The sequence below is a fragment of the Ovis aries genome, chromosome 4, assembly GCF_016772045.2.
Source record: "Ovis aries strain OAR_USU_Benz2616 breed Rambouillet chromosome 4, ARS-UI_Ramb_v3.0, whole genome shotgun sequence".
Taxonomy (NCBI): Eukaryota; Metazoa; Chordata; class Mammalia; order Artiodactyla; family Bovidae; genus Ovis; species Ovis aries.
Window position 1 is genome coordinate 115,615,301 of NC_056057.1, and position 528,776 is coordinate 116,144,076.

At 49.1% G+C, this 528,776-nt stretch overlaps 4 protein-coding genes and 1 long non-coding RNA gene across 18 annotated transcripts; 3 read left to right on the forward strand and 2 right to left on the reverse strand.

Annotated features, from left to right (window-relative positions):
* Window positions 1-11,394: 11,394 nt before the first annotated feature.
* On the reverse strand, window positions 11,395-62,850 carry RHEB (Ras homolog, mTORC1 binding). The gene is given in 8 exon segments (NM_001161866.1): window positions 11,395-11,487; window positions 16,722-16,803; window positions 17,471-17,518; window positions 17,627-17,683; window positions 18,318-18,400; window positions 24,595-24,662; window positions 30,923-30,994; window positions 62,799-62,850. Coding segments are annotated over 8 exon segments (555 nt in total).
* Window positions 62,851-63,602: 752 nt separating this feature from the next.
* On the forward strand, window positions 63,603-72,608 carry LOC132659713 (uncharacterized). Its single transcript, XM_060414909.1, has 2 exons — window positions 63,603-70,788; window positions 71,344-72,608. The coding sequence occupies exons 1-2, from the start codon at window positions 70,440-70,442 to the stop codon at window positions 71,895-71,897; spliced, it is 903 nt and encodes a 300-aa protein (XP_060270892.1). The 5' UTR covers window positions 63,603-70,439; the 3' UTR covers window positions 71,898-72,608.
* Window positions 72,609-96,056: 23,448 nt separating this feature from the next.
* PRKAG2 (protein kinase AMP-activated non-catalytic subunit gamma 2) lies at window positions 96,057-404,229 on the reverse strand. Of its 14 annotated transcripts, none has more exons than XM_042249294.2 (16): window positions 403,613-404,229; window positions 310,233-310,304; window positions 303,271-303,550; window positions 207,319-207,530; window positions 157,318-157,387; window positions 137,041-137,144; window positions 122,499-122,580; window positions 121,406-121,464; window positions 113,750-113,795; window positions 111,997-112,051; window positions 110,399-110,525; window positions 107,466-107,631; window positions 106,925-106,962; window positions 105,350-105,496; window positions 102,205-102,298; window positions 96,057-97,235 (listed from the first exon to the last, which is right to left on the reverse strand). In XM_042249294.2, the coding sequence occupies exons 1-16, from the start codon at window positions 403,724-403,726 to the stop codon at window positions 97,204-97,206; spliced, it is 1,698 nt and encodes a 565-aa protein (XP_042105228.1). In that variant the 5' UTR covers window positions 403,727-404,229; the 3' UTR covers window positions 96,057-97,203. The 14 variants fall into 14 exon arrangements, with proteins under 14 accessions (XP_042105228.1, XP_027824833.2, XP_060270895.1 ...); XM_027969032.3 differs by having other exon boundaries at window positions 137,041-137,147; XM_060414912.1 differs by lacking the exon at window positions 403,613-404,229 and adding an exon at window positions 343,542-343,851 and having other exon boundaries at window positions 137,041-137,147.
* LOC121819505 (uncharacterized) lies at window positions 158,092-158,844 on the forward strand. Its single transcript, XR_006059789.2, has 2 exons — window positions 158,092-158,547; window positions 158,729-158,844. It is a non-coding gene; the product is annotated as an uncharacterized LOC121819505 (long non-coding RNA).
* A 62,727-nt stretch (window positions 404,230-466,956) lies between the features above and the next one.
* Window positions 466,957-520,280, forward strand: GALNTL5 (polypeptide N-acetylgalactosaminyltransferase like 5). The gene is made up of 9 exons (XM_060414915.1): window positions 466,957-467,043; window positions 469,471-469,771; window positions 476,976-477,096; window positions 485,935-486,101; window positions 491,139-491,261; window positions 502,899-503,148; window positions 505,517-505,634; window positions 517,199-517,348; window positions 518,391-520,280. Exons 2-9 carry the CDS (start codon window positions 469,510-469,512, stop codon window positions 518,523-518,525), a joined length of 1,326 nt encoding a protein of 441 aa, XP_060270898.1. The 5' UTR covers window positions 466,957-467,043; window positions 469,471-469,509; the 3' UTR covers window positions 518,526-520,280.
* The last annotated feature ends 8,496 nt before the right edge of the window (window positions 520,281-528,776 follow it).

The window sequence follows — 528,776 nt, forward strand, 5'->3', positions numbered from 1 at the left end:
GCCCCTCGAGGGCCAGGCAAACTGGGCCGGTTGGTCAGCCTGCACACTCTGAAGTCCTGAGCCATACGACTCCCACCTGTGTCCCCCCGTAGTCTGAGGTATCATTGCCTAGGTGAGTGGTTCTCAAAATGTGGTCCCTGGATCCCTACCAACAGCAGCAGCAGCCCTGGAACTTGCCAGAAATCCAGATGTCTTCAGAGAATCAGAAACTCTGGGTGTGGGGGAAGGGGGGTGCGGGGCTTCCCTGGTGGTCCAGTGGCTGAGAATCTGCCTTGCAAGGCAGGGACAGGGGTTTGATCCCTGGTCAGAGAACTAAGATTCCCACATGCTGCGGAGCGATTAAGCCCGTGCACCTCAACTATTGGAGCCTGCAGGCCCTGGAGCCCAGGCGCCACACCCGGAGTCCGTGTTCCACGATGGAAGATTCCCCATTATGCAGCGAAGATCCTGACACAGCCAAATAAATAAACAAATAAACTCGGAGGCTTCCCAGGTGGCGCTGGTGGTAAAGAATCCTGTTGCCAATGGAGGAGACATAAGAGACACAGGTTCGATCCCTGGGATGGGAAGATCCCCTGGAGGAGAAATGGCAACCCCCTCCAGGATTCTTGCCTGGAGAATCCCACAAACAGAGGAGCCTGGCGAGCTATAGACCACGGGGTCACAAAACAGTCAGACACAGCTGAGCACACTGGGGGTGAGCCCCCCGCCCCCAGCCCTGTGTGTTCTCCTGAGCCCTCCCGGCGGCTCTGGAACGAGTCAAGTTTTGAGAACCAGCGGTCAGCAGAGGGGCTGCACCCGCAGGCATCGCAGGGGCGTCGGTGACGACCCAGAGCTCTTCCGCTGGTCATTTGACAACTTCATGCGACGGTGCTCCAGTTACAGGCGCAGAAAAGGCTGTGCCTCTGAATGACTTCTGCTCTGGGATAATGACAATGCACACGTCAGAGCCGAGGAATGTAGCCTTTCCAGCTGCGCCAGCTGTCAACACCAGGCTGGCCCTCCGCTTAAGCCTTTTAGGGTAAAGTTCAGGGCATGTCACTCTCACAGCCTCAACACACGGAAAAAGCCGGATGACCGTGTGGGTTTACTTGGATCCTTCATTGGTCTGTTAATGATGGGAGCAGAGGGAGAAACCAAAATGATAAGAACACCAGGAAGCCGGTGGGAGTGGCTGCCGGGCAGGGCCGCTTTGCTTTTGGAAGTAATAAATCAAAGCTCTGCCCAGGCTGTTCTTGGGCAGCAGCAAGAACTGGGTGAAAGGTCTTGACTCCTGAGGCCATGATGTTTCCAGAATCCTATTCATGCCTTTAAAAGATGAGCTGGGAAATTCCTCAGCGGTCCAGTAGTTAAGAGTCTGTACTTCCAATGGGCTTCCCTGGTGGCTCAGCTGGTAAAGAATCCACCTGCCATGAGGGAGACCTGGGTTTGATCCCTGGGTTGGGAAGATCCCCTGCAGGAGGGAAAGGCTACCCACTCCAGTCTTCTGGCCTGGAGAATTCCGTGAACAGTATAGTCCATGGGGTTGAAAAGAGCTGGACATGACTGAGCAACTTTCGCTTTCAATCCCAGTGCAGCGGGTGAGGCTTTGATCCCTGGTGGGAGGACTAAGGTCTCATATGACCCATGGAGCAGTCAGAAAAAAATAAAATAAAAGGCATAAAAACAAAAGAGATGTTTAAAGGAAAAGGTGAGCTAGGTCCAGCATGCTTGCCTGGAAAATTCCATGGGCAGAGACGCCTGGTGGACTATAATCCATGGTGCTGCAAGAGTCAAATAGGACTCAGCAACTAAACAATAACACGAGGAACTTAATGTTGATGGTTCCAAACTCATATCTGTATCCATTAAACCAAAAAAAAAAAAGATGACCCAGGAATTCCCTGGTGGTCCTGCAGTTAGGACGGTACTGCTGAGGGCCTGGGTTCAATCCTTGGTTAGGGAACTAAGATCCCAGGAAGCCGAGCTGTGCAGCCAAAAAACGGCAGAAAATAAAAGATGAGCCAAGTGCATTTCCCAGGTTGTAGCAGAATGTGGGAGCTGGAGGGACCTGGAGGTGTGACATGACCTCAGGGGAAGGACTGATGTCCCCATTTAGAGTCTGAGGGGACGCAGTCTCTGTCCCCCCGCCAGGGCTCGTCTACCGAGCAACCGCAGGGGTCCACGGGGTGTGTGCGGGCTGAGTGCTGTGGGTCCAGAAGGACCTCCCATACATGTGACCTGTGAACTCCGGCAGACTCAAGTGTCTTATCGTCTTGTGTTCTTGATACCTGGGGCCGGACTGGTGGGAAACTTCCTGGTAAACTCGCTTGTGGAGGAGTTCGTGACTTTCCATCTTGCCCTTTTGGGATGTGCAGCCCAGGGGCGGCGATATGGCAGGAGTTTGGAGTCACTGACCGTTGCGGGAGTCGCCGGGTTGGGAACCTTGGAGCTCCAGCAGCAGTGGAGGCCCAGCCGAGGCGGGAGAGCTCAAGCCCGGGGGTCTGATCAGCTCGTTATCTGAAGGACAGTGGTCAGCACTGGTGCTGGGCTTTGGAAACAGCCAAGGTTTTCGGGCCTGTAGCCATGACAACAATCCGCAGCAGAGAGGTCTTCTTGGTACAGGAACCAAGACCAGAGGCCATAACAGAGGCGCCCAGAGACACAGACACATGAGCTGCAGAGCTGGGACCACGACTGCTGAGTCTTCGTCTGACGCTCCATTCATCTGGGGGGTTCCCTGTGTGACGACCCAGGATGAGATGGCAGAATGGCATCACTGACTCGATGGACATGAGTCTGAGTGAACTCCGGGAGATGGTGATGGACAGGGAGGCCTGGCCCTGTCTCTCTTTCATGGGGTCGCAAAGAGTCGGACAAAACAATGAACTGAGCTACGCGCGGGGGGTGGGGGTCACTCAGGAATCCGGCCCCTCCTCTGATAACAGAAGTTAAGTTAGCTCTCAGTGTCTCTGCAGCCCTAACTCCAAAGCAGACTTCCCAGGGTCAGGCTAGGAAGCTGCCAGGGGTGAAAAGGGTAATCAGGATGGGACACAAAAACTTGACTCACGTCAAGGTTTTGGCCTGATGTGTAACTCTCCCCTCCTGGGGAGATGAAGGAGTAGGGTGAAGTTAAAAATTCTAGAATTTTCTAAGAACGTTTCTGAAGATGCCCCAGTTTCCTGCTGACATGGCCTTCACGTCAGCCTCTGTTCATCCACACAAAAGTCTCAGTGAACGGAGTAATAAAGGCAGCCATAATCCTTCCGCCAGCAAGCTGCTCATGTGCGGCCGGAGCCCACAGGAGCTGGAAGGGTTTTCTCAGGAGTGAAGACTTCTCCAAGAATCATTAACCCTTTTTTCCTATTAGATGACCACCTAAAGGCAGTGCTTACTGTGGTCCTTTGACATCCTGTTAAGAGAGCATAGCTCTTTCCTTCTTGTTTGGATGTTCAGTCGTGTCTCTTTTGTGACCCCATGGACTATAGCCCGCCAGGCTCCTCTCCATGGGATTTCCCAGGCAAGGATACCAGAGTGGGTTACCATTCCCTTTCTCCAGGGCATCTTCCCGAGCCAGGGATCGAACCCTCCTGCGTCTCCTGCATTGGCAGGTAGAGTTTTGGCCACTGCTCCACTGGGGAAGACCATCGTTCTTTCCATGTTAGGAGTGATAAGGGATGGGCCTGACCTGAGATTGATTGATCCCAGTGTCCTGTGTGAGTGGTGAGGGGTTCCTCCATGTTGCAGCAGTCACAGGCCGAACTCCAGGGAACTGGTCTAGAAGGCAGCACGCGGGAGGGTCAGCTACTCATCCATTCAACAAACAGCTACCTGCGGGCTCCAGGTCACCACTGGGGAGCATGCAGGAAGAACCTTCGAGAAATCAGTGAAAACCCTGGCAACACATTGTCCAAAAGTACCAGCTTTTTCTTCTAAGGGATTCCTGCCCACAGTGGTAGATATAATGGTCATCTGAGTTAAATTCACCCATTCCAGTCCATTTTAGTTCATTAATTCCAGAATGTCGACATTCACCCTTGCCATCTCCTGTTTGACCACTTCCAATTTGCCTTGATTCATGGACCTAACATTCCAGGTTCCTATGTAATATTGCTCTTTACAGCATCGGACCTTGCTTCTATCACCAGTCACATCCACACCTGGGTATTGTTTTTGATTTGGCTCCATCCCTTCATTCTTTCTGAGTTATTTCTCCACTGACTGATCTCCAGTAGCATATTGGGCACCTATCGTATCCTATCATTTGTATCCTATCATTTTGCCTTTTCATACTGTTCATGGGGTTCTCAAGGCAAGAATACTGAAGTGGTTTGCCACTCCCTTCTCCAGCAGACCACATTCTGTCAGACCTCTCCACCATGACCCACTCGTCTTGGGTGGTACCACACGGCATGGCTAAGTTTCATTGAGTTAGACAAGGCTGTGGTCCGTGTGACTGGATTGACTGGTTTTCTGTGATTATGGTTTCAGTGTATCTGCCCTCTGATGCCCTCTCACAATAACCTACCGTCTTACTTGGGTTTCTCTTACCTTGGACGTGGGGTATCTCTTCATGGTTGCTCCATCAAAGCACAGCCACTGCTCCTTACCTTGGAGCAGAAACAAAAGAGTCCAAAATGCAGTACTTGGATGCAATCTCAAAGATGACAGAATGATCTCTGTTTCCAAGGCAAACCATTCAATATCATGATAATCCAAGTCTATGCCCCAACCAGTAATGCTGAAGAAGCTGAAGTTGAACAGCTCTATGAAGACCTCCAAGACCTTTTAGAACTAACACCCAAAAAGATGTCCTTTTCATTATAGGGGACTGGAATGAAAAGTAGAAAGTCAAGAAACACCTGGGGTAACAGGCAAATTTGGCCTTGGAATGAGGAATGAAGCAGGGCAAAGGCTAATAGAGTTTTGCCAAGAGAACACACTGGTCATAGCAAACACCCTCTTCCAACAACACAAGAGAAGACTCTACACATGGACATCACCAGATGGTCAAAACCGAAATCAGATTGATTATTTTCTTTGCAGCCAAAGATGGAGAAGCTCTATATAGTCAGCAAAAACAAGACCGGGAGTGGACCGTGGCTCAGATCATGAACTCCTTATTGCCAAATTCAGACTTAAATTGAAGAAAGTAGGGAAAACCACTAGACCATTCAGGTATGACCTAAATCAAATCCCTTATGATTATACAGTGGAAGTGAGAAATAGATTTAAGGGACTAGATCTGATAGATAGAGTGCCTGATGAACTATGGATGGAGGTTCGTGACATTGTACAGGAGACAGAGATCAAGACCATCCCCATGGAACAGAAATGCAAAAAGTAAAATGGCTGTTTGGGGAGGCCTTACAAATAGCTGTGAAGAGAAGAGAAGTGAAAAGCAAAGGAGAAAAGCAAAGATATAAGCATCTGAATGCAGAGTTCCAAAGAATAGCAAGGAGAGATAAGAAAGCCTTCCTCAGCGATCAATGCAAAGAAATAGAGGAAAACAACAGAATGGGAAAGACTAGAGATCTCTTCAAGAAAATGAGAGATACCAAGGGAACATTTCATGCAAAGATGGGCTCGATAAAGGACAGAAATGGTATGGACCTAACAGAAGCAGAAGATATTAGGAAGAGGTGGCAAGAATACACAGAAGAACTGTACAAAAAAGATCTTCACGACCCAGATAATCACGATGATGTGATCACTAATCTAGAGCCAGACATCCTGGAATGTGGAGTCAAGTGGGCCTTAGAAAGCATCACTATGAACAAAGCTAGTGGAGGTGATGGAATTCCAGTTGAGCTATTTCAAATCCTGAAAGATGATGCTGTGAAAGTGCCGCACTCAATATGCCAGCAAATTCGGAAAACTCAGCAGTGGCCACAGGACTGGAAAAGGTCAGTTTTCATCCCAGTACCAAAGATAGGCAATCCAAAGAATTCTCAAACTACGGCAGAATTGCACTCATCTCACATGCTAGTAAAGTAATGCTTAAAATTTTCCAAGGCAGGCTTCAGCAATACATGAACCGTGAACTTGCAGATGTTCAAGCTGCTTTTAGAAAAGGCAGAGGAACCAAAGATCAAATTGCCAACATCCGCTGGATCATCAAAAAAGCAAGAGAGTTCCAGAAAAACATCTATTTCTGCTTTATTGACTATGCCAAAGCCTTTGACTTTGTGGATCACAATAAACTGTGGGTAATTCTGAAAGAGATGGGAATACCAGACCACTTGACCTGCCTCTTGAGAAACCTATATGCAGGTCAGGAAGCAACAGTTAGAACTGGACATGGAACAACAGACTGGTTCCAAATAGGAAAAGGAGTACATCAAGGCTGTATATTGTCACCCTGCTTATTTAAGTTCTATGCAGAGTACATCATGAGAAACGCTGGGCTGGAAGAAGCACAAGCTGGAATCAAGATTGCCGGAAGAAATATCAATCACCTCAGATATGCAGATGACACCACCCTTATGGCAGAAAGTGAAGAGGAACTAAAAAGCCTCTTGATGAAAGTGAAAGAGGAGAGAGAAAAAGTTGGCTTAAAGCTCAACATTCAGAAAATAGATCATGGCACCTGGTCCCATCACTTCATGGGAAATAGATGGGGAAACAGTGGAAACAGTGGCTGACTTTATTTTTTGGGGCTCCAAAATCACTGCAGATGGTGATTGCAGCCACGAAATTAAAAGATGCTTACTCCTTGGAAGGAAAGTTATGACTAACCTAGATAGCATATTCAAAAGCAGAGACATTACTTTGCCAACAAAGGTCCGTCTAGTCAAGGCTATGATTTTTCCAGTGGTCATGTATGGATGTGAGAGTTGGACTGTGAAGAAAGCTGAGCGCCGAGGAATTGATGCTTTTGAACTGTGGTGTTGGAGAAGACTCTTGAGAGTCCCTCGGACTGCAAGAAAATCCAACCAGTCTATTCTAAAGATCAGTCCTAGGTGTTCTTTGGAAGGACTGATGCTAAAGCTGAAACTCCAATACTTTGGCCACCTCATGCAAAGAGTTGACTCATTGGAAAAGACCCTGATGCTGGGAGGGACTGGGGGCAGGAGGAGAAGGGGACGACAGAGGATGAGATGGCTGGATGGCATCACCGATGTGATGGACATGAGTTTGCGTGAACTCCAGGAGTTGGTGATGGACAGGGAGGCCTGGTGTGCTGCAATTCATGGGGTCGCAAAGAGTCAGACACGACTGAGCGACTGAACTGAACTGGTCAGCTTTTTCATAGGTCTGGAGATGAAAGGCTCACACCCGGCTGGGGCTGTTTAGGGAAACCAGCCCATTCCCAGCACAGTGAGCTCCCTGAGGCATGGCCACTTGCTCCACTGCCAGGCGCCTCCTTTGCAGCTGAAGGGTCAGGATGGGGTTGATGATTTCTCAGCCCAGAATATCATCTGCAGTTCACTGGAAAACCCTCCGCTGGGCTTGTCTTTGACCTGACTCCCTTTTCCCTGGGAGTGTTTCTCAAAAACAATCAGTGGTAATTTATCTGATGCTGTGAAAGTGAAAGTTGCTCACCGTGCCCAGCTCTTTGAGACACCATGGATTATACAACCCACGGGATTCTCCAGGCCAGAATACTGGAGTGGGTAGCCTTTCCCTTCTCCAGGGGATCTTCCCCACCCAGGGATCGAACCCAGATCTCCCACATTGCAGGCAGATTCTTTACCGAGTCACTACAAATGAAAACAAGGAAGCTCTTAATTTTTTTCACAAGTTGGAAAATGAGATGCCCGAGGCCCTGAATAGGCACATTTATTATGAAAAGATTTTAAGAAAGGGAGTAACACAATGTGTAAACAAGTTGACTTGGGCTGCAGTATAAATGCTTTGGAGGGTGTGCCATTAGAGGAGGGTAGTATGCAGTGAAGACGGGAAAAGTAGGGAAAATGTAAGATTTCTGAAGGCAGTGCCTTCAGGGTTTGTTGACGATTGGCCGAGGATGGCTCCCAAAGCTTTGCTTCAGCACCTAGTGGTGTCTCCCTGGAACAGGGTCCAGTGGAAGACCATGTTTATAGGGAAAATCAAAGAATTCAATTTGGGGCATGATAAATTTGAGATCATGCCTATGAGACATCTAAAAGGCGGCAAGCCTGGATCCCACAGAGGTGAGGGGGGCAGAAATGAATTCTGGTCTTCAGGAAACAGTGAGACTTAATTTTGGGGGGCTCCAAAATCACTGCAGATGGTGACTGCAGCCATGAAATTAAAAGACACTTGTTCCTGGCAAGAAAAGTTATGACCAACCTAGACAGCATACTAAATGCAGAGACGTTACTTTGCCAACAAAGGTCTGTCTAGTCAAAGGTATGGTTTTTCCAGTATAGATATGAGAGTTGGACTATAAAGAAAGCGGAGCACTGAAGAATTGATGCTTTTGAACTGTGGTGTTGGAGAAGACTCAAGAGTCCCTTGGACTGCAAGGCGATCCAAATAGTCCATCCTTGAGGAAATCAGTCCTGAATATTCATTTGAAGGACTGATGTTAAAGCTGAAATTCCAATACTCTGGCCACCTGATGTGAAGACGTGATTCATTTGAAAAGACCCTGATGCTGGGAAAGGTTGAGGGCAGGAGGAGAAGGGGATGACAGAGGATGAGATGGATGGATGGCATCACCGCCTTGATGGACCTGAGTTTGAGTAAACTTTGGGAGTTGGTGATGGACAGGGAGGCCTGGCGTGCTGCAGTCCATGGGGTCCCAAAGAGTCGGACATGACTGAGTGACTGAACTGAAGGAAACAGCATCAAGAGCTGTGTGTGACGATGAAATCAAGAAGGAAAAAGGGCCCACAGAGAGGTTAACGGAGGAGACAGCCAAGGAGACTCAGGTGGCGATGGTGAGCTGGAAGACCAGTGGGCAGAAATGAGACTTGCAAAAAGAAGTCACCGTGTGCAGCGCTGCTGGAGGGGCAGGAGAGAAACTCGGAAATAAGCCACTGGATTTGGCGACAAGGAGGTGATGAGCAATTTTGGCAAGAGCAGCATCATTAATGACCTGGTGGGCAGTGAATGGACAACTTAACTTTGGTCAAATTCCATCACATTAACTTGAATTCGTCATGTGATTTCATAGTTTGTATTTACTATGAACGGCAAAATAGTTTTGGACATACACCTCATTTTGTTATTTGCACTTACAATCCTGCAGTGAACCCAGGACAGCAGTATGTCCCACTAAGAAAAATGTTAAAAACGTAAGGCCAGGTCTTAGGGGTGATGATGTACAATACTAAATAACACCATTTAAGTTGAGCCTGGCAGCTGTAAGGGCCCAGACTGAATGTGGTTACTGCCTGCTGCTCACCCTCTAAGGCAGTTTCCTTGTCTGTACAGAGCCTGGCACCTGCTTAACAGTCGTATCCGAGTCTTTGTGACCCCGTGGACTGCAGCCTGCCAGGCTCCTCTGTCCTTGGAATTCTCCAGGCAAGAATCCTGGAGTGGGTAGCCGTCCCCTCCTCCAGGGGATGTTCCTCCACCCACGGATTGAACCCAGGTCTCCGGCACTGCAGACTCTACCTTCAGAGGCACCAGGGAAGCCCTCCGAGGGTGAACGTGAAGCAAACCAGAGCAGGTACCGCCGGCCGCCTCCCGGCCACATGCTCGTCCCCAAGTCCTGCCACCACACTCACGCTCGCTGCACTGGGAACGGTGCTCAGAACGCATTTGAATGCACACTTGAGGGAGGGCCACGTCACCTCCAACCCGGAGAGCCAGGCCTGGAGGATGACCCGTGAGTCGCACTTCAGCTGCTAGGATGAATACACTGGGTTTCCCTGGAGGCACAGTGGCAAAGAACCCACCTTGCCAATGCAGGAAACATGGGTTCCATCCTTGGGTCGGGAAGATCCCCTGGAGAAGGAAATGGCCACCCACTCCAGTATTCTTGTCTGGAGAATCCCAAGGACAGAGGAGCCTGCCGGGTTAGGCTAGTGTCCATGGGGTTGCCAAGAGTTGGGCATGACTGAGTGACTGACATTTTCACTTTTCTTTTTTCTCCACGCTCAGTCAGAGTACTGACACATATTACACCTAAGAATAAACCCTGTTAATAAGTAATGATACTACATTGCTAAAACTTATCTTTATTTAAATAAAAAATATTTGGTGAAGTTCTTCTAAGGCTCAAATTTCATCCTGGAATGATGAAGCAAAAACACTTCAAAGGTCTAAAATAGCAGCATATTCTAAAAACATAACTTTATCATTAAAAAGTCAGTTACAAAGCGAAATCGTATTTGATCAACAGAATCAGTAACATTTCCTTAAATTTTAGAAATGGCCCTGTGAAATTTTACCTGGGAGAAGGCAGCATTTAACCTATCAGTCGACTAAGCTGGAGTCGAGGTGACGGACCCCAGGCCAAGTTCAGTCTCTGGGTGTCCTTCCAAGCTGCTCCGTTCAGAGCAGGAGGTACGAGGTTTGGGTCTGCGGGAGGTTTGTGAACACAGAAGACTGACCAGGCAATCTTTCCTGTCCTTCAAACTCCTGGAGGTTTGGGATGGGGACAGGTCAGTCTATCTCCTAAGTAAGATCCTGTCTGCCGTGGACATCAAGCTAAGTACGAGGGACAGTGAGTGTTTCCCTACATCTCCTTCAAGTACCTAAGAGACAAGCCAGAGGGAGCCCAGAAGGCCCTCAGGAAGCCTGTAGTCCCACCCGCGAGAAACACTCTACCCAAGAAGGGGGCCTTTGGGGGGTATGGGGGACACAGTCATTACTGGAGAACAACTCCCCTCACAGATCTCCCCCAAGGCCATTCGACTCCAGTCAATTAGAGACCCCACCCCACCCAAATTCGGGCACTCTACCCCACTGCCCACGGCCGCCAGGTGGACCGCTTGCCTCTGTCTGTGGCCATAGCCCCCAGCGGCTCCTTGCAATCCAACCCAGAGCCTCCTGGGAGGCTGAGAGGTGCCCTTAGGAGGACGGCTTTCTTCTTTACTAGCCACACTGAGGAGCACAAAGATTAAGGTTTGCAGCTATTTTATTTACAAGTATACATTTAACACAATGAAATAAACACTGATATATTGAAGCCTAGTTAATAGTAGTGTAACAATATGTATCATTTGAATGATTACATTATTTTAAACAACAAACTACACTGAAAAATTAATGCGATAAAATTCTTGGTCATAATATTATTAAGAAATACAATATATAAATTGAAAATATGATTGCTCAAAATTTGAAAATGGAAGTGAACTCATTTGGACAGAGTCAGAGTTGAACATAATCTGAGAGGAAGGGGTGGGGGAGAATCTGACCCAAATGAAATCTTTCAGGTTAACAGAAGAGAAACGAAGCAGTTTATCGTAAAGGATGACGGGCAGTTGGCTTCCTCAGGCTGGACTGGGCCCCAGCGTCCCCGGTTCTGCAGGAGAATCACATCACCGAGCAGGAAGACTTTCCTTGTGAAGCGGCCCCATCGATTTTTTCTGCCTCCAAAATTATCCTTCTAAAAACATCAACAGCAGTCTGAAAACAGAGAGAAAACCAACTGGCGTTAGTTTTAGACTGGAGCCATGACCAACATGCGGTTGCACAGAGACAGGACCCAGTGACTGAAGCACGACGACGAACGCGGTTTCTGCTGGCCGGACGGGAGGAGGCCCACTGCCCAGTCCTGCGCTTGGAGGTCAGGCGTGGGGGCCACCGGCTGGAGGTGGCCCAGCGCTACAGGAACCAGGGCTTCCACCTCCCCTGGAGACCCCCGTTTTCATCCGTCACCACAGGAAGCCGGAGGAGCCGTCATCCCTGGGCTCTGGCCCACTCCCCTCTGCCCTTGGGGCCCAGTCTCTGCACCCCCTCACCCCCGGGGTTCTGGACTGGAGCAGGGCAGGGGTTCCCCCTGCCTTGCACCGCACCCCGCCCTTCACACCCTTTCCCCTCCCACCTCCTTAAACCCCTCAGCTCTGACTCTGAGGCTGTCCCTCGAGCCTCCTGCCTCCTGACGGTGCCTCCAGGGCCCGGCCCTTCAGGAGGAGGAGCCCCTGTCCCTCGGGGCAGACACCAGCCCGTCCTTTCGGGGCAGTGACTGTGATAATCCTGAAACACCCATTTTCAAAAGCCTCACGGGGTAGCACCTACATCCTGTCATTACCAGGCACCAGCCCCCATCCTGACTTTCAGTTCCGCTCAGTATCCTGCCGGCTAGCACCCCTCGGCCCACTTCCTCGATCCAGCCACACTTGCCTGCCCTCTCTCCCGGGCCAGCGCAGGCCCCAGGCAGTCTCTGTCCTTCCGCTCCCCACCCTGCCATCCTGCACCCACATGGTGGACGCAGCCGGGGGACACGCCCCCAGGGCCCCGAGTCCCAGCGCCCACCCACACTTCCCCGGTTCAGTCACCCACCGAGATGAAGGGGTCACGCCTCCTCCTTCCACTGGGGTCTCTGAACCTCTGCCCTGCTCTCACCCTCGGCTGATGACTGCGTTCTACACAGAAGCAGCACCCATAAGCGACCTCTGCCTACTTTGTCCACTAGTGACCATGCCCTTGAGTCTGGGCTCATCCACTCTGGCTCGCGCTTTCCTAGGATGGAATGACGGAGGCAGCCCTAGGCGAGCCCAGCCAGCCCCCGGCCCAATGCTCTTGTCTAACCGAGGCCAAGGCTTCAGCAAGCACCCCTCTTTCTGCATTATCCATTCCCCTCCTTTGCCATGACTAGGCACGTTGGTATTTATTTCATTCTAAGAAAAATGTACAGAAAAATGTGTGGAAAGATGCATGCCAAACTCTTACAAAGAGAGTACAGTGTGCCTGGAATCTGGCTTTCTAGATAAATCTTAGCACTCTTGATTACCTGTGCGGTCTGACTCTGCCAAAGTGCATTCTCTTTCATCAGACTGCTGGAATACAGTTGTGAAGGCCTCCACAGAAAATAAGCCAAAACTGCAAATACATCTTATAGTTCAATAATAGTCAAAGTGCAGTATTCGCACTGACTTGATAGTTTCTTTATAAACCACTGTGCATTTTGTTATCAACAAATCTGACTCAATTCCACTGAGGACAGTTTATTTTAAAATACTGGATTTTTGGTTAGTACCAAGGTACACTTGAAAATTTATCAATAAAAAATTCAAGCAATTTACACAGACTGGTTTCTAATCATGTGACTACTGATGAGGCATCTCTTACTAGTCTCTCTTCCTACACACAGACCAAGAGTAGTAAGCATGCCAGTATGGAGCACCTGTGTGGACCAGAATCACCTATACCTCTCATGTACGGAGGTCAGAGGGACTTGGTTCCTTCCACCTGACGGGGAGCAGATTTGATGACAAGATGAGAAAAGGTCCCTGGAGCCATGACCGAGGGCTGAGAAGTGTCCATACAGCTGTAAGGACCTTGGTTTTCCAAGGGTACACATACCATCACGGTATGTACCTAACTGGGCTGCAAGAATCTTTCTGCCTTAACGGATTGTTTCATGTCTGATAAGGCGTTTGTTGATCTGATGAAGATGCTCAAGCAACCAAGGCAATGGTTGAGTCATCTGACCCTCGAACTTGTCTGGGATGTCTGAGGCCACCATACTGCACCCTTATCTTCTTTTAAGAGTTTTGGTTGATATCAGATACATTTGCTAAATTTATCAGAACTTTTAAAGAATCACAGCAGTTGGAATTTTTTCATTTTAAGCCTTGAGCACAATTCCATCTTTCCTTCGGATACCGAAAAAGCAGTCTACTGTCTTCTAAATGAAACTGAAAGGTCAAAGAGTAAATCTATCCAGAACTGTACTGAAGAACCTTTAAGCTATACTAAAGTATAACATAAACCAGACAGGTCAGGCCTGCATCCTCAGACCAAAACGTAGCTCAGTAACAAACCCTAAGCTAACTAGGCCACTCTCAGTGACCACAACCTTAGGTCACTCTCAGAAGATACACTGGTCTGAGGTTCACCAGGCAATTCCTCTTGATTACATGAAGGCAGGGTCCATGCAGTGTCTACACCTTTGAGGCTGCTGGAAAGAGTAATAAAGGAACCGCCAGACACGTCCAGAGCAACACTCACACACGCACACACAGCCCAGGGGCCACGGGCACCCACAGGAAGAGGGAGCAGCTGCTGACGCCTGTGTAACCGTCAGTCTAAAAGGGTAACTGCTCTTGGATCCTCAGATTTCCCCCAAAGAGAACCCAAACAGAGGGAAGTCAGTAAACAGACCAAAGAAAGTGTAGGGCCATCCAACTGCACTCCTCACTGCGAAACATGTTTAAACTGAGATACAGCTGTCACAAAACATGTATTCCAGGTGTACAATGTAACGACTCAATGTAAGTACGTATTGTGAAAGGATCACTGCACTAAGTCTGGTTCACGGTCACAATTTGTTTCTTCTTGTGATGAGAACTTTTAGGATCCACTCTTTTCTTGGCAGTTTTCAAATATACTGCATAGTCACCATGCTGTATATCCTATCCCCAAGACTTCTTTATTTTATAACCTGTAGTTTATACTTTCTGACCACCTTCAAGTCTTTATAACGTAAATTTTCAAGCACATAGGAAAATGGGGTCAGCCGTATAGTAACCGCTGGGCTCTGCTCCGAGCTCACCGAGTGTCAGCGTCTGCGCTGTGTTTGCTTGCTCCCCTCTACCCGTCTCCCCATCTATTCCATCTGAAACTAGGCCACAGGCATTAGGAAACCTGGCCCCTAAATACTCTGGTTTGCGTTTTCTAGGAATAAGGATGTAGTTTCTTCCTAATCCCAACACCATCACCACTCCTAAGACAATCATTTCCAAAACACTCCAATCTCTCCAACTGACTGGAAACGGCTTTCACACTAGCCATGTTAGACCAGGTTCACAGAGACATTTAAATACAGAACAGTCTCCATCTCTCCCTCGAGAACACTATCATCTCTACTACACTTTGGGTCAGGCACAGGCCTTCTCTTCTCATCTATCAGAAAGCACGGTAGAGGACCAGATTTGGGTTAAACTTAAAATTCAGTCCAAGTTTTTACACCATCTGAAGTACAGAGTGATCATAAAAGGTTATTCACCTCTTGGATCTTAAATGCCTCACTTCTAAAATGAGACAGATCAACCAGATGATCTGAAGGGTACATAAGACACCCAATGTTTGGTTTAATACAGATAGAGACAACACAGGTATCTCTCAGCTCTTACTATCTGCATTCTCACTGTGTGTTTGTGTGTTAGTTGCTCAGTTGTGTCCGACTCTGCGGACTGTAGTCCGCCAGGCTCCTCTGTCCACTGAATTCTCTAGGCAAGAGTACTGGAGTAGGTTGCCATTCCCTTCTCCAGGGGATCTTTCCAACCCACGGACTGAACGGGGGCTCCTGGATTGCAGGCAGATTCTCTACCATCTGAGCCACCAGGGTCTGCACTCAGAAACTAAACGACTGCAGATAAATGTCTTGCTATCTACAACGCAGGAGGCAGCCGCGCAGATTTAAGCTGCCTCGCCTGCTGACACAGGGACAGACAGATCTGCCTGTCGGGCGACCCCTGGGTTGACCAGGCACCACTAGAAACAGAACCACTGTATGTACAAACCATGGAGAACACGGAGCTCAGTGATCCTGTCCTTGAATCTCAGGATGAAACAAAGGGGATAAGAGAGAAGAAACTAATTTTGGCCGGAGGACTCCTGAGGGCCAAGGAGGAGGTGGGATTTGAGTACTGTCTCCAAGGGCAGGGGTCTTGGTGGGGAAAGGGGGCAGAGCTGGGGAAGGACAGCCCACTGTCCTCGACCACAAGCCCTACCCCTCACCCCCAAACTATAGTTTTCTCACAAAAATGCAAGCCAATTCATTTTACCTGAGGGTCAGACAAGATAATGTGTTGAAAAGACTTTACGTATGCAGCTAATCACGTTAGAGAACCGTGAGCGCACAGGGGAGGCATCTGCATGTACCATGGTGTTGAGGGGAGGGGGAGCGGCTTGGTGGGCCTGCCAAGCGCAGGATGCGGTGGAAGAAGAAACTGGGAAAGTGTGATTCACACCCTGTGCTCATCACACGCTGGGCGCTTTGGGGCTTGTTTGACAGATGACGGGCAACCCACTGACAGCTTTTAGGTGAGTGACATCATCTGATCGGCAGCGAATAGAAACACTGGTGAGAATATGGAGGCGGGAGGCAAGCTGGGCCGCTCTGGGTCTCAAGGAAGGAAGAGGAAAAAGGGGACACGGGAAGCCTGCTGACAGAGGACTGACACCCCTCCTCACAGGCCTGAAAAGGAGCATCTACCCTCAGGGCTGACGCTGGTGAAGCACTTGCACAATGGTTCTCACTGGTTTCTATGTTTCAAAACAACAGGTACATCTCACTCAGTTTTACCCAACAGAAAAAGGGGGCAGGTACAAGAACAAAATTGCCAAAGTGACTTCAAATCATTCTTGTTTCTCTTCTATGCCTGGACTTAGTTCTGTACCAGCCTTTAGCATGAAACAAAATAAGACTACGTGTTCGCAGAGGAAGTATTGCCTTTACATTGCTTAACTTCTATTTATCATACAAACATTCTAGGTCCCATCATAACACTGACTGAATTAAAATACCAACAGCCTTTCATCTTCCTAAAGCAACCCAGAGCTGGGCACTCGAGATGGTGGGAGGAGGAGGACTGAGCAGGAGTGATGACGATGGCAGCGGCACACCGACTCAGCAACACACACGCCCACGACTGAGGGGACACAGGGCAACGTGAGTTTTAAAAACCACGTACCTGATTTTCTTTTGCAGATGATTCCAAAAACGCTGCGTTCCAAGACTCTGCTAACGCTTTCCCTTCTTCATAACTGATCACCCTGACAGAAACAGAAAATTCTAATTGAAGTACTTTGCTCTTTACCACGTAAGGTGTGTGTAACTGACTGACGAGGCAGTCAGCTCAGTCTCATCCAGAGTGCACGCAGAGTCTCTCCGCCACCCTGAGCTGGGGCAGAGCGGACACTGCCTGACGGGGCCGCCCGCACCTGCAAATCCCCTATGGTTCAGAGAACAGGACTCCAGCCTCCGCAACAACCGACTCCTTTCTCAGCAGCTCGGCTGTAAGCCCCCCTGAGATGGGCCATTCTGAAAGGGCCCACAGTGTCCCCCTGCTGCCCGCGGGCCGCGTCTTCCCATCTGGGTCCTTCCTCCGATGCTCAGCTCCCCAGGAACAGGGTCCTCAGTCTGGTGCTCAGAAAACTGTCTGGACTAAACCAGCACTACCACTGTCTTTTTAGTCTGCTTTGTGCAAAATGGCAAAAGCATCGAAGATAATTTTCTACAGTGTGTGCCCTCTTTTCAAGAGGAAACATTTTCCACGATGGGTGAGATTTTTTACTGCAGTTTTGTCTCTGTTATGCAGTCATCGCCACACTTCTGAAAACAGAAATGCTATGGCTAAAAATATTCTGGCTTTAAGAACAATTAAAAACAGAACCTCAGTGACTACATCACTTTATATAGCAGTATTTAGAAGCTACATACCTTTCCATATGTAGGTCTTTCTTATTCCCAACCAACATAATAGGTATTCTGTTAACACAAGGGAAAAAAAAGCCAAAGTACACTAGTCAGTGCCCGATCTGATTGTTCCGATGATCCTAGTATATCTAAAATAAGAGATAAACTATTGCTACTTACTGTACTTTCCCCACCATATCCAATAATTTGCCATGGATAACTTTGATCACTTCAAAACTATAAAACAAAAAGCATGGAATCAGACACCCATTTAGTGGTGACATTCTAAAATGGTTGTTATTGATATTTATATTGGTGACAATAGAAAATGTCATAGACTCACCATTTTAATATAAAGTAAACTGAACACAAGGAATTCCTTTATTTTTTCCTAGCACTCTTTTTCACATGTGTATGTATTCAACACGCAGTAGCCCTTACTGAGAATATTCAAGGTGGAATAGGCGAGATACTTAAATTGGAACGTTTACAACTGGGCTGATTTAATCTGTGAATAAAACATTTGTAGAACGTTCCTTAGCAATCAGCCTATGCTCCACACTAATAAGGTAAAAACAGAGAAAAATAAATCAATTAAGTATTTCCCATTTTAATTAGTAGGAAAGCTCAGTTCATGTTCATTCACTATTCTGGGCAGTCTGAGGTAAGACATAGTTTTTTATTCCACTGGTGCAAGAGAGTATCTAATGGGATAATTTTTTCCCTTAACAACCTGTTTGCTCCACCAGACAACCACTAAAAACCATTAAAGTCTGATTGTTACTACTGCCAATTCCAGCATAATCCCTCAGAAGGATTAATGTCACCTAAGCACGGCAAATAAACTCAAGCAAGGAGAAGCAGGCCTTACCTTTTGATTGATGTAACAGAATACACAAGAATATAACCATTAATATCTATGGAGTATGTCTGAGGAAAGATGGAATATTCATCCTGTGGAAGAAAAAACAATTACATTTGAGTGAAGGCTTCACATGGGGCTTCCCTGGAGGCTCTGTGGTAAAGCGTCTGCCTGCAATGCAGGAGCCCTGGGTTCGAACGCTGGGTCAGGAAGATCCCCCAGAGGAGGAAATGGCTACCCACTCCAGTGTTCTTGCCTGGGAGGGGCCTGGCAGGCTACTGTCCATGGAGTCACAAGAGAGCCAGACACGACTAGGCAACTAAACAACAACAACGTCTTTATCTAGGGTAACAAGCGATCAAAGAAATCAAAGCAAACAGAAAGCAGATTATTATTTGAGAGACATAGCTTTTACACACCCAAGATTTAAGGCTGGTTTGGGGGCAGGAGTATGCTTTAAGCCAATACTGATAAATGGCTCAGGCTAGTCTAAGGCTTTCTAGGGACGGCTAACGTCTTGCGGTTTGTGAGAGACAGAAGAATGAGAAGACTGGTTCCGTGACCCCGTGTCAAGGAAAAGCGCCACCACGTTTCTTACGGACAGAAAGCCCGAGTGCCTTAGGCCTCGCAGAAAATTCCCGTGTGCTCTAGTTTACTCCATCAATGTGTATTTTCGGCTATCTCCCTCACATGAGTCACAATGGCCTGAGCCCAGTCCAGGGGTCATTAGTGGGTTGCTACCAGCACTCGAAAAAAAGAGGATGACTGAGGAAACAAAACGCCAGACTCAAGTCAGCACACTCAGACTTTCTAGGATCGAATGTGCTATTTACTGAGCAACTTTAGGAATTAAAGGCACACCGTATGCCACTGCCTATTAGGACCAGTTTTATAAGCTTTATGAAGAAGCCTGGTGCTTTGCGTACAGAATTGTTTAAAGCACACGAAAGTGTCTAACATCAATGCAGGATTCAAGAGTGCCACTGTCTGGTACAAACATTTCCTGCTTCAGCTGAAATACAGCTGTTACTATACCACCCCATCCTAAGCTCTACTGTAGGAAAATCACACCAAGCCTTCCTCATATCAAGTAACTGTCTCTGTTAACTGTGCAATTCCAGTGTGGTTATGACAATGACCCTGATCAGATAGTAGCATTTCAACATTACAAAGCTTACTACATATGCGAAGTAAAACCATTAATTATTAGTACAATTATGACCAAATTTAATTCACTTTAGTGTTGATGCTGAAAATCAAATTATTAATGGAATGACAGATCTTTCTACCCAGATTAAAACAAAATTTCAAATACTTTTAGCCGAGAGTTCAGTGGCAGTAGACTCAAAGTTAAAAATTTCATCATACTCAAGAGGCACAGTGTGAAAAAACTAGTAAGAAAGTGAAACGGAGGAAAAAGACCCTCAGCTTTAACAGTGACCAAAGACGACAAAATTCCTAGGAATAAAACCTAAGAAAATAGAAGCGTAACACATGGTCCAGCCGAAGAAAATCTTAAAATAGTCCTGAAAGATAAAAAGACTTAATCAACCGAAGAGTGTGCCACAGACTTCAGCATGAATATGCAGACTCGTAAGGATATCTATTAAGTAATCCCAAATTATACATGAATGTAACATACTCCTGATGAAAAGCATACTTCCTGAGAGAAAATACCAACTGAACAGCAGGTGGGTGGAAACCGTAAAGCCAGAGATTAGAACAGAGCAGGACTACCTCATGAATGGAGCAGACTGGGAAGTCTGCAAAGACCCAAACAGACCCAGGAAGCAGGCATATAAAATCAGAAGCTGGCATTTCAGATCAGTACAGATGAAAGGTAACCCTCAGCTAAATGTACAGTGAACAAATGCAGAGCCACCTGGAGGTAAACAACTAACTTGGATCTCTTAACTCACACCTTAGCAAAGTGTACTCCAGAGGAAAGACTTGCAGACGAAAACTGACAGTGTGTTCACAGTGGACGGGAGGGTTACAAACAAACAAACAGTAGTCTTGGTTAAAAAGGGATTAATCAGCTCAACTACATGAAAATGAAGAAGTTCTTCATGGCTAAAAGTCTTTCAAACAAAAGGAAGACTGAAAACAAAATCTCAAAGCTCAGCTCATACACTAAATGCTAATTTTCTTCACATATTAAAAATCAGCAAGCAAAGACCATCCTGCCAAAAAACAAGGGTGAGATATGTGAACAGACAAGATAATTCACAGAACGGAAATAAAAATGTCCTCAAATACAGGAAAATAAGATCAAATTCCTTAGTAAGAAAGATAATTAAAATGACACCCAGCAGACTGGCAAATATAAAAAAAAATTGGCCACACATCATGTTGGTGAGGCTCCAGGGAAACAGGCAGTCCTGTTGACTGCTGCCAACCAGGTGACCCTATGGGGTCCAGTAGCCCCCCACCCAGGAAATCTATATATGTGCCAGATATAACCATCTTTCTAAAACAACACAAGATATTGACTGCGGCACTGCTGGTGGTGGCCGGACCGCAGACAACCTAACTGCTGATCAATAGTTAAACTATGGCGCATCCTGGGCATCTGGCAGCTCGGTGTCGAACCCCTGCCTGCCAGTGCAGGAGGCGTGGATTCAGTGCCTGGGTCAGAAGCTCCCCGGAGAAGGAAACGACAGCCCACTCCAGTGTTCTTCGCCTGGGAAATCCCACAGACAGAGGAGCCTGGTGGGCTCCAGTCCACGGGGTCGCAGAGAGTCGGACAGGACTTACTGACTAAACAAATGATATATCCAAACAACGGGCTGTTACGCAGTCCCGGCGGGGCAGGACAGGGCAGGGCACGGCAGGCCGTCTGCACCGATACAAAATAATCTCCAAGATGGAGATACCGAAACACATTACTTTTTGTGTAGAAAATAAAGGAAAAAACTTGAAATATATTTGCATGTTCATGTATAAAAAAGCTTGGAAACATTTACTAAAAACTTACAATGGGTTACTGCTGGCAAAGGGAGCTAAGACAGTTACAGTAGAAAGATTTGACTATTTACCCTTTTGTGTTATTTTATTTCTATTAACATGTACATGTACTATTATTTCTAGATGACCTTAAGTAAGTAAAGTCACTCAGTCGTGTCCGACTCTTTGTTACCCTGTGGACTGCAGCCCACCAGGCTCCTCAGTCCATGGGATTCTCCAAGCAAGAATACTGGAGTGGGTTGCCATTTCCTTCTTCAGGGGATCTTCCCAACCCAGGGATTGAACCCGGGTCTCCCGCATTGGAGGCAGATGCTTTAACCTCTGAGCCACTAAAAGACAACAAAAAAGGTGGGGGGAATTTGACATTAAAATTGACTGTCTCTGACTCACCTGTCATGAGTTTACTTAAATTACACCAAAACAAAATATTTCATGCAAACTAAAAATAACCAACTTGTATTTACTATGTTCATCAGCATCCCTAGCTGGGCAATTAAATCAGCTGCATAAAATAAACTACTAAATAAACAGTACTTGCTATCAAATTTAGTTCAGTTCAGTTCAGTTGCTCAGTCATGTCCGACTCTTTGTGACCCCATGAACTGCAGCATGCCACACCTCCCTGTTCATCACCAACTCCTGGAGTTTACTCAAACTCATGTCCATCGAGTCGCTGATGCCATCCAGCCATCTTATCCTCTGTCGTCCCCTTCTCCTCCTGCCCCCAATCCCTCCCAGCATCAGGGTCTTTTCCAATGAGTCAACTCTTTGCATGAGGTGGCCTAAGTATTGGAGTTTCAGCTTCAGCATCAGTCCTTCCAAAGAACACCCAGGACTGCTCTCCTTTAGGATGGACTGGTTGGATCTCCTTGCAGTCTGAGGGACTCTCAAGAGTCTTCTCCAACACTACAGTTCAAAAGCATCAACTCTTCGGCGCTCAGCTTTCTTCACAGTCCAACTCTCACATCCATACATGACCACTGGAAAAACCATAGCCTTGACTAGACGGACCTTTGTTGGCAAAGTAATGTCTCTGCTTTTCAATATGCTATCTAGGTTGGTCATTAACTTTCCTTCTAAGGAGTAAACGTCTTTTAATTTCATGGCTGCAATCACCATCTGCAGTGATTTTGGAGCCCAAAAAATAAAGTCTGACACTGTTTCCACTGTTTTCCCCTCTATTTCCCATGAAGTGATGGGACCAGATGCCATGATCTTATTCTGAATACTGCTATACAGTAATTGATTACATGTAATTTTACTCCTCAAATGCGTGAGTAAACAAATTTATTACAGACTGCTTTTAATTGAAGGAAACTGCCCTTTAATCATTCTTCCTTGCTACCACAGTCTTAACCCCAGACCAAGCCCACAGGAATCCAATTTAAAAACAGCTCTTAAGTGCCATGTCATCCAGTTTCTACAGAACAAGGGTGGGACCGTGGCACGAGAAATACTGCCCCGGCTGTACCATCCTCAATGTTATATAAACACAGCACAGCCTTTAATGGTCTCCCAAGTGTGAATACAGGCTTTAGGAATTATTAGCTGCAATGAGACCAAATTATTCAAAGCACCTAATCTGGGAATATCCTGTGCAGAAATTCTCTAAATATTCTGAGCCGGTGGTAACAAAACCCAAAGGAGCGAGACAGCAGGGCTCAGGACTTAGCCCACGCTCCTATCACACTCACACCGGACACAGTTCCTGAGCACTCTGGTCCTTTCGGGGTCATTCTTTGTATAACTCCATCATTAAAACAGTTAATGGCAAAGTGTACGTTTATGCTTTAGAGCAGAACAAAACCTCATAGAACACACTCAGCATAAGGTCCTACACCAGGGGCTCTTTTCACTGGTTTCTAAGCCATGTGATCAGTCATCTATGAGGTCAGTTGTCTATGAGGCAGGTTGCTGGTCAAGATTTCTGTTGTTTCTCTTGTTCCAGTAGACTCCCACTCTGCAATGGGCGGGGACCCCATTGACTGAAAGCCTAGGATGGCTCTGCTCTAAGAAAATCCCATGAGGTCACGAACGTTGAGTGAACGAGTTGCATGTTACAGCTCTGGAACACACACATTTGCTGTATCTGAAGCTTCCAGAAAGGAAACTCCAGGATTCCCTGCACTGCCAAAATGACTCAATACAGCTATTCTCTTGCTTCACTGTGGGGTGGCGGTGGGGCGGTGGTGGGGGGGGCCGGGTTTACACTTTCCTTCTTCGTTCACTTCAAAATATAAAGCACAGGGAATTCACTCCAAACCCAGAAGGCAGGCTGCATCCTTCTAGGTCTATCCGTTTTCCCCAGGTTCCAGAAAAAAAGCCTCCATTTAACATGGCAAAACAGTCTACCTGACTCTCACCTGCCTGCCAGTCTGATCGTCTGTTGATTCTAAGACACAAGGTGGCATCCCAGCATCTTTACAGGTCCCAGCCTTCAGGCAACAGTCATAAATTCAGCTGAACAAAGCGGTTTTTAGTCAAAGTGGGACTGGGTGACATGTAATGGGGAAGATGAGCTGTCAAAGGGTTCTCTCTGTTCCTCTGAAGTTCTCTTCATTTCTTTTATCCTTTGCATACATGCTAAGTCGCTTCAGTTATGCCCAACTCTTCGTGACCCCACGGACTGTAGCCCACCTGAATCCTCTGCCTGTGGGATTCTCCAGGCAGGAATACTGGAGTGGGCTGCCACACCCTCCTCCAGGGGATCCTCCTGACCCAGGGACCCAACTCCCATCCCTTGCGTCTCCTGCACTGGCAGGTGGAGTCTTCACCACTGGTGCTGGCGACCCACTCTCCACCTTCACTGTCACATTAACCTGTGAATATCTTTTGTGGGGAGGGGTTACTTACCTTTGGCAATTACTGTCTAGCAAAGAAAACTGACACTCTAATCTTGTAATCATATAATAAATCCATATGACCAGCTTGTTTCTGCCCTACACCTTTCCCATGCCTTTTCCCCTGGAAAAGATCCACTTTTGTTCTTAATGTAGAAGGAGACGTATTTCAAAGGGAGGAAAAGCACTGATGTGATCCTCTGATATGGAATCAATGTTTAGAAAATAGAAAACTACCCTGTAATAAATATAAACCTTTACAATGTCATCATGAATATATTAAAAACAAATTGTGAAGTAGAAAAACAAGCTAATTATTTGAAAAAACTTCTGTTAAGTCTCTTTGAAAAGATAAAGCAGACAGCCTACTGATGTCCAGACACACAAAGTCACAGGGGCTCTCTTGGCATCGTCCTTGTGCTTGCGAATCAGTAGCAGGCCAGGACGCCGGACACGCTGTACGGGATTCTGACACTTACCTGCCCAGCTGTGTCCACAAGTTGAAGATGATACTCCTGTCCATTTACTGTGATCAATTTTGTGAAAGCTACAGTGAAAAAGGAATTAAAATATTTGTTAGCTAGGAAAAAAACAAACTTTCGATCACTGAAAGCTTGAACAATGACATCCAACTAAGCAGAGTCCTTAATAATCTCATAAAATGATCCCAGGAAACAAACAAGAATGTCTGAGTTTAACAGACCCTCCCCTCCTTCCATTATTGAACTAAGCAGTGACGACTTACTAAAACCAACGTCAGGCAGACCTTGAACTATCTTCAAAGAAACCGAGAGCAGACAATGCTTCTATCTTATACAAAGCAGAGTGAGCGCTCTATGACGGCCCTCTTGTGAAAAGCGCAGCATACAGAGCCTGAGGTCTAGAATGAACCCAAAGCACACGACTTTTCATTAATTTACAGCAAGTCTGGTGTCAGAACACAAAGAGTTAGCTCAGTTATTAACTGAAGTGCAAAGAACTTCCAGTGCATAAAAAATTAAACAACTTTATCGAGAAATAGAACGGCACAGAATAGATGTTCTTTGTGAAGTCACCACTCGACTTGGCTTAAGGCTGGGAGCAATTTGTCACAACTGCTTTTCCCTATCAGGGGAGTGGGTGGGAATCAGACTCAAATCACTTAGGGAAAGTTCATAATTCTAAGGAGAAAGACAGCAGACAAATAGGGATGAAAGAGGAAAGAACCATTAACAGTAATAGGATATGAACCCCTGGTAAATAACCATCTGAGCCCCTGGTAAATAAATGGGACATTTCTTCTGCACACCCCAGGCCCAGCATCCTGACTCAGCCTGAGTCCTCAATCTCCTGGCTCTAGCCCCCCACCTGACTGGAGCAGCCAACAGAATCCACCCCTTGTGCCGCTGAGAGAGGACTCACTCCTGCCACTTTGTTCCAGACAAAAGAGACAGCAAAAAGCGACTGATGAAAATCCTGAGAGACAGCCGTGACAAGGAGAGATCTTACGTCAATGATGAATTCGCCCAGGAGAGAAAGGCTGGCCCCCACGACAAGCGATAATCGAAGAGACGCGTCCTAGCACCAAGCTTTTCTGACGCGACCAGGGCGAGGCTAGAACCGGGAAGCGAGAATCGCAGAGCAGACTGCCTGAGCCAGCTGCCACACTTCATCATCCCTGTGCTCTTCCTGAAAACCATCACTTCAGTGAAATCGTCACACTGGATGAAAACTGAATCAGAATACATCAAGATAGGGAGTACCCAAGATAAACTGCTTTCATCACTTCTAAGAGAAAAACGCTACTGTACTCTTCCCCCACGCTGTAACCTTGAATTTGGGGCGCACTTCGGACTGACTGTGCTCCTGATCCCTGTCGGCCGGGGGCAGTCGTGGCGTGCAGTGTGAAGACCTGCCCCCCTCCCCATCACACTCAGTCAGGTGAGACCAGAAGCGCATCTGAGACTCGATGGAAGCTCTGTCAGGGACGCTGGTGAGCAGGAAACCTGGAAAAGATCACTGAGACAGAACACTCATCATTCACGAACTCTTTCCTGGGGACCGGTGATCACTGCCAGCACTGTTCCAAGTGTTCAAGATACTGCAGTCTCTGACCTCAGTGAGCTGACACCCCAGGAAAGGGAGGATAAGCAGATGGAGAGACAGACACACACAGTCAATTAGCTTCCCTATGAGAAGCATCCAGGCAGAGCTGAAACTGCAAGTGAAAAAGTAACAAAGTCAAGGAAAAGTGAGAAAGACTAAGCCACGGAGACTGCGAGAACAGTGAGGGTGGGGGGGTGGACAGAGGGGCAAGTTAACGATCACGCTAGGACGTGGTGAGTAACCTGGTGCGATCTGTATTTAAAGAAAAGATCACTCTGGCTATGCCATGAGTAGTGAGATGGACGAAAATGGATGAGGGACACAGGGAGACGCCATCTAGTCTATCACGATCTAAGAAGGATGGGGGCCTGGACTGGAGGGCTGAGAACAGCGGATTCTGGACGCAGTGCACAAGGGCAGAAAGAGGGTTTTCTCACAGGCTGGAAGCAGGTGTGCGAGGCTGCAGATCAGGATGACTCCTGAGCTTCTGGGCTGAGCGACCTGAGGCCCGAGTCACCAGCTATCCGCAGAGGCAAGGCCTGGAGGAGCCGCGGTGGGGGCCGGGCGGTGTGGCTGGGTTTAGTTATGTTCAGCGCGAAAGCCCAGGAAATATCCAAGGAGCAACAGGGGCAGCTAAAGAAAACAGCTGAGCTGAGAGGAGAGACAGGGTCACCAGAGAGCAAAGGTCTGAGCGTCGGGGGCACTGCGAGGCCGGGTCAGAAAGACATGAGATTCAACCAACGAACAGGGGACGTACTGGCCAGTGAGGGGAGAGACAGAAAAGAAACAAGATATTCATAAGCGTTTTAGCATTTCCTTGCCTAGGAAGAGGATGTAAACCCTCCTACACACAGCAGTGAAATCAAACTGAAGACCTTCCATCTGCCGCAGGAACACTGCCTCTTCTTGTTACTACAGAAAAAAGGGAAGTGCAACGAGAGGCACGCCTGTGGGTTCCACAGCCCGGAAAGACGCTCGACACAACCTCCTGGTGTAGAAGGGAAAGGCGGCCGGCTCCTGCGAGCCTGACCTTGGGCTCTCCTCTCTCCCTCCCTTTCCAATCACTAGAGAAATTCCTCCAATTTTCAACCTCAAACCCTGAAACTGCCGCAAGCAAGATGAACAGAGGCTTATGAGCTAAGTTAAACCTAATAAGCAAATAAGCAGCATATTAATAAAGGTTTCTAAAATGAGGTACTCCCAAAATAAGATCTGTGTTACTAATGTGCGCTGAGAATTCCTAATTCATAGTCTGCTGGACAAGTTACCCACCATGCAACGCGTGGTGATGCAGTACAACGCCTAAGGAGAATTTCCCAACTTCTGGTGAGGAGCTGTACTAATTCACTAACAGTGCTACTTCCAGATGGCAGAAACTGCGAACCGCTGCCATTTTTCCTTTAAATTATAAACTACCACTGTGAGATTTCATCATATCAATTTAGTTTCAATTGAGGTGTGACAGCAGCCATGAAATTAAAAGATGCTTGCTCCTTGGAAGGAAAGCTATGACCAACCTACACAGCAGAGACATTACTTTGCCGACAAAGGTCCATCTAGTCAAAGCTATGGTTTTTCCAGTAGTCACGTGTGGATGTGAGAGAGAGTTGGACTATAAAGAAAGCTCAGTGCCGAAGAATTGATGCTTTTGAAGTGTGGTGTTGCAGAAGACTCTTGAGAGTCCCCTGGACTGCAAGGAGATCCAACCAGTCCATCCTAAAGGAAATCAGTCCTGAATATTCATTGGAAGGACTGATGCTGAAGCTGAAACTCCAATACTTTGGCCACCTGATGCAAAGAACTGACTCATTGAAAAGACCCTGATGCTGGTAAAGACTGAAGGCAGGAGAAGGCGGCGACAGAGGACAAGATGGCTGGATGGCATCACCGACTCAACGGACATGAGTTTGAGCAAACTCCGGGAGATAGTGAAAGACATGGATGTCTGGCGTGCTGCAGTCCATGGGGTCCCAAAGAGTCAGACACAACTGAGCAACTGAACCAACACCACCGTTGCATTTCATCATATCAATCTAGTTTGAACTGAGTTGTGGGAGTAACACTACAGTATACAAGAAAGCACACTGGCAGAGCAGTATTTGGTCTAGAAATTTCCTCAAACTAGAAAATATTACCATGGTTTTGTTGATGCTATTCTCTTAAACCCCTGTTAAAAGATGACCAAGTCCCAGAATTTTTGCTTTTGCAGTGATACTTCAGAGATGTGTTACTACTGAATGTCTGCTAGCAACAACTCGGACTAGATTATAAAGTTAGGTGTAGTGATTCCCAGATTTAGAGTAGTGTTTTTTAAAACCATGAAACCACACATTCGTTCATGATGCTACCAACACGTTTATGACAACCATTTTCTTGCTCGTTCCTTGGTTTCTCTGAGCAATTTTCTTCCGCTACATTGCGGGGGAAAGGGTGGAGGGCTTCTCACTGTGTTACTTGGTCAGAAGCCTCATATACGGAATGTGATGTCTGTATATGCCTCATAAACTTAAAAAATTTTTTTTATTATTTGTTTTTGGCTGCGCTGGGTCTTCACTGCTGCATGGGCTTTCTCTAGCTGTGGTGAGCAGGAGCTCCTCTCTGGCTGCAGCGCTTGGCTTCCTTTGTTGCGGAGCGTGGGCTCTGGAGCAAGGGCTCAGCAGTTGCTCTGTGGCATGTGAAATCTTCCTGGACGAGGGATCGAATCTGTGTCCCCTGTGCTGGCAGGAGAACTCTTAGCCACTGGACCACCAGGGAGGTCCCACCTCATGAACTTTAAAGGGACTCATACTTGGACAATCATTTCTGCTCTTGCCAAAAAATTTAATAAATACTGAGAATTCATCTTTATTACTGAATACTAAGTGTTAGAAAAATATTAAAAATGTGATTAAAGATGATGCTGACAGCCTTCAAGGTAGGATTATATTCTGGTTTTGAGATAGCATCAAGGTAAGAAAGTCCCACTTTCATCAGGTCCATTACTTATATACAAAGAAAATGTATTTATATACAACATGACTTTCCTTCCAATTCAATTTTAAATGGCACAAAGCTACACAATTAGAAGAACCACTTTTACGGCAGAGCTTGCCATGAAAATTGTCTTCTATGGATAAAATTCCCCAATGAGCCTTAGCTCTTTAAGGACACAAACTTCGAAATTGCTACGTATAGCAAATATTAAGGGCAAGGTCATGGGTTATTCTGTCCTTATTCTGACGCTGAGGCAACCAAGCTTGTGCGTGTAACATTCAGATGAATCTGCTCCTCACACTGGCACACTAGTCGATGCCAGCTAAACACATCAACACAGGATGGAGTCAGGATACCTCCTTCCTGAGACTGGCAGGGGTTACCTTAAACTCGGATCTGCCCAGAGTTAGCTCAGCAACCTACAGGCTTCCTTCCCTGCCACCAGCATGCTGGGACGCAAAGGACAGTTGAGTATTTTAAGCCAGGGGCTGGCAAACTCTGTCTGAAAGGGGCCAGACAGTAACTATTTCAGGCTCTTCAGGCCAGATGGTCTCTGAGGCAGCCACTCAACAGCTCTGCAACCGTAGAGCTGAGACGGCCAGAGACAGTGGAGCACAGCGTCTTGGCAGGGCCACGTTCTGATAAAACTTGATGGATCCTGAAATCTGAATTTCACGCAACACTCACATGTCACTGGCATTCTTTTTCTTTTGACTTTTTCAAATATTAAAAAATGTAAAAATCATTCTTTGCTCATAAGCCATACAAAAAGACAATGAGGCCTTTCTGACATGCAGGCCATTGTCTGTCAAATCCATCATGAGCCTCTTTTTTGGCAGGAGAAGTCAAATCCAGCTGTTAAGAGTCATGAACCTGGCTGTTAAGTCGGCTTCAGTCTAACATGCCAATCAGACTTTGACAATCTCAGCTTTAAATCTGTAAGCTCCTCGGGAGATTCTAGGTAAGTCATGGTGTCAAGAACCTCAAGTCTTGGTTCTAGTGTCTGCCTAGGGTTCTAAGACAGCCTGAAATAAGACCAGCGTCCAAAACACCGGCTTCCCAGGATGGAAGCATTCCGGGTTCTCTTCCCTGTTCCCGCGATCTAGGCTTGGGCCATGGGCCTAGAATCCTTCAGGAAGATTCTGAAATCATAGACTGATACCGGACAAAGTAAAGGCTGAGGCTGGTTCTGGTCTTGGGGGCTTTTTTCTGCACATGGCCTGAAACGCCAACGAGCTCTGGATACAACTTTTCAGGAAACGCTGCAAGGGCTCGCTCCAATCCTGAAACAGCTCACTCTCCACGGCCTCCTCTCAAGTCTTTAGAGCTGGAAGGGGCTGTGGGGACTAGAGCGTCTACAAAAGTAAGGTACAAAGGAACTGGAGTGTTTTCATCCTTTCAAGCCTAGAATCGCTAGAAAGGGCTACTGCTGAGAAGGGGAAAGAAGACCGCATACTCTCTTTCCATACAGCAGCGTCTCTAACAGGAGGTTCCAGTGTGGAACTGCATCCTATGGGAATGAGTAACAACGTCGAGACAATGGCATCTGGACATCATTCATTCAGTGTGAAGTAAGATTCATTCCGTGTGAAACGGGTAAAGCTGTGGAAGTTTTTCTGGGCCCCCGGCTGGAGATCTATAGGTTTAACTGAATACTCTTTGCAATCAAAGCCTCCAGGAATACACAGTGGCTGCTGATAAGCAAAAAGCAGGCTTCTCAGCTTATAAATCCCTGAAAACAATACTTACTATTTTCTATGGTTGGATCGTAGGAGTCAACAAATTGGCCTTCAACAAACTGAATCGTCAACGAGGATTTCCCTATAAAAGAGAGCAACAGCTCAGTATGTATTGGTATATTACGGTAAAAAAAAATAATTTTACTATTTTACCAAAAATAGTCAAGAGAAAATATATTTCATATATACAATAGGAATTTAAGCAATGAAGCTACTATGAATTAAACATGTCTGTGATACTAACAAACAGTACTAACCAATAAGCATATCACACAGTTTTTAAAAGTAAACAAACCTTTAAATAAGGTCTAAGCTAATTGCCTCTGGTGTCCCTGAAATCTGGTTATTAATTACGAACATAAAATTAATACAGCATGATTAGTTTCTTTGAGTTCTTTAATTTATGGATGTTATAAGTGTTATCAAGCATAGCTTTTAAAGAGGATAATCTGAACAGGGGCTTCCCCGGTAAATAATCTGCCTGCAATGCAGGAGACCTGGGTTCGATCCCTGGGTCAGGAAGATCTCCTGGAGAAGGGAATGGCAACCCATTCCAGTATTCCTGCCTAGAGAATCCCATGGACAGAGTGGCCTGGTGGGCTACAGTCCATGGGAACTGGACATGACTAAGCGACAAACACACATACACAATATCTGAAAATATGTGATAAAAGTCTACTTTAATGAAGCAAGAGCCAGCCTTCAGCTCTCTCCCCCTCTGCTGTCAGTCAATTTCTCCTGGGAGGCTTGAGAACAGGGACCCTGTGAAGAAAGAGGGCAAGGCCACATTGCAGCCATCCTGCTGAGTCCCAGGGGACTGGCTCCAGGACTCTGTTCAGACACCAAAACTCTAAGTCCCTCATGTAAAGCCGGTAGAGCATCAGTGAACTTGCAAAGCAGAAACAGACTCACCGACACAGAAACAAATTTATGGTTACCAAAGGCGGACGGTGGGGCGGGGATCTATGAGGAGTCTGGGACTAGCAGAGATAAACTCTGAACAATAAGGTCCCACTGTACAGCACAGGGAATTATACCTGATATCCTGTAACAGACTAGAATGGAAGAGAATACGATAGAAGACAACGGACACCTCCAGGTTACTTATAATACCCAATAATATAAAGCGAATACCATGTAAACAATTGTCAGTGTGTAACAGAGTCAAGTTCTGCTTTGTGGAACTTTCTGGAATTCGTCCCCCAACCCAATATTTTCCATCCGAGGTTGGCTGAACCCCTGGATGTAGAAACTGCGAATATGGAGGGCAGACTGATTTTATCAGCAGGAAACAGGAAGTGGTCCCTCCCTAATTTCACCCCAAACCCTTCCTTCTCTTACATTCTTAGAGCATTATTAAACACCCATCTTACGGGCCTGCCGTATCTCATGGAACTTCCACCTCAAAGGACGTGCAGGGAGGGCCAAGGAGAGCAGTCTGATAAGACTAGTTTCACACTTGTGGGGCCCACCTCCCTCCGGACCACAGAGAAGAGAGGAGTGGCTCAGACTTTCATACCAAAGGCAGTCCCCACACGCTCCAACTAATAAACACACACGCTTCAAAGTCGGGGCTGTGGGAGATGACGAGAAAAGCCCCAAGCTGGCAGGCCTCTCTGGACGCATGTGCAGTAAGCACAGTTCAGAGCATCTTTAGGATGCCTAAAAACAGAAATTGTTCTCTACAAAGCAGTCTACAAGAGCTTCTGAAAATTCAGTGTTACTGTCTTGCTTAAAACCCTCACTGCCATCAGAATAAGCCCCACCTCCGAACCACAGCCCACGGTCCCAGGCTCTGCCCACCAGGGATCCCTATCTCATCTGCTGCACCCACCCTCACCCCCAAGTGAGTGAAGTTGCTTAGTCGTGTCTGACTCTTTGCGACCCTGTGGACTGTAGCCTACCAGGTTCCTCCATCCATGGGATTTTCCAGGCAAGAGTCCTGGAGTGGGTTGCCATTTCCTTCTCCAGGGCTCCAGGGGATCTTCCCGACTCAGGGATGGAACCTGGGTCTCCTGTGGTTCAGGCAGACGTACTCTATCTGAGCCACCAGGGAAGCTCGGTCGTATCCTTCCATCTTCATATCCACCCCCATCCCCAAGCTCCAGTCAGATCCTTCCATGTTCACCAAGTTCTGCTGCCTTCATGCCTTTGTCCCAGCCACCCACCCCCATCTCTGAATGTACACACTTTTATTGTTATTGTGGCCTGAGTTCAAACATCCCTCTCTAAGACCACCCAACCGGAGGTGCACTACCAGTCACTCTCACAGCGGTCTTGTTTTCTTTCTTTTTCCTGCTTAAAAGTTGTCTGAAAGGATCTGCTTTCACTAATCAGTCTACCAAGACAAGCGCAGTGCCTGACACACTGTAAACACACGTGCTCAGACCTCTGATGGGCACACTCACACTCAGACCACAAAAGATGTCAATTCATATACATGACTAGGAAACAGGTCAACATGGTAGTCCAAAAGTAACTGCGGTTTTGCACTGCTGGGATTTTCCATTTGATATTGGAATAAATATGGTTATGTTATACATCATTTTAATGTGTGTTTCTTGCTTTATGCTTTTTTACTAATGACTTACTATGTGCTGTTTATTTCATATTTATTTTAGACTAGGGAAATGATGTTAGACAAAAAGCAAATTCAAGCAGTTTCTTATTCTAGTTCAAAATGGGTCATAAAGCAATGGCGACAACTTGCACCATCAACAATGCATCTGGCCTAGGAACTGCTAACGAACGTATAGGGCAGCGGTGGGTCAAGAAGTTTCGCAAATGAGAGACGAGAGCCTGGAAGACAAGGAGCACAGTCGCCAGCACCCGGAAGGTGACAAGGACCAGTGCCGAGCAATCCTTGAAACTGATCCTCTTACAAGTACATGAGAAATTCCTGAAGCACTCAATGCTGACCATTCTATGGTCATCTGGCATTCGAAACAAATTGGAAAGGTGAAAAAGCTCAGTAAGCAGGTGCCACACAAGCACACCAAAATTCAAAAAACTGTCATTTTAAAGTGTTGTCTTAAGTCTACGCAACAACAAACGAGCCATTTCTCTATTGGTTTGTGATGTGTGATGAAAAGTGGATTTTATACGACAACTGGCAGTGACCAGCTCAGTGGTTGGACTGAGAAGTTCTGAAGCACGTCCCAAAGCCAAAGTTGCACCAAAAAAGGTCACGGTCACTGCCTGGGGGGGTCTGCTGCCCGTCTGGTCCACTACAGCTTTCTGAATCCCGGCGAATCATTGTATCTGAGAAGCACGCTCAGCATATCGATGAGAGGCACTGAAAGCTGCAAGGCCCGCAGCCGGCACTGGTCAACAGAAAGGGCCCAATTCTTCTCCACAACGACGCCCGACTGCACAACCAAACACCTCAAAAAGCTGAACAAGTTGGGCTACGAAGTTTCGCCTCATCTGCCATATTCACTGACCTCTCGCCAACCAACAACCACTTCTTCAAGTATCTTGAGAACTTTCTGCAGGGAAAACGCTTCCACAACCAGCAGGAGGCAGAAAATGCTTTCCATGAGTTCTTCGAATCCCGGAGAACAGGTTTTCACACCACAGGAATAAACAAACTTAGCTCTCATTGGTGAAAATGTGTTGACTGTAATGGTTCCCATTTTGATTAATAAAGACGTGTTTGAGCCTAGTTATAATGATTTAAAATTCACGATCTGAAATTGCAATTATGTTTGCAGCAACCTAGTAAGAAACAGGTGTCTAGTCTGTGTTGGTGCCCGAGCGCTGGCCTGCCGGTGACACACAGCTGCCGCGGTCGCCTGGCAATACCACACTCTCCAGGCGCACTGCGGGCAGAAGGGACCATGCTGCACTGGCACCGCAGTGTGCCCACTGCCCTGCGTGTCTGTATGCTTACTTTTCCTAAAGGGACACACACACAACCCAGCCTCAGCTCATTTGCAACTGTGTACTTTAAGAGGGAAGAGTACGTCCATGGAGGAAATGTTCTGACTTTGAGAAAATTTTGATGAGGGAGATGGTAATACCTGGCCTACGTCAGGTGAGATACTAACCCCTTAAGGAACATTTAGCTCAAAATATAACAAAACTCTTTTATGCAATGAAAGCATCAAGAAGGAAAACAAACACACACACACCTCTTTCATAAGTTAGCAAGGCTGAAAAGTTCTGAAGAATTTTTTAAAAAGGAATTAAAAATGATTTTTATAACTTTTTCAAAGTAGAATTAGATTAAAACCAGTGAAAGAAAGAAGGTATGCTATGCTATACGTGTTAAGCTTCCCCGAAGAGGGAAATCAGTAGGAAACACTGGATTAGATAGGAACAAACCATAGTGTGTTGGCACCAGATAAGTCTCAATAGCGTTACTTGCAGGGGTGAGGGGTGGGGGGTGAGGGGAAACAGCCTCGTAAATTATTGAGTCAATTTGCGAAGTGACGACCAAACTGGAAGGTCACACACCATGAGGGCTTCCCTGGTGGCTCATGCAGTAGACCATCTGCCTGCGATGTAGGAGACCCGGGTTCAGCCCCTGGGTTGGGAAGATCCCCTGGAGAAGGAAATGGCAACCCACTCCAGAATTCTTGCCTGGAGAATCCTAGGGACAGAGGAGCCTGATGGCCTCGGTCCATGGGTTCGCAAAGAGCTGGACACGAATGAGCAACTAAGATGTCTTTACTTCTTTTACACACAGTAAACAAGACAGCATGAGATTAAGTGCAAAATCACAGGTACAGACAACCAGTAGACCACACTGAAAAATGATGATTACTGGCACGTATCTGGTGAGAGTTCCCTATTCATATCTTTATAAAGGGCGTAAGTTACTTGACAGGCTTAACGGACATTTAACTGGAAAACACAAGTAACTACTCTGACAAAAGCAGACAATGTAGTTCAGTTCAGGCCACGGGCAGGCTGATGGCAAGCTCTCCTCTTCGGGAGCAATTGGGGCACGAGAGCTGAAACCCCAGCTCCCCAGGGAGCAAGCTGGACTCCACTCAGAATGAGCAGAAGTGGGGCTGAGGAAAAGCTAAGTCTCCTTAGGGTCTTTCATCCTTGGACTCTCCCCCTAAGGGGAGATCATTAAATACTTAAGAAGGAACAGGAAGGTTCTATTTGCAGACCTGACACAGTGGTCTACTGTTTCCATTCAAAAGTAGAACTATAAGCTAACCAGGGCTAAAATCTTTACAAGTCAGCACTAAACGATACCTATTCTCAGTAAGCAAACGCCAGTACTCCCAGTGCTCTCAGTCCTGGTTCTAGTCACTCCTGGCTTTGAGAGGTGCCCTCACCAACCTCCTCCTCCAAACTGGCCATTCAGCTCCCTGGTCAAGTTCACATGCAGTCTGCCTGCAGCAGCTACAAGAGACTTTACTAATCTATTGCAAATTGTGTTCTTTACTTGAGCACCTTTCAAAGTCTGGCCTCATAATAAGTTCACACACTGACTTTGGCTTTTGCCCTAATCCAATCTGGATTCTAAAACACTAGTTATTTCCTGAAGATGGTTCAACAATGGTCATGCTCTCAGAAGGTGCATTAAGTTTTAAATCTGAAGAGAATCTCAACTCCAGATGAACTCTTTGGAGAGACGTTGTATGAAAACAATACAGGCGTGATCTGAGAGAAAAGGAAAAGCAGCGTGTGAAGAGATGAGGGTTTACCGATAGAGACATAAATCATTCATTTTATAACAGTACTATCTTTAAAATAGGTTTGAAAATAACATATTTCAATACCCCACAACTATCTTCCAAATAGTCTCGCTCCAAACTAAGAACCACCTCAGTTTTAAAGATCATAAAAATTATTTTCAAAAAGTTTCTTCTGAACTTTTTTACCAGATCAAAAATAGCATTGCCATATTTATATATATTTTGCAATGGTGATTCAGCATACTGAGTTTTTTCACCCAGTATTTTCACAACAGAAGATAAACCTTCAAGGCTGTTAACTGAGTCTCGCACTTCAAGACTGTTACAAAATGGGCACTATTTATACAAATGTTTTAGTAGCTTTCAGATTAGTTTTGAATGACTTTTCATCTTTATTCTCCAAAAAGAAAAACACTTATGTATCACTCCCTATCCCTTCCCTGACCCTAAAGAGCAGGGATAAAATGAGGAGGAGTAGGTTTCAATCTGCTAGGCTGTCAAGTCCTTGGAAAGAAGGGTCCATCAGGACGAAAGTCATGGATCTGGGACACAACCCATGCCAAGAACTGCTTTCATTTTCCCCAAGTCCTTAAACTTAGCACACAGGACTTTGATGACCATGCATATGAGCTGTCCAAACTCACTGGTCCTGCTACCAATAACCATCTCCAAACCACAAAACACCCAGATAACTCCACCTCCAACATCTGCACTTCCCAGCGCCCTCACCTTCTGACTCCCATCACCTAATCCAGCCCATCTCTGGAAGCAATGTTGTCCAATTAGGGGTCATTACTTCACTAGATCATGAAATCAATATACTCAACAGAGCTATGACCAGCACTGTTTTTAAAGAAACAGGCATACCAGAGTGGACTGCAAATAATAAAGTCGCCAAGAAACTAACAGTTACATAAACGCTTATGACTGGGGTAAAATGTGTTTCTTACTACAGGTTGAAAAAAAGTTATGGAGGCACATGACTCTCTGATTCTCTTGAATCTCCAATCTCTACCACGGCTCACCTCCTTCCCTGTGGTTTAAGCCCCAGGATAAATCACTATGCGCTAAGATGCAACGCTCTTTTATCAGAACCTGCCGATTTCCTTTCTCCGGGCTCGCTGATAAACCCTCTGATCTCAATCTAATCTTTGGCCTTTTCCTGAGCCTGTTGAGCTCAGCTGTAGCTGTGTAGGCTGGCAAGTCTCCAGCTGCAACCCCTCCCCCAGTCCCCTCTTTAGGAATCCTTTCTGGGGGTGTCCCTTCCCTAGCAAAGCAGTCAAGTGTGGTTCTGGCAGCATCACAGAGTAATTCATTACAAATGCAAATTCTTGAGCCCATCCAAACCTCCTGGATAAGAGTTTATTTTTTAAAATATATTTATTTTTAGCTGCATCAGGTTGTTCCAAGTGGAATCCTGGTTGTGGCCTCGGGGGCTTAGCTGCCCCGCACCATGTGCGGTCTTACTTAGCTCCCCGAGTAGAGATCAGACCTGAATCCCCGGCATTGAAAGGTGGATTCTTCACTAGTGGACCACCAGGCAGTTAAGTCCCAGATGGGAATATTAACAACCACCCCCCCCAACTCATTTGCTGCAGCCTGAAGTTTAATACCCAACCCCCCCCGCAGCCACAAGTTCAAATCCGACCATTCCAAATCAACTACCTCCTGCAGCCTGAAGGGTCTTCCCCAATCCTCCAGTTCCTCCCAGCAGCTCAGATCAGAAGCACAATGGCACTCCACTCCAGTACTCTTGCCTGGAAAGTCCTATGGATGGAGGAGCCTGGAAGGCTGCAGTCCATGGGGTCGCTAAGAGTCGGATACGACTCAGCAATTTCACTTTCACTTTTCACTTTCATGCATTGGAGAAGGAAATGGCAACCCACGCCAGTGTTCTTGCCTGGAGAATCCCAGGGACGGGGGAGCCTGGTGGTTGCCGTCAATGGGGTTGCACAGAGTCGGACACGACTGAAATGACTTAGCAGCAGCATACTGGGCCGGGAACTAGGATACAACCCTGATTACCAGCTGAAGCTGAGCCTTCAAAGTCACAGCTGCGAGCCCGGGTCTTCCATTCACCCCAGAGTGAGCAGCTCACCTGCCCAGCCCTCTCCACGCCGTTGCCTGGAGGCTAACGTGTGCGCTCAGCACACCCTCCTTCCCACAGTGCCAGCCCCTGGCTCCAGACCCCACCCTCTCCTGGTCACCTCCTCGCCGTCCCCCTGAGACACTTCTGAACTCCCTCTTCGTATCTCCCTCTCCAATCCATCTGGTTTTCACACACCTCTGAAATACTTACTAAGTCTGTTTAAAAACCTCAGGCAGTATATTCTATCTCACGTTCCCCTTCTGTTCTCAGGGCTGGAGAGAGCCCTGGCTGGGCGCTGCAGCTGTTGGGTGCTGCCTACTGGACCGGAGAGGAGTCGCGAGACACGAACAGACCTGTGACTTAAAGCTCCACCCGCTAGCCCAAGGGAAACGCAGCCGTGGGGACGCGTGTGGCCGCTGCGTCCTCCATGACCACAATACCTGACAAAAAGTGTGCAGCCTCTGGTGTCAGGAGCTTTTAGTTAGAAGTCAGGAAAACAGAGGCTAAAGCTATGGAAGCAATGAAGAAGAGAAGCAGTGCTTTCATTTTACAAAAGAAATCAAGGAACAGTGAAGCCTACAACTCAGAACAATCCCAAGAAACCCCTGGCCTGAGCCACCACGCTGGGACTTCTGGATGTCTATCTCTGCAGGGACCAGAGGCTGCATGGCCACCCAGCTGCAGGTGCTCTGTTCTCCCCGCCCACTCCCCAGAGCTAAATGGTGACATTACCCCAGCTTCCATACTGTGGTGCTGGAGAAGACTCCTGAGGATCCCTTGGACTGAAAGGAGAGCAAACCAGTCAATCCTAAAGGAAACCAACCCTGAATATTCATTGGAAAGATTGATGCTGAAGGTGAAGCTCCAACACTTAGGCCACCTGATGTGAAGAGCCGAATCAATGGAAAAAGACTCTGATGTTGGGAAAGACTGAAGGTGGGAGGAGAAGGGGGCAACAGAGAATGAGATGGTTGGATGGCATCACCGACTCAATGGACATGCGTTTGAGTAAACTCCAGGAGATCATGGAGGACAGAGGAGCCTGGCGTGCTGCAGTTCAAGGGGGTCGCAAAGAGTCGAACACAACTGAGCGACTAGCAATAACAACTGGCATTGAAACCTTGACTTCCAGTTTCAGGAGTTGGAGACAGAAGCGCTGGGCTAGCCACTCTGTAAAATGAGGTGCGCCCCTCAACCTGTCCAAGCACCTTTCCCCCTCCCAGTTCTGCATCCAAACAGTTGTATTTTCTACGATGTCAAGCTTGATAACATTTTGTTCTACTCTGAAGCCCAAGTTTTCAAAGCCCTGACCATGGGTTAATTTATTAATCTACTCAAATATCTATTAAGCAGCTCTTGGCGGGCTTTAAGAGTCAGACAGGGCTGAGCATAGAGCACACACGTTCCAGGCGTGTTTGCAGGCACTGGGATCTATCACCAAACAGACAGAAACCTTTCTCTGGCATGTAAGTTCTAACAGTGAGGAGTATATTTAAAAAAAAAAAAAAGATAAGCACAATAAATGCAGTAAATTTAGAGAAAATATGCATCTGTTCCTTGTAAACAAAAGGATAAAATCAACAATTACCATGATTTTTTAAACTAATGAATGAATGGATCTAAGCAACAATAAGGAGCAGCTATTAGGCACAAAAAGAGAAATAACCAGATATTATGGGTCTCCTGATGCAAACAGAGACCTTTAACCTGGAAGCAATTTTAAGAAGGTTGGGAAAGGAAAAAGAAAAAGAAACCACTTAAATCTAACCCAACTGTTAGATGTAACTGCCAACTTACAGGAAATAACAGGGGACAAGTGAATGCCTGAATCCTGTGGGATGCAACAACTAAACCCAGGATATAAGGAACACATCAGGACCCCCATGAATCAGAGTCTCCTGGGGTGGGCCCACGTGTCAGTATTTTTCTAACTCCTCCAGGGATTCCAGCGTGTTTGAAGTTTGAAAATCAGGAGGGTTTCCCTAATGCTGAAGAACAAGGAGTTCTCCGAGGGACCATGTTAAAGTGTAGATTGTTAATCTAGTGGGGTGTGGGATTTTCCTTTTCTACCAAGCTCCCTGGTGATACTGATCTCCAAAAGTGAAAAAGTGAAAGTGAAGTCGCCCAGTTGTGTCTGACTCTTTGCAACCCCATGGACTGCAGCCTACCAGGCTCCTCCCTCCATGAGATTCTCCAGGCAAGAATACTGGAGTGGGTTGCCATTTCCTTCTCCAGGGAATCTTCCCGACCCAGGGATCGAACCCAGGTCTCCCACATTGGAGGCAGACGCTTTAACCTCTGAGCCACCAGGAAAGCCATCCCTGATCTCCAAACCAAGCTCTGAAGTTTAGAACTCTGGTTCTCAAACTTAGCTGCACTCCAGACTTACGTAGGGAATTCCAAAAACTATTGGCAGGACCTCACTCCCAAGCAATTCTCATTAAATTAGTAAAGGTGCAGTTGGGGTGGGGATTTTTAAAAGCTCTCCGAGTGATTTTAATGGGCCACAAGTTTGAGAACCACTGGATCAAGGTCAAGGATGGCAGAAAGAGATGGATCAGACTTCGTTCTTGAGTTGACGGCCCACTCACTCAACCTCCAGTCTTCCATTTATATGAACAAATACCCTTTCCCTGGACTTCCCAGGTGGCGCTAGTGGTGAAGAACCCACCTGTCAAGGCAGGGGACATAAGTGATGTAGGTTCGATCCCTGGGTCAGGAAGAAACCCTGGAGGAGGGCAGAGCAACCCACTCCAGTATTCTTACCTGGAGAATCCCATGGACAGAGGAGCCTAAACCAGGCTACAGTCTATGGGGTTGCAAAGAGGCAGATACAACTGAAGCAACCTAGTATGAACATGCACCCTTTTCTTATTCTTTCAGCCAGCACAAGATAAATTACTTTGCAGTCAAAATCATCCTAACTGATTACAATATTACTGCAGTTAGAAGTGAAAATTTAAGTATCTTCTTTTGAAGATCACTCAGATCACTCCTCTTCTATTTGATAAATTTAAATTTTAGAGTGATAGGAGTCTTCTCTGCTTTAAGAAACATTATTCATCACTTGACTCTACACCCACTTGTAACTGACATAACCTGGAAGTAGAATTTCTCAAGGAACTTAGGTCTTTGTAAAAGAAACAAACATCAGGATGCCTTCTAGTAACTGTCTTGAATGATCCTCAGAAGACCCCAGAGCCAGAAACTTAAAAGAAAGCTGCCCACCAAGCAGGGAGTGGTGGGTCCATATTTCCGTCTGTTTGGGATGCGGGTGGCAAAAGGGACAGGACAGGACAGGACACAGTCACAGATTCCCTACCAGGAACCAGTGGCAGGCTCCATTTGCTTGGGCTCCAAAATCACTGCAGATGGTGACTGCAGCCATGAAATTAAAAGACGCTTGCTCCTTGGAAGAAAAGCTATGACCAACCTAGACAGCATATGAAAAGCAGAGACATTACTTTGCCGATAAAGGTCTGCCTAGTCAAAGCTATGGTTTTTCCAATAGTCATGTATGGATATGAGCGCCGGACTATAAAGAAAGCTGAGTGTCAAAGAATTGATGCTTTTGAACTGTGGTGTTGGAGAAGACTCTTGAGAGTCCCGTGGACTGCAAGGAGATCAAACCAGTCCATCCTAAAGGAAACTAGTCCTGAATATTCATTGGAAGGACTGACACCAAAGCTGAAATTCCAATGCTTTGGCCACCTGATGTGAAGAACTAACTCACTGGAAAAGACCCTGATGCTGGGAAAGATTGAAGGTGGGAGGAGAAGGGGATGACTGAGGATAAGGCGGTTGGGTGGCATCACTGATGCAATGGACATGAGTTTGAGCAAGCTCTGGGAGTTGGTGAAGGACAGGAAAGCCTGGCATGCTGCAGTCCATGGAGTGGCAAAGAGTTGGACACGACTGAGTGACTGAACTGAACTGAACCAGGAACCAAACAAGCGCCTCACAAGAGGGTCTTGGACAGGGGCCAGATGAAGGCTCATGAAAGAACCCCGAAGAAAGGAGTGGTAAAGATGGATGGCAGGGGAAGCAAGAGGAGACCAACTCTAATACCAACCTGCAATCCCAAATTCCTAACCACACAAAACCCTCACTGCTAAGAAAAAACAGCGATCAGAGCAATTGGAATAGACGAGATTAATCTTATAAAGACTCCAAAGACTGTAACAAAAATACGCCAAGAGTTTCCAGAGATCATCCAAGGCATCACTTCTACTTTTAAAAACTTATCAAAAAGGGGCTCCCCTGGTGGCTCAGGGGTGAAGAATCCTCCTGCCAATGTAGAAGACACAGGTTTGACCTCTGATCCAGGAAGACCCCACAGGCTGTGGAGGAACTAAGCCCACGCGCCACAACTACTGAACCTGCTCGCCTAGAGCCTGCGCTCTGCAACAAAAGAAGCCAGCGCATGGGAAGCCCCTGCTGCAGCTAGAGAAAGCCCATGCTGCAATGCAGACCCAGCACGGCCGAAATAAGTAAATAAAATTAAAAGACAAAAAACTTATGAAAATAACAGGTTAAACACAATAAAGTGATTATGAAAAAAACTTTTTCACAAACCCCTTGTTAAAAAATACCCTAGGTAACATCTTTTGAAATACATTTCTATTTCACATAAAATATATTTCAAGGAAGTAGTGGAATAACTGTGGTTATATCTTCAGGGCAAAAAGCCCTCACCACTGCGTAATCATCTCTTCCCACCCCCAGGACTCCTCTTACTCTAAGAAACATCGTCTCTTAACTCTTAAGCAGTCTCGGGGCAGGGGTTGATGAGTGCACTGGAAACTGAAAAGCACAGTACATCCTGGCGCCAAGCCAACAGTAGGAAGAGCACTGCGGGTTAAGGCTCAGGATTCAAATTCGGATGATGGTGTGAACCCCAGGACGCTGCTGTGCCCTAAGTTCTCACGTGTGTGATGACTACTTGAAATCACAAAGACAAAGCATAGGTGATTATCACCTATAAATGATTACGAAATCCCAGTACAGCATTCCAAAGTCAATAGAGCTTTTTCCAAATTACGACCACCACAGTAAGACTCTGACAATCTAAAAAAGATGTCAGTGTGATAACCCTGACTGCCACCTACAAGGATCCTGGAGAGAAAAGCACCCACGTGAAAAGTACACACACTCCCTCCATAGGACTGCTGAGTGTTGTTGCTGTTTGTTTTTTTTTTTTCTTAAAAAAAAAAGGAACCACGAAAGGTTTTCCACTTAATCCTATTTAAAAAAAAAAAAACAAACAAAAAAAACCAGAGAATTTCCAGTCATAAGAGGGATATGAGAAGATGAAAGACCAGGAAGGTCAGGATGAAATTCTGAAAAATGGACTAGAAACGAAAAATGCAGATTTTAATCTGCTTCAAAGTAAGTATTTATTACAAACCAAGAAAAAAAAGGGAGGGAAAGGGAAAACTAATCTGTAAGGTAAACAAAAACTTCAGTGTGGTACTGGCTGGCATAAAGACAATACACAGATGAATGGAACAAAATGAAGGCCCTGGAAATGAACCCAGATGCATAAATGCTGAGCTGATTTTGGCTAAAGGTACAAGAAAACTTAAGGGAGAAGAACCTTTTCCAAAGAAGTGTGCTGCCATAACCGGTATCAATATTGAAACAGAAAGAACCTGCTGCACCTCATATCAAATCTAGGATGAGAAAACAGATCACAGACCAACCTGTAACACCTGAACTATGAAACTTTCAGAAGAAAGCATAGGAGAAAAATCCTTGTGACTCTGAGTTAAGATTTCAAAAGTGTACTCCTTAAATAAAAAAGGTATAGTGGACTTCATCAAAATGAAAAATGGTCAGTGATAAATCTTGCTAAGGGAGTGAAAAAGACAAGCCACGGACCTGGAGAAAACAGGTGCAAAACATACTATCTGACAAAGGGCACGAGTCAGGGCATGCAATAAACCCTCCCGATTTAACAGTGAGAAAACAAATAGCCCAAGTAAGTGGATGAACAACAGATTTGAACAGTTTAGCAAAGAAAAAGTTCAAATGGGAAGTGAGCTCAAGAAAAGATGCTTATCGTTTTTCATGAGGAAAATGCAAATATAACCAGTGATTGAAATGTCTAATTAAAAATGCCTACCATAAAAAGTACTGACAATGCCAGTACTGGAGAGGATGTGGAGCAACGGATCTGTTTGGAGGGGATGCAAAATGTACAGTTAAAATGGTACAGTTTAAAAAGTTAAAAAAAAAAATAAAACGTACATTTATACGATGACCCAACAGTCCCATTCTTAAGCCATTTATCCAAGATAAATGAAAAAGGTCACGCAAAAACTTGCAAGCATTACCCACTAACGGCTTTGCTCATAACTGCCCCTAAGTGGAAATAAACCTAAAGTCCTTCAACAGGTGACTGGATAAACAATTATATGAAATTCACACAAAGGAACACAACTCAGCAATAGAGAAGGATTAAATGACCGACAGACACAACAACACGGATAAAGCTCAAATGGGTTCCATTTATCACATTCTGGAAAAGACAAAGCTACAGGGACAGCAAACACAGGGGGCAAGGGCTGACTATGAGGGGCATACGGGCCTTCTGGGGACTGAGAGAAAACTGTTCCATGTCATGCGGCTATGTAACTGTGTTTGCTAACATGGTCACACACCCAAATGGACAAATTTTACTGCATGTAACTGTACTTCAAGTTTAAAAAAGAATTCTAAGCCCCCTCTTATGCACAAAAATTAGCTAGAAATGAATCATAGACCCACACTTTTCAGCTAAAACTATTAAATTTCTAGAAGTAAACATAAGAAAATGAGAAAATATGATCTTCAGGTAGGCCAAGACTCCTTACGTGATTTTAAAAAAGTGACTAAACCATAAACAACCAAACTGATCAACTGGACTTTATCAAAATTACAAATTTCTGTTCTTTGAAATACAAGAAAATGAAAAGGAAGCCATGGACCAGGAGAAAATATTTTATATATATATATATATATATATATGAAAAAGGACTTTGTTCAGAATATGTAACTCAATAAAAAGAACCCAATAACAAAGGCAAAACACTTGAACAGACGTTTCACAAAAGAAGACATACAAACAACCACGAGGTATATGAGAAGATGTTCAAAGTCAGTAGTCATTGGGAAATTCAAATTTCCATGGCCTAACAACAAAACCACATCAGGATGACCAAAGTTAAAAGAGTTGACGACAGCGAGCAGCAATGAGGACAGGTCTCATCTGTCGCTGGCGGGCATGTAAAACAGCAGCTGAAACTGTTAGTTGCTCAGAAAACTATAAACTCAACACATATGTGGCCCTAACCTCATTCCAAGATAATCACCAAAGAGAAATGACTGCATGTTGACAAAGACACAAGGAACGCTTCTCAAAGCTTTATTCTTAGCAGTCAAAGACTGGAGACAACAGATGATTGGAGAAACAGATCAAGGTGTGTCCACACAACAGACTACTACTTGGCAGGAAGAAGCAGCTTACACATGAAACCACATGAATGGCTCTCAGAAACATGATACTCATTCAAAGAAGTCAGACAAAGAGCATTCATTGCATGATTCTAGTTAAGTGAATTTCAGAACAAGAAAAACTGAGAGTAATGGAAAGCAGATCACCGGTTGCCGGGGAGTGGCGTGAGGTATGAGGGAACTATGCGGGATGATGAAAATGTTTCTTATTCTGACTGCAGCAGCGGCTTTACACAGGTGAATAAATCTACCAAAGCCCAAAGCACCTACCTTTACACTTAAAATGGATACTTTATTATACATAAATTAAACCTCAACAAAATTTGGCTTCTTTTTTATTGATGTATAGTTGGTGTATATAATATTACAGAAAGTAGAGATTTATAATACAGTGATTCACTATTTTAAATAATGCTCCATTTACAGTTACTATAAAATACTGACTATATTTTCCATTTCATACCTACTAGTTTGTACCTCTTAATCTCCCACCTCTATCTTGGCCCCCCCACTTCCCTCTCCCCACTGGCAACCACTAGTTTGTTCTCTGTATCTATAAGTTGGCTTCTTTTTTGTTATACTTACTACTTTGTTGTATTTTTTAAGAATCCACGTGTAAGTGATACATCATAGAGTATTTGTCTTGGTGGATATTATGCTAACTGAAGTCAGACAGAGAAAGACAAAACCTGATTTTTAAAAATGTATAACAAATGGAGGACAATACATTGACTCTTTTTCACCAAGCAGGATAGGACGGTGACTATTAGGTAAGTGACAGGAGGCAGTTCTCCTGGTCTGTTTCATCTCTGTAAAACAGAGATAATAATGGTACCTATTTTAGAGATGGTTGTGAGGATTAAATGAAAATACATGTTGAATATCTAGAGGTATGTAATAATAATGACAGTTATTGAGGACTTATTATCTAACCATATATTCTAGATATTCATTTAATCCTAGCCAACATTCTAATAATTATCTCTAACATATTAACTTGGCTAAGAAAATTATATACAGTAGTAGTTACTGAAGCTAAATTCTCAAACTCACATGAAAAATTATCAATAAATAAACACACACACACACACACCTGCAGAAAATTAGTTTCAGTTATCACTCATTGCACAACAAACACCTCAAAACTTGGTGGCTGAAACCAACATCCATTTCACTTGCTCTGGATTCTACAAGCAAGGGCTTGGCTGGCTCCTCAGCGGGTGGGTGGCTGTGGGCGACTCAGAGGGAGGGCTGGATGAGCTTCTCCCTCCCCACGTGTCCTCTCCTGAGCGTCTCCCCTGAAACTACTGGAAGCTGCCGACTTTATGGCTTGAAGCCTCGCACTGGCCCATGGTCATCTCTGCAGCGCCCTGCTGGCCACAAGTGCTGCAGGGCCAAGATGTGAAGAAGTACCAGGAAGGGGCTTCTCTGACAGGGATAAGGGGACCAGGTGTGCAAACAGCAGAGAAAGACTGCAGAACCAGCCGTGGTTGCAAATGGAGATGGCAACCTGAGTGAATGTATCATGGCTATTAAAAGGGCTAGAATAACAATGAACTGTGTGAAGGCTTGTTTAACAATGTGTTCCTCACACAATATCAATTACATGCTTATTAAAGTACACACCCATTTTAGTGGGGAAAAAAAGTGTAGTTCTGTCAATAGTAGCATTGGTTATTGTTGCTTTTTTGAGGGGGCAGGGTGAGATGTATACATATCAGGGTCACCAAGGAAGCCTTTTGAAAAATACAAACCCTGACATCACCATTCTCATTTTAAAAAGATGTCTAAGGAGTTCCAGTGTGTTCTATACAAGCGCTCCCTGGAGTCAAACAGGCACACTCATCCCCACATCTCCAGCACACACAGGGTCACGTGAGGGCATGTGATGCAGATAACCCAGATTTTAATTGTTCACCAGAAGCTACAAGTGAGACACCATGTTAAAGAGTTTATAAAACATCTTCACATTATCTCACTTGTTCCTATGAATTAAACAGGACTGACATCACCTTATTCTTTCTCACACTTCCTTAATAATTTTCAAAAAATAGGTGTTAGGAGAGAAAAAAATTAAGGTGCAGTGATCACAACAAAGAGAATAAGTAAGACTGGTTCGTAAAATGATTACTCATTCAAACGCTCACTGGGTGCTTACTATTGTCAAGAGAAGCTGATGCTAAAGAATCCGCCTGTCAGTGCAGAAGACAGAAGAGACGTGGGTTTGATCCCTGGGTTGGGAAGATCCCTGGAGAATAAAATGGCACCCACTCCAGGATCCTTGCCTGGAGAATCCCAGGGACAGAGGGGCCTGGCGGGCTACAGTCCCTGGGGTCGCAGAGTCGGACACGCCTGAGCACACAGAGCATACACGCTACCAGACACATGCCTCTGAGGAAACGGAAAGAAATACGCTTGCATTTAATACTGTAACATGAAGATCTGAGTTGCATAAATGAATAATCTTGTTTACCCGTCAGGGCTACTGAATTAAAAAGAAGCAAAGTGCTGCTAAAATATGACAGGAACTGCTTCCCTAAAGATTTCAACAACAGGATATTCATCTATATGGAATGATTTACAGATAAAGCCAAGTTGGAAAGCAAAGGAACAGAACCAAAAAACTGCAGTCAATTAAATGTCTGGCAACAATGAAGAATGAATTTTGCTAGATCTGGGGCCAAAACTGGGGAGAAGGTTGGGGGTCAGGGTGGGAAAGAGCTGGAGAAAAGCAAACGAGCGACATTCCTAAATTATAACATAATCATATAACAACCACATGGAGCTTAAGGCTGATTAAAACTAGTAATAACAAAAAAGTTAGGAAAATGAATCAAGACATGAAATAGAGCCTATTTATCAATCAGCACAAATGGTTATTGATACAGATTATTTCTTCAAAAGTTCTTTAAACATTTGCATCGATCCGTGTCTTAACACCAATTAGGTCCTCCTCATTCCTGAGCTACCTCCTGGAGGTTAAGGCATCCCATACCAGTAAATGTTTCAAGAACACCAGCTAACGATCATTAGCGGCAGTGATCCATCTGTTTGCTGCGGCTCCCTCGCTAGACTGAAGTTCCCCAGCAGCAGAGGCCAGGGCTTCCCCAGCCCTGGCGACTCAGAACACAGTGCCTGGCCCGTGGAAGGGACACAGTTGACTCCAACATTTAATGAGCACTTGGATAACGTGGTGCACTTAACCCACACATGTCCTCGTCAGCCAGTCATTTCAGCGGCTCCATCTTTTGGGGACTGAAGTGCTCTGGGGAGCTGATAAAACCCTGGACTCTTTCCCCAGAAAATGTTCACATGTTCTCAGGCAAAACTCCTGAAGTTCAAGTTTAAGGACCACCACTCGAAGTGGGCACCAGAACCGAGAACAACTAAATGTTAGGTCTGACGAGTTCATGATGAGAACCAGTGACCTGAACTGCTCAGAAAATGAATCCACGTCTCTCAGCCTGGATGCGCACAGATTTCTTCTGAAATGTTAACACAAGACTTTACCTTTCCTTCAGCAGCCACCCCAGGGATGCTCTGCTCTAAACTGTTACACGGCTCTTCTCTGCAGTGAGGCGCTCCTGCTCCTGAGGGTACTCAGGGTCATACTCACTTCTAATTTCCCGTCAGCAGATGGATTAGAGGGCTTGCTTCCCTGGTGGCTCAGATGATAAAGAATCTGCCTGCAATGTGGGAGACGTGGGTTCGATCCCTGGCTTGGGAATATCTCCTGGAGGAGCAAATGGCAACCCATTCCAGTATTCTTGCCTGGAGAATCCCCACGGACACAGGAGCCTGGTGGTCTACAGGGGGTCTCACAGATGGATCAGAAATCCCAGAGCTTTCCCACTTCCATTCCTGCCATGGAGAGCCAGGTGGCACCCGTGGTAAAGAACCTGACTGCCATGCTGGAGACCTAAGAGATGTGGGTTCAATCCTGGGTCAGGAAGACCCCCCGGGGGAGGAAACGGCAACCCACTCCAGTATTCTTGCCTGGAGAATCTCATGGATTGAGAAGCCTGGCAGGCTGAAGTCCATGGGGTCACAAAGAGTCACACATGACCGAAGCGACTTAGCACACACGTCCAGTCTGGCAAGGTCATTTTGAATCTTCTTCCATCTTGAATTCAGCCACCATGGTTGAATTTTGCCAGCTACGTTGTTTATTCACTCACTGAAATCATGAACAAGACTAAAAAGAACCTGTATTTATAATATCTTCTCTTTAAATTCTGAAAGTGATTTAGATTTGAGAACGTGCAAAATACTGGCCAGATGCATTTATACTCAAGACATACTAGTCCAAGAAAAGCATTTTCATGTCCTAAAACTATATGAACTATAAACGCTAGTATTTTCATCTCCATGTTCACGAATTATTCACTATGCCATCATGGAGCTAACATTCAACTTTGAATCTTGCAAAAGGTAGGATCGTAACACGGCTTGTTAAAATATTTATTTCTGTTTCAAAAGTCCTGGAGGAGTCTTTCTGCAAGCATGAAAGCACAACAAAAGGAAATACGGGGGAGGGGAGCAGGGAGGTAAGGGGGAACTCAATTCTATCATGGCCAGGACACCAACCAACCAAGGACACCGAGGAGTTAATTATACTGATATCCTTAGACTGCCCTGCTCTCACTTGCCTACAAAGCACAGTACAAGATTTTCAGCATTTCTGTTCTAAACCAACACCAATTCAGACTTCAAATTCTGATGCCCTAGGTAGAACTCTCTTTCGTCAGAAGCCCAATATATATTTAAAACTATTAAAACACTAAAATAGCATTCTGGGACCTTTGTGTTTCAAATATTAAATTATATTTCTAAATCAATCAGCAATTCATGTCAAAGGTACTTAACAGTCTGCATTCTGACAGTTATCAGTTTAAGACAGATCTCTAAGATTTAATTTGGTACTTCAAAATAAATTAGAACTAAGAATAAAGGTTCTCTCAACTGTGAGCACTAAAGATTTCATAATGCTTTATCTTGCACAATCACGTCCCAGGTCAGTTCTGATTTATTCAAGTGAACAAGTACAATCCACTCATGGACAGTATTAGAGTTATTAGCTCTCTTCCAGGCCCAAGCTAAGGGAAATGTTGCACCTTTCTGACTTCATAGTCACAGGCGCAGATGCCATTTCATATTCTGTGATAAAGTTGCTGATATTTGGACTTGAAAACCACGTAATTAGCATATAGGTCTTGGTGGTGCTGCCACCATGGCAATTCTTATTACTCTTTTGGGAGCTTCATTGGTATCAGGTTGAAAACCAAGCACTCACCCTAACTGCACAACCATCAGAGGCCAAGTCAACTGGCATTCAGACACCCTAACTCTCCCCAGGCTTCAGTAATTCACTGCGTCCCACACAGGAAAGCTGCCCGCCAGCTCCCTGCATAGCCAGCTCCTGCCTACCTTTCCAACCCTGCTTCCCCCTCCCACCTCAAGAAGCCCAGCCACCCCCACGTCCTTCCTTCTCAGCATGCCAAGCTCCTTCCCAGCTCACCAGCCTGGTCTCCTCCGATGCTGCAGGGCCTCTTCTGGAAGGGTCCTCTAAGACTGGTCACCGCAGCCCCCTGAACAGGAGCGAGCAGCAGTCTAGCCGGATCCTGTGCACCATGGTTCTCTGAGCGCAGTCTGCACAACACTGGGGGTCCCTGGACACACCCTCAGGGGCTCATAAGTCAAACTATTTCACAGTTAAGTCCCCTACATACAAACTTTCAAAGATGAGAACATGCCCCTGAATGCCAGCTGTCGTACTGTACTTACTTCTGTTACTACCATACTTTTCAAGGTACTGTAAGAGTAAAAATGCTTTATTTTTTATGTATTATTTGTGTGATGAGTATTATAAACCTAGTACAGAGCAGTACTATATAGCCAACTGTGTCAGCTGGGCACCTAGGCTAACTCTGTTGGACTTAAGAAAAAAACTGGACTTAAGAATGGACTTAAGGGGCTTCCCTGACAGCTCAGCTGGTATAGAATTCGCTTGCAATGCAGGAGACCCTGGTTCAATTCCTGGGTCGGGAAGATCCCCTAGAGAAGGGGACGGCTACGCCCTCCAGCATTCTGGCCTGGAGAATTCCATGGACAGAAGAGCTGGCGGGCCACAGTCCATGGGGTTGCAAAGAGTCGGACATGACTGAGAGACGTTCACACGCACGCAAGAATGTGCTCTCAGAATGGACCCTGTTCCTATGTAGAGGACTCACTGTATAGTTGGCCTTTTCTACTATGCTTTTGTGTGCATTAATGGTGCAAAACCAATGGTGGTAAAGCTGCTAGCTTGGTGCCCCTTAGCACAAATCAAGACACTGGTCACAAACTGTAAAGGACAGTCACATATCCTTCACTACTGTGCACGCTCAGTAAAAGAGGAGAAAACAAAAAAAGGCCACTTTTACTCAACAGTGTCCTTGAGGAAGCAGTAAAAATAATTAATTAAATCCTGACCTTTAAATCCATGTCTTTTGAATATTCTGCACACAGAATGGGATGTTTGCATATAGTGTAGCTGCTACACACTCAAGCATGGCCATCACCTGGGGAAAAAGCACTCGTGTGAGGGTGTTGGAAGTGGTCTGAAACAGGCAGCTTTATCGTGGAATGCCATTTTCACCTGTAAGAACGACCAACAAGCTATTGCTGTTCCAGATGCGGGTCTTTGGCAGACACCTTCTTGGAAATGAAAGAAATGAGACTCATTTCAAGAAAAACTGGTAGTATTTTGCCAGTGATCAAACTTGAACTTTCAAGAGGAATTCTGGAAAATCTGCATCACTCAGGGTGACCTTAACTACTTCCCAATATTTAATTTTTCTGAGAAGATGGGTGCTGATGTTACAAGATGCCATTTAAAGAAACAGTTGTATACTGAATGTGTTGAAACGTGGCAAGATCTGCAGAAGAGTGAGCCAGAATTTCCAATTGACTGGATCTTACTGACCCAGATAACCATGATGGTGTGATCACTCACCTAGAGCCAGACATCTCGGAGTGTGAAGTCAAATGGACCTTAGAAGCATCACTACGAACAAAACTAGTGGAGGTGATGGAATTCCAGCTGAGCTATTCCACATCCTGAAAGATGATGCTGTTGAAGTGCTACTCTCAACATGCCAGCAAATTTGGAAAACTCAGCAGTGGCCACAGGACTGGAAATAGTCAGTTTTCAATCCAATCCCAAAGAAAGGCAATGCCAAAGAATGTTCAAACTACTGTACAACTAACTGAGCTCATCTCATACGCTACCAAAATAATGCTCAGAATTCTCCAAGCCAGTCGTCAACAGTATGTGAACTGAGACCTTCCAGATGTTCAAGATGGATTTAGAAAAGGCAGAGGAACCAGAGATCAAACTGCCAACATCTGCTAGATCATGGAAAAGGAGAATTCCAGAAAAACATCTACTTCTGCTTTATTGACTATCCCGAAGCCTTTGACGTGTGGATCACAACTGTGGAAAATTCTTAAAGAGAGGGGAATACCAGACCACCTTACCTGCCTCCTGGGAAATCTGTGTACAGGTCAAGAAGCAACAGTTAGAATCAGACGTGGAACAACAGAGTGGTTCCAAATCAGGAAAGGAGTACGTCAAAGCTGTATATTGTCACCCTGCTTATTTAACTTCTATGCAGAGTACATCATGAGAAATGCCGGGCTAGATGAAGTACAAGCTGGAATCAACATTGCCGGGAGAAATATCAATAACCTCAGATATGCAGATGACTCCCTGGTGGCTCAGAGGTTAAAAGCGTCTGCCTCTAATACGGGAGACCTGGGTTCAATCCCTGGGTTGGGAAGATCCCCTGGAGAAGGAAATGGCAACCCACTCCAGTATTCTTGCCTGGAGAATCTCATGGACGGAGAAGCCTGGTGGGCTACAGTCCATGGGGTCGCAAAGAGTTGGACACGACTGAGCGACTTAACTTATGCAGATGACACCACCCTCATGGCAGAAAGCGAAGAGGAACTAAAGAGCCTCTTGATGAAAGTAAAAGGAGAGTGAAAAAGCTGGCTTAAAACTCAACATTCAAAAACTAAGATCATGGCATCTGGTCCCATCACTTTATGGTAAATAGATGGGGAAACAATGGAAACAGAGAGAGACTTTATTTTCTTGGGCTCCAAATCACTGCAGATGCTGACTGCAGTCATGAAATTAAAAGACGCTTGCTCCTGAGAAGAAAAGCTATGACCAACCTAGACAGCACATTAAAAAGCAGAGACGCTACTTTGCCTACAAAGGTCTGTCTAGCCAAAGCTATGGTTTTTCCAGTAGTCATGTATGGGTGTGAGAGTTAGACCATAAAGAAGGCTGAACGCCAAAGCACTGATGCTTTTGAACTGTGGTGCTGGAGAAGACTCTTGAGAGCCCTTTGGACTGCAAGGAGATCCTACCAGTCAATCCTAAAGGAAACCCATGCTGAAGATTCATTGGAAGGATTGATATCAAAGCTGAAGCTCCAATACTCTGGTCACCTGATTTGAAGAGATGACTCACTGGAAAAGACCTCAATGCTGGGAAAGACTGAAGGCAGCAGGAGAAGGGGACAACAGAGGATGAGATGGTTGGATGGCACCACTGACTTAATGGAAACGAGCTTGAGCAAGCTCTGGGAGATGGTGAAGAACAGAGAAGCCTGATGTACTGCAGTCCATGGGGTCACAAGCCCACCAGGCTCCTCAGTCCATGGAACTCTCCAGGCAGGTTGCCATTTCCTACTCCAGGGGATCTACTGGACTCAGGGATTGCACCCGTGTCTCGCGCACTGGCAGGAGAATTCATTACCACCGTGCCACCTGGGAAGCCTGAGTAACAGCCACAATCACCCAAAAAGTACTGTATTAGTAATTTAATGTGACAGTATTAAAATACTCCTCCGTTTCCCAACTACCTATCTGGCAGGCTGGATTTCCCTTATATACTTTATATACAGTTATATGTTGCAATGGAAGGAACTCAGAAGCAGATAAGAGAATTCAAGTGTTTTTTAAACCAGGCGTTGACACTTGCAAATTTGTAAAACAAAATCCCACTTGCCTTTTTCTTTTTGCAGAAATTGATAAGCCAGTCCTAAAATTCCTATGGCAATACGAGGGACTCAGAGAAGTTAATCTTGAAAAAGGATTAAGTTAGAGGGTTCACACTTCCCTATTTTGAAACTTACCATGAAAAAACAGTAATCAAAATAGTATGATACTGGCTCAAGGACCAACACACAGATCAAAGGAATAGTCCAGAAAAAAACCATATATTTATGATCACTGGGGTTTTTCTTTTTTGTAATTTACTATTTAATGTGAAGTGAGTTTCTATTACCACCTTGTAACTCTTTTTTCAGAGGGAAGAGGGATGAAGGGGAGGGGCTTTCTTCTCCATTGCAAACAGTACGTACTTCCATTTTGAGATGGATCACTTGGTTTTTGACAAGGACATCTAGACAATCCAATGAAGAAAGAATAGTCCTTTAACAAAGGTGGTGGCACAATTTGCTATCTACATACAAAAGAATCAAGTTTTACTCCTATTTCCCACCACAAAATTTAGCTCTGAATAGATAACAGACCCAAATATAAGAGATAAAAATTTAAAACATTTAGAAGAGAACATATTAGTAAATCTATATTTTTGAACTAGGCAATGGTTTCTAAAATATGACACCAAAAGTACAAGTGACAAAATAAAAATATAAATAAAATGGACTTTGTCAAAATTGAGAACTTTTTGCTTCAAAGGAAGAACACCTTCAAGAACGTGGAAAGAACCCACAGAATGGAAGAAATTATTTGCACATTGTATATGACCCTTCACAAACTCATAAGGATGGCTAGTACAAGAAAGATGGATGAGCTCATTAGTGTTCAGTCACCAGAAGTGTCTGACTCTTTGCAACCCCATGGACTGCAGCACACCAAGCTTTCCCGTCCTCCACTATCTCCCAGAGTTTGCTCAAATTCATGTTCATGGGGCATAGTCAACGAAACAGATGTTCTTCTGGAATCCCCTTGTTTTTCTCTACGATTCAACGGATGTTGGCAATGGTTCCTCTACCTTTTCCAAACCCAGCTTCAACATCTGAAGTTCTTGGTCCACATAACGCTGAAGCCTAGCTTGAAGGATTTTGAGCATTACCTTGCTACCATGTGAAATAAGCACAACTGTAGGGTAGTTTGAACATTCTTTGGATTGCTCTTCTTTGGGATTGGAATGAAATTTGACCTTTTCCAATCCTATGGCCACTGCTGAGTTTTCCAAATTTGCTGGCACTTTAACAGCACCATCTTTTAGGAGTTGAAATAACTCAGCTGGAATTCCATCACCTCCACTAGCTTTGTTTGTAGTGATGCTTCCTAAGGCCCACTTGACTTCACATTCTAGGATGTCTGGCTCTGGGCGAGTAACCACACCATCATAGTTATCCAGGTCATCAAGGCCTTTTTTGTACAGTTGTTCTGTGTATTCTTGCTACCTCTTCTTAATCTTTTCTGCCTCTGTTAGGTCCTTGATGTTTCTGTTCTTTATTTCTGCATCAAATGTTCCCTTGGTATCTCCAATTTTCTCGAAGAGATCTCATCTTTCCCATTCTATTGTTTTCCTCTATTTCTTTGCATTAAGAAGGCTTTCTTATCTCACCTTGCTATTCTCTGGAACTCTGCATTTAGTTAATTATTAGAGAAGAGCACATCAAATTTACAATGAGGTATCATCCACACCCGTCAGAATGGACATCAAATCTACAAATAACAAATGCTGGAGAAGGTGTGGAGAAACGAAAGCTCCTTACACTGTTGGTAGGAATGTAAGCTGGTGCAACTACTATGGAAAAAAGCACAGAGGTTCCTTAAAAAACTAGAACTAGGGCTGCCATAGGATCCTGCAATCGCACTCCTGGGCATACACCCCCAAAGACAAAAACTCTAATTCAAAAAGATACATGCACTCCAACGTTCACAGCAGCACTATTCACAATAGCGAAAACATGGAAGCAATCTAAACGTCCACTGACAGATGAATGAGGAAGTTGTGATACACATATACAGTGGAAAATTACTCAGCCATAAAAGAATGGAACAACAGCATTTGCAGCAACACGGATGGACCTACAGATTATCATACTAAGTGAAGTTAAGCCAGACAAAGAAATACAAATACTCTAGGGTATCATTATATGTAGAATCTTAAATATGACACAAATGAAGTTATTTATGAAACAGAAACAGACTCACAGACAAACTTACCATTAAAAAGGGGTAAGGGTATGCGGGGAAGGACTAAATCATGAGTTTGGGATTAGCAGGTACAATTATATATTGAATATAAAATACTCAAGTTCCCACTGTATAGCACTCCTGGAGAAGGAAACGGCAAATCCCTCCAGTATTCTTGCCTTGAAAGTCCTATGGACAGAGGAGCCTGGGGGGCTATGGTCCACGGGGTCAAAGAGTCGGACACAACTGAGCGTGCACACACACTATATAGCACGAGGACCTATATTCAACAGCCTGTAATAAAACACAGTGGAAAAGAATATGGATATATAGATATGTATAACTCAACGTATGCTGTACACCAGAAACACAACATTGTAAGTCAACTATGAAAAGTGAAAGAAGTGAAGTCGCTCAGTCATGTCCGACTCTGCGTGACCCCACAGACTGTAGCCCTTCAGGCTCCTCTGTCCATGCGAGTCTCCAGGCAAGAATCCTGGAGTGGGTTGGCATTCCCTTCTCCAGGGGATCTTCCCCACACAGGGACTGAATCCAGGTCTCCTGCATTGCAAGCCACCAGGGAAGCCCTGTGAGTCAATTATATTTCAATAAAAATTTTTTAAAAATTAAGATAATAAACATATAAAAATTAAAGAAAAAGATAGATGATTAGAAGTGTTGGTGAGGATGTGGAGAAATTGAAAGAGATTTCAATTGTTAGCTGGAATGTAAACTGGCTGAAAAACAGTTCGATGGTTCTTCAAAACTTTAAACGTACAATTACCATATGACCCAGCAATTACAATTATACTCTAAGAACTATTCCCAAAAGAAGGGAAAACATGTCTACGCAAAAATTTCACATACAAAAAATATGTAACAGGAATGCTGCTAACAGCATTATCTATATTAGCCTAAATGTAGAAACAGCCCACACGCCCATCAGTTAATGAACGTATAAACAGAATGCGGTATATTCAAATAACGGATTATTATTTGGCAACCAAAAGGAATGAATTACTGATACCTGCCTCAACACGGATGAACCTGGGAAATATTTATGTTAAATGAAAAATGCTAGGCATGCAAGGCCATGTATAGGTGATTCCATTTATACGAAATGTCCAGAATAGGTAAATCTGTAGAAACAGAAAGATTAGTGATGCCAGGGCGTGAGGTGAGGAGAGGATGGGAGGGGACTGCTGCTGAGTACAGCGTTTCTTCTGGGGGGATGAAGGGAGACATGGATTGCTGTAACTCCCAGGGACATCACATTAACATTAGATATAACAAAAAAAGCAGATTCACAGATTTACAGAACGAATGCCTAGAAGTAGGGAGAGGCAATACAGCAGCAGGAGATTAAGAGGTGCAAACTATTATGTGCAAAAGAAGCTCAATACATTGTACAACAGGAATACATAGGCAACATTTTATAGCAACTGTAAACAGAGAATAGCGTTTAAAATTGTGAACCACTCTACTGTACACCTGTAACTTATATAAATATGATACATCAACTCTACTTAAAAAAAAAAAAAAAAAAAAAACAAAAACAAAAAAAAACCTAGGGACTTCCCGGGTAGTACAGAGGTAAGAATCAACCTGGCCAACGCAGGGGACACAGGTTCAATCCCTAGCCGGGGAAGACTCCACATGCCACGGGGCAACTACGTCCGCAAGTCACAACTGCTGAAGCCCAAGCACCTAGAGTCTGTGGTCCACACCAAGAGAAGCCCCTGCTCACTGCAACTAGAGAAAACACACACAGAACGACAAAGACCCTGCGCAGCCAAAAAAACAAAAAGTCTACGAATATCGTATTAAGTGCTGGAAAGTCACAATTACAAATGCAAGTTCTGAATATCTCTTGTACAGAACAACGAACGGCACTGAAAGTAAAATTAATTTCAAGCTTCAACACAAGGTGGTCACCACAGGACTATCCCCACCCACAAGTACACAACTTCGCAATGTTATGAAGCACGTGAACATATAATTTTACATAGTAACACATTTTACACATGGCAAACAATCTCTAACTTTACAAGTCCTCAATGCCATGTGTTAGAAAAGGATACGGTAATTTAAAAATATACAGCAAATCAGCATACAATTGGATGGCATTCTATAGGGAACAAAGTTAATGATATCTTTCCCTATGAAGTAGCCAAATCAAAGGATGCCTGATCTTTACTACCTAAAACATTTTGACAAGGAGGGTAATAATTTGAGATACTTACTGAAATGTCTTTTACCACACCACAGAATTTCTTCATGTTCTCTCTTAAGATCTTTCACATTCCTTTGATCCCATCCTGTTTGTTAACCTCCGAGAGTAATATATGACAATCTTTTGATTGTTGTGGTCTAATGGTAAACTCGATTATCAAACCTCTCTGTATAACATTCCAGTGAAAAATATGCCATATTTTATTTGAAGATAGTTGTTAACCTGACACTATAACTTTAGCCAGATTAAGTTTAGTTACCTCCTATCAGAGGACGACTCATTCAGTTACCTCCTATCACGGGACTACTCATTTGTATTAGAACAATGGACGTCAGGGAGCTGGCACATTTGGCTACCACCAAAACAGTTCATACAAAGCACTCCCTGCACACCAGCCTGCGCTACAGGTGACGTGTCCTTAAAAGCTTAACACTGTAAATAACAGGAAAGGTGCTTCAGGACAAAAAAAAAGTTGTATAAATTATCTGAGAATTCTGTTTTTCTCACTGTTAAGTTTTTCCAGTGTTTTTAAAATAACTACAAAATTTGAACACCAAATAGTAAAACAGTCATTGCACTTCGTAGTTTCATCTGAAGGCAAACAAGAGTCATGTCCGGCTCTTTGCGACCCCATGGACTGTAGCCCATCAGGCCTCTCTGTCCATGGGATTCTTCAGGCAGAATCCTGGAGTGGGTTGCCATTTCCTTCTCCAGGGGATCTTCCTGACCCAGGGATTGAACCTGGGTCTCCCGCATTGCAGGCAGACACTTTAACCTCTGAGCCACCAGGGAAGCCCAAACTTTTAAAATAAACTCAGAATGACAAGTATTTTACAAATTAAACTGGCATACGATATTTAGTCAAGAGAATATTCTAAGAAAGATGCGGTTTCAGGCTTAGGCTTTTCCCACCTTCTTTTCCCACCAGTCAATATGACTCTACAGTTTAGCATCACAGTAACACAACCTAGGAATACAGGTACTCAGATTTCTCTACCCTAGCATCATTGGCAAGCAGACAGGTCAGTGAACTCGGAAGTCTGAGTTATTCTCTGAAGAGTGACTAGGATGTGGAATCAGGGAACTATCTCCGTTTCTGATGCTGGCAAAACAAAAAAGCCCACAAACTACAAAAAGTCCTGGTTCCTAACAAAGGTAAACAACTGTAAAATCAAATGCAAAGACTGGTAGTCATTGAACCTGTGCAAAACACATTTTAATCATCACCACATATGAAAATAAACACGGAGACAATGGAGCAGGCTTTAGCAACAGGAAGGCACAGGAAACAGGGACTGGACCTGCTCTGGGTGCCCCTGGAGGCTGATCCAGCACAGGAGCATCTCGGTGAGCAGTGGCTTAAAATAAACGTGAAGTGAAGGCAAACGGGGGACGTGTCACCTCTGGGTCTTCAAGAGGATGGGATTAGAAGGCAGGAAAGACAAAATTGGTTTCAACTGGACCTAAAGAACTTCTTTAACAAACAGTGATGAAATGGTAGACTAGATTACTGGCGACTGGAATCACCACCTCAAGAATCTCCAGGGGTAAATAAGCCAGAATGTTTGGGACATTCTCTTCAGTTGAAAGCAGGCAGCCCAGGTAATTCATGTCACCTGTAACTTGATTATTCAGACACTGGTACCTTTAACTATGGGCACTCTGAGGAGATAGAACTCATTCAAGAGACAGGATATGTCCGAGTCCCACTCTTCACAATGCAGAGGAGGAAAAGAGAGAGAACAGAGAAGCAAAGGCTCTGAGACACAGACTGTCAATAAAGGGGGGATGCAGTGGTTCCATATGTGCATTCGGGGCTGTTAGAGACTTGAAAAGCCTCCATCTGACGCCCGGAGACTTGACGGCTGCAGTTGTTAAGACTGTCACCTCTCCTCCCCCTCCCTCCACGATCATCGCATCTCACAGGAGTTACCCCCAGGGCTCCTGGCGCCCCTTATCTGTACACAAGAGTCTCTCACCCTCTCATTTTGATACCCCACCCCCCAGCACTTTGACAAAGAGAGGTAATAAAAGGATGAGTAAGCACGCCGCAGCTCATCTTGGTCAAAGAGCACAGACCCTGGCACCGACCGTGGAAAATGGGGGTGAAGAAGCAGAAAGGAAAGCGAAGTCGGGGAGTTCGGCCAATGAGCAGGCAGTTACCAGCTTTCCCAGGGCAGTTCGTGTCACCTCCTTCTGCAGTCACCACAGACTCCGAACCCCTGCCCTCGCCACCCCCACCCCACTGTGGTCAAGTGCGCCCTTTTCCTTGGACAGCTACTTCTTAAAAACAACACAGAAGAAGTAATTTTTCCAGACTTCCGGTTGTCAAAGACAATAAAAACCTCACCCTGAAGCATGGTTAAGTTCAACGGTTCTGTTTCCTCCCTCGTTTTCTGGCATCCCGTCCACCACCTCTCACCCCAGACCACCTCTGTTAGGGGTGGAAAAAGCGACTGCCACTCTCAGTTTCAAATATATGTCAACCTTTGGCGGGGTGCGGGGAGGGGTACTTTTGAATTACTTCGACATTCTGGTTACAAGTATCTGACCTTATTTTTTCCTCCCCAAAGGAAAAGACAGGACACCAAGTGGCCAGAAATTTCCCTTTTTCTGCCCTCCTACTTCGGTCGCTGGCAGCATCTTGGGAGGCTTCCGAAGCGGGAGGTTTCGGGGGGGTGGTGGTCTTTCGAGTTTCTTCCTAGGAAATTGGCCCTCAGCAGCCAACGTCCTCTGAGCTCCCGGGTTTGCTTTAAAATGTTCAAACTTCACAAGACAGAAAAATTACGGCTAAGGAGCCACGTCCTTTGTTGAAGCCCCACGGGTTTTAATTTGGGGTGGAAAAGGCCACCAGCAACAATCACGGACTGCTCCCCGCGGGGAGGGGGGACAGGTGCTACTCCGGGGCTGTGGAGGGCCCTGCGGCGGGCGGCGTGGCGGCCAACCCGGCCCGGCCCGACCCGAGCGCCCGTTCGCCCGCGGCCTCCCACACGCGTCCCCCGCGCTGCCCCGCGGGCCCCGCCGCGCCGCCGGCCTCCGCTCCAAGATGGAGGTGGCGGCGACGGCGGGCGGCCGGTTACGAAACGCGCGGCCGCCACATGGCCGCGCCGGCCCCAAACTTGGCCGGGCCCCGGGCGAGGCTCGGGGCCCGGGGAGCGAGGAGGCCGCGGCGCCCGCCACTCACCCACAGACCGGTAGCCCAGGATCGCGATCTTCCGGGACTTGGACTGCGGCATCTTGGCGGCCTCCTCAGCCCCGGGTCAACCACATCAACCGCGGCGGCGGCGGCTCCTGCGCTGCGATCGGCGGCGGCCGCGCCGGGGCACAGCGGCATCCAGGGGCGGGGCGGGGCGGGCGGGCGCGGCTGCCTCAGCTCCTCGCTCGCGCGCCCAACCGCCCGGAACCGCCGCGCGGCCCCGCCCCCAAACACGCCCACGTGACCGCGCGACGCCGCAGGCGGCTCGCGTCAGCACCGCCCTCCCGCGGCCGCGGCCCCTTCCCCCAAACGCACGGGGTGTGCGTCGGGAAGTGTTTTACTTTAAAGGGAAAAAGAGGGGACGCCGAGATGCCCCTGGAAAAGTCACGACTAAAACTCGCTGCGTCATGACCCGCCCACTGTCTTCCGCCGCTTTTTAATGACGCCAGCTCTCCCCGAGCGCTGATTGGACAGTTCCCATCCGCCCGCGCGCTGACGCGACGGAAACTCCTTCTCCCATTGGGGGGGCGGGCGGTGAAGAGGCGGGCCCGGAGGCGGGGGCTGCTTGGCCCGGCAGCTAAAAATAAACGCCGACTACAAACGCGCGGCTGGGCGCCGGTGAAGTTTGGAGGCTTAGAGCTTCTGAGGGGCTGGAGGCGGGTGGGAGGGGCGGAAAGAAGCTATCTCCCCAGGGATTGGTTAGATCGCGGGGAGGGGGCGGGGCGAAGCGTGGGAGGTGCGGTGATTGGTGGGCCGCTGAGCGGTCCTTGAACTCGCGCCCGCTGAGCCCTTAAAAGGCACGAGGCTGGTGGCGGGTGCCTTGCTGGGCTCTTGGTTGGCTGATATCTTCCTCGTGTGTGTTTTTTTGTTTTTGTTTTAAAATTGCTGCATTGGCTTTCGTGAGTCTAGGTTGGAGGATGTAGGTGATGACGAAGCATCAGCCATGGGTGGAGGACCATGGGAAGAATGGAGTATGCGTTCATTGAAAATGTGAACGTGTTTCATGAAAAAAGCGTTCTCCTCAGTTTTCATGCATCTCCTCAGTTCCGGTCTTAACGCTGGCGTTTGCGGATCCCAGACACCTCACGGGAAAGGAACAGCGCCGGGTCGACGCAGGTTTAACTGTCAACACCTGCATGGCTAATTGAGTAAGGCAGACTTAAAACACCCGCCGTTGTTGGCTGAGAACTCTCCAGAACCGTCCTTCCAGGGGGATTTAAGACCGGAGAGCCGGCGCTCAGGCGTGGGCTGACTTCTCCGCTGAAGAGACGCTACTGTATTTCCCTCCAGAGGTGCCCTGACAACCCCGTTTTCAGTGGTGCTGGTGAAGGGTGTCTGGGGGTAGCAGGGAGGGACGCCAGCTCGGGAGGCCTGGATCATGCGCCAAGAAGGTGAAAACCAGGCCCAAGAAAACAGGATGCGATCAGAGCTTTCTATCATGCTAGGTATTCTTGTCCATGGAGGTTGCTGAAGAAGCAGATACCTGCTACTCGTACTGAAGTCCCTCTGTCGTCCTCGGGCTGTCTGGCAGTGTTGACCTGCCTGGTTAAGTGGGACCACCGCTCTCTGGTCATGGCCTCGCCCAGTGAGCACCGAGGAGAAGCCCCCAGGAAACAGCGGCAAGGGCAGGATTCTTGGGTTAGGAAGATTTAGAGGTGACAGTCCCTAGGACTGTCGCGGTGTTGGGTTTAGAACAGTGACGTTGGGGCAGAATCCTTCCACTGCTCCCTGCTCACTGGAGAGGACTCGTGCACATTCAGGTCCTGGAGAGGGGTGTCTTACAGTTGAAGCCCCAGGCCACCAGCTAGACATGAGAAAACCTTTCAGGTTGTCTTTTTTGTTAATTGATTTTTGCATTCCACCCTGTAATTAGTTGAAATACTTAAAACAATTCAGGCCTTAAAATGGACTCGCTGGGGAAATGTATAATTTTTGTCCTGTGAATTGGATCCCTCTCCTTCAGTATTTTTTCCAGGTGGCGTAGTGGTAAAGAATCTGCCTGTTGAGGCAAGAGACACCGGGTTCTGTCCCTGGGTCAGGAAGGTCCCTGGAGTAGGAGATATCAACCCACTCCAGTATTTTTCCCTGGGAAATTCCGTGGACAGAAGATCCTGGCAGGCTACTGTCCATGGAGTCACAGAGCGCTATGCGATTGAGCCAGTACCCACTACAGAATTTTGAACTAATGGTACCAGACTCCCCAGTAGGTTGTGAAATCAGCTTAGTGGTTTTTTGTTTTGTTTTGTTTTGTTTTGTTTTAACAGAAGAACAGAACAGAAAATAGTTCCTTGCATAGTAAGGGTGAGTATTGTTTCATGACACTTTTGTTGTGTATGTATATATATTTATATATGCTATGTATATATGTATTGTGTCCTACATTCCATTGTAATATGTATTTCTTTCTATGTGTTGCCCCCAAAAGTTTGAAAGCACCGCCGTAGCCCGAGAAGTCCAGACTTAGGAGTCCAGACTTTTAGGAGTCCAGACCGAGAAGTGCAGTTGCAAATGACAAATTCATTCGTGAAATATTCCAGTTGTGTTAAAGCCCATTCAGGTCAGACCCCGGAGTTCTGAAGATTCCTTTATTCCAGAATGGGGAGAATTTCCCTGGTTTAAGAAATGACTCAGATGACCTGAAATATTTGGGATTGATGTATGAATTCACGTAGAAATACCTGACTGCTGCCAGACCATGTAGGATAAGAGACCAGGTGGGAAATGCAGGCAGGGCCTTATTGGGGCTCATGCTGCAGCAGGAAGGAGAGAGAGAAAGCAACAAGTGCTCTTGCTTAGCAGGAAGGGGTGGCTTGGTGGGCTGCCGATCCCACTGGTGATGTTGGGTGCAGGGATCACCCTTTTCTCCTCCTGACACTCAGAAGCAACCATTGGGTTTTGGCCTTCTTGTCTCTTACTGTTGATAATTCTCCCCTACAGTGCACGTGTGCAGCTATCTTTCAGTTCAGTTCAGCCGCTCAGTCGTGTCTGACTCTGAGACCCCACGGACTGCAGCACGCCAGGCCCCCCTGTCCATCACCAACTCCCGGAATTTATTCAAACTCGTGTCCATTGAGTTGGTGACACCATCCAACCATCTCATTCTCTTGTGGTCCCCTTCTTCTACCTCCAATCTTTCCCAGCAACAGGGTCTTTTCAAATGAGTCGGTTCTTCAAATCAGGTGGCTAAAGTATTGGAGCTTCAGATTCAGCATCAGTCCTTCAAATGAATATTCAGGACTGATTTCCTTTAGGATGGACTGGTTGGATCTCCTTGCTGTCCAAGGGACTCTCAAGAGTCTTCTCCAGCACCACAGTTCAAAAGCATCAATTCTTTGGTGCTCAGCTTTTTCACAGTCCAACTCTCACATCCATACATGACTGCTGGAAAAACCATAGCCTTGACTAGGTGGATCTTTGTTGGCAAAGTAATGTCTCTGCTTTTCAATATGCAACTATCTCTAGTCCCTTGTAGTTTCTCTGTGTTCTGATGCCCAAGGAGTGGGAGAGGACATCTGTCCAGGTGCGAGCACTGCAGGAGGGGGTCCAAGGTCCCAGCCTGTCTCAGAATGTGTCCCCCACAAAGATATGTCAAAGTCCTAACCCTCTCAAAATGTAATCTTATTTGGAAATAGAGCTGTTGATGATATAATTAGTTAAGATGAGGTCAAACTGGAGTTGGCTTCCATGATGCTCAGTGGTAAAGTATCCACCTGCAGTGCAGGAGCCGCAGGAGACACGGGTGTGATCCCTGGGTGGGGAAGATCCCCTGGAGCAGGAAATGGCAACCCACTCCACTGTTCTTACCTGGAGAATCCCATGGACGGAGGAGTTCTGGTGTGCTACAGTCCATTGGGTGGCAAACAGTCAGACACCACTGAAGCAACTTAGCAGCAGCAGACTGGAGGAGGGGTGCCCTAATCCAACATGACTGGTTTCCTCAGGAGAGAAGACGAGAGACACACACACAGACACACCCACCCCCCGATGTGACGATGGGGGCAGAGGCTGGAGCGATGCCCCTCCCTGGAGACTTCAGAGGCAGGGAGCCCTGCTTCCCTCTGAAGTTGGGGGGCGTTTATACCTCTGGACATCAGAACTGTGAGAAAAGAAGCCTCAGTTTACAGTACTTTGTTAACAGCAGCCCTGAGAAAAGAACCCATCGCCAGTCTTCAAGTTGTCAGTAGACTTTCATTTCAAGTTTGACTCTAGTTTCTGCCAGGCTGTGGATGAAACTGACCTTCTTCCCAACACCCCAAGCCAGTGTGCACCTCCTGGGAGTGTTTCCTTAAGGGGTGCTAGCTGCCCTGCAGAGCAAGTCCTGAGGGTCCATGTGTGGGCATCGGGCACAATGACTGAAGGGGAACACTATGCTCCTAAGAGCTGGCACAGCAGTACCTGGGGAAGCTCCAGGAGAACAGCAGGCCAGGTCCTTGCAATAAAACGTGATGGCTTGGCCAGCAAGGCTTTGATTATGACTATTTATGGTCTTCACATGTGCCTTAGATGTGGAATTTAGTCACAGTGCTTATAAGCCACTGAAAGTTATAATTATGGTTTGAGGGACCATTCACCATTGGTTCCTCCTCCTGTGTGAAGTGTTCTCAGTGTTGGGCTTTACCGAGTGTGTTGGGACCTGGAGCGTTTCTAACATTATTGTGCAGGGAAGAAAAAAGAACTTCTTGTAGATTAAAAAAAAAAGTTTTTATTTATAAATAAAATAATTGAGCATGGAAGAACTGATGGTTTCAAATTTTGCTGGAGAAGACTCTTGAGAGACCCTTGGACTGCAAGGAGATCCAACCAGTCAATCCTAAAGGAAACTCAACCCTGAATATTCATTGGAAGGACTGATGCTGGGCAAGATTGAGGGCAGGAGGAGAAGGGGGTGACAGAGATGAGATGGTTAAATAGCATCATTGACTTAGTGGACATGAATCTGAGCAAACTCCAGGAGATAGTGAAGGACAGGGGACCCTGGTGTGCTGCAGTCCATGGGGACATGACTTAGTGACTGGACAAAAAACAAAGAAACCTATGTAGTATATGGATTGACCATGGCATACTCATGGCCACGTGTTGTGACTGGGATGAGAGGTGTCCTAGTGGGGTTTCCACAATGGGGAGGGGCCGTCAGTGTGGCCCTCACTGTTCAGTATATAGAACATTGTAATGGATTCCTCTTCACATGTCTGGTTCTGAGGAATTACAGAACGTATTACCTCAGTTCTGCTAAACTGAATCTCACAGAATGGTCATAGGTCTTAAAAGTTTTCTAATTCTCTTAGACTGTTGGTGGGAATGCAAACTTGTACAGCCACTATGGAGAACAGTGTGGAGATTCCTTAAAAACTGGAAATAGAACTGCCATATGACCCAGCAATCCCACTGCTGGGCATACACACCAAGAAAACCAGAATTGAAAGAGACATGTGTACCCCAGTGTTCATCAAAGCACTGTTTATAATAGCCAGGACATGGAAGCAACCTAGATGTCCATCGGCAGACGAATGGTTAAGAAAGCTGTGGTACATATACATAATGAAATATTATTCAGCCATTAAAAAGAATACATTCGAATCAGTTCTAATGAGGTGGATGAAACTGGAGCCTATTATACAGAGTGAAGTAAGCCAGAAAGAAAAACACCAGTACAGTATGCTGCTGCTGTTGCTGCTAAGTCGCTCCAGTCGTGTCTGACTCTGTGCGACCCCATAGACAGTAGTCCACCAGGCTCCCCTGTCCCTGGGATTCTCCTGGCAAGAATACTGGAGTGGGTTTCCATTTCCTTCTCTAATGCGTGAAAATGAAAAGTGAAAGTGAAGTCGCTCAGTTGTGTCCGACTCCTAGTGATCCCATGGACTGTAGCCTACCAGGCTCCCCTGTCCATGGGATTTTCCAGGTAAGAACACTGGAATGGGCTGCTATTGCCTTCTCTGGCAATACAGTATACTAACACACATATGGAATTTAGAAAGATGGTAACGATAACCCTATATGTGAGATAGCAAAAGAGACACAGATGTATAGAAGAGTCTTTTGGACTCTGTGAGAGAAGGTGAGGGTGGGATGATCTGAGAGAATAGCATTGAAACATATTATCATATATGAAACAGATCACCAGTCCAGGTTCGATGCATGAGACAGGGTGCCCAGGGCTGGTGCACTGGGATGACCCAGAGGGATGGGATGGAGAGGTAGGAGGGAGGGGGTTCAAGAAGGAGAACACATGTACACCCATGGCTGATTCATGTCAATTTATGGCAAAAACCACTACAATATTGTAATTAGCCTCCAACTAAAATAAATACAGAAAAAAATTAAGGTTTCCATTCAAAAAGCCCATGAATTATTGATGAGAATAAAAATGCAATGTAAGTATACAGTAAGAAAAATAACAGGCTGCACTTCTTCCTTGTGTGGGCTGTCTGCCAACTGTGTTAAAGGTAAACATGGTAACCTAATCATATCTTACAAAAAAGTGACCGAACGTTTTTCCAAAAAGGTAAAAGTTGACAAGGGGCTTCCCTGGTGACTCAGTGGTAAAGAATCTGCCTGCCAATGTAGGAGACCTGGGTTCGATCCCTGGGTTGGGAACTTCCCTTGGAGAAGGAAATGGGAACCCACTTCAGTATTCCTGCCTGGGAAATCCTGTGGACAGAGTAGCCTGGTGGGCTATAGTCCATGAGGTCGCAAATGGTTAGACATGACTTAGCGACTAAATACACACAAAAATTGACAAGAGCATTAAAAATACGAATTCATGTCCACTTTTGTTAATGATGACAGCGTAATTACACCTCGATATTAGCTAATAAAGTAGTAAATATCCCTTAACAAATAGTGAGATGTTAAAAAACTGAGCATCCAAAACACTAAGGCAGATTTTACAAATATTTCTGCAACTTTTTTCCCCCTTTGGAAAATTTCAAGCATGTATAAAAGTAGAGAGATTAGTGTGATGAACCCCAGACCACCCATCCCCTGCTTCATTTCATATTTACCCAGTCGTGGACACTCCCATTTCCTGCCAACTATTTTCCACCCACATGTGGATTATTTTGAAGTAAATCCTGCATGTCATACCATTTCAAATTCATTTATTTCAGTATTTTCTCTGATAGATGACTTTGTGTGTGTGTGTGAGATCTTAGTTCCTCCACCGGGGACTGAATCCAGGCCCACAGTGAAAGTGCAGAGTTCAAACCACTGGACTACCAAGGAAGTCCCTAAAAGATGACTCTTTAAGAAAAAAAAAAAAAACAATGCCTTTTTTGCTCTGAAAAACGAAGCCCATTAAGGAATCCTTAGTCCCACCAAACAGCCAGACTATTTCAATGTCTCTTAATGCCATTATCATTTTCTTTTACACTTTGTTTAAATCAGAATCTAAATAAAGTTCGTATGATGCAATTGGTTACTATATCTTGTCTATTTAAAAAAAATAAACTAAAATATATAAATAAATAATAATAATAAACTATCTTTTAGTTTGGGAAGGTAATGTGAGGATTCCCGCATACCCTGGGCTCGGTCTCCTCCCTCCCACATTATCAATAGCCCACATTAGTGTGGTACTGTTCGTTACAATGATCAATACAGGTTAGTTAATTCTTACTGACTGAATTTCATATGTTATTCAGATTTCCCAGTTGTACCCTAATGCACTTTTCCCAGGACACCCCATCATGTCTCCTTAGGCTCCCCTTGGACATGAGCACTTCTCAGACTCTTCTTGTTGTTGATGACCTTGAAAGCACGAGGCATGCTTTCAGGCATGATTTTGTAGCTTGTTCCTCAGTTGGGATTTGTCTGATGTTTGTCTCAGACGTGAACGGGGTGTGCGGGTTTTGGGAGGAAGACCACAGAGGCGAAGTGCCATTTTCATCTCATGGAAGGTGGATCGTCCCCACGAGACCTGCCACTGTGGATGCTGTCCTGGATCGCCTGTCTGGGGTGGCGACTGTCGGCCTCCACACAGGTGAGGTCCTCTTGCTCTCTCTCCATGCTGTACTCTCTGGAAGGGGGTCACTGTGTGCAGCCCTCAGGGACTGGCGAGTCAAGTTACGCTTTTCCCTAGTTGGCCTCCTGCCTGAAGAATTTCTTTTAGCATTTCTCGTAGTCTCCTGGCAACAAATCCAGCATTCATTTATCTGAAAATTGTCTTTATTTCTTTTAACTTTAAAAAAATGGATTCTTTTCCTATTTTTAATTAAATAACTTTTTGGCTGCCGGGGTCTTCACTGCTTTTCAAGAGCTTTCTCTGCGCCGAGTGGGGCCGCATTTCCCATTGCTGTGGTTCTGGTTGCAGAGCACTGACTAGGCGGGAGGCGTCGGTAGTTGCGGCTCCCAGGCTCAGTAGATGGCACTCGCAGGGTTAGTTGCTCCGCAGCATGTGGTATCTCTCCAGACCAGGGATCAAACCCATGGCCTCTGGATTGGCAGGCGGATTCTTACCCACTGCACCACCAGGGAAGTCTCTCTTTAACTTTTTATTTGGAAATAATTATTAACAGCTTACTTAACTTATATGCAGAGTACATCATGCAGAATGCTGGGCTGGATGAAGCACAAGCTGGAATCAGGATTACCGGGGGAAATATCAATAACCTCAGATATGCAGATAAAACCAGCCTTATGGCAGAAAGCGAAGAACTAAAGAGCTTCTTGATGAAAGTGAAAGAGGAGAGTGAAAAAGTTGGCTTAAAACTCAGTATTCAGAAAACGAAGGTCATGCCATCTGGTCCCACCACTTCATGGCAAATATATGGGGAAACAATGGAAACAGTGAGATGCTTTATTTTGGGGGGCTCCAAAATCACTGCAAATGGTGACTGCAGCCATGAAATAAAAAGACGCTTGCTCCTTGGAAGAAAAGCTATGACCAACCTAGACAGCATATTAAAAAGTAGAAACGTTACTTTGCTGATAAAGGTCCATCTAGTCAAAGCTATGGTTTTTCCAGTAGTCATATATGGATGGGAGAAGGCAATGGCAACCCACTCCAGTACTCTTGCCTGGAGAATCCCATGGACAGAGGAGCCTGGTGGGCTGCAGTCCATGGGGTTGCTAGGAGTCAGACACAACTGAGTGACTTCACTTTCACTTTTCACTTTCATGCACTGGAGAAGGAAATGGCAACCCACTCCAGCATTCTTGCCTGGAGGATCCCAGGGATGGGGGAGCCTGGTGGGCTGCCATCTACGGGGTCGCACAGAGTTGGACATGACTGAAGTGACTTAGTAGCAGCAGCAGCAGCAGCAGCAGCAGCATGTATGGATGTGAGAGTTGGACCATAAAGAAGGCTGAGTGCCAAAGAATTGATGCTTTTGAACTGTGGTGGTGTTGGAGACTCTTGAGAATCCCTTGGACTGCAAGGAGATCCAACCAGTCCATCCTAACGGAAATCAGTCCTAAATATTCATTGGAAGGACTGATGCTGAAGCTGAAACTCCAATATTTTGGTCACCTGATTAAAAAAACTGACTCATTGGAAAAGACCCTGATGCTGGGAAAGATTGAAAGCAGGAGGAGAAGGGGACGACAGAGGAGGAGATGGTTGGATGGCATCACTGACACGATGTTCATGAGTTTGAGTAGCTGCAGGAATTGATGATGGATAGAGAGGCCTGGCGTGCTGCAGTCCATGGGTTTCCAAAGAGTTGGACACAACTGAGCAACTGAAGTGAACTGAAAAAAATAGTACAGAGATGTCCTATGTACTGCTCTCCTGATGGTAAATCCTACATAAATGTAGCATGATATCAAAACCAGGAAATTAAAATTGTACAATCCACAGAACTCAAGAGTGCACCAATTTTACATGTGCGTGCACGTGTGTGTGTGTGTGTGTGTGTGTGTGGTTCTGTTCAATTTTATTACATTTGTGGATTTGTGTAACTGAAACCACAATCAAAACATAGAGCTATCCCATCATTACAAGGATCTCCCACATGTTATTTTGTCCCTCTACGTTTTTGAAAGTTTTGTGTTGTTTTGGTTGATAGACAATTTTAGGTAGACAGTGGTATGTGCCTATGTGTCTCTGTGTGTGTTTTACTATTTAAAGATGTTCCAGTTTCTGCTAGCCTCCATTTTTTTCTGTTGAGAAATCAGCTATCATCTTGTTAATTCCTTTATGTCCTATGTTCCTCGCTACCCATCTGCTTTTTAGATTTTGTCTTTATTTTTGGTGTTTAGAGTTTTACTGTGATATGTTTGTGTGTAATTTTCTCCGCTTTAATGCTGTTTAAGGTTTACTCAGCTTCTTATATTTGTGAGTTACTGTTTCTGATCCAATTTGGAAAACTTCCCAGCCAACGTTTCAAGTATTTTTTTGCCCTGTGCACTCTCTTCTCTTATTCTGGGACTCCAGTTTCACACCTATTAAGCAATTTGATAGTTTTCTGCCAGTCACTAAGCCTCTGTTTGTTCTTTTCTCTATTTTTTTCTGATTTTTAATTTAATAATTTAAAATATTGGGGGTAACATATTCTTCAGTTCTAGGATTTCCATTTGATCCTTTTATAATTTCCACCTCTGTCCTGAAGTTCTCCTATCTCTCCCCAACATATACCTGTTTTCTGTAGGTTCTTTAACATACTTATCACAGTTATTTTTAAATCTTTGCTAACTAATATCTGATTCATTCATCAGTTCAGTTCAGTTCAGTCACTCAGTCGTATCCAACTCTTGGCCATCCCATGGACAGCAGCACACCAGACCTCCCTGTCCGTCATCATCTCCCGGAGTCCACCCAAACTCATGTCCATTGAGTCGGTGATGCCATCCAGCCATCTCATCCTCTGTCGTCCCCTTCTCCTCCTGCCTTCAATCTTCCCCAGCATCAGGGTCTTTCCCAATGAGTCAGTTCTTCGCATCAGATGGCCAAAGTATTGGAGTTTCAGCTTCAACACCAGTCCTTCCAATGAACACTCAGGACTGATCTCCTTTAGGATGGACTGGTTGGATCTCCTTGCAGTCCAAGAGACTCTCAAGAGTCTTCTCCAACACACAGTTCAAAAGCACTCAGCTTTCTTTATGGTCCAAGTCTCACATCCATACATGACTACTGGAAAAACCATAGCCTTGACTAGAAGGACGTTTGTTGGCAAAGTAATGTCTCTGCTTTTTAATATGCTGTCTAGGTTGGTTATAACTTTCCTTCCAAGGAGTAATCGTCTTTTAATTTCACGGCTGCAGTCACCATCTGCAGTGATTTTGGAGCCCCCCCAAAAATAAAGTCTGACACTCTTTCCACTGTTTCCCTATCTGTTTGCCATAGGTCTGCTTTTTTAAAAACAATTATGCATTTTTGGCTGTACTGGGTCTTCATTGCTTTCCATGGACTTTTCTCTAGTCGCGGTGAGCAGGGGCTGCTCTTCATTGTACTGTACGGACTTCTCATTGCGGTGGCTTCTCTTGCTGTGGAGGACAGGCCTTAGGTATACTGGCCTTAGTAGCAGCAGCCCTGGGCTCAGTAGCTGCAGCTCCAGGGCTCTAGACCACAGGCTCAGTAGTTGTGGTGCATGGGCTTAGTTGGTCTGAGGCATATGGAATCGTCCAGGACCAGGATCGAGCCCATGTCCCCTGCATGGCAAGGCGGGTTCTTATCCACTGTGCCACAGTGAAGTCCCACAGGTCTGCTTTTATTGAGTGACTTTTCTCTTGATTATAGGTCATTTTTTGGTTTGTTTCTTTTCACATCTACTAATTTATATTTTATAGTGGCCATTATACTGTTCATGGGGTTCTCAAAAGCAGAGACATTACTTTGCCAGCTAAGGTCCGTCTAGTCAAGGCTATGGTTTTTCCTGTGGTCATGTATGGATGTGAGAGTTGGACTGTGAAGAAGTCTGAGTGCCGAAGAATTGATGCTTTTGAACTGCGGTGTTGGAGAAGACTCTTGAGAGTCCCTTGGACTGCAAGGAGATCCAGCCAGTCCATACTGAAGGAGATCAGCCCTGGGATTTCTTCGGAAGGAATGATGCTAAAGCTGAAACTCCAGTACTTTGGCCACCTCATGCAAAGAGTTGACTCACTGGAAAAGACTCTGATGCTGGGAGGGATTGGGGGCAAGAGGAGAAGGGGACAACCAAGGATGAGATGGCTGGATGGCATCATGGACTTGATGGACATGAGTCTGAGTGAACACCGGGATTTGGTGATGGACAAGGAGGCCTGGCGTGCTGCAATTCACGGGGTCGCAAAGAGTCGGACACGACTGAGCGACTGAACTGAACTGAACTGAGTGGCCATTATGGATGAAATGAATCTTGATATACGGTAGTTTTATCCCTCTAACCTTGTTCTTATTTTTCAATGTTGTTGTGACTGATCTATGATCTTTGTCTTTTCATGTGCATTTCAGAATCAGTTTGTCAATTTCTACAAAAAAGCCTGCTGGAATTTTGATTTGCATTATTTTGAATCCATAATCAATTTTGGGAGGACTTACATTTTAGCAATATTGAGTCTTCTGACCCATCAGCAAAGTGTATCACTCCCCTTGTTTGAGTCTTCATTCATTTCTCAGCAGTATTTAGTACTTTTCAATGTATGGGCTATATATATCTTTTATCAGATTTATTCTAAGTATTTCGTATTTTGATGCTGTTATAAATGGGATTTGGAGTAGGAAATGGCAATCCACTCCAGTATTCTTGTCTGGAGAATCCCGTGGACAGAGGATCCTAGCAGGCTACTGTAGTCCATAGGGTTGCAAAGAGTCAGACACAACTGAGCATGCACGCATGTAGTACTTAAGATACTACATGTTAGACTGTGGCCTAAGCATTTTATGGGCATTAACTCATCGAGCTTTTAAAACCTTCATATGCCAGAGCCTTTGACTGTGTGGATCACAATAAACTCTGGAAAATTCTGAGAGAGATGGGAATACAGACCACCTGACCTGCCTCTTGAGAAATCTGTATGCAGGTCAGGAAGCAACAGTTAGAACTGGGCATGGAACAACAGACTGGTTCCAAATAGGAAAAGGAGTATGTCAAGGCTGTATATTGTCACCCTGCTCATTTAACTTCTATGCAGAGTACATCATGAGAAACACTGGACTGGAAGAAACACAAGCTGGAATCAAGACTGCCGGGAGAAATATCAATAACCTCAGATATGCAGATGACACCACCCTTATGGCAGAAAGTGAAGAGGAACTAAAGGCCTCTTGATGAAAGTGAAAGTGGAGAGTGAAAAAGTTGGCCTAAAGCTCAACATTCAGAAAACGAAGATCATGGCATCTGGTCCCATCACTTCATGGCAAATAGATGGGGAAACAGTGGAAACAGTGTCAGACTTTATTTTTTTGGGCTCCAAGATCACTTCAAATGGTGATTGCAACCATGAAATTAAAAGACACTTACTCCTTGGAAGAAAAGTTATGACCAACCTAGATAGCATATTCTAAAGCAGAGACATTACTTTGCCAACTAAGGTCCGTCTAGTCAAGGCTATGGTTTTTCCTGTGGTCATGTATGGATGTGAGAGTTGGACTGTGAAGAAGGCTGAGCGCCGAAGAATTGATGCTTTTGAACTGTGGTGTTGGAGAAGACTCTTGAGAGTCCCTTGGACTGCAAGGAGATCCGACCAGTCCATTCTGAAGGAGATCAACCCTGGGATTTCTTTGGAAGGAATGATGCTAAAGCTGAAGCTCCAGTACTTTGGCCACCTCATGCAAAGAGTTGACTCATTGGAAAAGACCCTGATGCTGGGAGGGATTGGGGGCAGGAGGAGAAGGGGACGATAGAGGATGAGATGGCTGGATGGCATCACGGACTCGATGGACGTGAGTCTGAGTGAACTCCGGGATTTGGTGATGGACAGGGAGGCGTGGCATGCTGCGGTTCATGGGGTCGCAAAGAGTCGGACAGGACTGAGCGACTGAACTGAACTGAACTGAACTGAACTGAACATCCCTACTGGGGGCTTCCCAGGTGGCACTAGTGGTAAAGAACCTGCCTGCCAAAGTAGGAGAAGCAAGAGATGTGGGTTTGATCCCTGGATCTGGAAGATCCCCTGGAGGAGCACATGGAACCCACTCCAATATTCTTGCCTGGAAAATTCCGTGGACAGAGCAGCTTGGAAGGCTACAGTCCACGGCGTCGTGAAGAGGCAGACGTGACTAAGTGACTGGGCCTACGTAAATGGGATTTAAATTTTTCTATTTTTGATTGCCTGTTGCTTGTATACAGAAATACAATTGATTTTTGACTGCTGATCTCTTATCCAAAAACATTGCTAAACTCACTAGTTTTAGTAGATCTTTTTGTAGAAGGCCATTAGCTTTTCTGTGTTGATGATCATACAGTTTTTACTGGTTGCTTTTCATTTTGGGTGCTTTATATAATTTTCTTGTCTTATTGCACTATGATCCTGAATAGAAGTGGTGTGAGCAGATACCCTTGTCTCGTCCTTGACCTTGGGGAGTAAGCAGTACACCTTTCACCACTAAGTGTGGTGTTTATTTGCTCTAGGACAAGATACAGTTGGTTCCAACTCTCCTACCTTAGCAAGAGATGTTTGTATCCGAAATCATCTTTAAAAAAAAAACTGGTATGCCAGTTTTATTCCAGAAATGGCCTATCAACAAGGCAAGGACTTCTGTTTTGAGTAAATACCCCAGGGTTTGAACGCCTGCTCTGCCTCATAAAATCTGGCAAGCCACGCAACCGCCGTGTGCCTCCAGAGCCCACTGACGGGCTGGGTGAGGCTCCCCACCTAACGCTTCAGGAGGCTTCGCCTGTCTTCTTGTCCCTTTACTTTTACTTCTTTTCTCTTTTGGGACTGGATTGAATACTTGGTTCTGTCTTCAGTGTGTATTCTCTCATGCAGCATATGAGATGGCATTGAATATAAACTTTCCTCGTAGTCTTGTTTTGAAATTATTCTATGATATCTACTTTTCTCTGAATTCTTTCATAGTATCAGTTCACATCGTGTTACTTGTTCTTTAATTTGGTTTTTGTTAAAGATTTCATCTCCAAGGAAAGCCAACTTTCCTTTGATTTTGATGGAGGAGAGATTAGCTACATAAGTCTTTTGAAATTAAAGCGAGTCAACCAAAACAAACATGAAAGGAGTATCAGATGCTTCCATGAGCTGAAAAGGTTCCCGTCCCAGAACTTCTAAAGTGGGGAGGGCTCTTTTGCTTGACCTTGAGGACGGTGGCTGGGAAGAGAAGAAAACCAGCTACAGTAGTTAAGAGGAGAGGGGAACAGCCAGCTGGAGACAAACCAGTGAAAAGCCTTAGAGGCAGCACTTGGCTGGAGGAAGAAAGAGATCTGACTGGAGCGTGCTAGACAGAGGTCTTCCCTGAGCTGGGCAGCGCCAAGCTTGGTTCAGAAGTTTCCTTTGTTAGTGGGATGGTCAACATGACCAAGGTCAGGGTCAGAGAGGAAGCTTACAACATGGGTTGGATGCTAAAAAATAAATAATGTAAAAAGGTGATGTGCCCAGATAAACGATAAGAAAGAAGCTTGAATGGTGTGTAAGAAAATTTGGCTGTGAATTTCCTTCCATGAGAATTACAATTTTTAAGATTAATGCAAGCATAAAATTAGCCAGCTGTCAAGATTCAAGCAAATGTGTCATTTAGTATACCATATACTAAACAATAAAAACATTCCAACAGGAGAATTTTGGGAATAAGCGTTGTGCCCCGGTTGAACAACAGTGTATCGTACAGAACTTCACCTAACTGCACCTAAATTCTGAACTGAAATAGCCCATCCTGATTTGGAGTATAGCTTTGTCTCAGCATTTGCTGAAATGTAGGAACTCATTAGTAACTTAAGCTAATATTAGATCAAAGTCATTACATTAGAACATCGAGTCTGAATGGATAGTTTTATTTTCAACTCTCCTGAGCAGGCCAGCCAGGATGCTCACCGGTTTAATTCCACAGCTGCTTTCTGGGGAGACCTTGGAAGGCTTTTCACAGCTGCAGGGCCCTGCTGGAGGGTTTCTTCCTTCACAGGGTGGCATGGTCTGTGACGGGACGGTTTTGATCCTGCAGTGGCTGGATCAGGACAAGCACGTGAGCCAAGGGTGGCCTGCTCAGAGCCCGGCTCGAAGGGTGAGCTGTACTGTGTGATTGGCTCAGCGGTCCCAGCTGCTCGGGGCTTGCATGTAAGATGTGTCAAGTTGGAAGCAGGGTAGAAGCCGAAAGACACAGGGAAACAGGAGCCATAAGCCGCTGAAGATCATGCAGCAGAGACGGGTGCCGCAGGCAGAAAGGGTGCAACCTGGGGGCAGCGGAACCCGCGTGTGAGAACAAACACACCAAAGCATTGCAGGCTGGAGCAGAGACAGGTTTACTGCAGGGCCAGGCAAGGAGACGGGCGGCTCACGCTGTAAAAAGCCCGAAACTCCCCGAAAGCTTTCAGCAAAGCATTTTTTAATTTTAAAGCCAAGTGAGGACGCCAGTCAGAATGGCTACAATAAATGCCGGAGCGGGTGTGGAGAAAAGGGAACCCTCTTACACTGTTGGTGGGAATGCAAACTAGTACAGCCACTTTGGAGAACAGTGTGGAGATTCCTTGAAAAACTGGAAATAGAACTGCCTTATGACCCAGCAGTCCCACTGCTGGGCATACACACTGAGGAAACCAGAATTGAAAGAGACACGTGTACCCCAAAGTTCATCTCAGCACTGTTTATAATAGCCAGGACATGGAAACAACCTAGATGTCCATGAGCAGATGAATGGATAAGAAAGCTGTGGTACATATACACAATGGAGTATTACTCAGCCATTAAAAAGAAAACATTTGAATCAGTTCTAATGAGGTGGATGAAACTGGAGCCTATTATACAGAGTGAAGCAAGCCAGAAAGAAAAACACCAATACAATATAGTAACACATATATATGGAATTTAGAATGATGGTAATGATAACCCTGTATGAGAGACAGCAAAAGAGACACAGATGTATAGAACAGTCTTTTGGACTCTATGGGAGAGGGTGAGGGTGGGATGATTTGGGTGAATGGCACTGAAACATGTATAATATCATATATGAAACGAATAGCCAGTCCAGGTTCGATGCATGATGCTGGATGCTTGGGGCTGGTGCACTGAGATGACCCAGAGGGATGGTACGGGGAGGGAGGAGGGAGGGGGGTTCAGGATGGGGAACACGTGTATACCTGTGGCGGATTCATGTTGATATATGGCAAAACCAATATGATATTGTAAAGTAATTAACCTCCAATTAAAATAAATAAATTTATATTAAAAAAAAAAAAGCCAAGTGAGGGACTTCCCTGGTGGTCCAGCGGTTAGGACTAAAACTCCTAATGTAGGGAGCTCAGGTCCGATCCCTGGTCAGGGAACTAGACCCCACATGCCGCAAGGGAGAGTTCGCAGGCTGCATTTCTGCAGGCTGCAGCTACAGAAGGTCTTGCATGCTGCAACTCAGGCCTGGTGCAGCCAACTAAATAATTTTAAAAGATAAATAAAAGCCTAGTGCGGAAGGAGGGTCTTAGAGTCTGGGATCAGCTCGTGCGCAAACCTCTGACTGGCTGATGGGGAGGCCACACAGGGTGGTGTCACAAGGGTTCACAGGGTCAGTCCTTGGGCTCCACAGACCTGGGAGCTGGGTGCTCCTGGTCCTCAAGTGGTTAACGTCTTCATTTGGTGAGGTTTTCACACCTGTGGGACAACCTAGGCGATGTGTATCATGTGCTGGCCAGTCCTTCAGAGAGGTGTTCCAGCAGAGGGGATGGGGGCGGCCTGTCCCAGGAAGGCCCCTCAGGGTCCCACTCAGTCAGAGAGGAGTGGCGCTGTCTCCCAGAGCCGGCTGTGTGGGGTGGAGGCCTCCCTCCGTCTCTCCTGTCTGTGGAACCTGTCACCAAGGTGATCAGCCTGCCTGGAGCTTTTCTGAGGAGCCCAGGACGCAAGGCAAGTCCTTTGGTTCCTAACTGACTGGTTCTCAGGAGCAGCTCTCGTGTCCTTGAGTGAACTTGGAACAGAGTTGCCTGTTGTCAGTATTTAATCATAATACTCACAGAGGGAGGGGCAGAGGGGCCGGCTCTTGAAAAATATGTCTTTTCATTCCTTGAAAAATATCAGGGAATGCAGTCTTGAAAAATATCAGGGGGCCGGGGTACATAAATTCTGGAAAAGTGGAGGGCTTATCTTAGAAATTATAGTTAACCTGTGACTTTTCAAGTTTCAGATTGTGTAAGTAGAATTTCATTCAGCAAATTATGACAATTGTCATTTTGCAATTTTAGCTTGCAGTTGTTTTTTCACTTGTGATTTCCCTTCCCCATTAAGTAATTTTTGTGAATTGGGTAAATAGTGGAGGCAGTCAGGATTACTCACTATCACTGGATAAATCCGTACAACCAAAGGCCTCCAGAAAAAGGGAAGAACTCCTTGAGTGACTGATGGAAACAGCACAAGCCCCTGGGGTTTACTATATTCTTCCTTCTTAGACGCATTTATGTTAAGGTTGAAGCCTGGAGTCAGAAGTTTCAGCCCCAGTTGAGATATTCAGGAATAAAGTAGAAAGGGGTGGAGAGAATGACAACTTTCATTTATTTCCTTCTGTCCCTGGGTTGTTGTCAATATAGATCCATTTTGAGAGAGAGTTTCATGAGAGCAAAGCAAAGAGAGCATTGATTGGAAAGAATATATGTAAAAACCAGCTTTGAAAACCAGTTTATCAGAACAGAACTCTTTTCGACTGCTCTCGATACTCATCTCTCAGCTGTCTCATTAACTGGAAAGAAAAGAACTGTAAATAGCCAAAGCAGTATGATAGGTAAGCTGATTCTATTCAATATAGATGAAAAAAATTTCTTAAGCCACCCAAATTTTCAACATATATAGGACAAAATTCAAGGGCAAAACTTGATATTTCTTTAATAGTGTGCATTGTTCAAAATGGCACTTAAAACCCATTTTACCAAACTGTAATAAAATATATATATTATTATAAAATCGTCATCTTTTAAAATGTTTAAATTTTCCTACCTCCAAAGAGCAAAAAGTAGAAGTTTATGCTAGCTGCTGGACTGATCAGTTCAGTTCAGTTGCTCAGTTGTGTCTGACTCTTTGTGACCCCATGGACCCTGCAGCACGCCAGGCCTCCCTGTCCATCAGCAACGCCTGGAGCTTGCTCAAACTCATGTCCATTGAATCGGCAATACCATCCAACTATCTCATCCTCTGTTATCCCCTTCTCCTCTTGCCTTCAGTCTTTCCCAGCATCAGGGTCTTTTCCAATGAGTCAGTTCTTTGCATCAGGTGGCCAAAGTATTGGAGTTTCAGCTTCAGCATCAGTCCTTCCAATGTATATTCAGGACTGATCTCCTTTAGGATGGACTGGTAGGCTGTCCTTACAGTCCAAGGGACTCTCAAGAGTCTTCTCGAACATCACAGTTCAAAAGCATCAATTCTTTGGTGCTCAGCTTTCTTTATGGTCCAACTGTCATATCCATAGATGACTCCTGGAAAAACCATAGCTTTGACTAGGTGGACCTTTGATAAGAAGGACTGGTAAGTCTTAGCATTATGTGGTCATATTTTTCTCTTTCACAGAAAACACAGGAACATTTTTATCCTTTCTCACAAAAGAAACGTTTCTTTTTAAATGTGATTCTTTATTAAAAAATAATTTTAATTCTTACATGCATTCAAAGAATTAAAGATTTTAAAATTAAAAAAAAATAAAATAAAATAAAAAATAATTTTATTTATTGATGTTTGGACTGCACTGGGTCTTTGTTGCTGGAGGGGCTTTCCCTTAGTGGCGAGCAGGGGCGACTCTAATTGTGGTAGGTGTTTGCAGTGCTTCTCTTGTTTTGGAGCACGGGCCCTAGGGCGTGCAGGCTTCAGTAGTTGTGGCACGTGGACTCAGTAGTTGCGGTTCCCTGGCTCTAGAGCACAGGCATGATAATTGTGGCTCACAGGCTTAGTTTCTCCACAGCATGTGGGGTCTTCCCTGATCAGGGATCAAACCCATGTCTCCTGCATTGGAAGGTGGATTCTTCACCACTGAGCCACCAGGGAAGCCCCATTAATATGATTCTAATTATTTTCAAATAAATGGAAGATAAAAATGGATGGTCTAAAATAAGACTAAAGATTCTGGAATGTGAATTTTTTGTATTTATGCCAGACTGGAGCATCCGTGTAATATTTCTGAGGCTTTTTGACATTATTATTTCTGAGTGGTGTTTGCTTTCTGACTTGTATGCTGAATTGCATCATGTCAGGAAACATACAATGTCTGATTGTCTTGTAATAGAAAGTACAAGTCCTATCTATGAAATGTGTTTGCTAAAAAATTAAACCTGAGTCTGAAGAAGCCCCAAGTCAGGTTAGAGGAACATACTAAGTGACGCCTCGTGAAGCATCAGCAATCCAGAGTGTGCAGGAATCTGTGGGATAAGCCTCCTGATTCCTTCAATAACCAAGTGACCTGGAAAAAGGGAGGTGGGTAGAGAAACTCTTACAGATTGAAACCAGCTTCCCAGGTAGTTCAAGTGAGTAAAGAATCCTCCTGCAATGCAGGAGACACAGGTTCAATTCCTGGGTCAGGAGGATCCCCTGGAGGAGGGCATGGCAACCCACTCCAGTTCTTGCCTGGAGAATCCCATGGACAGAGGAGCCTGGCAGGCCACAGTCCATAGCATCTCAAAGAGCTGGACATGACTGAAGCAACTTAACACGCACACACAGATTAAAAAAGCAGAGAGAGAAATTAGCCAACTCCAATATATGGATCTTGTTTACATCTTGATTTGAATATACTAAATGTATGTTGCTTTGGGAATGTTTGAGAACAGAGGGTATTATGTGATAGTAAGGGATTTTGTTAATTATGTTCAGTTGAGATAATCGTATGATAATTAGATGTCTTAAAAAGTCCCTACCTATTTGAGATAGTGCTGAAATATGCAAAAATTCCAAATAGTAGAAGGAGAAAATGGGGTAAGAAATGGAGTGGAATGAAAAAAAAAAACAACGGGAAAAAATACACATAAAATAAGGCCATGCTAATAGAAAACATAAAATAAAGCCAAATACAAATATATCAGTAATTACAACAAATGGATATAAAATGTTGTGAAGACAAAAATTGACAGAATGGATTCTGAAAAAAATCTATCCATGTGGTGATTGCAAGAGAAGCATCTAGAACATACACGAAATTGAAAGCAAATGTTGCAAAGGATACACCAAACACTGACCAAATGAAAACCTGTGAAGCTGTATTGATTTTAAAAAAATTAGGGTTTACAGCAAAACCCTTACTGTGAATGGAGAGTCTCTAAGTAATTATAAAAGGTTTAAATCCCTAGAAACATATCATGATTCCAAACTTACATAAGCAATAACATTTTATTCATGCAAAATATATGAAGCAAAACTTGACAAAACTACAAGGAGAGAAAGAAATCATATACCAATATTTTAATACCTTTCAGTAGTTGGTAGGTAAAATAGTTTTTAAAAATCAGGAGAGGAAAGGTTTGTTTTTGAGAGGAAAGATTTGAGGAGCAGAATTAACAAACTTGTATAATGCCCATCTATCAGACACGGCGCTCAACAAATGAAAAGAAATACACTCAAGCCACTTATGAAGCCGTTCATGAAACAAGCCAACAGATATTCAAGAATTTCTCTCCTTGGCCATATGCTTTGCTCACAGTGCAGTTAAGTTGGAAGTCAGCAACAAAGACAGAGAGAACCCCACTCATTTGGGAAATAGGGAACAGACTTCTATCTAAGTCATGGGTCAAAAAGAAATAAAAAAGGAAATTAGAAAATATTTAAACTGAATGATAATAAAAGTGCTACAAAAAACGCTAAAATCAAGGCTTATGGAAGCCATAAAAGGGAAAATTTTACCCTTAAATGCTTACATTAGAACAGCAAAAAAAGCTGAATATTAATGAGTTTAGGATAAGAACTTAGAATAAGGACACAATAAACTCAAGGAAATCAGAAGGAAGGGAAAATAAAGAGCTGAATTACAATATACAAAGCAAAAATTAAATATTACCAACAAAGGAAGATGTTGGTTTGGGGAAGAACTAATACCACCGACAAGCATCTGGCCAGACAGTGGGCCTAGAAAAGTCACTGGTCCAGTCTGAGCAGGAGGATGGCCAGCCGAGGAGAGCTGGCCCTAAGGACAAGGAAACAGATGGGTTATGGCATGTTTCTGAACTCCGTGCGAAGAGATGAGTCCTTCTTGCTGAGAGTTTGGGAGCTGAATTAATGACAGGGGATGGAAATCTAAGCAAATGAAGAAGTGATGGGTGAGGCCAGCCAACGCAGTGCGTGTGGCCATCCAGGGCTGGGGTCTTTCAGGAGGAGAGGGGCGTCGGGTTGGTGGTGTCTGGGTGGGATCTAGGCTGGACCAGGAGGGCAGGGAATCAGGAGGGTCAGACCATGGGCGCTGCAAGGCTGTGGGCTAGCCGCCCCCTGGGGGGCTCACAGGGCTCTAGCACGGGGCTGGGGGAGGAGGAGGGTTGCTTCCCCCGTCAGTGACCCCCTACCTGAAAATGATCATGGACCATCAGGAGGGCTGGAGGTGGCTGATGAGCTTGGGGGTGGGGCAGGGTGGCCATTTCCCATCATTTCACTTCCCTGCAAGGTGTGCTCCCCACGTTCTTACACATTCATTTCTGTTTCACAAACAGAGGTGGGAGCATTCTTCTCCAAAACAATTTGCAAATAATAGAGGAAAGTACGTTCTGTTCTCTTTTAAAAACTGTTTCTGCTTCTTAAAATCTATTTCAAAAAAGAGCATTGGGATCAACGAATTTATAGCATAATAAATAGAACTTTCAAGTGCACGCGTATAATGAACAAATCTAAATTATTCATCACGTTGTGTTGAGTTGTCTGGAATCAATAACATGGTTACTTTTGAGTGACAACTTTGAATGTACTAATAACAGGAAGTAGCATGCATAGTCTGCTTCTAATGAAGGCATGTCGAAGTACCAGGAAGTCAAATGAATCTGTGTCACTGAAAAATTGCAAGGGTCTGCTTTGTCTGCTTTTTTAATTCTCAGCTATATATATCCTATCACTTACTGTAATTTTTAATATGTCTAGGTTAAGATAAAACTACTTTAAAAGGAAAGATAACTTTAACTTTGTAAAACATTTGTAAATTTTAAGAACAACTAGTATGGAACATTTTAAACACATAACTAAGCACCTAGCTGTCGCATAGGACTGGAAGAGGTCAGTTTTCATTCCAGTTCCAAAGAAAGGCAATGCCAAAGAATGCTCAAACTACCACACAATTGCACTCATCTCACATGCTAGTAAAGTAATGCTCAAAATTCTTCAAGCCAGGCTTCAGTAATACGTGAACCGTGAACTCCCTGATGTTCAAGCTGGTTTTAGAAAAGGCAGAGGAACCAGAGATCAAATTGCCAACATCCGCTGGATCATGGAAAAAGCAAGAGAATTCCAGAAAAACATCTATTTCTGCTTTATTGACTATGCCAAAGCCTTTGACTGTGTGGATCATTCTGAAAGAGATGGAATACCAGACCACCTAACCTGCCTCTTGAGAAATTTGCTGCAGGTCAGGAAGCAACAGTTAGAACTGGGCATGGAACAACAGACTGGTTCCATATAGGAAAAGGAGTATGTCAAGGCTGTATATTGTCACCTGCTTATTTAAGCTCTATGCAGAGTACATCATGAGAAACGCTGGACTGGAAGAAACACAAGCTGGAATCAAGATTGCCAGGAGAAATATCAATAACCTCAGATATGCAGATGACACCACCCTTATGGCAGAAAGTGAAGAGGAACTAAAAGCCTCTTGATGAAAGTGAAAGAGGAGAGTGAAAAAGTTGGCCTAAAGCTCAACATTCAGAAAACGAAGATCATGGCATTTGGTCCCATCACTTCATGGGAAATAGATGGGGAGACAGTGGAAAGAGTGGAAACAGTGTCAGACTTTATTTTTTGGGGCTCCAAAATCACTGCAGATGGTGACTGTAGCCATGAAATTAAAAGACGCTTACTCCTTGGAAGAAAAGTTATGACCAACCTAGATAGTATGTTCAAAAGCAGAGACATTACTTTGCCGACTAAGGTCCGTCTAGTCAAGGCTATGGTTTTCCAGTGGTCATGTATGGATGTGAGAGTTGGACTGTGAAGAAGGCTGAGCGCCGAAGAATTGATGCTTTTGAACTGTGGTGTTGGAGAAGACTCTTGAGAGTCCCTTGGACTGCAAGGAGATCCGACCAGTTCATTCTGAAGCAGATCAACCCTGGGATTTCTTTGGAAGGAATGATGCTAAAGCTGAAGCTCCAGTACTTCGGCCACCTCATGCGAAGAGTTGACTCATTGGAAAAGACTCTGATGCTAGGAGGGATTGGGGGCAGGAGGAAAAGGGGACGACAGAGGATGAGATGGCTGGATGGCATCACTGACTCGATGGACGTGAGTCTGAGTGAACTCCGGGATTTGGTGATGGACAGGGAGGCGTGGCGTGCTGCAATTCATGGGGTCGCAAAGAATCAGACACGACTGAACGACTGAACTGAACTGAACTAGCTGTCACATGCATCAGTCTGCTGTCACCCGTCCTGGCCTGTCCGCGTGTCTGTCTCTGTGTCCCTCTCCTCGTCTCATGACGTCACCAGCCATAGGATAGGATTAGGGGCTGCCCTACTCCACTCGGTGACATCTGCAAAGACCCTGCTTCCCAGTGAGGTCCTATTTGCAGGTCCTGAGGGTGAGGACTTCTGCAGACCCTCCTGGAGGATGTAGCTTTTCCCCCCACGACATCCGTTGAGAACCAGGTTTCAGGGCATGGGCTTTGGAACTAGACAGGACTGTTATCCAACCTCAGCATCCTCGAATCTGAAGCCATATGAACTTGGGCCCGTGAACTTTTCTGTGCTGATGCAGACCAGCTCCCGATGGTGAGTGGGGACTGTGCTCTTAGGAGAAACACGTGAGCTCCTTGCTGGCTCTCCTCCCGCTGATGTGCTTTGTGTTATTATTTGTATTGGTCATAACTGTTAATAGAACGTGGTCAAAACAGGTCAAAACCCTCGCCAAAGAGGGTGAGATGTCAGCAAGAATGAAGCCGTGGCTGAGCTGGAATCTGGGGTGGGGGTTCCAGGGAGAGAAAGCAGCTGGAACCAGAACCCTAGGACCCTTCCTAATGCTGCTCTCCTTCACCAACCCCCACCACCCAGGAGGACCCAAGGGATTTGTTGCCCTCACGGGACAGGGTACTGGAGGGCACAGCGGGTGAGGAACAGGGAACACAATGGACCCTAGTGAAGGAGAATGAGGAAAGGACGCCAGCACCCGCTCAGACAGGAAAACGAGACTGCCCCGGGAGCTGGGAGTGGATGGAGCGGACCAGAAGGATGCCGGTCACACGTGTGGCCCAGGCAAGTGCTCTGTGCCCAGCTCAGCTGTTGCCAAGTAAATGAATTAATACTGCAGCTCCGTCAATCAGGACTAAACTCCTCTCCTCTTCACTGTGGCTCTGCAAAGTTCCAGGGATGGCGTGGCCCTCTTTCCAGGCCGGCTTCCTGGAAACCTGCAAACGGCTCCACTGCGCTGTCCCTCCTTCCACTCCATTCTTCTGACTGGGATTCATCTGGGGCTGTTCCTTTAACAGCACCTTTTGGTTTCTGGAAATTGAGCTGGCCAAGAAGAAAAGGGGCAAAGAAAGATGGTGCCTCGAATTCTCAAAATATCACCAAGTGGCCGCTCCCGGTTTGTCAGAGGGTCAGGAGCGAGCTCACTGGATCCTCTGCACCTTCTCTGGAGGGGAGAGGCGCTGGCTCTAAATGCACCTTCTTCTGGTCTGTTCCATCCACTCCCAGCTCCTGAGGACAGTCCCATTTTCCTCTCTGAGTGGGTGTTGGTGTCTTTTCCTCATTCTCCCTCACTTGGGTCCATTGTGTTCCCTTCCCCTGACCGCTGTGCCCTCTGGTACCCCATCCTATGAGGGCAGCCCTCTCCTCTGACCTTGGATGCTGTCTGGGGGTCCAGGAGCACCTGCACCCGCCCTTCTGATAAGGAAGTGCCCTTTGTGATGGAAAGGGAGGAAGGCCCTTATCCTCAGGATCCTTCCTTCCACAGCTTCTTCTGGAACCCCCACAGTGGTGGTGGCGGTTTAGTCGCTAAGTCGTGTCCAGCTCCTTGAGACCCCAGGGACTGTACCCCTCCAGGCTCCTCTGTCCATGGGATTATCCAGGCAAGAATATTGGAGTGAGTAGCCATTTTCTTCTCCATGTGAAGTTGCTCAGTCGTGTCCGACTCTTTGCGATCCTATGGATCCTACCAGGCTCCTCCATCCATGGAATTTTCCAGGCAAGAGTACTGGAGTAGGTTGCCATTTCCTTCTCCAGGGGATCCTTCCTGACCCAGGGATCAAACCCAGGTCTCCTTATTGCAGGCAGACGCTTTACCATCTGAGCTACCAGGGAAGCCCATGTCAGCCCTCAAATGCTGCAGCTTAAGGGGAGCCTGGTGGGGACCAGGGACCAGGGCCGGGGACCCCAGCCGTCTATGGGGTCCCACAGTCAGACACGACTGAAGCGACTTAGCAGCAGCAGCAGCAGCAAGGGAGAGGAGGGGCTTCCCTGGTGGCTCAGCTGGTAAAGAATCCGCCTGCAATGCGGGAGACCCAGGTTCGATCTCTGGGTCGGAAAGATCCCCTGGAGAAGGAAACGGCAACCCACTCCAGTATCCTGGCCTGGAGAATTCCATGGACTATATTGTCCATGGGGTTGCAAAGAGTCAGACACGACTGAGCGACTTTCACTGTCAAGGCAGAGGAGAGGCTGCCTCTGAGTGTGTGGATGGTGCTCCATCTTCTGTGGTATCTCTCTAACTTTACCAAGGAAACCCGCAGTTTAGAGGGAAGAGCTCTTGGGAGCCAGCCCACGATCCTAGTGGAGTACTGGCCTTTACCAACCATTCCTCAAACGTCGGAGGAACATTCAGGAAGCACCTCCTAGGTGCCAGTGACTCACCAGGATAAGCGATCAGAGAGACAAATAGGGTATTGTTACCTTCCCAGGGACCCAGGCGACCGTGATAGCATCTGCATCTGACTTTACATAGTCCTTGAGCTTAAAAGATGGGAATACCAGACCACCTGACCTTCTTGAGAAATCTGTATGCAGGTCAGGAAGCAGCAGTTAGAACTGGACATGAAACAACAGACTGGTTCCAAATAGGAAAAGGAGTACGTCAAGGCTGCATATTGTCACCCTGCTTATTTAACTTCTATGCAAAGTACATCATGAGAAACACTGGACTGGAAGAAACACAAGCTGGAATCAAGATTGCCAGGAGAAATATCAATAACCTCAGATATGCAGATGACACCACCCTTATGGCAGAAAGTGAAGAGGAACTAAAAAGCCTCTTGATGAAAGTGAAAGAGGAGAGTGAAAAAGTTGGCTTAAAGCTCAACATTCAGGAAACGAAGATCATGGCATCTGGTCCCATCACTTCATGGGAAATAGATGGGGAAACAGTGGCAACAGTGTCAGACTTTATTTTTTGGGGCTCCAAAATCACTGCAGATGGTGATTGCAGCCATGAAATTAAAAGACACTTACTCCTTGGAAGAAAAGTTATGACCAACCTAGATAGCATATTCTAAAGAAGAGACATTACTTTGCCAACTAAGGTCCATCTAGTCAAGGCTATGGTTTTTCCTGTGGTCATGTATGGATGTGAGAGTTGGACTGTGAAGAAGGCTGAGCGCTGAAGAAGTGATGCTTTTGAACTGTGGTGTTGGAGAAGACTCTTGAGAGTCCCTTGGACTGCAAGGAGATCCAGCCAGTCCATTCTGAAGGAGATCAGCCCTGGGATTTCTTTGGAAGGAATGATGCTAAAGCTGAAACTTTAGCACTTTGGCCACCTCATGTGAAGAGTTGACTCATTGGAAAAGACTCTGATGCTGGGAGGGATTGGGGGCAGGAGGAGAAGGGGACGACAGAGAATGAGATGGCTGGATGGCATCACTGACTCGATGGATGTGAGTCTGAGTGAACTCCGGGAGTTGGTGATGGACAGGGAGGCATGGCATGCTGCGGTTCATGGGGTCACAAAGAGTCGGAGACGACTGAGCGACTGAACGACTGAACTGAACTGAACTGAGCTTTTGGGAGTGCCCTTCCTCCTAGCCCTGTGTACACCTGTATTTATCCCTCTCAGTGACTCCACAGAGGGGAAACCGGGCTAGGAGCCCTGAGGGATTTTTATAGCAGCCTATGGACCTCAGGCGGGCCCAAGCCTGCTCCCTGCTTTCTGGAAAGGAGGCAGGACACTGCAGAAACTTATACACTGAGCGCTCAGTGTATCCTGAGTCAAGTGAGGCAGGGAGGCAGGAGGTGGCTGTTCGTGGGTGTGGAGAGTCCTGGGAGGCTTCACGGAGGAGGCAGCATTTGGTGAGCGCCTGGAGAGAGCTGACTGTCTCCAGGTGGACAGGTGTGGGTGGGGCCCCATTCCCACCGAGGAGGCCTGGCTGGATCCCGCAGGCTGCAGGGGGTCGGGGTAGGGGGCTGATGGTTTCTGATCAGTGAAATGAGGTGATCAGAGGTTTGGGTGAAGATAGCAGCGTGATCACTGAGATGGATGAATGTTGGAACGGTCCTGTTTATGGACCTGACTGCGCCCGGAAGCTGTCAGGAAGGCTGCCGTTGTGTCATGTCTTCGAGGGATGGAATGGGAGGCGAGAGGTTTCCAGCGTGCCTTCTTGGTCAGGGTGTGGGTGGGGGTGTCCAGGTGGTGACTGGGGCGGGGGGTGCCGCTCCCTGCAGGGAGGTCCTGTATCCCCCACCCCCAGCCACTGAGCCCACGAATCGGGCAGCCTGGACATGGGCAGTGAGTTGAGAGGGTGGCCAGAGCCTCAGGTGTGTGGATGCGGGAGACCGAGGTCTTGGGTGTTGGACCCTGGGTCCTGGAGCCAGGAGGAGGCGGAGGGAACAGGCCCCAGCTGGGAAGGGGCGGCTTTGCCCCCGGATGGTGGAATGCGTTTCTCTTTCACGTGCTCCCAGGACCAGTGGGTCACTGGAATGAGCAAGACCCCTCCCCCCGGCCTGTGGCCAATGAGTTCTGGGCCCCCAGGAGCGCTGGCCCAGGTTCTCTGCCGTCCTGAGGGCCGGGGAGAGGCGGGAGGGGCAGGATGCTTGAGTGGGTAGGACCTTGGTGGGTAGGAATGACCCTGACCCCAGGCCTCCATCTTCAGTGTGCCAGAATCAGGCATCCTTGGGAGTCTGGTCGCCAAGGAAACCTGGCGATGGGGATGCAGGTGTTCCAGGGAGGGAGCTACAGAATTAAGAGTCAGTCCTGGCGTCTCAGTGAGTTTTCAGGTTCTGACCTGTGAGGTGTGGAGGTCGGCCCCCTTCTGGCGCACAGATGTCTAGAGAGAACTGGGCGTCTGATTTTCTCCCTGCAGGTGGGAACCTCAGTTTGCTTTGAGAGCCGAGTGATTGTTCCATGCAATGCGTTTAGTCCATGAAGTGAGATGGTGTGACTCACACACACCGAGATGGAATTTCAGGTGAAGTTGCTTCAAGTGTACTCCGCACATGAACTTATTCTGTCAGCTTTACAGGTGAAAAAAAATTTTTTTTAACATTTTCACATGTAAAATTTTTTACATGAAAAACAATTTTGGAGCCTGTTTTACATTTCTTTATGAAAATAAGATAACTGAGCACAATTGACTTTCCAAGCATTTCCCTATGGGTAACACTTTCCCCTTTAGAGCGCTTGATATTATGCAAGCAACATTCACTTTTTTGGTGAAAATGCTTTGGAAGGAAATTGTGAGGAGGGTCATGTGGGCCCATGGAATTCACCTGTGTATTATTTTGGTTGTCTCCTCTCCCAGAAAGGCTACCTGCTGGGTTTTTCTTCCAAAGACAGGTGGATTCAGTTAGGAAGTAACAAATATAATCAAAATACCAAGAAAATACTGATTTTTTTAGGGCAGAGTTTCTAGCTTCAATACCACAGACATCTTGGGCTAGATACTCTTTGTCATGGGGGCTATCGTGTGCAGTGAGGTGTGTTTTGTGACACGCAGCCCCTCTCTCTACTCCCAGTGGTGACAGCTAAAACATCTGCCCTCTGCCAGATGTCTTCTAGGATGGAAATCTCTCTGGATTGAGAACCAGTGGTCTAAGTGGACTGTCTGTTCATGCAGATGTCTCTCTAAGACAGTCATGAGAAATGTTATCAGCTCAACACGTAAGTTTTTCTTAGGGATTAGAAGACAAAGTAGAACAGATGCCCCCTGTTTCTGGAACAGACGTGGCATTTCCCAACATGCTCTTGCTTTCACCTTAGTCACTTTTGTTCATACCAGTCTCTGGAGGTGCTATCAGCCTCTTGGTACAAGGGTTTCCAAGGTGAGCTCCATCTCTCAAATTGTTAAGACGTTTCCCCTCAGAATCCTTCAAGTGCCACTTTCCCTCGTTTCTAGAAGGGCACCCAGAAACATGTCTACTGTAATCCAGTCTTGGTCATTTGCTGGGAACAAATAACACTTAGATGGAAACCGAAGGATAATGGAACTTGGTTGCTTGTAGCCTGACCACTAGACGGGGCTGCTTCCTCAGGCTCCACACCCTGATGTGCCTGGCCCCGACTATACAACTCAAAACCCTCAGAAAAAGTGCACTCGGGGGTGGGTCAGAGAGCTGCAGGACATGAGCGCGCCTCGTGGGAAGAGGCATGGTTCTTTTAAGAACCCAAACTGTCTTCTGAAGCAGAGGACGCGGAGCACGCCTCCTTCACACTGTGTGCCGTCTGCGCACACGTGCCCGTGCTGCCTGAGCAAGGCTGGACCGAGGATGCACACTTTGTTTCAAAACTGCGTTCTGGCAGCTTTGTGACTTTTTCCCTTTCTCCAAGTGTTTTCCTTTTTTTAATTGAAGTATGAAAAAGTGAAAGTGAAGTCGCTCAGTTGTGTCCGACTCTTTGTAACCCTATGGACTGTAGCCTACCACGCTCCTCTGTCCATGGGATTTTCCAGGCAAGAGCACTGGAGTGGGTTGCCATTGCCTTCTCCAGGGGATCTTCCTGACCCAGGCATCGAACCTGGGTCTCCTGCATTTCGGGCAGATGCTTTACCGTCTGGGCCACTGGGGAAGCCCCAGTTGAAGTATAGTTAATAATGTTAGTACTGGGTATACAGCAAGGAAATTCAGTTATATATATATGTATATACACACACACATACCTATACTTTGTTTAGGTTTTTTTTGCATTGTAGGTTCTTACAAGATACTGGATATAGTTCCCTGTGCTATATAGTAGGTCCTTGTTGTTTATCTATTTTATATAGTAGTGTATCTGTTAATCCCAAACTCCTAATTCCACCCCCACCCCTTACCTTTCGGTAACCATGCACTTATTTTCTGTCTGTGAGTGTTTCTGTTTTGTAAGGAAGTTCATTCGTATTTTTTCTTAAAGATCCCACATGAGTGGTATCATGATATTATTTGTCTGTCTGATTTATGATAATCTCTAGGTTCATCCATGCTGCTGCAAATGGCGTGATTTCATTTTTTTTGACTGAGTGATGTTCTGTTGTACCACATCTTTACCCATTCATCTGTTGATGGATGTTTACGCTGCTTCCTGTGTCTTGGCTATTGAAATAGTGCTGCTATGAACACTGGGACACATGCGTCTTTTCTAATTAGAGTTTCTGGCTATATGCCCAGGATGCGATTGCAAGATCATATGGCAACCCTGTTTTTCGTTACTGCTCCTCCATACTGTTCTCCATAGTGCCTGCGCCACTTGCATCCCCACTGACAGGGTGAGTTCCTTTTTCTCTACACCCTCTCAGGCATTTTTTGTACTTTTGGATGATGGCCATTCTGACTTGGGTGAGGCAATACCTCATCGTAGTCTTGATTTGCATTCCTCTAATAACTAGTGATGGTTAGCATCTTTTCAAGCCATCTGTACGTCCTCTTTGGAGAAATGTCTGCTTAGGTGGTCTGCCCATTTTTTGATTGTTATTGAATTATATGAGCTGTTTGTATATTTTGGAAATTAGGCCTTTGTTGATCACATTGTTGGCAAATATTTTCTCCCAGTCCATAGGCTTTTCATTTATGGTTCCCTTTGGTATGCAAAAGCTTGTATGTTCGACTAGGTCCCCTTTATTTATTTTTGTGTCTTGACAGACTGACCTAAAAAAAAAATTGGTACTATTTATGTCAGAGAATGCTTTGCCCATGTTCTAGTTTTATGGTGTCATGTCTTGTATTTAAGTCATTTTGAGTTTATTTTTGCGTATCGTGTGGTGTGTTTGAACTTCATTGATTTACATGCAGCTGTCCAGCTTTCCCAGTACCACTTGTTAAAGAGATTGTCTTTTCTCCATTGTGTATTCTTGCCTCCTCGGTTAAGACTGACTGTGTGTGGATTCATTACTGGACTCTCTATTCTCTTCCACTGATTTATATGTCTGGTTTTTTTTTTTTTTTTTTGCCAATACCAGACTATTCTGATTACTGTAGCTTTGTAGTAGAGTCTGAAGTCTAGGAGGGTTATGCCTCTAGCTTTGGTTTTCCCTTGGTATTGCTTTGGCAGTTCTGGGTCTTTCATGTTTCCATAAATTTTAGTATTATTTTAGTTCTAGTAAAACATTTGTTCTAGTAAAAAAATGTCATGAGTAACTTGACAGGGGTTGCATTAAATCTATAGACTACTTTGGGTAACATGGCCATTTTAACAATGTCAATTCTTCTAGTCTAAGAGAATGGGATATACTTCCATTTTTTGAATCATCTTCAATTTCCTTTATCAGTGTTTTATAGTTCTTAGTGTATAAGCCTCCCACCTCCTTGGTCAGGTTTATTACCAGGTATTTTTTAACTTTCTCTGATATTTTGTTGTTCTCCAAGATTTACCATTAGCCTAAATCACAAACACTACTGTTTCTATGGGGAAAACATGCAAAATCTCTTTCACATTTGGCTTATTAGATGAAGAAATTGACCCCTAGCATAATAAAATATGCATGGAAATTTTAAATGAAATGTTTTATTTAATAATGGAGAGATAAAGTTTATGAATCAAATCATTAAGGTTTTATTTCCTGTTGATTTAAAAAAAGGATAGGAGAATGCATGTTCTCCTTTATTTGGGGAGAAAGATCTACGTGGGAAATTGCATGTAGGATTTTAATTAATGTGTACTGAAATACAAAGTATTTTAAAGAACTTTAACAAGACGGCAGATAGTAAGATTTATTTTAAGTTTTCAATCTGAAAAAAACAACAACCCCAAAACAAAAAACCAAACTATACTCGTGTGTGTGTACACACACACACACACACACACACACACACACACACAGTGTCAACATTTTCAGAGCACTTACACTAGGAAACATTTTGTTTCTCCTCAACCATATGACAACATTGTATATGCCACAGTAAAATTTACAAAACAATCGCATCAGCAGTCATACAGACATCATGATTTTCATGTCAAAACACAAGAAAAAAAATAGACATCTTCCGGGCACTTTGTTTGCAGCCCTGCAGAGCAGGTTCCCACACAGGCTGTTAGAAACATCAGCTTTTAAAACCCAATAGTGGCTCTCTGAGAAGTCTTATCCTTTCCAGACCCTAAGTGAAATGACGAGAAATCTGCCCTTTTAATGCAGCAACCAATGGTTTATTCATGGGTATGGTGAAGTTTACCCACCAAAAAGATGTGTAAAAAAACTGCATGAAAGTAAAAAATAAATAAAGCTGCTGTAAGTCAGCCTTGTTTTACACTGTGGTTCAGAACGGAACACTTAAACGTAAGACCATCATTAAAATTTTATAAAGTAAATTATTTATATTCAGATTACAGCTAGTCAACAAACTGAATGAAAACAAACTGATTTGGTAAAGGTTCAGAGACGCTCACACTCAGCAGTGCCGCTTCGCCAGGACGCGCTCCGGCCGCCGCGGGCAGCGGCGATGACGGGCCGCTGTTCCCACATAAGGCACTCGTTCTCAAGAGGCCACACACCTGCCTTATGTCATGCTGCCTGTTAAGATACCAGTGACTTCTTTAACATGAAAAAGAATAAAAACGCAGGACACAGTGCACTTTAATGACATACAGCATTTGAAATCTTTCAGACGACGGTCTGAGAACAGTCTTTTAATGCAAGCTTGAAATCTTCAAACACATACAAGCTTTCTCTTTTTATGCTTCATGTCAACATCACTGGGAAAAAAAAAAAAAAAACCATCGCTAAACCCTGATGCCACACGTCCTCAGCCACCTTTGCTGTGTTCATCGCGGTCCGTGTTCATGAGGCAAAGCGTGACCCAGCATCTTTGTTCAAGTTCTCCTGCGAAGGCTCCTCCGCTCACGGGGGTCACTCGGCTTCTGTTTGCTTCTGTTTGGCACCTGCCAGGAGACGGGAAATAGAAGTTTCAAAGCAAACGTAAAAATATGTTGCCGCTGCAGCGGTCCTAGGTGAGCACAGAGGTGGTTCTCCACCCCGTGGCTCCTACCCTCACCTGCAGAGCCTCACGAGTCGTGGGCGATGAGCAGGTGGATCCAGGTTCCACTGCCCTCCGCCCCTGACACTGCTGCGGCATGCCTTTGTTCCGTACTGCATACTGTAACTCTAACTGTGCAAGCTTTAATTTGAAAAGAAGAGGGTTTTGCTGCTAAAAATTTTTTAAAGAAATGTATATTTAAGTTTTAGTGAAGGTGCAAAGTACTTCCGTTGTATATACTTACAAAAAATGTGGAAAAAAAAAAGCGTTGTAACATGTTTACAGTGCCTGCACCTAACACCTACTCTCATCTGGCCAGGATATTTCTAAATGGGTTGGGAGCGGGGAGCTGCTTTTTTTTTCTTTTTCATTACAACAGCTTCTCTGTTTTCTCATCAGACACTAGAAGACAGTTCACTTTGAAAGAGATTAACAATCTATAAAAATAAGGGGTTAAAAGATTGTAGCTACTGCCATTGAGCTGTTGACTCACTGGTTGCGTGTGTAGATACTTAAGTTCACTTGAAACATCCGAGATAAGCCGGGCAATGAACTAGAGCTGAAACTTTTTTGAACAAGAGAAAATGCCAATTATCAAATCAGTATCCTTAATGGGGAATTGTGTCCATTATCCAGTGAAAAGAATAACTACTGGTAAAAGCAGAGACATTATTTTGCTGACAAAGGTCCGTCTAGTCAAAGCTATGGTTTTCCCAGTGGTCATGTATGCATGTGAGAGTTGGACCATAAAGAAAGCAGAGTGACGAAGAACTGATGCTTTTGAATTGCAGTGTTGGAGAAGACTCTTGAGAGTCCCTTGGACTGCAAGGAGATCCAACCAGTCCATCCTAAAGAAAATCAGTCCTGAATGTTCATTGGAAGGACTGATGCTGAAGCTGAAATTGAATAATTCGGCCACCTGATTCGAAGAACTGTCTCACTGGAAAAGACCCTGACGCTGGGAAAGATGGAAGGCAGGAGGAGAAGGGGCTGACAGAGGATGAGATGGTTGGATGGCATCACCAACTTGATGGACATGAGTTTGAGCAAGCTCTGGGAGTTGGTGATGGACAGGGAGGCCTGGCGTGCTGTGGTCCATGGGGTGGCAAAGAGTTGGACACGACTGGGCGACTGAACTGAACTGCCCTTTTATTCACATAATAGTGGATGATTTCAAAAGCATCTCTTACTCATTATCCCACAAACACCTACCCTGCTCATCCTGGGCGTGGGGCCTCGCTGTGCAGTTTCAATCAGGGTACAGATCTCGGCAGGGACAGGAGGCCTGTCAGCTGCTCATTCTGTAGAAGGGGCGGAGGCTGCAGAGGGGAGCCGCGAACTGGCCTATACTCTCACAGCTCCAGGGGAGAGCGGGCGGAGAGCAGGCTTGGTTGCCCAGATGGGACCTCTAGTCTGACACTCCCACCACACTGTCTGGTCTGAAGAAGGTGCTCCCTTCATTCCAAGAGAGCTCTGCCCCCAAGGCTCATGGATAATCCAGATACTGGGAGGACAGGGCACGTCCTTAAATAAACAGTGTTACATCCACTGCGGAGAAGGCAGTGGCACCCCACTCCAGTACTCTTGCCTGGAAAATCCCATGGATGGAGGAGCCTGGTAGGCTGCAGTCCATGGGGTCGCTAAGAGTTGGACACGACTGAGCGACTTCCCTTTCACTTTTCACTTTCATGCATTGGAGAAGGAAACGGCAACCCACTCCAGTGTTCTTGCCTGGAGAATCCCAGGGACGGGGGAGCCTGGTGGCCTGCCGTCTATGGGGTCGCACAGAGTCGGACACGACTGAAGTGACTTAGCAGCAGCAGCAGCAGCAGCACATCCACTGTACTAGAAAGAACTCTTGATTTGACTGCCTCTGTCTTCATAACGCTGCGGCTAAGTCACTTCAGTCGTGTCCGACTCTGTGCGACCCCATGGACGGCAGCCCAACAGGCTCCCCCGTCCCTGGGATTCTCCAGGCAAGAACACTGGAGTGGGTTGCCGTTTCCTTCTCCAATGCATGCAAGTGAAAAGTGAAAGTGAAGTCGCTCAGTCGTGTCCGACTCTTAGTGACCCCATGAACTGCAGCCCACCAGGGTTCTCCGTCCATGGGATTTTCTAGGCAAGAGTAGTGGAGTGGGGTGCCATTGCCTTCTCCGTCATAATGCTATTTCTGTGTTAACATACATTTCAAATCCAGCTGTGGCCCAGGTTTCCTCCTTGCATTCTCATTAACACTGACTTGCATCAGTGACTTAGAATTTCTGAAAAAATCCAATCTGGATGGAAATTTAAACTAGCCCAGATGAACATTCTCATTCTTTTGGTTTGTGATGCCAAGGCACAGAGAGGATAAAGAATTGCTTACTGTGAATTTGTGATGCACAAAGAATCTTGGCCTCGGGGACAGAGGGGAGCTGACGTTTGGCCTGACTCTGCCCGGCAAGCTGTGTGCCTTGGCCCAGGGCCAGCCAGCTAGAAAAGGGGTGTCTTTTTCTCAAGGTGCCAAGTGATGTGGCCGTGGGGATGAGCCTGAGTGGAGGAGAGTCCTTTCCCTAATGTGCATGGAGGGGCTGTAGAGCTGATCCGTGAACATATGGAGCCAGGGCACTGCATACAACTTGGCCTCTGTACCCATGATTCCACCTTGCATCCTTGGTTCTGCCTCTGTGGATTCAACCAGCCATGGGCCACGTGGGACTGCAGTCTTTACTACTGGAAAAACTCCACGTAGAAGTGGACCCATATTGTTTAAGGGTCAGCTGTACACCAGCGGAACCACTCTCTCCACATTGGTCCTGCTTCCTCACTTTATGGTTTGTCTATGAGGTTCGTCCACTGTCAGATACAACTGTGCGTTCATCATCCATCCGTTCTATCAACGGACAGAATGCAGTCTGTCCATTCTTGCGCTCAAAGATGTCTGGGTTATTCCCAGTTTTAGGTTACTGTAAGTAATGCTATGGACGATCTCACACTCTTTTAGTCCTTTTCTCATTTCATGACTATAGAGATTATCATGAGCCACAAAAAAAATGAAATCCTGCCATTTTTGACAACGTGGACGGATCGTTCACTTACTTCAGCATGGAGGAAGACAGGAAAAGATAAATACCATTTGATTTCATTCATGTGTGGAATCTTAAAAAAACCCCAAAAACTCTGAGCCAAAACTAACAAAAACCCGTGGAGAAGAGAGGACTGGTTTCCAGAAGGAGGGGGACGGGGGCTGACATGGGGGAGGGGTCAGCTGTATGGTGGTGGGTGGACTTATAGGCTGATTACTCATGGTGTGTGCAGACGTTGACCTCTAATGCTGTACTCAAACTTGTCTTTAAAACGAAGTTTTCTAATGTCTGAGATTTGAAAATGACTTCGGCAAGCCTCATCTCGAGGGGTTCTGACTCAGCATACGTAGGCTGGGCCCCTGGACTTCTCCGACACCGGCCGGGTGCTGCTGCCGCTCTGAGAGCCCCTCCTCCCCGGGCATGTCCCCACCCTCCAGGGCCACGCCCCCGCCCCCGCCCTCCTGGCTTAGTGGGGTCTGCTTCCCACTGGTGGTGGGGGTTCCTTTAGGGCGGGTATCTTCAGCTGACAGGCCAACTGTAGAAACTAGTCGTAGCTAGTCTGATTAATTTCTGAACTAAAGGAAAATCAATACCCCAGCAAACGCAAATTTTAATGTTTAACTTGGAAGAGTTCAAAGGGCACATCATTTACTCTCAGGCCTTGGCCTTGATCTGTGAGGCCTGAGGCTGGGCTCTCTGTAAATGCTTAGTACAGTAGATGGGCAAGGGGGCGGGTGGGGGGGGTGGTTGTTTTAGGACCCATCTAGTAAACATGTGGCATGGCAGAAACACCAGCTTCTCTCTTCTCAAGACCCCTCCCAAGTCTTGCAGGCTCCCTGATTGTGACCTGAGGGTTTGTTAGAGTGGATCTGGGAGAAAATGAGTTCAGTCACCAAATGTCATTTGGCAGTTAATGTAAATAACTATTGCTGCTGCTAAGTCGCTTCAGTCGTGTCCGATTCTGTGCGACCCCATAGACGGCAGCCCACCAGGCTCCCCCGTCCCTGGGATTCTCCAGGCAAGAACACTGGAGTGGGTTGCCATTTCTTTCTCCAATGCATGAAAGTGAAAAGTAAAAGTGAAGTCGCTCAGTCGTGTCCGACTCTTAGTGACCCCATGGACTGCAGCCCACCAGGCTCCTCCATCCATGGGATTTTCCAGGCAAGAGTACTGGAGTGGGGTGCCACAGCCTTCTGCAAAATAACTATTAATACACTATTAATGGAAAAGTTTGTGCAGCTCATTTGTTTTATATGCTCACTACTAGTAAGTTCTTTTGGAAGGGTGAAAGGGAAAGTGTTAGTCACTCATTCATGTTCAATTCTTTGTGACCCTGTGGACTGTAGCCTGCCAGGCTCCTCTGTCCATGGGATTCTCCAGGCAACGATACTGGAGTGGGTTGCCATTTTCTTCTCCAGGGGTTCTTCCCAACCAAGGGCTTGAACCCAAGGATGGTTTTAATAGATAGGTCCCAAAGAATTTCCTTCCTGATTTCCAGTTAGCAGCCCTAAAAACAAAGTGAAACTGTGGAGCTCTTTTTAAAGGAAAAGGCTATGATGAACATGGCAATGAGTCCTTGATTACTGAAGCACTCTGGGTGTTGACAGGATGCTCTTAGGTCAGAATACTTTGTATAAACTTTTCTCTCTCAAGTAGGACAGTGAAACTTCAAAACCACAACAAAAATGAAAATGCTTGATGAAGTACTGTAGAGAAGGCTGTGGCTGGCAGGTGCTAGGGAAGGGCTTACTGCTTACCCCCACCCCCTGCCATGTACTTACAGCGAAGGGCAGACACTAGCATTTATACCTGCGGGGGTGAGTATCAGGGCCTGCAGAATATCAGACAGGGAAATGATTCCCACGATACTATCAGCTTCATTGACGACCACCAGCCGATGGACCTGCAAACGAGAGGAGGGGAGGCCCCACGTGTGAAGCTGAAATAAGTCAACTTTTAAAATGAACCTTAGAAAGAAAATCTTTCAGGTACTATACAGTGAATAACAACAACTAGTGGCTCAGATGGTAAAGAATCTGCCTGCAACGCAGGAGACCTGGGTTTGATCCCTGGGTGGGGAAGATCCCCTGGAGGAGGACATGGCAACCCACTTCAGTATTCTTGCCTGGGGAATCCCCATGGACAGAGGAGCCTGGAGGGCTACAGTCCAAAGCATTGCAAAGAGTTGGACACGACTAAAGCAACTTAGCCCCATGCACACAAGAAACATTGGCTGGCTATGTCTGGCTTGGTTTTCTATTTTCAAAATATTAATATATGAAAGATACAACTCAAAACAGGAAGTGTAATAGTAGCTATTTCATGTAGCTATAATCTCTTAAACAGTTTAGGTTTTTTTACCATTGTACTTTGGTTTCTAATAACTATCAGATAACTGTTTTACATGGGAGAGAAGTCCAAATAAACAGCAGAACTAAAAGGTCACTATGCTTAGATTATTTTTCCTCTTTTCTCTATGAAGTTCATATATTAAGAATAACAGAGGATAATCAACTATAATACACTGAAATAAATTACATTTATGTCCTGTTTTCTACTCGAAAGCCTTTTATAAGTGGACAATGTTTGAGGTATTACTGTAACAAGGTGTCCTTAGGAAAGAGAGAGAGAGCATAGAGCTTCTCTGATGTATGAGCTTTAGGATTCAGGCCTGAGGCAACCACATGCCGGTGGGCAGCTTGGAGATTCTCTTCCCCATCCTGACCACGGAAACCCTGGCTGGTGCACAATCAGGGGGTGGGGCGCACAGGAAAGAGATGGGAGGGGGGAGGGGAATCCTTTTCAAAGTCTGTCTTGAATGATACTGTGTTGGTGACGCTTCTGACATCATAGCTTGCTTTTAGGTTAAAAAGGAAATTACTCTGTCATCTTAACCATGCGAATTGTACATTTCTTTTAAAAGCTCCTCTAGAACAACTTAGGTTCTTCAATCATCCTGTGATATAACAGTTATCTATTAACTGTGATCATAAATTGATGCTTGACAGCTAGGGTCAGAGAATGCTTTATATTCTATACTAGACACAGTTGATTGTTAATATTTAATAATGATAAATGACTCTTTTGAACTACTAAAGGTCAAGAGGAAACCATTTCACTTAGAATTAGTGGCACCAAAAGTATTTTATTTGTTGATGAGTCTAAACGTACAGATGTTCCTCTTCTAAAAGCTAGTGTGATATTCGTCATATAAATAAGCCAAATCACGGCTGATACATACATCGCTGATGTATACCCTTCTCCTAACAAAAATGTGTCGAAGCTAAAAACTAGTCTTTGTCCCCAGTTTTCAGCTTCAACATATTTTGGTGGAAAATAATTAATGAGGAAAAAAGTCAAGATGGGCAACTTGAGAAAACTTTAATTACGTCTTTATTTTCCTCAATGACCTATTTCATAGTACAGTGAAATTTGTGTTGCTCACCCGATGAACTTCCAGGACAAGCCAATCACTTTCTTCTTTCATGTGACAGTAACACACGCTCGAACAGGGGTGTGGGAACACGCAGGAGTGTTGGCATTCCCCACGTCCTCACGTCCCCGGAAATAGCCGTGTCAATACTGGGGTGCAAGTCTTTCTAGACTCTGCTTTGCATGTGCGAGTCACTTTCACACAAAAGATTACACTTTATATTGGCTTCTCCTGGCAATACATTGTTTTTCCATATCAATAGCATCCTCCTTTAACATGACCCTTAATCATTATAAAGGAGTCCATCCTTTATAATGGATGGATGTGGTCCATTGTCCTTTTAATTATACAGGGATTTCTTATGATCTTCAAAAGGCACATAAAAAGAACAATAGAAAGCTTAGATGTATTCCTAAGCCACTTAAAGCCCTTTGGAAAACTAGTAATGGGTATTAAGTTCAAGTAGAAAAAGGAAAGCCTTCATGTTAAGGCTAGGGAAACAGGGTAAAAAGCCTTGTGGTTGCAGCTGGGCGTCAGCCACAAGGACAGGGCACTGGGGGTCTTCACACACATGACACGGGCAGGGCCGGTGGACCTGGGCACCACTGGCTGCTGGACAGGGGCTCCAGACTCCACACCACTTCACAGGTAAGATTCAGAAAGCAGGCCAAGGTCACCTGCCATGAGCCTAAAAATACTCAGGCACTTTTCTTTTTGGCCTGAGTCCTTGCATTTAAATAAAAATCAGAGCAGACTTATGAATGGCTTTTGCCCGGTTAGGGGTTAGGAGGAACAGTCATATCGATGCTTCAGTCCTAAAGATTGATAAAGAGGGTAATTTCCTATCCCTAACAAGAAAGGAAAGAAATTTTCTGAGGGTGGGTTTAATGCATTCGATACACTATGGGGGTGATCCTGCACATCTTTTATTTAGAGTGTTACGCAAAGTATATGAAAAAACACTTATAGGCAGTAAAATAAAAGGGGACATGAGGCTGAGGGTCAGGAGATGGACTGACCATTTACGGTTTAAATCAGGAAAAGACACACTGATGGGAAGACAATTACTCTAACTTAGTAAAAGATCAGAACACAGTTGTACCGACTTAGTTAAAACCATATAATTACATCTATAGCTTTAAATTCACTAACACCCTAAGGAAACTTAAAGCTCTTGGGACTTCTGTTTTCTTAAGTTTTAAAACCACGAAAGTAGCCTACCCATTTATTTGATTCGGCTATGACATCAGGCCTTATAAACTGAATTCAGTGGCCATTCACAGAGGACCTACTAGGTGGCAAGACATCACAGATGACCTACTAAGTGCCAAGACACACGATACGCTCTACAGCAGGAGACTGCTGCGCGACTGGACTGGAAGGCTGCCTCGGGCTGCTCCTGTGACTGGGATTCCTGGGGCCCTGCTTCCTAGTTAGTGCCGGTGGAGGGACGGAGGGAGGGAGGGGGAGGGACGTGTGTGTGTGTGTGTGTGTGTGTGTGTGTGTGTGCAGCCGCCTCACCTCCGCTCTCACGATTCTGTCTACGATGGTCTCCAGTATCTCCAGCTTGCTGCACTTCACTACACCCTCGAAATACTGCGACCGGTGCTGCAGGGCCTGGGTCACTGTGATGTCTAGGTTGTTGTACGTCTTTTCAGCAGCAAGGTTCTGTAATCAAGGAGCAGTGAATTACATCCTCTTTCCATTCACATTAATGACCAGAGTACGTTCAGAGCAACCTGATTTTTTAAAAACATTAATGTTTATCTTAATTTAGTACCATGGTACTGGCTTAACACATGCCTTGAGTACTGTTATTTCATCATCCTATCAACAGTAAAGCTTGCAAGGTATGCCTTTATTATGAAGCAACTGTGTTCAATTCTGACTGTGTGACCTATGGAAGATTCCCCCATTCTTACCCAATAGGGTTCTTTTCTTTTTTTCAATTGAAACATAGTTGATTTACAAGGTAGTGTTACTCTTTGGTCTACAGCAAAGTGAATTAGTCGTATGTGTGTATTTTTCCATACAGGTTATTACTAGATCTTAAATATAGCTCCCTCTGCTCTACAGCAGGGTATTCTTCATCTATTTTATACGGTAATTTGTATCTGCTAATCCCGAATTCTAATTTATCCCCCTCCCTCTTACTCTACAGGGTTGTTCCTTGATGTATAAAGTCTTTGGAGAGGTGGACTAACATCTGCCAAGGGCGAGAGGTGCCCAGGGCTGGGGAAGGAGGTTTCTGCTAGGAAGGCTGGGGGTGGGGAGCCGTCAGGACCAAGTGCTCGTGGAGGAAGTCCTACAGATGTGAATGGATCTCAAGGCTCTGATTAAGCTTATAGGGGTCCCACCCAACCAGATTCCAGTAAGCCTGTTTCAAGGTGTCTATTACGTTAAACAGAATAGGATGAAACACAGGGGTTTGAGACAGCTACAAAAGAATACTTAAATGCTGCAGTCAATATTGTGGCAAAAAAAAAAAAAAAAAAGATGTGCATGTTTGGGGCTATCAGAGTTTCAGTTCCCTTTCTTAGAATTAATGTAAAACTCTAAGGAAATGCATTTAAATGAGTGGGGTGGGGAGAGAAGCACCAAGTGGAGGGGTGTAGCACCAAAATCCATCTAGTACATTTAAACCAGGGAGTAAAGAAGATCTTTATATAATGCTATGTAATAGGTTTCCTGTCCTCTTTAGAACAGCTATTGCCAGTCAGCAAGTAGTGGGCTATGTGTGCCCAGGGAGCCACGTGTGTACCAGGCCCATGCCTGTCGGCAGAATGAATCACTATCTCCCACACAGAAACACGACCCCTTAATACACACACACGCTACAGTAACGGATAAGCCATGGCTGATCTGAAAAACAAAGAATTATAAGATGCTGCTAGTGTGTTGTTCACTGCTAAACCTATGAACAAATTACCAATAAAAGTACAGTTATTATGGGGGAGTCTGTGGAATTCTCTGATAGGATCCTCATCCTCAAATAAGCCAAGAATTATTAAGTTAGGAAAAATCACAAAACCAGAGTAATGAATATGCATCACAGGCATTCTAGATGACAGGTTTAACAAAATTAAAAATACTTACAATTACATCAAATTTGGAATAAATATCTACAACTTTTCCTAAAAATAAAAATATATGTTAGAAAAAGTCTTAAAATAAGAAATAGCATTTAATATCAATCTTAACTAGATAATCACTGGGAATTAAATACTGCTAAACAAAATAAACTTGTCTGTTTAAAAACAGATATGAAATCCTATCTTCATGGAAAATAGGATTCTTATTACCCTGAGTGCTCCCTGGTCTAAGTTTTCCTTTTCCCCACGTATCTGATACACCAGGTCATTTAACAATAATTTTACCCTAAGCGGGGCTTCCTTAGTGGCTCAGACAGTAAAGAATCTGCCTGCAATGCAGGAGACCCAGGTTCGATCTGTGGGTCAGGAAGATCCCATGAAGGAGGAGACGACAACCCACTCCAGTATTCTTGCCTGGAGAATTCTATGGACAAAGGAGCCTGGTGGGCTACAGTCCATGGGGTCTCAAAGAGTCAGACACAACTGAGCGGCTGACACACACACTCCACCCCAAGGAGATAACAGGTATGGCCTGGCACACAGACCTGACTCGTCCACCACAGGCAAGGCCGACACTCGTCTTTCCACGAAAACATTCAAGGCTTTAATGATGGGAGTGTCTGGGTGTATGAAGGCGATGTTATGGTAGGTCCCGATTCCAAGTGCGTCCAGGTTCTGCTTCATGAAGGCAGGCTTTGGCATATCAGACATCTAGGCAGGAAGATAATACAGACGCTCAAGAGCCGAGACACTCCTTGTTAACGTTCACATGTCCACACTTGATGAAAAACTATGTGCAGCAAATTAGTCTTTTCTAGAAATCTACCCGAAATCTGAATATGAAAATGTTACATATACGGACTGTGTCTTTTGTTCAAAACAGCCTGTATGTCTAAGCTTCTATTTAAGTACTTAGTAAATTAATATGAAAATGTTACATATAAGGACTGTGTCTTTTGTTCACAGCCTGTATGTCTAAGCTTCTATTTAAGTACTTAGTAAATTAATATGAAAATGTTACATATAAGGACTGTGTCTTTTGTTCACAGCCTGTATGTCTAAGCTTCTGCTTAAGTACTTAGTAAAGCGCTGGAGAGCACTACCATTTTCTCCTGCTCTTCATTCACTGGGAAGTGGACAGAAGGGAACAACAGCTCTGTTTGGATATTAAGGCCCATCAGCCACCAAGAATCTTTTAAAATTAATCCTGTTAAATTCGTGGTTCTGCTGTCCTCTTTAAGTAGCAGTTACTAAGAAGCCACACGCTTCCAAACCCGAAGTGTTGGATGGTGGCTAGCTGAGCGGCTAAGCCAGTTCTCACCCCATCCCACCTCTAACATCCCGAATTCTCCTTTGGAGGACTCCAATTTTTGTCTACGAGGAACAAGAACAAGCCAACCAAACAGAATTAGAAGAACATTTAAAAGTTAACTTTTCTTTTCACGGGCTGTTTTAGAGGAGGAGGGAGAAGTCAGAAGAGAGAAGCCTAGGGTCACGTTTGACTAAAACAAAACAAGGTTCTATGGTTTCAAAAATCCACCTTTTATAAAGGGCACAGTTGATTCCGTCCTCCTGGTGTACCTTATAATTATCAGGAAAAGATGAACAATTAGAAGAAACAAAATGTTCAAGTCAAAGAGTTCATCAATATTCAAATCATGAGAATCCTAGAAATTTAGAGAAAAAAAAAGAAAGGCCTATTAGGTCACCTAGCCCATCTCGATGCAGGATCACTAACCCCTGATCCACACTGTCCACTCGGGCTAACGGGCAAATGTCTCCAGGGGCAATGCTACTGCTTCTGAGAGAGTGCTTTCAATTCAGTAAAAATCAGGCTTTAGAATTCTTCATTTTTTATCTGGAAATTCCTAGCTGGACATTCTAACAGCATGACTGTAATGATCACATTGGCCCAAACAGAAAGCAGGACCGGCAAAGGCAAACTCCTCTCCTTTGTATAGAAGAGAAAAATGGCCCAAGGCTTGCCTCCAGCTGTGGGTGGCTCTTCCTCAACAGCGCGGGGTCCAGGTCTGTGAGCCAGGCGCCCTGAGGGCTAGGACCTGAGCTGCCTCCCGAGGGGGCCAGGGGCAGTGAGGGCTACCGTGGCAAAGCCACACCACCTCGCTGAACTGTATCGCTTACGATTTAGATGAGTAAAAACACCTACCTGAGAAGGGTGGTGGGGGGGATCAGGCTTATGTGAAGTGCCTGACACAGCGTCAGTGCTTAATGGTGTTTGGCGCTCATGATTCATATTCTTTTTAAATGATGACTTTAAGGGGGACAAGGGCGAAGGGCCTGGCCCACCCTCTGCCGGGGTCCTGCCGGAGCTCGGAGCCAAGGGGACTGCATCCAGCCCAGGGCGGACGGGGAGTCTGACCATCAAAATCCCTGACTCTGTAGTTCTTCCCTGGACTGTCTCTACCAAACTTCATGCCTTTTTTTTTTTTTGTAAATTAACTCTTCTCCTTCCTACTTTTTCTATGCATTTAAGCATCAAGAGGGTTGCACTTACACAAACGTACTAGAACACAGGGCTGGTCTGATGGACAAGGCGTTCCTCCCAGTCTTAACTAAACTCCGTGCTGCTGTCTGGCAAGGGGTTTGTGGGGGGCAGGCAGGTCCCAGGAGCAGCAGCTGAGCTCTTGCATGTCACACCAGATGCTACACTACTTCCTTATCTGAAGCTGGAGGGAAGACAGCAAAGCTAACCTCATGCAGATTTTACCTTCTTTTAAAGAATGATTCTTAATATGATCTCTTCTGAACCAGGAATGAGGCCGCCTACTGGTTCCAGTTGACCAATTACTTATAACCTCAATTTCAGTGCATGTAATTAGAGGGGAAAAAAAGATTAAAGCCCTTCTGTAAACACTCTGGTCCTCTGAGCCTCTTTTTAACACTGCGAAGCAAAGAGGTTCTATGTTTTTACTGATTATGAAGCCATCTTATTTCAAACACAGTTGAAAAAGCCTACAGAAAATATAGCCCTCATTTGGACCAACATGGTATTCTCTTGGTCAAAATTTTATTTGCTTTGGGTTTTTTGCTGCACTTATAATAATAAGATAATCCGGGGGACAGGACTTTTTGAATATATTTCCAAAACCATGATACCAATAAAGCTTCATAAGGCAATCTGGCTTGCTATCTTGTATAGCAGTTCCTTAATTAGACTGACCTGCAAATTGCTTTATGTCCCCTCATTTCAGGCGATAAAAATATTCTTATTTAAATAGAGAACTCCAAGTGTTTTTACTATTTTGATACTTGCGATAAAAGGGGATTGCTTTTTAATTGGAATCAACTTTGAGAATGTGCAATTCAAATAGCAGTGAGATGAGAAACGGAAGTTTAGAAATGGAGACCTCAAAGCTAACAAATTTCTTCTATGAGGGTAACAGGGAGCCAATTTACTTGAAGTAAATTAGTTAAAGCAGATGCAACTACGTCTTTAGAAACACTAAAAACTACTTACAAAAAGCTGGAGGAACTTGAGGATTCTTTTGTGGGTAAGTATATAAAGTGCATTCCCACTGATGGGGTCAATAACTGGCAATCTGTGGATTTTATTTTTGATCAACGAGTGCACAGCATCGAAGAGGCTGCGGGAAAAGCCATTACAGTTGTTAGGAGGCTTTAAAGAAGCAGCAGAAACCTGTGGACCACCCCTGCTTTCAACGCATCCTCAGTGCCTTTCAGTAACCATTATCAAGAGGCTGATAGACATTAAAGTGTTCTGGAAAAGTTTTAGACTGCAGACTTCAACAAAATTTTTGATCTTCCACAATCGGGTGTTAATATAAAACCTCAATCCCAAATGTAAACCACAAACCTCTAGGAGAGCAGGTTTTTTTTAACAGCAGGGTTGATGCTTTCGAGAAATGACAGAAGCTAACCTCGAGGGAGGCTAGTGGACAACTCTGGTAACAGAGGGCGCTGTGGTGGGCTCGGCGAGGCTGCCCTGACTTCACTCACTGGCCGCTTCCTGCTCTGGCCTCTCCTGTGACTGCAGACAAGGAGGGGGTGCTGGGTGGAGCTGCTTTTTTAGGTCTTGGAAATAAAAATCAATATTCCACCTTTTCTCATTGTGTGTGTGTGTGTGTGTGCGCGCACGCTCAGTCGTGTCCTCTTTTCAACCCCGTGTGTGTGTGTGTGTGTGTGTGTGTGCGCGCGCACGCTCAGTCATGTCCTCTTTTCAACCCCGTGTGTGTGTGTGTGTGTGTGTGTGTGTGTGTGCACGCGCGCGCGTGCGCTCAGTCGTGTCCTACTCTTTTCAACCCCATGGACCGTAGCCTGCCAGGCTCCTCTGTCCATGGGGATTCTCCAGGCAAGAATACTGGAGTGGGTTGCCATTCCCTTCTCCAGGGGATCTTCCCAACCTAGGGATCAAACCTGGGTGGCCTGCATCAGCAGGCAGGTTCTTTACCATCTGAGCCGCCAGGGAAGCCCACCCTTTTCTCACTGGAGCACTAGTTTTACGAATTGCTTTTAGACGAATGTAGAGATGTCTCGGAGCCATTTCTAGGAAGCCTGGTTGGTTCCACACGTGTGGCCAACTTCCTGGATCTGTGGTTTGATGTTTGTCTTTAATTTTGGGAAGCTCCTGGATCCAGAACAGTGGGAGGTCTAGCGGGATGGCCGAGGGCAGCCCTGCCTCTGACCACCTCTGGGCCAGTGCCTGAGGAGGCTGACTGCTCAGCTTCAGTGCCCGTCAGAACCCCTGGGGGAGCTACGTAACGCACATTCCTGGGCACAACACCCTCCAAAGGCTGGTCTGCGAGGCTCAGCGGACAGCTCAGGGGTCGGCAGCTCTAAGAACTAAACAGCTCCCACACTTGGCTTCTGTTGCAGGCGATCTGGATTCCTGAGCTGCTTAGTATGACCACCTTCTAGTCCATCACCAACCCTGTGGACCGACAGTGGTGGTGATTTCCACTGTCTTTTTAAGTTTACCAAATTTAATACTGAAGGCTGGCCCCCATCTAGACAAAAATAACCTGTCACCCATGGTCACAAAACAGATGAATCTGAATAAATGAATGTTTTCAAAGGAGAAAAACTTGACATGTTTACCTTGCATCTGGAGATATATTCACTAAAGGCTTAAATGTTTCTTGTAAATAAAGCTCTGTATTTATAGAGAGAAAATATGTAATTAGTAACATAGTTGCTATTTGTAATTTTAACTTAATAGTTAAAAGAGCCTTCCATTTACAGATAATGATTAGAAGGATTAAAAACCCAAACTGAATTAACTTACTGAAAACTATTGTGTTAATGATAGTTATGGTTATTTTAAACAAGTTCCACACTGTTTTTCAGATGGTGCCTTTGTGGAAAAGTATTTAAAACCCATGTCACCATAGATATTGTAAAAACCAGAAAAGTCAAGAAATCTAGCAGAAGAGCAATACCAGCAGAGGTCACTGGAATATTACCAAGTCATGATCACCCTCAAGAAATGAAGCTTAGTATGATATCCTCTAAAACTAATTTTTATAAGTTAAAAGATAAAAGCTGTAACAAACTTTGTTCTTTAAATGTTACTAGGTTTTATTTTCTAGACCAAAGCTCAGATCTACTGTATCTGGGGATCTTTGTAATATGTAGAAATCATCTTTGTAAAGATAAACTGTAATTCATTTGCTTTACTGAGGTTTCTATAGAGAAGGCATTCAAGAAAATCTTGACATTATTATTACTACCAAGTGCCATGTAATATACAAAACATAAATATACTTAAACCTTGGTCTAACATAACTTAAACAGTAGAATTTATTAAGAAGTATCTGTCTTGGTATTAAAATATATATTCACTGCATAATAGGCTAATATGTGGATTCCATGTTGACTTACTTGGGTTTGGCGTGATAAAGCCACCATACATCAAATATATCACTCAATGAAACTTTCGTACAGGATTAAAAGAGGCCCAGCCCTTTAGAGAATTCTAACGGATGTTCAGATTTTGCAGCCAGTCTAAAGGCTGCTTTCCAAGCCAAGCAGATAATGGGAAGTACAAAGCTAAATTTCAGATTTAAATTAAAAAACTACCTCCAGCGGGTCCCTCTGTTTCTATCCACACGCCACCCTGAATACCTACAAAGGATCCCTCCTTAATGATGCCCACCCCGGCTCCTCGCTATGCTATTCCTGCTGACTGCTCCTTTGCCCTTGCCGTACCAAACCCAGCAAGACAGGTCTCATTAAAGACAACAATTTCACGGCCCTGAAATTACAATTTTAAAAATGACTCCGTTTCAGAAAAGGGTATTGTGATTATACACAAAGAGGGTGAGATCCAATGTTGCAAAAGAACGCAATCTTAAAGTTATTTTCTTGCGATTTAATTCAAATCATCAAATCATCTAGTCTAAGGTTCATTTGTTCCATGTTTCTACATGATCTGCGAAGAAATCACGGTCGGATTTAAGTAGGAACAGATCCTTGCTTTAGTTAATTTCAGGCGTTCCTTTTGTGCATTTTCTATCCAAAGACAAAGATTTGGGAGGTAATACTCAGTGGTGAATGGTGGCCCCACTGAAGGGCGGAGACTTGGGCATTGCTCCTTATTCATCTACACCCCAGGCCCATAGAAAGACTTGCTGCAGGTTCCTTGTACACGTGTACCGAAGAGAATGGGTAACAATTACAGTCATAAGGCATACAGTAGTGTCAAGATTAAGGTAGAAAAGAAGGTTTTAATTAACATAGTAGATTATAAAGTGGAAAGAAGAGGACCTGTGAAATTAAAACATTTTACATATGAGTAGAACATTTTTTTCCTGTTATTAAAAGGATTTTTTTAACACTCAATATTGCTTACCCCTCCATGTTTCAATCTTATGTTCCTCTAATTCATAAATCTGTACCTAGAAATAAGGAAAATTTTTATTTGCAAATGTTAACATATACAAGACAAGGAAAAATAGAAACTACTATCTCATAACTACTGCTGAGTCCCATAATTCAACAGATGGAAACAAGTGAGGTAGTTCAGAAACGTAGAAATATAAATGAGAGACATAAAGTGTGCTCTACATTTCTTTGAAGACAAATGTATAAATTTAAAACATAAACTAACATGATATTAAAAATTTAATTTGAAAATTTGTGATATACTTTAAAATTAAAAACTTTACAATACAGTTAGTATACAACTTATACTAACTACAAATTTAAAACATATATAAACACACACTCCTTCGTAGGAAATATAAGATTTTTAGCCTCTCTAGTTTAAAAAGGGAAGTTGGTTAAACTGTGCTAATTAAGTTGCTGGATCAGGTTATGCCTGGACCAGGCGGGCATCTTCGCAAAGGTAGAGAGGGTTCGATAGCAGCCAGTCACCTGGAGTCGTCAGCATGTGCATCACTGAATCTTGGCTGCTGCTTTTGGTCAAAGAACTTAAGGTCTCTGAATCTGAGTCCCTCCCTAAACAACGGGGTGGAAGGCCGTCCACACTAGCTTCTGTGAGGTCTACGTGAGGGAGCCTGGGGCACAGGGCCTCCCCGCCTCCTGCAGCGCTTGCTACCCAGGGGGGCTTCTGGAGCCCTGCTGCAGGAATGCCTGGCCTCTTTCTGAGCTCCCAACCCCGCCTGGCACAGTCCTGTGCAGAGCCGCCACTGACCAGCGGGGGAAGCAGACTCTACAAGGCTTATCGTGGGGATGCAAGGATGAGCAGAGGTCAGCGGTCAGACCTGGAGACCTTCAGGAGGCAGATTTCAGGTAGGCTCTGCCTGCCGGGTGGACTTCACATCAACCCAAAAGACAAACCCAGGTAAGGGTCCGGAGAAGAAAAGGACTTCTCCACGTTTCTGAAACACAGAAAGGAGATGGACGGGGTGGGGCCCGCCCCTGGCACCCCGGAGCTGGGGGCTAGGGGACTGACAACCCGGGGCGGGCTCCGTGTTGGGGAGAAGGGGCCAGGGCAGCACTGATGGTTTAACCATCGGGCCCACGAGACGGCACCAGAGTCAGATGCAACAAGACCAAGCGTCAGGGAGGTCAGATCTCGAAATGGTGACTGTGGGGACAGAGGGGGCCACTGGGAGAAGAATAAAAAGGTTTAGAGAAAAATGGAGGAGGGGAGATAGAGACAGATGGATAAATAAGAAGCCCCCCACCTCCCGATGTTGACGCTAGGTGACTGAATGATAGCATCCAGGACACAGAGGAGGATGAGGAAGGAATCAGCTTCCTAAACGAGGAAGATGAGCCTCTGGCTTTTACAGTTGAAAGCAGAATATCCTGGTCTGTCTCAGGCGGTTCTGAGGTGGAGCCTGAGCCCAGCAGAGGAGGGGCCTCCCTGCTGTCTGCCTGCATAACCCCTCGGGGCTCTAGCTGCAGTCATCAGCGTGGACATGCTCAGCTAACATGGGGGTCTATTATGAACCAGGGGCAGTTGGCTCCAGCACGATGGGAAGGTGTCTACAGTGTATAAGATACAAACACGTGTAAGACACAGTCGCTACCTCTAAAAACGACCTAACAAGAACCTCAGATACCCTGACGACAGTGCTTCTTGCCCCTGGCACAGTGGACGCTTTGGGACGTCCTGTGAGCTGTGCTCCGTAGCATCCTCGGCCTCTGCCCACGCCACCCAAATTGAACCAGCCCACCCTTTCCCCAGCCAGGAGACGTAATGTCCCCGGGGGAGGAAAGTCACTCCCAGCTGAGAGGCCATGCCCTTGGCGGAATCAGAACACAACATGAAAAGTGCCGCTTGAGTAATTCCTGGGGGGTGCTGAAATGGGGACTCATCCACTCCAGGGGGACAACAGGGAGCTCACCATGGTGGAGCGGGTGCCTGAGGAGGGTTCTGGAAGACCACAGTGTCAAACGGCAAGGACCAAGTGCCTGAAGAAGAGTGCCCGTGGAGGGCATGGATTCGGATCTCCAAAAAAGAGCAGCCACAAGGGGAGGAGAGTAGGGGAGTCCGGGGGAGGAAGAGAGAGGGGGAACTGAGTGGACAGGTGGGCAGGAGAGGAGAAGCAAGCGGGACCCCGGTTGCCCGGCGTCAGCAACACCCTGGCCGGCTCTGGGGACAGCGGGGAAGAAGCCAGCAAGCCGTGTGAGAACAAAACTGGGCTTTAAAAGAAGGCTACCTGGTACCTCCCCTTGTGTAAATACAGTGGTTGATAGGAAAACTAGCTGCCATGGCTCTCACCGTCAGGCACAGTTCTTTCTATAACAGACAGAAAAATGATCATTTAAAATTGCTGTTTCCAGTTGGTGAAAAATCAGCCTGGAAAATCCTCTAGAGAAGCCACAAAATCACAGTCACAGGCCCCATCTCACTGAAAAGAAGCATCCAGGAGAAATAAGGTTTGATAGTAAGATTGGAGGTCACTCCAGGTAGAATTAGTAGTTTAAGATGGATCAACAGACATTATCTGAAGATCCCTGGTGCTAAAGACTGAGACCTATGGGATAGGATCAAGTGGTCTAACATACAAGGAATCTAAGCCCCAGAAGGAGAGGAGAGAAAGAATGAGATTAAAAAAAAAGAAAATTTTTTTTTAAGAAAGAGCAGCCCCCAACACAGGTAGATCATGGCAACTCAACATACCCAGAACAGCATGAATACAAAGACACATTGCAGTCAACAGCTGAAATCCAAAGTTAAAGAGAGCGCCTTGAGTCAGGAAGAACTGGTGCCTTACAAAGAGGAGACAAGGACAGCCATTTCCACTGACTTCTTATCAAAAGCACTGGGGGGCAAAGGACAACAAAACTATATCCTCAAAGAGCTAAAGGAAACAAACAAAATCAGTTAACTCAATCTCTATAAAACAGCAAAGCTGTCCTTTCAAAATTAAGATTAAAAAAAAAAACCAGATGAAATAATGACACTGTTGGACAAACAAAAACTGAGATAATTTGTCACTGATGTGGATCACAAAAATGCTGGTGGGTGTTCTTCAAAAGCAATAAAAACAGATGGTGACTCAGATCCACAGAAAAGAATAGAAAATGGTACCTATGTGGGTAAATATAAAAAAATGATTTTTTCCCTTTTATTCATTTTGTTTAAAATAAAAATGTGAGGGGCTGATTAAATGGAAGTATAGTTTCTACATAACACCAATATAAACTCTAAATGGACTGTGGGAAGTTAAGATTGATTCTGAAACGCATACAGCAACCACAAGACAACAGAAACTGCAAAAAGGTATGCTTGAGAGAGTCACAGAGCTCTGCTGGCCCTGATGCAATAGATGAGATCACACTTAGTCTCCTGGTACAAATGACCAGAAATGGGAAAAAAAATGTGTGGAGCTGCTTTCAGACATGAGACAACAGGCGGGGCAGGTTGGTCATCCCCGAGAGAAGGGAGGCAAACAGCTCTGTGACCGCAATGTCCTGCTTTAGAGGCATCGCGACCTTGATGCGGGCAGCTGACCCCTAGCAGAGCATGACGTCACACTGAGCTGAGGAGACAGAAATCAAAGTCTAGACAGAATGAGCCAAGTGGTGCAGGACACACCATTAGACAAAGCAGGGTTGGGGATCCAGAAAAAGAAGGCTGCACAGAGCTCCTTGAATTTCTCACTGAACGCTAAACAGGCATGCACGGGATGATGCTATGTGAGCCAGGCAGACGTACCCTGAAGGACATTTGCCTTCCGACCACAGATTGGAAAGTCCTTGCCGAACAACCAGGGACATCCATGGAGATCCCTGAAGTATTAGTAGAGCTAAACCAGCCAGAGTAATGATTAACACTCTGACAAAGCTTAAAAGCAGTCCTTGAAAAGATACTCAACATGATTAGCCATCAGGGAGGTAGAACTCAAAATAACAACTGGGTATCAACTCACACACACTAGAATGGCTGTCATCCAAGAGAGAGACAGTTACAGGTGTCAGCAGGGGTGTGGAGAAATGGTTACACTACACACTGCTGGCGGGAAGGTGCAGTGCTGCAGCCACTGTGCAAAACAGCTAAACACAGGTTACAGCGTGACCCAGAAATTCTGCTCCTAGGTCTATACCCTTTTTTTGGGCTCCAACATCACTGAAGATGGTGACTGTAGCCATGCAATTACAAGACGCTTGCTCCCTGGAAGAAAAGTTATGACCAACCTAGACAGCATATTAAAAAGCAGAGATGTTACTTTGCCAACAAAGGTCTGTCTAGTCAAAGCTATGGTTTTTCCAGTAGTCACATACAGATGTGAGAGCTGGACCATAAAGAAAGCTGAGCACCAAAGAATTGATGCTTTTGAACTGTGGTGTTAGAGAAGACTCTTGAGAGTCCCTTGCACTGCAAGGAGATCCAACCAGTCCATTCTAAAGGAAATCAGTCCTGAAAATTCACTGGAAGGACTGATGCTGAAGCTGAAACTCCAATATCTGGCCACCTGATGGGAAGAACTGACTCACTGAAAAAGACCTTGATGCTGGGAAAGATTGAAGGCAGGAGGAGAAGGGATGACAGAGAATAAGACAGTTAGATGGCATCACCAACTCGATGGACATGTGTTTGAGCAAGCTCTGGGAGTTGGTGATGGACAGGGAAGCATGGCGTGCTGCAGTCCATAGGGTTGCAAAGAATCGGACACGACTGAGAGATTGAACTGAACTGAACTGAACTGAGGTCTATACCCAAGGGAAATGAAAACAGATATCCGCATAAAAATCTGTATGTGACTGTTCATAGCAGCGGTATTCTTAATAGCTAAAATGTGGAAACCATTTAAATGTCTATCAACTGATGAATGGATAAGTAAAATGTGATACAGCCATAAAATGGAATATTATTTGGCAACAAAAAGAAATGCAGTACTGATATATGCTACAACATGGAGGAATCTTGAAAACACTATGTTATGTGAAAGAAGTCGGTCACAAAGGACCACATACTGTGTGATTCCATTTATATGAGGTGTCCAGTATAGGCTAATCAACAAAGTGGCTCTGTGGTTGCCTAGACTTGGAGGTAATGGTGGACTGGTGGCATGTCACAGCTAAGAGGTATGAAGTTTCTTTTTGGGGTAATGAGAATGTTCTAAAATTGACTGTAGTGATGACTGCACAGCTCTGTGATATACTAAAAAACCACTGGACTGCATACTCTAAATGGGTAAAATATGAGAGACACAAATTATAGTGAAGTGCAAGTGAAGTCGCTCAGTCGTGTCCAACTCTTTGCGACCCCATGACTGTAGCCTATCAGGCTCCTCCGTCCATGGGATTTTCCAGGCAAAAGTGCTGGAGTGGATTGCCATTTCCTTCTCCAGGGGATGTTCCCGACCCAGGAATCGAACCCAGGTTGCAGGCAGATGCTCTACCGTCTGAGCCACCAGGGAAGCAAGTTATATCTCAACAAAATTGCTTTTAATGAAGGATCTTCAAGTAATTTAACTGTGTGCCCAAAGTCCAATAGTCTTTAAAGGAAGACAAAACAGATATTCAACCACATAATGTTATAATATTCCCAACATTATAATATATGATATATAATATTCAGTATTCATTAGGAATTATTAATTTGTAAGAAGCAGAAATGCGACCCATGATAGGAGAAAAACCTGTCACCAGAATCAGACCCAGAAGAGAGATGATGGAAATGATACATATATATCAGATATATAACAACTGACATATGTTCAAGGATTTAAAGGAAAATATAAACATTACAGGGAGAGAAGTGGAAAATATAAAAAAGATCCAAATGGAACTCCTAGGACAGAAAACATACTATCTGAAAGGAAAAAAAATAGTAGGTAAGATATCGTGGAGGAAAGGAGCTGTGGAAATGAAGACATAGAAATAAAATATATCTGAAATGAAGCCGAGAGAGGAAATACTGGGAAAAATGCTACAAAACAAGACAGTGTCAGCTGAGGAACTAGCATCCTAGAAAGTGGGGGAGGGGACAGAAAAACACTTGAAGAAATGGTGTCTAAGAGAATGGAGAAAAAGAATATGATAATCTCAACAGCTGCAGAATGCACCTGACACAATTCCACATCCGTTCACGAGAAACACTTTTGGAAAACCTGAAAATGGAGCCACATCCTCAACGTGACAAAGGGCATCTCTGAAAGAACCACAGCTGACGCCAAAAGTGACCAGGAAATGCTGAACACTTTCCCTCCAGGAGGGCACGCAAGGCAGTAAGGCCTGCTTTCATGATGTCAGCACTGTACTGGAGGGCTCAGCCAAGGAAAGCAAGCAAGAAAAACAACAAACACCAAACAAGCCGGTAGAATCACGGAAATCACAGGGTTAGATTAAGGCCACACGTGGGTTTCCAACTATGCTGTTATGGGACAGGGCTGCACCAGGGAGTTCTGTCACTAGAATCAGCCAGTAGAAAGATGTCAAAAGTGGATTTCTCCAACTTTAGTTTTTACTTCATTAAAATCGCAGTGTCTGTATAGTCCTTGTTATAGCATTTCGGGGGTAACTGCAAGAAGCTGCATGAACCTCCACAGGCCCGGAAGGTAAACCCCGTGTCAGGTCATCTACTTTGGGGCTTCACGGGGCAGAGCCATCCAGTCCAAAGACGCACGAGTGGCCTCCTTCCTTTATGCGTCCAGGCAGATCTCAATGCTCTAGCATGCCCACAATGCCATTAAAAGCACAAATTCAGTCACATTCACAGTAGGGGCTTTCCTGGTGACTCTGTGGGAAAGAATCTGCCTGCCAATGCAGGAGACTCAGGGTTCAGTCCCTGGGTCGGGAATGGAAAAGGAAATGGCAACTACTTCAGTATCCTTGCCTGGAAAATGCCGTGAATGGGGGAGACTGGTGGGCTACACTCCATGGGATTGCAAAGAGTCGGACGCGACTGAAGTGACTTAGCATACAGGCAATAAATAAGTACACAGAATCCCACTAATCTGAGGATTTCTGAAAGCTGAATAAAAAGGCCATTTTTAAAAAATGTTTTCTGAGACTACTTTCTTCAAGCTTCAAATATCAGACTAATTTACACTGAAGTTTCCTGCATATATATATGAAAGTGAAAGTTGCTCAGTTGTATCCCACTCTTTGGCACCCCAAGGACTGTACAGTCCATGGAATTCTCCAGATCAGAATACTGGAGTGGGTAGCTTTCCCTTCTCCAGGGGATCTTCCCAACCCAGGGATCGAACCCAGGTCTCCCACATTGCAGGCGGAATTCTTTACCAGCTGAGCCACAAGGGAAACCCAAGAATACGGAAGTGGGTAGCCTTTTCCTTCTCCAGCAGATCTTCCTAAGCCAGGACTTGAACTGGGGTCTCCTTCATTGCAGGTGGATTCTTTACCAACTGAGCTATCTAGGAAGCCATGTGTGTATGTGTGTGTGTACTGAGCTATCTGGGAAGCTCTGTGTGTGTGTGTGTGTGCGCGCGTGTATTTGGAAAGATCAACCACCAGCACCGCTAGCCCAGTACACACAAAATCTTAAAACACACACACACACACGAAATACATGGACAGACATACACAGTTCCACTTACTTGACATAAGGATTTCTGGCACTTACCATGGGTGATTTATAGTATCTATGTAGTATATTAATGAAATCTGTAATTGTTAGCATTCCTGGAAGAAAGAATTACATATTAAATATAAAACTATAAAAGCATTCAAGGAAAATTTCAGGTGATAAGCAAACCTGAAATATTTATTTACTAGAAAACCTTCTAAATTATACTATAATGATGACCAGCACAACTTAATATATCATTTAAAACTATTAACCTGTTAATTATCTACCCCAAACTAAGATATACAAATGTAACTGAAGTTAAAGCATAATAGTATTTAATGGAATTAATCACAATATTTAGCAATTCACCGAGAGAAAACTTTCTGAATGTTACAAAAACTTCATGAAAGACTTGCATCTGCACGCAAATAATTCCGGATACTTTAGGATCAAGTATACCACAAGCTCTAGAGACATGACACTTTTGGTGGCACGTGGATGGCTTCCTGAGAATCCTGCTAAAAACAATGGCTTCCTCAGGCACAGTTTATGAAGGGCCCACTGTGTGCCAGACACCAGGATTACAGGGATGAAGACAAGGACCGCTTCCCTGATGAAGCTGCAGCCTGAGGGCAGGCAGACACAGGGAGTCATCTCAAGCTGATGCAGTGCCTGCTGAGAAGGGGCAACACCCACAGTCCACCCCGATTCCTAAGGGGACATATTATGGAGCCTAGATACTGGGAGTCCTTGGTATTTTTAATAGCATAACAATGATGTAGCAAAGGCATCAACCATGTTTCCATCATTTCATCTGCTGTGTCAGAAAGACGTTCACCCAGGAGGAAACGGGGGTGCCCTGCAGTGGGAACCTAGCAGAGCTGCCGACCAGCAGAGGGCAGGCCTCAGGCGGGGGACCCCAGGTTCCTGGGGCTCTCGGGACCGGGAAAGGCCCAGAGGAAGCTTTGGAGCCAAAAAGGTGCTGGATGAAAAGAAACCCAATAAGGTTCATAAATGTTTTGAATTTACTAGCAGCCCAACCTCACAGGATATAAAAAGTAATGGTGTTTCTAACTTGGTCATGTTTTACAAGCTGGATTCCAGCACCTCAGGTGTCCAGATTTCTCCCCAGGCCCGCACTGCTTACCTACAAAACTTTGTTTTTTACTCTCCCACAGAGGTGCTGCTCGAACACCATTGGCGACTAAGGCAAAGAAGGCCTTTTTAACCTAAGACAAGAGAAACAACACACATTTTTAGTCATACATATGCAGGGAGAAAAGCACCTTCAGCTATTAGGTTGGTGCAAAAGTAACTGTGGTTTTGCATTGTTGAAATTTGCCATTTGATATTGGAATCCATTCTTAAATGTGGTTATGTTATACATCATTTTAATGCGCCTTTCTCGCTTTATGTTTTTTTGCTAATGACTTATCACTTGCTGTGTATTTTTGTTTATTTTAGACTATGGAAATGATGATAGACAAAAAGCCAGTTCTAGCAATTTCTTGAGTTCAAAACAGGTTGTAAAGTAGCGGAGACAACTCACAAGACAAACATGACATTTGCCCAGGAATTGCTGATGAACGCACAGCGCAGTGGTGGTTCAAGAAGTTTTGCAAAGAAGGCGAGAGCCTTGAGGATGAGGAGCCCAGTGGCCGCCCGTCGGAAGGTGACAAGGACCAATTAGAGCAATCCTCAAAGCTGATCCTCTTACAACTACGCGAGAAGCTATCAAAGAACTCAGTGCTGGCCATCCTGTGGTCATGCAGCATTTGACACAAACTGGAAAGGTGAAAGGCTCCCTAAGTGGGTGCCTCACGTGCTAACCCAAAATCAGAAAAATCGTCGTTCTGAAGCGTCATCTCCTCCTGTTCTATGCAACAACAATGAACCATTTCTCGATTGGACTGTGATGTGCAACGAACAGTGGATTGCATACGACAACCGGCAGTGACCAGCTCAGTGACTAAACCGAGAAGCAGTTCCAAAGCACATCCCAAAGCCCAACTTGCACCAAAAAGGTCACGGTCACTGCCTGGTGGTCTGCTGCCCGTCTGGTCCACTAAGCTTTCTGAATCCTTGAGAAACCATTACCTCTGAGAAGCACGCTCAGCAGATCAATGAGAGGCACTGAAGGCGGCAAGGCCCGCAGCCGGCACTGGTCAACAGAAAGGGCCCAATTCTTCTCCACGACAAAGTCCGACTGATGTCGCACAGCCAACACCTCAAAAGCTGAAGGAATTGGGCTATGAAGTTTTGTCTCAAACCACATATTCACCGACCTCTCGCCAACTGATTACTACTTCTTCAAGCCTCTCGACAACTTTTTGAAGGGAAAACAATTCTTCAATCAGCAGGAGGCAGAAAATGCTTTCCTGGAGTTTGTCAAATCCCAAAGCATGGGTTGTTATGCTACACAAATAAACTTCTCACTGGCAAAAATGTGTCCATTGTAATGGTTCCTATTTGATTAATAAAGACGTGTTTGAGCCTAGTTATAATGATTTAAAATTCATGGACCGAAAATGCTATTTATGTTTGCATCAACCTATTAAAATATTCAACCTAATTTTACCAGTTATCTTCAACACTGAGTTTTGTAATTTGATAAGTTAAAAATAACTGAATGTATTAATATAAGCAATATGCTTCTGTATTATATTGCAAGGTATACAGGGATTGGAGATTATTTTTTGAAACACACAATGCAATTAACCTCAAAAACTTTTTTCTTGTATCTAAAGTGTCTTGGCTACATACAGACTGCATATAATTAACACCACGTAAAAGAATTAAACTTCAGAGTTTAATCCCTTTTATAGGTGGTTATCAGTTCATTTGAAAACACTGAAGTTGTATCAAAGTACTTGAAATGAAAATCTGTTTTTCATATGTTTAATAACAAAGCATCAAGCATACCTCCTTCATTCCCCTGAGGGTGAGAAAGAGAAGGAATGAAGGACAAAATATACACGTACTTTTATACATTTCTGAGATAGACACCCACCACCATATGCCCGTCGTGGGTTGGGTTTTGTTCAGAGTAGTTCACGTGCAGAATCTCTCTGAGCCCCCAGGACAAACACCCTCCCAGATACCATGGCAGGGAAAGAAGGCGGTGGAGGTGATGACTTACTAAGCTCAGTGATGACAATGACCTCTAAATATAGAGAGCAAAGGGCATCTGGAAAATGGCTCAATTTTACTGATTATCAAAGAAATGAAAGTTCAAGCAAATTAAAACTATCGTTTATAGCTGCTAAATAAGCCAATATTTTTAAGTGGCAACACCTAATACAGGCATGGCTGTAAAACCACCGGTGGCATCACGAATTGTTAGAATAGTTTCTGACCCACAGCTTGTATCAAGAATCACAAAAATACTGTTTGTGTACCAGTTTTTTCTCTGTCGAATTAGTTACACAAAAATTTCAGGAGTAGGATTTTTGAATCGATGATGTTCAGTGTGGCATTATTTCTACTACAGAAAACTGAAAAAAGATCTGCCTCCCGCAAACTTGTTAAATACTGGCATACCAATGAGAAAAAAAAGTACCAAACAGTGTAACTGTGAAGACTGTGTTGAAGTAGGGGGTGGGGAGGATTTATGGCAGTGAAAATGCAGACTATAACATTATGCATTATAATTACATAGAACATGTATATAAACAGAAAAGATCAAAGAGAAGCAAAAAAATGTAAACTTCCATACTAAGGAGTTGAAGCAGTGAAGTGTATGTCTTAAAAATTTTTTTAATTCTGTGTTATAGTTATGTTTATAACCAAGAAAGAAAAAGGCTCTTTTTTCACCCACTATATTCCCAAACCCCTTGTTAACATAACAGCGAAAACAAATGGGAGGATTACAGGAACTGAAAGCTTCATGTCAGAGGAAGAGTAATGGGTTGGCACTGGTTTCTGCCTTTATTTACGGAACAAGAGTGACTGATGGAGGTGCCTGGCTCATCAGAACAGGAGCCGAAAGACGGCTGGAGCTGAGGGGGACTCCCATTGGCCATTTCCCACACTTGTCCTGGCTGAGCCTGGCACTGTCCTCAGAACAGCGGGGACTCCATCAACCTGCTGGATAAACGGGCAGGGGACTGGGGAGAGGCGATGAGAAGAGCCAGTCCAAGGGCATGAGGGTCAGGCGGGAACTGAACGGCATCCACAAACTGCTAAGATGGTTTTCGAACCACAGCTTGTATCAAGGATCACAAAACATTCACAGTGTGTGGAACTAAACGGCATCCGGGGGTGGTGAGCGAGGGTGAATGGTCTGTTTCTATCTGGACCATGGGAATCTGGGAATCCTTGATGGCGGGCCTAGAAAATACCATCACAGGATACGGGGAAAGTCATGGACAGATAGATTCTGAAACACATCAAATATCTGCTTAGCTTGGTTTTCTAACTGGCTGGAGTAGGCAGGAGTGGGGGCACTTTTAAAACCACAAACTGCTCATTGTTTTCTTCAAAATAAGAGATTTAGCACAGAAAAACCAGTGTAGAAATGATTCACGAGGGTCATTCATGTAAGCCTGAGCGACCACAGCCATGAAAGTTCTGGTTTGGCCATGGTGAAATAGCTGAAAACAACTGCCCGAGTTGGACAGACCGTATGCAAACCCTGATGGGAAAGCGCTGGCAGGCACCACACAGGCCGGATTCAAGGAGCTACAGCTATTGAGAGAAAAGGCATGGACTGAGCTCCATAATCTTTCTGGAAGTTTTTCCAAACGCATTTTTCCAATCATCTTCAATTCAGTGAATTTCAATAGAAAACTGTAATCTATCATAAAGAGTCAAATAAAACGAGGGCAGGAAACACAAAGAAAACCGCACCCAGCACATCACAGGTAAGATGCTAGAAATCAAAGGCAAAGAGAAAATTGAATCGACCAGACGGGAAAAGGATGTTCACTTTCAAAGAAGCAACACGTGCACAGATGGGCACACCAGCAGAAGCAGGGGCTGACTCTGAAGACTCTGAAGACGGTGACTGTCCCTCCAGAAGCAGGAAAACATCCTGCTTTTCCACAATAACTTCTCTGCCTGACCTGCTACTTGCAAGCTATTAGGTGTCAGTTGTTCAGTCCTGTCCGACTCTGTGACCCAATGGACTGTAGCCTGCCAGGCTTCTCTGTCCATGGGATTCTCCAGGCCAGGATACTGGAGTGGGTAGCCTTTCCCTTCTCCAGGGGATCTTCCCAACCCGGAGATCGAACCCAGGTTTCCCACATTGCAGGCATTACCAGCTGAGCCACCAGGGAAGAGGGGAAACACAAGAATACTGGAGTGGGTAGCCTATCCCTTCTCCAGCAGATCTTCCCGACCCAGGGATCGAACCCGGGTCTCCTATATTCTAGGTGGACTCTTTACCAGCTGAGCCACCCGGGAAGCCAGATGCTGAGGAAAATGCTGAGAGTGAAGCAGAGACATCTCCCACAGCCTTCAGAGGGGCAAAGCTGCAGGACCAACCAGGCTGACCTTAGCTTTTCCTTGGCTCAGGCCCTCTGCCCTCTCTGAGCCCCGACATTCTTAGCCACACAAGAGGCTAACCGACAACGTTTTCCTCACAACTGCATGGGCTTTTTTTTTTTGTTTTGGCCATGCCACGTGGCTTGCAGAATCTCAGTTCCCCTACCAGAGACTGAACCTGGACCTTCGGCAGTGAAAGCCTGGAGTCCTGACCACTAGGCCACCAGGGAGTTCCCGCAAGTGACTGCATGAACCAGACTTGCTCTGAAGATGTTCAGTAGTAAGAGTTAAAAAGGAAAAAAGCTTTTAATTTTCCAGTCTCTACAAACCAGACCAGAAGCAGAGAAAGATTTACTGTCTTAACTTCAACCACACAGACTGTTGACATGTCGACACGTCATGGAGGGAGGGGGCCACAAGTCGCCCCTCCAGAGACGGGACAGCGCCCCCTGGAGTGGGCAGGACGCGCTCTCAGCCCGAGGGGGTGCGTGTCGGTGCCGCCGGTCAGCAGCCCTGCCTGTCCCTCCTCTAGCTCGGCTGCAGCTTCTGCACCACCAGGAGGCCTTCGAAACCTGCTTCCTTAGCATCACGTGCGCAGAGTCCTTTGAAACTGTACTTAGAAAACTTCACAACTACAGAAGGCACAGGGTGTCACCAATTACCAAGCAGAGACAGGATAAAAGCGGACGGACACAATCGAGTTCCAGTCTTCAGGGAAAAACGACAGGGTCCCTGAGTACCTTTGAAAAATTTCTTTCTTTTCACCTGATGAGCAATTTACTTAAATGGATACCATTTAAAAATTGTGTATTTTAACAGGCATGGGGACAGAGTCAGGCGTGGGGAGGGAGAGTCAGGTATGGAGGGAAGCCTACGACTGGAGGCTCCGAATGCCCGGGGGAGGCGGGGGCAACTCTGAAAACAAGCAGGGAGATTGTTTCAAATCAGATCATAACCGCATCAACCATCAGAGGACTTTTTCCGGAGAAACTGCATCAGAAATAAAATGCACAAAGATGAACACTTGGGTGCTTCCAATGGAAAAGACAGCTGGCCCGACTCCTGAGTGAGACCCACCAGGCGGAAGCTCCGCGTGAACAGCGTGCTCCTCCAGCCGTGGGTGCTCTCTGTGTAACTGTGCGCCACTCGGCACAGCCCTGAACACTGAAGCCTCATGAGCTCTAGGCGGTGAAGAAAACAGAACAAAAAGGGAACGTAAGAAGAATGCTAAAGAGCAGTGCAGGGGCCATGAGCTCCTGGCTGAAGTTCCAGAAGAAAGAAGAGAGCAGGAAGATGACCTCGGGAGAAACAGCATGAGGAACTCAGACCGAGTGACAGGTCAGGCCCCAAGGCCCACTGGGTGCCGGCTCGCAAGAGGAAAACCCTACAACCAGGCACGAGGAACAGAACTGAGGCGCCCCGGAGATACGGAGCAAACCTCTAAAGCGTCAGAGGGGGAAAAGAAATCACACATCAAAGACGGAGATTAAAGAAGGAAAAAACACTACAGCTTTCTCTTTAGCAACACTGGCAGCTAGAAGTAGTGGAACAAAGGCTTCAACATTCGAAATACACATTATGGAATTCTGCACAGTCTACAGATTGAGTGCAACCAACGTTTAACTTTTCAAGTAACTGCTTTCTCATGTGTATTTTCTTGGGAAGTGTACCAAGCTTTGAATCCTCCTAACCCCAATATGACTCATGTGAAAAGATCCTGATGCTGGGAAAGGTTGAGGCCAGGAGAAGGGGACGACAGAGAATGAGATGGTTGGATGGCATCACTGACTCAATGGACATGAGTTTGAGTAAACTCCGGGAGTTGGTGATGGACAGGGAGGCCTGGCGTGCTGCAGTTCATGGGGTCACAAAGAATCGGACACAACTGAGCAACTGAACTGAACCCCAACATGACCTGGCTTCCCTGGTGGCTCAGTGGTAAAGAAAGTGAAAGTGAAATCTCTCAGTTGTGTCCGACTCTTTGTGACCCCATGGACTGTAGCCTACCAGGCTCCTCTGTCCATGGGATTTTCCAGGCAAGAATACTGGAGTGGGTTGCCATTTCCTTCTCCAGTAGATCTTCCCGACCCAGGGATCGAACCCGGGTCTCCTGCACTGTAGGCAGAAACTTTACTGTCTGAGCCATCTGGTAAAGAATCCACCTGCCAATACAAGAGACACAGATTCAATCCCTGGGTTGGGAAGATCCCCTGGAGAAGGGAATGACAACCCACTCCAGTGTTCTTGCCTGGAGAATCCCATGGACAGAGGAGCCTGGAGGGCTACAGTCCATGGGGTCTCAAAGAGTCGGATGGGGTTGCTGAACAGCAACCCCCAGTGTGATGGAGCTGAACGGAGTTAGAGGAGGTCACCAGGGTGGGACCACTGTCCTCATGAAAAAGACTTAGACTGGTCTTGCTCCCCAGGCAACTGTCTGCAAGCCAGGAAGACAGGCCTCACCAGCCAAGAGGACTTGGAGCTGGGAGAAATGAAGCCCGCCGGTCTGCGGGCTTTTGTCACGCAGCCCTAGTGGACCGAGGCAGGAAGCTCCGGGGAAAAGTGCTCCACCAAAACACAGGGAATAAATCAAGAGCGCAGAAGAGCCTGCGTTCAGGTTATCAGGAGAGGGTGGAGGCACTGACGGCATGAAGCAGTAAGGGTCTCGGGTGATGGTGATGACCGAGGAGGAGATGCAGAAGCAGCAGGGTGGGTCTGCGAGAGGCTGCAAGCCTGCGGGCCCCGCCTGACTGCACAGGAAATCCTACTGAGAGGTCAGATGGTGGGAAAAGCCTTAGATGATCAAAGAAAATTAAAAATGGAAGGATTCTGAGCTCCAGGAATAACATTGAACTGGACAAATAGGAAATGTCACCGCAGTACAACATGAGACAGTCAGATGCATGAAAACACCCCCTAGATATGGTTAATGGGGGCGGGGGGGGGGCGCGGCAGGAGGGGAGGAAGGAAGCCACGCGAGGAACAAAGCAACTAGGTGCCAAGTTAGGCAGAAGAAAAGTGCCTTAAAATGAATGACTCGAGCTAAGGTGGCAGTGACTGCCAGGCCTAACAGCTGAACTGCTGTTTCTGGGAATACGACGAGGGGGCGAGGAGGAACAGAGACCGCTGTTGGTATGCAAGCCTTTTTGCACCACCTCTAAACGACGTGACCGGTGAAGCCCACTGCCTGTACTTCCTGTAACAGCCCACCATTTGTTGTGTGAGCCCCCCCTCCCCCCCGGTCAGCCTCACACCGTGGTTCTGACCACTTAAGTCTTTTCTGGAATACCGATACGCTCTAATTCTCATTGTTCTGGACAGCAGGGACTTACTAATTAGACCCAGGGTTCATTCAGCTTATTGAGGAATCCTTCTGGATCTTGGTTATTATTTTCTCTCTCTCAGCTTCAAATCATCTGTTAAGTAGATGATGCCGCCAATAAAATCAATATTCAAGGCACTGCTCCAAATGCTGATGGGCTTAGAGGGAAAGAACCTTAAGGCTTCCAACAATTTCTTAGCTAGATTACCCCAGAAAGCAGAGCCTGGCCTTCCCGTGGCTTATCTGAGAAGATGACCCCAGGAGTAGGAGTGACACAGGCCTGCAAGGAAGAGGGGGGCAGGTGGTCGAGCCGGCCTGACAGGGCTTGATTCCCCTGGGGTCTTCTGAGGACTGTCCTCCTGGAGGGGGAGAGGCAGGGGCGCTTACCCAGCTGCTCGTCCCCTGCTAGTTCCTGAGGCAGGGTGCTGCCCACCGAGCCTGCAGGAGGCAGGGCTGGCTGGAGTGACAGGTGGCCTGGTCCCGGAGAGGAATCCAAAACCACCAGGAGCCTCGCTCAAGGGAGACCGAGATTTCACTGACGTTCTTTTAAGGTCCATCAGTTCAGCTGAGTCGCTCAGTCGTGTCCGACTCTTTGCGACCCCATGGACTGCAGCACGCCAGGCCTCCCTGTCCATCACCAACTCCCAGAGCTTGCTCAGACTCATGTCCATTGAGTCAGTGATGCCATCCAACCCTCTCATCCTCTGTCCATAATGAGCCATTAATTCGCTGAGCTGCCTAAATACACTTCTGTATCTTATCTATCAGGACACTGTGCCAGGCTCTGTCAGCCCCCAGACTGGCCTTTCCTTCACGGTATTACCACAGCTACGAATGATCCAAAGAGGAAATCAGGTTCCTCGCCCTCACTTTCTGGGGTCAGGCCATGACAGGTTTCTAGAGACTACTACTTTTGTTAATGCTTCATTCAAACACCTTACCTGGGATGGACACTGCGTGCCTGGCTGTTTTTCCAGGAATCTTGTTTTTCCTCTTACCTCTGGCCTCAGGCCTCAGGCTTCAGACCTGCTCACCTGGTCTCCACAATTCCTCTGACACCACTGCACAAGTTGGGGCCAGGAAGCAAACAGGCAACCTCCTACAGTCTCCACACCTACCCTGGACTTAGCTTCTTCTAATCACCATTGATTGCACTTCTTCCATTTTGAAGATCTTTGTCCTTGACGATGAAAAAGCACAAAATGAGCTGAAACATCTCTCTTCCTCTTTATTAGCCCCTGCAGCATGAATTTTGGGAACAGGCTGAACCCTTATCTTTCTTGTCTCTAAAGTAGGCAAGTGGGGCTTTCCTGGTGTTGCTGTTGTTCAATCCTTAAGTTGTGTCTGACTCTGCGACCCCAGGGACTGCAGGATACCAGGCTTCCCTGTCCTTCACCATCTCCCGGAATTTGTTCAAACCCATGCCCACTGAGTCAGAGATGCCGTCCAACCATCTCATCCTCTGTTGCCCCCTTCTCTTCCTGCCCTCAATCTTTCCCAGCATCAGGGTCTTTTCCAATGAGTCACCTCTTCACATCAGGCGGCCAGAGTACTGGAGCTTCAGCATCAGTTCTTCCAATGAATACTCAGGGTTGATTTCCTTTAGGATGGACTGGTTTGATCTCTTTGTTCCCCAAGGGACTCTCAAGAGTCTTCTCCTGCACCACAGTTCGAAAGCATCAATTCTTTGGTGCTCAGCCTTCTTTATGGTCCCACTCTCACATCTGTACATGAATACTGGAAAAACCATAGCTTTGACTAGATGGACTTTTGCTGGCAAAGTGATGTCTCTGCTTTTTAATATGCTGTCTAGGTTTGTCATAGCTTTTCTTCCACGGAGCAGGCGTCTTTTAATTTTGTGGCTACAGTCACTGTCTGCAGTGATTTCAGAGCCCCTGAAAATAAAGTCTGTTACTGTTTCCACTTTTTCCTCATCTATTTGCCATGAAATGATGGAACTCGATGCCATGATCTTTGTTTTTTAAGTGTTGAGTTTTAAGCCAGGCTTTTCACTCTCCTCTCTCACCCTCATCAAGAAGGACAGTTTAGAGGTCAGCATTTACCCTGTCAGTTACCCAGGTAACTTACATCCAATTATACCAACATATGTTAGCTTTCTATTCAATGACTGCTGTGGTTTCTGTGTCCTGACTGGACCCCAATGGATCAGAAATGCATCCAGGAGGGTTTTGGGGAGCGAGGGTTTGGGACTGGGCTCATGTCTTGGGGCCTGAACACAGTGCTGAGCTCCGGGTCAGTGGGGCCCAGACCCCGTGGCCCCGGGCAGGGAGCACTGAGAAGGAACCAGGGTTCCCCGTGACAGGTGTCCCTGCCCCAGCCTGCAGTTGCCAGAGGAGAGCCGGGGCCAGAGATGCAGTCGCTGCGGCGAAAGGAATGTGGATTCTGGTGTGGGCAGAGCCCTGCCAGGCTGGGGACGGAGCCTTCACACAGCGGACGGAGCGTCACCACCCCAGGGGTCACTGCCTCCCCGTGTCTTGGACGTGAAAGCCAAGGCGCTAACTTGGCTCAACCCCAGAACCCAGCACAGCGACAGGGCTGGTGTCAGAACCGCCTGTCTTGGCTTGGAGGCCCAGGGACAAGTTTTCCTGGGTGGAGGCCCTGCACACATGGGGTCACTCATTCCCCAGACAACTGCAGCCACCCCCTGCCACCCTGAGACCTGAGTCAGGCTCCACCCTGCCCCAGCGAGGGCCTCACACGTGGGGACAGGGACAGGGCTTCGCCATTTCATATCTGCAGAAACCTGGAAACTGAGCATGGGAACTGCTTCTAGATAACATGGGATTTGGTGGAGTTACCAGCAGCATGGACGTGACATCTAGGGCAGCCGCTGGGAAGGCTCAAAAGCTTTCCGAGTTGACGGCCTTGAATGTAGGCCATTGCGGAATGCCGAGATGCCAGAACTCTGGTGCTCTGGGGAGGAAGAGTGAACCCACGGGCTTATGGAGATTTCAGCACGTGTGCCTGTGCGCCCAGCCCCCAGCCCCCTTCCCTGCCAGACCTTCCCCGGGTCTGCGCGCTGGGACGCTCCACCCTGAGCAGCTGTGTGCTGGCGGCGCTCCACAGGGGGCGCGCCCGTGTGGACCTCGCTGATGCGCGTGGGGTGAGGGTCCTCCGGGGGAGGGCAGGGCTACACTGAGCTGCCAAGGACGAGGCAGCAGGCACCCAGCTTGGGTGAGCGTTCTGTCTGATCCACGGGCCCTTGGCGATGGCTGACCGGTTACAGCATCCCTGGGAATGAGGCGGATGCCTGGCCTCTGAAATGTTCCTTGATCCACACAGCCAGAAAAACTCTTGGCCCAGGGTCTGAAACCCCGCTTTAGTCATCAACGTGCAGTCCCATCCTCCCACCATTTCCAGACCCGAGTCCCAAACTCGGTCAGGGTCCCGAGGACGGTGCCTCACCCGGGACTGCTGCTTCTCCAGGACGGCTGAGCACAGAGCTTCCAGGGTCACCAGGCACTGGCCTTGAACAGACGCCACTTCCAAGCGCTCCCAACGCCACTGTAGCTGCAGTCAAGTGGGGCAAATGGTCTTCCAGGGGACAGATGGCGTCTCAGCCAAGGCCAAGCCCCAGAGCTCAGGGGTCTGCAGGCCGTACCGGGTACCCCTGAGTTCCCGAATGGAGCACTGGGGTCCCTACTCTGGCTCTCGGACACACAGCGCATGGGATGCTATGGTCGGGCAGGATGCCCCTCGAAACCACAGGCTGGCAAGCCAGGGGCAGCACGGTGTCCCTGGGGAAGCACAGAGATGGAGGTGCTGACCGTCACACTCCGGGGGGAACCTGCCCATGCGGCTGGATTCCTGCAACTCCAGCCGAGCATCTTGGACCCTGCAGCTCCACCAGCAAGCGCGTTCTCTCTGGACCGAAGTACTCGGCCCCCGAGGTACAGGCCGTCTTGGCAGACACAGCCCACTCCCATGCTCTCTGACTCCACCGTCCACAGAGATGCTGACCGGCCCCCCAGGCCTCATGTCACGCATGGTGACATCGACGACATCGGGCTGCCTTGTCTGACGGGCAAGGAGGAGCAACGCTTTACAGATGTCTCAGAGTGATGTCCGCAAGCCAGAGGGATCAGGGTCGGGGGGTGGGCAGCAGCCTGGAGCGTCAGAGACCCCCCCCACCCCGTGAGACTCTGCCTGCCTCCTGCTCCCCGCCACCTCTTGGGCCTTCGGAAGAATACGCCCGTCTGAGTGCTGCTCTGACCCGTGCACTGAGTGACCAGTGACAGCGGTCTTCAGAGGGCCGAGAGCAGGGCACGGCTCTGCAGCAAGGTGGGCTCCTCGTCCACCCGCGCCTGCGACCCCTAGAGGCAGAGCTGGGGCCGCTGGATGAATGGCCCACCGGGCACTAACAGGCGAGTCACTGGTTTGGGGCGGGAAAAAGATTTCGAAAAAAACCCCACACTTTCTTCTGCAGGTCGTTATTTTCCTTTTGAGAAATGGCTCCTGGCTTCCTACAGGGCCTGGTAGAGGAAGAATAACTCAGCTGAAGGCCGAGGGACTGTGCAGAGCCCACCCAGAGAGGGTGCATCGGGCCTGTCTAGCCCGAGTGCTGGGCTGTCAGCATCTCCAGCTGTGGAACCATCTAAGGCAGGCTCCTGCCCTCCAGGGAGTAGCGGGGAGCCGGGCAGCGCCCCCACCTTAGTCACACCAGCGTCAGGGGCTTGTGACGACCGCTGACCTCGAGGGAGAACCAGTCAGCCCGAGGAGCAGGAGTCTGGGACGTGCACTTGGCTTCCAGGGCACCAGGAGACAGGCGCTGCGTGTCCACGGACACGACACACGGAGGCATCACAGCCCAAGCCGCAGGAGGCCCGCGGGCTCAGAGGCCGGGGGCGCGGGCGCCGGGGCGGGGCCATCGCCCCCCGCCCCCCTCAGGCCTCTCTAGTCGCTTGTTTCCTGCGACCCGTTTTCAGTTCACGTGCGGACGGCTGACCCCGGCCCCCCAGGCCAGCAGTGTCTGACACCCTCAGAGTGACGTGAGCGGAATACATCTCTTTTTTTTACCTGAAACACACTCTGGACAAGCTTCTGCCCGTCTCGACGGCTCCGTGCTGCCCCACCGCGGGCACCCCGGGCGCTGTCCCGGCTGCCACCTTGAGAGGAGGGTGACCGTCGTGTGGTCCCGGGGACGGACACGCTGCAGCCCCCAGCCTGCGTCCCTCGCCCTCGGGACGTGTCCACGGTCACCCTACAGGCTGCGTCTAGACAATGGTCTGCTTAGCCTTTCAGACACATAATTAACTTTGCTGTCACCAGTGCCGACGTGTCACCCCCATTTCCATGGCAACCTGTTTCAGCTCCTTGGAAGCATGGAGCCCACAGGATTCGTGACTTTCATGGGATGAGGCTCAGGCAGCTTCTATTAATCAAGGGGGGTGACAGTCACTGGATTAGTGACCTCTGAAGATTCATAAAGCATCACCTTTTTCACATATCACTCGCCCTGGCTAAATGCTACATTCAGGAAAGAGTCCATTTCACGACGAGGGAAAAGCTAAGTAAGAATGAAACCTGGGATCACTTGCTTTTCTGTTGCTGGAAAGCCTCCGGTCAGGCCTTTGGCAGATGTCTTTGGGTAAGACGGGGTGATCTACTTATTTGGGGAATTCGGAATTTCCAGGTGCTTCACTACTGCAGTCTGTAGTTTTAGGGGTAGAGAAGGTTTCCTGAAGTTACTGTCTGCTTCCCTAAGATCCTGCCTCTGGATACCGCTCTGTCTTCCTTGAGTCAAGGAATCAAGAGCTGGAGAAGGGGCCTTGAAGGGTGCCTGGGCCCAGGTGAATTTGCCAAAGTCACAGGGTATCAGGCCAATTTACCCAAAAATCAGAAACAATTGGAAAATAAAATTAAGGACAAAGCAATTTTCACATTCCTGAGAATTTTGGGCACTGAGGACAAATGCAGACAGAGTGGTCCCCTAGAGCCCAGGCGTCCTGGGGGAAGAGCCACAGGGTGTCCCGGGGGGCCCACAGGCCAGAGGGCTGGGCAGGGCTCCCAGGACCCCGCTGGACAAGGAGCCGAGGACCCGGGGTGAACGCACTCGCCCACTGGAGTCCCACCGAGGGAAGGAGCGGTGGTCTTCACCTGAGAGCTGCCCCTGCAGGCCCTCAGCCCCTCCCCACTCTCCCCCAGTCCCCTCGGGGGCTCCCCACGGGGATGATGCCCTCATAAAGTGCCGATGGCCGTGAATTCCTGCCTTGACGGCTACTTCTGGGGAACCCAAGCAAATGTAATCCTCTTGGTAAAGATTTATGCATAAATTTACATGCACACAGGAATACATAGGCATGCACACATATCTTATTACACTGGATGTAACTGGAGTGTATTGAGTGTATTATCTGGCACTTTCCACATACGATTGTAAGTCATACTGGTGTAAAACGAGTTGCAGTAAGCACAATTTTAATACCATAATAATCGGGTTCAAATTTTCTGCTGAAAGAAATTGACAGTTTTCTCTTAAGAGATTATCCACCTGAGTAATTTTTTTCTTTATAACTGAAGTTTTTTCAACTTCATTCTGGTAAATAACTAACACAGGGCATCAGGATGTGCCGAGGAGGGAACGGGATGCACACACGTCAGGGAGGCCTGAGCTCAGATTCCACCCCATGACTCCCTGGGTCTGTGGACCAAGTTCTCAAATTCTAGAATATGAGAAGACGCTAGATGATGAGCTTCCTTATCTGTTAAACAGTGCGTCCCTTAGAAGACTGCCGTGATGCTTGAGAATTCAGACGGTAAACCTCAGCACAGGCCCTGATATGCAGAAAGGACTGGGTCCAAATTACCTGACAGAACAGCCACCGAAATAACACAGCCCAAACTCAGGGACACGGGCCTCACTCACTTGTAATGTGGTGTCAAAGACGACAAGCTTGGAGCTGGTCGGAACGATGTCGTAACACTTGTGAGACCTCATGAATCGCATGTAAACACCGCTTTCTGAGTCTTCTGCTGAAAAGGAAAAACAAGGCTAGTATCAGTGGTAAGTAAACAAGAACTTCCTCTATCAGAGTAACAGTATGCATGGAAAACCTATTGCTAACGCATTTAATGGAAAATAAGAAATGCTTTTCTCTGTAAGAGCGAGAAGCACCTGCCACTAGCTGTCCTTGCTGATGCAAGAAGGCAAAGGAAGAAATGAAGCCTCTGGGCTGAAAACGAAAAAGCAAAACTGTATTTGGCGGACTATATGATTTTCTACATAGAAAATACCAAAGAATTACAAAAAGCTCACAGATCTAAACAAAACAAAACAAAACAAAACCAAACCAAACCAAACCAAAAAGTTTAGCAGGTCACAGACAGCAAAGTGAAAAAACAAAACAAAAACACACATGTCCTGTATTTCTACATACTAGCAAGGAACAACTGGAAACTTGAAAATGTTAAAGGCATCATTTATATAAACATGAAATGGAAATAAGGATCTATTTAAGGAGACCTGGAAACAGTAACTGCATGAACAAGTCTGTATAACATCATCTCTGTTATTTCAATTCCTGTAGAAGTTAATGGACAACTGGCAAAAGGAATGAGAAGGTGCTGGATTGCAAGGCTGTGGCTGTGGCTGGCTGCTGGCCCAGTGCTCTGCCTGCAAGGACCTCACTCCTATCTCCTGGTCCACTCACAGGACACACCTCCACACTGCTCAGCCCACACCGACCTCTACATTTGGGGAAGATTTAGATTACCTGGATAAAATATCCAGGGAGCAAAAAACAGGCTTTATTATTGTTGTTTGGTAGCTAAGTCGTGTCTGACTCTTTGTGACCCCACGGACTGCAGCACACCAGGCTTCACTGTCCTTCACTCTCTCCCAGAGCTTGCTCAAATTCATGTCCATTGAGTCAATAATGCCATCCAACCATCTCATCCTCTTTTGTCCCCTTCTCCTCCTGTCTTTAACCTTTCCCAGCATCAGGGTCTTTTCCAATGAGTCAGTTCTTTGCCATGAGATGGCCAAAATATTGGAGCTTCAGCTTCAGCGTCAGTCCTTCCAATGAATGTTCAGGACTGATTTCCTTTGGATGGACTGGTTGGATCTCCTTACTGTCCAAGGGATTCTCAAGTGTCTTCTCCAGTGCCACAGTTCAAAAGCATCAATTCTTTAGTGCTCAGCCTTCTTTATAGTCCAACTCTCACATCTGTACACGACTACTGGAAAAAATACAGCTTTGACTAGATGGCGCTTTGTTGGCAAAATGATATTTCTGCTTTTTAATATGCTGTCTGGGTCTGTCATAGCTTTTCTTCCAAGAAGCAAGCATCTTTTAATTTCATGGTTGCAGTCACCATCCATAGTGATTTTGTAGTGATTTTGGAGCCCAAGAGAATAAAATCTGTCAATGTTTCCATTTTTCCCCCCATTTATTTGCCATGAAATGTTGGGACTGGATGCCATGATCTTAGTTTTTTGAATGTTGAGTGTTAAGCCAGCTTTTTCACTCTCCTCTTTCACCTTCATCAAGATGCTCTTCAGTTCCTCTTTGATTTCTACCTTAAGGTGGTGTCATCTGCCTATCTGAGGCTGTTGATATTTCTCCCAGCAATCCTGACTTCAGCTTGTAGTTCATTCAGCCCAACATCTCACTTTATTAAACATACTAATTAGCAAGATGGAGCTTCCCTCATGGCTCAACAGTAAAGAACCCCCCTGCCAATGCAGGAGACATGGGTTTGATCCCTGGGTCGGGAAGATCCCCTGGAGAAGGAAATGGCACCCCTCTTCAGTAGTCTCACCTGGGAAATTCCATGGACAGAGGAGCCTGGTGGCCTACAGTCCATGGGGTCACAAAAGTGTCGGACATGACTAAGTGATTACAGACAACAGAATTAGCGAGATGAGAGTTAAAAGTGTAAAACGCCATGACAGGAACCAACTTCCTTGACTGTGTTAAGAAGCCCGTTATTCTATTTCCGACTGTGGTGAACAGAGTCCATGCTGGGTGGTTTGCCAATTTCATGATAAAGCTGTTTAGTGAACTACTCCCAAACCTCTATTTCCAATTCTGACCTCTCTTTGGGGCACTGTAACTCGGAATTCAAACTCCCATCTTTCCCACCACCTCTGGCACAGCCGCCTTTTTCCACATCTTCCCTCCTGCTCGTGGAACAAAGTCAGCTGACACTGGCTGGCATTCAGGCTTCCGGGCTTGGCTCCTCCGTGACCCTGCTTGCCTGTCTCCTGCTCTGTCCAGGCACACAGCTGCCTGCCAAGCTCCCTGCAGCCCTCAACCCACGCTCTGGCAGTCGCTCCTCCTGCCGTAATGGGACGCCCTGCTCTCCACTTCCTTGCCCCATTTCAAATGCCATCCTCTCCACGAGGGCACTGACTGCCTGAGTGCTTGCTTCTGCGCTGCGATCCCAGGTATTACAGGAAGTGACCCCATGCAATGTGGGTGACAAGCTCGAAGGGTGTGCCTGGATTTGCTCTACGTGTGAGCCGATTCAGCAACTGGGGTGGACTCAGAAAGTTAGGAAGTGACGGGAGTGGGGTTTCAATCCGTGTCGAGGAGCTGCTGTCTGCTTGGCCAACCCGCTGTGCAGACACTTGCGGTGTCCTCCCAGCACGTGAGGTGGCGGGGGCAGCGAGGGCTCTGGGATGTGCGTCCCCAGATGGGTGAGGTGCTGGACCGCATGAGGCCGCGGGCGGAAGCGACCCCGAGTCAGGAAGGGCAGGCTGTGTCCACTCTGCACCTTCCACGGCTCCTCACTGGGTGAGCCAGGTGTGATCCGCACGGCTCCGGTAGTCTTTCTCTTCCTGGATGCTAACATCTTTGAATGGTCAGAATCTTACCCATTTACTACGTTAATCAAGTCCATCAATACCTATTTATTGCGGATGGTCTTAGTGTGGGTTCTCCCACAGCTGACCTGTGAGACCAGGGGAAGCAAGATGAAAGGAAAGAGTCAGAAAGAAAAACACCAATACAGGATATTAACACATACATACGGAATTTAGAAAGATGGTAATGATGACCCTACATGTGAGACAGCAAAAGAGACACAGAGATAAAGAACAGACTTTTGGACTCTGGGAGAAGGCGAGGGTGGAGTGATGTGAGAGAATGGCACTGAAACGTGTATACCGTCACATGTGAAACATCCCCAGTCCAGGTTCGATGCATGAGACAGGGCGCTCAGGGCTGGTGCCCTGGGATGACCCTGAGGGATGGGATGGGGAGGGAGGTGGGAGGGAGGGTTCGGGATGGGGACACAGGTACTCCCATGGCTGATTCAAGTCAGTGTATGGCAGAAACCACTACAATATTGTAAAGTAATTAGCCTCCAATTAAAACAAGTAAATTAATTAATTAAAAAAAAAAGAGCTCTAGTGACCTTCCTGGTGGTCCAGTGGCTAATACTCCACGCTCCCAAATGCAGGGGGCCCAGGTTTGATCCCCGATCAGGAAACTAGATCCCACCTGCTGCAACTAAGAGTTCTCAGGCAGCAACAGAGACAGAAAATCCTGCACACTACAATGAAGTCCTGGTGCAGCCAAATCAATAAATAATAAGTATTTTTAAAAAATAAAATAATTAAAAAAAGGGGGAGCTCTAGTCAGCAGGTCACAGCTCCATACAGTCACAGCTGCTGGGGACCCTGGAGAGGCTGTGCATGCCTCCTCATCAGGACCACCCTGCCCACTCTGGTTAGGGGTCACCCTGGGGTGATCGGCCTCAAACCCATAAGTCCAGCTGCCAAAGAATACCCTCAGGTAGAGGTGTTCAGATAAGAGAACTTGGGTGCAGGGGAGTTACCCACGGCATCAGCTCCCAAAACTGTGAATTTTGTGTGCTAAACATATTTTGGGGTACCATCTTAATTCATCTTATTTTAAAAAATATTTAAATAAACATTTTCTTTTGAATAGCTTTAGATTTATAGTAAAGCTGTGAAGACACAGAAGCTCCTTGTATTCTCCACATTGGGTTTCCCCTACAGGGATCATCTGAGGTCCGCCTAGTCAAAGCTATGGTTTTTCCAGTAGTCATGTATGGATGTGAGAGTTGGATCATAAAGAAAGCTGAGCGCTGAAGAACTGATGCTTTTGAACTGTGGTGTTGGAGAAGACTCTTGAGGGTCCCTTGGACTGCAAGGAGATCCAACCAGTCCACCCTAGAGGAAACCAATCCTGAATGTTCATTGGAAGGACTGATGCTGAAGCTCTAGTACTTTAGCCACGTGATGCAAAAAGCCAACTCACTGGAAAAGCCCGATGCTGGGAAAGATTGAGGGCAGGAGAAGGTGAAGACAGAGGATGAGATGGTTGGATGGCATCACCGACTTAATGGACATGAGTTTGATCAAGCTCCGGGAGATGGTGAAGGACAACGGAGCCTGGTGTGCTGCAGTCCACGGGGCTGCAAAGAGTCAGACAGGACTGAGTGACTGAATAACAGCAATCTTGTGAGATAACATTCCCCTAAAGGATGTGCTGGTGTGTTTGTCACGACCGACGAATCACAGTGACGACTTATGCATGATTAAAAACTCACACTTTAACCTCAGTGTGGACACATGGTATCTCTCTCATTCTCTGAGTCACAATCCAACCCCTTGTTAGGACTGGCGCTCGGAGTGGCAGGGTCCCTCCCAAGGATGGGGCTGCCCGGCGCACGGCCCACATTCCTGGAGCCCACTGGGGCTGTGACTCCCTGTCAGCCTCCCCGGGGTGTCCCTGCTCACAGCTGCAGCCCCCATGCCAGCGGGATGTGGGGAGCTGGGCCCTCGGGGTCTCGCTGTGAGAGGGGCTCCCTCAATTCCCTGGTGGTGGGCGGTGTGCCTTCAATCACTGTCTCACATCAGTGGGGTGTGTCTGTCTCAGTTATTCATCTGCCTGAACTGTCACCCCTCCAGGCCAGCACCTCACAGGCAGCCCTGTCTTCTTAAGTCTCCCCAGACCCTGACCTGCCGGCCCTGATAATCCTGAGGGCCGCTGGGAAGGTACTTAGGATGAGGTTCTCTGGCTGATATTCTTCTCATGCTTAGCCTGCACTTCTGGGTTTTGAGGCAGGTCTGTAACATTTTTTTGGTAATGTAAAAACCTTGACCAAACAAAGCAAAACGTTAAACATGTAAAACAGATAATAGTAAACTGAATTTTGGCTTGTTACAAACGCTAGATTACTAATTATGTAATAATATTGCTAACAAAAGTGCTAGCCTTTAAAGTTAGGAGAATAAAGTATAATACTACGAAACGTCACTGCTTCTCCACCTTTGGTAGAACTTTCTGAATAGGGTACTACTTATTTTATTTCCATGATGATGAAGTCTCCAATTGTACCTGAAGGAACAAATGCACTGAAACAGGAAACAAAGAGTCAACTGGAGTTAAACCAAAGAGAAAGAAAAAAAAAAAAAACAACAACCAAAACCCCCCAAACCATTCAACCACAAGAGGCTGTTTGGAATACCTTACTAAAATTCCTGAGAAGGCCAGTTCAAGCTCTCATTACTCAACAGGTAATCCAGGCTAAGACAGCATCACAAGGTCCCCAGGGAAGAGTGTAACCAAAGGGTGTCTCACTGGCACCCATGTTGTGGTCTGTGAAAGCTGCCCATCGTGGACGGATGGACGTTACATATTCCATCACACGCTAACCCAAGGCCCTTGTCCACGGGAGCGACTGAAGACTACTGCCGCCTAGGAAAAGTATATGTTGAACTGCTTACCTACGACGGTTAGCAGAACAATCTAGAAACTGCGACATCTAAACTAACACAGGAACAATTCTACACACGGACCAGTGGGTCCCTCCCTGAAAGCAGATCTGATTACACAACCCCCTTGACGGTCCTCACTTCTCAGCACAGCCACTCAGCCGCCACGTACGTCCCCCAGGAATTTCACACCCTAGGATCCCATCCACACTTCCTTTTAAAGGCAGTTTCTCAGCTCTGGGACCTGCCTTGTGCCTGCCTCAAGGCAATGCCCAGTGTACTGCCTCAGGTAGGGGCCACTGCAGTCCTACCTGCCTTTCTGAATGGTGTTCATCCGGAATGACAGAACAAAACCTTTCTGGAAACAAGGCTCTCTGCAGGTGTACTTAAGGTAAGCATCTTAAGATGAGGCCAAAGCTATGACAAATCTCGACAATGTATTCAAAAGCAGATTATCACTTTGCTGACAAAGGTCCATCTAGTGAGAGCTATGGTTTTTCTAGTAATGATGTATGGATGTGAGAGGTGGACTACAAAGAAAGCTGAGCACCAAAGAATTGATGCTTTTAAACTGTGGTGTTGGACAAGACTTTTGAGAGTCCCTTGGACTGCAAGGAGATCCAACCAGTCAATCCTAAAGGAAATCAGTCCTGAACGTTCATTGGAAGGACTGATGCTGAAGCTGAAGCTCCCTTTGGCCACCTGATGCAAAGAGCCGACTCACTAGAAAAGATCCTGATGCTGGGAAAGATTGAGGGCAGGAGGAGAAGGGGACAACAGAGGATGAGATGGTTGGATGGCATCACTGACTCAATCGACATGAATTAGAGCAAACTCTGGGAGATGGCGCAAGACAGGGAAGCCTGGTGTACTGCAGTCCACAGGGTCGCAAAGAGTCGGACATGAGTGAGTGACTGAACAACAACGATACCACCACCACTGTGGATTACTAGGTTGTATCCTAAATCCAACCACCCATGTCCTCACAGGAGAGAGGATGCAGACACAGAGGAGGAGACCATGCTGGGTGGAGGCGGAGGTCAGAGTGGCACTGCCAGGCGGCAAGGAGGGCGAGCAGAGACTAGAAGCAGGGAAGACGGAGGCTTGCGGCGGAGCCTCCTGGAGCCTCCAGGAGGCGCTGGCCCTGCTGACTCCTGCTCTCAGGTATCTGGCCTCCTGATTGCGGGAGGTGAAAGGCCCCTGTTCTCAGCCACCGGGTGTGCAGCACTGTCATGGCGGCCTTGGGAGCCTCCTCAGCCTTCCTCGTTCAGTTCACAGGCCCAGTGCGCCTTCCTCAAAGGCCCTCAAGCCACAAGCACCCCCTCCACTGCCAACGCCCCCACTGGGGCTTTGCGAGTAACGCCCTTGTGCAGTCGTGATGCGTCTTGTACCAAAGTTAGACATCTGCAGCGGATGGCAGCTTCAGAGGCAGCAAGTTCCTCAAGTGTGTCAGGACAAGCGCACAGCTGCTAACTGTTATGGGACTGACAGACACATCAGGGAAAGGCAGGGGTCGCAGTTAGGATCCAACCCCCATCTTCAAGAGCCGAGGCTGTAAGGATGCAAGTTCACTTCAGTCGTGTCTGACTCTTTGTGACCCCACGGACTGTAGCCCACCAGGCTCCTCTGTCCATGGAATTTCCCAGGCAAGAATACTGGAGTGGGTTGCTGTTCCCTTCTTCAGGGGATCTTCCAACCCAGGGACTGAACCTGGGTCTCCTGCATTGCAGATTCTTTACCGTCTGAGCCACCAGGGAAGCCCCAAGGGTGTAGGATTAGAAGCACTTCAAAACAAAATTTACACATCGCCCAAATAGCACTAAAAAAACCCCCAAATAAAAAAAACTGGCTGCTTATTTCCAATTCCTATTAATTTTAACTTAATGTAAGATCTTTCACTGTAATTTCACAAAGAAAAAAGACTATCGATAGGTCAGTCATTTTAACATCTGTCCTTTATACTTTATTCTACACTTGGAAATGTAAGTTTACCATATTCATACAGTATCTTTTCTTTTTGTGTGTGTTAGTCGCTCAGTTGTGTCCTACTTTTTGCAACCTTATGGACTTCAGCCCACCAGGCTTCTCTGTCAATGGAATTCTCCAGACAAAAATACTGGAATGGATTGCCCTTCTCTTCTCCAGAGGAACTTCCCAACCCAGGGATCAAACCCTGGTCTCCTACATCACAGGCAGATTCTTTACCGTTTGAGCTACAGGGAAGTCCTATCTTTTCTTTTTAGAACATCATTTAAAATAGTTGAGCAAGAAATAAGCAAAAATCATTTAAAATAGCTGAGCGAGAAATAAAGCAAAAACAATTTAAAATAGTTCAGCAAGAATAAGCAGAAAGGGAAATATTAAAGTTAAAAGTATAAAAAGAGTAAACTCTTGTGGACATTTTCCTAAAGGGCTTAGATACATGGATATCAACAAAGTCAAAGTTTAAACGTAATTTTATAGGACTTATACAGGTAGCAGAATAAATGAAGTGCGTTAGTTTTTGTTTTCCCCTTTCCATGCTGTATACGCTTGGCTTCGTGCGTGCTGGGGGCAAAAGGGTGCACTGAAGACAGAGATACAGATGCTCTTCCAGACAAGGGGGCAAAGCGTTACTAAAAGTAGGAAAAGCATATGTAAGTGAAGGCACAAAGTTTCCCGAATTAGTTAGTTGCAACAAATAAACAGTAATATAAACAGACATACAATACATAATAAAAGAAAATAAAATTTAAAGGTTAGTTGCAATAAATGCCTAAAGAATGTCACAAACAGACAAGGCTGTGACCTTGAAAGGACTGATTCCCATCCACTTGAAAATTCTCAGAACTACATGGCTCAAACATCTACCACAGCCAACGTTTCTTCTTTCTCAGGAAACAGAGCCCAACTTCTGAGCTGAAGCAACAGTGAGGACCGAGGTTGGCGCGCAAGGGTCCAGCCCCCAGCAGCAGCCGGCCAGGAGATTAAGGAACCCCTTGATCACAGCGGTGATGCCACAAACCACCTGGGGCTGCCCCAGCCAGCTCCTGCAACCCGAAGGAGTTTCCTGCTTTCTCTAGCTTATTTCTTTAGGATTTTGTTAATGCAACATAGGTTGAGTTTTATCAGCTGCCATTACAGTATCTACTGAGATGAGCAGAGGTTTCTCTCCTTTTATCTGCTGACATTAATTCCTTGGTGGACTTCCTAATAAACTGCAATCTTGCATTTGTAGGACAAGACCTTGTTTGGTCACCACAGACTGCATGGCTCACTCTGCCGATGTTTTTGTGGGAGCTCTGCCCATACTTTAAATACCAGGGGAATCGTTTGTTTTCTTCTTTGTGTGCTACCGACCGGTTCTGATGTTCAGATCAAGCGAGCTCCACAGGAGGAGCACGGTCCCTGCTGTCCTTTCCTGAGCCCTAAAATAATTAAAGTGACTGTGGCCTTAGTGGTTCTTTGAGGCTTTTACAGAATTCACCCATCAACAGGCTGAACCCCAGGCCTCTTCTGCAGGGGCAGAGGAAGGGTGCTGCTGCTAAGTTGCTTCAGTAGTGTCCGACTCTGTGCGACCCCATAGATGGCAGCCCACCAGGCTCCCCCGTCCCTGGGATTCTCCAGGTAAGAAAACTGGAGTGAGTTGCCATTTCCTTCTCCAATGCATGAAAGTGAAAAGTGAAAGTGAAGTCACTCAGTCGTGTCCGACTCTTAGCGACCCCATGGACCCCATGGACTGCAGCCCACCAGGCTCCTCCGTCCATAGGAAGGGTAAGGCCCTTTAATTACTGGAAACAAACAAAAAATCTTTCACAACCGTACAGTTCACCCATTTGAAGAGTATAACTCAATTGATTACCTTTTAACTTCTTTTATGGTGATTGATGAAAGGGATAATTGATCAGGAAACTACAAACTGGTGAAACGTACTCAAAAGTGACTGAAAAGATTCTTGAATGTATTGATATAATTTGATATATTCAGATTTCTTTCAATGTGATTTTCTAAATCTCTACATTTATTATTAGTCCTTATTTCTAACACCGGGTATTTTCTTTTTTTTTTTTTCTTACACAGACTTGACACAGGTTTACCCATTTTACTGGTCTTTTCCCAAGAATTAAGCTTTAGCTTTTGTTGAGCAAGGCTATCTTTCTGTATTCGAGTTCATGGATTGCTGACATTTCGCTAGCATTTCTGGGTCGGGGAGGAGACAGACATGAACATATTCAACAAACCACCTTGAACCACAATGTGGGACCCAGCGCAGTGAACCGGTCAGGTACGGCTCAGACAGGCTTGTCACCCTGTCCCGATCAGCGTGCTTCTGTTTGACATCTGGATTAGAATGCGGTTCGGACGCGCCTTGACATATTCCAGTTACCAGCGCTTCAACACGCCTGTAAACGTGTGCGCGTCTCTGGCGTTTAGCGACACAATGGGTCCTCTGGCCGCCTCTAACACAGCGCAGCATCCTTCTACAGCATGCAGGAGTGCTGCCCAGAGTCATGATGTCTCCCCAAAGCCGAGAAGTGATTTGCAGAGTCAGGCAGGGAGGACAAACGGTTCCCTGCTGAGCCCACAGGCCTGGGTACGTCAGTACGACGTGTACGTCAGTACGTCAGATACATCAGTCCGTATGTTTGTACGCCAGGCACGTCAATACGTCCGGTATGTCAGTACGTCAGGTATTGACGTACCGATGGTACGTACGTCGGTATGTCAGGCACGTCAGTATGTCAGGTACGTTGGTACGTCAGAGAGCACGTGCCTCTCCAGCGGGGGCTACAGGAACTCCGGGTGGCGGCTGGAGTCTGTGTAGAAGAACGAACGGGGCACGCCTAGAGCAGATCTGTGCCAGAACTGCCATCACATTCTTCGGGACGCTCCGCAAGTTCCTTCATCCCCTCTGCCTGGATCTCTTCGTTTGTAAAATGGGGAGGACACCATCTTTCCTGCAGAGTGATTCTGAGGGATGGGATAGGTCACAGGTGCTGCTGACTGGACGGTACTCATATGATTGTCACACGCAGAGACGTCTGACCCCGAAGCCGTCGCTGGGCCAGCCGCAGTCACCGGATGAAGCACTGATGGTGGCCTGATTCTACCTTTTGGCTCGTTTGCCTTTCTGGTCCTTTCCAAGGGCATCACCATAGTATATTTGTGGAGACGATACAACAGGGCAGGTACCACTACATTCAGGTTATTTAATGCACGGATAATCCGATGTAGCTGGGTGCTATCACTACTTCCTGCTTCACAAAGAGAAACTGAAGATTGAAATAACTTGCCTAAGGTCTCACAGCTCTTAAGTTGAAGAAGTGGGACTCCAACCTGGGTCTGACTCATGCTCTTGATTACTTGGCACTAATTACACATGCAACTTAAAGGGGGAGGGGACAGGCCACATGCGTAAGCATCAAAGCTCAAGGAGTCATTGTGAAAGGAAGAGCCAAACGAAGTGACGTCTGTCTTCCTGAGATCTTACTGAAACAAGTACACATTCCACAATACATGGTCTATGAAAAACAATCTACTGGTAGCGACTTGATGCATTCGAACTGTGGTGTTGGAGAAGACTCTTCAAAGTCCCTTGGAAAGCAAGGAGATCAAACCAATCAATCCGAAAGGAAATCAACCCTGACTATTCATTAGAAGGACTGATGCTGAAGCTCCAGTGCTTTGTCCATCTGATGCAAAGAGCTGACTCATTAGAAAAGACCCTGAAGCTGGGAAAGATTGAGAGCAGAGGAGAAGGGGATGACAGAGGATGAGTTGGTTGGATGGCATCACCGACTTGATGGACATGAGTTTGAACAAGCTCTGGGAGATAGTGAAGGACTGGGAAGCCTAGCGTGCTGCAGTCCATGAGGTTTCAAAGAGTCGGACACAACTGAGAAACTGAACAACAACAACTTACAAAAAAACAAACGACCAAAGTATAACCTAAAATAACATGAATGAGGTACTACAAAGTTCAGAACCTCAGTGATGTGACATAAATTCAGATACACAGGAAACAGCTTTAACTGGGACAGAGGCAGCAAGTGAAAAGATTTAAGATGTGACTAAAATTTGACCAAAACTTTCCCAAATAGATGCTAAAGCTGAAACTCCACTACTTTGGCCACCGAATGCGAAGAGTTGACTCACTGGAAAAGACTGATGCTGGGAGGGATTGGGGGCAGGAGGAGAATGGGACAACAGAGGATGAGATGGTTGGATGGCATCACTGACTCGATGGACGTGAGTCTGAATGAACTCCGGGAGTTGGTGATGGACAGGGAGGCCTGGCGTGCTGCAATTCATGGGGTTGCAAAGAGTCAGACACGACTGAGCGACTGAACTGAACTGAACCAAAGGACTTTCTCCTTTGAGCATCTGAGTGAAGCTGGACTTCTCCCCTAACATCAGCACAAGTGCAGTCACAGCCACAAAAGAGAGATCTAAGAGACTTTCTCCTGAGACACCAGCTTATGTAAGTCATCACGTTTCCATGACTGCCTCTGAAGCTGTTCCGGACAGAGTCCACCCTGATCTCATGTTCAGCAGCGGGAGTCTCGGCACACCTGGAGGTACACCCAGGTCACCTCACCTCTGCCTTGTCACTGCTCTTAGATTAGCACACATCAACTTGGCAAGGGGGCTTCCTCACTGCCTTTAATAGAAATGCCTTTATATCCTCATAAGAAATAACATTAACCACTGAAGTACACTGAGCCCACGTGCCAGAGTAAAAGTTAAAGCTCCCAAAACTATGAGTTCACGTATGTGACAACTATTTACTGAAACGAGGTCTTGTTTATCATGGTATCTCTGAGACCTGGCAAATAGCAAGTTTTCAGCCCTGTCCTCACAGGGCTTACACAATGGCAAGGAAACGTGAACAAACACATTTCTCCTGAACAGCCCCGTCAACCAGGTGGGGTCATGACATAAGGTGGGAAGGCTGGTCTGGGGATTCTGGAAAGTTGCTCTTCCTGAGGGAGTGACATTTAGGCTGAGACCTGAAGAAAGCCAGTGGGTGGCTCAGAGGACAGGGAAGAACCACCCAGGGAGTGGGGACAGCCCACCTGAAGTCCAGAAGGCGCAGATAACAAAGCTGAGGAACGTGCAGGAGGCCTGGAGAAGAGTGGTGTGAGGTGAGGCAGGCAGAATGGAAGGGCAGAGAACACGGGGAGAAGACCGGAGTCCTGCCTAAGGGCAGAGGAAGCCGGAGAAGGCTTGTAAGCGTGGAAATGATGCCATTAGACACATGTTTTCAGAAAGTATCGCTAACTGCAGCCTGTCGAGTTGACTGAAGGGGGCCAGAGTGCATGCTGGGTGATCAGGCTGTTTAACAGTCAGCAGAGAGGTGACATGGCAGAGTGACATACGGGAGGGATTCAGGAGGTGACGGGGAGAGGACAGATCGCTTGGATGTGGGGGTGAGAGAGGCAGGGCTCAACATCATTCTTGTTAAAATACAAAGCCAAAAACCAGGGGGACACAGTGCCCATTTACTGAATCAGGCTGGAGGAGAAAACAGAAGAGGGGAGCGGGAGGATGGGTGAGAGAGGTGGTGGTGCCTCAGGTGGAGACATCCAATAGGCAACCGGATACTCAGAAGAGATGTGGCTGGAGATAACTGCGGAGCGTCATCGGTTATTAAAGCATCCTGTAATTAAATACACGGGATTAGAACACTGGGCAACAGGCAGGGGGTAATTACAGCCCTGGGAGTGAGTAGGACTGTCTAGGGGAGAGGACAGGAGGAGAAGACAAGGGGGGCTTTGGGCAGAGCCGGGTCCCATATCTAATGTCTGCGTGAGTCAGACCTCACTCCACCTGCTACTACAAAACAGAACAGAACCAAAAAAGGAAAAAGAGGAGAACCACTGAGAAGACAAGGATGAGGAGTGCACCCGGAGTGTTCCGTGGGAGAAGGGGGCGGAGGTTGTCTCTGGGGACGGCTACTAAGAGCTCAAAATGAGAAGAGGACTAAGTGTCCGCTGGAGTTTGCAGAACGGAGCCACAAAGGATCACCTTGGGGAGCTCGGGTGGAGAGGCGGAAAGGGGCTGAAGAAGGGATGGGAGGTGAGGGTGTGGAAAGTGGGTTTCTGGATAAGGGACTACTTCCTGTTGGGAATGCAGGCTGGCTTGGAGCCCGTGCAGTGAGCCTAACGACCATGTTTGAAACCTGGTGACCCCACCTTCTCAGATTTATCCCCTGAGGTATCTTACTTAACCTCTCAACCCTCTTAATGTCCCCCTCTATAAAACAGGGATGATAAAAATATTTAACTCATAGAGTTGCTCTGAGGATTAGATGAGATCAACGTAAAAGATTTACAACAGTGTCTTAATATACTTAGTACACACCAGTTACTATAAACCAGAAAAAGGACACAAAGGTTCTTCCACTTTTCATTTCACAGGTAAGATGGAAAGTCCCCGGGGTCCTAGTATGACAACTTCACAAGGGTTCTTCCGCCCCCACTGCAGAGCTGTAGGATGGAGCCACCCGGCCAGCGAGCACACGGTCTGACTCACCGGCCTGGACTCCTGCCAGCTATTGGCTGGGGCTGCCAGGCGCCCACCACAGAGCAGACAGAGCCAGTCCTGAGAGGGAAGGTCATGGCGATCCTTTCATCCCGGAGATGACTCAGCCCCACCTCGGCTCCTGGTGACTCCTCGGTTACTTGTGAAGCCCAGTGGCTGGTCCTGCTTTCAGATCCCCAAACCCTGCTGTGAACTCCCCTCTTGTTTAAAGGATTGGCGGGGGGTTTCAGATAACAGAACCTCTGCTCTTCTACCTCATCAAATCTAAGATACCATCAAATGTGAAGTTATAGCCTGACTTCAGAGACTTTAAAATGTACACCTAAAATCTATTAAATATGGCAAACTTTCAAATATGGGGCCAGCCAGGAAAGAAAATGTTTCACTGTGAATATTTCATACAGCTGTAACTATTTTTATAATCAAGACACAGTCACTCTCTTGCGGAAGGTAAGTTGCAGTCTCAGTAGGGAAGGGCAGAGTCTGGATGGCAGGTCATCAGAGCCTTCCAATACTACGAGGCGATTGGCCAGTGACCGAGCTGTGATCATCGGCCTGTCACCACCAGAGGTCAGCACCCTTCACACCAGTCAGTGAACCAAGTGGACACAGCCGAGCCTCCTGGGCGATCTGCTATCAAGGCTAAGTGATAAAGGGATATAAATGCACAGGAGGATGTTCTTTCTAAGAAAGAGCAGTGTTTCTCGTTATCCACAGGTGCCCGTCCCCTTAACTGTCCTACCCCATGAAACTTGAATACTGCAAACACACTGTATATCCATTCAGGGGCCCTTTGGAGAGCCAGAAACCACTATGGTACCTAAGATTTTTTTGTCCCCCAACAAGAACCAATCTCTGCTCACATCACAGCAACATCCTCATCACAGCAACATCCTCCCGTTGAGAATGAGCGAGTTTGACTGAATGTACATTTCTGGTTTCTGAAGAGTAGCTGCTGGTCGTTCTAGGTCGTATTTTCAGGCTAGAAGGAAAAGCACATGTTTGCCAAGTGCTGGGCTTCATTCTACAGAGAAAACCCACAGCAGCAACAATAACAACAAGACAAACAACACCTGGAGAGACTAGGATCATCCAAGACCACAGCTGCCTCATTACAGAATGGGGCCTCAGGTTACCAGACTCCTGACTGAAAAATAGTACTTTCCCTCTCGCTTTTACTTTTCCCATCCACTTCTTAACTAGTTTTCACCGTGCAGACTATGTTGATCAGTCTTGCTAGGAAAATGAGTTTGGAGGCAAGTCCTGAAAAGACTATCCTTTGAGGAATTCCTTGCAGGTGAAGAAGGAATAGCTCAGAGAGAGGACTGCGAAGGAAGCAGCAGAGAGTAAGGGAACAGGGGAGAGGTGAGTGGACAGAAGTGAGACGGTGGGACGAACCCACACGGTGAGCTACTCAAAGCCTGAAATAACTGGAGAGGCCGCGACAGCTGGAACGGTGAGAAGAGGGCGAGGAGATAACACAGATAGTTTCCAGGGGCTGTAACATTCTTGACATGGTGCCAGAATCATAGGTTTGTTAATCATGGATAATCTCAACCCTGAATATTCATTGGAAGGACTGCTGCTGAAGCTGAAGCTCCAATACTCTGGCCACCTGATTCGAAGAGCTGATTCATTGGAAAAGACCCCGAAGATGGGAAAGATTGAAGGCAGGAGGAGAAGGAGACGACAGAGGATGGGATGGTTGGATGGCATCACCGACTCAACGGACATGAGTTTGGGCAAGCTCTGGGAGATGGTGAAGGACAGGGAAGCCTGGTGTGTTGCAGTCCATGGGGTCGCAAAGAGTTGGACACAACTGAGCCACTGAACAACAGCATCATTTACTGGAGAAAGCATTCGAGGGCTGTGTTCAGGTGCTTACGGCGGTGCTTGGTCTTGTTGTTAAATAAGTTCTACACAGTTAACCTTGATAAAAACAAACAGGTATGACTGATGCAATAAAACATTTGAAAAGCGAACACATAATGTAACTGCTGAGCGCTAAGCGCCGCTCTCAGCACTTTGCAGATCCTGAATCATCCCATCCTCCCATTGCTCCCATAAAGGAACCATAAACCCTGGGTGTAGTCACCAGAATACAGCTGAGCACCCATGGTGCACCACTGTGTCATGAGCTGGGAAGGGGAGGCGGGATTGTGGAGAAAACAGAAGGGCTCTGGTTTTCCCTGGTGGCTCAGACAGCAAAGAATCCGCCTGCAATGCAGAAGACCTGGGTTCGATTTCCCTGGGCTGGGAATATCCCCTGGAGAAGGGAAAGGCTACCCTCTCCAATACTCCTGCCTGGAGAATCCCATGGACAGGAGAGCCTGGTGGGTTATAGTCCATGGGGTTGCAAAGAGTTGGGACACAACTGAGTGACTAAGCACGCACGCACAGAAGGGCTTTGGGAGGGACTCTGAGAGGGTGAGACCTTGGCTGAGCTGTGATGGTGGCGGCATGAGACAGGATGTACACAGTGGTAATGCTGGCAGCTGGAGGACATAGCGAGAGAAGGCCTCACCCTCCAAAGGATGTAAACCCTGAGTCACTGGGACTGCGAGGAGTCACAGAACAGGGGGCTGGCCAACTCTGCTTGTGGGCCCAACCTGGCCTCTTTCTGTAAACAAAGTTTGGCTGGAACGCCAGCCCTGCCAGTGGGACTGCGTTGCTGCTCTGCGGCGGTCCGGGCGGGCTGAGTTGTTGTGACCTAGACGGAGACCATCTAGTTTTTGACAGAAGGAGATTGCTGAAGCTGGTTCTACAGCCTGATGACTCCATGTGTGAGGCAGCAACAGCCGCACTTGGGAGCTTGGCAGAAATGCAGACTCCCAGGCCCACCCCCTACTCCCTGAAGCAGAGAACTCGAATCTGCCTTCTGATAAGCTCTCTCATGCACAGAAAGCAAGCTCTCTAGTCTCTCGTGTGCATGGCTGGGAAGAGGCGGGGAGGCTGCAGATGAAAAGTCTGCGTGTATTCTATATATAGACACAGAAAAGTGGTAAAGATTTTTCCTGTAAAGGAATGGCGCTGTCAATTCATGCTCTGGAAAGGTCCCTCTGTCAGGGCATGAGAGTAAGAAATGGGTGGGCAGCTGGGGTCAGAACCCAGGCAAAGGAGGACCTGAACAACAACACAGGGGAGACTGAGGTCCAATTTGTTCTTTTTTCCCAGAGGCAAAGAGTATTTTAAGAGATGACTCCAGCTTCACTAATGCTGCCAATTTTGTTTCTAACAGAGTATCTGTTATAATCTATTAGGAAAGAGAAAAACACCTGGTAACAAAAACACTAGTAATCAAGTGTCTCGGTGTATCCCAAATGTATCTCCATCTAAGGAAAGCCTCCAGATCACAATGCACGAAGGAGGACATTAGGTGAATAAGAAGGGAGCTGGAAGATGAAATGAGGATCTACTCAATAGCCATGTATTATGTAGGCTGCTAACAAGTCAGCTCACAGGATACTTAAAGGTGTAATGTCTGTTAGGACTCACTGTTCCCCCATATAAACGTAAGATTCTGCTTGATATTCACTTTTTCTGTATTTTGGATGAATAAGCAATCTGAAGTTCAAAAGAAACAGAGCAGCATTTGAGACTAGCACGCCAACACTATCCCTTCCAGCTTGGCTGACAGCTTCCAAGAAACTGCTATTTAACATTTTGCCTTCTTAAGAATCCAGAAAAGTTTGACAGGGTTATTTGTGGGGTTCAGCATGCTTTAAAGTAATGACAGCAATATAGATAAAAGCAGACGGGTGAAAATGGGAAATTCCTTTCCTTAGACGCTTAGGTTTAACATTTTACTTTCACTCCATTGGCAGAAACAATGCTGAAGAGAAAAGGCTTATATATCTGCTTTGAAAAATGTAACATAATTAATAAATCTCAAGTAAGGGAAAAAAACCTAACCTGTGTTGAGAAGAATCTCTCTAAGAAAGATTCATTGATAAAAACTTACAAAGTCCATGAGTTCAGTACAATAGTAAATGGTGCTGAAAATTAACAGCTACATTTACACAGTGCTTACTGTGGATTTACAGTGTACTAAATAGCATTATATGGACTATCTCATTTAATCATCAAAACACTCTGATATTAGCTCCTTATGAATGGGAAAACTAAGGTACAGGGAAGTTAAGTAGCTTGCCCAAGGTCACACAGCTTAGTAAGTTAAGATATGGATCTGAAGCTGGGCTTGTGCTCTTAACAATAACTATGTGGGGGTGTGTGTGTGCTCAGGTGATCAGTCTCTTTGAGAACCCTATGGACTGCAGCACACCAGGCTCCTCTGTCTGTGGGATTATCTCAGCAAGAATACTGGAGTGGGTTGCCATTTCCTCCTCCAGAGGATCATCCCAACTCAGAGATTGAACCCAGATATCCTGTATTGGCAGGCAGGTTCTTTACCAGTGAACCACCTGGGAAGCCCCTAACTATAAGCACCTCTCTAATAGCATCTAGTCTCCTTTCCTTCTGCCCCATGTAAATTACAAAATGATGAAAACGTAATGGATTCCCAGTTACTAAAGTCAGGGACAAAGAAAACTCTTATGATTTCGACATTCAAAATCTTAATGGAAGGGGGGGTGCCCTTTGGACAATGCCCAAAATTTGACCTGCAATGCAATAAAACAGGAATACTGAGGTGGATTTGACTTAAGACACTGGACTATTTTTCAGTAAGACAGAATGAAAATTAAGTCCCAGTAAAATTCTGAAATGTATCATGTAACTGCTTGTTAATAGTAAATATGGCTGCAGACTTTTGATGATAATTACTATGAATACATTACCTTCTGGCTAACAGGGCTGTGAAATGCCGGAACTCTAAAAGGTAAAAAAAAAGGAAGGCCTAAAAAATTAGGCCCTGGCCTAATACTGTCGACTGAACGTTCTCATATTGGCTGAGCATGCTTATTTAAGTAATTGCCTGACTGTAAATGAACGGAAGTGTTAAAGTTGGCACAAGGCACAGCATCCACATGGCACATGCTTTGTTCCCAAAGCTTTATTCCATCAATACTCTTGGAAAAAAAGAGAAGTCACTAAATGAATAATGGAAGAACATAAGGCAGGGTGGAGGTCTTTTACATTCCTCAAACTGTCCAACATCCTATACAAAGTTCTTTTTCAACTCTGAGCTCATCATATTCCATTTTAAAAACTAATTTTACCAAAGAACAAGAGCATCCTCTTCAAAATTTCAGTTTCAAAATAAGATTCAGGTAAGAACTAACCACATTTCATGTTAAATATTCATTATTGCCAAAGGAAAAAAAAATCCATCCCCTCACATTTTCACAGCTTCGAAATAAGATCCAAGTAAGAAGAAGAAAGGGGAAAAGGGGCCAGGAAGATGAAAAAGTGAGAGAAGAGGCGACAGAAACGATGGAATGACAGGGTCACCTGAGCTCAGACCCCATTCGCTGAGCCGCCTCCGGTTTTCCTATTGAACTTTCCCTATTAAGACAAGAAGACACACCCTGCTGGTGGTATTTTCACAAGTACAGATAGGGAAGCCGTGTGTGTTATTTAAAGGTACGGACTATACACATAATTTGGGGGCGACTTCCTCACGTACCGTGGCATTACAAACAATCACGACTGCATGTCACCTTGCTCTCAGCCGAGTCCAGCTCGTAAGGACAAAAGGACCGACCATCCGTGCCGAGGGCCGGGCTGCGGGCTCCCCTCGGAGCCAGCTCGATTACGCCTCCGAGAGGCACCGCGGCCGCCGCAGACGCGCTCCGTCGGCCCCGCGTCTCCCTCACTGGCCCCCGCCGCGGCTGGACGCGCGGTGGGCGGCGGGGACCCGCGGCCTCCGGGGCGGAGACCCGGCTGTCCTCGCGACCCGGCCTCTCTCGGCCCCCGGAGGAGGCGCGATCCAGCGGCGGGCGGTGGTGGGCGGGGGGGTTGGGGGGCACTCACCTTCTTCTTCCAACTCGAATTTCTCCAGCATGCCGGCTTCCGCGGGTCCCGGGGCCGCCGCCAGCGCCGCCTGAGGAGGAGGAGGACGACACGGATCAGCATGCGCTCGGCGGCGCTCGTCCCCGGCCGCGCGGGCGGGGGCGCGCGGGGGCGGAGGGCGGGGGTGCGGGGAGACTGGGGCGCGGCGGGGCCGCGGGGGGCCGCAGGGCCGCGGTACGGCGGCGGGGCCGCGGGGGGCGGGGCCGGAGCCGCAGAGGCGGGGCCCGGGGCTGGGCCCGGCCGCAGGGCCGCGGTACCGCGGAGGCGGGGCCGCAGGGGCGGGGCCGGGCCGCAAGGCCCGGACGCGGGGGCCGCAGGGCGGCGGTACGGCAGCGGGGGCGGGCCGCACGGGGCGGGGTTAAGGGGGGGGGGCGCGGGGTCGGGGCTGGGGTGCAGGGGGCGGGGTCGGGGCGGGGCGCGGGGTGGAGGGCGGGGCGCGGGGTCGGGGCGGGGCGCGGGGGTGGAGGGCGGGGCCCGGAGCCGTGGTGCCCGGAGCCGCGGTGCCCGGAGTCGCGGTGTCCGCAGCACAACGGCAGGGCGCGGAGGCTGGGCCTAGACCGCATGGGCAGGGGCGGGGGCATGGCAGGGGGCGGGGGTGGGACGCGGGGGGCCGCAGGACGGTGGCACGGCGGCGGGGGCGCAGGGGCGGGGCCTGGGTTGGCGGGAGTGGGTGGGTGGGGGCGGGGCCGCGGGGCCGGGGGTGGGCTCTGCTGCCCCGCCTGGCGCTCTGGCCTCGCTCAGCGCCGGATCGCCGCGAGGAGGCGGCCTCCCACGCGGCTGGCAGGACCGTGGTGTGTCGGTGGTGGCACGGCGCGGCCCAGCTCGCGGGGCCCGGCCGGGAACCGGCGGCGCGGCCCATTCCCCCCTCTCCGTTCCAGGGCGGCCGCGGCCTGACCTGCAGCCCCCGCATCCCAAGTAGAACGGCCCGCTCCGGCTCCCCGCCCCCTCCGGGCCCCGCGCTTTGGTACCGACCGGCGAGAGGGAACCGTGGGAAGAGGACCCCGGGGAGCCGGGGCTGGTCCGCGCCAGGGAGGCGGGGGCGTCCCCCTCTGGCCGCCGGGGCCGCCGACCCGCCTTTCGCGGAGGCCGGCCTTCTCATCCTCTGCCCGTCCTCTCCCTGCCTCGCTCACACCCGCTCATCTTCCCCCCGCCACCCACGGAAGCGCGTCCCCGCAGCTTTAACCTGTGCAGGTGTCTCGGCCGGCTGGGGGTGGGGCCCGAGGGGTGCGGAGCCAGGTAGAGGTGCGGCGGGCGGGGCGACGTGCCCGGGAGAGGGGGATGGAGGCTGCAAGACCCCAGGGGAGATGGCATCGCAGACGGGGGCGGAGGGCGGTGTGAATGAGGGCGTGCTTGCTTTTCTTTTAAATTTTAGCCCGGCGTCCTGCATGCAGTCCGTAGGGTCGCGAGGAGTCGGAGACAACAAAAAAGCGCATCCCTTTTTCCCCTATTAAAATTTTTGTTCCCTGAAATACACGTATTGTAGATGCACTGTGTTGCTGACAGTTTTACCCGGCCATGAAACTCTTGCTTCCTCTCTTCATAGCTCGTTCTCTTCTTTGGGGAGCCAGTGCCAAAAAGTACATACAATTCTAAATCTGGCTCTGGCCACTTCTCTTACCTGGATCTGGGTATCTGAGACTCTCCGATCGCCAGCTCAGGTTGGCAGTCGGCAAGGCTTGGCAGCGGAGAGCTTCCTGGAAGAGCAGGGTAGCCAGATAGGCGACAGGCACCCCTCTCCTGTGTTATAGGCAATGACTACCCCAGGTGCAGGGCCCTTAGCTCACTGCAGAGTGCAAGCACCGTGATAAAGAGATTAGCTCGCCCATGCTGATTAAGGCTCCACCCCCAGCCCCCCCCAAGGAACTTGGTTCTGTCATTATTGCAAGCCTAGCCTGGAGGAGGAAGTACTCACATCTTTATGCCTTCTTTTTGCTCTGTCATCTCAGTTGGGCCAATTTAAGTCTTTTTTTTAATTCTTTTTTTCCACACCCTGTAGCATGTGGGATCTTAGTTCCCTGACCAGGAATTGAACCTATACCCCCTGCATTGGAAGCATGATGTCTTAACCACTGGATCCCCCTATGTCCTACCAATCTCTTATTAGTCTTAATCTTTGCCTTAAAAAATGGCGGGGGGGGGGGGAATAAAAATAATTCTGTACGAGGTGGTAAAAACCCTTTGCTGTGTCATGCAGCTGTGTCATTTAGCAAAAGACTGAATGCTTCCTCTCTAAGTTCAGAACAAGACAAGGATGTCTGCTTTCCCACTGCTCTTATTCAACATAGAACCGGAAGTTCCAGCCACTACAATAAGGCAAGAAAAAATAAAATACATACAAGTTGGAAAGGAAAAAATAAAACCATCCCTACTTGCAGATGATATCACTGTTTGCATAGAAAGTCCCAAGGAATCTACTAATTTAAAAACCTCCCACAAAACCGCCAAAACACCAAAACTGGAACTAATAAGTTCAGCAAGGTTACAGGATACAAGATCAATACATAAAAGTCAGTCATATTTGTGTATGCTGACAATGAACATGGGGAAACTGGTATTAAAAATAATATTATTAGGACTTCCCTGGCGGCCCGGTAGCTAAGACTCTGCACTCCCAATGCAGGCAGAACTAGATCCCAGGTCAGGGAACTAGATCCCACATGCCACAACTCAGAGTTCACATGTCACAACTAAACACTCCCCTTGTTGCCACATTGGAGACTGAAGATCCCTTGTGCCACAGCTAGGACCCAGCACAGCCAAAAAAATAAATATTAAAAGAAAAACCAACATTATTTACGATCACCACAAAGAAAATTAAATACTTAGGTATTCACTTGAGAGAACATGTCACAAGATCTTTATGCTGAAAATTACAGTGTGTGGAAAGAATACTAAAATAAGTGGAGAGGTACTTCGTGTTCATGGATTGGAAAACTCAGCATAGTAAAGACATCATTTCTCCCTCCAGACCGATCTCTAGGTTGAATGCAATGCCCATCAAAATCCCAACCAGGTTTTTCATAGACAAGACAGGCTTCTAAAATTTACACGGAAAGGGAAAGCTAAAACAGGCCTGAAAAAGAAGAATGAAGTGGGAAGAGTCACTCTATGGATATTAAAGATTATTACAGGGTCTTCCCTAGTAGTCCAGTGGCTAAGACTCTTAGCTTCCAGTCCAGGGGGTTCCAGGTTCAATCCCTGGTCAGGGAGCTAGGCCCTACATGCTGCAACTGAGTTTGCATGCCACAACTGAAGATCTCACATGCCACAGCAAAGATCAGAGAGCCCACGTGTGCAGCAAAGACCCGGTGCAGCCAAACAGATAAAGATAATTATTGGTACAAAAAATAAAGCTTACTACAGTGCTACAGTAATCAAGACTGTGTGGTTTTGGCAGGGAGATAGACACAATGATCAATAGAAACAAGTAGAGAATCCAGAAATAGATCCGCATAAATACTACAAATCGATGTATGATAAAGATGCAAAGACAATGATGCTGGACATCAACAGGCAAAAACCCCTAATGTAAGCCTCACACCTTATACAAAAATTAGCTAAAATTGGATCAAGGACTTATAAATATGTAATACTATGAAACTTTTAGAAGAAAAATAGGAGAAAGCCTTTGGGACCTATTGATAAAGAGTAAGATCAAAAGCATGAGCCATAAAATAAAAAATTAATGAATTGGACCTCATTAAAGTTTAAAATGTTTGCCCTGTGACAGAGCCTGTTGAGAGGATAAAAAGACAAGCTACAGAGTGGGAGAAAAAGATTTGCAGACCACAAAGCCAACAAATGACCAGTATTTGGATTATGTAGAGAACTCTCAAAATTCAATAGCAGAAAAAGAAAACAGTCAGAACATGGGCAAAAGATACAAAGAGACATTTCACTGAAAAAGATGTATAGATGGCAAATAAGCACATGAAAGTAAGGCCAGCACATTAGACATTTAGTTCAGTTCAGTTCAGTTCAGTCGCTCAGTTGTGTCCGACTCTTTGCGACCCCATGAATCGCAGCATGCCAGGCCTCCCTGTCCATCACCATCTCCCGGAGTTCACTCTGTTAGTGTATAGTATATATAGTGAGGTCGCTCAGTCATGTCCGACTCTTTGCGACCCCATGGACTGTAGCCTACCAGGCTCCTCTGTCCATGGGATTTTCCAGGCAATAGTCCCAGATTGCCATTTCCTTCTCTAGGGGATCTTCCCAACCCAAGGATTGAACCCAGGTCTCCTGCATTGTGGACAGATGCTTTACTGTCGGAGCCACCAGGGATGGTGGTCACACCGTATGTCAGTGAGGATTCAGAGAAACAGAATCTCTTGTGCATTGCTGTGGGGATGTAAAATTATACCACTCTGGGAAACAATTTCTCAGTTCCTTAAGGAAATAACCTCCCAATGTCATATGATAGATACATCAATGGCATTCTTCGGCATTTATTCTGGGGGAAACAAAACATGTTTACGCAAAAACCTATGTATGCATGTTCACAACAGCATCATTTGTCACAGCCAAAACTGAAAATAACAGATGTGATTCAACAATGTTACATTTATACAGTGGAGTACTCAGTTCAGTTCAGTTGCTCAGTCGTGTCCGACTTTTTGCGACCCCATGAATTGCAGCACGCCAGGCCTCCCTGTCCATCACCAACTCCCAGAGTTCACTTAAACTCACGTCCATCGAGTTGGTGATGCCATCCAGCCATCTTATCCTCTGTCGTCCCCTTCTCCTCCTGCCCCCAATCCCTCCCAGCATCAGGGTCTTTTCCAGTGAGTCAACTCTTCGCATGAGGTGGCCAAAGTACTGGAGTTTCAGCTTTAGCATCAGCCCTTCCAAAGAACACCCAGGACTGATCTCCTTTAGAATGGACTGGTTGGAGTACTACTTAGCAATAAAAAGCAATAAACTATTGATACATACAACCACTTGCATGAATGTCCAGGCAAGTATCTCAGTGAAAAAAAGCCAGTCCTTAAGGGCTTCCCTGGTGGCTCAGATGGTAAAAGCATCTGCCTAAAACTCAGGAGACCCAGGTTTGATCCCTGGGTTGGGAAGATCCTCTGGAGAAGGAAATGGCAACCCACTCCAGTACTCTTGCCTGGAAAATCCCACGGATGGAGGAGCGTGGTAGGCTACAGTACATGGGGTCGCAAAGAGTCGGACACAACTGAGCGACTTCACTTTCACTTTCAAAGGTTATATACTGTATGATTCCATTTGTATAATGTTCTTGAAATGACAAAATGACAGAAATGGAGAACAGATTAGTAAATGCTAGGGGTCAGGGGTCAGGGATGGGGGTGGGGGAACAGAGGTACCTGTGGCCATAAAAGTGATGATAGAACTGTTCTGATTCTTAACTGTATCAAAGTCAATATCCTGCTTGCGATCAGTCAGTCAGTTCAGTTGCTCAGTCATGTCCGACTCTTTGCAACCCCATCGACTGCAGCATGCCAGGCCTCCCTGCCCATTACCAACTCCCGGAGTTTACTCAAACTCCTGTCCATTGAGTTGGTGATGCCATCCAGGCATCTCATCCTCTGTCATCCCCTTCTCCTCCTGCCTCCAATATTTCCCAGCATCGGGTTCTTTCAAATGAGTCAGCTCTTTGCATCAGGTGGCCAAAGTATTAGAGTTTCAGCTTCAACATCAGTCCTTCCAATGAACATTCAGGACTGATTTCCTTAGGATGGACTGGTTGGATCTCCTTGCAGTCCAAGGGACTCTCAAGAGTCTTTTCCAACACCACAGTTCAAAAGCATCAATTCTTCGATGCTCAGCTTTCTTTATAGTCCAACTCTCACATCCATACATAACTACTGGAAAAACCATAGCTTTGACTAGACGGACCTTTGTTGCCAAGGTAATGTCTGCTTTTTAATATGCTGTCTAGGTTGGTCATAACTTTTCTTCCAAGGAGTGTCTTGTTATCTCATGGTTGCAGTCTTGTTATTTCATCTGCAGTGATTTTGGGGCCCAAAAAATAAAGTCTGCCACTGTTTCCACTGTTTCTCCATCTATTTGCCGTGAAGTGATGGGACCAGATGCCATGATCTTTGTTTTTTGAATGTTGAGCTTTAAGCCAGCTTTTTCACTCTCCTCTTTCACTTTCAAGAGGCTTTTTAGTTCTTTACTTCCTGCCATAAGGGTGGTGTTATCTGCATATCTGAGGTCTGCTTGTGATATCATACTGTATTTTTCCCCACAAGTCAAGCCAAGCTGATTTAATTGTGTGGAGGAAATGATAATCGGGGTTCATTTAGAAAAAAATCTTTACTGAGGACTTCCCTGGTGGTATAGTGGATAAGAATCTGCCTGCCAATACAGGGCACATGGGTTTGATCCCTGGTCCAGGAAGATTCCACATGGCGGGGAGCAACTAAGTTCTCAAGCCCAAATTACTGAGCCTACGTGCTGCGTGCAACTACGGAAGCCCGAGCACCCTAGAGCCAGCAAGTCGCAACTACTGAGCCCACGTGCTTACAGCCTGTGCTCCACAACAAGAGACGACACTGCCATGAGAAGCCCAAGCAGCACAGTGGAGGGTAGCCCCTGCTTGCCACAACTAGAGAAAGTGCCCGAGCAGCAACAAAAACCCAGCGCAACCAAAACTTAAATGAATAAATAAGTGTAAAAGGAAGAAAATGTTATAAAAATCTTATTGAGCTATGATTCACGTACCATAAAATATGATTCAGTACACACACAGGGTTGTGCAACCATCTCTGTTTACAACACTTTCATTATCCCAAAGGCAAACCCTGTACCCATCACTGTCTGTAACCTCATTAACCTCCACGCCCAGTCCTAGGCAACCACTAATCTCTTTTCTGACTCTATAGATTAGCCTATTCCATTTCCCATAAAGGGATCATATAATACTTAGTCTTTTGTCTCTGACTTCTTCCACTCAGCATAATGCAGTCAAGGTTCATCCATGTTGTAAAATTTATCACCACTTAATCTCTTTATATTGCTGAATCGTATTCCATCGAATGGATAGACTACATTTTATTTATCCATTCATCAGTTGCTGGATATTTGGGTGATAATATCAATGTTGCTTCTATAGACACTCATGTACCATGGTTTGTGTGGACATACGTGTTCATTTCTGTTAGGTGTAGATCCAGGAATGGACTTCTGAGTCACGTGGCAACTCTATATTTAAAATTTTGAGAAACCACCAAACTGTTTTCCACAGTGACTGCACCTTTTCACGTTTTCATCAGGAATGTACGAAGGTCCGATTTCTCCTGTCCTGTAGCTTTTTCAAGAAGTTACACTGGGGACCACTAGGTGAAGGGCACGCAGGATCTCTGTATTATCTGTTACAACTGCACGTGAATCCACAATGATCTCAAAATAAGTTTAATTTTAAAAAGTTTGGTGATACCTAGTGGAGATGTCAATCATCCTGATTTTGGAAAAGTCTACATTTCAATTTCCTGCAGTCAGTTTGGCATACTTCACACACACATACACACAAAATCCCTCACTGATATTCAGGAGGAGCGTCAGCAATTTCCCTGTAATCCTGACGAATTCTTTACTGGGAGGCAGAACTGTGTAGCCAGAGGGAGTACGCATTTCTGGATGCTGTGAACTCCGCAAAACTGGTCCTCAGACCCAAAAGTGCCGTGCCTATGACTGTTGACATGTGTGGAGAATGGAGACAGATTAGAAGTGGATACAAATTAATGTGAGTCTCCTACTTTTACTGCGCTTGATAGGGGGGGTACAGGAGTAGGTGAAAATAGAAACGTCTCTATCGAATACGCGAGTGAGGCTGAATTTATTTCCACAGGTTATTTTTTCACTTTGTAGGACATCTCACACTTTCTTCCTTTGAAGGGCATGCAGTCAGAGGATGCCAGAAGGAGGCAGATGGCTCTGTTTTATGACACACAAGGTCCAGGTCAGGGACGTGAAGGCCCAAGGCGCTTTCCAGATGTGCACGGACTTGTCGACAGGCTGAAATGAGTAATGGATGGGTTCGGACAGATCATCTGAATTGGTGGTCGTCGGCTGCCCTTTCCATGGTGATGTTTTCTTAAAGTCTCAACAGACTTACGTGCCAGACTTAATTTTAGCTATTTCAGGCTGGCGGGGAAGCCAGAGCAGAGAGGGAGGATTTGGGCCATGCTGTGCATGCAAAGAAAAGGGGCTTGGACTGATGCGACCCCATACCTGGCGCCTCTCATCCTTGAGAGGTGCCGGGTTTCCCTCCCTAGACCTCGTGTAGATCTGTGGTGTTTCTACGTTTTACCATCCACTTCTGCGGCCAGTCTGGGCTTACTGGACTTCAGTGCGATGGGAGGGAGCGGAGGTGAACTTCACTGAAAGAACGCTTGAGAAACATGGGGCCCTCACAAGTGTGACTTTTTAGTTGCTGCAAAATGCTAAGTTATTAAGGACTGTCTTGCATAACTGCGCCCAGTGTTTTGAATGATTGTCGGAAGGGCAAACGCCAGCCTGGAAACTTAATCATAAAACAACGGCCAAAAAAGCTTTCCTGTATGCAATGAGGTCGGATGTGAGTTCACTTTGCCTTAAAAAAAAAATCCTAAATAGCTACTGCAAGAAATCAATCAACCTTAAATACTGGATAAGGAGCTCTTGAATAATTTAGCAGCTTCGATGTTTCTCCCCTGCTGTCTTCCATGAGCTCTGCTTTTCTGCAAAGACATCGTCCATGTGGAAGCAAAGGGGGGATGGGAAGCTCCCACCAGTGTGGGCAGGAGATGCGCGTGCACCCCCTTCCACTTCCCACTCTGCGCTCTCTAGCCAGGCCTCTCCCCTACTCCTGTGCTGCTGGCCTTCAAGCCTCAGCCACAGCCCTCAGTTCTCCTGACCTCCAGACCGCCTCCTGGTCACCTGCATTTTAATCTTCTACAGGCAGTTCAAACTCATCCATCTCAAACGGTCCCTGGGTCCTCTCACTCTGTCTCAGCATCCTTGGAGGCGGTCCCAGGTGTCTGACTCCATCACACTCCTTGGCGAGCCTGGTTGTTGGAACAGCTCTGGTTTCTCCCATCTGATCCTTTTCTAGTCCACTCCCGACCCTGGAGCCAGGCCTCCTCTTAAACATGGACTTGTTCTTGTAACTCTCCTTAGAACCACCCAGTGACTCTCAGGACCCTTTAGGGATGTCGTGCAAATCCCCAGCCCTGAGCAGGACCTGGTCATTTTACTTCTTCACCTTCTCTGGCCAAGCTCCTCTGCGTCCCCTACACTGGAGCCCCGAGGCTTGAAGCTTCTGGCCCCCTTTCCTACTTTTGCCACTGGGCTAGTTCCTGCTCACTCCTTTATGAGTCTTGAAGATGAGAAAAACTTTTTAGTCACATTAAGAACTAGTCCAGGAAAAAAAAAAAAGATGCTAAGAGTATATACTTTTGGGATCTTCCCTGGTGGTGCAGTGGCTAAGACTCCATACTCCCAAAGCAGAGGGCTGGGGTTCCATCCCTGGTCAGGGAACTAGATCCCACATGCTGCAACTAAGATCCCAGTGCAGTCAAATAAGTAAGTATTAAAAAATGAAAACAGTGGTCTAGTGCTTAGGAGACTGTGCTTTCACTACCTGGGCCCAGGGTTTGAGCCCTTGTTGTGGAACTAATAAGACCCTGCAAGGTGTGCCTGTTGCTGCTACTGCTAAGTTGCTTCAGTCGTGTCTGACTCTGTGCGACCGCATAGATGGCAGCCCACCAGGCTCCGCCATCCCTGGGATTCTCCAGGCAAGAACACTGGAGTGGGTTGCCATTGGACATGAGTGAGCAAGGTGTGGGGCAGGGCCAAAATATATACATATATGTATATCACATATATATATATATATATATATATATATAAACCCTCATACTCCTCAGAGGTTTTATCATTTGGTTCTTTTTTTCTCTGGGATCTTAATTTAAGAAAATTTCCATTAGGAATTTTTCTTTGAAAAAAAGCAATCTAAAATAAATTTAAGGTTTGCCTATTAAAAAAAAAAAGAATGAGTCTTAAGAAAGTGGCTCAGGTTTCACCAAGAAGTCTTTCTTCTTGATTCTTGACCTCTTCTAACAGCTTACCTGGTAAATTTCTTCTCTGAACCCACAGGCTTCTATAAGGCACATAGTGTGAGACTGGGATTCACTTTTCTGTCCTCCTCTAAATTCCATAAACTCTTTGAAGGGGAAAAAATGACCCTGTTAGATTATATCGCCTGTGCCTGACACATAGTAGGCATTGCAAAAATACTTGGGTGAAATGAATTGTTCGTTATTAGCAAATCAATTGAAAACACAGTGGGTGAGCAGATGATTTTAACAGCATAAATGGGCTCAGAGGTGATTTACTTCCACTCACTCTTGCTTCTCTTGGACCTCATTTATGTTTTGAAATAATTACACCTACTTCCCCTTGAGCATCGGAGCTGTTATTTTGAGGAAAAGAAAGTGACTGTGCTAAGAAACAGGAGCAACATTTTTATTTTAATAGACTCTGTCTGAGGACTACAGGTTATGGAAAGCAGGTCCTGGTTTGGATGCTGCCTTTGACTGTGTGAATCACAATAAACTGTGGAAAATTCTGAAAGAGATGGGAATACCAGATCACCTGACCTGCCTCTTGAGAAATCTGTATGCAGGTCAGGAAGCAACAGTTAGAACTGGACATGGAACAACAGACTGGTTCCGAATAGGAAAAGGAGTACGTCAAGGCTGTATATCGTCACCCTGCTTATTTAACTTATATTCAGAGTACATCATGAGAAACGCTGGACTGGAAGAAACACAAGCTGGAATCAAGATTTCCGGGAGAAATATCAATAACCTCAGATATGCAGATGACACCACCCTTATGGTAGAAAGTGAAGAGGAGCTAAAAAGCCTCTTGAGGAAAGTGAAAGAGGAGAGTGAAAAAGTTGGCTTAAAGCTCAACATTCAGAAAATAAAGATCATGGCATCTGGTCCCATCACTTCATGGGAAATAGATGGGGAAACAGTGGAAACAGTGGCAGACTTTATTTTTTGGGCTCCAAAATCACTGCAGATGGTGACTGCAGCCATGAAATTAAAAGACGCTTACTCCTTGGAAGAAAAGTTATGACCAACCTAGATAGCATATTCAAGAGCAGAGACATTACTTTGCTGACTAAGGTCCATCTAGTCAAGGCTCTGGTTTTTCCTGTGGTCATGTATGGATGTGAGAGTTGGACTGTGAAGAAGGCTGAGCACCAAACAATTGATGCGTTTGAACTGTGGTGTTGGAGAAGACTCTTGAGAGTCCCTTGGACTGCAAGGAGATCCAACCAGTCCATTCTGAAGCAGATTAACCCTGGGATTTCTTTGGAAGGAATGGTGCTAAAGCTGAAACTCCAGTACTTTGGCCACCTCATGAGAAGAGTTGACTCACTGGAAGAGGGATTGGGGGCAGGAGGAGAAGGGGACAACCGAGGATGAAATGGCTGGATGGCATCACGGACTCGATGGACACGAGTCTGAGTGAACTCTGGGAGATGGTGATGAACAGGGAGGCCTGGCGTGCTGCGATTCATGGGGTCGCAGAGTCAGAGACGACTGAGCGACTGAATTGAACTGAACTGGAGAGCTCTGCCAGCTCTTACCATTGCTCTACAATTTTAGTTTCTGTTGAGTAAGAACAATTGATTTTTTAAAGTGCTATAGAAATTTGATAAAAACTGAAACTACTTCACTTTTAAAAACTGAGTAAAAACTCAAATTATTTACAACTTAAAATATAAGATATTTACTTATAAAATAAATATAAAAACTGATACAGCAAATAAAAAATAAAAACTGATATATAAAATAAAAACTAATACAAATTGAAATTATTTATATCTTAAAATATAAGATATTTAACACCATAACTATTAATCCTTCTGATCAATTTTAATCATTATATTTGGGAGAAAGGTTTTGTTCCTTTTGACAGTTTTCTAAATAACAATTTCAGATAGTATAAAGTTAGTTCCTTCCTAACATTTACTTATGATTTCCTTTAAAGAGCATTTATTCCACAGAATCGTTTTGGAGAGTATGGTAACCAATTTCTACAGTTCAACAAGTCAGCTCAAAACTGTTTCAAAGGAGGTATCATTAAATAAGAGATGAAGAGGGACTTCCTGGCGGTCCAGCGGCTAAGACTCTGCACTCTCAATACAGAGGGCCCAGGCTGGAACCATGGTCAGGAAACTAGACCCCATACGTTGCTGTGAAGACCCCATATGGTACAACTAAGACCTGGTGCAGCCAAATAAATAAATAAAAGTAAATATTTAACAACACAAAAAAGATAAGAGATGAAGAAAAGGGACTAAACAAAAACCAAAAAAAATCCTTTTTGTCTGGCTTCTGTTAAATTTTCTAACTTCCAAAAAATAGACAATGTTAAGATTTTGAAGATAGTCATTCAGCAAGTATTTACCATCTGCTATGTGCCAAGAATCACAAAGGTGAGTCAGTTAAATATCTGGTGTGATGAGAAATTCACATCAAAGATATGAAGTAAGAACCCTAAACATATATAGGTTTAATCTGTTTACTCTTCAAATTCTGGATCTGTGGAACTCTTTACTCAGGGTCTAGAATATGTATTTCTTTCTTCACAAAGAAATTATTATTATTATTTTTTTTTTGGCTAATTGAAATCTTATCAAGTTTGTGTTTAACAGGACTTACTGGGTAACTAGACACGTTCTATTACGTTGACAACTCTTATTATCCCATAATATCCCATAATTAGCAAATTAAAAAAATAAGTATTGCTCAGCCAGTTTAATTAACCTTTCAGTTCTTACTGCATCAAGCCATAAACTTTGAAATCTCTATTTCAAAACAAATAGAAATTTATATTCCTCTTATAAAGCAGTCCCTCAAATGATAGAAAGTCTTTCTTCACTGTTCTCTACTCTCTCCCCTACAACTATTAACCCTTCTGAGAACAGACCACTGTTAATCATTTTTCCAGCTCGTTGTGTCCCCTTTTTATGGAAGCTCTGGCCAGAAACTGCTGGAGAGCTACAGAAGTGCCTGCGACTGCTTCCATTTTTGTTCTGTCTTGGTGTGTGTTAAGGGACCGAAAGGAAAGTTAAGTGGACCTGTTCCTGCCCTGCCGCGCCCTCTCCGCTTGACCCCGGGGGATTCCGTGCTCTTTTTTCACTCTCTCTGGTGCTATGTAGCTGATGAGGATGAACTGGGGACACAGAGCCAACTAAATACGCATGTAGGACCTCAGTGTGTCAACCTCTGGAGAAAGATCTCTTTTTTTACTGTGATATATTTTACCTGTGGTAAACTGCACCCATTTACAACTGTCTCAACTTGAAACCAGTACTACAATCAAGTCACAACACATTTTGATTACCCCCCACCAAAGCTTCCTTGTGGTCCTTTGTGGTTCACCCCTATTTTTGTCCACAGTTTCAGGCAACTAGTGACCTAGTTTTTGTTACGATAGGTATTTTCTAGAATATGATATACATGGAATCATACAGTAGACACTCTTTTGCGCCTGGCTTATTTCACTCAGCATGATGATTCTGAGATTCATTCACGCTGTTCAGTGTATCAGTAGTTTGTTTTTTTTTTAAACTGCTGAGTAGTATTCCGTTGTATGTACGGATGTGCCATATTTTGCATCACCATTCACTTGTTTGATGGACATTTGGGAAATTTCTTCATTTTGACCATTGTGAATAAAAATGCTATGAAGATACATGGTCAAGTCTTTGTGTGGACACATTTTCATGTCTCTTGAACTAACAGCAAACAGTAGAATGACTGGGCATATGGTCAGCCTTAAAATATTTTTTTATTTTTAGTTATTCTAGTGGGTGTATAATGGTTTCTTACATTGTGCTTTTAATTTGCATTTCCTGCTGCTGCTGCTGAGTCGCTTCAGTCTGTCCGACTCTGTGCGACCCCATAGATGGCAGCCCACCAGGCTCCCCCATCCCCGGGATTCTCCAGGCAAGAACACTGGAGTGGGTTGCCATTTCCTTCTCCAATGCATGAAAGTGAAAAGTGAAAGTGGAGTCGCTCAGTCATGTCCGACTCTTCGCAACCCCATGGACTGCAGCCTACCAGGCTCCTCTGTCCATGGGATTTTCCAGGCAAGAGTACTGGAGTGGGGTGCCATTGCCTTCTCCAGCATTTCCTTGAGGACTACTTATATCTTGTTTATTGGGCATTCACAGATCTTCTTTTGTGAAGTGACTATACAAATCTTTTGCCCATTTTTTAAGTTGGATTTTTTGGGTCCATGTTGGGTTGTATGAATGTGGCATAGAGACACTTTTTTTGCATAGTACATTGTTTAATTATATAATGACTGTTCATGCAATACCTGCCTCAATAATTTCACTCAGATAATAAAAAATAATGGCATAATGATAGTTTAAAGCTGGTTCAATTATATGATTTTACAAGCTTATTTACTAAGAGTGAAAACAGGAGACTCTTAAGAATAGATAAAAAGATAACACGTGACATAGTGCTTAATGTTTCTGGAACTGTTGGAAAGACCCTGGTCCTCCTTCCCCTTGAGTGTGAACTGGACCTCGTGGCTTGCTTCTCATAGAACATAGCAGGGTGATGGGCTATCACCTCCACGATCAGGCTACATAAGACTGTGGCTTCTCTTATACCAGCAGACTCGCTCCTTCCCCAGCAAGCCTTCAGATGACACCTCAGCCCTGGCTGCCGTCTTGACTGAAGTTTCATAAAAGACCTGGAGGCAGTTGACCCAACTAAGCTGCGCCTGAACTTCTGACCCACAGAAAGTGTGAGAGCATAAATACATGCTTCAAACTGATTGATCGGTGCTAATTTGTTATGCACCAACAGATGATGCAACAAGTTTTTAAAAATATAGTTAGGATTCAAGTTCTTTGTCAGATACATGTATTGTGAACATTTCATTCCATTCTGTGGCTTGTGTTTTCATCTTCCTACCATATTTTTCAAAGAGCAAAATTTTAAATTTTGATGAGATCCAATCCATCCTTTTATGATTCATGCTTTTCATGTCCTATTTAAGAAATCTTTGCCTCCTCCAACACTGTGACAATTTTCTCTAGTGTTTCCTCCTAGAGACTTTACATCTTTTTTTTGAAACTTTACATTTTGACTTTGACATTAGGTCAACGATCTGTTTTAGTTTAATTGTGTATTATGATGTGCGGTAAGGTTAAATTCCTTTTTCCCATGCTGATCTCCAGGTGTTCCACAAGGCTTACTAAAAAGACTTTATTTTCCCCACTGAACTGCCTTAGCACCTTTATCTAAAATCAGTTAACCACATCACAGTAGCCAAGACATGGAAACAATATAAATGCCCATCAACATACGAAAGGATGAAGATGTAGTACACACACACACTCACACACACACACACACACACGTATATATACACCATGGAATACTTCTCAGTCATGGGCTTCCTTGGTGGCTCAGTGGTAAAGAATCTGACTGCAATGCAGGAGATGCTGGAGACATGGGTTTGATCCCTGGGTTGGGAAGATCCCCGGAGGAAGGCATGGCAACCCATTCCACTATTCTTGCCTGGAGAATGTCAAGGACAGAGGAGCTTGAGAGGCTACGGTTCATGGAGTCACGAAGCGTCGGACACGACTGAAGCGACTGAGCATGCACGCGTGCACTTCTCAGCCATAAGAAAGAAAGAAACACTGTCATTTGCAGCAAACATGGATGGACCTAGAGACTATCATACGAAGTGAGTAAGTCAGAGAAAGATAAATGTCACACGGCGATCGCTTGTGTATGAAATCTGACATATGACGCAAATGAACGTATCTATGAAACAGAAATAGACTCATACGCATAGAGAACAGACTGCGGTTTCCAGGGGGAGGGGAGAGGAGGGGGGGAAGGACGGGGCGTTTGGGACTAACAGATGCCAACTACTATATATAGCATGGAGAAGCAACAAGGTCCATGGATAGCACATGGAACTCTATTCAGTATCCTGTGATAAACCACAGTGGGAAAGAATGTGAAAGGAGTGTATATGTATATATAAGTGAATGACTTTGCCGTACAGCAGAACATTGTAAACTGTTTTTATTTGTAAAGTGTATTATTCATACACCCTGATTCTTACCTAAATATATCATCTTATGTTTCTTTATTCAAAACAGACATTTCTGTTATTCTGCATGACATTATGTATGTAACCTATACATGTATACGTGTAAGCTTGAAGCATTACATATGTAATGACATGCATGAAGATATATGTGGATCTATGTGTATGTGTGTGTATTCCCCAGCATAGCCTCAGTTGTTGGCAACGTGTAGCCCTCAGTGTGTGGCAGGCTGTACTAAACTGTAGTGGATACTGCTGGCTGCCTGCTTGGCATCCATTCGTCTCCTACCACCTTCCTTTCCAGAACACCCCACTGATTTTGTCGCAGTGTACCCTTTCCGTATATGAGTCATGATGGTGACTCAATCCCGGGCTAAAGGAAAGGACTTAAGGTTGGAGAGGCCAGGGCCCACATGAACTTGCTCATGTCCCCACCCACCCCTCTTCCTGCCATAGACAGCCTGGAACCCTGACTGCTATTGAGGACCAGTCTTCAGAGGAAGCCAGCGCTGGGATAAAGTGCTTCGGGCCTTGGCGACATCACTGAGCTGGCCTGTGTCCCACCTGGCCTGGGGCCTGTCTTACCTCTGGATCTGTAATACGAGGCAATAGACGTCTTTGCCCTCCAACTCCATGTGAGTTGGAATATTCTGTTCCTTTGCAGACAAAACATTCTAGGTGATATTTGGTTTGGTTATTACATTAGATACAGGCCCTTCCTGCCCTCAGGAGATGATATTCTAATTCAATAAAGATTATATCTAATTGTTCTCTGTACATTTCTGTATATGTTACAGTGTAAAAACCTTACAGAGTACTTAAAAAAAAACTTTAGCAATTGCTTCGTGGATGCAAATACTAAGAAGGAAGGAAATACCTGAGAGGCAGTCTTCCTAAAGAGATGCTATTTGGGAGGGGGCACGCCATGTGGCATGTGGGATCTAAGATCTACCTTACTTTCCCAACTAGGGGTCGAACCCAGGCACCCTGCATTGGAAACTTGGAACCTTAGCCACTGGGTCACCAGGGAAGTCCCTGAAGAGATGCATTGAGGTGGATGTTGACGGAAGCAGGGAAAGGAGAGCATCTCAGCGAATGGCTGCAGCAGAGCACAGGCGCCCTGAAGGAAAAGACGCCTGCAGGACACAGCAGGCCAACGGTATTTAGTGGAGTAGAGTGTTTTACCTTTTTATCAGGGGGTTCGCTGTCGCTCAGATGGTAAAGAATCTGCCTGCAATGCAGGAGACCTGGGTTCGCTCCCTGGGCTGGGAAGATCCCCTGGAAAAGGGCATGGCAACCCACCCCACTATTCTTGCCAAGAGAATTCCAGGAACAGAGGAGCCTGGCAGGCTACAGTCCACAGGGTCGCAAAGAGTCGCACACAATTGAGCAACTAACACTTTCACTTTCACAGATGATTTACAATGTGGGGTCAGTTTCAGGTATACAGCAAAGTGATTTAGTTGTACACACACACACACACATACACACACACACACACACACACACGAGTTCTTCTTTAGATTCTTTTCTGTTATAAGTTATTACAAGACATGGTGTATAGTTCCCTGTACTGTATAGGAGGTCTTTGTAGAGGGTGGGGTGACCTTGCAGAGAAGTTAAAGAAAGATCAGTAGAGACCATGAGAAGCTAAGGGGTGGAATCAGATTTCAAATGTAGGCTCTAAGGAGTGAATGTCAATCTCCTCAAACTGTTCCTGGTGCTATGAAAAGATTTTAATATCTGCGTGGAGTGGAGAGGGTTGGATAGGGGAGGAGTGGGGAACCAGCAGGAAAATTTCAGATGTCTGTACAATGAAGAAATTCAGCAAGTCTGAGGAGTAGCACAGAGATAAAAATAGTTTGGGCTTGGTATTTCAGTGGATAGGGAATAAATAGAAAAGAGACTAGAATATCAGGGGAAATTGGGAGGATGAGCCTATTTGAGGTAAGAAGCAGGGAAAATGCTGGGATGAAGTTGTTAAACCTCAGATGTTGATTGCCTGGCCAAGAAGTGCCTTTCAGGATGTGAGTAGGGTAGCTGTGGGTATGTGGCTCTGCAGGAAAGGAGGAGTGGGTGGTTTAATTCATCAGCTGTGTGCCCCAAAGCACAGCTCTGGTGCCATTTTTGTGATTTCTGTTGTGTCCCCATACAAACTATACATTTATTTATTTATGCTTGGCTGTGTGGCATGTAGCCTCTTAGTACCCGGACCAGGGTTCAAACCTGAACTCCCTGCACTGGAAGCATCTTAACCACTGGACAATTATTTAAAATGATTTTAAAAAAACTAGCCAAAATTCCATGAAGCCATAAGTTTGGATACTCTCAGCATTTCCCACCCCTCCCCCGCAATTCACAAATATATTGCTGTGAAAACTGTTCACTCTCACACTGCCCTGAACTCTTCTGGCATAACTCAGTGCCCCACCCTGCACTTTGGGAAAACTGGTCCAGGGGGACAAGGAGTTGGTACCGAGAGCCAGAGACCCAGGGCTGGTGTTCACAGCGCAAAGGGAGGAGATTTTCAGTGGGGGAGATGAGGTCCTCTTACTGAAGTGATATGAGGAATCCGAAGTATCAAAAAGAAGCAGCCCCTGGGAACAGCCCCACAAGTACATCTACTCCACCTGGAACAGGCCAAAGCAGGTGGTGAGAATGCAAGCCTTTCTTTTTCTTTTTCCTCTCTTTTTCAATATTATTGAATGTGAGATAAGGACGCAAGTCTAAACTAGAGTTTTTAAAATGGTAAACTGTGACCCATTCATGACTCGTGAAGGCAGTTTAAGGTGTCAGGACTACATTAGTTTAAAATGAAATAATATAGAAATATCACTTTGCATTGCAGGTTGGTGAGAGTAGTTATCATTTCAAGAAATCTTAATTATCTATATCTATGTGAGTAATGGGCCAAGATTTTCTACCATAGTTTCCAGGTGGCGCTAGTGATAAAGAACCCGCCTGCCAATGCAGGAGACGTAGGAGATGAGGGTTCGATCCCTGGGTAGGGAAGATCCCCTGGAGGAAGGCATGGCAACCCACTCCAGTATTCTTGCCTGGAGAATCCCATGGATGGAGGGCCTGGTGGGCTATGGTCCATAGGGTCACACAGAGTCAGACACGACTGAAGTGACTTGACATGTATGCATGCAAGGCCATAGACCAGATAATGAAAAAAGATGCTTACACCTTCTGGCACCTCTTGTTTGAAAGATTTAGTTATATGGATGGGAGAGTAGTTACAGGGAATGTTAAGCTTGTCACTAACAATGATGGGGAAGCTCTATACAGTCAGCAAAATCAAGACTGGGAGCTGACTGTTGCTCAGATCATGAACTCCTGATTGCCAAATTCAGACTGAAGAAGAAAGTAGGGAAAACCACTAGACCATTCAGGTATGACCTAAATCAAATCCCTTATGATTACACAGCAGAAGTGACAAATAGATTCAAGGGATTAGATCTGATATACAGAGTGCCTGAAGAACTATGGATGAAGGTTCATGACATTGTACAGGAGGCAGTGATCAAGACCATACCCCCCAAAAAGATATGTAAAAAGGCAAAATGGCTACCTGAGGAGGCCTTACAAATAGCTGTGAAAAGAAGAGAAGTGAAAGGCAAAGGAGAACAGGAAATATATACCCATTTGAATGCAGAGTTCCAAAGAATAGCAAGGAGAGATAAGAAAGCCTTCCTCAGTGATCAATGCAAAGAAATAGAAGAAAACAACAGAATGGGAAAGACTAGAGATCTCTTCAAGAAAATTAGAGATACCAAGGGAACATTTCATGCAAAGATGGGCTCGATAAAGGACAGAAATGGTATGGACAGAGCAGAAGCAGAAGATATTCAGAAGAAGTGGCAAGAATACTCAGAAGAACTATACAAAAAAGATCTTCATGACCCAGATAATCACGATGGTGTGATCACTCACCTAGAGCCAGACATCCTGGAATGAGAAGTCAAGTGGGCCTTAGAAAGCATCACTACGAACAAAGCTAGTGGAGGTGATGGAATTCCAGTTGAGCTATTTCAAATCCTGAAATAGGATGCTGTGAAAGTGCTGCACTCAATATGCCAGCAAATGTGGAAAACTCAGCAGTGGCCACAGGACTGGAAAAGGTCAGTTTTCATTCCAATTCCAAAGAAAGGCAATGCCAAAGAATGCTCAAACTACCGCACAATTGCACTCATCTCATATTCTAATAAAGTGATGCTCAGAATTCTCCAAGCCAGTTCACAGTATGTGAACCATGAACTTCCAGATGTTCAAGCTATATTTAGAAAAGGCAAAGGAACCAGAGATCAAATTGCCAACATTGCTTTCTTAGATCATCAAAAAAGCAAAAGAGTTACAGAAAAACATCTACTTCTGTTTTATTGACTATGCCAAAGCCTTCGACTGTGTGGATCACAATAAACTCTGGAAAATTCTGAAAGAGATGGGAATACCAGACCACCTAACCTGCCTCTTGAGAAACCTATATGCAGGTCAGGAAGCAACAGTTAGAACTGGACATGGAACAACAGACTGGTTTCAAATAGGAAAAGGAGTACATCAAGGCTGTATATTGTCACTCTGCTTATTTAACTTCTGTGCAAAGTACATCATGAGAAACGCTGGACTGGAAGAAACACAGGCTGGAATCAAGACTGCCGGGAGAAATATCAATAACCTCAGATATGCAGATGACACCACCATTATGGCAGAAAGCGAAGAACTAAAGAGCCTCTTGATGAAAGTGAAAGAGGAGAGTGAAAAAGCTGGTTTAAAACTCAACATTCATGAAACTAAGATCATGGCATCTGGTCCCATCACTTCATGGGAAATAGATGGGGAAACAATGGAAACAGTGGCAGATTTTATTTTGGGGGGCTCCAAAATCACTGCAGATGGTGACTGCAGCCATGAAATTAAAAGACGCTTACTCCTTGGAAGGAAAGTTATGACCAACCTAGACATCATATTAAAAAGCAGAGACATTACTTTGCCAACAAAGGTCCATTTAGTTAAAGTTATGGTTTTTCCAGTAGTCATGTATGGATGTGAGAGTTGGACTATATAAAGAAAGCTGAGCGCCGAAGAATTGATGCTTTTGAACTGTGGTGTTGAAGACTCTTGAGAGTCCCTTGGACTGCAAGCAGATCCAACCAGTCCATCCTAAGGGAGATCAGTCCTGGGGGTTCATTGGAAGGACTGATATTGAAGCTGAAACTCCATACTTTGGCCACCAGATGTTAAGAACTGACTCATTTGGAAAGACCCTGATGCTGGGAAAGATTGAAGGCGAGAGGAGAAGGGGACGACAGAGGATGAAATGGTTGGATGGCATGACCAACTCAATGAACATGAGTTTGAGTAAACTCCGGGAGTTGGTGATGGACAGGGAGGCCTGGCATGCTGCAGTCCATGGGGTCGCAAGGAGTTGGACACGACTGAGCGACTGAACTGAACTGAATTGAACAACGGTCAAATTTCCTTCCACCTAAGAGAAAAGTGCACAGTGTTGGGAAGAACTAGGGGGAAAATGCTTTCAACTCATTCATTTCTAAGTTGAAAGTAATACAGTAGAAGTAATACAGAAACCCTAAAAAGAAAGTAAAATTGAAAGTGTTAGTCACTCAGTTGTGTCCGACTCTTTGCGACCCCGTGGACTGTAGCCACCAGGCTCCTCTGTCCATGAGATTCTCCAGGCAAGAATCCTGGAATGGGCTGCCATTCCCTCCTCCAGGGGATCTTCCCAACCCAGACACTGACCCCGGGTCTCCTGCATTGCAGGAGGATTCTCTACCATCTGAGCCCCCAGGGAAGCCCACAGAAAACCTAGTGCACACCAAACTGCCTTGAGATGCTAGTTGGTGCTTTTCAAAGGTATATTCAGGTAGCTAGATCTGCATATCTGGGAGGAAATGCAGACAGACAGACAGACAGACACTAGTAAAGAATAATGACTACTTGGTACTTCTACTTTTTCCCTGAACATCAAGAACTTGAGAGTGGTAATGGTTCACTATTTTCCTGCTGGGAAGTGGGTGGTTGAGAGAACATTCTCTCTAGGGGATGGTTTGTGTGTTAAGATTGGGACCAGAATTGGGGATGAGGTTATGCTCATAAACCGTCTGAGGCTCAGCAGTCTGTCGTTTAGCCATCCTAGGGACCCGTGGATTACAGCAGAGCCTACAACCGTCTTAAAGTGTGGTCAGAGGACTCCTGAGGGTCAAGCAGTCTTTTCAGAGAGCCCGCAAGGACACATCGTCTCACGGTAACCCTGGGGCATCGTGTGATTTTCCTCTATCTCTGTGTGCCCCCTCCCGTCAGTCACCGGGAGACCCTAGCCCCCGAGCCCACAGCAAGGCAGTAGCAAAGTTAACCCAACTTCCGCTCCAGGGCAAAAGCCTTTTCTCCTTAGAACGTCCTTGCTGGTGCAGCAAAGTGTATTCTGATGAACTCTCGACCCTCGAGTACATGTCTTCTTGATATTCTGAGTGATGAAACAAGAAGTACACACAGAACACTTCTGTCACACGCCGCATATGGTAGTGCTCTCGAGCAAAGGCTCTGGTGGGACTGAGCTGCCTTTTAAAATAAAACACTGAAAACCCAAAAAACCGTGATTTCTCAGACTCGGATGTCTGGAAGATGTTTTGTCCAAACCGAATGAGGTGAGTCTGTCGCTTCAAGGAAAACAACTGACGGGACTTGTTGCTGAAGACACATTTGAGTTATCAGGTGAAAAATGGGCATTCTGGAGAAGCTCTATCTGCCACAATCAGCTTGACAGCTTCTCACCACTTAGGGGGAAGTCTTCTGGGGAAGACGGGTGGTGTCATTAACAAATGCGATTTTGCTTTTTTGGGTATTGTGGAGTGAAACATGCCAACATTTGGATGACCTGCATAAATCATTGACCTGATATTTTCCAAATGACCAACGAATGATGTTACAGAATCATTCATGAGTTAAAGATTCACTCAAGGTGCAAGACAGAAGGGCAGATTTTAATGTGATAGAACAGATTCTATGAAATAGACGATGAAAATTCATTAATATGGTTTCCGATTTCACATTGTAACTAACTTTTAAGGAATGACTACTTGTCAAGAAGACTACTAACAGTTTCCTCCTCTCAGACGTCCCTGCTGGTCCAGGGCTAACACTCTGTTCTCCCAATGCAGGGGACTGGGTTCGCTCCCGGGTCAGGAAGTGATCCCACATGCCACCAGTACGAGTTCGCGTGCCACAACTAAGACCCGGAGCAGCCAAATAAATAAATAAAGAAAAAATGCTCCTCTCTTTTCCGACTATGTATCTGTGTGAGGCTGGATTTTTCCTGTGTACTTCCACCAAAACAATACATGGCAGTAGCATGGATGCAGAAGCAGGTATGGGACTCCCACTGTCTCTGAACCAGACATTACAGATTCACAATAATGTAAAGCAAAGCCACCTTCTATTTTTTTTTAATTAAAAATGTATTTATGAGGGGCTTCCCTGCTGGCTCAGTGGTAGAGAATCCACTTGCCAGTGCAGGAGACATGGGTTTGACCCCTGATCTGGGATGATCCCACGTGTTGCAGAGCAACTAAGTCCATGCTCCAGAACTATGAATAGCCTGTGCCGCATAGCCTGGGAGCCGCAGCTCCTGAGCCCACCTGCAGCAACTGCTGAAGCTTGCGCACTCCAGGGCCCGCGCTCTGCAACAAGAGAAGCCACGCCAACCACAAACCCGCGTACTGCAGCCGGAGAGTAGCCCCTGCTCAGCACAGCGACAGAAAAGCCTGTGCAGCAATGAAGACCCAGCACAGCCGCAAAGAAAGAAATAAAATTATTTTAAAAATTAACAAAAATTTATGATAATACGTAACAAGTTTACTATTGATCTTTTTTTGGTAAATTAATAACTAAAATTGCTCAGCTTTAATTTTTAATATGGTAAGAATCAGTAGATGAAGCTCATGAAAAATAAACCCTTGGGGGCCTCAATAATCATGAGTATAAAGGGGTCCTGAGACCAACAAGGTTGAAAATGGCTGAACTGCAAGGGAGCAAAACCCAAAAGCTCAGAAACAACTTACCAACTTGCACAAGTTAAAACGTCCTTTCATCCTCTCCTCTGGGGTTGCTGCTGCTAAGTTGCTTCAGTCGTGTCCGACTCTGTGCAACCCCACAGACGGCAGCCCACCAGGCTCCCCCATCCCTGGGATTCTCCAGGCAAGAATACTGGAGTGGGTTGCCATTTCCTTCTCCAATGCGAGAAAGTGAAAAGTGAAAGGGAAGTCGCTCAGTCGTGTCCGACTCTTCGCAACTCCATGGACTGCAGCCTACCAGGCTCCGCTGTCCATGGGATTTTCTAGGCAAGAGTACTGGAGTGGGGTGCCATCGCCTTCTCCCCTCTGGGGTTAATGACCTTGAATTTGGGGGGCAGGCATTTCTGGAGTGGGTTTCCATTTTCTCCTCCTGATCTGCCTGACTCAGGGCTGAACCTGAGTTTCTTACACTGCAGGTGGATTCTTTATTGTATAGCACAGGGAATTATAGCCATTATCTTGTAATAACATTTAATGGAGTATAAACTGAAAAATACTGAATCACTACATTGTACATCCAAAACTAATATAGTAAATCAACTATATTTCAATTTAAAAAGCAAAAAAAAAAAAAACAAACCCTCCAAATTTACATTGCCTTTTGTAAACCAAGAAGTCCTGTTCTCTTTATCCCAGTCATGTCATTCATCGTTTTTAAAATTCTTTTTTCAAAAGATATTAATTTGTTTATTTACTTGGCTGTGTTGGAGCTTAGCTGCGGGCACGTGGGAACTTCGCAGCATCATGCAGGCTCTTTCATGGTGCACAGACTCTCTACTTGTGACACGCAGGCTCCAGACCACACGGTCTCATAGTCATGGTATACTGCCTTGGCTGCTCTGAAACATATGGGATCTTAGTTTCCCGACTAGGGATCAAACCCATGTCCCCTGCATTGCTAGGCAGATTCTTTAACTGCTGGATCACCAAGGAAGTCCCTACCATTTTTTAATGTTAGAAATTTGCTTGTAGAAAAGTAAAATGATACGTTTTTGCCTAAATGCTTTTTAACACACGTGTGTGTGTTAGTCGCTCAGTCGTGTCCAACTCTTTGAGACCCCATGGATTGTAGCCAGCCAGGTTTCTCTGTCCATGGGATTTTCCAGGCAAGAATACTGGAGTGGGCTGCGAGTTCCTTCTCCAGCTTTTCAACATACACGTATATTTATACTGTAAAGCATTTTTAGCTATTTTAGTGTTGACTGCTATAGTTTGAATCACGTTCAGTTTCAAAATGGTCGTTACAAAAAGAGTTCTGGATAATTAACAGAACATGCATAATTTAGCTACTCTCACCCACCAATATGACCAGGCTCCGTAACCTCAGGCTACTAATGTGATCAGACACGTTTAGGTGATCTGTGGGTTTTGCTCTTTTCTTGGAGGCATCTTCCCACGCCCTCTAGGTCCCTGTCAAAATCTCCACATGGTGGTCCCGTAGCAACTTCCCTTCCCCATCAGCCTGGGCATCTTTCCTAATGTCTGGGTCTTAATTTACACCTGATAAGGATGATAGATCCCCTGGAGTAGGAAATGGCTACCCACTCCAGTACTCTTGCCTAGTTAATCCCATGGACAGAGGAGCCTGGCGGGCTACAGTCCATGCGGTTGCAGAGAGTCAGACGTGACTGAACAACTGCACACGCATGCGCATATGAGGACCAGATGCTGCAGTATCTTTCTGAGGAAAGGCACATGCGGAGGCAATTCTGGGGGAACCTGGATGTCTAATGATGGCTTCCAACTGGATGCCCTGCCAAATTACCAAATTTGCAATCATTTCACCTCCATTTTGAAAGTACCACCCCATTGCCTGCTAGCTTCTGCTGTTCTTAACTCTAAAACCATTCTGAGTCACGATTCCAGTTTTTTTAAACTAAATTTTGTTCTCCTTTTCGCTGGAAGGACTGATGCTGAAGCTGAAACTCCCAATACTTTGGCCACTTGATGCAAAGAACTGACTCACTGGGAAAGACCCTGATGCTGGGGAAGACTGAAGGCGGGAGGAGAAGGGGACGACAGAGGATGAGATGGCTGGATGGCATCACCGACTCAATGGACATGAGTTTGAGCAAGCTCCAGGAGTTGGTGATGGACAGGGAAGCTTGGCGTGCTGCAGTCCATGGGGTGGTAAAGAGTCGGACATGACTGAGCGACTGAACTGAACTGAAACTTTGTTGCACCTCCTTTCTGGAAGGTTTACCCTGTCTTCGTCCCTGTTGTTTCTGAAATTTCATGATGCTGCGTCTTAGTGTAGGTCTTCTTTCTTTTCCCTCCTTTCCCCCTTCTGTTTTGTTTCTTTTTGTATTGGGCATTAGTCTGGAAAGTAGGGCTCTTTCCTCATGGGCGAGGACCTTTTTCTCCTCTGATTCTCTTCCGATCTCCCTGGTTCTTCCTCTCTGGGCGAGTGTTTAGAGGTTGAACCTCCTGGACAGATGCTCTCATTTTCTTTTTTATAAAATAATTTTTAATGTCTGCCTTTTGTCTACTTTCGGGGAGATGTGCTCAACTTTATCTTCCAGTGCAGGTATCAAACCTGGGTCTCCTGCACTGTAGGCAGATTCTTTACTATCTGACCACCAAGGAAGCCCATATCAATATCCATGCATATCTATCTGCATATTTTTATTTTCCTAGGACTCTTGATCATGGAATACAACCCCTCCCTTTTTTTTTTTATAGCATCCTGATCTTGCTTCATGGCCGTAGTGCCTTTTCCTCCCTTTAATTGCTTTGTCCAAGTTCCTTTTATTCTGTTTGCCTTTTGTCTTTGTCTTTCCCAGCTGAGAGTTTCCTCCAAGTCTGGTTTTCCTTGGATTCATATCTAATAGGGATCCTCTCAAGAGCTAGGTTGGCGGCTTGGGGGGAGCTCACCAGTCTGTGTATAGGCTTTTACTTAATTTCTGTTTTCAGAGCCTGTACTCCTGGGCAGGCATTCAGAAAGCAGACTTATCTTCTCGTGAGGGTGACAATTGGAGATGTCTGTATGGTAACTTTCAAACAAATTCACACCCTTGCCTTCAGAGGTCCCTGAGTCTTTTGGCCAGAATCCCCAGGCCCCCTGTTTCAGCTGAAGGCAAGTTTTTCAAGAAGGGTGATAATTAAAACTAGGAGGATTCATCAGAAGAAGGCTTTAAATACCACCACGAAGGCTTTATGGAAGTGAAAGAAAGCCAATAAAGGAAAGCGGAGTGGGTCACAAAAGACGAGCAGCTTGGCTGTAAATGTCATTCAAGAGCTTCAGGGAGTTGCAAGCTTACTTATCGAGGCCTTTGCCAGAGCCTCTTTGGTGCCTGGGTGGCCTGGTCTTCGTATACTGTTCAGTTTATGACTCTAGAAAAGTGGCACAAATTTCCGCAAACCAGACATAGAGACACAGACATAGAGAACTAAGCATGGACACCACGAGGGGAAAGGGGGCTGATGGAATGAACTGGGAGACTGGAGTGGACATATATACACTATTGATACTGTATATAAAATAGACGACTAATGAGAACCTCCTGTATGGCACAGGGAACTCGGCTCAATGTTCTGTGGTGGCCTGAATGGGAAGGAAACCTAAACAAGAGGGGATATATGTATGCCTATAACTGATCCACTACACTGTTCAGCAAAAACTAACACAGCATTGTAAGGCAACTATACTCCAGTAAAAATTATATATGTAAAAGAAGCATGCCAGTTGAAAATTAAGTTTTGATTAGCATTGCTCTCCTTCAGTGGTCCTAAATACTGTTCAAAGTTTTTTTTAATAGATGGTGATGGACAGGGAGGCCTGGCGTGCTGCGATTCATGGGGTCGCAAAGAGTTGGACATGACTGAGTGACTGGACTGAACTGAACTGAAACAATAATTTACACAATTAAAAAAAAAAAAAGCTTCATTATCCTCAGCAGCTCAGAACCTTTTTGCCCAGTTCTTCCTTCCCTAAACTTGATCCGTCAAAGCTCGTGCCTTCTGGGTGCTGGGAAAGGCTCTTTGCAGACACGGTAACACGGGCTTGGGAGAGGGCAGAGGAAAGGACGGCTCCACCATGACCGCCACTGAGAACATGAGGGCACACACAGCATCTTAGGTTTTCAAGCAGAAGGATGATCCACAGGTGAGCCAAGAGGAACCCACTCCCGGATCTGCAGCGTGAAGGGGGTGCCCGCTGTGCCTCATCGCTTCTCCCCCAAACTCTCCCTGCCCTTGGTCTGATAGACAGAGAACTGAGAAAAATCAGTGGTGGTGGTGGTGGGCGGGGGAGCTCAGAGACACGGGCTGTGTTACTGCTGTTGATCCACTCTTGAAAAGGGAATTGTTCCCACATTTAACCTCAGGAGAGCCACCCAAATTGTAGGCATTACTCAGGAAACAGGTGAACAGGCCATGATGTTTTATTTCTCTCCTTATGTGCTGTGTCCTGGGGCTTTCTTTGGAAAAGAACAGCTGTAGTTTTATGCTCGTCAAGGGCTCAAAGCTGGAGGCCCCATCTCGGTGCACCCTTGACTTGCCACGGGAAGGAATCAGCCCCATGAGGATAAGACAACCCGCTGATTCTTCCCGGGAGGCGTTCGCCATCTGGAAGCCCTCAGTGCCCATGGCTGTGCCCTCACATGCTCCACGGAGAACTGCTGGGGTGCAGAGTGGAGAAGACACCCAGACAGCCTCTGCCGGACACTACGTCCCCCGAGAGGCGGGCTAGCCTGAGCCAGGAGGGTAAGTTCCGGAGCGGACCCTGGAGCCTAAGCCTGGCTCTCGCACGTGAACACGGTTTCAACTCCAGCACTGGCTGCACTGTTTGCCCGGCCCAGGGCACAACCGGAATCAAGCATTTCAAGGTGACACCGCAGAGCGCTGCACCGGGAGTGGGCCCTTCTGAGCAAGGGCCCCGTATCCTGGGGGCTCAGACGGCAGAGAATCGGCCTGCAGTGCAGGAGACCTGGGTTCGATCCCTGGGTGGGGAGACCCCCTGGAGAAGGGCATGGCAACACACTCCAGTATTCTTGCCTGGAGAATCCCATGGACAGAGGAGCCAGGCAGGCTTCTGTTTATGGGGTCACAAAGAGCTGGACACAACTGAGCGACTCTTTCCTGTGTCACTGCGTGGGTCCCACAACCATGTAGCCATCAGTGCCTCAGTGTCCCCATCTGTAAAATGGGACTCATAACTGTACCTACCTACCTCAGAGGGCTGCAAGGAATATGCATGTTAACTACATGTAAGGCATTGACACCAGCATTTAACAAGAACTTGAGGAATGACTACCACATCCCCATACAACCTACACTTCACGTCATCAGACCGTCTCAACATATTACCCACATTTGATTAAAACACAGCCCGCTGGTTCTCTGTGATATGGTCCAACAGACAAATCCAACTTTATAAATCTGGTTAACAGCAACCTGCCAATGATTACCTGCTTTTTAAATCCTGGGATTTTTTATCTTCAGTGAATAAACTATAATGACTGAAAACTTAGGCTAAACCTATAATCTTGGTAATACTCTCTTGTGCTTCATTTTTGTGGTTAAGTTTAAAAAATGATAAGTACATCATTGTTTAGCATGACCACAGAGAAATATAAATGATGTGTTGTCTGATGAATCAAGAAAGACTGGAACTAACTAGCAGTTTTAAACAGAGGACAGGGCCTTCTCTGGTGGTCTGGTGGCTAAGACTGTGTGGTCCCAGTGCAGGGGGCCCCAGGTTCAACCCCTGGTCAGGGAACTAGATCCCACATGCAGCAGCTGAAGACCCCACATGCTGCGGTTAAAAGAGCACGCATGCCCCAACCAAGGCCTGGTACAGCCAAATATATCAATATTAAAAAAAAAAACTAAAAAAATTAAAACAGAGGACAACACAAAATATGCTATTAATACATGTCAATGAGAAAAAGTTTATTTCTTATGCAAGTATCCTTAGGCCAACAATATATTTAGCTGAGCAGAAATCTTTGAAAGACCAGACCCATTTATAAGGATCTGAGTAAAGGCATGCCAGTGTCTTGGAGAGCGTCAATGAGGAACATGTGATGTTTTTTTTTTAATTTATTTTTATTTAAAAATATTTTTGGCCATACCACTCAGCTTGTGGGATTTTAGTTTCCCAATCAAGGATCAAACCTGGGCAGTGAGACTGCGGAGTCCACTGGATCGCCAGAGAATTCCCTGAGAAAGATGCTTTTAACTAACCTACAGCTAGCATCACTAAACATCTAGAACATTGCTCTGATCATTCCATCAATATCTTTTCTGGTGTAGACGAAAAAAGGAGCTGGTTTATATTATTTCGACTGCTGCCCTTCTATATTAAAGGACCAAGCTGGAAATAAGACACAGAATCTCCTTATGCGTGCTACTGATCTAAGTCAATCAGAATTTAATTCAGTAAGACTGGAGGGGAAGAGAACGAGAAGGGATGGATGGTTAAAGAATTCCTGGTTCCACAATGAACTGCATGAAGGCTCTGCTTGACTTTTGGCTCAAGTAGTGAAGGGACTTGGTGACCCAGCAAGCAACCTGGGTCCAAGCCAACCTGTTACGGTGCTGTTTTTTTTTTTTTTTTTTTTTAAATATTTACTTATTTGGCTGTCTTGGATCTTAGTTATGGCACAAGAGATCTCTGTTGCATCATGCAGGGTCTTTTGTTGTGATACAAGGACTCTCTCGTTGTGGCGCCCAGGCTCGGGTGTTGTGGCGGATGGAACCCGGGTCTGTTGCATCAGAAGGGGGATTCTTTAGCCACTGGACCACCAGGGAAATCCCTCCAGTGCTGTTTGAATGGAAATAAAATCTGACCTGATTCTATGAGCTCGACCAAACATATTTATAAATAGCACAAGTTGGTCTTCTCACGCTGGTCTTGGTGGTTTATTTAAAGCAGGCTCTTTCCCTTTAATTTTGTTCCGAACAGACCTTCTTTCATGATTTGTGTTTGTTTTGTTCAGGCAGTATAGTCCCTGCTCTACTGCTCTTGCTGCCTCCTCCCTCTGTTTCTCAGAAAAATAAATTTGAACTGGTTTTGCTTTGTTCAGGGGAGGCTGTGGTGTGTACACCCTTCCATTTAAGTCAGGCCGACAAGCTAAATGCTGACTACACGCTAAGTCCTGCGGCTGCTGCCTCTAAAAGCCTTTATGTTTGCTCTCACCACCTTATAAAAAGGCAGGGGACGAGGATTTGTGCTGACGGTAAGGCTTTCCTCTCGCATCACTCGGATACCTTAACACAGGGGTCCCTGCACGGTCACTGACCGTGTTTGCAGATCTAAGGCACACAGCTGAATGCACTCGATGGTTTAGGCCAAGTGGGAAACAGACATTTTCTTTAATCGCCCATTTGTGAGATGAACGAGTGGACAGGCAGAGTGAGAACACAGTCCCATCTGTGGAACCATGTCCTGACTGCCTAAGAGTACAGGGTCTTTTAAAAATACTTTTTCTTTTGGATTGGGGTATAGCCGATTAACAATGTTGTAACAGTTTCAGGTGCACAGCAAAGGGGCTCAGCTATACAAACGCACGCACGTATCCATTCTCCCCCAAGCTCCTTTTCCATTCAGGCCGCCACTTAACATTGAACAGAGTTCCCTGTGCTGCACAGCAGGTCCTTGTTGGTTATCCATTTTAAATATAGCAGTGTGTACCTGTCCATCTCAAACTCTATACCCATCCCTTCCCCCCATCCTTCCCCCAGCACAAGATCTTGAACCACTAAGACCAGGTCTCTGGTTTGAAGACCATTTCCTAGATTATCTCAGCTCGGTGTGCTGCATACCACCTCATGGAGGGGCCTCCTAGGAAAAGTAGATATTTTCCACCAGCTATGTTCTACCACGTTAAACATAACCAGTGAGAAATTATCTCTGCAATTCATTCTTACATCCTGAAAAGATAAACCATATTGATATTGTGATCCAATTCTAGGGCCATGAAGTGTGGGTAACAAACACATGAACTGGTATTTGGGGATCCCCAAAACCAGTCTTCATTGCTAGACATAAACGTGGAAGGCCAGACTCAGGAACATGGAATGAGGACAGATCTTAAGGTAGAAACGTGTTCCTTTCATCCCCCTGATCTCCTGACCCTCAAACTAGCCGCTGAGTCTCAGGCAGGCAAACAGCTCGAAACTCTTCTGACCTCCAGACACTGAAGTATTGTACATACATACTCAGTGTTTGGGGCTTCCCAGGCGGCACAGTAGTAAAGAATCTGCCTGCCAACATAGGAGATGCAAGAGACCTGGGTTTGATCCCTGGGTCGGGAAGATTCCCTGGAGAAGGAAATGGCAACCCACTCCAGTATTCTCGCCTGGGAAATCCCAGGGACAGAGGAGCCTGGCGGGCTACAGTCCATGGGGTCACCAAAGAGTCAGACACGACTGAGTGAGCACGCATGCACTCAGTGTCTTAAAAAAGTCTAATCGCTAGTAACTTACTGACATGGCACTATTTTGTATACAAATATCAATACAGTCTCTGTCTGAGGGCTTTGGTGTGTTATACACATGCTCCAGGCTGTCTGTGACATTTGCTGCTTACTGTACCAGACCCAGCAGTGTGCTTCATAATTCAAATAATATAAAGTGTGCTAATGTTGTGTACCAGTAGTCATGCACGGATGTGAGAGGTGCACCATAAAGAAGGCTGAGTGCTGAAGAATTGATGCTTTCAAACTGGTTCTGGAGAAGACGCTTGAGAGTCCCTTGGGTACCAAGGAAATCAAACCAGTCCATCTCAAAGGAAATCAACCCTGAATATTGATTAGAAGGACTGATGCTGAAGCTGAAGCTCTAATACTTTGGGCACCTGATGCGAAGAGCCGACCCACTGGAAAAGACCCTGATGCTGGGAAAGATTGAAGGCAGGAGGACAAAGGGACGACAGAGGGTGAGATGGCTGGGTGGCATCACCGACTCAATGGACATGAATCTGAGCAAACTCTGGGAGATAGTGAAGGACAGGGAAGCCTGGCGTGCTGCAGTCCATGGGGTTGCAAAGAGTCAGACGTGACTTAGCAACTGGAGAACAACAACAAATGTTGTGTAACCACCAAGTTTTACAAGCAGGAGACTTTTAAAAATGTCATTATCCTAACAACCAAACTATGTCAACCGAAGACAGGGGCCTGACCATAATTTTAATTAATATTAATATAATATAATATAATATGAAGTGAAAAGCTAAGTTGCTACACAGTCTATTTTTATATCTAGGAGTAAAGAAATAACACATGCCAAGCAAAGACTGCTGCGCCACCATTTAACTGTCTCAAAGTGGTAGGACTACGGGAAGCTTTTGTTCTCTTCTTCATGCTTCTCTTTATATCATTAGAGGAATGATTTTATACAAAATTATCCTAATTGTGGTAAAATACACATAAAATTTACCTTAACCATTTCTAAGTTCACAGTTTGTACTGTCAAGTACATTTATCTTGTTATACAACAATTTCCAGAACGCTTCTTCTTAGAGGAATGGTATTTTAAGAGAGTAATTCTCCAGATGCATCTAATTTTTAAAATTAAAAGCAAAGATAGTGCATGGAATGGCTTAATCAGGCCAAACTAAGATCACTGAATAGTCTTACCAATTTGCGAACGAAAACATCACAAGCAATGGGCTTTAAACTTGCTTTTGAGACACCCTGTGGAGAGGAAAGCATTGGACCAGATGTAGAAATCATATTTGAACCTTACCCTCTGCGGTTCCTCGGAGGGCTTTTTATTGAACTACTTGCTTCAATTTCCCATTTTCTGAATAAAATATCCTCTGATTTCATCATGCTCAAGATGAGCAGATATTATTCTTACTCCAGACTCAAAACAACACTGGTTTAGAGTTCCATGCGAAGCCTCATGGAAAACAGTGGAGGGACTTCCCTGACGGTCCAGTGGTTAAGACTCTGTGCTTCCGCTGCAGGGGGTCTGGGTTCAATTCCTAGTCAGGAAGCTAAGATCCCACACACCATGCACGTGGAGCGGCCAAAAAAAACCACACACCCCCTTGAAACAGGTTTACTCTAGGCCTGCTGCAGAATTTAGGTGTCATTCATTAACTGGGCAGGCGCTCCGTTCTCAGAGAGATGCCAAGGAAGGCTTGTGCTAAACCTTTCCACCATTCCAGCAGCCAATTTCTACTGAGTCATTAAAGGCACACTATTAATACTGGTGTTATGGTTTGTGTTACTGTTGTACCAAAGGTACTTTTACCAGCTAAAGTTAATGCTTTTCTAAATATTGTGAGTTAGGGATAGTCTTGGTTCTGAGCTAAAGGAATTCCCATCTAAATGCAAATCAAGACAAGCCCGTTGAGAATGCATGATTAGGTACAGTAATTTTTCCACCATTGAATGCTCAGTCCTTACAATGCATTGTTGTACAACTGTGCTGGTGAAGAGTCCCTGTGTTTTCTTCCTGGCACCAGCAGTTACACAGGTAAAGGTGTTCAGAGTCTTGAGTCCTTTGACTTAATAAATGGCGAATAAAGTGAACAAAGAGGATCATTTTTCTAACCTCTCCTTCTCCACCGCAGACTCTATATCCAGGCCCCTGACAACTCTATTTGATGTTCCAAAAGAATCAAAGAGAGAGTGACCCAGATGGAACTTGTCCTTCATCCCCACATCTATTTCCCCTTCCTAATTTGATGACATAGCCATCCATCCTTTCATGCCAAAACTTGGAGAGTCACCCTAGACCCCTCTTTCCACATGCCATGTATCTCTTAGATTCTTTTATAATTAATCCCTTCCTTCCGATTTCCACTCCTGCGGCCTTAATTCAGTGCTTTGCCATCTCTCACTGAACTCTTGCAGGACTTTCTTGACGGGTCAGCTTCGTTTGTCTTTCTCCCATGAAATCCAACCTCTAGCTCATCACTGGAGTCGTTCTATTAAAATGCAAATCTGACCAACACACTCCTCTGAAAACCACTGCCAGGGTGGCCAATGAGAAGTTTATGGTGCTCGGGACTTCCCTGGCCGTCCAGCGGTTGAGACTCTGCCTCCAAGGCAGGAGATGCGGGTTCGATGCCTGGTCAGAGAACTAAGATCCCACGTGCCGCCAAAAAATAAAATCATAAAAAAGAAAAGTTGATGATACTCACCTGTGCTGCTTGCATCAACTTTGATCACTTCTTAACTCAAGGAGGTTAAGGGGAAGAATAAGGGCCCTTCCATCTTTAGCTCACATTATTCCAAATATCCCCAGTTCAGTCCAAAAGCAGATCACATCATGTTATAGTGATCTGAGGGGCAGGAAAATGTGAACCCTTCAGTCCTAGCTCTACAGGACTGCTTACTGGTTTGCCATCTTTTCGACCACTCTAATTTCCGGGCCTCTTAAGGGTGGAACTGGTGATTAATCCACCCACGCTCCCCAGAGGGACATACCGCACGCATCTGGTGGGGGCAAAGCTCCACGGCCTGTCTCTTGCCTTTATGGAGACCAGCCTCATTCTGCCACTCTGCATGGGATGTCTTAGCAAAAACTGTGTGGCAGCAAAGGGAACCTCTGGCACAGATTAGTCAGAAGCTGGCTTTTATTTTTCCTGAAAAAAGGCCAGGAAGTAAATATTTTGCAGGCCACCCAGTCTCCACTGCAATTACTCACCTCTGCTGTTGATGACAACAGCTAGAGAATATGCGTAAATGAATAACTGTGGTCACATACTAATAAAACGTTCATGACAAAAACAGGTCTGGCCCGTGGGCCAGAGGGTGCCAACTCCTGAGTTAGGGATGTGGGCTAAGATGCGGAGTCAGTGTGTGGTGGACAAGGCTGCAAATTCTGAGACTTCTTAGTGATAAGACAGTAAGAATGTGGGTTTTGGAACCCAGTTGCCTTGATTCAGTTCAGTTCAAGTCAAGGCTAGCTCAGGAGCCTTTGGGTCACTTTACCCAGATTATCTCGGTTAATCTTCATTACAATCCTGTAAGGTAAGACCTATGTTCCTCTAGAACAGAAGCATGGGGAGAGAAGCCTTGAAGATTCAGCAACTTGTAGCTCCTTTCACCAGCATACGTCCATGCTCAAGACACACCTGTCGTTTAAAAGAAATGCCCTTCTAGATGGCCCCTCCAGTCACAGTCCTTATTCACGACCCCTCTTCACGCTAAACTTCCTGACAAAGAGGCCCACATTCTCTGTCCATCCTCTGTCGTCTCACCCACTCAGCCCCTCTCTGCAAGCTGGCTTCTGCCCCCCTCTGCAAGCTGGCTTCTGCCCCCCTCTGCAAGCTGGCTTCTGCCCCCCTTTGCAAGCTGGCTTCTGCCCCTGGCTTCGCAAAATCGGTGACAGGAGATCCTTTCTTCAGCAGAGATATGTCCAGTCTGTTATTCTGGTGACGCTCCTCGTACCAGCCCGTGTGAGGGGAAAAGAGGACCGTGATGGACTCTGCCCTGGGTACAGGTATAGATCCCCGTGATAAACTCCAGTGAACATCCCAACATTTTAACCATTGCCTCTGCCAGGTTGAAGGCAGGGTTGCTCCCCCGGGGTGCAACCTAAGGTGGCCGCTGTCTTGATGGCAGATTAAACCATGAGAAGGGTTGGCTCCATCAGCCAACACAGTCTAATAATCCACCACTGGAAATTTACATTTTTTACCCCACACTTGTGTCTCTGGGACTACAACACTGCCGCGTGCATGGTTGTGGGACCTGTGAGTCTTTCGAAGCCGATCTACCATCTGTTAGGTTGTGACCCAAGAATGAAGACGTGGAAGGTGCCCCTCGGTGCTTTTGCTCAGGGTCCTGATTCTGCAGGACTTACTTCTTGCTGGGAGAGTCTCAAGAGCAGGAATTATCTCAGCCATCTCTGAGTGCTCAGTGCCAGGCACATGGTAAGGTCTTAGGATGTAACTGGTGAAGGAATGAGTTCCTTCTTGGGTCCCTGGGGAGGTGACACAGGCAGGGCATTTATCAAGCTGTGAAAAAAAAAGTGCTGAGGGACTTCCCTGGTGGTCCAGTGGTTAAGAATTCGCCTTGCAATGCAGGAGACATGGGTTCGATCCCTGACTGGAGAACTGGGATCCCACAGGCCATGGAGCCACTAAGCCAGAGCAGTACGACTCCTGAGCCCACTTGCCGCAACTAGAGAGTCCGTGAACCACAAGGAAAGACCCCGCATCACGCAGTGAAGTTTCCATGTCCGTGCACCACAAGGAAAGACTCCGCATCACGCAGTGAAGTTTCCATGTGCTGCAACTAAGACCCAAGGCAGATAAATAAATAAATAAATATTTTTAAAAAATGTTGAGGTAAAAAGGTCCACCGTCTTCTCCTTGGAGCTCAGCTACCCTAGCTGTTCAGTCGCTCAGTCGTGTCTGACTCTTTACGACCCCATGGACTGCAGCACGCTAGGCTTCTTTGTCCTTCAGTATCTCCTGCAGTTTGCTCAAACTTACGTCCGTTGAGTCGGTGATGCCATCCAACTATCCTGTCCTCTGTCATCCCCTTCTCCTTGCAGCTACCCTGGGGGGACAGAGTGAATGAGGATCCCGCAGACTCAGGCCGCAGCTCAGGAAATGCACCAAGCTCTCAGCCAAGTACGTCTCTCTTATTCTGGCTCTGCCTTCTTTCCGCTCATCCAGTCACGATGCCAACAGGGCAGGAACCCAGGAGCAACGCCAGTTATGATGCCTTTTCCTGACAGCTGGGAGAAGAGATGTCCTCTGCCTGCCTCTTCAACACACAGGCAGCACTTGTCCGAGCTCCAGCTCTCATGATAACCAGCCCCATCGGGAAGCAGGTCTCTCTGCAGCTCCTACTCCTTGACCCAATGTGAAGTTTTTCAAACTATTTTTAAATTATCTAATCTGTTGTTGAGTAACAGATGATGAAACTGTTAGTTTACCATTCCTGGGCAGACAGTCTTAACGTCAAGACCTTATTAGGTTATAACTTGTATTTTACAAGCCAGACAGAAATGTAAAACAAAGTAGTAACATAGAAAATCTTTACTCCTTGATGCCAAGGGATCTGAGACTGTTTCATATGTTTAAAGGGCTGTCTATTTTTAAAAAGGGGCTAATTATTCCAAATAGCAATCTTGAAAACTGGTTAGCAGTTTCTTTCCAAATAGTCACACTAGAAAAACAAGGAACCTTGGTGAGTAATTTGTGGGGAGATGACCAGTTCTTAAAAAGAACCCAAAGTTCCTGAGTTTATTATCTTTTCTGAATCTACTGAGTTGTTTCCTTCCCACAAACATGATCAAATAAGTATTAGTTATCTTTTGATATGTAACAAATCACCCCAAAACTCAGTGGCTTAAAACAACAATAATATTTTCATATGTTATGGACTGAATTGTTTCCCCCTGCTCCCCTGTTCATATGTTGAACCCCTAACCCTCAACGAGCTTTTATTCGGAGATAGGACTTTTAAAGAAGTAATTAGGGTCAAATGATGTTGTAAGGGTGGGCCCCTGATCCAATAGGACTGGGGTTTCTGTAAGAAGGAAGAGACACCAGGGATTGTGTGTATGCAGGAGAGGCCAGGTGAGGACCCAGCAAGACAGCAGTCATCTGTATCCAAGGAGTGAGCCGTCAGGAGAAACCAAACCTGCCCTGAACTTGGTCTTCCAGACTCCAGAACCGGAGAAATAAATGTCTGTAGTTTAAGTCACCCAGTCGGTGATATTTTGCTGCAGCAGCCCTAGCAGACTGATACGTGATGTCTGACGGTTTCTGTGGGTCACCAGCTCAAGAGCAGCTCAGTGGGTGGTCCTGGTGCAGGTATGGGCTGGGGCTGTGGTCTCATCTGAAGGCCTGGCCGGGGCTGGACTATCCCCTTCCATGGTGGCTCACGCCTGCTGCTGGTGATGGTTACTGGTGATGGTTATCAGCTGGAGCCTTTAGTCCCTTTCCCTCTGGGCCTAAGGAAACCTCTTTCATTCAGTCCCAACCAGTCATCCTGAACCCTTTCCTTCAGTTTAGTTACATACTAACTATATCATAAGGAGAGATATGACAGCACCAACTTTCATCTGTCAGAATTCTGGTATCATAAACTGGAAAAATGGGGACCTCCTTGGTGGTGCAATGGATAGGAATTCACCTGCCAGGGCAGGGGACGTGGGCTCGTCCGCACGCCATGCACAGCTGAGCCTGTGGGCCACAGTCAGTGAGCCTGTGTTCTGCAACAGGGGAGACCATTGTGGTGAGAAGCCTGCACCACAAGGAAGAGTAGCCCCTGCTTGCTGCAGGAAGGTGGCCCGTGCCCAGCAATGAAAACCCAGCACAACCATAAATAAATAAATTATGTAAGGAATGTAAAAATAACTGGAAAAATAGAGAATAAGTCCACGTACTAGAGGCTGTGACGCACAGTTGAGGGTTAGGGGTGCTGAGCCTTCACGTGGAGGGAAACCCAGTGTAACTTACTGTCAGCTCTCACTATACACGGTTCCTCCGTATCTGTGGTCATGCATCAACCACAGGATTGGATTCAACCAACCTCGGGTCAGGCAGTACTTCAGGATTTACTATCAGCAACAATCTGCAGCCAAGTGGACCCATGCAGTTCAAACCTGTGTTACTCGAGGGTCAACTCTACCACCGGAGAAGGCAATGGCACCCCACTCCAGTACTCTTGCCTGGAGAATCCCACGGATGGAGGAGCCTAGTAGGCTGTAGTCCATGAGGTCACTGAGGGTTGGACACGACTGAGTGACTTCACTTTCACTTTTCACTTTAATGCATTGGAGAAGGAAATGGCAACCCACTCCAGTGTTCTTGCCTGGAGAATCCCAGGGATGGGGGAACCTGGTAGGCTGCCGTCTATGGGGTCGCACAGAGTTGGACACAACTGAAGCAACTTAGCAGCAGCAACAGCAACTCTACCACTCTGGCCCCCTTGCAACAATGAAGGATTTTCCCCTGGATGCTGGGAACCTGCCAACAGGTGACCCTCAACTCTCAGCAAGGACAGCCCTTGGCTGGAGAGGGCTGCCTTGCCTGGGGTCGAGCCTCTTCCAGGACAGCTGCCATCTAACGACCGGTGATGAGGGTGTAAAGGCCTGGCTCCTTCATTCAACTTGGGGTCACTGGGAGGTGCTCCCCAAGGTCTGGGGAGGACTGTGTTGAGACGGCACCGCACCGTAGCTTCTTTCTCTGCCCATCCCTCCTCTCTCCTCCTTCCCACAGGTGTCGATCCTAAGAGGACAGCCCGATAAACATCCTGCACAGGAATCTCTACCGTAGAGTCTCTGTTTCTCCAGGAACACAAACTGCAGCAGTCTGCTTAACAGGAAGTTACTCTCAGCGAGGTATAGCATCTAAATTAGACTCCTTAAAATAGATACATGAGCCTCTAAACTCAAGCATGTCATGTGTTCACTTGCAGACCCAGCTGCTGGAATCAAGGGATAAGAAAGAAGGTAGATTTCAGAACTGGCTCGCACCCTGTGTCCAAGCCCCCTGCCGTGCGATGGTCACTTCTGACGTGTTCTGTCGGCCAAAGGAATCCACAGGCCCAGACCCAAGGGGAGAGCACATAGGTTCTACCCCAGGATGGGAGGGGCTACAGAGCCCCGATTCTGAGTCCAGCCTCAAGAAGCCTTGGATGGACCTCCCTGTTGTGGAGAGCCCCATCACGTCACGAGAGCACGCCCAGTGTACCCGACTGCAGGAGGAGACCGCATGGAACAGACACAAGCTGTTCTGGCCGAGGCCACTCTGGTCCGGCCAGTCCCCAAGTGACCTGCTAAGTGACCACAGATGGGTGAGTAAGCACAGTCGGGGCCAGAAGAATGCCCGGCCCAAATTGCTGACCCACAGGATGGTGAGCTAAATCAATGGCTGTTGTCTTAAGTGTGGGGGAGGTTTGTTATGCAGTGGTGGGAAGACTGACGCAGGACCCAACCTTGCTGGCTACGGGAATCGAGCAGGCGGGAGAGGAGGGATCAGAGGCTCCAGGCTGCGTCAGGTGTCCTTGGGTCCTTGTCACTGGTGGGCTGGGACTCCGGGCTGCGGCAGGGGGCTGCTGCTAATGGCCCAAACCTGCAACCTCCTTACAGGACTGCCCTGTAAGCGCTATCCCAGCTGGCAGGTGCATTTTCTTCACGCAGGGCATCCCAGAGCTGATGGCAACTATTCCATATAAAGATAATAAGAGCCCAGGGACTTCCCTGGTGGTCCAGTGGCTAAGATTCCACACTCCCAGTGAAAAGGGCCTGGGTTCAATCCCTGTTCAGGGAACTAGACCCCACATGCTGCAACTTAAGATCCCATGTTCCACAACTAAGACCTGGAGCAACCAAATAAAAATAAATATTAAAGATATAAAAGCCCAGCTTCCTCGCCCCAAGGCAGAGCACCTCCTGGGGCAGTTTGTACCGCAGAGCTCCCCTCTTGAGCGGCTGAGGCTCAGCCTCATCTGAAGCCACACCCTTGCTTTGCTCCTTGCTTTCCTGGCTCCTTAGATTTTTCTTCTGAGAGCTCTCCGTAATGAATAAACACGCTTGCACCTGAAGCCCCATCTCAGGCTCTGCTTCTAGGCACTCTGATTCAAGACACAAGTCAAGGGTGAAATTCCATAGAAGAAAACAGGGGGTGCGTGGAGTGACCGTAGAAAGGAAATTGGATAAGTAGTGATCACTTTAACACCTGCATATCAAATTTTCAACCCCCTAAAAGACGTTTCTTCCTTTGCTGGATGATTTAGTCGCTAAGTCGTGTTGGACTCTTTGCGACCTCACGGACTGTGGCCCACCAGGCTCCTCTGTCTATGGGATTTTCCAGGCAAGAATACTGAAGTAGGTTGCCATGCCCTCCTCCAGGGGATCTTCCAGACCCAGGAATCGAACCTGTGTTTCCTGCACTGGCAGGTGGGTTCTTTACCATTGAGCCACCAGGGATTCCCGATTCTTCCTTTGGTTCAAGACAAATACCCCCATCACGTGCACCCACCTCCTAAGAAAATTCACCTGTTTCCTTTACAAGCACAGATGGCATGCTTGCTTATCCCCTTCTTCTTTTTTTGCCATGCTTGGTGTGTGACATCTTAGTCCTCTGACAAGGAATCGAACCCATGCCTCCTGCATTGGAAAGTCTTAACCACTGGACCACCAGGGAAGTCCCTCCTTCTATCTTTAACTGCTGACTTTCTACTAACTCTTTCCCTGTTGGTGTTTAAATCTATTCCCCTTTATGGGAACAGACCATCACCTTCATTCTTCCAGCTGCAGCCCCATCTCCTCCCCTTCAAAGCCAGGATCCTGGAAAGAGTTTTCTACACTAAGGCCTTCATGTCTTCAGCTCTTAATTGTTCACCCACATCACATGGCTTCTGCTCCTGACCTTGCCATTGGAAGTACTCCTGCCAAGGTTACCGATGACCTCAGTCCTTACATCCCATGGCCAGGAACGTCACTGACCATGCCCTCCAAATGCGTGCTACACCACAAAACACAGTCCTTGTGCTTCTGTGATGCTGCGTTTGCCTGGTTTTCTGTGTTTTCCAGGTAATTCAGAATCCTTTCCTTTGTTTGTCCTTCAAGTACCCACGTTTTTCTGGCTCTCTTCTCACTTACGATACATCTCTCTGGATTATTTCATCTACTATCATGGTGAGGTTTACCATTTACATTCTGATGATTAAAAAAATCTTAATTTCCAGGGGAGTTCCCTGATTGCCTAATGCTTAGGGCTTTCACTGCTAAGGCCCAGGTTCAATCCCTGGTCGGGGAACTGAGACCTTGCAAGCTGTGTGGTACAGCCAACAAATAAATAAATGAAAACAAATAAGCAAAAATCTTAATTTCTAGCTCCAGAGTCACATATCCAGTGGCCCTTTGGACACCTCCATTTAATTATTCCCTGGGGACCTTGTTGTACTCCCACCACCAGCTAACACACACGTGTGTGCACTTATACACACGTACACCCCTGCACACAGCCTGCCTCCTCCTCTGTTCTTTATCCCAGAAAATGCAACCACCATCCATCCAGTTTCCCAAGGCAAAATCTTTGCACCCATCCTTGATTCTTCTCTTTTGTCCACTCAACTAATCAATCGCTGCATAACAAATCCATTTCAACCTGACCGCTTAAATAGCTCTTTACATTTTAATACCAGTCCCTTTCCCCTTCTTTCCACTGTCAGCTGCCACCAGGCCCAGATCATTTCACACGGCATCTCATCTGAACTCCTGCTGTACCCACATCTGGTCTCATTTCCACACCCAACCACGGGGATCATCCTAAGATGCAGAGTTGATTGTTGCTCTCTGCTGCTGAAAAGTTTCCACTTCCTTCCTCTGGGATTGGCTTTTCCGCTCCCTAAGATGGGACTAGGAATTTTCTCCCATGCACAGTTTCTATCAAATGCTCTTATAACTCTTTGGCTGTCTATACCCCCTCCCCAAGTTGGGCCTCCCAGGTGGCTCAGTGGTAAAGAATTCACCTGCAATGCAGGAGGCACGAGTTTGATCCCTGGGTTGAGAAGATCCCCTGGAGAAGGAACCGGCAACCCGCTCCAGTATTCCTGCCTGGGAAGTCCCATGGACAGAGGAGCCTGGAGGGTTACAGTCAATGAGGTCACAAAAAGTTGGACATGATGGAGAGACTAAACAACACCACCACCTCAGATAGATAAAAGCGCCTTCCTTTTGTTCAGTGAGTCACTGAATCATGTCTGACTCTTTGTGACCCCACGGACTACAGCCCACCAGGCTCCTCTGTCCATGGAATTCTCCAGGCCAGAATAGTGGAGTGGGTAGCTGTCCCTTTCTCCAGGGGATCTTTCCAACCCAGGGATTGAACCAAGGTCTCCTGCATTGCAGGCGGATTCTGTACCAGCTGAGCCACCATGGAAGCCCAGGAATACTGGAGTGGGTAGCCTATCCCTTCTCCAGGGCATCTTCCCAACTCAGGGATAGAACTCAGGTCTCCTGTATTGCAGGCAGATGCTTTACCAGCTGAGCTACCAGGGAAAACCTTTGTTCAGTGAGTTCTGAGCTATTTATCAAATCCCTCCCAAGCATAAAGTGCTGCTAATAGATGAAGTGGAGAAGGCAATGGCACCCCACTCCAGTCCTCTTGCCTGGAAAATCCCATGCAGGAGCCTGGTAGGCTGCAGTCCATGGGGTCGTGAACAGTCGGACACGACTGAGCGACTTCACTTTCACTTTTCGCTTTCATGCATTGGAGAAGGAAATGGCAACCCACTCTAGTGTTCTTGCCTGGAGAATCCCCGGGACGGGGAGCCTGGTGGGCTGCCGTCTATGGGGTCACACAGAGTCGGACATGACTGAAATGACTTAGCAATAGATGAAGAGAATACCATCTCTGCCTCATGAGAGCCACTCACACACTTGTCAACCCATCAACCTTCCCGAGCCCAGTGTCTGGCACCCAACAGTTGCTTAATAAATATTTGCTGAGTAAATAAACGATTACATGAGTAGTTCTACAAAGACGAATTCATTGCCCTCATCCCCTTTCTAATTTTAGAATAAAATTCATGGGAACAAAGTTTATAAAAGTAATCTTCATGGTCGATGTTTACAGTAAGCATCTTTTTATCCCAAAAGGCAGAGATAAATTACATCTAAATACTTTCAAGAAGATAGAAGCCTTGAAGCAACTCACATTCCTCTCTGAAGATTCTGCCGGTAACCAAATGCATGAAATCAGCCAAGTTCTTAAGGAATTTTGCACATGAGGACATTCAACATAATCCAATTATAAAGAAACACTTAGATGAACCCGAATCCATCACCAGCCCTCCTGCCAAAGGCTGCTGAAAGCAGAGACCAGGGCCAAACACAGCTGCAGGGGTTGCAACCAGTATGCTTGAAGGAGCCCCTGGAGGCCTTGGGTGATAAAACTGAAACATGATTAAGGCTCCTGTTTAATGCTCATAGCCAGTGGAACACTGTCTTCCAATCTGAAACATATCATTTCAAAACATAAGTGGGGAATCTTGGGTGATCCCCCTGAATTTCTGAAGCTCAAACTTTATAAACATTGTACTGTTGACTGGATCATTTTTTTTTTAATGTGGTAAAATATACATACGGGGCTTCCCTCGTAGCTCAGTCGGTAAAGAATCTGCCTGCAATGCAGGAGACCCTGGTTCGATTCCTGGGTCGAGAAGATCTGTTGGAGAAGGGATAGGCTACCCACTCCAGTATTCTTGGGCTTCCCTTGTGGCTCAGCTGGTAAAGAATCTGCCTGCAATGCGGGAGACCTGGGTTCCATCCCTGGGTTGGGAAGATCCCCTGGAGAAGGCAAAGGCTACCCACTCCAGGATTCTGGCCTGGAGAATTCCATGGACTGTATAGTCCATGGGGTCTAAAAGAGTCATTACTAGGCTCCTCTGTCCATGGGACTTCCCAGGCAAGAACACTGGGGTGGGTGGCCATTCCCTTCTCCAGGGGATCTACCCAACCCAGGCACTGAACCCGGGTCTCCTGCATTGCAGACAGATTCTTTGCCATCTGAGCCACCTCGGAAGCCCTGTTACTTCTTTGTACATTCATTCTATTAATTTCTGAGAGTTTGATATTGAAACTGCAACTAAACATCTTCATTTATCTACTTAACAAACAATTGTAATATATTGTGAAACTATATGTAACTTTGTTATGTATTTACCAAGTTTTCTGTAAATATGTTATCATATTTTCATAATTTAAAAAATAAAGAAGAAAGGTTAAAAAATAAAAAGAATATCACTGTCTACTCACAATCAGGGGTCGGGGAAGGGGTACTGAAAGCAGAAAGTCCTCTGAATGCTCTCATTCAAGGTGGGGAAGGCTCTGGGCTCGGTCTATGCCCAGAACTTCTGAAATCGTGGAAAAACCCCATGTCTGCGTCTGCACCATCACTTCAAATGACCTAAAGCCCAAACACCACGTCCGATTCAAACCAGCATCTCTTCTCCCATGGGGCTGTCCTGTCAGTCATCCGGGTCCGGGAGAAGAAGCTGATGCTTTGAACAGACCTCCTCCATCCCGGCCTCTCTGCCGGTCACTCCCTTCTCGGCTCCCTTCTCCGGTCCCCTGCCGGCTCCCTCTCAGGTCTCTGGGCCCGCCGGCCTCTCGGCAGGCTGGGCACATGGTGGAGGGCAGGAAGCTGGGGAGATGTCAGGCTTCCTATCCCTCTGCCTCCAACGGCAGCTCAGGCCAGTGGCTGCTCCTCCTCTGCGGCCCCAGCTCCTTCCTGCCAGGCAGACACACTGGTCCCACCTGCCACCTCATGGGGTCCCCTCTCATCCCTCCACCCCAAGGGGAGTAGCAGCTCCCTGCTTCTGATAACCTTCAGTTGCCTCATGATCCCTTTTTTTGGACACATTTGTTCTAGTATCTCTATGACCAAGTCTCTGCGCTAAATGTGCCGGACAGTGGAAACCTCAAGATCTCTCATCACCCAGGAACATGGATGACCTTCCTCCTGGGCCCTGAGTGCTAAGGGGCCTCCTGGTCTTCCTGTCTCCAATCTCCACCAGATCACCAGGAACTCCCAGACAGCGCCACCCTGCCCCACCACCAGAAGGCCCTATCTCTACCTCTCCTGCTGATCTGAGCCCTACAGTCACCCAAGTCTTCCTTCCTTACCCTCATCAGACACCAGTATTTTCCCCGTCCCAACCCCCTGCAGTGTGGACTATTTGTTTCCTCCCTGATCCCCACCCAACCTACCTTCCGCTTTCATTTAACTGCTTCAGTTCAGTTCAGTTCAGTCGCTCAGTCCTGTCCGACTCTTTGCAACCCCATGAATCACAGCACGCCAGGCCTCCCTGTCCATCACCAACTCCCAGAGTTCACTCAGACTCATGTCCATTGAATCCGTGATGCCATCCAGCCATCTTATCCTGGTTCGTCCCCTTCTCCTCCTGCCCCCAATCCCTCCCAGCATCAGAGTCTTTTCCAATGAGTCAACTCTTCGCATGAGGTGGCCAAAGTACTGGAGCTTCAGCTTTAGCATCATTCCTTCCAAAGAAATCCCAGGGTTGATCTGCTTCAGAATGGACTGGTTGGATCTCCTTGCAGTCCAAGGGACTCTCAAGAGTCTTCTCCAACACCACAGTTCAAACGCATCAATTGTTTGGTGCTCAGCCTTCTTCACAGTCCAACTCTCACATCCATACATGACCACAGGAAAAACCATAGCCTTGACCAGATGCACCTTAGTTGGCAAAGTAATGTCTCTGCTTTTGAATATGCTATCTAGGTTGGTCCTAACTTTTCTTCCAAGGAGTAAGCGTCTTTTAATTTCATGGCTGCAGTCACCATCTGCAGTGACTTTATTTGAGTGTTATTCTGTTCCCAGTAAGACTGTAAGCCCCAGAGGGCAGAGACAATACCTTACATTTTATCCCTCAGGACTTAAAACAATACTCTTCTAAGCTTACATCTAATAAAGTAATCATTGGACAAACAAGGAGAAGACTCACGGTAGGTTCTCTGCCAGACTAACACATCTTCTTTCTTCCCAAAGGCAGCAAGTGTTATGGTTAGATGGTGTCCTCCCAGAAGCTTTGTGAGGTCCTGACCGCTAACACCCATGAATGCCACTTGTTTGGAAATTGGGTCTTTGCAGGGGTAATTAAGTTATAAAGAGGTTGTCCTGGGATTTCCCTGGTGGTCCAGTGGCTAAGACCCTGTGCTCCCAATGTTGGGGGGCTGGGTTCAATTCCTGGTCAGGAAACTAGATTCTATATGCTGCAACTAAGACTCGGAGCAGCCAAATAAATAAATATTTTTTTAAAAAGTCGGGCTTCTTTGGCGGTCCAGCAGTTAAGAACATGCCTGCCGATGCAGAGGACATGGGTTCAATCCCCAGTCCAGGAAGATCCCACGTGCCTCGGGGCAACTAAAGCCTGTGAACTTCACCTACAGAGCCCATGCTCTAGAGATCACACACCACAACAAGAGAAGCCACCGCAGTGAGGAGCCTACACAGCACAACGAAGAGCAGCCTCTCCTCACGGCAACGAGAGAAAGCCCACGTGCAGCAGCAAAGACCCAGCACACCCAAAATAAATAAATAAATCTTAAAAAAAAAAAAAAATCCAGGGACTTCCCTGGTGGTTCAGCAGTTCAGTGGCTAAGACTCCGTGCTCCCAACGCAGGCAGCCTGGGTTCAATCCCTGGCCAGGAAACTAGATCCCACATCCCGCAACGAAGACCTGGTGTAGCCAAGGATATACCTATTTATGTTTAAAGGGGTCATACTGAGTTAGTATTAGTCGTTCAGTTGTGTCTGACTCTTTGGGCTACAGCCCACAGACCCCATGGACTGTAGCCCACCAGGCTCCTCTGTCCATGGGGTTCTCCAGGCAAGAACACTGGAGTGAGTTGGCATTCCTGTCTCTGGGGGGCCTTCCCAACCCAGGAATCTAACCCAAGTCGCCTGCAGTGCAGGCGGATTCTTTACCGTCTGAGCCACCAAGCTGGATCCTAATCCAATATGAATGATGTTCTTATAAGAGGAAAATCTGGGCACAAACAGTCCGGGAAAAGACAGCAAGTGAAGATGCAAGCATAGACTGGAAGAAAGCTGCCACAAACCAAGAAAACTCTGGGGCTCCTGGAAGCTGGACAGACAAGGAAGGCTCTGCCCCGCCCCGCCGCCCCGCCACCCCCTGAGACTTCCGTGGGCACATTGTCCTGCCAAAACCTTGATCTCAGGCTTCCAGGCACCAGGACATGAGATGATGGCTTCCTGTTGTTTCAAGCCGCCCAGTTTGTGCCCCTTTGTTACAGCAGCTGCTGGACACTAATACCACACTGACTAGACTAGTTACATCCATATGCAAAGACTTCAGTGATGTGGTTTTTATATCCTTGTTGGGCACAGGAATGATAGTGCATGTCTGTGGTCCCAACATAAACTAGGAGGCGGTGATGGTGGTCCCCACACTTCAGGCCCACGGTGTGAAAACGCAGAGTGTTTAAGTGCTGGCATTAAGCCATCCTCCTCCATTCATACCCACTAGTTCTGATCCTCTGAAGGATGCAAAGACACCTGTTTCACTAACCCACTCTGCTTGGAAAGGCTCATCTTTCCAAGACTGTTTCCCAAGTCAATGATGTCAGACTCTAAACCTTAAAAAGCTAGAATAAAATTTCTATTAAAAAACCAATATTTTTTTGCTTTGCCTATGAATTTTTACTTTAGTATCCCAATCATGACAAATTCAAATAAAGCTTTTAATAACTGATTTTTAATAAGAAGCTAAGAGAGAAAAAATTTTCCTGGCCATGTTCCAGAAGCTACTGTCCATTTGATTTCCACTTGCCCATTTTGCTCTTATGAGATTCCTTTGGACTGCAAGGAAATCAAACCAGTGTATCCTAAAGGAAATCAACCCTGAATGTTCATGGGAAGGACTGATGCTGAAGCTGAAGCTCCAATACCTTGGTTACCTGATGCAAAGAGCCGACTCACTGGAAAAGACCCTGATGCTAAGACTGAAGGCAGAAGGAGAAGGGGACGACAGAGGATGAGATGGTTGGATGGCATCACTGACTCAATGGACAAGTCTGAGCAAGCTCCAGGAGATGGGGAAGGACAGGGAAGCCTGGTGTGCTACAGCCCAGGGGGTCACAAAGGGTCAAACACGACTTAGCAGCTGAACAACAACAACAACAACTGTGCTCTCGCCACTTTTGTTCTTAGTCTGTGATTTATGATAAAATACACCCAAGGTGTCAGGAGTGCCCAGCCTTAGCTTCAGCTATATCCAGACTCTGCCCTCCCTCCCACGCCCGGCGGCCTGGCCCCCAGGAGGAGGCCCAGACTTACAGATTTGGAGGGAGAAGGATGTGTCGGCGATGCTGATGGAGGCCTGGCTGCGCTCTGGAAGGAGGACGGGCTGAACCTCTGGCCTGTGTCCGGAGGCGAAGAGGAGGCATCGATGCGATTTTCCAGTCGCTCAGGCTCGTGCTTGTAGGACTCGAGGGGGAACGTGTGCTGCTTGGCCACTTGGGTGGGTGTCGACGGAGAGGAAGAGAGGCCTGGGGTGGAGGAGGGACCACAAAGGGTGTGAGCGATTTGCTGACATGGAGAAAAGGGCTCCCAGCTGCGAGTGCTGGGAGTCTCACACGGCAAGAATCTAAATGATTCAATTCTGAATGCTGGGGACAAGCTTGCGTAAACTACTTCTAATCCCTTAGAACTGGTTTTGTCTAGAAATCCCTGCCCCACCCAACCTGAGCCGTGGGCAGAGTCCCCCTTGCTGTGACAGGGACAGTTCAGAAGTTGTCGGGTGATAAGACTTATGCACACTTGTCGGATGTGATTTTCATAGTTAGTCCAAGACTATTGGATCTCCCCTCCCTCCCCTACAAAGCATGGTGTTGAGAGTGTGTGGAGTGGATCCCATAGTCCTTGGGATAAGACATAAGGAAGTTCATATCCAGCAGAGATGAAGGTCAGAAGTCACATGACTACACCAAGGACCAGACCAGACACGCTGTTATTGTCAAAATGTGTGATGTGAAAACCGGCTCAGAGGTTAAAGCGTCTGCCTCCAATGTGGGAGACCCGAGTTCGATCCCTGGGTCGGGAAGATCCCCTGGAGAAGGAAATGGTAACCCACTCCAGTACTCTTGCCTGGAGAATCCCATGGACAGAGAAGCCTGGTAGGCTACAGTCCATGGGGTCGCAAAGAGTCGGACACGACTGAGCGACTTCACTTCAAAACCGCCACTGTGGGTGTGCAAGAGCTAGAATCACTGTGAAGATGATCGCTGGGGTGGCGTTGGGAAGGAAGCGCCTTGCGGAGTGAAGACCTGGATAGGACTGGAACCAGGAAGAAGTGGGTGGGACGCGGGGGACAAAGAACTGGCAGGAGACCCGGGCATGAATCTGCCCAGAGTGAGAGGCTGCACAGTCCACAGGCTTTGTGCAATCCTGGAGGCCTGTCTAAGGCAGGCGATTGTCACTCACACCTGCCTGATTATGCCTGATCACGGTTATGGCTGAATGGAGTCCCCCAAACAGATAAGTTAAAGTCCGAACCCCCAGTGCCTGTGAATGTGACCTTATTTGGAAATAGATCTTTGCAGACAGAATCGAGCTGAGATTATACTGAAACAGGCTGGACTCTTAACCCCACGTGTAGTGTCCTTATAAGGGGAGAAGACACAGATACACACACAGGAGAAGGCCACGTAATGACGGAGGCAGACACTGGGGTGAGGTCTCGATGAGCCAAGGAATGCCAAGCGCTGCCGGCAACCATCAGAAGCCAGAAGATGGGAGGAGGGTGGTCCAAAGGTCCAAATTTCCAATGATCAGATAACTGACTCCCGGGGATGCAATGCACAAAATGATGGCTGTAGTTAACACTGCTGTATGATACACAGGACAGTTAACTCCTGAGAGCTCTCTCATCACAAGGAGAAAGCTCTTCCTATTCATTTCTTTTCCTTGTTTCTGTAGAGATGAGGGATGTTAGCTCACCCACTGTGATCATCATTTCACAATACGAGCAATTCAAAGTACCATGCTGTATGCCTTAAACATATACAGTGACGCACATCAATTATTTCTCAATAATAGTGGAAAAAGGAAGCTAGAGGCGGCAAGGTGGGAGGCTATTCAGTCTCAGAGGGGGTGTGGTGCTGCTGACACCTTGGTTCAGACTTCCAGCCTGTGGAATTACGAGAGAATAAACTCCTGTGGATTTGTGCTACCGAGTTTGGGCCACTTTGTTACGGAAGCTCTAGGAAAACAACACAATAATGCTGCCTGATACCGATTTGTTTCCAAGACAGGCGGACTCTGGATTTGGGTCTGGTCTCTCACATTTATAGGTAACTGAATACAATTTCTAAATTATTTAAAAATACAATAGGCATGCAAGCCAAAGACGTCAGTGAACATGGTCCCAGGGCCACCGTCTTGCTCCCTTTGACCTTGACGAAGACTGGTCACCCTACAAGCCACGCGCCTACCCTGTGCTGCCCTGTGCCCCGTCCAGGCTCCTCCGCTCGCCAGCCCTGTGCACTGGTGCTCCTTCTTCTGCTTCCATCCTCACCCCCCAGACCACCTCCCGATTCATCCCATTCTCCCCTCCTGACTCTGCGGCCCTGTGAGCCTCAGCCCATCTCGTCTGCACCAGGCCTACCAGTGAACAACAGGCTGCTTCAGGCCAAACCAAACCAGACGAAAACAGGTGACTGCCTCGTGTGTGCTCAGTTGCTCAGTCGTGTCCAGCTCTTTGTGACCTCGTGGACTGCAGTCTGCCAGGCTCCTCTGTCCATAGGATTCTCCAGGCAAGAACGTGAGAGTAGATTGCCATTTCCTTCTCCAGGGGATCTTCCCAACCCAGGGATCGAATCGTGTCTCCTGCACTGGCAGGCGGGCCACCTGGGAAGCATGCACGTTTCTTCTCCCTGCTCCAACTCATCGTCTGCCCAGCGCTGGTCTGGGAGGGGGCCAGGTGTGTGGTCAGTGTCCCCACCCCCCCCCCCAACAGGCAGGGAGACAGAAGGGGGCGGGGCCAAGGCTCAAGCTGGGCTGGCACCTTCCCTCCCATATTTCCTAGATGGGAGCACTGGGAGTAACCAGGTCTTTTTCCAGGGACCCCGTTATCCCAGGAGCCACCACACCAAGCAGAGATCTCAGCCCCCAGGGTGAGCAGGGAGGAGCTCCAGGGAAAGCAGGAGGTAGACTGCTGTCACCGTGCCCTTGAAGGTCTCCAGGCTTATGACGTGAAAGGCCCCTAGGAGCAAGACCCCAAGCTCTTTTGAAAAAAGGTGCACACCAAAGGTTTTAGAAGCAAGGCCCACTTGGAGGAGGGGTTAGGGGGGTGGGGAGGGGAGGGTGGAGAGTGGGGACCCTGAGGAGGGAGAGATTTGAATCCAGCAGCTCTGCAGGGCAGACAGGGCAGGAGGGGGCGGATTGTGAGTGATACCCACAGCCCGGCAGGAGTGAGGCTGGGTCCAGGTGCACCGACCGGGAGAAGGAAACCCCTGCGCTGTCCTGTGTGGACGCCCTTGGGCCCCAGGGGTGGTGGCGTGTCCTTCACTGGCTGCAGCAATGGCCACACAGTGGCCTGGGACGGACCGGCTCCCGGGGCCACGGTGGTCCCGTGAGAAGTGTCATGGTCCCTGCTTTCCACTCTGGCCGGGGGCCCTGGACGCAAGGCCCTTCCTCTGCCTCTCTGGGGTGTTCCCTGCACTCTGGGGTGTGTGCTGGAGAACTGACAGGGGTTCTCCACGGAAAGGAGGGAGGGCAGGGCTGCTCCCTCCAGGCTCCCCCAACGCCCCCCACTTCCCCTTCTCTGCAAGAGATGCTGCCCACTTAGACTGGACTGGGCTTATCCAGTCCTCAGGATAAGCCCCCTCCTCTGCTGCAGGGGGACTTTCAGAGCTGGCGGAACTCCTGGCTAGTTCTTTGAGACAGCGTGTTCCCTTCTCAAGTGTAAGGTATTAGAAAGCACTCCTTAAAGCCCAGATGGCGGCTTCTGTGTCCCTTGGGGCTCGTCCCATGAGCATGGGGACAAGTGTGACTGGGTCCCCATGGAGGACAAGAGGGACGTTCAGAGGACACAGCTGTGCGGAGCCACCTGTGCGGAGGAGGAGATGGCGGATTTGCTATACGGAGGTGGAAACAGGGGAACTGAAGGGAACTCTATGGCCCTCAAGAAAGCTCCTCTCATGGAATTCTTTCTAATGTCAAGAGGTTCGTCCACCTTCCACCTGGCCTTCCTGCGGGCTCTCCTCCCTTCCCAGAGGAGGTGAGTCCTGTGGGGGATACAGGATGATACCTGGACTTCAGAGCCGGGAGGCGGAGCCTCGGGGGACAGGTGACATGATGTGTGGGTTAGGAACGTGTGTAGCTTAGGACACAGGGCAAGAACTCTGCTAGAACCCAAAACATGCCCCCTCTCTGCACTGCAGCCTGACACACCTCTCAGGGTAGAGTCTTACGATACCATCTTACCAGTCACAAAGTGCTGGGGTACACTCTTGCTTCCTTTGCCCCCATCCCCAAGAGAGAGGGGGTGGGTGTGCGACCCTACTTCCCAGGTGAAGAGAGTGGGGACTAGAGAAATCACTCACTGGTGTGAGTGGGTGGCAGAGGCCCATTCTGCCACAGTGACGCTGGGAAATCACCCAGAGAAAGAACACAAAGACTTAGACTCACACTTTGGGTGCGTGACTCACCCTTCCAGAAAGCGGGGTTTCAGAGGCTAAGAGGAGGGGGAGCTTGGGAAGCTTGAGTGCCTGGAGGGAAGGTGGGGTTGCTGTCAGAGGAGAGCGGGGCAGCCTTGTGGGGTGGGGAAGGGCATGTTCAAAGAGGGTTTCTCTTTCATGCCAGCCAGAAAGAGCAGAGAGAATTTCAACAGAGAGGGGTCTTCCGATCACATTTATGCCCCTTTCCCTGGTGGCTCAGATGGTAGAGGATCCACCTATAATGCAGGAGACCTGGTTTCCATCCCCGGGTCAGGAAGATCCCCTGGAGGAGGAAATGGCACCCCACTCCAGTATTCTTGCTTGGAGAATCCCATGGGCAGAGGAGCCTGGCGGGCTACAGTCCATGGGGTCACAAAGAATTGGACACAACTGAGCAACTAACACTTTGACCAGTGAGGGGAAAACTGCCTAATGGAAGGAAGGGGGGAGCGGGTAAGAATGATATGCCTAACATTTTTTTCCCCTTTTTTGAATATTGGCGTCACCATTCATAAAGAAATCCTCCATTACCATCAAACAGACTGATTTATTTTCTTAATCGTAAGATAAACTGCCAAGCTCAGGCTCCCAGGAGAGGCCGGTGTCTGAACGGCCAGCGGCTCTGGGCCAGGTCAAGGTGCGGCGGACGAGTCCCACCTTCCGGTCTGGTTGGAGGAAACGGAACAGGACTCAAACCCAAATGCACAGCAATAGCACCACGCGGCGAGCGCTAAGAGCCAAGGGCCCGTAAGCCCAGAGCAGGGGGAGCTCAGAGACGAGGCTGGAGGGGCGGGAGGCCCCACGAAACACCGGGAAGGGCGCGACTCGAGAAGGAACCGGATCTGCCCCCAGGTGAGGCGGCTTTCGAAGGGGCCCAGACTGGACAGGGCTGAGGCGACATGACCGAGAAGCCCCAGCAGGCTCCCCGGTTCTGCTCTTCTGGAGGGCGCTCCCACCCTCCCCCAGCCCCTGAGGACTTTGGCAGCACTGCCGCCACCTCCGAGACTGAACAATGCCCCCGCGTCTCCCAGGGCGCAGCCAGGGCCAGTGAATAGGCCCAGTGAGTGAACAGAGGCGACGCCTGGCAGCCACACCAGACACCAGGGAGCCACGAGCTGGTGACTTCAGGGGGCCAGGCCATGCTGGCCGGAGCTGCGCCTGGAGGGGAGGGGAGAGAGGAGACCGGCGGGGCCGCTGGAAGGTAATGAACAAGAGCAGCAGAAGGGTGCAGAGGAGAGCCCTGGGTTTCGGGAGCCTTGAGTCTAGGCCTAGTTTCACCACTAGCCAACCCCCTGCTTGGTTTAAAAAAAAAAAAAGAAAAAAAGCCAGGTTGACCAGATGGCTGTGTGGTGTGCGGCAGGGGAATGGGGGGTGGGAGCCTGCCTGACATGTGGTGTCCCCTTCCCCAGGGCAGCACCAACCTTCTTCATGCATATGGTCTGAAATACTCAGAAACATACATTACAGAAATGAAAAAATTCATTTTCTTCCTGATCGTAAATGTCCTTGCTGCCCAGCGTCCCAAGAGCCTGGGGTGAGAAGCACAAATTTTCGATTCACCCTGCATGGTGGTTTGCTAACACGTGGCCTTTAAAATAACTAACGAGTCATCACAGATGAGGAATAACAACAACAAAGTTAGTTCTTCCTGACATTAAAAAAAAAATCTTTATTCAGTTATCATAGTACGATTTTCCTGTATTTATTTGGTGTTGGCGGGGCTGGGTTTTCGTTGCTGTGTGGGTTTTCTCAGCTGTGGCAACCAGGACGACTCTGTTGCACAACACGGGCTTCCTGTTGCAGTGGCCTCTCGAGTTGCGGCTCAAGGGCTTAACTAGAACATGGGGATCTTCCTGGGCCAGGGATCGAACCCACATGCCTTGCACTGGTGGGCAGATTCTTTACCATTGGACCGCCAGGGAAGTCCAGTTGTTCCTGACTTAGGACGGGTGGTGGATGGTGATGAGGGTCATGGGGGGATGGCGACACGGTCAATATGTGTCAAACCAGTAGCCCCGGCCAGGGAGCCGCAGGGACCCCTGTGGCTAAGGAGCCAGGCCACGGATAGGGACATCAGAGGGGACAGAAGGCCCAGGGTAATAGAAAGAAGACAAGCAAGCTGACCACAGGCCAGGGTCCGGTCTCCCCTGCGGGGAGTGGTCCTCACGTACAGGGCACACACATCCATCAGGGTGCTCCCCGCACCCAGGGCTGACGTCCATGAGACACCGGAAGCAGAAGAAGGGCCACAGAAGCAGAGCCAGTTCCCTGGAGCTTGTCCGCAGGTCCTGCTCTAGGCCTCTCCAGCCTCAGTCCAAGCATCTACCACTCAGGCACGGAGAGGATGCGGCGGGGATGGAGGGGAGGGGCCGCCCTGAGCCAGGGCCTGCCGGGAGGCAAGCCTGCAACCCTCCAGACAAGCAGTCACAGTCCAGGTAGAGGCGCCGAGGCCCGCGTGTGGGTACCTGTCCTGCTTCTGCAAATCCCCGGATCGCAGGCCTCCACTCTGGCTGTCCAGGACGGCCAGTGCCTGAAGGGGTGAAATACAGCCCAGAGCCACCAACTGACTCGACAGGGCAGGACAGCTACAGGGGTGGGGGTAATACCCTGAGGTGGGGACTCTGGAAGGAAAGGCAATCTCACCTTTCTCGTCCCTGCAAGGTCTCCCAGGGTAACCCACGGGAGCCTGGAAACACAAAGGTGTGTGAGCTCCGTGTCAAAACACGAAGCTGGGTCATTAGGAAACCTGGGCCCAAACATGAGACCCCAGTGCATTCTGGGCACAGGCCAACCTGAGGTCTGAGCCTTGATGGGAGAGTCCTCAGTCCTTCTTGACTTCAAGGGATCATCTATGGCCTTTCCAGTGGCAGCTGGACTTTCTGGGGCTTGAACACTCCGTGAGGGGAAACCAGACTCTCTGGCCTCAGTGGGCTGGGGTCGCCCTCTGCAGAAGCAGGTGCTCTTGGGACTTCCTTGGTGGTCCCGTGGCTAAGACTCTGTGGAGCCAATGCAGGGGGCCTGGGTTCCGTTCCTGGTCAGGGAACTAGATCCCACGTGCTGCAACCAGAGTTCGCAAAGCACAGCTAGAGATCCCTCGCGCTGCGACTGCAGATGGAAGATCCTGTGTGCTGTAACTAAGGCTCTAAGACCTGGTGCCACAGCAAAATAAATACATATTTAAAAAAAGAAGAAGAAGCAGGTGCTTCTCTTTGCTCAGGAGGATGGATCAGGCACCCCCCACTCCCGGCCCCCAGCCTGTGTGTGGTCCTGGTTTGTCCCAGCCTGGCGGTGACCTGTTCTCAGGCTCTAGGCAGAATACCCATGAAGAGTCCCCATAACTTTCTCACTGAACTCTGGATACCTTTTTGCCTCCCTTTCCCATGGGAAGGCTTTTCTCAAAACCCTTGGTCTGGGCAGTCCTCGGTCTCCATCTCCAGAGTTTGACCCAACACCCTGGGGCAGCGCGTCTGAGTCACCTGGCCAGTTGAGATGGTTTCAGCCCACAGTTCTCAAACCGGCCTGAGCAGGACCACCCAGCAGCTTGGAGAATATTCCATCCCAGAGCCTAAAGATTCTGTTGAGGGCATCCGAGGTGAAGCCTGTGTGTTTAGCCACTCAGTTGTGTCCGACTCTCTGCAACCCAGTGGCCTGTAACCCGCCAGGCTCCTTTGTCCATGGGATTCTCCAGGCAAGAAAACTGGAGTGGGTTGCCATTCCCTTCTCCAGGGGATCTTCCTGACCCAGGGATCGACCCAAATCTTCTTCACTGGGAGCCGTGTTCTTTACCATGGTCCAAGGTGGAGCTTGGGAACCTGCATTTCTGAAGTTCCCCAGGTGATTCAGGTGGCCAGACAAGTTTTGAACCATTCATTCAAACCAGCTTCCTCATTTTACAGATAAGAGACTTCTAAAGTAACTCTAGTTCCCATTCTTGGTGGCCACGTGGCAGCAGGCTCAGCCCTCTCTTTCACAGCCCCCTTCCTGGACAGCAAACTCGCTTCCTCTCTTCCAGGCTCCCTGCCTGACCTCTGATGGAAATAACTCCTCCTGCAGCTGAAGACAAGAGTTTCTGGACTCTTTTCCCTGGTGGCTCAGATGGTAAAGACTCTGCCTGCAACACAGAAGACGCAGCTTTGATCCCTGGGTATGGAAGATCCCCTGGAGAATCCCACGGACAGAGGAGCCTGGCAGACTACAGTCTGTGGGATCACAAAGAGTTGGACACGACTGAGTGACTAACACACTCTCTCTAGAAATGGGCCTGGATAATTTTATACCTGATGGCTTTGGCTCTGGCCCTGTTGGAGCTTCCTCTCAATTCATATATTAATTTGGAATAAGGTTTGGGGCTGCAAGTTTTGCTTATAGATGCGAAGAGCCTGTTTTATAATCTTTTATAACAGAAACTATTCAACGTCTGTTGGAGACCCAAGTTGTTCTGGAGTCCATTTATCATTTTTGATGATAAAGCAGTAGGTGAAAAATTCTTTCAGAAAACCAACTCTTTTAGGACATTTTCTAAGGCTCTTATTCTCCTAGGAGGAAAGCAGGAAAAGCTGCAGTTTCACAGGGGCTTGTACACCCGACAGGATTCTGGACCTGGTTATTAAGTGGTTAGCTCTGGCGTGTTGACTTTTGGCGTGGGTGAACCAGCAAAAGAAAACAAAATAGAAACAGTGGCGGGGGAGGGCGTGGGCACTCACAGAGGTGGTGCTGGCTTGGCCCCAGCTGGGTGATCTGACCTCTGGCATCTGTCTGCCTTTAGAGGAGCTGTGTCCTCTTCAAGCTCCTCTGGAGGCCCGTGTTCTGCTTCATGCCCCCCCCACCCCCAGCAACTTCACTATAGCAATAAGATAAGAGTCTATGTGCCTTTTCAGATGTGTATAACGGACTTTTGGACTCAGAGGGAGAGGGAGAGGGTGGGATGATTTGGGAGAATGACATTCTAACATGTATACTATCATGTGAAATGAATCGCCAGTCTATGTCGGACGCAGGATGCAGCATGCTTGGGGCTGGTGCAGGGGGATGACCCAGGAAGATGTTATGGGGAGGGAGGTGGGAGGGGGGTTCATGTTTGGGAAAGCATGTAAGAATTAAAGATTTTAAAATTAAAAAAAAAAAATTGTGTTTGATGACAAAAAAAAAAAAAAACAAAAAAAAAAGAGTCTATGTGCCTTTTGATGCTGAAGCTCAAAGGCAATTCTCCCAGAAGGGAGGTCAAAGAAAACAAAAAACCCTCAGCTGCTTTGTAAGAGAGAGACATTCTAGAGCTTCCCTGGGGGCTCAGTGGGAAAGAAACCGCCTGCCAGTGCAGGAGACACAGGTTCCATCCCCACATGCCGGGGAGCAGCTAAGTCCGTGAGCTACAACTACTGGGCCTGAGCTCTAGAGCCCGGGAGCCACAGCCCCTGAAGCCCGACCCCCCTAGAGCCGGTGCTGTGCAACAAGAGACGCCATCGAGATGAGACGCCCACATTCTGCAACAAGAGAGCAGCCCTGGGTCTCTGCAACTAGAGAAAGCCTGCACAGCAACGAAGATCCAGCCGCGGCCAAAATAAATACATACTAGCAAAAAAAAGAGGGAGCGATTCTACAGCAATTGTTTCCATATAAGACGGTTTCTGAAAACCAGTTTACTGAGGATTTGACAACATAGGAGAAAGGTTGAATAGCTACCCCAGTGCCCTCTGATGATGATCTTTGTGGGATCACGAACGTAGCTGGCATCCTCCGTACCACACAGATGAATTCTGCTGAATGCGACAGGGGAAATTGGGGCCAAGGGGACACGGCCGTGGTGACCTGAGTGGACACACGTGCCATGACCTCCTTTTACAGTGGAGGAGAGGCAGGCCCTGGGAGGTGATGGGGAGGCCTGGGGGCCATGGCTGGTCACAAGCTGGGCCAGGCATGTCATTGACAGGGGTCTTCAGACCCCCAGGGGGCATCTTCCCTGAGCTGTGAGAGGTTCAGGCTGCCACTCACGAGCATGAGTGTCTGGGGAGGGGCCCATCTGTGTGGGTGAGAAGAAGCAGCAGGTGGTCCCATGGGGGGCCTGGCAGGTACGTGGACTCAGAGGTGGGAGTGGGGGGTACGGGGGTACCCCCTTCCACACCACACGCCCCCACAGGCTGCACAGGGTAGAGAGTGGAGTGGATGGCCCTGACTCAGGTTTGGTAGAGGAAGAGGAGGAGGGTTGGTCTGGTGACTGTCACGTTCTGAGAGCACGCAAGGGAAGGACACTAACTCGGCAGGAGGCCACGGGGTTTCCTACTCACCGGCTGGTGCCAAGGTGCCCGGGGGTGGGGGCAAGGCTTCGTGACACTGGGCACAGGTGGGCCCAGACTATTTCTGGGCAGGAGCCCTCCTAGGGCCCCGTCCTGCTCAGGTGTGGCCTTAGGTCAGGACCAGATTTCTATGTCAGTTCAGACAAGGCTTTGTAACCTTGACCTGGCAGAGGTGCCTGTGTATAACAGCCTCGTGCAGGCAGATTGTCCTGGCAAAGCCAGCCTGCTTGGTACCGGCAGACCTGGCTGTGATGGAAATCGGTGGATCTGGTACGGGGGCACACCTGGCATTGGCCCTGTGAACCGGGACGACCCTACTGTACAGGAAGGGGCAAGACCTCTCGCCCTGGAAGTAGCCTCTCCAAGAGAGGTCTCCACCAGCAGAGCCTCTGCCTACAGGTACCCCCCACCCCGTGCCGACCGGGGACCCCAAGCCGGGCCTCCCCTCTCTGAGCCTGGGATACCAACCCCCCAAGGCTTCCCCTGCCCTGCCTCTAGCCCCTCCTTGGAATTCCTGATTGTCCATTGTCCATCACTTGTTTATTATTCCAGCTAATGGGGAAACCTGCCACTCACGCGGAAGCTCCCAGGGCAGACTCTATAAAATCTGAAATTGTACCTTGAGTTATTCCTGTACTTTCTGCAATTTGTCTGTAGGAACCACTGAGGACCCTTGATGCCAGCACCCCCTCCCCCACACCAGCATGGACTATAGGACCCCAGGGCTCGTGGAACGTGGCCCCTCGTGCTGCGCTTGGCTGCCCCATTTTTGGTGGCTCCTGGGCTGTTCAGCCAGAATCTGATCCCTTCTTCCACATGCTGGACTCAGTATGGAGTGGGCTGTGGGGTCTAGGAAGGGCGCCGAGCCCCCATCCCCTCCCCAAGGGGCCTGTGGTCGTGTCCAGATGTGCAGCCCTCGATGCACCCGGAGCGTACTGGCCTGCCAGGCTGTTGGGTGGCCGGTGGGCCCAGGAGCAGTTCACAAACCACCTCTCTGGAAAACCTCGCCCAGCACAGCAGGCGGAGGAGGCGGGGGCCTGGCCTGGAGTGGGTTAGTGGGGGGTGTGACGCCGGCTCTGGCCTCCCTCTGCTGGGCGCCTGACAGGCCAGGTGGCTGCCGGCCAGTGGGGGCATCCCCTCCCCTCCCCAGGGTGCTGGCGGCGGCCGCGGCCACAGGACTCCAAGCAGGGCTCTCCTGCAACTCTGTTGACTCAACACATCACGTGATGCTGCCTGCCGGGCCTTCGGGGTGTGAGGTGCCGCTCAGGCTGGCCGGCGGGTGTGCCAGGCCAGGGTGGCCTCGGGCCGGGCGGGCACCCAGGCCGAGCCTCTGCCGCCCGCACTGTGTCTATGGAGCTGGTCTGAGCTCCCTGCCCTCCTCATGCACCTCCCGGAGTGAGAGGCGGAGAGCATCCCACTCCCCTCCCTGGCCAGGGATTAACTAAGGGGGCTGGGAGCTCTCCACGGAGGAGGAAGAGAGAGGAAAGAAAGCTGCTGCTAGAAGGAACCCAGGCATCTCAGATGGAAACACACGTCTCACTGTGTCCTTCTAAAGACACCCCAGGGGCGTCCCTGCGGGTACAGTGACTGAGACTCTGAGCTCCCAACGCAAGGGCCCCGGTTCGATCCCTGGCCGGGGAACGAGATCCCAATTGACGCAACTAAAAGGTCCCGCGTGCTGCCACTAAGACCTGGTGCAGCCAAACAAATACGTAAAAAAACACATAGATAAAGAAAGACAACCAGAGCCTCGGACAGCAGCAGCTCGGGAACAGCTCTGGGAGTTCAGGCTGCAGTAAAAGGTCACAGCATCACTCTTCAACTTCCTCTGTGCTTTCAGAAGAGAGGGCACAACCCCGCCAGAGCCTGCTAGGAGAGGGGCTGGCTTTTCCAGGGAGCCTAGCATTCCTTACCTTCTGCGTCTGCCCTACGATACCCACCGCTGTCAGAGCTTATTTTACAGACGGGAGAGGGCAGCCCTGTGTGTGGGACCCCCTACCGAGTTCAGCCGGACCCTGGGGGGCTCTCGGCCCCTCCTCTTCCACACGCGGGACCTGCCCCATCAATCTCTTTGATGCCTCAGGCTCCCCTTTCTCCAGCTGTTTTCCCCTGAGAGATGCCATCCCTGTCCATCGAGGCCAACCTGCTGCAGGCTGGCGGGAGCACAGTTCTGACACTCGCGACAAGGAGGAGGCCACGGAGAGTAGAGGTCTCCCGCATTGCAGGCAGATTCTTTACCAGCTGAGCCACCAGGGAAGCCCAAGAATGCTGGAGTGGGTAGCCTACCGCTTCTCCAGCGGATCTTCCCGACCCAGCGATCAAACCAGGGTCTCCTGCATTGCAGGGAGATTCTTTACCAACTGAGCTACTAGGGACGACCCTTTTATAGTTACAGGAAGCTGCAGTTACAGCTTCACAGATTCTATCTCCTCCACTAAGTGGGAGCGGTAGCAAGTCTTATTTGTCGTCCAGGCCCCCGCGTGCAGGGTACCCGGCACATAGTCCCTCCTCAATAAACACTCGCAGGACCCACGTGTCACCCCTGTCTTGTTCAACAAAATGTTCAACAAGCACAGTCCATGTAAGAACAAATGAATTCACTGGATTCATCAAAATTTAAAACTTAAAGCTTCTACGAAGATACTGGTAAGACTTAGAGAATGAACTTACGTTGCCGGGGGAATGGATGAGGGTAAGGATAGTTAGGGAGTCTGGGATGGACATGTACACGCTACTGTGTTTAATATGGGTAACCAACAAGGACCTACTGTATAGCACAGGGAACTCTGCTCAATGTTACGTGGCAGCCTGGGTGGGAGGGAAGTTTGGGGGAGAAGGGATACATGTATTATGTATGGCTGAACCCCTTTGCTGTCTACCCAAAACGATTACAACATTGTTAATCGGCTACGCTTAGTCGCTTCAGTCGTGTCCGATTCTTTGTGACCCCATGGACTGCAGTCCGCCTCCGTGGCTCTTCTGTCCGTGGGATTTCCCGGGCAAGAACACTGGCGTGGATTGCCGTTTTCTCCTCCAGGGGATATTCCTGACCCAGGAATAAAACCTGCACCTCCTGTGTCTCCTGCACTGCAGGCAGGTTCTTTACCACTTGAGCCACTGGGGGCACCTCTCTTTACGGATGGTGGTGATTACATAATTGTATATGTTTGACAAAACTCAGAACTGTACACCAGAAATGGTGGATTTTACTGTATGTCAACTCCAAGTCAACAAACCTGACGGTTCACAAAAGTGCTCGAACGTGAATTGGCATGACTCAGCGGTAAAGAACCTGTCAACCAAACCAAGAGACACGGGTCGATCCCCGGGTCAGGAAGATCCCCTGGAGAAGGAAATGGCAACTCACTCCAGTGCTCTTGCCTGGAGAATCCCCATGGACAGAGGAGCCTGGGGGCTACAGTCCATGGGGTCGCAAAGAGTCGGACACGACTGAGCAACTCAACAACAGCTGTTTGGCCTGGGCTAACGGGGCCATTCCCCACAGGCCCTGCAGGACACGGACACGGGTGGGCTCTGAGGGGTACCCCTAAGCATTCCCACAGAAGCACCACCCCAGCCGGGGGCCCAAGACCTGCTCAACTAAAAACAGCAGCTGGAATCCCATCCCTCTGCCCTGAAGGTCATCTCAGGAGACAGGCTGGAGCCACTACTGCTGAGCAGGGAAAGAGCCAGGCCTTGGCCCTGGAGCCCCCTGCAAGTCAGTCCACGCCCTCCAGGCCACTGGGAAGGCCAGGCCGTGAAAGGGGAGGAGATGCCCACAGGGCAGCCGGGAGAGGCAGGCCTCACGCTCCATGCCCCCCGGGTGGACTTGAGCCTCATCCAAGGCTGCCTCGCAGACCAGCAAGCCATGTCTCTTCACGGGGCTCCAGGCAGGACTGAGTCCCAGGAAAGTGCAGGGTCAGGGCAGGAGGCCCGGGGCTCTCCTAGGACTGCACAGCGGTCTCGAGCAGAGGGGCCAGGGGAGGCCCCCTTGCCAGGTGGCTGCAGGCCCAGAGCCACTGCTGCGGGAGTGAGAACGCACACCTTTCCTCCCAGACCCAGGTCTCCCTCCAGCTGTCCCCTCGCCGGCTCCATCCACACAGACCCCCCCCAGGCCCGCAGAGGGGCCATGCGTCCCCATCCCATCGGGGCTCGCTTTTCTCTGTCTTCCGTTTGTAGAGACTGCGGTTTTGCTTTGTTTAGAAACCTAAGTGCCAAGTGCACGAGTGCTCACAGACAGCTGACAGATACATTAGGAGAACTTTCTGAAAGAGCTGACCTGTTGATCAGAACTTTTCTAAAAAAAAAATTTAATTGTGGTGAAATACACAACACAGAAAGTCTGCCATCCAAACCCTTTTGAATCATTCAGCTCGGCGGGGTTTAGACACCCACACTGTTGGACAGCCCTCATCGCCACCCAGGTTCCTGACCTGTTCATCTCCCAAAGCTGAGACTCTGTCCCCGCAAGACACTGTCTCCTGCTTCCCTCCCCCCAGCCGCCCCCCCACCGCCCACTTTCTGGGACTATGAATCTGTCTCCTCTGGGCCCTCCGTGCACGTGGGGTCGTCCAGCGTTTGCCCTTTCCTGCCGGCTCCTCGTCCCACGTGTAACGCTCTCTAGGTCCCTCCTTGTCACAGCAGGTGTCAGAATTGTATTCCTTTTCAAGGCTGAATAATATTCTAGGGCAGATAAGGAGATGGCAACCCACTCCAGGATTCTTGCCTGGATAATCTCATGGACAGGGGAGCCTGGCGGGCTATGGTCGGTGCGATAGCAAAGAGTCAGACGCGACTGAGGACACAGCACGCACAGTGTCCCAGGGCATGGCCAGGCCACACCCTGCTTTCCTTTAAAATCCGCCCCCTCCCTAGTGTTGCTATTGCCCTGCTTTCCCTCCTGGGTCTCTGACAGCCCTTTTCCGTGGAGTCAGCAGCTCGCTTGGAACCAACAGCCCGGCTTCCACGCGCCCCTGCACATGGGACATGAGGGCCCAGAACAGGGACTCGGGGCGTGTGACGTGCACGCGGCTCCCAAAGACACCGTGGGGACGTCCCAGCTGTCCATCCCGGTCAGAATCCGTCTGCCTTATTAGCCCATGCCAGGGCCTGTCCCTTCCTCCAGGGCTCTGGGTGTGTGTGGGGTGGGGAGGGCTGTGGTCACAGGACCCAGAACGGGTCACCAGGCTGGCAGTGGGAGGGAGGCCAGAGCGGCGTCAGACAGCCCTGGCCTCCCGCAGCCAAGTTTCCGATGTGCTATCTGGGCGGCCCTGCCAAGGGTAATGTGACATTTACATGACACCCGGGGAGGCAGCCGCGGTGACATAACCTGGGGAGGGCGGGAGGGGGGTGTGTCCCCCGGGCACGGAGCCCACAGCTGAGCACAGTCCGGTGACTCCGTGTTGTGTAAATTCGAGCACTGGTCACCTGCTTCCCCGCCGTGTGCCGGCTCAACCCGCTCCCTCCAATGTGACCGCACTCGCTAAGCCTGTCCCCTCTGGGGGGTCCCCCGCCTCCCTTTCCTCCCCCCACCCCGAGAACGCCACTCCAGGAAACACCCACTAACTTTCCTGGGAGGATGAGGCAGAGGCCCGGCGTGGATCGTCTGGGAGACTCCCAGAGAGGACATGCCTTCCCTGGCGGGCGTAGGTGGCGTGGGTTGTTCTGTGGGTTCACTCACACATGTGTTCACTGGAGTCCAGCTGGCCCCTGTGCCGGGGGCTTCAAACATCCTGGTGGGAAACACGGCCCCTGCCCTCTTTCAATTCCTTCTGCGGGAACCTCAGCACACACTCTAGCTCTGTCACCCACGGGGCTGTGCCCGCGTAATCTGAGCCTCAGTTTATCCATCAGAGAAATGGGCAGATCACACCTGAACGTCTGGATGGGACGCCTCCCACCAGGGAGCACTGCTCCCCACGGGCGCAGCAAAGCAAGGAATGGACCCGGGGGTAGACGAGGCCAAGGCAGGTGTCAGTCCTGACAGATGGGAACATCAGAGCTATTGAAATGGCACCAAACGGGACCTGCTCTCTGCCTGACCTCCCTACCTTCTTCACACAAAGGGACAAGGGCCCCAGAACAGAGAGGCTGGGGCAGTGCAAAGGGTCCAGGTGAACCTGAGCAGATTCCTGTCCCCAGGCCCTCATCTCTGAGCTGAGAGCCTATGGACATCTGGACCTTGGTCTCCTCCCTGTCCCTGGGCACCCAGAGATGCAGCCTATGTCCCTGTGGAAACTCACTCCAGTGCAATGACGACCAAGCTTAAATGGTCATTGGTAGAGTTTCAGTTAAAAAGCAGACACATCACCTTTGCTGACAAAGGTCCATAAAGTCAAATCTATGGCTTTTCCAGTAGTCATGTACGGATACGAGAGTTGGAGCATAGAGAAGGCTGAATGCTGAAGAATTGATGCTTTTGAACTGTGGTGCTGGAGAAGACTCTTGAGAGTCCCTTGGACTGCAAGGAGGTCCAACCAGTCCATTCTAAAGGAAATCAGTCCTGAGTGTTCATTGGAAGGACTGATGCTGAAGCTGAAACTCTAATACTTTGGCCACCTGACGCGAAGAGCTGGCTCATTGGAAAAGACCCTGATGCTGGGAAAGATTGGAGGCGGGAAGAGAAGGGGATGACAGAGGATGAGATGGTTGGATGGCATCACTGACTCAATGGACACGAGTTTCAGCAAACTCCGGGAGATGGTGAAGCCTGGTGTGTAGCAGTCCGTGGGGTCACAAAGAGTCGGCATGACTGAGTGACTGAACAGCAACAAGAGTTTCAGTTAGAAGGAGATAGTTGGCAAGCCAGCAGCCTTCCCAGCAACCCTGAGCAACACCCCGAGACACCCTGGGGATGTTCAAGGCCACCCCTTTACCTCTGACCTTGATCTCCTTTTCCCGCTCGGGTGGAACCGTCCCCCCTTGATGGCTGAGGTGTCAACTGTAAAAAGTTCACCCTCATGTTAGTAGGACATGCCTGAGAAGCCACATGAACAGTTGTCACGAGGGCTCAGCAGCAGTTAAGATCTCTGGGCAGAGTTCCTGCCTGGGTGCCCCCCTCCTCCACAAAGGCTGCCTTCGTCCTTTGGGCGAGGCTGCTGCTGGCTGATCTCCCAACAGATGTGAGGGAGATTGGCCTGGGTGGATGCGGTCAAGGGTACAGTCTCAACCCCCTGCAAGAGGGAGGTGCTAGGGTTACCACGGTGAGCCTGGTACCTCTGATTCCCTAGAGTAGAAATGTTCCCAAGCCAGCAACATTTCTTTTGCAGCCTTTATCATGGAGGAGACTGGTATAAAGAGCTTTCCCCATCCTGCTGGAGATGTTTACTTTTCACTTAAGACAAGGCAGAGGGCCCTTTCAGAGTGTTCTTGCTTTGAAATAATCAATTGATGAGATGATAAGCATTTACTGGGCACTGGCTGCACACTGTTTGCCTGGGTGCTTAGCCCTGTGGACTGTAAGTAGCCCGCCAGGCTCCTCTGTCCATGGAATTCTCCAGGCAAGAATGCTCGAGTGGGTTGCCATTTCCTCATCCAGGGGATCTTCCTGACCCAGGTACTGAATCTATACCTCCTTTGTGTCTTGCACTGCAAGCAGATTCTTTACCGGCTGAGCCATCGGGGAGTGAAGTGTTTGGACAGGGATAAAAAGGTATGAACCAGAGATCCTGTGCTTCATATAACGGAACAGGCTGAGGAGACAGGAATGTACGAGCCCATTAAGGCACAGTGCAAGGAAGCACATGATGGAGTGTGCATAAACCCTTTTTGGGAAAACAGAGGGTGTTCACAAATAAGTGAAAGTAAGATAAGGAGCCTGGTACACAGCAGAGCAAAGACCTGTAGGCATGGCGGTAGTGGTGGTGGTGGGGTTGATTCTTGGATGAGGCTGGTCTTTGAGAATGATTAGGGTTAGATCCATTGGGGGAGGTGGGGTAAGGAAGGAACAGGCTTGTGGAGGGGGACTGTGGCCTGCTGCCACCACCTGTCACAAACGACCAAGCACATTACACACTATGGTCTTTACAGAGAAAATCAAGGTAACACGAGGTCATTAGAAGTGAAGTCGCTCAGCCGTGTCCGACTCTTTGCGACCCCATGGACTGTAGCCCGCCAGGCTCCTCTGTCCATGGGATTCTCCAGGCAAGAATACTGGAGTGGGTTGCCGTGCCCTCCTCCAGGGGATCTTTCTAACCCAGGGATAGAACCCCAGTCTCTTACACTGCAGGCAGATTCTTTACCATCTGAGCCACGGGGAAGCCAAGAGGAAAATCTGGTCACAGACACATGGGGGGAAGGCCACGTGAGGAGGGAGACAGAGACGGGAGGGAAGTAGCCACAAGCCACGGGGCAGCAACGATGCCAGCGGCCAGGGGCAGACCTGGGACCGACTCTCCTGCAGAGCCCATGAGAAGGAGCCCACCTTCTGACACATCGATTTTAGACTTCCAGCCTCCAGAACTGAGAGAGAAATGTCTATTGCTTTAAGCCACCTGGTTGGCAGTCCTGTTACAGCAACCCCGTCCATATTGCTGGTGCTCCCAGGCCACGCGTGGCTGGTGGCTATCACACTGGACAGCACAGATAGCGGGACACTTTCGTCTCTACCCACAGATCTACTGGACAGTGCTGTTCCACTGCATGCCTTTTTAAGACAGAAGCAAAGATCAATGGTTCGATTTTCAGGAAAAGTCAAAAAGTCTTTCAAAACGGAGGGAGTCACCCCCATCTATTAATAACTTATCTCTTCTGTAGGTTTGCTGTCTCTCCTCATCTACAAGTAAGCCTGCCAAGGGCACATCATATCCACTCTGGGCCCAGACAAATGCAACTCTCAAGTTCATCAATCACCTAGTAACATAGTCCTTAGGATGGAGCATTCACAGTCCCAAGAACCCCGAGTTAAAATATCCACATTATTGGCTAATAAGATGGCAGCATGGGGGACTTCCCTGGCGGTTCAGTGGCTGAGACTCTGAGCTCCCAATGCGGGAGGGCCCAGGTTTGATCCCTGGGTTGGGGAACTAGAGACCACACACCACAGCTAAGAGTGTGCATGCCGCAACTAAGACCCAGCGCAGCCAAACAGATAAATAAGACAGTGAGTGAAGCCAAAGTTGCTCAGTCATGTCTGACTCTTTGCAATCCCATGGACTATACAGTCCATGGAATTCTCCAGGCCAGAAGACTGGAGTGGGTAGCCTTTCCCTTCTCCAGGGGATCTTCCCGACCCAGGGATGGAACCCAGGTTCCCGCACTGCAGGCAGATTCTTTACCAGCTGAGCCACAGGGAAGCCCAGGATAAGACACCAGAATGAAGGAAAGACGATCATGCGAAGGCCTGAGGGGCATGGCCAGGGGCGTAGGGAGATGCCAAGGAGGCGAGGACCAGAGACCAGAGGTATCCTGGGAGCCCAAGTTTAGGGCCGCTGGCGAGCCCCCCAAGGCCAGAGGCTGGAGAACTGGGACAGAGTAAGGTTGAGGCCCAGCTGTCAAAAGCACAAAGTGGCCTCCGAGCTTTCATACATTCTGAGCACCGCTCACCTCTCCTTTCAGGGCAGCACACACCACTCTGCCCAAAGAGAAAGAGAAAGGGAAATGAAGGAAAGGAACACCAGGCAGAAAGACCCCGCCCACCCTACCCTCCCTTCCAGACACTCATCCTGCTTTAACACCATTTTGAGTTCTCTGACCCACTCGTCAGCAGGGCCCAGAGGCACAGAGGGGAAGGGAAAAGATGGCTCTTCTCCGCCATCATGAATAATGCTCTGCAGCTGCTCTCAGCAAGAAAGTCTATTCACAGAGCTCTCCCGCCTGCTCTTCTGGTGAGTTTGAAATTTACATGAATCAGCATTGCCCCGACCCCACTCGCATCTCCTTCCTGGACAGCAGCAATTCTGCTCCTGGGTCGGACCCCAAGTTTCTACGGCTCCCCCACTCTCTTCTGTCTGTTTTATCAATGAAATGAACTCAATAGTGTCCCTCCTCCCCCAGCATCTTGCTCCTTGTTGTTTGAGAAATGCTTTATTGGAGGAACCAGAGATCAAACTGCCAACATCCACTGGATCATGGAAAAAGCAAGAGAGTTCCAGAAAAACATCTATTTCTGCTTTATCGACTATGCCAAAGCCTTTGACTGTGTGGATCACTATAAACTGTGGAAAGTTCTTCAAGAGATGGGAATACCAGACCACCTGACCTGCCTCTTGAGAAATCTGTATGCAGGTCAGGAAGAAACAGTGAGAACTGGACATGGAACAACAGACTGGTTCCAAATAGGAAAAGGAGTGCATCAAGGCTGTATATTGTCACCCTGCTTATTTAACGTCTATGCAGAGTACATCATGAGAAACGCTGGACTGGAAGAAACGCAAGCTGGAATCAAGATTGCCAGGAGAAATATCAATAACCTCAGATATGCAGATGACACCACCCTTATGGCAGAAAGTGAAGAGGAGCTAAAAAGCCTCTTAATGAAAGTGAAAGAGGAGAGCGAAAAAGTTGGCTTAAAGCTCAACATTCAGAAAACGAAGATCATGGCATCTGGTCCCATCACTTCATGGGAAATAGATGGGGAAACAGCGGAAACTGTCAGACTTTATTTTTGGGGGCTCCAAAATCACTGCAGATGGTGACTGCAGCCATGAAATTAAAAGACGCTTACTCCTTGGAAGAAAAGTTAGGACCAACCTAGATAGCATATTCAAAAGCAGAGACATTACTTTGCTGACTAAGGTCCGTCTAGTCAAGGCTATGGTTTTTCCTGTGGTCACGTATGGATGTGAGAGTTGGACTGTGAAGAAGGCTTAGCGACGAAGAATTGATGCTTTTGAACTGTGGTGTTGGAGAAGACTCTTGAGAGTCCCTTGGACTGCAAGGAGATCCAACCAGTCCATTCTGAAGGAGATCTGCCCTGGGATTTCTTTGGAAGGAATGATGCTAAAGCTGAAGCTCCAGTACTTTGGCCACCTCCTGCGAAGAGTTGACTCATTGGAAAAAACTCTGATGCTGGGAGGGATTGGGGGCAGGAGAAGGGGACGACAGAGGATGAGATGGCTGGATGGCATCACGGACTCAATGGACGTGAGTCTGAGTGAACTCTGGGAGATGGTGATGAACAAGGAGGCCTGGCGTGCTGTGATTCATGGGGTCGCAAAGAGTCGGACATGACTGAGTGACTGAACTGAACTGAACTGAACTGAATCCAGAAAAGGACTGATGCTGAAGCTCCAATACCCTGGCCACCTGATGGGAAATGCTGACTCATTGGAAAAGACTCCGATGCTGGGAAAGATTGAGGGCAGGAGGAGAAAGGGACGACAGAGGATGAGATGGTCGGAGGGCATCACTGACTCAACAGACATGAATTTGAGCAAACTCTGGGAGACAGTGAAGGACAGGGAAGCCTGGCGTGCTGCAGTCCATGGGGTTGCAAAGAGTCGGACATGACTTGGTGACTGAGCAACAATAGAGAAAAATGCACCAGTTTTGAGCAAATGACTAGATGAATTGGCACAAAGTGAGGCAGCTCTCAGGCAAGGTGCAGAATGGTACTGACTCCCAGGAGGCCCGCAGAGGTACCCCCCGCCTCGGAAGGCGATCCCCATATTGATTCGAACATCATCCAGGAGATCTGCTTGTTGCGTCCATGTTCTTTGACACCAGGCTCCTCTTCCTCACCTTGTTTGTGCAATGCGTGCACCACACTCGCCGCACGTGGCCGCAGAATGCTCCATCCTTGAACTCACTGCAGCGCCTTCAGCATCCTGACTGCTGTGGGCACCCGCGGAGTCTCTATGTTGGGATGGTTACGAATAACATCATCTGAACAGCGTACACGTGTTCACAAAAGACGTGCACGTTCACTGGGGGTTCTGCTTGCCTTTATCTGGGGTTTCTATTCACATGCATTAATCTCCCCGGAGAGAAATGAGGAGGAGACTAGCATTGGAGTCTTTGTGGAACTTCGGCAACGTGCTGGGCTACATGTCGCCTCTGAGGGAGCCCAGCACCACCTGTGAGGGAGGAAGTTATCTCTCTGTATGCAGGGGTGCCAAGACTTGGAGAGAGAAAGAGACAGAGAGAGAAGGAGAGAGACAGAGAGAGAGAGAGAGAGACAGAGAGAGAAGGAGAGACACAGAGCTAGAGAGAGAGAGAGATGTTGGCGGGCAGGAAAGCACGGCAGAAGTAGGGCTGGGACATGGTGGAGACCAGCTTTTGAACCCAAGTCTGACAATCCCAAACTTCAGACCTAGCGGGTGGAGCGTGTCCCCGAAAGTTAGTGCTCAACAGGCCTCCCCTGGCAGCCTCAGCTGCAGGGAAACAGAAAACCCTGAGCTGAACGAGAGCTTAATTTTTTTTTTTGAGTATCAGCCACTATCTCCGGTCAGATACACAGGTGAACTGACAGCCACACGCCTGATGAGGAGCAGGCGAATGAGGCTTTCTCAAGGTTCTGATAAGATGTAACAGCGATCGGGCTGAACTTTTGGCCGCCCTGACCAGAGGCCTGGGCGTCTTGAAACAGATGATGAAATGCTCTGTTATCAAGCTCGGGTATCAGAGTCCGAGGAGCATGGCAGGTTCCCTTTTCACTCCCACTGATAAGAGAAGAGCCCACTTCCTTTTAAGTAACACCAAGAAAACAAAGGATTATTGCATTTGTTCCCTTTGCTCACCCTGGTCATAAAACACACGCACGCACGCACGGAGATGAACAAGAATCCAAAGTTGATCCTGCCGGGAAAGTTGGCTGTCCGGCACTGAGCCCCGCAGGATTAATCCAGCAGACTGAACACAGTGGCATCGTCCGCCAGCACCATCCCTCACAGGGCGCTGGCCCTGGGGACCGTCCATCACGGGGCACAGGCCCTGGGGACCGTCGGGTGCAGTTCCTGCCACAGCCAAGCTGTCTGCGGCAGACACTCCTTAGGGAGACAGGTGGTAGGGGGCTGCTGAGCTGATACACAGAGGGACCTAATGAGCTCTTGTGAACGCACCAGAGGTTGCTCTGCGGCTTTCTCGTGCTATGCCTGCCAGTGAGGCAGGGTCTCCCTGCCCAGGAGGGACGAGGGTAGGGTGGGAGAGTTGTCCGTGACCCCTAAGCTCGGCCTATCTGGGAGCCTGACTTAGCAGGCATGTGCGCCCGCCAGGCCAGCTCCTGATCTTATGTAAGGGGCCATGGGACGCAGCTGTGCCCGGCCAACAGAGCAGCTGCGGGCAACAGGAAGGGAAGCAGGCACTTCACAGAGACAGGCGACGTGAGAGTCGGTGCAGTCGATTTTTACAACGACCCAGAGAGAAAGCAGTCCCATGGACCAAAAGATCAGCTTTCTGAAGTCCTCCTGGAGCTTCTGAGGATCCGAGTGAATTTTGGGCTCTGGGTGCCCAGGCTCTGGGGCTGGTCTAGAATGACAGCAAGAGCTGAGGGTCTGCCTGCTCCCCTAGGGCATGCTCTAAGTCAGCACCAGGCCCACAGGGGTGTCAGGACTGAGCTGGCCTCACACACCGCCTCCCCTATTGCCTCTTCACTAGATACTTCCACACACCAGGTTCAGGAAGCACGCATGCATGCCAAGTCGCTTCAGTCATGTCCGACTCTTTGAGACCCTATGGACTGTAGCCCACCAGGCTTCTCTGTCCGTGGGATTCTCCAGGCAAGAATGCTGGAGTGGGCTGCCATGCCCTTCTCCAGGGGATCTCCCCAACCCGGGGATCGGACCTTCGTCGCTTAACGTCTCCTGCATTAGCACGTGGGCTCTTCACCACTGGCGCCACTTGAGAAGCCCAGGTCTTCACCCCCTAATTCCCAAGATCAGTGTCACTGAGGACAGGACTTCAAGCCTACAGTCTGGGTCTCCTGAGCCCTACTGATGAAAGTAAAGATGAAACAAGGTCCGAGGAACCACCTTGTCAGCAGGTCAGACACAGACGGCATCTGCCCTGGAGGAAGGCGAGATTCCAAAGCAATCACCCAGTGCTGGTGAATACCGCAGCTCCCCATCACAGGGAAAACCAGCCCAGATGAGTTTGGATCCAGCCATGGGAGTCCCTGCCAACCGGCAACTTCCAGCCACCAAGGCCCAGTCAAGCCAAGTCTGGCCTTCCTGATGACCCCCAGGGACACAACCGACAGAGCAAACTCCACTGAGAGCGACCCAGGCCATCAGTAGGGGCCCAGGGACAGGGTGTGACTTAGCAGCCTCCCTGGCAGCCACACCCTGGGCTCCCTACCTTTCCGCAACCGCAGCCATGACGGCGGGCTACAATGCCACCCAGTGGCCGGCGCAGCCGCATCCTCGGTGGGTTTGCTCTTGATACTGGCTGCCTCCTGGCCTGTTCCAGCTGGTGTCCTGGCTGTGGTGTATGAGGGACAGAAACCAGAGGGACCCAGGGAGGTTGGAGGGGAGCTGCCCACAGGAGACCCAGGCCAGGAGCAGGCTCGGCCTCGGCCACTCACAGTGGTGCTGCTGAGGCATGAAAAGAAGGTTCATTATAGGGGCTTGCCTGCGGTCCAGTGGTTGAGAATCCACTTTACAGAAATGGAATATTTCCTGCCGTGATACGATAGTAAACAAGGATGCCACAGTCATCAGCAGTTGCCGCCCTCCAATGTGAGCTCGGAGAAGGAAATGGCAACCCACTCCAGTACTCTTGCCTGGAGAATCCCATGGACTGTAGCCCATCAGGCTCCTCTGTCTGTGGGGTTGCAAGAGTTGGATATGACTAAACCACCACTACCACCACCAAGGCACTTGGGAAGTGATCAGGCAGCAGCAGGCTGCAGCCACTCCCTACAGGGACCTGCAAGGGAGTTCAGGATACAAAAAAACCATAGGATCCTGTCCAGGATAGCTGATAAACATATGAAAGGAATTATTTCAGCAAGCCGAGATTCTTGAATTTTCCCACACATAGCAAAGTGCTAAACTGCTTAACTTGGGATATCTGACTTCCTTTAGTTAACAATACTGTTTTGATGTTCAGACGACCTGCCCCTCGCTGCAAAACTTCCAGATAACCTGACTCCTCCCCTCACCTCCTCAGAGCAGTTCTCTCAGGGTTATTTGAGATGCTCTCTCCTGGGCTTAAAGTCCTAAAACTTCCCACTGAATAAAACATAACTCTCAACTTTTAGGTTGTGATAATGTTTTAAGTTGACATGGCCTACCAGTGCTGGAGACGTGGGTTCAATCCCTGGTCGGGGAAATAAGATCCTACATGCCATGGGCCAATTAATCTTACATGCCGTAACTCTTGAACCCCAGCAAAGACCCAGTAAGCCACTCCACCCCCGCCCCCCAAAAAACCAGGTTTATTATAGTGAGAAGGGGATGTTCCTGCCTAGACGGTTAGGGATGCATGTTCTAGAAAGATGCTGTTAGAATGGTGTCCTCTAAGGGTTAGCTTCAGTTCTTTGACGAGAAAGCATAACTCCCCAGCCTTGTATTCAGCGGCTCATGTACCAGGCATTGTTTGGGGCGATCTGCAAACAGATTTAATTTGATTTATTCTCACCACACCCCTTGAGGGAGGCTTTGTGGCCCCGGAGAAATGAGGAAACAGGGCGTGGCGGGGTGGGGGGGTGTCTCATGGCTTCCCTGAGGGTCCAAGCAAGGGGTATTCAGAGCCGCAGCCAACCTATGCCGTCTGGCACCCCCGTCCAGGCTCCGAGTCCCTGGCCTCTCCTGTTCCTGGTCCTCAGGCACTGAAGGAGACACCAAGCCTTCTTAGTCGGAGGTGAGGGAGCCGGAGAAGCTGTTCACAGCCCTGGACCAGAAGTCAGGCTCCCACCTCGCCCTGCCTTTGACCAGTGTGTGCCTGCTCAGATACGTCCGACTCTTTGTGACCCCCTGGACTGCAGCCCGCCAGGCTCCTCTGTCCATGGGACTCTCCAGGCAAGAATCCTGGAGTGGGTAGCCGTTCCTTTCTCCAGGGGATCTCCCCCACCCAGGGACTGAACCCACATCTCCTGCCCTGGCAGGTGGTTTCTTTACCACTGAGACACCTGAGAACCCATTGCTTTTAACCAGTGAGACTCTCAAAAGCCCCCTTCGCTAGTCTCCCCAGGCCATGAAGCTGGTTCTGAAAGAGCCAGAGCATCTGTTCCACGAGGGTCAGTGGTGGACGGTGAAGACAAGTCCAGGAAGCCACCACAGGGGTGACGGGGGCCAGAGCACGTGCCGCAGCCCGACATGTGCTTCCCTAAGACCCACCCTGGAAGGCGAACTGCAGGCCCATAACGCCACTGGCCGGAGCCCTCCCCGCTTGCCTCCAGGGAATGCCTTCACAAGAAAGACGCGGACCTGCCTGGCCTGGGCGCTCGCTGTGGCAGCGACAGCAGCTCAAGCCTACGCTCCTGCGGGCGGCCTCCAACCCACGCTCTGGCCGTTGCTTCCGCTGCTCAGACTGGACCCTGAGGCCACCGGCTCCCTCGGCCTCTCAGCTGGGAGAGCAAGGGACAGGCACTGAGTGCACCCCCGAGGTGTCCACCTCCCGGCAGGGTGGGGCCTCAGGCCAGCCCTGCCTCCGCCCAGGATGCCCAGAGGGGCCCCTCCCCACCGGCAGCCGGGAGCCCCCGCCCCCAGTCACCCCATCTCACAAGGAGCCACTCTGGGAGCGGCCAGGGCCATTCAGTCACCCAGAACGCTCAGTGGGAGTCGCAGCATGGGCTGGGTAACAACAGGGTCGTGTCCCTGAAATCCAGCCCCCTCTCTCGGACGCTCCCCAGACTGGAGGGGCTTTGTCCGGGCGGTAACGGCATGTCCACTCAACCTGGATGGGCCAACCCTGGGTGGTGGTTAGCAGGCAGCCCGGGGTGGGGGGGTGGGTATAGCAGGGGTGCTGCAGCCGCCACATGTCCTGGGTCCCTCCTGCAGACCAGTGGCTGGAAAAGCCCCGCTGCTTCGTGGAACCACTGAGTGACTTTCTGAGACTCACTAACGCCCCCTCCCCGGCCCACATACCAGCTTCCCAAGGATCCCCAAGGCTGCAGGAGGGGGAGGGGAAATGGGGGAGGGGAAATGGGGGAGGGGAGGGGGAGGGGAAATGGGGAAGGGGAGGGGGAGGGGAAATGGGGGAGGGGAGGGGGAGGGGAAATGGGGGAGGGGAGGGGGAGAGGTACAGGGGTGGGGGAGGGGGGACTGAGGAGGCCGGGGTGGTGAGGGAGAACAGAGCAGGAGTGAGGAAGGCAGAGGGGTACAGGGAGATGGAGGGGGGTGAGGGAGGCGGAGGTGGAAGGAGGGTGGGGCTGCTGCCTCTGCAGGCAGCAGTAGACTCGCCAAGGCCAGTCGTTCTCTGCCCGGTGGAGGGGATGCTAAGAAGTGACCAGAACAAGCACATCCCTCCGTCGCCCCACCCTATCCCGCCAGTCTGCCCCCTGGGAGCCCAAGGGATGAGCCAGGCTCTGGAAGAGGCTTCCGCACACCCCGCCCCTGCCCCACACTGGGAAACACAGGGCACACAGAGGACCAAGCCCCTGCCCAGGAGCCAGGCTGGACAAGGCCAGGACTTCCCTGGGGGTCCAGCAACCAAGACTCTGCGCTCCCAGTGCAGCAGGCACAGGCCCAGCCCCCTTGCTGGAGATCTATTAATAAGCCCCCACATCCTGCACCAGGCAGCTCAGGACCCTGCGCACGGGAAGAGCCAGCAGGGGCATACTAAGTCAGGAAACTCTCATCAAGCCCTGAAAGGGTGGGGTAAGGGCGTGGAGGAGCAACGTGCAGAGCTCCGACCTTGGCAAGGCACCGTGAACACGCCCTGGGAGGGACCCTGGCCATCACCTGTCGCGGGCGCGGTGTTCCCTGTGTTGTAAAGTTGAGAAACCACAGTGGGGAGAGACGGCGCTGCTTACTCAAGGTCACTGGGCAGAGCTGGCCTGGACCCAGGACTACCTGGCTCCAAACTCAATTGGAGTTGTTTTGTTTTTCTATCCACTCTCCATGGAGCCAACTACTATTCAATATTGTGAAGGGAAAGTAGGACGGATGTTCTTATTCTTGCTTTTTTTAGCGGGGCTCAGTGAGGCCTAATTAATGTACTCAGAGTTCTACTAACTGCTGGGAGCCAGGCTCACCCTTGGCAAAACTGCTCAGGGAGGCATTTCATAGCTTCTGGGTCCTCCTGTGTCGATCTGAGCCTTGTCTGCCACTAAGGAGAGTTGAGCAAACAGAAATTGGAGAATAGAATTATCTTCTGAGGGGCATAAATGTTTGCAATCTGTGATCATCTCTTTTCAGCAGGGGAGTGCATTTGCAATGACAGATTTTAAGGTACTGAGTTAGCCAGGTGAGGAACCCAGGCCAGGTATGGGAGCACAGGGGTCACATTTCTGCCTCTGAACAGTTTGTGAGAAGACCCTCTTCCCACTGGATGCATTTCCCTCTCTTTACACCAAGATTGGGCTTTCCTGGTGGCTCAGTGGTAAAGAAACAGCCTGCCAATGCAGGAGACGTTAGAGACACAAGTTTGATCCCCGGGTCAGGAAGATTCCCTGGAGGAGAGCATGACAACCCACTCCAGTATTCATGCCTAGAGAATCCCATGGACAGAGAAGCCTGGCAGGTTATGATCCATAAGATCGCAGAGTCCGACACAACTGAAGCGACTTAGCATGCACGCACCAGTATTCTTGCCTAGGAAATTACATGGACAGAGGAGCCCGGCAGGCTACATACAGTCCACGGGGTCACAAAAGGATTCAGACACGACTCAGTGACTAAGCGACTAAACAACACCATCAGAATTATCCAGGAAATGCTGGCGGTGAGCAGAAGAGAGGTGAAATGTCTGAATACCGTGGGAAACTCTACCAGGAACCCGAGCATGAAAAAGTGACTGGACAAGTGCGGAAGAGCGACGGCTCAGAACCGCATCTCTGGGACCTTCTCGGTGATGCCAGGTGCTCAAGTTCCCTGTGAGCCACCAGGGCAGCCATCAGAGTCTTGGGGACCGATTCATCCCAGGGCCCCGCAGGAGATCTGCAAACAGCACTCCTCTGCTCTGAGCCGAGCCCAGTAGGCAAGAGACACTCAGTTCTGGGCCCTGGGGACCAGGACAAGTGACAATGAATGTGTGTGTGTGTGGGGGGGGGGGGACTTTCTATTTCAGAGGGACTTTTGGGAGGAAGAGTGCTTACCTTGGAGCCCCAAAGAGCAGTCATGAGGCTAGAAGGATGAACCCAAGCCAGAGAATAAAAATAATAATGGCATTTTAACATCCATTTCCTACTTAGTGGGATTTCCCTGGTGGTGCAGTGGCTAACACTCTTTGCTCCCAGTGCAGGAGGCCAGGGTTCAATCCCTGGTCAAGGAGCTAGCTCCTGCATGCCACAACTAAGCCCTGATGCAGTCAAATAAATAAATAATAAATACAGATAATTAAAACATTTCCCAGTTAGTAATTATTGAGCATGTTAGCATATGCACTCCAGAAGATATCTGCATTGATAGTCAATGGAGCAACCTTAAATACTTTAAAGCAATTCATTGAATCCCCAAAACTGATGAGCTAGTTATACCTGTTTTATAGATGAGGAAACTGAGGCACAGGGAGGGTAAATAACTGCAGACAGTTAATAAATCTTTGTTAAATGAACAAACAACCCATCACAAGAAATGTTGAAACAGAAATCAAAGACTACTTGTTGAGGTGCCTGAGAGGAGATGAAAACATCAAACACAATTTTCATGAGAGCAGCCGGCCTGTCTGTGGATTCTCTGCATTCTAGAAATCTTCCCATCTGAGGACTCTTCCTTGCCTCACCCAGGTGGTGACTCTGAACTTGGAACGCAGGCCACGTGTTGGTGGAGTGAGAGCCACTGGCTGGGTCTGGTGCCTCCTGCCCCCAGGATCCCCACTTTCCCCGAGGGACCCAGGGCTGGCAGCAGCCTTGAGGCTTCCTGATGCTGCACCCCAGGGTGACGTTCAGCCTCACCCAGGGGCTCGGCTGTCTCTCAGGTGACGGGCAGCTAGGAAGACCAGGGTGGGACCAGCTACCTGGGACACGGCTTCATCCACAGCTGCTGGCCTGACTGGAGATGGTTCCTAGGGCTGCCGGCTGTAGGAGGGAGCCCTGGGGAAAATCAGGCTCCTATCCCCAAAAGGGGCTCATGTGTGTGTGGAGTTGCTCAGTTGTGTCTGCCTCTTTGCGACCCCATGGACTGTAGCCTACCAGGCTCCTCTGTCTAAGGGGATTCTCTAGGCAAGGATACTGGAGTGGGTTGCCATTTCCCTCTCCCGGGGATCTTTTCCACCCAGGGATTGAATCCGCATCTTTTGTGTCTCCTGAATTGGCAGGCAGGTTCTTTACCACCAGTGCCATCTGGGAAGCCTTAGAAAGGGGCTTTACAGGGACTGTTTAAAACTAGAGTCAACCACACGCTTAGCTGGGGTCCGACTGCCAATGGCAGATGCGACAACCTTCTCCTCCTCAATCTTTCATCTTTTGCGGCAATTTCCGTACAGTTTGATGATTCAGAGGAGAAAAACGCTCTAGCCCTGCAAATTCGTTCCGCCTGCATTTACATGTCCCATCACTCATTCGCGTACTGGGTATTTTCAGCGGATTCCCAGCAACCGAAGCAAGTTGTATTCATGGGGCCTTCCTGCGTTCACGCCTTGGAGGAGGGGTGCAGGCGGCTTGACTCTGGGTGCGCCCTCTGCAAACACTCTTCACTCTGCTGGGGGGAACTTCCTGTGGAGCTGAAGAGCTTTCCAGTTTCTTCTTTCTGTGGCTGAATAATTAAATCAAGGCGGGATAATAGAACGTGTTGAAGACTCAAATGCAAAAGTCTCAAGAGGGTTGGGGTGGGGGGTGGGGAGCGTGGGGGAGTGTGGTCAGTGGAGAAAGAGTTCTGAACCCGACAGTTCAGAAACCAGACAGGCTGGCTGGCAAATCTACAGGCCCTAACCCTCTCCTGGGAGTGGAGGGAACTGTGGACTTTGCTGTCTTTTGCCCTGATCCCTCCACCGAGGCAGCCTGGAGCCTTTAATGCTGGTCTCCAGGACACACCCCTGGCTTGCAAGCCAGGCTGTGAATCAGCAGGTCTTTTTTTAAAAGTCCACAGTGCCTGTCTCCTGCATGTATGTACTGAAGTACTGTTTCTTTACCTCTTGGTGCGGAAGAATTTAAACACATGAGTCCTGACGTTCCATTTTCCCATCAGCCGCTGTCCGCAACTGTCAACTCATGAGGACAGTACACGAGTGCCGTCACTCTCACGCCCACATTGGAATCACTTAGAAGTCTTGTCAAAAAATGCAAACCCCCGGGCTTCTCTGGGGGCTCAGCGGTAAAGAATCTGCCTGCCAAGGCAGGAGCTACGGGTCCAATCTCTGATCCGGGAAGATTCCACATGCCTCAGAGCGACTAAGCCAGTGCCTCACCAGTACCGAGCCTGTGCTCTAGAGCCCGGAAGCCGCAACTACTGAAGCCTGTGTGTGCTAAAGCCTGTGCTCCCCAAAAGAGAAGCCCTTGCAATGGCGAGCCCGTGCACCGAAGCTAGACAGCAGCCTTTGCTCGCCGCAACCAGAGGAAAGCCCACGCTGCAACCAAGACCCAGCTCGGCTAAAAATAAGTAAATAAAAAATTTAAAGATGGCAAACTCCCAGACCCTACTCCAGACCAAGTATATCACCACTGAAGGGGGTCAAATCCGAGAATCTGTAGTTTCCCCATCCATCCCCTAGAGGATGTCTGTCGACAGGGAAGGGTTTATCAAGTGTGGGGAGAGAACCCTGGCCTTGGTCCTTGCTCTGCCATTCACCAGCTGGGTAACTTGAACAAGCCTCTCATTTCTCAGCTCATGTCTCCCTCTGAACATAGATAAGACGGTGGTGGTGTGAGGAATAAATAAAACAGTGTAAGAAAAGTGCCTGACACACAGTAAATGCTCATTAAACATGTAATGCCATCATTAACATCCTTCACTTCTGTCTGGTTTTGAAGCCCCAAGAAAAATGGAGACCAAGCTGGAGATTTTGTAAGGGCTTCCAGGAGAGATTTTGTAAGGGCTTCCAAGAGACAGGCTTCATCTGAACCCAGCCACCTCTTGGTACGAACATAGAGCCATACGATTCTGTTTAGGGCCACTGACCGACAGAGAGACAAACAGAACCCAAGCAGGTTGATATTAACCCCCCGTGGTCAGATGTGGCACCAAACCCAAGGTTCTCTTGTCCTTTAACTCAGAGATCAAAGGGGAATACAAGTGGAAATGTTTACTGTTGGACACGTTGAGTACGTCTGCCAAGGCAACGGATAGAGACCTTGGTCTGGTAAGAACGCCTGGTCATTCCAGCCCCATTTGTGACCCAGGGCGTTCATTACAGAAGCAGGGGCTGGTGAGAGCAAGCCTCCCTTGTCAGATGGTGACTGAACTCACCAACCCTGGTCTCACCAGTTCAGGGGTCAAAACACCAGAGCCCACCAAGCACGACCTGAACGCAGCCCAGACCTGCACATACCGGTTACAAAGGCAGGCGGGGGACCCGGCTCCCAGTAGGGGTGACATGGACACTGGAGCTTAGACATACCCAAGCCTGCAATGTGGCTCCACAGAAATTCATTTTGCAAGGCAGGGGTCTCAGATGGTAGAGAATCCGCCTGCAGTGCAGGAGACAGGGGTTCCTTCCCGGGGTCAGGAAGATCCCCTGGAGAAGGAAATGGCAGCCCACTTGAGTATTCTTGCCTGGAGAACTCCATGGACAGAGGTGCCTGGCGGGATACAGTCCATGGGGTCTCAAAGAGTCATACACGACTGAGCGACTAACATTTACTTATTTTATTTGTTTAGGGATTAATAAGCTCAGTCATGCCTGGCTCTCTGAGACCCCATGGAAAATACAGGCCAGAATCCTGGAGTGGGTAGCCTTTGCCTTCTCCAGGGGATCTTCCCAACCCAGGGATCGAACCTGGGTATCCTGCATTGCAGGCAGATTCTTTACCAGCTGAGCCACCAGGGAAACCCAAGAATACTGGAGTGGGTAGTCTATCCCTTCTCCAGGGGATTTTCCCGACCCAAGAAGCAAACCAGGGTCTCCTGCATTGCAGGCGGATTCTTTACCAGCTGAGCCACCAGGGAAACCCAAGAATACTGGAGTGGGTAGTCTATCCCTTCTCCAGGAGGTTTTCCCGACCCAAGAAGCAAACCAGGGTCTCCTGCGTTGCAGGCGGATTCTTTACCAGCTGAGCCACCAGGGAAACCCAAGAATACTGGAGTGGGTAGTCTATCCCTTCTCCAGGAGGTTTTCCCGACCCAAGAAGCAAACCAGGGTCTCCTGCATTGCAGGCGGATTCTTTACCAGCTGAGCTACCAGGGAAGCCCTAAGGTTCTATAAGCCAGTGGTCTTAATTTCCCTAAGGAAAAGTTTCTAAACACTATCAGAAAACATGTAGACCTGAGGCAAACAACTGATTCAAAGATGTGAGCGTCTATAGGGCAGGTAAGGGCATATAGTGACCCGGGGGTGGGTAGCAGGAAGGACAGTAGCTACGCCTTCAGCAACTGTAAACTTTTCTAGAAATAAGTGTTGGCAGTAAGCTAGAGCAGCAGTGACTTGCCCCATAAGAATCTGGGGAAACAGGAGAAGGAACGACGTTGCCCTTTTAAAGTCAAGTTTTGAAAAACATAAAGAGAAGGTGTAATCAACCACCGATGGGCGCTTACCAAGAGACTGTGATTATATGGCTTAAGAATTTGGGAGCACCCGTAACTCCACTCAAAGTGATCTGAATCACCTACAGGGAGACAGAAATAATACCTTACTCTAATTTAGTAGGGAGAAACTTTTTTGGAGAAACTCCAACAGAAGAGAATGGAGGGAAAATGTTCATGCAAGGGCACAAACGCTCTTCCACCCACGGTCTGTGGGGAGGGTGGCGGGGCTCCAGTCCTGTTTTGTATCATTCTTGCAATTCCTCTGCAGCTAAGGGACTGGGTCCCCCTGCCGCCCAGCCGATAGAGCGCTGATGTACACACGCTGGTCCACATATGTACCTGTTATCTGTGCCTCACAGATGAGAAAAACTTAGCTCTTGCTAGTTTCTATGAATAGACACATTTCAGAGCTGGACACAACTGAGTGACTTCAAGAGACACTAAGTCGTCTGATGCTTTGTAACCCCATGGACTGTAGCCCACCAGGCTCCTCTGTCCATGGGATTTTCCAGGCAAGAATACTGCAGTGGGTTGCCATTTCCTTCTCCAGGAGATCTTCCCAACCCAGGGATTGAACCCCATCTCCTGCATTAGCAGGCAGATTCTTTACCACTGAGCCACCTGGGAAGCCCTGTCTTCAAATATCGCTCCATTAAAGGTTAGGGCTTTAACACATGAACTTGGAGGCGGGAGTGGGGAAGGACACAATTCAGTCCTCACCAGTGGTGCGCCCAGGGCCTGGCACACCACTGTGTTCAGGTCTGTGTGGGAGTCCAGTGTCCCCGCTCTGGACTCTGGGCACTTCTTGGGAAGATCTAGCCTTGTTCTTTGCATGCTGGGGATTCTGTGAACTACTCAATACCTTATTTTATTTTTAGCCTTGTGGCATGTGGAATCTTAGTTCCCTGGCCAGAGATCAAATATGCACTCCCCCTCCCCGTGTTGAAAGTGTGGCGTCTTAATCACTGGACTGCCAGAGGAGTCCCTCAATACCCTTTAACACATTCTGGGGTCCATTTCAACAAGGGAGATCTCATTTCTAGCCGGCTGGTAGGAAGGCCAACTGATGCCAGGCCCAACGGGACCCCCTCGCATGGAGTCCAAGCTGATGTCCCGGTGGGATTCTCCAGTTCTCGCCCACTGAGGCGAGCACGGGCCTGCACCCCCTCCCCCAACCCCTCTGTTTAAGAACTCCCGTCCTGTCTCTTTTCTGCATCGGCTGCTAGAGTCTGAAAGGGCTGCCCTGTTCCCCTCCGCCTTCTGAGCTCCCAGCCCACCGGGTGACCAAGGGGTTTCTCATCCACAGGGGCTCCTGCTGTCTCCGGGCACAGGGACATCGTGGGTCCCTCCCCTCGATGACTAGTCCCCACGGCCTATTAAGCAGAAGGCCCTGAACTTGGGAAACAGGGGGTACGGAGATGCCCAGAACATCGCCCCTGCCCACGGGTGTCTTCGAGAGAGGAGTCAGTGCCAGACGGCAGAGTTCCCCAGCCCGGAGAGGGCTCTGCACCCCATCTGCGGGCTCAGCCAGGGCCCAGCTTCCCCTACAGGCTGTCACCACCGGCAGGAGGATGCAGGGCTCAAGCCTCCTGCCAGGGACTGTGGACCGCACTCCACACAGAGGCCGAGCCCTTGCAGCTCCCGCCAGCTGCTCCAGGGCCACAACAGGTGCAAAAGGAGGTCTGATCCCGCAGGACGGGACGCGGGACTCGACGCGGCAGCGCCCGTCCCTCTGCTCCGAGCCTCCTCGGAACCAGGCAGCCCTCTGGGGCTCTTGCTACCCCATGTCCCTGCCCCTTGCCCCCAGGTCAGTCCTATGAACCGCCCCCGGCTCTTGGCCGGCTCCCGCTCCCTCGATTTATCCTTCCCGGAAGGTCACCCGAGGCCTCCCTGGCATGCTAAATTCTATCTGCTCCTCGACTATGTCAAGGCCCCCGCTTCCCTGCCGGTTTCCGCCTGCTGTCCGCACCATTACCCGTGTCCTGGAGACCAGACCCTCCGGGGCCCTGGGGCTCCACGTTGTCTCCACCCAGAAGCGGCGGGGGTGGCGTCACAGGCCTCCTGGGGCCCCTCCACCTCGCCTGTGACACAGCAGGCATACTTGGGATGACTTCCAGGAGGGGGTCGTGGCATCAGCCTGGGCCATGGCTCAGAGTGCCCCTGGCTGGCTGGACTTGCTCTGCCCGAGGGCCACGTAGGAACCACTGCCTACCCCCCTGACCCTTCCGCTGACTCTCTGGGCTCCAGAGCACCCACCCAGGATGGCTGGCTTGGCTGACCGACTGGGAGTCGGGGAGGGCCTGGCAACTCCTCCTGGTCCAGGGTGAGGGTGGCTGAGGCCAGGCCTCATGCCCAGGTAGGGGGTGGGGAGGGTCCCCCTTTTTCTCCTTTCCCTCCTCCCAGGTCAGCGACACAGCTGCTGGCCGCACCGGTGACCTCCAGGAAAGGTAGCCGCCAACCAAGGGAACACAGAAAGAACACGGCCGCACCCAGGCCTTCCTGTCCCGAGATAAGCATTGCTGCTGTTCAAGCGGGCAGAGTAGGCTTTCTGCTGCTAACAGGCCCCAAGACCCAAAGCGGGAGGTTCTATCTGATGGATGCTGCGGGCCTTCAGAGCGAGCCCATACTGTGTGTGTGTGACACAAACTGGGTTCTTCCTGCAGTTGTGTGTGTGTGTATATGTGATACAAATTGGGTTCTTTCTGCAATTTGTGGAAAGCAATTTTCCTAAAACAGATAACTCAGAACAGACCTGACATGCTCAAGTCAAGTATTCAGTGTCCGTTTTTAAAGCAAAGCTGGGTCCAGCTCTAGAAAATGTGCGCTGGTAAGAAAGATCCAGGAACCCGGTCCAGAGGGGGACAGCAGTGACAGAAGGGGGACAGAGACTGGCTGAAGAGGACGAGGAGGGCCCCCAGGCTGCCTCTCCTGGTGAGGGGGGCGTGCGGACGCAGGCTGGGCCACCTCTGACTCCAGGGCAGCTGTCGTGGACAGTCTCCCAGGCAGACAGGGCCCCTGAAGCCACCAGCGCGGCTCAGTCCACAGCTGAGCCCAGCCCTGAAGCATGGGGGGTGACACCCCCGGGGTCGTCTTCCAAGCCCACCTGGAGACCACGGTGATGCTCTTGTGAGCCCCTCCTCTCTCTGCCCCCTGCCCCCCTCCCTCCCTGCTTGCTGAGGTCGCCTTTCGAATGAAAAGCCTGCCCCACGTCTTCTTGGTCCCTGTCTTCCAGAGTAAGAGAAGCGGTATCGGGTTTTTATTGTTCTCATCACAGGATCCAATCATTAAAGAGACACAGTTGGAAACATACCAGCCAGAGAACAAACAGCTCACACAGCATCTGGAAGGGCCCAGTATCCCGGGCATGGGTGGCAGCCAAGGGGGCCTGTGTCCCTGTGTGCCCACAGTTCAGGACCCTCGCTGCCCCTGGTCCTGGCTCCTTGGTGTCTGCCCACTCCTGGTCCCCTTCCTGGGCCTCCTGCCTCCCCAGGCCTCAGCCTTGACCCCACTGGGCACAGGAATGGAGCCCCAGATTCAGCCCTGTCCCCACCTCACACCCAATCAGCCCCTGCTCTGCAGAGCTGGCATCTCTCTGATTGGCCCCCTCCCTGCCGCCTCCACGGCTCAGAAATGCCCCCTTCCTGCCCCCTCCACCCTCTCATCTCTTTCAGGGTAGGCTTCCCATGTAGGACTGAGCACCAGCTGAAGCCAGGGCCGGCACCAGGGGCAAGCAGAGTGATGTCGTATGGCCACGCAGCTGGAGATGACCTTGTACCTGGCTCCCAAGGGCACTCCCTCCTGTCTGGGGGCCCAGGGAGACCACCAGTGCCAGCAGAAGCGGTGCTACCGCCGTGCTGCACACTCCAGGGCGTGTGGCCAGAAGTGGGCATACACAGTGGTCTGTCCTGGCGGGCCTGGGCACAGCGGGGAGGGCACCTCTAAGATCCAAGAACAAGCTGAGTTTGTCAGGGAGTGGACGAATGTGAAGTATTCCCAGCCACAGGCTGGTGGCCCATCATCACTCACTGACAAGCAACTGTTTGCTTCAGTTGCGCTCATAGATGTGGTCTGGCCCGACTGTTCCTCTGGGGCCCCTGGCTCCCTGGTCTCCATGGCAGCCATGCAGAAACACCACACATGGCGGGGCCATGAAGTCTTCCCCTCCTCTGCCGACTGGTCCTGCTGCCCCTTCAAGGCCCGGCTCTCAGGCTGCCTCTTCCTCCCCGCATCGCCTTTTGACTACGTGTGCCCACCTGTCGCCCTCACAGAATTCCTCAAGCGCTGGCAGGAGCGCTTGATGGAGAGCTGGCCACCGTGTATGCTGCCTGTTAATATCACCCACGTTACAAAACCCTGCTGGCACGCCTCCTATGGTCAGGCCTAGCGGCTGGAGCACAGGCAACTTTGAATACCTATTTTTACTAGCTGGTTATCTTTTGGATCCCTAGATTCTGGTATAACCAGCATGGACTCAGACCCAACTGAGACAGCAGGGCAGAGAGGTCTCCTCACTTTCAGTTCAGTTCAGTCACTCAGTCATATCCAACTTTTTGCAACCCCATGGAATGCAGCACGCCAGGCCTCCCTGTCCATCACCAACTCCCTGAGTTTACCTAAGCTCACGTCCACTGAGTCAGTGGTGACATCCAACCATCTCATCCTCTGTCATCCCCGTCTCCTCCTGCCCTCGATCTTTCCCAGCATCAGGGTCCTTCCAAATGAGTCAGCTCTTCGCATCAGGTGGCCAAAGTATTGGAGTTTCAGCTTCAGCATCAGTCCCTCCAGTGAACACTCAGGACTGATTTCCTTTAGGATGGACTTGTTGGATCTCCGTGCAGTCCAAGGGACTCTCAAGAGTCTTCTCCAACACCACAGTTCAAAAGCATCAATTCTTTGGCGCTCAGCTTTCTTTATAGTCCAACTTTGACATCCATACTTGACTACTGGAAAAACCATAGCCTTGACTAGATGGACCATTGTTGGCAAAATAATGTCTCTGCTTTTTAATATGCTGTCTAGGTTGGTCATAACTTTCCTTTCAAGGAGTAAGCGTCTTTGAATTTCATGGCTGCAGTCACCATCCGCAGCCCCCCAAAATAAAGTCTGCCACTGTTTCCACTGTTTCCCCTGTTTCCCCATCTATTTGCCATGAAGTGATGTGACCGGACCTTCTCAGTTTGCTCTTGAGAACTCTCACTTCGCTCTTGCAGAAAACTCTGGTTTCCCTGGCGCCTCTCCTTCTCCTGGGGAGCTAAGTTCGGGGGACGTTGGCTGGTTATGCCCAGCCTTGACCAGCCCTGCCTTAGAGGCTGGCCTTGGGGAAAGAGTGAAAAAGTGCAAAAAGTGCGTGAAAGAAGGCAGTCGCCGAGGCCACGTGGAGAATGGTTCCATTTACACGAAATGACCAGAAGAGGCGAATCCATGGAGATGGGAAGTGAGGTGTGTGGTGCTGAGCGCTGCGGGGCGGGGTGCTGGCTAAGGTGCCCAAGCTTCCTTTGCGCAGATGAAAAACGTTCTAAAATGGCCTGCAGTGCTGGATACATAGCCATGAATACAGACGATCCCCAACTTAACGCTGGTTCAATTCACGATTTTTTGACTTCATGCTGGTGTGAAAGCGATACACACGCAGTAGAAACTGTACTTCAAGTTCAGAATTTTGCCCTTTTCCTGGGCAGTGCTGTGTGGTCCGACCCTCTCTCGTGATGCTGGGCAGCGCAGCCCCCAGTCAGCCCCCTCGGTCAACAGGTGAAAGCATGATACATGGAGGACCCTTCTGGACCCAGAGGGCCATTCTGCTTTTCCTTTTCAGTATAGCATCCAATACATTTCATGAGATATTTAACACTGTATTACAAAACAGGTTCTGTGGCAGAGGATTCTGCCCACCTGTTGGCTACTGTGAACGCTCCGAGCACATGTAGGGTGAGCTGGGCTAAGCTGTGAGGTGTGGAAGGTTAGGAGTATTAAATGCACTTTGACCTTTGGTGTGTTTATTGGAACATACACCATCATAAGTTACGGAAGATTCATGCACATGAAACCGCTGAGATGGGCATCAGTTCCCCAGTGGGGACAAGCGGCGGGGAGGCCAGGGTGGGGCTGAGTGGCTCGAGGTCTCGGGGGACCTTGAGATGAAAGATGTAACCAGAGGGGATGGTGTTGATGCAGGACCAACATTCCACAGAACAGATTAGAAACTTTCAAATCTCCAGAGTCCCCCAAGTTCCTTGAGCCCAAGCAGGAGGACGGGGACCTGGGATCCACAGCAGGACGTATGTCCTGGAGCAGAAGGAGCCCTTGTTTATTTACTCCATGAACAATCGCCCAAGGGCCTCAGGGCTGAAGAGAGGGGGACAAGGATCCAGCAGGTGAGTAGGGGGCTCAGAGGAGGACATGAGTGAGGACACCTTAGAGGAAGCCCTCACTCAGGAGCACCGTAGGTGGCCGGGAGGAACGTGGAGGGTGGGGGGGCATGGCTTCCGGGAGCAGGGGCCAGGAAAAGTCCCAAAGTGGGGGGCTGGGTTGGACTCAGGCAGCATCCCCTGTGGGGGCGTCCCTGAACCCCCAGGCACGCAGAGGAGGGTAGGGCATTTGAGGCGGCCAGCAGCCCAGGTTAAAAATGCTGGAGGTTGGAGAGGAGGGTTGAGCCCCTGCGGCTGGGTTGTAGTTTTCTAGCAGGCTTCCACGCCTTCAGGAAGATCCCAGGCCACCCACAATGTCAGGCGGAGCAGCAAAGTTTCCTGCAGGTGGCAGATTGTTGACGGGCCCGTGGGTAGCCCCCTGCGTCTGCCCTTGACATCGGGGGTGCTGCTTTCAGCTCATGGTGTTTCCAGGACCGCAGTGTTTCAGGTCAAAGTCAAGACATGGAATCCCTGGACCACCTCCTTTGTAGGGGAGAGGGGGCGGGGTGCTGGGAGGATCTGTGGGGGCAACAGGTGTGGAAATACGGCAGCAGTCCCAGGAGCTGTCACAGGACGGGGAGGGGCAGCTCTGCTGTGACACCCAGAAACACTCATGATCCCGGAGAGGGGTTGGCCCTGCGTCACATCTGCCCCTGTCCCAGCACCAAGGTTCTCTATCATAGCTCAGTTCTGAAACCACCACCACGACAAAGGTCAAGGAGCACTCATCTCCACGTGTGTGGAGGATGTCGGGAGAAGGCGGGCTTGCAGAGCATACGTGGTACAACCTCCACACAGGGCGATTCAGCAAGAGCTCTCACAGTAGGAATCCATGCACTCTTGACCCAACAAACTCCTAGGCATTTCTTTCTCTTTTTTTTTTTTTGGCAGCATGTGAGATCTTGACTCCCCGACCAGGGAATCGAACCTGCAGCCCCTGCAGTGGAAGCTTGGAGTCTTAACTGCTGGACCACCAGGGAAGAAACTCCCACACCTAGGAGTTTCTATCACAGATACATTTACACACACGCACGAGAAGTACCTACGACAATATCTGTTGCAAGGCTTTTTTACTGCAAAGGATTGAGAATGGCTCCATTGATGGAGGACCAGTTCAGGACATAACAGAGCACTCCACAACCATGGAAACGAACAGGGCATCTCCTGATGGGCCACCAGGAAGGACTGCCAGTGTGAGCTGCCTAGGGGTTAAAACCAAGGTGTAGAAATGAAACAAAAACACAAAAACTCAACAACGCATAGACTGTCTCTGAAGGGCATGAAGCAACTGTTGGCTCTGGGCAGAGGGACTGGGTCCAGGGTGGAAGAATGGTTACTTTTTTTACCATATGCCTTTGCGCTTCCTGAATAAGGCTCAGTACCGAAGAACTGATGCTTTCGAACTGCGGTGCTGGAGAAGACTCTTGAGAGTCCCTTGGACAGCAAGGAGATCAAACCAGTCCATCCTAAAGGAAATCAACCCTGAATTTTCATTGGAAGGACTGATGCTGAAGCTCCAGTACTTTGGCTACCTGATGCAAGGAGCTGACTCATTGGAAAAGGCCCTGATACTGGGAAAGATTGAAGGCAGGAGGAGAAGGGGGCAGCAGAGGATGAGATGGTTGGATGGCATCACCGACTCAGTGGACATGGGTTTGAGCAAGCTCCGGGAGATAGCGGAGCACAGAGCAGTTTGGCGTACTTCAGTTCAGAGGGTCACAAAGAGTCAGACGTGACAGCGATTGAACAACAACAAAACTTGCACACGTATTAACTATTCAGTTGCATACGTATTAAACAAAACAATATTCTTCTAGAGACTGAAACTATTCTGGGGACTCCAGCATATGTAGTTGCTTGGTGTTTGTGCAAATAATCTGAGCTCCAGGTGCCTCATTTGTAAACCAGGTGCACTGATCTTGTACCTACTAGAAAGCCGGAGGCTGGGATGAAGGCCTTTTAGATTCCTTCTGCTCCCAGATCTATTAACATACCCAAAATGCAGGAGATCTGGGTTCTATCCCTGGGTCAGGAAGATCCCCTGGAGGAGGAAATGGCAACCCACTCCAGTATTCTTGCTTGGGAAATCCCATGGACAGAGGAGCCTGGAGGGATACAGTCCATGGGGTTGCAAAGAGTCGGACATGACTGAACAATTAACACTTTCAGTTTCCTGTGGGCACAGCACAAAGGCTGTGCATCTTGGCCAGGGGCCCACGAGACTGTCCTTGGCATGAGTCCTCTCTGAGCAAAGCTAAATGCTGCTCCCTACCTGTGGCTGGTGGGGCCTAAAGAACTGCGCTTGGCGGGGCCGTCAAGGTGGTAGGACTGCTTGAAAACTGTTCCTTCTCCTGCCTGCATGGACCTGTCTCTTCCTCCGCCAAACACCAGGGTCCCTTTCCTGCCCTGGGCATCACACCTGCCCGGGACGGGCATCTATTGTCAGTCACTCGCAGGCTCTCCCTCCCAGCGGCCCCTCTTGGGGACTCATAAATTCATGACAGGTAGGAAGTGGGTGGGGGCAGAGGCATTCCATCTGTCCTCTTGAAACCAGCAAGGTTCTGGCGGGGACAGACAGATGCTCTCAGGGTTCTATGCCAGCGAGGGTGGGGGACGGAGAACGGGCACCTCGGGTGCCCCATCAGCCAGCAGCTCAACACCAGGCCCACCCCTGGGCTGGCCCGTCACGGGCACGTTCTTATTCTGGATGTGCTGCTAACACACACCCACGCTGATTAGATAGACCAGGCCGCTGGTTCTGATTACAGAACATTCCTCACTTCCCCAAACGCCTCTGAACCGTCCAACAGCTCCTGCTTCTGAGCTTCCAGCAGCCCCAGCCCCATAGCCTCCCTTCCCACCCCTCCCAGGTCTCCACCTCCAGAAATGGGGAAACTGAGGCCTGCCGAAGGGGAAAGGTTTTCACCCTCCACGAGGGAGTGGCAGAAATTCTCTGCTGGAGTCACCAGGCCCTCCTCCTCCCCTAAGCTCCTGCCGGGGCAGGGTGGGACACCGCAGCGCTCTGGGTCTCCTGGGGTTCGCATCAGCTCAGAGTCAATGTCCACTCACCTCTGAAGAGTCTAATTCTCACCTTTTTGCCAACGCACTCGCCCTGGTAAGAAGCCACAGGCAGCTTCGGGGAAGGCTGGGGAAAGGACAGTAGGCTACCTTTTCAGCTCTGGGTCTGTTAAAACTGGCTCAAGCCTCGGGATTAACTGAGGAGGCCACGATGCTCTATTTTTTATGATTCAAGCTAGACTGTTGTTCACTGGACCTGGAGCTCACCGGTCACTTATTTTCAAGTAAGACTGAGGCCCCCATCAGTCTCACTTCTAGGACCGCCAAGATCAACCAGCCATGGGTCTGCCAGAGTCGGACTGTTTTCACTGCACTTGACCCCTCTGTCTCTACGGTCACCACGCCCGCCTTGTCTTTGGGGCTTCAGTGTTGCCACGTGGCCCTGCTGCCCGGGGTCCCGTGATCGGCACTGCATTCAGGATTTCCAGAGCAGTGGCTGCGGGTCCCTGTAAACTCTGATCTCCCGGAGAGCGGCCACAGAGCATGTCAAAGCGGTGGGCCTTCCCTTACAAACCATGTGCCATGGTCCTGCTGAAAGGCGTGTCCTCTGGACCCTCCTGTGTGTGTGTGTGTGTGTGTGTGTGAGTGAGAGAGAGAGAGAGAGAGAGAGAGAGAGAGAGAGAGAGAGAGAGAGCGCGAGCGTGAGCGCAAGCGCGAGCAGGTCTTCCCTGAGAATCTAGGCAAACTTTCCAATCTCCCTGAGCCTTCGGTGACCTTCCTCTATAATGACCACAGTTCAGCCAATCCAACCAAATAAATGGTTGGCCTTTCTGGCCTTGGAGGTCTTCCCACTCCTCCTCTTAAGCCCGGGACTGAGGATTTCCACGGTGTGTCAGCTCTGTCCTGCCCCTGAGGACATCATACCTGGGGAAGAGGTGACTCTAAGCCCCTCCCTGGGCCCAGGCAAACCCTCTAGACCCCTCAGGAAGCTGAGCTGGTTCGCACTCTCCTGTGACAACACCAGGCAGGTCTCCAAGGCCTGGAAGTCCTCCCGGCTTCTTGGGCCCTCTCTGCCATCTTTTCTGAGAGCCCTATGCCCTCAAACCAGCTCCCCGGCCCAGCACTCCCAACCTCTGCACAGCTCCTCACCCGAATAACCAGTCCTCACCCATCACCATCGCTCGCTGTAGTAAGCCAACTCCTGCATGGTTACTGCCCAGGCTGACAAGGCAGAGCCTCTGGGAGGGTCCGTGGGACAGAGGGCAATGCGGGGGCCAAAGCAAAAAGTGAAATTTAGTCCCTCAGTCGTGTCCGACTCTTTGCGACCTCATGGACTGTAGCCCGCCAGGCTCCTCTGTTTATGGGATTCACCAGGCAAGAATACTGGAGTGGGTTGCCATTTCCTTCTCCAGGGGATCTTCCCGACCCAGGGATCGAACCCGGGTTGGATTCAATATCTCTTGCATTACAGGCAGATTCTTTACCATTTGAGCCCTAAGGGACCAAATCTGGTACCTTGAGAAAGTCAGATGAGGGGTGTTGGGGGCGCTCACTGTCCCTGGATCACATGGCAGGGGCTGCCCCTAAAGTCCACTGGGGGCTGATTCCCAGCAGTGCCTGCTCATTGCCCATCAGGGGAGGCACGGGGCCCTCTCGGCGTGGGCCCATGTGCAGGCCCAGGAAGGCCCACCAGCACGTGAAGTGAGCTCGTCCGGGGGAGGGCAACATCCCATCAGTGTCTCAGGGGGCTAGCCATCAAGGCGGGGAGAGACCACGTTCACAGCAGATGAATGGGTCAGTGAGCGCAGCAGTTACATACAATGGAATACCACTCAGTCGTAAAAAATGAAGGGCGCTCTGATGCATGCTATTCCACCAGCCACAAGAGTACAAACGCTGTATGAGGATACTGAGCTTGTGCTTGATCAGCCATGTCTGACTCTGTGACCCCAGGGACTGCAGCCCGCCAGGCTCCTCTGTCCACGGGATTCTCCAGGCAAGAATACCGGAGTGGGTTGCCATGCCCTCCTCCAGGGGATCTTCCCCACCCAGGGCCTGACCCTGCGTCCTGAGTCTCCTGCGTCGCAAGCCAATTCTTTACCATTAGTGCCACTGGGGAAGGCCACACAAGGTTCCAAGAAGAGTCAAATTCATGAAGACAGAAAACAGAATGGAGGTGGGGCAGGAGATGGGAGCTGTTGTTTAACTGGGGACAAAGTTTCCGTTTTGCAAGGTGACAAGGTTCTGGAGGGATGGTGGTGATGGTCGCGCGTCAGTGTGAAAGTGCTGAATTCCACTGTACCAGACGCTTAAAGGTTGTTAAGATGGTGCATTTTATGTTATCTTGACTACAATCAAAGACTGAGGAGAAAGGAGTGGCTGTACCACCACCTGCCATCATCTGTGGCTCCCAGGCAGTCAGGGCTCCACTGGAGCAGAGTTGGGGGAGGGTCTCCTCAGCGTGGCCCAAGCCCAGGCTCCCGAGTGCCCCTGCCTGGCCTCAGCCTGTGCACTGGGGGTTACCGTCTGCACCACCACTCCACGTTTCCAGCTGATGTCTCATTCTCACCCACATCTATGCTCCGCTCCCGCCAGAATCGTGTAGCTAGGACCTCAGCGTCTCCATAAACCTCCCATCCCATGTGAAATCTCACCCTCAGCTGGAATGCTCCCAGCGGTAACGATGCACCCGGCTGAGTGCCAACGGTGTGCAGGGCAGGGAGCCCTCGAAGACACCCTGAGTGTCCACAGCCCCCTTTGAAGACGGCCACCCCAGCAGGCTGACGGAGTGCAGCTGACTTGGGCCCCTCCCTGTCCACACTGGGTACCCCCACCCAGAGCAGTACCCCCTCCACCCCCAGAGCCTTGTGACCCTTCAGTTCAGTTGCTCAGTCGTGTCCGACTCTTTGCAACCCCATGAATCGCAGCACTCCAGGCTTCCCTGTCCATCACCAACTCGTGGAGTTCACTCAGACTCAGGTCCATCGAGTCCGTGATGCCATCCAGCCATCTCATCCTCTGTTGTCCCCTTCTCCTCCTGCCCCCAACCCCTCCCAGCATCAGGGTCTTTTCCAATATGTCAACTCTTCGCATGAGGTGGCCAAAGTATTGGAGTTTCAGCTTTAGCATCATTCCTTCCAAAGAAATCCCTGGGCTGATCTCCTTTAGAATGGACTGGTTGGATCTCCTTGCAGTCCAAGGGACTCGCAAGAGTCTTCTCCAACACCACAGTTCAAACGCATCAATTCTTCGGCGCTCAGCCTTCTTCACAGTCCAACCCTCACATCCATACATGACCACAGGAAAAACCATAGCCTTGACTAGAAGGACCTTTGTTGGCAAAGTAATGTCTCTGCTTTTGAATATGCTATCTCGATTGGTTATAACTTTTCTTCCAAGGAGTAAGCGTCTTTTAATTTCATGGCTGCAATCACCATCTGCAGTGATTTTGGAGCCCCCAAAAATAAAGTCTGACACTGTTTCCACTGTTTCCCCATCTATTTCCCATGGAGTGATGGGACCAGATGCCATGATCTTCGTTTTCTGAATGTTGAGCTTTAAGCCAACTTTTTCACTCTCCTCTTTCACTCTCCTCTTTCACTCTCATCAAGAGGGTTTTTAGTCCCTCTTCACTTTCTGCCATAAGAGAGGTGTCACCTGCATATCTGAGGTTATTGATATTTCTCCCAGCAATCTTGATTCCAGCTTGTGCTTCTTCCAGCTCAGCATTTCTCATGATGTACTCTGCATATAAGTTAAATAAGCAGGGGGACAATATACAGCCTTGACGTACTCCTTTTCCTATTTGGAACTAGTCTTCAGCCTTAGAGATCCACAAAGCTACTTGCGTGCTGTGCAGGCTTGTCATTATGGAGGCTTTCCCCAGGTTAGAAACGTTTGGAACAGTCCTTTCACTTTCATGATTTTAAAAAATGCAATAGAAAGAAAGATACATCTTTTCATGGGGGGAAATATTTCTCCATCCGTGGAGCTGAGTTCTGCCTTCCTGGGGCATGAGAGGAACAAGGAAGTCCCTTGACATCAGGACAAATATCTGAAGATTGTTCCCACGTGGTCCTCCCAAGGTCCCTCTGCCCATGCCAACATGTCCAGTTCTTTCAACTGTTTCTCATAGGACAGGATTTCGAGTTCTCATACCACCCTACTAATTAAGTCCTTGACCCTGAAAAATATTTACAATCCCAGAAGAATTGAGATTAAAGATTAAGATACCGAATAAAGCCCAAGAGAAATGACTTTATAATTATGGATTAACTTCTGTGGTTCAGCCTATAAAGGATAAGACAGACAAGGTCAGGGCAGGGGCAACGCCAGTGTCCCCACCAGCTGGAGAAGCCCAGCAGGGTGGACCTGCCACTCCCCCGACCCCCAGCCCTTTTTGCTCTTAGGTGGGCAGTTAAAGAGACCCCAAGAGCTACATCGCTGCACCTCAAAATCTGTGTGGGGGCCTGCAGCTGAGCACACAGGCCCTCCCCTACTTTGATTTTCTTTGATTTTTTTTTCTATCCCAGGGATGAAGAGGATCTATTTTTAGTGGTGTAAGTGAAGAGTTGCCATAGCGACAGCTGGCGGTTACAAGCCAGGTCCTGCTACAGTTCCCAGTCATAAATAACCCCCGAACGCTGAGCCCCAGGAAGAAAGGGGCCTCAGAGACCACAGCTCCTCCCGATCCACCGGGTCCCGGCCTGCCCCGCAGTCAGCAAGCTGGACCTGAGTCCCCGCTGGTGGGGGAGCGGATCAGAGTGCGGGAACTAGCCTTCAGGGGACCCTGGGGATGCTACAGCTCAGTTAGCAGGTGAGGAGAACACCTGCCTCGGTGTGGAGCTGGGCGATGGGCAGAGGAGGCTGGGTGCTCCAGGCGGCACGTACGCGTGCTCTCCTACCGCAGACCTGCTGCGTGTCCACCGGAAAGGCGGGAAGACGAACAAGAAGGGGCACAGCAGCAGCAGGAACTATCAGAGCCCCAGACTGGAGACCAGGGTCCGCCCGCCCGCAGGTCAGGTCGGGGTGCAGGGGGCGTGGTCTATGCGGAGGATGGAGACCGGCGTCTGCAGCCCGCAGGTGGGGGTGGAGGGGGCGTGGTCTACGCAGAGGACGGAGCGGTGACCCAGCAACGAATGAATGAACTTCAGCCACACTGTGGGCGGGGCCGCACCGCTGGCGGTCAGGTGAAAGAAGCCAGAGATAAACCCTATGCGGACCCATCACACGAAGGTCAAAGCCGGACAAGGCTCGTCTTGGGGGTGGGGCGTGCCCACGGGACCTGGGAGAAACTTCTGGGGGGCTGGTGATGTTCTGTCTCTTAGTCGGAACGTCGGTTACACGAGTACGTGCGGACTGTGCAAATTCACCACCTACGATGGACACAATTCTGCAAGCGTCTGCGGTAGCTGGTAAAGGACCCGCCTGCCAGCGCAGGAGATGCAAGAGACCAGGTTCGAACCCTGGGTGGGGAAGATTCCCTGGAGGAGCGCATGGCAACCCAATCCAGTATTCTTGCCTGGAGAATCCCACAGACAGAGGAGCCTGGCAGGCTGCAGTCCACGGGGTTGCAAAGAGTTGGACACGACTGAGCAGGCATACACGTAGCAAAATTTACATAAACAAGGGTTTTACAAGGTTGCTGCACTGTTAGTCCAGAATCAACAAGGTGGTGTGAAAGGCTCTCGGAGCGGGAGGGATTTGAGTGTATGTATCAGGACAGGTGGACTCCCAAGTGCTGCACGCCCACCCCTGGGGCCCCGCTGGGGGTGATCCTGCAGAAGGGAGACCCTGGAAGGACTGCAGAGGGGAGGGTAATCCCCCAGGCTCAGCATCCCCTGGGGTGCTCGGTCCACCCGCACCAGACTGAAGGCACGGTGCTTCCCCCCCCCCTCCACAGCTGCTCAGAGGCCACTCTGAGGCTCAGCCACTTCTGTTGATCCGCTCTGGCTGTTCCGTGAGCAGCTGAGTCACCCAGGAATGAGACACAGGGAGGACAGAGGGGACTCTGGACTCAGTCGCCCCCGGGAGTCACGCTGGCGGAGGGGAACAGCCTGGGGGGTGGAGAAGAAGGGGATGCTCTGCTGGCCCTGCAGGGGAGCAGGGAGGGTGTGGTCCCCCCACACAGTCAGCAGCTGGAGGCCCCATGAGGGGCGTGATGCCTGGAGGAGGCTGAGACGCCAGGCGCCCATCTCTCCCTGGGCCCCACCTCCTGCCCTAACAGGGTGATTGAACATGAAATGTCAAGGCAGACACGCAAGGGACATCAACACAGACAGTTCATGATGGGGACGTCCTAGCCCCCCAGGCCAGGGCAGCCCCTTCCCACGTGGCCTTCTGCTCTCCCCTAGACGCTGCTCAGGTCCAGTTCTCCAGGTGGGCGACCGGGGTCTGCACCCGGCTGGCACCAGGAGACACCCACCTGCAAGAGGCCAGGCTCAGAGCCACGGGGCTGCTCATGGGCGCATGGAGGGGTGCTGCTTCAGGGCTCGACACCCCTGCAGCCCCTGGGGAGCTGCAGCCGAGGTCCCGGAGGGCTGTACACTCTAGGGACAAGCTCCCCTCAGTGGAGTCTCAGCTCACCAGCCCCTTCCCCGAGCCCCCCACCCCATGCACGACACGATGCCCCTGCTCACACTCCTTCCCAGGGGCCTCTGTTCCCAGCTCGCCCTCCAGCCTGGCATTGTAGGTTTTTCTAAAGTCTGGCCCCATCTTCTCTTTCTAGACGTTTCCTTGACTAGGCAAGACCCCCCACTCCAGTCTCCACCAATCCAGTATCACCCCTGTGTCCAGAGCAGACACCCCCACCCCCCGCTCACACCCAAGCCCCTGAGTGTTTAGCCCCAGTGCCCGTCCTGAGGGCCCCTCTCCAGGCAAGCGTCCCTCGCCTCTGCCTACGTGCAAGCCGCTGAGCCTCCTCTGGCATCTTCACATCGTTCTCAGAGCAGTCTGATACACGTGCAATAAATAACACTTATCAGATGGGTTAGCTTGTGGGTGTCTGGCTTATCCACTGATGGGCCCCAGAGACACAACAGTGCAAGGAAGGCCAAGGCAGGGTTGGCCTGGGGGGTTCACTTAAAAATGTACAGAAATGGTGAATCTCTACATCGGGCTTAACACAGCACTGTAGGCAATTATACTTCCAAACCAAAACCAAAAGACGCTTGCTCCTTGCAAGAAACGCGATGACAAACCTAGACAGCGTATTAAAAGCAGAGACATTCCTTTGCCAACCAAGGTCCGTGGGGTCGCCAGGAGTCAGATGTGACTGAGCGACTGGACAACAACAAAACCAAAGAATCAAGGGCTTCCCTGGTGGTCCAGAGGCCAAGGTTCCACTCTCCCAACGCAGGGGGCCTGGGTTCAGTCCCTGGTCAGGGAACTAGATCCCAGACACCTCAACTAAGACTCAAGGTGTCAAATAAATAAAGGATACACAAATACTTGAAAAACAACAACCAAACCAACAAACAAGCTCATAGAAAAAGAGATCAGAGTGGTGCTTACCAGAGGTGGGGGTGGAAAATCAGGGAGGAGAGCTGGATGAAGATGGTCACAAAGGTATGAGAAAAATATAATTCATTTCAGGAAATTCAAACAGGGGCTCTGTATCAACCTAGAGGGGTGGGATATGGAGGGAGATGGCAGGGAGGTTCAAGAGGGAGGGGATACATGTATACCTATGGCTGACTCATGTTGCGGTTTGACGGATGTTCATTAAACTTACTGTGGTAATTTCATGGTGTATGCTGTCCACCCTGAACATATACAGTGCTGACTGCCAACTGTATTCTGATTTTTAAAAGTTTATGGTTGGATTTCCCTAGTGGGTAAAAATCTGCTTGCGAATGCAAGGGACATGGGTTCGACCCCTGGTCTGGGATGATTCCACACGCCGCGGAGCAACAAAGCCCGTGCACAGGTAATGAAGCCATGTACTGCAACTACTGAAGCCTGCGGGCCTGTGCTCTCCAACAAGAGAAGCCCCTGCAGTGAGAAGCCCCCACAACCGCGGCGAGAGGCGGCCTCTGCTCAGCACAACTAGAGAAAAGCCCACCGCAACGAAGATTCAGCACAGCCAAAAATAAATAAATAAATGAATATATATATATATATATATATATATATATATATATATATATTTTAAGTCTATGCTAAGTCACTTCAATCGTGTCCGACTCTGTGCGACCCCATAGACGGCAGCCCACCAGGCTCCCACGTCCCTGGGATTCTTCAGGCAAGAACACTGGGGTGGGTTGCCATTTCCTTCTCTAATGTATGAAAATGAAAAGTGAAAGTGAAGTCGCTCAGTCGTGTCCGACTCTTGGCGACCTCATGGACTGCAGCCTACCAGGCTCTTCCATCCATGGGATTTTCCAGGCAAGAGTACTGGAGTGGGGTGCCATTGTCTGGTTAACTGTAATAATTTTCTTTTAATAAGCCATGTTAGTACAGACTCCAGACTTCACCGCTACTCTCAAGCTCGCCACGGTGGCCCAAAAGCTGGGTGTGAATTTGCCTTTACACCTCCATAGATGTAATAGCTCATCTATCTCTCTCTGCAGTGGGATTGTCTCAAACGAAGTCATATTTTAAAATATGAAATATGTCCACAGAAAGGGACACAGCAATTTAAAGAAATGGCCCATTTGTATAAAGCACCCACAGGCCTAATTTTTTTAGTCTAAATTTAGAATATCAGAGTTTCCTTACAGAGAGTGTTCTTGCAGTGCAGTGAACACACAGCTCTGGGGAAAATGGAGCTGACAGAGGTCCATGGGATGACCTTAGAGACTCGTCCTCTTCCTGGTCTGGGCAGCCCTCACCCACCTGGGCCTCGGGATCTTGGGTCTGAAGGAGCCACACCCACACAGATCTCCTGCCTGGTCTTAAGTAGCTACCAAAGGCCTGGATGGATCAAGTTCCATCTTAGGCTGTGTCAGTTTCTGTTAAGTTTGTCCTTATTTAACAGCAAAATCCAAAATAACAGTGGCTTCAGCCAGAAAGAGGTTTATTCTTGTTTCACATAAAGAAGATGTCGGAAAGACAAGCGGTCGATAGCTAGTATGGCAGCTTCACAGTGTTAACCCAGGCTTCTATCTTTATTTTCCACTAACCTCATTCCTTGCATCTTCAAGCAGTCACCTTATGATCCAAAATGGCTGCGGAGCTCCAACCCTCACATCTACATTCATGGCAGGGGGCAGGTAAAAGGAACCTAAGGGGATTTACTTTTCCTCCTTCCTTTTTTTTTTTTTTTTTTTTTTTGCCCTACCTTGCAGCATGCGAGATCTTAGCACTCTGACCAGGGAATCAAACCTTCGCCCCCTTCAGTGGAACCTAGGAATCTTAACCATTGGACAGCCAGGGGAAGTCCCCAGTTCTCCCCCTTTTTAAGAGTCTTTCTAAATGAAAACAACACTTGCCCATATAGCTCACTGAATAACCGTCACCTGCCCTACTTAGCCACACGCATGGGCATGAAATGAGACCGAGGTGCTGCAACTGAGGAAGACGGGGAGCAGGAATCAGAGTGACGATCAGAGAGATTCTGTCAGAAGCAGACAGAATGAATGAGACAGTCTCTGCAGCCCAGGAGTTTAACGAGAACAGCCCAGCCAGGTTCATCAGGCTCTGGGTTGAGTTTTCTCAAGGCAAGTCCTAGAGAGCCCAGGTGCAATTGTAGGAGGGCATCTCCAGGGCCGTGGACCTAGAGGAGAAGCTGCAGAAAAAGTGCAGTTGGTGGGGTTCTCTTTCCTTTATCTTCTGAAGATAATCGTGGATCCAGAAGGCCCCTCTCAGCCACATGACCCAGAGAGGCCTGCCATGAGGGCAGACTCGAGAAGCAGAGGTGGGTTAGGTGTTGCCAGGGCTGCGCGGGGGACCCTGCAGCAGAGGCCCATTGCGTCTTGTTTGAGAGGAAACCTGATTTTCTGAGAGTGGATCTGCTCCCTTCCCTGTCCTGCTGACAAACCAGTCCCCACTAGTCAGGTAGATTCTGCAAAGGTGGGCCTGCCTCAGCAATGGCCACACTGAGCTCAGCAGGGACGTCAGAAGTAGGGCGGTCAGCCGGCGGTGATGGCCACCACTTTCCCAGATGTCTGAGAGCGATGCTGGGCTGAGTACCTGCTGAAGATGGCCTTCCAGGTGTTGGAGATCCCCCGAGTCTCACTGGGCACTGGGAACCCCTTTGGGGTGCTTCACGTGCCAGACCAGACCTGCCCTGGACCTTTGCACGCTGCTTCTCCCACCTGGATCCCTTCTGCCCCCCTTTTCCCTCCCTTCCCCTCCCTACTGGCTGCGATCTAACACTTTAGAGCCTATTCTTGTCCACAGCAGCCTTCCTGAACACCGAAATCCATCCTCCTGACATCTCAGCTTACTCTTTAATATTTCACTATGCACTTTAATTACTATGGACGCATGTTTGCTCAGCACCTATCCTGTTCCCCACGGTCCCCAGCAGCTACACCCACACCCTAAGGTAGGAGCTTAACAGACATGTTTGGTGGATTCAACCTTAATGTCAGAGAGAGCCACAGACACAGAGCAGGAGGTGGGAGCTCCAAGAGTCTGATGCTCATGTCTGAGGCCCAGGTGGTTGCAGAACCAGGCAGAGAGGACACACAGGGCAGGGGTGGGAGGGGGCAGACCCTGGGCGGGGGGTCAGATTGTGAGTGGAGCTCTGCTCCAGGGCAACCCCCACATGGGGCGACTTGCAGGCCTCCCAGAGCTCACAGGTGATGCTGAGTCCCCAGCGAGCCTGGCCACACCTCCCTGTCACTTTCATCCAGAAATACAACCACGATTAGGAACTCCCAGACTCTACACGGAAGTGACCACAGAGCATCCCTGGCTGCGTGTGTGTTCAGAACCCACTTGCTGTGCGTCCATCAGCCACACTAAGGGTGGGCACGTGGTCGTTTGATGGGCCAGCCCTGATGACCAGCGTGGTGGCGGTGTGGGGGGTAGGGAGGAATAGGAGGCCCCCGTAAGCTGGTCTGCAGTCACTCACGGGCATTTTCTGAGGCCTGAAGATGGGATGCAAGACCCGAAAGAGACCTGCCAGGCACAGACAGCCCTTCACCCTATTCCTCGGGGGCCTGAACTGCTGGGTGTGTCAGACTAGGAGTCCGGGGCATTTGGACCTGGGGACACCAGCCCCTCCTTCCCTCTGAGCTGGAGGCTGGAGTCTCAGGGCAGGCAGGTCTTCCCCCAGTGAAGTCGGAAACATTTTGAAGCTTGGGCAGAGAACAAGAGAACTACGGGGGTAGCAGCATCCTGCATTGACTAGATTTCCTTATTTTCTGTGTTTTCTATGGTCTGGCTCTGGCGTCTGGCTGACTGGGGAGGCCTGCCCCGCCCGGGGTTAGCCCGCCCCTCCCTTGCAGGGAGCCTGCCTTTCATATGCAAACACGCCAATCCACAGTCCTACTGGGAGGCACCCTCCTGCAGCTGGTCCTTATGCTCTAGAAGGCACTACCCCTTGCCTGATCATCCCAGGGGCAAGTCCCAGACTACAGACAGCCCCCAGACCCCAGTGCCTGCTGAAATGATTAAGCTAGGTCACCCCAACCCTGCTTGCTCTGCCTGGCCTTGTCTCTCCCGCGGAAACCACAATGAAGGCTCCCGCCCACCCTTTCCGCTGGCTTCTTCTACACCCTCCACTGACCCTGGAGCTTCCCCGCGAGGTCCTGCAGGGTGTGGGTGGGGGGAGGCTGTGCCCCCTCCTCTTGGGAACTGGGAGTGACCAACGGCCTTTCTGTGGCATCCACTCCTGACCTGTCAGAGTCACAGCACCAGAATAACAATGAAACCGACATTTTAACATACACCTCCCCATCGTCTTGGGACTTCCCTGGTGGTCCAGTGGTTAAGAATCCGCCTGCCAACGCAGGGGACATGGGTTCAATCCCTGATCCAGGAAGATTCCACACGCCAAGGGGCAACGAAGCCCACTTGCCACAAGTACTGAGCCCAGCACCCTGGAGCCCGTGCTCTGCAACAAGAGAAGACGTCGCAGTGAGAAGCCCGGCACCACGACCAGAGTGGCCCCTGCTCATCACAACTAGAGGAAGCCCGTGGGCAGCAACCAAGACCCAGAGCAGCCAAAGGTAGACTAGTTAATTAACAAAAAATAAAAACACAGCTCCCCACTGTCTATGCTAGGTGTGTTTCTTTCCTTGCTCTGCACTGGCAGACATAAGGACTCCCCATATCCGCACAGACAGAATCTTCTGTCAACAGGAAAGCTGCAAGGAGAAACATGCAGTTGATTCTGACTAATGGGGCCTTTCTCAGAAGCCCTGGCAGAAGCACCTGCCCACTTGACTGATTTCCCAGGTGCGAGGGCAGAGGAAGGAAGACAACCGACCTGAGGCCTGAGGCCTGGGGCTCGGAGCTCAGCGGGCAGGGGCTTGTCCTCCTCTCAGCCTCGTCTCCCCGCAGAGCCGAGCGTCTCTAGGAGGCGGGGGCTTGGGTTGGGGGCATTCGGAACCTTAAACAAATCCTTTCTTTCTTTCTCTGTTTTTGGCTGTGCTGGGTCTTTGCTGCTGTGGGCTTATCTCTAGTGGCGGTGAGCGGGGCCTATTCTCTGATGCTTGGGCTTCTCCTTGCGGCGGCTTCTCTTGTTTTGGAGCAGAGGCTCCAGGGCGCTCAGGCTTCAGTAGTGATGGCTCCCAGGCTCTAGAAGACAGGCTCAGTAGCTGTGGCCCACGGGCTTAGCTGCTCCGCCGCATGTGGGATCTTCCCGGATCAGGAATCAAACCCGCATCTCCTGCGTTGGCAGGTGGATTCTTCACCACTGAGCCAAGCAGCAAAGCCCAGGGATTTGGATTACGGACATGAAAGCGGCAGGACAGCTGAACGCAGGCGAGGCTGAGTCCTGGCAGTTTTATCATTCATCTGCTGTGCATCTGTGAAGCCACTGGTATTAGCTGGTTTGTGCTACCTCTTTCGGTGAAGCCTTGTAGTCATCTGAGTCACCGAAATGCCCTCTGAGCCCTCCACGTGTCTGTCTCAGCAGTGCCCTTGGCCCTGGAGCCCCAGGTGGGTGCCGTGTCCCTGCTTCCGGCCTGGGTTTGCTGGAGGACCACACCACACCTCCCCGCATAGCTCTGGGGACACCAATCACCCCAGACTCCACGGGCCACACACAGGTCTGAGCTGGGGCCTCCCTGGGAGGGGACACACTCCCTCCTGGGGATTACACCCTGACCACCGCCACGGTCAGGACACCTGTGGAGGCCAGCAGTCCAGGGCCAAGGGCAGCAGCAGCCCCAGAGGCGTCCCGGTGCTCAGGGTCTCAACAGGGTCTGGACCACGTGTGTTTTCCTTCTCGATCATTAAAGGCAAACTAAGAGTTGAGGAAAACAGTGGAAGCAGTGGCAGATTTTATTTTCTTGGGCTCCAAAATCACTACAGACAGTGACTGCAGCCTTGAAATTAAAAGATGCTTGCTCCTTGAAAGGAAAGCTATGACAAACCTAGACAACATATTAAAAAGCAAAGATATCACTTTGCCAACAAAGGTCCATATAGTCAAAGCTATGGTTTTTCCAGTAGTCATGTACAGATATGAGAGTTGAACCATAAAGAAAGCTGAGTACTGAAGAATTGATGCTTTTGAACTGTGGTGCTGGAGAAGACTCCTTAGAGTCCCTTGGACTGAAAGGAGATCCAACCAGTCAATCCTAAAGGAAATCAACCCTGAATATTCATTGGAAGGACTGATGCTGAGGCTGAAACTCCAATACTTTGACCACCTGATGTGAAGAGCTGACTCACCGGAAAAAGACCCTGATGCTGGGGAAGATTGAGGGCAGGAGAAGGGGATGACAGAGGATGAGATTGTTGGACGGCATCACTGATTCAATAGGGATGAGTTTGAGCAAACTCCAGGAGATACTGAAGGACAGGGAAGCCTGGTGTGCTGCAGTCTTTGGGGTTGCAAAGAATCGGGCACGACTCAGCGACTGAAGAACCGCAACAAATGAACTGAGGACAGAAATCACTGTCTCTTTAAATGCCCCAGGTTCTCAATCTGCTCTGGATGCTGGAAGCCCCAGATGCTGCTCTCTTGGGTGCCGAGCCCCCGGGCCCTTAGACTTACCCTGGACCAGGTCCCAGCAGGAGGGTCTGGGGGACAGAGCAGCAGGTGTCTGACCCCGGCCAGGCTTTCCAGCCCGAGGCGTCTCCATCACCGAGCGGGGTCACTTTGTGAGGTCCACCCTCTCCCACCTTACTTCTTTCTCGCTTATTCCTCTATTCACTCCACCAGGCTCTGCAATCGGGTCCCACTGTCTTCACACACACCCTCAGTCCTGGAATCACAGACTCGCCATGTCCGGTGTCAAGGCTCTGCCCAGAAGCAGGACTCCCCGGAGCCACGCCTCCTCCAGGCAGCCCGCGAGCCCTCACTTCACTGTCTCCATCATCACTCGGGCCTTGTTTCTAGAATGTTCCTAGTCTGCCCCCTTGGGGGCTGGGAAAGGAAGGGGCGCTGAGAGTGAAGGCCAGCTGCTGCTGTCCCCTCCATCCTCACCTCCACCCCTGGAGGGGGCACCGCTGGGAGCAGGCATGCAGTGAGAACACACAGCCCTGCCGCTTGTGCCCGCCTGTCAGCTGGTGACTGGCCCACTGGCCGGTGATCCAGGGTGGCCGCTGGTGGCAGATGAAGGTGGAAGTGCTTAACGAGGATTTCCCCGGGAAGCCCCTTGCCTGGGCCCCTCCTTCCACCTGTCATCCTTGGATGCTGGGTCAGGGCTGCCACGCAGCGTGGTGACGGCCACATGGAGGGAAACTGGGCAAAGGAAGATGAGCCCCCCCAGCGGGGTTTGAGGTGCAGAGGATGGGCGGGAGGCGGTGAGCCAGCCTCCTCTGACTGATCCCGAATCCCAAACGTCTCCCCCAGACATTATAGAGTCCGAATCCCCCCCCTTCCCCTTGCAGACGAGCTGCAGGCTCTCTGTGGTCTCCTGTGTGGGCGCAGGTTCGGCAGAGAGGCTGGGAGCCAGGGCCAGCCGCTCCAGGTGGGCACCGGGCCTGCAGAGGGCTGGGGATATAGGCTCATAACCCCAGCTCTGCCCTTACCGTTCCATGGCCTTGGGCAAGACCCCAGCCTCCAGATCCCAGCAGTGCTGGCTCAAGACCCCTGGGGGCTTCATCTCACGCCCCCTCGCCCCTCACCTGCCTCTGTCCTCACTCCTGCTGGGCCCCCCGCCTAAGGGCTTTGGCCTGCTTCCTGCTGTCCAGTCACACTGGCCCCTCGGTGCTCCTGGACCCAAGGCTCACCCTCCCCAGGGCCTGGGCCTTCCGTCTATCTGCAAGGACCTGCCTCAGGGTCCACACGGCGCCTCCTTCTCTGGCCCTCCGTCCTGCCCCTTCCCCCGCAGCGCTCCCCACGGCCCGGCATCACAAAGGGAAACTCACTCGGCTGTCACAAGGGAGGGGCGCCGTGTGATTCCGCTCGTGAGGCACCGGAGCGGTCACTGGAGAGAGGCCGGGAGGAGACGCTGGGGGAGTGCCAGCACTGGGGGGCAGACAGAGCGGCCAGCTGTTAAAAGGGACAGGGGTCTAGTTGGACATGCTGGGAAGGTCTGGAGATGCCAGGGGCGATGGTCTGCTCAACAGTGTGAATGAGCTTAAGTCCGGTGAAGAGTATGGGTAAAAATGGGTAAGGTGGTAAGTCTTACGTCCCATCTAATTTGCTGTACTGGTTGGGTCGCTAAGTTGTATCCGACCCTTTGTGACCCTGGGGACTGTAGCCCGCCAGGTTCCTCTGTCCTCCACTATCTCCCAGAGTTAGGCTCAAACTCATGTCCGTTGAGTTGGTGATGCTACCTAAGCCCTGTCTATTTTACCACAGTTTAAAGAACCATCTCAGTGGCTTGCCCTGGGAGGGCGCACCGGTGTCTGTACACCCAGTGTTGGCACTGAGCAGCTCAGACACTGGTGGGACTGGCAGAAAGTGAAGCAAAAGTGGAAGTGTTCATCGCTAGTCGTGCCTGACTCTTTGTGACCCCGTGGACTGTAGCCCGCCAGGGCAGAGCGCTTCTCACCACTGAGCCTGAATATGGACACCGTTCCTCCATTCTCTCCCCTTCTCTGGATGCTTGAAATGTTCCATCATAAATAACTACATATATTCAAATGGGTGACCGAATGAATACTGGGCTCTCCCAAGGCCACCCCAGTCTGGACACCGGAAGCTGGGTGGGCAGGCAGCCACCCAGAAGCAGCACGGAGATAACAAGGGGCTGGGCAGGAAGCAGAGGGTCCCAGGGTGGGGAGGATACCGGGGGGGCGGGGCGGTCAGGACAACAGCCGTGCCCGCTGCTGAGGCAAAGATGACCCATGGTCCCCACAGTGGCAAGGCCCGCTGCAGGCTCCGCTGGCATTAACAGGGGATGAGAGACTGGGCCAGGCAGCGTTCGGGTGATGCGTGAACCCGGGCAGGAGGAACTTTGGAGTTTCGTTCCAGAAGTGGTTGCACATTCATCACAAGGAGGGCTAATAGGAGGAGGAGGCTCAGTGCAAAACAAAACTTGTCGGGGGCTCTCGTCTCCAGTGTCCCCTGGACCCCAGCTGCGTGGGGACACAGCCTCCTGATGCACCCAGAGGCTTCCTGGCTCTAATGCTGGCCCTCAGAAGGGGCCTCTTAAGGCTCCAGGTAGCTTGTGTTGAATCACTCGCCTCTCACTACAGAGGGTAGAAAAGTTGCGACAGTCAGTTCTCTGAACTAATGAGCAAAATCCTTCCCTAATCTGCCTTTTACATTGTTATTACTATTGCTGCACGCTCTTTGTCCACATCATCTGGATCTCTGTTGACCAAAGAGGCCGAAATTGAAGGCTTAAGTCCAAACCATCGCTGTGTTTGCCTACAGAGTACGACACCTGCAGTGGGAGGTGCCTACTGAGCTTTGTAGGGGAGTGGGAGGCTGGGCGGGCCCTAAGCTCTGGGCCAAAAGAGGCAAGCTTCTTGTGAATCAGAACTTTCCAGGGCATTTTGTTACCAGGCTTGAAGTGTTTAAAACTCCTATCAGAGCCACAGGCTTCCAAACAAACATGCCGACCAGGGGCAAACATACATGGATTAAGTAACCGCCGATCTGCCAGGCCTTCATTTCCCTCTGCGGTTGTTCTGGCTGCTCAAGAGCCTAGGAGGCGACTTCCCTGGTGGTCTAGCGGTTAAAAAATCTGCCTTCTAATGCAGGGGGACGTGGGTTCGATCCCCTGGTCAGGAAACTGAGATCCCATAGGTTGCGGGACAACTAAGCCCACGCATGCACAGCAACCCACGTGCCTCACAGAGACCCAGCACAGCTGAAATGAGAAGGAAAAAGGAGGCCACAGGGACGGCTGTGTGTGCGCGCGCAACTGTGTGTAACAAGGAAGACGCGTGTGTGTGACGAACGACCTCACCTTGAAACGGAACAGAGGATACAGTGAGTGGCTCCCGGAAAAGACTGACGGGGCCACAGAAGCGCCCAAGAACACACAGAATCGCGCTGACCACCTGTGTTTACTTGATCTGGGAAAGACGGAGGGTGGGTGAAAGGCAGACATCCTCCCAACCCTCCTGGAAGCTTTCTTAAAAGAAGAGAGAAGACTTCTCTGAAATTCTTAAGCTCTAGGGTTTCGCCAGTGGCTCAGCAGGTAAAGAATCCGAGATACAGGAGATGCGGGTTGGAGATATGGGTTCAATCCCTGGGTCTGGAAAATCCCCTGGGGGAGGAGATGACAACTCACTCCAGGATTCTTGCCTGGAGAATTCCATGGACAGACACAGTCCATGGGGTCGGCTGCAGTTGGACACCACTGAGCACCCACATAAGGATAACCATAGGGAGGAAAGGGATCAGCTGGAAGGGAATTAAAAGAAGGCAAAGTCCGGAAACAGTGCTGCTGGAGAACCAGGAGTGACTGTGGAGGGGCCCCATTTCAATCCGCCCCATAACCAGCAATTCTCTAGGGAGAACCTGAGATGCTTCACGGCGTCAGGGTTGGAAGATGGATGGAGAACTTCCTTGGGGACGTGGTCCTTGTCCCTAAGAAGCCCGGAGGTCACTGAATAGGCAGTTGGGATGATTTCAGATAGGAGTGGTTCAGTCTGGTCTTGGGGAAGGGGTAGGTGGCAGGCAGGGAGCTGGGAGGATGCTCAGTCCACACTCTGTTTTTTTTTTTTTTTCATCTGATGTATCCACACCACACATGATTGAGGGGCCAGCACCTGCTGCCTGCCCCTGCTCAACGGCTCTCACACTGGGACTCTGACAAAAGGAAAACTGGATACATGGGCTGTATCCCAAATCCCAGAGGAAGGGTCTAGAAGATACTCTGATTTTCCTGACCCTGCGATCAGAGCCGGCATTTGCATGTGAGCTCTTGTAAAGCCTGGTCAACATGCAAATGTTATTTTTGATTTCGGAAGCAGAACCGACAGGATGACAGATTTAAAACACAAGGGAGAAACCACTGTCTGGCAAAGAACAGGCTTTTTTTTTTCTAATGGGCCCACCCATGCTCATTAGCAAAACCAGACTTTTAGTGAAATAACAGGTTTAGACTTAGCTCTATAGTAAATGAATGTTTATTACTTTATTATTTAAAAGAAGAGTCTTCTTTTAAAACCACGTCTAATTTAGCCTGAAGCTGAAGCTCCAGTACTTTGGCCACCTAATTTGAAGAGCCGACTCATTGGAAAGACCCTGATGCTGGGAAAGATTGAAGGCAGGAGGAGAAAGCGGGTGACAGAGGATGAGATGGTTGGATGGCATCACCAACTAGATGGACAAGAGTTTGAGTAAGCTCCAGAAGTTGGTGATGGACAGGGAGGCGTGGCATGCTACATGGGGTCGTAAGGAGCTGGACATGACTGAGCAACTGAACAACAACAATTAAGTCCAGAGTGTCTGTTATCCCCCACCTCCTCCCCTGCCGTGTCAGGCTAGGCACTGCTCTCCTCCAGCAATTCACCTTTGCACACGGTGCAATCAGACACCACTCTGATTCCTTCACAAGACTGAAAACTCCCTGCATTTCAGAGCTGCTGTCTCCTTTGCTCATCCCCCCCCCACCCCGGGGTTATCAGTGGCACACTGGGTCCATTAGAAGCTTCCGGAAGTAATTGGCTAAACTGGGTGTAGCAAGCGATGTCGGCAGGTTTTCTGTTTACCTTTTTCTTTTCTTACTACAGGCACTGCCTTGGAGATACTGCAGGTTCAGTTTCCAGTCCATTGCAATAAAGTGAATATCGGAATGGTGAAGGGAGCCACACGGATTTCTCAGTTTCCAAGTGCATATATGAGTAATGATCACACAATAATGTAGTCTACTAAGTGTGCAACAGCATTATGTCTAGAAAACAATGTACATCCCTTAATTAAAATACTTCACTGCTAAAATATAAGGCTAGTCATCATCTGACAACACAGGGGAACCACAAACCTTCAATCTGCAAAAAAAGAGAGAGAGAAATGCAAGGAAACGAGGCATGCCTGTATTCTAGGCTTCCCAGTCGGCTCCGTCGGTAAAGAGTCTGCCTGCAGTGCAGGAGGTGCTGACAGACCCGACTTGGATCCCTGGTTTGGGAAGATCCCCTGGAGGAGGGCAAGGCAGCCCACTCCAGCATTCTTGCCTGGAGAATCCCACGGACAGAGGAGCCTGGTGGGCTGCAGTCCACGGGGCCACACAGAGTCGGACACGGCTGAAGAGACTGAACACACACACATGCCTAAATTCCAGTTTCCATGTACTGCCAAAATGTTTTGCCAAAGTCATTTCCTTACTACACAAAACGATGATTTCTGGCCACTTACCATGTGGCCTTACACCCAAGGAGCGCAGTTTAGTGCACCTGACAGCTTCCCCCTCTTTGCTACCACTGGGCTGTGTGAGGAGGCTGCTATTCTGTCTTAGGGGCGAGTGTTCAGGAATGCCCGTGTTCTGCAAGCAGCAGCCTTCAGGGCAGGCAAACTCCCAATTCTTAGGAAGTGGGCAGGCTTAGCCAGGCCCCTGGGAAGCCCTGGCTGCCTTGAAATCCACCTGCCTGACTCCAGCCAGACAGGGTGCCTCCCTCATACCCGCAGGTCACTGGAAGTACTGAACTGCAGATGGTTCACCCCACAAACCAAGCACACTGGTCCCGACCCCCCGTACCCAGAGAGGCTGCAAGAAGGTCCCAGAAGCCAGGGAGATCACACAGCAAGCTTCTCCCCGCACCCCACCCCCAGCCCCAGGACAAAAATCAAGGCAGGCGTTAACCCTTCCCTCCCGTGTTAACCCTTGACCACCCGATGACACAGCTGTGGGCCCAAGGGGATGAGAGAAAGGCATCCTCTGTGATCTCCGGTGCTAGTCTTCTCTGCACACACACATCTCGTACTTCTTAGCCGCCAACAACAGCTCCGGTCCATTCTTACTTGCCCCCAGGCTGCTGCTTTTGCCGAAATGAACGCCAGTCCCATTGATCACTCAACCTCATCAGGGCCAGTTAGAGAAAACAGCCTGGGGGAAAACACTGCTGGGCTGTCCAGGACAGCGAGGGGCAGGACTGTCCGTAAGGACACACATCCGCATCTGTCCCCTCTGCCTGACAGCCGTATCTGCACACAGCTGTCACCTGGGAGGCTGTGCTCGAGTGCACGCGCACACACACACATACTCACACACACACACACACACACACACACTGGCCCTGGGACCAGCAGAGGGCTGGGCAAAGCGAAGGGTCCTACCACAAAGGCCATGGGGCTCTGACTGCCGCCTCCCGGTGCTCCGGCTTGGGTCCTTGCGCTTTCTGTTGCCCCTGAGGCTGCCAAACCGCTTCATGGGGAGCTGGGGGCTCCGTGGGAGCTGGGCCAGGTGTGCATGCCAGGACTCGCAGGGGACAGTGTCAGCCCCGGGCGGCCACGGGCCAGGAGGGGCGCTGCGTGGGCTGGCAGGCGTGGAGCCCGAGAGCTCAGAGACGCCCCCGGCGCGTGCCGGCCACAGCCTGGGGTCCCCAGCCAACACTGGAGGGGTTGCCCGCGGGGCCAGCAGCCGCTGGACAGGCCGGGTGGTCCTCACCTCTGCACCCTCCCGCCGGGGCCGTGGCAAAGCTGGAGCAGCCGCTGCCCTTAAGTAGGCAAGAAGCTGCCCCGGAAGCCCAGGCAGGTCTGTTTATATAGTTAAGGTCAGCCACACACTCAGGCGCTCGGGGCTTTTTCCTCCAGAAAATGAAAAAAAAAAAAAAAACAACAACAACAAAAGAGAGGGAGGGAAGACGAGCTAGGCAACGGGAGAAGGGCAACGCTGGCCGGTCATATGTGGGTCTGCAGAGGTCCCTTTAAAAAGACTGTAAAAGGAAACCACCCGGTCCAGACAATTCCTGGCACCGGTTGGCCAGAGTGCATTCCCATCATGACATGACATCACACAACTATTTTGATTCATGTGTTCCAGGGCTCCTTGGGGTCAGCAGGCTCCGGCTGCTTCTCGCTGAAGAAGCTGCAGGTCCCCGGGGCTGGAAGTTGCTGAATCTGAGCTCACGGCTCCCTGAGATGAAAGAAGCAGTGACTGCCTCTGAGGAGGGGACACGGGGTCCCCAGGGACTCACCAGGAGGGTCTTGACTCATGTCAGTTTGAACCAGGGACTGGCTAAGAACTGCAGAATGAGAGAACCCAAGGGGACTTCAGAGATGTGATCCAACCCCCACCCATGACCGAAGGGGAAACCGAGGCTCCAAAAGGGGGTATGATTTGCTCCAAGGCCTGTAACCACTGGTTAGAATTCCAACTTCCTTGACCCCTAAGCCAAACCCCTGACCAAACAAAAAACTTCTAGTGTGCATGTGTTTTGCAACTAAAAATAAAACTTTTAAAAAGAGAGGGGAAAATGTTCAATTCCTTTTGCTGATACCTCCACTAGGCTGCTGGGATCTGCCACTAATTAGCTTTGTGACCTTGAGAAAGTCACTCCTCGTCTCTGGTCCCAGTTTCCTCCTCAAACCAAGGTGAGATCTGCTCATGTTAGGAATTCATCTCCTTCCAGAAGTCTGAACATCTAATGGCTCTTTGCCCTGCCTTTTCTTTCCGCTGAGAGGGACGGAGATGCAGTGATCAAATCTTTGTAGCAGGATGCATTGAAGGGACAGAGGAAATAGGTTTTGCCCTCAAGCTATGTGAAAACGACTTGGAGACACTAAGAAAAATTATAATACTAACTGCATGAAACATCAAAATGTGCTCAATGGCCAGTGGCCAGAATGGACAGTGTCATCAGCACAAAAGGATAGACAGAGAGGGGCAATCACATGACCCTGCTTGGAAAGCAGAGCTTGAGTTGGCCTTGAGGGCTGGCGGGTCTGCACAAGAGAGGAGAGGCCAGGCCCCCGTTGCACCTATGGAGGAACCTACAAGTCATGGAACAAGTCGCAAAATCCACCTCCACTTGGGTTCTCCAGTGCACTAGTGGATCGCTATCTGTGTTAAATACGGTAGCCCAAACTTAAGCTCTGAAAAAGTCTGAGAAGGTAGGTTTCAGAGTTTCATATTTAGATTTTCTCTTTTTAAAAGAGGAAATCTAACTTCTCCCTGGTAGCTCAGCTGGTAAAGAATCTGCCTGCATAACGGGAGACCTGGGTTCAATCCCTGGGTTGGGAAGATCCCCTGGAGAAGGGAAAGGCTACCCACTCCAATATTCTGGCCTGGAGAATTCCATGAACTGTATAGTCCATGGGGTCGCAGAGTTGGACATGACTGAGTGACTTTCACTTTTTAAAAATATCAATTCAGGGACTTCCCTGGTGGTCCAGTGGCTGAGACTCTGCAGTCCCTATGCAGGGGGCTCAGGTTCTATCCCTGGTCAGGGAACTGGACCCCATATGCCTCAACTAAAGACCCCATATGCCTCAACTAAAGATCCCATAGGCCTCAACTAAAGATCCCATATGCCTCAACTAAAGATCACATGTGTTGTAAGTAAGACCCTGTGCAGCCAAACAAATAAATAAATATTTTGAAAAATTAAAAAATCAATTTGGCACTTAAAAAAAATGGAAATGTTCTTCTGGTTTAAAAATGAAACAAAGCAGAGCTTCCTTAGAAAAGATTGCTAAACAAGAATTCCAGTAAGAAAGAGCCATATTTGATTAAAAGAAAAATGAAAGGCTTTGTCTAAAGCAATGCAAGATTCTTATACTATATGAGAGACTATGTAGAAGAAAACACTTCAGAGTTTAGCGACTAAAAGGGAACAATGAGTTTAAATTCGTGTGGGAAATAAACAGCAACCCGGGCACATCCAGCGGCTCTGTACATAGCTTATCCAGCCCTTCACTCACCAAGTAGTTATTAAACCTCTACCAAACGAGCAGGACAGATGTTGATGGAGGGGATTAGGGCTACGAAAAATTCAAAGACATTCCTGTCCTCTAAGAATTATATTTTAATTAGTAAGATAATAAATACTGTTTGGGGAGTACCTACCATATGTCAGTTGGAGTGCTGAATATGAATTTATTTCATCATTCCCAGAAACCTATGGGGCAAGTGTTACTAACACCATTTTACTTAAAGCTGAATAACTCTTACTGTGCTGTCTACAGAGACGTGGATGGACCTAGAGACTCTCATACAGAGTGAAGTCAGAAAAACACACATTGTATATTAACAGATACATGTGGAATCGAGAAAAATTGTAGAGATGAACTTATTTGTAAAGCAGAAATAGAGACACAGATATAGAGAACAAACGTATGGGTACCAAGGGGGCAAGGGGGCGTGGAATGGACTGGGAGATTGTGATGGACATATATACACTGTCAATAATAAAGAAGGCTGAGCGCCAGAGAAATGATGCTTTAGAGCTGTGGTGTTGGAGAAGACTCTTGAGAGTCCCTTGGACTGCAAGGAGATCCAACCAGTCCATCCTAAAGGAGATCAGTCCTGAATATTCATTGGGAGGACTGATGCTGAAGCTCCAATACTTTGCCCACCTGTTGCAAAGAACTGACTCATTGGAAAAGACCCTGATGCTGGGAAAGACTGAAGGCAGGAGGAGAAGGGGCGGCAGAGGATGAGATGGTTGGATGGCATCGCCGACTCAATGGACATGAGTTTGAGCAAACTCCGGAGTTGGTGAAGGATAGAGGAGCCTGGCGTGCTGCGGTCCATGGGGTCTCAGAGTCGGACACGACTGAGCGACTGAACAGCAACATAAAATAGATGACTAATGAGAAACTACTGTAAGCACAGGGAACTCTACTCAGCGCTCTGTGGCGACCTAAATGGGAAGGAAATCTGAAAAAGGGAAGATACGTGTATACATAGAGCTGATTCACTTTGCTGTGCAGCAGAAACTAACAAACACAACACTATAAAGTGATTATACTCCAACAAACAAAATAAATACGTAAAGTTGAGCAAGTCTCTGCAGCGCCAGAGCCCACTGCTGCTGCCCAGCTCTGGGCCGCATACCCTCTGGATTCGTCCAGTAGGATCGTTTGATGCCTTTGGAGAGGAGAGCCAGGAGGTGCAGTGCAGGCAGGGTGGAGGAAAGAACCCCTGGGCCCTTCGGGGGGTCATGGTTCTGTTACTGAGATGGCCACAGAATATTCTGGAAAGACACAGTAGAACTGGCCTGATGGAGCAAAAAGTCGTTTGAGGCCCAGAACAGTTCTCTGTCCCACAGGACGGACCCTGGGGAGCTCTGGATGGACGGAGCTGGGGAGCAGGGTTAAACTGCAGCTCTAAGACAAGCCCGGGAGATGAGAAGGATTGGGAAGCCTGGTGTGCTGCAGTCCACGGGGTCGCAAGGAGTCAGACACAACTGAGCAGCCAACAACAACAGAACAAGTGATGCCAGACGCGACGACCTTGACTACGGATACAAGGCCCCAGCGAGCCCCGGACTCCACTGTCATGTGCCTTTGGTCTCACTCAAAATGCTCTTCCCAGGGACAGCTTCACCCAGGAGCAGAGACGAAGGCTGCGGAGACACTGGACTTCCGGGGTGGAGGTGCAGGGCCTGCGGGAAATGCTGGGGTGGGGTGGGGGGCTCAGGGGGGACTGGGGTGGGGTGGGGGGCAGGGAGGACTAAGCCGTAGGGGCTGCCACCTGCTGTGGTGCAAACCTCCCGCCTTGATCCATCTCAGGGCACTGATGGGCACGGACGGGCTCGCAGAATTCCCAGACGTTTTACAATCAGCTCTCTTACCACTGTGTCTCCCTGTTCGATTCGTATTTGCCTGATACTCCTTAACTTGGGACAACACTTTCGCACAACTGAGACGAGTGCAGATACATAAGGATGAGGCGACACCCAGGCTGCAGGTGGAGTGACGAGCACACGTCCTTCAGGACATCCGACCTCGGGGCTGGGAGCGGTGGCCACTGTCGGGAAGACCAAACACCCCTTCGTCACGGTTTCCGCAGCTGATGGTCCCAAATGAACAAGAGGTGAAGCCCCTTCACGCGATCGTGATTCAGCCGGCAAGAACACCTCCTCATGGAATGCTTTCCACACTTGGGGGATTTTTTAAAGGGAAGGGCTGAAAAAGAAGGAACCAGTGGCTTCCAAGATGGAACTGTGTTTATTTCGTTTGGCCCCACCACGTGGCACTTGGATACCTTTGTTTCCTGACCGGGGACAGAACCCACTCTTCTGGCAGTGGAAGTGTCGATCTTAACTACTGGGTCACCAGGGAAGTCCTGAAAAGTGTGTTTAAAATGTATTTCTGGAGCATATTATACAAATCACTCTCTTGGTTGGTGCTATACCCAGAAGCCTGGACTAGGACCATGTAATGAGGGCAGTTTTCAAACTGTGGGGCTGGACAAGACTCTTGAGAGTCCCTTGGACTGCAAAGAGATCCAACCAGTCCATCCTAAAGGGGGACAGTCTTAGGTGTTCACTGGAAGGACTGTTGCTGAAGCTGAAGCTCCAATACTTCGGCCAATACTTCACATCAGAGCTGATTCATTGGAAATAACACTGATGTTGGGGAAGATTGGGGGCAGGAGAAGTGGGTGACCGGGGATGAGATGGTTGGACGGCATCACCGACTTGATGGACGTGAGTTTGAGTGAACTCCAGGAGGGCAGCACACCACTCGGCACTCAGAGCAGGCTCCACCGCCGAGAGAGGTTCAGGCCTTGAACATTTCTCATTTCTCCTTACTGTTATTATTGCGTGACAGCTGGGAATCCAGGGAAGGGTGGACTGCTCCTCAGGGAGCCTGGCTGGCCTGGCCTTCTGATAGGGGTGGGGACAGTGGGCCTGACTCCACGGCCACTGTCTCTGCAGTCAGGGCCTTCTGCTGCACACGCTGGGGATGGGCAGGCAGAGGGGCCAAAGGATGCTGAGCATCCACCACAGTGTCCACATGGCCAGTTGACAAGTCCTACCGGGGCTCCGGCAGAAAGCCCAGGGTGGACCCTTTTACTGGGCAGAGCTGCCTCCTGGTTCGGCCTCTGTCCCCTGTGCTGCGGGAGTGGGCCTCCCGGGTCAGCAGCAGACACATGGGCAGAGACCGTTTACTCCGTTTCACGGAGACGGTCACCAGAGGCCTGGATGAGAGGCTGGGTTGGGGGGCTGAGACTCCGTGCAGACCTGTCCTGCTTGTCACCCCCGTGTCCAGACACACCCTCACCTTGGGCCCCCGGTCCAGGCCTGCAGGGCTGAGGAGGGCTGCCGGCAGGCAGGCGCACCTCGTGTAGACCAGGGCCTTCCCAAAGTTCTCCTCGGCCACGCCGTGAGGCAGGGAGGCCAGCCCTCACGACTTGGTTTAAGAAGCAGAACATGCGGAGGTTCAGAGAAGCGAAATGATTTGCCCAAGATCCCCCTCCGGGGACCAGCGGCACAGCTGGACTGGCACCCTGCCGGTTTGCTCCCCCCTGAGACCTGGGTTCGATCCCTGGGTTGGGAAGATCCCCTGGAGAAGGGAAAGGCTACCCACTCCAGTATTCTGGCCTGGAGAATTCCATGGGCTGTATGGTCCATGGGGTCGCAAAGAGTCGGACGTGAGCGAGCGGCTTCACTCTTTCACTCTCATCTCATGGTACGGACCCCTCCCCACACACACCCCGCCCTGCCAGGATGCCTCTTCTGGGTTCCATGTTGGAAAAGGAAAGGAAGACAGACCCACTGCCAATGCACCCGGAAGCTTTGTGGGTCACGTGACGGTACCTGAAAAGCACTGGACCCCTCAGAGGCCATGGGCCAAACCAAACCCCAGTTATGTAAGAGGCTCTGGGTGGGGGTGGGGGGGACCCTCGGAGCGGCGGGCGGGCCACACGCCCGGGAGCACAGAGTTGCTGGCACTCTCCGGTGGTTGCAAAATACAGTGTCGGATTTCATGGAAAGTTCTAAAGGTCACCGCAGCACTTGACTCTGAGTGAGACTGTGTGTCACCTCTCCGGGGCTTCCTTTCCTCGTCCCCAGAGCTGTTTGTGAGGCCGAGGCTCCCAGGCGACCGTCCCCGCCCTGACCCGGGCGCCCACATGTCGCCCAGCACGCCTACCGTCACATATACCTCTCGGCTCCTCCCGGAACTCGGAGCGACAAGAGGGTGATTTTTCTGGCAAAGACAAACCACCTCAACTTGGAACAGTTCAAGTCACACCAGTGGCATCTAAGCCCAGTGACATCGGGGGTAGCTTGATTTAAACAAACACCGAAAAGGACAGAAAAAAGCAAACACCAATGGCAGTCATGATTTTCAGCATGCCAAAGTACAGCACCCCAACAGTAGGGAGTCCCTGGGTGTTCTTAAAATCTAATGCCCCACGGAAGGACCCAGTGTGTGCTTCACTGAAATCCCTTCTCATGGGCCCTATAGTTCCCCGGGGGTCTCTCACCAGGCCAAAGGCTCTGTGGCACCAAAGACAAGAGCTGATGCGATTTGCTCTGACTCCAGGTTTCAAATTGGTCCCAGGGTGAACCCCGGACTCAAGGTCACAGAGCAAGGCTTGCAAACACCAGATTCCATAGGGTCTAGAGGTTGAGTGTCTGGCTTTTGTGTTTACTTCTTCCTCTAAGTTATGTCTTAGGGAGGTCAGAGGGCTACCGGAATGTGTAAAACCCTTGTGCAAGGGTGAAGACCCGTGAACGCACAGGCTCGGCAGAAAGCCAGACGGTGGTCCACCCGGCCCCTCATCTCCCAGGCAACTAGGCACCCTCTCCATTTTCTGGAATCCAGGGCTTTCAGGAGAAATTTGAAAAGTGTCGCCGTGGTAAAGAATCTGTCTTCAGCCAATGCAGGAGACAAGACCCAAGAGAGGCAGGTGCGATCTCTGGGTCGGGAAGATCCCCTGCAGGAAGGCACGGCTACCCACTCCAGTGCCCTTGCCTGGGGAATCCCAAGGACAGAGGAGCCTGGCGGGCTACAGTCCAGGCGGCCACAAAGAGTGGGACATGACTGAAGCAACTTGAGCATGTAGGAAAACCCCTCCTGCTTCGGCACTTCCTTCAGCTGGAAACCACTAGCTTAGAATATGAGGCCTGGGGGGAGGTTTGCCTTGAGCTGTCCCTTCTGAATCGTGACATATATTCCCCAACGAGACAATACACAGAAAGGTTCATAAGACTTGAGTCAGACACCGCAGCAACGCAATTACCGGGGTCAGTTCTGAGTCGCTGTTTCTTCTCCCTCATTTCTCCCATAAGAAAAATAAATCACAATACAGCCTGAGCCCATGTCACAGGGTTTTAAAGTAGGAAAAATACCCTGTCAGCCCTCAAGCATTTTAAACACCAAACGGCATCGTCAGGGCCTTAACCCAACCCAGAGGGCTGTCATGTGCCTCACAGGGTATCACCTGGAGAGCCCGTCTCCGAGGCCACCTCTGCTTGGCGGCAGCTGGGGCAGGGGCCCTGCATGGGGGACAGTGTGGGGCACTTGAACTTGAACTGACGGTACCACATGTCTGCAGTTCCTCTTCCAGCTGAACTGAGTCAGAGGTACTCGGACAGAACCCCCGCTCACGAGCCAAAGGCACTGCATTTCTCGAATGGGGAGCCAAGGGACTTTCCTCCTGATCATTTACTCATTTCAAACAACACGCACAAAGAATCCCGGTTTCTTAGCAGCGAGTTTCGATCGGGGAGAGCCTGGGTGCTGTTCAAGGCAAAACTCCACCGCAAAGCATGCAGCAGGTACATGGAAGGAAGGGCTGGGGGCAGGGTGGCCGGAAGTTCAGCCCTTCCTTGGTCCCCCTGCAGTTAAGACTCCGCTTGCAATGCAGGGGTGCAGGTTCAATCCCTAGTCAGGGAACTGAGATCCCACGTGCCGCGCAGCACGGCCAAAATTTACCCAAAAAACGTCCTTCAGTCCGTAAGTCTACACACAGTCTTCACACCTCAGGGGCAGCGGGATGCATCCATCCCAGGGAATCTGGTCAGGACCCCAAGTCATCAATAAAGAGTGAGATGCTATTTAGCATCTTTCAAATAAGAAAACTACAAAGTGTCTGAGCCACCAAACACTTGAAAATGCAGGTTTGGGTGCTCAAAGGCTTACGTTTCTGATGTCTAGGAAGTTCATTTCCATGGCTGGTTCATTTCGCTAGGTTGACCAAATATTTAAAAAATCCTATAATCTAGATCGTTTGTTGATTCAGATGGGCCTTACCCCCAGTGAATCGGATCTTGCCATAATCACTGACATTTCTCACCTCAAATCACATCATTCTCCTTGGGGGCAATACTGTCTCTAAGAGGGTGAAAACTGGCTTAGGGCGCTGGGGGACAGCCTCTTTTTACATACAAAGCACAGTCTCATGCAACACATTAGTAATATGTACTATATCTGTCTTATTAAAATTATAAGGGGGTGATTAAAAATGCCTAAAAAGATTCCTGACGGGGTGATAAAAAGTAAAGATTGATTAATTAAAAAAAAAAAAAAAAAGGAGAACAGAGGGGAATTGAGGAAGACGTGGGGAAGAGAGTATTCATCCGCCACTGTGATAAGACCACATGCAAGGTCCGCCACCAATAAACGGTACAATAGTTGAAGATGGACATAATTTAAAGAGGTCCTTTATGAGGTTTTGGAGGAGTGGGGCTGGGACCTTCCCATACCGATCATTTTGCATTCCTTGATTTTTTATTGTTTTGAAAACCATGCAACTGAACTACTTCACTGAAAAGTAAAATGTAAAGAAGAGAAAACAAAAGAAAAACAACAACAAAATCGAACAAACGGTGATTAGTGTCTTCAGCAGAAAAGAAAAAATCAGCAAAGCACCTTTTAAGGCAATTGTTTTATCAGAAAAAGATGAGGGACACTGTTGGAACCAGCACCTCTCCTGAGCCATCGGCTCTCATTTTAGCCCAACCTGTCCTTGGGGACAACCTAAGAGACCTTGCCATTCACCAGGGTTCTAGAGCCCAGCTTCCTGGCCTTTAGGGACCTGGGGCTGGCTGGGGGTCCTCTGGCGTCAGAGGGTGAGGAGGATGGCATGGGAAGAGAAGGAGGCCTTCTAGCCCTCACCACCAAACAGAAATGCTCGGAGGAAACCTGCCTCCCTGTGGTCAAGCAGGAAAGCTTACTGAGGGTCGGAAGACATGGATGCTCCAGAGAACTTGCTGTTTTTCCTCTCCCCTCACTCAAGACTTTAAGGGACTGTCAGACTCTCAGCCAGCCTTTCCTGACGAGGTGAGGGACCCTGTGACAATGCCCTCGTCCGCCGGCCTGGCCTGGCCTCTCATTCTCCCTGGAGAGGCTCATTCCTGGAATCAGCGACCCGTGGTCAGGGGCAGCCACCTCCTGGGGCCCTGCTCCCCATTCTTCACGCCAACAGGTCTGAGGCTCTCTAGGGGCCAGGCACCAAGGAGCAGCACACTAAGTAATTCTGGTCATCAAAAGCTTGCTGTCATTGAAATTAAAAATTTTTCAGAACTTCTTGGTGGTCCAGTGGCTACGACTCCACAATCCCAATGCAGGGGCCTAGGTTTCATCCCTGCTCAGGGAGCTAGATCCCCTGTGTCGCAACCAAGAGTCCCCAGGCCGCATCTAGAGACCCCGCGTGCGGGAAATAAGACCCAGTGCAGCCAAATCAATAAATAAGAGATCCCGCATACCCAACGTAGTCAAGTAAATAAATACTAAGACATTTTTATGCACATCAAAGGACACTATTAAGAGAGTGAAAAAACCCACAGAAAAGAAGAAAATATCTCCAAATCATATATCTGCTAAGTGTCTAGTATCCAGAATATATAAAGAACTCCTACAATTCAACAACAAAAAAGACAACCCAGATAAAAACGATAAGGCATTTTCCCAAAGAAGACATGCACATGAAAAGATAGTCTATGTCATTAAAGAACAGCAAATCGAAACCACAACGAGATGCCACTTCCAATCGACTAGGAAGGCAATAGTACTAACAGCAACCACAGACGGAAAGCGGCAAGTGTTGGAGGGGATGTGGAGAAGTGAAAACCTCATCCGTCGCTGACGAGACTAAAATGGGGTGGCAGTGGAAAACAGTCACATCATTCCTCACCACATTAAACAGGATAGTCAAATGACCCAGAAATCCCACTCCTAGGTATCCACGCAAAAGAACTGAAAACGTACGCATGAATATTCATAGCAGTACTAGTCACACCAGCCAAACGGAGGAAACCACCCAGGTGTCTACCAATGGAAGAATGGATAGGCAGAACGCAGTCCGTCCAGATGAAGGAATATTATTCAGTTTCATGAATATTATTCATGAAAAGGAATGAAGTACTGACACACACTCCACCATGGACAAATCTTCAAAACAATATGCTCAGCGAGAGAAGCCAGACACAGAAGGCCGTATTTTGTATGATTCCATTGAAACGAAAGTTCCAGATCAGGCAAATCCACAGAGACAAAAAGCAGATCAGTGTGGCCAGGAGCTGAGTGGAGGGTGAGTGTGGAGCAATGGTTATTGATACGAGGTTTCTGCTGGCGTGATGAAAAAGTTCTAGAACAAAAGAGTTCAACTACAGTAGATACTAGAAAAAAAATACCGGTAAATTCTATTGGGTTGGTAAAAAACCTCATTCAGGTTTTCCTGTAACAAAAAGACAACCCAGTTAAAAACGATAGACATTTTTCCAAAGAAGACATGTACGTGAAAAGGTGCCTCAGTGTCATCCCTTAAGGAATTTCTGGACAACCCAATACAACCTGAGTTTAGGGAAAGGTTTCCTACTGATGTCTAAGTGCTGTTGAAGGGCCATCTTCATGTCTCTTGAGAATCTTCTATTCATGTTTCTTGCTATATCAGCTCAAAGATACCACGTTTATGTATTTTTACAGCTATATAATACTATACCGTGTGGATGCACCTTTTTAATCTTATCTAACCACTCTCCTAAATTAAGCATATTGCCGGCATGTCTGCTGAGAAGGCCTAGAAGCTGTGATAGCTCAGTTGCAAAAAACATACTTCGGCCCTTATTTCTAATGCTGTTCACCATGCTGGGAGGGATTGGGGGCAGGAGAAAAAGGGGACGACAGAGGATGAGACGGCTGGGTGGCATCACCGACTCGATGGACGTGAGTTTGAGCGAACTCCGGGAGATGGTGATGGACAGGGAGGCCTGGCGTGCTGCGATTCATGGGGTTGCAAAGAGTCGGACACGACTGAGCGACTGAACTGAACTGAAATGAACTGATTCACCGCCTGAAAATAACAAGGGCTGTCTGGAGAAATGGCGGATTCCAGGACTGGGGCAGGGAGAGCTCAGGTGAGGCTGGATAGTTTTGTTGCATCAGAAAATAAGAAGTGTTTGCACAGACTCAACTTAGTGACTGAACAACAAGCGTGTGCTGGGGGGGACAGACCCAGGACACGGGGGCCAGCCCGAAGGGGCTCCCGCTGGCCAACGGGGCAATTGGAACATCAGAATATGACAAGGGCAACTGAAACCTGTTGACTAAAGCTCGAGCCCGTGATCACATCCGTGCCTACAAACATAAGGGAAATTTCTTCCTTCGTAGGAATTCCAACCAATCAACGCAGTTTTAACGATCATGTAAGAAAATACCCCACCCACCACTGCAGTAATAATTCAGGCAGAATAGACGACTGATGCTCAAATCAGCAATTGAAAGCTGGATGAGAAAGAAAATATTTACGTAATTCTAAAGGAGTTCCCCGTGAAATCTTTACTGCTTACGAAGGGGAAAGGAGTAACTTTCTTAATTGGGGTGGACACCTCCTCTAACCGAGTGATCGGTCAGTGTCACCCAGAAGAGGTCATCATGACATCCCACGCTCCCCGCAGTGAGGCCAGCACAGGACACTGGACACGTGGCCTCATGCCCAACCAGCCAACCTGAACTGAATCCCGAGGAAACGTCAGACAAACCACAGTGAAGGACGTCAGACAAACCAGAGGGAAAGATGTCAGACAAACCAGAGAGGACAGTCTGTGTGTGGTCTTGAAAAATGTCACAAAGAAAAAAGATTGGGGGCAGCAAATCGAGAGGGACGGAGGAGAAGGGACACCCAAACACAGGGTGTGACATGGGCTTCCTCTTCTGAAAACGTCACCGAGACAATCTGTGAACCGAGAATACAGTCTGCAGCTTAGCAAAGACAGTGGTATCGATGTTAATTTCCTGGTTTTGATAATTAAACTGCAATTGGAAGAATGTCCCTGTTTTTAAGAGACGAAGTATTTAGGGGCTGGGGACATTGTAACCGCAGCTTCCTCTTGACAGTTCAGATTTCATATAGACACACACAAATACATATTTTATTGAGAGGTGGGAGTGGATATAAGCAAATGTGGTCACAAAATGTTAACCCTGGGGCATCTAGATGAAAGGGGTGGGAGAACGCTTTCTACTGTTCTTGTAACTTTTATATAAGCCTGAGATTTTCAAAATAAAGCGTGATTTTTTAAAGAGAAATTAAGCAATAGTCAGAGATGGGCTGCCCTGGTGGCTCAGTGGTAAAGAATTCGCCGGCTAATGCAGGAAAGTGAAGCGAAAGTCTCTCCGTCGTGTCTGACTCTTTGCGACCCCATGGACTGCATGGTCCATAGAATTCTCTAGGCCAAAATACTTGAGTGGATACCCAGGTCTCCCGCATTGCAGGTGGATTCTTTACCAGCTGAGCCACCAGGGAACATGGGTTCAATTCCTGATCCCCGATCTCTGCTCCCCAACAAGAGAGGCCACTGCAGTGAGAAGCCCGCACACCGCAATTGGCGAGCAGCCCCTGCCTGCCTCAGAGAAAAAAACCCTCTAGGCAAAGAAGACCCAGCACGGCCAAAAATAAATACACAGACTAATATTTTTTAAAAAAGAAGCGGTCAGAGCAAGAATGCAGGGACCTCCCTGGCGGTCCAGTGGTTCAGACTCCATGCTCCCAGTTCAAGGAGGACTGGATCCATCCCTGGTTGGGGAACTAAGAACTTGCATGTTGCCTGGTGCAGCCGAAATAAAAAAATTTAAAAGAAATGTTATCTAAAAAAAAAAAAAAATCCAGGGTTTGATGGCATCTCCTTTTATTGTGTTGCGTGGTACAGAATCATCGCGGAGCAGCGCTGAGAGACCCAGAGAGCTCTACAGTTTGCCAAGGGAAAGGAGATTTTTGTCGCGTAGCTTCTCCCAGATGACAGTACTGATGGCCGCGCCCTGCAGCCCGACCCAAGCGGGCTGGTCCGCGTTTCTCTGCGTGGTGGCCAGCAGAGGGCACTCTCTCCGGGGACCACGCGGGTGACCGGCCACATAGCTCTGCCATGCGCTGGCTGAACTTTTCAGGAAACTCGGATGCCACACATACTTTTCCTTTCTTTTCGGGCAGGCAGGATGAGTCACGTTTTTTTCTGAAGTCTGCAGAGCCACGGGATCCAGACCTCAGCAGCTGCCTGGATCCAGAGGGCTCTGGCCTGGGCAGTGGACCGAAGACGGGGCCCTGAGCCCTGGGACGCAGCAGGGAGGATCTCGCTCAGCCGGGCGCAGGGTAGGACTCGTGTGACTCCAGATCGCAACCAACCAGCGGGGCCAGGGCCGTGGGGACCAGTGGCCACAGGCAGCCCCGGGGCCTGCCTCTTCTCCCAGTTCACATTCAGCCTCACCCCGAGCTCGGATCCTGCCTCCAGCCCCATGCACCTCTTCATCCCCGCATCCAGGCTGCCCTGTCTTCCCTCCGACGGCCAGTGTCGAGTGGGACACCAGGGCGAGAGCCGAGGGCGGGGCAACACCTGAGATGGACAGCAGCAGGGTGTGCTTTAGGGACGCTCTCAGGATCAACATCCACAACAGGAGGAGGAGGACTGGGCCAGGGCGAAGTGCAGAGGCGACAAAGACCCAGCCAGGGCCCCCACCCAGAAAGCGCGGAGCGGGGACAACCCTCAGAGCTGCCCAGAGGGGCTGAGGGGCTGGTCCTTGACAGCCAGGCACCTTTGAGGACCCAGCAGGCAGGAGGCCAGGTGAGCAGTACAGGCTCCGGTCAGAGCCAGCCCAGGGCCAGAGCGTGGAGGGCGTAGCAAGACCAGATTTTCACTCGAGCGGATCGGGGAGGCACTGAGGGGTCGAAAAGGGGACGCCGAGATGGCCACCATCCATTAAAACAGGGGCCAGCCCTGCTAACCGCCTGCTTCTGCAAATAGGGATTCACTGGGACCCAGCTTACATTTTGTCTGCGGCTGAGTCGTGGCAGCAGAGACCTGGTGATCCACAAGCCCTAAAACATTTCCTATCTGGCCACTATAGCAAGGGGCGTCCCTTGTGGCTCAGATGGTAAAGAATCTGCCTGCAATGTGGGAGACCAGGGTTCGATCCCTGGGTGGGGAAGAGCCCCCTTGAAGGGAAAAGCTACCCCCTCCAGTAATTTTTGCCTGGAGAATTCCATGGACAGAGGAGCCTGGACAGAGGACTACAGTCCATGGGGTCGCAAAGAGTCAGGCAGGACTGAACAACTTTCACTTCCCTTTTATAGGAAGAGTTTACCGATTCAGTTCAGTTCAGTCACTCAGCCGTGTCCAACTCTTTGTGACCCTGTGGACTGCAGCACGCCAGGCCTCCCTGTCCATCACCAACTCCTGGAGTTCACCCAAACTCATGTCCATTGAGTCGGTGATGCCATCCAGCCATCTCATTCTCTGTCGTCCCCTTCTCCTCCAGCCTTCAATCTTTCCCAGCATCAGGGTCTTTTCCAATGAGTCAGCATCAGGTGGCCAAAGTATTAGAGCTTCAGCTTCAACATTGGTCCCTCCAATGAATATTCAGGATTGATTTCCTTTAGGATGGACTAGTTAGATCTCCTTGCAGTCCAAGGGACTCTCAAGAGTCTTATCCAACACCACAGTTCAAAAGCATCAATTCTTTGGCTCTTAGCTTTCTTTATAGTTCAACTCTCACATCTATACATGACTACTGGAAAAACCATAGCTTTGACTAGATGGACCTTTGTTGGCAAAGTGAAGTCTCCGCTTTTTAATATGCTGTCTAGGTTGGTCATAACTTTTCTTCCAAAGAGTAAGCGTCTTAATTTCATGGCTGCAGTCACCATCTGCGATGATTTTGGATAATTATGATAGGCCTTTTTAAAAAGGATTTAATTAAGAAATCTCCATGAAGAACTGTGTTTTGTGTTAACAAGTTTTAAGCGTCCTACTCAAACCAACTTTCTTTAAGTAAAAACTTGATGGCGTCATCAAAGCCAGGTTGATAGAGCAGTTCCAACCTGCTGGTCACTGAAATAGCCTCTTCAAGAGAGGACTGGTGTTGGCATGGAGGTTCTGAGGCCTTGATGTCCAGACCCAAGTACCAGGGATGAAATCCCCCACGTCTGACCCTACTCTAGAAGGGGGCACATAGGCCCCAACCCCTGGCATGTGAATCGATGACTCAGAGGCTCCAAACTAAAAGCTTAAAAGCCCAAGTTCATTCGTCCACACACAGTACAAAACTCTTGGCATTTTATGGGAAAACAGACTTTTATTTGAAAAATAAACTCCAGTTGCTGGGAGAGAAAAGAAGAGCGGTCTGTGATCCAACACGGAGAGGAACGAGAAAGGACACAAGGTTCACAAGTTCAATAAACCTCCTGGGAAGCTCATTCGCATTTCAAACAGCTCTCCTTACATCCTTTGATCAGACCCACACACCAGGAGCAGGGGTTTAAAGAAGCGAGATGTAAATAACCCAGAATCACAGTCACCCACAATAGAACATTAATATTTTAACTAGGAACAGAAAAGTAAATGTATTCGGGGTGTTCGAAGTACACATGGCCTGAGTCATGGCTGTGAGCTGGTCCTGAGAAACAAGTTCAAACCTCCAGCATCTGGCATCTCCAGCAAAGCCCTCAGCGCTTCCTTCCAACCCCTCTGGTTCTCTGGGCCCCGAAGTGCCCAGCCAGACTCCTCGATCTGCGGGCAGGCGATCCACGCCCCGTCCTGCTGTTTATGACCATCTAGGGTGGCATTTCCCAAAGTGCAAGCGCAGCCCCACGCCTGCCCCCTCGGGCACCCCGCCGTGTGGGTCAGAGAGGACATGCAGCTGCCACCAACCCAACGAGGGTCGAGTCAACAGCAGCGCACAGAGGCCAGGGTAACTATTGTTTCACGAGATATGGCTTTAGCCGTGCACGTGACTGTGCTGGGCTATGATATAAAACCAAGCAACAAAGCAGCTTCAGGCCAGGGTTGTGACGATGCTCCGCGGCCTTGCTGAACGCCCTGGGCTTCCCACTTCCCCGCTGGGCTGCAGCAGCCCCTGGGTCCTGGGGTCCCCTTGGCCTGTCTGTCCTACAGACCCTGCAGTCGGGACTGACAGAAGCAATCGGGGTCATCAGAGTGGGTGGCTGTCCAAGTCTGCGGCTTTCAACACCTTTTGCTCTAGCGGGGCTTCCCAGATGGCATAGTGGTGAAGAACCGACCTTCCAATGCAGGAGACCCATGTCTGGATCCCTGGGTCAGGAAGATCCCGCGGAGGAGAGCATGGCAACCCCTTCAGGATTCTTGCCTGGAGAGTCCCATGGACAGAGGAGTCTGGTGTGTCCATGGGGGCACAGAGTCGGACACGACTGAAGTGACTTAGCACAGCACAGCGCGGGACAAAGATAAGTGTCCCAGCGCCCAGTGGGGCCGACTTCCGTCAGCCGTGGTCCCTTGGGGTGGACAGCTGCCCAGCTGGGACATGATGCCATTTCTTGCGCAGTGAGGGGGAGGGGGGCAGCTAGCAAAAGCACTCCAGTCTCACCCCAGCAGCTGACATAGCTCCATCAATCGTGGGTTCTGGGAAGCCCACTGCTTCCAAGAAAAGCATCTGTTGCATCTGTTTTGTTTTTGCTTTTTGGAATCACTATTAACTTTCATTTCCTTTTGGCCGCAAGAAAGCACATGGGCTCTTAACTCCCTGACCCGGGAGGGAACCTGTGTCCCTGCAGGGGAAGCCCTAACCACTGGGCCGCCAGGGACACCCTTGCCCCTGGCTGTGATGCTACAGCCCCGTGTCATTTATATGCTAAACGTGCCAGTGACCCCCAGAGGACGCAGCCTTGAACATCCATGATGCACATCCTAGTTGGACTACCTTTGCCAGAACCTTCCCCCAGAGTTGGTCTGAGCCCGAGGATGTCGGGGAAAGTTAAGATATAACTTAAGTTTTATCTGAGAGCCTGGCAGACTGCTCCAGGCGAGAAGTCAGGTGAGGCTTTCTGGAGAAGGCCAGGTGGGAGGAGGTCTCAGAGGAGGTGGTCATTGACATCCAGGTCTGTATCGGCAGGCCCGGCTGGGCCCCCGCCTCTGTGTTCACCATCTCTCTCTGCACAGCAGCCAGATGGACCCCTCCATGGAGCAAGTCATTCCCCCACGACACCCCCCTGGACCACTCCACAGGGTCCTGGGCTAGCCTGCAACCCCCACCCCTGACCGCCCCTCCCTGTCCCTCCCCACGTGGTTCCAGCCACACTTCCTGCTCCCTGCAGGCTCGGAGGCCGCCCCAGCTTCTGGACACTTCCACCGCTGTCCCCACGGCCAGGCACACCTTGTCCCCACCCCACCTGCCCCACACACCTGCCTCATGCACCTGCCCGGCCACACCTGGCTCCATCCCGCCTCGGCTCAGATGCCCCCGTCTCAGCTTTCCTGAAGGTCCTGCATGAAAGAGCCATCCCTCTCCCCGTGTTTCACTGTTGGAGCAACAGTTCTCTCAGCGTCTGCCTCACCTCGGCACTGTCCCCGGTGCCCAGGATCTCAGCAAGCTCTCAGCAGATAAGCACCGAACGAATATTCAGTGTGAGACTGCTCCCCTGTAAAAGGCCGGGTCAGGCTGCTCAGGGCTGAGATCCACTTCCTGCTCCACTTTTTTTTTCTGTCTGGGACTGGTTCAGACGGTAAAGAATCCACCTGCCATGCAGGAGACCTGGGTTTGATCCCTGGGTGGGGAAGATCCCCTGGAGGAGGGCATGGCAACCCCCTCCAGGATTCTTGCCTGGAGAATCCCCATGGACAGGGGAGCCTGGTGGGCTGCAGTCCACGGGGTCACAGAGAATCAGACAGGACAGTGACTAAGCACGGGGAAACCCAGGCAGGAACCTCAGGTCCAGCTGCGTCCCCTGGTTTCACACACAGGGTTCTATCCCCCTCTAGCGGTCACTCAGACACGAAGCCGGAAAAGCCCCGGAGTTTTGCAGGCCTGTTCCCAGGCCTCCCCCAGGGCCCTGGGACCCAGAGCTGCCCCCCGCCCCATTTTTCTGCGGGAAATCAGATTCCAAGAGGCATTCAGGAGAGAAAGGTGGAAGGCGGATACACATTCACCCCGTCTTGTCTCGAATGTGGGAGAGATTTAACGCGGACCTTCTTCCTCTGCTCTGTGCTTCCTGGTGGACGGGCTGCCCCCAGGGGAATCTGCAGGAGTGGGGACAGCCACCCCATCAGAGCCTCAAGTCACGGAAGCTTTTCAAAGGCAAACTTGAAAAAGAATAAAAAAGAAGGCAGGACTTCCCTGGTGGTCCAGCGGTTAAGAATCTGCCTCCCAATGCAGGGGACACCGGTTCAACCAGTCAGGGAAGTTCCCACCTACCTCGGGGCAGCCGAGCCACAGGCAGCGGAAGCCCCGACACCCAGAGCCGGTCTGCAACAGGAGAAGCCGTCACAACGAGACGTCCACACACCAGCCCTGGGGAGTGCAGAAAGCTAGGGAGAAACCCTGGGCGCAGCAACAAAGACCCAGGAAGCCGTAAGCAAACAAATACACCAAAAAGAAGTCCATTTGTATCCATTAAAAGATGATTTAAAAAAAAACAAACAAACCACGTGGAAGGAACGGGACAGAGAAAACCTAGAAAAAGTGAATTTACAGAAGGCAGACCTCAGATCTAAGATATCGCCCAAAGGCGGCCTGATGAGCTTGCTAGCTTAGTGTGTCAAGGGAGAGTTTTAGAGGAAAAAGACTGGTGGGTGGGGTAGGGAGGGTGCTGGCAGGGATAACGAGGTTTTTTGCTAACCACACTCGGCCCCTCCTCCGGCCCAGCCGTGGTCACTTAGCAGTATTCATCCCTCGCCACGTCTTGCCCCAAACCACCCCGCCCCCACCTCCTCCTCAAGTGTCCCGTTTCCCCTCTTAGCACGGGGAGCAGGGTGGGTGGGTGAGGGATTCAAGTTTGTCTGAGCGCCAATCCGCCCCCATCCCCACCCAGCCCTGGGTCTGGAATATTCCAGTTTTGCCTTAATTGCCATCTGGACAAATGTCACCTCTGCCACCAAGGAGATGCGCAGCTTAGTTAGGACGCTTTAATGACATCATAACTGAAACAAACACACAACGTAAAAGAGATTAAACTACCAGGATATCTATTATCTAAAATACCGAGCTCCATGACCTTGCCCCCCCAGGCGGCCCCTCTCTGTCCGCCACGGTCCCTAGACGCTGAGGTGTTCTGGAAGCCACAGCCTCTCACCACGGGGGAAGAGGGGAGATGTCCGTGGGATCAGCTGGCAGACATCCCTCTCTGTGGGCAGGGAGGCGGCGCCTTTGCTTTGATCCCTTTCAGGGTTCCAGTTACATCCCGATCGTTCACCCTGAGGCCGGGGACGAGGAAGCCAGCATGTCCTCCCTGGATTATCAGATCGTCCACAGCTCAAGCACGGAGGCCCGTCTCACAGGCCCGCGCACCTCCGCTCCGCCTCCACGTGCACCCAGGTCTCTCCTGTCGTGAAGCCAACAAGCCAGCCCTTAGGGCCCATCTGCTTCCGTCCCCCCACCCCGAAGGCGGGTGGGGTGGCCTCACTTGATGCCACAGCAGGATCGGGGCCCGGGGTTCTTGGCAGTGTGACCTCAGAAGGGTTTCTCTCCTGCTCACGTCACAGTCTCACACAAGCAAGGTGGTGGGCCTGACCATATTCCACCACCCCCCCCCACCCACCCTGCTCCCCGTGCTGAGGGGAAACAGGACACTTGAGGAGGTGGGGGCGGGGCGGTTTGGGGCAAGACGTGGTGAGGGGACACAGATCCGGCTTCTTACCTCCTGCAGCCCCATCACCTCCACCTTCTGCGCCCCAGCCCTGCACTGCAGAGGGAAGACCTCCCATCTGCCCGGAACCGTCAGCGCCTGATGGAAACCCCATCGCGTGGTCCCAATTCGGCCTCAGCGAGGGGCCAGAGCCCCCAGGGGCTGTGGGTGAACACAGAGACCCTGCCCTGAGCTGGCCTACCCTTCAGGCCCAAATGCGGTGAAACGCGGTCAGTGTCTTCAGTCCTCAGCTCCTAGCAGCTTCCTTTCCTTCCCCGCCACCCAAACTGCTCTCTCGAAAATCACCAAGGAGTCTGTGCACAAGTCACCAGGAACTAGAGAGCAGGTTCGGAGAAGGTGAGGGTCGTCTGAGCCCCACAGCCCTGCCCTCACGGACGGTGGTCTCGTGACCCAGAGATCAGGGGCCGGCTTTGATTCACGGAGCTCAGCCTCCGGTCTGCCGACCCTCATCACTTGCCCACGGCTGGTCCCTGCATCGGCTTCCTGCGGCTGCCTGCACCAGAGCGCCCCAAACCAGGTCGTCAGAAGAGGGTTCCCTCACAGTCCGGAGGCCAGAAGACAGAAATTGCGGGGTCCGCAGGGCTCTGCCCCTTCCTTGCTCTTCTGGCTTCTGCGGTTGCTGCCAGCCCTTGGCCTGGAGACACACCACTCCAGTCCCCACCTCCGCTGTCACGCAGCATCCTCCCCGTGTGTCTGTCTTCCCATCACCGTCTTCCCGACTCTTGTACGGCTCTCCCTCGGCTAAGTACACCTGCAGTGACTTGATTCCCAGGTAAGTGACTGGATTCTCAAGTAACTGACTTGATTTAGAGGTAAGTGATCTGATTTCCAGGTAAGTGACCTGATTCCCAGGTAAGTGACTTGATTCCCAGGGAAGATTACAATCAGAAATACTGGGGGTTAGGACCTCAATGTATCTTTGTTGAGAGGACACCAACCTACAACAGTTACTACAAGGGTTAAATAAAACTCTGTCTTTATAATCCACCTAACAGTGTCTGAAGTCAGTTTTTTTTAATTGGAGTTTAGCTGCTTTCCAGTGTTGCGTTAGTTTCTGCTGTGACACAGCAGAGTGAATCAGCCGCGAGTATACATCTGTGCACACGTCTACATGTATGTGTATATCTACTCTGCGTCACAGCAGAGCGCTGAGCAGAGCACCCTGTGTTATACAGCGGGTTCTCATCAGCTAACTTTGCATACATAGTACAGTCAAAGCCATGGTTTTTTCCGTAGTCATATTAGAGAAGGACCATAAAGAAGGCTGAGCACCGAAGAATTGATGCTTTCAAACTGTGGTGGTGAAGAAGACTCTTGAGAGTCACTTGGACAGCAAGGAGATCAAACCAATCAGTTCTAAAGGAAATCAACCCTGAATACTCATTGGAAGGACTGATGCTGAAGCTGGAGCTACAATCTTTTCGCCACCTGATGCAAAGAACCGACTCACTGGAAAAGACGCCATTGCTGGGAAAGACTGAAGGCAGGAGGAGAAGGAGATGACAGAGGATGAGATGACTGGATAGCATCACAGAGTCAATGGACATGAGTTTGAGCAAGCTCCAGGAGATGGTGAAGGACAGGGAAGCCCGGCATGCTGCAGTCCATGGGGCTGCAAAGAGTTGGACACGACTGAGCGACTGAACAGCAACCAAGTGCCTTACCCTCCACCCTCCACTAGGAGTCAAAGAAAGAAAGGCATTAACTGCCCTGACCTCACTGTCTGGATGGTGAAGTCATGTCAGAAGGACGCCATTGAGCACCCAGGGTGGACAAGGAATGAGCAGCTGCTGCAGCCAAAGCCGCGAGCAGAGCCGAGGGTGGAGCCCCAGCCTCACGCCCCGCGGTGAGCCTGTGTCCTGTCCCTACCCAACAGCACGCTTGTGGGTTTCTATCAGTGCAGCTTCATCTCAACTTCTGACCCCAAACATTACTGGCCCCAAAAGATCTCTTTACAAAAAGGAAATCCATCTTCCAAAGGCAAAGACGGCCCATCACCAAGAATATTAAAAAAACGAATGTGGCTCTGAAGGCCAGTCTCAAAGAAGACTTTCAGAAGTGGGAAGGATTACTGTTTCTCGCCGTGAAAGGAAGCGTAGATGGTCCAGACTTTGCACACAGACTAGTTCCCCCACTCCCTGTCTTGCGGCACCCGAGGGCCCCAGGGTGGGGGTCAGGCCTGGTCCTCCTTCCCATCAGCCACTCCCAGGCCACCCCCGCTGCACACACGGCTGCCTCCCTGCCCGGTCACCATCCCTGGGGAACTTTTAAGAAAAAAGTTAGGAAAGAAATGGATTTCCCTGGTGGCTCAGATGGTAAAGAATCTGTCTGCAATCCAGGACACCTGGGTTCGGTCCTTGGGTCTGGAAGATCCCCTGGAGAAGGGAAATGGTAAGCCACTCCAGTCTTCTTGCTTGGAGAATTCCATGGACAGAGGAGCCTGGTGGGCTGCAGTCCATGGGGTCGCAAAGTGTCAGACACACCTGAGTGACTAATACTAGGAAAGAAAGAGCGTGGTGAGAAATAAAGGGCAACATAGGGGTATTTCCAATCACCCCAGGGCCTCTCTTCTGTCACATTTCCCTACATCTGGCTCTGATGAAGAGCAGGCAAATACAGGTTATGCAAACAGACACAGGGCGTCATTGAGCTGGGGGGGATTTGTATGCTCAGAGAAGTCACAGAGGTCCCCTTCTCAGCTCCTGGAGGACCGGTCGGGGTGGGGGGCGTTTGCTGCATGTCTGCCTGAATCCCAGGGAAGTGCCTCGGGGTCTGTAGTCTCAACAGCGTGGCCTGACCAGGGAGGCTGTGTCTCCCAGTGGGTGAATCCCAGTGCCTGGAGAAGATGCTGCTCTCCCCCACGCCCATCTTCAAGGTCAGCTTTGTCCTGGAGTCGCTGGCCGCCACGCTGCAGGATGGCTTCATAGTTACAGTGCTGAGCCGGGAACTTGTGCGATGCCAGGTGCTGCCCGCAGGCGACACAATCGTGGCCTGCCTGGCCACCTCCCGGTTCTTTCTGTATGGGGTTCAGTTCAGTTCAGTCGCTCAGTCATGTCTGATGCCAAGGACTGCAACACGCCAGGCCTCCCTATCCACCACCAACTCCCAGAGTTCACCCAAACTCATGTCCATAGAGTCACTGATGCCATCCAGCCATCTCATCCTCTGTCATCCCCTTCTCCTCCTGCCCTCAATCTTTCCCAGCATCAGGGTCTTTCCCACAGGGTGGCCCTCCATAACAACCTCTCAAATTCCTTTGGTGTTAGTTTCAAAAGTTCTTTCGCAATCTCCTGGAGCTTCAACAGCCTCAACTCCTGGCTGACCGCCTGACTTTCAGTCTTCCACTGTGCCAAGATTGCCTCCTTCTTGTACCCTGTCTTCTTCTGGCTGAAACAGAGGGTTCTGAAACAAGGTGCCCTGGCTTCTGCTGGGTGCCCTGATCCTGTCTGGTTCATAGGTCATCTTATCCTCCACGAGGCCTTCGGTTCTCAGGCAGATGGTTGCCACCCAGGGTTCCCATGGACACCAACCGTGGCTGAGAGGCTACAGACCCTCTATCTATTCTTTGTTCTGCCCCACGTGGTTCTCCGGTGGTCAGTTCCGCTCCTCCCGATCCTGGCGTCCACCCTCTCGCTCATGTTCTTGCTGCGTGGCCTCAGCTCCAGGGCTCACGCCTTGGCCCGGCAGTCGCTTGCCTTCTTCCACATCATCTTCTACATGTCGTATTTCCTGTCGCTGGCCGTGGCTGTTAGGAACGTCGCCAGGCTCCAGGAGGTGCTGACCTACGCGGGCATCTGTCTACACTCCGGCTTCTTGGTGCGGCAGCCCCAAGCTGAGAGAGGCCCTGAAGAGGAGGCTCTGGGGAGCCCTGGACAAGGAGCCGCTGGTCTCGGATTGTCGGTACCAACAACTACCATCACCGGACAAGCTCTGAGTGGCGAGAACTCACAGGTTTGGGTTCTCTCACCCTTTCATTTCCCTCTTTCTTACCCCCGTATCCTTTCTACACCCCATTATTTATTTTCCTTTTTTTACGTCTTCATTGAATTTGTTACAGTACTGCTCCTATTTTATGGTTTTCGGCCATGAGGAACGTGGGATCTTAGCTCTCAGACCAGGGACAGAACCCACACGCCCTGCATTGGAAGGCAGAGTCTTAACCACTGGACTGCCAGGAGATTCCCACCATTAGTCCTTTTTCCATCCCTTTCTGTTCCTACCATCCCTTCCGCTGCTCTGAGTCCTCGTCTGGGTCCCAAGCCACCTTGGCTAGGACGGTGGCCTCATTTCCTTACAAGCCCCTCTCACTCTCTGCACAAGCAGTCCTAATAATATTCTCCAAGCATCAGTTTTGTCCGTACTCCCTTTATGGAGGCCTGTAAGGGTTGTTAGTTGTCCTGTGGTCAACCTAAAGTTATTATTATTTTTTTAATGGTGACATGTTGTTGTTGTTTAGTTGTGAAGTTGTGTCCGACTCTTTGCAACCCATGAACTGCAGTACACCAGGCTTCCCTGCCCCTGGCTATCTCCTGGAGGTTGCTCAGACTGATGTCCATTTGTTTAGTGATGCTATCTAACCATCTCTTCCTCTGCTGCCCGCTTCTCCTTTGGCCTTCGGTCTTTCCCAGCGTAGACCCAGTGTAGGTCTTTCCCATGTCGCCCCACGTGAGTCACCTGCCCTTCTCACCTCTGCTCTGCTCTCAGAGCTCAGCATCTCTACTGCAGCCCAGGAAAGTTGCTTTCTGTCTCCTCCCCGCAGCCTGCCTGGAACTTCCTCCTGTCCTTTCTCTGCCGTTCCCTCCTTTCGTGCCCCGTTTATGACCAATTCCACCCTGGAGCCTTGTCATTTGGTCCCCCGGGAGCCTGAGGCCATTGACGTGTTCTGCGCCACTGCAGGTCCTGTCCTGGATTCTGTGTGTTTGCCGTGTGTTGAACTAGGAGAAACTGTCTGATGTGGAAATGCTGTTAGGTTTTGGCCAACAGAAGACAGAGAAAGCAAACCGAGAAAATTCGCTGCTGCTGTTGCTGCTAAGCCGCTTCAGTCATGTCCAACTCTGTGCGACCCCGTGGACTATAGCCCACCAGGCTCCCCCATCCATGGGATTTTCCAGGTAAGAGTACTGGAGTGGGGTGCCATTGCCTTCTCCGGAGAAAACCCTCTACAGTGCCCAATCCGGAGAATCTTGCTTTTCCTGTCTACACATCCAGAAAGTGAACCCTGAATGTTGACACCTGGGACACTGAGGTCTCCAATTAAGGTTTTGGTGTGTGTCTCATGATGCACCTAACGTATCAGTGAAGTATTAACAAGCAAATGAGTAAAATAAACAAATACAAAACCCAGCGCTCACGTACAATGCACTGAGAACAAGCCCAGTAGACAAGGATAATTACTATCAATGATTAGGGAGCAAAGTTGAGTAACATGAGATTCAGTCCTTCTTGAGGTCCTGCCTTGCTGACCAAGCCAGACTGTTTTTCTTTCTTTCTTTTTTTAAAGACTTTCATCTTATTATTTGCAGTTCACAAACGGATGGACACGCATTTCCCTTTCCTCACCTTCAAAAGCAAGGCAATCCTCAGCCAAGCTGCAGGAAATCTTTGTTGTCCTTTTGGAGATAAGCTTCGCTATTTTCTGGAAGCTTCTACCGCTTCATAGCCATGTAAGACTTCTTGGGAACTAGACGAGATGTGGGGCTTCCCTGGTGGCTCAGCTGGTAAAGAGTCCACCTGCAATGTGGGAGACCTGGGTTTGATCCCTGGGTTGGGAAGATCCCCTGGAGAAGGGAAAGGCTACCCACTCCAGTATTCTGGCCTGGAGAGTTCCATGGACTGTATAGCCCATGGGTTCAAAAGAGTCTGACATGACGGAGCGACTTTCACTTGAAGACGAGATGTAAACGTGTTCTACCCTGTGGGGCATGTGGTTCAGAGACAACAGCTTGAATCTGCGTTCCAAGTGCAAACAGCCACAGGGGAGAGAAGCAAGGGCGTGCCTGTATCTCAGTGATTAAAGTACAAGAATGAAGAAAAGTTTCAAGCTGGATTTTGTCCCAGGCTGTCGTCTGTTTTTAGAGGAAGAGGCCGAAAGTGGGTTATTGCTTTGCTTGGGATGGCTGACCCTGATCCTCCAAGGGAATTAGGCTTGCTGCTAGTTAACCGTGTGGCTAGGACGAGCGTGATGAAAACCCCAGGGTCCCCAGGACACGTCTGGGATCAACACGCCACTGGGCCAGGAGCCCAGAGGAAGGCTAGAGCCACAGCATTTAAGAAGCCCCTCCAAGGGGTAGGGTCCTTGCAGAGCAAAGGGCTGGCTCTCCTCCCGGGGAGAGAGCGCCAGCCAACCAAGGTCCTCGCTGCTCCCAGCAGCAGACGAGCACTCGGAACTGTAGCCTCTGCATTTCCTCTCTCTCTTTAGAAAGATAAATTTTATTTACTTGTGTGACTACACTGGGTCTTAGTTGCTGCACGTGGGATCTAGTTCCCCACCCAGGGGATCGAATCTGGGCCCCCCACATGGGACCCACAGGGTCCCAGCCACTGGACCCCCAGAGAAGCCCCTGCTATCTTCTCTCGCTCTTAATGGGTCTGAGTCCTTTTCCTCTCTTTCCCTTTGAAAATGGCTCTGCAGGATTTCTGTCTTCCCCCTTTCTCCAGATAACAGACAATGATGTTTGCCACGCTTGAGGGTCACCTGGGGAGTCTGTGGCACCTTTTGATCCAGTGTCAGCAGACGATAGAGAAAGAGAACAGAGGAAGTCTGCTGCAGTTCTTAATGTGGGGAATCTTAACTCTCCCCCGGAAGTCACAGGATGGGAAGGACAGGGTGCAGACAGCACTGGAGGAGAAACGGGCATCTCATCAGGCCGAGGCGGAGGGCTTGGTCCATCACACCCACATCCTTAGCGGTGACGCTCAGACAGGATCGGGGAAGCAGGGGGATGCTGACCGCCGCGTGTGGAGTGACTGGACCGAGCTCGATGAGGGCATCTTCATGGATGTAGGAGGCTGCGTGTGCGTCCTGGAACGTTCCACCCACCTCTAGGGCAGGCTCCTGGTCACTGTGCTTTAGCTGTTTGACCCTGCCTCCCAGCCGCCCCCTGAACAGGACCCCATTGGTTCAGAGATCCCAGCTGGGCTGATCAGATATCCTAGGATGAGGCATTTGGAGTGGTTGGTGGAGAGACGCAAAGACTAGGGATTCTCTGCATCTCCGTGAATTCTGGCCACTGAGCCTGCCAGAACCAGCCTGGCTCCTTCCCTTCCTGAGTCGCGAGCATTCAGCTCCTTTTTGAATTCTGTAAATACACCCAACTCCTTTCATCAAACTGTCTTCTTTGTTTTTGTTTTTTTGAAAAGTGAGTTGTGGGGCGGGAAATAAAAGGATGGGGGGCCAAAAATGGATTCAGAAACCAGGCTAGAAATGCTCTTAACACCCTGGGTACAGAGTTGGTTCCAATATCCCCAGCAGACAATGCAGATGGGAAATGGGGTTGTTACACCATCACAGTCTATGACACACAAAAGCCAACCAGTTGCTCAGAAGTACAGCTATTCTTGGTACCAAGATGGGAAATTTCTCCCAGGGGTCTCGTGTGACAAAGCGTCCCCGCGACATCTTTTCACAGCACGTTCCATGGGCTGCCGCTTATAAGACCCTTCACACAGGCCAAGGGCATTCCTCTCAAGTTCAGGGTTACGGAATCGGTTCCGGGGCAGTGGGAGCAATGTAGAGTCCAGGCACCTTGACATGGGTGTAGACTCAAGCAGGAGGAAGAGCAGACAGATTGTATGCCCTCCACGCACGCCTCACACACACGTGATGGGAGCACGCCTCACACACACGCGGTGGGAGCACGCCTCACACCCACGCGATGGGAGCACGCCTCACACACACGCGATGGGAGCACGCCTCACACACACGCGATGGGAAAACCGGGGGGCCAGGGCCCGAGGGGAGGACCCATGAAGTAGGACACGCGCTGCCTGTATACAGACCAGGGCCTTCACGCTTCATCAGCAGGCTGGGCAGGGCTGGTTTCCGGCTGGGGAAGGTCAAGGACGTGGGCTCCGTGCTTCAAGGGCACCAGCACGGGCTACCGTCCCTGGTCTGAACACCCACCGCCCCCGCCACCAGAGAGCTTCTCTAAGGAAGCTGAGCCCCAACCCAACCTAGTTAATGAGCGTCTTTTTACCAGCAGCCCCGGCCACTCCTGGGCTCGATCCCTGGGCTGGGAAGATCCCCTGGAGAAGGAAATGGCAACCCACTCCAGTATTCTTGCTGGGAGAATCCCATGGACGGAGGAGCCTGGCAGGTGACAGTCTACGGGGCTGCAAAGAACTGGACACGATTGAGACAGCTTAGCACCCAGGCGTGCAGGTTTTCTAGCCAAGCACACTGAATGGCCTTTAAACTCACTGGCCAGAAGTGGGCAGCATGGACTCCTGGCACCAGGAGCTGAAGGTCGGGCAAGCCTCCAGGACTCATAGGCCGCCTCCAGGACTCATAGGCCACCTGCAGGCTCCCCCAGACCTCCCAGACTGCACCCTGGCTGTGGCCTTCTGCCTTCAGAAGTGACCCTGGTCTTAACAGGATGACCATCCTATGCCCGCAGGTCAGTCCTCCACTCCCCAGCCAGTGTCGTGAACTGCAGGTCCTGGCTTTTCTGATGTCACCGGTGCACTGGGTGGGATGGCTGTGCGTGTGTGTTAGTCGCTCAGTCGTGTCCGACTCTTTGCGACCCCGTGGACTGTAGCCCGCCAGGCTCCTCTGTCCATGGGATTCTCCAGGCAAGAATACTGGAGGGGGTTGCCTTTTCCTCCTCCAGGGGATCTTCCCAACCCAGGGATCGAACCCACGTCTCCTGCACTGCAGGCGGATTCTTTACTGTCTGAGCCGCCAGGTATCCCTACCCTCTACCCCCGCCAAATTCATGTCTTTTCCAGGAAACTCAAAAAGGGAACTTAAGTGGAAACAAGGTCACAGCAGATGTAAGGGATTCGGAAGAGGTCATCCTGGGGTCGGTGGCCGTTCACACAAAGCAACTGTGGTCCTCAGAAGGGAAGCGGCCCGTGGATACAGACAGACACACGGCGGGAGCGGGCCACACGCCCACGGCGATGGAGGCAGACGCCGAGCATTGCCTCCACAGGCCAAGAAACACCAAGGGCTGCCAACAACACCAGGAGCTGAGAGAAAAGCCAGACTCTTCCCCAGCCCGTTCAGCAGGACCACAGCCCCGCTGAGAGCTTGGTTCTGACGTCTGGCCTCTGGAGCCGGGAGAGAATAAATTCCTGTTGTTTAAACCACCCGGTTTGGACTACTTCGTCATGGCTGCCCCCACGAAACTAACACAACCTCATTCTGTTGTAACCAACCCAGGCCCGACGCGAGAAACAGGACGTCTGGTGAAGGGCTGGTCTGACCACCCTCCTCTGAGAGCTGGTGCGTGATGGAGTAGTTGAGGGTTTCAGGATCCATGTAGAGGAAACAGGGGATGTTCTCTGGGGCGCTGGGACATCAGGGCTGGGACACACCTGCTCCTCTGGCTTCACATGTAAGTTCCCAACCGCACATGGCCTGCGTCGTCTGCGTGAGGACCACCTTGTCACAGGACATCTGTACACTTGCATGTGAGTTCAGTCATCACGGGGAGGACTTGAGGGGTGCTAGGAGCAACACCCCAAACCACCAAAAGAAGAGTCCCCCACCCTCCCTCGTAAGTCACAGAGGCTGAACACTGCATTGGTGCTGGCCCTGCGGATGGGGTACAGCTCCGACCTACAGGCCCTCCTGCAAATACAACCAGAGACAAAGGAGGACCACTCCAGACCCGACGCCCGGGGCAAGCATGTTTCCCAAAGCACCGTCTTCCTGAACAGGAACTTCCTCTGTCATCAGAGAGAGGCGCAACGAGTAGGGAGACGCACTGAGAAACAGGAGAGGCGAAAAGAAACCGTCTGCTTTATGGTTTGAGCTTCCCTGGGGCTCCGCGGTAAGGAACCCGCCTGCTGACGCAGGAGACACGGGTTCAGCCTCTGGGTCAGGATGACACCCCGGAGGAGGGCACGGCAACCCACTCCAATATTCCTGCCTGGAGAATCCCAGGGACAAAGGCGCCTGGCGGGCTACAGTCCACGGGGATCACAAGGGGTCTGATGCGACTTGGTAACTAAAAAGAACGACAACTTTATGGTTAGCCATAATATTTCCAGTTACGATCAACGGCTCTCAGCGGAGAACAGTTTATCCTTAGATCACAAATTCTCATGAGCCTAAAGAACTCTCTCTCAAACACACGTTTCCTGCCCCTGTTTCTCTTAACAGACGAACCCCAGCTACCCAGGACCCAAAACAAAGTCAGGATGTGCCAGAAACAAGTAAGCCTAAAATCCCTCAAATGTGGTCCCAAATTTGAGTCCCAAAGACTCAAATCCCTCTGGCTTGTGGTCCACCCTGGGGCAGACCACAGCAGGGTACCAGGCCCAATCTTAGCTTCACATCACTCCTGACTTCCAGCATTCCACGTGGCTGTCCTGGGTTAGCGCAGGAAGAAAGGGGCCCTGGTGGAAACCTGTTTTTCCGGAGCTCAATTTTTCTTGGGGGACGGACCCAGACGCGCGCACTCAGCACCATCGCTACAGCCACCGGCCAGCGGCAGCGTCCCCCGAGGCTGAGAGCGGCTCCCCCTGCAGCCCTGCACCCACCTGGAACAAAAGCATCAATGCCTTACTTTTTCTGGAGCGAGAGAAGAAGCGGATGCCCCCTGGCGAGGTGGACGGGTTGGAGCTGGGGGAGGAGTCTTTGGAGGAGGAGCGGAAGATCCCGCTGAAGCTCATGCGGCGTGGGGAGCGCGGCGGGGACTCCTGGTAGGAGAACGGGAACACGGTTTTGGGGGAGCCGGGGCTGGTCTTGGGGCGCACGGGGGCAGACACGGGGCTGGAGGGCCGGGGCTGGGGACCTCTGGTGAAGAAGCCTTTGGAGGGGCTGCCCGAGCTGAAGGGGCTGTCCACCTGCAGACAGAAAGACAGACAGACAGGTGAGGTCCCTTGGAGCCCAGATGGCAGCCTGTGCGGACCTGCCCTCCTCCGCTGTCCCCTGCCACCCAGCTGGGGGGTCCATGGCACCCCAACTGAGAAACAGCCCCACCAGGCTCTCGCACAGACAAGGGGCGGCCTGAGAGGGTGTGCAGGATGGGAGCAAGGACAACCAGTCCACAGGCTGGGCCGCACCACCCCATCCACCCCCCAACCCCGGCCTGCGTCCAGCTCTCTGCAAGGGGGCTTCCGGGAGGCGGGGAGGACAGCCAAGGCAACCGCAAAGCCTCGAAAGCTGGCCTCTTCCCCTCTGGCCTATCTGCAGCCCCATCTCCTGGTCTTCACTTCTCAAGAACATGCATCTGTCCTTGAGGTCTGGCCACCCTGCAATAATGTTGCCCTTCCTCGAAGGAGGGAGCACAGACCCCCAGGACCTGAGAGTCTGGGGGCCCGGGGCTCCGTCCTGGGGTCCTGGTGTGGGAAGGGACGAAGGTTTCATCTCCAAGCAGTGTCCACGTTGGAGTGACCGCAAGGGTTAGGGAAAAAAGTTAACGAGGCTGAAAACCTCTGAGGCTCACTTGGGTCATGACTTGAAATCGCCACCAGTTAGGGTTTGAAAAAGTGCTTGACTCCGTCTTCAAGCCAATGCACGCAACTCATAGACTGGAGGGATTTCTAATGTGCCCTGCTGGTGGGTTTAGGAACCGGTATTCGCATCTCAATGGCTTCCCTCATAGCTCAGTTGGTAAAGAATCCGCCTGCAAGGCAGGAGACCCCAGTTTGATTCCTGGGTCAGGAAGAGCCCCTGGAGAAGGGATAGGCTACCCACTCCAGTCTTCTTGGGTTTGCCTAGTGGCTCAGCCAGTAAAGAATCCGCCTGCAAAGCGGGAGACCTGGATTTGGTCCCTGGGTTGGGAAGATCCCCTGGAGAAGGGAAAGGCTACCCACTCCAGTATTCTGGCCTGGAGAATTCCATGGACTGTATGGTCCATGGGGTTGCAAAGAATCAGACACAACTGAGTGACTTCACTTCACTTCATTTGCATCTGAGCGCCTGGGCTTGACCTGCTCACCCCTTGCTGAACCACCGGGGGCGTTACTGAGACTCCCTAAGCCTGGGTCTCCTCCTGGGTGGAATGAGGGGCCCGCTCACCCCTCAGGGCTGTCTGAAGGGGCACCAGCCAGACCTGACCGACAGGAATCACCTTTGCACATGACTGGCTGTCATCCCCTGGGGAAGCCTGCAACACAGGAGCCAGAGGGCCTCGGGCCACCAGCTCTGCAGCAGGAAAGGAAAACCACTTGTCCACTGGGTGCTGGGGCAAGGACGAAGCCTGGCGGGAGTCGGCCAGCAGGCTGAGAGCCCGGGCTCTGCAAGGCAGGTGACCCCAGGTGCGCTGAGAAGGGAGGTAAGAGAGCGGCCTCTGTGTCTCTGGACACCTGGGGTGCCTGTCCGGGCCAGGGACCCTGTGAGCTCTTCTACCACTAGAGGGCGCCCTGAGCTGGGCTTGATGTTCAGTCGCTCAGGTGAGTCAGCTTCTAGGCAACCCTATGGACTGCAGCACGCCAGGCCTCCCTGTCCATCACCAACTCCCGGAGTCCACCCAAACCCATGTGCATCGAGTCGATGATGCTATCCAACCATCTCATCCTCTGTCCTCCCCTTCTCCTGCCCTCAATCTTTCCCAGCATCAGGGTCTTTTCTTTCTTTCTTTTTTTTTTTTTTTCAGGGTCTTTTCAAATGAGTCAGCTCTCTGCATCAGGTGGCCAAAGTGTTGGAGTTTCAGCTTCAACATCAGTCCCTCCAATGAACACCCAGGACTGATCTCCTTTAGGATGGACTGGTTGGATCTCCTTGCAGTCCAAGGGACTCTCTAGAGTCTTCTCCAACACCACAGTTCAAAAGCATCAATTCTTCAGCACTCAGCTTTCTTTATGGTCCAACTCTCACATCCACACATGACTACTGGAAAACCATAGCCTTGACTAGACGGACCTGTATTGGCAAAGTGATGGCTCTGCTTTTTAATATGCAGTCTGCACTTGATGTTCAGTCGCTAAGCCGTGTCTGCTTCTCCGTGACCCCATGAACTGCAGCATGCCAGCCTTCCCTTCACCATCTCCCGGAGCTTGCTCAAACTGACATCCATCATGTTGGTGACGCCATCCAACCATCTCATCCTCTATCGTCCCCTTCTCCCCCTGCTCTCAATCTTTCCCAGCATCAGGGTCTTTTCCAATGAGTTGGCTCTTCCCATCAGGTGGCCAGAGCACTGGAGCTTCAGCTGGGCTTATGGTCCCTTAAAGGAAGAGATGCCCTTGTGCGGACTCTCAGCCACACGCCCCCTTCTTCCTGAGACCCTCTGCCCTGCGATAAAGGACCAGTGTGGCCATGGGGGGCAGTGCAGAACCTTATGCCCAGTGGGCTTCGGAGGCAGAGGCCGAGCTACACCCGAACCGTGGGACTCCAGCTCTGCTTGAGTTCAAGGGTTTCTTTTTCCAAACATGTGATACAGGAAGCACAAAGGTCTCTAAAGTGTTGGGTTCAGCCACTATCCACTGACCTACGGGCTCAGGCATTCCGAAGCTCTTCTGAAACCCATGGATAATTCACACGGAGCAGCTTTCCAAGCGGTGGGCGGCATGTATCTGTGGACATGGGCCCAGGGATGGAGGGTCACCCCACAGCAGGATGGTATGAGCAAGGATTCTAGACACAGACACAGGAGCTGAACGCCGGCTCGGTTTCCGGCAGTGACCAGCGACCTAGTGTCAGCGTCCTCGTGTGTCCACTGGGGGCAGCAGGCCGCCCTGCAGGGCCAGGGGACGACCGGGCACCTGGCACCACCTCAGGTCCCGACCCACGGTATGTGCCTCGGCCTCTTCACTCAGCTCTCACTGCCATGAATTTGGCCCCAGTAGATCCTCGGTTAGGTGTGGAGAGTCAGGGAGGCAGGGCTGGTTTAGGGAGAGGCTCCACGTGGGGGGTGCGGCTTCCCTGATAGCTCAGCTGGTAAAGAATCCGCCTGCAGTGCAGAGGACCTGGGTTCGATTCCTGGGTTGGAAAGATCCGCTGGAGAAGGGAAAGGCTACCCACTCCAGTATTCTTGGGCTTCTCTGGTGGCTCAGCTGGTAAAGAATCCACCTGCAATGCGGGAGACCTGGGTTTGATTCCTGGGTTGGGAAGATCCCCTGGAGAAGGGAACGGCTACCCACTCCAGGATTCTGGCCTGGAGAATTCCATGGACTCTACAGTCCATGGGGGCGCAAAGAGTCAGACACGACTGAGTAACTTTCACTCAGTCAGTCCATGTGTGGTGTGAGAACCTAAGCCTCCTTAGAGGGGACACCACGGAGGCTCTGCAGCACGGGGCTAGCACAGTCATTTAGGGCCGACATGCTGGTGGCCAGTCACCATCACTCCCCGGGTATCCCTGACCCCAGAGCTCTGAGAAGGCACCAACTGGGGACACAGTGAAGGCCACAAAGCTGGTCAGTCGTGGGTGGGACATCAGGCCCACGGCCTTGACTCTTGCACCACATACCTCCCTGGAGCAGCCTGGCAACGTGAAACAGAAAAGGAGTCAAGGTCAAGTGTGAGGACAGAGGCAGGGAGTCACGTTAACCCCGCGGATGTCCCCTCCACGCTGCACAGTGAGCTCGGCCTGGGGAGGAGGAACGGCTGAGCAAGGCTGACGTTCTTTCCACGCAGAGAACAAGACATGGGGAAGGTTGGGGTCCCTGTGAGGCCATGGAGAATGGCAGGGAAGATGAGGCTGGCTTGAGAGTGAGCCAGATGGGGAAGAGTCTGCAAAAAGGGACACTGTGGGTCACGGGGTCCCAAACCAGAGAAGGCACTGAGAGCTGACAGGCTGTGGACAGGCCGAGGGGCAGAGATGTCCCAGGGCCAGGGAAAGAGGAGGTGGAGCTGGGAGGACAGACAAACAGCCACTCACTTGGGCCACCACGGACAGCTCACGGGGGAAAGCGGAGCCAGCTGCCGCTGGATGATCAGTCTCACAGGGCCCGGGGTACCGGCTTGAACCCTCTCTGAAGGGCAAGTGGAGCCCCAAGATTCTCCAGACTGGGATTCCATCCTATGCTCAGAATTCCAGGCTGATGGAACCAGGCCTCAGCTGTCAGCTTGAGGAGGGGGCCCCAGAGAGCAGACTGTCCCCCAAACACGGCCAAAAATGGGGGCCCCAGCTCAGCCTTGTCCACAGGAAGCGGAAGGACTGGTCTCAAGCCATGACCTCGAGAAGGTGGGCACAGAGCTGGCCTCTGGGTCTGCTTCCTGCAGGATAGGTAGGGGTAGGAGCCCCAGGGACAGGGCCCGTGCCTTCAAGCAGGACGCAGCTAATATGGTACTTTGCCAATGCAATGGCACGTTTCCTTGGGTTTGGATGAACAAAGGGCCCAGAGCCACACCAGTGCCTGTTGGCTCCTCAGAGCTATGGATGGGAACTCAGGGCACAGTGGGTAGGGCTGCCAGGCCCACCTCTGTCCACGGCTGCAGGGGGCGCCGTGGGGCAGGGCCCAGCCTCCCGACTCTCAGGTCTCAGCTGCATCCCAAGGACAAAGGGGAAGGGAGAAGAGAGGTGCAGGGGTGACGGTGAAGGGTGGGTGGGGCTGGCCTGGCGGTGACTGACAGCCGACTGGCGGGGGCCTCTTGGGAGCTTGTGGGAAACAGGCGAGGATAAAGGAGGTCACAGGCAAGGGGCGCCAGAAAAAGGGGAGCTGAGTGAAACAAAACCTCAAAGGGAGGATCTGTAGGCCAGGAACACCGTCCCCTGGAGTCCGACTCAGGCCAGAGAGGTGGGGAGGTCAGGCCTGGCAGGTAAGGGCCGCGTCCAGCAAGCTGATGGTGGGGTGTCCCAGCCGGAGCCCCCGTGTACTCCAGACAGAAAGGGGGCGGGTGTTCTCAGCAGAGGAGCCAGAGGGGTGGTACGCGTGGCCAGTGATGGACAGGAGTGCCTGAGTGGAGTCTAGGGCCCCGCTGAGTGCAATGCTCCCCACGGCTCAGATAAAGAGGACGTGGGTGCTCCCCTCCACAGCGCTCCAGATGGGGGATGACCTAAGTCACAGCCGCGTTCCCAGACGGCCCTTGAGCAGCTGCCCATCTGTGTCTGCTCTACGGACGAGCTCGTTTCATCCTCACAAGGGAGGTGAGCACTGTCATGAGCCCGGGTTTGCTGACGGGGAGACAGGTTCACAGAGAAGGTCCTGTCCCAGGTCACACCTCAGGGAAGCTGCCAGGAAAGATGAACAGAGGATCCAGGCTCCTCGTCCCAGGATCAAGGGGCACAGACAGGAAAAACCTGTGGTCACTCGTTGAGGGTGTGGGGGTGGCGGACTGCCTGGCATTCCACAGATTCCCCCAGGCCCCGGCCACCCTGGCCGACCCGGAGTGACCGCAGCGCTCTTGAATGATCCGGGGACGTCAGAGGCACTGATCTTCCTCTCGACGCCGGCCCGGGAGAGCTGTGTGGAGGCGAGGTGACCAGAAGTCCTTGCATCCTGAGATGTCTTTTGTGACAAAGGGCTGCCCCTTCTGGGGGCAGGGGAACCAGGACTGGGGACTAGTGGGGAGAGCGGACAGACTCCCATCTCAACTGATGCTTGGGAGCCTTGGCGCTTGGCTCTTGAGCCCAGAGCTCCCAAAAAGGGGAGCTCAGCCGTGGCCTCTAGATCGTGGAGGAGGAGGAGGCCACCCAGGGTCCCATCCACGTTCAGCTTGGCAGCCACGGAAAGTGTTCAATTCCCTGAGGAGACGGGGATCTCAGTCACAGGGCACAAAGATGCAGAGATGAGCTGGGAGGTGCAGGACCTGTCCTGCTGGGACACTCCCCTGCATGGCCTGCCCCGCCAGTCCCAGAGCAGGGGGTCTGGACGCAGCATTGCACACACTGGGCTGAGCACCAGGCAACCCAGACTGGACCCAGCCCAGCTGTGAGGCCAGCCCGAGGACTGGGGGAAAGTCTGTCTATCACTCTCTGCTCTCAAGACATGGCCTGCAGCACTCCCCGCTGGGCACGACCACTGGGCCTCCCCCCAGCCCTCCGCCCTGCACTCACCCCCACCGCAGGCTGCCTCGACCTCCCCATTCCTGCCACGGCCACTCCACCCATCCCAGGACACGCACGCCTCGGGCTGCCGGCCCTCCACCAACCTTGAGCAGGAAAAACGGACCCGTGGGAGAGGGGAGAAGGCGGGTGAACGAGAGGAAAAGAAAAGACAGAAAGAGGACGGAAGGGAGAGAAGGACGTGAGGGCTGGAGGCAGGAGTGGGGGAAGGGAAGGAGGGGGCGGGGCGGGAGGAGGGACTCCTGTCTCATCCGGGAGAGACACCCAGGCTCCATGACCCGCTTTTCCCTGATGTTCAATCTCTTCTCTTTGCCTGTGAGCATCTGAGGCACTCAGGGAGCTGAGCTCAACGCGAGCTCTTCAGCATCACCTCTGCCCGCTTTGGGGCATCCAGGAACCAGGGAGGAGCCCCGAGGGGAGGGAAGAAAGAGGGGTGCAGCCTGGAGGGCGAGGGTGGGCTCAACTGCAGCCAGGGGCACAGGGAGGAGAAGTCTGTCTAGGGCTCGAGCTGAGCGAGTCTGGCCTCAGTGGCACCTCTGGTGAGCTGGGAGAAGCTGGGAGGAAGGGAGCCTTACCTTACGAGACGGAGGCTTTTCTGAACTCTCCAGGTCTCCATCCAGGAGCGGCATGGCAAAGGAACTCAGGTCCTAGGACGGAAAGAGGGCACGTGGTCAGTGACCTGGACCCTCGGGGGCCCACCTGGCCACGTCTGGAGCTGCACGTGGGTCTCCGAGTGTATCCCCAGCCCCTTGCTGAGTCCTCCTCGAATGCCAGCCACCAGGGAGGGAGCGGACGGCCAAGAAGGTGGAAGGAGGCAGTGGAGACGCCCACCCTGGGCCCCCCTCGGGGATCCCGCCTGCTCTCCACCTTTCCTCTAGACCCCCCAGGGAAGAAGCAGGAAGAAGGCACCTGGGCTGCAGGGCAGGAGGGAGAGAGTGAAGGAGGAAGGCTGGGGAGGGAAGGGAGAGCCCACTGGGTGCTCTGGGGAGTGGCCGATGGGCCAGACACCATCTCCTGGCACGAACATGGCCCGAGGATGTGTGTCCTCCTGGGAAGAGGACAGAGCTGTGTGTTGAGGGCTGGCCACTAGGGCAAAGCACTCAGAAAAACCTGATGACATCGTGGCCCAGAGAGATGGCCTTGCGGTGGGGCGGGGTGGGGCGGGGTGGGGGTGGGGGGTGGTAGACTGCACAGACTCATCGTGTCTGAAATGATGAGACCCTCACCGTCTCCTCCTCCTCCTGTCTCCTGCCTGGTGGACACCTCCACTTGAGGCAGAAACCCCACCTGGGCAGCCTTCTACCAGGAGAAACTGCTTGCATCCCGAACCTTCTTTTTTTTTTTTAGTCCTTGTTAACTGCAGTAAAATACATGTAACATAAGATGTGGGCTTCCCTCGTGGCTCAGTAGAAAAGAATCCACCTGCCAATGAGGGAGATGTGGGTTGGATTGCTGGGCTGGGAAGATCCCCTGGAGAAGGAAATGGCAAACCACTCCAGTATTCTTGCCTGGAAAATACCGTGGATGGAGGAGCCTGGCGGGCTACAGTCCATAGGGTCGGAAGAGTTGGACACGACTGAGTGACTGAACTGAACTGAATGTTCCACTGTATGGATAGACCACATTCTGGTTATCTAGTCATTTATTAAGGAATTGGAAAAGACCTTGATGCTAGGAAGATTGAAGGCAGGAGGAGAAGGGGATGACAGAGGATGAGATGGTTGGATGGCTTCCCTGACTTGATGGACATGAGTTTGAGTAAGCTCCAGGAGTTGGTGATGGACAGGGAAGCCTGGCGTGCTGTAGTCCATGGGGTCACAAAGAGTCGAACACGACTGAGTGACTGAAGTGGGTTGGTTCTACCTGTTGGCTACCGTGACTAATGCTGCTATGAACACAGGTACTATGGATTGAACTATGTGCCCCTCAAAATGAATAGGTTTGAAGTTACACTATCCCAATACCCCAGAATGTGACTGTACTTATAGAGTCTTTGAATTATGATAATATGAAGCTACACGGGTGGGCCCTCCATAAGACCTCAATCCAATATGATTGGGTCCATAGAATAAGAGACCATTAGGATAGACCCAGAAGGAAGACCATATGAACACACGGAGAGAATGGCCATCTATGAGCCCCAATGAGAGAGGTCTCAGAAGTCACTCACCCTGCTGAAACCTTAACCTTGGACTTCTAAGCCTCGAGAACTGTGAGAAAATAAATTTCTGCTATCTACGCCACCCGGTCTGTGACTCTGTGTTACGGCAGCCCTGGCAAACTAATACAGCAGGTGTACAGCTATCTCTGCAACCCTGCTTTCGGTTCTTTTGGGTATAGACTCAGATGTGGAATTGCTGGACTATACAGTAATTCTATTTTTAATACTCTTGAGGAACCCCTGTACTTTTTCCATAGCAGCCGCACCATTTTGTACCCCCACCAAGAGTGCACCAGGGTGCCAATTTCTCCACATCCTCACTGGACACTTGCTGTTTTCTGCTTTGTTTTAGTTGTTGCTATTTAAGCCATCCTAATGGGTGTGAGATGGTATCTCAATGAGGATTTGATTTGCATTTCCAATGGCACCCCACTCCAGTACTCTTGCCTGGAAACTCCCACGGACGGAGGAGCCTGGTGGGCTGCAGTCCATGGTGTTGCTAAGAGTTGGGCACGACTGAACGACTTTACTTTCACTTTTCACTTTCATGCATTGGAGAAGGAAATGGCAACCCACTCCAGTGTTCTTGCCTGGAGAATCCCAGAGACGGGGGAGCCTGGTGGGCTGCTGTCTATGGGGTCGCACAGAGTCAGACATGACTGAAGCGACTTAGCAGCAGCAGCAATGATTACTGGTGTTGAGCATCCTTTCCATACTTGGCCATCTGTGCATTTTCTCTGGAAAAATGTCTATTCAAGAAGTCCTTCGGCCATTTTTAAACCAGGCTGCTGGCTGGTCGAGTTGATAGGCGTTCCTTACATCATCTAGACATGAACTTTTTATCAGGTGTATGATCTGTGAGCACTTCTCCTTCCGTCGGTGTCTGTCCACTCTGTCGATTGTGTTCTTTGTTGCACAGAAGTTTCTAATTCTGATGTAGCACAATTTTTCTATTTTCACTTTGCTGCCTGGGCTTTGGGAGTCATGACCTGGGTTGGATCCCTGGGTCAGGAAGATCCCCTGGAGGAGGAAACGGCAATCCACTCCAGTATCCTTGTCTGGAGAATTTCATGGACAGAGGAGCCTGGTGGACGACAGTCCACGGGGTCACAAAGAGTTGGATACGGCTGAGCAACTAACACTTTCACTTTGGAGTCATGTCCAAGAAATCACCAAATCCAGTGTCATAGAGGAAGCTTTTCCTCTATGTTCTTTCCTAAGAGGTTGTTTTTTTTTTTTAAATAAATTCAAACTTTTTTATTTGCTCAATGCGGGAAATACCAAAATCACAGAACTGAGGAAAATCAGCTTTGTTTTATGTAAACTATAAAAGGCCAACCAAAGTCAAATCATATTTGATAAAATGAACAATCTTAAATTAGAAGCCAAGATATAATGTTTGTTTCCCAGAGAAGCCCTAGGTATATAATAAATTTTAGTTTGTCTTTTATTTACAATGTTTGGGCATACTAGTTTCATCTTTTTAAAACGTTACTTTTAAAGCAACAATGGAGGCAAGAAAATATGCTTTACTCCTGAAAATATTTTTAGCATCGTCTTATTTAGTTGCTAAGTCATGTCCAACTCTTTGCGACCCCATGGACTATAGCCTGCCAGGCACCTCTGTCCATGGAATTTCCCAACAAGAATCCTGGAGTGGGTTTCCATTTCTCTCTCCATTTTTTAAGAGTTTTATAGCTTTAGCTCTTATATTTAAGTCATTGAACCACTCTGAGTTACAGAAGCTCCTCCCCCCATATCAGCAGTTTCACCTTCCAAGGTTTCAGTTAGTTGAGGTCAACTGGGGTCTAGAAGGAGAAGGCAATGGCACCCCACTCCAGTACTCTTGCCTGGAAAATCCCATGGATGGAGGAGCCTGGTAGGCTGTAGTCCATGGGGTCGCTAAGAGTCAGGCACGACTGAGCAACTTCACTTTGACTTTTCACTTTCACACACTGGAGAAGGAAATGGCAACCCACTCCAGTGTTCTTGCCTAGAGAATCCCAGGGATGGGGGAGCCTGGTGGGCTGCAGTCTATGGGGTCGCACAGAGTCGGACACAACTGAATCGACTTAGCAGCAGCAGCAGGGGTCTAGAAACATTTACTGGAAAATTCCAGAAATAAGCAATTCCCATATTTTGAATCTCATGCCACTATGAGTAAGCTGATGAAACCTTGCACCATCCTGCTCCATCCCGACCGGGACGTGACTCACCCCTTTGTCTGCTGCATACCCTCACTGCACACACGCAGCTCGCCCACCCAGCACTCAGTAGCCGTCTTGCTTATCAGCTCAACTGTTGGTGTCGGAGCTTGTGTTCAAGCGACGCTTCTTTTACTTAATAATGGTCCTGAGGTGCTAAAGGCGTGATGCTGGCAGTCTGGATATTCTCTTACTGTGCCTACTTTGCATTTCACATTTTGCCGTAGCTATGTGTGTACAGGAAGAGCAGAGTACACACAGGGCTCAACACGACCTCAGCCACTGCCAATCTTGGAACACAGTCCCTGTGGATAAGGGGAAACTACCATAATTTTTGTATATGGTGTAAGGTGAGAGCCCAGCTTTATCTCGCATGTCGATATCTAATTTTCCCAGCACCATGTACACACAGGGCTCAGCACTACCTGTGGTTTTAGGTACCCACTGCCAGTCTCGAACATAGCCCCTGTGGATAAGGGGCTGCTGCTGCTGCTGCTGCTAAGTCGCTTCAGTCGTGTCCGACTCTGTGTGACCCCATGGACTGCAGCCCACCAGGCTCCTCCGTCCATGGGATTTTCCAGGCGAAGGATACTGGAGTGGGCTGCCACTTCCTCCTCCAGGGGATCTTCCTGACCCAGGAATCCAACCTGCAAATCTCTCGTGTCTCCTGCATTGGCAGGTGGATTCTTTACCACTGTGTCACCCGGGAAGCCAAAGGCCTTGGCACTCCTGTTGAAAATCATATGGCTGTATACATACGGCAGGGTTTCTTTCTGGACTCTATTCTATTCCATCAGTCTGTCTTTATGCCAGTACCACACTGTTCTGATGACTGTAGCTTTGTAGTAGGTTCTGATATCAAGAAATGTGAGACCTCTAAGTCTGCTTCTTTCTTTTTCTCAAGATAGTTTGGCTTCTTGGGGTCCCTTGAGAGTTCATATAAATTTAAGGATGGCTTTTCTATATCTGAAGTAGGGATTCTGATAGGGATGACACTGAATGTGTAATCTTCGGGTAATACTGACATCTTAACAATATTAAGTCTACCAATTAACGGATGTGGGATGTCTCTCCATTTATTCATCTCCTCTGATTTCTTTCAGCAACGTTCTGTAGTTTTCTGTGACCTACCCTCGCTTTTGGGGTTTCCCTGGTAGCTCAGCTGGTAAAGAATCTGCCTGCAATGCAGGAGACCCCAGTTTGATTCCTGGGTTGGGAGGATCCCCTGGAGAAGGGATAGGCTACCCACTCTAGTATTCTTGGGCTTCCCTGGTGACTCAGACAGTAAGAATCTGCCTGCAATGCAGGAGACCTGGGTTTGATCCCCGGATTGGGAAGATCCCCTGGAGGAGGGCATGGCAACCCACTACAGTAGTCTTACCTGGAGAATCTCTAAGGACAGAGGAGCCTGGTGGGCTACAGTCCATGGGGTCACAAAGAGTCGGACATGACTGAGCAACTAAGCACAGAACCCTTGCTTTTTTAACCCCTCCTACCCTCCCCAGGCTCTGCTGAGGGGTCCAGGTCGTCACCTCCTTTTGCCCAGCCCTCCTTTGGGTTTCCTATTTGTTCTCCAACAAATCTTTCAACTTAGCTAGTTTCAAGCCATCTGCAAACCTCTGCTAGAACAGTGATTCCTAAAACTGCGGCCTCATAATGCGGGCCCCTCCCCTAAAGCCTCAGGGCCTCCACTCCACTATGACCAAGCCAACGGCTCCCACAGCAAGTCCACTGTGACATGCTGGCGGTCTCTAATAACGTAGGCAGATTCCAGACTCAGCCCGCTCTGGGGTGGTTCATTTCAGCGTCTCAAGCGGGCTGCTTGATTGAGTTACCTTTGGAGCCTGGGTCCCACCGCATAGGTGAGTCCGACTGGTCTGCGGTGCAGGGCAGACTTCACGGTGATTCCGCCCAGGCAAGAGCTACCGGCTTCCTACGGGTGATTCACCATCAGGAGCCTTTGCCAGGCCCCACAGCCTCTAATCCAGGCCTGGCGGGACTTGCCAACCTCCACAGCGTGATTTCTGATGCACTCTATACCCTGCCTCTTTTCATCAGGCACCCAGACAGGCTCTTTATGGTGTTTTAAACAGGCTGTGTATGTATGGACACTTTGGAGTGCCATTTCAACTCCTCCAAGGTGGCAGCTGAAGGTCACTCTTCACCAATGGCCAACCCCCTTCCTGAGACAACAGACCCCGTGTCACCTGGCCCCCTGTAGCCAGCCTCTAGCGCGGAGCTGACAACCACATCTGAAGCTCCAAGCCTTTTCCTCCTGGCCACCCACCCTCAGACCCCAGCCCTGATCCTGGTTTTCACAGGGTGAACTCCTACTAGCCTGCAAAGCCCGATGCAGCCGCCATCTCTGGCCTGGCCAGGACCCACCCTCAGGGAGAATCCATTCCTCTTATCTGTCCCCCAGACCTCACGACAGGACTTACGGCACTGTACTACGACCATCTATCAGTCTGTGTCTCACTGGACTGAGGCCCAGTCCAGGGCCAGGGCTGAGTCTTCACCTTGCGATTCCGTGCCCTGTGTTTGCCCTGTGCAGCAGGTGGGCAGGCGTCTTTGAATCAGCTCCCGGACGGAGGACCCCTGCCTGGGCAGCACGCGTGGGGGCTTGCCTGGCCTGTGCCAAGGGGCCAGCTGGCTGGTGGGCCTTGTGGTCACAGCTCACAGGGGAGGCTCTTCCTCCCAGGTGTGGGCGCTTACCTCCCCCTTTAATGAGTACATTCCTCTGCGGTTTCCAATAATCATCACTCTGGGACATTCGTTCGGCCCGGCTGTCCCCAGACGCCCGGCAGGCACATGCCCATCTATTCCTCAGGGAACCGTCACGTGCCAGTGACCGAGGCCCCGGCGGTGGAGTGACTTGGGACAAGACGGTCTTGAGACAGCTGAGGCCGGGACGGGGTATCATCCCCACCCCGGGCTGGGCATCACCCGTCCTGCCCCAGAGTGAGCCCAGGAGAGGCTCTCAGAGCGACCGCGGCAGCACGCAGGGTGTTTCGCTCGGTCAAGCATCCCCGTAGCTAAGCCTCTTGGCACCCGTGGCGGGCTTTGCTGGAAGGCTCCCTCACCCCACATTCCACGATTCTAATCTCACCTCCCCCAGCTTACCAGGAAACAGGGTACGCCTCAGAGACTGGTGTGGGAAAATCTGCAGCTGTGACCACAAGCCTGCTGGCCGGTGCGTGAGTGGGACCTGGTCGCTTAGCTCAGGTGAAGTTCCAGAAGGCCAGGTGCTGGGAGCTTGCCTGGGGCTTCTAAATGTTTAAACGCCTACTGGAGCTCTGGGTCTCAATGCTGTAGCCACCCCTGGCCATCTCTGAATTTCTTCTCCTCATTGGCAGGCGCTCAGACCCTCCCTGGGCACTGGGTGGCCATTTCCCTGAGCTACCAAGAGACGGCTCTGTTCTTGGAGACGGTCCCCGGCTGCACACGTATTTCAGACCCTGACCACGTGCTCTGGAGAAGACCAGCAGGGTCCCTGGGAAAAGTGCATTTTCAGGATTCGGGCTGATAAAGTCACCTGTCACGGAAGCCACAGGACAAAAGAGGAAAGCCGCAGGTTTGAGAAAATTCCCACGATGCGAGCTGACCTGAAAAGTAGCTTATTTATTAATTCTGCCCCTCTTCAGAATTTCAGGCGAAAGTCAAAGATCTCAGCAGCAGGGTTGTCATTGATTTGCCACTGGTATGTCCCCAGGTTCGATCCCTGGGTCGGGAAGATCTCCTGGAGGAGGAAATGGCAACCCACTCCAGTATTCCTGCCTGGAAGATACCACGGACAGAGGAGCCTGGCGGGCTACAGTCCATACGGTCAAAAAGAATTGGACACGACTGAGCGACTAACACTTTCATTTGTTTTCATGTCCTCAAAAACTTTGAGTCTTTGCCTCATATGGTCTTCAGAGCAGCCCAGACAAGTAGAAAAGGCAAGTGGTTTCACGCCAGTCTACAGATGAAGATATTAAGGGGTCAGAAAGGCGAAGCCATTTGCCCAAGGCAGACAAGTGCACCACAGCAAACAGGCTCTACAAAGCAGGTCCACCAGCTCCCAGCTCAGAGCTCTACCGAGTACACCCTCCCACCTCCTTGCGATGACTCAGCTCCCGTGACAAAAACAACTGGGTATCAGAAGGTACCCAGGGCCCTTCAGTGACAAAGACACTGGGCTCTTCCGGGCACAGTGAGGTCTCAGGGGAAGAGCAAGGATGGAGGACACTTGGTACAGTTTACGGTTCACTCCCAAGGCAGGGTGTGATACTTACTGCCTCTTCAAGGTCTACTACGTCTTAATCTAATGGGAATTTATACAATCTTTGTCCAGAACAGAGGTCATAATAAAAAATTTTGTATAAAAAAAAATAAAGCGATGCACCTAACACAACACTGTAAATCAAGTGTACGTCAATAGCAGATTTTTCAAAAGGAATTCATGCCGACGTTGCCAAGGACTGAAAAGTATCAAGCGTCCTGCCACCAGATGCAATCACCCCGTTTTGTATAGTTTGGGGTCTCATTTACAGCTCGCCCACCCCCGCCAGCCACTTATCTCAACCTTCTCCATATTGTTTACAACCATCTGATGTCTCAGAGCCTTGACAGCAGGCGGGTTATCGATCAGATGCAGTTCTGCCCTTTCAGCATTTCTGACGCTTTGTCTTACAAAACTCCTTTGTTGTTGCAGCTGGGCTCCCCCGGAAAGAGCCCCGATAAAAGTGCACACACAGGACAAACAGAAAGGCCGCCAAGGTCAGGGGCCGCGGCCTGCACCTGAGGGCCAACCAGGGGCCTGAAACATCAGGGTCATCAGCGAACATTCCCGTGCAGTTTCCAGCGGTTTGACCCCTCCCGGGGAAGGCACACGTGGAGGACGGTCCCATGTTCCTTCCCTGCAGAGCAGACCCGAAACCACAGCGCATCACTGGCATCTGATGCTACCCAGGCGGACAGCGGGTCCTGGGTGCTGTGTGGGCTCGACAAGCCCGCACCCCTCAGGCACGTAACAGCGCGACCTGTTCACAGAGGTGGAGCTCGGGGGCTCCAGCCCTGTCCTGTGGTTTACTATCTGGGGATCTTGGGCACGCCTGAACCCGGTCTTCCAGCTCCCAAATGAAGGGTTTAACGAGATAATTTCAGAAGATGCCTGTTAGCGCTGACATGCTCTGCTCGTATCTGTTGAGCTAAACAGCTGGCGGGATCAGAAGCGTTTTAAGGGACTACTGCTAGACTGAGAATAAAATGCTCCTCATCTTCCAGGACTTGTCAAGATAATTTTCTTCTTTTCTCAAACTACCAGACATTCTCCACTGCCCTCTCAGCTCAGGGCAAGGTCCCCAGACTCAGTGTGTGTGTGGGGCGTATTGAGGGGGTGCCCCTTGCTTCCCCAGTGATGGTTCATAGCTGACTTGGTGTGTGTGGGGGGGACTGAGGGGGTGCCCCTTGCTTCCCCAGTGATGGTTCATAGCTGACTTGGTGTGTGGGGTGGGTATTGAGGGGGTGCCCCTTGCTTCCCCAGTGATGCTTCATAGCTGACTTGGTGTGTGTGGGGGGGACTGAGGGGGTGCCCCTTGCTTCCCCAGTGATGCTTCATAGCTGAATGGGTTACAATCCAGATGCATTTCTGGCTTTGATCTTTTTTAGAACTTTTTATTTTATATTGGCGTATAGCCAATTAACAATGTTGTGATCATTTCAGGAGGACAGCAAAGGGACTCAGCCATATATATACATGGACCTACTGCCTGGTGGCTCAGCAGTCAAGAGTCTGCCTGCAATGCAGGAGACCTGGATTCAAGCCCAGGTCGGGAAGATCCCCTGGAGAAGGGAATGGCTACCCACTCCAGTATTCTGACCTAGAGAATCCCATGGACAGAGGAGCCTGGCTGGCTGCAGTCCATGGGGCCGCAAAGAGTAGGACGCCTCCATCACTCTCATTCTCCTGCAAACCCCCCTCCACGCCAGGCTCTGGCTGCTAACCTTACGTGGGCTCTAACTCTATCTGCTTCCTGAGCACTAGCCTCTACTTTCTCCAGTCATTTCTCAGGTTGCTCAGTCTTTAGCATCAGGGTCATTAGTGCCGATGTCAGGGGCACCCCAGCAGACGTGCAGCATAACTCTGGAAAGCTTGAGTGGCATCCCCAGGACCACGGGTACCCCGCCCCCTACCCAGCCTGTCCCCCCAACCCCGTGTCACCCACACAGAGGCAGTGCTCACACCACCAGCCTCATCTGCACCCGAGCTGTCGGGGCTGTGATGAAGGCCTTAGTGAGCCCCTCAGGTGGGAGGCTCCAGGGAGGCGTCTCCATAAGGACTAACTTTGCTCCATCCCTCGGTCCACCAAACGGGCATCTCTTGGTGCTAATGCAGGGGTGGTGACCAGAGCTAGGGTCACGCAGCCTCTGGGAACAGTCACATAACTATCGGAAAACAAGGAACAAACCCCGAAACGCCAGAACTTGGCAACAAGGGCAGTTCAGTTCAGTCACTCAGTCGTGTCCCACTCTTTGCGACCCCATGGACTGCAGCACACCAGGCTTCCCTGTCCATCTCCAGCTCCCGGAGCTGGCTCAAACTCATGTCTGTCAGATCGGTGATGCCATCCAACCATCTCATCCTCTGTCGTCCCCTTCTCCTCCCGCCTTCAATCTTTCCCAGCATCAGGGTCTTTTCCAATGAGTTGGTTCTTTGCATCAAATGGCCAAAGTATTGGAGTTTCAGCTTCAGCATCTAACCCTAACCCCAACCCTAACAAGGGCAGATCAGAGGTCAAAGGAGGGGGAAAGCCTAAACCTGACTCTGGGAGAAGCTCCAGAACTCTTTATTTTCCACAGAGGATATCAAGGCTTCTGACTGCAGTCTGAGAGACCTCCTGATGTGAAAGAGAACAGAAAGCCACGATCTTTCCCTCCTGCAGACACTCTCCTTCCTCCCCTCACCTGTGGTCCCCATAGACTCATGCAGCTGCCTGAGGCCTTCCCCCCTGCCCTGGGTCTTTGTGTCCACATGACGCCTGCCAAGGGAAGGGAGCGTGTTTTGGCCCCACGGCGGGCAGGGCTTCCTGGTGGCTTGTTGGTAAAGAATCTACCTGCAATGCAGGAGCCGTGGGAGACACGGGTTCGATCTCTGGGTGGGGAAGATCCTGGAGGAGGAAGAAATGGCAACCCACTCCAGTATTCTTGCCTGGAGAATCCCATGGACAGGCGGGATACAGTCCATGGGGTTACAAAGAGTCGGACATGATTGAAGCGACTTAGCGGCAGCAGCAGTGGCCTTCCTCCCAAGAAAGAAGCCTGGAGACATGAGAAAGGCAGAAATCTGCCGCCTGACCTGCAACTTCAAGGGAGTTACCCCCACCGCTGCCCCCCGCTGTCTCCAGCTCCACAGCAGCAGCAGACAGCAAACTCTCTTCTCCACACCAAGGAGCTTCAGAAGCCCTAGACGAGCGGTCAAGAGTCCCCCACTCTCCCTTCAGTTTACCCGTAACTTCTGGTGTGTAGCGATCATTTTAGCCTCCAAGGGCCTTCATTTTTCAATCACTAAAATGAGGCTGCAGGACCTTCTGTATCACTGGGTAGTGCTGTGAAGACCAGATCGGATGATGCCACAGAGGGTCCTGAAACTACAGTGATGTACCACCTCATGCTGGTCAGAATGGTCATCAGCAAAAAGGCTACAAATAACCGCTGAGAGGGTGTGGAGAGAAGGGAACCCTCCGATATTGCTGGTGCAGCCACTATGGAAAACACTGGTGAAAGTCATTCAGTCATGTCCAACTCTGCGACCCCATGGACTACACAGTCCATGGAATTCGCCAGGCCAGAACACTGGAGTGGGTAGCCTTTCCCTTCTCCAGGGGATCTTCCCAACCCAGGGATTGAACCCAGGTCTCCTACATTGCAGGCGGATTCTTTTACCAGCTGAGCCACCAGGGAAGCCCAAGAATACTGGAGTGCGTAGCCTATCCCTTCTCCAGCAGATCTTCCCAACCTAGGAATCGAACTGGGGTCTCCCTCATTGCAGGTAGATTCTTTACCACTGAGCTATCAGGGAAGCCCTGGAAAACACTGCTGCTGCTGCTGGTAAGTCGCTTCAGTCGACTCTGTGCAACCCCATAGACGGCAGCCCACCAGGCTCCGCCATCCCTGGGATTCTCCAGGCAAGAACACTGGAGTGGGTTGCCATTTCCTTCTCCAATGCAAGAAAGTGAAAAGTGAAAGTGAAGTCGCTCAGTCGTGTCCAACTCTTAGCGACCCCATGGACTACAGCCTACCAGGCTCCCCCATCCTTGGGATTTTCCAGGCAAGAGTGCTGGAGTGGGGTGCCATTGCCTTCTGGAGGGTCCTTAAAAAACTAAAAATAGAATTACCATATAATCCAACAATTCCACTCCTGGATACATATCTAGATAAGATAAAACAGATACATGCACCCCAATGTTCATTGCAGCACTGTTCACAGCTGTCAAGACACAGAAGCAATCTAAATGTCCATCGACAGATGAGCGGATAAAGACGTGGCGCATATACATACAATGAAATAATGCCATTTGCAGCTACACAGATGGACTTAGAGGTTATCGTACTAAGGGGAGTAACTCAAAGGCAAATATCGTGTGATATCCACTTACACGTGGAATCAAAACAATGATACAAACGAATTTATTTACAAAGCAGATTCACAGGCACAGAAAACAAACCTACGGTTCCCAAAGGAGAAAGCGGAGGAGGGATAAGTTAGGAATTTAGGATTAAGAGATACACACTACTGTTGTCACGCAGCCACTAAGTCGTGTCCGACTCTTTGCAGCCCCATGGACTGCAGCACGCCAGGCTCCTCTGTCCTTCACTAGCTCCCAGAGCTTGCTCAAACTCATGTCCACTGAGTCGGTGATGCCATCCAACCATCTCATCCTCTGTCGTCCCCTTCTCCTCCTGCCCTCAATTGTTCCCAGCATCAGGGTCACTATGTGTGTGCTAAGCCACTTCAGCTGTGTCTGACTCTTTGCGACCCCATGGACTAGATCCCGCCAGGCTCCTCTGTCCATGGGATTCTCCAGGCAAGAATACTGGAGTGGGTTGCCATTCCCTGCTCCAGGGGATCTTCCCAACCCAGGGATGGCAGCTGTATCTCCCGTGTCTCCTGCACTGGCAGGCAGGTTCTTTACCACTGAGCCAGCTGGGAATCCTCCTCTCAGAGGACAGATGGCCTGTAATTTCAAGGGCTGTTTTCAACTCTAATTTCCATGATTTTACTAGGACAAACCTTAAGACAGGATCTGCAAAGGATGGTGCTGGGTTTCTGGGGAGGGTTTCTTTACACACAAATAAAATGCCAAATCATCAACCGAGACTGTGGTAGCCTTGAACGTTGAACCCTCTGTGGGTGCCACCCCCTGCAAGGCCAACTGAGTGACTCGGGTCATCAGGCCCCCCACAACTTAAGTCTTCTCCAGGAAGGAAAATAGCAACCATGAGGGAAAGGGGAGATGCTTCTGGGTCTGTGTCCCTGACGGCTGCGTTCCCATCCACCTGCCTGCACCCCATGGGCAGCGTGGGCACCGTAAGGGAGAAAAACCACCCAGCTTTGGTCTGTGCTTCAAGACCAACCTTTTTTTTTCTTTAAGTCACTCAGTCATGTCCGACTCTTTGCGACCCCATGGACTAGACAGTCCATGGAATTCTCCAGGCCAGAGTACTGGAGTGGGTAGCCTTTCCCTTCTCCAGGGGATTTTCCCAACCCAGGATCGAACCCAGGTCTCCCGCATTGCAGGAGGATTCTTTACCAGCTGAGCCACTAGGGAAGCCCAAGAATACTGGAGTGGGTAGCCTTTCCCTCCTCCAGCGGATCTTCCCAACCCAGGATCGAACCCAGGTCTCCCGCATTGCAGGAGGATTCTTTACCAGCTGAGCCACTAGGGAAGCCCAAGAATACTGGAGTGGGTAGCCTTTCCCTCCTCCAGCGGATCTTCCCAACCCAGGATCGAACCCAGGTCTCCCGCATTGCAGGAGGATTCTTTACCAGCTGAGCCACTAGGGAAGCCCAAGAATACTGGAGTGGGTAGCCTTTCCCTCCTCCAGCGGATCTTCCCAACCCAGGATCGAACCCAGGTCTCCCGCATTGCAGGAGGATTCTTTACCAGCTGAGTCACCAGGGAAGCCCAAGATGGAAAATTCGGATGAGAATAACTGTGCACTCAGGGAATGTGTTTATAAGGTCACAGCGCTGCTGGTGCATCCTCCCCCATGCAGGGGGCTCTTACACAAGAGTTAGGGTTTAGAGACCTAACTTCTGCTCTCAGCCACCTACCCAGTGTGGCTCCGGGGCTTGGCCCAGGAGCCAAAGTCCACGCAGTTTTTAAGCTCAGAATCTTGAGAACATCCAACGTCTGTATTTATAAAAATACCGTTTATCAAAAGATTCTTTCTGATCATTTCTACAGGTGCCCAAGGGTTCTTCCACTCCTATCTGTGTCTCCCCACCTGCACATGACCCCATGCTATGCACTGAAAAGCACAAGGAGTTCGCAGGAAGCAGCAAACACCAGAGACTCAAAAAAGAGAGAGAAAAACCCCAAGTAAGCATCCTTGCGTACTAAGTAAGCATAACAAGCAGGGAGCTTTTATTTGTTCACTCTCACCTCCAGCCAGAGCTGAACTGACCACTCCAGAAGCATTTAGCCAGTTTTCTAACAAATAGTCCCAACCCATCAGTGGATCATGACATCAATTTAGTGGATTATACGACCGCCAAAACATAAACCAGAACAAAACAAAGAGTGCATTTATTGTTAAAATTTTTGCTTCAATTCTTCATACAAAGGCACATGTGAACACGTCTTACCGAACTCTGGACCAAAAGTGTCTGAACGGCTGGGTGCTGCATGAGCTCTGAAGCAGCGTGGGCAGAGTTCAGAGAGTGGCCGAGCCCTGTCCTTCTAGAAATCATGAGCGTGCACAAAGGTGGCACCATCTGGTCCCCTCTGTCCTGGCTGAAGCCCTCTGGCCTCTCTCTGTACTTTGTGCCCAGAAATATGCACAAAGCACAGAGACAGAGAACCACATCTGGCGATGGGCATGGGTGGCAGGCACCTCCCTACCTCCCCTTTCATCCAGCCCCATCCATCCCTACCCTGGTGCCCTGAGCAGCAGGCACTGCTGCTCTGACCCACCGTGGGTCCTGCCAACCCCAGCACCCTCGGGCTACCCCGGACCCAGAACAGCAGTTACAGCCCCGGGGGCAACCACCCACCAAGCCCTTCCAGAGTGGTATCCGTCAGCACCTGTGCCCTCCTGACCCAGGCCTGCTGAGGGTCTAAAGCTACTAAAAAAAAAAAAAAACAAACTAAAGCAAGAAAATAATGCAGTCATAGGACGCTGCTGTTGGACAAGGTCAGAAATCTTCCCCATCAGGCCCCTTCCACTACAGGTGGGGAAACAGGTGTCCAGGGAGCACTGAGTGGGTTACTCAAAGCCACGTGGTAGAGTCACGACCCAGCCAGAACCACCTCCTGGTCACGCAACTTTGAACCGAGTTCTCTATCACACCATGCTCTCCAGCTGAACTTTCACCTTCCAGCGTATGTTCCCATCACATAAAACGGTACCAGCTGTCCCGCAGAGTCCCGTGCAGACAGAGCCCCCGGCACGGGCGTGGCTGTTCTGCACACACAGTAAGTGTCAGTTATAATTATTACACAGGTCGATTCTCTGATTAGACTTTCCAGGTGGCTCAGGTGGTAAAGAATCCGCCTGCAATGCAGGAGACCCGGGTTTGATCCCTGGGTCAGGAAGATCCTCTGGAGAAGGGAATGGCCACCCACTCCAGTGTTCTTGCCTTGTCCACGGGGAATCCCATGGACAGAGTGGTCTGGCGGGGTCACAAAGAGCCAGACAGGACTGAACCAGTAACACTTTCACTTTCCGCTTTCCTCCTCTAACTTAAGCTCTCTGGGCAACTGGGCATCCAGCAACCAAGCTCCTGTTCCAAGCTGTCCTTTGTCACTGTTGGCTTCGTGTGAATTTACCACTATCTGGGATTCCCTCCTCACTTGCGGTCACGGCCATTGGGGTGAGCAGCTGTTCCTGGAACTTTCAGGAACCACCAAAACCTCCGCGTCCTCCCTCCGACGGAAGGCTGGTGGGCGCTCTGCAGAGAAGGGCTCCAGGTGTGGGCATCAGAGCCTAGTACAGCAGGCATGTGGACACCAGCGGGCCCCACAGAGCATGTCTTCCCATTTCACCTTCCTTCCGGGGCAGGCCCTGCCACGGCCCCCTTGAGCACGTGCCAGGCACACCCCCTGCTGCCCCATGTGGGAAACCAGCATTCTCAGGTGGAACTGTGGGCACTGGGGACACATGGAGCCCAGTGGCCACAGAGAGCCCGAGGACCCTACCTTGGGCCAACGGGCAGGTTCTGGGGGGTGCTTATTTATTTATTTGGCTGCACCGGCTCTCAGCATCAGCACTCAGGGGTTTTGATCCTTACTGCAGCCTGTGGGGTCTGCAGTTGCAGCATACAGACTCCTAGTGGCAGCCTGTGGGATCTAGTTCCCCGGCCAGGGATCGAGCCTGGGGCCCCTACTCGGGGAGCTCAGAGGCTGGGCTGCTGGACGGCCAGGAAGTCCCGACACACGGCAGGTCAATGAGGACAGTCAGAATGGCCAAGGAGCCAGCTCTTTCGTAAAATGTGTTGTTGGTCCTTTTTGCTAATTGAGCTCCTGTTGTTTAAAAAAAAAAAAGGCAGCTGAACTGAGCCCACGCCCTCTCTGAGGAAGGCCCGGGTAGAGATTTCGGTTCCAACCAGCTGTGCTGATTGGAAAGGCACTTCCCACCGCTGGCCTCAGTTTCTTCCTCTGAGATAGGACGTGTTCGCACCTGAACCCTGAAAGTGCAAGCCGCTCAGTCGTGTCCGACTCTTTGCTACCCCATGTACTATACAGTCCATGGGATTCTCCAGACCAGAATCCTGGAGTGGGTAGCTGTTCCCTTCTCCAGAGGATCTCCCGAACCCGGAGATGGAATCCAGGTCTCCCGCACTGCAGGCGGATTCTTTACCAGCTAAGCCTCCAGGGAAACCCATGTCACTATAGATTCATCAAAACTCATAAAATGTACAAACCAAGAGTGAGCCCAATGTGAACTATGCCTTTCAGTTAATGCACTCAGTCGTGTCCAACTCTTTGCAACCCCACGGACTATAGCCACCCAGGATCCTCTGTCTGTGGGATTTTCCAGGCAAGATTGGAGTGGGTTACCATCCCCTTCTCCAGTTCAGTTAATAATAGTGTATTAACAAAGGCTCATCAACTGTAACAAATGCACCACTAATATTAGTAACAGGGGATGCTGGCAGGGAGGGGAAGGGGGTACACAGGGCTCTCTCAACTTCTCGCTCAATTGTTCTGTAACTTTAAAACTGCCCCCCAAAAGTCTATTAATTAAAAAAAAGTTAATGGCAGCAAACAGGCAGAAATGTCCTCAGTTCTGCCTGCCAACCCATCACACACTACCTTGGGCCTTGATCTCCCACCTCCTGCCATTCCTGCAGGAACAGCAGGGAGCCTGCAGTCTAGCTGAGGGTCTGCCTGGGGCTCTGCCACGAGGCCCGTGGTCATTGGTCCACGTTGGGATGGGAGCTGGAGTGGTCACTTCATCCCGCGTCCACAGCTCTGAGTCCTTCCTGAATGCCGGGGGCCAGGTACCTGGCACACGCCCAGGCTCAGGGCCCTGAGCCCGAGGGATCTCGGGCAGAGAAGATAAACAGAGGCGAGAGAAACCTGCAGAAGGAACTGCCAGCTGAGGTCAGGAAGCAGGAGGGCGGGAGGAAGGTGTGTACACCCACGTCCCTCTCTCAGGCCAAGCCGGCCACGTGGACCCTGGAGCGAGGGCTCTGGCCATCAGGCTCCAGATGGAAGCTGGTGGCAGCCTCGGGATGTCTGGAGCAGGGAGCGAGGGGTACAAATCCCAGGGCTGGGCTGGAGACCCTGTGGGCATTGAGTAGCTAGTGGTTCCCGGTCAGGGTCTCAAGGATACAGACCACGGTGCTAATGGAGCCAAACAAGGGATTTGCTGGGGTTTCTGTTTCTGCTGCCAACAAACCCATTCTGTTCAAGAGGGGGAGCTTGTTATGTAAGGAGGGGAGGGAAGGAAAATGCTGGGTGTGAGGCCAAAGTCACCAGAGGAGCAGAAACTTCTAGATCAGCTGCCTCCACGCTGGGGAGTCAGGTACAAAACACAGGGGTTGTTTGCAGCTTTGCTTTTTCAACAAGGGAGGGGGTAAAAACGGCCTGCTTTCCCACATCTAGGAACTGGGTTAGAAGCCACGGTCTCTTCGGGAGGCCTGGCCCCAGCGTGTCCTCGTGTGTTGCAATGTGTCCCCAGGCCACCCAGGGGGCCAGGATCTGGCTGTCCCCTGGTCCCCGCTAGACGGTTTGGGATCTTTACTTCTCACTGAGAGAGGCAAGGAAGATTCTGGGTCAGGTTCCTCAAGCCAGAGGACCCCTTGGGATTGCGCGTCTCCAGGCATCACCAGCCCTTCCATTTTTACTCTTCGTCACTTGGTTCTGGAAGCCTCTGGATGTATCTCTGCCTTTTGTACCTACAAGTTTTTGTGGACACCTCCCTCTGCTTGCAAAACAAGGTCTTCACATCCCAGGTCTTTGGGCCCAAAGTAAGTAGACTCTGACGTTCCAGGACGACCGTGGGGAGCTGATGCTTCCCAATGATCTACTGTAAACTGATCGGTCCATCCCTGGGCAGGTCCACAAAGAGTGAGAAGTCCCCCAGGTCGGTGGCGGGGGGGGTGGTACCCAGAGCAGCCGGGGGGCTTTCAGAGGCTCTGTGTGGTCCCCTCTTGGTTTCCACGCAGTCCCACTTTTGTGGTTCAAAGGACACAGTTGGAAGATCGTGTGGGCTGGTCCTCTCCTGCAGCGTGCCTGGCCTCGGGAAAGGAGCTGCCCTGAGCAGGCACCTTGCTGGCTGAAACCTTCTGTGGCCCCTCCGGCCTGGGGAAGCAGCTGTCATGTTCATCGCCTGGTGTCCAGGCCACTGAGGCCACCGCCCAGACTTCCATCCGCTTCCTCCTGGTTATTCTGCGGCCTGCTCATGGCCTGGGACCCCTCTCTCCCTCCCCCACCTCCAACCAGTCCCACGACCCCTTCAAGGTTATTATACACAAATCATCTTTAAAAAATAGCAGTCAGGAAGCCAGCACCCCACAGCCGGCTTGGCCTGGGAGAGGGGACGTGGGTCTGCACACCTTCCTCCCGCCCTCCTGCTTCCTGACCTCAGCTAGCAGTTCCTTCTCCAGGTTTCTCTCGCCTCATTTATCTTCGCTGCCCAAGATCCCCTCGGCCTCAGGGGCCCGAGTCTGGGCGTGTGCCACACACCTGGCCCCCGGCATTCAGGAAGGACTCAGAGCCATGGACGCGGGGTGAAGTGACCGCTCCAGCTCCCGTCCCGACGGGGACTGATGACCACGGGCCTCTTGGCAGAGCCCCGGGCAGACCCTCAGCTAGACTGCAGGCTCCCTGCTGCTCCTGTAGGAATGACAGGAGGTGGGTGACAATTTGCAATTGCAAATACTTCGATAGGAATACAACTGTAAGCCAGCGGTTCTCACACTGGAGTTCAGGGAGCCACCGTCAGGCCCAGCAGGCTGGCCTGCCTCCTCCACCCCGGGGTTTGAGAGGCGCATCAGGCTGTCCAGCTGGGGCTGATCCGGCCTTCTCTACCCAGTCATCGCCTCTTCCTCCTTTAGAACGAACGCCGGTCTGATAGATTCACAAGGCCTTGGCGTCCAGTCCGCTGGAAATGACCTCTCAGCCCACTGCATTTAAAATCCACCCACTCAGGCTTCCCTGGTGGCTCAGGGGTAGAGAAACTGCCTGTCACTGCAAGAGACACAGGTTTGATCCCTGGTCAGGAAAATCCTACATGCCACAGAGCAGCTAAGCCCGTGAGCCCCAGCTACTGAGTCTACGCTCTAGAGCCCGGGAATTGCAGCTACTGAAGTCCACACGCCACAGAGCCCGTGCTCTGCACCAAGAGGACTGCAGCAGATAGAGTCCCTGCCGACCACAACTAGAGGATGCCCACGGCAGCAAGGAAGACCCAGCACAGCCGTAAGCAAACAAACAAAATTATTTTAAAAAAAGAAAAGGTTATAAAATCAATCCACTCAACCGACATGCACACACTGCTATACTTAAAATGGATAATCAGCAAGGACTGCCCAGGGAACTCGGCTCAATGTCACATAACAACCTAACTGGGAAAAGAAACTTGAAAAAGAAAAGACACGTGTATCTGGACAACTGAATCACTTGGTTGTACACCTGAAATTACACAATTATACTCCAAGGTAAAAAGTGTAAAAAAAAAAAGAAAAAAACCGACTGTCCATCTGTTGGTACAAACTTTCTCTCTGTCAAGGTTGTGAGCACTCTGAGGGCAACAGCAATGTCATCTAACTGATTCTTTGTGTATAGATTTTAAAAACTCATTACAGTGATTGAAGAGTCAGAACAAAGTGATACAGGCTTGAAAAGCTGGGCTCTTCCACCCTTGTCCCCATCCATTGCGTGCCTTCACAGGGACCACTTTCAGCTGCACACCCAGTCGGGGTTTCTTCATGCAGGTGCAAAGACCTAGTCCCCTTTCTAAAACAAGAGGCTCCCTGGTCCCCCTTTCTAATACAAGGGGCTCCCTGGCATATTATATATTCTGCTCCACACCCTGTCCATCCCTGTATCTGTCCAGGGATCTTTCAACGTCAGCAGGCAGGGCTTTCTGCTATCTGTGGTGTGTCTGTCTGCATGGGACGCTCCAGTTTCACCAGGCCCTGTCGACATCACAGGCTGCTGCCAGGAAAACTGTACGTTCTTCACGGTTCTCGGTTCACATAACCGCTGCTCAAAGGGTGCTGCACCACTGACTCCTGACAGAAACCATCACAGGCCTCCTTAGGGCTGGACCATTCCGCTCTCCTAACTGGGATGTAGGACAGCATCTGTTTGCCCCACAGCCTCATCACCAACAGCCAAGGCTATCAGGTCACTGACCTTTTGCTGGATCAGTGAAAAGCTGCGTCTGAGCAACCTACATTCGCACCCATTCTATTTGCATCTAGTTGGGGCTTCCCTGATAGCTCAGTTGGTAAAGAATCTGCCCGAAATGCAGGAGACCCCGGTTTGATTCTTGGGTTGGGAAGATCCGCTGGAGAAGGGATAGGTTACCCACTCCAGTATTCTTGCCTACAGAATCCTATGGACAGAGGAGCCTGGCAGCTCACAGTCTATGGGGTCCAAGAGTCAGACACGACTGAGTGACTAAGTACACACAATTTCTGGTGCAACATGGAAGCACAGAAGAACAACTTGGGTCGGTTAGGCTTCTGAGTTAGGTGATAAGAAGTTTATCCCTGGATCCCCTGGACTCTTCTCTGAGGGAAGCCAGCTGCTGTGTTATAAGCCCCACTGCGCCGAGACCACTGTGCTCTGGGGAAGTTCGAACTAGCCATGTGGAGAGGCAACGTGGAGAAAGGGACGTGAAACCGGCCCAGGCATCAGATGGGGCAGTGAAGAAACCTTGAGAACTCTGCCCCAGGGGCCGCTGGATTGAAAATGTTTGAGGAACCCCAAAGGAGAACTGCTGGGCTGATGAGGTGGCCCCAGGACCCGGGCGATCCCAGACCACAGCCTTAAGAATCAGGGCGGTTTATGAAATAGCAACAGATAACCGGAAAACTATGTAATCTTGCGACAGCTAATTTCTCAGTTTTCTAATCCCTAAAATGGGAGTCATAGGGGTTCCTGTGAGATTATGAGTTAGCATATAAATCAGTTCAGTTCAGTTGCTCGGTCATGTCTAACTCTTTGTGACCCCATGGACTGCAGCATGCCAGGCTTCCCTGTCCATCACCAACTCCCGGAGCCTACTCAAACTCATAAATAGGTAAACACAATACATTTGGATTAACATAGAAAAGAATTGATTACGGGGCTTCCCAGGTGGTGCAGTGGTAAAGAATCCACCTCCAGTGCAGGAGACATGGGGTTGGTTCTTGGGTTGGGAAGATCCCCAGGAGGAGAGATGGCAACCCACTCCAGTATCCTTGCCTGGAAAATCCTATGGACAGAGGAGCCTGGTGGGGTGCAGTCCATGGAGTCACAAAAGAATCAACATGACTGAGCTACTAAACAACAAAACAATAAAAAGATTATAATGATGCATGACAATCGCTTGGAAACTGTTAGCTATTACTCTAAAATGAATGACTGATTTTATGGGTAAATGCTATTATATTTACCCATATAATAGGTAATGTTACCCATATAAGAGAGTTGGACTGTGATGAAGGCTGAGGGCTGAAGAACTGATGCTTTTGAACTGTGATGTTGGAGAAGACTCTTGAGAGTCCCTTGGACTGCAAAGAGATCCAACCAGTCCATTCTGAAGGAGATCAGCTCTGGAATTTCTTTGGAAGGAATGATGTTAAAGCTTAAACTCCAGTACTTTGGCCACCTCATGCGAAGAGTTGACTCATTGGAAAAGACTCTGATGCTGAGAGGGATTGGGGGCAGGAGGAGAAGGGGACAACAGAGGATGAGATGGCTGGATGGCATCACTGACTCGATGAAGGCGAGTCTGAGTTGACTCCGGGAGTTGGTGATGGACAGGGAGGCCTGGCGTGCTGCGATTCATGGGGTCACAAAGAGTCAGACACGACTGAGCGACTGAACTGAACTGAATAGGTAATATAATAGGTAATAGGGGCAAAATGTTTTTAACATTGAACCCACTGGGTAGACCATGGAATCATCTTTCTCACAGCTTCGGTTATGGGAAAAGGACAGATTCGATGGCACCCTTACAACAGCAAGATCCATCCTGAACTTACAGGACAAAGGAGAATTCAGCAAGGCACGATGAAGGGGCTCTGGCCCCTTGGCGACGAATTAGGGAAACTGAAAGTCCCTGTAAACTGAAGCAGTCTTTGGGGATGCTCTCTGGGTATGCCTCTAAATTGCTCAAGTGCTAGCTTCCTCTTTACGACCAAAAAATCCCCAGACCCAGGAAGGTGGGGGGTGAGGTAGGTCGGTGACTTCCGGTCTAGGATGGGAGCTGACAAAAAGTGGCCACGCATGCTTCTCTATCCAGTCTTCTGGAGAGTGGGAAGGGAGTCGCACACTTGCCCCTGACGGCACAAGCCGCGAGAACAGCGTGTCTCTGCCTTTAGCTGGAATTTCAGCAGCTCTGGGAGCACTGATTATCTAATGCTGATCAGAAGGCTGAGATCAGGAATGACTAAATGCAGAAATTATTTATTAACAAAAGCCTGTTAGACCGTCTTTCAGAACTGAGGGTGAAGCGGAGGAACCAGAAGGAGTCTCAGGGGAGGGTATTAAATATATGTTAGAGCCACTGATGTGTTTATCCATTTAGATCCATTAAGTAGCCCCTGTGTGTCGGGGGTGGCTCTGAAACACAGGTAAGGCATTCGTGGGGAAGACACAGAACCACCCTCAGTCTCAAGGTGGGGGTGGGAGGGGGCAGGTTACAGAGGGACCCGAAGGACCTTTGAGGGTTGATGGAAATGTCCTGTAGCACAATTGTGCCGGTAGTCACGTGACTGCATACTGACCTCCCCCTCCCCCCAACCTGGTTGTATACTTAAAGTTGGCGAATTTCACTGTATGTAAACCACAGATCATGAAAGCCGGTCAAAAAGTGACCGGTCAACCACCAGCCATGCCTATACCACAGGGGAGAAAAAGCAAGACAAGCAATCAACAGATCCTAGGTAAGGTGTCCACGTTGCCAAGCCTGGAATACGGAATATGCGTTTCCAAGCGGTGGCAGCAGAGTTTCCAGGAAGCACTGTGCTCTGTGTCACAGACCAGTTACATTATTTCCAGCAGAAAGTCTCCGATTGCAATGGCCCCCCTGATGCCAAAGCACCTGGTTACACAAATCAGACCTGGTTACACAAATCAGAGAGGGTGCGGCTGTCCCTTCTTCCCTTACCTAGGACCTGAAAGGCCAGCGTTCCACCTTCCAGAACCCAGCTCAAACACACAGCAGCTACAAACAAAGCCAGGGGGAAAGAGCCCTTGGACACCAAGAGCCCATTTCTCCCAAGGGTAAATCCCCAAGCATGAGACGTCCCAAACCTAAACAGGTGCTTCAAAGATCAGTTTTCCCTAATTTCACTCAGAGAGAAAGATAAGGAGATCATTGCGAAAGTGCCAGAAAACAAACAAACAAAAACCCAGAGTATTTTTCACTAATTCTAAATGCCTGGGGACTCTGCTTAATCCAGGGTCCTGCCTGAGCTGCTGGCTATGCCTCAGCTGGATCCTAACTGCGGATCTCAAACAGTGAAATTAGAGAAAACTGACCCTTATCTGGGTCCAATGAAAGTGAAAGTGAAATCGCTCAGTCGTGTCCGACTCTTTGCGACCCCATGGACTGTAGCCTACCAGGCTCCTCTATCCATGGGATTTTCCAGGCACTAGTACTGGAGTGGATTGCTATTTCCTTGTCCAGAGGATCTTCCAAACCCAGGGATTGAACCCGGGTCTCCCACATTGTAGACAGACGCTTTACTGTCTGAGCCACCAGGGAAGCCCTATCTGGGTCCAGGTTGCATTTAAATAACCAGGAGAGATAACTCACTTAACTACTCCCTTCTCTGTGTTGGTAGGTTATTGGATTAGCTAATAATCTCAGATTAGCTAATCTCTAGGTTTTTCAGGAGTCACCTATGGATGTGAGAGCTGGACCCTAAAGAAGGCTGAGCATAAAGAATTGATGCATTCGAATTGTGGTGTTGGAGAAGACTTTTGAGAATTCCTTGAACTGCAAGGAGATCAAACCAGTCCATCCTAAAGGAAATCAACCCTGAATATTCATTGGAAGGACTGACAATGAAGCGCCAACACTTTGGCCATCTGATGGGAAGACCCGATTCACTGGGAAAGACCCTGATGCTGGGAAAGACTGAGAGGAAGAGAGGAAGGGGACGACAGAGGATGAGATGGCTGGATGGCATCATCGACTCAATGCACATGAGTCTGAGCGAGCTCCGAGAGGCAGTGGAGGATAGAGGAGCCCGGCGTGCTGCAGTTCACGGACCAGACACAACTCAGCAACTCAACAACAACAACAGCAAATCTCAGCAGAAAACCCTGAAGGCCTAGGAGATAAGAGGGAGAAGTCTGAATGGGATGGAGACAGACAGACAGGAAAAGTGCTTGAGTGAGGCTAGCTGGGGAGCCCTAGGAGTGGGGGAGGGGTGCTCAGCGGCTCTCTGGGACTGAGGCCATGACTCCCCACTCCCCCTCCTCCTTAAACGACACCTTCCCCGCCTGCCAAGTAGGAAGTGTAGGGATCACCGGGCACCAAGAACATACAGCTATTTAAACGTGGTGAAGAGCGAAGCCCACAGCCAGCTTATCTCCACCTGACATCTCCACTCGTTGGATTCCAGATTTTGTCAGAGTGGCGGTCACGGAGACCCAGAAGGACCTCTGGGGTCAGCGCCTGGGCCATGTCAGGTTGGTGTCACTGCTCAAGGCGCGTTGCCAGCCGCCAGTCTTTGACAGCTGGGATCCAGCGGAGGCATGGCCAGAAGCTCAGACGGGACCCTGGATTAACCAGAGTCCGCAGGCATTTAGGATCAGTGAAAAATACTGTGGCCTTTTGCTTTTGTTTGTCTGTTTGTGCTCTGGCCCTTCCACAGTGATTTCCTTATCTTTCTCCCTGAGTGAAATAAGAGAAGGCTGATGGGGGTGGGAGTTGGGGGAAGGGGCAGGGAACTGCTAGGCTTGCTGCCAGGCTGGACTTTGGGCAATATCTAGAATCTTCTTCTTTTATTTATTTATTTTTTTAGATAAATGAGCAGGAGGGAGAAAGGCTGATTCCAATTCACGCACCCAGATTCCTCTTCTGCAAAGCTGGGCCTCAGGGCACAGACGACACTGCGGGGAACCTCCATTCAGCAGGCGGGGCCAGCCCCCAAGAGACCCCATGCAGGAGGCGGGGCACGCTCAGAGAAACACTCGGGGCTCTGGCTGAAATCTGGGGGTCTGGAAGTGAAGATGGGAAGAGGGGAGGAGGAGAAACAGACCAAGCAGCAGCTGTCACCCCCTTCCTCTCCCAGCCCCTTGAAGCCTCCCTCAGAGCCTCTCCCGGGGTGGGAGTGGAGTTGACAGCACCCCAGGCATGCCCAGCGGCCCCTGTGCGGGCAGCCAGCCTGGAAGGGGAGCTGGTCCTTCACGGAGGGCCACTAGAGAGACCACGAGGGACCGGGAGAGGCGACCGGACACCATCCCACGGAAGGAAAGCAGTGACGGGCTCTCGGGACCCCTAACCCACATCCCTCCCCCCTTCCCTAGGACTCTCCTTCCCTGGATCTGTGCTGGAAGGCCCCCATGGAAAGCGCATTTCAAGGCTCTGCGCTTTAAGCAGATAAGTGTGGATGACTCAGAGCGAGTGGGTGGTGACAGATGTCTGCAGCGAGCTCCAAGCAGCGTGCTGGGGAGACGCCTGGCCAGGGCCTGCGGGAAGGGCCAAGCCCCACTAGGGGCCAAGGGGCTCAGGGAATCCGAGCAGAAAGCTCACTCAAAACGCCTGAACCCCCAGCCCTGTCCGGCTCCTTCCTGCCTGTACCCAGCCTCAAGTCTGTGCAGTATCAGGAAGCCCCTGGCACTCCCGGCCGTCAGCCCAGCCCTGTCTGCCTCCTATCCCTCACCCTTCCCTACTGCCTGCCCCTCACCTCCATTGGAGGTCTCTCCCCAGCATCAGGGTCTGGAAGTTTCCCTCCCATGTTCATCTTCCCAGCCATCAAAGCACATCTGTCCTGCTTGCTGGTAAAATGAAGACACCCCTCCAAGGGCACCTCCAGACCCCCCTTCCCCAGCTCAGCCCTGACTCTGACACAGGAGGGCTCACCTGGCTGGTCAAGTGCTCTATTTGGGAAGGAGTTTCCATTATTTAGAAACTCACCTTGGAGAACCGCATGTTTCCTGCCAAAGCTGGGTAGGAAAGGGTTTGATGTTGTTGGTGTTGTGGTTTAGCCACTAAGCCGTGTCCGATTCTTTGCGACCCCATGGACTGTAGCCCACCAGGCTCCTCTGTCCATGGGATTCTCCAGGCAAGAATACTGGAGTGGATTGCCATTTCCTTCTCCAAGGGACCCTCCCCAACCAGGGATCGAACCTGCAGCTCCTGCACTGGCAGGCGGACTCTTTACCACTGAGCCAGGAAAGGGCTTGGTACTAAGTCAATAGCAGTTAAAGAATCATCGCTGATTTTTGGATAAGGAGGAATCACCCTTCTAATCCTTACTGGTGAAAGTATTTCTAGAAATGTCTTCCCACGTCTCCCATCTTTGAGAAGAACAGGTGGGCAGGATTTACCTGACGGAAGCCCACGGTTTCTGTAAAGCAAAGGAGCCTCCACTTCAAACAGCCCAAGCCAGAGCAACCCGTCCCAGAGCCAGACCCGCTTCTGTGTGGAAGGGAGCCTTTGGCCTTGCTGCATTGCCCCTCATGTTCTGCCCTCCTTTTCCCCTCCTGAGGGGGTCTCACACCCAATATGGTTCGTGGAAAAGTCCGTTTGTTGGTCCCAGTTATTTAGAGGGTCGTGCACCATCCCCAGGCTTCCCTGGTGGCTTAGAGGTAAAGAACCAGCCTGTAAGGCAGGAGTTGCGGAAGACGCAGGTTCAATCCCTGGGTTGGGAAGATCTCCTGGAGGAGGACATGCAACCCACTCCAGTATTCTTGCCTGGAGAACCCCATGGGGGTCGCAAAGAATCAGATGACTGAAGTGACTTAGCACGCACGCACACACGCACGCCACACCCTAAGTCAGGAGAACATTCCGTCTGTTTCTTTATGACCCTTTCCCGAGCACGGCCCACCCTGTTCCTCCTTCCACAGTGGGTGTCTCAGAACACCCCAAATGCCCATAAGCGTCAGCCCCAAGTTTCCTTCCAGTCGTGAAAACGTGACTCTGAACATGACTGAGTCAACACAGCTGTCTGTCCAGAAGGATGTAGGCTGTGTGGGGTACGAGTCTGCTGAGTTGCCCTGATTCCGTGTCTGGTTCTCAAGCCGGTAAGACCCTGTTCTGGGAGCCCTGGGCCCAGAAGAGAAGGAAGAGCCAGCTGGGGGCCAGCGCTGACCCCCAGTTCCCTGGCCCTGGGTGGCCTGGACCACTAACCTTCCAGGTGCTGCCTGCGGACTCCTGCCCGGGTCTCTGTTCTCTTATTTCTGGGACCCGCCCAGCAAGGCTCTAAGGAGCTGGAGCCATGATCACAGGCAGATGGCAGACACCCTGAGAAGCAGACACGAGAGAGTGAAATGCCAGCACACACCTCGCCCGCGGAGTAAAATCTGAACAGAAAGCCAGGTCAGGGTTTGCTTTTCTCCTGCCTTCTCCCCACCTCCCACTGGGCTGTATCTTAGGAGGAAAGATGCCAAAGGAACCCAAGGAAAGAATTAAGATTCAGGGAGAACCAGGCCACTGTGACCCTCAGAGGACACCCAGGTGACCCACCCGAGGGCGTCAACTGTCCGCGTGGGACAGGAGGGGAGCAGGGGGGCCTGGGCGTCCCTGTCACCAACGACAGACGGAGAAGGGGCCGGACGGGAGTCGCAGGGGAACTGCGTGAACACAACAGAACCCAGAGCCCTCCAGCCTCAATTTCCTGTTGAAAAACCAGACTGAACAGACCCAGAGAACTCAGAAAACCAGGTCATTTCTAGGTCTCTCGTGGAGAGGTTCTGCCAGGCTCAGCCGGGACACCCACAACTGACTCCCACCTAGAGGGAGGGGCCTGCTGCTTATTGAGCATTATTACCTGCCTGGGCTTCCCAGACGGTGCGGGTGGTAAAGAACCCACCTGCCAGTGCAGGAGACCTAAGAGATGTGGGTTCAATCCCTGGGCGGGGAAGATCCCCTCGAAAAGGAAATGGCAACTCATTCCAGTATCCTCTCCTGGAGGGCTGCGGGGCCTTAAGTTGCTCATGGGAAAGAAGTCTGGTCCAGGCAGACACAGGGCTGAAGGAGGAGGGGCAGCTGGCTCCTCCAGCAAGTCCTTGGCCTGTAGGTCCTGCCTCAGTTTCTTGCTAAGTCATGCCCATGATGGGAGCCAAGATAGGACCCCATAGTGGGAGACAGGGCCCACATAGCACCGGAAGGAGGAGGCGGCAACTGTGGAGTCCGAGAGCCTGAGTTTGACCCTGCTTTGCCACGTACTAGCCACTCAACCTCAGTAAATGATTCAAGTTCACAGAGCTCCAGTTTCCTCATGGGTAAAATGAGGCCAAAATTGTCATGAGATTTAATATCACATATATCCAAGAAAATGTCAAACACGGTTCCTGGCACCTAATCAGTTCAGTTCAGTTCAGTTGCTGAGTCGTGTCCGACTCTTTGCGACCCCATGGACTGCAGCACGCCAGGCCTCCCTGTCCATCACCAACTCCCAGAGTTCACCCAAACTCATGTGCATTGAGTCGGTGATGTCATCCAGCCATCTCATCCTCTGTCGTCCCTTTCTCCTCCTGCCCCCAACCCCTCCCAGCATCAGGGTCTTTTCCAGTGAGTCAACTCTTCTCATGAGGTGGCCAAAATATTGGAGTTTCAGCCTCAGCATCAGTCCTTCCAATGAACACCCAGGACTGGTCTCCTTTAGGATGGACTGGTTGGATCTCCTTGCAGTCCAAGGGACTCTCAAGGGTCTTCTCCAGCAACACAGTTCAAAAGCATCAATTCTTCGGTGCTCAGCTTTCTTCACATTCCAACTCTCACATCCATACATGACCACTGGAAAAACCATAGCCTTGACTAGATGGACCTTTGTTGGCAAAGTAATGTCTCTGCTTTTTAATATGCTGTTTAGGTTGCTCATAACTTTCCTTCCAAGCATCTTTTAATTTCCTGGCTACAATCACCATCTGCAGTGATTTTGGAGCCCAAAAAAATAAAATCCGACACTGTTTCCCCATCTATTTCCCATGAAGTGTTGGGACCAGATGCCATGATCTTAGTTTTCTGAATGTTGAGCTTTAAGCCAAGTTTTTCACTCTCCTCTTTCACTTTCATCAAGAGGCTTTTTAGTTCCTCTTCACTTTCTGCCATAAGGGTGGTGTCATCTACATATCTGAGGTTACTGATATTTCTCCCGGCAATCTTGATTCCAGCTTGTGCTTCTTCTAGCCTAGCGTTTCTTATGATGTACTCTGCATATAAGTTAAATAAGCAGGGTAACAATATACAGCCTTGACGTACTCCTTTTCCTATTTAAAACCAGTCTGCTGTTCCATGTCCAGTTCTAACTCTTGCTTCCTGACTTTCATATAGGTTTCTCAAGAGGCAGGTCAGGTGGTCTGGTATTCCCATCTCTTTCATCTAATACATAGTCAATAAACACTTCCCGAAATGTAAACAGCTATTAGCAGTTTAAGAGGTGATATGAAGACAACCAGTCCATCCTAAAGGAGACCAGTCCTGGGTGTTCATTGGAGGGACTGATGCTGAAACTCCAATACTTTGGCCACCTGACGTGAAGAACTGACTGATTTGAAAAGACCCTGATGCTGGGAAAGATTGAGGGCTGGAGGAGAAAGGGACAACAGAGGATGAGACGGTTGGACGACATCACCAACTCACTGGGCATGAGTTTGAGTAAACTCTGGGAGTTGGTGATAGACAGGGAGGCCTGGCCTGCTACAGTCCGTGGGGTTGCAAAGAGTCGGACACAACTAAGCAACTGAACTGAACTGACTGATGAAGACAATCCTTCTAATAAAATCTCCAGCTGACCAAAGGGAGTTATCAATTAAGTCAACCTATAGGAGAACTATATGAACACAGCTTAACACAAAATAAGGCAAAAAACCAAAAAGTATAGGCATTAATGTATACTAGCCCATGGGCACAGTATGAGGCGGTGTTAAGGGGCTTTCCAGGAGGGGGTGAGCGTCTGGTGGGAGGAGAGACTGGAAGACTATTAAAGGAAGAAGGTCTGTCGTTAGAAGGGGAGCAATGAGGGAGTGGAAAAATCCAAGAAGGATTCCAATAGTTAACAACGGAGCCTCTACATGAGTAATACTGCACTGCATATTTGAAAGTTGCTAAGAGTGGATCTTGACATTTCTCATCATAAGAAAAACAACTTCTTGCAACTGTGAATGGTGATGGATGTTAACTAGACTTACCGTGATGATCACTTCATATCACAGACAAATAACCGAATCATTGTGCTGTGCATCTGAAACTAATGTCACGTTGTGTGTCCATTATATCTCGATTTTAAAAAGTGTGTTTGCTCCAGAGAACTAAAACAGCTGAGCTGAAGTGAGAACCCCAAATTCGCACCCCCATTCCAGGGCTCCCTGGCTGCCCAGCACCATGAACTGATGATGTCACGACCACATGCCTTACTCATTTCGGAACGGCCAGTGCCTGTCATGCAGGACTCAAGTGGTTGTCTCACTAAAGTGTCTTTTAATATCAGACTGGAGACCAGCCTTGAAGAGGAGCCCACAGCCTGTAATGAGGTCCCCCTCACCCAGCCTCAGTCTCCCAGACCCCCTCCCTCTCCCCCTCCCCCAACTCCTCAATAAAGACAGAGGCGAGCCTCAGGATACCTGGTTTCTCTTCCCAGTTCCACCCTTGTGACTTCAGATGAGAAGATTAAGAACCTTAAACATCCTAGACTTTCAATTATCTTCCCTGCACGAATTTAACCTTTTAACCTTTCCTTTCCTCTTCTATAAAAAGGAGCTAAATAACTTGTTTCATAGGCCTAATATTGGGTAAAAAACAGAAAACAAAAACAGAGCACTCCCCCCACCCCTCAGACTGATGGAGCCCTTGGCCGTTTGGACATGAACTGAGGAAGCAGTTGGAGAGGTCAATGGGCGGCGGGGGGCGGGGGGAGGGGGGTGGGTCCTGAGGATCCTGGTTACGATGCCTCCCAGGCTGCTGAAGGGGGGCTGGACGGAGCCCATGGAGGCTGGTTCAAGCTCACTGCCCACATCTCTCCCATTCCCAAAAGGCGTCCTGCACTGACCCGCCATCCCTTCCCTCCGCTCCTGCAAGTCTCTCACCAGGTCACACCTACCAGCACCTGAGTGTCCTCTCCACCCCTCTCCAGGGTCTCCCCTGCCCTCAGACAGAAGCCTCCAGGCCGAACCCTTCTGTCTGCAGCCCTTGTACCCACACCCTGGGCCCAGTGGGCACCTGCCGAGTCACTCTCCCAACTGTGCAGACCACCCCTCAGCCCTGTCTCTCATCACCGAGAATCGACCGAGACCTGGGGCTTGACTCCCCAGAGCCCCCCAGTCGTCAGTCATCTCCTAAGCCTACTGTTCTCCCCACTTGACTGTAAACGCAGAAGCAAGGGCTCAAGCTTCTTTCTATTTCACCCCCCACCCCACCCTACTCATCTCTCCAGTCACCAGCCATCACTGACCCTAAGTTCAAGTTCTGTCCACACATAACTCATGCAGCCCCTGCCTTATGGAAGGGGCTTGTGGTGGGGGCAGGGGAACCCCCAAACCAAAACAGCAGCGGCGAGCTCGAAGCAGTGTACCTCAGTCCGAGCGGAGGTCCCGGCCAGCCGGCTATGTCTCCCGACCCAGCCCTTTCCAGCCCAGAGCGCCACTTGCGGCTCGCAGACTCGCTCAACAGTCCAGGCTTCGGGTTCTCAGCCTCCCCCCTTCTCCTTCATGCAGAGGACAGGCCAGTCTTAGCTCAGACCAGGGTGAGGACACTGTCCACCCTCTCTTCCTCCCCTTCCTGGTCACCCCTCACCTCCTATTTTCCGTTTCTTCAGAGTCTTTCCCAGGAGTTAAAAGCAACAAGTACTGTTTTCACAGCTCACCTTCCACTGGCAGGAGACCGAGGACACCAGTTATGTGGTCAAGAGCCTTCCCAGGGACCACGGGGCGGTGCCCAGGAGTCCCCGAGCATCCCGGACCCTTTTTCCCTTTGGGGCAGATTCAATAAATGATGATTCAGGGCAGGGAGGGAAGTCAGACCCTGCTGAGATTTCAACCAGGGAGATTTAAGGTGGGTGGGAGGGGAGTGAGGGGAGGGGGCAGACCCCGCACTCAGGTGGGTTGGGGAGGAGGGACCGAACTCAGAGGAGGAAGAGATGAATTCGCCTCCCCCCTCCCACCCCCACCGCAACACACACACACACACACACACACACACACACACACACACGCCACCTTCACGAGTTATTCTCTAAACCTCCAAGAAAAAGTTATGTAAGGAGGGAACACACAGCTCCAGGCAGGGGAGGGAACATTTGGTTCGGCCTGGAGGTGTTTAATTGAATAAGAGGCTCCCCAGGAACAAAGCGAGAATCGGCATCCGTCTTGCATACAGACGAGACAAAGCATCACGAGAGAGCAAAAGCCGCACACCCAGGCACCGCAATGACCAGCACGCACTCAGACAGCCGGCTCCTGCGGAGGTCTGCTTACTCAGCCCCGAGCGGTCCAGGAGATCTCCCCTTCCCGGGCGCTCATCGGCGGCGGCGGCGGCGGCGGGAGACGCGCCGGCTGACAAGCGATGGGGGAGACAGCGCCCCCAGCTCGGGAAAAAAAATCCTGCCGCCTCGCTGGCTCCCAAGGTTCCCCGAGAGAGAGACAGACAGAGAAGGGGGCTCCCCAGCCCCCTCAGCGCGGGCGATTTCTAGGGTTCCGCTGGACGCACATCTGCGACAGATGGGGACCGAGCGGGCTGGGTGTGTCCCCAGTGCCCGGAGCCGCGCGGGCGGCGGGCGTGATGGCTGGAGCCCGCGGTGCGGCTCACGACACGGGCGGCGCGGGGCAGGTGCCCCCATTGATGGGACTGCAGCAAACTGTCGTGACCACCGCATGGGGGGGGGCGGGGTGGCGGGCAGAGAGGCGACTCCTCACTACCCTGGTCCAGGGAGCGGGAGGGAAGACTCAGCCAGATCAGATCTTTTAAAAAGACAGGAAGCCGGTCGGAGGGAGGTGGGGCAGACTGCGATGGAGGCTGCAGTCGGTGGCCCTGAGCTCGGAGTCGGCTCCCAGCGCAGCCCCTGCAGGGTTGCCGTCTCCCTTCAAGGGGGGTGGGGGGTAACCACCTTGGCTCCAGGAACCTGGGCCCCTGGGGGCCCTGCCCTTGGGATACGGACACTGCCAGTTTTATTTCTCTCTGGCAAGTAGACGGATGCTGAATCCTCCCTCTGTTCCTGAGGAGCCTCTTAGTCGATGAAACACCTCCAGGCGGAACCAAACGTTCCTTCCCCTACCTAGAGTGGAGGCCCTTCCCAAAGGCCCTGCGAGTGGAATTCCCACTGGAAACCCCAGAGCCTCAGCCCTGACCAGATCAGCTGCAAAGCCACATCCTGCAGGCCACGTGGTCCCTGCCGGGCATCAACTCAGTCTACCTGCTTTCCTGTCATTCTGATGCTCTGACGTCTGGGGCCCCGCTGACCCTGGAGGGAATGGCCCTCCCAGGGCTCCACCCATCCCTAGAGTCAGCAAACCGCTCCCCTTTATCAAGTCAAAACCTGCGAGAGGCCAAGCCCACACCCCCCACCTCTACCAGACAGCGAGGGGGCAGCCCCTGCACCCAGAGGTCCCCTCTGGCCCCCGCCAGAGCTGAAATGATTCAAACCCACCAACCCTTTGCCTGCTCACCTGCCCCGCCTGCTCCTTCCCACAGAAACCACTGGGGAGGTTCCTGCCCACATTCTCCCCAGGCTCCTCCTGCCTCCTCACCCACCCCTTGCTTCCCCTGTATGCTGTGGGAGCTCCTGCTTCCAGGAATCACAAGTATACTAGCCTTCTGCCTGATGGCGGTCACACTGGTGTCACCCGAAGGACATCCAGGCCATCTCAGACCTGAACATGGACACTGCGACCGCAGCCCAGGCCCCGTTCCTCTGAGAAAACTGTCTCCCAGGGCTGCTGGGGGGTAGCCAGCGAGCAAGCATTTGGACAAAAATAAGCATCGGCTTGGGGTGAGAGGGATTTTTTTTTTTTTCTGGAACCAGAGGGCAGTGTAAACTCGCCGTTTAGCAAAAAGCTGGTGCCATTTCGGTCACTTCAGAGCCAGCCCTGCGGCCACCCCTCCCCAGGCACGGGACGAGGGGTCCCCTGGAGACCCAGCCAATCACAATATTTTCTCCAGCTGGTTCTGGAACTAGCCTCGCTGGGTGAGCTGGGCTTGTTTTATTTTCTGTGTGCTTTATTCCAAAGCATACAAACAAGCTTGAGGCAAGAACGCCTAATTAGCTTTGCTTGGAATAGCTGGCGATGGCAGGGAAATGGGCTACCCCATCCAAAAATGTCCAAAGGTTTGCAACGTTTGGAGGCAAGCGCCTGAGAATGACTTACAGGGCGCGGGTGACTCTCTGCAGTTCTGATCACCAGCCAGCCCGAGTCTCAGGAACCTGGAATATTCTTTAGAGATGGAGAAGCACAGGCCACCCTGCTCTGGCCGCCAAGTTGCCGAAACAGACGTGGTCAATGTCTCCACCTGCGTTTATTCTCGCTTCCAAAATCTCCACTGACCCTTCACACTTCTTCAGGCTCTGAGGTTTTCCACCTACTCTCCTGGGAGGGTGGAGGTCAGCGTTCTGGAAGGAGGAGCCCCAAGGGACCGTGTTAGCAAGGCCAGAAGACCCAGGAAGACTGTAGTCAGCCCCACTGCCGGTCTCCGGAATATTCTTGTCTGTCTCCCATCCCCTACCTCACGATTCACTGCCCGCAAATCAATCTCCCTAAACACTTCTTTCCAAACTTTACTCTCAGCACCCTCACCAGATCCAAAAGGACAAACCAAAACCAAAAGAAAGCAAACCCCCCAAAACATAAGTTCCGTATCACCTACCAGACAAACCCAAGGTCTCCAGGGTGCTGGGCCAGGCCCACCAGCCCCCCACAGGCTTCACCGGCATCTGTAGGTTATGACCTGGCCTGTCTCCTGGGACTGATTTCTCAAGGGCTAGCTATCTCAACCTGAACAAGGGGTAACTGGGTAAAACACTACCTATTGTACGAATAAGGACACTGCAGTTCAGGGAGGCTGAGATGCCAAGGTTACAGACACACCAGTGGCAACACCGGGACTCAGTGACTGCTGTATTTGCCCCCCAGTCCTGACAGGTTCACATCCCAGCCCATTTTGATCTGTTTACTTTTGGCCATTTGAATCTTCTGGCATTTCTGTGGCACAGGTCTATGACATGTGTAATTAAAAATAAGCGGAATGGCCTTGCACTCTCAAAGTCGGTAATTCCCCTTTGAAGGGTTCGTCCCAAAGAAATCTGAACTGCAAAAAAAAAAAAAAGGTTTCTGCACGAAGCGAGTCTGCAGCAAAGAGGAGGCCCGGATGGCATGTGAGTGCACAGGAAGAGGAAGGGGGTCTTGTCCAGGCTGCTCTGACAGGGCCACATGGTGCTGTTAGAAAACCACCGAGAAGCAAGCAACGTAAGTGATGCGGCCGGAGAATAGTAAACCAGGCACAGCATCGCCTCACTGTGTAAGGGACACAGGAGACTAGAAACACACGTCACACACGAGTCAGCATGCCCCCACCCAGCCCCGACGAGACAGACCAGGGTTAGAGTCTGAGTGTTCCGTAACCTAACACAAGCCCTTTGCCGTGCCCCACTCCCTCTTGGGCCGTGAGTCTGAAACTCAAGACACTGCGTGCAAACTCAGGCCTGTGACCGGGCGCCACTGCAGGAGGGCAGCCCCTGCCCTAACAGCAAAGGGACCCACAGCCCCAAGTCCAGATCTGCCTGGCTCTGAGCCTGCGTGTCACGCCCTCAGCCAGTGCAGAGGACACCGGTTCGATCCCTGCTCCAGGAAGATCCCACATGCCGCGGGGCAGCCAAGGCCGACCACAACTGCTGAAGCCGTGCGCCTAAGCACTTGTACCCCACGGCAGGTGACGCCACCGCGAGGAGAGGCCCGTGCGCCGTGTGAAGGGCAGCCCCGCGTGAAGGGCAGCCCCGCGGACCGCGAGCAGAGAAAGCCTGTGCAGCCACACAGACCCGGCACAGCCAAGAGCCAATCCACCAGTCAAAATGCTTAAAGAGAAAAAAAGGTCCAGCCTTGGCCAAGGGCCTGGTTCCTGGCTGCACTAACCGCACTTGTATTTCACTCGGAAGCTGGGGGGCCAGAAGAGGGGGCAAGGCATGGTGTTGGCTGAGCCATCCGCTGGCATAGCACGGTGCTGGCATAGCATGGTGTTGCAATGCATTAGCTTGGGCATCCACTGGCCTGGCGTGGTGATGGCTTGGCGATCAAGCAGGGATGTGAGTGCCGTGACATCTGACTTTGGAATCCCTTTTCTACACACAGCCTGTGGCCAGCGCTCCTGCATCTACTCACTATGCAATACGTTAGGGCAGTTTGGTGGCTTCCCAGTTGGCCGATCTAAAAATGGCAGAAGACCTAAAGAGATATTTCTCTAAAGAAGACATACAGATGGCCAAGAGGTACATGAAAAGATGCTCAACATCGCTAATCATTTGAGAAAAGCAAGTCAAAACTGCTATGAGGCACCACCTCACTCCAATCAGACTGACCATCATCAAAATGTCTACAGATGATAAATGCCGGGGAAGGTGTGGAGGAAAGGGAACTCCTCCACACTGTTGCATTTGTGCTAAGTCACTCAGTCGTGTCCGACTCTTTGCAACCCTATGGGCTGTAGCCCCCCAGCTCCTCTGTCCATGGAATTCTCCTGGCAGGAATACTGGAGTGGGTTGCCATGCCCTCCTCCAGGGGGTCTTCCCGACAGCCACCGGGGAAGCCCCCCACACTGTTAGTGGGAATGTCAATTGGTGAAGCCACCATGGAGAACAGCAAGGAGGTTTCTCAAAAAACTAGAGCTACCATATGATCCAGCGATACCACTTCCAGGCATGTATCTAGAAAAGATGAAAGCTCTAATTTGAAGATATACATGCACCCCAATGTTCACTGCAGCACTATTTACAATAGCCGAGACATGGAGATAACTTAAATGTCCATCGCCAGATGAAAGGATAAAGAAGATTCAGTATATATATGCAATGGAATTACTCAGCCATGAAAAGAATGAAATAATGCTACTTGCAACTACAAGGGATGCACCTAGAGATTATTCTACGAAGTGAAGTAAGTCAGACAGAGAAAGACAAATATATATCATTTATAGGTGGAATCTTTAAAAAAAATAGTACAAATAAACTTCTTTACAAAACAGAAATAGACCCACAGACACAGAACACAAACTTAATGGTTACCAAAGGGGGAACAGGAGGAGGGATAAACTGAGACTTTGGGATGAACAGATAAAACTACTATATATACAACAGATAAACAAGAAGGATCTACTGTATAGCACAGGGAACTATAATATACTCAGTTACCTTATAACAACCTATAATGGAAAGAATTTGAAAAAGAATACATGTATCTATCTATATCTGAATCACTTTGTTGGAGAAAGAAATGGCAACCCGCTGCAGTATTCTTGCCTGGGAAATCCCACTGGCAGAGGGACCTGGTGGGTTATATAGCCCATGGGGGTCACAAAGAGTTGTACATGACTTAGCGACTGAACAACAACAACTTTGTTGCACACCTGAAACACTGTGAATAAACTCTACTTCAAAATAAAATAAAATAAAATATCCCAACTAGGAATCAACATGCAGAAGAGGGCCACTTGGTACCTGGAACATCTTTACTGACATCTATGGCAGAAGATGCCTTAATCAGCTCAAGGAGGGTTAAGGCTCCTTCTCACTGGCGAAATGAGTGGTGCCAAGGCAAGTGCTGGCTCAGGAGGCCGGCACAGGCTACAGTAGCCTAGAAAAAAGCTGTCAGAGAATCCAGCCAGCACCCCCACCCACACCCACCGCAGCCCTCGAGGCCACGATGCCCACATCCTGAGCCTTGGATGCTTGAACTCTGCTGTCAGGTCGGCCAGTCCCGCCACAAGGACACCTCTGAGCTCTGCTCAGAGCGAATCTACTGAAGGGCAGCCGGACTGCCTCTGAGCTGCAGTAGGTTGTTCCTAACCATCTGTAAGGGTTTAGCAAACTTGGATCCAAGATTTCCTCTCATTGTAACATATCACCCGGCACTGAGGCTGCCAGGATGGAGGCGGTGGGGGGACACATGGCCCTACCCACCTCCACTAGTTATCAAAGTCCCCAGGTGTTTCCTAAGCAGTCAGATTGGCTCAGAGCCCTCTGCCACTCAGCCACTCCCTCGATACCTCCATCCAGGTAGAACCAGCAGTTCCAGAACTCCTGAACTGCAAAGACATTTGGAATCAGCGGGATCTCATGCCCTGATCTTAATGGAGAGGAACCAGAAAGAAACCAACCCCAACCCCAATGGGTAACAGTTTCTCCATCTTTCACAGCCTTGTCCTGGACTCTCAAAGGTCTTTAGAGACTCACCCCTGGAGCCCCACAGGGGGACATGCTTCCCTGTCACAAGCTCCCCTGAGCCATGAACGTGGAGCAGGGTGCTTGAGTTCCTCCTCCAAGGAAATGCACTGACCACACACACACACACACACACGTTACAGTGCTTGCGTCTGGAGCATGTGACCTGCCAGATCACGGAGTCACCACCATCAAATAACTAATAACATGTGCGAGCTCTGGGCTTCCCTGGTGGCTCAGACGGTAAAGAATCTGCCTGCAAAACAGGACACCCAGGTTCAATTCCTGGATCAGGAAGTTCCCCTGGAGAAGGACATGGCAACCCACTCCAGTATTCTTGCCTGGAGAATTCCATAGACTGAGGAGCCTGGAGGGACCCAGTTCACGCAGTTGCAGAGTCAGACATGACGGAGAGACTACCACACACACAGCATGCAAGCTCCAAATCGCATGCTCCCACTGGGCAGTGACTTGCCCAAGGCCACGTGGCTGGGTGCCCAGAGGCCCAGGCCTAGGACTCGAGTGCTCTGGACTTTGACCCCCCGCACCTGCCGAGGTCAGCCCCGCCTGCTGAGACACTGAGTCTGTTCACAAAGCCTCGCAGTGGCCTCTCCCCTAACTTCAGGCCAGACGAGCCCAGGTGTGCAAGGTGCAGAGGGCAGGGTGGACGGGGAAGGATTCGCCATTCCTGCTGGCAGCCAGCACGGACGAGGCACGTGAGAGGAGCGCGGCTGGACTGGGGGGTCAACAGCGACACAGGCTCAGGCGTCTGCCCATCACAGCCAACACGGGCCTCTTGGGCTCACGGGGTCTTCTCGGAGCCCGCCTCCACCCCCGCCGGCCACAGAGACTCTCCCTCCCAGGCTCCTCCCACCTACATCCCAAGCCCGAGGCTCCAGAGGAGTCCACGCGATTCTGAACACAGCAAGTCTGCACCTGAATGTTTCATCCAGGTCACTGCCGACCGAGGAGGAAGCTCCTCAGATCTGAGACGCGGGGGGCCTGCCATCCGGGAGGTCAGAGTGCTCACCTTCACGGGAGCAGCGTGGCACTAAGGAAGCCCCCGTGTTCTTCTCTCACTCTGCAGTTAAACACACAGGATGGGCTTGCGAAGGGCCCTCCATCTGCAGGGGGTCTCCACCGTCCACCACAGCTCTAGCTCCATCTGTCAGAGGCCCTCCCTGCTCACAACGAGTATCCAGGGGACCCTCAAACACATGTCAGCCTCAGGCTGAGTTTCTGGGACCCAAGACATTAGAAGACAAGATTCCCCAACCTCATGGACTTCAGTCCTGGCTGGGAGGAAGGTCATGGAGACCAGGAATAAGCAGACTGAGGGTCGCTGCAGTACCTCATGCAGTGTAGACAGTGGCCACCACAGTAGTGTCCAGAAGGAAGTGGCTGCTTTGGAAGAAAGTCGTACCAGAAGAACTTCATGCAAGGAGCAAGGTTGAGGCTGAGAGCTAAGAAGTAGCGAGTGAACAGAGGCCCTGGAGGGTCCTGGCATTTGATCAGGCTCCCTCTTTGGTCCCTGGACTGGAGGAGGAAATGGCAACCCACTCCAGTATTCTTGCCTGGAGAATCCCCATGGACAGAGGGCCCTGGCAGGCTACAGTCCATAGGGTTGCAAAGAGTAGGACACAACTGAGCAACTAACATGTCTTGGTCCCTGACATGCTGCCAAGACTCTGGAAGGCTCTGGAAGGCTCCAGAAACTAGCTCTTCCATTGAAGCCAGAAGGCAGACTTGGCTCATCCACAGTCAAGAGGCTGACAGGCTGAGCTTGGCTAGACTCAGGCAGGTGCTCCAGTTCTGGATGCCTGTGACCTCAAACTGTCTCAAAGGCACTGCCGAACAGATGGTCTGGGCTGCTCGGGTGGTGGTGGAAGGCCAGGCTGGTGCTAAACAGGCCCCCGTCTTCCCGATTTAATTGAAACCGACACAAATCACCTTGGGCACAAAACATTTTTTTTTTTTTTTTTGTCTAGGCCGCCCTCTGTCATTGTGGTTCTCAAGCACACCTTCCCTTAGACAAGCTGGGCTCATCTCCCCGTGTCCTTCCTCATCCTTTTAAACCAGATGCTGCTATCCTACATCTCCCCTCCCCCGAGTCCCTGCCTGCAGGCGTCCCTAGAAAGATGTAGGAACAGGAAGGTTCGTGTACCCAGATTTGTTGGCTACAAAGATTCCCTGTCAATTAATTTTGCTAAAAATGGAATAAACACTAAAACTTGAGCTGAAAATTAGAACACATTTAACACTTTTAAAAGAAGTCAGATGACACCACCCTTACGGCAGAAAGTGAAGAAGAACTAAACAGCCTCTTGATGAAAGTGAATGAGGAGAGTGAAAAAGTTGACTTAGAGCTCAGCATTCAGAAACAAAGATCATGGTATCCAGTCCCATCACTTCATGGCAAATAGATGGAGAAACAGTGGAAACAGTGTCAGACTTTACTTTTGGGGGGCTCCAAAACCTCTGCAGATGGTGACTGCAGCCATGAAATTAAAAGATGCTTATCCCTTGGAGGGCGGCTGCGACCAGTGCACTAAGCGCAGCCGAGAGGAGCTACCCGACGTCCGAGGTCAGGGGCAGAAGCCGGGAAGACCCCATGCCCGAAGGGTGGCGGCCAAGAGGAGTTACCCCACGTCTGAGGTCAGGGGCAGCGGCCGAGAGTGCCAGGCTGTGACGGCGCAGGAATGGCCGAGAGAAGCTACCCTGCGCCCAAGGCCAGGGGCAGCGGCCGGGAGGAGCAACCCCACGTCCAAGGAGCAGTGGCTGCGTGGGCACAGGAGGGCCTAGAAGAGCTATGCCACGTTGAAGGTCAGGAAGGGCAGCAGTGAGGAGATACCCCTCATCCAAGGTAAGGAGCAGCAGCTGCGCATTGCTGGAGCCTCCATGAAGAGATACCCCACGTACAAGGTAAGAGAAACCCAAGCAAGATGGTAGGTGTTGCAAGAGGGCATCAGAGGGCAGACACACTGAAACCATACTCACAGAAAACTAGACAATCTAATCACACTAGGACCACAGCCTTGTCTAACTCAATGAAACTAAGCCATGCCCTGTGGGGCCACCCAAGATGGGCGGGTCATGGTGGAGATGTCTGATGGAATGTGGTCCACTGGAGAAGGGAATGGCAAACCACTTCAGTATTCTTGCCTTGAGAACCCCATGAACAGTATGAAAAGGAAAATGATAGGATACTGAAAGAGGAACTCCCCAGGTCACTAGGTGCCCAACACGCTACTGGAGATCAGTGGAGAAATAACTCTAGAAAGAATGAAGGGATGGAGCCAAAGCAAAAACAATACCCAGCTGTGGATGTGACTGGTGATAGAAGCAAGGTCCGATGCCATAAAGAGCAATATTGCATAGGAACCTGGAATGTCAGGTCCATGAATCAAGGCAAATTGGAAGTGGTCAAACAGGAGATGGCAAGAGTGAACGTCGACATTCTAGGAATCAGCCAACTAAAATGGACTGGAATGGGTGAATTTAACTCAGATGACCATTATATCTACTACTGCGGGCAGGAATCCCTCAGAAGAAATGGAGTAGCCATCATGATCAACAAAAGAGTCCAAAATGCAGTACTTGGATGCAATCTCAGAAACAACAGAATGATCTCTGTTCATTTCCAAGGCAAACCATTCAATATCACAGTAATCCAAGTCTATGCCCCAGCCAGTAATGCTGAAGAAGCTGAAGTTGAACGGTTCTATGAAGACCTACAAGACCTTTTAGAACTAACACCCAAAAAAGATATCCTTTTCATTATAGGGGACTGGAATGCAAAAGTAGGAAGTCAAGAAACACCTGGAGTAACAGGCAAATTTGGCCTTGGAATGTAGAATGAAGTAGGGCAAAGACTAATAGAGTTTTGCCAAGAAAATGCACTGGTCATAGCAAACACCCTCTTCCAACAACACAAGAGAAGACTCTACACATGACATCACCAAATGGTCAACACTGAAATCAGATTGATTATATTCTTTGCAGCCAAAGATGAAGAAGCTCTATACAGTCAACAAAAACAAGACCGGGAGCTGACTGAGGCTCAGATCATGAACTCCTTATTACCAAATTCAGACTCAAATTGAAGAAAGTAGGGAAAAACCGCTAGACCATTCAGGTATGACCTCAATCAAATCCCTTATGATTATACAGTGGAAGTGAGAAATAGATTTAAGGGCCCAGATCTGATAGATAGAGTGCCTGATGAACTATGGAATGAGGTTCGTGACACTGTACAGGAGACAGGGATCAAGACCATCCCCATGGAAAAGAAATGCAAAAAAGCAAAATGGCTGTCTGGGGAGGCCTTACAAATAGCTGTGAAAAGATGAGGTGAAAAGCAAAGGCAAAAAGGAAAGATATAAGCATCTGAATGCAGAGTTCCAAAGAATAGCAAGGAGAGATAAGAAAGCCTTCTTCGGCGATCAATGCAAAGAAATAGAGGAAAAGAACAGAAACAGAAAGACTAGAGATCTCTTCAAGAAAATTAGAGATACCAAGGGAACATTTCATGTGAAGATGGGCTTGATAAAGGACAGACATGGTATGGACCTAACAGAAGCAGAAGATATTAAGAAGAGGTGGCAAGAATACACAGAAGAACTGTACAAAAAAAGATCTTCATGACCCAGATAATCACGATGGTGTGATCACTCATCTAGAGCCAGATATCCTGGAATGTGAAGTCAAGTGGGCCTTAGAAAGCATGACTACGAACAAAGCTAGTGGAGGTGATGGAATTCCAGCTGAGCTATTTCAAATCTTGAAAGACGATGCTGTGAAAGTGCTGCACTCAATATGCCAGCAAATTTGGAAAACTCAGCAGTGGCCACAGGACTGGAAAAGGTCAGTTTTCATTCCAATCCCAAAGAAAGGCAATGCCAAAGAATGCTCAAACTACTGCACAATTGCACTTATCTCACATGCTAGTAAAGTAATGCTCAAAATTCTCCAAGCCAGGCTTCAGCAATACGTGAACCGTGAACTTCCTGATGTTCAAGCTGGTTTTAGAAAAGGCAGAGGAACCAGAGATCAAATTGTGAACATCCGCTGGATCATGGAAAAAGCTAGAGAGTTCCAGAAAAACATCTATTTCTGCTTTATTGACTATGCCAAAGCCTTTGACTGTGCGGATCACAATAAACTGTGGAAAATTCTGAAAGAGATGGGAATACCAGACCACCTGACCTGCCTCTTGAGAAATCTGTATGCAGGTCAGGAAGCAACAGTTAGAACTGGACATGAAACAACAGACTGGTTCCAAATAGGAAAAGGAGTACATCAAGGCTGTATATTGTCACCCTGCTTATTTAACTTCTATGCAGAGTACATCATAAGAAACGCTGGACTGGAAGGAACACAAGCTGGAATCAAGATCGCTGGGAGAAGTATCAATAACCTCAGATATGCAGATGACACCACCCTTATGGCAGAAAGTGAAGAGGAACTAAAGAGCCTCTTGATGAAAGTGAAAGTGGAGAGTGAAAAAGTTGGCTTAAAGCTCAACATTCAGAAAACGAAGATCATGGCATCTGGTCCCATCACTTCATGGGAAATAGATGGGGAAACAGTGGAAACAGTGGCAGACTTTATTTTCGGGGGCTCCAAAATCACTGCAGATGCTGACTGCAGCCATGAAACTAAAAGACGCCTACTCCTCAAAAGAAAAGTTATGACCAACCTAGATAGCATATTCAAAGGCAGAGAGATTACTTTGTCGACTAAGGTCTGTCTAGTCAAGGCTATGGTTTTTCCTGTGGTCATGTATGGATGTGAGATTTGGACTGTGAAGAAGGCTGAGCACCGAAGAATTGATGCTTTTGAACTGTGGTGTTGGAGAAGACTCTTGGGAGTCCCTTGGACTGCAAGGAGATCCAACCAATCCATTTTGAAGGAGATTAGCCCTGGGATTTCTTTGGAAGGAATGATGCTAAAGCTGAAACTCCAGTACTTTGGCCACCTCATGTGAAGAGTTGACTCACTGGAAAAGACTCTGATGCTGGGAGGGATTGGGGGCAGGAGGAGAAGGGGACGACCGAGGATGAGATGGCTTGATGGCATCACGGACTCGATGGACGTGAGTCTGAGTGAACTCCAGGAATTGGTGATGGACAGGGTGGCCTGATGTGCTGCGATTCATGGGGTCGCAAAGAGTCAGACACGACTGAGTAACTGAAATGAACTGAACTGAACTACCCCGTGGAAGGAAAGTTATGATCAACCTAGAGAGCATATTAAAAAGAAGAGACATCACTTTGCCAACAAAGGTCCATCTAGTCAAGGCTATGGTTTTCCAGTAGTCATGTATGGATGTGAGAGTTGGACTATAAAGAAAGCTGAGCACTGAAGAATTGATGCTTTTGAACTGTGGTATTGGAGAAGACACTTGAGAGTCCCCTGGACTGCAAGGAGATCCAACCAGTCCATCCTAAGGGAGATCAGTCCTGGGTGTTCATTGGAAGGACTGATGTTGAAGCTGAAACTCCAATCCTTTGGCCACCTGATGCGAAGAGCTGACTCATTTGAAAAGACCCCGATGCTGGGCAAGACTGAAGGTGGGGGTAGAAGGGGATGACAGAGGCTGAGATGGTTGGATGGCATCATCGACTCGATGGACATAAGTCTGAGTAAACTCCGGGAGCTGGTGATGGACAGGGAGGCCTGGCGTGCTGCAGTCCATGGTGTCGCAAAGAGTTGGACACAACTGAGCGACTGAACTGAACTGAACTGAAAAGAAGTCTCTCAGAATGTATCATATGGAAGTGAGTCTCATACTCCTTGAAGATGTGTGGGAGCCCTGGCCTCCAGGACCTTATTAGGAAATAGGGCCTTACAGAAGCAATCAAGTCAAAGTGCGGGCACTGGGATGGGCCCGAGCTCACTGTGATGGTGCCCTTACGAGCAGGGGGGTTTGAACACAGGTGCAGACGTGCAGTGGCTTCCTCGGTGGCTCAGCGAAAAATAATCCACCTGCAACGCAGGAGCTGCAGGAGCTGCAGGAGCTGCAGGTTCGACCCTTGGGTCAGGAAGATCCCCTGGAGGAGGGCATGGCTACCCACTCCAGTATTCCTGCCTGGAGAATCCCCATGGACAGAGGAGCCAGCCGGGCTACAGTCCATGGGGCTGCAGAAGAGTTGGACAAGACTGAAGCGACTGAGCGTGCCAGCCCACAGACGTGTAAAGAGGGAAGACGACCAGCCATGAACCTAGGACTGAGGTCCCCCGGCACGGCCGGCCCATGCCCGGCCCACGCCCTGATTTCAGACTTCCCACCCCAGATCTGGGAGACAGTACATGTCTGCAGTTCCGAGCCCCCGGTTTGTGATGCTTCGTTACGGCAGGACACTCACCCACATGTTCTTTCGTTTTTTCACAGCTTTATTAAGATAGAATTCACATAGCATACAACTCACCCAATTATGTGCACCATAAATGGTCTTGAGTGTTTCACACACCTGTGTAACCACCACCACAATGAATGTTAAAGCATTTTCATCACCCCCAAAAGAAGCCTCGTGTCTACTAGGGGTCACGCCCCATACGCCTCTCCTCCCCCAGCCCATGGCAACCACGGATGTACGTTGGGCATCTGTGGACTTGCCAGTTGTGAACACGTCTTTATTTTAAATAGTCAATTACTGGGCACCTAAGTGCCACCCCTCCTTTTTATTTGGCTGTGCCAAGTCCTAGTTGCGGCATGTGTGATCTTCGTCACTGTGTTCAGTATCTTTTCTTTTTTTTTCGTTGCAGCACGCAGGACCCAGTTTCCTGACCAGGGACTGAACACTCTCCATCGGGAGCGGAGAGTCTTAACCACTGGACCACCGGGGAAATCCCTGAACACTTCTTATAAACGGAACTATTCACCCTGTGGTCTCTTCTGACTGAATTCCTTATCTTCTCAAACAGAATATAACTCGACTATTTAAACAGGTCAACACTATACTGTGGGGTCAGGAGGATGGACGGGAGAGGGGGTGGAGAGGGGAGGGGAGGTGTGGGGACCCACTGGCCTCAGGATCGGAGTTCGGATCTATTCCCCACTCCCTGGTTCTGTGACCTTAAGTGAGTTATTTAACCTCCTACTTAACCTGGCCCAGAGTCCCTTCCTTTATAAAGACACAATTGCAGCCTCAGAGCCAAGTGATGACTCAGTGACCACACGTGTATGGGCCTGGCACCACTGGCTTTACTGTCAATCCATGTCTCATGCCTTGAAGACGAGTCACCACTTACTAAGTGCTTAGTCGCTCAGTCGTGTCCGACTCTTTGTGACCCGTGGACCGAAGCCCTTCAAGCTCCTCTGTCCATGGGGATTCTACAGGCAAGAATACTGGAGTGGGTGGCGATGCATCATTTTATACAGAGGTGGAGTCGGGGATACTGGGGCAGGTAAGTCCTGGAGGGGGGACCCTTTCACGGAATTCCCCAAAGTGCTGCTCTTTCTCGTAGTTGATGAAAAAGGCTCTACATGAAGTAGCCTAATGCTGGGTTCTGTGAATTAAACAGCACAAACAGTGACAGCTTTGATCGGAATCTTCTGTCTCCTGCCTCACACTTAGCTTCTAAAGCTGCTCTAGTTTCCAGAGACTTTTCATCTTCCACCTTCTCTAGGAAGGAGCCCAACCACCACCCTCGAGGTCCTGACCACCCAGCTCACCGTCCACTCCCTGTGATGTAGGGCTGGGGACCCAACCGCAAGCTGCCGTGAGACCTGAACCCATGGCAGTCTCCCCACCGCCCGATGGCCCTGCTCATGAGGAGGCAGGTCACATATCGGGGGCCCAATGTCATCATCAGGCTCAGTGACCAGGATGTGGACACCCAAACGACACGTGGGTCCTGCAGGAATGGGGTGGGCAGCCAGAGCAGGGGCTGCCCTTGCAGGCTCTATGACATGAACCACGAAGCCCAGTCTGGCCTCTGTCTGCGATCGCCTCCCCGACATGGGCCAGGTGCGTGGTGGACACAGACCCCTCCACATAGACAGGAAAGCAGAGCCCAAGGCAACAGAGCCTCGGCCTCCAGACCATCACAGGCCTTGTCTCCCCAGAAACTTCATGCCTCAGCCACACGCAAGGCTGGGGAGGGGCTGGGAAGAAATGACACCCTCTGTCTGGGTCTCAAGCCTTCCTCAGCCTGATGCTGTGGTCCAGGCCCCTCCCCGCCCCCAGGTTGAGCCCGGACACCCCTTCCCCTGTGGGTGGGAGCTGGAGCCCACCCCCAGCTAAGTCACTGGTCTAACGGCTGCTACCCCAGAGGGCACGTCGGGGTACCCAGGGGCACCTTCTCACAACATGGCTGCCCAGGGCCCCTCTAGAACCGCTGAATCAGATGGGCAAACAAGCACACGGAGAAGATGACTGCTCAGGGGCCCTCCTAGCCACAAATACAAAGTCCCCAAGAAAGGAAATATGAAATCATAAATCTGAGTCTTCCTTGTAAGAAGGAATCTAGTGTTGATTTAATGCAAACTAAGCGGCAGAGGATGAGATGAGATGGTTGGACGTCATCACTGACTCAGTGGACGTGAATGTGCGCAAACTCCTGGAGACAGTGGAGGACAGAGGAGTCTGGCGTGCGGCAGTCCGTGGGGTCACAAAGAGTCGGACGCCACTGAGCAACTGGACAGCAACAGCAAAGCTACAGTCCCTTAGAGTTTGGTTATTCATGGGCAGGGCAGCAAACGGCCCTCAATCCCGAATCCTTACAGTATTCTAAGACTGAGAAAACTTCTGAGCTGGAAGCTTTGTTAACAGGCTAGGGCCAAAGCGCCCAATACAGGCTACACTGTGTCCTAGCTGGCTTCCCGCTGTGTGTCACTGTGCCTGAATCCCAACATCCACATTCTAAGAAGGTACACACGTGCTTGGGTTATACTGGTTGTGTTACGTCACGTGTGTGAAACAGATCGCAGACAAGCGCGTGACATCAGAGGACCGGAATCGCAGGGCAGAGAGTGCTAACGCATAATGCATGGCCAGTGTTTTCGAAACTGTGACCGGACCGCGCCAACATCACAGCCGCCTCCCTGTGCAGCCCCCACCAGGGACAGCAGGCCAGCCACGCAGCTTGCCTTTCCCAGAAATCCTGCCGTGCCCCTCCCCAGGGAAGCTGCAGGAGCTGTCCTGAGTTCTGACAGCCCCTCATCCCTCTGATGACAAGGACTCAGACAGGAACCGCGTCTTCCGCCTGGGTTCCCAGAACAAACTGGAAGCCACGGCTGCCCCTGCTGGACGCAGAGATGGGAGAGAAACGCGCATCTGCCGTTGCTCACGGCTGGGGCTGGAGTCATGTGTCACTCCAGGGTATTCGGCCGACTCACTCTATTTTTCTGCGTCTACTCTTGATCCCTATAAAACCTCAGTAGAAATGACTGTACTTTCAAGTGGTTCGTGTGGCTTGCTGGCCCTGCTGTGCTATCTGAATCCGCTTGGACTGAGGGGTCCTCTGAGAGCGAGTCCTGAACCCAAACACAACAATGCTGCTTTGGTTTTCTTCAACAAATTCGTTTCATGCTATTCTCTACGTGCTAATACTTTGTTGTATCCTCAATGACACCTTTTTAACAATCATTCACTTTTTGGCTGTGTGGGGCCTTCGTGGCTGCTAAGGATTTTTCCAAGGACTACTCTCTGGTTGTGGTGCCAGGGTTTCAATTGTGGTGGCTTTTCTTGTTGCAGAGCGAGGACTCTAGGGAGTGCAGGCTTCAGCAGTTGCGGGTCCCGGGCTCCAGAGCACAGATTCAGTAGCTGTGGCACAGGGCTTAGTTGCTCCATAGCATGTGGGATCTTCCTGGACCAAGGATTGAACCCGTGTCTTCTGCGTTGGTAGGCAGATTCTTTACCACTGAGCCACCAGGGAAGCCCCTCAATGATATCCTAAGTAAGGTTACACCGATCCTTTTGTAACTACTCATAACCCTTAACGGAGAAGGCGATGGCACCCCACTCCAGTACTCTTGCCTGGAAAATCCCATGGATGGAGGAGCCTGGTAGGCTGCAGTCCATGGGGTTGCGAAGAGTCGGACACGACTGAGCTATTTCACTTTCACTTTTCACTTTCATGCATTGGAGAAGGAAATGGCAACCCACTCCAGTACTCTTGCCTGGAAAATCCCATGGACGGAGGAGCCTGGTAGGCTGCAGTCCATGGGGTCGCACAGAGTCGGACACGACTGAAGTGACTTAGCAGCAGCAGCAGCATAATCCTTAATGTCAATGTCAGACCTTCACTTGGCTGGGTTGAACTCAACAAGGACGCACTGGGCACTAGTGTACCAGGCACACAGGTGAGGAGGACAGAAAGAGAAAAAGCGAAGTCCACCCTTCAAGCAAGGCCTGGTCTGGGGGAAAACACGTTCGAGACAGAATGTTTGTCTAAAAGGCCCAAGAGCTGAGACTTCCCTGGTGGTCCAGTGGTTAAGACTCTGTGCTTCCACTGTGGGAGGCATGGGTTCGATCGCCGGTTGGGAAACTAAGATTCCGCAGGCCATGCAGCACAGCCAAAAAAACAGAAAATATAAATAACAAATAAATAAATAAGGCCTGAGCCTGCTACCTTGGAACAGGACGCTTCCCGCCCCACTCTCTCTGTGGGTTTCCTCCAGAGCCCCATTCCTTCATACCCCACGCTCCCCGCTACAGTTTTGTCTGGGGCATCCTTCCTGGAGAACCAATGCGTTAGGTAAAGGGATGCCCAGAACTGTAGACACTGGAGCTTCAAAGCCGTGTCAGTAGAAGCCAGGTCACACTTCCTGCACTGCCCCTTCCTGTCCCCAATGCCACCAAACAAAAATGAGTAACCAGGCAACCAGTAGGTGCTCTTGGTTTGGACTGTCCTGGTTTTAAAACAGGTAGTCCCATGTCTCTAGAAACCCCTCGGTCCCGGGCAAATCAGGCCGGCTGGCCGCCCTAAAAGGCAGGTGAGCTCTCCTGCTGCCCTGCACCTTCCTCCTCCGCCCTGCGAAGTCCTGTGCACCTTGCTGCATCCACCGCCGTGGCTTCGGCTCCACACCCATCCACGCCCTCCCCTCTGTCTCTCCCCTCTCCCAGATCCACTCGTTTCGCCCATTGCCTCTTTCCATTTCCGGGCTGTTTGGTAGCTAAGGAAATCCCCTCCCACTTTCCCTTCCTCTCTTTCTGTTTCCTTTCTAATGTAAAAATTTACGCCACCGGAAAAGCAAGAGAATTCCAGAAAAACATCTACTTCTGCTTTATTGACTAGGCTGAAGCCTTTGACTGTGTGGATCACAACAAACTGTGGAAAATGCTTCAAGAGATGGGAATACCAGACCACCTGACCTGGCTCCTGAGAAACCTGGATGCAGATCAGGAAGCAACCAGACATGGAACAATTAACTGGTTCCCAACTGGGAAAGGAGCACATCAAGGCTGCATATTGTCACCCTGCTTATTTAACTTCTATGCAGAGTACATCATGAGAAATGCTGGGCTGGATGAAGCACAAGCTGGAATCAGGATTGCCGGGAGAAATATCAGTCACCTTCAATACGCAAATGACACCACCCTTATAGCAGAAAACAAAGAGGAATTAAAGAGCCTCTTGATGAAGGTGAAAGAGGAAAGTGAAAAAGCTGGCTTAAAACAACTTTCAAAAAAAAACTAAGATCCTAGCATCCGGTCCCACCACTTCATGGCAAATAGATGGGGAAACGATGGAAACAGTGACAGACTTTATTTTCTTAGGCTCCAAAACCACTGTGGATAGTGACTGCAGCCATGAAATTAAAAGACACGTGTTCCTTGGAAGAAAAGCTATGACCAACCTACACAGTGTATTAAAAAGCAGTGTATTAAACATTACTTGGCCAATAAAGGTTCGTCTAGTCAAGGCTATGATTTTTCCAGCAGTCATGTATCAGTGTGAGAGCTGGACTATAAAGAAGGCCGAGCGCTGAAGAATTGATGCTTTTGAACTGTGGTGTTGGAGAAGACTCTTGAGAGTCCCTTGGACTGCAAGGAGATCCAACCAGTCCATCCTAAAGGAGATCTGGAAGGACTGATGCTGAAGGTGAAGTGCCAGTACTTTAGCCACTTGATAAGAGCCAACTCATTGGAAAAGACCCTGATGCTGGGAAAGATTCAGGGCAGGGGACAACAGAGGATGAGATGGTTTGATGGCAACACTGACTCAATGGACAGGAGTTTGAGCAAACTCTGTGAGATAGTGAAGGACAGGGAAGCCTGGCGTGCTGCAGTTCATGGGGTCCCAAAGAGTCCAACATGACTGAACAACAACAATCACTGAATAAGAAGAAAGCCAGTGATTTGTGTTTATCCAGGGGTTAAGACTTCACCTTACTTGCAGGAGGTGTAGGTTCATTCCCTTGTCAGGGAGCTAAGATCACACATACCTCAGGCCAGAAAACCAAAACATAAAACAGAGCAACGTTGTAACAAATCCAGTAAAGACAAAAAATAAAATAAAAAAGGCCCGCAACGAAAAGACATTAAAAAATTAAAGAACAGGCACTTCAACTTCAAAGAAAAATGGTGTTCTTTTTTTAAAGAAAAAGTAACTGATATAAGTGAAAATAAAACTTTTAAGATGAAATTAAACATAAATACCAGGAGTCGTCACATCCCCGAATATACAGCAGATGTCTAAAAGCCCCTTGAGGGTTTTCATAACGTGAATCTTCTTACATTTTCTCCATGTACCTCTTCCTCTAATCAAACCTGCTTTTCATAAAATGCCACTTTGGAGATAAAACCTCACTGCAACTCCATTTAGTCTCCTGCTTTTTAATTACTGTATTCACTCATCCATTCATTTAGCAGAGTGTTTTCCTAACATCACAAATGTGCATCTTGGCAGAGTCCACAGTCAGGAAAGGCCATATTTCAGTCAAAGGCCACCTTCCTTGTCCACTGGCCAAGAGACATCAGGATGAGAAACAACCCAAGATGGAAAACTAACGCCAGAGAAATAGAGAAAGCAGGTGTGCAGGAGCGAACTAAAGGAAAGTAGGACCTTTGGTTCCAAACGTCCTGTAGCCAGTAGCTCTCAACCTCAGATGCATGTCACCTGGGGAATTAAAAAACAACAAAACCCCAATGTCCACTCTCAGAGTTTCTAATTTAATGGATTTAAACGACTGCAGCTGGGTCCTGGGAGTTTTATATGTCCCGGGACTTCCCTGGTACCTCAGACAGTAAGGAATCCACCTGCAATGCTGGAGATCCCCTGGAGAAGGAAATGGCAGCCCCCTCCAGTATTCTTGCCTGAAGAATCCCATGGACAGAGCAGAGGAGCCTGAAGGGTTACAGTACGTGGGGTCGCAAAAAGTCGGACACGACTTAGCAATTAAACAACAACAATGGGTGAGTCTAAGGAGCAGCCAAGGCTGAGAATCACTGCTGTCGACCGAGAAAAATAAACCACAATGGGTTACAGATTGTTCATTTTACATAGAAAAGAAACCAGTTCCTAGACAGAAGCTCAGCTTTTCTGAGCACACATTCCAAGAGAAACGTCTTGAGGGGGACTTAGTAGAACCCAGATGGCTGTCACCTCTTCCAGAGCAGCTGTCACGCCAGCCCCTGCTTGGCCCTGTGTCCAGGGGGTTCCTGGGGACCCCAAGACAGACAAGGTCAGTGCGGCGGTTCCTCGGATGTGCCTCGGGCTGTGCTGGGTTCCAGATCTGCAACAGATGTGATGGACCTTCCTCACCCCTCTTCCCTCTCCGGGCATCCTGCCCAGAAAATGCAGCAGTGATGATGCGGGTTGAGGATTCAAGCTCATGTTGGAACAGAGGCGTGATCTCAGTGGATCCCAGGGCTCTGGGCATCATCAACGCATTCAACAAGGAGCCACCAGCACCTGCTGCCCAGGAGGAGGCCTGAGCCGGGAATGAGTGCAACCCCGTGTCCACAGGTCTCCACACTTTTGTGAGGAAGACCTGCATCTCAAGGGTCTCGATCAGGCACTGGGGTGAACATCATGTCCCGGACAACAAGTATGGGTGGAAGTCTCGGAAAGCGGTGCTGACACTTGATGCATCTAATCCAGATCCTGATATACAGGAAATGCTAAGCAAAGGCTTGCTTGAAAGAATGAGCTTGTGTTCAGTTGCTCGGTCATATCTGACTCTTTGTCATCCCATGGCCTGCAGCACGTCAGGCTTCCCTGTCCTTCACTGTCTCCCGGAGTTTGCTCGAACTCATGTCCATGAAGTTGGTGATGCCATCCAACCATCTCATATAGTTTAATGTATGAAAAAAAAAAAAGAGTGACCCAAAAAGCCCATCTCCCTGAGGAAACAATGCTAAAAAATACGGGAAAGGAAATATGAGGGAAAGAGGAATTTCTGCAGAGGCTATGGTTTTTCCAGTGGTCATGTATGGATGTGAGAGTTGGACTGTGAAGAAGGCTGAGCACCGGAGAATTGATGCTTTTGAACTGTGGTGCTGGAGAAGACTCTTGAGAGTCCCTTGGACTGCAAGGAGGTCCAACCGGTCCATCCTAAAGGAGATCAGCCCTGGGATTTCTTTGGAAGGAATGATGTTAAAGCTGAAACTCCAGTACTTTGGCTACCTCCTTCGAAGAGTTGACTCATTGGAAACAACCCTGATGCTGGGAGGGATTGGGGGCAGGAGGAGAAGGGGACGACAGAGGATGAGATGGCTGGATGGCATCACCGACTCGACAGACATGAGTCTGAGTGAACTCTAGGAGTTGGTGATGGACAGGGAGGCCTGGCGTGCTGCGATTCATGGGGTCACAAAGAGTCAGACACGACTGAGTGACTGAACTGAACTAGGAAACTTACATCTGACAATGGCCTTATCTCATCTCTTTCTCCCTCCCTTCAGGGTTTTTTACTTAATTAAAATATTAATACGAAACTACCAATATATAAGTTACCTGGGGTGTTCTGATGTGTTCTGAGGATTCTTAGATAAGATATCAAAAGTATAGGTAACAAAAGAAAAAATAGAATTGGACTTCATCAAAATTAAAAACTTGCCTACTTCAAAAAAAAAATCACTAAAAAAGTGAAGAGACAACCTACAGAATGGAAGAAAATATTTGCAAATCGTAAATCTGATAAGAGACTTGTACCCTGAATATATGAAGAACTCTTAAATTCAATAATAAACAGACATCCCAACTTTAAAAAGGCGAAGGATATGAACAGACATTTCTCCAAGGAAGACTTACAAATGTCTGAATAACATATGACAAGATGCTTAACACTAGTCATTAGAGGAATGCAAGTTAAAGCTACAATAAGATATCTCTTCCCACCCACTAGGACGGACAGACAGACACTAACAAGTGTTGGTGAGGATGTGGAGAAGTTGCAAGCCTCACACACTGCTGGTCGGGATATAGGATGGTAAGCCCACAGTGACTAAATGAACAGCAATTCCATCCCTGGGTATAAATCCAAGAGAAATGAAAATGTAAGTCCACACAGAATATTCACTGGAAGGACAGATGCTGAAGCTCCAATACTTTGGCCACTTTATACAAAGAGCTGACTCACTGGAAAAGACCCTGATGTTGGGAAAGATTGAGGGCAAGAGGAGAAGGGGATAGCAGAGGATGAGATGGTTGGATGGCATCACTGACTCAATGGAGATGAATTTGAGCAAACTCCAGGAGATGGTGAAGGACAGGGAAGCCTGGCGTGCTGCAGGTCGCAAAGAGTCGGACGGGACTGAGCAACTGAACACAGCCACACAGAAACTTAAACATGAATGTTTATGGCAGCAACATCCCTAACGGCCAAAAGCTGGAAACAACTCAAATGTCCTTCGACTGATGGAGGGATAAACAGAATGATGTACAGTCATCCACACACTGGAATACTGATCAGCCATAAAAGGAAAGCAATACAGACAAATACAGCTGGCCCTCCCCATCCACCAGTTACACATTCACAAATCAAACCAGTGGCGACTCAAAATTATTTGAAAAAAAATTCAAGTTCCAAAAAGCAAAACCTGAATTTGCATCTTCATTTACATTGCATTTACATCGTATTAGGTACCATAAGTATCATCTCTAGTATCCAGGAAGATGAGCATCGGTTGGATGCAAACACCATGCCATTTTATACAAGGGACTTGAGCATCCAAAGATTCTGGTACTGGAAGGGGGTCCTGCAACTAGTCCCCCCAGAGAAACCGAGGGACAACCGTAATAGAACACGGATGAAGCTCAGAAACATTACTGTAAGTGAAAGAAACCAGTCACAAGAGACCACGTGTTCTATGCTTCCATTTACGTGAAAGTCCAGAAAAGAGAAATCTACAGAGACAGAGTTGCTCAGGGCTTGGGGTAGGGGACAGGGAGGGAGGTACAGAGAAGAGATAAAGGGTAAGGGGTTTCTCTTGGGGGAGATGAGAATATTTTAGAATTGACCGTGGTGGTTGTACAACTCTGTGAATTGTGCACTTTAAATGGGTGAATTTTTGTTGTATCTCAATAAAGCTTTTTTTAAGAGGGAGAGAGAAGGTCTCCTGAGGCCAATCAAACTACAACACCAGCAACAATGCTGAGACCATCTCTCACTTTCCAGACTGGCAAAAGTGAAGACACACACCCGCACAGCGTCAGCAGGCCTAAGAGAGACAGGCATTCCCATCCGCTGCTGTGGGCCATGCAGATCGGAGTGCCCCTCCCGGAGGGAAACCTGGGGACACCTAAACAGAAGCACACTTCTGGGCACTCGAGCACGCTGGAGGATGCCTGCCCCAGGGCTCTTCACCGTGGAAGCCATGTCCTCTGTGTGTGCTCGCCCGTAACCACCCCCAGTGCACGGCTCAGTCAAGCTCAAGGTAAGAGCGGTCCACACACCGCCCATCCAGCTGAGGACCCTGGAGCTACTCAAGGAAGCCCTGAATGAACAGGCCAGCCACAGCCCTTGTCAGGCAGAGGGCAAAGGAGAAACAGGAAACCAAAATGAAGGTGTTCAGGGAGACGAGCTGTGATTGTGGAAGCAGCAAGGAGAGAATTTTCCTTCCCTTACAGTCAGAGACTGGATCTGTTCCTTAGTTCATCGTGTGGATTCCTGCAGGAATGAGTTTTCCAGCAGAGAGACTGCACGTGCAAAGGCCCCGAGGCCTGTCTGTGGCGCTAGTGGTAAAGAATCCACCCGCCAATCCAGGAGACACAAGAGATGTGTGTTTGATCCCTGGGTCAGGAAAATCCCCTGCAGGAGGAAATGGCAACCCACTCCAATATTCTTGCCTGGGAAATCCCATGGACAGAGGAGCCAGGTGGGCTATAGTCCACCAGGCAAAGAGTCAGACACGACTGAGCGACTGAGCAAATATATATATACACATAATGGGTTTCTAAGCAAGGAGATGAAAATATTCTAGAACTGACTGTGATGGTGGCTTCAAACAGCAGAAACACAGCTGTCCCAGCTCTAAATGCAGGAACCCAGTACTGAGGTGTCAGCAGGGTTACGTCCTTCTGAGACTCAGGGAGGAGCTGGTCCGGGCCTCCTCCTAGCCTCTGGAGGCTGCTCCAATTTTCCTGGTCCTTGGCTTACAGACGCATCACCCCCATCTCTGCTTCCATCCTCACAGCACCCACCAGGGCGACCAAATCTCCCCTTTCATACGGACACACTCATATTGGATTAGGGGCCCGCCCTGCTCCACCGTGACCTCACCTTGACTGATCACATCCACAAAGACCATATTTCCAAACAAGGCTAAGTTCTGAGGTGCTGGGGGCCAGGGATCCAACACCCCAGATGGTTCAATTCAACCCGGAACAGCAGCTCTCAGAAAGTTTCTTATGCTTCTTTGTCTCCCTGAGAGACACTTAATATCATAATAACTTAGTTCTAAATCTGCAGCCCTAGTTGGAGTGCCCAAGTCTTGTCTGTAAAATGTTAAAAACAGCACTTCACGTACATCCTGAGATCAGGCCGTCCTGACTCTAACAAGAGAAGCTAAAATAGATTTAATTCCAGATCCTTCAGTTGGCAACAGCAGCAGCCACAATACCTCATAATTACATAGGACTTTTGGTCCAGGAGTGAAAGAGTCCTTTCAAAAATAAATATGATCTCCTTTGCTGCACAAAAGCTTTTATGTTTAATTATGTTTATTTTTGTTTTTATTTTCATTACTCTAGGCGGTGGGTCAAAAAAGATCTTGCCGTAATTTATGTCAAAGAATGTTCTGCCTGTGTTTTCCCCTAAGAGTTTTATGGTATCTGGCCTGATAGTTAGGTCTTCAATCCATTTTGAGTTTATATTTGTGTAGGTGTTAGGGAGTGTTCCAATTTCATTCTCTTACACGTAGATGTCTAGTTTTCCCAGCACCACTTATTGAAGAGACCTTTTTGCTATTGTATATTCTTGCCTCCTTTGTTACAGATCATGTGGGCATAGGTGTGTGGGTTTATCTCCTAACTTTCTATCCTGTCCCGTTGATCTATATTTCTGTTTTTGTGCTAGTACCATATTGTCTTTATTCCTGTAGGTTTGTAGTAAAAGGAAACCATAAACAAAATGGGAAGACAACCCTCAGAATGAGAGAAAATATTTGCACATGAAGCAACTGACAAGAGATTAATCTCCAAAATATACAAACAGCTCATGCAGTTCAATATAAAACAAACAACATCAAAAAATATGTGGAAGACCTAAACAGACATCTCTCCAAAGAAGACATACAGATGGCTAACAAACACATGAAAAGATGCTCAGCATCACTCATTATTAGAGAAATGCAAATCAAAACGACAACGAGGTGTTACCGCACACTGGTCAGAATGGCCATCGTCAAAACTTCCACAAATAATAAATGCTGAAGAGAGTGTGGAGAAAAGGGAAGCTTCCCTACACTGTTGGTGGGAATGTAAATTAGCACAGCCACTATGGAAAACAGTATGACGTTCCTCAAAACACTGAACACGGAGCTACCATATGGTCCAGTAATCCCACTCCGGGGCATCGATACCTGGAGAAACCCAAAATTCCAAAAGACACATGCATGCCAATGTTCACTGCAACACTGCTGGGAAAGATTGAGGGCAGGAGGAGAAGGCGATGACAGAGGAGGAGACGGGGGGACGGCATCCCCGACTCAATGGACACGAGTTTGAGCAGGCTCCGGGAGTTGGTGATGGACAGGGAAGCCCGGCATGCTGCATTCCACGGGGTGGCAAACAGCAGGACACGACTGAGCGACCGAACGACAGCAATAGACAGACAGATGGACAACACGCCGTAAGGGCTGGTCGGGGCCTCGGGTCAGCCCTCTCCACTCCCCTCCCACAGTTCCAGGAGGGTCCATGCCCCTTCCAACTGGGGCTGAGATGTGAATTGCTTTTTTAATGGAGGAGAGAGTTGAATTTTTTCAAACAGTATCACAAATGTTTCTAAATGGCCTCCAGTTCCTTGTGGGAGCCAATGCCAGCGTGATAGGGGGAAAGGAACAAAGTGGGCAGGAAGATATAATTATGGAAGAAAAAGGTGAGGAAAACAAGGCAGCTTCCGGGAGCGAGGGGCTGATGGTACCCAGAAGGGGCTCCCGATGTGCTCTTGGTACCCGCAGCCAGGCTTCCCAGAGCATCTGCAATGCTCACGGCTGACACGGAGACATGGATAATAGCCACATGGAAACAGTCCACGCAGAATTCACACACACAGAAAGCATCTAATGATTTTTTTTTTTTTAACAACGAGAGCCATTTTGGAAAGAGGGGCAACTGCAAACTTGGGAGAAGGGAAGAGAGGAGAGTTGAAAAGGGTTCTGGGAAGAGCTAAATGCTGTTCTTTTTTCCACCCTGTTGGCCGTGAACTAGGAAGTGCTAACACCTTGATTGTTTCCCTTTAAGATGCTGCTAATGTATGAAGCTACTAAATTAAAAGATGCTTGCTCCTTGGAAGAAAAGTTATGACCAACTTAGACAGCATATTCAAAAGCAGAGACATTACTTTGCCAACAAAGGTCCATCTAGTCAAGGCTATGGCTTTTCCAGTGGTCATGTATGGATGTGAGAGTTGGACTGTGAAGAAAGCTGAGCGCCAAAGAACTGATGCTTTCGAACTGTGGTGTTGGAGAAGACTCTTGAGAGTCCCTTGGACTGCAAGGAGATCCAACCAGTCCATTCTAAAGGAGATCAGTCCTGAATGTTCATTGGAAGGACTGATGCTGAAGCTGAAACTCCGATACTTTGGCCACCTCATGAGAAGAACTGACTCAATGGAAAAGACACTGATACTGGGAGGGATTGAGGGCAGGAGGAGAAGGGGACAACAGAGGATGAAATGGCTGGATGGCATCACTGACTCCATGGGCATGAGTTTGAGTAAACTCCAGGAGTTGGTGATGGACAGGGAGGCCCGGCATGCTGCAGTCCATGGGGCTGCAAAGTCGGATACAACTGAGCGAATGAACTGAACTGAATGTATGAAGCTATTTGTAGCTAACGTCCCTTGATCCTCCCGTCTTCAGAAGGCCCCCACCTCGAGGGACAGGGCAGAGAGGCATTTTTTTTTTCTGGGCTAGACGCGTGGGGTTGGGGTGGGGGAAGGGGTTGCTAAAGCTGTAAAGCTGATCAATGGGAGACTTCCCCAGGAACGGAGCTCTTGGTCTCTCCTCCACCTCCCCGCAACAGCACTTAATATGCACTAATGGTGCGTCTCCTGGCAAAGTGGAGACAGGAGAGATGCTGGTGAGGGCACGACTAGGATGGTAATTCGGGATGGACTCTGAAAGCCTGGGCTAATTAGTGGTGGCGGGTTATGAGGGGTAGGAGACACTAGAACCTGAACTTCACCTGCCTGCCTCTCTCTGCCAAGGTGTTCCTCTACTTCTAGAAACAATGATCGTGACACGCTGACTGCAGACCCATAGGACAGGCTGGAGTCCAGCTCTGCCTCCAAGGTGTTCCAGGGCTGGGTTGGCAGGGCCAAGGCACCCCATACCCCCAATCAGCACAGTTTCCTTGGCCAAACAGCGCCCGGGGTCCCTGGACTTGGGCACAGCCACTCTGCCAGGCTCGGCCCCGCCAGCCCCACTCCGTTCCCACCACACACTTGGCCCGAGCAGTCATAGGCTGTCTCCCTGGTCTCGAACAGGCACAGTCCCTGGACACGTCCTGCTTGACTTAACTGGAGGCAAGGTCACTAAGAAAAGAGTGTTTCTAAGAGTGCCAAGTCCGTAGATTTGCAGCCGCCAGACACATTAGTCAGGTCATTCCCTAAACCTCCAGGTTGCGCTTGAGCCCCACCCAGCGCTCCCAGGACCAAAAGCTACCTAGAAAAAGTTGTTTTTTAAAAAGAATCAAACATGTCATGACTTTTTTTCAGGCGTGAGCCAGACCAGAGGCGAGAAAGAAAATATAAAGAGAATATAAAGAAAGAAGAACCCAAAGGACACCTCTGGAGGCAGGAGCCATGGGCAGGGGGCAGTTCTCACCCTGGTTTGCAGCCAGGGTGCCCCATCTGCAGCCCTGGGCATGACCCCTGCCCTAGCTCTTGGGGCCTCAGTTTCCCCAGAGAATGAGGATTGTCCACAAACCTTCTAGTTCTCACTTCTCATTCAGCAAAGTCTACCCCAATGTCCGTTATGCGTAAGAATAACAGCACTTGCAATTCCAAAAGGCTTCTTCACGCCTTACCCATGCCTTGCGTTTCAACCCTGCTTGCAGTTTACCAAATGCACCACCTACTGTGCGTATTCCTTCAACCAGGGCACAGGGGTGTAAGCGAGACGCTGCCTCCTGCCAAGAGAGGGGCGCCCGGACCCACGCCCCTGGCTGGAACGCTGCCACACTTGCAAGTCACGGAGCATGGGGGGGCTGCTATCCTCCAGAGAGATGCCTGCTTGTCGCCATGTGGGGGCCCTCACTCGAGTTCTGGGGTTCCTGAGAAGAATCGGGGTGCCTGCTATTCCTAGGGACCACGGTCTGGAAGTCGTCAGAGGCTGAGCGATCTGGGGACTGAGCTGTTGCTATGTTTTTCAACTGTGTGGCCCTGTTGTCATGTCCCCAAAAGTTTATTAAATTTTGTCATCAAAAAATTAATATTTCTGGGGCAGAGTTTGCTATCTCGCTGGTGTGCATCCACAGAGAGGGAATAGAGTCTCCTTCTTCCAGACCTGGGGTCATGCGGCCTGCCTCCAGCCACACTGGGGTGGGGCCTTCCAAGAAAGCTGACGCTGGAACTTGAAACCGCTTATTACCAAACAAACAAACAAATTCACTGGGAGACAGCGGAGTCAAGGTCAGGAAGACCTGGACCCAATTCAAACACCTGGACGGAAGCCTACAGGGTTAGGAGCAGATGGAAATTCACCTGGCCACATCTCCGTCTGTCAGGCCAGGATCAAAGACGCGGGTGTTCTCAGAGCTGGGCCGGACATCCCGAGGAGAGGACAGGAGCCCCAGGAGGCTCACAGTAGCCATGGAGAGCCAGTGGAGGGGCCGCAGTGACCACCGGGGCACTCCAACCTGAGGCCTCGACCCCATGTCTGGCCGTGGACATGATCACTGGGAAACTTCTCAACAACTCAGATTCCGAGGCCTGAACCTGGACCTCTGACTGTTGCTGGGGTCTGTAAAGCTGGGGGATATGGGGGGGGGGGGCAGGGTGCAGGTAGAGGGAGGTCAGGGAAGACTGAGCACAGAAATCAACCCCTCCATTTCCCCAGGTCTCCCCAAAGAATTACACTCTGTAGGATGGACATGCCCAGGGGTGGGATGGGGGCGGTGGGGAGAAGAGTGGGTCTGGGAGTTCAGGAAGCAACTCAAGAGCCTCCCGGTGACCTCTGGGCCTCAGTTTACTTCTCTGTAAGATGGGGAGATGGCACAAAGTTAACATCGCACCTATTAACACCTCTCCAGCTCCCCTGCCTGTTGTTCTGTGCCATCAATAACTAGAAATCAGAGAGGAGCTGTGACTTGAAGGAGACGCGGGCTGTGGCCAGAGAGGCAGGTCGGATGACAGAGAGAAGCCCTCCAACTAGGTGAGGCTGCCAGAGTTCAGGGGCTTCCAGAGGCCAGCCCAGGGGCGTCTGTATCAGTGGATCACAAAGTTACATCATATTTACAGTGAGCCACAAACCACCAGTTTTTTAAAGATGAAACAGGACAGAAGAGAAAATATTACAGTGCCTGGCGCAAAGAAAGCACTAAGTAAGTTATTATTGTTTTTGTTGCCATTATTTTCCTATTGTAGGCCATGGTCTACAGCTGGAAATACACGAATCTTTGTTACCGATGATTTCTATTTCTGTACTAGAATGGGAGCTCCTGATTTAGGGGTTTCTGACAGTTCTGTTCACTGACAGCTAGAGCATTGAAAACAGGGTCCCTGGCAGCGGGTAAATCCACGATAACTAACTGTTGGAGAAGTCGCTGGTGGTCCAGGGCTTAGGACCCTGCACTTTCACGGCCGAGGGTATGGGTTCAACCCCTGGTTGGGGAACTAAAAGCCCACAAGCTGGGCGAGGGAGCCAGAAATAAACAATTGATTTAAAATATTTCTTTCTTTTTGGCTGCACTGGGTCCTCATTACTGTGCATGAGCTTTCTTCAGTTGCTGCAGCCAGCGGCTCCTTTTCATGGCAGTGCGTGAGCTTCTCATTGTGGGGGCTTCCCTTATTGTGAAGCCCAAGCTCCAGGAGGGGGCCAATCCACCAGTCACCAAGGTCCGGGGAGGGGGGAGGGTACAGTGGGGAGGCACTCACCAAAACACAGTGATGGGCAAAAGGGCTCATCTAAGAGGTCAGAGTCCTTCCAAAGCCCCAGTGGCAGAGGCCCTGACCTTGTCTCCTCGGAACCACCAGCAGCACCCTGACGTCTCAGATCAGGACCCTGTCCCTTCACTCTGGGGCTAGGTTCTCCTAAGAGCCACACGTGTGGCCACCAGAACAAAGAGGAGAGCTGTCCTCTGGTCAGAGGGCCAGCGGGGTCTCTGGAGACAGGCCCCCAGCTCAGGCACAGGGCAGGGATGCCCACGAGATGACGTCAGGTGCCGCCCTGATGGGCACCGGTCTCCGGCACTTACAGATCGGTTTCTGCCATGATGGTTTTCCATTTCTGCCAGTCTCGGGGTCTTTCTGTTATGAACAGATGTAGGTCACAAACCACTGCTGGGTATATGCGTGTGCTTGGTCATGCCCAACTTTTTGTGGCCCCACAGACTGTAGCCCGCCAGGCTCCTCTCCCCATGGAATTCTCCAGGCATGAACACTGGAGGGGGTTGCCGCTTCCTTCTCCGGGAGCTCTTCCCAATCCAGGGATCAAACGCGCACCTCTTGTGTCTCCTGTGTTGGCAGGGGTAAAAATCACGCAGGTGCAAATTGCTGCAGTTTTGGACACGCCTTTTCTGCAAAGCTGCCTCTCATTCCCTGAGGGGTAACTCAGGACGCTGGAGGGAGGTGGCCTTTCAGTGCACATGCCTGTATGTGTACATGTGGGGGCTGCATGTGTAACTAAGTGAGCATTCTCCTAGTTAACTTTGCAAAATAAATCCTACTCTTATAATCACCACAGGTATCAATAAACAGTATGTTCTGATGCACTTTATACATTTACACTTTTCCCAACTCTGCTCCTAAGATGTTTCCAGGACTGGTGTGTGAAGCCTGGTCATTGAATGAGGAGGGCCCACGGAGGCCCACAGCTGGGAACTGGAGCCAGTTGGTTTTCAAGGGTCTTTGTGTTTTAATGACACAAACGTGAGTCCTTAGCTGCTTATTTAATTGTTCTTGGCATTTGCGATTCTATTTCTGTTTTGTAAATAAGTCCACTTGTACCATTTTTTTTAGATTCCACATATAAGTGGTATCATATGGCATTCGTCTCTGTATAACTTCATTCAGTATGAACCAGCAATCCCCCTCCTGGGCATATATCCGAAGAAAAACATAATTTTAAAAGATACAGACACCCCAGTGTTCATAGCAGCGCTATTCACAATAACCAAGACATAGAGGCAACCTACGTGTCCAACAACAAAAAAAGGGATGAAGAAGATGGGGTACGTATACAATGATGGAATACCACTCGGCCAGAAAAAGAATGAAATGAGACCCCTGCAGCACCGTGGATGGACCTAGAGACTCACAAAACAGGAACACAGGCACAGGTGTGGGGAAAAAATTATGGTTACCGGGTTAAAGGAGCGGGTATGAAGAATAAACTGGGAGATAAGGACTGAGATACACACAGTACTGTATGTAATACAATAGGCAACTAACGAGGACCTGCTGAGCAGCACAGGATGGGGGAGACCAGGACCACAGAGGGCAAGGTGGCTGGGTGGCGCCACTGACTCGATGGACATGAGTTTGAGCAAGCTCCGGGAGTTGGTGATGGACAGGGAGGCCTGGCGTGCTGCAGTCCATGGGGTCGCAAAGAGTTGGACATGACTGAGAGACTGGACTGAATGGAACTGTGTAGCACAAGGAACTCGACTCCTTGCTCTGTGATGACCTCTATGGGAAGAGAATCTAAAAAGCATGCATATGTGTATGGCTGAATCACTTTGCTGTATGCCTGAACTTTCATCACATTGTAAATCAATCATACTCCAACAGAAAAACAAAATTGTTCTCAGCAAAATCACCAAGGCGCATAACAGCAAAAGTGGGCGGCCATGGGGGTAAAAGGTTGGGGAGGGGACGGCTGGGTACACAGCCCGTGCTCGGGGTGGGGATGCCTTCGAGGAAAAAAGTGGGTTGAAATGGTTATGGAAAAGGAAACCGCAGGGACCTTGCAGGAAGGCTGGGGCCCTGAGCTGGGGCCCCTGGGTGTCTGGTGTCACACTGGGCACACAGCAGCATCCCACAGGGAATGCCAGCTGTACCAGGCAGTTGACTGAGCTGGGGCTAGCGGGAACACTCCTCCTGGAGAGGCATCCACGGGAGCCCCGAGCCCCTGGGGCTCCCCCTCTGGCTAAGGGCAGCTGGAGCTGCTACCTGGCCGGGGCAAGGGGCCGGCCGGGTGAGACACGGATTAGGCAAGTCTGTCCTCGGCAACCTTCCCTCCGCGTGTCAGCTCTGTTCCTGTTTCTGAGCCACATCCTCACGGGGACTGTGGCCTCTGGGTGCTCCCCCCGCCTCTGTGGGGGAGGGGCCGGTCCTGTTCGGCCCCATTGGCCCCATGGAGGGGTCTCTGCTCAGGCTCTGCCTCCACCAGCCCCCTCCCTTCCCTACCCCTGGGCCCAGCCCAATCATCTCCTGACGACGCAGACCCCATCTCCTCCCAAAGTGACGAGGTCAGTCAACGCCAGCAGCCGAGTGCCGAGTGCTCTGGGAGGGCTGGCCGGGCTCTCCCCATCCTGGGCACTGGGAAAGAGAAAGCAAGCCAAGCCGCAAGGTCGTGTCCGACTCTTTGCGACCCCAGGGACTGTAGCCCACCAGGCTCCTCCATCCATGTCAAGAATATTGGAGTGGGTTGCCATTCCCTTCTCCAGGGGATCTTCCTGACCCAGGGATCGAACCTGGATCTCTGCATTCAAGGCAGATACTTTACCATCGGGGATGTTCCTGGGCACCCGGATGCTGTTTCAAAGGTTCTCAAGCCCCACCCCATCCCACGCAACACTTCCTTCCTCTGGGTCCCAGGGCACGCGACGAGGAGGTGCAGGTGAGCATCTCAGGGAGGCAAAGATGGGCAGCGGGGGGAGCACTCGCACCCCGGGCCGGTCAGGGCTGCTCTCCTCGATCCAGTGCTGACCACCTGCTGCAGCCCACGGCCCTGGACTCCCACCCCCACTGCGGAGCCGAGGCCAAGGACACATCTGCCGCACGCTGGCCACCCAGATGAAAGCTTGGACAAACACCTTCCTTTTTTTTTTCATCTAAAAACGAGATCTAGAAATGACTTTAAGGGTCAGTCTGAATTCATCCTGCACCCCTCATCCCATTTGATCTTCACCTGCAGGCAGGTGAGGCGGGGCAGGGGTCCTGGGCTGCACATGGCTGGTCCAGGCAGGCCCAGGGCCTGTGTGCCCTGCTCCCACGGGCCCTCTTCCCAGCAGCTCTTTAGGGGGCGTTCTGGATGACAATTAATTACTGTTTAGGAAGCTCTGTGGGATCTGTGATGGAGACAGGTGATACACCTGCGTTGAGGGGATGGGCAGGGGCCTAGTCTCCGCTCCCAGGCCTGGAGCAGAGCTGTGCAGGGATGGGCTTTCCTGGGGGACACTTCCTGGCTGCCCAGCGCTCACCGTGTGGGCACTTGGCAATGCACCATTTTCCTTGAACTCGTCCCCTCCCGTCCACAAGAATCCAACTGATCTCAGGATTTGTGAAGCCTGGTAGGGGAGGCTGTGGTTTGGGCCCCAAGCCTCAGTTTCTCCAGGTCTCTGTCTGTTCAGATGAGCGGAGAGCAGCAAGCCTTGTTGCTTCACCTTCCGGGGCCGCACTAAAGAAGCACCACAAACGGGGTGGCTTCAAGGAACAGAAATGTGTCCTCTCCCAGTTCTGGAGGCTGCAAGTCCACAGTCAAGGTGTCGGCAGGGATACGCCACCCCCAGGTCCCACAGGTGGCTCAGTGATAAAGAATCTGCCTGCAATGCAGGACACGTGGGTTCCATCCCTGGGTCAGGAAGATCCGCTGGAGGAGGAAATGGCAAACACACTCCAGTGTTCTTGCCTGGAGAATCCCACGGACGGAAGAGCCTGGTGGGCTACAGTCCATGGGGTCGCAAAGAGTCCGACACGACTGAGCAACTAACACTTTCACTTTTCACTTTCATGCATTGGAGAAGGAAATGACAACCCACTCCAGTGTTCTTGCCTGGAGAATCCCAGGGACAGAGGAGCCTGGTGGGCTTCAGGGGTCTCGGAGAGTCAGACACGACTCAACAACAAAGAGCTCCCCTAAAACCTGGGTTGGGGGACAGTCCTTCCTTCCCTCTTCCAGCTTCCGGTCTTGCCAGCATCCTTGGCTTGTGGCCACAGCAGTCCAGCCTCTGCCTCTATCCTCACGGGGCCTCCCCTCCACGGGCATCTCTCCCCTCTTCTCGTAAGGACACCAGTCATCTTGGAACAGGGGCTCCCTCTGCTCAGCTCATCACAACTGATGCCACCTGCAACAACTCTTTCCAAACAAGGCCCCATTCACAGGCAGTGAGGACGTGGACATGCTTGGGGGACACGGGCTTCAGCCCCTAATACCTACTATTGTGTGTTCTGGTCTGGGGGACCTGCTCCAGGCCCACCCCCCAGCACCCTGCAGAGGACAGTGTGGCCATCTCAGAGAGGGGCATCGCTGGGCTGCAGGGCAGCCGGCACTGGGAACCCAGGCTCTGGAGGGCAGAGGGCAGGTCCTGGGGTGGGGAGGCTGTGCCAGTGAGGCTGAGAACCCGCGTCACCATCAGAAAGCCTGTCCTGGAAGAAGGGACCAGATGCACCCATTTATTTAAATCATGAAAACATGATTAGGAAATACAGTATTACTTCATCATGGAAACGGAAGAAAGAACCCAGGGCCAAAGGTCACTTGTCCTGAGCTCAGATAGCCTAAAGTGGACACCCCTCCACCTGGAGGCAGCAAGCTGAGGCTTGGAAGTGACTGTCTTGCCGGGTATGGCACTCAGCAAAGGCCTCCTGAGCCTGGACTTGAACTTGGGTAGTCAGATTCCAAGACCCTTAAGATGTCTTGTGCTCCTTCCCCAACCCCAGCATCCTGTGTCCTGCCCCTGAAGAGCCCCTTTCACCCCGGCCCTGTCATCCACCTCGCCTGGTTATCGGCCCGCGAGGCACCGTGGTTGTTGTCAGTGGCTCAGTCATGTTCAACTCTTCTCTAACCCCGTGGACTAGCCCACCAGGCTCCTCTGTCCATGGGGTTCTCCAGGCAAGAGTACTGGAGTGGGGTGCCATTGCCTTCTCCAATGCATGAAAGTGAAAAGTGAAAGCGAAGTTGCTCAGTCATGTTCAACTCTTCTCTAACCCCCAAGGACTAGCCCGCCACGCTCCTCTGTCCATGGGATCCTCCAGGCAAGAATACTGGGCAGGCTTGCCATGCCCTCCTCCAGGGATTGTCCTGACTCAGGAATCGAACCCGTATCTCCTGCATTGGCAGGTGGATTCTTTACCACTGAGCCACCAGGGAAGCCCAGGGAACACAGCTGCTGCTGCTGCTAAGTCGCTTCAGTCGTGTCCGACTCTGCAGCCCCATAGACGGCAGCCCACCAGGCTCCCCGTCCCTGGGATTCTCCAGGCAAGAGCACTGGAGTGGGGTGCCATTGCCTTCTCCAATGCATGAAAGTGAAAAGTGAAAGCGAAGTTGCTCAGTCATGTTCGACTCTTAGTGACCCCATGGACTGCAGCCCACCAGGCTCCTCCATCCATGGGATGTTCCAAGCAAGAGTACTGGAATGGGTTGCCAATGCCTTCTCCGGCAAAGCACAGAGAGACCATCAATCTGAGTCACTGTCTTCTTTGGTGCTGAGAACAGGGAGGATGTGTGGTAAGGCCTGACCCTGCCCCTCGAGGTCACTGACACCCTTACAGAATCCCCGGGGAGCCACCGCTGTTCAACCTCAGGCCAGGTGCTCAGCCTCCCAAAGGGTGTGACCTCCACATGCTTCCCAAGAAGCCAGAAAGGGCCAGATCAGTTCAGGTCCCTCCAGGGACAAGAGCCAGGCATTCTGTCAAACACTTTATCTTCCCTGCACGTATGCGTCTGAGATCTCCTCACCACCCCCACCCAACCCCCTCCCCCACCGAGACAACTGTCATCTGACAGGTTTCTAATGGCCTTGGTGGAAAATACTGAAAACACACACGGGCAAAGCAAAGAAACAGAAACGTAGCAAACGCCAGAGTTCGGCTCGGTGATGACAATACACGGTGCCTCTTCCTGTGAAAGGCCAGCCCACAGCTTTCCGGAGCCCGAGTGACTTTTCCTGCAGTCAAAGCGCTCAGGCATGCATTTTGCTAAGAACGAGTTTCCCCCACCACTGTTTGAGGTCGGCGAGCTCGGAGCCTCGGCAAACAAGTCGCTTCTGCTTTGGCCAAGAGGCTTCCCCTTTTCTGGAAGCTGCTCGCCACGCCCCTGGCCGGCAGCGGCCTCCGCCAATGGCAGCCGCTCCCCGCCTTGGTCCCGCCCCGCCCGGGTCCAGGACGGGCCATCGCACAGCTCAGCTGTGGGCAAGTTGTGTTGTTGTTATGTGTTTTTTCTCTGAAGTTGATGTTATGTTTCTCTCCGGAGTCGGCTACAAATGGAAATTTCCGTATTCCCCTGTTCAGCAAAAATTACAGGCTTTTGGTTTCATCATCACTCTCTCAAGCCATTAACCATTAACCCTTGGCGTCCTGCGGAGCCCTAGAGGAAACAGCTTGGAGCGCCGGGCTGTGGACGCTGAGAGCTCCAGGGCAAACAGTAGCAGGTGCGGATGCTTCTGGAAAAAAAGGATGGGAAGTCCTCCGCTCATTGGTCGCTCCCCACCCCGCTCACATCTAAACGCCTCGCTCTGCCTGGTTCTCTTCCATGAACCGAGTGCAACTCCAATCTGCCGCCTCTACCCCGGAACCCCTCAGCTCCCCCAGGGATGTGCACATGGGGGACCTTGGGCCGCGCCCCCCTCTGCATCTGCCCTGGCCAGAGGTCAGCCTCCCCTCTCCCGCAGCAGGACGGGGGGTGCAGGCACAACCACGAGGCAGCTCAGAGCAGCCTCCCACTCAGCCCCACGTGGGCCCAGATGGAAGAGGGCCTCATCGGTCTCCTGGACCTCCCCTCCCTCTAAGCAACTGTCCCCGGAGGGGAGTGGACGGATGGCCCAGACTCCAGGCACCCACACGAAGCCTGCAGACTGTGAGGGGCCATGCAGACTAAGCAAAGTCTCCTGAAAGACACGGGTGGGGGACTGGAGCCCCTGGGCGTGTAGCAGTGGTTGGACCCCCTCCTCCACTGCGGCCCCCAGGGTGTGGGGGAGCGCTCCATCATAGGCGATGGGATGGCACGGAGCCCCGAGCCAGGCTGAGGATCAAGACTGTGTCCCAGGAGTGCACACACCAACCTGGAGACTGAGGCCTGCCCTGTGATGACTTAGAAGCGCTCCTGCCTTGTAGGAGAATGGGGACAGGAGCAGGAGAGGCACTCAGCCATCAGCCATTGGAGAAACGGCTCAGATCCTGACCCCCGTGCCCAGGAAGCTAGGACCCCAGGCTGGTCCCCGGTCTCCAGCTCAGGACGCCATGCAGCATCCATCACGGCCAGGAGGCATGCAATGTGAGGAGAGAGGCCGGGCCGCCCCAGAAGGCAGGGGCTCTGGACCACTTGTTCCAACTCTGAACTAGACTGAATTCCACCCTTCAGAGGTGGGGGAGCAGCTGCCTCCAAGGGCTCCCCGAGCACCGAGCGTCTCTGGAGTCAGCCCTTCATGTCTGCAGAGCTTGCACCAGGAGATGCGAACATGACAACCTCTTCTCTCCAGCTTCTCAAAAACAGGTGACGACCATCCCAAGGCCGACAAGGGCCCCAGCCTGCCATGCACTGGGCCCAGACCCTGCATCTTGGTGAAGGAGAAAAAGAGGCTGTGGCCAGGCTGCAGAAAGAGGAAGAGAAACCCTCTACTTCAGCAACAGGGAGAAAAAAATCAAAATGATGGGGTTTGCCAAGAAAAGAATTCAGTTCTGAAACCAGCTGTTTAAAACCGGTTCTTTGATTCACTTTTCACATGGAAATTTCAACAATTTTATACAGTGGACAGGTCATACGTTAGGGTGACTTCTGCAAAACGATCATTTTCTTGGTTAAAAAAAGCAGGGTAAAAGACTGGCTATTTTCTCCACCTTAACCTAATGTTATCATCTGCTTTTACCACAGAGGAAACAGGATACAGAAATGAGAGAGGATGGGATGGCTCCGGGGGTCCCGGGGTTAAGATTCCGAGCGTCCACTGCAAGGGACACAGGTTCAATCCCGGTTCAGGGAGCTAAAAACTCCACACTTGGCTCCGTCAAAAGGAAAACACGAGAAGGGATGAGTGTGACTCACACCAAGACAGTCCCACTCCTAATCCAGGCTCTCCCACAACACCACGATGCTGCCAGCCCCCAGACCACAGCAGAAGCCAGGCCCAGGCCCAGCACACATGCTCCCGGGTGGCTGGTGGTCAGGCTGGGCTGGGGCGGGGGGTGGGGGTGGTCCCCGACCTCCACCAGCAGCACCCGGGAAGCCCGAAGCGCAGCCCTGCCCCCCACGCCTGGGCCCCTTGCCCACCCCGGACTCTCTCCTGGGGGCCTTCGGAGGCAGGGCCACGTGCCAGTCCTGCAAGGGTCAGGCAGGGGGATCCAGCCTCGGTCAGTGGAGGATGAAGGTGGAGCCCCCAGCGCGTGAGCCCCCGGGCTGCGTGGACCGGATGTGTGATTCCAGGTGGAGTGAGACCCGCGGGGGTTAGGGGACCCTGGCTCAGGTTGCACAGCTGAGCTCTCTCAGCTCCCAGCGCCCAGAGCCCTTTCTCCTGCTCTCGGTACAAACGACTGTCCCCCTGCCCCGCCACCTGTGGTTCCCAAACCACTGCCTCAAGGGACAGCCAAGAGCCCAGGAGACAATGGAGCCCGGGGGTGCACGGGGCTCTCAGCAAGAAAGGACAGGGTCCCAGCAGGACAAGGCCTCTCTGCCAGATCGTGACGGCCGCAGGACTCTGTTCCCCCCAGACGGAGGCCGCCACCCATGTGGGTGGCGGTTAACACCAGGCCACCCACGGTTAACACCCTGCCGTCCACACTCATAATCCACACCTCACCACACCCACACACTGCTGTCCACACCCCAATGTCCACATGCCCACCACCTACACACTCACCGTCCATACCCCAGCGTCCACACCCCACCGTCCACACCTCACCATCTACACACTCACCGTCCACACCCCAGCATCCACACCTCACCATCTACACACTCACCATCCACACCCCAGCGTCCACACCCCAGCGTCCACACCCCACCGTCCACACCTCACCATCTACACACTCACCGTCCACACCCCAGCGTCCACACCCCACTGTCCACACCCCACCGTCCACACCTCACCATCTACACACTCACCGTCCACACCCCAGCATCCACACCTCACCATCTACACACTCACCATCCACACCCCAGCGTCCACACCTCACCATCTACACACTCACCGTCCACACCCCAGCGTCCACACCTCACCATCTACACACTCACCATCCACACCCCAGCATCCACACCCCAGCATCCACACCTCACGGTCCACGCCCCACCGTCCACACTCATAATCCACACCCGATGATCCACACCCCAGCATCCACACCCCACCATCTACACACTCACTGTCCACAACCCACTGTCCACACACCACCATCTACACCCACTGTCCACACCTCACCGTCCACACCCACTGCCCTCACCCCCCTGTCCACACCCCACAGGTTCCATCCCTGGTCAGGGAGCTAAAATTCCGCATGTTGCTCCATTAAAACAAAACCATGAGATGGGATGAATGCGACTCAAACCAAGACTGTCCCGCTTCCAATCCAGGCTCTTCTGCAAAACCACAAGGCTTCCGGCCCCCAAACCACAGCAGAATCTGTCCAGACCCCACTGTCCACACCCCACCACCCACACACACCACCATCCATACCCACTGCCCACGGTGCGCTCGCCAAGGAAACAGCAGGATGGCCAGGCGCACGTGGGCTGCGCCATCAGGGCGGGAGCAGGACGAGGGAGGGAGGCTGGAGGCAGAAGGAAGGGGACTGGGAACGGGCCCAGCCCACGCCCCCACCCAGCAGATGGGCCCAGAAGACTTGTCCGCTTGCTTAAATAGAATCTATCAGGTTCCAGGGATACTGACTCACACCCTGCCTTCCCTACCGAAAGGATGCTGCCAGCAGTCGGACGAAAGGAATAACACAAGAAGGAAAACCAGCCGCCAGGAGTGGGGCGGGCCTGGCGTGAGCTGTACCCCCGGCTCAGTCCCCCTGGCCTGCAAGCCCGGCCCCCGGCCTGTTCTCAGGGCTTCTCCAACACCGAGCCAGAGGAGGGAGAGGATGACGTCAGAATAACCGATTCATTTCAGTTTGCAACGCCCCAGGCCCTCTGAGGTCATTTAATTCTGTCACCAGCCTCAGGTGCTATTTGCAAATAAAGAGACTTAGGTTCAGGGACGCCAGGAGGCTCCTGGTGGGAAACCGAGGTCGCAGAACCTCAGCTCCTTGTCACCATCGTTTCAAGGCCAGGTCCTCGGAGCACGCATGGCGGACAGGTGCGCCCATCTGCCAGGGAGCTTTAGGCTGCTTCTGGGAGGGCATGTCTGTCTTTGCTCCACCCCATAAGGACTCGGAGCACGATCAAGAACAGTCTGCGGGAGAAAGAGCATGGATTTGGGATTCAACCCCGCCTGCTTCAAACGCTGGCCTTGCCCTCCTCACCAGCCACATCCTTTGGTGCAAGTTGCTCAGCCTATCTGAGCCTCAGCCTTCCCAGCTGTGAAAATGGGTGCAATCACTCGAACCAGGCAGAGCGGACGAAGAGTTAAATGACAAAGCACGTGACCGAGACTGTCATGGCGCGGAGCACCTCACACACTGTCTGGGAAGCGTATACGTCACAATGCCATCCCAAGGTGACCTAATGGTCTGAGAACAAGAAACACGAGGGACAGCGTCCCCGCAGGGACACGGCTGGTGCCTCTCGGCTGGGGCGGCGACCGCAGGGAAGGGAATTAGGTCAGGCAGCAGGTTTTTCAAGCCTGGTGAAATCCAGATCTAAAGAAACAAAAGGATGAGGAAAGACAGGAGGCAGGGAGTCCGAAGAAAACAAGGCGCAAAAACCAGATGCAACAGAGGAGACAAAACAAGGAAAAGGGAAAAAACAAGGGAAACTCGCTTTTGCAGCCAAGGCTCTTGAGCATCGGTCCACTTTCTTCAGCTTTCATGAAAGGTGGTTTCTTAGGGGATCCAAAGACAATCACCAGTAGAATTTTTGGAAAAGAACATTAGGAAAAAAAACACCGCATGAGTGCGTGCGTGCTTCAGTCGTGTCTGACTCTTTGCAACCCTGTGGGCTGTAGCCCGCCAGGCTCCTCTGTCCATGGGATTTTCCAGGCAAGAATACTGGAGTGGGTTGCCATGCCCTCCTCCAGGGGATCTTCCTGACCCAGGGATCGAACCTATGTCTCTTGTGTCTCTTGCACTGGCAGGCAGGCTCTTTACAACTAGCGCCACCTGGGAAGCCCCAGGTGCGGGGGGTGAAAAAAAAAAATCCAAAGCCCCAGCAAGTCTCAATGAGCCAAAGACTGATGATGGCTGTGAAAGAGCATGTGCTGAGGATGAGGGGAGGTCAGAAGCAGACGCTGTGAGGGTAAGAAAGCCAGGGCCTGGCCTGGGCAGAGGGGTGTCACAGGCACGTCCACGGGAGGACTCAGAGGAGGGAAAAGTCATCTCCCTTGCCCGGTGACATTCAGGATCCTTCTTCTCTCATCGCTGGCTCCCTGCAGACCACCGAGGTCCCCAGAGCTCCATGCTGGGGGTCCACCCGTCACGGGGCAGCTGTGGTCAAGACTTGTGTGTCCACGATCCGCCTGTCAGAAGCTGGAGGTAAACACCCCCGTCGCTGCCGTCCAAGTCCTCAGGGCCTGCTTTGGCTCCCGGCGTCAGCTGGCTGTGGGGCATGGCCGTTCAGCCTGGGGACTCGTGTGCCAGATGGCCTGGGCTTGGGAGGCTAGTCCCTGCTGCAAAGATTTCCCCACCTGGAGAATGGGGACATCAGCAGCCTCGCCTCACAGGTGGGGCGCCCCGGCAGGCTACCTAAGTGACCATCAGCTGTCTGTATGAGCCACTGCTCCTTCCCCGTCCAGGCTGACCTTGAGCATCACATGGACCAGGTGCCACCTCCATGGGGCCGTGGAGGCGGGCATGGCGCCTTCTTCCACCTTCAGAACCACTCCGACCTCTGTTTCTCGTCCCTGGGCCAGAAGGGATGGAAGAGACGATGTGCAGCAGGTGGCCCCGTGGCCGTTCCAAGGAGGGTCTGGTGTGCTGGGTGCTCCTCTGGGGCCCCTCTTCAGGGGTGAGGGGCTCGTTCCCGGCTGCTGGCAGGACTTCTTTCAAGGTTTGCCTTGCCCAAGGCCCACCGCCCTCATCAGGTGCATGACTGACCGGCCCAGCACCAGCTGGGGGTGCGGACTGAGGGACAGCTCTGCCCCTCCCCTGTCTCACCCTGCCTCCTTCCCTCCCCAGGAGTCGACCCCAAAGCTCCCCTGTGTGTGATCAACACTCCCAGTGCACACCTCCACCCGAGTCCGCTCACCCAGGAGCCCAACACAGGACACATGGTGAACAGGCGGTTGAAGCTGACGCTTGCTTGTAGCTTCAAGAAAGATGGGGATGGTGTGACAGTTGTGTGGACATGTGCCTGGGCGCCTCCTGCCATTTCAAAGTCTAGGTATTTTAATGATACTTTCTCAGGACTGGACCAGGTGGTCCTCGGGGGACACTGAAAAAGCCACATTTCTCCCAACTCAGATTCTAAATGACCCCTCCCCTCCTCTTCTGCCCTTTCCTTTCCTGTGAATGTGGGGGAAAGCGGAGATAGAGACACCAAAGTCCTGCCTCCTCAGTGCTCCTGGACCACAACCCCGACTGGAGGCAAGGCGATGTAATTCCTTTTGGATGCTGCTGGAAGTCCTGCGACTTCAGAGTTTTCTAAAGGTGAGATGGGTTTGCTTTGACCTACAAAACCAAAGGTGCGTTGGTAGAAGCCAGAATGCTATTTAGGGAGTGTTGCGGTAGGGGACACTCTGGGTGCTTTGAGAAACAGCTAATGGAACAGAAATTCCCCCGAGGAACCTGAGGGAGTGCGAGAGGAGCCCAGCCTCCATCTCCCTCAAGGACCCCTCTTCCTGCAAGACTGGGGCACAAACGGCAGATCCAATGCCCCCTTCTCCCTGCTGGCCCCCGCCAGTCCAGGGGAGTTTTCAGAAGCTGAGGAAATCAACCCTGGATACTCTATGGAAGGACTGATGCTGAAGCTAAAGCTCCAATGCTTTGGCCACCTGATGCAAAGAGTCGACTCATTAGAAAAGACCCTGATGCTGGGAAAGATTGAAGGCAGGAGGAGAAGGGGACGACAGAGGATGAGATGGTTGGATGGCATCGCCGACCTGATGGACATGAGTTTGAGCAGGCTCCAGGAGATTGTGATGGACAGGGAGGCCTGGCGTGCTGCAGTCCATGGGGTCGCAAAGAGTGGGACACGATCGAGCAACAGGCCTCAGAAAGCCTGGGGACCGGCGTGCTCTGAGGAGGGGCCAGACGCCGGCCAGCATCTCTCACGTCGGTCACGGAACAGATTCGGGAAAAGCCGGCCCCGAGGCTTACAGCAGGGTGAGGAGGACGCTGTGGGGGGCAGGGTTGCTGCACCTCTGCACAGACTTCCCTCGGCACCAGCGAGTGCTCACTCAGGACCCGGGGACAAAGCTGGTCCTGAACTGAGCTGAACTGGAGGGTGGGCAAGGGGGGCCCCCCAGCAAGACCAAGACCACCGCCATCCAGGCCTCCAGCCACTCCCTGGGAAGGGCTGCATGTGGAGCGGGTGTGAAGCCACTGGCTCCCCTTGGAGACAAGGAGAAGAAAACAAGGGGAAACAAACTGCGACCTTGACCTTGAAGGTGGAGCCAAGCCCTCCTCCGGATCTTCGCCCGAGCTGCTGGCAGGGCTCGTGGGGCGAGGCCCTGGGACAGGAAGCGGGTGACCCCGGGGGCACCCCAGCTTCGTGCCCAGAAGGGCGGCCAGCCCGGAGCTGGCCTCGCTCGGGCAGAAGCTGAGGGTCTGTGACACTTGGCACTTCTTCTCTGCCACACTGGCTCAGCCACTAACCAGCTGAGTGGACCCACGTCCCCAAACTCACGAGCCCTCTTGTTCAGGGACCATGCTGTCGACCTTTCGCTGCGCGGATCTGTGAGAGGTGCCAGCCTCCCGCTGGCAGACTCCGTCTCGGATCGCGGGAGAAAGATGCCACCTGGTGAAGCAACCTCTGGGCTCCTTGGGGTCCGAGCCCCCTCGGCTCCGGGTGAGGACAGTGGGCTGACCCGCCAGGAATGCATGAACACCCCCTCCTCAGTCCAGGGTTCAGCACGTGTGAGTGACACGCCTGATTAGACAGCGGCCGTCTCGTGTAGCAGAAGGGACTCTGGGCTTACAGGACTCTCCACGTCGGGGTCGGGGCTAGAACTTCCCCATCTGTCACGTGGCCCAAGACTCTTCCCACGGTGGGCCCCAGCCCTGCTGCTGGCATCGAGGGCTGGGAGGGGCAGTCGGTGGTCAGGCACCTGCAGTGTCCCCAGGCATCACAAAATCACAGGATGCTAGCCCCCGGAGGGCCCTGCCAGCCCCTGAGGAGGCTCCATCTCCCCCATCAGATGCTTTCACCCCTCCCTAAAGAAGAGCTATCAACGCACAGCCTGGCAGGAGACCACAGCCTCAAGAGGGAGGCAGGAGGCAGAGGCCGGCACATCCAGCAGCTCTAGGAGAGGCCTGTGGAACCAGGAGGCAGAAAAACGGGCCAACAGGCTCATCTGAACCACTTTTCTAGGTTCCACATATATGCATTACTCTACGATATTTGCTTTTCTCTCTTTCTGATTTAATTCACTCTGTATGACCGAGGAGGCTATTTGCAAAGCAGAAAGAGAGACACAGACATAGAGAACAAACACACGGACACCAAGAGGGGAAAGGAGGGTGGGATGAGCTGGGAGACTGGGATCAACATATATACACTGCTACATAAAATATTCACTGGAAGGACTGATGCTGAAACGGAAACTCCAGTACTCTGGCCACCTGATGCGAAGAGCTGACTCCTTGGAAAAGACCCTGATGCTGGGAAAAGATTGAAGGCAGGAGGAGAAGGGGACGACAGAGGATGACATGGTTGGATGGCATCCCCGACTCGATGGACATGAGTTTGAGTAAGCTCCAGGAGTTGGTGATGGACAGGGAGGCCTGGCGTGCTGCGATTCATGGGGTTGAAAAGAGTTGAACACAACTGAGCAACTGAACTGAACTGAATTGACATAAAAAGTAGGTAACTAATGAGAACCTACTGGGTAGCTCAGGAAACTCAATCAATGCTCTGTGATGACCTAAATGGGAAGGAAATCCAAAAACAGAGGGGATCTATGTATACGTATAGCTGATTTACTTTGCTATACAGCAGGGACAAAGATTGACGGCGGGAGGAGAAGGGGACGACAGAGGATGAGATGGTTGGATGGCATCACCGACTCAATGGACATGAGTTTGGGTAAACTCCGGGAGTTGGTGATGGTCAGGGAGGCCTGGCGTGCTGCATTCCACGGGGTGGCAAAGAGTCGGACACGACTGAGCGACTGAACTGAGGGACTAAGACAACATACTCCGATAAAAATTTTAAAAAACCACCACAACAAAAACAGGCTGGAAAAGCATCTCACCTTCCTTCTCTGTGACAGAGCATAACCAGAACTTGCAGAAACCCACTCTCCTCCCCCATTCCACCTCCTGCCTGCGCCCCCCGGGCTCCTCCGTCCCAGCCCCAGCCCTCTCACCCCGCCCCCACGCCTGGGCTCTATCGCCAGCACGCCTCCTCCCCTCCTTCCCACAGAGGGTTCCAGCCCACGCCTGCAACAGCGGAGGTGACAGGCAGAAGCACAGACAGGCTTCACCCGAGAGGGGCCCACGGCACCCAAGGCCACGGGCACAGACCCCTGATCCCACCTCACCCGGGGATGAGCTGGGGGCGCCCAGCCCCCCGACCCCACCTGCAGCCCAAGGGGCCCCGAAGGCCCTCCACACACTCTGGAATCAAAGCACAAAATCCCCGGGTGAGCCTCAGCGCTGCATGCCCAAGGGGATGAGGACGACAGACACACGTTCACCCCAGCAGGCCAGCTGCTCAGCACCTTCTCCGAGGCTGTCGCAGTCCAACCCAGGGGAGCACACACCCTCTGGGGCCAGCGACTCCTCTGGGGGCAGCGGGGGGAGGTGGGAGAGACTCCGGGAGCCCCCAGGGGGTGTCCCGACCCCCAGGTGGAGCTTGCCGGGCTCGTATCTGCGCCCACCACCCACTCCCAGCAGCCTTCTGGCTTCGCTGTTTGGCATCTGCAGTTTCTCATCACCAACATCAAGGAAGCGGTGTCCCTGTGCGAAGTGTTTCCTTGGGGCTGGGAGACGAAGGCGCAGGTACGCGCCGCTCTCAAAGGAGCACGTAGTCCAGCTAAGGAGACAAGGGTCTGGGCCCCACGTGGCCCCGACCCTGGACCACCCTGAAGGGCCACTCCCAACCCCAGGGGGCTCAGCTGAAGCCTGCTGTGACGGCTCCAGCGTCCAGCTTCTCCCTCTGCCCCATCGGCTTTCTCTCCTTCCCCTGCCATGGAAGGACCAAGCGAGAAGCAGCAGAGGTGCGCTGGCTGAGGACAAGTTTTAGGTGAAGGTCACAGACATCACTGAGAGGCAGCTCACCATTCAACAAGGAACATAACCCAAAATGTCCATTTCGCTTTTATAAAGGTTTATTATTTTATTTCTGGCTGTGCTGGATTTTCACTGCGGCGCCCGGGCTTTCTCTACTTGCAGAAAGGGGGGGCTGCTCTTCACTGCAACGTGCGGGCTTCTCACGGGTTCCAGGGTGTGGACGTCAGCGGCTGGGGCTCCCAGACTCTAGGGCGCAGGCTCAGTGGCTGCAGTGCATAGGCTTAGTTGCTCCGCGGCATGTGGAATCTTTCCGGACCAGGGATCGAACCCGTGGTCCCCTGCGTTGGCAGGTGGATTCTTTACCACTGGACCACCAGGGACGCCTCCATTTGACTTTAACTCGTATTCTACTGGGGCTTCCCACGTAGCTCAGCCAATAAAGCGTCTGCCTGCCATGCGGGAGACCTGGGTTCAATTCCTGGGTCAGGAGGATCCCCTGGAGAAGGAAATGGCAACCCACTCCAGTATTCTGGCCTGGAGAATCCCATGGACGGAGGAGCCTGGCAGGCTACAGTTCATGCGATCGCGAGAGTCGGACATGAGTTGGCGCTTTCTTTCTTCCTTCTTTCTTCATATTTTATTACCGTCATAAATGCAGTCCCCACACACCCAGCCTCCGGAGCTGTGCTCTCAGCCTTCCCTGAAAACTGAGGTCACCACGTCCAGAGAAGGAGAGCAGACAGCAGCGTGAGCCTGGAGCCTGGGTCTGTGCTGAAAGGACTCTACGGTCGCTCACCCCTGCCCGCAGCCCCGACTCGAGCCAGCGCAAAACAGAGCTGCTTTGAAAACGTTTTCTGTCTACCCCGAGGTGCAGACACCCCTGCAGAGCTCCACGTAGGCTAGACAGTTGGGACTGGGCTCCCGAGAAGCGCCCCCCACCCTCACCTGTGCCATGAGTGCCCAGCTGCCCGGAGGGCTTCCTCTCTTCCTGACATTCCTCCAGGAGAAAACCCGAGTTTCACTGCCTGCTTTGCCACCGCGGCCCATCATGGGACCCTGGGGCCTGCCTCCTCCGTGGTCCGCAGCAGCGATCTGTCCTCTCTACTCCGGGGTCACCACGCAGGCTCCGGACCACTTCCATGCCTGTTGGGGTAGTCTCCCCGCCCGGCTCCCCCTCTAACCCAGGTGGATACTGCCGCCCAGGCATTTCCCTCTGTCTTGGAGCCGAGAATATTCTATTACCTGAGCTCCAAGGTCATTTCAGAAATCTCAAAATGCACCTAACGAGCAAATAAGAGTGGTGAAAAGCTACCTCTCCGCTCTCCTGGCACTGGCCCCTCCCCAAGAGCAAAGCAGCTCCCCAGAGGCTCACCTCTCCTTAGTGATGAAAGCAGGTTGGTGGGGGGGGGCGGCTATCAAATACCAGCCTCCAGAGGACCTGGGCTCCTCACCCTCGCTCACAGCCCCTGAGTGCTCACTTGTCCTCGGGATGAAGCAGGTTCCATACGATCCTGGTGCCCAAGCCACGTGCAGACCCTAGACTGCAATCCTCTTTGTAGTATGTATGACACAGAATATCGTTAATACCATCTAGCAATTGTACAGTTAATAATATGGTATTAAACAATAATACTATTACACATCAACTTGTTTAAAGATCTTGGGCTTCCCTGGTGGCTCATGCAATTAAAAAAATCTGCCTGCCATGCAGGAGAGCTGAGTTCAATCCCTGGGTCGGGAAGATCCCCTGCAGGAGGAAATGGCAACCTACTCCAGTATTCTTGCCCGGAGAATTCCATGGACAGAGGAGCCTGGCGGACGACAGTCCATGGGGGTCACAAAGAGTTGGACAAGATTGAGCAACTAACACTTTAAGATCTTAATAAGTATATTATAAAGTAATATTTAATTAATAGTTATAATGTATGATATGTGCAATATGTTATTCTATATTACACATAATTATAATTAAATTAGGTAATTGGGCTTTCCTGGTGCCTCAGCTGGTAAAGAATCCACCTGCAATGTGGGAGACCTGGGTTTGACCCCTGGGTTGCGGAGATCCCCTGGAGAAGGGAAAGGCTACCCTCTCCAGTATTCTGTCCTGGAGAATTCCAAGGACTGTATAGTCCATGGGGTCACAAAGAGTCAGACATGACTGAGTGACTTTCACTTTCACTTTTCACATTATGTAATTATATCTGTACAACATATAGTATATAAATATATAGTAATAAGATTAAGATTCTTGCATACATTATTAATTATCATATTTATATATGTTTGAGAAGGATAAATGTTTGCTGTTTTAAGCCACTGTGATTTGGGGTATTTGGTAGCAAACGTGAACCTGTGTGGGGACTAGTGCCCAGAGCACCCCATGTAGGCGCTAAGCCTGTGAGGTGGGGGTGAGCCCGTCCTGGTTATAGTTTTACTCTTACCCCTGCCCAGTGCCTGGCATACAGAGGGCTTTTGGTAAATGTTTGGTAACTTGGTAAGAAGCCCTGCAGCCGTTTGACAGAACGCCCAGCACAGAATGTCTTGATTCCTGCTTTGCTGTTTATCCTAATATTCAGTTCTTATTTAAAAGAAAAAGACAAAATGAAAAAGAACTACAAAATAAGATCTATGAAATTATAAATGGCAGGTTATTTATTTTCGAGATGAGATGGGTAAATCGCAGGCTTCAAAGCCCTTCTGTAAAACGGAGCAAATAAACACCTGATCAACCCCAAGGGCAAACCCGTGGAAGGCGGACCAGATCTTTCATTTCCCCTGTGCCCATCCTGGGGCTGGTGTCTGTCCTGCCTGGCAGTCTTGCCTCCCACCCCAGGCTGCCTGGACCACTCATGGGCATCAGCGTGAGGCGGGGGCAGGGCAAAGCGGGGACATCAAAAACTCAAGCTAAACACAACACAGCTTTCTTGGCAGGTTGTACTAGAACAGGCGGGTGCTGTGGACAGCCTCATCTGCTTTCTCTGTGATAAGGATAATAACACTGATAATGATGATTATAGTATTTCACAGGGTTATTTCAGGGATAAACAGAGTCAGCTTATACACAAGCACATGCTTGGCATCCTGGGCAAGTGCCCCATCAGTATTGCTAAATCTGATGACAATGTGTCGTCCCAGAGGGTATCTGATTGTCAGTAACATTGATAACAAATGGAACTACCCATCGAGGACCATCCGAATTGCTAGGAGGAAGAAAGCGCCTCGGGGTGCTCATTATACAATCTCCTGTGGACAAGACTGTCCGGGGATGACCACACAATGACCACTGACCCCAACAGTGCTGTGAAGGCAGGGACCCTGCTGGGTGAGGCTCTAGGGTCCCATAATGCACCACAAACAAACGGCGGGTATCTTTTTTAAAGCCTATTTAACTTTTTTTAAAAAGGTGCTTTTTTTTTGGATGTGGACCACTTTTAAAGTCTTTACTGAATTTATTACAATACTGTTTGTTTTATGTTTTGGGTTTTCAGCCATGAGGCTTGTGGGAGCTTACCTCTCCAACCAGGGATGGAACCCACACCCCTGTACTGGAAGGCAAACTCAACCACTGGACCACCAGAGAAATCCCCAAACAATGTGCATTTAAAACTACAGAAATTCTCTCTCAGTTCCAGAGGCCAGAGCCTGAAATCAAGGTGTAGGCAGGGCCACGCCCCCTAGGAACCCCAGGGGAGGGCCCTCCCTTGCTCCTTCAGTCCCTGGTAGCCCCAGGGATCCTTGGCTTATGACAGCACCTCTGTAACCTCTGCCTTGTCTTCCCATGATCTTCCTTCTGTGTCCATGTATCCACGTGTAAGTCGCTTCGGTCGTGTCCGACTCCTTGCGACGCTATGGACCGTAGCCCGCCAGGCTCCTCCGTCCACGGGGTTATCCCAGGCAAGAATGCTGGAGTGGGTTGCCATTTCCTTCTCCAGGGGATCTTCCCAACCCAGGGGTCGAACCTGCCTCTCTTATGTCTCCTGCTTGACCACTAGCACCACCTGGGCAAGCCCCTCTGTATCCACGTTTCCCTCTTTTTTATAAGGACACCAGTCGTACTGATCTCAGCTTAACTTGGCCATTCCATTTGCAGAGACCCTACTTCCAAATCAGGTCACAGTCACCGCTACCAGAGGTTAGGATTACAGCATCTTTCAGGAGACACAAGTCAGCCATGATCCCGCTCAGCTCTGTATCCTCAACGCCTAACACGGGACCTGTGAAACAGACAGAAATGGGCTCACGGGTTTCCCAGTTCCAGCTCTACAGGAGCCCAGCTGTAAACACGCTCCCAGCAACCTAGCTCCCCATTTCCTTCAAAATGAGAAGCTGGCCCCCCATCCTAAAATTCCAGCCCTGTCATATCCTTCCTCCTGTCCCCCGCCCCCAGCACCAGAGAGGACCCCAGGGCCACCTGCCCAGCTCTGCACTGAGCCCCCGCCGGGTCCCCGCAGAAGGTAGGCAGGGCTGCACGGCTCCCACAGCTAGGACCTGGCCTCAGCTGCCCAGAAAAAAGGCTGGACCCCTGGGGTGACCCAGAGCAAAGTGGTCTTTGTTGTCCACTCATCAGCGACTTCACTGCCAGGTCAGAGTATATCAACACACAGAGGCTCTGGCACAAGGCCCCAAAGCCCGGATGATATCTGATGGGCGTGTGACAAGCTGTGAGCTGGCAGAGAAGGGCTTCCTGTCAACAGGAAGGGAAGGATGCGGATCAAATCATTTTCAAAGCAGGCAGAGGAAGAAAGAGATGAGCGAGATTGGGGTTAACCGTTCCGACGCCGGGCTCTCTCTCTCCCGTGTCTCCCCCGCCATCTAACAGCAAGGTCACAGTTGACTGACCAAGCAAATGAAGGACTTCTTCACCTCGGGTGCTCAGCACTGCATCGGCCACTGTCTGTCCCTTATCTTAAAGCCTTTGACCACAGGCTGACATTTGGTTTGCTGTCCGGGGATATCAAGATGGGCTTGGCCACTGTCTGGAAAGAGGTGGGAGTCACAGGCGTTCACGTGTGATGATGCCCACTGTTCTGGGTCAGAGCGGGAGTAGTGGGTGGGGGAGAATGGGGAAGGAAAGCCAGATTCTAACCCAGCTCTTCCAGGGTCTGTGGCCTGTTGGGTGACCTGAGTAACCCCATAATAGTGAAATAGTGCCCAGAAACAGACATCGCTGGCAGTGAGCTGAATATATCAAGACGGGAAAAGAAGAAAAACAGTTAAGAAACAGCATCACCTGGGCTTCTCTAGTGGCCGAGTGGTTTAAGAATCTGCCTTTGAACTCAGGGGTTGCACGTTTGATCCCTGCTCAGGGAAGGAGGATCCCACATGCCTTGGGGCAACTAAGCCCAAGAGATGACAATGACTGAGGCCCCAGGCCACAACTGGAGTCTGTGCCCCACATCAAAAGACCCTGCCTGCTGCAACCGAGATCCCACATGCCGCAACGAAGATTCGAGGCAGCCAAATTAATGAACATCAAAAAAAACAAAAAAAAAGAAACAGCATCATCAAAGAGCACATTTACGTGTCTGGATGGTTTCAGAAGACACAAGCTGATGCGCTAAAGTTAAAGAAAATGAAATCTGAGCAGGTGAAAAGCCCTTAGCAAGTTAAGACGTGCTTCCAGTTTTTCTGGAGTCAGACTTGGGTCAAAAGGGAAACCCCTGGGGGCAGATCAGTAATAGAAGACAGCTTTGCTAGATTTTTACTGGAGGAGGAAACAGGCAGGGAAAGATACCGGTGAAGCGCTGAGAACAGGATCAAGTTTATGATGTGTGAAAGACAACATTGAACACACATGTGCGGGGCTGCTGCTGCTGCTGCTGCTGGAACCTCGGGACTAGTGTCCTTTTGGTGCAATAATGACCCAGGATTTCAGTGATCACATTTATCATGAGGCCACGAGGCAGTGTTCAGAGCCCGGTTTACACAAGGATCTTGAACCCTCCACAGACAGGTGCTAGGAAAGAGCAGGCCCAGGGCAGCAGAGGCTAGATTTGACGATAGGGTCACCAACCATGGGATGGGGGATGCCCTGTTCTCAGCTGGGGACAAGCTGTAAAATGGGGACAAGAAGATGAGACAGGGAAACCAGCCTGTGAGTCACTGGATGTGCGATTCTACAAATCCACGTGTTTCGTGCTCAGCTTAGGTCACTAGGTGAGCCGGACCACGGAGGTCCGTGCATAGTCTGTAGGGCGGAATCTTCAAGGAAGGGTACCCCTATATCCATTCTCTGCCTACCTGTCCCCGCACACACAGGCCCAGAGCTGGACTGTGCTTAACTGTGCATTCAGCCAATGCGCTACATGAAGCCCACCCTGCAGTCAGTCCAGCTCATACCCTGCGAGCTGCAGAGAGACATCCAGGCCTCGTTCATAAACCCGGGAGCCACAGAACAGTTCCGGGGACTCCGTTATTGGCTCCTCTGCCTCCTCCCGTCCCTGTATCACGCTCTGGGCCCTATAAGAGCCTGTGTTCAGGGCGCCCAAAATGCATCAAGCCACTGAAGGGCAGAGTCAAGCAACAGTGCACTGAGGTCTAAGGGGCTGGACCACCACCGGTTACGCAGCCTGGGGGCCTGTCTGGACACTCATCTTTATCCGGGAGCCAGAGCCACTCTGCCTTTGTTCTACCATCAGCAGCCAAGAGTCTCTCTTCTCAACGGCAGGTGGAAGAGTGCAGATGCTAGAGAGAGGATGGAGAGATATACAGATACTTAGATGGGGCGATGGACAGACTGATAGAAAGAATAACACAGGGGCAGGGGGCTTCCCCGGTGGCTCAAGTGGTAAAGAATCTGCCCGCCAAGTGCAGGAGATGCAGAAGACGTGGGTTCAACCCCTGGGTCAGGAAGACTCGCCTGGAGAAGAAAATGGTAAGCTACCCCAGGACTCTTGCCTAGGAAATCCCATGGACAGAGGAGTCTGCCTACAGTTCACGGGATTGCAAAAAAGTCAGACACGATGGAGCACAGACAAAGAGTCAGAGCCCACACACTGAGGCAGTTGGAAGGCAATTCTTCGTTAAATCCCTGGGGGCCTGAGAGTCACCCAGAAAACTTCTCAAAAACAAAGAACCACAGGTCCCACGCCCTAGAGATGCTGATTCAGCAGTTCTGGACTGAGACGTAGGATTGTACATTTTAAGCAAACGCTGGGTGGATCAACTTAGGCTGGTCCGTGAGCTGCACTTTGAAAAACACTGTCTTAAACCTTAACCCATCTTGCTCAAGGTGGTACATGTCGACCAAGGTCAAGGCCAAAGATGCCACACACACCCACACCTTGCCTCATGGCACCCGCTTTCCCTTCACTGAGGCTTTAGTCCAGGAAGTCCCAGGGGTGGGGTGGGCAGTGAGCGGTCCTGTGGGGGCAGAAGGCAGCTCCCAGTCCCGGGTGGGGCCCCCTCCTTCACGCCCTGCCCAGCAGAGCGGATCTGGCTGGAGGGAGGCTACTGGTCCCAGGCCCATCTACAGGGTGAAGGGCATGGGGCTTCAGGCAACGCGAGGCTTCCCTCTGGAGACATCACAAGCAAAGACGTCCCCAGCAACCGGCCCAAGCCACGCTGGGTCTCCATGACCTCTGAGGCCAGCCAGCTGCTCCTGGCTCTATTTCTAGGCTGTCTCCGGGGACTGACAAGGATTTCTGCTGCCCCTCTCCCAGGAGACGCTGGGGCTGGGCACTCTGGCAGCAGTAAATATCGGGCCACTGCCTCGGACCGAGGCTGACCTCCCCCAGCTGCCTCCATGTCCCCACGGGCCCCCACGTGGGTCCTTCTCTCCAAAGTCCTCCCTTCCCCCGGACCTCCTGCCCCATCATTGGCTTATGAACAGTCCCAGAATCCCACAAGATGGTCAAAGAGACAGCCAGCGGTCACCACTTACAGTAAGACTGCGCGCTAACAGGGCACATTCTTTTTCTCGGACAGAAAGGCGGAAAGCACATGCTAACTCCCAGCAATGGCTGCTCAGGCAGAGGGTTCTGGCAGGTCGCCAGGCATAGCTAGGCTTCTAATGAGCTCTTTTCTAAAAGCATTCCCACCACCTGGATGACTGCTCTGCCTTCCATTAGGGATGAAGGCGGAGGAACGAGAACCCAGGCGAGGTGCCAGCACACGACGACTCTGAACGGTGCACTTGTCTTGCTACTTTTAAAGGCCTAGGGCAGCCTCAGAGGAGCCTGCACGCAGGCGTTCCTCTGCTCTCCCTCCTCTCTTTCCCCGGACAAGATCCAAGAGGGTGTCCCCCAAAGGTGACCCACCCCGAGCCTGAAACCAAGCAAGGCGACACCCTCCATCAGGCCCAAGGGCCATTCTCCCTTCAGTAGAGTCCAGTTAATGAATGACTTTAGTTAGTAACTGTGGGTCTCCACTACCCACTGTCACCTAAGCCCTTAGTATATCCCCTAAAGTTGATTCCTCTTTTCTGGTATCTCAGGGCACAGCAGGTGCTGTGCTGCTGGTAGGAGGGCAGGGTAAAAGATGGTTAAGGATCTAGATTAAAAGACTTCCCTGGTGGTCCAGTAGTTAAGAATCCACCTGCCAATGCAGGGGACACGGGCTCAATACCTGAGCCAGGAAGAACCCACATGCCTCAGAGCAACTAACCCCGGGAGCCACAGCTACTGAGCCCACGAGCTGCAACGACTGCGCTCACATGCCCGAGAGTCTGTGCTCCCCGACAAGAGAAGCACCCACTGACAATAACCAGAGAAAGCCTGAGTGCAGCAACGAAGACCCAGTGCAGCCAAAAGAAAACTACAAAGTGAAAAATTAAGAAGAAAGATCTAGATTAAAGGGCCTAGGACGGAGGCTTGTGATGATCTCCCCCAACACCTTTGGCCATAGTTCCGTTTATGCATCAGACGTGGGGCTGGAGACCGAGTCCAGTCGTGTCCATTTCAGATAAAAAAGACCAGCTGCTTTGGACACAAGGGGTCCCAGAAGGCTTCATCATGGTGAGTGTCACTGGTCGCCACCAAATGAGCCCACCCCTGGACTGCCAGAGCCACAGTATCTTCAGGGAGCCGCTCTTTAGAATCCCGAGCATCCTGCGAAATGAGCACTGATGTCCACCAGCTGTTGGGGGAGGAGGCAGAAGTGATGCCCTTCGATCCACTGCTCAAGTCCACCCAGGCTGTGACAGACTCACAATCCTCCCCCAAGAACCGCCTCCGGACACCAAATGTCCTGCAAACCTAAGGCCAGCTCAATCCCTTGCCATCCGTCAGACACCACAGCTGACCATGTTGCATCTTGCCTCTGTCCGTTTTCTCTCATCATCACTACAGTTCAAGCCCTCAAATGCTGGTCTCCGGGTTTTTTACCCAAGCATTTGATCACTTCCCTTGACACCAGCCCAGTCTCTACAGCTCTACGCCACGAAGTGCTGTTGTCATCACTTTTAATTGCTTCTTAAAGTGAAAGTGAAGTTGCTCAGTCGTGTCCGGCTCTTTGCGACCCCATGGCCTGTAGTCGGCCAGGCTCCTCTGTCCATGGAATTTTTCAGGCAAGAGTATTGGAGTGGGTTCCCATTTCCTTCTCCAGGGGATCTTCCCGACCCAGGAATCGAACCTGGGTCTCCTGCATTGCAGACAGACGCTTTACCGTCTGAGCCACCAGGGAAGCCTCTGACTTGAAATTCCCCCTCAAAACAGTGAGACAATGACTTGGATTCAGTAGTTCATCCCAGGGAGCAGGCAAGGAAGTCAAGCCAGACAGAAAGAGGGCGTGAATGACTGGTCTACCACTCTGGGCAGCCGGGGCTGGGTCCTGCTGGGACCCTCGGAGGCCTCCACAGAACCCATGGTAGAACCTTTCCCCCCACCTGCATTCCTCCTTGGTGAGGGCTGCCCCTTTCGGGCATAATCCCAACCCCAGAACTCCCACTCCAGCCTGTACTCAGGCTGAGGAAGCTGCCACTATTCAAGAGGCCGCCTTGAGGAGCAGAGACACAGTGAGCAGCTGTGGTGTGGAGCGGAGCTGTCCAGCAAGGCTGCAGGGAGCCCTGGGTGGGCTCTGGGCACAACAGGAAGGACACCCATTGCATCTGCTGCAGCTTCCCAAGGGCTCCGGGGGGCATCCTCATTCCTGGGCCTAACTCCCAGGAAGGACTCCCAGAGAAGAGACAGGAGGCCAGTTAAAGTGGGATTTTTAGTATAATTTATCCCAAATGGTGCCTGGCACATTCATATACTAAGAAATTGTTCATTGTTTAAAATTCTAATATAACTGGGCACTTAGTATTTCTATTTGCTAAATCTTGTAAGCCCGATTCAAGGCTCTCCTTGATCTGACCTTGACGTATTTCCGATTACCCTGATTTCTCAAACCCTTTCGTCCATGAAAAGGGGCCCTTCGCTGGATCGGGAAACAGCCTCACACTCTCCGGCTCCAGAGGGGGTCTCAAGCTGGTTCCCTGGCAGGAGTGATCCCCTGCCATGCCCCTGACACGTCTCGGTCCTGCCTACCACCTTTGGGTGCAGTGTCTCTCTGAACATGTCCATGCCCTGCCATCTCTCCCTTCTTTCCCCTCTGAACACAGGTACGGCCTGCACCGGTCAACCTGTACCCTCGGGTTGTCTGCAAACATCTGTCTGAATGCCACACTTTCCCAGCTAGCATGTAACTCTCACCCAGCCCAGCACAGGGACCCACAGGTAATGACTAGTTGGTTAGTGACAACACCCTCTTGGTTCCCCCTGCCCCCAAACACACAGTAAATGCAGGCCCTGTGAGAGCAGAGACAGAGGCCCTCTCCTTTCCCCCTGGATCTCACCACCAAGCAGCGCAGCACACGTGTTGTGGAATAACTGAGTGAACGGTACTTTCTGTAAGGGCTGTGTCGGGCCAAGAATGATGTCTAAAGCAGCCAAAGTCATCACCAGCAGCAGGGGGGCTGGTGAGAAGATTCCAACTACATCGTGGCTTTTCTGCCCTCACACCTTGGCCACTCGGTCCTTTTCCGGGTTCTGGCTTTTGCCCTCCACCTCTCCGGAGCGTGCTCCACACACGTGTTCCCATTTGAGACCAGTCTCACTTATCACCCTGAATAGGATATGGCCTGGGCACTATATAGTGTCATTTTCTTTTCTCTCTCTTTTAAAGTAGATGCTCTGATGTAAGCGTAATAGCCATACATTCATATAACAGGTTGCATTGGTACGAGCTTTCCCATGATTTATTTTTCTATCAACAGACTTGAAAGGGGGACAAAGCAGAGTTATTATCTGTTTGACAAACAGGAGAAGCTGAGTGGTTAAATGGCTCAGTCAAGTGAAACTACCAGAGGGAGGCTTGGCTACTGGTGTCTAACTTTTCATTTACAAATATAGCTCAAAATAGCTCACGTTAGGAATGTAAACAGGACTATCTCATTTTCAAATAGGATGTTTATTTATTCAAAGGCATGCTTATTCCCGCAAGCTTGGGTCACCACCCTGGTGGTCACACTGCAAGCTCGGACCCAGTCACCTGCTCCCTGAGCTCTCCCTTGCCAGGGAGGGCTGGCCACCTGTCCCACCTTGGGGCTGCTCCCTGAAGTACCCATCAGATGTCTGGGGCTCCTCCAGTACCTGACCTTCCTGGCCAGTGTTTGCACAAACTGAGAAGGAAGCGCCCTCAATAAACATCAGAGTGAAGTCTAAGAGAGTTCACAGCAGAAAATGCTTGGCCAGCCAGCCACTCCCCCACCCCAACCCCCAGCTGCCGGCTGTCAGGAAGGATTAGCTTCCAGGAGGTGTCTGTAACAAGGTGAGGTCAGAGGCAGCTCTGGGCGGGTGGGACCACCGGCGTCCGTGCCCAAGACCGGTCACCCATCATCGAAATCACATTCTCCAGGGAGCTCTCTTGCGTGTGTGTTTGGACACACGTGTACTCGGTTAGTGAAGGCTGGGGTTGTGACCCAGCTGCGGGCTTCCTTCGGGTGCAGGTAAGGGCTGTAGGGCTCAGCATCAGACCAACCCCCGCTCCAGCCACCCAGGGTGGCTAAGGAAGGCTGCGGGGGCCACGGGCAGGCAAACTGCAGGGTGGACGCACGACCCCTGCCCGCCACGCCCTCCAGCTGGACAAAGTCAAGCTGCAGACCGATCGATGTCGCCAAAGTCCGGCCCAGCGGCCGGCGTGGCCAGGGCTGAAGTTCGCGAGGGCCCTGCATGCCTTAGGGGGTCCAGAGCCCTCAAATGGCCTGAAACGTGCTCCCAGGGTCAGGCCCAGGGGCCGGCTGCAGAGGAGCCTCCCGCCCCGGACCCAGAGACACCCGAGGAAAGCTGAGGAGTGGGGTGCTGGGGAGCAGGGGGGGTCCGTTTGAGGGCGCAGCTACACACAGCTGCCGCCCCCCTCCCCCGCTGTCCCCACCCACCGCCCCTCCCGTCCGTCCCCAGCCGCGGCGCGCGGCTCCACCTCCCCGGAGCGCAGTCCACACGGTCCTCCTTCAACAAAAACAAGCCTACGCACCGCCCCCCGCACCCGCACCGGGCGGGATCCCGGGCTACGCCCAGCCCGCCCCGCCGCAGACGGTGGGTCGCCGGGCCCCGGCGGCACGCGGGCGGGGCGGGAGACAGAGCCCGGGTCGGGCGGCGCAGCTCGGCCCAGGGCCGCCAGCAGTCCCCGGAATGGCAGGAGGGGCGCGCACGGCGGCGGGGCGGCCCGCGTTAACCGCTTCCGCGCCGGCTCGGAGCGCCGCGGAGGGCGGCGAGCTGGAGGCCCCGCGGGGCCGGACTCACCGGAATGTGCACCCGCAGCGAACGCCGCTTCTGGCTGCTGTTTTTCTTGCCGCCGCTCCCGCTGGGGCTGCAAACATCTTTCTTCTTCTTGGTGTCCATGGCCGCGCTTCCCATAACTTTAAGCCGAAGTTAATTCCGGGTGACCCGTTCCTGGAATTCGGTCCTCTCCTTCCCCGTGCCCGGCCCCTGCCGTCGGCCGCGGGCGCTGTTTACTGTCCCCTCCCGCCTGAAGACACCGCGTGGGGACTTCCGCGGGAGGGAGGTGGGGCAGGGACCTCGGGCCCGCCGCTGGTGGCGGTCGGCGGGAGCGCCGGGTTCACGTGTCCGCTTCCTCCTACGGGATCGTCCGAGGCAGAACCAAAGCCCGAGGCCGTCCTGGTTCGGGGCTACGCGTGGCAGCGGGCTCCCTCCGGGTAACAAAGTTTTCTTCCTTTGGCAAGGCGAGGCAACATTTCCCAGCCTCCCGGCTCCCCGCCACTCCCGATTCCCAGAGGTAATCGGACAGGCAGGTGCAGTTAAACACTTTGAGAAGCAGCCCTCCTATTGCCTGCGTCTGAGCGGAAGATCTGGCAAGAACGAGACGCTGTGTGTATTAACGTGAGCCTCGGCCGCAGAATAAACCAGCCCGCAGCCAGGAGCGAGGTCCGTCCTCCTTTCTGGGCGAGGGAGGGAGGGAGGAGGAGGGGAAGAGGAGGTGCAAACGCGGAGACTCTGCGCAATTGGACCGAGGCGCGGCGGCGAGCGCGGCTGCTGGCGGCGGGCCGAAGAGCGCGCGGGAGCCTCGCGGGGAGCGGAGGCCCCGGCGCCCGCTCCGTCCCCCCGCCGCCGCTCCGGGGCGCCGGGGCCCGGGGCTAAGCGAAGGGCCGGGCCTGGCCCGGACGCTGGCGGGCGGCGCGGGGAGGTGGACGGCGGCGCGCCTCGAACAGGAAGTGCACGGCGTGCCGCGCGCTCCCCTCGCCGCCGCGCGCTGTCGCCCGGGAGGCTGCGGTCCCCTGCGGCCGCGGCGGCACGGGACCAGCTCCGAGACAGGTGTCAGACGCCAGGAGACCCTCCACCCAATGTCGGTCATATATATCTGACTCCCCCCGCCCCCAGCCACACACACCCTGAAACACGCACACGCGCCCGGTGCCCCGCAGACTCGGCGGCGGCGGAAGCGCGGGAATTTTGGTGGGATGCGCCTTGACCCGCAGGTGCGTCTGGAAAACCGCGGCCCCGGGGCCCTGCCCGCCGGCGTGCGCGCTGAGATCGCACCCGGCAGGTGCGACCCCGGGTCGCGGGCGGAGTGCGGATTTTCACCGCCACCACCCCCCGCCCCGTACCCCACCCCACCCGGCTGTTTTCAGGTTCACCAAGGGACCCGAGGTAACGGTAGGACGCGGAGTGCGCAGGCCGGCGCCGCGGGGCACGCGGGGTTGCTGAGACGGCGGAGGAAATGGTGGGGGCCGAGGGCTGCAACCCAGGGCGAGGCCCCCACGTGCTGCCGCAGTCTCAGCTCCGCGCGTGGCCCCGCGCCGGCCGGGCGTTCTCTGAGGGTGGCGGGGTGACCCCTCCCACCCCAGCCAAGGTGCAACCCAGAGCCTTCCCCCACCCCGGCTGGAAGTGGGGCGAGTCCTCGGTAGAGAGTCGCCTGCCCTGCCGCTCGCGGCTCTGAGAACAGGGTGGCCCCCCCAAAGTCACTCGAGCGCCTTGAACGCTGACGTCAGCTCTCCTGCTCCCCGGCCATCAGTGATGTGAGGACGCAGGTCTCTTTGGGGACGCCCTGGGGGCTGTGAGGAGATGGCCTTCCCCCCTGTCTAGGTGCGGAGGGTCGCAGAGGTCTCTCGCAGGGAAGGAAGGTGAGCCCGCTTCAGGGACGCCCCCCACGCGGTGCCGCCCACCCGGCCGCAAGACACGTTCGTCCAGCCGATCTTCCCTGCTTCCCTCTCCAGTCCGAGTTCCTCCGCGTGTGTGAAATCCCCCACAGTCAGGGTGGTGCCTGGTTCAGAGGTTCTGGAGGGTTCCTTCCCCTCCCGGCTCTCCAGTCGAGAGTGGACCGAGGGCGCTGAAGACCCTCCCCTCCCAGAGCCGTGGTTTCTGGACTGCTGCCGCTGCTAAGTGGTTTCGGTCGTGTCTAACTCCTTGTGACCTCATGGACTGTAGCCGCCCAGGCTCCTCTGTCCATGGGACACTCCAATCAAGAATACAGGAGTGGGTTGCCTTTCCCTTCTCTGGGGCATCTTCCCCACCCAGGGATCGAACTCGCGTCTTTAGTATCTCCGGTACTGGGAAGCGGGTTCTTTACCACTAGCGTCACCTGGGGAGCTTTCTGGACAGAAGGTTGCAATGTGGAGAGAACCGCACCTGGGTTCAAAAGCCACTTGACCATCAGGTGTGGAGTTTCTCGCTTTGACCTTGTTCTGACTGACTGGCTGCCTGGGAGGAGGGGGAGGATTTCCGGAGACTCCGGAAGATGACTGCCTTATTCCACTGAACGCTGGAAACACTGATTAGAAAGAGACAGGGGTGGGCCTTCAGCCTACCTGATGTGGTATAAAGCCCACCCGGACCCACGCAGAGTGACTCTCCAGTTGTCATTTAAATTCTATCTCTTCAGTTTAATATTTTAATCCCTGTCAGGATAATAATTGGCCAAGGCAAGAGAATGGCTCCATTTGCTGAGAACTGGTTTTGGAAGGAGAGAAGGAGGGGCAGGAGGGAAGTCAGGGAACCTTGGGGAGGGCCCTCCAGGGATCCATTCAGAATGAGGACGCTGCCCTGTTATTTCTCACACTGAGCATTTTGCCTGAGGCCTGTCATGGTTAATGGGCTGTGCCTGGATTGTTAGAATAGGTACTTTTGTCTGTTGATTTGAGTAAATATGCCCCAGCATTTCCAGGCTTCCGGGTGGATCAGCGGTAAAAAACACCCACCTGCAATGCAGGAGCTGCAGGTTCAATCCTTGGGTCAGGAAGACCCCCGGAGGAGGGCGTGGCAACCTACGCCAGGGTCCTTGCCTGAAGAATCCCATGGACAGAGGAGCCTACTATCCCTAGGCTCATGGACTCGCCCCATCACTCATTAATAAAATTCATTTGCTCTCTGAGTTTGGTTGGAGTGTAGACTTTTCTGCCTGGGAATCTTAAAACATTTTACTGTATTGCCTACATTTGAAGAGTCCCCCCCACCTTTTTTGTTGTTGTTCCACATGATAATTTTTTTTTCAATCTGAGTTTTTTTTTTTTTTAATTTTTTATTTGCTTTATTTTTGGCTGCACTGGGTCTTGGTTGCTTTGCCTGGGCTTTCTGTTCAGTTCAGTTGCTCAGTCGTGTCTGACTCTTTGCGACCCCGTGGACTGCAGCATGCCAGGCTTCCCTGTCCACCGTCAACTCCCGGAGCTTACTCAAACTCGTGTCCATTAAGTCGGTGATGCCATCCAACCATCTCATCCTCTGTTGTCCCGTTCTCTTCCTGCCTTCAGTCTTTCCCAGCATCAGGGTCTTTTCCAGTGAGTCAGTTTTTCATATCAGGTGGCCAAAGTATTGGGGCTTCAGCTTCAGCATCAGTCCTTCCAGTGAACGCCCAGGACTGATCTCCTTTAGGATGGACTGGTTGGATCTCCTCACAGCCCAGGGGACTCTCAAGAGTCTTCTCCAACACCACAGTTCAAGAGCATCAATTCTTCGGCGCTCCGTTTTCTTTATGGTCCAACTCTCACTTCTGTAGTTCCCGCAGGTTGGGGGGCCACTCTTCGTTGTGGTGTGAGGGGCTTGTCACTGCGGTGGCTTCTCTTGTTGCAGAGCATCCCCTGTGGGCGTGTAGGCTCAGTAGTTGCGGCTTTCCTGCTTAGTTGCTTCAGGGCGTGTGCCATCTCCCCAACCAGGGATGGAACCCGTGTCCCCTGCATTAGCAGGTGGGTTCTTATCCACTCTGCCACCAGGAATGTCCCCGGGTGTTTCTTATAGATGGTGTCAGAGAAGCTCACCAGTCATTTTTAAAACTCATGATCATTTATTTGAGGCTATACAGGTCTAAGTTTCGGCAGGCAGAGTCTTTTTTCGTTGCGGCCTGCGGGCTTCTCCGCTTGAGGCGCACTGCCTCAGTAGTTGCCACACAGCATGTTGGATCTTAGTTCCCCAACCAGGGATCAAACCCGAGTACCCTGCATTGCAACATGGAGTCTTAACCACTGGACGACCTGGAAAGTCCCTTACCTGTTACCTTTCTTCCTTCTGAAAATCAATTAATAAATTGATTGTATATCTTCCAATCAGTGAAAATGTATAATCAATCATAAATTCTATCAATCATACACAGAATGGAGGGAGCACAGTGGTTGCTTTGTGTTGGGGTGCCTCCTGGAGCCCCTTCTCTCCTTCATCTGGCTGCACAGTTGTTTTAGCCGGTAGCTGAATGTGGCATGCCCAAACCACAGCCTCTCTGTAATGACCCTGACATCAGCTGTTTCTGAACACCCTGACCTATGACTCCCTTTGCAGAATTAATGCAATCAAATGTATGCTGAACCAAAGAGAAACATTTTATATAAAGGCAGCATTACTGGTTTTACCTTTTGTCCAGTATTGCTCAGCTGAGCACTGTTAATGATCCTGTCTTTATATAAAATTATGACTTGGGGGGAGATATAACATGAAGTTCATAGATATAATTTTCCCCAAAATCAAGGAGAGACTCTTCGTGGTCACCAAATATCTATAATTATCTACATAATAGATGTGATTATCTACATTTTCTAATGCACTAGCAGTTAGGGTAGGAGTATGTAATTAATTCTGGCCAAAGAAATATAAGTGGAGTTAGTAGTGTTACTACTGGGTCAAGCAGTGAACAGTTAGTATGTCTCCCCCATTTCCCTTTTCCCTCCTGCCATGATCTTGGAGGCCACATGTTCCGTGTAAGATAGAGGAGGGCAACCCAACTTACACTGGACTTGAGTCAATTGGATTAAACCACTGAGATGTTGTAGGCTTTCCTGGTGGTTCACACAGTAAAGAATCTGCCTTTAATGCAGGAGACCCAGGTTTGACCCCTGGGTTGCGAAGATCCCCTAGAGAAGGGAATGGCTATCCACTCCAGTATTCTTGCCTGGAGAATTCCATGGACAGAAGAGGCCTTGTGGGCTACAGTTCATAGGGTCACTGAGATTTTGCTAATTATTGGTTATCACAGCATAGCCTTGCCTATTAAAAAAATTACTACATTGAAATATTGTTTATCTTCATGACTGATTTGGGGGTACCTCCTTAATTTTCACACCCAGGGCCAGAGCCTCATTTGCCTCATCTTCGTGTGGTCCTATCCTTTTGACTGATGCAAGGGTCAGAAGCAGAGGTTAGCCAGGGCCATGGGCTGTCAGGGCACCAGCTTCCATGTCCCAGGAGAAAGAGTTAGTTCTCCCTGGCCCAGCCCTCCCAGGTGTGGCTGTGAGCAGGGCACTTCGTTTCTTCTATAAGGAGTGGGATTGCCCGTGGAAGATTACTAAGGCCTCTTTAATGTGGCCGTGTATTTTGTCCCAGTTGTATTGTATATGTCTTGGTTAATTTTATTGCTCTAGGAATCCCTTCTTTAAATATATATTTTCATTGGAGAATAATTGCTTTATAATATTGTGTTGGTTTCTGCCATACGTCAACATAAGTCAGCCATAGGTACGCATATGTCCTCTCCCTCCTGAGCCTCCCTCCCCCCTCCCACCCCCTCCCACCCCTCTAGGTTGTCACAGAGCCCCGGGGTTGAGCTCCCTGCCTCCTACAGTAAATTCCCGCGGCCGTCTCTTTCGTGGACGGTAATGCCCATGTCTCAGTGCTACTCTTGCGATCCATTCCTCCCTCTCCTTCTCCTGCTGTGCCCACAAGTTCTGTTCTCTCTGTCTGCAGAAGTCCCTTTTTTAACTGAACTCTTTAGAAGAATTGCGTGATGAACTGAAAATTTAAAACAGACAAGCAAGCAGTAGACCTCTGGTCCTTCCCCACAGAAGGTCTAAGAGCTTCTCAGGGGAAGCTGATGTTTTGAACATGTGTCCATCGGGAGCATCAGTTGTCTGGGCTGCTCACAGTCAGAGTTTCAGATGCATGCTGCCTGTTAATACTAGTGGTTTCCCTGGTGGCTCAGACGGTAAGGCGTTTGCCTGTAATGCGGGAGACCTGGGTTCGATCCCTGGGTCGGGAAGATCCCCTGAAGAAAGAAATGGCAACCCACTCCAGTACTCTTGCCTGGAAAATTCCAGGGATGGAGGAGCCTGGCCGGCTACAGTCCATGGGGTCGCAAAGAGTTGGACACAAGCAACTTCACTGGGTTCTCTGGTTAGCATTAGGTGCCATTACTAAGGTGTTTTATGTATGGGAGAGGATGTTATTAAGGCTATTTTAACACACGTGTTGGTATAATTGCTGTACCACCACTGACTCCCCGGACTAACATCCCCTGAACATTTGATGTACCCCTAGGGCTCCAGGTCATCACACTGGGCTCCGTGATGGTGCCACCTCTTCCCCAGCCAGGGCAGCATTTCATTCAGAGATCACGTAAATGCTGCCCCGAGGACACTGACGATCTAGTTGAGAAATGAAATACGCAGAGTACAAGTCAGCACAAAACCCGCTGGATAAAGAGTTTAGGGGATGTTCAATTTCACTTAGCCTAGTTTTCTAGATTAACTATTCCCTACCCACCCTCTCACCCCCTGCTTTTTTTTTTCCATGTGGTCTATTAATATCCCATGTGAATGAAAATGACTCTGGAAACGATGAGTCATCTTGGTAAAGCATTGACAGCTTAGAACGTCTTAGCATCGGTGGTATACTCATGGATTTCAAGTTTGCCCTGTAGGGACTTCCCTGGGGGTTCAGTGGCTAAGACTCCACGCTCCCAATGTTGGAGGCGGGGAGGCTGGCTTCAATCCCTGGTCAGGGAACTAGATCCCACATGCCCCAGCGAAGATTTCTCATGCTGCAGCTAAGACCCAAATACACCAAATATTTATGTATTTGGTGCAGTCAAATATATAAATTAAGAAAAAAGAAAAAGACTGTCCTGTAAACTTGGAACGTAATAGTGAAGGGGATATTGGTGATCAAGGGTGTGTAGATGGATGGACTTCTGTGTTTGATGGATTTCTGTATTCAAAGGTGTTACATTCCACTGTCAGGAGGAAGGAAGGAACGGACTTTCTGATTACCTATTACATAGCAAACATTGTATTAGGTAGTTCATATTAATTATCTTACCTAATTTCTGTTAAAATCTCCCAAGAAAACTCTTCTCAGAATTTTATAGCTGAAGGAAACTGAGACTAGCTGTCAGTTTGGCTTAGCTGTCCATTTAACTTCTGTCCATTGGTCTTAATTTGCTGTGTCCTCTGAAAAGATATTTTAAAATGTGGCCCCTTCTTTTTAAAAGCTTTGCACAAGGCTGAGTACTACTGAGGAACCTCCTTCAGGATGACCTTGGACAAGTGAATGAGCATCTTAACTAGATATCAGGCATCAGCTGCTATTCCTGTGACATAGAGCTGTGGGGAGTGGGGAGAATGGTGGTCTACGTAGCCCAGGACACCAGTGACTCAATTCTGGGCAAAAGCAACTCTTGAGAAAGTTGAAACCCTAAGGTTTGGAATCAGGACTGTGTAAATACTCTGATCACTGATGGGATTCCAAGAAGGGGGCGGGTGTTATCTAATCATGACAGCCAGACTTGAGAGTCACATTCCAGTTTTTATTTCCCTTTTAAACCTGGCCACTGATTGGATGACCCCGTGACAGATTGCACTCCCTGGTGCAGATGGAACCGTGACTCTCCTTCGGGGAGAAGAGGAGGCAGGCGCTCAGGACCCGAGGACGGGGCAGTCTTGGGACGGCACCTCTCCTGACAGCCCTTTCCCAGGTCCCTTTTGATTTTCTGGGCGGGGGGGAGGGACCCAGGCAAGCCACTCCGTTATGTGTGCTCCAGATTGCTCTTCACCCGTAGCGCAATATTGTAAGGCAATGTACTGACCATCAGGCTGTGCCGATCCTGGAATCCAAGAAGTACGGTGAATTAAGGTGAAGCTAGACCGTGTGGCAATGTTTTCCCAAGGGCAGACTTGCTGTTCCTGCCTTTTCTCTGGAGAGTTGCCTGCTGTCTTGACCAGCTCTGTGCCTGCACACAGGCAGATAAACAAGCAGGGTCTGTGTGCCCATGCACTGCTGTGCAGGGGGAAGGGTTTGTTTGCTTAATAAACGGATAGGTAACCCCAGCGATTATGCTCCCTACCTTGACTGTAGGTAATCGACACGTAAACAGCGTTCATTGGGAATGAGATCTTGGGTCCTGCCAATGCTGTTTTACAGCTTCCTGTGTGACTTTTGTCCCAGTGATCTGGCATTACTTCCCATCAGCGTAGTGGGTTTGGGTTCCCTGGGCCAAAGAAGTTGACTAAAGATCTGTGTGCGTTGGTTCTCAACTTAGTACTGAGTTTTGAACATGCCGTAAGCATACAGACTAATCCTGAGAAATGCTTGTCGTGGTCGTTCAGTCGCTAAGTCCTCTTTACGATCCCATGGACTGCAGCACACCAGGCTCCCCATCCTTCACTGTCTCCCGGAATTTGCTTAGGTTTGTGTCCATTGAGTCGGTGATGCTGTCTAACCATCTCATCCTCTGATGCCTCCTTTTTCTCTTGCCCTCAATCTTTCCCAGCATCAGGATATTTTCTGATGAGTTGACTCTTCACATCAGGTGGCCAAAGTATTGGAGCTTCATCTTCAGCATCAGTCCTTCCAATGAATATTCAGGATTGATTTCCTTTAGGATGGACTGGTTGGATCCGCTTGCTGTCCAAGGGACTCTCTAGAGTCTTCTCCTCCAGCACCACCGATCAAAAATATCAGTTTACCACTAATATCTGACTGTGGCTCACGACTGACCTCCTGACCTCTAACTCACCCATCTATTTCGGACATGATTAAATAATGCAAATCAATTGTAATAATTTCCCAAGCAGATGAAATTACTTGAGGAATTAGACTGGCTCCAAAGCTCATATACTGCAGGTTCGAATCTGAACGTGAACTTGTACAGGGGGACGCTTCCCAGCACCACTGGTACCATCGCTTCATGTGACCTGCAGCTGGTGCCCAGACCTGGCCTCCAGAATGCCAGTTACAGGGACTTTTACAGGGACTTCCCTTGTGGTCCTGTGGTTAAGAATCCGAGCTCCCACTGCCGGAGGCACAGTTTCGATCCCTGAATGGCGAACTAAGATCCTGCATGTCGCATGGCTTGGCCAAAGAAAAGATGCTGGAAGGTACACTTAAAAAAAGAAAGAGAGTGCCAGTTACAGCTTTTCAACAAGATTCTAGAACAAGTGTATTTGCAGTTTTTTAGGCTTGGTCACATTTGGGGAACAGAGCACCAGATTGGAGCCTGGATTTCCAGGTGTGTTCAGACCTGCTGACCTCTGAACCCCACTGCAGATCCACAGTTATCATCCAGTTCTTAGACGTTTTCCTCCTATGAGGGCCCAGCCACACCCAGAGGCAAACCCATGCTCCACCTTGCCAGCCTCTACCCCTGTCCCTGTCCCTTAGCACTTTATTCCATAATCAATAAGTACCCCTTTGGTGTCCAGACAGAGCCCACAGGAGGCTTGGTCCAAGGGCTCTGGACGGACTGACAGGGAGACTCCCAAGGACACAGGGGTTTTCACAGCCCTTCTTGCGCCTGTGGGTCAGAGCGGCATTTTGTAAGAATGTTCCTAAATATAACTCCCGAGAGTTGCATGAGGTCTTGGGAGAGGATGGGAGAGAGCGATTTTCCGAGTAAAACTCCATGCCGAGTGAGGGCTTGCGTCAGCTCCTGTTAGATCATTGCAACACACACTCCCAGCAGCATCTTGGTGCCAAAGGACTGGCTTGTTTTTCCTCTCGCCACTCACTATGGCCCTTTACCCTCTAGGTCAAAAAATAAAGCATAATTATAGTGCTCATTGTTCTTTGACCAGCCTGAGAGAACATTTTTCCTGCGGTTGTAGCTCGTTCGCCCATGGCCCAGGGCTTCCCAGCATCGGATGGAGGTGGGTGCACCAGCTTCTCTGGGCACCCAGGGTCCTGACACGTGGTGCAGGGTTGGGGGCGGGCGGGGCTCACTGCCAAGGCTCTGGGGCTTGTACCCTGAGGCCAACACATCGTCCGTGACCCTTGTGGTTGGAGGCCGATAAGAGGAGCTCTTTCCAGCCAAGCTTCAAGGAGTGCCTCCACAGCACAGAACCGTGGTTCCAAAATCTCTGGTTTATCTTTCCAAGTTTAAAAACCGATGCATCTAGAGCGCTGTATCTTTTAACTGCTCCTTCCTTCTGATGCTGCAGCCTGCCTAGAGACTTGCTCTTTTCCAGGGGGTGTGTTTGGCGGCGGGGGCAGTGGGGGGTGTCACTGCCTCTGCTTTTAGAGGTTCCCTCTCCCGCCTCTGTGTTTCCAGGAAGGGCACGCCCTGGATCTTCAGCCAACCGGTGTCTGGCCAGACTCGGCCAGTAGGAGGCAGTGGAGGAGGGTAGAGGGTAGAAGGAGGGACCCCAGGGATTTCGTCTTCCCCCCTGTTTTGCCTCGGGTAGCGTCTTGCATAGTGTGTCTGTCCTCCGTGGTTCCCACTCCACCAGGTCCAGCTGCCACCGGGCAGCCCCAACTACAGCTCTGACCTTGAACCTCTGAGCAGAAATCTGGCAGCTGTGGGGGTGAAAGAAGTGGGCATCTGGGGTGGAAGATGCTAGGAGGGCTCCGGAGGGCAGTGGGGCCAGTGTGGGAAAGAGGACAGGCGGGCTGGTCCTCGGAGACTTGTATCTGAGACGAGATGGTGCCAACTAGAAGGACCAGACTGAGCCTGAGTTTTGATGGACCAGCCCGGCCGTCACATGAACGTACCAAGCAGCAGAAGGGACCTGGGTGGCACAGTGAGGAACTGTCACTGACCTTCAGACCAGAGATATTCATGGCTCAGGCCAGGATGGGAGCAGCAGGGTGGTGAGTTGTCGCTTCCAAATAGATTTTTGCGGGCAGAATCCCCAGGATTTGCAGACAGGTTGGATGTGAGGTCTAGCAGAGAAAGCGTGCCCTGTGGCTCTGCAGTTTTTGGCCTGAGCAAGTGGAACAATCCCATCTCCTGGGAGGAGGGGCTGGGAAGTGGAGAGTCTGCTTTTAGCTGCAGTGTATCTGAGATGCCTGTAGGAAACCCAGGGAAAAACCAGAGGGAAAACACCAGGGCCACATCTGGCTGGAGACGCACGTTGAAAAGTCATCGACCATAGGCTGGCATTTCAAGCCAGGAAGCAGAAAGACACTTAGGCAAGAGTGTAGACAGCAGAGAGAAGGGGTGAGGATTTCATGGGTGGCCCTCCCCGGGGAGAGGTTTGGGGAGATACGGAGGAGCCAGCAAAGGGCCCACGAGGGAGCAGTCAAGAATTAGGAAGACGACCAGGAGAGGTGGATCCAGAGACCACCAGACAGAGCGTCTGGGGAGGGGAGGAGCAGTTAGTGCTCGGTGAGTGACAAGGGGATGCAAGATGACCGTAGGTACACACCGCTGTGCATAAAATAGGTCACCAACAAGGGCCTCCTGTGTAGCTCAGGGAACTCTGCTCAACATTCTGTAACAACCTAATGGGAAAAGAATCTGAAAAAGAACAGATGCATGTCTGTGTGTGTGCTAAGTCACTTCAGGGGTGTCCAACTCTTTGCAACCCTGTGGACTGTACCCTGACAGGCTCCTCTGTCTGTGGAATTTTATAGGCAAGAATCTTGGAGAGGGTTGCCATTTCCTCCTCCAGGGGAATCTTCCTGACTCAGGGATCAAACCAGCATCTCTTAACATCTCCTGCATTGACAGGCAGGTTCTTTACCACTCGCTCCACGGGGGAACCCAGATACATCTCTGTGTATCACCGAATCACTTTCTGTACCCCTAAAACTAACAACGTCGTAAGTCAACCATACCTAAATTTTTTTAAAAGTTAAGGGAAAAAAAAGATGATCGTAGCGTTTGGTGACACAGAGGCCACTGGCAGCCTGGACAAGAGCTCAGGCTGGCCGGGGCTGCAGCCCCGTGGAGTGGGTTCGAGAGGGACCAATTAGTGGACACGGCAGAGTGGAAGGCTGTTCCTGGAGCTTCCCTCCCCGGGGAGCAGAGAGATGGGCGGTGGGGAGAGAGGAATGGGGTCAGGAGAGGGCCTGTCTTGTCTTAAGGAGGGGGAGTCACAGCGTGCTCATCTGCCAGTGTGATGTCACTGTCGGGAGTGGGGAGGGGCAGGAATCGAGGATGCAGAAAAGAAGAGGAGAAACGTCGGGAGTGAAAGGCTGGGGCAGGCAGGAAGGGTGCTGAGTGCTGACAAGAAGACAGCCCACCATGAGACCGGAGGGCGGGGGAAGGTCTTCCTGAGCGCCTCTAGTTTCCTCGGGGCTAGGAAGCAATGCCACTGCTGGACAGAGGGAGAGCTGGGGTGGGGGTGGCGTGGGGGATGCCGAGAGACGAAAGGTGGGGAGTGGCAGGGCGGCTCTTGCAGACGATCCCCCCACGAGTGGGAGGGAGAGATCTGTGCTGCTTTTAACTCAGGAAAACATCCCTTACAGAGCCCTGCTCCATCCTTGGGAACGGCCGCATGGCATCAGTACAAAACGTATTTGTCGTGATTATGGTTTATCACGGTATGTGCATTTAAACCATCCCCTCCTGATGAAAACGTAGGCTGCTTCCGGGGCTGGAATGCTCGCACACCCATCTTTTTGCACGTTTGGCAGTTGGTGTGAGGGCTCGTGCTCAGATGGGGGTTGCCAGGGCCGAGCGTGCGTGCGCACCTGGTTCGTTTCCACGGATAGGAAATTGGTCCTTCTCAGAGGCCCACCGCTCTTCACTTCCACCCGCAGCATGCACACGGCCCGTCTCCCCAGGCCCTCTCCAATACAGTGTAGTTTCTCGCTCTGATATTTCCCAATCTGTTAGGGAACAGTAGTATCTGTATTTTTTTCTGTGTCTTTCTTGTTATGAATGAGGGTGAACTCCTTTTTGTGCAGTTGTATTTCCTTTATGGTTCCCTTAATGTGATCATCTGTCTCTACTCTTTGCCCCTTCGCCTGTCTTATCTATATAGAGGAGCTTTTTATATATGTGGAAAAAATTAGCCCCTTGTCAGTACTGTGGGTTGCAAACATTTCTTCCCAGTCTGTTTGTGTTTCGGCTTTGTTTATCTTGCCCTTTTTTCATTCAGGATTGTGCCCTTTTTGTGTAGTTTGTTCTATTGATTAGTTCTGTATGGCTCCTGGCATTTTCAATCCTGTTTACAGAAGGGTGATGAGAGAAGTCAGACCTGTCTCTACCACTCCCTGGCGGAGTGCGTGCTCAGATGCTCAGTCGTGTCCAACTCTTTGCGACCCCGTGGACTGTAGTCTGCCAGGCTCCTCTATCCATGGGAATACTAGAGTGGGGTGCTATTTCCTCCTCCAGGGATCCTCCCAGTCCAGGGACTGAACTGTGTCTCTTAGGTCCTCTGCACTGGCAGGTGGCTTCTTTACCACTAGCACCACCTGGGAAGTACCCACCACCACCCCACCACCGAGGAATGCCTTCAGTCAACTTTGTAACCATCTTGAAGTGCCTGGGAGAGTGTACTTGGCATGGAAGATGCAAGAAGGAAAGGGAAAAAACATCCTATTTCTTTTATGGTAGAGCAGATTGACCAGTTTAAAGTACATATTTGTATTTCATATTTTTATATTCTTATTTCCTTATCATCAAAATGCTGTTCAATGTGCTTTTCGTAGTTGAGAAAAAATGTTTTGCCTAAATTGACTCCACTGTTGAAAGAGTGATGCCTTAGATTGAACCATCATAGCTGCAGACTCAATCTTTTCCTAAATAAAAATGTAAAGCCTCAAAAAAAAAGAAAAAACACACACAACAGTTAGCTCCCTTCTTTTCCCTGCGTCAGTCCCCAAAGCAGGCGCGTGGCAGTGGCACCGTCAGTGCTGTTTGCCTCCCTGAATTCCTCTGGAAAATTGCAAAAAGTTCATCATTTCCTGGGTACACGTCCTGTTGCTATCTGAGGTCTATCTGGCCCACACTCAGAGGTGATGTCCACCCTGGAGGAGAGCCCATTTCCCAGAAGCACTGCTCCAGAGTTGCCGTGGGTCCTGGGGCCTGAAACCTCGGAGATGGAGCCACCTTCCTCTTTCTCACAGAACGGTCCTCCTGCACTTGCTTCAGAATGGCTCAGGAGTTTCCTGGTCTCCTTCCAGAGACAAAACGCCTGCACACATGGTCTTTCCTGCCAAGAGAAGGGCAGGTGCCATGCCTGCCTGTCACCAGAAGGTGTGTGGCTTTGGGGGATGTCCTTGGAGAACAGCCCCATCCCTCGGGATCACCAGGCAGGAGAGCACACTGTCTCCCAGGGAGCAGACTTCCTGGCTGTGTGGGTGGAAAGCCTGTAAGTTCATGCTCCCAGCGGGGGAGAAGGTGCGGGAGGGGATGCCCACTCGCATCCCCTTTGCATTTTACATACAAAACGTCTGCAGCAAACACTGGCTGAAGAGAGGTTGTGTCATAGGAGGTGCAAACGTGGGCTTAGCGTTACTGATTTTCTAAGTCTTTTCTGGAGTGACTTTTAGATTGAATGACAGGGGAATGAGTTAGAGGCCTGGAAATGGGATACTGTCTAAGGACCAGGTGGAAAGCAGAATTTTTATTAAGGTGAAAAAGGGATCGCACTGGATTTTGGAAGGCATCGTGGACTTTGGACTGGCAGCCTGGAAGAAGAGGGGGACAGAGAGTTATCTGGGGTTCAGGTTCCAAGAAGGAGGGTGGGGAAGGCTGAGAGAATAACTGTTTCTACTCGGAACTGCTCCAGCCAGAGCTGTGTCTGCAAGGACTCATATCTGTGAGGGCCATGGGCTGCATGTAGCTGGCCAACTTGGGGATCTGATCATTTGAATCATAAAAAACACCTCTGTTTAGACCCCCAGTATACACGTCCTGTTTGGTCTTAAAATCAGGAACAGTTGTCTTTCTCCTGAACCCTTGGTTTATTTGTTCCTTGTGGACTTGGGGACTGACAGTCATCTTCACGGCTGGCCAGAGCACAGAGCATGGAAACTATAACCCACCTGCACACATGGCGTCCATTAATTGCTTTATCCTCCTTTGGGGAGACTTGCCTCCCGCACTGGTAGAGGCTGCCCTTCTGACTCTGGGTTCTGGTCTCTGCCTACCAGCTCAGCCAATCATAAGCCCTTCTCTTGGGGGCGTGGTCCTGGGCAGCCAATCAGAGCCCTTCCCTGGGATTCTAACTGGGGCTGACCCCACTGAAGAGCAGTGGCCTGAGAGGTTGGACATAGCACTCTCTCATCCCCGCAGGAGGGGGAGAACACTAATGCCTTGCTCCCCATCGTCCCCAAAACAAGCTCCTCCTCCCTCTCCCTGTGTCTTTTCTTAAGATGGACCTGGATTTTTGTCTCTTGCAAGGTGAGAGTTCTCTCTAAGAAACTCCTCACTTTTAGTTAATCTTGTATTTTTTACAAGACTATTTACGAGATTATTATTATTATTTACAATAATACCTAGATTATTCTATCTAGAACAAGGCAAGGAGGGGGGAAATGGAGGCAGGAAGGACGAAGAGAAGAAAAGGAAGGCTATATGAGCAGCGTTTATAACTCTTACCAGTACCCGTTATCTAACAGTTACAGCCTGACCTCTCTGCCACTTGGCCACCCCTGACATGGTCCTCTCTGTGGTCAGGGAGCCCTGGTGGCCCTCATGACTGGGAATCTCCCAGGAGGGTCTGCAAGCCCCAGCATGTGTATCCCCAAGCCTGTTCAGAGTATCTGTGGGAATGGAGTTCTCGGTGGCTGTAACGCCCCAACAGTGCCTGGGGGCTGCCAAGGGCCGTTGTCAGAGGCTCAGCTCAGGCAAAAGCCCTGGGTGTTCTTGTTAGTCTGGAGATTCAGATGAGAGTCTCTGATGGGTGTTTATGGAATTGGAGTCCATAAATCTTTTATAAGAAGAGAATTTTCCCCTTTGTAATTGGAGACAGCCCTATTAAAGTATACTAATGACTGGGATTATCGATGTCCATTAGTAATTTTTCAAGTTACCTGAGCAGGAAAAAAAAGCAGTGATTGAGAAGCTAAAGCTCAGCATCATCAGGAGTATGCTGGGCATTTGCTCTGACGGGCATAATTTGGTTCTCTTTATTTTTGGTTAAACTCCCGTGGCACTGTAACCAGATACCTCCAGGCTAGGGAACAGACTGAGTAAGGAGAAAACAAGGTTGTTGGGCTCACATACAGGGTCAGATTGCTAGTTCAGAAAACCACTCAGATCTGATGCAGAAGAACCCACTTTCCTCTGGTTTACTCTTACCACATCCTCGTTCTCTTTGGGTCCTAGTATCTCTTTCTATTTTTAAATTCAGATTCACAAAATGGCGGGTCCTAGGGCCACGTGAGATGGCAAAGCACCCTGCCTTGTATTCTACCACTATTCTGCTTTCCTCGAGAGTGAGATAACAGACAAAAATAACGGTTTTTATAATACTCCATTGGGAAGATCTGTATTTGTTCTAATGATTTTCCCACAGCTCAAAATATTTTGAAACTATTTTTAAAAAATAATTTCAGGCCAATTGGTTAGGTGCAAAGAACAAAAAAGTCTCCATGTCGATAAATTTATGATAGCATATTTGTGAAAGTACCAAGCAAAATCCTTAGTGTGGAAGTGGTGCATGAAGAATCCAGTGGGGTGGGGGGAACTTCCCTGGCCATTGGGTGGTTAAGACTCTGTGCTTCCACTGCAGGGGGCGAGGGTTCGATTCCTGGTCAGGGAACTAAGATCCTGCATGTCATGTGGCACAGCCAAATAAATAAATCCAGTGGAATTTCTGCTGCAGGTCAAAGTGCAATTTCTTTGCCACAGTCTGTCCATATCTCAACAGCTCATGACTTTTGCTCTCCGTGACCCTCTTCAATGAAAACTGAGGTCTGTTTCCGGTGGAACTACCAGCATCCCAGGGATTACTCAGTGTATCTCCCTCCCTAATTGTACAATTTCAGAGGCTGCTGTTTCCCACTGTGTCTGTGATGGTGGGGATTCTTGGAGATGTAGATGCCAACCTGGGATTAGACGTACAGGAGATGTTTGGGGGAAAATACTGTGATGGATAGAGGGACTGAGGTGGGGATAGCCTCAGACCAAGTGTGTGTCTGACACCTGTGCTCAAAGCTGAGGAAGGCAGGCTTGGGTAGGAAAAGCCTCAGACCACTCGGTTCTGGGAAACTCTTACAGACCAGTGAGGAGTTCTCCAAGCAGAAGTCAGCCATCAGAGGAAAACCTGAGAAGCAGGAAGGGGCAGCTCTAGGCCCTCCCAGCCCCGGCATCTTCTGTGACTGCGTGGAGACAGCCAGGGAAAGTGGGACCTCAGGGCAAATGCAGCGCGGACCCCAAAGGGGGTGGTATCCGGAATGTCCATCAAGAGTGCGTCTACAGCAGGTCCTTTGGAAGGAGAGTTGGGTGTCACCTCCACGGCCACTGAGTCCCACTTTGTACCACACCAGCCCGCCTTTCTGTGCCTGCTTCGGGGGCAGCTCCCCCACGGTTCCTGGGCCTCTCGTCTGGAGGGGACTAAGCGGAGGGGCGTGGGGTGGCTGGAAGCCCCCCACGCTGCAGCTCGTCTTGGGCCACTGTGGGCTCTTCTCATGGGCTCTGTGACCATAAGCACTTGTGTGGGTTGGATCATGTCCCCAGAGAGACATGTGGCAGCCCAGCCACTCAGCTCACACCCTCTCTTACGTGTCATATCACACCCCTCAGCATTTAGGATGAACAGCCTTGCTGGACTTACCTGTGTATCTCACCTTTCTCTGTGCAAAGATTTTAGGCAACTAGTGCTTCCTCTTGTTTGCTGAAAGGTTTACTTGTTTTATTTTTTCAAGACTGACTGAACTGCTTTGGGAGTCAACCTCCAACCTCCAAGCCCAGCACATAGCCGGCCTCAACACGAGGTCTTCGGGCCTGCCTGGAAGGGTGGCCACACCTCCTGAGTGCAGGCCTTGTATAGACCAAACTGTCTGTACCCCAACTGTGTCCATCTCCCCACTCTTGATGGACAGCAGCTCTGCCACGTTCTGTCAAGAATTCTAAGTGTCTCTCTGAAGCCCTTGACCATCTATGATCTGATCAGCCAGACTCCAGCAAAAGCTACAAGAAGACAGTCAATTGGGGGTTCAAGCAGAATTTAAACTCACCCAAGTCTCAAACTAGAAAATGCTTTGTTCTTGCAAGAAAAGGTATGATAAACCTAAACAGTGTTTTAAAAACCAAAGATGTCATTTTGCCAACAAAGGCCCGTGTAGTCAAAGCTATGGTTTTTCCAGTAGTCTTGTGTGGATATGAGAGTTGGACCGTAAAGAACTCTGAGTGCTGAAGAATTGATGCTTTCAAACTGTGGTGCTGGAGAAGTCTCCTGAGAGTCCCTTGAACTGCAAGGAGATCACACCAATCAATCTTAAAGGAAATCAGTCCTGAATATTCTTTGGAAGGACTGATGCTGAAGCTGAAGCTCCAATACTTTGGACAGCTGATGGAAAGAGCCAACTCACTGAAAAAGACCATGATGCTGGGAAAGATTGAAGGCAGAAGAAGAGGGAGACAGAGGATGAGATGGTTGGACGGCATCACTGATTCAATGGACATGAACTTGGGTAAACTCCAGGAGATAGTAAGGGACAGGGAGGCCTGGAGTGTTGCAGTCCATGGGGTTGCAAAGAGTTGGACATTACTTAGCAGTTGAACAGCAATAAGTCTCAAACTCCCCAAGTCCTTTCGTAATTCTCAATAAGGGGAAAAAAATTAGATTCCAGACCTTGCCACATGCAATTTAATGCACAAAAAAGGGGACAGGGGACCTATTTTAAATGCTAATGAAAGCGGTTTGCATGGAGTGTGGCAGCGGCTGCATTTATGCCCATGAGCTTCCATTTTACTGAAGAAGAGACTTGGCTCATCTCCAGTCACGGCCACAGATCTATCGGTTCTCGTGACACACCATGAAATCCAGCGGACTGCAGAGAGAGCTGGGGATGCAGGGCCTCCTGGAGACCAGCTCTGCCTCGTGACACCTGGTGGCTGCGTGGTGCCACCCCAAGGACTTATCCCGACCGGTGATGTGTGAGCTGAGTGTGTGAGAATAATCCTTGTCACAGGATCCTGGGGTGTCAGAACTGGGAGACCCAGTGGCCCTCTGCTCTCATCACCCCTTTCCAATGAGGAAGATGCTGGCCACCCCCGGGGTCCCCACCCTCGCCTCCTCTGTCAGCTGACACTGCCTCGACCCTCCTCATGGCAATTTGAGTCCTGGATTTGAACCCCTCCCCACCAGCAGGGTGGGCCTGGCCTGCTCAGCTTCCTCACCTGGGCAGTGGCATCCGCCCCACCTGGCCCATTATTCTGAGACCTGAAGGAGGGTGTATATGTCACAGCCCTTCGTAAAGCGTGAAGCCCTCTCCTAATATGTTACGTCCCATGTATCAGAGAAGGCCCTGGAAGGAAGGACCCATGTTCCTGCTGGAATGGACAAGTCAGAGGCCCATGGGCAGCAGCAAGGCTGCTGGGCGGACGGTGTGGGAGCAAGCAGGGGGTTCAGCCCGGGGTGCCTGGGTCCTCGGTGGAGATAGTGTCACTATTAAGAAATGGAGACTCGAGAGAGTAACTAAGATGGTCACGGACACACAGCACCAAGTGACAGAGCCAGGACTTCAAACCAGGACCGCTGGCCCCAAAGCAGGTGCCCAGGACTGTGGCACTGCAGGAAGGGGGTCTCCAGGCTGAGGGGTCCCACTTTCAATTACTGGCCACAAGCTTAAGAGACCCTTACAGGTGCTGCCTGGGGCCACAGGACCCTTCCAGAGAGCCTTCTCCCTCCCACCCCACTGGATGATGTTTCAAGCTCTCTTCACCCTCCTCAAGCCTCCAGCAGGCCCCCCTCCCTGCCTCCCCTGATAACCTCTCACCTGTTTCTCAAGCAAAGGGCCCATCAGAAGGGAACTCCCACCATGGCCCCCCACCAGCAGTGACGCTCACAGAGGCACACCATGCCCACTCCCCTCCAGCCCCATGAAAGACACTCCCTGCTTGTCACCAGATGCCCCCTGCTCTACTCAAATAATGCTCCCCTCTCTTTCCGGCTGCATCAGTGTTTCTTTCTCTCGTGCAGTGGTTCCTAACCTTGGCTACAGGTTGGAGTCACCAAACTTTAAACACACACACACACACGCACACACACACACACACACACACAAGGGGCCCCAAGATTCTGACTTCGGTGGCCTGGGGTCCTCCAGGCATCAGGAAACCTGAGCTCTCAGGAGCCTGCAACCCCACCCGCCAGCTTTCCCTGCCAATCCCACCATCATGACCAGCGCACAAACAGCTGCTCTTTCCCACCACGTCCACCTTGCTAACCAAGCTCTTCCAAAGAGCTGTCTAGCCCTGTGGTCCCTCCTTTGACCCCTGATATTCCTCTTCAGTTCAGTTCAGTCATGTTCAACTCTTGCGACCCCATGAACTGCAGCACGCCAGGCCTCCCTGTCCATCACCAACTCTCGGAGCTTGCTAAAACTCATGTCCTTCGAGTCAGTGATGCCATCCAACCATCTCATCCTCTCTCATCCCCTTCTCCTCCTGCCTTCAATCTTTCCCAGCATCAGGGTCTTTTCCGAGGAGTCATTTCTTTGCATCAGGTGGCCAACGTATTGGAGCTTCAGCTTCAGCATCAGTCCTTCCAATGAACATTCAGGACTGATTCCTTTAGGATGGACTGGTTGGATCTCCTTGCAGACCCTCCTGCAATTGTCTTTGGAGCTGAAAACACCACCCTGCAGCGCTGGGCTGCTGCGTTGCTGGACCACATGGGACCCCAGCCCAATTGTACTCAGCTCCGCAGCACTGACTGTCCGTCTCTTCCTTCCCCTGCTGACATCACACCGTGGCTTGCCTTCTATATCACCGGCCATTTATCCTCAGTCTCTGCTGCCGGTTCCTCCTGATCTACTTGTGCTGGTGGCACAGGGCTCTGTCCTGGGATCTCTTCTCACTCCCTCGTGTGCTCACCCTGTCCTGTGGCTTTAGAACTCATCTGTTCCCCAGTGAGTCACAAGTAGATGCCTCTGGTCTACACCTCTTTCCAAACTCCAGATGTGCAGATCCAAATACCTACTTGCATCTCTTCTGCGTGGCCACAGATGCAGGTTTCAAACTGAACAGCCCCCTGAGCTGAAGCTCTGCCTGTCCTCTCCCTCCCAGAGCTGTTCTTTCTCACCATCCTCCATTCTCACCATAGCCCTGCCAGCCTTCCTGCTACTCAAGCCAGAAACGGAGCTGTCTTTGCCTGGTTTTCCCATACACATGGCCAATCCCATCATCAAATCCAGGTGGCCCTAACACCAGAGCACAGCCTGAACCACCACATCACACCGCCCCCTCAGTGCCAGTCCGCTCCAGCGTGGATCATCTGTCACCTGGTAACGGCTTTCTGCTTCCACCCCCGGTCCCCATGGTCGAGTCTCAAAACAACAGAGTGATCCTCTGCCAAAACCCCCCAAAGGCTCCAGTCTCACTCAGCAAAAGCCCACGAACCCCCAGTGACCTGCCTCCGTTCCTCCTGGCCTCGTCCCCCACCCCTTGTCCACGCCTTGCCCTGGTGCAGCCAGCCATGCGCCCAGCTGTGCTTCAGCAGGCCATGTGTCCTCCTGCCTCACGGTCTTTGCACTGGCTGCTCTCCACCTGCAGGGTCCCAGTGATCTACTCTCCCCGTTCCTGCGGGGACCTCCACCCCAAGGGACCCAGTGAGTGCCTCCCAGACCACTGCTTTTACGTTAAAATCCCCTTTCTGGACACTCCCCATCTACCTTCTTGACTTATTTTTCTCCTTGGCACATGTCGCCTCCTAATTCACTGCATAACTTACATATATTGTGTTTATTGTATACAAACAGATGTCCACCTGTCTTGTCCCATGTCCAGGGCCTAGTACAGTGCCTGGCACTTCAGTTCAGTTCAATCCCTCAGTCGTCTCTGACTCTTTGCAACGCTATGGACTGCAGCACACCAGGCCTCCCTGTCCATCACCAACTCCTGGAGTTTACTCAAACTCACGTCCATTGAGTCGGTGATGCCATCCAACCTTCTCGTCCTCTGTCATCCCCTTCTCCTCCTGCCTTCCATCTTTCCCAGCATCAGGGTCTTTTCCAGTGAGTCAGCTCTTCTCATCAGGTGGCCAAAGTATTGGAGTTTCAGCTTCAACATCAGTCCTTCCAATGAACACTCAGGACTGATTTCCTTTAAGATGAACTGGTTGGATCTCTTTGCAGTCCAAGTGACTCTCAAGAGTCTTCTCCAATACCACAGTTCAAAAGCATCAATTCTTTGGTGCTCAGCTTTCTTTATAGTCCAACTCTCACATCCATACATGACTATTGCAAAAACCATAGCCTTGGCTAGACGGACCTTTGTTGGCAAAGTAATGTCTCTGCTTTTGAATATGCTGTCTAGGTTGGTTATAACTTTCCTTCCAAGGAGCAAGCGTCTTTTAATTTCATGGCTGCAGTCACCATCTGCAGTGATTTTGGAGCCCAAAAAACAAGTCAGCCACTGTTTCCCCATCTATTTGCCATGAAGTGATAGGGCTGAATGCCATGATCTTCATTTTCTGAATGTTGAGCTTTAAGCCAACTTTTTCACTCTTCTTTCACTTTCATCAAGAGGTTCTTTAGTTCCTCTTCACTTTCTGCCATAAGGGTGGTGTCATCTGCATATCTGAGGTTATTGATATTTCTCCCAGCAATCTTGATTCCAGCTTGTGTTTCATCCAGCCCAGCATTTCTCATGATGTACTCTGCATTTAAGTTAAATAAGCAGGGTGACAATATACAGCCCTGACGCACTCCTTTTCCTATTTGGAACCAGTCTGTTGTTCCATGTCCAGTTCTAACTGTTGCTTCCTGACCTGTATATAGGTTTCTCAAGAGGCAGGTCAGGTGGTCTGGTATTCCCATCTCTTTCAGAATTTTCCATAGTTTATTGTGATCCACACAGTCAAAGGCTTTGGCAGAGTCAATAAAGCAGAAATAGATGTTTTTCTGGAACTCTCTGGCTTTTTCAATGATCCAGTGGATGTTGGCAATTTGATTTCTGGTTCCTCGGCATTTTCTAAATCCAGCTTGAACATCTGAACGTTCACAGTTCATGTATTGTTGAAGTCTGGCTTGGAGAATTTTGAGCATTACTTTACTAGCATGTGAGATGAGTGCAATTGTGCAGTAGTTTGAGCATTCTTTGGCATTGCCTTTCTTTGGGATTGGAATGAAAACTGACCTTTTCCAGTCCTGTGGCCACTGCTGAGTTTTCCAAATTTGCTGGCATATTGAGTGCGGCACTTTCACAGCATCATCTTTCAGGATTTGAAACAGCTCAGCTGGAATTCCATCACCTCCACTAGCTTTGTTCGTAGTGATGCTTTCTAAGGCCCACTTGACTTTGCATTCCAGGATGTCTGGCTCTAGGTGAGTGATCACATCATCGTGATTATCTGGGTCGTGAAGATCTTTTTTGTACAGTTCTTCTGTGTATTCTTGCCACCTCTTCTTAATATCTTCTGCTTCTGTTAGGTCCAGACCATTTGCATCCTTTATTGTGCCCATATTTGCATGAAATGTTCCCTTGGTATCTCTAATTTTCTTGACGAGATCCCTAGTCTTTCCCATTCTATTGTTTTCCTCTATTTCTTTACACTGATCACTGAGGAAGGCTTTCTTATCTCTCCTTGCTATTCTTTGGGACTCTGCATTCAGATGCTTATATCTTTCCTTTTCTCCTATTTTTCACTTCTTTTCTTTTCACAGCTATTTGTAAGGCCTCCGCAGAGAGCCATTTTGCTTTTTTGCATTTCTTTTTCTTGGGGATGGTCTTGATCCCTGTCTCCTGTACAATGTCAGGAACCTCGGTCCACAGTTCATCAGGCACTCTGTCTATCAGATTTAGTCCCTTAAATCTATTTCTGAATTCCACTGTATAATCATAAGGGATTTGATTTAGATCATATCTGAATGGTCTAGTGGTTTTCCCTACTTTCTTCAATTTAAGTCTGAATTTGGCCATAAGGACTTCATGATCTGAGCAACAGTCAGCTCCCGGTCTTGTTTTTGCTGACTGCATAGAGCTTCTCCATCTTTGGCTGCAAAGAATATAATCAATCTGATTTCGATGTTGACCATCTGGTGATGTCCATGTGTAGAGTCTTCTCTTGTGTTTTTAGAAGAGGGTGTTTGCTATGCCCTGTGCGTTCTCTTGGCAAAACTCTATTAGTCTTTGCCCTGCTTCATTCTGTACTCCAAGACCAAATTTGCCTGTTACTCCAGGTGTTTCTTGACTTTCTATTTTTGCATTCTAGTTCCCTATAATGAAAACGACACTGTCACTTAGATGGTCAATAAGTGTTTATTGAATGAATAAATGTGATACAGATCGAAAGCTATGGGGAATCAGAAGGGAAGAGGAATACCACGGTTAAGTTCCACAAGAATTATTTCTAAATTTTGGTGATAGGATTGCTTTATGAAGACTGGAGCTGAGCCTTGAAAGAAGGGTAAAATTTAATAGAAATAATAATATAGTTGGGATAAACTGTAAGACTTGCAAGACCTTAGCAACTATTCCTGCAGAGCTCGACTCTCAGCTAGGGTGAGGACAGAGCTGGGAGAAGTCAAGCCCGAAGGAGCATCAGGAAGTTGGGATTCGAAGTGGGAACGTCCATAAGTGGGATTTGAAATCGAGCCCAAGGGTCAGGGGTTGGGGGCCCTGGGATGTCCAGGCGCTGCTGCAAGTTGTCAGGCCCCCGTCATAGGCTGCCTTTGGAGGCCACTCTCCCCATTTCCTCCCCTTGGCCCCAGCCAAGAAGATGGAGAGAGGTTCACACTGAGGATTCTGACTCCGGTCAGCCTAAAGGGGTTTCTCATGGATGGACTTCTCCTGGAGGGACTGTCGTGTCGGGGAAGAAACGACGGCTGTGCAGATCTGCGGTCAGATGGGTGGTCAGCGTCAGGGTGCTTATTCCCATTTCCAGTGTGTGCGTGCTCAGCCGCTCAGTCGCGTCTGGCTCTCTGCGACCCCATGGACTACAGCCCGCCAGGCTCCTGTGTCCATGGGATTCTCCAGGCAAGCAGACTGGATGGAGCAGGTTGCCATCTCCTCCTCCAGGGGACCTTCCCGACCCAGAGATCAAAACTGTCTCCTGTGTCTCCTGCACTGGCAGATGGATTCTTTACCTCTTTACCACTGCGGCCCCCAGGAAGCCCCCGTCTCCAGTAGTGCCTTGGTAATTATGTATCGCCATGAAAACTGCTCCCCCGTTCCAGGCTAAGCTTGGCTTAAGTCAATCAGACAAGCCGTTTTCAACCTCAGCCTGGATGCCGACTCACAGGTGTTGGTGTCTGCCTCCCAAGCAGAAAGCCACAGCGCCCCCTTCAGGAGCGGGAGGGCACGGGGTGTGTAATCCCACACCTGCTCAGAAATCGAACTGCAACTTGGATTCCTCTCTCCATCCCTGGCGTCCACCTGCTCCCGTCTACTCTCCCTACTCCTGCAAGTCCACGCCACTTGGCTTTGCCTTATTCACTTACTCATAATTCTCAAAATGCACCGGAGAGAACGGTGTGTAGGCAAGAAGCAGGAAGGCTACAGCCTGTTCAGGAAACGGTAGCAAGTTCGGTTCGGACTGGAGCACGTGGAGGCCTCAGGGTGCGGGCCGAGGAGGGAGGACTCGGTCCTGCAGACACGGCTGACGCAGCTCTTTCTTGCATGTGGGGGCGGGGTAGGGGGGACAGGCTCCTTAACCATCTTAAGCTGCTTTCCTCGTCTGTAAATAGAGGCTGTAATACTGCCTTGCAAATCTGTGCTGAGAACCGAGGTCAGATGTGGGCAAGGTCTTGCACAGAAGCAGACAGTGGGGTGGGGCGGGGGGCGGGGGGGCTCCATATGCTTTACACCAAGGCGCTGGGTTTTGCCTGGTGGCTGGCGAGGGGTCAGAGAGAGATTTGAAGCTGGGAAAGAGCGCCTGCTGCTGCTAATCCCACTTTGTCATTTTGTTGTTCAGTTGCCAAATCGTTTCTGACTACTTGGGACCCCGTGGACTGCAGCACACCAGGCCTCCCTGTCCTTCACCAGCTCCCAGAGCTTGCTCAAACTCATGTCCTTTGAGTCGGTGATGCCATCCAACCATCTCATCCTCTGTCGTCCTGTTCTCCTCCTGCCTTCAATCTCTCCCAGCATCAGGGTCTTTTCCAGTGATCCAGCTCTTCACATGAGATGGCCAAAGTATTGGAGCTTCAGCTTCAGCATCAGAACTTCCAGTGAATAGGGTTCATCTCCCTCAAGATTGACTGGTTTGCTCTCCTTGCAGTCCAAGGGACTCTCAAGAGTTTTCTCCAACACCACAGTTCAAAAGCATCAATTCTTGGGTGCTCTGCCGTCTCCATGGTCCAGCTCTCACATCCGTACCTGACAACTAAGGTAGAGAGGGACTAAGCAATTTGCCCAAGGTCACAGTCAGCCAGCGGCAGAGCTGGAGTTAAAACCAAGCTCTTAACCACTGTAGCGGTTATTCTTCCTCCAGCTGAATAGAGTGGAAGGGGAACGGCCTATAAGACAGAGGCAATGTCAGGGGTCATGGAAAAGAATTGACTGATGACCAGATTAAAACTGGACTTGGCTTTGCTTCCAGCATAGTGGTCAGGCTGCTGGCAAGAAAACCTAAGCAATCGGCATATTCATCAACACGAGTTCTGTGACAAGGAGAGCCCATGGCCCGCTCCAAAGCCCAGGCCTCTCCCTGTGCCAGGTGCTCCGTGGAAAGGCCCATCTAGAGCCCGCTGGTGGTGCGCCCTGCGGGTGTGGAGCTTGAGGAGGCAGGGTGGGTTCACAGCAGCTCTTCCCAGTCCTCTTAGCACAGAGAAGCAGGTAGATCTGGAAAGGAGTGGTCCCGGCATCAGGACTTGAGTCTGCCCACTCACACACCGCCAATGGAGAGGTATACTCAGGAAGCTGACTGCAGATGTCAGGGACCCGGGCTGGAAGGGGACATCCTCAGCAACTGCGTGGACCTGGGTGACCAGCCTGGTCAGCACCCGCTGCACAGTTTCAGCCAGAGAGAATTTAATACAGATCTTCAAACCCAGCATGGTCTTCGCGCAACCACACGGCCAGAGGGCCCAGGAAGCCCACCCTGCCTGCTGCCGCCCTTAGGGTTGGGCTTCCATGGCAGGAGGGGCGGGGGCAGTTTGAGGTAAGAGGATTTCCCTGGTGGCTCAGATGGTAAAGCATCTGTCTACAATGCAGGAGACCCAGGTTTGATCCCTGGGTCAGGAAGATCCGCTGGAGAAGGAAATGGCAATCCACTCCAGTACTATCGCCTGGAAAATCCCATGGACAGAGGAGCCTGGTGGCTCCAACTCTCAAGCAGCAGCCCTGCCTGCTGCCACCCTTAGGGTTGGGCTTCCATGGCAGGAGCGGGGGGCAGTTTGAGGTGGTTCTACCAAAAGCCCCCCAAACCAGGGCAATCTGACTGTCGCTCGGCCATCAGAGGTGGACGGATCAATGACTGTGGAGAGAAGAAGGCCATCCAGCTTCTTCCAGGGACACCCCGGGAGACAGAGAATGAGGAGGAGAAAGACTCTGGCCTCCCCTAGCCTCCAGCCTCTCCTCCTCCAGCGCTTCCATTAGCCAGGCCAGCGTGGCGCTAGCACTCCAGGGAACCTGGGAATGCATTCCCCACTGCTGGGCTTGAAGAGGAAGGGCAAGGGTGACTGCTGGGCAAGTGGTGGCTGAGGAGCACGCCATTAATCCCACCTTGGAATCATCCTGTGTTACCTGGGATAATCTAAATTTTCATAATAATTGAAATTTCCTAGAAGTTTAAACGTCAGTCCTTCTTACTCGTTGATGGGTTTGTCTTCCCAACGCATAGCATTTTGCTCAGTGAGACTTGACACCAAAGTCTGGCTACGGAGTCTTCATCTGAACAACTATTCAGAATTCTTTTCCGTAGTAAAAGCATATTAAAAAGCAGGGACATTACTTTGCCAACAAAGGTCCGTTTAGTCAAAGCTATGGTTTTTCCAGTAGTCATGTGTGGATGTGAGAGTTGGAGAATATTCATTGGAAGGACTGATGCTGAAGCTGAAACTCCAATACTTTGGCCACCTGATGCGAAGAACTGACTCATTGGGAAAGACCCTGATGCTGGGAAAGATTGAAGGCAGGAGGAGAAGGGGACAACAGAAGATGAGATGGTTGGATGGCCTCACTGACTCGATGGACATGAGTTTGAGTAAACTCCAGGAGTTGGTGATGCACAGGGAGGCCTGGCGTGCTGCAGTCCATGGGGTCGCAGAGTCGAACATGACTGAGCGACTGAACTGAACTGGTAGTGAAAGAGTCATCAAGCGTCACTTTACTTTTATTATGTTTTTCCTTAACATGATGAAAAATCCCTAACAAAATCCTTGGAACAGGAGAAGTATTCTCAATCAACTCTAAACCGACTAAGAATTATAAACGTTGAAAAGGAGACACGAATTTGTTTGATAATATGATCACCTACCTAGATTAACAAATTAAAATCGACTGAAAATGCTTAGAACGAGTAAGGTGATTCCTGACCTGAGCGGCTGGAAAGTATTCAAGACTTAACGCTTTTCTTATGTAATAAGAAGCCATTTAGAAAACTAAAGGGAAGGAAGACGTGGTTCACAAAAAAATCAATGTACAGGACTTCCCTGATGGCTCAGTGGCGAAGAATCTACCGGCCAGTGCAGGAGACACCAGTTCGATCCCCGGGTCCGGGAAGATCCCACGTGCTGCAGAGCAACTAAACCCGTGAGCCGAAGCTGCTGAGCCTGCGCTCTGGAGCCGGGAGCCGAAACTGCTGAGCGCATGCACCCTGGAGCCCGTCCTCTGAAACAAGAGAAGCCGCCGCGATGAGGAATCTGACTGTGACAACCAGAGAGGAACCCCCGACCCCACCCAGTCCCTCGCCGCAGCTCGAGGAAAGCCCAAGCGGCAGCAAACACCGCGCACGGCCGGAAACAGAGAAGGAAAGAAAGGTGCGCCGGATGGTGGCCCCTTGGTAGAAAGGGAGACGCCACGTGTTGATAGCAAAGCCCCCATCACCTCCTTTTCTCTGTCAACAGACACTGGAGCAGCTATAAAAGTGGGTTCCATCCCTGGGTCGGGAAGATCTCCTTGAGATGGAAATACCCACTCCAGTATTCTTACCTGGGAAATCCCATGGACAGAGGAGTCTGGTGGGCTACAGTCCATGGGGTCACAAAGAGTTGGACTCAACTGAGCAAGTAAACAACAACAGCAAATTTACACCCAGAGAGAAAGGAAACGACATGGCCAGTGGTGCCCTTGCCTTGCTCTCTAATCCCTTGCGGAGGACTTCTGTAGCGGGATGGAAAAAGCATTCCTTTTTCCTGGCTATTTAGGTTTCTGAGTCAAATGGGCCACGAGGCCTGGTCTGTTTCACCTCTCTGAAGCCCAGCCCTGAATCTCAGTCGTACCAGGACTGGGGGCAGCTGTGGATAGTAGTGAAACACACAGGCTTTGGAGTGAAACTTGTCAAACCTGGGCTCGAATCTTAGCTTGACGATTTAACTCGATTTCCTGGGGTCTCATGATAGTAATAGTGCCTACCTCACAGGGCTGGGGTGGGGAATGAATTAATTCAGTGATGGAAAACACCTAAGAACATCGTTATATTAGTGCTGGTCTGTAGCAGGACGAAAGGGAAAAGTGTTGGGAGGGGAGGGGAGGAGGAGGGTTGTACCAGGCAGGGCTTCTGTTGCCTAGCAACACCACTCACCACCTGTTCTACGTTTTGAAAAGTCTGGTTGTTACTGCACTTCTTTTGGCAAAAGCAAGGTGGTGAATAGAGAAAAATCTAGGAACTGCCGGTTACCTGGGCACCTACGTGATGGAGAAGGGAACAGGCTTATTTGTGATGTTCCAAAGTTGACACTAGGTCGCTGGGGAAAATGTTTGTTCTCAGCAGGATCAGGAACTGTCTAACCTTTCAGTTGTTCTTGAGGAATAGCGAGCAGACACGGGGCTCCCCCACAGCTATGCCCACCTGCTGGGAAATCAAGACTTGGCCCACGCCTGACGTAGCTCCCACTCCTGGAAAACGGAACGTGGGAAGCAGGGCAGAGAGAAACCCGTGCTACATATAGCCCCAGACCATCTTTGCAAATAACATTTTATAATGTGCACTGACCTTTCCATCTAGTCAAGGCTATGGTTTTCCAGTGGTCATGTACGGATGTGAGAGTTGGCTCATAAAGAAAGCTGAGCGCTGAAGAATTGATGCTTTTGAACTGTGGTGCTGGGAAAGACTCTTGAGAGTCCTTTGGACAGCATGGAGATCCAACCAGTCCATCCTACAGGAGATCAGTCCTGAATATTGGAAGGACTGATGCTGAAGCTGAAACTCCAATACTTTGGCCACCTGATGCGAAGAGCTGACTCATTGGAAAAGACCCTGATGCTGGGAAAGACTGAAGGCAGGAGGTGAAGGGGACAACAGAGGATGAGATGGTTGAATAACATCACTGACTCAATGGACATGGGTATGGGTGGACTCCGGGAGTTGATGATAGACAGGGAAGCCTGGCGTGCTGCATTGCAGTCACAAAGAGTCGGACACGACTGAGTGACTGAACTGAATTGAACTGAATGCGCATTGACAGTGAGCTTGCTCTGGGTGGTAGGAGGCACTGTGTGATATCTTATTTGGTGGTCACCTCTGCCAGGTGATGCAGATCCTCTGTTAGTCTGGATGCTGATAAGAATGTGTCCTCATTATCCTTAAGAGTATTTTTTGCTCAGTATAATATAATATCCATGGCTGCCATCTTTTGTTGAATACCTGAAATATATTACTATCATTTTATAAAGGGTCACTATTGAAAAGTCTTGCGATAATTCAGTATTATTTATAAGTCACTTTCTCTTTTTTCTGGACACCCTCGGTTTATCTTTTCTTTTTCCTGAAAGAATGTAATTTCACTAGGATATGCTTTGGTGTTGATTTCTGCGGGTCATTGTTTTCAGATGCATGGTGTTCTCTCTCGTGCTGTTGCTGCTGCTCACTCAGTCCTGTTCGACTCTCTGTGACCCCCTGGACTGCAGCCCACCAGGCCCCTCTGTCCATGGGACTCTCCAGGCAAGAACACTGGAGTGGGTTGCCATGCCCTCTTCCAGGGGATCTTCCTGACCCAGGGATCGAACCCAGGTCTCCTGCATTGCAGGCAGGTTCTTTACCTGAGCCACCAGGGAAGCCCCATTCTCTTGCAGTACATAGTCTTAAACGTTTATTTTAGATGCGTTTTCTTGAATTATGGTTTTTAGTATTTGATCTGACCCCTTGCTTTGTTTTGCTTCTTCAGGGACTCCTATCAGCCATGTGTTGGATATTCTTTTTCTGCCTTCAATATTTGGCACAATCTCTAATCTTTTTACCTTTTTCTTTATTCTATTAAAATTTGTTTATTGATTTATTTTTGGCTGTTCTGAGTCTTTGTTGCTGTTTGAGGGCTTTCCCTAGATGTGGCAAGCAGGAGCTGCTCTCTAGCTGTGGTCCCGGGCCTCTTATTGTAGTAACTTCTTATTGCAAAGCACAGGCTCTTCTCCAGCACCACAGTTCAAAAGCATCAGTTCTTCGGTGCTCAGCCTTCTTTATGGTCCAACTCTCACACCCATACATGACTACTGGAAAAAGCACAGCTTTGGTTAGATGGACCTTTGTCAGCAAAATGTCTCTGCTTTTTAATACGCTGTCTAGGCTGGTCATAGCTTTCTTTCCAAGGAGCAAGCACGTTTTAATTTCGTGGCTGCAGTCACTGTCCACAGTGATTTTGGAGCCCAAGAAAATAAAGTCTGTCACTGCTTCCGCAGGTCCCCCATCTATTTGCCATGATCCCCTTTCCCCTGAGTGTGGTAGGACTTGGGACCAGGAAGGGATTCAGTCCCCATGAATAGGCTACATTCCCTGGCAAACGTGGGAGTGTTTATCAGATATGATTAAGATCCCTAATCAGATGGCTCTAAGGTAAACAAGAGAGAGAGTCCTGCGTGGGCCTGGCCTAATCAGGAGACCATTTAAATGGGAATCCAGGAGAGAGATTCAAAGCGGCAGAGACTCTCTCTCTTGGCCTTGAGAAGGCACACTACCACGTGGTAGAGAGGGCCTGGAGCTGTGACCAGCAGGCGGCCTCTACCCACCGGAGGTCTTAGTTTTACAACCACAAGGAACTGAATCCTCCCAGCAACCAGTGGGATTAGAGAAGGACCTGAGCCTCAGAGAAGACCGCAGCGCCAGCCCACACCTTGATTCCAGCCTCCTGAGACCCTCACTGAGGACTAGCTGACTTGTGTTTGGGACCGTGACCCTCAGAAACTGCAGGAAAACTGATTCGTTCTAAGCTGCTCAGTGTGTGGAGATTGGTTCTGCACCAGCAGAAAACAGAGTGCCTCACAGAGTCGTCCTGTTTCGTGAGCATGTCTTTCCTTGCACAGGCTGTTATTCTACCCCTTTCCTTTTCTAGGCAGTATCTTTGTATGAGATTCGACCTTGATATTTCTCTGCTGTGGATTTTTATACGAAGTTCATTTCCCCGAACTTTTATGAGAAGGCTTAGTGCTAATAGCTGGGGGTTTTTTTCTTTTCTTTTTTTTTTCTAACTTAACTGAGATCCTTCTGTTTTCAGTGAGCAGCCTGCTAAGGACATGTATTGGCTTGGCTCTCAGTTATCTGAACGTTCTCTCTTCTTCGCTTCTGTCGGCCCTGTGCGCCTCCGTCTTGATTTTACTCCAAGCTGTTTCTCCTTCCTGTCCAGGAAGGGAGCCTGGGGGATTGTGGGTAGGGAAGCAGTTTCAGGAGTTCACAGAGTGGGACCGATCCAACTCTTCAAGGTTTTACTGCAGGACCCTCAAACTCTCTCTTTGCTGAAATGGGCCAAACCACGTGTGCAGATAGGTCTGCCAGCTTCTACCTGTCATCCTATTGCATGCCCTCGCTTCTTTGCGTCCACCCACGAGGATGCTAGTACTGTGCAGGCCTTGGTGCTCCAGTGGCTTGTCACACCTGCTTGTTTTTTGGAGTTTATAAAGACACTCTGGCATCTAATTAGCTGGTAAATATCAGGCAAAGGGTTTTTGTTGCTGTTTTTAAAGATTTTTTTTTTTCATGTGGACCATATTATTGAATTTGTTATAATATTGCTTCTGTCCTATATTTCACTGTTTTTGGCCAGGAAGCATGTGGGATCTTCACTCCCCAACTAGGGATTGAACCCCAGCATCCCCTGCATTGGAAGGTGAAGTCTTAACCACTGGACCACCAGGTTTTGTTTTTTTTTTTTTTCTATTGGGTTGCTCTGCCTGTTGTTACTGGGGAATTTGGGAAGATCCAAAAGTTTATTCAAGGCTTCCCAGGTGAAGCTAGTGGTAAAGAACCCACCTGGCAGTGCAGGAGATTTAAGAGATGTGAGTTCAATCCTTAGGTTGGGAAATTCCCTGAAGGAGGGCATTGCAACCCACTCCAGTATTCTTGCCTAGAGAATCTCATGGACAGAGGACCCTGGCGGGCTGTAGTCCATAGGGTCACAGAGAGTCGAACACAACTGAAGCAATTTAACACACCTACGCAAAAGTATTATATATTCAAAGACGTGTTTCTCCCAGGGACTCCCCCGAGATGTCCTTTTTATAGCCCGAGAAAACCTAATTCCCAGAGCAGTTAACCAATTTCCCCTAAGTCACACAGCTGGCGAGTGGGAAAGCCAGCATTTGAACCTGGTTCTGATTTCAGAGCCCTTATTTTTTCCCCACTACATTTTGTTTAAAAAATTGCTTTTACTGTAGGAATTCCCAGCTTTAAAACCTAGCTTGGTTTCCCACTACCTAAAGCACCCAGCGTAAAGAGAGACCTCCAGCACTTGAGGCTCCACCCTGTCGGTCCAGCCTCCTCACCTCTGCTTCCTAAAGTTCAGCCCCGCCTCTGGCCCCAAAAGCCCTCCCCATCCCCTCCCTGATCTGTGATCCCTCTTCTACTCCTCCTTCATCTCTTCTTCCAAGTCCAGATCAGGTGCCTCTCTAATCGATTGCTAGAAACTCTAATAGTTGTTGGGTTTTTATTCATGAATTTAGAGGGAGGGGAGGTATTTGGAGGAATTAACTTGTGCTTTTCTATTGTTATTCAGTGGCTCAGTCGTGTCTGATTCTTTGTGATCCCGTGGACTGCAGCACACCAGGTTTCCCTGCCCTTCACCATCTCCCAGGGTTTGCTCAAACCCATGTCCACTGGGTCAGTGATGCCATCCAGCCATCTCATCCTCTGCCACCCCCTTCTCCTCCTGCCCTCAATCTTTCCCAGCATCATGGTCTCTTCCAGTGAGTCAGCTCTTAGTGTCAGGTGGCCAAAGTACTGGAGCTTCAGCTTCAGCATCAGTCCTTCCAGTGAAGATTCAGGGTTGATTTCCTTTAGGATTAACTGGTTTGATCTCCTTGCAGTCCAGGGGACTCTCAAGAGTCTTCTCCAACACAATTCAAAAGTTTTCTGTACCTTTCTAAATGCATTTTCTGAGCTAGTGTTGGTCACTCGGTCGTGTCTGACTCTTTGAGACTCCATGGACAGTAGTTAACTCACCAGGCTCCTCTCTCCATAGAATTCTCCAGGCAAGAATCGTGGAGTGGGTTGCCATTCCCTTTTCTGGGGGATCTTCCTGACCCAGGGATTGAATCCGGGTCTGCTGCATTGCAGGCAGATTCTTTACCAATTGAGCCATCACCCGCCTGCCAAGGCAGGAGGTGTAAGAGATGTGGGTTTGGTCCTTGGGTTGGGAAGATCCCCTGGAGAAGAGCGTGGCAACCCACTCCAGTATTCTTGCCTGGAGAATCCCATGGAGGGAGGAGCCTGGTAGGTTACAGTCCCTAGGGTGGCAAAGAGTCGGACACGACTGAAGCAACTTAGCATGCACGCAGGAGGAAGGAGCCCGTCAGAACTCCCCCACTGAATTAACTAGAAGGATTAGCAGGGTCACTCCTTAGCAGGACAAAGGATGGGTCCCTGTGCAGGCCAGAACCCAGGGTGTAGACCCAGCTGTTCTTTGGCTGGTCCTAGCACATGGAACACTGCCCACCTGACTTTGCAGCTGGGAACAGTCAGGGCACCTCCTTCTCTTCCACAGAAGCAGGCCATCACGGTGCTTCCCTCATCATCGTTCTGGTTCCAGGGGCACCTGCCTTCCAAGACAGCCTGCTGGCTTTATTATTTCTTTAGGTGTGGTAAGGACCTGCTGTCTGTCTCCTTGGTGGTGTGTGGGCCTTGGAAGACAGGAAGCCAGGGAGATCCTGAGCTCCAAGTCTGCTGGGGCCAGTTTTGGGGTGAAGGTTGGGGATGGCTGAAGGATGGAATTTAGGGAGCCCCACGCCAAAGCTAATACTGCACAAAGTGAAAGTGAAAGTCGCTCAGTCGTGTCCAACTCTTTGCAACCCCATGGACTATACAGTCCATGGAATTCTCCAGGCCAGAATATTGGAGTGGGTAGCCATTCCCTTCACTAGGGGATCTTCCCAACCCGGGGATTGAACCTAGGCCTCCCTCGTTGCAGGTGGATTCTTTACCAGCTGAGACGCATAAAGCATTGTTTTAAGATTTGAAAGAAAACACTGCATGTGAAAATAATCTGTAAATTATAAAGTACTATGAATAATAGAGGCATTCCCTGGTGGCTCAGATGGTAAAGAGTCTGCCCGAAATGTGGGAGACCCAAGTTCAATCCCTGAGGTGGGAAGATTTCCTGAAGAAGGAAATGGCAACCCACTCCAGTATCCTTGCCTGGAAAATCCCATGGACGGAGGCGCCTGGCGGGCTACAGTCCACGAGGTTGCAAAGAGTGGGATACGGCTGAGCGACTTCGCTTTCACTTTCATGAATAATAGCTGTTATTATTCAAGGAAATTGCACAAGGAATTTTTACCATTGGCAGCACCTACTAAAGACCTCATTAAGAGACTTCCCTGGTGGTCCAGTGGTTAAGAGCCTGCCTTGCAATGCAGGGGACGCAGGTTCGATCCCTGGTCAGGAAACTAAGGTCCTACATGCTGTGGAGCAGCTAAGCGCTTTGTACTGTGACTACTGAGCCCACCCACTCTGGAGTCCGCGTGCCACACACAACTAGAGAGTATGTGCTACAAAGAAAGATCCCACCTGACGTAACAAAGATCCTGCTGCAGCTGACACCCAGCACAGCCAGATGAGCAAGTCGGCTTGTTGGTGTTCAGTCGCTAAGTAATGCCAACTCTGTAACCCTACGAATTGCAGCAGGCCGGGCTTCCCAGTCCTTCGTTATCTCCCGGAGTTTGCTCAAACTCAAGTCCATTGAGTCAGTGATGCCATCCAGCCATCTCATCCTCATCGTCCCCTTCTCCTCCTGCCTTCAATCTTTCCCAGCATCAGAGTCTTTTCTAATGAGTCAGTTCTTCGCATCAAGTGGCCAAAGTACTGGAGTTTCAGCTTCAGCATCAGTCCTTCCAGTGAATATTCAGGGTTGATTTCTTTAGGATTGTCTGGTTTGATCTCCTTGCTGTCCGAGAGATTCTCAAGAGTCTTCTCCAACACCACAGTTCGAAAGTATCAGTTCTTCGATACTCAGCCTCCTTTATGGTCCAACTCACATCTATAGATGACTACTGGGAAAACCATAGCTTTGACTATAAGATCTTTGGCAGCAAAGTGATTTCTCTGCTCTTTAGTACGCTGACTAGGTTGTGCGTCCAAAGTCGCTTCAGTTGTGTCTGACTCTTCGAGACGCTATGGACTGCAGAATTCCCCAGGCATGAATACTGAAGTGAGTTGGCATGCCCTTCCCCAGGGGACCTTCCCAACCCAGGGATCAAACTTGCATCTCTTGTATCTCCAGCATCGGTAGGCAGGTTCTTTACCACTAACGCCACCAGGGAAGTCCAGGTTAGAAGTAAATAAATAAAAGCCCTCTTTCAATAGCACAGCTGCTCTCCATCAGATGGCTCAGGGACACCTGGCGGGACGCAGAGCACCCTCCCCCTGTGAAGACGATGGTCCAACACACGTCCCTGTCAGAGGATCCTTCCTTCTGAAGCCTGTCTCTCTCCTAAACCCTCGATCACTAAGTCCCCTTTCATGACAGCAGGAATTCATCTAATGGCCTTGAACTTGCCCTGCCTTCCTGGTGGCTCAGAGGTTAAAGTGTCTGCCTGCAATGCAGGAGACCTGGGTTCGATCCTTGGGTTGGGAAGATCCCCTGGAGAAGGAAATGGCAATCCACTCCAGTATTCTTGCCTGGAGAATCTCATGGACAGAGGAGCCTGGTGGGCTACAGTCCACAGGGTCACAAAGAGTCAGACACGACTGAGCGACTTTACTTTCTTTCATGTATTAGCCTGGCCAGGCTGGAGCTTTGCTAACCAGCCCTGAGGTGTGGAGCGCGGTCGGCACTCAGCACCCACCTGCCGGGTCTTGCCAGCATACTCCTCCCACCTCCTGGACCGACGTGAATCTGCATGGCGTTGGCCCAGCCCCAGCCCAGGGTTTCTCAGGCAGCATCTCAGCCATATCGGATCTGTTTTCCTGCCTGGTTCGCACAGTCCCCAGGTGTCCCTGCCCTTCTGTGACTCCCTCCCTGGTCCGAGGGCTGTAATGAACGTGCGGGGCTGACAGAGCGGCCACAACCCCAAATCCCTGCTCCCTTCTGCTCTCATTTGCGTCTCCGGTTTGAAGCACAGGTGTTTTGTAGCGGTTGGTGTATAGCGGTCTCACGTGTCCAGAACCTGTGCCTATGCAGCTCACTTGAAGCTACTGATACATCCACTCATCAAACAACCAGTGAGACTCGTAAAAATCACCATCTGGGACCCGTGTAGGAGCTGCAGGCGATGCGGAGAAGCATGGAACCCAGGACACGGTGGTTTGGATGGCAGACCATTGTTTTACTTACCGTCGAGAAAGAAATGTCTGTGACATGTATCGATTGTAAGATGCATCCTGATTTCACAGCTGTTAAAATGCCTTGGAGAAGGAAGCGGCAACCCACTTCCACTGTGACCCACTGGGGTCACAAAGAGTCAGACACAACTGAGCGACTGAGCACACAGATGTCAAACGAGGCATATCTGAGGTTTGATGATATGCGAGGCACCATGGCTCCTTTTAAAGAGCTGTAATCTTCCTGGGGAGAAAACACACATGCTCACAGCAGGAGGTGGTGATTACCTGACTCTCAAAGGAGTCACAGGGGGTTGGGTGCTTAAGAGGCTGGAAGGGTTGTTAGTGGCTGGATCTTGAAGTACAGGCTGGATGGATACCATCTGGGTGGAGCTGAGGAGGCCTACTGAGAAGAGAGGAGAGAGGTAAACACAGGCAGAACAGGTGTGTAAATGTAGGAAAATGGAGAAATAGGATCAAGTAGGAAAGGCAGGTTCATGTCCAGGTTACGGTCATCCCTCAGGAGTGTGGAGTTTATCCTTGAAGCCCTGGGGAGCCATAGAAAGTTTTAGAGTGGAGGAGGAGCTCAACAGGCAGTATTCTCCATCACTACAAAATTAATATTTTGTGGTATCAGGCAGGATGTACGGAAGCAATGGTCGCAGGCAGGGACCTCTTGCTTCCATGTATCCTGTTTGAGACATTAGAAGTCCAGGAGGGACTTCCCTGGTGGTCCAGTGGTTAAGAATCCACCTTGCGATGCAAGGGACGCCAGCTCGATCTCTGGTGGAGGAACTAAGATCCCACGTGCCACTAGTATGCCGCAACTAGAGCCTCAATGCAAGATCCCGCGTGATGCAACTAAGACCTGGCTCACCAAATAAATAATTTTTTTTTTTTTTTTTTTTTTTACAAAAAGAAGGCCTGGAATGCAGCAAAGAGAAGAGAGTAATCATGTGGGGTGAAAAGGCAGGGACAGAGGGAAACTGGTACAGAAGCAGAAACAAGCAGGACATGGTCAAGAAAGAGGAACGTGTCAAGACTGTATCCAAAATGTGGGTGTGGATGGCTGAAGCCGCCCTGCAGAGTACAGGACTCTTGGGGTCCTATTTATCGCCCCCGGCCTTCTCCATCACTACAAAAGAAAGAACCCACGGCCTCTCCAGGCTGAATTCACATTATGGTTGCCATAGTTTCCTCTTCTATAAAGTGGTTTCATCGACACTGACATCTTTGGTGATGCTTTACAGGAGACTGAAACTACATCCTGTGATTGTAAGTACCTGGGACAACTCACAAACAGCCTCATTGGTTTTGCAACCTCTCTGTGTAGAAAAGCAAGGGCAGGCTTTACTCTAGGTGCATTGAGAAATCAAACGACCTTAATAAAAATCACAAAAGTCAGATGCAAACCTGGGAATAAATCCAAGGTTTCCTGATTCAACATTTGTACCTTAAGTGTGTGTGTTTGCTGAGGACCTTGCTGCCGTCAATAAACTAGAACCAAGTACTCTGTACACATTGAGAGCCCTGTAAATACTGGGCAGTGACCCAGGAGAAAGGGTTCATTCATGGGAGAGGGTCCCCCTTGTTTTCTACCCCATCGCTGATGCTGTAGACAAGGTGTAGGCTGCACGGGCTGCCTACCAGACAGGGCGTTCACACCCTTGACTGTGGACAGCCTGGGTTTTATCTTGTTAGTTCTGGAGACTCTTAGAGGAAGCACTTCCTCTGGAGGTCAAAGTCCAGGAAAACACTGTACTAGCAGAGTTTTTCTTCTTGTTCTTCAAATGGAGCGGTATATTCAAAGGTATGTCTGATTCCATAGTGTCTGTTCAAAATGGATTTTATCCAGCAATGAACAAACGGATGTGGGAGACCTTCTGTCCAGCAAAACCCAGGCCTGTCTAGGGGCTGGTGGTTGTTCAGTCGCTAAGTTGTGTCTGACTCTTTGCAACCCCATGAACTGTAGCCCATCAGGCTTCCCTGTCCTTCACTACCTCCCAGAGTTTGCTCAGATTCGTGGCCATTGAGTCTGTGATGCCATCCAACCATCTCATCCTCTGTCATCCCCTTCTCCTCCCACCTTCTATCTTTCCCAGCATCAGGGTCTTTTCCAATGAGTTGACTCTTCGCATCAGGTAGCCAAAGTATTGGAGCTTCAGCTTCAGCATCAGTCCTTCCAATGAATATTCAGGACTGATTTCCTTTAGGATGGGCTGGTTGGATCTCCTTGTTGTCCAAGGGACTCTCAGGAGTCTTCTCAACACCACAGTTCAAAAGTACCCATTCTTCAATGCTCAGCCTTCTTTATGGTCCAACTCTCACATCATACATGACCACTGGAAAAACCATAGCTTTGACTAGACACACCTTCGTCAGCAAAGTGATGTCTGTGCTTTTTAACACTCTGTCTAGGTTTGTCATAGTTTTTCTTTCAAGGAGCAAGCATCTTTTAATGTCATGGCTGCAGTCACCATCCACAGTGATCTTGGAGCCCATGAAAATAAAATCTGTCACTGCTTCTGCCTTTTCCACTTCTGTTTTCCATGAAGAGATGGGACTTCATGTCATGATCTTAGTTTTTTGGATGTTGAGTTTTAAGCCAGCTTTTCACTCTCCTCTTTCACTTTCATCAAAAGACTCTTTAGTTCCTGTTTGCTTTCTGTGATTACAGTGATATCATCCTTATATCTGAGGTGCTGAGAGCAGCCAAATCTGATTTTCTCTGTCCAACAATCACCTGTGCAGCTGTATATGGGATGCCCTGTGTGTGCAGGCTAAGAGCAGAAGCTGGGATGCAGGAAGTGGTCCAGGGGATGAATGATGCTCCAGAGGAGGGGTAAGGGTCCAGGGAAGGGGGAGGGCCCAGGGGAGGGGGAGGGCCCAGGGGTGGCACAGTGATTCACTTGAGTGACAGTTGTGACCTGTATTTATGTTTTAGCGTTAAAGATGGTGGAGTTAAATGAGAAAACCTCGTGAGTTTAGACTGGGAAACTGTGTGGATCTCATTTGTGGGGTAGAGGGACACTTAGGGAGCAGGCTGAGGGGCATTCAGTAATTCTCTTTAAGCCATGTTAAGTTCAGTGTGCTTTTGACATCTAAGAAGTGACTCCTAGCAGACGGTTGGGTCATCCTGTGTAGGATTCAGATCCCAGGTCAGGACTGGAGTTGGATATTTCAGAATCATCAGAGCAGAGATGGTGGGTGGAAACGCACGACTAGCTTGGGTTACTGCTTAGGTTGCCTGTGGCTTCCGCAACAAACTGCCTGGCTCAGAACAACAGAAACGTCGCTCCGCTGTAAGCTGTAGAGGAGGGTCCCCCTGGTGCCTTCTAGCTTCCAGTCGGTCATTTGTGTCATGGGCGTTCCTTGGCCGGCAGCTGCCTTGCTGCCAGCTCCTGCCCGGTCATTGCCGGCATCCTCCATGTGTGTCTGTGCACACGTCTCCCTCCCCATCACTGGAGTCCCGCCACCCACCCCCAGCGTGACCTCATCTGAACTTGGGGACTCTCCAAAGACCTTGTTTCCGCTGTTCAACCCTGGACAGTTACCCAGGAACAGGGTAGACAGAGGGGAGACCTGATGGGCACAGAGCTTTGAGTCTCGACTCTGCGGAGTGGAGAGGAGAAGGGGACGGGGGGCGGGGGGAGGGCATGGCAGGGTGGTCCCACAAGCCTGATTAGATTGGGTTGAAGTCAGAGTGGGGAGGGTGAAAAAATAAAACCAGAAAGTAGAGACATCTTTTTCTGAAACTTGGAAGTGGGGTGCAGAGATGGCGGTCAGGGGTGGTTGAAAGCATGTGTGAGGTTGCAGGACTTTTGTGTGAAGATGAGGTACAGCCAAGCCTGGGGCACCGGGGGGCAATCAGTGATTTGGGAGGACGGGCCAATGGAAATAGACCACCCCTCTGAAAGTCTGAACCACAGTTTGAGATGAGAATGAGATTAGCTTTGAAGAAGTCAGATGTTAAGAGAAGGAAATGGTAAAAGACGCAGGGGTTCTACTCATCTACTCAATGTCCTAATATAACAAGTGAGGATTTGAAAAGAAAGAAAGATAGTGCTAAGTCCTGTCTGATTCTTGTGATCCCACAAACCGTAGTCCGCCAGGCTCCTCTGTCCATGGGATTCTCCAGGCAAGAATACTGGAGTGGGTTGCCGTTCCCTTCTCCAGGAGATCTTCCCAACCCAGGAATTGAACCCAGGTCTCCTGCATTGCAGGCAGATGCCTTATCGACTGAACTACATGAGAATTTGAACCCAGCTTAAAAACTCTGAGGCCCTGCCAGCTCTTAATTTTAAGCTGGGAGCAAATTTTTCCCTTGCCTTTCTGCTGCTGCTACTGCTGCTAAGTCGCTTCAGTTGTGTCCGACTCTGTGCGACCCCATAGACGGCAGCCCACCAGGCTCCCCCATCCCTGGGATTCTCCAAGAATACTGGAGTGGGTTGCCATTTCCTTCTCCAATGCATGAAAGTGAAAAGTGAAAGTGAAATTGCTCAGTCGTGTCTGACTCTTCGCGACCCCATGGACTGCAGCCTACCAGGCTCCTCTGCCCATGGGATTTTCCAGGCAAGAGTACTGGAGTGGGGCACCATCGCCTTCTCCGTTCCCTTGCCTTACTTGATCGTTAAGCTTGCGATATGACAGCGAGTCATGGGATAAGATTTCCTCAGGTGGGTCAAGCCTAGCTCTGTGCTGTTGATAGATCCAGGCTGTCTATCCCCGTTAACGCTCACATCATCTTGTGGAACCTTCAGAACACCCTGTGTGCTTTTTTTTTTCTTTCTCATCTCCTGTCAGGGACCAGGGCAGAGTCTCAGAGGGTGGAGGTGGTTTGCTCCCATTAGAGCGGCTGGTCAGGGAAGAGCTTGGCAAATCCCGCGTCTTCCGACTCAATGTTGGATGCCTCACGTGGCCTCCCTCGGGCTGGTTTGAAGACCACGGTCCCTGAAGGAAGGGAAGCGAAGGAAGACTTCAGCAGCTCTGGTGTTTTCATCTGTTACATGTAAATGTCACCATCTGTCCCAAGCAGGGGGGCCTCCCGCTCTGCGAGCATGACTAAAATCTGCTGTGGAGGCTGACCCAGCACCAGCCATGAGCCCTCGTGCAGGGGGAGTGGGGGCCGATAGCTCTCTGGACCTGGGCTTAGCCCCTGCCCCTCCTCTGTTAGGTCCTGGGTTATGACCAGCCTAGCAGGCATTGAGAACATGGGTTTGAAGTTAGCAGGGTACCTGAGTCTGAATCTCGAATTTTAGCAAAGATACCAGCTCTCACCAGCTGTGAGCTCAAGCGACAGTCCTCTCCCTGGGCCTGGGTCTCCACCCCTCCCATGTTCCATGCCCATGTGGCCTCACCCACTCCACACCTGGGCGGCTCCTGTGACCTCCGAGTGGTGATGCTGCGGTCCCAACACTCAGCCATCAGAGACCAGGAGCCTCCTCCTTCTCCTATGAGCTCGGGGATGCTCTGGGCCATCCTGGAAGAAATCTGTTGCCCATGAGCAAACCCACAGGAAGAGGCCACATGCAGAGACCTGGAGAAGAACCACCCCAAACCCCAGCTCTGCCCGCCCTCCAGGTGACCCCACTGGCCTCTGGAGGCTCCAGTGCAGGCCAGCCCTGAGGTGGCTACAGTCTTGATGGACACTGAGTGGAAGAGGACGCCCATCCCAGTCTATTCAATCCGCAGAATCACACTGGTGGTTGCTTTAATCCCCTGAGAGTTGGATAGTTTGTACGAAGCACACAGCATGAAAATGTTGTCAACTGGAGCAGGGTGGTGGAGGTGGTTATATAAGTCCAGTGTCCCGGAGCTGGGAGCTTCCTGTAGGCTCTGAGCCACTGGGAAGGCTACCTTCTCTTGTTGAACGTGCAATCCTTCTCTGCAGGGCCCTCTGAAGAGGCACGTTGCTTTATCCGTGCAGGAAGGCTGAGGGGGAGGCTCCACCCTGTTCAGCCTGTCCCTTGGCCTCACAAGGCATGCCTGCCTCCATCAGCGATGTTAATCCTTTCACACCCTGTGTGCAGGTGTGCCCCTGCCAAGTCACTTCAGTCATGTCTGACTCTTTGCACCCCCAGGGACTGTAGCCGCCAGGCTCCCCTGTCCATGGGTTTCTCCAGGCAAGCATACTGGAGTAAGTTGCTATGCCCTTCTCCAAGGGATCTTCCTGACCCAGGGATTGAACCTGCGTCTCTTATGTCTCCTGCATTGGCAGACAGGTTCTTTACCACTAGCGCCACCTGTGAACCCTGCAGGTCTGGGCACACAAGATGATGGAGGTGCCAGACCGGGCCTGGCCACGGTCATTTGAGGAGAAGTGAAAGGAAAAGAGACGCTCTTGTCTTAGTCCCCTTGGCTACTCTAACCAGATGCAGAGATGAGGGGAGGGGGCTTTTCAACAGCAGACCCCTACGCCACCCAGCTCTGGAGGCCTTGTGCTCCTGATTGAGGGGCCGGAAGACCTGCTGTCTGGTGAGAGCCCACTTTCTGGCTCACAGATGGCTGTCTTCTCGCCGTGTCCCCATGCAGCAGAGAGGGAGGGGGAGTTCTCTGGGGTCTCTTTACTAGGACTCCAAGCCCATGCCTGAGGCTCCACCCTTGTGACCTAGTCACCTCCCATCCCTCCCCCCACCCAAATGTCATCACAGTGGTTATGAAGTTCAGTTCAGTCGCTCAGTTGTGTCTGACTCTTTGTGACCCTATGGACTGCAGCACGCCAGGCCTCCCTGTCCATCACCAACTCCCGGAGCTTGCTCAAACTCATGTCCTTCAAGTCGGTGATGCCATCCAACCATCTCATCCTCTGTCATCCCCTTCTCCTCCTGCCTTCAATCTTTCCCAGCATCAGGGTCTCTTCAAATGAGTCAGCTCTTCACGTCAGACGGCCAAAGTATTGGAGTTTCAGCTTCAGTATCAGTCCTTCCAATGAATATTCAGGGTTGATTTCCTTTAGGATGGACTGGTTTGATCTTCTTGCAGTCCAAGGGACTCTCAAAGTTAGTACCAAGTGACATTGGAATCTACATCCAGAAAGTACTTTGGCCATGTGATGTGAAGAGCTAACTCCTTGGGAAGAAAACCCTAATGCTGGGAAAGATTGAAGGCAAAAGGGAAAGGGGCAGCAGAGGACGGGATGGTTAGACAGCATCACCGAGTCAATGGACATGGATCTGAGCAAATGCGGGGAGATGGTGTAGAATGGAGGAGCCTGGCATGCTTCGGTCCATGGGGTTGCAGAGAGTTGGACACCGCTTAGCAACTAAATAGCAATAACAGCTGTGTCCAAAAAGTCTCTAATTTAATATTTCAGACTCAGTTTCAACATGTGAATCTGAGAGGAACAAAAAAAGAAACAGAGCAGGATGCTATGGTCCTTCCCCGCGGCCCATGTCCTCTGCCTGCCTCTTGTCTATGGAAAAACTTTGGCCAAAGAATAAGTCTAATCTGAGAAGTGAGAAAATACAGGAACAAAGGAAAACACACGGAACAAAACAATAGTAGTTTAGAGACTAAGCAAAGTCAAGGATCTTTAGTTCCTCCTCAAAGGCTGTAGATAATATTCTGAGCCATGTCCTGTGAGCTGTCTTAGATACTGAAGCCCCCACCAGGTGGAAGAAGTTAATTATGAGACTGTAGCTGTGGCAGAAGCCACCACAGGCCTGAGAATTAGCCTCGAGGAGATGGGAACAAATGGCCCCAGCACTGAAGGTGACTGTACTGAAGACGATCAAGATGACACGGATCAGAGCACCAAAGATCAATTTCAAGGTGACTGTCAGAGCGGCCTGTGCTGTTCCTGCACACAGCCCCCTCCCTCCACCTATAAGAGCTCTTGCCCCCTGATTGTCACTGGGGGGAGTTGGCCTTTGGACAGGCATGCACCCTTCCCCCTGACCCAGTTTCCAGCATCCCAAATAAGCACACTGGAACTTCCCTGGTTGTCCTGTGGTTAAGAATTCACCTGCCAACCCAGAGGACACGAGTTCACTCCCTGGTCCAGGAAGATGCTGCGTGCCACAGGGCTGCTAAACCCGTGCAGCACAGCTACTGAAGCCCACGCATCCTATAACCCATTCTGCCCCGAGAGAAGCCGCCGTAGCGAGAAGCCTGCACTCACAGCAGTTAGAGCAAGAACATGCATAGCAAAAGTAATAAGCATAAATAATAAATTTTAAAAAACTTTCAAAATTAAGCAAGCTTCTCTTTCCACCAACCTTGCCTCTTTATCGGCCCTTGAGCGGCAAGCAGCCAGACCCCACTTTCGGTAACACAGTCCGTTATCATTTTGGTTAGTTTTCTGTGAGCATGGTTTTCCTTCTGTCTGCCCTCTGATGGACAGATATAAGAGACTTTCTACACATATGTAACTATAAATCGGGGTTCCCCAGTGGTTCAGTAGTAAAGAGTCCAACTGCCAATGCAGGAGACACAGGAGAAGCGGGTTTGATCGCTGGGTCGAGAAGATCCCCTGGAGAAGGAAATGGCAACCCACTCCAGTATTCTTGCCTGGGAAATCCCATAGACAGAGAAGCCTGGCAGGTACAGTCCATGGGGTCACAAAGAGACAGGACTGAGCAGACTACAGTAACTATATATTATTACATAGTTGCAGTCATACTGTGCACACAGTGTGTGTCCTGATTTTTCACTTAATGTTATGTCATTTTAAATTATTTACCTTCTCTTTTTATTGTTAAACATGTGGACATTTTCCAGATTTTGCTCTTGTGAGTAACGGCTGTGATAGATGCCTGTAAAACATAATCTCCATTTAAGTTCTGATACTTACGTAGGATATATTTCTATAAATGGTCAAAATAGTAAAAGATTTTAAGAGTCCTGATATAATAAAATGCATTTCAAAAACATTTTACTAACTGGCACTCCCACTAGCAGAAAAAAAAATATTTAAATGACTGCACAATTTTCAACTCTCTTGTTTTTTTCTTGCATGCTAAGTTGCTTCTGACTGTTTGCGACCCCATGAACCGCATCCTGCCAGACTCCTCTGTCTGTGGGATTCTCCAGGCAAGAATACTGGATTGGGTTGCCATTTCCTTCTCCAGGGGATCCTTCCAACCCAGGGATCAAATGCGTGTCTCTTATGTCTCCTGCATTGGCAGGCAGGTCCTTTACCACTAGCACCACCTGTGAAGCCCTGTTTTTTCCTTAAACAGATGCAAATCCTTTTTAGAAACCAGATTAAACTATTATATGAAATATGATATATAAATATATACATATGTTTATATACACATACATACAAATATCTTTCTCCAAATAATCTTAATAATCTGAGTACCAATGTAAATGCAAAAAATTTTTTATCATGTCTTCTACAGGATGGTGGTAATGAAACGAATTCCTCTCTTCCTAATTTAGAGGAAGGGAAAAAGAAACTGACATCTAGGAGGCAGATCATTGCCCTAGTAGACTGGGTTCTTATAGATGAGTCAGTGAGTGAAACACTCCGCGTACTCATTTCATTCTTAGAGTAACCAGCACATGATCCAAGGGATATTATCCTAATTTTACGAAGGGAGAAAACTGAGTCTTAGTGAGGTTAATTAACTTTCCCAAGACCATGTTCGGCTTCCCTGATAGCTCAGTTGGTAAAAAATCCGCCTCCAATGCAGAGGACCTGGGTTCAATCCCTGGGTTGGGAAGATCCCCTGGAGAGGGGAAAGGCTACCTACTCCAGTATTCTGGCCTGAAGAATTCCATGGACTGTATAGTCCAGGGGGTCACAAAGAGTCAGACACGACTAACTTTCACTTTCAAGACCATGTAAGAAATTGTGAAACCAGGATTCACACGCACTGCCTATCTTAGTTGAAAGTCTGTGCTTTCTTTTCTGTGAACTGCCTTACAGAGAGAGAGAACCAGCCTCCATTCTTTTAGAACTTGGCCATTCGAGGCTGGCTCCTTTAAGGGAGGAGAGAAGCTTGCTCTTTTCTAAGGCTGCTCCTGCTTGCTGCTCCTGTCTTAGGTAAAGACCCTGGACATCCCATAGGAAGCCCATCCTCCAGAGGCAGCCAGACACTGCCCCCTCCTCTTTCTGGGCGGGTTTTAGAAAACCTCAGCCTGCCTCCTGCGTCTCTCCTTTGCTCTCACAGCCCCACCACACTCACAATACACTCACAGCGCTTATGACCCCAGATGCGGGGCGGCTTGTCCCGCTGAGCAGTTCTCTGTCACACCAGCAAAGTGGCCTACACCTGAGCTCAACTCTTTGTTTTTTAATTAATTTATTTATTTAAAAAAATATATATTTTGTTGAAGCATAGTTGACTTGCAGTGTTTCATGTGCACAGCAAGGTGGTTCAGTTATACAAACACACATATATACATATATTATTTTTGAATAATACATATATTATTTTTGAAATTATTTTTCTAGCATAGGGTATTATAAGATATTGATAATAGTTCCATGTGCTATATACAGTAAACCTTTGTGGCTTGTTGCATTATCTATTTTTTAATTAGAAATCTGGCATTCTATTCATACTAAGTCAAACAAGTAGAATAAAAATGTCATAATTTTTTTAGTTAGGCAAAAATTCATAAGTTTTCTAAAATATATATATTATATATGTGTGTGTGTGCAAAAGTTTTTCTACTACACTTGATAAAGGCTTGAGAAAGAACATAAAAAAAGACGGAGAAATTGGATAACATACACTAAATGAAATGGGAGAGCTGAATATGAAATAGAAAAAGGGAAACAGACTAGATAAAAGATCATCGTCTAGTCCAGTTGTTTTTAAATATGACTGCTCATTAGAAACACATCTGGAGCTCTGGAGAAAAAAGCAATACCTGGGCATTTGTATTTATCAAAAATTTTCAAGATAGTTCTGATATGCATCCGGATTTTAAGAAGTGATTACAGGTTTTTCTGTTAGATCCTAGTTTTGGTGACACAGAACTCTATTATTTTTCTGTTGACCAATCGTAATACAATGGTATTGAGTAATAGTTACATAATCACAATAGTAAAAGATGTTTATCAGTTTTCACAATCAATAGCCAGACAGAAAATAAAAGATAATTATAATTGCAAGCCATAATGGGAACGTGATTAACCTAACAATATAAAGTACTTGCATACAATCTGGGGGGGCAACCAGAATGATGTGGTCAGTGGAAGTGCACACGTCCACGTGTTTTCATTCATCCAACCGGTCTGTCTTTTGGTTGGTGCATTTAATTCTCTTACATTTAAGGTAATTATCAATATGTATGACCCTATTGCCATTTTCTTAATTGTTTTGGGTTTATTTTCTGTAGGTCTTTTCCTTCTCTTGTGTTCCCTGCCTAGAGAAGTTCCTTTAGCATTTGTTGTAAAGCTGATTTGGTGGTGCTAAATTCTCTTAACTTTTGCTTGTCTGAAAAGCTTTTGATTTCTCCATCAAATCTGGAGAGTCTTGCTGGGTAGAGTATTCTTGGTTATAGATTCCTCCCTTTCATCACTTTAAATATATCACGCCATGCCCTTCTGGCTTGTAGAGTTTCTGTTGAGAAATCAGCTGATAGCCTGATGGGAGTTCCCTGGTATATTATTTGTCATTTTTCCCCTGTTGCTTTTAATATTTCATCTGTCTTTAGTTTTTGTCAGTTTGATTACTGTCTGGGTGTGTTCTTCCTTGGGTTTATCCTGCCTGGGCCTCTCTGTGCTCCCTGGACTTGGTTGACTAGCCTTTCCCATGTTTGGGAAATTTTCAGCTATTATCTCTTCAAATATTTTTCTCAGGGTCCTTTCTCTCTCCCTTCTCCTTCTGGGACGCCAATAATGCGAATGTTGGGTGTTTAGTGTTGTCCCAGAGGTCTCTTAGGCTGCCTTCATTTCTTTTCATTCTTTTCTCTATATTCCCTCCTGTGGCATTGATTTCCGCCATTCTGTCCTCCAGGTCATTTATGCATTTTTCTGCCTCAGTTCTTGTGCCGCTGATTCCTTCCAATGTATTACTCATCTGTTTGTTTGTCCTTTAGTTCTTCTAGGTCTTTGGTGAACATTTCTTGTGTCTTCTCAATCTCTGCCTCCATTCTTTTCCCGAGATCCTGGATCATCTTCACTATTATTATTCTGAATTCTTTTTCTGGAAGGTTGCCTGTCTTCACCTCATTTCATTGCTTTTCTGGGGTTTTATCTTGTCCCTTCACCTGAGACACAACTTTCTGCTTTTTCACCGTGATTAACTTTCTGTAATATAGTTTTTGTTTTAGCCTCTCTGAGACTGTGTTTTTCTTGCTTCTTCTGTCTGCCCTCTGATGGAGGAGGCTAAGAGGCTTGTGTAAGCTTCCTGATGGGAGGGACTGGTGATGGGAAAAACTGGGTCTTACTCTGGGCAGGACCTTGCTCAGTAAAGCTTTAATCTAATTATCTGCTGATGGATGGGGTTGCCCTGCCTCCGTGGTAGTTGTTTGGCCTGAGGCAGCCCAGCCCTGAGGCCTATGGGTTCTATGGCAGGATCAGTGGCAAACTCCAAGAGGGTTTATGCCCAGGGTGACCCCATCCCTGTGGTGAGCACCTGCCAACCCACGCCTCCACAGGAGGCCTTCCAACACTAGCAAGTAGTTTTAGCTCAGCGACCTGTGGGGTCCCTGTTCCTCTCCTCTGGGTCTTGGTGCAGGTAAAATTTTGTTTGTGCCCCCCAAGACTGGAGTCTCTGTTTCTCCCAGTCCTCTGGAAGGCCTATAATCAAATCCCTTAAGGCCAGATTCCCTGAGGAGTCCCAGTCCCTTTGCTGGGTCCCCAGGCTGGGAAGCCTGACGTGGGGCTCGGAATCTTGACAAGAGTGCAAGAACTTCTTTGGTATTCTTGTTCTCTAGTCTGTGGGTCACCCTCCCGGCAGGTATGAGATTTGATTTTATCTTGATTGGTGCCCCTCCTACCATCCCATTGAGGCTTCTTGTTTGTCTTGGGATGTGGGATATCTTTGTCTTTGGATGTGGGAGACCTGGGTTTGATTCCTGGGTTGGGAAGATCCCCTGGAGAGGGGAAGGCTATCCACTCCAGTATTCTGGCCTGGAGAATTCCAGGGACTGTATAGTCCGTGGGGTTGCAAAGGGTAAAAAACGACGGAGCGACTTCCACTATCTTTTTTTGGTGGTTCCAGCATCCTCCTGTCAATGGTTGTTCAACAGCAAGCTGCAACTCTGATGCTCCTGCAGGTGGAGATGAGCCCCTGTCCTTCTATTTCGCCATCTTGAACCGGAAATCGTTGAGCTCAATTCTGACACTACCGACTTGGAGATCAAGTCAGAACCCACAGGTTAAAGGCTCAGTCCCACAGGATCGTTGCTACTTCAGACAACCACCTAGGCTGTTGCTTTGTTTCTGGCCCATCAGCCACACGTCGGAGAGTTCTATAACCCCCGCCCCCCCCCACCTCCTCAAGTTCAATTATTTTGCTAGAGCGGCTCACAGAACTCAGAAAAACATTCTGCTTACTAGATTAGCAATTTGTGTTGGAAGGGTACAAGTCAGGAACAGCCGGGTGGAAGAGGTGCACAGGACAGGTTTATAGATGGGGCTGCAGAGCTGCCATCCCCACCGAAATGCCATGTTTTCCCCAACCCGGAAGCCCTACAGACCCTACATTTTGCAGAGGTTTATGGAGGTTTCATCATCACAGAGGCCTGATAGATCACTAACTCCACTTCCAGCTGGTCTCCCTCCCAGGAGAATGGGTGGGGGGAACAGGGGCTGAGTATTCCAAACTCCTAATCACTGAATCACCCAGGGAATCCCACAGGATTCAGGAGGTCTGTGCCAGGAACCTGGGGCAGAGACTGAGCTGCTGCTGCTGCTAAGTTGCTTCAGTCGTGTCCGACTCTGTGCAACCCCATAGACGGCAGCCCACCAGGCTCCTCTGTCCCTGGGATTCTCCAGGCAAGAACACTGGAGTGGGTTGCCATTTCCTTCTCTAAGAGACCGAGAGAGAAACATATTTTCCATCACCTCCCAGGGGCATAGCCTGACCTGTGGGACAAAATCCAGCTCTCTGGTCCTACTTATTACATGATTGTGTAATAACAAGCCCTTTCCTAGGGAAGTGGGTGGTGGCAGCTATTTTCTGAGAATTCTGGAGGGCTGTGATTTCTCCCTGAGATAATCTTCCTTGGAAGAAGTGCTGTGTTCTGAGTCCTCGGATCCAGGACCTCACCCGGGAGGGAGACATCTGAGTCACGGGGGTGCAAGTTGCTGAATCCAGCCTCTGTGAGGATGAAGACATGCTAGGTGTTCACTGTTCCTCCAGCGTTCTCTTTCTCTGTTTCTTCTCTCCTCCCTTTTCCCCATCCTTCCTCAGGTGTGACCATGACTCTGTGCCCTGGCCGAGGAGGCTGACGGGAAGGAAACTATTGCACAGCGACTTCCAGCACAAAGGCCTTTCTGTTCTTCCCGCTCTCCCCCTCAGGGGGCTTGGTGGCACCTGTGACCCCGCTCACCTGCGACAGTGCTGCTCACGAGGCAGTTTCATGCCTCCCCGCAGGTTCCTGAGCTTGGGACCTGGGCAAGATCCAGGTCATCTCTTCCTCCCCCTGGAAGTACCGTGCCCATGCAAGGAGGCCATGTGCCCCAGATCTCACCGTGGGAGCCAGGCTGACCCACTGATCGAGTTTAGAACCATCCCAGAGGCTCGCCGCCTAAACAGGGAGTTTCACTCTCTCCAGTGTTGTTTCTGTTGCACTGATTTTCTTTCCTCATTCCTCATGATAAAATATACATTGGACTGATGCTGAGGCTGAAACTCCAACACTTTGGCCACCTGATGCGAAGAAATGACTCATTGGAAAAGACCCTGATGTTGGGAAAGATTGAAGGCAGGAGAAGGGACGACAGAGGATGAGATGGTTGGATGGCGTCACTGACTCAATGAACATGAGTTTGAGTAAACTCCAGGAGTTGGTGATGGACAGGGAGGCCTGGCGTGCTGCCAGTCCATGGGGTTGCAAGAGTCGGACACGACTGAGAGACTGAACTGAAAATATACATGGGGGCTTCCCTGGTGGCTCAGGCAGGAAAGAATCTGCCTGCAATGCAGGAGACCCCGGGTTTGATCCCTGGGTCAGGAAGATCCCCTGGGGAATGGAATGGCAACCCACTCCAGTAATTCTTGCCTGGAGAATCCCCTGGACAGAGGAGCCTGGCCAGCTACAATCCATGGGGTTGCAAGGAGTCCGAGACGACTGGGTGACTAACACTTTCACTTTCAAAATATACAGAACATGAAATTTACCATGTTGACCATTTTTTAGTGTATGGTTCAACAGTGATTTATGGGTTTTTAAACTCCCTTGCTTTTGGTGGCACGGGTCTCTGTTGTTGTCAGGCTTTCTCTGGCTGGGGTGAGCAGGGGCTACTCTTCCTTGCAGTGCACGTGTTCCTGTTTCATTGCTGTGGCTCCTCCTGTCTCGGAGCACAGGCTGTAGGCGCGTGGGCTTTAGCAGCATAAGGGTCTGGTCGTTGCGGCTTTCAGGCTCTAGAGTGCAAGCTCAGTAGCTGTGGGCACAGGCTTAGTTGCTCCGTGGTATGTGAGATCTTCCCGGACCAGGGGTCAAACCCACATCCCCTGCCTTGGCGGGTCGATTCTTATCCACTGCACCATCAGAGAAGCCGTACCATTCCATAGTGTTAAGCAGATTCAGTCATGGTATGCAGCCATCACCACCATCATCTCCAGAACTTTTTCCTCTCCCTAAACTGAAATTCTGCCCCCAGTAGACTCCTAACTCCCCATTCCTCCTCCCCTCCCCCAACCAACGCCTGGGCACCCTCCATTCTTCTTCCTGTCTGTATGAATGTGATGACTCTCCTAGCACACGGAAGCGGAATTACAGAGCATTTTTCTTTTCGTGACTGACTTATTTCATGCCTTCAAGGTTCATCCGTGTTGTAGCAGGTAACAGAGATACCTTCCTTTTAGAGTCTGAGAAAAGATTCCTTTTCTATATAGACTGCAGTTTGCTTATCCATCCATCTATCGATGGACACTTGGCTCTAGCATTAACTTAGCAAACATCTTTTGAGTGCCACTGATGTAGCAGGCATGAGGTTTGCTGCTGGCGATAAGATTGCTGTTGAGGTAACTAGGGAGTCCCTGCCCTCCCAGAGGTGAAAGTGAAAGTGAAGTCGCTCAGTCGTGTCCAACTCTTTGCGACCCTGTAGTTGTAGCATACCAGACTCCTCCATCCATGGGATTCTCCAGGCAAAAATACTAGAGTGGGTTGCCATTTCCTTCTCCAGGGGATCTTCCTGACCCAGGGATCGAACCCGGGTCTCCTGCATTGAGGCAGACGCTTTAACCTCTGCACCACCAAGGAAGCCGTAGAGGTGAAGAGATACTAAATTGGAACTGATGGTTTTTCCAGTGGTCATGTATGGATGTGAGAGTTGAACTGTGAAGAAGGCTGAGCACCAAAGAATTGAGGCTTTTGAACTGTGGTGTTGGAGAAGACTCTTGAGAGTCCCTTGGACTGCAAGGAGATCCAACCAGTCCATTCTGAAGGAGATCAACCCTGGGATTTCTTTGGAAGGAATGATGGTAAAGCTGAAACTCCAGTACTTTGGCCACCTCATGCGAAGAGTTGATTCATTGGAAAAGACTCTGATGCTGGGAGGGATTGGGGGCAGGAGGAGAAGGGGACAACCGAGGATGAGATGGCTGGATGGCATCACCGACTCGATGGACGTGAGTCTGAGTGAACTCCGGGAGTTGGTGATGGACAGGGAGGCCTGGCGTGCTGCGATTCATGGGGTCGCAAAGAGTCTGACACGACTGAGCGACTGAACTGAACTGAACTGAGTGGCTAGAAGAAATGGTTTACAAAGATACTGATGAAGAGAGCATTCTTAATTCATGTATCCTCCACAATTTTTTACTGAAACCTCTGGGCACCTGATTAAAAGTGAATGAAATGAGGGACTCCCTGGCGGTCCTGTGGCTGAGACTCCATGCTTCCACTGTAAGGGGCATGTGTTTGATCCCTGGTTGGGAAACCAGGATCCCATGTGCTGCACAGCATGGACAAAAAAATTAAAAAAAACGTTTTTCCAAAGAGTAAAATAAATACCAGAAATATAAATGGAAAAGCCTGCAAATCATCACACACAGTCTAAATCTGTGAAGGGTCCTCCTAATGGTGAATTTAAATTACATCGACAAACAACCCTGCTCATCGCTGGCTGTAGTTTCTAGCTGCGGCAGTAGAACTAGCTAGATCAGCTTTTTCCGTGTTCACGGGTTAAGCAGAAGCAGTTTCTGGTTTCCTCTGCTGTGCCGGGGAACAGATCCCCAGCATCCGGCTGCAGGCTCCAGAGGACCCTATGGGTCCCCGTGTCCCCGGCACTCTGTGAACGCATTGTCCCCTTGCTGCCATGTATGCTTCACTCTGCAGACATCTCATTGAATTGCAGTTTTAAAACACCGTTTGGTTTAGCCCTGCATCCTCTGATGTGTCTCCTTTACCATGAGTGGTTGCGCTGCAGATTTCTGAACATGTCTGTCCTGACTTAGACAGAGGGCAGACAGGAGCCTCAACAGTCCCTGTTCTGTTCTGGCCATGTGTCCTTGGGTGCCGGTTGTCATATTCATTGATACATCTGGTCTTTGTTGTTGCTCAATGGCTAAGTCACGTCGAACTCTTCACGACCCCATGGACTGCAGCACGCCAGGCTTCCCTGTCCTTCACTATCTCCCAGAGTTAGCGCAGACTCATGTCCATTGAGTCGGTGATGCCGTCCAACCATCTTGTCTTTGGTCCTCCCCTTCTCCTCCTGCCCTCAATCTTTCCCAGCATCAGGGTCTTTTTCAGTGAGTTCACTCTTTGCCTCATGTGGCCAAAGTATTGGAGGTTTGGCTTTAGTATCAGTCCTTCCAATGATTATTCAGAGTTGGTTTCCTTTAGAATGGACTGGTTTGAGCTCCTTGCAATCCAAGAAATTCTGAAGAGTCTTCTCCAGCACCACAATTCAAAAGCACCAATTCTTCGAGGCTCAGCCTTCTTTATGGTCCAGCTCTCACATCCATACATGACTCCTGGAAAAACCATAGCTTTGACTAGAAGGACCTTTGTAGGCAAAGTGATGTCTTTACCAGATAAAGACAGTAAATAAATGTAGAATAAAGAAATCTGCTATGCAGGAGACCCAGGTTTGATCTCTGAGTTGGAAAGATCTCCTGGAGAAGAGCATGGCTACCCACTCCAGTATTCTTGCCTGGAGAATTCCATGAATAGAGGATCCTGGTGGGCTACAGTCCATGGGGTCTCAAAGAGTTGGACACAATTGAGTGCCTAACACACACACACACACACACACACACACGCATCAAGTCACTGAATTGTTCTAGGTCTCCCTCTTGTGGGCCATCTATGAAATAGAACACACCAACTACTTTTAATAGATACTGTGAAGAATCTTACAGATGATAAAGAATCGATTTCTGTGAGCCCTAAGAGCTGAATCTCACTAATTTTATTTCAAAATATTGCAAACTTATAAAAAGCGTAGAGAATAATATAAAGCCACACACCAACTTTATAAATTCTTACCATTTTACCCCATATTTATTTTAGATATTTAAAAAAATAAAATAGATATAGCTGAGGGCTGTGTATTTCCCTTGCTGCACACACACAGAGAATAAGATAACCATTAGTCTGAATTTGTATGTGAGTCTTCCATACATATTTTTGCTGAAGCTGAAACTCCAACACTTTGGTCACCTGTGTGAAGAACTGACTCATTGGGAAAGACCCCGATGCTGGGAAGGACTGAGGGCAGGAGAAGGAGGCAACAGAGGACAAATGGTGGGATGCCATCACTAACTCAAGGAACATGAGTTTGAGCAAACTCTGGGAGGTGGTGGAGGACAGAGGAGCCTGTGTGCTGCAGTCCATGGGGCTGCAAACAGCTGGACGCGACCTACTGCCTGAACATCAACAGCAATACAGCCACAAATCTGTTCTCTCTGTCTGTGAATCTGTTTCTGTTTCACAGATGAGTTCATTTGTTTGTATGTTAGATTCCACATATAAGAGATAGCATATGGTATTTGTCTCTTTATGTCGGACTTACTTCACATAGTGTGATAATCTCTAGGTCCATCCATGTTGCTGCAAATGGCATTATTTCACTCTCTTATACGCCTGGACAGTGTTCCGTTGCATTAATTTACAGGCACCACCCCTTCTCTACCCACTCATCTGTCGATGGACACTTGGGCTGCTCCCACGTCTTGGCTGTTGTGAGTAGTGCTATTGTGAACAAAGGGATGCATGTATCTCTCTGAATTAGAGTCTCATCTTTTGTGGATATGCCCAGAAGCGGCACTTCTGGATCATGTGGCAACTCTACTTTAAGTTTTTTAAGGAACCTCCATGCTGTTTTCCACAGTGACGGCACCAATGTACACTCCCACCAACAGTGCAGGAGGGTTCCTTTTTCCCCACACCTTCTCCAGCATTTGGTATTTGTAGACTTTTTAATGATGTCCATTCTGACTGGGGAGAAGGCAATGGCAACCCACTCCAGCACTCTAGCCTGGAAAATCCCATGGGCAGAGGAGCCTGGTAGGTAGGCTGCAGTCTGTGGGGTTTCGAAGAGTCGGGCACGACTGAGCAACTTCACTTTCACTTTTCACTTTCATGCATTGGAGAAGGAAATGGCAACCCACTCCAGTGTTCTTGCCTGGAGAATCCCAGGGACGGCGGAGCCTGGTGGGCTGCCGTCTATGGGGTCGCACAGAGTTGGACACGACTGAAGCGACTTAGCAGCATTCTGACTGGTGTGAGGTGATACCTCCTTGTAGTTCTGATTTGCATTTTTCTAATAATTAACTAGCTCATCTATCTTTCTTGTTCTAGCCATCCTTACGGATGTGAAGGATCATATACAGTTTGCAAATGATTTCTTCCATTCTGTGGGTTGTCTTTTCACTATCTTGAAGGTGGCCTTTGAAGCAGAAAGTCTTAGAATTTGACAGAGTCCATAGATTTTAATACAGATATTCAGGGTACCAAGTAGCCCTCTTCTGCTTGTTGATTCCCATCTGGGACTTTTTAAAATTGAAGTAGAGTTGACTTATAATGTTTCAGGTGTGCAGAAAGGTGGTTCAGTTATATATATATAAATATATTAATATATATGTGTATACATGTACCCCTATATTCATAGCAGCACTGTTTACAATAGGGAAGACATGGAACTAACAGAAGAACAGAAACAAAAGTCAGGTGGAAGAAAAGAGGAAAAGGAAGTGAGTTTTCTAGCTGTTCTCTGCTCACCCCCCAGAGGAGCTCTCAATTGCTTCTAAGCTCCTACAGAGCTGCCTGTGCTGTGTAGGTCTGACCCAGTCCTTTGGGGCACGTGGCTCTGTGCATTTCTAATAAAACTTCCTCCTTTTATTTTTAAGTCAGAGTGGGAGTTAAGTAATCAAAAAACCATCAGAGCCTGGCATGCCTCATGTTGGACATCTTCTTGAATTAAAGGAGAAAAGCGCTGGGGTGTTTCCTTGCTTTTGTTTTTACTAAGACAACAATATGTGGGCTATTTTATTAGAGTCGTTACTGCTTACTTAAGAAGAAAATGATGTCCAAAATAGAGCAATCAAAGCAGACCAGAAGTGAGAGTTAGTGTTACAGGAAGTCGACAGGAAGCAGAATGTGTGGTGTGGAAATGAAACCCCTTTTTAAAAAAAGTACATGAAGAGCTCAGTGGATGAGGCATTGTTTTCTTAGCAGGAGTCAAAGGACGGAAGACACCTCTCGATGTGCCTGTGTCCTAATCTCTTATTCTCAGGGCCCACCCACAAGACCTCACTTTACCTTATTCACCTCTTTCAAGGCTCAGTCTCCAAACACAGTCACATTCTGAAGTCCAAGGGGTTAGGACTCCAACATAGGACTGGGAGGCAGGGACACAATTCAACCCACAATCCGATCAGATGATACGCGGACAATGATGTCAGCAGCTAAGGTCAGCAGGGAAAACACTCTTGGCCTCTCCTCTCCCTCTGGTCCCTGTACTACTTCTTAAACAACATTTATTTATGAGGCTGCATTAATAACTACCAAGTCTTGGTTGCGGCATGTGGGACTTAGTTCCCCAAGCAAGGATTGAAGCTGGGACCCCTGCACTGGGAGCTCAGGCTTTTAGCCACAGGACCAGCAGGGAAGTCCCTCCCTTATAGTATTTTTACCTACTGCTTACCCTCCTGATACTCTCCTCAAAGTTCCCTCCATGGTGATAGTCCTTAAGACCTACTTAAATCAGCTTTAAAAGGAGGCGTGTGAGGAAGGCATACAGTATTATTTACCCTGACTATTCCTCAGGTGGATGCACCTCCCAACCCAGGAAAGAAGGGGGCCACCTCACACCTTGGATTCTTTTTTTTCAATTATTTTTATTAAAGTCTACTTGATTTACACTGTTGCTTTAATTTCTGCTGTACAGCAATTTTTAATTTATTTCTAATTGAAGTATAGTTGATTGGGAGAGGGGGTCTCAAGAGTCGGACTTGACAAAACAGTAGTCAATTTAAAATGCTGTAAACCTTGGATTCTTTAGCATCCCTTCCCTGCAGGTGTAGAAGTGGGTGGCTTCCACTTCAAATCGTGTGTGCATGCTCAGTCTCTAAGTCATGTGAGTCCTTGCGACCCCATGGACTGTAGCCCGCCAGGCTCCTCTGTCCCTGGGATTTCTCAGGCCAGAATACTAGAGTGGGTTGCCATTTCCTTCTCCAGGGGATCTTCCCGGCCCCGGGATGAAGTCTGCGTCTCCTGCACCAGCAGGCGGATTCTTTACCACTGTACCACCTGGAAGCCCCTCACTTCCACTTCAAATCACACTGATGTTTTTTGGATTCACAGAAGAATTCCTAGCTGTGTGCTAGAGTCCAAGATACAAAAATGAGGTGACTTCCCTGGTGGCCCAATGTTTAAGACGCTGAGCTTCCAATGTGAGGGGTGTGGGTCCAATCCCTGGTCTGGGAACTAAGACCCCACATGCGCCACAGTGCGGCCAGAAAAAAAAAAAATATATCAAAGACAAACAAGAAACAGTCCCTCCTCTCCTGGAGCTCACAAGCATGGTAGGAAGGAACCACCAGCAGTTACTATTAGTTTGCAGTAAGCCAAGAGCAATCATCCCCGTGATAACAGCTCAACCAAACTTCATGTCAGAACATTACCAAGTTTCCTGGGAAAGACTGTCCTTCAGTGTTATTCCATGACTCTCCATGATGGTTCACTGGTTCCCCTCTTGTGGATTTTCTTCAAATTACAATGTGCCTACTCCTCCAAATACTTCACTTTGTAGGCCATTAGCATTACCCACCCCCTTTAGAGATCAGACAGCCAGGCTCAGAGACATTATATCAGCCTTTTTCAAACTGAATAGAATCATATAATTGTTCACTGACTCTGAAGATGGTTTCTTAAATGAAGAATTTTTTTTTCTCAAGTTAAGTCTTAAGTGTAAGCTGAATATGTCAATCAGATAAAGGCATAGATGTTCTGGTCAAGGCAAGAATGCTGTCCACCCCAGGAACTCACACCAACTCCCAGGATTAAGCACCATCCAGGAAAATTCCCAGGTGGACCCAGAGGGGGTCAGAATGTAGCCTTCTTGCTGGGTGGCCATTCGCTTAGCAAAAACTTGTTGTTGTTTAGTGACTAAGTCGTGTTCAACTCTTTGCGACTCCATGGACTGTAGCCCGCCAGCCTCCTCTGTCCGTGGGATTTCACACACAGGAATACCGGAGTGGGTTGCCCTCTCCTTCTCCAGGGGATTTTCCCCACCCAGGGATTGAACGCTCGTCTCTTACGTCTCCTGCACTGGCAGGCAGGTTCTTTATCTCTAGCGTTGCCTGGAAAGCCCAGAGATAGAAGAGACAAGGGTTCAGTCCCTGGGTTGGGAAGATCCCCTGGAGGAGGGCATGGCAACCCACTCCAGTGTTCTTGCCTGGAGAATCGTATGGACAGAGGAGCCTGGTGGGCTATGGTCCATAGGGCCACAAAGAGTAGGACACAACCTAAGGGACTTAGCATCCACTGTCTCCTATCACTCAGGGCTATGTATGTGGGATTCTCCCTCTTCTGTGGCTCTGTGGCTCAGCCATTTCACCGCTGCTGTGCATTCCATTATACGGAGAGGCGCAACTTGTTCATTCTCCTACTGATGACGTTTGGGCCTTTTCCAGTTGGGGGCGATTATAAATAAAAGCTTACTTTTTAATATTAATATTATGATAAAAGGACCTTTTTTTTGAGCCTGTCTAAAGGAGATTCGAAGTTATGCTTGAAGGTCATTATTGGTTGTCCAGGGGCAATATGCCCCTGGAAAGGTATCAAAATCTCAGCTCACCCTTTTCCTCTCATGTACCAGCAGATGTCTGGTCCGAGGAAGAACACTGAGTCAGTCTCCTGAATTCAGGGGAGGGTCAGGTCTACCCAGACTTAAGAGACAAGAAATTTCACAAGTGTTTGGCTGAACTCATGTACTAATGTCTAAAGTTGAGCAATAGAGTAAGAAATAAAAAGGCAGCCAAGTAACCCTTTGGCTTATCTTTAAGTCTCTTGAGATGTTTTGAAGGCTTCTTCATTTTTTTAAAGTTTATTTCAGAAAAGCCAAAAATGAGGCTTGCCCTAGAGAAGGCTAGGATTTCGTCTTGGCCAAAGCAAGGACTTTCATATTTCCTCAGCAGAGGAGCAAGGGTTCTGAGACTATCTGGAAAGACCCTTCCAGCTTTGGAATTCCTGGATCCTGCCCACTGATTGGAGCTCCCAGGCAGGGGCCACTGGGGCTGGAGAGCTCCTGTATGATGTCACAGGGCTTTGTGAGGCAGCCTGGGGCAGCCTGTGTTTTGAGCCCCACCATGCAGGCAGGGTACCCCGAACAATCAAGCAATTTGCTCAGAATCCAGGCGCCACTGAGTCAGCCATTCAGGAGGAAATTCCATCTTTGAGATCATTTGTTGAGCATAGAGTCCTGCCCAAATCTGCCTATGACCCAGCTTGGAGAATACATCAACTCCATAGCGGCCAGTGTTTGTCTCAGTGGTAGGTGGCTGAGGTCCATATGCTGAAAAGTGGGAAGATGGGGAGGGGGTGTCCTTCCACATAGAAAAAGTGAGCGCAGTGCATCAAATCTCTGAATCTTGAATAGGACTCTGGCTCTGGGGATCAAGATTAAGAAGGTCAGATTTTTCAGGCTGGGTTATGCCACCCAAGAGGCTTACTCGGCATCGTAATAACTTTGGTTCTTGAAAATCAGGGCCAGTTCTCATTGTATACCGCAAAGGTACACCTTTTGTACTTCTTAAGATCTATACAAAATGAATGTACTACTTATTCAAAAAGCAACATAGAAAAAAAAAAAAACTCTTCCTAGTATCAGAACCAATCAATCCTAAAGGAAATCAACCCTGAATATCCACTGGAAAGACTCTGATGCTGAAGCTGAAGCTCCAATACTTTGGCCACTTGATGAGAAGAGCTGACTCACTGGAAAAGACCTTTCGTTGGGGTTCAGTCACTCAGTCGAGTCCCGACTCTTTGTGACCCCATGGACTTATGCAGCCCAACTCTTTGCGACCCAATGGACTGCAGCTCGCCAGGCTTCCCTGTCTTTCAACACCTCCCAGAGCTTCCTCAAACCCATTTCCATTGAGTCAGTGATGCCATCTAGCCATCTCATCCTCTGTCATCCCTTTCTCCTGCCTTCCATCTTTCCCTCATCAGGGAAAGGATCTTGTGCAGAGGTTGCTATTAAGACTGTTCTAGGAAATGGCAACCTACTCCAGTGTTCTTGCCTGGAGAATCCCAGGGAGGGGGGGAGCCTGGTGGGCTGCTGTCTATGGGGTCACACAGAGTTGGACACAACTGAAGCTACTTAGCAGCAGCAGCAGCAGCAGCAGCAGCAGGAAAGCAAAGGATTATAAATACTGATTATTGGCAGAAAAAGATTGGCTGTGACATTACATAAAGCATGGTCATGTTTTCCTGGCTCAGAGACTTACATTTTAAAACTCAGTGACCATAAATGCAGATTTAGTTTAGGGCTTTGGCTTCTTGGTGTGTGTGTGCGTGTGTGCGTGTGTTAGTGATTTTTAGCAGCATTCTTTTCTATTTTACTACATTCTTTTCATTAACTCAAGGGGTTTTTTTAATGCATTTAAAATTTTACTTGCTATACATACAAATTATCTTTGAAATATGTTTTAACAAATTAATTCTGTATTTTTCCAGCACGTAAGTTTTAGTGAAGAAAATAATCGAACATGATTTCCTTCTGAGACGGCAGAGTTGAAAAGCCAATCACAGACCTATCTCTTGGTAGGAGACGTTTTCTGTGTTTTGCGGGAGTGTGGGGGAGGGTGCTGGGGTGGGGAGGATGGGAGACGAGGTCCATGTTCCTCTGCTTTAAGAAAATCTAATGTAGGATAATGTTGGTAAAATAAGAAGTCTGGAGGGTGAGAGATTTTTATGTGGTCACATCTTAAGAAAACTTTCCCCAAGTGTTCTTTTTATATGTATATGTTTTCATTTTATATTGGAGTATAGGGAAGACCTGGTAGTTCAGCGGTAAATCCCAATGCAGGAGGCATGGGTTCAATTACTGGGTTGGGAAGATCCCCTGGAGAAGGGCATGGCTACCCACTCCTGTATTCTTGCCTGGAGAATCCCAAGAACAGAGGAGTTTGGTGGGCTACAGTCCATAAGGTCACAAAGAATCAAACAAGATTGAGCAACAAAACGGCAACAAACAGTTGATTTACAACACTGTGTCAGTTTCAGATACACAGCAGTGTGATTCAATTACACATACACCTATACCTATTCTTTCCCATTTTTTCTTAGTATGGTAGAATTCCAGAGAATATCGATTTATTGTTCAGTGATACATCTATCGTATGAATTCATGTGTATATTTTGTACACTAAACTTGGTGGCCTCCCTTCACTATTTTCTCCTTTAACTAGTTTCTAACTGCTTTTGGGTTTTGGAGAACCTCAAAACAGAAGTCTCTTAAAATGACATTTAATAGGTCATAAGCTTCATTCTCTTTCCAGTTCCTTTAATCCGCCCATTTTCCCTCATTAGAAGTTAGCTTCTTCTCTTACACATTGGATATTTCTTCTTTTTATGAGTAAGTAACTTATTTGGTTGCTCTGGGCCTCTGTTGGTTACATGCAGGCTTCCTCTAGTCGCGTTGCCCAGGCGTCTCATTGCGCTGGTTTCTCTTGTTGCAAAGCACAGGCTTTAGGCACACGGGCTCCAGTAGCTGCAACATGGGAGCTCAGTAGTTGTGTCTAGTAGGCTGAGTTGCTCCTTGGCATGTGGGATCTTCCAGGACCAAGGATTGAACCTGTGTCCCCTGCATTGTCAGGCAGATTCTTATCCACTGTACCACCAAGGAAATCCCGATACTTCTTTCCTTAATCGAGTATTTCATTTTTGAAGGGATTATTCATTCAATCAGCAAAACTTTATTGTGCGACCAAGATCTTGGTGAGGGTGTTAGGTCCTCTGTCCTGAGAGAACGCTCCTGTGTTAGTAAACTACCGAATCCAGCTTTACACGCCCGCTCCCTTTACCCGGCATCCTCAGGACTCCACCCAGACACAGGCCCTGACTCCACTGGTGGTGATGCCTGGGCCCTGCAGATCTCAGGAACAGACTCTCCTCCCTGGGGGTGGGTCTTGCACTTTCCCGGCCAAGCTATGATGTGACTTGGCCCACGTTACTGATCCGGTGGCCAGGAGTGGACTTGAGACCGAGATTTAAAGTGGCTGCAGCATTCCACAGTCCCATCAGTGGGGTTCACACTGCTCCTTGCCCACTTTTTTTCCACTATGGGATGTTGCGTGTTTTCATTAATACATTTCTAACGGTCTGATTGGGGCTTCCCTGGTAGCTCAGCTGGTAAAGAATCCACCTGCAATGCAGGAGACCCTGGTTTGATTCCTGGGTTGAGAAGATCTCCTGGAGAAGGGATAGGCTACCCACTCCAGTATTCTTCGGCTTCCCTGGTGGCTCAGATGGTAAAGAATCTGCCGGCAATTCGGGAAACCTGGGTTCAATCCCAGGGTCAGGAATATCGCCTGGAGAAGGTAATGCCAACCCACTCCAGTATCCTTGCCTGGAGAATCCCCATGGGCAGAGGAGCCTGGTGGGTGACAGTCCACGGGGTCGCACAGACTAAGCGACTAAGCAACAGCAAGCAACAGTCTGACTAGCGTCAGATCTGCTTTTTAAAAACAAAGACTGATGCTATCACTCCTACATGGGCTGAGCACGTATAGGGATGAAAAACCCTTCTTTCACATTTTTTTCCTTTAGTTTTATCTCAGGAGTTTGGGTCAATGACTTTAAATGATATTGTGTGTTTTATAAGCATGTTATACATTTTGACTTTAAAAAATCTTATGAGGGGACTTCCCTGGGGATCCACACTCCCAATGCAGGGGGCCTGGGTTTGATCCCTGGTCAGGGAACTAGATCCCACACACTGTTACTAACAGCCCACACTCGACATGAAGATCCTGCATGGCACAACTACAGCCCAGCAGAAATCTTAGGAATATGGAGTTTTAAGAGGTTTTTTCCTAAGGGTACACTTTATCTTATCAAAGTAGGAGATAAGCGCTGATGTCAAAATGATCCTGTTTTAAAAACACTGTAAACTGAATTTAAGCCAAGTAGATGATCTCAAACGATGAAAATATCTAATACAGCTTCTCGTAAATCCTTCTGGTTTAGGAACTATTAAAATGGACCTTCAAAAATGCTAGGTTTACAATGAGAAATGTTATAATTCAGAGCTTACTCTGTGCCTCCTTGACATTCGGCATCTGGATAGCCGTCTTTAGTATTTATCTTCACTACAATCATGTGAAGAAGCAAGAGAAGACCCAGGAGAAAGGAAATCCATTAATTTGGTCCCTTGGAGAAAAACTTCGAAGCAAAGCTGACTCAGTGCACATACCGAGAGCTTACAACGTGAGGGTGCAAAGGGCTAGGGAAGATGAGCCTGCAGAACCGAAGTCGTCGTTAAGATTAGGTAAGTATTTTGATTTCCCCTGTTAGCCACAGTAAGGGAAAAATATACCATAAGTTGAAGACTGGGAAGAGGAAGAGACTGCCCTTTTTAGAGCAATGCAATTTTAAATTACGAAGTATTTCATATATGTTCATATATATATAACCACAGAGAGAAAATAACACAAACAGGCTTGTATGTATTTGCCTCATAAATGTGAGAATTTTAAAGTAATTTGCTATATTTGCTTCAGATAGCTTTCTGTGTTTCTAAGAAATAAATTTTAATAGGTACAGTAAAAAAACATCACCCCCATTCTTCCTCCTCCGTGGATATCTTCCTCATTTTCTTTAAGCAAAGTATAGCATGTATTTGAAGTGTATTTGTGGCTGTTCTAGAATAAATTGCAGTGCCACTATGAATATTCACATATAAGTCTTTGTATAAAAACATTCTGTTTCTCTTAGGTAAATACCTCGGTATAGGATAGATGGTTCATATGGAAGCTGTACGCTTCACTTTTTCTAAATCCGGCTTATACATCTGGAAGTTCTCAGTTCCCATACTGTTGAAGCCTAGCTTGAAGGATTTTGAGCATTACCTTGCTAGCATGTGAAGTAAGGGCAATTGTGTGGTAGTTTGAGCATTCTTTGGCATTGCCCTTCTTTGGGATTGGAATGAAAACTGACCTTTTCCAGTCCTGTGAACACAGCTGAGTTTTCCAAATTTGCTGACAAATTGCGTGCAGCACTTTCACAGCATCATCTTTTAGGATTTGAAATCGCTCAACTGGAATTCCATCACCTCCGCTAGCTTTGTTTGTAGTAATGCTTCTTAAGGCCCACTTGACTTCACACTTCAGGTTGTCTGGCTCTGGGTGAGTGACCACAGGATAGTGGTTGTCCAATCTTTAAGACCGATTTTGTATAGTTTTTCTGTGTATTCCTGCCACCTCTTCTTAATCTCTTCTGCTTCAGTTAGGTCCTTAGAATTTCTGTCCTTTATTGTGTCCATCTTTGCATGAAATGTTACCTTGGTATCTCCAATTTTCTAGAAGAGATCTCTAGTCTTTCCCATTCTATTGTTCTCTATTTCTTTGCATTGTTCACTTAAGAAGACTTTTTTATCTCTCCTTGCTATTCTCTGGAACTCTGCATTCGGTTGGGTGTATCTTTCCCTGTCTCCCTTGCCTTTCACTTCTCTTCTTTTCTCAGCTAAATTTGTAAAGCCTTCTCAGACAACCGCTTTGCCTTCTTGCATTTCTTTGGGATGGTTTTGGTCAATACCTCCTGTACAATGTTACAAACCTCAGCCCACAGTTCTTCAGGCACTCTACCATATCTAATCCCTGGAATCTATTTGTCACTTCCACTATAATTACAAGGGATTTGATTTAGATCATACCTGAATGGCCTAGTGGTTTTCCCTACTTTCTTCAACTTAAGCCTGAACTTTGTAATAAGGAGCTCATGATCTGTGCCACAGTCAGCTCCAGGTCTTGTCATGATCTGAACCCCTCTCATTCATTGGCTCATAGAGAAAGCAAGGGAATTCAAGAGAAACTTATACTTCATCGACTACACTAAAGACTGACTGTATGGATCACAAGAAACTGTGGAAAATTCTTATGCAATTCGATGTATGCAAGTCAAGAAGCAACAGTTAGGACTGGACACGGAACAATGGACTGGTTCAAAATTGTGAAAGGAGTATGTCAAGGCTGTATATTGTCACCCTACTTATTTAACTTATGTGCAAAGTACATCATGAGAAATGCTGGTCTGGGTGACTTATAGCTGGAATCAAGATTGCCAGGAGAAATATCAACAACCTCAGATATGCAGATGATACCATTCCAATGGCAGAAAGCAAAGAGGGACTGAAGGGCCTCTTGATGAGGGTGAAAGAAGAGAGTGAAAAAGCTGGCTTAAAACTTAACAGTTCAAAAACCTAAGATCATGGCATCTGGTCCCATCACTTCATGGCAAAGAGAAGGGGAAAAAGTAGAAGCAGTGACAGATTTTGTTTTCTTGAACTCCAAAATCAGGGCGGACGGTTGACTACAGCCATGAAATTAAAAGACACTTGCTCCTTGGAAGAAAAACTATGACAAACCTGGACAGTGTATTAAAAAGCAGAGATATCACTTTACCAACAAAGGTCCATATAGTTAAAGCTATGCTTTTTCCAGTAGTCATGTACAGATGTCAGAGTAGGACCATAAAGAAGGCTGGGGGACAAAGAACTGATGCTTTCAAACTGTGGTGCTGGAGAAGACTCTTGAGAGTCCTTTGGACTGCAAGGAGATCCAACCAGTCAATCGTAAAAGAAATCAGTCCTGAATAGTCATCGGAAGGACTGATGCTGAAGGTAGGGCTCCAATACTTTGGCCAGCCGATGTAAAGGACTGACTCATTGGAAAAGACCCTGATGCTGGGAAAGATTGAAGGCAGGAGGAGAAGCGGATGACAGAGGATGAGAGGGTTGGATGGCAGCACTGACTCAATGGACATGGGTTTGAGCAAGCTCCAGGAGTTAATGAAGGACAGGGAAGCCTGGCTGCTGCCGTCTGTGGGGTTGCAAAGAGTCGTACATGACTTAGCAACTGAACCACAGCAAAATGCTCAACTTTAAAGAAAATGACAAACTGTGTTCCAAAGTAAGGGTGCCAGTGCCTATTCCCTTCAGCAGTGGAGGAGAATCCATCTTCTCCAGATTGGTCAACACCTTACATGGTCAGATATTTAGAGTTTAGCCATTATGATGGGTGAGAAATGGCAGGTATCACTGTAGCCTTAATTTGCATTTTCTTATGACTAAGGGTTTTTGAGCACCTTTTCATGTGGTTGATGGCCACACATCATCTTTTATAAGGGGCTTCTCCTAGTCTTCCATCCATCTTCTCATTCATTTCTGGCTGTGCGGGGTCCTTGTGGCCACGTGGGCTTTTCTCTGGCTGAGGCGAGTGGGGGTTACTCTCTAGCTGTGGTGTGTGAGCTTCTTTATCTCAGAGCTCGGGCTCTAGGAGCTGGGACTTCAATAGTTTTGGCACTTGGGCTTAGCTACTCGGAGCCATGTGGTATCTTCTGTGATCAGGGATCAAACCTGTGTCTAATGCATTGGCAGGCGGATTCTTTACCACTGAACCACCAGGGAAGCCCCTGTCCATTTTCAAATTGGGATGTTTGTCTTCTGATTTCTAAGACTTTAAAGATTGGGATTTCTAAGACTTTATATATGCTAGTTTCAAATCCTTTGATATGTGAGTTGCAAATATTTTGCACAAGTCTGTGCCTTCTCTTTTCATTCTTTTTAAAATTGAGATGTAATTGGTATATAATATTGAGCTTGTTTTAAGTGTACAACGATGATTTTATATATGTATACATTACAAGCGCTTCCCCAGGAGGTTAGCAGTAACGAATCTGCCTGCAATGCAAGAGAGGCGGGTTCTATCCCTGAGTTGGGAAGATCCCCTGGAGGAGGGCATGAAACCTACTCCGGTATTCTTACCTGGAGAATCCCATGGACAGAGGAGCCTGGTGGGCCACATACAGTCCATAGGGTCACAAAGATTAGACAGGACTGAAGGGACTGAGCAGGCACGTATGCACACATATATTGCAAAACAGATCAGTTCAGTTCAGTCGCTCAGTCGTGTCCGACTCTTTGTGACCCCATGAATCGCAGCACGCCAGGCCTCCCTGTCCATCACCAACTCCCAGAGTCCACCCAAAGCCATGTGCATCGAGTCAATGATGCCATCCAACCATCTCATCCTCTGTCCTCTCCTTCTCCTCCTGCCCTCAATCTTTCCCAGCATTAGGGTCTTTTCAAATGAGTCAGCTCTTCACATCAGGTGGCCAAAGTATTGGAGTTTCAGCTTCAACATCAGTCCTTCCAATGAACACCCAGGACTGATCTCCTTTAGGATGGACTGGTTGGATCTCCTTGCAGTCCAAGGGACTCTCAGGAGTCTTCTCCAACGCCACAGTTGAAAAGCATCAATTCTTCAGTGCTCACCTTTCTTTATAGTCCAACTCTCACATCCATTCATGACTCCTGGAAAAGCCATAGCCTTGACTAGATGGACTTTTGTTGGCAAAGTAATGTCTCTGCTTTTTAATATGCTGTCTAGGTTGGTCATAACTTAGTTACCACAATAAATTTCGTTAACATCCATCATCACACAGTTAAATTTTTTTCATGTGATGACAACTTTTAAGATCTATTCTCTCAGCAACTTTCAAGTATACAATACAGTATATAATAGAGTATGTTAACTGTAGTCACCATGCTGTACATTTTTATTCTCTTTTGAAGGGTTTTATTCAAGAAGCATTATAAAATAAAAGGTGCCTTTTATAAAATAAGCCAGGTGCCACAGTGGGAAAGAATTCGTCTGCCAAAACAGGAGACACAAAAGATGCGGGTTCAATCCCTGGGTCAGGAGGATCCCCTGGAGTAGGAAATGGCAATGCACTCCAGGCTTCTTGCCTCAAAAAGTACCAGGACAGAGGAGCCTGGTGGGCCACAGTCCATGGGGTCAGAAAGAGTTGGACATGATGGAACACAGCACATATTCCAGAAACAAAATTTACTACTCCCTAGTGAGGAGGAGAGCCTGATTTCAATTCTTTTCGGTTTCTTTGAGGTTTATTTTATCATCCAGGATATGGTCTATCTTGGTGAATGCTCTATGGATACTTGAAAAAAAAAATTGTATTCTGATATTGTTAGGTGAAGTGCTTCATGTATAAATATAATCTCAATTAGATCTGGTTGGCTGATTATATTGTTCAGTTCTTCTGTATCCTTGCTGCATTTTTGGCTGGTAGTTCTGACAGTTGTTAAGAGTGGGTGTTGAAGACCCGGATTATAATTGTGGGTTTGTCTGTTTCTACTTTCAACTCTACTGGGCTTTGTTTCACGTATTTTTGCAGCTGGTTTTTGGCATGCTTCTATTTAGGATCATCATGTATTAGTCCCTGGAGAAGGAAATGGCAACCCACTCCAGTACTCTTGCCTGGAAATTCCACGGACGGAAGAGCCTGGCGGGCTGCAGTCCACGGGGTCAAAGAGAGTTGGATACTGCTGAGCAGCTGAGCACGCGTGTGTATTCCTGGGAGCCACGGGGGGCGCTGTGGTTCTCCCGTTGGTGCCGGTTGGCCTAGAGCGGCTGTTGCCGGAAGTTTTCGGTGGTTCTGTTTGTCCCCTTTCCTGGCCCCGGGGCTAGGTGGAACAGGCTTAGCTGGGAGCTTGTTTTGCCTGCGCCTATTAGTGGTTCCTCTTGCAGGTTCTGACAGCGCCCTGTCTGAGAAGGGGACGACGGAGAATGAGATGGTTGGCTGGCATCACCGACCCAATGGACATGAGTTTGAGTAAACTCTGGGAGATGGTGATGGACAGGGAGGTCTGGCGTGCAGCGGTCCATGGGTCGCAAAGAGTCGGAGACGACTGAGCGACTGAACTGAACTGCACCGACCTGAAGTCTGGGATTTACGGGAGGCAACAAAGAAGTCAGGAGCCCACTGTGTCCTTCCTCCAGTCCTGAGACCCCTAGCCAACCTGGCCCCTTACCTCCATGTTTCAGGGAACCCCCACGCTTGTCTGCTGTGTCATGCCAAGGATTTTTTTAGGTGTAAGAAAGAGGACCTAAAAGAAATAGGTTTACTGCTTTTTGATGGGAACCCGCTTTAAAAGCAACATAGAATTTATATCAGTTTTGGAAGACATTCCTGGGGCAATGGAAAAGACAGTTCATTCTCCCATAAACAGAGCACAATATAAATCTACCAAGGACACTTAACTAATTGCATCATTTCAGTTTCTGACTTTTTCTCTGATTCACAGGTGTTCTTAAAAAATTCTGTTTCTGTTTATTTGTGGCAGTATATATTGATATATTTAAAGTGTTTTCTTTAAGCATTTTGTTGCAGCATTATTTGATGTCTACAAGCTCATGACTATTAAATCTTTATTGTAACTTACTGTAAGTATAAAATGACTTTCTGGGTTGTCCTTCCAGTGAATTCTATACTTTAAAAAATATTTTGACTCCTGTATTCTTTGACCATTCTTCCACTTTTAACCATATTAGTTCATCTTATTTATCTTTTATGGTTTCATTTTGGTTTTTATTACCATCTAAGAGGTGTTTTTTTTTTTTTTTTGATCTTTTAATGGAAAATTCCCCTGGAGAAGGAAATGGCAACCCACCCCAGTACTCTTGCCTAGAAAATTCCATGGATGGAGAAGCCTGGTGGGCTACAGTCCATGGGGTCGCAAAGAGTCAGACATGACTGAGCGACTTCACTTTCTTTCACTTTATGCCAACTTTATTTATTGTTATGACTAATGGGCTTCCCTGGTGACTCAGTTGGTAAAGAGTCTACCTGCAATGGGCAAGACCCAGGTTCAATCCCTGTGTTGGGAAGATCCCCTGGAGAAGGCCGTGGCATCCCACTCCAGTATTCTTGCCTGGAGAATTCCATGGACAGAGCAGCCTGTTGGGCTGCAGTCTGTGGGGTCACTAAGAGTCAGACTCGACCGAGTGACTAACACTGCTGCGCACTGATGTGCTGGCTGTCCTCGGTCGTCTTGTTGTATTCTCTCAAACAGTTTTGGAAGAGGGACTAGCTCTCACCTTCCCTAAACCCCTCAGTCGATATAGCTTCACAGGACAGTTGTGAATCATGATGTGACCCAGGAGGCCGAGCACATACTTCTCTGGAGAGACTGAATGACTGAGGGTAACTCATTGTTCAGGTTTTGCTAAGGGCTCTGCGGAGAAGGCGATGGCACTCCACTCCAGTACTCTTGCCTGGAAAATCCCATGGACGGTGGAGCCTGGTGGGCTATAGTCCATGGGGTCGCTTAGAGTCAGACGTGACTGAGCGACTTCACTTTCACTTTTCACTTTCACGGACTGGAGAAGGAAATGGCAACACACTCCAGTGTTCTTGCCTGGAGAATCTCAGGGACGGGGGAGCCTAGTGGGCTGCCGTCTATGGGGTCGCACAGGGTTGGACACGACTGAAGCGACTTAGCAGCAGCAGCGTGAATCCTTTGATTTTAACCTTGTCGTCTGGGCATAGTTTAGGTTCCACAAAAACTACTCTGACATGTTATACAGGGAGTGAATTCAGGATATCTTTGTTATTGTCCTTTATCAATGTGACGGTGGTAAACCTATACTTATGTGACTTAACACCTTTTCTTTCAGGTGAGAAGTTTAACTATTCAATCCCAGAACTTATTCATGGATATTCAACATATGGATTTAATCACATTATCAGTAAAAACTTGGGCCACTACAGAAGCGTGCCAGATACAAGGAATGTCATGTATGTTCCCTCTGATTTTTTTTTTTTACATATTACATATTCATTTCAGATAGACAACATAATGATTTGATATTTGTATTTATTGCAAAATGATCATCACAGTAAGTCTAAGTAACACTGATCACCATACACAGGGGCTTCCCCAGTGGCTCCGTGGTAAAGAACCCACCTGCAGTGCAGGAGACACTGGTTTGATCCCTGGGTCAGGAAGATCCCCTGGAGAAAGGCACGACAACCCTCTCCAGTACTCTTGCCTGGAAAATTCCATGGCCAGAGGAGCCTGGTGGGCTACAGTCCATAGAGTCCAAAAGAGTCAGACCAGACTGAAGGGACTGAACCCAGCACGAGGGCACCATACATAATACATTTTCTTTTTCCTTGTGATGAGAACTTTTAAGATCCTCTTTTCTGGTGACTTTCAAATATGCCATACAGTGTTTTCAGCTACAGTTGCCATCTTGTACCTTACATCCCCGTGACATTTATTCTACAACTGGAATTTTGTAGCTTTCTTGTCTCCTTCACCTACCTCTGGCAACCACCAATCTCTTCTTTATATCTATGAACTTGTTTTTTGGGGGGAGAGGTACTGTTTCTTGTTCCTTTGTTTTAGATTCTACGCATAGGTGAGATCTTGTGGTATTTGTCTTTCTCCGACTTGTTTCACTTAGCAAAATGCCCTCAAGATCCATTCATGTTCTTGCAAATGGCAAGATTTCCTCCTTTTTAATGGATGAACTTTATAGATAGATATAGATCATATTTTCTCTATCCCTTCACCACTCATAAACACTTAGGTTGATTCCATCTCTTGGCTCTTATAAATAATGCTGTAATGAACAAGGTGGGTGCGTATATCTTTTTGAGTTAGTGCTTTTGTTTTCTTCAGATAAATACCCAAAGGAGAAATTTCTGGCTCAGTTCTTTTTTTAATTTTTTGAGGAACTTCCAATACTGGTTTTCTGTAGTAGTTGAACCAATTTACATTCCCACCAATGGTGCACAAGGATTCCCTTTTCTCCACGTCCCCCCAACACTTGTTACTTCTTGGATGTTTGATAAGAGCCTTTCTCAGACAGCTGTGAAGTGGTATGTCATTGTGGTTTTGATTTACGTTTTCCTGATGATTTGTGATGTTGAGCATCTTTTCATGTGCCTGTTGCCCATTTATATGTCTTCTTTGGGGAAAAAAAATGTCTCTTCCGATCCTCTGCCCATTTTCAAATCTGATTGGTTTGTTTTTTCGCTATTAAGTTGTGTGACTTCTTTACATATGTTAGATATTAACACCCTATCAGATATATGATTTGCAAGTATTTTCCCCTGTTCAGTAGGTTGCCTTCTTGTTTCCTTGAAGGTTTCCTTCGCTGTGCAGAAGCTTTTTGGTTTGATACAGTTCCGCTTGTTTATTATTGCTTTTGTTACTTTGCTTTTGGTGTCATATCCAGAAAAATTCAAGACTGATGTCAAAGAGCTTACTGCCTATCTTTTCTTCTAGGAGATTAACAGTTTTAGGTCTTATATTCATTTCATTCATTTCTAATTAACTTAAGAATATGGTATAAGATAGAGATCCAATTTCCTTCTTTGCATGTGGCTGTTCAGTTTTTCCAATTATTCAAGAGACTTTTTCCCACATTTTATATTCTTGGCTCATTTGTTTGAGCTCATTGTAATGTAAATTAATTGACCATATGTGTGGGTTTATTTCTGGGCTTTCTACTCTGTTCCATTGATCTGTGTGTTTGTTTTTCATGCCAGTACCATACTGTTTTGATCACTATAGCAATCTATGAAGTTTCCAATTCCTCCACCTTTTTGCCAACTCTTAGTGTGAACAGTCTTTAATTTTGGCCAGTTGAATGAGTGTGTAGTGGGATCTCACTGAGGTTCAATTTGCATTTTCCTGATATCTAATGATATTGTGCATCTCTTTATGTGTTTACTTGCTATCTGTGTATCTTCTTTATATTTTGCCCATTTTAAATTTAAACTTCAAATATTTTGCCTGTTTTGAAATTGGATTATTTCTTTTCTTATTATTGAGTTTTGGGAAATTTTTTATATATTTAAGTGTAAGACCTTTATCATATATATAATTGCAAATATTTCCTCCTAGTCCATGGTTTGTGTTTTCATTCTCTCAATAGTTAGTGCTTTTTGAAAAACAAACGTTTTTCATTTTAATGGAGTTCAATATTTTTTATAATTTGTTTCTGCTTTCAGCCCAGGATCACAAAAATTTATTCACTGGATTTTCTCTGAAGATGATCATGACATCTGCACTTTTCCTTCTTCCTTTCCAGTCTGGATGCTTTTCTTTGTCTTAGCTTATCACACTGGCTAAAATCTCTAGTACAGTGTTGAACAGAAGGGGTGATATTGGACAGCCTTGCTGTGTTCTTGATCTTAACACTCCGTTTTTCACCAGTGAGTATGACGTTATCTTTAGGCTTCTCATAGATGCTCTTTTCCAGGTGGCAGAAATTCCCTTCTGTTCCTAGTTTGTTAGGAGTTTTTCATCAGATGGATATTGGATTTTGTCACACCCTTTTCTGTGCATTGAGGTGTGTGTGTCTTTAGCTTGTAAAGATGGTAAATTATGTTGATTTTCTAATGTTAAACAGAGGTTACATTTATGGGATATCCCCTGCTTGGTCATGATGCCTTATCCTCTTTATATATTATTGCATTTGATTTTGCTGAAATTCCAAAATTTTGTTTGGAATTTTATATCAGTGTTTGTAAAGAGTGCTATTGAACATCCTTGTCTGGTTTTATCATCAGAGTGTTGTTGGCCTTGTAGAATGAGTTGGGAATTATTTTTTTAGGAATTAATTTTTTAATGTTTGTGATTGACTTCTGCTAAATACCTTTGGTTACACTAAAGACATTTCTTTCTGTTCCTTCACTTGAAATTTTCTCCTTTATTTATTAACATTCATTTTCCTTCCCTTTCTTTAAAAACAATTCTTCTCATGGGTGTGTCAGAATAATGCCAGAGGATTCTGGAGGAGCAACAGAATTTCTCTCTTGGTAGCAGAGTCCACTTCTGGCATGTTCAATGACTGGCCAAAGCTATGGCAATTGAGAGTGGGTTTATTTTGACTTAGGATTTTATTCTAATCAGAAATGACTGCTAAATTCTATCAAATAATTTCTTAGCATGATCACTATGGCTTTCTCCCATCAAATTATTGGTAACTTATGTTGAGCCATCCTTACCTTCCTGAAATAAACTAACCTTAGTTATACTATTTTTCTAAAATGCTGTTTTACTTGATCTGCTAATATTTTGTCTAATTGTTTTGACCTGTATAAATTAGATTAGTTTGTATCAGTGTTCCTCAGAAGTCTACAATTTCTCTGTGAAAATTTTAAAATTTTGTGTCCTTGGAGATGTGAGCAGTCATATAATATATAGTCGCACTGGCTAGTCAGGGCTTCCCCGGTGGTGCTCGTGGTAAAGAACCCGCCTGCCAGTGCAGGAGGTGGAAGAGATGAGGGCTCAATCCCTGGGTTGAGAAGAGCCCCTGGAGGAGGGCATGGCAACCCACTCCAGGATTCTTGCCTGGAGAATCCCGTGGAGGGATTCTCCACGGGAGAGGAGCCTGGTGAGCTACAGTCCATGTGGCAGCAAAGAGTTGGACATGAATGAAGTGACTTAGCACCCAAGCACGGACTTGTCTAATTCAAAGAAACTTTCCTGTAACAGGAAGCACATGGGTTGTATGTGGTAATTTCATTTCAGCAAAACACAACCCGAAAGTAAAATTAGTTTAATTTAATTTAACTGAATTTTAGCTGTATTTTACTAATAGTTTACAATTTTATTTATGGTTTTGTAAGAGCTTATAAGAGGCTCCCCAGGTGGTGCCAGTGGTAAAGAATTCACCTGCAATGGAGGAGACACAAGAGATGCAAGTTCAATCCCTGGGTAAGAAAGATCTCCTGGAGAAGGAAATGGCAACCTACTCCAGTATTCCTTTTTTTTTTTTTCTACTCCAGTATTCTTGCCTGGAGAATTCCGTGGACAAGGGAGCCCGGAGGGCTACAGTCCACGGGTAACAAAGAGTCGAACACGACTGAGCATGCACCACCACCACCACCTCCAAGAGCTTATGAACACAAGGTTGACTTTCGTTTGCATATGCATATTTGGGAAACATTGAAGTCACTGAAATCAGCCCTGAAGGGTTGACAGTTCTTTTCTTCTGAGCCTATGCAAGACTCAGGTTTAAGAAACTCTGCTTTGTTTTTCTTCTTTGAGTTACTGTCATCAGATTTTTATATCAAATTTATACTGCTGCTGCTGCTGCTAAGTCGCTTCAGTCGTGTCCGACTCTGTGCAGCCCCATAGATGGCAGCCCATCAGGCTCCCCCGTCCCTGGGATTCTTCAGGCAAGAACACTAGAGTGGGTTGCCATTTCCTTCTCCAATGCAGGAAGTGAAAAGTGAAAGTGAAGTCACTCAGTCGTGTCCAACTTTTTGCGACCTCATGGACTGCAGCCCATCAGGCTTCTCTGTCCATGGGATTTTCCAGGCAAGAGTACTGGAGTGGGGTGCCATTGCCTTCTCCTAGTTCCATAAAATGAATTTGTATGTTTTCTCTATATCTCTATGCTCTATATCATTGAAATGTCATCATTATGTATTTCTTATTTTGAAATGGAACTTGTCTGGTAATTATGAATCACTGCTCCATTTTCTGCTGTCAGACATGGAAAAATGTTAGTTGTTTTCTAAGATTATTGATTGTTCTGCTCAAGCTTTCTATTTCTAGGGTCTATTCAGAGCTATCTATTTTAATAAAAATCTTCTTCATTTACTTTCAAATCTATTGGCTTAAAGTTCACACATCCTGTTTTCGTAATTCTCTTTCACCTTTTCTGGCACCTTGCGTTCATTCTCATTCTTATTTTTGTACATTTTTCCTCTCGATTTCAAAAGCTTGGTAGAAATTGATATATATTAGTCATCTTTCAGAAAACTATCTTTTGCTTTGATTTATCAATTTTACTTTTTTTGTCTTCTAACTCATTAGTTTCCAGTTGCCTTTATGGGGTTGTGTCTTCTTTCTTTTGATGCATTTTTGTGGTCTTTTTGCCCTTCTATAAGGTTAAAATAGTTTATTTCATCTCTTCCTTGGATGATAATAATACGTTTATAAGTCTTCGTTTTATTCTGACTAGGATTTAGCTATGTACATTACATTTTTTTTTAACAGTTCTTTCTTTAGAGAGTCATACTTGGCTGCGCTGGGTCTTTGTTGCTGCGTGTGCTTTCCCTAGTTGTGGCGAACAGGGGCTTCTCTCTAGTCGTGGGGGACAACAAGCTCCTCCCTGTGCTGGCTCCTCTTGTTGCGGAGCACGGGCCTCAGCGCTCGGCCTCTGGCGGTCGCGGCGGACCCTCGGCGCTTGGCCTCCAGTGGTTGCGGCTTGCCGGCTCTGCAGCACAGGCCCAGTAGTGGAGGCACCTGGGCTTTGTTGCTCCCCAGCATGCAGGATCGTCCCAGACCAAGGATCAGAACCATGTCTCCTGCAACGGCTGGCAGAGTCTTCACCCCTGAGTCACCTATACATTAGGTTTTAACATGCTGTGTTTTCAGGTTTGCAAATCTCTAAACTGTTATTGTCATTTGGTCACTAAGTTGGGTTCAACTCTCTGCAACCCCGTGGGCTGCAGCACACCAGGCCCTACGCCCCAGCGTTTGCTCAAATTCATGTCCATTGAGTCAGTGATGCTATCTAATCATCTCATCCTTTGCTGGCCCCTTCTCCTTTTTCCTTCAGTCTTTCTCAGCATCTTTTCCAATGAGTCAGCTCTTCACATCAGGTGGCCAAAGTATTGGAGCCTCAGCTTCAGCATCAGTCCTTCTAATACTATTCAGAGTTGATTTCCTTTAGGATTAACTGATTTGATCTCCTTGCAGTCCAAGGGACTCTCAAGAATCTTCTCCAGGACCAGTTTAGAAAGCATCACTTCTTCGGCGCTCAGCCTTCTTTACGGTCCAGCTTCCCATCTGTACGTGATTACTGGAAGAACCATAGCTTTGACTAGATGGACCTTTGTCGGCAAAGTGATATGTCTGCTTTTTTAATACGCTGTCTAGGTTTGTCATAGCACTCCTTCCTAAATAATTTGCAGTTTATTTCTCTTTGATCCAAGACTTATTTAGAAAAGTGGGTTTTGTTTAAGATTGGATTTAGGCAAGTTCCCCCTGACCTCCCTGCCATGGCCATAATTTAACAGTTTGCTGCAGCTGCTGCTGCTGCCAAGTCGCTTCAGTCGTGTCCGACCCTGTGCGACCCCATAACGGCAGCCCACCAGGCTCCCCTGTCCCTGGGATTCTCCAGGCAAGAACACTGGAGTGGGTTGCCATTTCCTTCTCCAATGCGTGAAACTGAAAAGTGAGAGTGAAGTCGCTCAGCATGTCTGACTCTTTGCGACGCCATGGACTGCAGCCTACCAGGCTCCTCTGCCAATGGGATTTTCCAGACACAAGTACTGGAATGGGTTGCCAATGCCTTCTCCAATTGAACAGTTTAGACAAGTAAATAACTGTTTACAGAATGGTTTATCAGTCACTTATCAAGATGTTTTTTCTAACATGCTTAGAGGACTGTCATTTCGTGTATTTGCCTGCTAGACCCTTCCGACTCAGAGTGTGGTCTGAGGACCAGTAGCACCGGGAGCCCCTAGAAGCGTGTCAGCCCCGCTGAATGCCAGGCCCGACCCCAGACGTACTTAATCAGAATATGCATCTGGAAAGAAGCTCAGGAGTGTTTCTGCACATTAAAGTGCAACATTCTTCAGCTGGGTTGGTAGAGCTGCTATAATAAGCCTCCATAAACTGGCATGCTCCAATGACAGCCATTTGTTGTCTCACAGGTCTCTGGAGGCTGGGAAGTCAGAAACCTTGGTCGGCAGGGTGGGTTCTTTTCTGGGCTGCGGGGGGGATGGTGCAGGCCCCTCTTCTTGGCTTAGGGATGACCCTTTTCTTCCTGTGTCTCTTCACATTGCCGGGTACCCTCAGGTCCCCTTTTTGTAAGGACACCAGCCTTACTAGATGGGCCGCCCGGATGACCTCTCGCTTATTACAGCAACCCCATTTCCAGATTGGGTCGTATTCTGGGGTCCTGGTGGTTAGAATGCGGAGTAGGGGGACACAAGTCAACCCCTAACAGTCCTGCTTTAACTAGACCGTTGGGAATCGCGTTAGCGAAGCACAAAATCAGCTAAACATGGACAACCAAGCACTTGTCCAAATTACCTTCACCCTGAAAAGAAACGTATTTAGGCCCGAGAGGTTTTCTATACAGAAAGACCACAGCAACATTCAGCAGTTAATTTTGGAGAAACCCATACACGTTAGGTTTCTCTTAGCGGTTTACACTCACGTGATGTGAATTCAGGCTCCTTCAGTATCATTGTCTCGTTCCTCTGAAGGGGCTCAATTTGCAGTTTTCTCAAAATGATAAACTTGGACTAGATAGAATATTAGCACTGTGATCCAGTGGCCTGAGTTCACCATCTCTCTCATTCTTGGGGTGGTACACTCGCCCCCTCATTCCCGTCTCTCATCTACTTACTCTTTGATGAGACAGTGATCTTAGGCTTCCCAGGTGGCAGGAGTGATAAAGAATCCGCGTGCCAATGCAGGAGACACAAGAGGATATGGGCTTGATCCCTGGGCCAAGAAGATCCCCTGGAGTAGGAGAGGACATCCACTCCAGTATTCTTCCTGAAAAACCCCCTGGACAGAAGAGCCTGGAGGACTACAGTCCCTGGGGGTGCAAACAGTCAGACACGACTGAGCACACACGTGCACAAGGCAGTGATCTCACCGGAGGGTCCGCCTTTTGATCTACCTGTTTCTGGGAAGCCAGTGCAGGGGGCCCGACCTCCAGCCCTGGGCAACTAGACCCCACATGTCACAACTAAGAGTGTGCGTGCCGGAACGCTGCAGCTGCATAACCCACGTGCTGCAAGGAAGACTGAAGATCGAGCGCGCCACGACTAAGACCCAGTGAACCCAGATAAATGAACGTTAAGAAAGAGAAGATGAGCAGAAATGGAGCATGGTCTGAGTGACTTTCAAACCTCTAGTGAGAATTGCTCTTGAATGCTCCAGGAGCCTGCCTGTCACTAGGTCCTGTGGGACCTTTGGGTCCCCTTTTCAATGTACCTCTTTCTTAAGCTTAAGCTAGTTCCAATTGTCATTTACAACCAAAATATTTCAAAACACAATCCAATAAGGAAGCAATCCAAACAATGCTTAATAGCTAAAAATTAATATTACTAAAATTCAGTGTCCATATTTCCCTTAAGTGCACAAAAAAATAATAAAACATTTTTAGCCAGATCCTTGGAAGAAATCTAATTGCACCATATCCATTATTACATTTCTTTGTTCCAACAGACTATACAAGTGTAGGAATAGCACATGGATTTTCTTTGAAGACAGGACAATAAAGTTAATTTAACCTTTTAATGTGTATAAGCTTATTAATTCATTTTATAATAGAAATGAAAATGTAGGTATAATTTAAGTTTATACTATATCCAAAGTAGAACTAATTTTATCAAAACAGAGTCTCAGGAAAAAGCAATTATGATGGGCATTAAGAAGGGGGGAATGATCTAGACAGTATTAGAACAACATAAGACGTTTAAAGAAATTTTTGTATCTTAATTTTTGTGTTTTAAAAGTACTGTCACCTCATCATCATAATCATCAATTAAAGGAATAAAGAGGAAAATGTGAATAAAGTGTTTCAATGAGTCCTCAAAACATCTAATGCTTTTAGATGAATAATTTTCTTCCTCTGTCTGCAGGTGTCGGAAAAAAACGTACCCGGCCAGACTGCCTACTGCCAGCATCATCATTTGTTTCCACAATGAAGAATTCAGTGCCTTGTTTCGAACACTGTCCAGCATCATGGCCCTCACTCCACAGTATATCCTGGAAGAAATTATTTTGGTAGACGACACGAGTGATTTTGGTAAGAGAGAATGCTGACCATCTTTCTAATCGTCTATCTCTGCGGCACTTGAGTTATTTTATACAAAAAACATTTTTGGTGGGTGTCGAGGCAGGCACTTTGGAGCACTGATGGTGATGTGAGAGTCTGGTCCCTGACCTTCTGGTTGGGCTAATGGGGTGGCTAGCACTTCAGATAAACGTAGGGGTAAGCTGGTCTTTAGAGGTCGTGGATGATGTTGAAGAAGTGATGTCTAGGATGGATCAACAACAAGCTTTTACTGTGTAGCACAAGGAACTATATTCACTGTCCGGTGATAAACCATAATGGAAAAAAATTAAAAAGAATATACATAAGTGAATCACTACAGTAGAAATTAACAGTAGAAATTTCTGTGCCGTAGAAATTAACACAACATTGTAAATCAACTCTACTTCAAGAAAGTAGCATTTTTTTCAAAAGTGACATCTGAACTGAGATGAGTTGAGATTACATAGATGAAAGGGAAGGAGAAGGTATTTTAGGCAGAGAAAATGGCCCAGAGGCCACAGAAAATATGGTGAGTTTGGAATAGTTTTTTATTTTATGTAGGGTGTGTGTGTGTGTGGGTGTGTGTGGGTGTGTGTGTGTGTGTATGGACTCAATCAAGTCCTTCTCTTTGCTGCCCCATGGACTGTTGCCTGCCAGGCTCCTCTGTCCATGGAATTTTCCAGGCAAGAATACTGGAGTGGGTTGCCATTTCCTTCTCCAGGAGATCTTCCCCACCCAGGAATCAAACCTGTGTTTCTTAGGTCTCCTGCCTTGGCAGGCGGATTCCTTACCACCATCTCACTGGGAAAGGGCTTATGTAAATTATGTATGAGTATAGTTTTAGGAGGGAGGGGGTGGGCATGAAACCAGAAATGAAAAAAGTAGCCCCTCATGAAGGCATTGTTTGAATTTTATTTGGAGAAAATGGGGAATGATTCCAAGACTTAATGTAGGGTAATGACACAATCCAGGTGCTTTACATTAAAGAATTCTAATCACACCAACTACACTCAAGGGTTTATTCCTTCATGTTCACTGATTTTAAAGAACTAGAATGCTAGAACAAAATCTTCTGAGCTCCATTTAGCATTTGAACTCAGTTGTCTGTTTTACAACTTAATTCCAAACCTGAGGCAAGCCGGGAGGACCCAGATGAAGGATAAGCTCTCTGGGGTCTGCAGGTTGCCTGTGGGGTCCATTCCTCATGGAAGCAGTGCATGCATATTGGATACTACCTAAAGGTTTACCTAATCTACTGTGAATCTGACCCACCATGGGCTGGGACAGGAAAAAGAGGGGGAGCAGCGGAAGGAAGAAGAAGAGACAAGGGAAGAAAAGAGGAGGTTCACCTTCGAGAAGCAACTGAGATGCACCAACTCAAAAGTGAAATGGGGACTTCCTTTGTGGTTCGGCGGTTAAGAATTCACCTGCCAGCGCAGGGGACACAGGTTCGATCCCTGATCTGGGGAGATCCCACATGCTGCAGGGCAACCCAGCCTGTGCGCCACAACTACTGAGCCTGGACGCCTAGAGGCCACGATCTGCGACAAGAGAAGCCACCACAGCGAGAAGCCCACGCACTGCAAGTAAAGAGTAGACCCCTGCTCCCCACAAGAGAGAAAGCCTGTGCACAGCCAGAAAGACCCGTGCAGCCAAAAAAAAAAAAAAAAAAAAACAGTGGAATGGGACCTGAGCTAGTGTCAGCTCCATTTAGGAATTTCACTCATTGGCCAGGCACTGTATGCAGGTCAGGAAGCAACAGTTAGAACTGGACGTGGAACAACAGACTGGTTCCAAATCGGGAAAGGAGTATGTCAAGACTGTATATTGTCACCCTGCTTATTTAACTTCTATGCAGAGTGCATCATGCGAAATGCCGGGCTGGATGAAGCACAAGCTGGAATCAATATTGCCAGGAGAAATATCAATAACCTCAGATATGCAGATGACACCACCCTTATGGCAGAAAGTGAAGAACTAAAGAGCCTCTTGATGAAAGTGAAAGAGGAGAGTGAAGAAGTTGGCTTAAAACTCAACATTCAGAAAACGAAGATCATGGCATCCAGTCCCATCACTTCCAGGCAAATAGATGGGGAAACAATGGAAACAGTGAGAGACTTTATTTTTATTTGGGCTCCAAAATCACTGCAGATGGTGACTGCAGCCATGACATTAAAAGATGCTTGCTCCTTGGAAGAAAAGCTATGACCAACCTAGACAGCATATTAAAAAGTAGGGACATTACTTTGCCAACAAAGGTTCATCTACTTTGCCAACAAAGGTCCATCTAGTCAAAGCTGTGGTTTTTCCAGTAGCCATATATGGATGTGAGAGTTGGACTATAAAGAAAGCTGAGCACCGAAGAATTGATGCTTTTGAACTGTGGTGCTGGAGAAGACTCTTGAGAGTCCCTTGGACTGCAAGGAGATCCAACCAGTTCATCCAAAAGAAAATCAGTCCTGAATATACATTGGAAGGACTGATGCTGAGGCTGAAACTCCAGTACTCTGGCCACCTGATTCGAAAAACTGTCTCATTTGAAAAGACCCTGATGCTGGGAAGGATGGAAGGCAGGAGGAGAAGAGGAGGACAGAGGATGAGATGGTTGGATGGCATCACCGACTTGATGGACATGAGTTTGAGTAAGCTCCAGGAGTTGGTGATGGACAGGGAGGCCTGGCGTGCTGCCGTCCATGGGGTCACAAAGAGTCGGACAGGGCTGCGCGGCTGAACTGGACTGTGTAGGAGCCACGCTAGTCCAAGGAGTCCAGCACTGTTTATCTCTGGCTTTGTGCATGGGGTGGGGGGTGCGGAAGGATGGCTAGGTTCCTCATCTGACTGAGCAACACATCTGGCCACATGTGGGGCAAAAGGCCCCAGTAAAGCCAGGAGCAGGCGGCAGGGGGATCTTCGCTGGACTGTGAAGTCTAACGTCTCACCCAGAGGATGAAGATCCTGCCATGGACGTGCAGTCCCAGGAGGACCAAGGAACTCCCAGGGGCCCCAGCCTTCCAGAACTGTGCCAAGAGTTCAGAGACACACCTGGAGGTCTGCCCAGGTGTCCTTTAGGCATCAGAGGACTCGCCACTGATGGCTGAGAGATGGTGGACCAGATACTCCACTTCTCCTGGATCCACAGCCACCGATGGGTGGTCATTTCACCCGCCCCACCAAGGAGCTTAGTCCTGGGCCCACACAGAACCTCAAGCACAGGAAATGCAGGAAATGGGGTGTTCTGTGTCCTGATGGTGCTCAGGGTTGATGCACCCCCACTTTTAATCCACCATGATTTCCTGTGGGCTAAGGAGAACTCTCTTGAACTACAGCTAGTCTTTTCTGGCTCATACCAGTAGGTACTGGTGATGGAGTCCCTCAGCTTGGGATGGCAGGGGTCGGGAGCCCAGACAACCACTTCCATTGAGTTACATGAGAGGCATGTCCAGGGCTGACCTGCTACCGTCCACCTTTCTCATAGTCCTGGTCCCTCTTGACTACACACAAGCGGCATGGCCATCTCCTGAATGACTCAAAGCCTCCACTTCATGTCAGTGATGACCGCTGCCAGAACGGCCTGTTTCCTCCCATGTCTGCCACACAGAGTTCCTCTGAGTCCTGGATATTGGAGGGTGTTTGCAGACATCTGATCTGAGATGCTACCTCTACCCTTCAAGTATAGTTGTGCAGCCTGGAATCTACCTCTGAGCAAGGCCCTGGCACTCTTTTCACAGAAAAGGAAAGAGATTTCTTTCATTCTTCTGCCAAGACTACAGTGAACCTGCCTCTATTGGTCCCCAGCCCCCAGACTCTCTGACCTCTGAGGCATCTGTATCCGTCTCACCAGAGACTGGCCTCTTGTTGTTGTTCAGCCCCTACTTGTGTCCGCCTCTTTCTGACCCCATGGATGCAGCACATTAGGCTCCCCTGTCTTCCACCATCTCCCAGAGTTTGCTCAAATTCACGTCCATTGAATCGGTGATGCCACCCAACCATCTCATCCTCTGCCACCTCCTTCTCCTCTTGCCTTCAATCTTTCCCAGCATCAGGGTCTTTTCCAATGAGTAGGCTCTTCACATCAGGTGGCCAAAGTATTGGAGCTGCAGCTTCAGCATCAGTCCTTGCAATGAATATTCAGGGCTGATTTCTTTTAGGAGTGACTGGTTGATCTCCTGCAGTCCAAGGGACTCTCAAGAGTCTTCCCCAACACCACAGTTCAAAAGCATCAATTCTTCGGTGCTCAGCCTTCTTTATGGACCAACTCTCACATCTATACATGACTACTGAAAAAAAAAATAGCTTTGATTATGAGGACCTTTGTGGGAAAAGTGCTGTCTCTGCTTTTTAATACGCTGTCTAGGTTGGTCATAGCTTTCCTTCCAAGAAGGAAAGGACCTCCTTTATCATCATCATATTAACCTCTGAGTACTGAGTGACTGTTAAGTGTCAGGCTCTGTGCTTGGTGATGTATTTCTTCTTCTCACTGCATTCCTGCAGGGACTACGTTAGCTCTGCCTTCTCACTGATGAGATAGCTGAGACTTCAGTGGCTGATAACCAGCCTGGGGGTCAGTACCAGGTTAGGTGCACAACTGTTATGAATAAAGTCAGAGTGCTCCAAAGCACCATAATTTATGCTTTTACTATTATAATTTTAATAATGATATATTAAAATAGAGGCATTTCATGGATTTCTCTGGTGGTCCAGTGGTTGGGACTCTGTGCTTCCAATGCAGAGGGCCTGGGTTTAATCCTTGGTTGGGGAATTAAGAGCCCACATGCCACAAAGTGTGGCCAAAAAGTTAAAAAAAAAGAGAGAGAGAAAGGAGTATTTCACTAGAAATGCAGAAGAATATTCACAGTTGATTTCAATGCTGAGTCTCTTTTTGTTCACATTTTGTGCACGTTCATTCAATCAAACTTTCTTTTTTGAGTTTGGAACATCTGCAGAATAGCAGTTTTTAAGAATCAATCAAAATTATGAGAAACTGGTTAATATACTTTGCAGTTGTCAAATGCTGACTCTTTTTTCCAGATGATTTGAAAGAGAAACTCGACTATCACTTGGAAATTTTTCGAGGAAAGATTAAATTAATAAGAAACAAAAAGAGAGAGGGGCTGATTCGAGCAAGGATGACCGGAGCATCCCATGCTTCAGGTATGAAGGTTTTGCTCCAGACAGGACCCCACGTCTGTGTCCCAGAGGTCTTCCTGCCCGTGCAGAAGCCATCTTCATGAGTCTCCATGGCATGAACAGAAGAGCGGGAATATATTTCAGCCTTATGAGTCTTAAATCTTTGTCTGACTCTGAAAGTATGTGCTTCAAGATGTTATTTTGTTATTTCAAATAGAAGACAAATAGAAGTTATTCTCGGCGCGGGGAAGGGGCAGGGAGGGGGTATAAGCTCAGCCTCCTGTTACAGGACCGTCCCCCAGGTACAGACTCTGGGATGGAGTTGTACATGCAGGGGGCCCCCCAGGTGGTCTTGGGAACCAGGTAAAGGGGTGAGGAAAGCAAGACTTGACAGGGAGAGCAGGGCTGTGATGTAGCTGCAGAGACCCCATGGGGACCTCGGAAGCTAGGAAGGGGTCAGTCCAGGTCCTCTGGGAGGCAGAGGCCCGGATGACATGGGAGGAGTGCTTACAGAGAAATGTCTGCGAAGGATAAAGGGGAGAGGACGAAATGTGGGCTGGAAGCTTCTGGTCTGACCCCGGTGGAAGGAGGCAAGGAAGGAGGGAAGGCCGAAAGCCCTTCGGTCTGCTGCGTGGCTCCCAGAAGGGGCTCGAGTGGGCCAGTGGGGAGCCCCTGAGCCAAGACCGGGCACTGGAGGAGTCCTGAGTGGGGCCCCTGTGGCCGGTCGGGTTCACCTGGTTCCCGGGGGCCCACACAGGGTGTGCAGTGATTGGCTGGGAGCCCCCCGGGAGGGCGTAGCCTTGGTGTGAACACTCCAGAAGATCCCAAAGCTGGGGGACCTCCTGGGGCAGCTTCTCGTGAAGGGAGGTCTCAGCTGCCGGGAGCACGGGGTCCCATCTGGCCTCCGGCGTCCCTTGGGACGGCAGCCCAGTCCTCTGCCAACGGCAGTTCCTGAGCTGTGAGACACGAGACACCAGCAAGGGAATGAGTCCCGAGGGGAATCCTGATGATCGAGCTTCCTGGAAGCCCGGGTAATCAGAGGGTTGCTCTCAGAAAATTAACCCAGGACCAAAGGCGCGCGGTGGTGTTTAACGATCCCGCCATGTGGCAATCTGAGGAAATGTCTCGGTTCCTTAGCAAGGCTATTTCCTTATTGAGTAGAAGGCCAACTAAAAGCAAAATCTGAGTCTTCATTTTTTTTCTCTATTTTGGCCTGATCAATTGAGACATTCTCTTACTTAACTACATTGCTCAGTCCTGTCCAACTCTATGGATTGCAGCCTGCCAGGCTCCTCTCTCCACGGGATTCTCCAGGCAAGAAAAGTGGAGTGGTTGCCATTTCCTTCTCCAGGGGATCTTCCTGACCTAGAGACCAACCCAGGTCTCCTGCATTACAGGCAGATTCTTTACTGTCTGAGCCACCAGGGAAGCCATCTACCAGATAATACATACTAACTGTCCGAAATTCAGTACAAACCACTAAAACTGAATGGCATGTGACTTTTCAGAACATTGATTTTATGCATTAATATGCATATGTGTATACATATGTATGTGTATATATACACACATGTACACATAGACACACATATAGATTTAAGGATTTTTAAATAAATGGAATTGTACTGTCTCTATTCTGAGACTTACTCTTTCCACTTCAGTTTAATGTTCTGTAACTTTTCCCGTGACAATGCCTGACAGTTACCTCAGTTTTTGTTTGCAGCCTTGTATAGTATTCCATATGGATTCCATAATGGATTGCCATAATTTGTTTAGCCATTTGTCATTTCCTGATTTTTACTTTTTACAATTACTGAAAAAAAAAAAAAAGCTGCATTGGCAATTTTTGTACTTCCATCTTTGTGGAAATGAATGCTTGTACCTATGGGATAATTTCTTAAAAGTGGACTTGCTGGGCAAAAGGGGATCCTTATTTTAAATTTTGGTGGCTGCTGCCAAATTGTCCTAAAACAGATGGCACCAATTAACAGCTCCGTCACAGGGTGTAAGAGGGCCCTCTCCCTGGAGCCTTGCTGACACTGGTTGTTTATTACCAGTCGTTTTCCGCTGCACTTAGTTCTTCAGTTGTGTTAGACTCTCTGTGACCCCATGGACCGTAACTCACCAGGCTCCTCTGTCCGTGGGGATTCTCCAGGCAAGAGTACTGGAGTGGGTTGCCCTCCTCCGGAGAAGCTTCCCGACCCACGGATCGAACCCAGGTCTCCCTCATTGCAGGCGGATTCTTTACCATTTGAGCCACCAGGGAGGCCCAGTCATTCTAGTCTTTGACAAAATTTTGGTCAAAAAGCTGTATCCTTTATTTTCTTGGCATTTCCTTGACTGCTAGCAACATGGAGTATTTTTTCATATTTTTTTAGATTGTTTATAGATTTTTCTGTGAATGTGGTCTGTTCATATCCTTTGTCAGTTTTTTGATTGGGTTGTTTGTCCTTTTGTTATTGATTTGAAGGTGCCTTTATGATACGAATCCTGTGTTAGATACACTGAGAATATCATTCCCCAGTCTGTGGTTGGTCTTCCCATTTTTGTTGATGGTGTCTTGCGTTGAACAGAAGTGTTAGTCGCTCAGTTGTGTCCGATTCTTTGCGACCCCATGGACTGTGCCCACCAAGCCTGCCAGGCTCCTCCATCCATAGAATTTTCCAGGCAAGAATACTGGAGTGGGTTGCCATTTCCTCCTCTAGGGGCTCTTCCCACCCCAGGGATCAAACCAGGGTCTCCTGCATTGTAGGAAGACTTTTTACCATCTGAGCTACCAGGGAAGTTGAACAGTTTACCCAAAAATCCACTTCCTCTTGCTGGGCACAGAGCCACGCAGGACCTTCCTGCCTTCCTTTCAGAAGGAATGGCCTGTGACTATGTTTCAGCCACATTTCCTGACCAAGGCTTGCAGGAAGTTGGTTTATCCCTCTCCACACTGTAGTTCCCTTCTGGCTGACGAGGGTAGAGCTAAATGAGTAGAAAGAAATTTTGACCACATAAGAGCTGTTGTACATTTTGGAGGTTTATTTTAAGGGCCAATAGCTTTGGGACTTCCCTCATGGCCCACTGGTTAAGACTCTGAGCTCACTGAGAGCATGGGTTCCATCCCTGGTGGGGGAACTAAGATCCTACACACCACACGGCACCACCTAAAAGAAAAAGCAGAAAAGGAGAGAGAAGTGAAATTCATTTAAAAAGTCATGGCCACTAGCTTTAACTTAATAATGAAATAATCAGATTCATCAATATTTTTCTTTATGATTTTTGTGTCTTGTTTGAGAAGTTCTTACTCTAAGATCCTGATGATATTCTACATTTTTAAAAAATGCTTTTTGCGTTGCAGTTTTTCAGTTTCATTCATTTGTTTTTGGCTGCACGGGTCTCTGTTGTCGCTGGGCTCTCACTAGCCGTGGTGAGCGGGGGCACTCTTTAGTAGCTGTTGGCAGGCTTCTCATTGCAGTGGCTTCTCTTGTTGTGGAGCATGGTCTCTAGGCCCGTGGGCTTCACTAGCTGCAGCCACAGGCTTGCTTGTTCTGTGGCAGGTGCAGTCCTTCCAGACCAGGGGTTGAACCCGTGTCCCCTGCATTGGCAGGCGGACTCTCAACCCCTGGACCACCAGGGAAGCCCTGCCCTCGTCACTCACCTCCCCCTCGCTCTCCCCTCGTGTTACTGACCTTCTTGCTGCTCCTCAAACATACCAGCCGTTCTATCTCAGAGCCTTTCTTTGCATGTGATTTTCCCACCTGGAATGTTCCTTCTCCAGCCCCCTGCGTGACCTGTTACTTCACTTTGTCCAGGTCTTTGATTCAGTGGCACATTATCAGAGAGGCCGGTCAAAATCACCCTGTACAAAACAGCGCGGCCCTGTTCTCTAGCATCCTGCCTCTGACGGAGTTTTCTTGGTAATGTTTGTGCCTGTCCACTCGCCCTTGTGGGTGATGCTGCCAATGTAATGACCGAAGTTGCCCTCAAACTGAGACAGCTGTGATGAGCCTGTGGTGTGTCCTTGGCAGGAGGGAAATTGACCACTGCTGGGTGGGTTTAACTCTATCAGGAAGAATTAGAAGGCTAGAGTTTTGCAAAGTGGAGAAAAATTGAGAAAGAGAAGCTCTAATTAGATGGCCTGAATTGAAACGAAAGGGGACTTTTTTGCATGGGAGCAGAAATGTTATGGTTTGGAAGCAGCCATAAGCAGCTAGGAAACGTTGGTGTTGTCCTGAACCCAAGGATTCTTGTGGTCAGGGAGGAAAAGGAGGGACTTTGTAAGAGAAACAGCATCTTCTTGGGAGAGTCAGGGTTATATCAGGCAAGGAGGTCTGCAGGAGAATTTAGTGTAGGGAAATTTAATTTTTTTAAAGGATTTTAGTTTTTAAAAGCGTTTTCTTTCTTTTTGGCTGTGCTGGGTTCTCATTGCTGTGCATGGGTTTTTCTCTAGTTGCGGCAAGCAGGGGCTATTCTCTAGTTGTGAGGGGTGGGCTTCTCATTTCGGTGGCTTCTCTTCTCATGGGGCACAGGCTCTGGGGTGTCAGGACATGCAGGCTCAGTAGTAGCAGCTCAGGGGCTTAGTTGTTGTCTTGCTGAATCTCACAGTGCACACTGTCCACTGAAGCCAGGGTAGGCAAGGTGCGAGCGAGGAAGCTGGAAGAAAACTCAAGGAGCCGTAGCAACTGCAGACACGTTTATTCTCTCCCAGCTAGCACAGCAGCTCCAGCAGCAGACACGCTGTGTTCTCTCATGGTTGACCCAGTGGTCACAGCCATAACGCAGCCTCAGAGGCCTTTCAGGAGGGGCTTACAGAGCAGAGATGGCCTGTGGCCGAGCAGGTACCTCGTGATGCACACATGCAGTGCTACAAGTGATCTCAGCTGTTACAAAACCACGCACTGACAGGATGTGGGGTGAGAGCCAGAGGCGTGGGGCAAGAGAGCCTGACCACCTCCATCTTTCCCTAAAGCTGCCCAGTGACATGTGGAATCTTCCCGGACCAGGGATGAACCCATGTCCCCTGCACTGAGAGGCAGGTTCTTTCCTGGACCACTAAGGAAGTCCAGAAATTTACTTTAAATAAGGGAACTGTGGAGAGAGTAAAAGGGTAGTCCGCAGCAGAGCAGGAAGTTTGGGGGAATAAATGCAAGGCGATCAGGGGGTGAGAATGGAGCGTCTTCCACTGAACTGGCCTGGATGGTGAGCAGGTGGCCAAGAGGGCAGAGATGAGGTGTAGATTTCAACTGCCATCCTAAAGGCAACAGGTTAGCAAAATCAAACACGCCATTGGGAACTTGTGGTGCTCTGTGACCGTCACACAGAACGAGAGACGGTTTGTTGTCTCATATGGGAGACAGAGTAATGCCCTTCCCCAAGGAGGTCATCCTAATTCCCAGAATCTGTTAATATGTTTACTTATGTGGCACAGAGGGCAGTGTCTGACTCTCCGCCACAAACATCCAAGGGAGGTGATGGCTGACAGAACAGAAAGCACTGGGTTTTGAAGCAGAGCCTTCATTTCCAGTTTGGTATGTGCCAATTACCGGTTACGGGATCTTGGGCAAGTCTCTTCTCAGAACCTCAGCTTCCTAATCCATGATATGAGAACAAAAATATATAACTAATGTGGTTGTTGCAATGATTGAATGAAGTCATTATGAGCACTCTTTTTGAAGCATTAAGTATTAAACAAATGCTTATTAGGTGATTCCGTGTGTGCACGCTAAGTCGCTTTAGTCACATCCCACTCTTTGTGACCCCACGGACTGACCCCACCAGGCTCCCCTCTCCGTGAGATTCTCCAGGCAAGAATACTGGGGTGGGTTGCCACGCCTTCCGCCAGGGAATCTTCCCCACCCAGGGACTGACCCTTCATTTCTTACCTCTCCTGCGCTGGCAGGCGGGTTCTTTGCCACTTAGCGCCACCTGGGAAGCCCAGACAGTGAGCAGAACAAATAAATAAGAAATTAAAACATAGATATTTAATTATATGCTTCAAAATGATAAAATCTGTAAAATAAAAGTAGGAGAAATACAGGGAAAAATAATGAAAATACAGACCATTCATGGTGGGAAGTCTCTCAGAATTTAGAACTCACCACCCTTATCTTCTGGTTAAAGAAACTAATCTCCCCAATAGACCAGAGACCTGCTCCAGGTCACACAATTCAGGACGCAAACCCTCAAATTCTGATTTCCACGGCAGTGAATAGTATTACCACATTGCTGGTCATGGAAATAGCAAATGAACAAAAATGAGAAATTCAAATAGCAGAGTCACTTGAATTTTTTTCGCAAAATCCAAATGTTTAACAGATTTATGGTGTGAATGGAGTAGAAACGCTTGGATAGTTTATAAAAGTTGATCATACACTTAAGCACAAAGAGAGTCTCTGTAAGCTCCTCCATAAGTAGATTTTGCATACATTATCAAACATCAATCCCAAAACAAAAAAATTAAGAGAGATAGCAATAACATAATACAATATATTATTATATAATATTTTTATTGTTAATAAAAATTAAAATATTTAATACCTTAAACATAATTGCTTTAGAGACCAAATTGAGAATGTTTAAAATAGATATAATGGGCTATGATTAAACAGTGAAGGACAGGGAGGCCTGGCATGCTGCCGTCCACAGGGTCACAAAGAGTCAGTCATGACTTAGCCAATGAACAACAACAAGCTAACGTTTAAATGTAAAAATGTTGACACTAAAGAAAAGCAGAAAATAAAGTGAAGCAAGGGAAGAAAGAGACGGAAAATATTGAGAGAGATTGATACAGCATTTGTTTGTTTTTTAAATATGAGAACAAAGCTTGCAAAACACAGTCCCTAGATAAGTTGTGTAAATAGGTTATGCTGGGAAAGACTGAGGGCATGAGGAGAAGGGGGCAACAGAGGGTGAGATGGTTGGAGGGCATCACCGACTCAATGGACATGAATTGAGCAAACCCAGGAAGTCGGTAAAGGACAGGCAAGCCTGGTGTGCTGCAGCCCACGGGGTCGCAAAGAGACACGGCTGAGCGGCTGGACGACAGCAACAAAGGTTGCTGCCGGAAAGCAGGAAGCACGCCTCCACTCAGGGAAGATGAATATTTCTCCTGACTTTTCACCTCAGCGAGCAATTCAGTTTTGAACATTCCCCAGATATATCTTTTAAGGAGGAAGGATGGGAGAGATCCTTTACCAGGTCCATTGGACTAGTGTCCTGCAGTGCTTGTTTGTTCTTAATCTGTTTATTATTTTGGCCGTGCTGGGTCTTTGTTGCTGCACGCGGGCTTGTCTCTAGCTGTGGTCAGCGGGGGCTACACTCTAGTTGCCGCGTGCGGGCTTCTCACCGCTGTGGCTTCTCTCGTTGCGAGCACAGGCTCCGGGCGTGGAGGCTTCAGAAGTTGCAGACGTGAGTGCAGTAGTTTTCGACTTCAGTGCTTTCAACCTGAGGGCTCTAGAGCACAGTCTCAATAGTTATGGCTTCCGGGATTCGTTGCCCCGCGCCACGCAGGGTCTTCCCAGACCAGAGATCGAACCCATGTCTCCTACATTGGATTCTTTACCGCTCAGCCACTGGGGGAGTTCCGGCCCTTCAGTGATTTTAGATCCTAAGGAGAAGTTAGCTTAATCTGGGTATATAGCATTTAGCAGAGTCACTCTGTTGTACAACCACCACCCCCTCTAGTTCGAAAATATTTTCATCACCCCAAGACCCACAAATCGGGAAATTTTCTAATTTCCACTTCTCCCAGCCCCTGGCAACCACCAGTCTTCATCTGTCTCTGGATTTACTTACTCTGGATACTTCATAGAAATGAAGTCAGACCTTTTATGGCTGGCTCTTTCACCAGCATAATGCTTTTGAGATTCGTGGACATGCACCAGTACTTCATCTTTACGGCTGGATGATATCCCATGGGGTGTGTACATGAAGTTTGTTTCTCCACTCATCTGTTGGTGGACATTTGGGCTATTTCCATCTTTGGGATAATATAAGGAGTACTGCTATAGATATGCATGTACACGGATACATTTGAATTCTTTTAAATTTTTTAATTGTTGTTGTTCTCAAAGCATGTGGGATCTTAGTTCCTCAACCAAGGGTCAAACCTGTGCCCCTAGCATTGGAAGCGTGGAGTCTTAACCACTGGGCTGCCGGGGAAGTCCCCTGAATTCTTTTTAAAACGTGCCAATGAGTGGAATTTCTGGGTCACGTGGTAATTCTGTTTAACTTTTTGAGGAGCTGCTATTTTCCACGGTGGGTGGACCATTTTGGGCTTCCCAGGGGGCATTAGTAGTGAAGAACCCACCTGCCAATACAGGAGACGTGAGAGGTGCAGGTTTGTCCCTGCGTCAGGAAGATCCCCCGGAGGAGGGCATGGCAACTCACTCCAATATTCTTGCCTGGAGAATCCCATGGACAGAGGAGCCTGGTGGGCTACGGCCTGTAGGGTCGCAGAGAGTCGGACACGACTGAACTGACTTACCACGCCACACAGCAACGTATGAGAGTTCCGATTTTCCCACACCCTCCCAACAGTTACTATTTTCTCTTTTTTGTTTTAACTCTGATAGATGTGAAGTGTGGTATGCAGTGGTACCTCACTGTTTTAACTTGCGTTTCCTTAAAGATGAATAGCGTCGCACATCTTTTCATGTGCTCATTGGCTATTTGCGTATCTTCTTTGGAGAACCAGATGGTATTTTTCACCTATCAAATTAGCTGGTGTGATTTTTTAAATGTTTGTCTGATGTAATGTCATAGAAGCTATTTTATTGAAAAATGCAAAGTGTTGACTGAAAAAAAGCTATGTATGTTTAAAAACGGGGTTCTTTTTAGCTCAGTTTTGATCGAGGCATGAATATAACAGATATTATACAGAGTGAGTTGTCTGATACAGCGTGCTCAGTGGCCCAGTCATGTCTGACTCTTTCTGACCCCATGGACTGTACCCACCAGGTTCCTCTGTCCATGTGGATTCTCCAGGCAAGAATACTGGAGTGGATTGCCATGCCTTCTTGCAGGTCTGACACAGTACCATAAAGAAATTTTGAAATATATATCTGAGAAGCAGTAAGGAATGTGAAGTCAAGTGGGCCTTCGAAAGCATCACTACCAACAAAGCTAGTGGAGGTGATGGAATTCCAGTTGAGCTGTTTCAAATCCTGAAAGATGATGCTGTGAAAGTGCTGCACTCGATATGCCAGCAAATGTGGAAAACTCAGCAGTGGCCACAGGACTGGAAAAGGTCAGTTTTCATTCCAATCCCAAAGAAAGGCAATGCCAAAGAATGCTCAAACTACCGCACAATTGCACTCATCTCACATGCTAGTAAAGTAATACTTAAAATTCTCCAAGCCAGACTTCAGCAATACGTGAACTGTGAACTTCCTGATGTTCAAGCTGGTTTTAGAAAATGCAGAGGAACCAGAGATCAAATTGCCAACATCCACTGGATCATCGAAAAAGCAAGAGAGTTCCAGAAAAACATCTGTTTCTGCTTTACTGACTATGCCAAAGCCTTTGACTGTGTGGATCACAATAAACTGTGGAAAATTCTGAAAGAGATGGGAATACCAGACCACCTGACCTGCCTCTTGAGAAAACTGTATGCAGGTCAGGAAGCAACAGTTAGAACAGGACATGGAACAACAGACTGGTTCCAAATAGGAAAAGGAGTACGTCAAGGCTGTATATTGTCACCCTGCTTATTTAACTTCTATGCAGAGTACATCATGAGAAACCCTGGGCTGGAAGAAGCACAAGGTGGAATCAAGATTGCTGGGAGAAATATCAATAACCTCAGATATGCAGATGACACCACCCTTATGGCAGAAAGTGAAGAGGAACTAAAGAGCCTCTTGATGAAAGTGAAAGAAGAGAGTAAAAAAGTTGGCTTAAAGCTCAACATTCAGAAAACGAAAATCATGGCGTCTGGTCCCATCACTTCATGGGAAATAGATGGGGAAACAGTGGAAACGGTGTTAGACTATTTTCTGGGACTCCAAAATCACTGCAGATGGTGACTGCAACCATGAAATTAAAAGACGCTTACTCCTTGGAAGGAAAGTTATCACCAACCTAGACAGCATATTCAAAAGCAGAGACATTACTTTGCCATCAAAGATCCATCTAGTCAAGGCTATGGTTTTTGCAGTAGTCATGTATGCATGTGAGAGTTGGACTGTGAATAAAGCTTAGCGCTGAAGAATTGATGCTTTTGAACTGTGGTGTTGGAGAAGACTCTTGAGAGTCCCTTGGACTGCAAGGAGATCCAACCAGTCCATTCTAAAGGAGATCAGCCCTGGGTGTTCTTTTGGAAGGAATGATGCTAAGGCTGAAGCTCTAGTACTTTGGCCACCTCATGCGAAGAGTTGACTCACTGGAAAAGACTCTGATGCTGGGAGGGATTGGGGGCAGGAGGAGAAGGGGATAACAGAGAATGAGATGGCTGGATGGCATCACTGACTCGATAGACGTGAGTCTGAGTGAACTCCAGGAGATGGTGATGGACAGGGAGGCCTGGCGTGCTGCAATTCATGGGGTCGCAAAGAGTCGGACAGACTGAGCGACTGAACTGAACTGAACTGAGCTGAAGAGAACTCAGCTACCTTCAGTCACATTGTCAGATTAGGATTTTTGGATAAAGCTGCTTGCTAAAGCCTGGTGAGAGGAACTTGATATGAATTATTTCCTGTGTTGGGGGGCTCAGTGCATCCTCAGACATCCGTATGGCAAAACCAGAAACATCCTGGGGGGAAAAGAAATGAACTGATGTTGGCTTCTCACGAGGGAATCAAAAGGGCGGAAGAAGGGCTGCGGAACCAAGGACATCTGCGTCTGTGTTAGTCTCTCTTCTGATGGCAGCGTTTGCACAGGCAGTGTGTTTGGGTGAGAGAGCAAACAGACCAGGGGTTCCCAACCCCTGGGCCGTGGACAGGTAGTGGTCCATAGCCTGTCAGGAACGGGGCTGCTGGGCAGGAGGTGGGCGAGAGAGCGGAGATTTGCCTGCATTCACAGCTGCACCCCATCGCTGGGCCTCTCCCCTGTCAGATCAGTGGCCGCGTTAGATTCTCACGGAAGCACGAACCTGTGCATGCGAGGGGTCCAGGCTGTATGTTCCTTATGAGAGTCGTCCTGAAACCATCCTCACCCCACCCTTGGTCTATGGGAACCTTGTCTTCCCCAAATCCACAAAACTGATCCCTGGTGCCAAAAGAGGTTAGGGATTGCAGCTCTAACCCGCAGTCACCAGCTCCTTCTGAATATCTATGGCACACACTGTCCTGCATTTTTGATACAGTATCAAATATACATTTCTTGCCTCCTCCCAGGGACACTGAAAGCACCTTAATAGTCAAACTTCTCTGGTGGCTCAGACGGTAAAGTGTCTGCCTACAATGCGGGAGACCCGGGTTCAATCCCTGGGTTGGGAAGATCCCCTGGAGAGGGAAATGGCAACCCACTCCAGTATTCTTGCCTGGGAAATCCCATGGACAGAGGAACCTGGTGGGCTACAGTCTATGGGGTCGCAAAGAGTCGGACACGACTGAGCAACTTCACTTTTATTTTCATAGTAAGTGTTGGATAAATACTTGTTACACTGAACCTTGATTCATGTTATCGGGTGTTTCCTACACAGGGGCTAACACTCGCCTGTTTTTGCCTCCCCAGGGGACGTTCTAGTGTTTCTGGATAGCCACTGTGAAGTGAATAAAGTCTGGCTGGAACCCTTGCTGAATGCCATTGCCAAGGACCCCAAAATGGTGGTGTGTCCTCTGATAGATGTCATTGATTACATGACCCTGGAATACCAGCCTTCTCCTATTGTGAGGGGAGCTTTCAACTGGCATCTGGAATTTAAATGGGATCATGTTCTCTCTTATGAGATAGAGGGACCAGAAGGACCCACTACACCTATCCGGTGAGAATTCTTCTGGTAATGGAAAAATAGCATAGAGGTACTGGGAGGAGGGGGAAGCCTGCAGAGATTATTACTTTGATTTCTCAAGCTTAATGAAGAGAAATATTTCATTGTTTATCTTGTTTCTAAAAGTCTGTAATAATAAAATGTGGTAGGTTTTGTTTCTTTAATTGAAAGGAGGTGATGGAATTCCAGTTGAGCTATTTCAAATCCTGAAAGATGATGCTGTGAAAGTGCTGCACTCGATATGTCAGCAAATTTGGGAAACTCAGCAGTGGCCACAGGACTGGAAAAGGTCAGTTTTCATTCCAGTCCCAAAGAAAGGCAACACCAAAGAATGCTCAAACTACCGCACAATTGCACTCATCTCACATGCTAGTAAAGTAATGCTCAAAATTCTCCAAGCCAGGCTTCAGCAATATGTGAACCGTGAACTTCCAGATGTTCAAGCTGGTTTTAGAAAACGCAGAGGAACCAGAGATCAAATTGCCAACATCTGCTGGATCATCGAAAAAACAAGAGAGTTCCAGAAAAACATCTATTTCTGCTTTACTGACTATGCCAAAGCCTTTGACTGTGTGGATCACTATAAACTCTGGAAAATTCTGAAAGAGATGGGAATATCAGAGCACCCGACCTGCCTCTTGAGAAACCTGTATGCAGGTCAGGAAGGAACAGTTGGAACTGGACATGGAACAACAGACTGGTTACAAGTAGGAAAAGGAGTACGTCAAGGCTGTATATTGTCACCCTGCTTATTTAACTTCTATGCAGAGTACATCATGAGAAACCCTGGGCTGGAAGAAGCACAAGCTGGTATCAAGATTGCCGGGAGAAATATCAATAACCTCAGATATGCAGATGACACCACCCTTATGGCAGAAAGTGAAGAGGAACTAAAAAGCCTCCTGATGAAAGTGAAAGAGGAGAGTGAAAAAGTTGGCTTAAAGCTCAACATTCAGAAAACGAAGATCATGGCGTCTGGTCCGATCACTTCATGGAAAGTAGATGGGGAAACAGTGGAAAGAGTGGCTGACTTTATTTTTCTGGGCTCCAAAATCACTGTGGTTGGTTATTGCAGCCATGAAACTAAAAGACACTTACTCCTTGGAAGGAAAGTTATGACCAACCTAGACAGCATATTAAAAAGCAGAAACATTACTTTACCAGCAAAGGTCCATCTAGTCAAGGCTATGGTTTTTCCAGTAGTCATGAATGGATGTGAGAGTTGGAGTATAAAGAAAGCTGAGCACCGAAGAATTGATGCTTTTGAACTGTGGTGTTGGAGAAGACTCTTGAGAGTCCCTTGGACTGCAAGGAGATGCAACCAGTCCATCCTAAAGGAAACCAGTCCTGGGTGTTCATTGGAGGGACTGATGTTGAAGCTGAAACTCCAATACTTTGGCCACCTGATGCAGAGAGCTGACTCATTTGAAAAGACCCTAATGCTGGGAAAGATTGAGGGCAGGAGGAGAAGGGGAGGACAGAGGATGAGATGGTTGGATGGCATCATAGACTCGATGGACATGGGTTTGGGTGGACTCCGGGAGTTGGTGATGGACAGGGAGGCCTGGCGTGCTGTGGTTCATGAGGTCACAAAGAGTCGGACACTATAGTGACTGACCTGAACTGAACTGAGCGTCTCATCCCAGTGCAGAATACCACATACCCCTGGGTTTCAGCTATCCAGCTTTAAAATGTAGACATGATTCTCAGGAATGAGTTGCATGTTGATCAACGATCAGAATACGAGCACTGTGGATAGCCCAGAAAAAGTCAAGGTCTGCCAAATTCATATATAAAATATTTATCCAAGGGCTTCTGTCTATAGTTTTATAGTTTGAGAAGAAGGTCATTTTCCTCGGATATTAGTCTTGGAAAATATATTTTTAAATGTGAGAATAACCCCATTGTTAGGGCTTCTAGTTGCATTTATGAGGCTGTTTCTCAAGAGACTTTCTCCAGGTCACTTCCCACATTTTCTAATCACTTTGACTGCAGGCTCACTTCTCCTTTAATGTTACCCTCTTTGTTTCACAAACTATATGAGTCAATTTTCTAACACCATAACCTGGCAAGTCCTTCATCTTTGCCTCTATTTTAATTTAGCTAGAGTTGTGTGATCTTCTATGAGTTACGTAACCTCTCTGAACCTTATTTCTTTCTCTGTAAGTCTGGGGAATAAACGTCACATGCTGCCATGAGAATTAAATGAGTATATACTTCAATGTATCAAAGGAAAATTTTGAAGCTAACGTGGGTTTTTTTCTAGTTTTTAACTGTTATCACTATATTCAATACAACTTTGGCTAAAATCCATAATGCCTGCACATAGGGAATTAATCTAATATCTGTGTGTCCTTTGTAGGTCACCTGCAATGGCTGGAGGAATTTTTGCTATTAGTAGGAATTATTTTAATGAAATTGGACAGTACGACAAGGGCATGAATCTGTGGGGAGGAGAAAACTTGGAACTTTCACTAAGGGTAATTCCAACCTTATGTTTTCAATAGTTACCTTTATACATAGAAAGTAAAATCTAACTTTAAGTCACATAATATGCTGTGGCAGCTATGCTGTTTCCCTACATGAGCATCAGGTGCTATATCAAGTCATTGATTTTTGGGATTCCTTACAGAAACGGGCTTCCCTAGTGGCTCAGCTGGTAAAGAGTCCGCCTGCAAATGCAGGAGACCTGGGTTCGATCGCTGAGTTGGGAAGATCCCCTGGAGAAGGGAACGGCTACCCACTCGAGTATTCTGGCCTGGAGAATCTCATGGATTATATACAATCCCATGGATTGTATGTAGTCCATGAGGTCGAAAAGAGTCAGACACGACTGAGCAACTTTCACTTACAGAAATGGAAAGCCTTTCATAAAACATCAGGTTTTCTTACCTATGTTTTTCTAACGTCAGATATGTTAAATTAATATGATATTTTTCATCTGTTTGTGGAATCTCTTGGTAGTTGTAGCATGGTAGAAAAAATACTGGATTAGGAGGGAGAGGACTTGTCACTAAATATATAGGCTGAGTTAGGCCTCTGTTTTCTATCTGTAAAATAAGAGGACTTGATAGAAGATGTCTAAATTGTCTCCTGACTCTTGAATCTTGAGATACCTGCTACAGCATGGATGAAACTTGAAGACATTTTGCTAAGTGGAAGAAGCCAGATGCACATGGGGTGAGTGAGTGAAAGTCGCTCAGTCGTGTCCAACTCTTTGTGACCCCAGGGGCTATACGGTCCATCAAATTCTCTAGGTCCATGGAGTCAGTAACCTTTCCCTTTTCCAGGGGGTCTTCCCAATCCAGGGATTGAACCCAGGTCTCCTGCATTGTAGGTGGATTCTTTACCAGCTGAGTTCTCAGGGAAGCCCCAGATACAAAAGACCATGTATTTATGAGTCCATTCAGATGAAATGCCCAGACTAAGCGCATCCACAGGAACAGAACGTGAATCAGTGGTTGCCAGGGGTGGGGGGAGGAGAGTGACTGCTGATGGGGACCAGGTTTCTATTTGGGGTGGTGAAATGTCCCGGAACTCAGTGGTGGCGAGGATTATGTAACCTTGTGAAAATACTGAAGATCACTGAGTTATATATTTTAGAAGGGTGAATTTCTGGTGGTGTACAAATTATACCAATAGAAATAATAGATTTAACTTAAAAAGAATTCTATGATACGAGAACACTAGACATCAGGGTGAGTCCCAACCCTGTCCCTCACTTGCTATAAGACGCTTGGCAGGTGATTCTCTTTTCTGGTTCCAAGTTTTCTCATCTGTTAAATTGTTATCTAGTTGCTGAGTCACATCCAACTCTGCAATCCCATGGACTGTAGCTCACAAGGCTTCTCTGTCCATGGAATTTCCCAGGCAAGAATGGGTTACCATTTTCTTCTCCAGGGGATCTTCCCAAGCCAGGAACTGAACCTGTGTCTCCTGCATCGGCAGACAGATTCTTTACCACTGAGCCACCAGGGAAGCCCGCACCTGTTAAATAGGAATAAATAAAAATTCTATTCTCAGAACTGTATAACAATTTAATGTGGGAATTCCCTGGTGGTCTGTGCTTTCACTGATAAAGGACTGGGTTCAATCCCTAGTCAGGGAACTAAGATCCGCAAGGTGCATGTCATGACCAAAAAAAAAAAAAGATTTAATGAAATAATTGGGCTGGAGAATAAGGTACAAAGTAGATATGCCTGGAGAGTCTGAAGAAGATACTAAGGTATGACAATTCAAACGTTTATCATATGTTTATTATAGGTCATTTTTTTGCATTTGACTGAATTCTAATAGATTTTTACAATGATTACTTTGAACTGTGCATAAAAATGTGGGCTGTCAGCTCATCATCATTGCCCTTCACATTTTTCCCCTCACTTTTCTCTGCGTTGTGTCTTTTCTAACAGAGACAGTCAGATGTAGAGAAAACTGCTTCCTTTATGAGAAAATTCCTATCCTCTCTGAGCTTTAGCTTCCCTAGAAGTGTGTGTGTGTTAGTCACTCAGTCGTGTCTAATTCTTACGACCCCGTGGACTGTAGCCCACCAGGCTCCTCTGTCCATGGGATTCTCCAGGCAAGAATACTGGAGCGGGCTCCCATTTCCTTCTCCAGGGGGTCTTCCCAACACACGGATCAAACCAAGTCTCCTGCATCTTCCTCACTGCAGGCGAATTCTTTACCTGCTGAGCCACTGGGGGAAAGCCCTTAAGATAGTGATAGGAGCTGATACATAAGTGACGGCCCTGTTGCTCTTACTTTAATTTTGTCAACCACCCTTTATATTCTCTGAGATCACTTGCAGAGATTGTACTTTGAATTGTGTTTCTCTCAGCATGTACTTAGATGTTTATCGGATCTGCTTTTTGTGTTTTTCCAATTTTTTTTTTTCTGCTTTAGATTTTTATCTCCCTCTTTTCTTTTGGCTGGCTACGTTCTGTATTTTTTAAAATTAAAGCCCAGACATCTTTTCTAATGCTTCGTATACCTTATTTTGACTATAGGGATATTTAGAGCAATGTATTCTGGTTCCAAATAGGAAAAGGAGTATGTCAAGGCTGTATATTGTCACCCTGCTTATTTAACTTCTATGCAGAGTACATCATGAGAAATGCTGGGCTGGAAGAAGCACAAGCTGGAATCAAGATTGCCGGGAGAAATATCAATAACCTCAGATATGCAGATGACACCACCCTTATGGCAGAAAGTGAAGAGGAACTAAAGAGCCTCTTGAAAGTGAAAGAGGAGAGTGAAAAAATTGGCTTAAAGCTCAACATTCAGAAAATGAAGATCATGGCATCTAGTCCCATCACTTCATGGAAAATAGATGGGGAAACAGTGGAAAGAGTGGCAGACTTTATTTTGGGGGGCTCCAAAATCGCTGCAGATGGTGACTGCAGCCATGAAATTAAAAGACACTTACTCCTTGGAAGAAAAGTTATGACCAACCTAGATAGCATATTCAAAAGAAGAGACATTACTTTGCCAATAAAGGTCCGTCTAGTCAAGGCTGTGGTTTTTCCAGTGGTCATGTACAGATGTGAGAATTGGACTGTGAAGAAAGCTGAGCGCCGAAGAATTGATGCTTTTGAACTGTGGTGTTGGAGAGGATGCTTGAGAGTTCCTTGGACTGCAAGGAGATCCAACCAGTCCATCCTGAAGGAGATCAGTCCTGGGTGTTCTTTGGAAGGAATGATGCTAAAGCTGAAGCTCCAGTACTTTGGCCACCTGATGCGAAGAGTTGACTCACTGGAAAAGACTCTGATGCTGGGAGGGATTGGGGGCAGGAGGAGAAGGGGACGACCGAGGATGAGATGACTGGATGGCATCAACAACTCGATGGACATGAGTCTGAGTGAACTCCGGGAGTTGGTGACGGACAGGGAGGCCTGGCGTGCTGCAATTCATGGGGTCGCAAAGAGTTGGACACGACTGAGTGACTGAACTGAACTGATTCTTCGTCTAAGCCCCTATTTAGCAGTATCTTATGAGTTTATTTTCATTGCTTTTGTTCCTACTCATTTGTTCCACTCTCATCCAGGCATCATTTTTGTGACCCTCAATGCCTTTGGTACTTTTTATTGCTTGGTTGATTATTACTTATTTGATTACCGAGGGCTGTGAGAATGAAGCATATGAAAAATCTCCCCTTTTCAGGACCTAGTAACTTAATAAGCACATCATTGTGTCTCAGAATTGAATCGATTTTGTGAATGATGCATCTTTGAAAACTGAGTATATTCCTTGCCTTGGTTTTACCTTCCCTCCAGACAGCAAATAACGGTTAACTTATTCCTCAAGTTCACTCATAATTTTTGCTTCAATATTGTCAGCAACTTCATTCCTAATGGCGCTTTCATCTGTTTCAAGGATGCTTGGGTCTCACTTTTCATAAACAAACATGTAAATTAATAAATAGCTAGGCACTCTCTTGACACTGGTGGCCCCTCTGCCCAAGTAACCTGATTTTTCCTGATGAGGGATCAGCTACAGCTGCATCCACTTCATTTCTCACTCATTGCAGTGAATCACTGTCCGGAGGCCCTCAGCATCGTCCCTCTGGCGTCATTTCTGGCACTGTTACCAGTTCCCTATTGGTGTCCCCAGTGGATGGCTTCTGGTCTTCCCTGTGCTTGAGGTTACTGTAGTATTGATGCATATGTGTGTGCACAGTCGTGTCTGACCCTTTGTGACTCCATGGACCGTCGCCCACCAGCCTCCGCTTGTCCATGGAATTTTTCAGGCAAGTATACTGGAGTGGGTTACCATTTTCCTCCTCCAGGAGATCTTCCTGACCCAGCAATTGAACCTGCATTTCTTGTGTCTCCTGCATTGGCGTGTGTGCTAAGTCAGCTTCAGTCGTGTCTGACTCTTTGTGACCCCATGGACTGTAGCCCGCCAGGCTCTTCTTGTCCACGGGATTCTCCAGGCAAGAATACTGGAGTGGGGTGCCATGGCCTCCTGCAAAGGATCCTCCAACCCAGGGACCGAACCTGTGTCTCTTATGTCTCCGGCATTGGCAGGCAGGCTCTTTGCCACCAGCACCACCTGGGAAGCCCCTGCAATGGCAGACAGATTACCTCTAGTGACCAGTCTTTCCCAGAAGTGTTCTTGGAGTTTTAGAGCAAAATCCAACAAAAAGGCGTTGAGCTGTGTTCAACACAAAATCCCCTTGCGTTGCTCAGCTGTGCTCAATCTCCTTTGCAGGAATTTATTCTTCTGTGTATCTCTCAAACATGGTTGTTCCCAAGACACTTCTTGACAACACTTGCTCCTCATCCCATGTGCTCTTCGTACCTGTGAAGCCGCGCCTGTTGTTAACCTAGCACAATGTTTCCTTGTCTGCTAGGAAAGAACTCTCCGCTGAGCCAGCCAAATGCCCTGAGCCAGCAACCTGCAGCCACCACACCAGCCTTCTCTGCCTCTCAGCCTTCCCCCCCATAACCCAGAAACAAAAGGGACCCAAAGGGGTCAAAAGGCGAGCCAGGGCCCCCAGGATCTGCAGCAGTCTCTTCTCCTTGGCCAGTGTCTGTGCCATCCCCTGGTTGATCCTTTTCCTAGTGAGCCTGCATCGGCTTCTGTGGCTTTAACTGACACTGGTGTGGTGCTAAAACCCACATCCCATTTTAGCTTCGGACTAAACGAAAGACAGTCGTCTCAGTTTTGGACTCTCTTGAGAGCTCAAGTGAAGTTCGAGGTTGAACACACCCATCATCTAAGGAGTAGCTCTTGCATCAGGCTGTGCCACGTGCTGGGTATTCAGAAGACGAAATCCGCTTTCATTCACTCACTCACTCACTCACTCACTGAACGATATTTACTGAGAAACTGTTATGTGCCAAGCACTGTACTGGGTGCTAAAGTACAGCAGCCCTTAATGTGGAAGTGGTTTCGAACGGTATAAAGCTTCCATTCTCTTTGGGGTAGAGTGAGATGATTAGTTATTTAGTTGTATTTCTGATCACTGCAATGAAGGAGAAATACAGAGTACTGTGAGGTCATATAGAAGGGGAACCTGGCCTTGTCTTGGGGGAGGGAAGTGTCTTCAGTTGCTTCCCTGCAGAAGTGGCATGTAAGGTGAGATTGAAGATACAAATGTATTTGGTTTTCCAGTTGTTATCATGTGTGACATGTACCACTCTGAAATATTACAGATATTAGCTCACTTCATCCTGACAATAAATCTGGGAGGTAGGTACCCGCATCGTCTCCTGTTTAGAGTGGAGAAACCGAGGCACAGAGAGGTAGTATAACTTGGCAGATTCACAGAACTCACAAGCAGTGTGCTCCAAACCTGTCCCTTCCTGGCTTGTATGATCTATTCAGCTTCAGGTCTTAAGGCCCCCCCCACCGGCCCCCCCAGCTCTGGTTTACCCAGTTTCTAAGTCACTTCTCACTGATAAATGAATGTGAAGTCACTCAGTTGTGTCCGACTCTTTGCCACCCCATGGACTGTAGCCTACCAGGCACCTCTGTCCATGGGATTTTCCAGGCAAGAGTACTGGGGTGGATTGCCATTTCCTTCTCCAGGGGATCTTCCCAACCCAGGGATCGAACATGGGTCTCCTGCATTGCAGGCAGACGCTTTACCAGCCTTATTGAGCCCAGGCTTCTCAATAAGGCTGGCCATATATTGGATGCCTCCGATGCCCTGAACTTGCTTTAGTCGCCCCAAGCTCGGTGTTACCATTGCTCGTGGGAAGTGATGATTCGCTGGTGCCCTCAGAGCTACAGCTTCAATTCCAACCTCGGAATAAGTCTCAGATCAGGCTCCGAGTCGGCACCTCTGGTTCCCTGAGAGAGCAGGCAGCCTGCGCCCTGCACTCTGGGGCAGGCTGGCTCCCCTGCCCCAGGGCTCCATCCCACTGTACCCCAAAGGGTCAGGACATTGCTTCGGGCCCAAGGCCCTGCTCTACATCTGGAGAACCACCTGCCTCACCTCCAGACTGGGCCCTTAGACCCGGACACCAGCTCAGATTCAGCCCACGGTTGCTGCAGCCCGCGGAGGTTGTAGTTTGAGAGCAAACCACAAGCGTTGGGTTTGTGCTAGAGAAGGGCTGAAGCAGGTTCTCCAGGGTCTATACTATGAGGATTAGGCAAGCTGCTCAGCACCCAGCCCCCTGCTCAGATCAGCTACTTCTCAGAATTGCCACCCTGTAGGGGTTTCCCTGTGTCCCTCTCTGCTCGCTCCGCCTGCTCCATAACCTTATCCAGGTCATGTTTGCATGACTAATAGATGCAAGTGATACCAATTCTTGCCCCTTCCCGGTTCCTTCTCCTGAGTCATAAGCTTCTGTGACCAGTTGCCTACACGTTACCATCATAAGAATGTCCCATAGGTAGGCTGACCAGCTAGGCGGGTGCTAAGAGAAAGGGGTGTCAAGGACAGCCCATTTACCAGTCAGCTAATGCCATGATGATGCTTGTTATAGACCAGCTCAAAAGCAGGCAATTCAGAACAAGAAGCATCTACTTTCTTCTTTCAGATGTCTGTGGGTCGGCCAGCATGGCTCTGCCTGGGCGTTTACACTGGCGGGGCTGGTCTCTGAGTCTGCTCAGCTTTGCTGGTCATTCTACTAGCAGCCCTGGGCATGTTCTTATGTTGACAGTAGAAAGGCAAAAGTTGAGGCAACCCACACAGCCTATCTAAAGTCTCCAGAGGCACTGTGTCTGCTCACGTTCCATGGGCCAAAGCATGCCAAACGGACAAGCCCAAGGTCAGTGTGTCAGAGCAATGTACTCTGCTCCTTGGTGAGGGGTGGAGAGTGAGACAGTGTTCACAGAACAGTATTTTCATCAATCACACCAAGTTTCTGGAATGAGCACAGCTAAGGGGATAAGAGGTCCCATTTACTTCCTTAGTGTATCAGTTAGTTTTTGCTGTGTAGTCCCATTTACTTCCTTAGTGTATCAGTTAGTTTTTGCTGTGTAACAAACTGTCCCAAAAATACAGTGGCTTGAAACAATAATCAACTGTTACTCCTCAAAAGTTGTTGCGTTGCTAAAGTGGTTCTTTTGTTCACAGCCAGGAGGGTTGATTTTACTGGTCCTGCTTACACATCTGTGTTCATCTGGAGGGTCAGCTGGTGCTGGCTAGCATGGGATGGCCTCATCTACATGTCTGGACATTGGCCAGTGTCCAGTGTTGGGGCAGTGGAGATGACCAGACTGTTTGTCTCTCGTGGTTAGGCAGGCTAGTGAGGTTCATTCACTGTGAAGTGGTCACCAGGTTCCCAAGGGCAGCAGATCCCAAAGTGCTGCACACACTTTTCAAGCATCACCTTTGTTAATGTCCTGTTGGCCAAAGCAAGTCACAAGGCCAAGAACAGTTTCAAGAGATGGAGAAATAAACCTCATTTCTTGATGAATGGAGTACAGAGTTACATAGCAGTTAGATGTGCAGGTAGGAATGAAAAGCCTGTGTGGGCATGCTTGCGATCTACCACACTTCACTACAGCAGAGACACTCTCATTTTACAAAACACAAACCCTACGCGCTTTACAAGCGTCAGATTATCTGATGTTCATAACAATCCCATGAGGCAGGTACTTTTTTTTTTAACTTATTTGGCTGCGTTGGATCTTAGTTGCTGCAGGCAGGGCCTTTGCTGCTTTCCGTGGGATCTCTCTTTTCAGTGCACGATCTTTCTAGGGGCCTAGGCTCTCTAGTTTTGCCACACAAGCTCTCCAGCTGTGGCAGGCGGGCTCTGAAGTGCGCAGGCTCAGTAGTAAGGCCGGTACTGTTGTTATCCTCGCTTTACAGGTGAGGAAACTGAGACACAAATGGATTGAGTAACTTCGGTAACTTGCCCCAGATCACACGGCTCATGGGGGCTTTGAACCACATGGAGTGGCCTCAGAGTTTGGACTCTGAAGTATTAAACTATACTAACTCTTTTTTTTATGTTTTTTTTTTTTATTATTATTAATCTATCTGTTTGGCTGCACCAGGTCTTAATTGCAGCACGTGGGATCTTTAGTTGTGGCTTGTGAACTCTGAGTTGTGGCATGTGGGGTCTAGTTCCTGGACCAGGGATCGAACTCAGACGCCCTGCTTTGGGAGCGTGGAGTCTTAGCCTCTGGACCACCAGAGAAGTCCCACTATACTCACTCTTGATGGGACATTCTCCCTCCTCACCACCCTCTTCCTCCTCCAATAATAATGGTAATACTGGGAGCTGGAGAGACTACTTCCAGCAGTATATCCGAGAAAGAAAGCTGACCGTCTCCTACATGGACAATGAGCAGCACAAAAGGCATGTTCAGATGGATCGTGTCCCTTTGAGAATGAATCAAGAGGAAAGGAGAAACTGCATGGGTCCTATGAAAATGGGGATAAATTGCGATTGCATCCTCAATTTGATTTTTTGAGAAAGTCTTTTAATATACGTTTTACTTTCACTCCCCCTTGATCACTTTGGTTACTTGACTTTTGGTTTCTATTCTCTGCTCATAGCCAGATTTCTTTTTTGATAAGAAACATTTCACACATATAAGACTGCACCAACAATAATAAATACTTCTGTATTCATCCTAATGATTGAATGGATATTACTGATTTTCCAAATTTCCTTAAGAGCTCTTGAAAAAGAGATGAAAACATTGCAGGTGACTGGTATCAGGTAGCTTTTGCTACATAACAAAGCACCCCCAAGCAGTAGCTTAAATGATCAGCTACTTAGTTCTCAACTGCAGGTGAGAAAGAGATTCAGAGAGGATATGTCTGGTCATCAGCATGTAGCAAAGATGAAAAAGAACCTAAATTTCTGGGCTTCTGGTCTGGGGGATTTTCTCTTGTGCCATTCATTCTATTCTATTATTTTTTTAAAGTCTATTTTATTTGTTTGGCTGCATTGAGTCTCAGCTGTGGCATGTAGGATCCTCCCTGTGGTGAGCAGGCTCAGTAGCTTTGGTGTGGGGTGTGGGCCTAATGGCCCCACAGCATGTGGGATCTTAATTCCCTGACCAGGGACTGAACACGTGTTCTCCCCACCGCAAGCTGGATTCTCAACCACTAGACCATCGGGAAATCCTTTATGATTCACCTAAGAGTCTCACGTTCTACCAGCTGAGCGAGCCAGGTGAAGATACTGCGGCATGCATTCTGGAGAAGGAAGTCAATGTGTATTTTTGTAGACATTTTATGGGGATCAGTTCAGTTCAGTCGCTCAGTCGTGGCCGACTCTTTGCGACCCCATGAACCGCAGCACCCCAGGCCTCCCTGTCCATCACCAACTCCCGGAGTTCACTCAGACTCACATCCATCGAGTCGGTGATGGCATCCAGCGATCTCATCCTCTGTCATCCCCTTCTCCTCCTGCCCCCAATCCCTCCCAGCATCAAAGTCTTTTCCAATGAGTCAGCTCTTCGCATGAGGTGGCCAAAGCACTGGAACTTCAGCTTCAACATCAGTCCTTCCAAAGAACACCCAGGACTGATCTCCTTTAGGAGGGACTGGTTGGACATTTCCGGGTATTTCTAAAGAACCCTGGAAGTTTGTTGTACCAGCCATTAGGTCTCATGCCAGAAGTTCTGCTTTCCCCTTTTCTTTAACATGATCCTTTCTGACTGTCTGATATTTTCACCATAATTCTTTTGAGTATTGTTTTAATGAGTCTTATTTTAAATGATTAGGTGGATTTCCTAAGAAAACATCTATAAATCTGGGATGGATGACCTTGATTAATTAGAACAGTGGTTCTCACACTTTAAAATGCATCAGAATCACCTAAAGAACTGATTAAAGTACGGAAATACTGGGCCCCCAGACCCAGCGTTCTTGGGTCAGTAGGCCTGGGTAGGCCCAGGGATTTGCATTTGTGAGTTCCCCACTGATGCGGATGCTGCTGATCTAGGAACCATATAAGAGTCACTGAATTAAATGGAAGAGTTGTGTAAGTATACTCTACCTGAGGTTTATATTACAAGCACATTCTTTGTGGTATTATCTATAATAATCAAAAAAATTAAAACTACCAACATTCTAATATTCTTGTATTATTCCAAATAATACAAGACTTTAAAAATAACTTTGCAAAACGTCAAATTAAAAAAGCAGGTTATCTTACTGTTGTATATCTATGTATATATGCATACACACTTGGATTATTAGGCGGTTCCCCTGGTGGCTCAGTGGTAAAGAATTCCCCTACCAGTGCAGAAGGCATGAGTTCAATCCCTGGGTCGGGAAGATCCCCTAGAGAAGGAAATGGCAACCCACTCCAGTATTCTTGCCTTGTAAGTCCCATGAACAGAGGAGCCTGGTGGGCTACAGTTCATGGAGTTGCGAAAGAGTGGGACACAACTTAGCAACTAAACAACAATTTAGATTAGTATTGACTGATGAAGTCTTTAAAAGGTGACTTTTTTCCTGTTTGCTTTTCTACACTTATTTTTCCTATGGTCATATTTTTTGTGTGTAGTAAAAAAAAAGTTATTAAAAATAAGCATTATAAAGTGCTTTAAGTACAAAAAAAGAGGAATAACTGAAGTCACCCATGATCAATGTTTCTTTTGTTACCTATTAATAGCCAACCCGATCCACTATTCTTGCCTGGAGAAATCCCATGGACAGAGGAGCCTGGCGGGCTGCAGTCCATGGGGTTGCAAAGAGTTGGACACGACTGAGCGACTGAACCCAACAGCCAGTAGTACTCAATAGTCTCAGGAAATGTTACTTTCTGCATATTGTTTGAGAATAGCCTAAGACAAAGTATCTTGTCCGTCTTCCTATGATCAGCATCAGAACTGGTCATGTACAGGCAAGGCAGGACCGCTTAGTATTCAGAGCCACGACTCTGGGGCCAGATTTGAGTTTGAAATTTGTGCTCTGCCACTATATTACTGGGAAAACTTCTTGACTAATGTAGGTATTAGTTTCTTCATTTGTAGAACGGGGATGATCACAGTATAAGGTTGCTGTGAGGATTAAATGAAATAAGACACTTAATGATGGCTGCTGTTGTTTCTGTTTTAATTCAGCAGTTGCCTTTTAGCAGACAGACACTAATCATTACTGTGTTTTCTGTTTTCCTTGCGTCTGCAGATCTGGATGTGTGGAGGCCAGCTCTATGTAATCCCCTGCTCTCGAGTTGGACACATCAATAGGCAACACATGACAAACGACTCTGAAATTATGAAAGTCGTGGAATATAACAGTCTCAGACTGGCACACATTTGGCTGGATGAATACAAGGTGAAGGACGCATCCCTGGTTTGGGAAGATGAGTCAGGGAACAGAGAGGGACTAGCTCTGAAGAAGCCTTCCACTGCCTTCCAGATACCAAATTTTGTGCTTCTCCTTAAATTAGGGTCCAAGTGGTGTGAGTGGTAAAGTACCTGCCTGCCAAAGCAGGTAGACATAAGAGACAAGGGTTCCATCCCCGGGTGGGGAAGACCCCCTGGAGGAGGGCACGGCCACCCACTCCAGTATTCTTGCCTGGAGAATCCCATGGACAGAGGGGCCTGGGGAGCAACAATCCATAGGGTTGCAAAGAGTCAGGCATGACTGAAGCAACTGAGCACAGCCGTGCCCTTTCAGTTCCTCACCCGCTCATTTTCACACTTTATGCTCGATTAGTTCCTTCTAACCCACTACAGTTCAGTTCAGTTCAGTCACTCAGTCGTGTCCGACTCTTTGCGACCCCATGAATCGCAGCACGCCAGGCCTCCCTGTCCATCACCAGCTCCCGGAGTTCACTCAGACTCACGTCCATCGAGTCTGTGATGCCATCCAGCCATCTCATCCTCTCTCATCCCCTTCTCCTCCTGCCCCCAATCCCTCCCAGCATCAGAGTCTTTTCCAATGTGTCAACTGTTCGCATGAGGTGGCCAAAGTACTGGAGTTTCAGCTTTAGCGTCATTCCTTCCAAAGAAATCCCAGGGTTGATCTCCTTCAGAATGGACTGGTTGGATCTCCTTGCAGTCCAAGGGACTCTCAAGAGTCTTCTCCAACACCACAGTTCAAAAGCATCAGTTCTTTGGCGCTCAGCCTTCTTCACAGTCCAACTCTCACATCCATACATGACCACCGGAAAAACCATAGCCTTGACTAGACGGACCTTAGTCAGCAAAGTAATGTCTCTGCTTTTGAATACACTATCTAGGTTGGTCATAACTTTTCTTCCAAGGAGTAACCCACTCCACTTGCACCTTATTCATTGTTTTAATCTCTAGGGAAACTCAGGTTTCTCAGAAGTGAATTGACCAACACACGAAGTCTTTTTTTTCTTCCCCAGGTCTATTTTCCACTCCCAAGACTGCCCCTCTGCAGCAGACGCCTCTCTGTCCCCATTCCCATGCGTACGTCTTTAGATTCTCTTCCTCGACTCGCTAACAAGTCCCAAGTGATGCGGTTGAAGCACCACACGTGAGGGTCTTTGCTACCTCTTTTCCTTCCCGGTCAAAGGTTTTTACATCAAGGCCAGGCCCCTTCATGTGTGCACTCCCCATGCCTTCAGCCTCTTGCCAGGACCTTTAGAACGTGCAGATAGAGAGCATATAGATGCAGCTTCATTTTAATTTGAAAGTTCAAACTGATGTGGACAGTAGCCGCAAGACCTCATTGCAGATACACGGGGAGAAACATGGAAGACTCTCTCTGTGATAGTATATACCCTGGTCTTGATCTAATATTTCTTTATTATTTTAAATTATAAAAGTAGTAATACTCCACATTCTTTAGTAAGCAGGGAAATATGAATTAAAACCTCAATGAGAGATTTTTACATAGCCACCCGGAGGGGTGAAACATTTTTGAAGCCTGACAGGACCATGTGTGGGCAAGCATAGGCAGTCTCAGACATTGTGGGTGGGAGTGTTAATTGTTACAAACGGCTTTTGGGCAACAGTTTGGCACCATTGAGTAAAATAATAAAAGATAATGAATATCCCATGATCTAGCAAGTCCATCCTGTGTAGACACTATAGAATGGGTGCTTCTGTGCGCCAGAACAGATGGACAGGAATGTTTATAAACAGCACTGACTGTGTTAGCCCAAACGGAATACAACGCTAATGCTTATCAGGAGGGGAATGGAATAGGGTAAATATGATATGTTTAATCGATATACTTCTGTGTAGCAATGAGAAGTAACCAACCTTAGATGCACACACAGCAGTATAGGTAAATCTTCAGGATGGTGAACAAAAGCCAAACACAATAGCATACATACTGTATTGTCCCATTTCTATAAAGTTAAAACCACAATAGCAAACCATAGCATTTATGCATGAATAATTAGATATCAGTGCTAGAAAGAAAAGCAAAGAAATGAACACATAATCAGGATAGCACTCCTGATTATGAGGAAGTCATAACCAGTCAAACTTATGAGGAAGAATTATGATCGTGAAGGAGAAGGCAAGTGGCTTCTGAGGTACTGGTTTGTTCTACGTCTTGACCTAGCCAAGTTTGTTCAGGTTGATCTTTTGATAATTCATTAAGGTGCACATTTATATTGATGTGCTTCTTTTGTATGCTTACTGTATTTCCTGATATTTAAAAATTATTTTTAAAAAGGTGAAGCATCTGCATTTTTTAAAGTCTGACAGTATTGAGAAGTATGAAGTGAAAAGCTTCTGAAGCCCATAATTTTACCCCTCAGAAGTCGTCACGAACTTACTCTCTAGTTTCTGTTACGTGCACGTACACGGGAGAGTATATCCTTTTCTTTTACATAACTAGATTTGAGCATCAGTATTTTGTTTTAGAATTTTCCATTTATGTATATAATTTAAAAACATACTTTCAAAGTCTTAAAGTCAGAACATATAAACATGTCATTCTTATAAACATCTCCTTTGAACAGATTTCCTAAAACTGATCCCATTAATAAATAGCCCGCATAGATAACATTCTGGTCATCTCAGCGTTTTCTTATTCCTTAACTCTGCTGACATGAACATCCTTTTCCCATGTCTTTTTGCACATTTGTAGAGATATATCTGACTAAATCTGAAAACATGGACTCATGGGCCATGAATTAAGTGCCTGCTTAAATCTTGATGAATGTCCAAACTGTCCTTCAGTGTCTACGCTGTCACCTACACTGTGGCGGAGGGAGAGACTGGAGCCAGGATGCCCTCCCCCAGAGTCAGGGTTCCCTTAGCCACTGCACCACCCTCTGTTTCTGAAACCACGGAAGTGTTGATGGGGGCTGGGGAGCGAGGGGTTTGGGGAGATCTGGAGAGAGGGGGAACGCTGCCGTAGGTAGCTATGATTCTGGGCTTTTGAGAAGCAGGACCTAAACTTCCTCGTCCCTCTACCCTGCTTTCATCACGGTGGGCACAGTGCATCCTGTGACCAGCTGGGGCTGAGTGAGTCCCAGGTCTCGTGTGTGTCTGCCCGCCCCACACAGAGGAAAAGGTTTATTGTTGATTGTTTTTAGTTCAAATGATGAAAATATATACTGCTCTGTTAGATGATCAAATTAGACACTGCTCTGTTAGATATGACTAAGATTTGTTTGGTTTCATGAAATGACTCTTTCCATTTAGGAAGAGTTTTTTCTACGAAGACCCGCTCTGAAGTCTGCTGCCTATGGAAACATTAGTGAGCGTGTTGAGTTAAGGAAACGATTGGGTTGCAAGTCATTTCAGTGGTATTTGGATACTATCTTCCCAGAATTGGAGGCATCTGAGACAATCTCATGAAAGGAACACCAGTCGTTTTCATTAATAAAGGGTTAAAAAGTCCCCTAGTCCTTCAACATAGAGAAGGGACAAGTTTGGACCATTATGAAATTATGTGAAATACAATAATAAATACAACCAGAATGGTTGACACCAGAATTGCCTTTTTTCCTTCCTTTAATGATGGCTCTGGGTACTTTCTCTTCTGCCCCTAAATTTATGGGGCGGCAAGACCTTGAACATTGGAAATGCATGTTGTCACACAATTTAGGCTATCAAAATTGATTGAGATACAGTGTATCATTTCCAATTGTTTGCCAAGCCCCAGATGACACTACTGGTAAAGAACCCACCTGCCAACACAGGAGACTCAAGAGATGCAGGTTCAGTCCCTGGGTAGGGAAGATCGTAGGAAATGGCAACCCACTCCATTATTCTTGCCTGGAAAATTCCATGGACAGAAGAGCCTGGGGGCCTACAGTCCATGGGGCCACAAAGAGTCAGACATGACTGAACACAGCGCATTTGCCAAGCCTGCCCTGGTAGCCCATAAGGATTGCTCCACTCTTGGTCAACTCAATTCCTACTGCAGATAGGTGACCGGGGCCAGTGACCTCCCCAGAAAGACATTCTCAGAGAGCCTTGGTTGGTCCAAACTAACTTGGCTCAACTGTACTGAGCTCCTTTCTCACTGCTGGTGCAGCTTCTGACCTGATGCCTTGCTTGATTGGTTTCCTGAGTGTTTAATGTCCAGCCACTTGCCTGGATGACCCAGCTCTCCAGCCCAGTCTCCCCATTTGTTCCTGTCAGCCCTTCAGTTAATCGGAGATGTTCCCTCTTCCTTGCTTCTGATTTTGCCTTTTTCCTGCCTGTTCCTTCCTTACGGCTCTGGCCTACAGCTCTCCTGACACTTCTTGGCCTGCACTCCTTGTTGATAATCTGTTTGACGTGACTTGAGAACTGTTTAGCTGGGATTGGGGAAGAAGTAACGAGCTTCCATATCTATCCCGGGGGACACACTCCCAGGTGTATTAAAGTACTTATGTCAGGCTAGGGGGATGGCGGTGGCATTTACCATGGTGAAACAGCTAGAAAAGTGAAAATATATTTAATTCAAAAACAAAGCGAATGAGAAAGTGAGGGCAGGAACACACTGAAAGGAGTAGAAAGGAGGAGACTTAGAATCAGTAAACATAGCTTCTGCTGGAGAAAATATAGTTTTATATAACAGGAAACAACTCATCTATTTAAGCTCATTTTATCAGCAACTGAACGTCAGCTCAGGCCAGGTGTGTGTCTAGGTGCTGGGACACAGCGGACAATGGAGCAGGTAAACATCTGTCCCTTCATGGAGCTTGTGTTCTTTAAAATAATATATACAATGTAAAAAAAAAAAAAGAACCAGTTTATAATGTCTTTCAATCCATGGTGTTTGGCAAAATACTCTATAAAATCTATTGCTAGAAAGAGATGGGGAAAACCTGTGCCCATATGGTACAGGGCTTCCCAGGTGGTACTAGTGGTAAGAAATCCACCTGCTGATGTCAAAGAAGAGCAAGAAGAGATAAGAAAGCCTTCTTCAGTGATCAATGCAAAGAAATAGAGGAAAAGAACAGAATGGGAAAGACTAGAGATCTCTTCAAGAAAATGAGAGATACCAAGGCTCGATAAAGGACAGAAATGGTATGGACCTAACAGAAGCAGAAGACATTAAGAAGAGGTGGCAAGAATACATGGAAGAACTGTACAAAAAAGATCTTCACGGCCCAGATAATCATGATGATGTGATCACTAATCTAGAGCCAGACATCTTGGAATGTGGAGTCAAGTGGGCCTTAGAAAGCATCACTACGAACAAAGCTAGTGGAGGGGATGGAATTCCAGTAGAGCTGTTTCAAATCCTGAAAGATGATGCTGTGAAAGTGCCGCACTCAATATGCCAGCAAATGTGGAAAACTCAGCAGTGGCCACAGGACTGGAAAAGGTCAGTTTTCATTCCAATCCCAAAGAAAGGCAATGCCAAAGAATGCTCAAGCTACTGCACAATTGCACTCATCTCACATGCTAGTAAAGTAATGTTCAAAATTCTCCAAGCCAGGCTTCAGCATTAGAAAAGGCAGAGGAACCAGAGATCAAATTGCCCACATCCGCTGGATCATTGAAAAAGCAAGAGAGTTCCAGAAAAACATCTGTTTCTGCTTTATTGACTATGCCAAAGCCTTTGACTGTGTGGATCACTATAAACTGTGGAAAATTCTGAAAGAGATGGGAATACCAGACCACCTGACCTGCCTCTTGAGAAATCTGTATGCAGGTCAGGAAGCAACAGTTAAAACTGGACATGGAACAGACTGGTTCCAAATAGGAAAAGGAGTATGTCAAGGCTGTATACTGTCACCCTGCTTATTTAACTTCTATGCAGAGTACATCATGAGAAACGCTGGACTGGAAGAAACACAAGCTGGAATCAAGATTGCCGGGAGAAATATCAATAACCTCAGATATGCAGATGACACCACCCTTATGGCAGAAAGTGAAGAGGAACTAAAAGCCTCTTGATGAAAGTGAAAGAGGAGAGTGAAAAAGTTGGCTTAAAGCTCAACATTCAGAACACTAAGATCATGGCATCCGGTCCCATCACTTCATGGGAAATAGATGGGGAAACAGTGGAAATAGTGTCAGACTTTATTTTTCTGGGCTCCAAAATCACTGCAGATGGTGATTGCAGCCATGAAATTAAAAGACGCTTACTCCTGGGAAAAAAGTTATGACCAACCTAGATAGCATATTCAAGAGCAGAGACATTGCTTTGCTGACTAAGGTCCGTCTAGTCAAGGCTATGGTTTTTCCTGTGGTCATGTATGGATGTGAGAGTTGGACTGTGAAGAAGGCTGAGTGCCGGGGTCCAGCCCTGGTGGATCCAGGGTGATTCGAAGGTGGGGACGGAGTCGGCGTCTTTGGAAAAATACATATTTAATCACAGATATAGAGAGATTAGAAATGGATAGTGCAGTAGGAAGATTAGTGGAGAAAAAGAGGCTGAATAACTTGGATTACGTGGAATAGCATCCATGCTCCAGATGGGAATTCAGCCAGAAAAACGGAAGCAAGAAAGAAGCGACATGGGGGAACCAGTCTTTCCGGAAACTGATCCGATTTCTTTATTTTTGGGTTTGCTTATATACCTTTTGTTACACATAGGGATGAATACAGAGTCACGTGGGGGTCAGCAGTCCTGACCTTTATCAAAATCAGGTGCTTCACATAAATGTATAAAAAAAGGTCTTAGGGATATTACATCATCTTCTGGCCATGAATGAGACCTGCTGACATTTTATGATCCTTTCTTTCTGATAACCAAAAAACTTATTTTTTCCAAGTGTGTTTTTTCTCAAACCAGGCACCACCCTCCAAATAAAGTTGCATTCCTATAGGGTGAGGGTGTAGTGAGTTACAATCAAGAAAGGAATTTATTTAACCCAAGGTTAACATGATTAGTCTCAAAGGTTAATACTTATTTCTCCTATATGCTTAAAGGTTAATACTTATTTCTCCTATATGTTAGTTATATTCATTATAAGGGTAGGGAACATGGAGATTTAGCAGCAAACATCAGCCCAACAAATGAAAATCCTTTCACCAATGCTCCCCTTAAGATCTATTTAGTCTTAAGATATGATAAAGTTACATTCTTACATAGCAAGGACACAGTGATTTATAACAAAGTACAGTGATCTATTACAAAAGAGAAAATCCATTAACTCAAAAAGTCTAGTATTGCTAACATCAAAAACTACTGCATTTCCTTTTCTATATTCCAAATACATTGATTAATATATTCCCAGGTGCCTAAGGATATGGAGGCCTGGCGGCAATCATTGACTCAACAAGAAGAAAAAGCCCTATGCTAATTAAGACTCTCAAAATACTCCAAAACTCTCTGTGCTGTTTATGGTAGAGAGGTAGTAAACAATCATGTGGCAGGAGTATGGATAATCCTGTCACACAAGCTAGTCTGTCAGCAGAGATGTTTGACCTGAGACATCCTGGTCCCACCCAGAGCAGGGAATTAGCAGCAATTATTGACACAATAAATGAAAAACCCTTCACCAATATAATTCCTAACCAACACACTATACTAATAATTTCCAACTCCCCAAAAGATTTTGCCTTTAGTAAGTCTAAAACATCTCGTGCCTCTCAGGTTGGGAGGCTGTAAACAATCACATGTGGCCGGACAAACCTATGCAGGTGGGCTAGATAACCTTCAGAGGAGTCCGTAAGCTGAAACACTCTTATCACGCCCAGGAATTTTTATTGCCTTGGAGCTGCGCCTTTACTCCTTCTCCGAGAGAAACGGTTATGGGGGAGAGCCCCTGTAAAGTCAGAGGTGTAGGTGAGAGCATAAAACAGACTCTGGTTTTGGGGTTAGATGCTCGGGAACAGGGGGTTTCCTTAGGCTTGATCACGCCTTTGCGTATGCCAAGCCTCCTACCACATGACCTTTGCCATGGGCGGAGTTCCTCACGCTGGCCCCTGGCAGCTGAGCGCCGAAGAATTGATGCTTTTGAACTGTGGTGTTGGAGAAGACTCTTGAGAGTCCCTTGGACTGCAAGGAGATCCGACCAGTCCATTCTGAAGGAGATCAACCCTGGGATTTCTTTGGAAGGACTGATGCTAAAGCTGAAGCTCCAGTACTTTGGCCTCCTCATGCAAAGAGTTGACTCATTGGAAAAGACTCTGATGCTGGGAGGGATTGGGGGCAGGAGGAGAAGGGGACGACTGAGGATGAGATGGCTGGATGGCATCACGGACTTGATAGACGTGAGACTGAGTGAACTCCGGGAGTTGGTGATGGACAGGGAGGCATGGCGTGCTGAGATTCATGGGGTCGCAAGGAGTCGGACACGACTGAGCGACTGAACTGAACTGAACTGATGCAGGAGATGCAGGTTCAATTCCTGGGTCAGGAAGATCCCCTGGGTAGGTAATGGCAGCCCACTCCAGAATTCTTGCCCGGAAAACTCTATGGGCAGAGGAGCCTGGGGGGCTACAATCCATGGGGTCGCAACGCGAGACACGACTGAGCGCACACAGCACACGTTTGGTACAGGTGGTTAGGGTAACTTGATTGAGCTTTTACAAGTCAATCTGGCAGAACAAAGCAATAGCCACGTTATTATTATATTCTTGGCACATATTTATACCTTAGCTGCTTCTGCTGCTGCTGCTAAGTCGCTTCAGTCGTGTGCAACTCTGTGCGACCCCATATACGGCAGCCCACCAGGGCTCCCAGGTCCCTGCGATTCTCCAGGCAAGAATACTGGAGTGGGTTGCCATTTCCTTCTTCAATGCATGAAAGTGAAAATTGAATGTGAAGTCGCTCAGTCGTGTCCGACTCTTAGCGACCCCATGGACTGAAGCCTACCAGGCTCCTCCATCCATGGGATTTTCTAGGCAAGAGTACCGGAGTGGGGTGCCATTGCCTTCTAGCTGCTTCTAGAAAGTAATAAAAAATCAATTGTAATAAATTGATGAATCTATTAAAGTTAGGGTAATATACAAAATAAAAGTTATGCAGCCAAAGGCAAAAAGAGAATTGTAGTATAAATTCAGAGAAGCTTCTTGTTTGGTAAGCATAAAGAAAGCTGTTGTAAATACCAACATTGAACCAAGGTGGGGAAATGTTCTTTTTAGAGCCATGGGCCTAACATTGTCTCAGTTTTTTAATGCAATTTAGTTCAGGTACTAGATAACATGAATGAGTCTTAGAAATGATTTAGAAGGTTGCCTAAACAATTTCCTCTTGAATATTATTTCAGCTGACTCTGGAAGAGAAAAGAAATCAGAATCAACATCCTAGTGTTTGGTGTGATTGAAAGGAAATCCATGCTTGCCTGTAGGTGGCAATTTGGGTTTTGGTAGAGAAATTTTAAAATTTGATTCGTATTCTGGAAGTAGTTGAGAAGAATCTGCTTACCTGCACAGTGCTTGTCACGGAACTGTTTTGGGTATGACCAAAAGCTCAGTGAAAGTCGCTCAGTTGTGTCTGACTTTCTGCGACCCTGTGGACTGTAGCCTGCCAGGCTCCTCTGTCCATGGAATTATCCAGGCCAGAATACTGGAGTGGGTAGCCATTTCCTAAGCCTTAAATTAGCCAGAGAATTCTGTAAGAAAAGCATACTTCCAGGAATTCACCTAAGACACAGAGATATGAAATAAAAAAAGAGCCAACACTTACTGAGTGCTCACCATGTTTCATGCCCCTTGGTAAGTACTCTGCATAGATTATCTCATTTCATCCACACAACTTTATAAGCTATTAAATAGTTCCTGTAGTTACTGCCATTTCATAAACCAGAAAACTAATGTTAGAACTTCTCCAGGGTTAGCACTGCCAGATTTAGCAAATAAAAGTACAAGATAGGGACTTCCCCAATGGTCCAGTGGGTAAAACTCTGAGCTCCCACTGTGAGGGGTACAGGGGTTCTGTTCCTGGTCAGGGACCTAAGATACATGAGTGAGTGAAGTCGACTCTTTTGGACCCTGTGGACTGTAGCCCATCAGGCTCCTCCATCCATGGGATTCTCCAGGCAGGAATACTGGAGTGGGTAGCCTTTCCCTTCTCCAGGGGATCTTCCCAACCCAGGGATCAAACCCAGGTCTCCTGCATTACAGGCAGACGCTTTATCCTCTCAGCCACCAGGGAAGCCCATGCTGCACAGCAAAAAGAAAAAGAAAAAGTACAGGATGCCCATGTGAATTTGAATTTTGGATAAACAATAATAATAGCATAAGTATGTCACATGTATTCCTTGGGATATACCAATGAATTGTTTTCTTGTAACTGAAATTTAAATTTTAGGCCTCCTGTATTTCCTCTGGCAACTATACGGACAAATGAACACAACCCATATACTAGCTTAATTCACCCAGCCTCAAAGACCCTGGGTTTAAATGCCATACTGTGAAAAGTATTTTCATGTCATTCTAATGGTAAAAAATTGGAGCTTCTCTGTAGCTCAGTTGGTAAAGAATCTGCCTGCAGTGCACGAGACCTGGGTTTGATCACTGGGTTGGGAAGATCCCCTGGAGAAGGAAATGGCAAACTACTGCAGTATTCTTGCGTGGAGAATCCCATGGACAAAGGAGCCTGGCCTGGGCTACAGCCCATGGGCTCACAAGAGTCGGACATGACTTAACGCCAAAACCACCACCAGTTGAAGTTAACGAAAACTTCAGCTTCTGGAATGGTATGGTTGCATGTTAGCTTGATGGGACAGGATGAACCCATCTGAAGTAAGAGCTAGAAACAGATCTGCTCCAGACCCATCAGAAGGACAAATATTTAAATACCATCCAGAGTTGAGGTCACTGGCAGGTCTCCCGCACTTACTGTACCCTGGGACACTGATCTCAAACTTTTAATACATAAATCACCTGGAGATCTCGGTAAAATGCATATTTTAATTACTAAGTTGGTCTGGTGTGGGGCCTGTTGACTGAAAAAAAAATGCATAACGTACACGTTGAGTATTGCGGTTTATTCAGTGGACAAAACCAAGGACTTAAGCCTGGAATGCAGTCTCTCAGATAGCTCTGAGGGACTGCTCTGAAGAAGTAAGGGAGGAGCCAGGATAGATAAGAATTTCTGCAACAAAGGTCAGACAGTGGGAACTTAAAAGGTTAAAGAAAATCAGATATTGCAAGGAAAGGGATTTAGTGCTTTTCTATGCAGGGGAAGAGGCAAGAGTCTGGGCTGATTGAGATCATTCCTCTGATATGCAGCCTAGCCAAAACCAGAGCCAGAATCCTATTGCTTCCCATCGGCGGAGTGCACAGTTCGGGCGTGGCGAGGTGGCTGGGGGCTGCGGCAGGACTCACCGCAACGCGATGGCTTGAGGACTGCAACACCCTTGGGTCCCCGCTCTGTGGCTGGAGTCAGCGTTTTTAGTAAGCTCCCCGTCCCCCTCCCCATGTGCCTTGCTGGT

Coding starts and splice junctions, on each gene's coding strand:
- LOC132659713 (XM_060414909.1), top strand. CDS start 70,440: ATGTTATTCAGATTTCCCAGTTGTACCCTAATGCACTTTTCCCAGGAC. Junction 70,789..71,343: donor GACTGTCGGCCTCCACACAG/GTGAGGTCCTCT, acceptor ACTTATATGCAG/AGTACATCATGCAGAATGCT.
- PRKAG2 (XM_027969032.3), bottom strand. CDS start 403,726: ATGGGAAGCGCGGCCATGGACACCAAGAAGAAGAAAGATGTTTGCAGC. Junction 303,551..310,232: donor AAAAGCCTCCGTCTCGTAAG/GTAAGGCTCCCT, acceptor TTCTGTCTGCAG/GTGGACAGCCCCTTCAGCTC. Junction 97,236..102,204: donor CCTGATACTCACCCCCGCAG/GTATAAATGCTA, acceptor GTCTCCTGGCAG/GTGCCAAACAGAAGCAAACA.
- GALNTL5 (XM_060414915.1), top strand. CDS start 469,510: ATGAGAAATGTTATAATTCAGAGCTTACTCTGTGCCTCCTTGACATTC. Junction 486,102..491,138: donor AGACGACACGAGTGATTTTG/GTAAGAGAGAAT, acceptor TCTTTTTTCCAG/ATGATTTGAAAGAGAAACTC. Junction 503,149..505,516: donor GGACCCACTACACCTATCCG/GTGAGAATTCTT, acceptor TGTCCTTTGTAG/GTCACCTGCAATGGCTGGAG.